Source organism: Rhinolophus sinicus, linkage group LG02 (assembly GCF_036562045.2).
Source record: "Rhinolophus sinicus isolate RSC01 linkage group LG02, ASM3656204v1, whole genome shotgun sequence".
Classification (NCBI taxonomy): Eukaryota; Metazoa; Chordata; class Mammalia; order Chiroptera; family Rhinolophidae; genus Rhinolophus; species Rhinolophus sinicus.
In genome coordinates this window covers 167,296,026-167,872,741 of record NC_133752.1, presented here as the reverse complement: position 1 = coordinate 167,872,741, position 576,716 = coordinate 167,296,026, and the positions used below count along the sequence as shown (strand labels likewise).

General features: G+C 34.6%; 3 protein-coding genes across 13 annotated transcripts; all 3 read left to right on the top strand.

Annotated features, from left to right (window-relative positions):
• The first annotated feature begins 156,689 nt into the window (after positions 1-156,689).
• Positions 156,690-436,639, top strand: PDE3A (phosphodiesterase 3A). Of its 2 annotated transcripts, none has more exons than XM_019738322.2 (16): positions 156,690-157,693; positions 325,165-325,215; positions 378,091-378,348; positions 380,352-380,506; positions 388,815-388,939; positions 399,223-399,388; positions 402,346-402,431; positions 404,979-405,133; positions 406,552-406,689; positions 410,562-410,673; positions 416,013-416,126; positions 416,278-416,477; positions 418,137-418,340; positions 419,031-419,186; positions 420,998-421,256; positions 428,674-436,639. In XM_019738322.2, the coding sequence occupies exons 1-16, from the start codon at positions 156,734-156,736 to the stop codon at positions 428,901-428,903; spliced, it is 3,369 nt and encodes a 1,122-aa protein (XP_019593881.2). In that variant the 5' UTR covers positions 156,690-156,733; the 3' UTR covers positions 428,904-436,639. The 2 variants fall into 2 exon arrangements, with proteins under 2 accessions (XP_019593881.2, XP_019593871.2); XM_019738312.2 differs by having other exon boundaries at positions 399,169-399,388.
• A 7,026-nt stretch (positions 436,640-443,665) lies between these two features.
• SLCO1C1 (solute carrier organic anion transporter family member 1C1) lies at positions 443,666-493,728 on the top strand. 5 transcript variants are annotated; one of them, XM_019738277.2, is made up of 15 exons: positions 443,666-444,011; positions 448,304-448,457; positions 449,600-449,741; positions 457,801-457,933; positions 462,856-462,980; positions 466,223-466,369; positions 467,274-467,372; positions 469,161-469,406; positions 470,503-470,667; positions 475,948-476,143; positions 480,956-481,121; positions 483,505-483,689; positions 486,029-486,093; positions 491,213-491,330; positions 492,866-493,728. In XM_019738277.2, exons 2-15 carry the CDS (start codon positions 448,329-448,331, stop codon positions 493,086-493,088), a joined length of 2,139 nt encoding a protein of 712 aa, XP_019593836.1. In that variant the 5' UTR covers positions 443,666-444,011; positions 448,304-448,328; the 3' UTR covers positions 493,089-493,728. The 5 variants fall into 5 exon arrangements, with proteins under 5 accessions (XP_019593836.1, XP_019593842.1, XP_019593858.1 ...); XM_019738283.2 differs by having other exon boundaries at positions 443,879-444,011; positions 491,216-491,330; XM_019738299.2 differs by lacking the exon at positions 457,801-457,933 and having other exon boundaries at positions 443,879-444,011; positions 449,600-449,688.
• Positions 493,729-511,650: 17,922 nt separating this feature from the next.
• Positions 511,651-566,449, top strand: LOC109450674 (solute carrier organic anion transporter family member 1B3). 6 transcript variants are annotated; one of them, XM_074325949.1, is made up of 15 exons: positions 511,651-511,747; positions 515,959-516,107; positions 521,143-521,284; positions 527,200-527,332; positions 530,352-530,473; positions 538,955-539,089; positions 539,285-539,383; positions 542,470-542,580; positions 545,628-545,792; positions 547,161-547,356; positions 550,384-550,549; positions 552,712-552,896; positions 559,493-559,557; positions 562,393-562,510; positions 565,137-566,449. In XM_074325949.1, the coding sequence occupies exons 2-15, from the start codon at positions 516,021-516,023 to the stop codon at positions 565,306-565,308; spliced, it is 1,896 nt and encodes a 631-aa protein (XP_074182050.1). In that variant the 5' UTR covers positions 511,651-511,747; positions 515,959-516,020; the 3' UTR covers positions 565,309-566,449. The 6 variants fall into 6 exon arrangements, 5 of the variants coding, with proteins under 5 accessions (XP_074182050.1, XP_019593816.2, XP_074182053.1 ...); XM_019738257.2 differs by having other exon boundaries at positions 542,338-542,580; XR_012494036.1 differs by lacking the exons at positions 562,393-562,510; positions 565,137-566,449 and adding an exon at positions 556,094-556,189 and having other exon boundaries at positions 542,338-542,580; positions 559,493-559,547.
• Positions 566,450-576,716: the final 10,267 nt, after the last annotated feature.

The window sequence follows — 576,716 nt, the reverse complement described above, 5'->3', positions numbered from 1 at the left end:
TATTTCATAATAAGTTTCTCATTAATTTTACAAAAAAATTGCCGTTTTTAAAAATTATAACTAAAACTAGCTTAAGCAAAAAGCTTAAGCTCTTGGAATCCAAGAAAGTTTTGGCAACTTTGCTTTGAAGAAAACATCAAGGCAGCTAGGTCTTAATAACAAGGGAAACTGGAGAGAAATGTTGGTAAGGCTTTCCTTCCAATTTATGGCTCTGCCTCCCTCGGCACATCCGCCTTCTTCTGTCATTATTCTTATTCTCATGGTGGGAAACATTGCTCTTAGCAGCTTCAGACTTTTATTTTAAGGCCTCTCAATTTTTATCTCTGGGTTATTGGAATTTTCTGACAAGGGACATATTAGCTTAGTTTTGTTAGGCATCCATTTTACATGGTCCATGCAGGAAAGTATCTGTGAATACCGTAATACTCTTGGCAGGAAATTTTGTAATGATTACTGGAATGCATTAGCAGGTTTGCAAATTATAAACAAATCGTTTGAAGATATGGTTAAATTGTGTTTGGTGAAATATTTTAACAAAGAAAATACGAAATGTTAATGGTTTGTTTTTTTCTTGTTTTAGTGGTGCAATGAACATTGATATTGGGTTTGCTGTTCGAAAAGTGGATCTGCATTAATGGTTTAAATGTCTGAAGTATATGCTTAGTATTCATTATAAGAGAATATTTTTGAATTGTGTGGGTTTGATTTGAAACCCATTGTCTTTTTATGACAATGGACAGCCATGACCTGGCCATATCAATTAGGCATTTGGATTCCAGTTGTAGTGGAGAAAAAACACCCTACATATAAAAGTGGAAGATGGAAGAAGGAAATAGGTGTTCCTTTTAATATTATTATTATTATTTAATGTAATAAGCAAAAAAAAATCAGATTTGTTTATATTAACCCAAACAGTGAGCTTTCATTATGACTCCCATTTTTACTACCTAGCTCATGATTCCTTTACCCTCAGCGAGTCCTTTCATGTAGCGGTCGTAGCATTTATTCACGATCTAGTTTATCTTTTTCTTTTTTCTTAATTTGTTGCTCTCACTTCCTAACCTGCAGTTTCTTTAGATCACAGACTTTCTTATTTACCTTTAAGTACTTAGAAGCAAAACACTGTTTAAACATGTGTTGGTACTCCATAAATATTTTTTATAAATAACTGAAAAAGCAAAGATAGCATAGAAATACTAGAATTTAGAGTGGAAGAGTAGTTTCCTCATTTTTAGATGGTCAAACATTTTACATATCTATATTTTATATTAATTTTCCTCAGACCTTTACCTCCTCCTTTACCTTAGTTCTACCAATTACTCAAATGCTAGACACCTTGTAGGTAGTAAAACTGATATCCTCTTTTTTTAATTGAACTGAGCCGTATTTTTTTCTCCCTGAGGTAGTTTTATTGCATATTAATGAGTAGATGTCATATACACTATATTATTTCATAGTGGAAGAAGAGTTCACAATGACACAATATGTAATATTACCAACTTGACTAAAAATCAAATGACTACATGAGTTTAGGCATCTAAGAGCTTTCGGAGGTCTTAAATGTTCTATGAAAACAACTGCCCTCAAGATTGTCTATGAATTTCGAATTTAGATCCAGCTCCTAGAGTGAAAATAGATAATAAAAGGTACTATTATTTATTCATTTTAACAGTTTTATTGAAGTACAATTGATATATAAACTGCATATTTGTACAATGTGGTGAGTTTTGCCATTGTGTGCACTCACCTGTGAAGCCATCTATCATCCTCAGTTTCCTTTTACCCTTTGTAATCCCTCCCTCTGCACTTCCTATGCCCTCTCCTCAGGCAACCACTTATTTACTTTTTGTCTGTTGATTAGTTTTCATTTCATATGGTGTTATATAAATAGAATCTTACAGTATATGACATCAGACAGTTAAGTTCGTGAACTCATCCTAGAAAGAGTGATACATACCTCATTGCTGAATATCACTATAGTCACCTTTGAAGTACTCCCTTTGGGAAGGTATGCACCCACTCCAGCATCTAGTCTACCCTTCAAAGCAATTTTGGAACTCATTTTCTGGAATGGCCATCAGAGCTGTCGTATTACCCTTGATGTCCTGAATGTCATCAAAATATCTTCCTTTCAATATTTCCTTTATCTTCGGGTAAAGACAGAAGTCATTGGGGGCCAGATCAAGTGAGTAGGGAGAGTGTTCCAATGCAGTCATTTGTTTATTGGCTAAAAACTTCCTCAGAGACAGTGCTGTGTGAGCTGGTGCATTGTCGTGATGAAAGAGCCATGAATTGTTGTCGAAAAGATCAGGTCGTCTAACTTTTTCATGCAGCCTTTTCAGCATTTGCAAATAGTAAACCTGGTTAACTTTGTTCAGTTGGTACAAATTCATAATGAACAATCCTTCTCATATCTAAAAACGTTACCAACATTGTTACAACAAGTTTGTGAACTTAATTGTCAGACTTCGTATAACCTTTTTATGGTCCGGCTTCTTTTACTCAGAATAATTATTTTGAGATTCACCTATGTTTCTCATGTATCTTTAGTTCATTTCTTTTTATTGCTGAGCTTTATTCCACTTTGTAGACATACCACCGTTCGTTGATCCATTCACCTCTCTATGGACATTTGGACCATTTCCAAGTTTTGGCTATTGCAAATAAAGTTTCTATGAACATTCACATGAAAGTCTTTGTATGGAAGATTGCCTTTTTTTCTCTTGAGTAAGTTCCTAGGATTGGGATGATTGGATCATGTGGTGTATGTTTATGAACTTTTAAAGAAACTGCTAAACTATTTTCCAAAGTGGATGTGCCATATTACATTCCCACCACCAGTATGCGAGCTCTGGTTCCTTCACATTCTCACCAACCCTTGGTATGGTTGATTTATTGATTATTTCCCTCATGACTAATGATGTTGAGAATCTTTTCATGTGCTTTTACAAAATCTGTATTAGTTTCTGATGGCTGCTATAATAACTTGTCACAAATTTGGTGGCCTGGAACAATAGAAAGTTATTCTCTCACAGTTCTGGAATATAGATGTCTCAAGTCAGTTTTACTGAGTCAAAATCAAGGGGTGAGCAGAAACCATAGGGGAGAGTCCCATTCCTTGCCTTTTCCAGCATCTAGAACTGCATTCCTTGAATTGCTTAGCTGATGGCTCCTTACGCCATCTTAGAGCCAGTGGCATAATATCTTCTCTTTCTGTGTCAGTTACATGGCTTTCTCTTCTCTGGATAAAGCTTCGTCTGCCTTCTTCTTATAAGGAATATGGAATTGCATTACCCAGATAACCCAGGATAATCTCCCCATCTCAAAACCCTTAATTTACTCACATCTACAGAGTCTTTCTTTCTTCCTTCCTTTCTTTCTGTCTCTCTCTCTGTCTCTTTTTATTGCTCTCTCTCTCTCTCTTCTTCTCTTTTTGTTTCATTTCGTTTCTTTCCAAATAATGTAACAGTCACATGTTCCAGAGATTAGGACATGGATGTATTTTGGAAAGCCATTATTCAACCCACCACTTCATTCATCATTTCTTCTTTGGTGAAATGTATGTTCAAACCTTTGGCCTATTTTTTTTTTTAATTGGATTGTTCTCTTTTAATTCAGTTTTGAGAGTACTTTGTATAAGTCCTTCTTGAGGTATATGCTTTGTAAATATTTTCTCTCAGTGTAGTTTTTCCTTTTACATCTTAAAATTGTCTTTCAAAAGAAGAAGTTACTAATTTTAAGTCTGATTTATAAATTTTTCTTATATGAACTAGGCTTTTGGTGTCCTAAGAAATCTTTGACAACCCAAGATCACAAATACTTTTCTCCTATGTGTTCTTCTAGAAGTTTTTATAAAAGTTTTAGGTTTCACATTTAAGTCTGTGATCCATTTTACATTAATTTTTATGTGGTACTACATATGGATCTAAGTTCATTTTCTAGCATACAGACTTCCAAATGTTTAACCATTTGTTTAAAAATCTGTCCTTTCTGCACTGAATTGCCTTTGCGATTTGTCAAAAACCATTTATTTATATAAGTGTAGGTGTATTTCTGGACAGTCTGTTCTAGTGATATATTTGTCTATCTTGATGCCAATGCTACACTTAGATTACCATAGCTTAGATTCCTATAGCTTTATGGCAATCAGATTATCACACAAAAAGCCTGTAAAAATTACCAGGTTATTTATCAAAGGGCAAAGCCCAAGATTATGGCCCTGTGGACTAGTAGGTGGTTTTTAAGAGATTGATGTAAATTGTGTAATTATCCTTTTAATTGTATTGCAATGTGGATTTCTTCCAAAGAAGCAGATATGGAAATGGACACTAGCTAGTGGTGCATTAGTTTAAACTAGATAAATACAACAAATTTCAACTGATTTCAACAAATATTTGTAAAAGTACAGTTTTAGCAATTAAACAGAGTTGAACATTATAAAATGCCTGAAGTTTCAAATATTACACCATTATGCATTTTAAAAGGATTAAATTATTCTCACCAGAAATGCTTTCTGTAGTATAAATTTTAAGGTAAATGCTATTTTAGGTTGCAGCATCTTCTGATGATTTTTAAGATAATATTGATTTCTTCTTTAATGCAGAAAATGACTGTTAATATGAGCTGACTAAGCTTTTTGTTGTCAAAGGTTATTACTATTTTTACACCACCCTGGTATGCCAGTAAATGTTTCTCACTTCATTATCAAGCCCAGGTCTCTATAATATCACTTAATACAAGATGAAAATATTTGTCCACTTTTGGTTTGGATGTTTGTGAGCATGAATGATTGTGGGGAATCAAATGTAGTTGTTAAAAAAGGTTTTCACTGATGAATAACAAAATCCCTCAGAGCTATGGGTACATGTATTTTTAATAGGTGCATTTATTTGATTACCATCAGCCATTTGTAGTATGTTCCAGTCGCTCCCCATTAACTTACTTAAAAAAATAGTTATTAAGCCAAGAATTCTCTGACTTTTGTAGCAAGACTGACTTCTATTTAAATACAAATTCAAATTTATAAATTATTTTAAAAATATAAAATTATGTTTTCAGCATTCAGCTTATTTTGGAATTAAGGATTGGCTAACTTGGATGGTTTGTTATATTACTTTTTACTAAGGTAGAAATAGTGTTTCAAACATATGGTGGAAAACCTACCCCTAAAGTACCTAAATTACCTATTATTAATGGAACTTATTTTTAATAATTAGACACTGCATTTATTTACGTGGATACTCCAGAGTCCCTCAAAAAACTAAATTCCCACATTTTTACTTTCCGAAAAACAGTGATGGGCTTGTTCTAAACAGCTTTACTTGAGTTTCTTTCTAAGTTGCTTTCAGGGCAAAGGACTTGAATCACTGTGTTGTTCAGGGTGATAGTATATGATGATTTAACCCTCAGAATTCCAGTGCTGTGTACTTTGGCTCCACTCCAACTCACCATGAGAGACACATAGGGCATGCTTTGTCTTTGCTGAAATCATGAAAACACTGCAATTTCAGATTATGTGCTACCTGCTCCAAAATAATAAACTGCCCTATCTATTGCCTTTACTCATGAGCCTATAAAGTGTTCCCCATGGTTCCTTTAAACTAAATTGGGAATGTGTCCTGTCAGTGGATATTGGTATTAATGTGTGGATTTGTGTGCTGTTGTTACATTCATTTTAGAAGTGGATTTTCACAGGAAACTAGCAATGGTTGAATGTGAAATTTAGCTCTAATTTCATGTTGATAATTCTTCCTGTCTCTACTTTTTCTTTGAGCACGTAAAATTAAACACACAATTACTTATTTGTACTCAAAGTTAATACATACAGTTTCAAACCAAGAGCTTCCAGTGTAAAGCAGTCTCTTTTGTTAGCATTTGAAGCCAAACTACAAGAAAAGTAAATTTTAAGATTAACTATGTTTGGAAGCACTTTTAAAAGAATCTTACAGCTACATTTACAACTATCAGGTTTAAACCAAAGGATTTGTTTTGCTGGAGGAGATCTGAGAGAGAACACATAAAGCCTCAGTGGTAAATCAGTTTAATATAAATAAGGTTTCAAACTGTTTAAATTCAGTTTAATTGAGTTTTTTAGTCTACAGAATACCAAATAGTCTAACGTTATTCCATATTTCACCACTGTTTCGGTAGTGAGAAAACCAGGGAATGAGAAATACTGCTTTTGAAATTTAGAAAATTGAATATGTATTAACAATTTGAACGAAAGAGATAAGTATTTTCTTTTTAAGTTTTAAGAGTTTATTTGAGCAAAAGTCAATTGAGTTTGGCAGCACCAAAGTGGAAGTGATTAGAAACATTTATCCTGAGATAAATGTTTCTAATTTTCTGTTTTGAATCATTTATGCATACTCAACAACATTTATATAGTTATAACACTCGATACATTTTAGTTGTTATTTTAAACAATGCTAAGATCATTTTGTCATACATAGATATTTGTGTGTGTGTGTGTGTGTATGTGTAGATGTACAGTATATAACATAGGTATCACATATTTTTTGATTGCTCATTTTGAAAATTAACTTCAGAAAATTAACTTGAGTTTTTAAATATGTGTTTTGATGAATACTATAAGTCCATAAATAATAATGTTTGCATTTATAAATGTTTAGACACATATAATCTATATGCTTTGTGTCAGAGGGTTTTCTTTTAAATATATATAGAAATATATAATATATAAAACTGACTTAAATTTGCTTCTAAGGTGCATCATATTTAAAAAGACTAATATAACGTAAACTATCATTTCAATATATTGAATGCATATTCAGTTCACTTTTCAAATGAGACAATGAGTTTATATGGTTTCCTCATGATCTCTCATCCAAAAAGAAAGAATGAGAGAGAGAGAGAGAGAGAGAGAGAGAGAGAACGAAAGAAAGGAAAAAAGACTGTAAGAGAGAATAATGCAGGATAAAAGAGTGAATAAAATTTTTGTTCAATAGTACTGTTCTCAGTACCCAAATATCTGGGTGACATTTTGAAATTCTAGGGTTCAGTATATGAGTAGGGGGCTCTACTTCCTTGTGAAACCATCCAAAGGAATTCAACTCATCCTTCATCTCTCCGGTCCTGGGGACTCTGAGCTTAGCATCAGTTGTAAAATTCTTCATGCTAGGAGGAATACAATCGGTACACACAATCATTCCCTTAACTAACATAGTTAGACAGTCTTTCATAACACCGGAAGGTGGCATCACAGATGCTAAAAGAGAAAAGATTTTCTAGAAAAAAAAAGAGAAGAATTCAGTAATGTCAAATACAATAAAGAGATTGAAAAAAGGAAGTAAAAAAGCCTCACAACCTGTTGACTTAAGGTCTAAGCAAGAATTTCATGAATCTTCCACAATAATGGTTTTTAAATAAGAACTATTAAAGTTTTTTTTTTTTTTTTAATTAGTTTGCTGTGGCAATTTGAGTAGACTAGAGTAACAAATGTTATACTGATAGCAAGGCATTACAAAAGTTACTTGGTGGGCAGAAACTGGAAGTATTTGTTAAAACTACTTGTTTAAGAAGTTTTGAAGAATAGAAAGGGAGGAAAATAGCTAAGAAAGACAGGAGGTTCATTTAATGAGCACCTACTAGATGCAGAAACAAAATAGAAATTGCAGACATAGAAAATATTAGGTTGGTGCAAAAATAATTGCTATTTTTGCAATTATTTTTAACCTTTTAAATCGCAATACTTTTGCACCAACCTAATAATTTGTATCTACTTTAAGACAAAAAACAAATTTTGATATGTTTATACTTGTTTTTCATTAAGAAGCAAGACAACTATTGGGGGAAGAAATATATATTTAATAAAAATAATTCATTTATTCAAATTTCTTTTTTGTTAATACACAAAATCAGAACTTAAACTTCTTAGATTTTATCCCCTGGCAATTATCTTTTTTTTTTTTTTTTTTAAGCCAGCTAAAGGAAAGACTATTCTTGGGAGAATTAAAATCTTGCAAGAGAAAACTGAAGACCAAATAATCCATGATTAATATACTTCAGTATATTACAACAAAGGGTATTGTTTGCAAAAGCAGTTTTGATATAGGCGAGAGTCTTTTCTTCATTCTTTCAGAGATTTTTCTCTCTAGGGATTTGTATCTCAGAGGCATGAAACAAAAGTGAAAATAGACTTAATTCTTTCTGTATTTTTGTCATTCCTTTTTTTCCTTCTTTTCAGCCCAACCACCAAATATTTATGTTCTGAGCACTGGGCCAGGTGCCAGGAAATAGGAGATGAATAAGACACAGTCCCTGCTATCAAGGGGTTTACCATCTAGTGGGCAGGATCCGATAAATAAATACAAGAGTTGTATCAAAGCATTGTAGGCTATTTAATAGAAGTATATACTTCCAGTGAAATGGAAAGAAGCAATTATTTATATGTAAGGGGATCTGACAGGTCTTTACAGACAAAATGATGGTTGTGATGATTATGAGCTTGTATTTACCAAGTGGACAAAGTGAGAGAGTATTCCAGATAAAGGCAGCGGGACAAGAAAAATGAGAAGACTTGAAATGATAGGTGCATGCAGGATGGTTTAAATAGTTTTGATACGGCTGGAATATAAGATGTGAATGTGGGGACACTAAAGAGAAAGTCACCAAAGAGGTTGATGAAGGCAGTTTTGAATAACGTTGTCATTTTAAAAGTCTGGAGTTTGTGGTCAAGAGAATAGAAACCTATCAAATAATTTCTTGTTTATTTTCGTAATATCATTCTTGTAGCCATGTGGAAGATGGTTTGCAGACAGGTCCATGTAGAAGGAAGGGGGAGGTGAGAGAGACTCTTTTAATAATCCAGACAATGGTGAGAACTATACTAAAGCAGTAACTACAGCAATATAGAGGAATGAGCACAAAATGAAGGTTATTTAAGGAATTTATATTAACATCAACTGGGGGAAGCAAAAGGAGCTATCAATAATTGTTTTTCCTGTGTCCCCAAGAGTAGAAGGCAAGTAGCCAAAACACTCTACTTTCTTATAATAATTGGTTATGGATCAATCATCATTTATTTGTATAAAAGATAAGAAAATACTTTTTCTGTAGTTCTTCTATATGGCAGGGTGTTGTTCCTCTTCTTTTTTTCTCTTTCTGTTACTTTTCCTTGTTGCTGTTTTTATCTAATAAAGTTTGTGCTGGGTAAGGGAGTTTGGGCCAATTTTGGAAAAAAATAATTCATTTCTTTGTATGTAAATTTATTCATTCCATAAAAAAAAATTTTATAACACCTGCATTGCGTCACCAGGGATATGAAAAGAAAATGATCTGATCCATGGCCCTGACTTGAAGATTTCCCAGCATAATGGGAGAACACATAGGAACCACTGTAATATAGTAAAATAATTTCTGTAATAGGGGTATGCATGAACTTCAGAGGAACACAGAAAAAATAAAATGCTTGAGGTCAGACTTGAAAAATAAATATTTTGCCATGGGGAGAGGGAACTAGACAGAAGTGAATATATTTTATACTCAAAATTTCAGACAAATAAGTGAATCTGGTATGTTGAAAAAAGAACAAATGGTTCGGAATGACCTAAGGAAAAATAGTAAGAGATGAAACCATTTAACGCAGGCAGAAGCCAGGTTATGGAGGGCGCTTCAAGACAAAATATTCAAGAGTTATAACGTGATCAAAACTGCATATGCAGAGAAAAGAAAAGATACTAATATTAGTTAAGCATGTGCTAGCTCTGTGATAAGTGCTGTTAGTATAGTATCTTAGCATGATGCAGTGGGAAGAGCACAATTTGAAACTAAGCAAATCTAAGTTCAGATGCTAGATCTTTCTTATTAGTTTTTAGAGTTGGGTCAATTACTTAAATTCTTCGAACATCAATCTTCATATTATTTAACACCTAACTTATATGGTTATAAAGATGTTAGCTGTAAAGTGTGTGACATAGTCAATGTAATTATATTATAACTAGTAGTAAACACTATTAGAACTGAAATTCAAAATCGTGTTTAATTCCAAAGGTAATGCATATGGCATGCGCAGAATGTTACAGCCCCTTTGACTGCTTGGTTTAGCAGTGGGTAATGTGATTCATTCTGAGTTCACCAAAGTTAAGCCTGAAAATTATATGGGAGATAAGGTCAAACAAACTTTCTTTTTCTGTTAGATTTAGAGCAGTGAGAGTGACTCTAGAAGTCCTTGTCACCTTTTGCCACCATAAAGCATAAAACAGGCCAAGAAGTAAAGCCAAAACAGAAGGAGACAGAGTCAGGAAAGTGACAGTAAACCCTGGTTCAGCTGCTCCTGAATTTAGTTCAATGCACTTTTTTAGGTAAATGAGCTAAATAATAATGATAATAACCACAATAATAAAAATAACTTTTGTTGTTGTTGTTTAAACCAGCTTGAACTGACTTTTCAGTCACTTGTATCCAAGAGTACTGACTAATAAAATTGGAATTAGCAACATAGAAGCTCACTTTGGAATAGCAATAATTGAGGGATAGAGGGATTGTGATTAATAAGAGAAAAATCTTAAATATTAGAAAGTAAAGATAGTTCATGTAGATTGCTTGTTCTAGGAGCTGAACTATTAAAAAAATTAAAAAGCAGAAGGTGCTAGAGTGGAGGCAGAGTTGAGGAAGTATTTATTCCTAAAATGGGAGAGACTTGAGCATGTTTAGAGTCTCAGGGAAAGATGCCAGTTGAAAGGAAAAGGCTGACACTACTGAGAAGAGAGGGGATAATTAATGGATAGAAGTTCAGGCAGAGGCAGGATGGGAACATTTCTGTTGCTGTGAAATCTCTAAGAAGGCCTAGTGCTCAGATGGTAAATTTGACTTCAAGTGTACAATTCTTTTTTATTTTAATTTTTTTACCTTTTCAGCATGTCTAATTATATTTTTTAATGTCTCCCCTAATCTCTCTTACCTTTCCAAGTCATATGAAGTCTTACAATCCCTCACTCTTCCACCAAAACGAACCCACCAATAAACAGAACTACACTAAAACTCTGTATACAAACTAGTAGAGATTTTCATGGCCGAAGAATACCCCACGATGACTGAGGACATCTATCTCAGCATTGTCTGTTTCCAGGTTTTTTAAGATTCTGCTCGACTTTTTGACTTCAGATTTGCACAATCTGATGCACAAAAACAATGGGGACGAGGATTACGTCAAATGTATGAAAGAAATGGCAGGAATCCAATGGGAAAGACGTGCCCTCCACATTTGGCCAGAGAAGTGCAGGGAGGCGGTAGCTTTGTGATGTGATGAGTCACACTTGAACAGAGGCTCTGGAAGGAATTAGTTCAAGAGAAGGCTGGAGAGAGCTCCCTGAAATGTATGAGTGCCTCAGGCCATTAGCAATATGTGAGTGATCACAGTGAGACAAAGGAAGCCCTGAGATCTTCAGCCTGTCTTTCTTTTCCAGCAGTGTAAAGTCTCCAGCTTCTAGGGCCTCTGTGCTGGGTAGAAAACTCACAGCTCTCCTTCTGTTCTAGTGAGAAAACATTTCTTGAGCACCACTTTTGAGAAAACTTTATCTTGTCCCAAAGTATATAATATAGATTTTAAATATGGTAATTGGATAAACAAAGCCATACTTTGAAGGAAAGATTCATCCGTTTAAAGGTCACTGGGCCACAGAATTAATGAGCTTGAGAAAGACAGGGCAAGAAATGGATGAGAGAAGAGAAACCTGTTTGTTTAACTCTGAATCAATCAACTAAAACAAGTAAGCATCTGACTGGCAGCAAATGACTAGCATATGGACAAATCCCTAAAATAACCAGGTAAAGAACAAAACCAAATTTAAATATCAAACTTACCCATTGAACAATATTGTCAAATGGCATGCATCAGGAATCAAAAGTTGCCAATTCTTGTGGTAGTAAACTGTTCAATATTTAATGCCTTGAGTGGGGAATGGGTTATCTTTTTGTAACAATATTAAAAATCTATATATATCTATTTATTATCTATCGATCGATCGATCGATCGATCGATCTATCTATCTATCACCTATCTGTCTAGCTATCTAGCTATGTGTCTATTTATCATCATTGATCAACAGCTCTGCTCCTGATCCTATCTGTGGTACTGTTTCATGGTAATCATATAACTCAGAAGAGTAGCAATAAAATTTTACTTTTAAAACAGTGAATTACATGTTGAGCTCATGATATACAATAATATGTCTCTTTGTTATACTCTTGAAGGTTCAGATATGACCAGAGAATAAAAGGAAATTCTGTGGGCTGAATTATCAAAATGTGACATAAATTCACAAATTGGTTTTTAAGTGAAGTGCCATGAAATTGATAAAATTCACAAGTAGGTAACACAACTAAGTTTGTCAATTGATTCATAAAGTATTGGTTCATAAAGTGGAGCACTTTTGTTGCTAAAGCATTGAATGATAGATTTAGGAACAGAGTATTGATTCTGGGCCTTCTAAAACATATAAAGAACCACTATTGTAGAGACAGTGTATAATAATGTCAGAACACAGCTTCAGAGTGTGCCAAAACATCAGCTAATTTCTAGCTGTTACAACATACAGCCGACTTTTTTCATTTCAAAAGACCAAAAGTACTTGCGATGAGAGGTGAGAGAGAACCCTTCTAGTTCTGGGAACTTAGAGTGAAGGCACAAAGCCTGTACAACACAACTGTGATAAAATGACTTGAAAATTGCATTATTCTACCTTCATTTGCTTAGCATAACCTTGACACTAGCTTAATGAATAAAATTGAAGTTTCCACAAACTATAAACCTCTCCACTGTGTGACTAGAGGATGTCAACAGAGCCAGTGATCTGAGGCCAACAGTGAAGTGTGAAGGGATGTCCTCTAAGGACAGTAGAAGTGAGGGGCCTTGTTTGTCTTTGGCTTTTCAAAATTGCAAGAGAAGACTGTTCTTTGTCTCCTGCCATTTGAAAGGCACTGGAAGCTGTAGGTACGGGAGAGATGATTGTCTCCAGTCTCCTTTTGCATGAATATTCTTGGCCCTTTGCCTGGTTTACTTTACAGTTTGTATTGCCTCATTATTCTTATTTTCCTCCGGTGTCCTGCTCTGAAGAGCTTTTCCTCAATGTGATTTCTCTCTCTCTCTCTCTTCAGAGTTGACCATGCAGAAATCTAATAAAGAACATCAAAACACTGCCTTCAACGATGTGATAATAGAGACTATTGTCTGGGAATCACAATGTATTAATGATGCAATACTTCTGAGGAAGCCTTTTGAAAGAGTCCAATACAATATGTTTTTCCCATTCTACAGATTTAAAATTTGAGGTATTAAAAAGAAAAAAGGAAGAAAGTAGCAATTCTAATTCTCTAGTGTCAAAATATTATAGTAAATAAAAAGAACTGACGGTGACATTTACTATGTTCCCCGATCCTTTGGTAGGTGTTAGGCTCTTTAAATATGTCAATTTTAATTCTCACATTAACTTTATAAATTAAATGACATTATTACCATTTGCTACTGAATCCCAGGCCTAAGATTTGACCCCAAACCCATGTCCTCCCAAAGCCTTCTTTTTGTCACGTCACACACTGTTTTCTCCCAATTGAGATAATAACTTTATTACATATTGAAATAGCACATTAAGTTTACAAAAGCATTTTATCAGCTATAACTTTACCTTCACAATAATTTTTGCATTGAATAGAGATTATTAACGTTTTCTTAGAGATGAAGAAACTGAGGCAATGGAGACCCTCTCACCTGCTACAAAGGTTAATCACGTTATAGGAAATAGAATTCAGAATCTTCTGTGTTGAAATGCTATGTCATTTACATTAGATCACATCATCAGCTTTTTAGTATTTATTTTGGGTTAGACCTGAAGCAGCTAAGATAAAGGATATATGTACCAGGATTCAACAAATTACCACATAATTTTACATGGCATTACTAAAGCTGTAGGTGATAGGTGCTGTTATACGCTGCAGAGACAAATGCAATTGTAAGTTCCTTGAGAGCAGGAACCTTATATCCCCAACAACTAGCACAGTGCTTGGCAAATAAATAGCTGCTGAATGAATGAAAAATAACTTAATAACATTTATAGATTAAGAGAGATCTTGGTAATGATGAGAAAAACATAAAAATTGAATAGACAGCATTGGTTTATAGTTAGAATTGTAAAGTTTCAACTTGTCAGCTTGTCTGTGAGGCCCACTGATGTAAAGAAGTGAGAGCATATCCATCTCAAAAGGTTTCACTAGGAAAAGATGGTCTGAGAATTATTTTTTAATTTGAATATGTACATCATACCAAATTCATCTGTTCACTGAAAATTCCACTAAGCTTACCAATGGTGTATCTCTCTTTCTCTGTCTTTTTTAATTAAAGTTTATTGGGGTGACAATTGTTAGTAAATTGACATAGATTTCAGGTGTACAATTCTGTATTATATCATCTATAAATCACATTGTGTGTTCACCACCCAGAGACAGTTCTCCTTCCATCACCATATATTTCATCCTTATCTACCACCCCCTCCCCCTTACCCTCTGGTAACCACTAAACTATTGTCTGTGTCTATGAGTTTTTGTTTCTCATTTGTTTGTCTTGTTCTTTTGTTGTTTTTGGTTTATATACCACATATCAGTGAAATCATATGGTTCTCTGCTTTTTCTGTCTGATTTATTTTACTTAGCATTATAATCTCAAGATCGATCCATGTTGTCACAAATGGTCCTATTTCATCTTTTCTTACCGCTGAATAGTATTCCATTGTGTATATATACCACAACTTCTTTATCCATTCATCTATTGAAGGACATTTTGGTTGTTTCCATGTCCTGGCCACTGTAAATAAAGCTGCAATGAACATTGGGGCACACTTGTCTTTATGGATAAATATTTTCAGATATTTTTGGTAGATACCCAGGAGAAGGATTGCAGGGTCATACGGCAATTCTATTCGTAATTATTTGAGGAATGTCCACACTGCCTTCCATAATGGCTGCATCAGTCTGCATTCCCACCAACAGTGTATGAGGGTTCCTTTTTCTCCACAGCCTCTCCAACACTTGTTACTATTTGTCTTGTTGATCATAGCCATTCTGACTGGAGTGAGGTGATATCTCATTGTGGTTTTGATTTGCATTTCTCTGATGATTAGTGATGTTGAGCATTTTTTCATATGTCTATTGACCATTTATATGTCCTCTTTGGAGAAATGTCTCTTCAGGTCCTCTGCCCATTATTAAATTTGGCTGTTTGTTTTTTGTTGTTGTTGTTGTTGAGTTCCATGAGTTCCTTGTGTATTTTGGATATTGGCCCCTTATTGGAGGCACTATTTGCAAAAATCTTCCCCCATTCAGTTGGTTGTCTCTCTATGTTGTCCATGGTTTCTTTTGCTGTGCAGAACCTTTTAAATTTGATATAGTCCCATTCGTTTATTTTAGCTTTTACTTCCCTTGCCTTTGGAGCCAATTTCATAAAATGCTCTTTGAACCCACGGTCCATAAGTTTAGTACCTATCTTTTCTTCTCTGCAGTTTATTGATTCATTTCTTATGCTTAATTCTTTGATCCATTTTGAATTAATTTTGGTACATGGTATCAGATAGCAGTCTAGTTTCATTCTTTTGCATGTGGCTTTCCAATTCTGCCAGTACCATTTATTGAAGAGGCTGTCTTTTCTCCATTCTGTGGTTTTTGCTTCTTTGTCAAAAATTATCCATCCAGCCGGCCCGGTGGCTCAGGCGGTTAGAGCTCCGTGCTCCTAACTCCTAAGGCTGCCCGGTTCAATTCCCATATGGGCCAGTGGGCTCTCAACCACAAGGTTGCCAGTTCAATTCCTCAACTCCCGCAAGGGATGGTGGGCAGCGCCCCCTGCCACTAAGATTGAACACGGCACCTTGAGCTGAGCTGCCGCTGAGCTCCCGGGTGGCTCAGTTGGTTGGAGCATGCCCTCTCAACCACAAGGTTGCCGGTTCGACTCCCAAGGGATGGTGGGCTGTGCCCCCTGCAACTAGCAACGGCAACTGGACCTGGAGCTGAGCTGCGCCCTCCACAACTAAGACTGAAAGGACAACTTGAAGCTGAACAGAGCCCTCCACAACTAAGATTGAAAGGATAACAACTTGACTTGAAAAAAAAAAAAAAAGTCTGAAGTACACACTGTTCCCCAATAAAGTCCTGTTCGCCTTCCCCAATAAAAAAATCTTAAAAAAAAAAAAATCCATCAATATTTATGTGGTTTTATTTCTGAGTTCTCAATTCTATTCCATTGATTTCTGTGTCTGTTTTTCTGCCAATACCATGCAGTTTTGATTATTGTTGCCCTGTAGTACAAGCTAAAGTCAGGGAGTGTGATACCTCTAGCATTGTTCTTTTTTCTTAAGATTGCTTTGGCTATTCAGGGTCGTTTGTGGTTCCAAACAAATCTGATGACTTTTTGTTCTATTTCTTTAACAAATGCCATTGAGATTTTGATGGGATTGCATTAAATCTGTATATTGCATTGGGTAATATGGCCATTTTAACTATGTTGATTCTTCCAATCTATGAGCACGGAATGTCTTTCCATTTCTTTGTGTCTTCTTCAATTTCTTTTTAAAAAGTCTTATAGTTTTCAGCATATAGGTCTTTCACATCCTTGGTTAAGTTTATTCCTAGGTATTTTATTCTTTTTGTTGCATGCAAAATAAATTGTGTTTTTTTTTTTCTTTTTCTGAGATTGTTAGTATATAGGAATGCAATGGACTTTTGTTGTTGATTTTGTAGCCAGCAACTTTACTGTATTCATTTATTGTTTCTAATAGCTTTTTGGTGGAGTCTTTAGGGTTTTCTATATATAGCATCATGTCATCTGCAAAGAATGACAATTTAACTTCTTAATTCCCAATTTGGATGCCTTTTATTTCTTTCTCTTGCCTGATTACTCTCACGAGGATTTCCAACACTATGTTGAAAAGCACAGGTGATACGGGACAGCTCTGTCGAGTTCCTGAATGTAGAGCAAAGGGCTTCAGTTTTTCACCGTTAATTATGATATTAGCTGAGGGTTTATCATATATGCCCTTTATTATGTTGAGGTATTTTCCTTCTATACCTATTTTATTAAGTGTTTTAATCATAAATGGGTGTTGTATCTTGTCAACTGCTTTTTCTGCATCAATTGATATAATCATATGGTTTTTTTGTCTTTCATTTTGTTTATGTGATGGATTTGCAAATGTTGAACAATTGTTGTACCCCTGGCATGAACCCCACTTGATCATGATGAATAATCTGTTTAATGCATTGTTGCATTTGATTTGCTAGAATTTTGTTTGGGATTTGTGCATCAGTATTCATCAGAGATATTGGTCTGTAGTTTTCTTTTTTTGTGTTATCCTTACCAGGTTTTGGTATCAGGGTAATGTTGGCCTTATAAAATGAGTTAGGGAGTATTGTCTCTTCTTCAATTTTTTGGAAGATTGGAGTAGGACAGGTATTAGATCCTCTTTGAAGATTTGGTAGAATTCACTACTGAAGCAATCTGGTCCCAGACTTTTGCTTTTGGGAAGGTTTTGGATGACTGATTCAATTTCCTTACTGGTGATTGGTCTATTTAGGTTTTCCAATTCTTCATGGTTCAGCCTAGGAAGGGTATATGTTTCTAAGAACTTATCCATTTATTCTAGGTTATTGTATTTGGTGGCATATAATATTCATGGATGATCCTTTGTATTTCTGTGGCATCCGAGATAACTTCCCCTCTTTCATTTCTGATTTTGTTTATTAGTGTCTTTTGTCTGTTTATCTTAGTCTAGCCAAGGGTTTGTCAATTTTATTGATCTTTTACAAAAACCATCTCTTTGGCACATTAATTTTTTCGATTGTCTGTTTGTTCTCTATTTCATTTAGTTCTGCTCGAATTTTCATTATTTCCTTTCTTCTGCTTACCTTAGGGTTCATTTGTTCTTCTTTGTCTAGTTCTTCAATGTGTAATGTGAGGTTATTTATCTGGGATTTTTCTTGTTTCTTGAGATAGGCCTCTAATGATATAAATTTCCCTCTTAAAACTGCTTTTGCTGCATCCCAAACATTTTGGTAAGATGTATTTTCATTCTCATTTGCTTCTATGTATCTTTTGAGCTCTCCTCATTTCTTCTTTGACCCAGTCGTTCTTTAAAAGTATGTTGTTTAATCTCCATGTATTCTTGTTTTTTCCTGCTTTCTTTTTGCAGTTGATATCCAATTTCAAAGCCTTGTGATCAGAGAATATGCTTGGTATGATTTCAATCTTCTTAAATTTGCTGAGGCTGATTTTATGTCCCTATATATAGTCTATCCTTGAGAATGTTCCATATACACTAGAAAAGAATGTATAGTCTGATGTTTTAGGATGAAATGCTCTATATATGTCAATTATGTCCATTTCATCTAATGTGTCATTTAGAGCTGCTATTTCGTTATTTATTTTCTGTTTGGATGATCTATCCATAGCTGTCAATGACGTATTTAAGTCCCCTAGTATAATTGTGTTTTGGTCAATTTCTCCCTTTAGTTCTGTTAGTAGTTGTTTGGTATATTTCGGTGCTCCCTGATTGGGGGCATAAATAGTGATGACTGTAATGTCTTGTTGTGAAATGGAAATCTTTGTCTCGTGTTACCTTTTTTATCCTGAAGTCTGTTTCATCTGTTATCAGTATGGCTACACCTGATTTTCTCTGGATACCATTTGCTTGGAGTGTCAATTTCCACCCTTTCACTTTGAGTCTATACTTGTCCTTGTAGCTGAGATGTGTCTCTTGGAGGTAGCATATGGTTGAGTTTAGTTTTTTGATGCAATCTGCTACTCTGTGCCTTTTTACTGGTGAATTCAGTCCATTTACATTTAGGGTAATTATTTATATGTGAGGATTTCCTTCCACTCTATCTGGGTAAGACTGTATCTCCATTGTTTCTTTGCCTTTATGTTGTTGTCTATTATTTCTTTTTTTATACATATATATAATTTTATTAGTTTCAGGTGCACAAGACAAAGCAAAACTTAGATGTTTATCATTTATATCTCTCACACTGTGTGAACCCTCCTCCCCCCATCCACTATCCTGTTGTCTATTATTTCTGTGTGGTGGTATTCTATTAATTTTCCCTCTGTTTATTCTTTATTACATTATATGTTTCAGTTCTGGATTCCGTTTTGAGTGTTTACCATTAAGTTTATGTAAAAGAAAGTTTGATATTTAGAATATTCCGTTTTCTTCAGCATGCTTACTTTCTCCATTTCCATATTTCAGTTCAGACCTTTACTCTCCCCCATTTTATGTTTTGGTTGCCACAAATTATCCCAACTAATGCTGGTCGAATAACCTCCTTTAGTATTTCTTGTAGTGCAGGTCATGTGTTAGAAAATTCCCTCAGCTCTGTACGTCTGGAAAAGTCTTTATTCCTCCTTCATATCAAAAGGATAGCTTTGCTGGATATATTGTTCTTGGCTCATAGTTTCTCTCTTTCAATAGTTTGAATATTTGTTTCCACTCCCTCCTCTCTTGTAGAGTTTCTGCTGAAAAATCTGATGATAATCTAATGGCCTTTCCTTTGTAGGTTACCGTCTTCGTTTCCCTGGCTGCCTTGAGGATTCTTCTTTTGTTGTAGATTATTGACAGCTTCAGTACAGTATGCCTTGGAGAAGGCCTGTTGGGGTTGAGGTAATCAGGGGTTCTATTTGCTTCTTGGATTCGAGGATCCAGTTCTTTCCACAAGTTTGGGAAGTTCTCATCAACTTTTTGTTTGAATATACTCTCTGTTCTCTTCTCTCTTTCTTCTCCTTCTGGTATGCGCATTATTCTTATATTGCTCTTTTTAATGGAGTCAGAAAATTCTTGAAGAGTTCTTTCATTTCTTTTAAGTCTCAAGTCTCTTTCTTCTTCCATGTGTGTCATTTCCAGATTTCTATCTTTGATGTCACTAATTCTTTCCTCCACCTGGTCAACTCAACTACCTAAGCTGGTTATTTCATTCTTCATTTATTTTATTGAGTTCTTCATCTCCACAAATTCTATTTGGGTCTTTTTTAAAATTTCAATCTCTTTGGTAAAATGTTCATTTTGTTCTTTGATTGTGTTTCTGAGTTCATTAAACTGCCTGTCTGTGTTTCCTTGCAGCTCGTTGAGGTTTTTAAGAACTGCAACCTTGAATTCTCTGTCACTTACGTCACATATTTCCATGTATTTAAGTTCATTTTCTCGAGCCTTTCATTTTCTTTCTGAGCTGTCTTGTGGCCTTGGTTATTCATGGCAATTAATGATTTATTATTTCTCTTCCTAGACATCTATAGGTGTGGGTTCTTCAACACATTGACAGAATGAGGTCTTTCTTTTGTTTTCCAGTAGGTGTTGGTAGAATGTTTTATTTTCTCTCTGACTGCAGCCTTTTATTCTCTCACACTATAGTGTTATGTTTTCCCTGAACTATTCCAGCTTCTCACATACTTGGGGGATTCCCTGGAAGGCGGCCTTCTCCTCTGTGAAGAGTTCACCCATAGGGTGCAACCTCCGTGTGTGTGGGGATGTGGAGAGCTTGTGAAGTTCCAAAGCTCTTCCTGCCCCAGATTCAGAGCCTGAGTGCTTCCTCAGCAGTGTTTACTCCTGCAGGGATCCACCCAGATAGGTGGGGACTGGGACAGCGTGGGTTGTGAGAGGGCACCAGAGCAATGATGGCGACCTCCACCACAGCCAGTTTTGCTTCTACATTCCCCTCCTTCCCCCTTTGCTGGAACTAGTTGGACTGTGAGTCTTTGTCTGTGGACTACAGTTCTCAGTACTGCAAATATTCTGTTCTTTTTAACTGACACTGCTACTGTTCTGCTTCTGCACTGGTCAAGTGGGGGCAGGGTGAGCTCTGGGAGGGTAGGGAGGTACCGGCTAGTCTCAGTGTCTAGGCAATGAGGGCTTAAACCTCTGTTTTCAGCCTTCTTCCCTCAATCTTTGTTCTGAGGTTTCTGCCGTGAGCGTTGGGTTCAGCCGTGTTATATGCTGTCCCCTCAGGCCTGTGGGCCATAAATGGAGCCCCAGCAGTCCGAGTTCTTCCCTCTCCCTCAGCTGCAGTAGTTCTGGGATGCAGGATGCTTGTAGCACTGAACTAGGTCTGCATCCTGCACGCGTGTGACCCCATCTCCGCACTTCTCCCTCCTCCCCCCCAGCACAATTTGCCCACCTTTAGGTGATTTCAGTAGTGTGTCTCTTAGTCTTGCCTGTCTGCTGTGCAGGGAGTCCTTGTGGAGTTGTAGTTGTTCAATTTGTTGCAAATTCGGGGGAAGATTTCAAGACGCTCACCTCACGCTGCCAATTTTATGATGTCACTCCCGATGCATCTCTCTTTGTATACACTCAAAATGGCTTTATGTCCCTAAAGATTTGTTAATTCTTTCGACCAATAATTAAACAAATTTTTTTGAGTGCCTACAATGTGTTAGTTATGGTTCTAAATACTGAAGATATAGCAGTAAACAAACTAGAAAAAGAAATATCTTCCCTCATACATGGTATTCTAGTGTAGGGAGAGAGAACAAACAAAAGTTTAAATAAATACTACATTAAATGGGAACAACAATGAATAAAGATAAAACAAGGTATGGAGTGCTAGTGTATGTGTGTGTCTATGCATGTGTGTGCATGTGCAATTTAAAACACAGTGATGGAGGAGGCTTCACACATAAGATGACATCTGATCAAAGGTATAAAGGAAGTGAGGTCAATGTGGATACTTTAGGAGGTGAGAAAGCATTTTTAAAAATGGGTTAATTAGTACAAAGTCCCAAGGCTGGAGTGTGCCTGTAGTGATGGAGTAGAGGAAGAAGGCCGGTGTCAGGACCTGTAGCCTAGTACACAATTAAGTCAGAAGGATGGATATAACATAGGGCCTTATATATGATTGTTAAGGCTCAGAATGTTCTCTGCATTGAAAATCATTAGTGGTCTTTGAGCAGAACAAGAACATGATTTAATTTATGCTTTATAAGGATTACTCTGACTACTTACTGTATTATGAATTGACCACAAGCAAGGATGGAAGCTATTACAATGATCCAGGTGAAAGATGATAATATGTTGCTAAAATATTAACAGTAAAATGGTAAGAAGTGGCTATGATATGGACATATATTTGAAAATAGGATTGTTAAGATTTGTTGAGGAACTGGATATGGGTAGAAGAAAAAGGCATTTGTCAAGAATAACAGAGATTTTTTGGCTTAAGTAACTGGAAGGATTGAGTTGTCATTTATTGAGATGGAAGGACTCTAGAATGAGGAGGTTCAGGAGATTAGGAATTCAGTATGGAGATGTAAAATAGGCAGTAGGATGTGAGGATAAAGCTTAGAGGAGACATCCAGTCTTGATATCTATATCAGCTCATGGATGGTACATCATACTCTATTAATTATCCAGTTCCCTGTGGGTCAAGCCTGCTTGGCTCCCCCTCAGCTAATCCTCTAACCTTTCTAGTCCTCATAGTAATTGTGTCCTCCTACCTTATTGTAGTTAAGCCCTGCCACCTGGTCTCTATCATTGGGATGAGGGAGCCCAAACATCATCCCTATGGATGAGGAGCCCAGCTCTGTGACCATTCCTAGCTTACAGAAGAGAAGAGAACTACTGAACTTAGTGATGTTTATGCCCCTCATGCCAGTGTATGGCTGATGGCCTTGGTGAATGTGTGGTCTTCTGAACCATTTCATGGAACATAATCCTGGGATGGGTTTTCAGTCTCACATAAGATATCCATTCCAGCAGGCCCATTTCTCTCAGCATCTCTTTTCCTTCCTATACTATCTGCTAGGACAATCAGGCATTTCTACTCTGCTAAGTTTGCCATCAGGTTTTCCTGACTTTTAAGAGTCTAGCATTGAGTTTTCCCCATCCTCAGGGATCCTAATTTGGGCATTAAGTCCCATGTCCCAAAAAAATTCACCTAAGTAAGAAATTCTTGCTTATCTAGTCTTATATTCTATCTCCCTTGATTAAGCACCATCACAATCCAATCCTGGGAGTATTATAGAGCTCATTGTTACATTTTGGCTACTTCCTGCATATATATATACACACACACACACACACACATATATGTATTATATAGAATATATTGTGTAATACATATATAATATATACATATATTATATATGCATATATATGTATTATATATACAATATATGTATGTATATATAATACATATATGTATTATATAATATATTTTATATATGTATATATGTATTATATAATATATATTATATATGTATTGCATTGTATGTAATATATATTATGTAACACATATATAGTATGTGTATGTGTATATATATATATATATATATATATATATATATATATATATAGTATAATATACCAGGGTGCCAAAATATATACACATTTTAAGAGATGTTATTTATGTATTACTTTTCGAGGTTGAATTGAATTACAGTAGCAATGTATAGTATGATGTTCACTCAAAAGATGGCATTAATCAAATGAATGCTGGTGTCACCATGTGACAGGCAGGACAGTCAGAAAATGGTGGAAGCATAGTTGTTGTTTGTGGAGCACAAGACCATTTTGAAGTGGTATTTGAAATTTGACAATGTTGTGGAGGTGCGAGTATGCAGCAGAACCTCCAACATGCCTAACAATTTCACTCACTCATGATAAGTTTGAGACGCACAGTACTATGTGTGATGTGCACAAGGGAAGATCCAGGAGGCTTCAGACCGCAACAAGTCCTGCTGCTTCTGCTACGGTGTTGGAATGGTTTACAAGCTTGCCACAGAAGTCTACCAAACAATGTTTGCTGTAATCAGAAGTGTGTGGATGCTGATGGTAACCACTTTGAGTACCTCTTGTAATTGTAGAAGTCAAACGTGACTTGTATTCATGTTTTGTTATTGGTATATATTGAGTATTACAATTTTAATACAGTTTTTTCCTTTCTTAAAATGCATATACTTTTTTTGGCATCCTCTGTATAACTAACATACATACATAATATAGATATATGCATTATATATAATATGTGTTATATATATGTATGTATATATGGTATATATATATATATATTAGTTTTCTTTTTTTTCTGAGGCTTAGAACGTTCCCTGGAGGGATATGCTAGAATTTAACCTTAGTTATCAGCCAAGCAGCCATGAGAAGAGGTGGGAGCAAATCTTGAGGGACACACTTGATGCTTCATAAAAGAGGAGCTTCTGTAGCATCTTATAGCGTAGCAGAAGTGCTAGCTAGCTCTTACAAAGGAAGGATGAGCTATTTCTGCAAGCCCAGAGTGTTCAGTTGCAGAGCCCATGTCTTCAGAGGAATACATCCGGATGTTTTCACCTCATGTTTCAAGATCTCAGGTTTTATGTATAAGGGCCATGACCTTCACAAAACAGGACTGCTTGACTGAGCTTTCAAACTTGTTTGGAATGCTGCAATAAGTAAATCTTTCGCCTGCCATTCAACTGTGGCTATCTTCCCTACACAGGTGATAAGTGGCTCAGTGTAAGCTACCACAGCCTGACAGAGCAGAGTATTTCTCTGGCTCTCACACTTAGTTACTTAGTAACCACTTGTTAACAGTCTTCAGTCTTTCGGCTGGATGTCTCCAAGTCACAGACACCACAAGGCAGGAATAAACATACACGGATTTTATCAGGGGGCATGCTTATGAGACAAAATGGGCAAAGGACCTGAGAAGGCTGAGAGCGGTCAGACCACAATATGAGACAGACCCCAAGCAAAGGAGAGGGAAGGAAAGTTGGGTAGAAGCATCCTAGAGTATCCCACAGACTGTTGGTGAGTATTTGAGCTAAGGTCAAGTACTCTGTGTCAGAGGAATCCCATATCTACCAGAAATAAGCCTGCCTCGGTATCCCTGCTGTGCTAGGTCATCGGCTGAGATGTGCGCAGAAAGTGTGGACATGGTACAGTACAGCAGCTGGGCTCATGGTCAGTGAAGCTCCTTGGTCACACACCTTGGTTTCAGTTGTTTTGACTCCCAATTTATTTCTGGTCTGATCTCTGCTCAGTGTTTTAGCCTCTTCCCAGTTGCTTTCTATTTGTTATCCTGCCCTTGGGACCAAAGTGCAGGGAGCTTAGAAATCTGTAAATAACCTTGAGGGAAAATTGCACTCAGAACATCTGGCTCATTGCTCTGTAACTCTCCTTCCTTCAAGACATTGGTCCCTGGTCCTAGCTGCTTTGGTAGTCGTAAGTACAGATTTTCACTTCCTCAGATCAGTGCGACTACTTTCAGCTCTACGTCACAATTTCTGTGACCTATCTTCCAGTGTTCATTTACTAGCAAATCCCCGAGGGAAGAAGGTAGTGGCAAATGCCTGACTCAGATTCATGCCTTTCCTGCTGTCTAGGAGCTGAGACCCTTAGGTTGTGGCTATCTCAGTTCTCTGATGTCATCATTTATTTTGTGTGTGCATTTCATCAAGCTTTTTGAGTAATTCTAGAAGGTAAAATTAGTCTGATGTCAGCAACTCAATAATAGGTGACTCATAGAATATTAAGTTTAAAAAATGTTAATTAATCCTCTTTGCCCCTTTAGAGACCCATTTCCCTCTTTAGCTCTTAACATTCAAATCTACCTATACAGAAGAAAATTAATATTTGCTTCCTAAAGGGAGAATGCATTTTCTACAATATTTTTCTCACCAATGTCTCATGTCCCTGCTATATTGTCCTTCTTTTATCTTAAAATATGATAAACTCTGGCAGTTTTGAAATATGGTCGTTCAAATTTTTGTATATGAGCAAGTCGTCAGGTGTGATACTTTAAAATACATTAATAAAATACATGTATATTTGTGTGTTGAGAAGGAAGCTAGGGAAAAGATTGTTGAGGCAGCTTGTTTTTTAGCTACTGTCTTCCTGGGAAAAACTGATAGTAAGCTGATATTTTAATTTAAACTATGATTATCATTACATTAAATATACTGTTTCTCTTATTTCTTTTTTGAGTGAAAAATGACATGTTTTATATTAGAAACAAATGTATTAGAAAAGAAAAGCATCAGCGAGACGTAGTTGAAGTGTTTTTAAATGTACGATTTATAAGGAGAAGTATAAGTATACAATTAACATTACATTGTATTTCTGAAAATCTGAACTCTAGTTTTCAGAGTTAAAAATAATTTGATGTGAATCTGTGTTTTATATACTTATTAAGCAGTCGCTCAATTTCTGTATTTTATAAATATCCTTTTTAAACCTTTTCTTTTTGGCAACTAATTTTTATTGCTATTTATTTGTTTTTTAATGCTAGATAATTGCTAAAATTTCCTATTTTTAATAGGAAAGAGTAAACACTAAACACTATATTTTTAGGATTAGCAATGAAAATTGAATTAGTTAACATGTCAAATTTCTTTGAAAAGAATGAATTAATAACAGTAATACTATCATTTGTAACAAGATGTTTAATATTCACAGCAGTTCTATAATACCGATCTTGTTCCCATTTCACAAGTGTAGAAATTGAAAGTCAGAGTTTTAATAACCAACTTAAGATTGTTACATGACCGTAAGTGGAAGGGTCAGGAGGAGTTAAAATCATTTTGTAGCAAACACACAAGCTACTCCCAGTTATTCAATCAAATGCTAATATAGGTTCTTCTGTAAAGAAATCTTGCAGAGATGATTAAAGCCTTTAATTCGTTAAATTAACCAAACAGGAAATTATGCTGTGTGAGCCTTAGTTAATCAGTTGAAAGGCCTTTAATGTATGCTGAGGTCTTCTCTGAGTGAGGACCCTCCCCGCAGTGGACAACAAGCTCCAGATCCTGACTCAAGGGTTTTAGCCAGCTCATGAGCTTCCCTTCCTGCCCACCCAACAGGCTTCCTACTTGTTTAGACAGCCTTCATAATTGCATAAACAAATAGACATATATTTGCTTATAGATATAATCATCTACTGCTTCTGCTTCTCAAGTTGAACCTTGACTAAGACTCTTTTGTTCCCTGCAAATCTAATACGTAAAAATTGAGTCTGAAGTTGGGTGAAATTCAGAATGGAAATATGGGGAAAGAACAGTGAATTTAAAAATAGGGTGGAGGAAGAGAAAACTAAGGGGTAGCTAGAGTCTTATTGTTGATGCCTAGATATTGAAACACATCTTTTAAAAGAATGCCTTTCCTGTTATTCAAATGACTCACATTCAACAACTTTTGATGTCTTTGCTAAACTTACATGATATTAAATAAATATAATTAGTAGATATCAGCATCGGGTAAAACTAGGAGGTATGACATCAACAGTTTTTTGGTGTGAACCCTTGTATTTTAGAGCACAGGGCAAAGTTTTGCTACTATTCGATTTGTACATGACAATTCTCTACAGATTAGTGGAAAGAGTACTTTTCTGCAGGGCATTCTCGTATAACCTGCTCAATAGTATCCAAGCGAAAAAGAGTTTCTCTTTTAGTTGTTAAATACTGGTATACAAAATATTTAATAAAAATACTTTTATGGACTGAATGTTTCACCCCAAATTCATATATTGAAATTCTAATCTCCAGTGTGACTGTATTTGGACCTGGGGCCTTTAAGAAAGTAATTAAGGTTAAACGCGGTCATAAGAGTGGAGCCCTCATCCAACAGGATTGGTGTTCTTATAAGAAGAGGTAGAGAGACCAGAGCGCTCACTCTCTGTCTCCATAAGGAAGAGGTCATGTGAGCACACAATCAGATGGTGGCCACCAACAGGTCAAGAGAAGAGGCCACAGAATAAAACGTATCTTGCTGGCACCTTGATCTTTGACTTTCTGGCCTCCAGAACTGTGAGAACTAAATTTATGTTGTTTAAGCCACCCAGTCTGTGGTATTTTGTTATAGCAACCCATGCAGATTAAGAAAAATACTACTAAACATAAAAGATGAGATTTTATTAAACATTAGTACGTTAATAAATACATTTTATTTACTTCATCGTCTCCAAAAACATATACTACAAAAAATCTTTTAAACTTTTAATTTTCCTAGGACATTAATTTTAAGCTACATTAAATGCACGCAGGAAATGTTAGCATTACTTGGAAGGAACAAAAAACTAGTAGGCTTTGCAATCTACAGCAATCAATATAGGACCTCTGCTTGTTGATCTCTGATCTGAATAATGAGGGAGATGGTAGATTCTTTTCTCTATTGCTGTGATTGCTAGATGTATTTTTGCTGTGTGTCTTTTAAAAGCAAGTATACATGATATGATCTGATATTCTCACTAACAAAATTTGCCAACAAAGGGAAAAAACCCAAATTATTCCTTTCTCTTTAGGGTCAATTGAAAGTTCTAATCAAATTCCAACAGGATGGAGAATCTCAAAACTTTAACTCACTTTTTTATATTCAAAGAGGAAAAACAAAATGACTCCTACATAGTAAAATTAAAGTTAATTACATCTGCACAAAATATTCTTCCTACTCCAACTTTTATCCTTTTTTATTTGAAACCTATATCTGTCTTGCCAAAGTGGTTAGGACAGGTTTCATGTCACACAGTTATTTAGAAATTGTTGTTAAGATTTAATGCATGAACATTTAGATTAGAGTAGAAATGGAAAAGCACAGTTGATTAAACAGAATAAACATGACAATGGTTTAAAACTCTATTTTTAAATGTCATGAAAGGTTATTTAAAAATGTATTTTCCTTTTAAACAAAATCGAGTAGGAAAAATTCTTCAAAATATTTACGATGAATTCACTTTTTGGCTCGTCAGCATTACTTTTAAAACACATACACACACACATTCAAGCTATTTCACTTTTTCCTTTCTTAGAAATAAAACTTTTGCCAAGAGCCAATGATTTTTTTGTTTCCCTTAAATTCTACATTTTCCCCTGTCAGAGACAGCCCTTTTCATAGGACAGCCCTCCTAAACTGAGAGGGAGATTTCTGTGCATCTTGCCAGGCTCCCCTGAGCCAATAAATCTTAATTCCTAAAGATTGGATTTAGATGTGAAATCTAAAATTCTTGATATTTGAATTGACTCTAAACTCCCATCCTCAGTTAAAATTATGTAATACTCTGGTTTCTTTAAGATGATTTGCTATCTCTATTGGTACTGTTTTCCAGATCACATAAATATAACTTCAAAACATAATTTTAAAATAGTTAAAAATTACTCGGATTGATTAACCACCATAACTATAAAGTTACAAAAATAAAATTCTTGCTAAGTTTAAGTATATGAAATTAGAGTGTAATGAAATAACAGACCAACCTTTTAAATGCTAGTTAAAAGTTTAAAAAATAACAATTTATAGTATCCAAGGTGATCTTTATAAATTATACTTTTATAAAATGAACAGTGGATTAATAACAGAGATCATAATGGTAATATCTAGATTTTATAGTCAATTAGTTGCATAAAATAGGATATTTTTAGGATAGATAATTATGTGAATGCTTTTTAGAGCACAAAAATACAGCAATCTTTGAAAGAGCTTGTGGGGAAATAGCTCACTTTTTTAGTGGCCTACATAAATAAAGGGAATTGTATATCTAGGGAATCCTTGAGTTTCAACATTGCAAAATACATCATGTTTACAGTTGTAAAATGTAAGACCTGTTGAATTACCAAACTAAAATTCTACAGACAAAATGAAAAAGTTTGCTTTATTTATAGTTTGTGACTAGGTTAAAAACCAGAATTCAGAAGAATTCACATAGACAGATTATTTATGTTTATTAAAGAACATATAGAAATATAAATCATTTATTTTATATAAAATATATGATTTATATTATATTTAAATTTAAACATTTATATTATATATCAGTATATAATATATGGATATATAATATATATGATATATAATATAAATATATATAATTTGCTTATTAAAAACCTATATATAAATCATACATGTAAAACATATGTTATATTTAAATTTAAATATATATTTGTATTATGTATATAAATATATATAATATAAAAATTCTACTTTTTTAAGGATCACAAAATCTGCTAAAGGGGCCTCTGAGGAATTAATTGATTCTTCCAGCAAACATAAAACTGTGGCAGGCTAACTTGTTAGCTAGTAAGTAGAGTAACGTCTCATACCTCAGACCTTGAAGGGTAACATCACAATTCCTGAAAATCATTAAACAACCAACAAAACACCTTCCATACCAATATTGAAGAAAGAGAACCTAAAATTTTGGGATTGTAATATTTTCTATAGACAGAAATGATGCTCCTTGACAGGAGAAATTAATTTTTATTGTTATTGGCCAAGAATAGTTTGCACTGATATCAGATTTCTATGAGTTAGTTTGCCATCTTTACAGAGTTTTAAAATAGGCTAATCAAGAGTAAATAGCAAAACAAAACAGGGTAGATACTCCTAGACAATTAGCTAAGCCTTTAATATAAAATTAATTTCATATTCAGTTCAATCCAAACTGTCCATGAAGAGAAAAAAAATGCCTAAAATAAAATAATTTCTTTTTTGTATTCAAGTTACACTATCGATGTACACTTTAAGTTGGGTATTTATGAAAGCTTCATGAGCCTGTTACTGTGCATCTCAGTAGTGCATGCCTTCTCTATGTGATAGCTTACGTTCTGAAAAATTTAGTATCTGCAAAGTGTACAATAAATTAACACTTTCCTCTGTCACCTGTGCTCAATTTCATACAGTACCAAAGGGTTATGTAACTTCAAATTTTACAAATAGCATTAATTTATGGAATTGTAAGATGTTCCCTATTTTTTATTTAAAAATTCAATATTTAAATCCACACCGAATAGTCTCCAGCTCAAATGAATAACACTGGTTATATTCCTAAAAGTTTAAATACATTTTTCGTTGTTAAACTCTTTTGGCCAAGGTATTAAGTTCCACCAAATCAGGAGTGGAGCACATTTAGTTTTACTTTTAAGTCAGTCTTTTAAAATGTAAAATTTTAGAAGAGTTTTCTCTCTCTGAAAATAACTGAGATTGGGATTTAGACAAATGAGTTTCTAAATATTGTAGCAAAAGGTTTTAAGTTTTAGGAAAAGCAACACAAGTAAATTTTTCCTCAGATTCTGAAAAGCAAACAAACTGTGTCTTCCTGATCATATGTGGAAAATACTTTGGTTGCAGTTACTTTTGAGTTTTTGACACCATTCAGTGGAATTCATTTCACCTGACATTCTGTAATCCTCCCTCCTCATCCCATTGGATTCATGTAGTTCAGAGATTCTCATTTTTGGCTGTGTGTAGAATCACCTAGAGAGCTTTTACAAAAATACTGATGCTTGGAACACACCACACAAGTCAGAATCTCAGCGGGTAGGGCCCAAGTGTCAGTATTTTTTCAAAACTTCTCCAGATGATTCAAATGTATAGCCAATGGTTAGGAATACTGTTACAGTGGGTTTTCCATCTGCTGTATCAGCTTGTTTGTTCTTGACATTTCGTCTCAAAGTGTATAAATACTTTAAATGTAAAAGAAACTGTTAGTACAAACTTTTTAAAAATAAGAAGCATGAAAATGTACTCATAAAATTGTTTTATTATTTTCTTAGAGATAGACATGTTCTGCTAGTATTTAAAAAATATAACTAAAATGTATCTTAATAGAATATAAGAGAACGCCCTACATAATCTGAAAGTACATCGTTGATCTAGGTGTACAATAAATTAGGCTCTCATATTTGCTCATATCAATAGCTTTAATATATGAGTGGGTATGAGTGTGTGTTGGTGGGGGTAGGATACACATCAATATTATTCGAAGCTGAAAGTAGTTTTTCTCACAGATGGATGATACACTCTTTACCAGAGGGTTGTTTTGTTGTTAATTGCCCTTTAGGTTATGCAAAGGTAAAGCCAATATCCTACTTTGGAATAGAAGGTTTAAGGCAATGAAATCCTATTCTTTCAAGAATAAAAATATAAAGGGCTATTTTTATTGTTCCCATAAATCTCCCACATACCTTTTTGGGAACATCTGAGAGTGGTTGTCTGGATTCTCTGGTGGGAAGATAGAGTGAGGGAGATGAACTGGTCCTTGTAATATAATAGTTGGGTGGAAGCTAGATGGCTTAGTTGAGAATTGTTTAAGAGTACCTGTGGGAAGCCTGGCCTAAGAACTCTGAGATATCTCATATGTTTAATTCAGTTTCAAGTGGTGTGTGTGTGTGTGTTACCACACTGTTAGTAAAATCTTGTTAAATCATGTTGGCTGGTCTTAGCTGTTCTGTGGGGAGCTGCGGACTATTCTGGGCTCATGCTTTGAATGAAATACCAAAGTAGAGAGCATCAACTGCCTGAGGGAAGAAGTTTATAGAATGAAAGAGAAGGTGCAGAGTAGAGAGGAGACAAAGTCTTTCACAAGAATCAAGACACTGGGTAGCAGTGATAACTAGAGTAATTCTGGAACCTGTAAACTTTCCTCGGTGATTCTAGAGGTACTTAGGGAGGAGAAAGTGTTCCAAGACCAGACTTCCAGTTATGGACGATAGTTGCTGTTTGTGGTAAAGTGAAGCCTGAAAAAGAAGAGACAATGGGGTTGTAAATAAAACTTTATAAAATAACTATTCATGCTATCAGTCTACAAGCATTCATTAATTGTATTAGTATAGTAACATATGTTTATACACACAGACACATATATATATATATTTCATGCTTATCAGTGATATATATATATATATATATATATATATATATATATATATATATATATATAAATAAACTGGGCCAGCTATTGGAAATTATTTTCCTTAATAAGGTGATATTAAAAATAATGACAATATAGCAAGGCGCTTGGCCAACTACACGTACATAGCTAGCACTCATTATCCACAATGATAAATTTTGCTGGGACAAACTTTACAAAAAAAAACAAAACACAACAGGTTGTCATATACAAAGTGTGCATTTTTTATATTTCTAGTTTATGAAATATTTTGCTTCTTTTCATATATAGTATTTCAATTTGGTTTCTGGCTGCAATCATTTAAAAGAGATTTATTTAGGGATTGATCCATGGAGAATGCCTTTCAGCAGGATGATAACATAATGAGAGAAGGTTAAATAGCAAAGCGGAAATGCAGCTGAGGATCATCAAAGATCAGCATAGGAAGGGAATGCAGGATCTAAAAGCCATGTGGCCAGAGGAATATAGCAAATCCTCATGAGGAAATCTAGTTTTTGTTAACTGTACTTACAAATAAGAACATAAATGTTTCTTAAAACTCTTAATAAAATGTTTGATTCAAAATTCCAGAGGAGGGTATCCTGCAATGAGGTCTTCAAATATGCTGGCATTTCCCCCTTTCTCAAAAAATTTTTAGCTAGAGCTAAAAATGAGCTATAGTGTACTCATAGTATAGTCAATCAGGATACACACGATGAGTGTGTTTTTGTCTAGAAGACAGCATTTAAAAAAATGAAATTCTAACCAAAGTACTTATTGCACAGTTAGCATTTTAGTTGTTGATGCTAGCCCTATAATGCTTCAGACATTCATTTATATTGCTTTGGTTGTTTATCTTTACCCTTGCTTTTCCTCCAATGCCCCTCTTTTCTTGTACTTCTCCCAGGCTGACCCAATTTTGGAACTGACTTTCTTAACGTTTTCTGTAAAAGTAGATAGCTATCAAAGAAATGATAAAATTCAAACCTTTCAAGTTATAGATTTTAGCTCAATCTTTTAATTATACCTGAAGATGTAACATGATTGGGTTTATAGTTTGACATCCTAAGGCTTCTTGGGTTCCACGAAAAATCATATTTTTTCACTCAACAAATATTTATTGAGTAAGTACTCCATGTACCAGACACTGTCCAGATACTTGGAAATAGAGCAGTGGACAAAAAAAATGACAAGGAAACAAAATATTCTACCCATATGAGGCTTCTATCTAGTAAATGTGTATATCTTTACAGGAAAATTTTGAGTCTGTTTTTAATACAACACACAAGAATGAAGATACACATATCTCTATATAAAATAAAAGGAAGATTGGTGGTCCTTGAATTGGGGATGAAAAAATATCGATTTTAAGTAGGATGAAAAGGGCATGTTTCCTTGAGAAACTGACATTTGAACCAAGTCCTGAGGGAGTTGCCCCATGTCACAGGATGCTATTTTATGACAGTGCTGAAAAAGATTGGAGCAGTCTGCTTTAATAGATGTAGAAACAAAAACCTGAAAGTGGCACATAGCTTGTTTATGTACTTGCATACAGTCCTTGAGAAAAGTGAAAGCTTAAGAAGGTAGTCCAGTTTCATTTTTGTTTTGTCTGTATCTGTCCAGTTTTCCCAGCAACATTTATTAAATACACTGTCTTTACCCCGATGTAAATTCTTGCTTCCATTGCATAGATTAAATGATCATATAGGCATGGATTTATTTCTGGGTTCTCTATTCTGTTCCATCAATCTATGTGTCTGTTTTTATGCCAATACCATGTTGTTGTTTTTTATTAGTTTCAGGTGTACAAAACAATGCAATAGTTAGACATTTCACCCCTCACAAAGTGATAACCCTCCTCCCCAAAGCTATTGCCCCTCTGACATTGTATATATCTATTACAATTCCATTGACTCTATTCCCTATGCTATACTCCATATCCTGTGACTATATATATTACATTATAGTTGACATACAATATTATTCAACTTCAGCTTCAGATGAATAGTACAGTACTCAAGCATCTACACTGTCCATGAACTGGTCTCCCTAATAAGACATGTTCCCATCTGACATCCTACAAAATCTTTACAACATTATTGATTATAATACCATGCTGTTTTGATTACTGTAGCTTTGTAGTACAATTTGATGTCAGGTAGAATTATATCTCCCACTCAGTTCTTATTTCTCAAGATTGTCGTGGCTATTTCAGGTCTTTTATGGTTCCATGTAAATTTTAGAATTATTTGTCCTCATTCTGTGAAAAATGTCATCGGTAATTTGATAGGGATTGCATTGAATATGTGTATATTTCCTTAGCTAGTATGGACATTTTAACTATGTTAATTCTTCATATTCATGAGCGTGGTATATGTTTCCATTTATTTGTGTCTTCTTTAATTTCTCTTTTCAATGTCTTATAATTTTCTGAGTACCGGTCTTTTGCTTCTTTGGTTAAATTTATTCCTAAGTACTTTATTGTTTTTGAGGCAATTATAAATGAAATTGTTTTCTTAATTTCTCCTTCTGATAGTTTGTTATTGTGTATACAAATGCACCTGATTTCTGAGTATTAATTTTGTATCCTGCTACTTTACTAAATTCATATCAGTTCTAATAGTTTTTGGGTGGATTATTTGGGGTTCTGTATATAAGTATTATGTCATCTGCAAATAATGACAATTTTACTTCCTCCTTTCCAGTTTGGATACCTTTATTTCCTTTTCTTGCCTGATTGTTGTGGCTGTGAATAAAAGTGGGGAAAGTGGGCATCCTTGTCTTCTTCCTGATCTTAAGGGGCATGCTTTTAGCTTTACCCCATTGAATATGATCTTAGCTGTGGGTTTATCATATATGGACTTTATTATGTTGAGATATGATGTCTTCATTCCCACTTTTCTAGGAGTTTTTATTGTAAATAGATATTGCATTTTGTCAAATGCTTTTTCTGCATCTATTGATATGACCATATGATTTTTATTTTTCATTTTGTTAATGTGGTGTATCATGTTAACTGATTTACAGATATTGAACCAACCTTGCATACCAGGAATGAAACCCACTTGATAGTGGCATATCATCTTTTTAATGTATTGTTTAATTTGGCTTGCTAACATTTAGTTGAGGATTTTTGCATCTATGTTCATTAAGGTTATTGGCTTACAGTATTTTATTGTTTTGTAATATCTTTGCCTGGTTTTGGGATCAGGGTAATAGTGGTCTTGTAAAATGAGCTTGGGAGACTTCCCTCCTTCTGAATTTTTTGGGAATAGTTTGAGGAGATAGATGTTAATTCTTTTTTGAATATTTAGTAAAATTCACGTGTAAGGTCAGATGATCTCACTTATATGTAGAAACTAAAGAATAGATTAAATGAGCAAAGAAAACAGAAATAGACTCAGAGATATAGAAAAAACAAAACAAAACAAAATTGGTTGCTAGATCAAAGTTCGGAGGGGATAGGAGAGAAGATGAAGGGATTAGAAAGTGCAAATTAGTAGACACAATATAGTCATGGGGATATGAAATACAGTATGGGGAGTATAGTCAACAATGTTGTAAAGACATGTAAGGTGCCAAATGAGCACTGGACTAATCAGGGGGATCACTTCATTGACTTTAGATGCCTGACCAATGCACTGTACACCTGAAGCTGAAGTAGAATAATATTGTATGTCAACTATAGTTAAATATGCAGAGGGTGTCCAAAAATGTATACACATTTTAATAAAGGGAAAAAACCTGTATTAATATATATTAATAACAAAAGATGAATACAAGTCACGTTTGACTTCTGCAATTACTAAAGGTGCTCAAAGTGGTTACCATCAGCATCCAGACACTTCTGATTATAGTGAACTACTGCTTGAGCAATGTTGACCAAAGTGTTAACATCTCTTAAAATATGTATACATTGTTTTGGCATACCTCCCTCCCCCCATATACCTCAAAAAAAAGAGTGGAAGCTTTACCAAAAGTGGAAGGGTTAAAAATCATTTATTTGATTTAAACCACCCATGCCCTTGCTTTAGAATAAATAGATTCAATTGTGGTTAGTCATTGAGAAGCCTGAATAAAATAAATTTTTAAAATAGATGTTTACACATTTAACTTTGATTCATAATTTAATATAATCAGAAATAAATGTTAGAAATATTATAAAAGAAATCAAGCTAAATCTCTCTTTGTATGTTAAGGGAAGATGTAGCTGTTTGGTAGCAAGAAAGAGAGGAAAGGAGATGGGCCAGAACATGAAGGTAGAGGAACAAGTAGAGATATAATTTGGGAACAAGGGAGATTTTTTTGGGCATAAAGAGGAAAATGGGGGATCCCAGTCAAAGCTCTTGTTTTAATTGTATGCAATATTTAAAGTAAATTGAAATGAGTCAACTTGTGGAAATATATTGTGAGGTAGATTATTTCACTGATGACAGAGAGTTCTATTAAAATATTCCTCGTAGACAAATAGTATTTTGGAATATGCTTCATCTAACATAGCAGCAAAAAAAAAAAAAAAAAAAAAAAAAAAAATCACTAAGAATGTCATGCAGAAAAGGAAATAAATTCTCAAATTTAAGAATGTGAAATATGGTAGTATACAATCAGCATAAAAATCTACCCCTTTGTTAGACATCAGCAACTGAATATCATACTGTAGTAATGGAATGACTATAATACAGTTGATTCCCCTAGTACAAAATCTGAGCAAATCCATTCAAACATACACAGACACATATGATTTTGACTGTGATAACATATTCACATAGTTCAAATGCATAAAAATAAAAGAAAATATACCTGGAATTAATTTTCTATCCTACTCTTGTAGCTCGTATTACATACTTTTTTGCACCTTAAGGTTCTTTCCATATTAATCCACTTGTAAAGTACTTCCTCATTCTTTTTTATTTTTTAGCAACTTAATAGTATGTCATTGTATGGATATAACATGATTTATGTAATCAGCCCTCTGTTAATGGAAATTTAGGTTGTTTTCTTTCATTATTATAGATAATGACTAATTATGTGCATATGTAATAAAATCCTAGGAGTAGAATTATGATGACAAATAGTATACACATTTTAATTTGGATAAATCCTGCTAAATAAGCTCATTAGAGATTGTATCAACTTACTTTTTCACTAAAAATTAATGAGAGTTACTATTTCCCTACAGCCTTGACAGCACAGTGCATTTTGGACTTAGCCTATCAAGTAGGTGCAAATTTTGTGTCACTGTTCTTTGAATTTGTTACTGTTAATACACACCCATTTGGATCTCTTTTCATATGTTTGAGAGATATTTGTATATTGTTTTAATAGAACCACCTACCTTTTCATATCCTTTGCCCATTTTTCCATAGGAAGAATAGCCCATTGTCTGTGATATGAGTTACATTTTTTTCCCATGTAATTTGAGTATTTTTACTTTGTTTTTAAATTATTTTTACCACTTGTAAGGATTTTCTTTTTAACTGAAATTTTTGGCTTCTGAATTTGTGTCATAGAGAGAAGTGTCCTCTCCACTCTGAGGGGAAGCATTCTCCATGTTTTCTTTTCTCCTATCACTTTTTTGGTTACACACGCACACACACAATCTGTATGTCCATCTCCTGTGTTGATTGGTTTGGAATTTACCTAGGAATGAACCCCATTTTATCTTATTCCTTATGTCTCCCCAGATATCTAAACAGAATTCTGTGAAAAATTAATCTTTTTCAGATAGATGCCCATATTCTTTTTATTAAAACTTAAAAAATTTTTTTTGGGGGGGATTATTGGGGAACAGTGTGTTTTTCCAGGGCCCATCAGCTCCAAGTCTTTGTCCTTCAATCTAGTTGTGAAGGGCGCAGCTCACCTCCAAGTCCTGTCACTGTTTTCAATCTTAGTTTCACGGGGTGCAGCCCACCATCCCATGAGGGAATTGAACTGGCAACCTTCTTGTTAAGAGCTCACACTCTAACCAACTAAGCCATCCAGGAACGTCATATTCTGATGCCCCCATATTCCTATGCTAAACTTTCAAATGTATTTGGGTCTATTTCTGTTCTTTGGATTCTGTACTGTTATTGTTATGTTGATCATATGCTAATACTACACTGTCTTAACTACTAAGACACTGTAGTGTATTTTACTACCTAATTGTCCTGTCTGATATTCTAAAGCCTCCTATCCATAAATTGCTTGAACCACTTTGGAAACAAATTTTTGACTATATAATAAATTAATGAAGTGCATACTCCATAAGCCAGTAACACAGCTCCTAAGTTTATATCTCAGAGCTGTGTTTCTTAAACTTCAGTGTGCAGCAGAATCTGGAGCAGGACTTTTTAAAACATTACTGAGATCCATCATGAGAACTTCTAATTCCATTATGGTACCATATTTCCCCAAAAATAAGACCTCGCCAGACCATGAGCTCTAATGCGTCTTTTGGAGCAAAAATTAACATAAGACCTGGTATAATATAATATAATATAACATAACATAACATAACATAACATAACATAACATAACATAACATAACATAACATAACATAATATAATACTGGGTCTTATATAAGACGGGGTTTTGTATTAATTTTTGCTCCAAAAGACACATTAGAACTGATGGTCCAGGTAGGTCTTATTTTTGGGGAAACATGATAGGTCCCAAAAAGCTACATTCCTAACAAATTCCCAGGTAAGGCCAATGCTGCTGATCTGGAAACACACTTTGAGTATCACTGCCCTAAAACACTTGCTACATATGCATAAAGAAGTGTGGAAAAGAATGTTTTAGGATTGTTTCCAGTTAAAAATGGGAAATAGCTTAAAGGTCCTTCACAGAAGAATGGCTGCATACATTGTTTTATTTCTACAATGGAATTCTCTATAGCTGTTAAATGAACGAGACATATGTGCAGCAAATGGATAAATATCACAAAACATAATATTGAGTAGCAAAAACAATATGGCCTGTCCTTTGGTCTCAGTGGGGATAGAAAATGAAGACATGGCACATACAACACAGACAGATGAGAAAAGACACAGGACCCTCAGAGAAAATAATAAGTTTCAGAAGAAATTTCATTGTATGACATATTAAATATTAAAACATGAATAAATAATACTATAGCATTTATGAATACATATCAAAAGTATAAAGGCATAATCTGGGAATTGTAAACACTAAGTTCAGGATAGTAATTTCTTACGGTGGAGGCAGTGCTTGGTGTAATTGAATATTATTGAGGAGAGGCACATAGTGAAATTATGGTAACAAAGAATAAAAATATTTTAATATTCATAAGTATGGCCAAGTGACCTCTATAGGGTTGTGGAAAGTTACTCATTTGTCAAGTTTTATGTCTTATACTGGGTGATGCATTCAATTATTCGTTATATTGTTTCCTCTAATTTTGTTGAATGTCTGAAATATTTCATGTATAGAAATTGATAAATAGGAAATATATGACTGCACCAACCTGCTGCTTTTTGATGTTTCACTGTCCTTAAAATATTCAAGACTGAAAGGAGATAAAGATGAAGGAAAGTCACATGTCCTGACCCATATATTTATACTGATTCCATTGTGAGTGAAACTGTTGCAAATTGAGAAATTATGAAACTATTTAGAAAATTATTCTTTTTTTCTGAATTTAGACCACAGATTACAGTTTATAACCCAAAGTATATAAATGGCTCCAATGTGGGTTGTATACTATGCCAGTATTATTTAAAAGATTAAGGAATGAAAAGTCACATAAAAATCTGGACTTCAAGTTTCTCTAAAAATATCAGCTCTGGCAACCCAGGTCCAACATTCTCACATGGTAACAATTGGCTGGAGCTGAACACCAGCTGCTCCTTTTCAATGCACTACAATTTACCATAGGTCTCACCTGGTCCACTTGACTCATTTAAGTTACCCATCTAACAGTCCCTGGTTTATAGGATATTGTCAGTGGAAAGTAGAATTTGTTTTTTGAAGCTGTACAAGTATGTGGTTATAATGTAGTACATATATACATATACATATACATATACATATACATATACATATACATATACATATACATATACATATACATATATATACATACACATATATTCTGTGATTGCACGGGTTAGGGATACCTATAACAGCATATAACAGCATTGATGAGACTTAGTGTCCATGCCTTTAACTTGACAGTGATATGCAGAAAAACTAACCTAGACCTTTTTCTGCTGGAATTGGAATGCCAAAGAGCACCACAAAGTGTCCTATTGAGGCTTCACTTTCTCCCCTTACAACTTTTCCCCAACCCCATCTCTCACAAAAGCCGCCTTCATTATTCAAGACCAGCAATGTCCAATAGAATATATATAGCATCACAGCGAGCCAAATATATATTTTACGAGGCACATTAAAATAAGTAAAAATAAACATGACAATAATTTTAATGATATAGTTTACTTAATTCAGTGTATCTAAAATACTTCAATATGCTATCAATGTATAAATTATCATTGTGAGTGTGTTTGAAACTCAGTAGATATTATATTTTTCACTTAAAGCACATCTCAATTCAGACTAGCCACTCTTGTTTTTATTTGAGTGCCATCTATTTTTATTTAGAAGAAAATTTTTGTTTAAACAACAGATAAAGCATATACAAAATAAAAATTTTATAATAAGTTATTTTGACTATAGACATGATTTTTTGTTTTTCAGTTTTTCCTTTGTCGTTTTTTTCTCTGATTAGTATAAAACATTAATTTGTTTTTATTATCAGTAGCCATTTTAGGGTTTTTTTATTGCTTTGCATTCTATTTTTTTAAACTTTTATTAAATTGTAGTTGGCATGCAATATTATGTTAGTTTCAGGTGAACAACATAGTGATTTGACATTTATATACCTTACAATGTAATCACAATAAGTCTACTGACCCTCTGTCGTCATGCAAGATTATTATGATATTATTGCCCAAATTCCCTGTGCTGTATACTCTATCCTGGTGGCTTATTTATTTTGTAACTGAAATTCTGTACCTCTTATTCCCCTTTATCTTTTTCACTATTTCCCCCACCCCTCTCCTCTGGCAGGCATCAGTTTGTTCTCTGTATCTATGCATCTGTTTCTGTTTTGTTGTTTATTCATTTGTTTTGTTTTCTGGATACCACACATAAGTATTTGTCTTTCTCTGTCTGACTTTTTTCACTTAGCACAATACTTGCTAGGTTCTCTATATAACAACATGTATAACGTATAGCAAATGGCAATTTTTTTTAATGCTGAGTAATATTCATATATATATATATATATATATATATATATATATATATATATATATATACACACACACACACCACACACACAGAAGATACCAAAAAAGTATACACATTTTATTATAAGAAAAGAAAAAACTGTATTAAAATTGTAATACTCAATATATACCAATAACAAAAGATGAATACAAGTCATGTTTGACTTCTGCACTTACAAGAGGTGCTCACAGTGGTTACCATCTGCATAATTCTAATACAGTTGTTTTTCCTTTATATATCTCACATCTTTATCCATTCATTCATCTATTGATGGACACCTAGATTGCTTCAACAGCTTACCTGTTGTAAGTAATGCTGCAGTGAACATAGGGATGTATATATCTTTTTGAATTAGTGTTTTTGTTTTCTTCAGATAAATACTCAGACGTAGAATTGCTGTTTTGTATGGTAATTCTATTTTTAATTTTTTGAGGAACCTCCATACTGTTCTCCACAGAGGCTGCACCAATTTATAATCCCACCAAGAGTGCACGAGGGTTCCCTTTCCTCCACCTCTTTGTCAACACTTTGTATTTCTTGAATTTTTGATACTACCCGTTCTGACAAGTATAAGGTGATATCTCATTGTTGTTTTTATTTGTATTTCCCTGATGATTGACGATATCGAGCATATTTTCATATGTCTGTTGGCTTTTTACTTTTTACTGTATGTCTTTTTACTTTTAAACAGCTCAATAACCACATATGGCTAGTGGCTATAGTATCAGATAGTGTTTTTTTACATGGAATTAATCAAATTTGATGAAATAATCTGTCAGGAGATATGAATCAAGAGGTAGTTTTACAAATAGGTAGATATGTAAGGAGAGGAAAGTAATGCCAGGAAGTAGGACATATTCACAAGGAAATTTCCTGTGAAGTGTTTGCTATCTTAGAATCTTTTACTAAGTATTCTTAAAGTATACATCTTTAGTTTTATTTTGTGCTTACCATAATTAAATTATCTCACACTTCTGAGAAGTATGATATACTTATATAGTTTTACGTTGTGGTGTTGCCAAGAGTAGAGAAGAACAGAACAGAGCAGGTAATTATGGCCAATCCCTTAGTCATACTTCTGCTGTAATTTGTGGCAAGGGAGCAGCATTCTCTTGAGAACATTGTACTGGAACATGGAGAATCTCTGAGAGGAGCCTGCACTCTAGGAGCAGATTCCAAATCAAGCCTAGGAAATCAAGAGAGAATATGCATAAACTTACTTTCTTTTTCAATATATACTAGAGAAAGCTGAACCTTAGAGTGGTAAAAGATATATAAGTAAAGGAAATCCTTCTAGAAGGCAAGATATACAATAGTCCCCACTTATCCACGGGGCCTACATTCCAAGACCCCCATGGATGCCTGAAAGCTCCAATAGTACCGAATTCTATGTAAATGTATGATGTTTTTCCCTATATATACATAACTTTTCACTTACAGGAAACACTTTTGGCTTCTCTTTGCCATATCCAAATTGCAAGTATCACTACTCTTGCACTTTTGATAATTATTAAGTAAAATTGGAGTTACTTGAACACAAGCACTGTGGTACCATGACAGTCGATCTGATTACTGAGATGGCTACTAAGTGACTAATAGGCAGGAAGCATATACAGTGTGGAGACTCTGGACAAAGGGATAATTCACATCCCAGGCAGGATGGAGGAGGATGCAGGAGATTTCAACACACTACTCAGAATGGTGAGCAAATTAAAACTTATGAATTGTTTATTTCTGGAATTTTCCATTAAATATTTTTGGACTGTGGTTGACCATGGATAACTGAAAACTCAGAAAGCAAAACCACAGATAAAGGGGCACTACTGTGCTACTAATTTGGAGAGGAAAAGAAAGAAATTGAGGAAGTTCTTAGAAAAGAGATGAACATCCCACTTTGATATTTTTAAGGTCTGGAAGAACAAATTTAATAACACCAAGTAAAATGACTAGGTAGCAAGATTTTTACTCTGAACCCTCTTTAATAGCCAAAAGGAGCACTTTTATGACTCAGAAGGGAACTTCCCTAATTTCTAGTAGGAGTTCAGGGAAGTTATTGGTTAAGGTTTAATAAAAATATGAGTTCAGTTGGATCATGAAAATGATCAGGACTTGAATAGACACAAGGAGGTGACAGAGCATTCCCAGAACAGAATGGTATAAAGAACACAATAGGCAGGTGGAAAAAATAAAATTATCCAAACTAAAGTATGCTATCGTGGTAAAGAAGGCAAGATAATAAATTTTTTTTTTTCAGGGAGATCAACATTACACAGAAGGAAGGCCTTTATCTGTCAATGGTCTGGCCCTTGGGATATTACAGAAGGTCTAGCTTAGGTGTAGGGACTCATTTAATAACGTAACTTGAGTTTTATTCTGAACAATCTAAATTTTGCCTTACTTCTGTCAGTTGTATTGATAACTTCCAAGACTTCTTCTGATGCTCATTCTTCCTCTGTCTTTGCTACCTTCAATTTTAACTCTTACCAAAATTTTTACAGTTAATCTTTTACTGTTTTGTTCTGTTTTTGCAGCTGGCTACTATGCCCATCAATTACTATTATATTTCCGGCACACTGTAATGTTCATACAGGCCAGTGCCAGTATTGTTCTCATTTCACCCTTGACCAGTTTTCAGATCCATGTCTTTGCTCTACCTAAAATGTCCTCCTTTCTCTTCTGACCCTATCCAAATTCTATTCAACTTTCAAGGCTTAATTCAAGTTTAAATCATTTACTTAGGATAGTTAACATACATTGACTATCAACACAGATATTACTACCTATTTATCCCATACTTACTAAACGTCATATTTAATTTAGTGGTTCAGATGCTTTCTCATCCTATAAACTATTTGCCTCCTCTAATTAGATAATAAATTTCTCATAATCAGTGACCATTTCTTATTTTTCCCTTCATGTTCAATACATGTTAGTTGGTCTATTGATTAATTGATTCTCCTAACCAGTACTTAACTAGTAGTTACTGAGCATATAATATGCTCATTATTTACGGGGTAAATACCTTAGCATAAAGAACAAGAGCTTTTACTTGATCAGGCCTCAGTCTACCTTTTAGCTGTCCTTATCTTCCACTTTGTATCTACCTCTAACTCTAGCCCTGCTGAACTTCTCATCCAGTATTGGATATATCACAGATTATTTGCATTTGCTATCCCCTGCTCCTATGCTATCCACCCCCCCACACACACACACACACATTTATTAAGCGAACATCAGTTCCCCCTTTAGTGCTTTGCTTATACCTCTTCTTAGAGTGGATTGGCCAGCTGGCCCTTCATTCCATTAGATTGTGAGGTCCCAGGACCCTGTCCTTTTCACACTTGAGTATTCACAGCATAGCAGTCTGAGAGGGGGGCGAAGAGGATGCATCAGTCCGGGAAGTATCACTAGAATACTCATAGTAGGATGAAAGGGGAGACGAATCCCATATGCTTGAAATCTGGGGAGAGAGGAGCTTTCAAGAAAAATGAGGTGATCAATAGGGGTAAAAGAGCTCTGAAAGTGTCCCCCAAAATAAGAATGGAGTGAAGACCTTTGAGTTTGATGTGGAGGAGACCATTTAAGTTTTTCTTGAGACTGAGTCTTAAGGAAGCAGAGGTGACTGGAAAACACTAAAGTGTTTATGCTGAAGAATTTAATATAGCTCACATTTTAGAAAATTTTGGCAGTAAGAGGAAAGAGAAAAATATAATGGTAAATGAAGATGTCAGCATTGGCAAAGGGAAAAATATTTCCAGGATGGGGGAGATTAGTTTATTTTAACACCTCCACAAACATTCATTAATAGTTCTAGCATGACTATTTTTTCCACACCTTTTAAAGAAGTAAGAAAAAAATATGATTACATTGGAATAAATTATGTAAGAAAAATAATGCTTAAAACATTGTCATTCCCTGCTATGCCGCTCTTTCCTGTCAATATAGCGCAATACAATGTGAATAACTCTTATTCAGCACAGAGTTCTGCTTATGAAATATTACCTAATAAAGTATTTCTTGTTTGCTTTCATTGTTCTCATTAAATTTAGCTCATGATTCCATACTTAAATCTCATTACCTATATGAAGTCTTCATAAACTTCTTTAGTTAGAATCCTGATGGAGTACTCCAACATTCTCAGACCCATTTATTTAATATTGCTTAGAACACAAATGATGTAGTCTTTTGTATCGTTGTTTTTAACAGACTTTATTTTTTAGAACAGTTTTAGGTTTACAGAAATATTGAACAGAAAGTTCAGAGGTTCCCCTATACCCTCATTTCCCCCTATTATGAACATTTTGTATTGGTGTGATACATTTACTGCAATTGATGATATTGATACATTATTATTAGCTAAAGTCCATAGTTTACATTAGGGCTCACTCTTTGTGTTGTACAGATCTATGAGTGTTGTCAAATGCAGAATGTCATGGATTCACCATTACAGTATCATACTGATAGTTTCACTGCCCGAAAAATTTCCTTTGCTCCACCTATTCATCATTCCCTCTCCCTGAATTCCTACCTTTTCCATAATGTCGTATAGTTGGAATCACATTGTACAAAGCCTTTTCAGATTGGTTTCTTTCACGTAGCAATATGCAGTTAACACTCCTTTTTGTGGTTTAATAGCTTTTTCTTTTTATCACTGAATAATACTCTATTGTGTGGCTGTACCACAGTTTGTTTATCCGTTCAGCTATTGAAGGTCATTTTGGTTGCTTCCAAGTTTAGGCAATGATGAATAAAGCTGTCATAAACACCTGTGTGTAGGTTTTTATGTGGACATAAGCTTTCAACTCAGTTGAGTAAATACCTAAGAGTGTGATTTCTGGATTTTATGGTAAGAGTATGTTTAGTTTTGCAAGGAACTGTCAAAGTGATTTCCAAAATGGCTCTATCATTTTGCATTCCCACCAGCAAAGAATCAGAGTTCCTGCTACTTCACATCCTCGCTAGCATTTGGTGCTGTCAATGTTTTCAATGTTAGCCATTTTAATACGTGTGTAGTGGTTTAGGTGTGTAGTGGTTTTCATTGTTTTAATTTGTAATTCCCTAATGATGTATGACATTGCACATCTTTTCATATGTTTATTGCCATCTGTTCAGATCTTTTGACATTTTTTAGTTGGTATATTTTCTCATTGTTGAGTTTTAACCATTCTATGTATATCTGGATACAAAAGAAAAAAAAATATATGTATGTATATATGTATTTTTCCAATCTGTGGCTTATCTTTTCATTCTCTTAAACTTATACTTAAATATTATGGTTAACTATAATGTTCTGTAGGGAGGGATTTTGTCTTAAGAATCTTTCTGGTTAAATTTAATTAACTTGGCAAACCCAGTAATATCCACATCAGCCTTCAGCTCCAGCTGCCATCACAATTTCCTTATGAACCATAGAACAGTTGAAAGTCTGGTTTTCAATGTTTGCCAATGGCTCAGGTATTCAAGAATGTATTTTAACATGTAAGAAAATTATTTTCCTAAGCGTGTATAAGCAATCAAATAAGAGCTTATCATTCTAACTTTGTAGGTGACCAATATTTAACCTGCATATAAAACTTTCTCACCATATATTTTACAAGATTAATATAATTCCTTCAGAGAAATGAAACGAATTCTTAACTTGCAGTTTATCTTTTTTTGTGGTTTCAATGGTTTTTGACAAAATAACTGAAAATATCTTAACACTAATGTAACCCTTTTAAACAACCAAACTACTGAGGAAGTTTTTATGGTACACATAGAGTAATAGTAGTTGGGATAAAATTCCATAGAGTAAAGGCAAAGAAAAACATGATAAAGGCTCAACAGAAAGGACTGGAAAATATTTGCAAAATGTCAGCCCCCTGATCTTTACTAATTGGGTGGTTGTCCAGTCCAGGAACTTGAAGTCACCATCCTAAACAACTTAGATCAATCTTCTGTGAAAAGATACAAACTTAGTCATCAGTTTATTAATCTCCTTTCCCATTTGTGAAACATAAACCAAATAAGCCAAATGGAAAATTGTATTTGATCTATCTTGACAGTATACAATAACAATTTTCATTGTAAAATATTTTTTCCTGTATGCAAGACTATATAACTTTTGTTTTACTTTTAAAACAAAAGTAAAAAATTTTTTATTCCACAACTAGTAGTGGAATAGATAAGGTATTAACAATTTCTAGTCACTTATCTCACCTGTTTGAAACCCCCACCCGAAGTTTCCATGAATCTCAAATCTAACATGATCATTTTTTAAACTGTCCCCCAAAATCTGTTATGTTTTTACAGTTCTTGCATCAATTAATGGCATTAGAACTTGTTTCCCAGGCTAGACTCCTCAAAGTTGTACTTCTAACCATCTTCTGGTCTATCTTTCCTACCCCCCAATCCATACTGTACATTACCTTCTAGATTGGTACATTACCAATCCCTAGCCTCAAAATTTTGGCTAATGCTTAATTATCTCCCTGATGAAATATCAACTCCTTTTAATACAATATAAAGCTTTTCATTTATCTGGCTTTGATCATTTTCTTGGTATTATTTTCCTCTATTTGACAAATACTCAACACTGATTACATTGAACTCTCACCATTCCCAAACATAACTTGTTTCTTTGATTTTATACCTGCTAATCTCCTACCCCCTTTTCCCCAACTCAAATGTTTCTATTTCTGTGAAGATTTTTAAGAAGTTTTGAGATAGAATTCATCTTTCCCTCCTCTGTGTTCCATCATCTTATTCCATTGTACAATAGTTACTTAGGTGTCTTCCCACATAAACTGTGAGTTCCTTGAGGATGAGAACCAAGCCATTTAATTTTGTGTCTCCATCACCTTGCACAGTATGAGTCACAGAGTTTTCAGTTGACAAATGAAAGTCTGAATGAACAAATAACTGATTAATTTGTCAGCATTTTGTTTCCAATGTCAAAAAAAACAAAAACATTTCTGCCTAAATAGAGAAGACCTAGGATGAGTTACTTTTCTCCTGAGTATTGAATATATTAGTTTATTAAAAAAAAAAAAAAAGAACAACTCATTTAGCGTAAGATACTTCATTGTGGTTTTTTTTTTTGTTTTTTTTTCAAGATACTTCATTGTTTTAACAGTAGGAAAGATGTTTAAGATCTAAATGTTGCTTATAGTGAGAAATAGAAGCTCTGGTAGACAGATCCAGAAATAACTGTAGCTCAGGTAGAAAGTAGTGGGTACTGTAGGAGAGGTTTATGGTTCTGGGTTAAAAAGAAGACAGACTTGTAGCGTCATAAAGATGCATGATACTTGTTTCAATTATTAAACTATTAGTACACTTTAGACAAGCAGTGATGCAAAGAGAAAACATTTTGGAAAGAAAACAGCAGAAGCAAAGGGCCAGAGAGGTTCGTTTTGGCTGGAGATAGGGATGGTAAGTTAGGTTAGACATGACCAAATTGTGAAGGACCTCAAATATCAGGCTCAGGATTTTGAAATTTGTTTCATAAATCACAGGGAGCTTTTGAGGTTTCTGGACAGAGGTGTGACATGAACAAGAGTGTCCTCTGGGATAATTAACCTGGGAGCAGTAAACAAAATAGATCAGAAAAGGAAAATGCTAGCAGTGAAGAGAACACAGTAATAAGGTGTGGAACACTTTTATTTGCAGCATTTTTTCTGCTTAGATGTGGTAGGTATTTTCTGCTTTCTCTAGTTAGGTTCCATTCTTGTAGCAACAGAACCCTGATTTTACATCTTCCCTTTTAGCTCCAGGGATGGAACATTCGGCCTAGGTTTAGCCTAGAAAATTAGGGCATTTGATCCCCTGCAGTGATTGGTTCTGGGAGGAACAATGACCTAAAGCCGGGTAACCAAACAATAAAACTCAATTCTGGACTGTGTTTTAAATTGACCATAAAGCACATTATCTTCTGATGGACTGGGTAGTGCAGTAATGTGAATGTGAAGCTGACCCTCTCATTGCAGCCTGAAAATAGCGGCAATCCAAAAGAGGTAAAGCCAAGGGATTGACCTTAGTGATGATATTGTATAAAGTCTGAATTAAACTTTATCCCATTGGAGTCTTGTTACTTGAAAGCAGTTTGGTCTAGCTTTTCTGCAATTGGAAGAACTTTTGTATGGCCATTTGTTTCAGTGGGCCTTCAGATCATTGCCTCATATAAGATATTACAGATGGTGCATTTCAGAGGTTTCTCTCCCTCTTTCCATTCCAAGAAAATAACTAAAAAAACCCATAGTTCAAGACTTATCCACAGGTGACAGTAGGATTAAGTTGAGCCTATTTCATGAACACTAGTGAACACTAGTGACTAATAGGTAATTAATGATTGATGCAAGTAAAGAGTTTTTTTGAGTTAAATAACTATGGTATATGAAAAACATTTGTAAATTGTGACACATACTACAAAAGTTAACTGTTAATACTCAATACCATTTTTGTATTGGCCTAATATTTATTGCCTCATTCATTGCCTCCTAGAATTCAAAAAGTCTTTCTATACTGCTACTGTGCACGTTCGGTTTTCTTTATAATCGCTACATGGACTTTCCTTGTTTGTCCATCTGTTGCTTAGAAAAAAAAATCAGGTGAGACCCATTGCTTTAGAAAATCAGAGTGAATTCATCTTTTCTTGGAACCCTTAAGAAAACATCAACTGAACAATGGAGGTCTTTGTTTTCAGGTGTTTTTCTGATGATTTATCCTCTTAGACCTTGGTTGTTTTATTTGATTGGCGGTTTTAACACAATCTCCACTTTTACCTAATAGTAACCTGTATTTCAAAAGTGATTTCACTAACAAATGAAACAACTTCTAAGCTGAGTAAAAAAACTAAAATTTTCATTTTAACGTACGCATCACAAAACCACAGTTGCTGAGTAATACCAATAGTGAAGGTAGAAGGCATATAACAGAAAGGGAATAGTCTCAAAACAAGGATACTGGCCATTTATAAAACCTTACATAAATATTCCTTTTGGATTAGTCAAAGCTCAGAGTTCTCATTCTTTGAAGTTTGAAATCAGCCAGATTTTTAAAATATATTTTTCAACTTGGGAAATGTATTTTTATTACACAGTTGAAATATTTTCTTTAAGCACAACTTGTCACATCTATTATTTAAAGCTCTTTAAAATTAGCACTTCCTTTCTCTGATGGAATATTCCATTTCCTCATTTCTTGTCATCTCATTTATTTAAATAAAAAAATTCCTTCCCCTGAGTCCCCTGAAGCCCTTTATAATGCTTTTTTTAAAACCATTTGGAATAGTCTGCCTTTTATAATATTTACTTACGTTCCTGTTGTATCTCATTCACTCAATTAAACAGTCTTTAAGAGCAACTCTTAGTTTCTTCATTGTATAATACTATACATTTTTATTCCCTTCACTGCTTAAACATACTTATTCTCAATGCATGTGAAATAACAAGGAAGTGAATTATCAATTTAGTTTGTAATGAAATCCTCTGGCAATTATTTATTTATTTTAAATATAGGCTATTTTTGTCTTCCTCCCTTTCTCATCAGAAACAATCTCTTTGAGGGCAGAGGCCTTCGTTTGATTCGCTGTTGTATTCTGAACATGTAGAATGGTCCCTGGAACATAGTTTACTCAATAAAGATTTATCAAAGAAATGCATGTATGACTGAATGAATAAACAATAGTAAGAACATTTAGCATTTTAAAAGCTAAAAGTCACTATCCTCTTTCAATTAAAAAAACAGCAACTATGATGCAATCTCTATTTCTTGCATTTATAACCACAAAGCTACTATCCAGAATAGAAGTTCCTTAGTAAAACTTGTAAGATGACATAGCAACAGGAAAGAAAAGAGAAAGCTTTAGTTTTAAGTAACTTTATACATATGAGTTTGTTCACAGCAGGCCTTCTTTGACATTTCCCATTTGACATTTCTTTTTTTTGTTTTTAATAATTTATTTTTTAAATGTATTGGGGTGACAATTGTTAGTAAAATTACACAGATTTCAGGTGTACAATTCTGTATTACATCATCTATAAATCCCATTGTGTGTTCACCACCCAGAGTCAGTTCTCCCATTTGACATTTCTTATCCCCTTCTTTCCTCTTTATCTTCATTATCACATCTCTCCTCCGTGATTCTCCTTAATATTTTTCTGGAGTCTTCACAAATCATAGAGTGCAAATATACCATTTTCTTCTTACAGGCTTTCCAACTCTTGGAGCAGTTGCCTAAAGAAAAGGTGCTGTCAACTGTTACAAGAGAAAGAGAATAAATAAAAGTAAAATCACATAAACAGTTTCAGTTTTAACTCTACCTGAATGAAAAAAATGCAGAGTTGACAAAAAGAAAACGCTCTTTCATTATAGCACTCTGGGGCCAGGTCTCAACAATGAAAATGGAACTTTCAATTCCTGAAGGAGCTTTCTAAACCATCGTGTTTATTTCTAGAAACCCTTTTCCTAAAACCAGCTGATTGGATTGACAAATCAAAATTAGTTCCCATAAATAAAGTAGTATGTTGGATAAGTATATTAGTATGTTGGAAATTTGAGAAAGAAATATGTACAAGCAAGAAAACTTATACTTGTTTTAACTATCTGGAAGATAGTCTAAATTCATTTCCTAAGCTATGTGATAGAAATCATTCATTGGAGGTATTACAGTTTCTATAGATTCTCAAAATTCATTGGGCATAAGAATTATTTATGGATCTTGTTAACATGTAAATTCTAATTCAGCAAGTTTTTGTGGGGGTCTGAGATGCCATATTTCTGATAAGCTTCCAAGCAATTCCAATGATGTTATTGTTTGCAGACCACACTTTGAGTTGAAAGGCTATATACAATTTGCTTTTTTTTTTCGACAGTGATTTAATTTACAATCCCTAATTATTATTATTATTTTGGTCTTTCTACTATATTTTAACATTTAGAAAAGAAATATTTTCATTTCTTTATTGTACTCTTTAACTAAAACACATTTTGTCTGATTAAATTTATATATTTATTCTTTGGAATTTTTTGTGGTTTTTTTTTTTTTTTGCCTGCTAAACTGAAATGAAAAAATAAATAAATGGCATAGTATTCTAGAATTATACGAAAAAAAGATAAGTATGTCTCACCTTCTTGTATTACAGTTGCCCCGGGCAAGGGAGTTTAAATGAAACAGTCAGTTAACTGGCTTAGCTGAGTAGACTTTTCCTCTTCCTCTCCTGTCTGCTAATTTAAGGCACTGTTAGCGACACGTGTTGCATATAACAGGCTCAGTCATATGTTTTCTTAAATGCATAGGGTTAAAACGTACCCCCTTTTTTCTCCAGTCAAATTTTCACCAACATACTCTTTCCCTAAAGTGAAAAAATTGGAACCAGGTTCAGTTTTTAGCTTCCTGTGACCAGCTAATGAAGTAAAAATGTCCATGCTCAGCAACGTTGATAAGAAATGTTTTTTTACTGGGCATTCAGTTTTCAGAAGCATTTTGAACTATAATCCTACTGTTAATGAATTTTTGGAAACACCATTGGGAAATTTGTTCTCTAAAGTACCACCTTCATTCTACTGAATATTTTTAGGTCAGTGGTGGGGGAAAAGATGGAATTTAGAGAGAGTAACTCAGTTTAACATTCTATTAGGTTGATGCAAAAGTAATTGCACTTTAAAAGGTTAAAAATAATTGCAAAAACCGCAGTTACTTTTGCACCAACCTATAAATTGCTTTAGTGTAATGATGCTAAAAGCATACAGCATTGAACATATATCTTTATGAGCTTTCCTTGCCCAAAAATTATAAAAATACTATTTAACAATGATTAGTAGTCCCAGTTTTGTGAAGTTATATCTTCTTCGGCTTCTTTCTTTTGCATAGCCGTTGATTTTTTTAAGGCATGAAATTTAAACCAGTTATATAACATATCAACTTATAGTTGTGAAAAATACAATTATATTTTACTGAAATATGCTTTGAAAACATAGGTAACTATTTTTTTTTTCATTAGATTTGTGCTGTTTCTTTTACACTGAGAAGAACACTTTGCAATTTGTTGGCATAATTGCCAAGAGTGGGCTTGGCGTTCATTAGCAAAACGGTGATTTATTTATTTATTTATTTATTTATTTGTTTGTTTGTTTATTTATTTATTTTAACCTACCTAAACTACATGAGCTTGGCTTTCCTGGAAACAGTCTTTTCTCTGCTGCCAAAAGGTACCTTTCACACTCTGATTATATGACCTCCCTGTAGAATTTTTCAATGGCTCCTCGTAGCTCAGTACATTATAGCCTTCATTATCCTAACTTCTGCCTCCTTCTGTAGTCTCACCTCCTATACTTGGCCATACATTTAAATGTAATCAGCTCATTGTTCAGTGTTTAGTGGGAGCATGGCCTGAACAAATTTTGCTTTCTCCAATCACCCTCCTCAATTATCTTATTTCAAACTTCCCCAATATACTGAATAGTATATTACAAAACACAAATACACTATCTTCTTTAATACTTTTGATTATTGTGAACATCTCCATTCTAGAAGTCAAAGCTCATGTATTTTACATCTCTTTTACTTCCTTCCTCCCGGACCCATGACTTTTGTGGTTTAAGGAAGGTTATATTCTCTTTCACTACCATTCCCACTTCCTCACCTTAGAGTGGAAAGTGGAAGCCATATGTCTACTCTGGGACACTTCCATTCCCTCCTGTTTCCTGGCTCTAGCTTCTCCTCTACTGTGCTGGGGTAGGTAAGGAGATAAAATTAATGCCTCTTATCATATACTATTGTACTTTGCCATTAGTTGTCACTGCTTCCACGGCTAACACTGACAGGCCATCAGGGCCTCTCTTTGGTTGAAATCCAAATGATTGAGCCCTTCAGCAGCCTCTCCTGGGCGCATTCTAATTTGGCAATTCCCAGCTGTGAGACAGCTAGCTCCAACACGGCCTCTTACACCCACTTCTGTTAAGACACAACCAGCCTCTTGCTACTTGGATCCCTCCCCAACATCTCATCATGTTGCTCGGTTGGTCTGGTGCTGGACGGATGACCTAAGCTATCTTCCACGCTGTTTCATTTGTCCTCAAGCAGCTTTCACATTCTTATTGTGCTAAATGGTTGGCTCAGAGGCTTTTCCGTGCTGCCAACCACTCTTCCCCAATATCCTGGCATATTCTTATGCTCTTGTTCTTGTTCAAGGAGGCACAGGTGGGAAAATCAACAAGTCCACAGCCTACACACATGTTCAAACAGGCAGGGAGACATCCATCTCTCTTGTCAGATAGCCCTACTCTCTACAAATGATGGTCTTGGATCTTCTTTTCAATGGACTTTTTTTCTGTTGGAGTTTGGGGACTGTCCTCCCTTCTTTCTCCAAAGGTAGAAGGGAAGAAAGACCTGTCCCTATGAACATTGCTTTCCCAGTTTCTCCTCTCTCACCTTTCTGTTTTGTTCTTATTTTTAACTCAGTACCTCACTGTCCTCATAGGCCCTATTGGCTGATTCCAGAGCCTAGGAAAATTACGACCCAGCAACAGGTCACATGGTTAAATGTACCTGTGTGTCCTGGAAAGACTCATCCTGTTTTAGACCACCTATCAATCATTCTGACTCCATCTTTTCTTCTCTCAACAAATGTCTCAATTCTAGTACAATTTATCATTTCTTTTCTACGCATCAGTGACACAGTGAATATCATCACTATGAGTGCTAATCTAAACATGATCATCTTTGATTTACTTGCCTTTCTTCCAGAAGACTATAAGCTCCTTGTCCAGCTTATATGAAGGGCCAATTTCTCAATGGACTTTATATCCGCAGCATTTAATACAGAAATTGCTGTACAGATTGTGAGAAATGCATGTATTAAATGAATAAATGTATAAAATATTATGTTTAATTGTCCTGTATTGCTACATATTTAATAGCTTGAACTGTAGTTAGATAATTAAATAGAAATTAAATAACTTTCATAATTTACAAAAATCATAGAAAAATGAATTAATGATGTCTCAACTGTATGTTGCTGAGCAATAAGGATACAAAAATTAACTACCAGGTACAAACTAAACTACCAGGTATAAATTATCACGTTTTTATCACTATCTTTTTAAAACTTTTTTTCATGTTTTTAAGCTATCTTTTTTATAGCTATCTTTTTGGTTGATGAGAAAGTGTGTTCGTAAAATTGGAAATCAGTGATAAATCAGAACTAGCGCAGTATTTGAAATCCAAAGTCCTAGAATCAAATAAGTTGTTAGTTATTATCTGGGTAAATAGTCCCAATACCTCTCTGAGCAGAGATTAATAATAGTTTTACCTGAAATATTTTATTTCAAGATGATAATGTATGTGAAGATGTAAAGCTTTTATAAGCTATAGAGGATTATAGAAATAAAATATTATTTACTATTTCTGATATTTAACACCTCTAAAAACCTGGGAGCATTTTACCTTTATTTTGTAATATTGGATATTTTTGTTGACATAATTCTGAATGTATATAATGGTAAATAATCTGCAGAAAAATTACTTACTATTCTTGATTAATGCCAATGAGGATATAGCCAATCCATCTTTCTGAAATTATGCTACCGGTTTTCTAATCAAAATGATTAATGTTTTTCGTGTTTTCATCAGTCATATTCACCAGGCCCCCTGAGTTTTGGCCTAACAAACAGCTTACTTACTTTGAAGATGAACTAATGGGTTATATTTTCCCACCTAGTGTTGGGAGTAATAGACAACATCTCATTGAAAACTCTCTCTGAATAATTTCTGAATACTCATTACTGATCATAGATAACCCCTCAAATTGTTTATTTTTTTTTATAAAATATACTAAATCAATCCTAAAAGAAACTTCTAATTCAATGAAAAATTGCAACTTCTGGTTTTCTACTTGAAAATTCAGTAAAGGTCTGTTTTGAAGATGTTCTCTATAAGTAAAATGCAAAATTGGGTTTGAAATAATTAAATCTTAGAAATATTTATGACTTTTCCTTCTTTCATATAGACTTCTCTGATGATACTCCTTTCATCAAAAGGATATAAGTCCTTTGATATATATTTTCCTATAATGCCGAACTTTAAATTTCTTTCTACTAGGTTAACAATCAAAGTTGCTTTAAGTGGCAATAAGATGAGTAGAATAAATAAGTTTTAAAAGTTTTCTTACCCTGGCTATCTGGCAGCACACTATACAACCCCACACTATATTCTAATTAGTTAAAAATGCCCCTTCAGAGATTTCTAAACTAGAAAAGAAGCATTTTCCTTTGGGTCAGTTTTATGAGCAACAAGGTCATATTCACATACATATATAAAAAAAAAATACATGGAGCAAAAACATGATTATTTTACATTTTCAGTGAGTGGTCTTCTTAAAAGATAACCTTGGTTCTAATAATTAAGATTACCTAACTAAATGTGAGAAACTGAGATGAAGGAATACAAAGGAGAGAATTAGAGAAAACGCTAGTAAATTTGTAATGGTAGAAGAAATATCTTAAATAAGGCAGGCCTTAAAGTGCAATGGAAGATTGGCAACAGAGCTAGAATAAGTCCATTTGTAATGCCAAGAATGATTCATATTTCTTTTAAGTATACCTAATGTTATTCTGGAAGGGAATCAGCTGTCTATTATCCAATCTATTAATTTACCTTTACATTTTTAAATTGAAATTACAGATTTAAGGATAGGCTGTGTGTGTGTGTGTGTGTGTGTGTGTGTGTGTGTGTGTGTGTAACATATATCTGGAATTTACTAAAACAATGTAAGCAAAGTAGGCTCTTTTGAAATGTTATTCATAGACTGAAATGTTATTCATTGATTACATGAAATACTAAGGTGAAACTAACTTTTTCTGGCCATTGGGAAGTGGTCAAATGGGGGAAAAGGCATATTTTAAGTGAGAGAATTAGATGTTTTTGACAAATTTGGAAGAAAAGAAAAGATTGCTATACTTACTCTTTCAGTCATTCAACTGGGAAACTTCTCTTTTAATAATGATGACCATGAACTCATGAGGCAGCAGAAGCTAGCAGAAGGACCGTGCTCAATCCCCTTGCCTATTTCTTAATAAGTGTGGGACAAAAGAATATAACAGATTACACTGTTCTTATAATTGGGAAATGACAATTGAATACAAACTTTTTAAAAACATCTAATCCTCTCCTTTTGATAATCTGCATATAGTATTATAGATTCTCCCATCTTCCTATTGTTTTCTTTTTGAAGTTGGAGAGAAAAAGAACCAAGATTTGTTTGAGCAATCCAAGCTCAAAATCCTCCTCTTCCCTTGATTAGCATACATCTTTTTATCACTTTGCCCTCTTCATTTCTAGCATTGCTTACGATCACTGTATTCCTACCACTGGCCTTAATTCACGCTTTTTTCCACAAACACTCACTTCGCCCTCTATGTCTTATTTTGCTCAGTGGCAGTCCTCCCGTATTAGAAATCTCACTGTCATCCATCACACCACCTTACTCATCTTCCATATTTAACTTAGTGGCTACTTGTCCTCCCAGGCATCTGCTGTTCTCCACTCACATCAGTCCTGGAATAGATCTTAGCACTCCCATTTGTTCTCTTAAAGAAGATCCTGGAACAAAACATCATAGAGAAATGCGACATAAAATTATCTTGAAAGGTGGGGAAAAAAGAAGGACTGGAGAGAGACATACCTTTTACTATTATAACAAAACTTACTTAAAACCCTTGTTATATACCTTCACCTTTCTCAAAATTAGGCTTTGTGTGTTTTCACTTGCCCCCTTCAATCCTCATGAGAAGAAAATGCCCATATAACTCTCACTACTTAGCCCAGACCCAACAACAAGTTAAATGTAGGGGAAACCTGACCCAGATGTATCCTGAAACAGCCAAGCTCAGGTAACCTGCAGAACTCTTAGCAAAAAATCACCCACAGACCCACAATCTAGAAATATATGTTTGTAGTAATACAACACTGAAATCCTGGTTTTTTTCTGGCAACATCTGACTAATACAAATACCCTACCGGCTGAAAATTAGTGTGAATATGAACAAGCATCAGATTGCTAAGTAAAGCAAACAAAATTAGAAAGAAGGAGAAGCAGAGAGAAAAAAGATAGACAAAGAAGACTTCTCAATGTTCTTCCCATATTTTGTCCTCTTTTATTCTCACAAACACTAGGACATATTTATTATTATCTCCAATCTACAAATGAGGAAATGAAATGATGTACTCAATCTTAGCAGTAGCTACCTTTTGGAAATGTGTTATGTAGATGTGTGTCTATGGATGCTGCTGGACTCTCATTTCTTATTTTATGTATTAATGTAATTTTTTTTTTTTTGCAGCTAGAATATATTAATTTTAAAATATTTATTTATAAATTTTAAAAATGGAAATGAGAAACCTCAGGCTGTATGGAGTTGAATGACTTTCCTAAGGTTACACAGCCAGTAAGTAGCAGAACAGAAGATATAATTCCACACAGTCAATCCACATTTACTTGTGCACATGAAGTTCAGTTTCCCCTTTAACTCATAGCTATGGAATGGAAAGAGAGATGGGTAAGCAACTGTTGATCACTTTCCTGTCCTTCACCTTGACTGACATATTGCTGCCTATACAATCTTCATCCCCTCTTCTTCTCATAGAAAATCTTATTTTGCAACCAAAGGTACACTACCTCCACCCTTCCATTTGCTGACGCAGGAAATAACAGTACTCATGCTTCACATAATATCAGAGTTTGTTAGACTCCCAGGCTGAGATGCTCTGAGATATTCACTGCTCTGGCATCTGGGCTGCAGATGACCCTGCAAGAAGGTGCTGTCTGTACACTGGAAGATTCCACAGTTGAATGAACATGGCTTAGGGAGCTTTGTTCCAGTCATTTGTTTGCTATTGAGGACCTTGACCCTGTTTCTGTTAGCAGTTCTGCCATGGCATTTATATTCCACATTTTGCTTGTTAACATCTAAGAATAGAATTAGGGTATTAGCAAAACCGAGAGTATTTTCAGATTCCATTTCCAAAGAATATATAGGGTGTGAAGAGGATAAACAGAATGTATTTTTTCCATAACGTCCTCCTCTGGTAAATAAACCTAGAGATTAAAACCATTCTTCCAGGCTTTCATCTCCCAACTTCAGAAAGAATTCCTGACATCCCCACCATTCGAACACCAAATATGAGATTATTCTAATACATGAATTAAATGAGAAGCATCTGCAGAAGGAAAAAGACAGCATATGTTAGACTATGTCACATCATCCAACATGAAATATTTAATCCTTCCTTCTAATGACAGTAAAACTAGGCCCTAAAACATCACACGTCTGGCAATAATCTCCCATAGGCTTTAAATGACCAAAGGGACAGTGAAACTGATGAAGGCACAATTTATTTGCTTCTGCTATAAGGCCACGTAGTGCATGAAAATTAACTTAATGAAGTATGTGATACTCAAATTAACATTGTAAGTGGAAACTGGGACTTTTGGAATTTAAACAAGAAATATGTCCCAGAGAAAGGCCTTTTGGCTATCCAAAAGGGTCGTAGTAGCCCTACAGGATTTGGTGATTAATTATTTTAATTTATTGTTGATTGCAATCTTGGCTTAAAAGTCACAATACAAGAAAATTTCCAAATATATACAGAGGGTGCCAAAATGTGTATATACATTTTAAGAAAGGAAATCTATGTTAAAATTGTAATACTTAATATATACCAATAACAAAAGATGAATGCAAGTCACGTTTGACTTCTGCAATTACAAGAGATGCTCAAAGTGGTTACCATCAGCATCCAGACACTTCTGGTTACAGCGAACTACTGCTTCCGCAACGTTGGCCAAAATGTCTACTTGTATACACTTTTTTGACACCCCTGAAAATGGCACCCCCGATATATATATTTCGAGCCAAAGTTTTAGTAAAAGAAAAATACATAACTTTCCACAACATAGATTTTATTTGCAACATCTTTTTGTGTATATAATCATTTAATAACAATCTTAACAAATGATACCAAATAACTAAATAATAGAATTCATGTTTTATTTTCTAATTCAGGACCAACATGTATTGCCTCCTTGCCTTCGCAACATGTAATGAGACTTTGTAATGAAAAGAAATGTTTTAAGAAATTAAATAGTATAATTGCATCTTCTCTTACAACACATTCCTCATTTTTCCAATAGAGCATGTGCAGAGGGTTTTTCTAAGTAGCGCTGAAGTGTTGCTAAGTTCTGCTAAGCTACAGAAAGAATGAGACTGAACAAGAATTGGTATAAATCCCATTTAGTGTGACTTGTGTTAATAACTGGTTATGATTATGTTGATAGTAAGGTCAAGTGACTTAAAGCACATTAATCTCATTACCAGCATGTTGTTTGCATAAGGTCCCAGTAATATTGATAAGGTATTGAATATGTTATACCAACAAAAGAAAAGTATGTAGTTTGATACAAATCATAAACACTGGTTTTAATGTAATTATTTTGAAATATAAATATATAATATAACATTTACATTATATATTTACATTATAAATATAAACATAATATTTACATATAATGTATGAATTTTGTTTATGCATATAAATTATGTTTATTTATATAATTGTTTACATTTGTTATTTATCATGTATAAAGTATATACGTATGTGTATATATATGTGTGTGTGTATATATATATATATATACAGAGGGTGCCAAAAAACTGTATGCGCATTTTAAGAAAGGAAAAAAACTGTATTAAAATTGTAATACCCAATATATACCGATAACAAAAGATGAATACAAGTCACATTTGACTTCTGCAATTACTAGAGATGCTCAAAGTGGTTACCATCAGCGTAATTTTTTAAACATTTTTTTTGTTTCTTAAAATTTTTTTAAATTAAAGTTTATTGGTATGACAGTTGTTAGTAAAGTTATAGGGATTTCAGTTGTACAATTCTGTAATGCATTATCTACATCTCACATTGTGTGTTCACCACCCAGCGTCAGTTCTCTTTCCATCACCATATATTAGACCCCGTTTATCCTCTTCCAGAGCCCCTCTCCCCACTTACATTCTGGGAACCCCTAAACTATTGTCTCTCTCTATGAGTTTTTGTTCTTCATTTGTTTTGTTCTTTTGTCGTTTTTAGTTTTATATACCACATATCAGTGAAATCATATGGTGCTCTAATTTTTCTGTCTGACTTATTTTGCTTAGCATTATAATCTCAAGATTCATCCATGTTGTCACAACCGGTACTATTTCATCTTTTCTTACCCCTGAATAGTATTCTATTATGTATATATACCACAAATTCTTTATCCATTCATCTATCAAATGACATTTTGGTTGTTTCCATGTCTTGGCCACCGTAAATAAAGCTGCAATGAATATTGGAGCACAAATGTCTTTATGGATAAATGGTTTCAGATTTTTTTGGATAGATGCCCAGGAGTGGGATTGCTGGATTATATGGTAATTCTATTCTTAATTTTTTGAGGAAACTCCACACTGCCTTCCGTAGCGTCTGCACCAGTCTGCATTCCCACCAATAGTGTATGAGGGTTCATTTTTCTCCACAGCCTCTCCAACATTTGTTACTATTTGTCTTGTTGATGATAGCCATTCTAACTGGGGTGAGGTGATATCTCATGAAGTTTTTATTTGCATTTCTCTGATGATTAGTGATGTTGAGCATTTTTTCATATGTATATTTGCCATTTGTATGTTCTCTTTGGAGAAATGTCTCTTCAGGTCCTCGTCCAATTTCAATTGGGTTGTTTGTTTTTTTCTTATTGAATGTATGGATTACTTGTATATTTTGGATGTTAGCCCCATATCAGAGGCACTGTTTGCCAAAGTCTTTTCCCATTCAGTAGGTTGCCTCTTTATTTTGTCAATGATTTATTTTGCTGTGCAGAAGCTTTTAAGTTTGATACAGTCCCATTCATTTATTTTAGCTTTTATTTCCTTGACTTTGAGGTCAAATTCATAAAATGCTCTTTGAACCCATGGTCCATAAGTTTAGTACCTATGTTTTCTTCTATACAGTTTGTTGTTTCAGGTCTTATGCTTAAATCTTTGATCCATTTTGAACTAATTTTGGCACATAGTGAGAGACAGCAGTCCAGTTTCATTCTTTTGCATGTGGCTTTCCAATTCTCCCAGCACCATTTATTGAAGAGGCTGTCTTTCCTCCACTGCATGTTTTTTGCTTCTTTGTTAAAACTTATCTGTCCATAGTTATGTGGTTTTCTTTCTGGGTTCTCAGTTCTATTCCATTGGTCTGTGTGTCTGTTCTTCTGCCAATACCATGCTGTTTTGATTATTGTTGCCCTGTAGTACAAGCTAAAGTCAGGGAGTGTGATACCTCCAGCATTGTTCTTTTTTCTTAGGATTGCGTTTGCTATTCGGGGTCTTTTGTGGTTCCATACAAAGCTGATGACTTTTTGTTCTATTTCTTTTAAAAAATGCCATTGGAATTTGGATGGGGACTGCATTAATTCTGTATATTGCTTTGGGTAATACGTCCATTTTAACTGTGTAGATTCCTCCAATCCATGAGCACGGAATGTCTTTCCATTTCTTTGTGTCTTCAACTTCTTTTAAAAATGTCTTATAGTTTTCAGCATATAGATCTTTCACATCCTTGGTTAAGTTTATTCCTAGGTATTTTAATTTTTGTTGCAATTGCAAAAGGAACTTTTTAATTTTTTTCTGAGATTTCATTGTTAGTATATAGGAATGCAATGGACTTTTGTACGTTGATTTTGTAGCCAGCAATTTACAGTATTCATTGATTGTTTATAATAGCTTTTTGGTGGAGTCTTTAGGGTTTTCTATATATAGCATCATGTCATCTGCAAAGAGTGACAATTTAATTTCTTCATTCCCAATTTGGATGCCTTTTATTTCTTTCTCTTGCCTGATTGCTCTGGCAAGGACTTCCAACACTATGTTGAAAAGCAGAGGTGATAGGGGACAGCCCTGTCATGTTCCTGAACGTAAAGCAAAGGGCTTCAGTTTTTACCGTTAATTGTGATGTTAGTTGAGGGTTTGTCATACACGGCCTTTATTATGTTATGGTATTTTTCTTCTATTCCTATTTTATTAAGTGTTTTAATCACAAATGGATGTTGTATCTTGTCAAACGCTTTTTCTTCATCAATTTATATAATCATATGATTTTTGTCCTTTATTTTGTTTCTCTGATGTATCACACTGATGGATTTGCATATGTTGAACCATCCTTGTGCCCCTGGGATGAACCCCACTTGGTCCTGATGAATAATCTTTTTAATGCATTGTTGCGTTCGATTTGCTAGAATTTAGTTTAGGATTTTTGCATCTGTGTTCATCAGAGATATTGGTCTGTAGTTTTCTTTTTTTGTGTTATGCTTACCAGGTCCTTACCATTTGGCATCAGGGTAATGGTGGCCTCATGAAATGAGTTAGGGAGTATTGTCTCTTCTTCAATTTTTTGGAATAGTTTGAGTAGGACAGGTATTAGATCCTCTTTGAAGGTATGGTAGAATTCACTAGTGAAGTCATCTGTTCCTGGAGTTTTGCTTTTGGGAAGGTTTTGGATGACTGATTCAGTTTCCTTACTGGTGATCGGTCTATTTAGATTTTCCAGTTCTTTGTGATTTAGCCTAGGAAGGCCATATGTTTCTAAGAACTTGTCCATTTCTTCTAGGTTATTGAATTTGGTGGCACATGGTCCTTCATAGTATTCTTGGATAATCCTTTATATTTCTGTGGCATCAGTGATAACTTCCCCTCTTTCATTTCTGATTTTGTTTGTTAGTGTCTTTTCTCTTTTTATCTTAGTGAGTCTAGCCAAGGGTTTGTCAATTTTGTTAATCTTTTCAAAGAACCAGTTCTTTGTCACATTAATTTTTTCTATTTTCTTTTTCTTCTCCATTTCATTTAGTTCTGCTCTGATTTTTATTATTTCCTTTCTTCTGCTAAACTTGGGTTTTATTTTTCTTCTTTTTCTAGTTCTTTAGGAGTAATTGAGGTTATTTATCTGGGACTTTTCTTGTTTCTTGAGAAAGGCCTGTAGTAATATAAATTTCCCTCTTAAAACTACTTTTGCTGCATCCCAAAAATTTTGGTAGGATGTATTTTCATCTCATTTATTTCTATGTGTCTTTTGATCTCTTATCTTAGTTTTTCTTTAACCCAGTCATTCTTTAAAAGTATGTTATCTAATCTCCACATATTTGTGGTTTTTCCCTCTTTATTTTTGCAGTTGATATTCAATTTCAAAGCCTTGTGATCAGAGAATATGCTTGGTGTGATTTCAATCTTCTTAAATTTGCTGAGGCTAGTTATATGTCCCAATATGTGGTCTATCCTTGAGAATATTCCATATACACTAAAAAAAATGTATACTCTGATGTTCTAGGACAAAGTGCTCTATAAATGTCAATTATGTTCATTCCATCTAATGTGTCATTAGGGCTGCTATTTCTTTCTTTATTTTCTGTTGGATGATCTATCCATAGCTGTCCATGATGCTTTTAGGTGCCCTACTGTAATTGTGTTTTGGTCAATCTCTCCCTTTAGTTCTGTTAGCAGTTGCTTGGTATATTTTGGTGCTCCCTGATTGGGAGCATAAATAGTGATGCCTGTTATGTCTTCTTGTTGAATAGTCCCCTTTATCATTATGAAATGTCCATCTTTGTCTCTTGTTACCTTTTATATCCTGAAGTCTGTTTCATCTGATATCAGTATGGCTACACCTGATTTTCTCTGGGTACCATTTGCTTGGATTGTCAATTTCCACCCTTTCACTTTGAGTCTATGCTTGTCCTTGTAGCTGAGATGTGTCTCTTGGAGACAGCATATGGTTGGGTTTAGTTTTTGATCCAATCTGCTACTCTGTGCCTTTTTACTGTGAGTTCAATCCACTTACATTTAGGGTGATTGTTGATATGTGAGGATTTCCTATCACTCTATCTTTAGTTTTTGGGTAAGACTGTGTCTCCATTGTTTCTTTGCCTTTTTGTTGTTGTCTATTATTTCTGTGTGGTGGTATTTTATGACTTTTCCCCTTGTTTCTTCTTTTATTACATTGTATATTTCAGTTCTGGATTTCTCTTTTTTTTTTTTTTTTTGAGTGTTGACCATTAAGTTTATGTAAAAGAAAGTTTGATATTTAGAGTATTCCGTTTTCTTCAACATGCTTACTTTCTCCATTCCCATATTCCAGTTCAGGCCTTACTCCCCCTACCTTTTATGTTTTGGTTGCCATAAATTGTCCCTATTTATGCTGGTTGAATAGCCTCCTTCATTATCACTTGTAGTGCAGGTCATGTGTTAGAAAATTCCCTCAGCTTCTGGATGTCTGGAAAAGTTTTTATTCCTCCTTCATATGTAAAGGATGTCTTTGCTGGATATATTATTCTTGGCTCATAATTTCTCTCTTTCAATAGTTTGAATATTTGATTCCACTCCTTCCTGGCTTGTAGAGTTTCTGCTAAAAAATCTGATGATAATCCAATGGGCTTTCCTTTGTAGGTTACCATCATTTTTCCCCTGGCTGCCTTGAGGATTCTTTCTTTGTCATTTTTGACAGTTTCAATACAATGTGCCTTGGAGAAGGCCTGTTGGGTTTGTGGTAATTAGGTGTTCTATTTGGTTCTTGGATTTGAGGATCCAGTTCTTTCCACAAGTTTGGGAAGTTCTCGTTGACTATTTGTTTGAATATACTCTCTGTTCCCTTCTCTCTTCTCCTTCTGGTATGCCTATTAGTCTTATATTGCTCTTTCTGATGGAGTCAGAAAGTTCTTGTATAGTTCTTTCATTTCTTTTAAGTCTTAAGTCTCTCTTCTTCTATCCGTGTCATTTCCAGATTTCTATCTTCAATGTCACTGATTCTTTCCTCCGTCTGGTCAAGTCTACTACCTAAGCTGGCTATTTCATCCTTAATTTCTTTTATTGAGTTCTTCATCTCCAGAAATTCTATTTACTTCTTTTTTAAAATTTCAATCTCTTTGGTAAAATGTTCATTTTGTTTTTTTATTGTGTTTCTGAGTTCATTAAACTGCCTTTCTGTGTTTTCTTTCATCTCGTCGAGTTTTTTAAAAACTGCAATCTTGAATTCTCTGTCATTTAAGTCACATATTTCCATGTCTTTAAGTTCATTTTCTGGAGTCTTTTCATTTTCTCTCTGAGCTGTCTTGTTGCCTTAGTTATTCATAGCAATTAATGATTTATTATTTCTCTTCCTAGACATCTATAGCAGCGGGTTCTGCAGCAGGTTGATAGAAAGTGGTCTTTCTTTTGTTTTCTAGTAGGTGTCTCTCTGACTGCAGCTTTTTATTCACTCTCACACTGTAGTGTTACATTTTCTCTGTACTGTTCCAGCTTATCACATAATGGAGGGATTCCCTGGAAGGCAGGCTTATCCTCTGTGATCAGTTCACCTGAGTCATAGGGTGCCACCTCTGTGGGGGGATTTGGAGAGCTTCTGAAGTTCCAAAGCTCTTCCTGTACCAGATTCAGAGCCCACGTGTTTCAGCAGCTCTGTTTACTTCTGCTGGGATCCACCCAGATAGGTGGGGACAGGGGCAGGGTGGATTGTGAGAGGTGGTCCAGAGAAATGGTGGCAACCACCACCACAGCCAGTCTTGCTTTCACAGCTCCCTCCCCTTTGCCAGTAGTTGGGCTGCAGGTCTGTGTCTGTGGACAACAGTTCTCAGAACTGCAAATACTCTGTTCTTTTGATCTGACACTGCTACTGTTCTGCTTCTACCACTGGGCAGGTAGGGGTGGGGCGAGCTCTGGGAGGGTAGGGAGGGGGCAGCTAACAGGCTTTCCTTTGTTCTCTGCAGCAGTGAGGGCTTAAACCACCGTTTTGAGCCTTCTCCCTCAGTCTTTTTCAGAGGTCTCTGCAGTGATCATTGGGTTCAGCCATGTTATATGCTGTCCCCTCAGCCCTGTGGGCCATAAACGGAGCCCTAGCAGTCCGAGTTCTTCCCTCTCCCTCAGGTGCAATAATTCCGGGATGCAGTGAGCTCGGAGCACTGAGTTAGGTCTGCGTCCTGCGCCCACGCTGCTCTGTCTCTGCACTTCCCCCTCCCCCCCCACTTGTGCAATTTGCCCACCTTTAGATGATTTCAGTAGTGCCCCTCTTAGTCTTGCCTGTCTGCTATGCAGGGAGTCCTTTGTGGAGTTATAGTTGTTCAATTTGTTGTAAAATCCAGGGGAGATTTCAAGACGCTCACCTCACGCCGCCATTTTTATGATATCACCATCAGCATAATTTTAATACAGTTTTATCCATTTTTTAAATGAGTACACATTTTTTGGCTATATATGTATTCAATTTGGGTCATATTTCTTTCAGCTATATCACAAGATGAGAAGCACAGATTTGAAAGTTTTTAATGATAAAATAAAATTTTTCAGTGGTGGAAATTGATAAAACTTCTTAGAGAGTGAAAAAAGGAACTTTTCTCTATGAGGGTGTATATTAATTGCTAATTCACAGAGAAGAGGTAAAGTTTCAAATAATACTCTTACTATTAACTGTCTGTCTAAGCCTTATCATTTATAGGCAATATAAGAATTTGTGTTATTTTTTTAGTCCTTTGTTTCTAGCGGCCAAATGAATAACACCAAAACACTATGTATGTATGTAGAGCTAAGGTACCTAATTGGTTTTATCATTTAAATTGTCACAATATGAATGCCTTAGACAAGGACATGTTGATTCTCTTTTTATAATTTTTATGCTAACAATTCAAATTATTGTAATGCCTAATCTTAAGGAAATAAGTTTATTTATTTCATAAAATTTAATGGAATCGTCTCCAAAGACAATATTTCTTAAATTACCAATTAATTTTATTATCTACTGAGAGAAAAGAAATTTGGAGGAAAGAATATGTGACAGAGTATATTAAAAATTTTCTGTACTTCACATTTCAAGTTGATTTGCAGTTACGCTTATCTTCCATGTGCTCCAGTAAATAGGCCCAGGACCAATATAGGTGGACACAATAAATAGATAGATAATGGCATATTTTAGTGGGAAAGAAGATCCTAAGAGAGCATTTAGAAGATGGAACAGTCTGCTCCTAAATGTGAAATTTTCTGTAAATAAAACTGTTACAGCAGATAGGCAATCAGTCAACAGAGATATTGAAGGAAGACCTACAATTTTCTCCTCGTGGGGCTTCTAGGGTGAGGATGATGATTTGTCAAGGCATAGGAAGCTAGTAGCCTCAAGTGGACTCCAAAATTTAGGGAAACTTCATCCTTCTGAAGCTGAATCTCACATTATCCTTCTGCCCTCTAAGAAGTGATCCAGGTATTAAATTATGTAGAAATGTCCTATTGATTATGACCTCTCCTAAATGGCTCAGTGAAGGGTATAAATTGTGTTGAAATGTCAGTGTAGAATGGGACTCGTATAAAACAAGTTGTCATCTATCTGCACCCTATTAAAATTAATGAGTTCATGGAATGATTGAAACTTTTGATATTTGATAAGGAGGATTGAATAAAAAGGAACTAAATTATTATAGAACAGATATATCAGAATTTATTCAACACTGAATAAATGAGAGAAAAGATATGTCAAATACTGCTACATTTCAAGCTCATTTAAGGGTAAGACCATATCTAAGCTCAGGCACAGTAAGGCAGTTTGCACAGACCTCTGAGAAGACAGATTTTTAAAAAGGCATCTCCTGTGAGCAGATGAATTAAGAACAGGTGCCTGGCACAGGGGTTGTAATTCTATGTATGGAGAGCAGCTTGGTGAGCAGAACACAGGTTGGATTCAGGCCCTAATTGTCTCTTGTCTCAGCACCTTTGGGCATTACAAAAATTGCACATGAATGCATGGTGGCCTATGTGGAGTAAATTTATGAGCAAATGAATAAATAAGTGAAAGAAAAAAATAGGGCATTCTAATTGTTTTATGGTTTCTAGAAAGAAGCAATACTAGGATAACTTTTAGTCTGGATAAATGAACCCAGAAGACTATGAAGATCATTTTTACCTCATCCAGTGAACATCAGGAAACTTTCTGATTGCTTGGTTTCCTGCTACTCTGGTCCTAGCCGTGTGAAGCAAGCGGCAGAGCTGTATTCCATAGGTATATAAATAAATGCCCTTTTCTCTGGATTCCAGAAAGGCATTACATTCTCCATGACTACACATTGTCTTATGAATTGCAGTATTCCATAAAATGTATTAAATACATGTAGGAAATAATTAAATCTTGTGTTTGAGAATTTGGTTAATGCCAATCAATCCCCCATAAACGAAATACTTGTAAGTTGCTGAAAACAGAATGTGTGAATCTAGACTCTAATCAGAGATGCCTCTGACAAGTGATTGCTACCTTGTGAGGCTCTACCTGAAACATCAGCTGATCAATCGCACATAGCTACGAGCAAAGTTCATTTTACCTGGAAGCCTACCCTATCAAAAATTGCAGGAGGAATTCTGGGGGAAAAAAGCAAAGGCACCTGAATGAACAACATAAATGACACAAAAACCTTGTACTAAATTTAAGGCCCATTATTCAAAATCATAAAATGTTAGGTTTCTAATCTCTCAATCCCCAACAGTGAAAGGACATAGTAAAAACAACAACAATAATAACAACAAAAGTATAAAAGCTGAAAGTGTAACAGTCTGAAAATAAGTAGGTTATTGAAAAATTGCCTTTTTGAAACCAGGCACAATAACTCGAAAGGTATCAGGGCCATTTAATATCTAAGCAAGAAGCCTAGAATATCTCAGTGGCCAGAGGCACCCCTCATTCTGATCATGATAATGCATGAAAGTATTACATTCTGTTCTCTTTGTTCAGAAAAAAAAAATTGTAATTTCTACAAAATCATTAAAACCTAAAATACCTAAATATTTCTCATTTCTTAGATATGGATGTATTTCAGTAGCCATTTGCAGGAATCCCTTCATTGTGACTTGGCACCCTTGCACTTCAGGGGGGGAACTAGTAAGTAATAAAACTCCCATACAATAAGTACTTGCCCAAAGGAGAATGCCCCTAGTAATAACCCTTACAGAGGTCAGAGCTCTAGATTTCACCAGTCTGGATATTTCATATGCATGGAATCATATAATATGTGGCCTTTTGTGACTAGCTTCTTTCACTTAGCATAATGATTTTAAGATCCATCCATGTTGTAGCATATGTCAGTACTTCATCCCTTTTTATGGCTGAATAATATTCCATTGTATGGATATACAACATTTGTTTACCCATTGATCCACTGATGGACATTTGGGTTATTTCCATTTTTTTGGTTTCAATGAATAATGCTGCTTTAAAAAAGTTTTTGTGTGAACATGTGTTTTTATTTTCTTGGGCATATACCTAAGAGTAGGATGGCTGGGTCATATGATAAATCTATGTTTACTCATTCAAGGAACTGCCAGGCTGTGTCCCAAAGTGGCTGTACCATTTTACATTCCCATGAGCAGTGTATAAGAGTTTTGATTTTTTCCACATCCTCACTAGTACTTGTTGTTATCTGATTTTTTAATTCCAGTCATTTTAGTAGGTATGAAATGGTATCTCTCATTTTGGTTTTGATTACATTTCCCTAACGACTAATGATGTTGAGCAGCTTTCATGTGTGCTTATTGGTCATTTGTGTATATCTATCTTGCAGAAGTGTCTGTTCAGATCATTAGCCTGTTTTTTAGTTGGCTTGCCTTTCTAATTGAGTTATAAAGGTTTTTTTTAATATATTCTGGATGCAAGTCCCTTATTGTAGATATTTTCTGCCACTCTATGGGTTGTCTTTTCACCTTCTTGGTAGTGTCCTTTGAAGCATAAAAGTTATAAATTTTTTTCACATTTAAAGTTAAAGTTTCTCAAAGTATCCATTTTTTCTTTAGTTGGTCATGCTTTTAATATCATATCTAATAATTCTTTGCCAAATCTTAACAATATTAAGCTTTCCAATCCATGGACATCAGATTTCTTTTCCATTTATTTAGATATTCTTTAAATTTTCAGCATTATTTTTTTTTATTTTCAAAGTATAAGATTTGCATTTCTTTTGTTTAATTTAGTTGAGTATTTTATTCCTTATGATATTACTATATATGGATTTGTTTTCTTAATTTCATTTTCAGATTTTTGCAAATGAAGAAAATTCCTTTGGGAAGGAATTAGGAACTATCTATTTTATGGCCTAGTTGTCTTCCAGACAAAATCTCTGAGCCAGGGCTCTGAATCTGGGGGTGGAGATAACAGCACAATACTCTCTGACACCCTCCATTTAGTAGCTGAGTGCTAGGTGGAGGAGGGGCAATATTTTGAGATCTTCTCACCTTGCCTCCTCTGGCATGCAACCACCACTTCAAGGGTCTAAACCAGGGGTGTCCAAACTGTGGCCCACGGGCCAACTGCGGCCCGCAATCCATTGTTAATTGGCCTGCAACAAATTCCAAAAATATATTTAGTTTACTTAAGTAAACCAGGTGAGGCAATACGTACTTCACCTCGAGGGAGTGGCCCGGCTGTTTGTGTATTTTATCGCATACGGCCCTTGGTAAAAAATTTGAAAAAAGTTTGGACACCCCTGGTCTAAACAAAGGATATACTTCCCCTCACCCCCCAGTATTCTTTTCTCATTGGCACTGAATCCAAAGTAGAGCCTTCATTCCATGAACTGGACAAAAGTGTTCATTTCATGAAAACACTCACCTGGAACTTAGCATCAGATAGGTAGCTGGGGGCAGGATAAGAACTGCTGACATTCTGTTCCTCACTGAAAGAAAAGGCCTCCAACTCTAGGCTGTAGGTAGGGGAGCCCTATGCACTTGGCTAGGGCCGTCTGGAGGGGGAGTCTGCCTTGCAGAGCTGGGAGGGAGGCGTGAGGGAGTAGTCTTGGTTCAAATACCACAGATTCTTGCTTTTTTTTACAGAATTTTCTAGCTTTTCTTGAATACATGTTTATTCATTTGCTGCATTCTTTTAGGACCATTTACAGATGCTTTAAAGGGTTGTATTTTTATATAATTTTTAATGGTGAGCAGTTCTGCAAAGCTCTTCACACTGTCATACCAGAATTTTCTCATTTTTAAAATGGAGATAATAATTCCTATGTCATGGGGTCATTATGAGAATTACATTAGTTAATACATGTAATGTGCTTGGAAAAGTGCCTGTTGCAGAGTAAGGTATCAAGTAGTATTACCTATTAATGATTGTTACTACCTTTGTTTAATTGATTCCATTCATGATTTCCATTGATAGTGTAGTGGTAGCTTAAAAACACAGGTCTTGAAGCCAGGATGCCAACAATTTCTTTTTAATTCAATGTATGAATTTTTTTAATGTAATAAGTGACCCATCCCATCTCCCACCCCCCTAAAAAGCTAGCACCCTGACATAAATGTATCTACATGATTCTTCTCACCAACCTTTTCTCCTTTGACTCAGGTAAATATTATCTTGATTTGTACTCATATTTGTTAACAAAACATTTTAAATTATATTTATACATTTTTAAAAGTTGTTTTTGAAGATGCTGTTCAGGGGTTGCAAACTTTTGACCCTTGGTTCCCATGTATCTATACATAATAGCATATATTGTAGCATTTGCCATGTTCCAGGCACAATTTTAGTTTATTAAATCATTTATTTCTTATAATACCATATGGATGGGTACTCCTAAAAGCCCATATTTTTAACCGCCTATGGTATATCCCAGTCATATAAGATTGCATACCTATTTCTGTATTTACAAATATGCAGATTTCCCCCCAGTGTGTGAATTGATGCTACCTCTAGGTGGTGGGATTTTCATGCTTTTTACTGTATCCTTTCCATTTTTGACATATATATATATATATATATATATATATATATATATATATATTTAACAATGAGCATCTATCATAATTAGAAAGAGCAAAATAAAAATCCTAGTGAAATTTTGCAGGCAAAAGCAAAGCTGAGTTAAACTCTTTATGGTAAGTGATACCTAGTGACAAGGATAATTAACTTGAACTATTTTGAATCTTGCTCTGACTTCACACAGTGTTTTGTTGTATAGGACTTAGAAATCAATCAAAATAGGTTCTATTAATGTAATTAATTATATTTTCCCCACAATATATTGTGCTATGCACTATTTCATTATGTTCAAGACTGACCAAAGCCTCAGCCCTGATTTATAAGCACCTACCACATTTCACCTTGTTATAGATACCTAAAATTCGAACTTAATTTCTAGAAGGAAGCATTCAGTCTCCTTAGGGATTTCCTTACTCTCAGTGATATCAAGCACCACATTCTTCCTAAATAGATGAAGAAAGCAAACTCTCTAGTACAGATGCTCCTTGACTTATGATGGGATTGATAGGCCCATCATAAGCTGAAAACACCCTTAAGTTGAAAATGCATTTAATACGAGGTCTGACAATTAAGTTCCCCAACTTGTTACAATGATGTTGGTAGCCTTTTTTTTTTATATCAAAGGGATTATTCATTATGAATTTGTACCAACTGAACAAACAGTTAATCAAGTGTAGTATTTAGAAGTGCTGAAAAGCCTGCGTGAGAAAGTTAAATGACGTGAACTTTTCACCAATAATTCATGGCTCTTGCATCACAACAATGTACCAGCTCACACGGCACTGTTTGTGAGGGAGTTTTTAGCCAGTTAACAAGTAACTATATTGGAACACACTCCCTACGCACCTGATCTGTCCCCAATGACTTCTTTCTTTACCCGAAGATAAAGGAAATATTGAAAGTAAGACATTTTGATGACATTCAGGACATCAAGTGTAATACAATGATATCTCTGATGGCCATTCCAGAAAAAGAGTTCCAAAATTGCTTTGAACAGTGGACTAAGCGCTGGCATCAGTACATAGCTTCCCAAAGGGAGTACTTCTAAGGTGAATGTAGTGATATTCAGCAATGAGGTATGTAGCACTTTTTCTAGGATAAGTTCATGAACTTAATTGTCCAATCTTGTATACCTAACTTACCAAATATCATAGCTTCCCCTAACTTACCTTAAATGTGCCCAGAACACAATACCCCAAAAAACTCTGGCAGCAAAGTATATTGCAGAGTATTGATTGTTTACCCTTGTGATTGGGTGGCTGACTGGGAGTTGCAGCTCACTGCCTCTGCCCAGCATCATGAGACAGTATCGCACTGCATATCACTAGCTCGAGAAATGACCAAAATTCAAAATTCGAAGTATAGTTTCTAGTGAGCGACTATTATTTTTGTATCATTATAAAGTTGAAAATCATAAATTGAACTATTGTAAGTTGGAGACCATCTGTCTTTGCTTTTTTATCCCTTTCAAGTAAAACCAAAAGGCTGTGTTTTATTGAACAAGAAAATATATAGAATACATTCCATTTATACAGAGGATACCAAAAAATGTATACACATTTTAATAAAGGAAATAACTGTATTAAAATTATAATACTCAATATATACTGATAATAAAAGATGAATACAAGTCATGTGTATGCACTTTTTTGGCGCCCTTGGTATTTGTCATTTCCAGTTTAATTCTTTAAATCATATACATACTTCCTAACTCTTCTCCTGTACGTAGAATAGTCCTGAAATAATAGCATTCACATCAATTTTGTTTGTACTGAATGAACTGCCTATGAACATTCAAGTTGTCTTGTTTTACAGTATTACAATTTAAATTTTGTTCTTATTTTAATTAAAAAAAACTTATGTTATCCTCAAACGTATGTAGAAATATGTTATTCATGTCTTTTGTTTAGACCATAAAATATACTGCTGAACTTTACCCCCCTTTTTCTAATTACTAAAATGGTAACCAAAGCATAATTTTGTTCTAGGAGAATGAGATAAAATGCCAACAAGTTTCAAATAATCTCCAAATGTGAATTAAGATAAAATGGAAAAAAAATTCATTTTATAGTAGCTGAGCTAAAGCTACTTAAGAATGTTATGACAATTTTTAATACAAGCACATCAATGGATATTTCCAATATTTCTAATTTTTCTTCATTTCTCATTCCCTCCTTTATTGGCCAATCTTCCTTTTGCTAATGTGAAAAAGAATTTGAACATATTTAATTTATATCAAAGTAGATGCCTGTGATCCCAGCCCAAATTTAAATGTTAAGTAGTATGCATGCTCATATATTATTAGAATGTGGGATCCAAGGAAAACATTTAGATGAAGGCTACACTGCAAAATGGAATTAATAATTTATCAACTGCCTGTTTTAAATTTTTGAGTGACGAGGACCCTGAAATACAAAGAAGGATATAAATCCTGAAATAATGTGCAAGCAATCAGGCTTTGGCAAAGAAAGTTATCAACATGACCCAGATTCATGATATGGTGCTGAAGATTTTAATCAGTTCAAAAAGAAAATATTTCTAAGAGAAAAATACTAAACTCAATTATGTAATTTTTGTTATGTGATTTTTGTCTGTATATTTCAGAACTGATAGTCCATAGTCTTTTTAATGAACTTGGTGTTTTTCCCCAAAAAAATTTATTTCCAATTAAGTGATCTAAATCCACACAGTCATAAAGTTGTGGAACTGGGCTTCCAACCAAAGACTATTTATATAAGAGTAAAAATGTTAAAAACAACCTAAATGTTCAATACCAAAGCCTTGGCTAAATAATGAAAGATAAAATTATATAATGAAATATTATCCAGCTATTACAGCATTCTGTAGACATAGAAATAGTGGCAAAGAAAGTTATAAATTATATCTAGTAAAATTACATTTTTGTTTTAAAGATAGCCATATATGCTCACCAGAAAATATGTAAAAGGTCATACTTCAATATTATAAACTTCAATATTGTAAATGCAGGTTGTTTTTTTTTAATTATGTGTATTCTTTATTGTCTTTGTCTATTTCTTTGTTAAAGTTTCAATTTTTTTTTTCACAATTGCATTAGTTTACTAAGGATACTATAACAAAATATTGTAAACTGGGTGGCTTAAACAACAGACATTTCTTTTCACGAGGTCAGAATTCCAAGACCAAGATGTCACCAGAGTTGGTTTCTTCTGAGACCTCTATCCTTGGTTTGTAGATGGCTGCCTTTTTCCTTTAGTCTTCACATGGCCTTCTCTCTGTATCCAAATTTCCTCTTCTTATAAGGACATACATCATTGCAATAGGGTCTCCCAGAATGACTTTATTTTTAAATTAACTACCTCTCAACCATCCTATCTCCAAATACAGTCACATTTTGAGGTACTGGGGTTGGGACTTTAGCATATGAACCAGGAAAAGGGACACAATTAAACCCGTAACAACAATGTTTATATATTAATTTTGTAAAGAGAAATACAGGAACATTATTTTGACAAGATAAAGAGGGGGTAAAATACCCGCTCTTCCAATATTCCTACTCCAAATTAATTGGATTTTTGTTTATACGTCAATGTCATTAGGATTCTGTTTGTATGAGTCTGTCCTTCCAAATCGTGATCAACTCTGTCTAACTATTACAGCTTCAGCCAAGATTTTCTGTAGTCATGACATCAGGTACTGCTCAATTGCAAGGCAACTGCTGAGGCAGCTGGCTAGTCCATTTTGGGTTAGTTTTTGAGCTGTGACAGCTTCCTTACCCTTTTGTTTCAACCTGTTGTTTCAATTTTCTTACTATATAAGAAGATTTTTAGTTTAATATGAGGGAAAGCAACAATTCAAATCTGAAACTTACCAGGAAACAATAGTCCTGTTTTCCAGACCGCAGTAAGTAAAAGGAAAAATGAATTCAAGGAAAATTTTTCTGAAGCTAGCCAAGAAATATTCTTTCTCGTCCCTGGTTTCACTTAATATTGTCCTGTGTGGATACCACTAATAGTGGAACCCTGAGAAAAAGACGGGAATATTCTTGTAATCATATAAATCTGGAAACTTACTGACCATAAATATCCTTCTGGAAGATACTGATATTGTCTACTTTTTATTTAGTGAAAGAAAGACAGGGAAAACAGAAGGATTTTCAAAGGAGGAGCCTAAAGGAGCAGCAGTGAATATAGAGAAAACTAATGATATTGGAACACTCAGGGAAGCAGTCAGATTTACTTACTGTAATCAAAGAAATGTGAACCACATTTATTTGCATGTTCTCTAAAATATGCTTGAAATAAAGGTCTCATGTAGATTGCCAAAGAGTATATGTTTAATAATGTCATAAAATTCATTTTTATTATACATCTTTCAAAAAGGTACAGTAGTTTGAGCAAAATAAATGGGAAATATTTTTATAACAATCCATCAAGATCTTTTGTTCTTCTCCTTTAATACCACATGCTGTCATATAATTGTTCCAGGTCAGTCTTCTCAGTGGAGTTAACTTGTCTAAATTGTAAGTAAAGAGATTTTAGGGGTTAGAAAAGGTAAATGTACCAAACTAGACCATGTTTCTCATTAACTTCATCTGTGCTAATAAAATAAAGTTTTCTTATTCTCAGGAACAAAACAGTCAGTTTATAAAAATATATATGCATTAGTAACTGGTTTTATATCCATCCAGATGTAAGTCTATAATTTATAATATCGACTGAATTCAAATGAACTTGAGATAACTAAAACATATTTAAAAACTGAAAAACATTATTAAAGTATAAATTCAATACTTCACATGAAGTCTTCAATATAGAAAGTATTTATGATTTAACTTATCTTGGATATAGATGTGCTGTAATGGGAATACCCACATATGGCAAAATCATTGAGTATAAACATGAAAAGAGAGCAGGTACATCTTAAAAATAATTCTAATATCAACTTCTCTTTTAATATTTCAAGTGTTACAGATTTTTTTATAAATTCACATTTAAAAGCAAATTTCATAATTTGTCTTCCACATATACACAATGTAAGCTTTTTGTTCATTGCTCTACAGTGAGCACAGTTCTCATTAAACCATTCCTTTATCCCTGTTAATACATTCAATTGTTTGAATTGGTGGGTAAAAAATTCAGCAGACTGTCTCCACTCTATCCAGTGTCTAAAGAAGCATTTGTCATCCAAAACAGGACATGATGTTTGGGAGATGTTATTTATAAAACTTGTAGCTTCATCATAGCCACACTTAGAAAGTAGTCTGTGGGTGACAAAAAAGATTCTTTTCTAATTTATAAAAGACCTGGGTAGATTTGGTACTTCTGATGTCCCAGAAATGTTATGTGGCATGGATTATGATCAGAAACATATCATTTAAGGGTGTTTGCATCCTCATGATACTCCCAGTTAACTGTATAGACTAGACCCTATAGGATTTAGTAATCACCTTTCACACCAAGAAGAAAAAAGAAAAAAAAAACTGGGAAATTTTGCAAGTGAATTAAAAAGTAAGCCCCTTGGCAGGATCAAAACACTTTTCCTCATCTGGTGTGAGATTCTTTCTATAGTTGCAGCTAATTATTAAACCACAATAGAATCCTAATTTATGACATATTTCTGGACTATTTATAATGAGATAATTCCAGAATGTGCTGTGGTGGTTGAAACTGAGAGCAGCTGAGTGAGGAAACAGGGATTCCTTAAGAATCAGTAAAATAAAAAAATAAAAAATCAAGGGAAGGGGGGGGGTGGCTGGGGGAACACATGAATTGTCCAGAAGCTAAGTACTGCAAATGAAAATAGTGTTGGGGGAAGTCAGGAAACCTGAGAAGGTGAGGCTGAATAGAAAAGTGGGCTCTGAATTCTTCTGGAAAGAAAATTATTACATTAAGCTCTATTCTTTATTCCATGTAAAGGCTGGGAATACAAGCATTCTAGCCAAGGATAAAAATCAGAACCCTTTCAATTTTCTTTTGGTATCTGTATATCGAAGCCCAGAACATTTTTGAACATTCAGTGGAGGCACAGAACATTAATGGGGGGAAATTTCATGATTTTCAATGTAAATACAGACAACAAAATTCTGTTCTGTTCTGATTTACTCTGGCAACCATATCTTTGGTGATTTATGTATGTATGGTTTCCTAGTGTTTAGATGTGCATTTAGGTAAGTGAATCTGAATACGTTTTTTGTATTTATTTATTACATGAGTAGAATATAAGCTCCATGAGAGCTAAGAGTTTTAGTCTAGTTTGTTCTCTGTTGTTTACCCAGCACTTAGAGCAGTGCCTGGCACAGAATAACCACTCAATACCTATTTGTTGAATGACTACTCACAGTGAGTGCATAATTCCAATGTCCAGTATAAATTGAATGCTTCTAAAGTTAGTCAACCAATTATTATCATGCACTCACTCTACCAGCAACACATATCATTTGAACTGATCTGTAGCTGTAAATGGCTAACAGGTGAAACAAATTGTGTACATACCATGATCTGATATCTGTGGAGGGAATTGTCTGATCTATAGTCATTATATTGTAGTGTTCTGAAAGCCAAGGGAAATGAAAATGCCAAGAAATTTTGAGTTGTGGACAGAAAACATACTGCAGTAAGGTAAAAGAAGATGAGATGGAGAAGAGGCCTTGGGTTTTGCTTTTAGGAGATTCAGGGCGAGGCCCTATCTTACACATTGTGCCTTTTCTCTGGAATCAAGCTCTATTAGTTCAAGTCCCATCTCTGCCACTCAGTAACTCTGTGCCCTCTCTGTGCATCAGTTTCTCAGATGAGTTAGGTATTTTTGAAGATTAAATAAGCTAAAATATTTGTAAGTTGTTTATAACAGTGTCTGACATGTTGTATATACTATTAAATGTTAGAAATATCAATTATTGTCATCAAAGTGGTAGGGAAAGGACCCAGACTTTTAAGAGTTTTAGAAGAGGATAATGAAGCTTCTCTATGCCAATCTTCTACCAATGGAAGGACCACTTCTATACAGCTTCCTAGGTTTAGTTATGCAAGTCTAAAGGAATCACTGTATGTAATACTTAATAACTAGAGCCTGCTTATGTTAGGCAGCTTCTGGCATGACTTCCAGTGATACCTACCCCCTGGAATTCATGCCTGTGTAGACTCCTCTCCCCTGAGTGTGGGCTAGACCGAGTAAATTGCTTCTAACAAATAGAATATGCAACAGTATTAGTATGTCACTTCTGTGATTAGGTTATGGAAGACTATGACTTCCCTCTCCTGTGCTGACACTCTGCCTTGCCCTCTTGCTTTCTCACTTGCTTTATGAAGCAAGATGCCATGTTGCGAGATGCTCTGTGGGGAGTCCCATATGGCAAGAGGCTGAAGGAGGCCTCCAGCCAACAATGTGTGAGGAAGTGAGACTTTGGTCCAACATCCTAGAAGAAACTAAATTCTGCCAACAACCAAGTGAGTGAGTTATGAAGTGAATACTTCCAGTTATGCCTTGAGATAGTGATAGCCTTGTCAGAGACCCAGAATCAGAAGACCAATGTAAGCCAGATTTCTGACTCACAGAAATTGTGAGATAATATATGTTACTATTTTAATCCACTAAGGCTTGGGGTCATTTGTTATGCAGCAGTAGACAAGTAATGCAGAACTGTAAGAAATGCTTTTTATACTGTGACCTAGCATATATGTGCACACAAACACCCATGTACAACTTATATAGCTAAAATAAGTTTTTCATGAGACGATGTTTATTCTTACTATGTGTAATGCACTCAGATATTTTCTACTTTATTAATTTTTTAAAATAAAGGTAGGGACACTAAATTAATTTCATGACTGACAAATTGCCTATAACAGTTTGGAGAACACTAGTTAAGAATATAATCTCTGGAATGAAGTTTCCTGAGTTATAACTCAGCTCTACCACTTGGTATTTGGGTAACCCTGAAAAAATCACATAGCCCTACTGTGTGTCAGTTTCCTAATCTGTAAAATGAGAAAAATAATAAAATATCAATGGTCTTTAAGATTAGACCAGATAATGTATGTGAAGTATTTAGCAAAGAACCTCACAGATAGTAAAGACTACCTATTCTTAGCTAATATTATTTATTGTCATGAAGCTTTCCTAGATATTCCCTTATTCTTGGGAGAGAACTGGTAATTTTATATACCTCTATGGATTGTTAAAAATAATTACTGTAGCATACTTTACATTCTGTTATAATTGCTTATTTTTCTATCTATCATCTTCTCTCCTACTTCCACCTCATTCCTACCAAATTATGAGCTCCTTGAAAGCAGGTATTATTTCTAATTATTCTTTGTCTTTTTAATAACACTGAATTCTTGACATAAAATAGGCATTTAATAGCTATTGAATGAGTAAATGAGTTAAACATAAATGAATAAATGTTCACCATCACAAGATAGTCCATTTAGTTTTTCAACATTTGTGATTAGTAAAAGTTGTACCTTGCAGCAAGTCAAAATATGCTTACTTCGTACTAATTTTCCTGTCAAAATTGTTTCAGTATAACTCTATTTTCTCCCTCATAACAGTTCTTCTAAATTTTCTCATCAATTTTTATGTAGAAGAACTGTCATATCAGAGACTAGAATATATAATTCCAAATTCTATATACCTCTGAGTAAAAACGTCCCAAATTTTTCAATGATTCCTGAATGCCATCACAGTCCTCATTCACTAGATGTATCACACTTTGCTAGCATTCTTATTAAAATATGATTTCCAACTTAGAATAGGCAAATATAACATAGAGCTCTCATGGTTGTGGTCTACACATCACAACTCTTCCAGTGTGTTCCAAATTACTTTGGCCTTTTCTGTATAAAAATGTAATACCCCTTCTTACAAAAATATCCATTTTATACAGACTCAGTTATTCTTTAAAATGTATGTTCACATTTTTATTTACATTTATCCTTATTAAAATACTTGGTCTTTAGAACACTTTTAGCATATTGATTTATTCAAACTGAATTAACTAGATTTCTCAGCTTTATATCATTGAAAAATGTAATAAGCGTGCCTTCTGAGCAGTGTTAAAGTAACTGATAAACTTGTTGAACAGGATAGAGCAAAATAGTGTCTGGATCCTACACTATAAGTTACAAGGTGTGATTCAAAAATACCATGAATGTTTAAGTAAAAAAAAAAATATTACAGTAAAAGACACATTGCCATTAATCTCCCTCAAAATACTGCCCCTCACTACAAAAACACTTATCTCATTGTTTGTGCCACTTTCTGAAGCAGTTCTGGGACTCCTCTTTCATGAGTGTCTTTAGTTGTGCTGTTGTGGCTGCCTTGATGTCCTGAATCGATTTAAAACATTTTCTTTTCTTGGTTGTTTTGACTTTGGGGAAGAGCCAGAAGTCACACAGTGCCAGATCTGGTGAATAAAGTGGATGAGGACACACCAGAATGTTTTCATTTGACAGAAATTGCCATACCAGAAGCGATGCATGACACAGAGCATAGTCCTGATGGAGGATAAAAACACTCAACAAAAGAGGACTTCCAGAACTGCTTCAGAAAGTGGCAAGAATGATGGGATAAGTGTGTTCAAAGGGAGGGGGAGTACATTGAGGGTGATTAATGGCAATGTGTCTTTTATTGTAATAATTTTTTTTTTTTAATTTAAACATTCACTGTATTTTTTTTATCACACCTTGTAATATCCAGCTCTGTTAATCAACATTCTGGCTAGAATTTAATCAGGATAAATTATTCTATACTTAATTTTATCATGGATGTCAAAAAAAAATCACTGTGAGAGTCTATTTTAATTGTTTTGATTTAATGTACATATTCTAAGGCTATAACATTACCATCAAACTTCTATTTTCTACCTATGTGGTCAGGTTATTAAAAAGCAAATGAGTTCTCTGTGCCATGTCCTGTTCTTAGCATTACCTTTTATAAGAACCTGGATTCTAAGCATTACCTTTTATAAGAACCAGAAAACAATTTATGATCCATACTTAAATTTTAATGCAGATCAGAATTAAAGATTAATGGTCTGTATTTTAAGGAATTATTTTTATGTTCTTCCTGATGATTAGGAGACTACTTCTTATATTCCAGTCGTTGCTACCTCTTTTTTTATAATTGTGCAGACAGTATTAAAAAGTAACATGTGTAAACTCTTTGTAATAATTTCTTGTAAGTATATCACTTTAGCTAAATTATTTTTGTTTGCTCACTTCATTTATTGATATTAAATATTATTCGGATAATGACTTCCACATTCAGCTATGGTGGAGTGATTTTTGTAGCAGACTAATGCTTCTGCCAAAAGCAACTCAGAAAATGATATATAATATGGTATTTATATGTACACCCCCAGAGAGAAGGAAACCACAAAATACAAAGAGACAAAGAGATAAGGCTGCAAAAGGCAAGTGTCTATTTTGGGGGGCATTTTCCAACTAGTGACATGGTTGAATGTCAGGGATTGTAACAGAGGGTCACTACTAAAATGGAGAGAAGCCATTAGAGTTTTTCCCAGGGATAAAGGAAAAAAAAAAAAAAAAGGAATTCTAGGATGCTGAGGAAGTCAGAAATTGAAAAGATCATAGTAAGAAAGAAGGTGCATAGACGTTAACTTGACAGTAGTTTTTTGCAAAACAGAAGAAAAATTTCAGCAATCTTTCAGTGATAAATAGGGAAACAAACTGTTTAGGACACACCAAGGTCAAAACTCACAATAGAGACCTGTGAGACACACAAAGCTTTGTTAAAAACTTCCACCTAACTTTGGGTCAGGTCAGTCCTGAATCATATGAAGTGCCCTGCTCCTATTCTGTTTACTAAATACAATAGCTTGAGCTCTGTCCCTCCAATTTTTATATATAATGTCCAGTTTTTATTTTTTTAAAAAAACCAAGCACATTTAGAAATAAGATGAACAGAAAAACAAACAACGGAAACAGCCCTATGGTTGACCCAGTTATTGGACTTATCAGAACTAGACTTTAAAATAATTATGAATAGCATATTCAAAAAAATAATTGAAAAGGTAGAGAAATTTGTTAAACCAGTTGGAGTTTATTTTTAGAAAGAATCAAATGAAGGTTCTAGATTTTAAAAATTATATTCAAACCTGAATGGATTAGTCTAATACAGGATTTAACACAACAGAATAGAGATCTAGTGAACTAAGACAAGTCAGTAAAATACATTTGGCTAAACATAGAGGACAAAAAGGGTGAAAAATAGAGCAAAGAACATGATATAAATATGGAATATGAGGAAAGCCTCTAATGTGAAATTGAAGACCAAGTATTGTCAAAGTGATCTTAAGGACGAAGAATGAAGTTGGAGTACTTATACAACCATATACTAAGATATTTAAAAACTGGTAATTAAGATAATGTGGTATTCATACAAGGAATACACATATACACAAATAGAACAGAAAAGAAAGTCATTAGATATAGCTCTATAATATACAAAACCTCTTGTTTTATGATAAAAATGACATTTAGTGCAAAAGGTAAAGGAAAAAAAATAATGAATGATGTTTAATCAAATATTAAAAGTGGGTAGTGATATAATAGCTTTTAGAATGAAAACAAAGAAAATTTTCATGAATTTGAGATAGTCAACTTTTCTTAAATAGGACAAAAAGCCATAAATATAAAACAAATCAATAACTTGGAGTGCTTCTGTGTCATCAGAAGACACCATTGGAGAGTAAAAAGGCAAGCCACAGAACAAGTGACAATATTTGTAATACAAATGACCAACAAATAATTTATATTAATAACATTCTGAATATGTAAAAAACACTTGCAAATCTATTAAAAAAAACAGACAATTTAATAGAAAAATGGTCAAGGAATATCATAAAATAGACCTATAAATATATGAGAAGTTTCTCAATTTATTTATATACCAGAGTAATAAGAATTAATACTACAATAATTTACTCTGTGTATCTACCAGATAGCTAATTTTTTAAAAAGTAAATACTAAATGTTGGTATGGATTACAGTAATTGGAAGTCTCATTCACCACTGTCGATGTTATACACTGGTACAATGTGTAATTTGGAATATTGGTAGTACAGTCATGCATCGCTTAACAATGAGGACATGGTCTGAGAAGTGCAATGTTAGGTGATTTCATCATAGTGCAAACATCATAGAGTGTGCGTATACAAACCTAGATGGCATAGCCTACTACACACCTAGGCTATATGGTACAGCGTATCGCTCCTAGTCTACAAACCTGTACAGCATATTGCTGTACTGAATTCTGTAGGCAACTATAACACAAAAGTAAGAATCTGTGTATTTAAACATATCTAAATATATCAAAGGTACAGGGAGACTATGGTATAAAAGATAAAAATGGTATACCTGCACAGGGCATCTACCATGAATGGAGCTTGCAGGACTCAAAATTTCTCCAGGTGAGTCAGTGAGTGAATGGTGAGTGAATGTGAAAGCCTAGGACATTACTGTACTGTGTTGCGTTGTAATGTTATGATGGCCACGGCATCGCTAAGCAATAGAAATTTTTTAGCTCCATTATAATCTTATGAAACCATGATTGTACATGTGGTCCATCATTGACCAAAGTGTCATTGTGCAGCACAAGATTGTATCCACAAAATTTGAACATAAGAACACCCCATGACAGCAGTTCTACTGTTGATATAGGACTATCAAAAATACATACATAAGATGACCAAAAACATGTAAAGTGTTCATTCTCAGTATGGGACACGACCCATATATGTCCCTTAAAAATATAATGGAAAAATAAATTGTAATACATTCATAAAACAGAATACTCTACAGCAATGAGAATGAATAAACTTCTACACACAATGCAAATGTGTGATATTGGGTCCAATAAGAAATATATGCTTGATTTCTGCCCTGGTTCTTGGCACAGGATTTTCTAAAACCCTTGAAATTTCCCAAGTGATAGGGAAGAGAGGAGTGTCTTTTGTTCTCAATAAGGCTCTTTCAACCAGCTTATGTTAATGAGGTGACCCTTGTAGGACTGGTAGATAGCTTCAGGATGGGGGCTGGTTACCAGAGGAACCAGCCATGATCAGAGGATTAGAACTTTCAGCCCCATCTTCTGACCTCTGGGGAGGAGAGAGTAGCTGGAGATTGAGTTAATCACCAATGGCCGATAAATTAATCAATCATGCCTACTGGTATGGACTGAATGTTTACGTCCCCTCAAAATTCATATGTTGAAATCCTAATTCCCCAATGTGGTGGTATTAGGTGGTGACGCCTTTGGGAGGTAATTAGGTCATGAGGGTAGAGCCCTCAAGAATGGCATTAGTGCCTTATAAAACGGACCTCAGATAGCTACATTGCCCTTCTGTCATATGAGGACATAGCAAGAGAGCCATCTATGAACCAGGAAGCTGACTCTCTCCAGACACCACATCTGCCAGCACCTTAATTTTAGATAGTCCAGCCTCCAAATGTGAGAAATAAATTTCTGTTGTTTATAAGCAACCCATCCAGTCTATGGTGTTTTGTTACAGCTGGCTGAACTAACATGCCTACATAATGAAAAGTTCATAAAAACTTCTAAACGGTGGGGTTAAGAGAGCTTTCAGGTTGATGAATATATTGAGGTGCTAGGAGAGTGGTGTGCCCAGAGAGGTCGTAGACGCTCTGCACCACTTCCTCATGCCTTGCCCTATGCATCTTTCCCATTTGGTTCCTGACTGTATCCTTTATAATAGACTGGTAATAGTAAGTGAACTGTTTTCCTGAGTTCTGTGAGCTGTTCTAGCAAATTAGAACACCTGAGGAGAGGTTGTGGGAACCCCCAATTTATAGTCAGTCTTTCAGAAGTACAGGAATTGGGAACTTGTGATTGATGTCTGAAATGAAACTGAGCTCTTAATCTGTGATGTCTGCACTAATTCAATGTAGTGTCATGATTTAATTGAATTGTAGGACACCCAATTGGTGTCCAGAATATTGGAAAATTGGTTTGTGTGTGAGGAAGAAAACGAAGCAAAACATGCACTTGGTGTCAGAAGTATGAGTAGAAATAGTTCAGAAAATAATGTGCAAATATTGTTAATTGAAATAAGCCAAACACAAAATAGTGCACACTATATATTTTTAGTTATATGCATTTGGAAAATATGCAAAATTAATCTGTGGTACTAGAGGTCCAGATTAATTATGTTTAGGGAACCAGTAATTGGATGGGAGCAAGAAATACTTTTCAGGATGATGATATTCTGTTTCTTGATCTGGAGAGTGGTTACATAAGTGTGTTCACCTTGTGCAAATTTATTAAGTTGCTCATTCAAGATATGTACACTTTTTTGTATGTATTTTATATTTCTTGAAAGGTTTGCTTAAGAATTTATTCAAATATTCAGTTACTTTTTTGTTCTTAAAATGCATTACGTTTCACATGGGAGACTTGTAAAACAACATTGAAAATGTTACCAGAACTATTTGGCAGACTTCAGAAAGATCCAATCTCCTGTTTTACAGGTGAAATATAATCTCCGAAAAGTGATTGAATTAATTATTTAATCACTTACTTAAATCTGAATATTTAGTATGTGTCTATTTTGTTCCTGGCATTTTGCTAGAAACTGTGGACCTAATAATTAATAAGACAACCACTGAAAAATAAAAGGCATATTGAAACCTGCGAGCTGGTATGTTTTAATTTTCTATTGCTGATGCAAGAAATTATAACAAATACAGTGGATTAAAACAACAAAATTTTATTATCATATAGTTTTGGAGATCAGAGTCAAAAATGAGCCTCGCTGAACTAAAAATCAAGTTTTTGGCAAGGCAGCATTCCTTTGGAGGTCTTGGGGGGGAGCCATTTTTCTTGATTTTTCCAGTTTCTAGAGACTGTCGACATTTCTTAGTTCATGGCCCCCTTCCATCTTTAAAGCTAGCAAATGCATCGCTCTGACCTCTGCTTCCATTGTCACATCTCCTTCTTTAACTCTGATTCTCCTGCCTCCTTCTTTCACTTAGAAGGACCATTATAATTACACTGGGCCTACCCAGGTAATCCAAGTTAATTTCCCCATTTTAAGATCTTTAATTTTATCATATCTTCAAAATCCCTTTTGCCATGTAATGTAACACATTGACAGGTTCTGGGGATTGCAACATAGACATCTTTGAAGGGCCATTAGTTTGCCTACCACATGACACTAAGAAATAATTCCGAAAACTAACAAATAAGTCTTTCCTAATTGAATTTATGTCTTTAACAAGAAAGCTCTAAGGAGAATGGAGGTTGAGGCTATGTAATTTCTTTCAAAATGTATCTTTATGGTGGCTCATCACAGTTTATGTCGTCACTGGAGGTGGGAGTAGAATTCTGGGGAAGCACCCTCTTTGAGTTCATCCGTTGCCTGATGCATCTGGATCTGAGGAGTTTAAGTCATTTGAAGTCGTAAATGTGCATGATCTCGGTCCCTGCTACCATACTTATTTTCAATTTTAAATCTTGATGATGACCAACGTGGCTTTGCTTTAAAAAAAAAGAAAAAGGAAAAAAAAAAGTCGTTAACTTTCATGGAGAACAGGGAAGGCAAATAAGAGTTGAATAATTCTATTTGACACTTTATTTATATACCATCTCCTCCAAGAAGTGCGTCAACCAACTCTCTGCCTGCCCATTCCTCATTCTCTATGCAGTTGCCATTCTAAAGTGCTTGCAGCTCCCTGGAAAGGCCATATCCTCTCACAATTCCATGGCTTTGTACATGCTTTCTTCATGTCTAAAAATGTCTTTCCCCCATTTATATATTGAGTAACTGCTACTTACCCTCTAAAATCCATTTTAGGATTAATCCCACACAAAAACGTTTCCAGGACCTTCTCCAGACCCATCTAATCTGAATATATATCCACAGATGTGTTTTGATATAATCCTAAACTTTTTCTATCAAAGTATGTATCAAACTGTATTTTATTATATGTTTATTTTTATTTTTTTATTTTTACTATTAGGTGAATCCCTTTAGGGTAAAATCCTGTTTTATTTGCCTTTGAAGCTATGGAATCCAGATAAAAATGAATGAATGAATGAATGAATGAATGAATGAATGAATGGTAGTAAATTAATTAGACTTACTGTCTCTTAAGATCTGGTTCTGGTTATACCTAAAATTGGACTAAATTTATTAACCACTCTGAGCCTTGGTTTTCTCTTCTCTTGAGGGTAGTAGCTGTTGTTTTTTTCTTATTTGTCGTTGTAAGGATCAAATAACATAGATAAACATGTCAATAGTGGGGTTTTACAGAACTTACTGACAACTCACTGAACTGCACATAGAGAATACAAAGAAGAATAAAATATATTCCTGCCATTGAGGAATTTAGATGTATCGTGAATGTTAAGGAAACAGGGAAAGGAATTGTTTCCTTCTGCTGTGAGAGGCAAGAATGTCAAAGAGATACAGGAAGTGGCATTTGTGTTGGGCCTTAAAGGCAGAGGAAGCATTTGCTTGGTTTGCAATTATGAAATGATGCGATTAGTACACATTAGAAGGAACAGAAAGCACTATGGGATTACAGAGAGAGAACTGCTTAATTTTACCCAGGGATTAAGATAAAGAAAGCTTCATAGAGAAGATGATATTTAGGGTAGATCTAGGAGGACAGATACTATCTTCCAATCCTTCAAAACCCTAGCAGGAGGAAGGAAATTCTAGGCAGCCACCAGACAAGATGACTAGGCTCATTGGCTACAGCATATGGTGCAGTGTAATGACTGGCTGCCAAGTCCCAGAGGAGGGTGTTTCCAACCCCCACCTGAAGGTCTGAGCCTGGATCAATAGCAGCTGAAGCCAAGAAGGGCGTAGAGGATGACTGAATGACAAATGGGGCAAAGTTGCATGAAGACTGATGTCAGGATCGGCCCAAGCTGGAGGAATACAATTGCCAAAAGGAAATCTGAGAGCAAAGACCAGTAGCCAGAAATGGATGGATGCCATGGTGTCAACACAGGGGCAGGGCAAGTTTCCAAAGGCAAAAGTCCAGTATCCCAGCTGGGTTTGAAAGCTCTGGTTGAGCACCATCAGGGAAAGGATTTAAAACAAGGACTGATGAGGTGGAAAAGAGAACCTCTGAGGGTCAAATTGTTTTGACAGTGTAAGGAAGGTGTTCTATTATTTCTAAGAGCCTAACCAGGCTTCATGGCATGAAAACCTTCAATTTTAGCTCCTGATAGATGGACTTGCTCTCTGCTCTGGGGCAGAAAACACCACCCACTCCACTTGCCTGCCTTTGTGGCAGTTATGAGCAGTTATGCTAGTAGCAATGAATAAAGCTGGATAAATTAGAGAAAGTCTCATAGGGAAGAGCCTGTAATGCCAGAGTAACAAGTTTGTCCATGATTTGGAAGGTAACAGATGCCATGGAAAGATTTTGAGTAGAGAGGCCACATGATTGAAGCTGAACTTTAAGAAAATCAGCAGAAAAGGTCACAGCAGGGTTGCTGATGCTTTCAACAAGTACAATTTAAGTTATAAGGAGTCGAAATTAGAGACTGCTTCATCTATTCATTTATGAGTAATAGGTAATCAATGTGGCAAGCATTCATTTATTAAACCTGCATTATCTAACTTGCATTAAGGCTAGATGATGCCATTGTATGGACCACCTTTCATCATCATCACGCTTACCATTTTGTTGCTGTATGTGTGGATGATGGTGGTGAGGATCTGTCTGAACAGGAATCAGAATTAGCATTTTTTATTAGATCCTACCAGTGTACTCTGAATATAATGTGCACAGGTTTATAGGCAAAATGTGGTCATCTGTGCTGCTTTATACCTGTTATAAATAAAATAAAACCTATCAAAATTAGAATAAAAAATAAACCTATCAAAATTTTTTTATATCTGGGTATGCTAGTTGCTGAAATCCCTCGAAGCTCCCAGGAGGTGAATATCCGTTGATTATGCCCAATTCTATTCCCAGAGAAGGCCCTCTCGTCATCACCAATTCTTTGGTGGCCGCTGTTTCCTATGTCTGTGTTTTTTTTTTTTTTTTTTCATTATCTTTCTTTGCCCCATCTGAAGTGAACATTGGAAAGTATTCCCTTCTTGGAAGCCAGAAGCATTCTCAGCCTACTGTCTGCCTATAGAAATATAGGTACTGAAGAATAATTTTCTTTTTGGGGGAAGACTTTCTTAACTTAGACCTATGGTATCTATAGCTATAAACTCTCTTAAAATGATTGACTTCTTATCTATTCAATTCCAGTTAGCTCCGTGTACTAATAGCCATAGTTCTTTGTTCTTTTCTATATATATTTCTTAGATTTATATATCTCCAAGAAGCATATATATGTGTGTGTGTATATATATATATATATATATATATATATATATATATATATATAGATGCATCTATATATGTATATATATACCTATAAATATATACATATAGAATTTTTGTTTGTTTGTTTGTTTGGGTTCTTTTTACTTATTTTTCCTCACACTTTTCTCTTGACTTATTGTGAGTACCTTGGAAATATCAGACTTTGCTGGAGAACTAAAACTTTAGTGTATATTCACTGAGTCCTTTTGTCCGATTTGAAGAATTTCTTGGGCACCACCTTAATCTATTCAGAAGTTTTAACAGTGGGTGAGGCAAGTATACCCTTGTTTTTATTTTTACCACAAAGCCAAAAGGTAAGTTTTTATCAACCTTTATCCTCATAGCATTTAATTTAATTTTATTTTTTTACTGTGTAGTCTTGGGAAGTGGTTGTTTCTCCTATTTAGTTAAGAAACTGTGGCCTCTCTCTATTTCCCTTCATTTCTATTTACTTGAATATTAGTTGGTCTGTTCTAAGGTCCTATCTTTCTTGCATCCTGTGGAGAGCAGACAACAGCAATCAACAATGGCACTGACACTCTGTCCTCCAGTTTCTCCTAGAGCTAAAAGCTCATCAGATACCTTGCCTACCTTCTAAGCTATTTCAGTTGTGCATAGCATGAAGTGCTGTCCTTCTACCCTGAAATGTCAGTTTCCTCACTAGCAGCCCCCACACCAGTGCCTCATATGGGAGCTTATTTGGTACATATCATCCCATTTCTGGGAATTAAATCCAGTATTAGTCAGAATAAACTCGGTTATGCTTCAGTAACTGATCTCACAATCTTAGTAAAGGTTTATTTCAAAAAAGGAGTCAGAGAACTCATTACTATTGAGTACCTAGTATGCCCTAGGAGCACTGCCGTGATCTTTATAAGTATTATTTTAATCTTCACAAGGTGCTCATGAGTTCCTCCATCTTCTACATAAGGAAAATGAGGTTTAGAGGGATTAAGTTATTCAAGAATATACAGTGACACTATGGTTCAAATCCAGGTCTGTCAGACTCCAAAACTTTTGCTTTTTATGACCACCTGAGAGAAACTAAAGTGAAAGTATCTTTTGCCAAAATAGGTTTTCACATTTTTTATTGGCCCCAGCTACTACATGTAAGAGATACTCTGTGAATCTGATATATGTTGATTAAATTTCTGCCTTCTCTATTTTTTACCTTTAGATAATTTAGGGCATAATTCAACGTCTACTTTTGAATATCATATTAAAATATTCTGTAAATTTTCTCTTTTGAAAAATTAAAGGGTTTGTGAAAACTATTTTATATTCTTTCTTTCTTATTTTTTTTCACCAGAAAAATATGCCTGTAAAATGGAAGGAAAAGTACAGACTTGCTTTTCATAACATGAAAAAAATCTGTATGAAAGTGGTAGTGGAATAATAAAATAGCATTACTATTGAGAAGGGATAGTGATTGCACAGAAAAAAAATTGCTTACAAGAAAATTAAAATATGTTAATGATAAATAAAAGTCTCAATGAGATTGGCAATGAATTGCAGGGAGAATGAAACGGGAAATCCTTTTTAGATCTGTCAGTTTAACCATTTCAGTTCTAATTTAGATGTTCCAGTCAAGAACTTCACAAAACACTCTGGATGGTGAACACACAATATGATATATAGATGATGTATTACAGAATTGTACACTTGAAACCTATGTAACTTTACTAACCGTTGTCACGCCAATAAATTTTAATTAAAAACAAAAAAGGATGAAAAAAAAAGAACTTTGTAAAACAGAAGAGAATGTAAATATAACTTTGCCTGTAAGAGAACTGAGCTGACTAGATGTCACAGGAAACTAAATGACCCATTCAGATGCACTCCATGCGCTAAAGATTGTGACTCAAAGTGGTTAATATCTGATGGCTGTTCTGGAGCTCAGATCCAATCAGTTGCTGGTTATACTCTCTCCATCTCCCTGCTGATCATGTGTCTGCACCACACTTCCTGATGAAATTAGCAAAGATATCTCTAGCTAGGAAAATAAAATTTAAATGATGCTAAATTTCAAACTACGTTTTCAAATCTAGACATGGTTTCAGTTAGCACAAATGTAGGGAAGGAAAAATAAACTATGCCATTAACGTGGTGAGAAAGGGACTTTGTTCATAAGCATAATAAAAGCAGTGCTTTTCCATAATATGTCTAACATAATTTCAAGTTTGAATGAACCTTAAATATACTTCATTGAAAACATGTCCTTCCAGTACAAGCTGTTTGCTTCTTCTTCTGGACTGCTGTATCATTTATTTTATAAACTGTGTCTGTGATACAAGCATATACTGTCTTTTAAAAAGCTTGCCATTTGTACAAGTCTGACAATTTAAAAAATACTGTCACATTCAAAAACACATTTTTGAGCCAAAAAATTTTGTGAATGTGTCAATAACCCCATTTTACAGTTGAGGAAATGAGATCAAGTGAGATGGAGCAATCTGACTAAGTTCTTAAAACCAGCAGAGATGGAACCCTTCTGATGCAAAGTCTGGTATTTTCACTGAAATTACTATCTCACTTATGTTGTTAGTTAACTTGAACCACATATGTACAGATTACCAACAAGCTTAGAGTTTTCTTGAGCAAATTTCGTCTTGAACAATTTTTTTTTATAAGCAACCCTTTATAGAATGATATATGCAGGGTAGCCATCCAAAAAAATTTCTTGTGGGTGATTATGGTGACCAGTTCCAAGACTTCTTCCAAAGTAGGTTTAGCAAATCTTAGTTTTGAGATGCATTTCAATTGTATTTAAAAAATATAGTGAGCTTAGTTTGCAGTTAACATTTCTTGATATTAAGATCTCAAAATGTTTGTTTGCTTAATCTTCAAGCTTTATACTACAGATTGAAATATTGAACTGAGCCAACAAAACAGCCAATTAAACAAAACTAATTTCTTTCTTTCTTGTTTTTTTTTTTTAGATATATCCCTTTATTTAACTTTCAGAGAAAAATAATTGCTTACTGCATAGAAACAAAGAGAAGCTATCAAAGTCAAACACTCCATTGGAAAGTTGAACCTAAAAAAGTGTTTTTTGTTTCCATATACCAAAAAACTATGATTAGCTCAGCAGTTAACATCATTGACAATGTATTTTTATCAGAAGTAATTGATTTATAATTGAAGGGGAAATATCTCTATAATAAAAGTAATATAATTTCAAATCTTTTACCATAATTTAAAAACTAATTTCTGTGCTCAAAAGGCCTCAAAACTACTCAGCTCCTGGGGGGAAAAAAAACAAAAACAAACAAACAAACAAACAAACAAACAAAAACAACAACATTCATGGCCCCTGTGAAAATAAGACAAAATATGTTTTCTCTGGGATGTTAATTTATGTTCAAAGAATTACTACAGAATGGAGCTCAAAGATTCAGTTACCCTCCATTATTGTCATCCACAAATTTAGCATCTCTAGAAATAAAATCCACTAAAAGGCAAGGAACCAATAATACATTATTGAAATTTCTTTTTGGAATCTCCTACAGGTAAACTATCTTATTCCTCAGAAACATCACATTAAAGGAATCTATTTGCTTTCTTTCTTAACACTTTATTTGCAATGGAGACTCAGGCAGGTGTTGCTACTACCATTGAAATGGCTTCTGATAGGACATTTCTGTGCATGGGATAAATATATACACAAAGATGGGATAGGAGCAGCTTTCCAGAGTGACTCCCATAATGGTGGTTGTGGCAGTGGGAGTGGTAAGCCTTTTGGCTAAGTAGCTGCATAACATTGTTTTATTTAATCCTCACCAGAAGCCTGAGAGGGAACTATGGCAAATATTATCCCCATTATATAGATGAGAAAATGAAGACCCAAAGAAGTTAATTACATCACCCAGTAGTCAGCAGAGTCTAGGCTTGCCTGCTAATCCAGTAAGAGTTCCATTGTATAAAATTATGTTTTATCCCAGGGCTAAACCTGAGTAAACAGATTTAGGAATTTAAGCTCATGGGAGTAAAAGAGAGCAGCAATAGCCTATACCTTATGCCTGTTACTACACAGGTCTCTTTGTTCATGCATTTAACATGATTTTAATGAGTAGCCATCATGCATGGGGCACTCTGCTTGCTTCTGGAGTTACATTAATAAATGAAACAAACATGGTCTCTATGCCCATGGAGCTTACAATCTACTAGCAAAGAGAAACAGCAAAGAAATACTTCCACACATATTTGATGATAGTTGTGTTATTTTTGTTGGTAAGATGGGAAAGGAACATGCCCAGTGTTTTCATCATAAAGTGACTCAATCGTTATCAAATATCAGCCACATGCACAGTATAATAGATTCAAAGCCAAAATTCATTTTTCTCATATCTGTGTGCCCATCTAGTCCCTAAAAATTGTTCATAATATCTCTAACCTTTGTTGATGCTATTCCACTAGACCAGGACTGCTGTCTTTTCTTTCCAAGACTGTTCTATTGGAAGCATAGGTGTAAAGAAAAAAAAAAAAAAATATATATATATATATATATATATATATATTTCCAAATTTTTTTCTGATGGAAACAGTTTTCTTGGAGAAATAAATACTTGGAGAAATAAATAACTATTGGGGGCCTAAAGGGCCCCCACTCTTATTGCCAATGCTCAGGGTGAGAGTACTCTCCTCCTGTGTGTTCAATAGTCCTGATGAAATCAGACCATGAGAAAGCTCATTGAACTGGGAAGCTGTGAACATGGGGTGAAGTTCCTGTTCTTGTTACCTCAGAAACTACCAAGGAACCAAGGATAAGTTACTGCCCTTCAGTAGACTCAGTTTTCCTCATCTGTGAAAGGTCGTTGGACTAGATCTTTAAACATTCTTGCATCACTTAATACTGTGTGAAACAAATTCACTAAGTGCTAATGAACTTCAGAATTTGTTTAGATCTGAATATCTGGACTGTGTATTTAATGAACAGATAATGGGTTTCTATTGTTATTTTGAATATGTAAACGTAATAGCCATTAGAAATATTTCTTTTAAATTTGAGTTACTCTGATATACAACAGAAAGCAGCTATGGATTTTTAAATCATTTACATATTTTAGTATCAAAACCACCTGTTACTTTTACCCCAATCACCAAATAGTGGGCAATTGGGTGTTCAGAAAAAACATAATGAGCTTTTTTTGGTATAGCTGAAGAGTTCTAAAAGTAATCTACTGTGTGAGCAAATAGGGAGAAACAATTTTCTGGTGGTGTTTCTCAAACTTTTCATGCAAATTCATAAAAATTAGCTTGCACAGACATTCCGTGACATTTCTGTGGAGTAATATGAGCAATTTGGGTTAAAGTATATGGGATAAACTGGAGGAAGCATATTAGCATGCAGTATTAATGTGAGCTCCCCTTTCCCTTTGGTGACATAAATGAATAATTTGCAAGCAGATTATTACCTAGCCAAGTTAAGAATTTTCTGTTCTTTGTTTTGCTTTTTTTAAAACTCTATTTTTTTAAAAAAATGATGTCTTGCTGGAGACAATTAAAAGAGATTAGCACATATGGCGTAGTGGCATAAGTCAAAAAGTTTTAACATTTTATTGAATTTAATAAGCATATTTAACACCTTGTAATTTTGAAAGTTTAGCCAGAGCTTAAATTCGGCCAGATTTTATTCTTTTGTATTTCCCTTCTCTCTTTCTGAGTGTGAGATAAAAAGAATGGAACATTTCTTTTATATAAAGCCTCCTATAAGGTTTCATGGAAACACTTCTCATTAAAAATAGCAAAAGCAGAATCCTGAAAAATAAACAAGTACCATCAAGTAAATTAAACGTGAGAGGCACTTAAGACTGAGAAACAGAAAGAAATTGATGGCAACTCTTGAATTCCTGTTCGATTCGTCCATGTCTTCTTAAATAGTGATTACAGTATTCACTCAAAGTTTCTGAATCAACTGAGACTTGGTAGTGACTTCACAAAGCAAACCAAATCCAAATTATGAGAAACTTCTCATAACCAAATAAAAACTATTTTATTCCAGCCATGGGTCAATATAGCACTTGCTGTCCAAATTAAGTTTTGAGTGTTTGGGAGATTGGATTTTTACAAAACTTTAAAGCAGCACATTAAGTAAGCTGGCTAAATTTAAGGAGGTTTGTTTGTTATAATGTTAACTGTGTTCTGATTAGAAAACTAGGCTTATTTCTTTTATGTGGCAAATTTTTCCATTATTTGTGTATGTATGTAGTTGCAATATTTTTAGAACCAAAAGGATATTTTTTACCCTGAATATTTTTTTTGCCCCTTTCACCCTAGAGTCCTCCTTCATATCCACCATATTTTCTTTCTGAAATACAATACGATCTTGTTTAATTCTTCAGTGGACCCCACCTGATATCCCACAGACACCTAGATCTCAGCCTGTCCAAACTGAACTCACTCTCTTTCCCATCAATTGACTTCAGGAACTCTTATCTGCTTTTAATTATTGGTGTAACCACATCAGAAGTCTCTACTTATCCTTGATCTAAATGATCCAATTATCGCAGATTCAAATGATTACTTACTTAACCCTGTCAATTGTACCAGAGAAATGACTTTGGAGTTTAAGCCTCTTGCTCCTCATTTCCACTGTCACAGCTGTAGTCCAGGTGAATCAGAGTAGCATTGTGGAGCAGTGCCACCGTTTATCAGCCATGTGACAAGTTAACCCTTCCAAGCTTTAGTTTCCCCAAATATTAAATGCAGGTGAACTTACGTCCGGGTGTTGCTGGGATACTCAAAGAAGTAATGTATATAAAGTATGTAGCAAATTTCTGACATGCAGTTAAGTTGAACTTAGCTAAGTGAAAGATGAAAAAGAAAAGGTTGTACTCCCAGTAGAAAGTAAAAAAAGGGTTGGAAACGAAGCAGCACGGCCCATTCAGGAGTAAGAATTGTGTGGAGTTAGGTATCAATAGCTTTCCATATCCATTGCTATTAGATAAAGAAACTAAGCTGAGGACTTAATAATATAATGTTCATAGCTAAATAAGATTTACTCATTTTTTAAAATGCAAAGTAGAACAAAAGAGCCAATTCAGCACAAAGGAAAATAACCACCCTCAGATGCACATAAAGACATTCCTCCACTAAGAGCACCTCACAGGAAAATATACCCAGAAAATGATCAACTGATCACTGATCAGGCATTTTCCGCTGTGAATAAAAAATGGTGGGAAATGATTCCAGCAGCTACTTTTGCAACACTTAATTTTTGAAGGTGTTCATTTGCAATATAAAAATGAAGGTTTCACAGTGGTCCTGTACTTTCAATCTAAAATTATAAACGCTGATAAGCTTCAGTCTGGGAATATTTTTACTTTTGTCCTTTAACGAGACTTTACTCATTTGCAGTGATTCTTTCTTTTTTGACCCATTTCAAAATGCTATTCCCCTTGTCCTCCATGGATTGTGCTGATTGTATCTGCTCCTGCCCGGAGGGAAGAAACAGCCCTTGGGTACCACTGCTGTAGGGTAGCGATCAGGAATTGTCTGAGAGGGACAGTGTTTGGGAGCTACCAGAAGACAGAGGATATTGGAATTAGAAAGATCCTTCTGATACGTCCTTCTACAGCTAAAGAGAGAGACAAAACGTGTTCGTGATTCTGTCTCCTCTCAGGTCAGTTTTCCTGTAATCAATATTAAGAAAGAAAAAAAAAAAGTTTTCATTCAGCTGTTAACTGAAGCTGTATCTGATTTCAAGTAACACTGAGATTTTCTGTTCTTTGTCCGACTTAAATGAATTATCTTTAGCCTTTCCTTTCACTCTTTAAAATAACAGTTTCTAGCCATTGTTGGATATGCCTGTTTTCAAAATATAACTGCAAGGAGACGTGGCTACTTTAGTGACTGTGGATTACATTCTAGTCAGGGTGTTCCAGCAAAGTCCATTAGGATAGAAATCTGTAGGGGCTATTAAATTTGTCAACTGTGTTTAATAATCTTTCACTTTGGCAGACGGTTCTTTACAGTTGTTTGTGATTTTGTAATTTCCCTGTTTCTACCAGGACCTATTTGAAGTCGATACCATTTATAATTTTGTGTGTGGGGGTGGGGGTGGGGGTAGGGGGGTTGCCTTTGGAAGATATTTCATGTACCATCTTTTCAAAATATGCAGTTATTTTCCTATGTTATCTTGTTACAGTTAACAAGCCAAGCATCAACATATTTAAGAAAGAAAAATTATATCAGGTTAAATTGAACCCTAAATGATATGGAAGTTGATATTTAAGAGTAGATTTCAAACAAAGTTTAAGGAAATGTGAGGAATTTGGATTGGTTAAATCTAAGATGGAGTGAAAGCCAGTGACAGTCCTATAAATGTTCTGGAACTTTAGCATGCTGTGGTGATAGACTAGTAAATTATTTCCAGTAAAATTACCTCAAAGCAAATGCCAACAGTGGAAAGACTGGAGAACACAGAAAGGCTACCACTTCTACATAGAGAGAAACTATTTAGGCTAAAGTAGTTTGTTTAGTGATTACCTCCAGGGGAGGGTGACTATTTTTGACAACATCATGTAAATAAAATCAAGCTCAAATTTTTATATTTCTTGACTCACAAAAAATATTTAAGTGAAGGTACTTAAATATGTTTTAATGTGAAATATACATTAAAAGGGACCATATGATATAAATGTACAATTTTTAAAAGAACAATAAAACAAATAGGGACATACTAACGACCTGCCTTAAAAATTAGAAAATTCGTTGCAGCTGCAGTACACTTCCATTCCTGCTCACTCTTTTTGGAAGTGAATATTCTAATACTTTCTTTAACCATTCCCCTGATATTCTTTATGGTTTTACCATATGTGTATGTCCTAAAAATACACTGTTTAGTTTTATCTGCTTTTTACTTTTATATGCTAATAAGTCATACTTTTATGTGAATTAAGGTGACTATTTTTACCCCAAAGATTATATTTTGAGTTTCATCCATGTTGATACTCTGGTTCATTCATTTTCAAAACTGTATGATATACAAATATATGAATTTATGGTGATTTACTTATCTAGTCTCCCATCGATATTCATTTGAATTATTTTAGTATTTGTCTATTTCAAACCATTCCTCTACTGATATTTTTGTATATACCTTCTGAGATGCATATAGAAATAATTCTCTATGGTATATTCCTTGAAATAAAATTGCTGAGTGTAGTGTAGGCATCACTTCAACTTTACTAAGTAACTCCAAAATGATTCCCACTGGTTGTACAAATTTACACCCTCACCACTACTTTATAACTTCCGATTCTACCATATGCTTTTCAATATTTGAAATTATCAATCTTTTAAGTTTTTATCAATATCATGGCCATGAAATTTTGTTTTTATTTTGCCTTAACTATTAATAAAGTTGGCTATTCATATTTCTTCTTTTGTCAAATGTCTCTTATATTTTCCCTTTGTACGCTAATGTAGTGTGTTTCCACATACTGCTGTGTAGGACTTCTTTCCATATTCTAGATATAAAGTTTTCTTGGTCCTATAATTTGAAGATGTCTTTTCCTTTCCTAGTTTGTTGTTTGTTTTTTCATGGTGTCTATGATGACAAGGTCATCATTTTAATGTATTTGAATATATTAATCCATTCCCCTCTGGCTTGGACTTTGTAACCCTTATTTAAGAATTCCTTCCATACTCTGATGTGTTCTTCTATGCTTTCATTAAAGATTATTTTTAAGTTCTATTTTCTACAAGTACATTTGAGTTGATGTAGAAATTATATATATATATATATAATATATATATATATATATATATATATATATATATATATTTTTTTTTTTTTTTATAAAAAGCAGAATTCACATTTTATTTATTTTATATGGATGAAGAATTTTCCTAGCACTATTTGTAGATAGTTCATTCTTACCAAACTGACTGAGAATTCTATTTCTGTCGAGTATCAGATAGCTAAATATAAATTTCTGGGCCTGCCCTCTACTTGGTTCCACTGGTCTGTTTTTCTATAGCAGCACTACATTGTCCTAATTAACTTTTCTTAATAATGAGTTTTATTTTTAGTGTGACATTTTATTCCTCCTCCTTTTCTTACTCCTCTGATTCCATACTATTCTTCATGAATATTTTTGCTGTCCTCAATCCTTTGTTCTTGCATGTAAATTTTAGAAACACCTTATCAAATTTCAAGCTTGTCCAATTCCAAATTCTTTTGGGATTTTGAGGGGAATTTTATTGAATCTATTAATCCTTTTAGGGACAATGACATATTATTTCAGTTTATCCATGAACATGGCATATATTTCCGTTTATATTGATCTTACTTAATTTTTTTCAATATAATATTTTTGTACTTTCTATTTATATTTATTTCTGGCTACCATATATTTTTGGTTTCTATTATAAATTGTATACTTGTTCAATTTAAATTTTCTACTTTTTACAGGTATACAGAAATTCTGTTGACTTTAGTATATTATCCTTATATCTGACAATCTTACTATTCTCTTATTCTAACGCTGTATCTCCAGAAAATTGAGGTTCTCTATAGCGATAATTATATAATCTTCCAATAATCAAAGTTTTCTTTCCTGTTTTCAATTTTTATACTTTACTTTTCTCATTATATTACATTAGCTAAGACCTTCTATGTAATAGGATAGAAATAATTGTAGAGTATATCAAAGACTTCTTCCTGATTTTAAGGGGAATTCTTACCAGTTGCTAGAGTTGGCTTGCTAATATTAATTTAATAGGTTTTGCAGCTATGTTTGGGAGTGAGATTGGTCTTTAATATTAACTGTTTTGAAAGTCCTTGTTTGATTTTTGTGCCAATATTATACTGTCCTCATCAATTGATTTGGTAAGTGTTCTCTTTTTTTCTTTTCTGTGAAGGACTTTTAAAATATTTATTTTCTGAAGTTTGACAGAATTCACCTGTAAAATCATCTAACCTGATATTTTATTCATGGAAAGAATTTTTATTATTAATGGAACATTAATGTTTTCTATTTCATCTTCAGTTAGTTTGGGTAAGTTATATTTTTCTAAGGTTATTTTATTTTAACCAAGTTTTCCATTTTTCTTGGCAAAAAAATGTCCATAATATTATTTCTAATCATTTTAATAATATTTTTCATATATAGTTAAATTCTCTTTTATTTCTAATAGTATTTTTTCATTAGTATATTAGTATTATTCATACCCTATCTTTTTTTTATTGATCAATCTTTCTAAACTTAGTATAGGAAATAATCTCTTCAAAGAACTAGCTTTTGATTTTGTTGAACTTCTCTGTTTCTTTTCTGTCTTCGTTTGCTCTTATCTTTATTATTATACTTATGATTTCTATGGAATTATGTTTTTTAGATCTTTAATTACATAATTAATAAATTATCAGATTTCTTCTCTTCTAATATAAATATTTAAGGATAACATTTCCCTGTAATACTACTTTAGTTCTATTCCTCAAGTTTGGTAAGTAGGATTATTTTTATAAGATTTTAATGTTTAGAGTAGTTGAATTTTCACAGTCAAATTAAGGAGAAGGTACAGAGTAGTATATTTTTTACAATTGATAAACCTACATTGACCCATCATAATCACCCAATGTCCATTGTTTACATTAGGGTTCACTCTTGGTGTTGTACATTCTATGTGGGTTTGGACAAATGTAAAATGATATGTGTCTATCATAATAGTAACATACAAAATATTTTCACTGCCCTAAAAATCCTCCATGCATCTATGTTTGCGAGGTATATTTGTCAGCAGTTTTCCTGTATGTCTGTCTGGTTTTGGTATTAGGGTAATGCTGGCCTCATAGAGTTAGGAAGTATTCTCTTAGCTTCTGTCATCTGGGAGAGATTGCAAAGAATTAGTATAAGTTTTTCCTTACGTATTTGGTAGAATTTACCAGTGAGCACGTCTGGTCCTGTCACTTTCTGTTTTGGAAGGTTCTTAACTATTGACTCAATTTCTTTGATATATATATAGGCCCATTCTGATGTTTATTTCTTCTTGTGTGAGTTTTGACAGATTGTATCTTTCAAGGTCTGTTTTATCTAGGTTACCAAATTTGTGGGCATAGAGTTTTTCATGTTACTTCTTTATTATACTTTTAATGTCAATGGGACTAATGATGGCCCTTCTTTTATTTCTGATATATGAGTAATTTGTGTTCTCTCTCTCTCTCTCTCTCTCTCTCTTAATTTAACCTGGCCAGAGGCCTATCAATTTTACTGATTTTTTTCAAGAACCAGAGTTGGTTTTGTTGCTTTCCTCTATTGATCTCCTATTTATAATTTAGTTGATTTCTGCTCTAATTTTTATTACTTCTTTTCTTAACCTTAATTTGGAATACATTTATTCTAGTGTCCTAAAGCAAAAATTTAGGTTAATGATTTTAGATTTTTCTTCTTATTGAATATATGCATTCAATACTATAAATTTCCTTCTATGTACTGCTTTCACCACATCCCACAAACTTAGATACATTATGTTTTCATTTTTATTTAATTTAAAACATTTTTAAAAATTTATATTTATTTCTTCTTTGACCCATGTATTATCTAGAAGTGTGTTACTTAATCTCCAGGTATTTGGGGATTTTCCATTTTTCTTTCTGTTATTGATTTCTAGTTTAATTCCACTGTGGCCTTAGAGCAGACAGCATGCTTTCTATTCCTTTAAATTTGTGCAGGTGTGTCTTATGTTTCAAAATGTGGTCTATCTTGGTGAATGCTCCATGTAAACATGAAAAGAATGTGTATTCTGCTATTGTTGGATGAAGTAGTTTATGGATGTCAGTTATATTTGGTTGATTTTATGGCATTGTTAAGTTCAACTATGCCCTTACTTATTTTCTTCCTGCTGTAACTGTCCATTTCTGAAAGAGGGATTTTGAAGTTTCCAACTATGATAGCAGATTCTTTTTTTTCTTTTTTTCAATTCTATTAGATTGTGTCTCACATAGTTTCATGCTCTGTTGTTAAGTGAATGAATGTTAATGCATGTTAATAATAAGTAAAATAATTATTATTCTTTGACACTCAATATTTTCTAGTTTGTATTTTGATTTTTTTGAATTAAGTTATGAAGTGATGTATTTTAAAATTTTATATGAATAACTTTTAAAATTATCTTTTTTGTTGTATTAAATATATTTTTTAAAAAACGGAATGCCTTCTAAAATATTAATTCTTTGAAATTTGTTGATGCTTGCTTTATTGTATGTCTCTTGGTCAATTTTTGCAGATGATCTAGTATATATTTTTCAAAGAACATATATTGTCCAATTTTGGGGAGCAATTAATTATATATCCATTTAGGCAAACTTTATAGTTGTATTTTTAATATTATCTCAATCCTTGTTGAATTCTCCTTGATCTATAAATTATTAAGATAGTTTTATTATTTTTTTAATATGATAGTAAATTCATCAATTTCTTCTTTGTGTATTTTGAAAACATTCGTTACATGCAAATTTAGAATTATATTGTATTGACACTTCAAATCTTTTATCAGTAGGAAACAACTTCAGAAAGATACTTGGAAGTAGATAAACCTGTTATATGTTTTTTCTTAGATACATGCAAGAACATTGTATATTACAAAAATAAATGCAGCTGAAGGTAGAAACAATCCCAAATGCCTCAGAATAAATAAAAAAGTATTTCAAAGCAAAGAGGCTGGTGTGGCTAATTAATTAAGAGAAATTTTGTCATACAGGATTAACATTAAAACATAGTGTCATAGTTTAATAGGTAGTGTTTCATTGTTCTTTCTTTGTAGGCTGTAAAATAATAGTACTTCCCTAATTCAATGGCATTTTTAGATTAAATGAAATAAAACTGCTGAACTTTTAAAGCGCCTTGCCCGTCTTTGCATTTTCCTGCAAATTTTATTCTATTGCCACTTCAAGATAGGTTTATTTGTGGTTGTTATTTGGCCCATTTGGCCCATGTTTTCACCCCTATTTTATGTCTATTTTATTTGTTCATTTAACCCACAAATTAGGTATTCTTGTTTTTCTCTATAGTCAGTGTTTTATAAAGTTTACCCACATATTTTTTTTTTCATTTTAAATCAGTCCTTGCATTGTATATCTTCCTTCATAAATCATTTTCCATAGTTCTAAGGTATGTTCTTTAGAAGTTCCCTTAGCAATATATGTTTGTGTTAAAATTCTTTAAATTCTCAGTTTTTGTTGGTATAAAATTGTCTCTATAACACTCTCAACATTGGAAAAGTATTTCACTGGGAATACAATTCTAAAGTGTTAGTTACTTTCTCTTAGTATTTGAAAACATTATTCTTTTATCTTCTAGCGTATTTGTTTCTGTGTAGAAGAAAGAAGTTAGTTCTAATTCTTATTATTTTATAGGTGATTGTAATTTCTTTCCGGATGCTTTCAAGATCTTGTTTGTTCTTGGAATTCTGCAGTTTTAGAATACAATAGAACATTTTTTTGTTTGTTTATCCTCCTTGAGATTCACTGGGTTTCTTAAGTTCTGTTGTCTTTCATCAATATTGGAAATTCTCCATCCTTATTTCTCTGAATATTGTCTCCCTACCATTCTCTCTATACTCTCATTCTGAAACTCCAATAATATACATACCAGACCAATTTACTACATCCCCATAAAAGTTAACCTCTATTTCACATTTTTGAACTCTGATTCTCTGCAGTACATTCTGTAATCTTTAGTTCTATCTTCCTGTTTATCAATGCCATTTTTACTTGTGTCTAATATGCTATTTAAGACACCCATTGAATTCTTCACAAATTCATTGAATTCAACACAATCAGAATTCCTAAGATGTGTTATAATATTTTGTTTCTAGAAATTTTATGCAGTGTTTTCAAATGTTCCTTGTCGTTTTTCAGTTTATTTATTTTTGTCAGTTTGATATGGTTTTTAAACAGTTATATATATATATATATATATATATATATATTATATAATATATAATATATATATATATATTATATAACATATATTCCATAAGTTTCTTACATGTTTGCTTCTAAAAATTTTCATTTCAGCTGACTTACTCTAGCTTGCTGCTTTGGTTATTTTGTCATTTTATTGTTGTGTGGTTTTTTTTTTTTTGTCATAAGCTTATGTTTCTTGGACTTTTATCTATTGGAATTCTTTGAGGCCTGAGGTTGAAGTTAATTAATGCACTTGGGTTTTTTTAGGCAGTTGAGGGCACTAGCAAGACAGCTTTAAATAATATCCAGTTTGAGATTTTCTGAATCCATCGGATATTCTGCCCTAAACTACATGAGGGCTGGCTTATGATTAGAAACCTCCACTCACCTCCCTACCTATCATCCAGAATGAAGGCTGAGACAGAAAAAATATATGTTTTTTCAGCAAGAATGTTTTTAGTTAACCTATTGAAAGGATTGTTTTTTGGTCCCTGGTTTATACAATGATGTCTTTGTTTTGACTTCAAACTGTGGCAGAGCTCCTGGTTTTGTCTCTTGATTGTCACATAGGACATTTAAAATTCAAGCTCTACCCCATCAAGAATTTTCAGATGCCCCAAAGTCAAACACCTGTGTATCTTGCAGCTAGGAATTCACCTTACTTTCTAACTAGTTTATGCATGTCTACAGAAAGGAGAGAGAGAGAGAGAGAGTGTGTGTGTGTGTGTGTGTGTGTGTGTGTGTGTGTGTGTAGTTGATCCAGACTTTTTTGTTGTTCTGTGCTGGGAGTGTTACTTCAAGACAATTAAATCACCACAGTGCCAGAAAGAGAAGACAGACTTTTAGGAGAACTTCTATCACATTGAAAGAATTTCTTACCTAAATTGCTTTAAAAGCTCAAAATCAAGTTCAGAGTTTACTTGGAGAGATTTTTTATGTAACAGAAAATCAGAAGGCTAAGTAGAGAACTCGGAAATTCACCACCTCCTGAGTCGTCCCTAAGAAAGGAGCAACTGCTTCCCTCTGCTATTGTCTCCCCTTTGCCTCACCAGCCTGTTCTTCTTCCATGATAATTCTATAAATTATTCAGGATACTGTCATTTCTTTACTTGAGATAATCACCTTCCAAAAGGAAACCAGTTCCTACCTCCCATTTGATCAAAATCTAATACATTTGTATTCCAATATGCCTTGAAAGTCAAATCCAAATATACACCCTGGAGGAGATACACCCACACAAAAGTATTACAGAACTCTTTTAATATGTATTAAAGCTCAGGAATATGTTGGAAATGAAATTTTAGAGTGCTCAACTAAGCATGAAAAACATAACTTTAGATCAGTTTGAATTATTTGCCAATAATGATGCACTTATAGAAAACTAAATTCCCATAGTTTGCTAGGTGGACTAACACAGATTTAATTTAATATTGATCAATAAATGAAAGTGAGATTCAAGAAATGAATAAAAAACATAAGATGGTAAAAATAATTGAAATATGCAAATATATGTAAATATATAAAATTGCCTTTTATAAGAAAGGAATTATTAGACTGGATTGTTAAAATTCCATCTATTCACTGTTTATAAGAGACATGCTTAAAACACAAGGACACAGAAAAACTGGAAAAACACCTCTCGGGGAGAACATTTAGAGTCTGAAGGCAGTTTCTACTGTATTTGGTGTCCTACTTTGATCTGTTTATCAGGTGGTTTGAGAAGCTGCCAGTTTTCAGTGGTGCTCAGATCAAGAGAAGACACTCCGTTAACCAACCTGAAATACAAATGGCTTCACAACTATGCCCTTATGACGCAGCAGGTACAACGACACTCAAAGTCTGCTAATCAGCGTACTGTATCGAATGTAGCAAGCTCCATAAGAGAATCTGTGTCTGCGTTTTCAACTGCCAACCTCTTTATGGCAAGTAACTGAATGTCTATTGAGAAAGAGTTTCTGTCTTGCTACTAGGTTCAGCTGTTAACTGATAAGTGAATCAGGGGAGTGTGGGGCTCTGACTATCATAAATTAGATACTACGTACCTCATCTTGTATTTATTTAGTCACTCAGATGTGCTCAATTTTATTTAATAATCAGGAAGAGTGTTTTTCAAACTATTTTGACTGGGACCCACAGTAAGAAATGCTGTCACCATTCCCCTACATAAACACTCGTATGCACATACTTGGGAAAAACACCACCTGTACTATGTGTAGTGCACTGTGATATTTTTTATTCTATTTTGTTTTATTTAATTTTCAAATCTGGTTTCAACCCACTAAATTGATTTCACAACCCACTAAAAGTGGTGGCATGCAGTTTGAAACGGTATTTTCAAGACCTGGTCTTGAAGGCACAAGCAAGTTGTAGGAACCTTAGTGGGCCTACTGGTTCCTCACTGACAGGGTCTCATTAAATCTGAACCTGAGGCTCCCAGGAGTCCTCTGTGACCAGCTGCTGAAGAAGAATAAAAACAGAGCTGGGAGCAATAATTCTGTATATTATGTTAATAATCAAGCATAGTGGGTAAAGATTTTGTAGATGTTTACCATGATTTCTGCCCCATTCACTGTTTTAAATAGTGTTTTTTTTAAAATATATAAAAACTATCATCATTTGCTGTCATTTTAAGGTAACTCTGTCCTTTTAAGTTAAAATTAAAAACAGGAATATTAACTTTTTTCCCCCAAGTAAATAACCTAATTTTAAGGATGTTGGCTATGTTCTTTTACAATCATCATTACATATGTGCAATGTGTTGAAAATAATGGATGAAATCTTGTTGAAGATAATTGATATACTCTTAGTATCAAAATTTAATTCCTGAAAGGGTCTTTAGAAATCACGTAAAGAAAAAAAAGCCCCATTTCATTGATGAGAAAACTAAGGTCTGTAGAGATAAACTCACTTCCTAACATCACACATCTTGAATATTAGAGCCAAAGCTACAGTTCAGGTCTTCTGATAACTCAACTAATATTCTTATCTGCTGTTTATTTGTTTCAGTGTGTCTGATAGGGAGCTTCTCATTTACAGTCCATGTTCAGAACTGAGTAAAAATAAGCACTTAGCTTCATCAAAATTTCCCTAAGGGTGAGTAAATTAGTCACAAAATGATTCTAGTGAACTTCACGGCCTGTTCAAGTGCTACTCAGATCCAGAAAGAGGAAACTATCTCCAGAATAATGCATTCTTTCATCATCCCGTGCAACCCAGATAATTATACTGCTAAAATGCTAAACATTAATATTTTGCTGAATAAACTTGAAATGTATCTTTTCTAAACACAATTGTGTGGGAAAATGAGCAAATACTAAGGTGACTTTTATTATTATTACTTTTGTTTTGCAAAATGTCATTTGACAGCCAAGTGTGATATCTCTATTCAATGGCTTACATGCATAATGAGATTTAATTTTAAAGGTCTTTAACAAGGATGCTGTAATAGTGGCACTATTTAGCATATTCCCTACATTTTATAAATTTGTAGTTTCAACAAAATTGAGGATACAGTAAAACTGAAATATGGTGCCCCCACCACATGTCAGAATGGAACTCATTTATGCATCATGGACTCAGATACTTCAGCTACATCTCCATTTTCTCTGTGTTCCTGCCTGCTTTCACTATTTTTTTAAAAAAATATTTTCACACAACATGTCTGTGTCCAGAAAGTAATTGAAGCATCTAGGTATTACTAATTCTTCTAATGTCTGTTATCATGTCATCGAAATATCCTTACCACTTACTGAACACCTGTGAGGCTTAGTGACAGGTTTGCTTTCTTCATCATCTCTATGGCAGAAATAGTAAAATGCAGAGAAATTTGGCTGTTCAGAAAGTTTAGTCTCGGTTATGCAAAATAGCAGCCACCAACTTTATTTTTATTGCTTTATGCTAACCTCTGTTTGCTATTTCTGCTATTTCCTTTTTTTTTCCTGATTCTTTACATATTTTTACTCTATTATGCAATTGTATGTGTAGTATTTGTATGCAATGGCGTTCCCCACTATTATTTAAATTATCCACTTAAGTGTGAAATCTGCTTCTGGCAAACCAAGAAACTAAGGAATTCTTTAATAGAAAACAAGTTTAATAACACTTGGCAATACTAGTATATAGTCATAAAAATGCACATTTGCTAACATGTCCAAGACAAAAAAATTGAGATTGGACAATATGACCTTTATCAGAATCATCAATTTCATGGTTACCATAATGGGTCCTAAGCACTCAGCTAAGCGTTCTGTGGGTATCGGCTCACTTCTTCCTCATCAACATCATGAGGAGAAAGGTTCCTTTAGTGTTCCATCCTCATTTTTGTGGGCAGGGGAGCCGAGGCATAGACAAATGTAATTTGTCACCCTAGACACAGTTGCTAGTACTGGGAGAAATCCGGGTGCATCTGCAACTCCAGCCTGTCACATACAGCTTTAAGTAAATAAAAATTAGCCAGGATATATAAAAGAAAATCAATAGAGCATTTTTATTTTAACTTTCTTCTGTTAATAAAAATGCTTCCAGAAAACAAAACTACTTTTATACCATATGCTCAAATAAAACTAGAGACTTGGTGGTTCTTACTTGTGAAAGATAGGATTTTTCAAAATGAGAAATACTGTGTGTTAATTGGAAAAATGATTGCAAGTAAAATTTAAAGCAGGAAACACACACTTAAATAGTGGCCAGCTAGGTAACCTTCAGAAAGGTTAAGGGTAGTGGTGATTGAAGAACAAAGCATAATCCAGTGGTTCTTAAAGTGTAGTGCCCTGACCTGCCACATTAACTTCACCTGGGAACTTGTTAGAAAAAGAAATTCTTGGCCTCAACTCCAGACATATTGAATCAGAATTTCTCAGGGTGGGACCCAGCAATCTACCTAAAACTAGCTCCCAAGAGATTCTGATGAATGCTTAAGTTAAATATTGTCACTCATCCCAAACCCATGTGTTTGGCTCTATGGATTCCAGTTACTTGTTTCAAGGAGGAGCCAGCAGACCACTTTGTAAAGCTTAAGGTATGCCAGTCATATGGAATTTTATGTAAATTTTTAAATGATAGTGGCATTTCAGTTAAAAACAGGTAGGCAAACAAAATCTCTGGTGGCTAAATAGAATATTTTTGCAGACCAACATACCATGGACTGCCAGGTATTTTTGTTTGTTTATTGTTTTGTTTTTTATTGAGAACATTTGTTAAAAGAGAAAATGGTCAGCATATGTAGCTTTTACCAACATTTCTTGTACTGGAATGTGCACAACAAGAATTTAATTCTGTAAGTTGATTTGAAATATTAAGTCAATAAATACCATTTGTGGTATCATTATACATATTCACAGCAGAATTTATTACTATCATTGGACTCAGAGAAAAATAAATAAAAACCCATATTTTAAAATCTGGGCCACTTGGGGAAAAAAAAGCCAGGAGATTTCCTTTTGCTTTTTTCTACCATCTTAAATTTTTCTGGGTATATTCACTTGTCAATCTTCTTGTAACCCACATCATTGTCTTTCTTAAGATCTGTTATTATTGTGCTTGACTAGATCTTCTCTTACTTTTTTCTTTTTATTTATAAATATAAGGCAATAAGTGAATAGTTTTTGTTTTTAGTCCTTGCATGTGAAGAAAAGCCTTTATTTTGCATTAATCAATAATTGTCATTTTGGTTGGGAAAGTAAAAATAAACTCAATAATTTTTTCATCATAATTTTGAACACATTTCATTATCTTCTAGCAGAAAGGATTGCTGATGAGAAGTCTGATGTTAATTTAATTCCCATTCCTTATTTTTTTTCTCTGAAATATGTTAGCATTTGTCCACCCCCTACCCTTGTCCATCCCTCAGTGTTATGTTTGGGACATTGAGTGAGAGCTTGGCGTAAATAGATCATGTATGTTAGAAATCAAGACACACTTAAGGATAGATGGGCAGGCAGGTTGGCTAATTATCTTTATGATATTCTATGTAAAGAGGACTTTATGCTGGCAGTGGAAAGTTTAAAGTATTTTATGCCTAGGTCTCTTGGTGGATTTTTCTTTTCCCCTCCCTTATATCTCTGTGGCAGCTCTGACAAGTTTTAAATTCCCCTTTGCATCTCTCTCAGATCCAGATTCTAGGAGTTGTAAACCCACTTTATTTGGACATAAGTTCTTAAAGTTTTAGCCTAAACCAAAAGCGTTAAGTACCACCAGCTACTCTGAATACACAGTCAGTTGAAGATGGTAAGGGACATAGTTTCTTCAAGTGACCTGAAAGTAGTTGTTAAATTAATTTCCAATTTCTATTTCTCTTTGGACTTGTTGATTCTGAGACGGGAGCTCTTTCAGCTCCCATGTGACTATTTGCTCTTGCTCCAAATGTTTGAATTGTTTTGTTTATTTTTTCTTTCCTGATATCTGTCCAGGTCTCATTTGCTTTGCTTTCAGATTTCTTTATCAATCAGTGGCCATTTGTTTTCTGCCTTCGGGAATCCCTCATCATTCTTGATCGGCTTATAGGATCCTTTCTTGTACATTATACTCGCCAACAAAATCTGAAGCTAGGTTAATCCAACTCCTTCTGCTATAGAACCAAAATGGATCATTCCCATTTAATAACAAACTCCTACGTTCTTACAGTGGTCTACAAGTCTCTCTCCAGCCTGGCTCCTGGATACCTACTGCCTCTCTTCACTCCACTGCTCTCTCACTCCCTTCAGCCATCCTGCCATTTCTCAAACTTTGAGAACTTGTTCTCATCTCCAATACATTCCATAAACTTTCCCCAGATATTCTTACAGATCAGTCCCTTAATCCATCCAACTCTCTGTTCTGTGTCACCTCTTCAAAGGGGCCTGCTCAGATTGCCCTACCCAGAGCAGTTTCTCTATCCTCTCAATGCTGTTTTATATTTCCTGATAGCATGCTATATATTTATTCATCTAACTTGTTCACCATTCTATGTCCAGCATATGGAACAGTATTTGGCATTAGCAGGAAGGTGATAAACACTTGTTGAGTGAACGAATAAAATAATAATGTCCATTATGAAATCTGATATTAAATCTGTTATTAAATATTTGTATTATGTCTACTTCTGTCATTTATGTCAAGCTAAACTACAAAAATGTAAAAAGTAAAATTACTATTGCAAGTAGAGTTTATTTCTTTATTCAAATAAATAGTATAGCAGTTGTTAATCCAATACATTCAATAATCTTAAAATCTGAAAACATATATATTGATACATGATGGTGAATTAGAGTCTGTCATTGTTTCTGAAAGGCCTCCATGAGGAGGCACAGCTTAATCATTAAACACAAGGAAGTGAAGAGACCATTGCCCTCCTCCTTTCTGTATGGTTTGTTTTGTTTCATTTGTTACTTACTAGTGCCTATCACCATAGAATCTATTCCTCATAGTAAAAGGCAAGCAGAAAAGGTGGGAGTTGAAAAATTGCGCCTTCTGAACTATTCATTGGAAAGCATTTTGCCCAAGAGAAAGAACCTCAAACTGGAATGATAACTATTGTTCTAAGTGACCACAGATTGTCACTTTACCTGCCTGTAGAATGACAATTGAAAATCAGTGACATTTGAAGTATCCCTTGCCTCTAACTATCTGCTATTCAATAACTCTAAATATGGCTAGTTTTAAACAAATTTCTGCAATATTTTTTTCTATATTTATTTTCTATTATAGCAGTCACTGATTATAACAAGATGTTTTTAATCAGTGATAAACATAAATACAGCATGAATATAAAACATGTATAAGGAAACCGTGCAGGTCCCATACAGTGTGCTCTGCCTTAGCTCTGTAACGTGTAAGATAAAAATGTAAAAACCTGTAATCACTACATTGTACACCTGAAACTAATATAATGTCATTGTATTGAAAGAAAAAATTTAAAAAGAAAATGTGAAGACCTGTAAGGTAATAGTTATCATCGTGGAAACTAGAGCTGCACTGGCGAGGTTAAAATCTGGGTTCAAACATTCTAGGTAAATGACTTGGGAATGTCATTTGACTTTTCTGTGCCTCCATTGTCTTACCTGTAAAAGGAGGATAATTTATAGGTTTTATGAGAATAAAAGTATGTATTTGATTGATGTCCTGAGAATATTGCATCTAGAATAATTTTCAGTATTGTCTACTATTATTATCTAATTCAAAGGATTGATATGATAAATAAATGAGAAAACACACATTAAAATAACATAATATCTGGCAGAAAGAAATTCATTAATCCAACAAATATTTATTGAGGGCTTCCACTGTGCCAGTCACTGGTCTAGATGCTGGGAACACAATAGTGAATGAATTCCCTGCTCTCCTGGGGTTTACACTCTACTAGAAAGAGACAGAAAATGTACAAATAAGCAATTAAATATAATGTTCAAGGTAGTGAAAACAGCTAAAAATGAAAATAATTTTGGAAGAGAGAATGTTGGGGATCCTATTCTATTTAAGATGGCCAAAGAAGTATTGTCTGAAAAGCTTTATTTTTTTTCCAAGTTAATGCATATGATAAATTTATAAATGTAGAGTGTCATTGCCATTATCATCATATTTCATTAAAATTTATTATGTTATGAAATAAGAGTTTACTTTTGATATGCCATGGCTATCATTCTGATAAAAATGAGTGACAAATGTCTTTTTGATAATTCACTGATGCATCTAGAAAATATGGTCTCATTTTAGTCATTTTCAGGAAAAAACATTAATGTAGAGTTCGTTCTATGAAGAGTAATTTTTAAACATGATATACATCATATTAACTTTCAGTGTCTATAGCAATAATGATAACTTTAAAATGCGTATTTAATGTGTGCAAAATGCATAAATGTTCTAGGCCATTGATTAGGAAATTGAGGATTATAGAGATGTCCAAAGTCCTAACAGGAAAAGAGCATCATTCAAAGGTAGGTTCTTGATTCTAAATTCAGAATTCTTTCCACTACTCTAAACTGCCCAAATAATATATTTAATTGGCTATACTCTGCAGTTTCTTAATTCTTAAATATATATTACTAGCCTTTTCTTCCATTTATCTTTATTCCTGAGGAGTCAATTGCACAAGGTAATTTCATTTGCCACATTAGTGGATTTTCATGGCCTTTCGCCTCAGGTGAGAAAAATGCAGAATTCATTATTTTTTATATTTATTATCTCATTTATAATTCAACAGTTTTTTCTACTGTAGAGCTCCTCATTCCATGGTAAACAGTTTACCCAGCATACCAGTTTTACTTCAGTGAGTAGTTTATCAGGATAACATGAAACGGAGCACTTCCAGAACAATACGTTCTACGGTAGCATTGAAATCTACTCATGCTACTTATGCTACAGACTGAAAAACATAAGGAAATGTAAATGTGAACCGGTGAAACGATGAATATTTATGCTATACAAAGACACTGATATTTAGAGTTGGGCAACATTTGGAATAGCTAATGGTGATCGGGCTTCTCTTAGTTTTCTGTGTATCTGTGGAAAGAGATTCATGCTTAGGACAACTGAGCAAAAGTAAGAGGTAGTAGTTTAAAATTCTTATTCAAATACTTTGCCTATGAATTAATGAAATATTTTTAAAGAACAGCATGTTTTCAATTCATGAGACTATATAAGAAAGTATTATTTTAGCATTTTAAAATACACTCATGAAATCTTTTTGACAAAGAGTAATACAGGACATATTGTTGATTTATTATCTTTCAACTTTTTTACAGTGTGTTTTTGTTGCTGTTGAGAAAAGAAAGAAAGAAAAAATCCTGGGGCCTTACTCTCCTAAATATGGTAAAAATAGAAAAAAGAACATAAATAACCACACAATAATCCACACAATAATGTTACACTTCACGTTTTTCCCAAAAGTGTTTATACACATCATCTCATTTGAAGTTCACGATTACATGTAAAATATTGAGAAGAGAACCTGGCACAAACCTAACAGTTAATAATGCTATCTGTTATGTATTTTCCAGTAGCTCCTCAAGCTCAATATATATGAACCACACCTCTTATTCACTCACCACATTTCCAATCTCTTTCTGATCTTTCTCACCTGATTTGGCAAATGGCATCACCTAGACAAATACCTAGTCTGAAACCTGAGAGACATCAGTTTTACCTCGTAACTTAACCAACATCCTTTCCTCTAAATTGTCTATGCAAATGTATGGGTATGGGTGCTCACAACTGTTTGCCAAACAATTGCAATTACCTTTCTCTTCATCTAAAAGAGCCCCCATCTCCAACCCTCTTACTATTCACTTGCTAGAAAGCTGGGGGAAGTGATCCAGTCATGTTGGCTGCTGAATTAACCTTAAATATCCCCCCAATGATTTTGGCATAAAACAAAATCTCTGAGCCTTAGGCTCTTCCTTGTCGTTTCTCACCAGCTCAACCACATTCTTCTACTAGTCACTCTCTCTGTGCCAAATTACGTGTAGTTCTTAGAATACCTTATGCTCTCCCAAGCCTTCCCTCCTTTGCATAGCCTACTTCAGCTGAGAAGAACACTCCTTTCTCTACCTTAGTCTGGGAAACCTCTCTTTATCTTTCAAGACTTGGGCCAGGTGTCTATTCTCTCTGATGACCTCAGCAAGGAAACTGCTGCTCTGAGGTTCTGTGCTCATATTGCCTGTCTTATTTCCACCATGGCTTTTATCCATTTTCACCAAGATTCAGTTGTTAAGTATTTATTAAATGCTGAATTTCAAAGATAAAAGACAAAATCCATGGTGTTAATTTGGCAAAATTCAATGCTAGAGAAAATTTAACAATTACCACAACTATTACATCAAAAGCAAGATTTTTAAAATGTTGATTCAATGCTGTTCTTTTGCCCTGCCCAACTTCCCCACAATGCTTTTTTTTTTTTTTTTAATCCCAAAATTCCATTTCAAAAATTTACTTTTCTCTCTTCCTTGGAGGCCAGCAAAATGCTTTGGAAAGTCACCCCCACTCTGAATAGAATGAGCCAGGCTCCAAATAAAGGGAGTTATATCAATGGGTGTTTGCCCTCTCAACCTTGCCTGCTGTTTAGCTGCCTTATGGCTGTAAACTCAGGAGGCATCCTGACTACTTCTGCTCATTTTCAGTTTTCATGTGTCCTACCTAGACTCACACTAATGATTTGCGCTTTCTTTTTATCTTCTTCTTTCTTCCCTCCCTCCTGTTTTTTTTTTTCTTCCATCTATCCATAAATATTGAGTACATACTATGTACCATGCACTCTATTAGTTGTTGTGCTAGAGTGGTGAATAAGACAGATGTGGTTCTGGTTTTCATGGAGCTTTAAGAATCTACGAAGGGACAAATAGGAAATTTAAAAATTATTTTTTTTTTACTTAAATTAATTACAATATTGGTAAAAGAAAAAAGGAAGAAACAATTTTTACTACTGAAATTCTTAGAAATTTAAAGCTTGTGGACAGTGGTTGGATGAGAGGTGGCTTATGGTCTATTCTGAGAGAGCTGCTGCCTTCCGGAGCAGCCTGGTGAGGGGAAATTTTCTGATCTTTACTTCTCCAAAAGCACTTTTCTTAATTTGCAGTGTTGGGAGAAAAGGGCAGTCTAATTAAAGGGATATTCAGATATTAAACTTCAATAACCCCAAAACACACATGCACGCACATGCACACACATGAGTAAATGCAAAATTGGCTTCAAGAATCTTTACTTTTCATATAGTAATGCTCTATTTAAACTGCAGAGTTGATTTAATAACATTAATTCTTGACCTCTAAGGAGGGGCATCACCTTAACTTCAGTGCCTATTTAAGTGTGGCCACATCTTAGTTGGTATAGTGCAACGTATTGTGAGCATACTTTTAATTTGCATATGTGAATCACGTGGACTGTTTGCTAAGTTTTTGAGAGGGAGGAAAATAAAAAGTTAGAAGGATAAGATCTGGAGTCATCCTGCCTTGGCTCTTGCTGTATTTAGAATCATGTTACAATCTCTCGATGTGTACAATGAGATAAAATTAATAGTATAAATTTGTTGAAAGGATTAAATATGTAGATACAGATAAAACACTTGGTTTAGCACCTGGTAGATAGAATATGTTCAATAAATGCTAGGCAAGCATTCTTATGATTTAATTTTAATGTCAAAGTGAGAATTAAATTATTTAGTTTGTGCATTGAGAAGGAGATACAGAGTAATGCATTTGATATTAATCTCCTAAAATAAGCTTTTAACACATTGTGGTAGACAGAATAATGTCCCCTCTCTTCCCCCCAAAATAAAGATGTCTACGTTCTAATTCCCAGAACTGTGAATATATTACCTTACATGGCAAAGGGAATTTAGCAGATGTAGTTAAGATTTTGAGATGGGAAGAGTATCTTGGATTACACAGGTGGGCCCGATGTAATCACAAGGGGCCTTAGAGAAACAGAAGAGTAAGAGTGAAGAGAAGGAGATATGATGCTGCTGGAAGCAGAGGTTGGAGAGAGGAGATTGCTGGAAGGAGGCCATGAACCAAGGAATGCAGGCAGCTTCTAGAAGTTGGAAAAGGCAGGTGAAGGGATTCTGTCCTAGAGACTCCAGAAGGAAGCAGTCCTGCTGATATCTTGACTTCAGCTCAGTGTGGATAATTTTGGACTTCTGACATCCAGAACTATAAGATAATATATTTTGTTTTGTTTTTCTTAATACATTTGTGTTGTTTCATGCCACTAAATTTTACCAGATTTTTGGTAATTTGTTATAGCAGCAATAGGTAACTAATATGCACAGATTGGCCTGATTTTTTTTTTCTTTTTGAGGCAAAGCAAATTTCCAAAATTAAAAATGGAAATATATAATTCAATATACAAATATGAGTTGCATACACTTAAAAAAAAAACATAGAGTTAATGTTGGGTTTCATCACATGAGCAATTTAGAACATTTTCTACTTTAACTCCCAGGTTGATCTAAATAGATATATTATACTCTTTTTCTTGCTTATCTTTCAACTCAGAATCATTAGAAATGAAAAGATTTGAATATTCTTGCTAAGGATCCCAAATTTTAAATTGGACAGTCTAGAATGGAAGGATTGGTCAGTGAAACACATACACACACACACACACACACACACACAAACACACACATTTATTTAAGGATAGATATCTATATCTAGATATCTATCCTTGAATAAACAGTAAAAATAATTACACAAGGTAAAAATGTGCTAATATTATTGAGTGCAATTTTTCCGAAACACCATTTTTTTAAAATAGCTAAGACTTCTTTCTGCTTTGAAAGTCCTGTTTCTTCGATTTGATTTTGCCTCTCTCTACTGATTTAGTAATTATTATAATATGCCTAACACATTAGTTTCAAAAAAGATAATTTCTGGGAATGATTGTATTATAAAATTAATCAATACAGGGTTTCTTGAAATAGAAACCTTCCCTAGTGTGTTTCTAAATATTTCGGTTTTATAAACTGGTTTATACACACAGCTTTTCTTGAACGTAGTTGTCGCATCGAGTAAGGGGCATCTGCATATATACAGTGCCTGTAAATGGGCATGTTTCCATTCATCAACCATAATGCATGCATTTAAAAACATGCCATTTAAAAAGTAGAGCAAGTCCTAGGGTTTATTTTGTTTCGGAAGGCTACTTTTAGCCTAGGTCGAGGTACCAAATTCTTACTCATAATTACTTCTATCTTATATACATTGCTTTATACTCATGGAAGAAATTAAGAGTGATGTTTCCAGACCTTAAAAAGAAAAAGAAAAAGAATGGAGAGAGAGAGAGAGAGAGAGAGAGAGAGAGAGAGAGGAGGTAGCTTTACTCAGTAAAATGAGTTTTACTTTTGGGTAATTCAGTTTATCTAAAAAAATAAAATAAACAGATAATCCTTTTTAAAAGATGCTTTGTAATACCCCCAACATATTACAATATACTAACAAACGCTTAAAGATATACTTAAATGTCCACCTGATTTTTAAAAACATGTCAGAGCTTCAGACATCAAATCAGAATGAGACTATCGATTTTTAAGAATGTGTATATGTATATTTGTAAATTTATCATCTTTGTTTCTAGTTCCTTAATATTCCCTATGCAGACAGTCCACTTGCTTGGCCTGTGGTAACACACACAGACAAACTGTACAACGGCTACAGGTTTCCAACAGCAGGGACTTGTCAGTGCTGGATAAAGATTGCATGACACATGCCAGCTCAAACATGGACATTTCCTCTTTCTGTTTTCCTGCTCCCAAAGGCCAGCCAATCCAGGGTGAAAACCCTCAAACCTGGCACATGTGATTCAGAATCTCAATACAAATGATTATGCTTTCATTTCAATGCCTCTGCAGGTGATAGAAAGTAAGCTGCCCTCTCTCCAGGCGGACTGCAGTCAATATGTTCACAAGTGCTTTTCTTTTAGAGAGAAAAGTATTTGTCAATGCAGGGCAGTGTTTAGAAAAACTGGTAGTCAGCTACTCTTAAAAGCAGTGCTTATTATGTTTTAAAACACAGTCAGAGAGTAAAGAGAAATGTGGACTCTGGGTATGGCTCCCGTTGTGGATTCCATATACAGCACATCTAATGAAGTTAGATTTTCTTCCACTTTCAACAAATCTCTTGAATATGACCTTGTGTTCCCAAATCTTTGAAGCTTTCTGATAGACAAACAATACCAACTTCAAGGGGAAAATCTCCAAGGCATGGATAATTGTTCTATTTTTATACATTTAACAGTACTTACTAATGTTGTGATAAGTATTTGTGAAATACACAAAGAGGATTCATGTGCATATTAGTTTTCTGTTGCTGCATAATAAATTACCCCAAACTTGGGAGCTTAATATAAAATTTATTCATTATCTCACAGTTTTGTAGATCTGAAGTCCAGCACAATGTGACAGGGTTCTCTGTTTAGGGTATCAGAAGGCTAAAATTAGTGTATCAGTTGGGCATTAATACTCATCTGCAAGCTCTGGGGAAAATTCTCTTCCAAGCTTATCTGGGTTATTGGCAAAATCTAGTTCCTTGTGGTTGCATGACTGAGGGTTCCATTTTCTTCCTGGCTATTCGCTGGAGATCACTTTCAGCAACTAGAGGACACACTCAGGTTCTTTTCACATGGCCACATTCATCTTTAAGTCAGCAATGACATGTCAAACTGTCCTTATACTTTAAATCTCTGAATTCCCCTTCTGCCATTAGCTGGAGAAAAACTTCTGCTTTTTAAGGGTTCATCTTATGTGATTGGGTTAGGACCATGTGGATAGTCTTCCTATTTTAAAGTCAACCTTAATTAGTGCAGTTAGTAACCTTAATCTCATCGGCAAAAACCCTGTTGCCAGGTAACCAACCCTGTTGCCATGTTCCACCATTGGGTGGAAATCATGAGGTCCATCTTAAAATTCTGGGTACCACAGTGGGTGTCCAATTTAGCTCATCCTTTCTGGTTATTGCTACCTTTTATTGTCTTTGAACTATTTTATAACTCTGTTCAATAAATTCTCGAACACTAATAATGTGATTCTTATCCATAGAAATACAAGTATAATGTGTCTGGTAGAATGCAATTGATTATTGTCCTGTGGATAGACTACTTTTGCATATATCTGTAAATTCATTACCTATATACATATGGTTCTTTAAATTCTCCTTTGAATTTATTGTAACATCTTATTGGTTTCTTCATTAACTCATAAATTAAATGAAATATTTGACTTGCGCTCATTTTACAGTTGTGTCAGTTATGATATTCCTTGTTAAAAAAAATGTTTCTTTTAAACAATATTTGTTATATGATAGTTACTCTAGTGGCTCATTACTATACAGACACAATCTTAGATAAGGTCATAAGAAGCTTGGTTTTTAGAAAATCGAAAAATCCCCTGGAAACAAAGGGTATAGTTGAGTAGAAAAGATATTACTGTTTCAAGTGAAGTTGTATGCTCAAACTTATGTAAGATATGAAAAAAATTGTCTCAGTTTCAACAAGTTCTTGTGTACTTTTTTTGTGGGGGAAAATATTGATTACATACATTTTGTAATTGTAACACAAGAATGACCTCCTTGAGAATTCCAGAATGAAGGAAAGCCATGTATATGTGGGCTTACTGACCAAGAATCAAGAGAGCTAGAAGCATTGATCTTGACCTAACAATGTTGTTGAGCACATGAATGGAACCCTTCATGAAACTGTCCCTTTGTTATACTCCATCTTATAATTGACAGTTATATAGATCAGTGGCCAATATTCCATCATTATAGTAAAATTTGTAACTGCATTTCATTTGGTAATTACTACATGAACACTGATGTTTGCCATCAACTTTATCATTATGTAGTATCTTTAGAGTACCTTGGTATAAATCAGGTAACTAGTATGCACTGACTATAAAGCAGATATAAGTACTCATTTTCAAAAGAAATTTTAAGCAAACTAAGTGCTCATTGATGGATGAATGGATAAATAAAATGTGATTTTTTTATATATATATATATATATATATATATATATATATATATATATATATATATATATATATATATATATATATATATATATATGCCAGAGGTACCGAAAAAAAAAAGGTATACACATTTTAAGGGATGTTATCTGTGCTCAAGCAGTAGTTCACCGTAATCAGAAATGTCTGGACACTGATGGTAACCACTTTGAGCACCTCTTGTAATTGCAGCAGTCCAATGTGACTTGTATTCATCTTTTGTTATCAGTATATATTGAGTATTACAGTTTTAATACAGTTTTCCTTTCCTAAAATATGTATACCTTTTTTTGGCACCCTCTGTGTATGCTGTGTAAGCGCATGTGGAAAGTTTGCGAACTTAATTGTCCAATGGAATATTAACAGTGGACTGTTATTCAGCCATAAAAAGAAGGAAATCTTGCCATTTGCAACAACATGGATAAACCTTGAGGGCATTATGTTAAGTGAAATAAGTCATAGAGAAAAAGATAAACACCATATGATCTTGCTTACATATGGGATCTCAAAAAAGAAAAAACTGAACTCGTAGATAAAGAGAACATATTGGTTGTTGACAGAGGTGGGCATGGGGGTAGGTGAAATGGGTGAAGGTGGTCAAAAGGTGCAAACTTCCAGTTATAAAGTAAATGAGTCATGTGTATGTAATTCATAGCATGGTGACTATAGTTAATACTATTGTATTGTACATTTAAAAGTTGCTAATAGAGTAAATCTTAAAAGTTCTCATCACAAGCAAAAAAGTTGTAACTATGTGTGGTAATGGATGTTAAGTAGGCTTATTGTGGTGATCATTTTGCAATATAATATTGTGATATAATGTTGTATGCCAATTAAAAAATATTTAAGAAGAATGGGTTCATCAATTAACTTGACTGGTATATTTGTATGCATCTCTAAAAGATGTTCATGTCTATTACACAATTAATTATACTTACCAATTTTGATAGGCCCAGCCTTCCGAACTTAGTTTTATACAAACATTTTGCTCTGTTTATTTCAGAATATCACAGATTATGATGAACTGCAATGAAAAACATAGAAAAGCTTTTGTGTTGGAGTGCTAATTAGGACCCAAAACTAGTATTTTAATTTGCTAAAAATAATCTCTAATTAGGTAGAAAATATTATTAGAAATTCTCTTTATACATAACAGCAATGTTATAACTATGGAAGGAAAAGATAGTTAAATTTGCCTTACCTTGTTTTTAACTTTATATTCTGTTATTAGATGTAGGCAGTGTAATATACCACATGTTTTCGGAAAAGTATGTTTTGAAAAAACAAATGTCTTAAATTAGAGTCAATGAAAAGTAACGTTATTCAGTAAGAGTATCTGAGTTAAAAGCTTTGTGAACTTTAGAAGGAAAGCATAAGGCTATACCTCACCTTTATTCTTACTGACAAAAAATAATTCTCATAGGAATCGTCCTACCATGACTCATTTACGGTTTTGTATCCATGAGAAAGGAGGAAGTGAGAGATGCTGAAATCGGTAACAAATGGATAAAAGAAACTTTTTAAAGTTTCTAAACTTGTGGAGATTTTCTTCAGCATGATGAATAGTCATTTCTAGATTCAGTGAGTAGTAAGTTCACCTTTAAGCCCTCTGACACTGCTGATTTTTGATAAAGACATTTGACCAAGTAATATCAGGCTGTTGTGTTTAAATCATGAAGTATAAAGTACTACTTCTAGGTTTTACAAGTAGACTACTTCTATGTAAGTAAATTGTATACATTGTATTTGTTTTATTTGTACTACTATAAAACAAACCCTTGAGACAACCTTACTTTTAAAAGTGACCTAGTATGATACAGAAAATATTTATAAATATGTTCAAAGAACAAATAAAATGAATGAGCACATTCCAAAATAATCAACGGCAACAGACTATAAATTTTTTTCAAATGTGATCTAAAGCTGCAGTAAGATAGACTTGACATAAATATTACACCTTTCCAGGATCATTTTTCCAATGACTTTGAACAGTGGAGCTCTCTCTCGGCCACATTGAGCTATACTTTGAATTTCTTGCTTTGATGCATTCCTGATTTTATTGGTGCTTAAAGGCAAAGTTTGGATTTTATTTATTTTAAAAGCATTAGAGAAATATTTGCAGAATGACTGGGTTTATAATAAAGGCTCCTAACAAACAGATCATTTAATAAACCAAGAAAACTGCACCCTATGGATTCATTTATAAAACTGATAAAATTGCTTAGTTGATGACTCTTAAGTATGAAATATTTTTTTGAAACTTTTGAAAAGCTTTAGTGGTTTTTCACACAAAGACAATTATATCTAAAATACATGATACTGTTCTGTTAGGTTTCAACACATGCAACCTTAGAAACTTGTTTAAATACACGTCACCAAATGAAAGGCAAAAAGATATAGGACGGAGCCTTACAAGGCCAAAATAAGCAGTTACAAGGGGAAAAATTCAGTATATACTCATGTGGCCTACATTATAAGAAGCAATTGTTGGATCAGGGTTTTTAACTAAATTGATATTAGTACTCAACTCAGAGAATCTTTCCTTTGGCCAGCTCAAGCTTTTTGAGGCACATAACTTTTCCAGTTCTCTCTGGCTCCCAAAGAATCATTCAAGTTCGGCTTTCTCCATGAAGTCTTTCTGGCTAATTAAAATCACCTTGATTTCTTTTCACCAATAAACAATAGGTTTCATAAACTTTTCACTTGTATAAATGCCGTGTTGTATTGATTTCAAGGTGTGTGCCTGTATGTTGTGCACACACATGCATGTGTGTTCCTGTGTACATACAAATCTTGTCCCCCATGTAGGAGTTTGCATTTCTCCATGTGGGAAGCATGGCCTCATGCCTTTGCATTTCCCATGGTATCTAGTGTAGAACATGTTATTAAGCATGAAATAATTCCACTGTAAAACTCCTGGTTGTTGTGGCCAAAGGGGATTTTAATGGGGTACACAGGAAGTATACGAGAGTCCACGTTTTTGCCTAGTGGGTGATTCGTTTTCGACTTGGACCTAAGCTGGAATTTATTCTCCCAGCCAAAAGCTGTAGAATATACAGCCGGTCCCTGCAACTGCTACAGCCCTGGCAGAACACAGAGGCAACAGACAAAGAGCACTCAGAGAAGACAGAACGTTGCCAGGCTGCTCACATAGAGACAGAAGCCAGTCCTCATATAATAAATACTAGCAGTAGCCAGTTAACTGACAGCAAGGTGTGAAACAGCCTTCACACTGAACTACATACACTGTATGAAGAATCTGTACTAAAATATGAAAAGTAATCAAAGATAGAAACTAAGAGTTTTCTACTATTAATAAGAAATTTGATACAAAGAAGTGATTATCCCAGGATAGTAGAGCTAGGGGTATAAATAAGAGGATATGGATGACTAATTGACAGCAGTTGAAGAAAATTCATCTGTGCTGTACCTGAATAGAGACACTTCACCAGTCTCGTGAAAGTAGTAACACATGAATGGAAAAGAATTCTCAAACGCTACTCAGTATTATTTCTATTTGTTACATATACTTATCCATAAATGTATGTAAACTGTAATTTTATTCTTGTTTAATACTTTTTTTTCAGGGAACCTTGAGATAAACCCTCTAGGTTTCAATAATAATAGAAATCTGAACCTAATAACTTGCAGGCATGATTCTGGCCCCTATGTTGAACATAGCAGGGCAGCACTTTTTATTTTTTTCTTTAATGGAGGATTACTATAAGAAAATGCAGTCTTACAGGATACAATGTACTAACACCTGCCTGAGTAAACATGGCTACCTGTTGCTTTAACCCCAAATAGCATGAATATAATATTTATTTTGAGTTTATCTCTAAAATAAAACAGGATAAAGCTATCCAATCATCGGCACACATTGAAAAGAAAAAGAAAAAACAGTAGGATGAGGTTGGATGCTTGATAACCTTGAAATTAAAAGAGAAAAACAGCTGGCTGTTATCAGCTTGAAAGGTGACATTTACCTTGTTTAGTTTACCTAGGCTCATAGCTTCACATCCCAGCCAAAATAATCTTGTCCATCACCCAGATTTTATGAATGTCAGGGAGATTTACTTGCATTTTTCTGAACTCATAAGAGCCTGAAAAAATGTCAACGTTGTTAATTTACTATGTTATAACTTAGAACTCTTGGGCTCAAGTGACAAAAACCCCTATGTCAAGCTGGCTTAAGCACAAAAGGAATTTATTAATTTAAATAACTAGAAAAGTTTTGAGGTTTGGTTGGCTTGCTGTTTAGGCTCAAGCAATACCACAATTACCTGGTTCTCCATCTTGGATTGATTTCCCTCCACATATTGGTTTCATTTGTAGACAATATTACTCTTCTTGTTTAAAAACTTACTATGCAGCCATAGACTTCATATCAAACGTGGAAGGGAGAGCCTCTCTTCCCCAAGTAACCTGAGTATTGTTGTCATGTTACACAGAGTCACATACCCACCCATGAATCAATCCCAAATCAGGGAGATGGGATATGCTGATTCATGTTGACCAGTCCTGAAGCTGAAGGTGAGGTCAACTCCATCTTGCTTACGTGGCCTGAGAGGAAGGATTAGTTATTCCTCAAAGGAAATGCTTTGTATTGTTATTAGTAAGAAAGATGCTGGACAAAATCAGCAATTCTATTATAAAATGAAAAAGACTAGATAGTCACCTCACCCTGACCAGCTTATTATTTTCCCCTAAGCAAGCTAAAAATGGTGATAAAAATATCAGAAATTTTTTTGGTGGACAAGGAATTAAGATTGAAAGAAGTTTGCTATATAATTCAAATATTTTGTGGCAGCAACCTGTTGTATTCATCTTCACATTGATTGTACATCTATTAAGTTATCTGGGTACTAGTTGCTGGGGCCTCATTACAGGTCTATGTATCATCTCCCACACCCACTGTATCAAGAAAATTCTAGCTGGTTAAGCGAACTCAGTTTTAAATTTGAGGCAACCCATTTCTAATAGAGATTAATTTTAGAACTCTAATATAGATTCTAAAGTCTGTGAGACTTCAGTGGACTCTAAAAGGCTAGCCATTTGCTAGAACAATTATTGTTATTTCTCTTCTTTTTTATTGAAAATGATAATAGTCTATTTACTAAGTGTATACACTTAGGGAAATTATTTAACCTCTCTGGGCCTCAGATTTATCAAGTGAAAATGAGACTATGTAAGTTCCATCCATCCTTCCCATATTCTCCATGACACTTTCTCAATAACGTGGGCCATTAAAGTGTCTCTCTTATTTTACATATTGTATATATTTGTGTTGTACTTTTGCTATGTCGCATGTTATATCAAATAAACTGAAACTCAGTGGCTTGGAAAAACAGGTTTATCTCTCACTTTATGTCAGCTGGGGCTTTGTTCCGTATTATCATTCAAGAACAAGGCTGGAGGACAGCCTTTACTCAGGAAATGTCAGTTTGATGGCAGAGGGAAGGATAGTGATGCAACCCATGTCCTCCTAACTGACTTCTGCTCAAATACCATTGGTCAAAGCAAGTTACACGGCCAAGGGAAGTATCAATCTGGTAGGAAGTGAGCTAGTCTCACTGAGAAGGGCAAGCAAATGGCAAAGGGCTGGAATACGTAGTCTCTCACAGCGAAGTGTAGGGAGGCCTTGGGGAAAACAATACGGTTTATCATAGTCCTCACTGCCCAAGCACATTAAAAATTTTAATTATATTGGCATATATTGCATTATATCTTTTGTGTAATATTACGGCATTTAAAAAATACGTTATAGTGTATCACAGTGCTCCATTTATAGTAAACCAAGTGGGACCACTCTGAGAAAAAAGAATGTGAATAAGAACCAAGTCTTTTCAATGTAAACTAATTATCAGTTATAATTCTTTGCAATTCAGTAGATTTGGGGGTGGTAATGAAATCTGTGGAGAGGAAAAAATAAGTATAAGTCCTGGGTTTGTGATTGGCTCTTTCCTCTGACTTCTCTCAATTACCTCTCAAATTCTGAACTTGAGTGGCACAAATGGTTAACGCTCAATGAACTGATTATCAAATATTCACCAAGTAAGTGACTGCCGCAAGATGTTAGTGGATTTGGCACAAGTAAACATTATACAAAATTGCAGTAGAGATGTGGCTTTAAGGTTCTCTTTCCTCTGACGGGTTACTGTGATGTCCAAGTCAGTCTAATGTAATAGTTCTCAAAGTGTGGTCCAAGAGTCCGCAGAATCAGCAATACTAGGGAATTTGTTAGAAATAAAAATTTGCTGTCTACCTTTTGACCTAGTGAATCAGAAACTCTGGGGCTGAGACCTAGCCAAGTCCTCCAATGATTCTGAAATTCACTGAAGTTTGGAAACCACTAGTCAGGGGGTATTCTTAAACCTCTGGAACTTCAAGCCTTGACTAGGTGTTAGCTTGTTTCTGAGTGGCTAATGGCACATCAGCACCTTTTCCTTTCATCTAACAGAATCTAGTGCTGTTTATAATCTCCACCTGAAACAACGTATCCTATATAGCCTAGTGTTCTAAAACTTCACCTAGATCGTTGACATGGATTAGTGTGAGAAATATTTCTATATCACCGCATATTTGCTTTAAAAATATGTTTTAGCTATTTGCCTCAGTATGCCACTGACCAATGTTATGTGATTTTGAAATAAAAAACCTTGTCTTATTTTAGGATCTGCTTTGCCAAAAATATTTATGGCTTTCCCAGCTTTGCCAGGATAGGAAAGCTGCAGGGGTTTGGTTTATAGCAAGCCAACTTGTGTAGGTCAAGAAGGCTTGTGGAAAAATCTGAACTGTGCCTCTTTCCTAAACCAAATTTAGGCCACGGTCCAAGAACAGAGAAATAAACACTGAGGTGAAGAATTGTTCATTTATTCTGGAATATTTCAAAGATCTGTCCTAAGAATGCTTGATTTGGGACCAGAGAAATATGATTAAAATGAAGTTTCAGTGAGAATTGGTGAGTTCAAAATTTGGGGCTGAAACATTAGATAATCCTTTATTTCCAGCCTATTTGAAATTTTCAGATCATTTTGGGGATAATTACTCTTTAGTATTCTGTAGTTCTTTATTTACGTTAGCACAGATGAATACTGACTGAACTTACTATTGTTATTTTGCTGAATGTAATATAATTTGGATATTTTTATAGATTTCTTTAGGAAAAAACATTTGTCTATTTTAAACCATGTTATTTTAAAAAAATAAAAAGCTGACATCTATAACTGATTATTTTATGCTAAGTTTTCTTATGCTTTCTCCTTTGAAGTGTTTACAATATATGCATTTCGGAATTTGTGTGAGGTTTTTTGTGTACTCATGGTAATATTTTGCACAATTTCTTCTTTTAGAAGGCACTTACTGGGGATAGGATGTAAAGATAGGGTAATATATTGATAGTTAACATGAAAGTGAGAAAAAAAGACAAAGGCTACCTTTAAAAGTTGATATTTATAATCTGATTTTTCCTAGAACACATCAATCTGGGCCCACAGATGGACAGGGTATTACAATCAAAGAATACAGGGAAAAATAATGATGATAAAAATGCGATTATTACCAAATATTATAGCTACTGTAGCATCTCATGGCATTTCTTTCTGTCTTCTTTAGGTATCCTCTGTGTCATCATGTGACACTCTGTCCACATCTCTAGTGTTGACATTCCCCTTGTGACATCACCCACATTATGGCACAGCCGTACCTTTATTTCAGTTTCAATGGTACATATGGTGAAATAAAGAAAAATACCTTCTCACAATTAGATTAAACTGTAAATACTAGTCCCATCTTTTCCCACAGTAGTACATTTTTTCTTTCTTTCTTTTTTTTTTTTTTTTTTGTATTCTCCTATTTGATTTACTGATTTAGTCTTACAGCTTCCTTTTCCAAAGACCAAAGAATCTGGCACAGGTTTCCTAGGGACTGTTCCAGAAGACAATTTGTGTGACATATTTTGCTTCTTTCTTCCCTTCTAATTCCCAATGTGTTCCAACCGATATTAGAAAACAATCCTGCCAGGTATGAGCCTCGTTTCAATCTTATATGGCAGCTGAGAGGTAAAGAAATCATCATATTTACCTAGATGCTTTTTTAAAAAAATTGGGAATCCAGTGCCTTCTGGCATCGACATTCTCATGCCTTTCAAAAATATAGTCCTAGCCAACCCTCCTAAATATAGCTAGAGATGACCAAATTGAAGTAAATTTAGGTCCTTTCACTGTGACTCCGAGAGCACATAGAAGTAAAGTTTTTGTTTAGAAAATATTACTTATATAATTACAATGGTCATTATCTAGCTCCTCCTATCTGGGACCCAAGGAAGGGCAATGCTGAGTCAGCTTTGGGAATAAAAGAGTCCTAAGGTTGTGCCCTGGTGATTTCTTGCTTGATTATCAGTATGTAATATGGACTGAATGTTTGTGTTCCCCCCAAATTCATATGTTGAAATGCTAACCCCAGAGTAACAATATTAGGTCAGGACCTTGGGACGTTAATTAGGTCCTGGAGATGGAGCCCTCATGAATGGAACCACAGAGAGACCTCAGAGAGCTCGCTCCACCCCTTTACTATGTGAGGACACAGAGAGAAGTCAGCCTTTTACAACCAGGAATTGGGCCTCCTCCAGATGCCAAGTCAGCTAGTGCCTTCATCTTGGACTTCCAGAGGCCAGGACTGTGAGAAATAAACATTTGTTATTTAAGCCACCCAGTCTATGGTATTTTTGTTATAGTAGCATGAGCTAAGACAGTAGCTAAAAATGCTGCACTATGGAAGAGCAAAGTGACCCAAGTGCAGAAACTTAAATAAGGAAGTCAAAATCCAACATAATACGAGGTAAAATATTCTATTGAATGGAGCACTGCAGTGGGGAAGGAGCCAAGATGCATTGGTTGGAGAATGAGATCAGTAGACATTAAAAAGACTGATGGGTCAAAGGGAGGACCACAAGTACACAGCCTGTCCGTGACAATGGTCTTCTTATGCACAAGATGAGGAGCATAGTCTTTAAAGTAAAAACTGTTCCAGACTTACATAAGCAGTGTTTTGCTTTCTTTTCAGTCTATTGAATTCAATTTTGATCAACACTGAATCAACCGTTCATTCCTTGACTTTAACCTCTTTGTTTCAGCTACTGGATGCTTTAATCTGCGTTGCATTTGACTGCAACCTTCACCCCACTTCCTTCCTTTCCTACACCTCATGGCTGACACTGCTAAATCTTACTAAATAATTGTCTATCCTCAGCTAAAACACTATTGGTGAAGGAACATCACTAACTACTGAAGTTGTTGTTTTCATTTTCAAATGGCTTTAATTGTTAGCAAGTTCTTTCTTCTCTAGCCAGATCACAAAAGTGTTTACTCTGTGATTTGGGTTTGCAAGCCAAATGTAGCTTCTCTACTGTGTCGGTGATGGTGCTGATGTCAGTCACACCTGTCTGTTCCACACACAGACATATCAGATAGTGTAGACATTGGAGAGTTACCAGTGGATACTATTTCCTCTTTCAATTCAAAGCAGAAGATTCATTCTTTCCACATTTCAACTCCCTTTGATGGCTGGTTTCAATACTAGATTTTGATGACTGCCTTTCCTTAGGTAATTGCTCAGTCTTTCAGATTGTACCCCTGTTGCTTGGTTCCCCTAAGATGGTGTCTACGTGTATGTATGAGACCAGCTTACTATGTTTTCTTGTCACTAGAGAAGAAGGTTCCTTAGATCCACATGGTATCTGCCAGAGCGTCTGGTCTCTGAGACCATTGGGAAGTGCCACTTTTGAACTTGAGACTTCTGAGGGGTGAGTGGCCCCATATAGCACTTTAGGCAAATATGAAAGCACTCAACACTACAGCTCATGAGCCTGGCAAATGTATCCCCAGCGTGGAAGAGCCCAAAGAATGAAAAGCCCATTCTTTGATTTAAAATCAGGTCTCTGTCCATATCCTGGTGCTCTCAACATATTTGCAGCCCCTGACTGGGACATTTGGGAGCTACTGTGGCTCTGAAATGCCAGACACAGGCCAAGGGAAACCAAGAACATGGCCTCCGCTTGACAGATATACTCACTATCTACAAGTGCCTCTGAGACATCTCTCCTTAGCAATGTTGGGTATGGTTCTCATCTGAAGCTTATCACTGTCTTTGGGGCCTGAAGCCTCTCGTTACTACATGAGGAGAAAGCTGTCCCTGTTGCTAACATTTACAGTCATTCTCAGTCACTCCACTTAAAGCTCAGCAACAAATTAAGAAGAGAAACAGAAGCCAGTGTCTGACATTTGCTCTATTTTGTTACCTTTCTTCCCATAATCCTTGAGAATGAGATTATTTTTTCTCTACCCAATATCTGTCCCCTATAACAGGTTAGCGAGCTTAAGGGCCAGTGGTGTGCTGATAAATATTTAACAATGGCACTTGGAGGGAAGAAAACTGATTTGTAGCGTTTGCAGATTTCCATGGGGTTAGTACTCCTACCACAGCTAATTTCAAGCTACTAGCATGATATCTCTGTGTGAGTTGAGGAGAGATGCATAAAACTGGTTCTTGGAAGACAGTACCAGCCCACGCCAGCATACGACAGCTTGTGGACTAGTGATCATATATAAAGCAGTAGATTTGCTATCATTTTGTCTGTGATCTGAACCTCCTAGGTTTCCTTAATTGATACTTTAAAGAGATATTAAAATTTCTTTTTCCTCTTTTTATTCTCTTTTAACTGCAACTACTGTGCATATTCAGCGAGGGCTATGTTTTGTGCAATTATGACATTTCAGGAATCCTTTTCATGGTATTTCAGCAGCCAATAAATCACACCTATGTCAGCCTGCATTTATCTTTCCTGATATTTATGCCAATTTATATTACATGTAAAATTTCATTGTGTTTTCTTAAGTACTAGTACTCGATAATTTACATATTGAAATGCATATTGATTTATGATAAATTTTTGTTTTTTATAGTTTTCACTTTGTTGAGGTATAATTGATGTATAAAATTATATTTAAAGTGTGCTACTTGATGATTTGATAAGCCTATATCTTGTGAAAGGATTCCTCCCATTGAGTTAATTAACACATTCATCACCTGACATATTTAATCCTACCCCATTGTATTTGGTGAGAATATTTAAGTTCTATTCTCTTAGCAAATTTCAACTATACAATACAGCGTTATCAAGTATAGTCACCATGTTATACATTAGATCCTCAGACCATATTCATCTTATAACTGAAAGTTTGTACCCTTTTTAAAATTTTTAAATTATAGTTGACATTCAATGTTATTTTATATTAGTTTCAGGAGTACAGTGTAGTGTTTAGATATTTATATAATTTATGAAGTGATCCCCCAATAAGTCTAGTATCCACCTGGCACTATACATAATTATTACAATATTATTGACTGTATTCCTTATACTGTTCTTTTCTATAACTATTTTGTAACTACTGTGACTATTTTGTAACTGCCAATTTGTATTTCTTAATTCCTTCACCCTTTCACTCAGCCCCCCCCCCCCAATCTGGTGACCATCATTTTGTTCTCTGTATCTATGAATCCATTTCTGTTTTTGTTTGTTCTGTTTTTCTGATTACACAAAATGGTGCAGCCAGTATGGAAAACAGTTTGGAGTTTCCTCAAAATTAAAAATGGAACTACCTCATTACTCAACAATTCCACATTGGGGTATTTATCCAAAGAAATCCAAAACAATGGTTGGAAAAGATATATGCACCCCTATGTTCACTGCAGTGCTATTTACAATAGCCAAGATATGGAAACAACCAAAATGCCCATCAATAGACGATTGGATAAAGAAGATGTGGTCCATATCTGGAATATTACTCAGCCATTAAAAAGAAAAAAACTTACCATTTACAACAATATGGATGAAGCTAGAGAGTATTATGCTAAGTGAAATAAGGCAGAGAGAGAAATTTCGTACCCTTTGACCAACCTCTTCCTATTTCCTCCATCCCCAGACCCTGGGAACTACTACGTGTATTCTACTCTCTGTTTCTATGAGTTTAACAAATCACATGTAAGTGATACCATGCAATATTTGTCATTCTCTGGTTTATTGCACTTAACATAATGGCCTCCAGGTTCATTTGTGTTGTTACCAATCACAGGAATAACTTCTTTTTAAAGTTGGAATAATATTCTATTGTATATAATACCACATTTTCTTTACTCTTCCATCAATAGACATTTAGGTTGTTTGTATACCTTGGTTATTGTGAATAATGTAGCAATGAACATGGCAGTACAGTAATCTCTTTGAGATAATAGTTTCATTTGCTTTAGATATATAACCAGAAGTGGGGTTTTGAAATCATATTGTAGTTGTATTTTTTATTTTCTTAAGGAAATTTCATACTGTTTTCCACAGTGGCTGTACCAATTCACATTTCAACCAACAGTGTAGAAAGGTTCCCTTGCTCTACATCCTCACCAGCATTTATTACCTCTTGTCTTCTTTTATCATGGCCATCATAAGAGGTGTGAGCTGTCTTCTCTACATTTAAACTGGGAGATTATATAGATTCTCAAAATTATCTAGGTAGGTAATTACATTATCTGTGAACTTTATTTTAGTAAAGCAAAGGTGATTGTTTTAGGTTAGGATCCCCAAGAAGCGGACTCTGAGACAAGGATTTGAAAGTGAGTAGTTTATTTGGAAAGTAATCCTCAGGGTGCGCTGATGAGGGAGTGGGAAGTGAGACAAGAGCAGAAAGGAAAGGAAGGCAGGGGCATTACTGCTCAGGTTCCCATCAATGGGCGGTGAAGCACTATCTCATCTGAGCTTCAGAGACAGAGTGTAGAGCACCAGCTCTCAGCCATCCCACCTGAGGTGTAAGGAAGATGGAATGTTCATTTATCAGTTCCCATTTGTCATTGTTTGAGGGCTACTCCCAGGGACATTAGTTCCCTGGCACTTCTGGCCTGTCTCAAGTGTCCTTCAAGCACAGACTCCTGACTAAAGAAAGACCCCATGCAGGTAGGCACAGGCATTTACAAAAAGAGGCTGTAGGCATTTTCAGGGAAAGAGAGTGCTGATGAATGGGACACTAACATTTGCTATAGGGCACCCCAGCACCACCCAGATCCACTCTAGCCCTACTTTAAGTTAATCTGTTATCTGTTACTGATACTACAAAGCGGTGGCAGTCAGTTTCAATCTCTCTCTCTCTCTCTCTCTCTCTCTCTCTCTCTCTCTCTCCCCCTCTCCCCCGCCACACACACTCACAAACTTTGTTAAACAAAGCTCCCTCTTCTAACCACCCATTCTAGAGTCTCCCCTGCAGCCAGCACTTCTGCTGGCCTAAGTTTCTTGCCTGGTTTGGATTACAGACCTAGATCCATGAGGGCTCTGAGCCCAAAGTTGCCTGATCTTATCAGGTTATCCCATGGGATGGAAAGCATCCAGAGGCTCCTCAGTGAATCTTTGTGTTCCAGTCATATTCCTCTCTGCTCCCATCTGCAGTAGCAACCCTATATCCTCATGATAATCAGTGTAGTAACCCTTTGCTTGCTGGTCTACCGGCATCAGATGCCCAATATGTCTAGGCAGCATGCCTAGTGTAGTGAAAACCTGGCTGTGTCCCCAGGTGCAGGCTCTGTCCCAGCCACCCTGCCCTCCTCAGTTATCTGCACCCTAATGAGGTCACTCTAATATTCTAACAGGTTAGCATCTTCTTGTCTGCCATAATGCATATGAGACTAACACTCTCTTCAGGCATAGATTAGCAATAAGAAGTTATTGGTGTGTACAACCAAGGGTTATTGGTGGGAACCAACATCATCATGTTACTTTGATACTACAAAGTATTTGTTATAAAGGGGGGGCTGTGACATTGCGATTCGTAGTAAGAAATACATATTTGGTATTTGTCCCCTTTCTGGCACAGAGCTCCTAAAACTCTTGGATTTCCTCGTTGAAAAGAGCAAGAAAGGTGTATTTTGTTATGTTGATAAGGTGACTTTTGGAAACACATAAGAGTGAGGACTGCTTGCCAGGAGAACCAACCTTGTGATTAGAGGAATGAAACTTTCAATCCCACCTCCCTGACCTCCAGGGATGGAAGAAGGCCTGGAAGTTGAGTCAGTAGCCAATGCCCAATGATTTAATCAACCATGGCTATGCAATGAAGCCTCCATAAAAAAAACAAAACAAAAAAAACAAAGGGTGGGGTTTGGAGAGCTTCCAGTTTGGTGAACACATGGAGATTTGGAGAGAATGGTGAGGTGGGAGATAGTATGGGAGCTTCAGCCCTTTACCTGTATCTTGCCCTGTGGACTTTTTCCATCTGACGGTTTCTGAGTTATATCCTTTTATAATAAACTGGTAATCTATACGTGAAATCTTTCTCTGAGCTTCTCTGTGAGCCTTTCTAACAAATTAATTGAATCTGAGGAGGAGATCATTTGAAACCTTCAACCCATAGCTGGTTGGTGAGAAGTAGAAGTGAAAACCTGGGCTTTTGACTGGTGCCTGAAGTAGAGGGTTAGGGACATCTTGTATGACCAAGCCCTTAACCTGCAGGATCTGGTGTTATCTCCAGTAGATAATATCAGAACTCAGTTGAATTGTGGGACACCCAGTTGCTGTCTGAGAATTGCTTACTTTGTAGTGTGGGAAAACACACACACACACACACACACACACACACACACACACACACACTGGAGGGTTATTATATATGAGGCAGAGAACTTCTGTGCTATACTATGAACTATATTTTAATGTCACGTAATTTTTATCTTGATATTTGAACCCTATTTTTTTATCATTCAAATGATTATTTTATTTTATCCTTTATTTTATGTTATCATTTGGACACCAATTTTTTTTACATAAGGAAGGCCTGAGGACAGAGAAGAGGAAATAAAGCAAAACAAATACAACCACGTCCTCCCTATTTTCAGGACCTCTTCAATGAGGACAGAAAAAGTCAGTAGTAAATGTGAGCAGGACTTGAAGTACTCAGTTACTGAGCACAACGTGTCAGTTTTCTGCAATCAAGTGGTAACAGAGAGTAGTCTGTTCAGATCCCACTTAGTTCTACTGCTTGGATGCAAGAGGGAACTTATTTTAGCCGACAGCCCAAATATATTGGTTAAATTATTACCATTTTAATTTAGAGGCAGCTGAGAAAATATATGCCAATTACTCTCAGTGACCACTGGGTTCAAGATGTCTTTTCATTCATTAATTATTAAGGATTGGGCTTTTGTAAGAGGAGGTAATGCTGATCTCTCTCTCTCTCTCTCTCTCTCTCTCTCTCTCTCTCACCTCCTTCATAGAGGTGCTGTGAGGATTTCTGCCTGTGTGGTAATGAAGTTCAGTAGCTCGCTTTGAATTTCTCATTGAAAAAGGTGTTACAAAATTTTAAAGTAAAAAATATACTTCTGCTAATAAGGATGTTGATCTTGAAATGCAATATGAAAACCAGAGACTGGAAATTTAAAATTTGTAATGAAATGCTCTAAAGCTGTGATCTCTTCAGACCTTGAGAGTTTAGCAGGGGTGGCCCCAGGGAAGACTTGGATGGAAGATGCTGCAGGATGTGGTGGCGGTGATTCAGTAGGTGGCCCTCTTCCATCCCAAGGTGGTCCGGAGCCAACTCCCAGCCCTGGGTTATGGAGCACTGTGCTGCAGGAGAACCACCTATTGGATGAGATGTAAGACTGAGGTTCTGACCACTTCTGCTCATTAAAAATTCCAGGGCATTTTTATAAGGTTAAGGATGTATCCTTGTGTTCTACAATCTGCTTCCATTTGTGTAGAAATATTGGCTTCTTCGTAATTTCTAGAGAAAAGAATACATGTAGAAATTTCAGAAAGATGATTAACACTTTTATGGGAGAAAATTCAGATAGATTGATTTAAAATTTTATCCTAAACTTTTATTTTATGGAGTAGTAAAACAAAACACCTGTTTGAGTAACTTTCTTATTGGGGCATACATGTATTTGTAGATAAGAGATAAATCCCCTTTCTCAATGAGCTTATATAATTAGGGTTAATTTAAGTAACTGCTCCAATATTTATATATGGTGATGAAATGACTTGTATTTTGAGGGCTTTATCTGGGATTTCTTCAGTATTTTGATAATTGACATTTAGGATACGAAATGGAATAAGATACATAGTGAATGACAATAATATAGGAATAATCTGAAAGCTCTTCCTGGCTCCGTTTAACTTTCAGAACACTTAATTATGTGTCACCCATAATTTTACATTTAATGCATTAATTATAATTACAAAAATCAAAGCAAGAATTTAAACTTTATTCTTAATAGTAAGTGAACTAAGATCCTTAGAAAAAAATGTAAGACAAAAAATAAAATCAATATAAAGATTGATTTTATATTTATATTGGGGAAGAGAATGATTGTCAGAGAAAAGTTGCACATTCCTGTATTTATTTAGAGTATTCCTTTTCTGGGATGGGAGAAGAACCACATTGCTTTCTTCCACGCATCACTTACTATTCTTACTGAGCTCAAAATGCCCTGTTTCTAGATTTTGGTTAAAGGAAATCATTGAGCCTAAGCTCTGTATGTAATTTGCCATTTCTGTGGAAAGTTACCATAGCTCTGTGGTTCCAGTAGAATGAAGAAAAAAAAAAAATGCCTCACAGTTTCAGGCAGAGAACAACTCAGATTAACTAATATGGCACTTCCTTTTTGGTACCTGATTGTGAGATATTGATTATATTGAGAAGCCCAGACTATGCCTTCTTTTCTAACTCCATATTAGCGGGGAAAATAATAGACTTCAGCTTTTTGTATTTGAGTTTAAGTCTTTAAGAGTAAATAATAATTATCTGTAGATACAGATTTCTTCTTTTTTTTACAGTTTCTACAGATAGTTATTTTTAATGCTATATTTTAAAACTTTCACTATACTCTTACAACATAGTTATTGTGTTCAAGCCAATCAGATATGCCATAGTCATAAATGAGATTGCCTTTTTGCATCTAATGCTTTGGAGGAGGCAAGAATTTAAGAGACAGATAGCCTTAGATTCTGTATAATACAACACAGCTAAAATATAAGAACATTGTAAGTGTAAGTAGTGTAGGATAACTAGTCAAGTATTCTTTAGCTACATTTACTTAAAAATGCAAAATACATAATTGCTGAATCATGGCATCAACAGACCTGGAATCCAGACTAAACTGTAGAGTATCTTAAGTGAGGCACCTGAAATATCTGTGCCTCTGATTCTATATTTACCCAATTAGGATGCTATTATCCGCTTCACCCATTTCATATATTTCATAGTGAACAATGTTAATAAATTGTCTTTGAAAGTAAACTGTAAAACTATACTTAAACACTTGTAAATATTTTTAGGACAAACTGATTTATAATAGCTAAAACACATTGTCTTTGAAAGTAAACTGTGGGGCTGATCAAAATGGCTGTGTGAGGTGAGCCTCTGTAAAGCTCCCCTAGAATTTACAACTAATCGAACAATAACTCCACAAAGGACTCCCTGCACAGCAGACAGGCAAGACGAAGAAGCCCACTACTAAATTCACCTAAAGGTGGGCAAATCGTGTGATCGGAGGAGGAGAGAAGGGCTGTGTGGGCACAGGACATAGACCTAGCTCAGTCTCTAAGCTCGCTGCATCCTGGAACTACCACAGCTGCAACAGAGGGAAGAACTTCGACTGCTAGGGCTCCACTTATGGCCCACAGGGCTGAGGGGGCAGCATATAACACGGCTGAACCCAATGCTCACGGCAGAAACCTCGGAGAAAAGACTGAGGGAAGAAGGCTGAAAACGGTGGTTTGAGCCCTCACTGCCCAGCAGAGAATGGAAGCCTTAGGCACTGAGACTAGCCACCCCCTCCCTACCCTCCCAGAGCTTGCACCGACCCCACCTTCCCCATGCTAGAAGCAGAACAGTAGTAGTGTCAGATCAAAAGAACAGAATATTTGCTGTTCTGAGAACTGTGGACCTCAGACACAGATTCACGGCCCAACTAGTTCTGGCGAAGGGGAGGGAGCTGTGGAAGCAGGACTGGTTGTGGTGGTGGTCCAAGCCATTGCTCTGGGCCACCTCTCACAATTCACCCCGCCCCTGGGCCCACCTATCTGGGTGGATCTCTGCAGGAATAAACAGAACTGCTGAAACATACGGGCTCTACATCTGGTGCAGGAAGAGCTTTGGAACTTCAAAAGCTCTCCTCATGCCCATGCGGACACTGCGCCCTGTAACCCAGGCGAACTATTAACAGAGGAGAAGTCCATCTCCCATGGAATGCCCCCATCGTGTGAGAAGCTGGAATAATGCAGAGAAAACATAGCACTACCATGTGAGAGAGCGAAAAAAAGGCTGCAGTCTGAGAGAAAATAAAACATTCTACCAACAAGTACTGGAAAACAAAAGAAAGACCTCTTCCTATCAACCTGTTGCAGAAGCCACTCCTGTAGATGTCTAGGAAGAGAAATTATAAATCAGTAATTGCCATGAATAACCAAGGCAACAAGACAGCTCAGAAAGAAAGTGAAAAGTCTCCAGAAAAGGAACTTAAAGATATGGAAATATGTGACTTAAATGACAGAGAATTCAAGATTGCAGTTCTGCAAAAACTCAACGAGATGCAAGAAAACACAGAAAGGCAGTTTAATGAACTCAGAAACACAATCAAAAATAACATGAGCATTTTATGAAAGAGATTGAAATTTTAAAAAAGAACAAAATAGAACTTCTAGAGATTAAGAAGTCAATAGAAGAAATTAAGAATGAAATAACCAGCTTAGGTAGTAGAGTTGACCAGCTGGAGAAAAGAATCAGTGACATCGAAGCTATAAACCTGGAAATTACACAGATGGAAGAAGAAAGAGACTTGAGACTTCAAAGAAATGAAAGAACTCTACAAGAACTTTCTGACTCCATCAGAAAGAGCAATATAAGAATAATGGGCATACCAGAAGGAGAAGAAAGAGAGAAGGGAACAGAGAATATATTCAAACAAATTCTTGATGAGAACTTCCCAAACTTGTGGACAGAACTGGATCCTCGAATCCAAGAAGCAAATAGAACACCTAACTACCTCAATTCCAACAGGCCTTCTCCAAGGCACATTGTATTGAAGCTGTCTAAAATCAACGACAAAAAAAGAATCCTCAAGGCAGGCAGGGAAAAGAAGACGGTAACCTACAAAGGAAAGCCCATTAGATTATCATCAGATTTTTCAGCAGAAACTCTACAAGCCAGGAGGAAGTGGAACCAAATATTCAAATTATTGAAAGAGAGAAATTATGATCCAAGAATAATATAACCAACAAAGATATCCTTTAAATATGAAGGAGGAATAAAGACCTTTCCAGACATACAGAAGCTGAGGGAATTTTCTACTACACGACCTGCACTACAAGAAATACTAAAGGAGGCTATTCGACCACCATCAACAGGGACAATTTGTGTCAACCGAAACATAAAAAGGGGGAGAGTAAAAGCCTGAACTGGAATATGGGAATGGAGAAAGTAAGCGTGCTGAAGAAAATGGAATACTCTAAATATCAAACTTTCTTTTACATAAACTTAAGGGTAACCACTCAAAAAAAAATTTCCAGAACTGAAATATATACTGTAATAAAAGAAAAAACAGAGGGAAACATCATAGAATACCACCACACAGAAATAATAGACAACAACAAAAAGATAAAGAAACAATGGAGACATAGCCTTACCAGAAAACTAGAGATAGAATGACAGGAAATACTCACATATCAATAATCACTCTACCCAATAAATTTAAAAAATAAATTAAAAAAAAATCACCCTAAATGTAAATGGACTGAACTCACCAATAAAAAGGCACAGAGTAGCAGATTGGATCAAAAAACTAAACCCAACCATATGTTGTCTTCAAGAGACACATCTCAGCTACAAGGACAAGCATAGACTCAAAGTGAAAGGGTGGAAATTGACACTCCAAGTAAATGGTACCCAGAGAAAATCAGGAGTAGCCATAATGATATCAGATGAAGCAGACTTCAGGGTGAAAAGATAACAAGAGACAAAGATGGACATTTCATAATGGTGAAGGGGACTGTACAACAAGAAGACATAACAGTCATCAATATTTATGCCTCCTATCAGGAAGCACCGAAATATACCAAGCAACTACTAATAGAACTAAAGGGAGAAATTGACCAAAACACAATTATACTAGGGGACTTAAATACGTCATTGACAGCTATGGATAGATCATCCAAACAGAAAATAAATAATGAAATAGCAGCCCTAAATGACACATTAGATGAAATGGATATAATTGACATATATAGAGCACTTCATCCTAAAACATCAGACTATACATTCTTTTCTAGTGTATATGGAACATTCTCAAGGATAGACAATATATTGGGACATATAATCAGCCTCAGCAAATTTAAGAAGATAGAAATCATACCAAGCATATTCTCTGATCACAAGGCTTTGAAATTGGGTATCAACTGCAAAAATGCATGAAAAAACACAAATACATGGAGATTAAACAACATACTTTTAAAGAACGACTGGGTCAAAAAAGAAATTAGAGGAGAGATCAAAAGATACATAGAAACAAATGACAATGAAAATACATCCTACCAAAATTTTTGGGATGCAGCGAAAGCAGTTTTAAGAGGGAAATTTATATCATTACAGGCCTATCTCAAGAAACAAGAAAACTCCCAAATAAATAACCTCATGTTACACCTTAAAGAACTAGAAAAAGAAGAACAAGTGAAACCCAAGGTCAGCAGAAGAAAGGAAATAACAAAAATCAGAGCAGAACTAAATGAAATAGAGAACAAAAAGACAATAGAAAAAATTAATGTGACAAAGAGCTGGTTCTTTGAAAAGATTAACAAAATTGACAAACCCTTGGCTAGACTCACTAAGATAAAAAGAGAAGACACTAATTAACAAAATCAGAAATGAAAAAGGGGAAGTTATCACGGACACCACAGAAATACAAAGGATCATCCAAGAATACTATGAAGGACTATATGCCACCAAATTCAATAACCTAGAAGAAATGGACAAGTTCTTAGAAACATATAGCCTTCCAAGGCTGAACCATGAAGAACTGGAAAATCTAAACAGACCGATCACCAGTAACAAAATTGAATCAGTCATCCAAAACCTTCCCAAAAGCAAAAGTCCGGGACCAGATGGCTTCACTAGTGAATTCTACCAAACCTTCAAAGAGGATCTAATACCAATCCTGCTCAAACTCTTCCAAAAAATTGAAGAAGAGACAGTACTCCCTAACTCATTTTATGAGGCCAACATTACCCTGATACCAAAACCTGGTAAGGACAACACAAAAAAAGAAAACTACAGACCAATATCTCTGATGAATACAGATGCAAAAATCCTAAACAAAATTCTAGCAAATCGAACACAACAATGCATTAAAAAGATTATTCATCACGACCAAGTGGGGTTCATCCCCGGGGCACAAGGATGGTTCAACATCTGCAAATCCATCAATGTGATACATCACATAAACAAAATAAAGGACAAAAATCATATGATTATATCAATTGATGCAGAAAAAGCATTTGACAAGATACAACATCCATTTATGATTAAAACACTTAATAAAATAGGTATAGAAGGAAAATACCTTAACATAATAAAGGCCATATATGACAAGCCCTCAGCTAATCTCATAATTAATGGTGAAAAACTGAATGAAGCCCTTTGCTCTACGTTGAGGAACATGACAGGGCTATCCCCTATCACCTCTGCTTTTCAACATAGTGTTGGAAGTTCTTGCCAGAGCAATCTGGCAAGAGAAAGAAATAAAAGGCATCCAAATTGGGAATGAAGAAGTTAAATTATCACTCTTTGCAGATGACACAATGCTATATATAGAAACAATCAACGAATACAGTAAAGTCGCTGGCCACAAAATCAACGTACAAAAGTCCATTGCATTCCTATATAATAACAATGAAATCTCAGAAAGAGAAATACAAAAAACAATTCCTTTTGCAATTGCAGCAAAAAGAATAAAATACCTAGGAATAAATTTAACAAAGGATATGAAGGACCTATATGCTGAAAACTATAAGACATTTTTGAAAGAAATTGAAGACACAAAGAAATGGAAAGACATTCCATGCCCATGGATTGGAAGAATCAACATAGTTAAAATGGCCATATTACCCAACGCAATATACAGATTGAATGCAATCCCCGTCAAAATCCCAATGGCATTTTTAAAAAGAAATAGAATAAAAAATCATCAGATTTATTTGGAACAACATAAGACCCCGAAAAGCCAAAGCAATCTTAAGAAAAAAGAACAATACTAGAAGTATCACACTTCCTGACTTTAGCTTGTACTACAGGGCAACAATAATCAAAACAGCATGGTATTGGCAGAAGAACAGACCATAGACCAATGGAATAGAATTGAGAACCCAGAAATAAAACCATATAAATATGGACAGATAATTTTTGACAAAGAAAAAAAACATGCAATGGAAAAAAGACAGCCTCTTCAATAAATGGTGCTGGGAGAATTGGATAGCCATGTGCAAAAGAATGAAACTGGACTGCTATCTGTCACCATGTACAAAAATTAATTCAAAATGGATCAAAGGCTTAAGCATAAGACCTGACACAATAAACTGCATAGAAGAAAACATAGGTACTAAACTTATGGACCTTGGGTTCAAAGAGCATTTTATGAATTTGACTCCAAAGGCAATGGAAGTAAAAGCTAAAATAAATGAATGGGACTATATGGAACTTAAAGCTCCTGCACAGCAAAAGAAACCGTCGACAAAATAAAGAGGCCACCAACTGAATGGGAGAAGATTTTTGCAAACAGTGCCTCTGATAAGGGGCTAATATCCAAAATATACAAGGAACTCATGAAACTCAACAAAAAAACAAACAACCCAATTGAAAAATGGGCAGAGGACCTGGAGAGATATTTCTCCAAGGAGGACATACAAATGGCAAATAGACATATGAAAAAATGCTCAACATCACTTGTCATCAGAGAAATGCAAATAAAAACCACAATGAGATATCACCTCACCCCAATCAGAATGGCTATTATCAACAAGACAAATAGTAACAAGTGTTGGAGAGGCTGTGGAGAAAAAGGAACCCTTAATTCACTGTTGGTGGGAATGCAGACTGGTGCAGCCATTATGGAAGGCAGTGTGGAGGTTCCTCAAAAAATTATGAATAGAATTACCATATGACCCAGCAATCCCTCTCCTGTGTATCTACCCAAAAATTCTGAAAACATTTATACATAAAGACACGTGTGCTCCAATGTTCCTTGCAGCTTTGTTTACGGTGGCCAAGACATGGAAACAACAAAAATGTCCTTCAATAGATGAATGGATTAAGAAGTTGTGGTATATATACACCATGGAATAATATTTGGTGGTAAGAAAAGATGATATAGGAACATTTGTGACAACATGGATGGATCTTGAGAGTATAATGCTGAGAGAAATAAGTCAGACAGTAAAAGCAGAGAACCATATGATTTCACTGATATGTGGTATATACACCAAAAACAACAAAAGAACAAGACAAACAAATGGGAAACAAAAACTCATAGACACAGACAATAGTTTAGTGGTTACCAGAGGGTAAAGGGGTGTGGGGGATGGGAGATGAGGGTAAGGGGGATCAAATATATGGTGATGGAAGGAGAACTGACTCTAGGTGGTGAACACACAATGGGATTTATAAATGATGTAATACAGAATTGTACACCTGAAATCTATGTAATTTTACTAACAATTGTCACCCCAATAAATTTTAAAAAAAAGTAAACTGTAAAACTATACTTAAACACTTGTAAATATTTTTAGGACAAACTGCTTTATAATAGCTGAAACACCAGAGTATTGCATTTTCCATATTTTTCAGTTGTACATATTTTTTATTTACATGATGTATAGCAATTATTTACAAAAATATTAACTTAACATCAAAAGAATTCCAACATGTGAATAGTACAGAGAAAATCATATTTTTAAAAATGATATAGCTAAGCGCAGAAAGAAATAATAGCAAGTCCCTATTTTACTAGTATCAGAGATAATGCAAAATAGACTTTCTTTTCTTTTTATTGTAGATTCATATACCATTGCAAGAAATAATTCAGAGAGATCTATGTACCTTTTACCCAGTTTCCCCCAATGGTAATGTCTTGAAAAATTATAGGATGATATCACATACAGGTTAATAGCTTTGATACATTCAAGATCCAGAACAAATTCAGCACCACAAGTATCCCTCCAGCTGTGCTTTTATAACCACACACACTTCCTTCCCACTCCACCCCCTCCCTGACCTCTGCCAACCACCAATCTGTTCTCCATTTCTATAATTTGTTTTTCATTAAATATATTATGTAAGTGGGATCATACAATATGTAACTTTTTGGGATTGGCTTTTTTCACTCAGCGTAATTCCCTGGAGATTGATCCAAGTTAGTGTGTATGTGTGTGTATCAATAATTTGTTCCTCTTAATTGCTGATTAGTATTCCATCAAATAGTATACATTTAAAACTCTAAACATACCCTACCAGGAAAGCTGCTTTACCTAGGGGACCCTTGTTTTTGACTAAAGTGTATAATGCAAGAATCATAACACATAATGAAAGGGCTATCTCTTGCTGCAATCTATGCTTCAGAATTCTGCTATTTTAAATGAATTACTGTTGGAAGGGTGAATTGAGAGGACCTCACCTCTGGTCCTGGGAGCTGGACGTGGCATTCAGAGTCTCCTCGCTCCTGTCCTTGGAATATATTTTCCTATTGCCTTCCCTACACTAGAAGCTGCCCCAAGGACATAGCCTTGAGAGAGTAATGTGTTGTTGAGACCATCTGGATGGTATATGTGACTGAACCCTGTTAAGGCTGCAATATAAACTTTTACGATTCTGGCAGACAAGTATGGAGATTTAATCATCTTGTAGCTTCCCAAGACAAGCCTTATATGTAAGTTCCCTTGCTTAGTAAACCTGCCACCTACCAATCTGGAGTGATCTTCCCCTTTCTTTGCTCTCTTTTTGCGCTATGTGTCATTAAAATTTAAAACTTTTATGCTTTAAAAGATCTCAGCAGGAAAGTGTCAAGACAATCCATAGAATGGGAGAAAATATTTGCAAATCATATCTGATAAAAGATTTGTGTCCAGCATGTTTAAGACTCTTATAATGGTATGTCCATTCAATGGAATATTATTCACCTACAAAAAGAAGTGAGTACCGATACTTGCTACAAAATCAATGAACCTTGAAAACATGTTAAGTGAAAGAAGTCAGACATCAAAGGCCATATATTATATGATTTCATTTATATGAAATGTTCAGAACAGGTAAATCCATAGAGATGGAAAGTAGATTAGTAGAAGGTAGATTCTCAGGGAAAGGAGAATGAGGAGTGACTACTAATGGGAAAAGAGTTTCCATAAAAGTGTTCTGGAATTAGATAGTAGTGATGGTTCCACAATTTTGTGAACACACTGAAAACCACTGAATTTTACACTTATTTTAAAGGGATAAATTTTATGGTATGTGACTTATACCCCAATGAAAAATTTAACAAGTGGTGGAATTTCCCATCTTTGGAAATTTTCAAGCTGTAAGAATTTTGAATAAGTAAGAGAAAGCTGGTGACCTCTAAATTCTCGTAGACTGAGATTATATTGGGGGGTATATTGTATATTAATAATAAGCCCTGGAATCAAGAATCAGGAGAGATGGGTTCTGTTGTCTTTTCTATTTTATTAGCTGGTGCAAATTTCATCCTTGTGAATCTTGGTTTCCTTTTGTGCAAAACAGTGATGATAATATAAGCTTCACTGACATCAATATACTTTGTGATGATTAATTGGAATAATAAATACAAAATTATTTTAAAAACTGCAAAGAATACTGCAGATGTTATATTAGGGTATTTCCAAAATTGTATAATTTATTCTTTTTATGAGTGAGTTTTGAATCCAGTTTATAATTTTATTCTGTTTTTAAATATGCTTTCTCTTTAGGTTAGTTATGAAGGAAAAGAGCAGTTTGTGCTAGATTATTCAGGCTAGATTTTCAATTTGAAAAATTACCTGCATTCATTATTTTTCCTCTCCTTCCATCAGTTGCCTAATTTGAGACATTTGGCTGATTATAATTTCCTCCAAAATAATAAGGAAACTCAAAACACTTAATTAACCTTTAGGAACACTGGTCTCATATCAAAGAGGATTAATTTTACAGATCAAAGATGTTTCTGGGTTACATATAAATTTTGTCCTGGCATCCTACTATTACATGCAGAAAAAGCAATAGACTTGGTGTTATTGTTACTTCTAAGGGTAAGATAAAAACAAAACAAAACAAACAAAAAAAAACCCCACTAACTTTAAAATTCAGTGGTGTTAGAATGTCAAAAGAAATACTTGCATTTTCCTTTCTGTCAAGTAACCCTCAAATGTTTCTCTATAAATATGCTCTATAAATATCCTTAAGTTCTAATATTTTAGAATGGGCTGCACATTCGTAGCAGCTGTAGAATTGAGGTATTTGCTCATGAAATCTGTAAGAGCTCAGTCTTAGACAATCTCTCAGTAATTTACCTGGCAGATACTGTTATTTTCTTTCTTCTACTTCTCCCCCCAACCCCAAGTAGATTTTTTTCATGCAATTCTTCTCATACTATTCCTTTCATACACATTCCTTTTACATTTTAGTAAAATTCATTCCTCTTCATAAAATATACTTGAGATGTTTTTTGTTTGTTGGTTGTTTGTTTTTTAATAGAGAGGCCCAATTTTGTAGACTATAGTAAAAGTGGGCTGTAATTCATTCATGAAGATAATGTTACCAAAAATCCCTGCCAGCTCTTCCCCTATTATATGCTCTCTGCCCATCCTTTGCTCCAACAGCAAAATATTTAATTTCTTTGGCTTTCTTAATGCTATTATTGAATAGCTCTATCCAGAGTCCAGTGGAAGGGAATTTTTTTAAGTAGATGGTGTTAAAAAATAGGACACAAGAGTAAATCTTTATTATTCTCAGGCTTTGATCAACATATTGTTTATATTTTAAAATTAGGATTATTTTAAAAGTAATTATTACTGAACAGAAATCAGTTCACTTTCAGTCCACCCCCCATCTTTCCACTATTATTTACTTCTATATAGTAGAAATTATTCATAATGATGGGTCTGACACACTACAAGACTGAATCACCAGAGATAGATTTAATTAAACTTGTCATGTTGATGATGCTAAAGAGACAAGTGGAATAATTTATTTTAATAAAACTCTTTTAAATAGTAATATAGGCAATTTTAAGGTTCTTATTACTTATACTATTTATAGTATTTTTCTATTTGTTAATAGCAGATACACAATAAATGTATAAATGTATATAAATGTAATAAACAGATATATAATAAATGCATTCATGCTCTTTTGTTTGACTTAGGTAATCTGTGCCCTAATCTCATGGCCTGTGATTTCTTTCCTCCTGAGTAAGTAGCCTTGTCCTCTGCAATTGAGATATGGAGGGTGCAAAAGATTCTAGAAAGGAAAGCGTAAGTCTTCACTTTTATATAGAACATGCCCTTTTGATATATATCTACATGAGACTATTGAATGAAAAGCATGCTGATTTCACACACACACACACACACACACACACAAACAGTTCATCGTTATTTGGGAGACTTTAACAGAATATATGTTTGTATTACTACATAAGAATTCACTTTTCAAAGATGTACAGTACCTGCAAGTCCAGACGAGATAGTTAGTGACTTATGGATGTTCCCAATGAGTTACTGATGTTATCAATGAGAGTAACTGATGTGATAGAGAACACGTCAATGTATGGTAGGAAAGATTTAGATTTTAGGCCTGACCATGATCACATCTATTTCATAAATCAAACTTAGTATGTCTCATTTCCAAATTCTAAAACGAGATAAAAATCATGCATTTGTGTTGCAGACCAACTGAGGGAATGTACGGGGAAGTGATTGGAAAGAAGTGTGAAGCACTGTGAATATAGTAGCCAACAAGCTACCAAGATCTTAGAATTAACCATATCTTTATTTGAAGAGCCTTTAGAAGCAGGCTATATATTTGATTAGTGAATCAAATACTAGGTGTCTCAGAAATTCCCAGCTACAGTGCCACAGAGCTGCTGTGCCTGAGATTATGATCTCAGGCACTATGACTGAAGCCTTTGTCTGCAAAAGCTTTGTCCCTTTAATCTGATGTGACAACAAAATATCATTTTCTACATGTGCCACAAAGTGAACAAAGTTGGGAAGCTCCGTAAGCTAAAGCACTCTGATTTTCTTCACACTTTAGAAAAGTTACATGCAGCTGTTATCACTCCAAATGTGATGCAGGAAATGCTAATGTCAGAAAATGTGGATGTAGAAGGCAGTCATGGAAGGTGAAGGCGATTGTCCTTGTGGTTTGTGCTGTAGACAATCTGAGTCTTTGTTATAACCGTTTGGTGAATAGTACCAGTTCTCACATCTTGCTTTTTCTCATTAGTGTTTTTATGCTAGTTCACAATTGTATAGTCAAAGCTGTTACTGAACTTCTTTGGCAATTAGAAAGAGGGGTGGCATTCCACAGAAGGGGGAGGGAGAGAATGCATCCAAAAATGTAAGTTTTCTAAATTTTTTCCCCCTGACTAGATGTGGAAATATAAATATTAATAAGACCTACCTTGGAAAAATGTTTAATGTTTTACATTTAAATTCAACCCCTAGAGTTGCTAATTGGAATAATTGAAGAATAGATCATAGATCATGACGTGAGTATGAGTCTTTGTCAGTAATTTACATTCAGTCATCTCCTAATTCTAGATTTTTCAGCTGACTTCCTACCCAAATACATATGTTTAAACTGCTTTTTCCCTGTTCCTACCAGAATACTGCTGTGGGTTATGGACATTTCATCTGAGAATCAATACAAAGTTTTGAAAACTTTGACTATTACTTATTTCTTATAAATGAGTAATTTACATAGCATTTTTTTTTTTTTTTAAGGCAACATTCTGTAAAATGTGCTGCTTGCAAAATTTTGCCTATTGGTACATTCTGGGCAACAGAATCTTCAATACAAGATTTTGAGGGAGCTGGTCACTTGAGTAATTATATGTAAAAATATGTGGAGATTGTCTTTAATTTAGGAATTTTTAAGATAATAGTTTTTTTTTTTAATGTATTCTTTCATTTTTTTGTTCATTGACTTCATCCATTAAATCATGAAGTATTGATTCAGCAAGTATGCTTTCAGATGCTACCATGTCCCAAGCACTATTCTAGTCATTGAAGATACACAGCAAATAAGACAAAGACATTCATGGTCCTTGTTCCTATGGCACGTATGAGCAAGATCAGTTAGAAAGTTACTGAAATTGTCCCGGCTAGGGATAGTGATGGATCTTTGGTTGGTTGTTATAATAGAGATTATAAAAAGTAGATGGATTCAGAATGCATTTTAGAGATAGAATCAAGTGGATTTGTTAATAGACTGGAAGTAAAGCCAGATGAACAGAGGAAAGAATTGAGGGCAATGCCCTCTTTTGGAGCCTGAACAACAAGGTACATTATCTTTTTTTCCTTGGGTAGAGGAGGGTTGAGGATAAATAATGTGGGTGTGAGGGGTTGGTGGTAGAAGGGCACAGGGGGAGTTGGAAGTTAAGAATTTTGTGTTAGATACATTATATTTCAGATACCCATTGGATATACATGCATAGAGGTCAGGTAGGTAGTGCAGAATGAGTGAATCCCTACCACAAAGTGTAAACTTTTTGAATTTAATAGAATTCTCTTAACCATAACGATATTTGACAAAGCACAAATGACATGCAGTGGGGTTAATTTCTAGATCCTCTTCACAAAGTACTAAGGAAAACACATTCCCTATATTTGGCTAAGTGGGGAACTTTAGCAAATCAAATTTGAATATTTCTTTCTATTTTCCATGTTCTATTTTTCTGTGTGTATTACATTTTTCTTATCCTTTGGCAGTGTTGTCATTTTCTTAAATGAGGACCCAACAGTATCTATTGAAAACAGGCAGCTATTAGTACTATATCATTGTTCAATGTCCACTTTATGTATTGGGTCTTATTTCATTCAATGTTAGTCACTTCTTTCAGTTAGCACAGTGCTGCAGCTTTCTGTGTCTCTCTAACAGGAGTATTTTGTTGTTTTTGTTCATCTGCTTCCAGGTTCTGGATGGTAATGGTGGGGAGGGGAGGTGGCATGTATTATAGAGTCTACCTTCTTTCCTGTTGGTAGGACATATCACTTTCTGGTCGTGATTTCTGTTGAGAATGGGGAGAAACCCAGATGCCAGGACATTGCCTCTGTAATACTACTGAACTCCTTGAGGATGTCATTTTTTAACATACAAACATAGTATTGTTGTTTTGCTGCCATTAACAAATGTTATTCTTATTTTTGTGTTATAATTTTTTAATGTCTACATTTTATCTCTTACAGGTTCAGTTTTTGTGGTGACTTATTATTCTTTTTTTTCTAAAGAATGGAGATAATTATGGAGGTAGAAGAGAGAGAAAATTGAAATATTTAAAAAAGAGAAATATTAAAATCCCCCTCACTATGCTTTTCTTTCTCCCCTTGATATAGGTCAAGATTTTTAGTTTTTCATTTGAATATGCTATATTTTATGTCAGTGGATATTAGCATGATTTTCCTACCAAGGTGTTTCACCCTGAAGTGTCCCAGGTAGGCACTGGCATATGAATCATGTGTCTAAAAAGGAAACTCAAAAAAGTATGTATGCATGCTAGGGGGCTCATTTGTCTTTGGCAAAGACATTGCTGCTCCTGTTTCCTTAATTATTAAACAGATGGTGCTCACTGCCATTGACCAGCTGCCCAACATGTTCTCCATGTGGTAGCACAGTTCTAGACATCTGATGGGAGAAACTGTATCATCATAGTTACTGATATCCATTTATGTCATAATATTAACATTAATACCTGCCTCTAACTAGAGCAGGCTGCTTCCCTTGAAGCTAAGTTTAAGATTAAGCCATCTTCTCTGCTACCCTCATGAATTACTTTTATCTCAAGTATCTCCTTTGGCTTTTCTTTATATTGCTTCATCTCTACATACAAAATACAGTGGCATATTGAACCAGTTATCCAAATACTCAATCCAGGCTACAAACACACTTTAACCTGGAAAGTCAAGATAATGAAGACAAAATTGGATTATTATTGATATTGTTATTACTGAGGGCAAATGACATCTAAGGTAGTCATATTAAAAATGAATAAGAATGGACTCTCATATTGTTCTAAGTGTAAAAAGAAACTAGCCCCTGAAATGGATGGATTTTTAGAAGTCCATTAAACAGATACTGAATAATTTTCCTAATCTGTCAAAAAAAAATTGGTTTAAATTTTCATTTAGTTTTCCAAGTACGATATTACTATAGTACATGAACAGTACACTCTGTAAACATTATTAACTAGGGTCCCACATTTTTTTTCTCATAAGCTTTCTTCATGATAGACAGAGTATTTCACAACCATGGACAGTCTTCTAAGATTTTCCTGGTCTTACCCTACCAGTCCTCACCTCCTCCTTGAGATTTCTTAATTTCTGATTGACTATTTGGGCTTCCTAACTTTGTAAACCTGGAGGCTAGGGTCACTTAATTCCGGTGTAATTTACCATCCACCATCAACAACTGTTGACTAATACTCTCATACACTGATTTTTTTTAAAGTATATATATTTTTAAATGGATGCCCTTGCCTCTTCTCTTTAATAATGCAAACGTGGTATAGGTAACTTGCTGAGATTTTCCATCGTTTGAACCAATAGGAAAGACTTCAGTTCTCTGTTGAAAAAAGATCTTCAAGCAGAAGCAGCCAAAACATTACATTGCCACCTGAAATTGGTTAGCTGTTGTAACTGACTTGAGAACCTATCAGCATCTTTGAATCAGACAGTAGATGTGGCTGTCATTTTTAATGACAGTAGGAAGTATGTTGGTTCCCATCACCTGTCAACTGGCCACCGCGATCCTTTTTTTCCAGGGCCCGCCGCAGACTCCGGTGCCCAACGGCTGCGGTGGGCTGAGCGCTGGACCCCCACCCTCCACCCACCAGCAGCCCTTTCTCCAGGGGGCTAGAAGCGTGGGCCTCGCTCCGGAGAGGAGCGGTGGAGCTCGGAGCAGCGCCTTCTCCGGGGAAGGAGGCGGGAGCTCGTCTCGGCAAGCTTTCCTAGGGAGTTGCCTTAAAGAAAGAAAGCGGAATTGCCGATCACTCCACTTGCTTGCGTTTTAAGTACAGTTGAAGCAGTAATCTCCACTCGCTTCCCTTCTGTAAAACTGCACGTTACTACAAACCTCACACCGAAAAGCGGGGTAGGGGGTGGGGGGTGGGGGAAAAGGACAGCAAATCTCATTCTCCTTTCTCACCCTCCCTTTCCTCTCACCCTCCCTTCCTCTCCAGCTCTCTCGCTCTACCTCCCTCCCTCCCTTCTCTGGCGGCAGCCGTTCGTCTCTCCGACTGTGTGTCTCTTCGACGGGACTTAGCAACTTCTTGGTTATTTCTCAGCCCCTTTGCCATTTTTTCCACCCTTTACCATGAACTGGACCGACAAACGCAGGGGAGGCTTTGCTTTCTGCCCCTGGGAATGGCGGTTCGCTTCCTGGGGCCGTGCGGGGGAGGATCGGCCGAGGAGAAAGAAAGAGTGATAGAGAAAGAGCTGCAGGAAAGAAGGGGGTACCTCCATCGGCCGCGGGCCGGGCGCGCAGCAGCCCCGCGCGGAGCTGCGCCGGAGATGGCCCGGAGCTCGCCCTGTGCCCCCGGCTCCTCCGGCGTCTGTGGCCCCCGTGCGCCCGACGCTTTGGGCAATTTTTAAAATTCTGAAGTAGGAAGAGACCCTGGAGGATATCAGTCGGGGTGGAGGTGGAGCAGAGCATTTTAAAAGCATTTCTGAGAGAAAAGGAGGAAGTCTATGTCTGCGTGTGCTAGCTTTTAACTTGAAGGCGTCTCTTCGGAGCATCTAGGCTTCTCCAGGAGTTATTCGAAAGCGGAAACTTTCAGTGGCTCGTGGGCCTAGGGAGAAGGAGGGATTGTGAGGGTGGCACCGCGACGAGAGAGGGAGTGTGTGTGTACCCCGGGGTGGGGGAGTCCCGGGGGGGGGGGCTTGGGAAGTCCGTGAAAAGTGCACACAATGGCAGTGCCCGACCAGGCCGCCCGAATCAATGACAAGCTCGGCCACGGTGGGCTGAGTCAAGCCCCCGAGGCGGGCCCGGACGACCCAAGTGGCGCGGGCCGCGCATCGCCGCGGGACTCCAGCTGCCGCGCCTGCTGGGGAGACGTGTTTCTGCGGCCGCTCCGGCGCTCCCGGAAACTTTCCTCAGCGCTGTGCGCGGGCTCCCTGTCTTTTCTGCTGGCGCTACTGGTGAGGCTGGTCCGCGGTGAGATCGGCTGTGACCTGAAGCAGAGTAAGGAGGCGGCGGCGGAGGAGGAGGAGGAAGCGGCCGCGGCAGCAGAAGGGGGCGTCTTCCCGGGGCCTCGGGGAGGTGCTCCCGGGGGCGGCGCGCAGCTCAGCCCCTGGCTGCAGCCCTCAGCGCTGCTCTTCAGTCTCCTGTGTGCCTTCTTCTGGATGGGCTTGTACCTCCTGCGCGCCGGGGTGCGCCTGCCTCTGGCGGTTGCGCTGCTGGCCGCCTGCTGCGTGGGGGAAGCGCTCGTCCAGATTGGGCTGGGCGTCGGGGACGATCATTTACTCTCGCTCCCAGCTGCGGGAGTGGTGCTCAGCTGCTTGGCGGCCGCGACATGGCTGGTGCTGAGGCTGAGGCTGGGCGTCCTCATGATCGCCTTGACTAGCGCGGTCAGGACCGTGTCCCTCATTTCCTTAGAGAGGTTCAAGGTCGCCTGGAGACCTTACCTGGCGTACTTGGCCGGCGTACTGGGGATCCTCCTGGCCAGGTACGTGGAGCAAATCTTGCCGCAGTCCGCGGGAGCGGCCACAAGGGAGCATTTTGGGTCCCAGCTGATTGCTGGGACCAAGGAAGATACCCCGGTGTTTAAAAAGAGGAGGCGGTCTAGCTCCGTGGTGTCCGCCGAGATGTCAGGGTGCGGCAGCAAGACCCATCGGAGGACCTCCCTGCCTTGCATACCGAGGGAACAGGTAAGCACTGGCGGCTCCTCTCTCTCGCCTTTCGGGAAAACTTGAAACACTGGGAACCCGCGCGAAGTGGAGGGAATCCGAGTGCTGGGGACTAAAGGAAAGATAGCCTAGAAGAGCGGTGTAACTTAAGACAGTAGAAAAGTAGCGAGTTTTACTCCCCCTCTCACACAGTATGAACAACAGGAACATGAATAAGTAATAAAACTATATGGAATTTGCAGGGTCTTCCACAGCTGGGCCAACTTTTTAGATCTGCTACACCTGGTGTATGGCTGCCCTACACTTTTAAGTACCCTCATACTTTCCTGGTTTAGCAGGAATTTTCTAATTAAGTTTAGTAAGCAGTGAGTGATTTTTTTAAATAAAAAAAAACACGTGTATTTTGCTAGATAGCTTACTATTTTTTTTCATTTTTAAATTCTAAAGTGACAGGTAAACGTTTATGGAAGTCAGTAAAAACGCTTCTAGAGTAAAGCAAGAAATGCCTGAAGGTGAGGTATTGATACACACTTTCTGGTTTTGCAGTAAGTTTTACTTGAAGAGCCTGCATCTGGGGGTGCCCAGTTTGTTTTTAAATGTAATTTGGGGACATATGTTATTACATGCTAATGAGCATTGTATTATAATTTGGAGAACAATATGTCTGGACTTCAGAATTTGTCAAAATTGTGAACTGTGCTGTTAGTGTCAACTAAAAAAAATAACATTTTTCTTGAGTATACATACGTAAGTGGATATTTAGAAATTCAAATAGATTTATACAGGTTATACAGGAGGTATTAATGCAGGAGAATATGTCTAAGATTGCTGGTGATATAAATCTTTCAGAAGGGAGGCTGAGTACTAGAATTATGAGTGAAGTTGTCCCAGATAATAAACTTTAGTGAATTTGGGGGGTGAATCTTGTCATTAAGCTTTTTAAGACCATGGAATATAGTTGCTATAATGGGCAAAAAAGAACAAATCCTAATTTTAAATACAAATTGTATCTGAAAAGGCATATTTAAGTGTTCACCTCTCTACTCCAAGCAGATTTGACGCTTCAGAGTGAGTGATGGAAGATTGTTATGTACAGCAAGTGGAAATTTACACTTTTCCCATTTAAATTTTTGCCTACTTATGGTACTATTAGGACTTCGGGGAGTGAGAGGCTATCCCAAGATATACTAATCCTTTTCTTTTTAGGTTATTCTGCAGATAGTCATTTAGATATTTCTAAGAAATTGCAGTCACCATGTGGTGTGGGTGGCTAGTTTGTTTCTGAAATGGAGTTGATTACACAGAATGTGATTGTTTGACAGTATTTAGCAGAATGGATGACAGCATCATAACCTCTGTTTATTTTAAAACAAATGTACTTATTTAGCTTTTCATTTAGATAAAGCAAATATTTTGTGCGTTTATACATGAAAGTGAAGTTTTAAAAGTGAAGCTTTAAGAGTGAAGTTAAAAACAGGGTACTCGCTGATACTTAGATTTGGTAGAAATTTTGAAATCACCAGAATAAAGTAAGCTATATTTATGATTAAATTTAAACCAATTAGGGGGAAAACATTTAATTTCTTTTCACCTTTGTAGGAGAGAATGTCTTTTAAATAAAAATGCTACTAGTTTAAATATGTTTAGAACACACTTTTGTTTAACTTATAGAGAAATACGATTGTTGCAAAATTGAACTGTAATTTCTAAGGCAAATCTGTGATTTAATGATAAATAACTCGACTCCAGATTAATATCATTTAACCTCTAAAATTGAATTTCTGAAAATCTACATTAACGTTAGAAGGAGTTAAGAGTGGATTTCAGATAAGACGGAATTTAGATGAATTAACCAGCAGTGTTAATTAACCCGTCGATTTTTATTGGTTTTTCTCTGGTTTGAATTGAAAGAAAATTTGAATAATCTTCAAACTAACAAGAAAATAACTGAACATTGTATTTTTAAATGTTTTGCTGATTAACGCTGTTGAAAATGCGTATTTATAATCTCTTTTGATCATTTTCTTTGGTTACTATGTTTTTAAAGGCTGTGTTTATAAAGACTATTCTAAAGTGAAAGACTTTATATCTTATGGTTGATGGAAAAACAAGGTTACATTTAACAGAAATTTAGATCCTTGATGTTTTAATGAGGCATGGGTGATTGTGTAGGTGTTACCTAAGACTAGTTTTTATATATGACACATTAAAGTTGTTGCTGAGCATAATTGTTGGGGGTGGGTGGGAACCAATATGGAACAGTATGTTATGAGATAGGGCAGTGTCTCATACTTTAGCCTAACTGTGAAAAGTTAAGGAGCTATATAGTAAATGGCTTATCTGTTTTATCATAAGGAAACATACTTCTGATTAAGGGTGCAAAGTGTACCACTGTCATCTGCATACTTTATCAGGAATCAAAATCATTATCAAACACGTGTATAATACTCCCCTGAATGCTACCTGATTAGGAATTCTTTTCTGAAAGATTGTCTACTCTCAGCTCAAGACAATACTCAGGCAACAAATGACTTTTAAGTAGAGGTGTAAAGACATAAAGCACAGAGTCTGGCAGAGGCCTCTTGAGAATTTATCTGGACTTTGCTCGTTGTGAGGTTTAAAGGTGACAGAATTTCAGCCTTTTCTTCTCCATATGAATGATAGCGGCCACTTGCTTATGAACTCTCTTCAGTGACTCAATTCTAAAAGGTCAAGGAGAATAGGTGATAAAATTCTCATAAAGACAAGCCAACGGACATACGAGTATATATTTCCCTCCCTCCCTTCCTTTATTCCTTCCTGAACCATAATTAAGTCTATAGATTGGACATTGTCCATGGAATTGAGTTTTGCAGCACTGATGATAAAGATGACTTCAAGCAAAGAAAGGAAAAATAGGTCTAATCTTCAGTCACGGGATTAATCCAACACTAGGTGTGTCTATAATTGCAAGTTGAAGGTATCATTATATCCCATAAACAAAGTTTGTAACATTTCTGTGCCTTTCAGTTTAGTTCTATCAGCTCAGTATCCTCAAGACTGATGATGACTTTGTGGATCAGTGTGTCCAACTCTACTTTTTTGTTTGTCAGTGTAAGAAAGCAATGTTTTCCTTAAGGTAAACATAAGGTATGTGTCTTTTCTAAGTATATGCTCACATCCAAGGGCAGGTACTGGTATGTCTCAAGTTACGACTGTACCCTCCAAACGCTGCAAAACACACAGGTACCTAGAATTTTTTTAATTACTATGTAGTATATGATTAATACATACAATATTTTTGAACATAAAATTTTAGCTATGCAATTTTTACCATTTGGACATTGTATTCGAAGGGGTGTCTCTCTATTCTCTTTATACAGCAAAGAACACAATTGGCTAGTCATTCCTGTCTAATTACATTGACCGCCTTACACATTCGTTTTTGAAAGATTCTAACCAATGCCATTTTCAGTTACATGTTAAGAAGAATTTAATATTTTTGCCTATGGTTTCACATAAAATAAACACAAGGCATATGACTCTTCATTAATGCATTTGTACCACTTAATTACAAATTTCTTTGTGATGGATACAATATCACTCAGAAATACGTAGCTAGATACTTTGTATTGTGTCACTAAAAAGCAAAATTTTTTTTCCTACAACTAGGAAAGTTCCTATGAGATTTTTTTCCTAAAGCTCTCCCGCATCTTTGGCAAAAGTAGGATTTTTGTAGGAATGTCATGGAGTCTGGTGTTTGGTTATCAAAGGTGGAATCAAGTTTTCCATCACTGATGTAAAAAAGATATTTTCAAACAAAAAAGCAAACAACAAAAGTAGTAAAAGAAAAATAGGAGAGATCGGTATGTTTTTTCATAGTAGGCATATGGTAGGCCTTGTTATGTCTTTGGTAAAAAGTATAATTTTCATTTATAGTGCACTTATGAAATACAGAACTATTTCTTCTGAACATGTGGAATATATTCTTTAAATTTTTGTGTAACATATTACTCAAATTGAATACATTTCAAAAACAATCATGGTTTTTAATTAAATTGTAGCTCTATCACATTTTCAGTGGTATAACTCAGCTTATGGTGATACAAAGAACAATATTGATTATTTATGACCTGCTGACAGAATTAAAATTAATTAATGTCAACTTCTGAAAATATTGAAAAGGAAAAGCAAGATTTTCTTATCCCTTGGGAAAGGTGAGGGAAAATAATTTTTTTGTGCGTGTAGGGACAAAATTGTGATTTTACTTTGTGAATACAGATATTTAAAGCATACTGAAAAACTGTTTTAACTGACAGAAATAGTTAGTGAATCTATATAAATTTACAGAGGTTGGAAAGAGTCAAACAGTAATTTTACTCTTTCTGTATTGAGTCTAAAGTGTAAAAAGTTAAAACTGTAGAACTGAAAGAAATGCTGTGTATGCTGGGCTGTCATGTTAATTAAATAAACAACTAGAACAGTGACTCTGTGTATGAAATACATTTTGAAAAGCCTGGGGGAGGGGGTGCAAGCAGGCAAGGGTGAGTGACACTGGCATGAAAAAACATTCATTATATCTGTAGTGACATTTGTGTGAATTTGTTTTATTATATTAGGAGTATAGCTCTGAGAATAATCTCTTCAGGACTCTAGTTGAATAAATGCTTTACCAAATTTAATTTTACTTCTGTGTTAAATAAGTTCTTATTTATTATGTTGAATGTTTATGAGCCTTAAAATTAGGATGTTTATGAGCCTCAAAATTAGAAATATGCCCATATATTATATTTTAAGATTTTCAGTTAATGTGGTTTGTGCCAGTAACAGCCCGGCAGAGTCTATGTAAACGTCATTGAAACTTGTGTTATTTAATCTATCAAAAAAGGAGTTTGTCTTGGGTTTATGGTGGGAGTTGTAGTTTTCAGAAAGCCTTATTGTTGAGAGATGTAATCTCATAGATGAAGGTAATCAATGCAACTATTTTATCATGTTGTTTCTGAAGAGATTTTGACATAGCTAAGCAATGCCTTTGCATAGGGCGAGTTTCTTTAGCTTTGTAAAAGTATGCGTAACCCTACACGTAAATGATGAGTTGTTTATTTAGTTGGCCATGTGTGTCCATTCCGTGAAGTCTTCCTCCTTCCTCTTCTCCTCTGTGTGTAATATTTATAATTGTATCTTCTGGAAAAACAAACAAACAAAAAACCAAAAGAACCCTAAGTATGAGATTGACTTAAATATTGAATTTTGATTGAAAACTCAATTTGTATTTTTTTCTACACTTATGTTTACGGTAAAGCTCTATCAAATAATTCAGAATGAACCTCAGAAGGTTCAGACATCTCCATTTTCTAAGGATATGCTCTGTTAATATTCAAGTGAACATTATTTCCTTTACATAGAAATGTAAATGCTTTTAGTAATTACCTATATATACTTTTACTATTGGTAGTATTTTTTAAAAGGAGCCACCCCACTCACCCCCCAAGGCTACCTTAGGGAATTGTCTTCACTTTGAAATGAGAATATATGTTTACACTGTTGTCAACATAAAATACACAGGTTTGATCTCTGGAGGAAAAAAAATCTTAAAGATGCGCATAAGTTGTAGTTCAGACAAAGATCTGTTGGATAACAATAGTCAAAAATATTAGTTGGCCATGTGTTCACCATACATGTATACTGCTGTTTTTCAAAAAAGATGCTACCTGATGTTATTTGAATAGCTGATGTTATTCATAGAGGTCTTTGGTCAGTGAACCTATCAAATGTCATATTAACACGTTTTATCTGTGTATTAGGCCTTGTGCTAAAAATCATACAAATTATACACAGACAGATACTATGTAGCACCTGTCTTTCCAGAGCTTAGAGCTTAGTTATAATAGCGAGATGTCACCATAAGAAAAGGGGAAACCACAGTAAAATATCTCAGTGACCTCTTTGCTAAATGTCTAAGGAATGCGTATAATAGCTTAGAGAAGATTTTAAATCTAGATCCAGAACCATTCATTTCTTCTTTGAAATTTTATTCAAAATTATCCTCTGTTCATTTTTCTGGGGAAAAGGTCTATGATTTTATAAACTTTTTAGAAGGTCTTAACACATAATAGTTAAACATAAATGTTTTAGATTTTGAAGACTGGGAGAATTTTATCTTGGAAATGGAAATCAACTTAGTATACATTTATACTTCTGAAATAAAGGTAAAATGCTATGGGATTTAGGACACGTTATACTTTAATTTAGTACAATGATTGTTTTCATATCTTGAGGTAGTTTATGGCTCTAAGTAACTTGTTGCAATGAAATCTGAAACTGCTTAATTCTGTGCAGACTGTAGTTAGGAGACTAGAATTAGTCTGATTTTATAGAGAAGGAAGCTGAGGGAGAGTCAGCTAAACGTATGTAGCCAGCCCGAGGCAAAATGTTGGCTTTTATCCAATTCTCTCTTGGAGTTGAATGTGCTGCTGGGAGAAAGGGGTAGGAAAGGAATCAGGCTGGTAATTTTAAGACTAGGTATCTTTGTGATTTTACACATGGAGCCAACTCTAAATTCCCATTCAGAGTTAGAAGATTGAGTAAAACCCATTGGATGTACAAATAACACAAAACTTTTGAGCCCTTACAATGAATTTTCTGGTCATCAAATAGTACCAGGCAGCCTCTGGGATGTATTATTCCGGACTTTGCCCTATGAATGAATATCTATTGCATTGCAAAGTCTAACTTTGTGAAGTCTTTATCTCATTAGAGTATGTGGTGGTGACTTAAATATTAAATTTTGTTTTTATTTTAATTTCTCCATAAATTGATTTGAAAGTGTTCAGGATTTCAAAATTTAAGGCAAAAATTAACCTACAAATCAGTAAAGCATTTCTTTGTTAGCAAAAACATTTGGTTATTTTTGTTTACCTGAATTATTTTGCATGGTTTCCTTAAGAATGCATTAAAATTTAAGTAAATAGGATGTAATATTAGAGGAGGTCATGAAGAACATTGCCATTTAGAAGGCGGAAAGCTATCTGGGAAAAGTCACAAACTAATGCCTGTTTGATTCGATTAGAGCTGTTATTTATTATTTAGGAATCTAAATTATTATGAAGATTTTAAGTATAGTCACTGCTGCTAAGATAGTAAAATTACTTGTGTATTTATGTTCTTTCATCCTAAAAATATGAATAATTATAAGGAGCACATTATGTCTGTTGGTGTTTGTGCATGCGCCCATGCGCTCGCACAATTGTGCCTGCCTGTGTATGTGTGAGATTTTTTTCCTCTGCCAGGAAATTGCTTTGGTTGTGTCCATTTAGTGGAGAAACAGTGTCACCCAGTGGCTTTGATGAAAACAGTCTTGTAAACATTATAGATAAGCGCTGTCCAATAGAAATATAACATGAGCCACATATTTAATTTTATATTTTCTAGTAACCACATAAAAACATAAAAAAATAAGTGAAATCCATAATAATAAAGTGTAATTTAATCCATCACATCATGTCAACATAAAATCAGTATAAAAAATGAAGATATTTTGCTTTGTGTGTTTGTACTATGTCTAAATATCAACATCGCGTGTACATTTTACACTTACAGAACATCTCAGTTTGGGGTAGCCCCATTTTAGGTACTCAATAGACACATAGCTAATGGCCACCTTACTAAACAGTGTAACTATACCTTTTTCAAGAGATGAAATACTTGACTACTAATGTCACCTCTTCAGTTATAATGGAAAATCTATGTAGATTTAATGATAGCACTTAATAGACAGTCATTCAAATTTATATGTAATCTTGGTAGCTTATTTTTGTACCGCTTACTACTCTACTAGGTGACAAGTCTGTTTTTCTCCTTTCATATTATTGCAAACATTTTAAAATATGATTATTTTAATTGGAGAGGGAGTTCAACAGAGTCCTTAATAAGGAACCTTTATGTTAACCTGTTTCATAACACAGTACCAAGTTTTCCAGTTGATTTTGCATTTGCCTTTCAGCGTTTGATTGGTAACAGGGATTGCTTATATATACAATGTGAACACATGATTGGTCATGTTCACGGTAATTAGTCTGTAATTGGGTTATCTAACATCTCTTTAGACATGAAAGTGCTTATGTTTATAGTGCAGGTCATTATCTGTAACTTAGGAAACTAAAGTGACAAACTTGCTAGCAGCTTTAATGGATACAAATTTTAACAGTATCTCTAAAGAGCTGATGAGTTTTCACTTTTGCTTATGTAAACACCAATCTCATGGATATGCAAACTGAAAATGGTTCTATTTGGTGTATAGAGAGGACTGGAGATTTTGATTGAGTCGAATTTCTAATGTAGGAAGTGAGATTAAGTGGCATTTGGTGCTCTATGTGATTTCAAACTGCAGGGTGAACTCAGAAAAATGTACAGATGGAAAAGACGGTGACTTTTCAAGGTCACCTTCCTTCCATTTCCTCTCCCCAAACTCTATGAATTCATTAAGTCTAGGCATAGTTCCAATGTTATATTGAGAATTAATGAGAAAATTACTTTTTTATATATGTCATTTTCCTTTATATAAATATATAGTATGATTATTTAAAAGTGTACATTTATTTTTTTAATAATGGTTTATATCTGTGTGTAATGCTTATAGTGACTTTTGATTTGTAAATTCCCCTTTTTGAAAGAAAGACATATTATTTATCTTTGCATTCCAGAATAAAAATACATAGATTTTTACATATCACTTAGGAACTAATCTGAAAAGAGCAACAGGCAATAGAATCATGGTATACAAAGAAGCACGTTTGGCTGAAATGAAATAATGTGGACTCAGTCTCACTCCTGGTAAAGTTGGCTTAATATAGACTTTTTGAAGTAGCCAGCTGAAGAATAGAACGCCATAGCAATCATGGCTGTTACTTGAAAGACTGTATTTGAATGTAACTAGTCATTTGCCCTGGCTAATTTTGAGATTGCTTTAAATTAATGTAGAGGTTGGTTTTGTAAAATTTCTTTGTTTTTGGTCTCCTTTCTGACAATGTGTGTGTGTGTGTGTGTGTGTGTGTGTGTGTGTGTCTGTGTGTGTGTGTGTGTACCTGCATGTGTGTGTATGTATAGATTTTTTTCAAAGAAATGCATTTTATTCATTTATTTTTAACCTAATAGATTCTTTTTGCTCAGAGTCTGTTTAAAAATGTAAGGATTGCCTTTCTAGCCCCTACAACCCATAACACCTTGTCAGAATAGTGAACTAATTTTATGCAAGAAGGTTGTGGTTTTGATTTAATAGAATTTTAATAACAATTTTCCATCTTCTGAAGTAAGTTTAAATAACTGAATATTTATGCTACATATGTGGCAAGTGTTTCTTCCTCTCCAGGTATAATCTACTTAAATAAACCTAATGGAAATTTGAAGTCATAGAAATATTATTTTGGGGGGAATGTTTTATTTTGTGGCAACCTATGTGGAGTCAGCGTCCTTAGGACATTTTTATAATAAACTAGTGTGAAGACAAAAGAAATAGTTCTTATTTTTAAACTAAGTATTTTACAGGATCAAACTAACAGGTCTACTTAGGACATGCTCCTCAGGAGGCAGCGTTTGTCCTTGTGATCTGAAATATCCCCTTGTTTTGGGAGTTAGTATTTAGAGGTCCTGTCTCAGCAACTGTCTCTTAGAAAGTTTGGAGAGAACCTGTTGAGTTGCCTAGGCTACCTTGAAAATTTTCTTTCTAGGCTCAGAAACTAAGGAAATCACAGTCAGATAAAAACAGTTTTCATTATAAAGGAATCAAACTTTTTAGTTTCCTTGTCTCAGCCATAAATATTTTCTTTAGAAAATTCTGGCCCAGTGCCTTGCTCATTGTAGGTGCTGGCTGACAGGATAAATGGATGGAAAAGAAATATATAACTTTTAATCTGAAATATTTATCTCCCCAATTTCCTGAGAATGAGCTAGTGCTTAAACCAATTTAAGTAAACTTTTATAGAGAAAATAGCTAGCCTTTTAACTAGTCTATGAGCTTACATTTTTAAATATATTTTTATTACTTTAACTCTTTTGCTGTGTTAATTACTTTCAAGCTTTTTTTTAAATGTGTCAGAAATCCACACAAAAACAAAAAATTGATATGTTGACTATTGTATGCATTTGATAATAACAATTTGAGCTGCTTTGTATATAAATGACATTATTTTTCTGTATAAAACTTTCAGATATATTCATCCGGATATATCTGACCATCGTGGCAAAAGGGTTAAAAAATATTCTCTTGCATGTGTCAGATAAGGGGCCGAATTTGCCTGTGTACTTACTGGTAGGAAATCCCATGGCCAGTATGAGTCCTAGATGTTTATTTTTAGCTCACTGCTAAATGAAAATAACCAACCCAAATGGCTGTAGTGTAAACTTTAGAAAGACATCTGAAATTAGTGTATATTTTTTAGAAAAATAAAAATTCAGCTTTTTTTTTGTTTCAACTAATAACTTAATTGAGAAAAGAAGGATAAACTTTGACTTTACTTGACCCATCACTTTCTACAAATTGTTGGCAGGTGTTCTTCAACTAGGGTTCTTACTGAATAGCTGTGTTTCCTGAAAAGTCTAATGTAAAGTAAATACTATCTCTATTTTATCTTATAATTGTGCTCAATTACAAAATACAGTTTGAGACAGTTGCTTCCAGAGATGACTTTGATAAATTAGCTTATTCGTAATGTCATCCAGCTGTAGTTGTAGTCCAATTGTGCTGAACAATCTAGTTTGGTAGGATAATTTCAGAGTCCAAATGAACTGAAAAATTAAAAAGAACAATTTACAAGGTTTTATTGAAATGACAAGTTTTAGTTTATCCTGTCAATTTTTTTGGTCCATCTAGTTTTTAATAGACCTTGACTTACTAAAATTGAAAGTTTTGAGTCAAATAAAAATGTTTTGTTGCTGTAGTTTTAATATGTAATAGATATTGTTGTATCCTGTCGCTGAAATCAGAGACATCTCTTTTGAGTATGTTAGGCAGATAATCATGCCTTTAGATTAACTAAGAGTAGTGTTTAGATAGAAAAGTTATTTCCAACTTACTTTTATAGAGATAAGTTTCTTTTTGTCTTTGAATGTCAGATGGTCTAATAGGTTGATATTTTAGAAAGGTTACCATTACTGAAAACTTTAAGAGTTTGAGATTTCTTTGAATATATTTTTTAAAAATATGAATTTTGTTTCAGATATTTGAAAAAAAAGTATTGCAAACTGAGGATTTAGTTATAAATTAATTTATATTTTGAAATAATCAAAATATGTTCTTGTAAATAAGCCATTTCTAAATTTATTTGACATTTTCGTAAAAAGGTATAAGCAAAACCTTTTTAACTCTATTTTCATTTTAGAGTGGGAAGCTAACTATGTGTCTGTACCATTTTTGAATAGTGTCTGTTTTTATTCTTAATTATTTGTTTTTGCTATAATTGGAATTGTTTTGGCTAGATAAACAGGGCCTAAATTATAGCACAGTTATTAAGTCAGTAGCCTCGTTTGTTTGCTTCTCTTCATTCCTTTTTGCTTGAATAATAATTGGATTGAATCTTCTTAACCCCTTCAGAGAATGACTAGAGCTTTTAAAGGTTTTCAGTGGAACTTCCGTACACAATCAACAAGTCCTAAATGAAAAGTATGAGAACTTGGTTGGAAATGTTGGATACAGATATAGCTGAACACTGAGTAAGTTATCTAAAAAAATAAAGTAGCATTCAGAAATGGATATTGTCCATCATAAATTTGTGAAAGAAATTGATATTAGTATTTTACTTGTTCAAAGAAAACTAGATCAAAATCAAACCAATAATTCCTCAGTCTTTTTTCCCCCCAAATTTATTGTATGGTTTTTGGGGGATATAATGTTGGTGCACTTAAAATCTAGAACTCCTTTTTGTTTAGAAGGAGAAGAGCCTAAGAGAGTCACTCCTGGATACTGAGCAGGAAGTGTAGCCATGCATTGGCTCGGGATCTGTTCTAAGACCAAAAACACTTAGATTATTTTTCGGAGGTCATAATGCTATTCATGAACTTTCCTGACATTCATTACTTTCCAAGACATTGATTTTTATTCTTTAGCACACTTACCATTTTGCCTTATAAATGTACCCTTATGGCATTCTTGTGTAAACTTTTATGTATTACATGACCAGATTGACTAAAAATGTCAGCAAGTAAATGTATCCTGTTTAAGATCCAGGACTCTATTTCACATTGACTATTGGTTACCTTCTAGGTATTTCAATTTGCCTAGATTCTTATCTTCTTTTCCCCTGTTGCTAATTAATCTTATATAATGTGATGTTCATCAAATCATTGTTGATGAATTCTAACAATCAATGCCTATAATTAATAAATTGATAGACTTCCTTCAAATGCTTTTAAAATTTGTGAGGAGATTGCCTGACCTCACGTATTTATAATTATACATCATCATCTGGCATTTTCTAAATCGGAGTGCATGCTATAGTTCTCAAATTTTAGTGTGAATAAAAATCATCTAGGAAGCCTATTAAAAAGCAAATTCCTAGGTCCTATGGTCAGATATTCTTATTTAGTTATGTGTAGAGTAGGGCCCAGAAGTCTAAAGTTTTAAGGAGCACTCTAGGTACTTTAGCAGAGAAACACGGGCTATAAACTTCTGTCTACTACAACTGGGCAGAAAATTTTGACTTTTACAATCTTATTAATCAAATAGTTAAAAAGTATTTGCCTTAGTATCGTGGAAAAAATATTTATTTATTTATACACATACATACATACATACAGACAGACAGACAGACAGACAGATTATATTTTATGAACCAGTGACATTCATAAAATTTTTACTTTGATTTCCCCATTGAGAATACCTAAGAGAAGTTCTTTGACCTCTCTGCATATCAATTCCCTTTTCTGTAAAATAAGAATAATAGTTTGTCTACCTATCTCATACAACTGTTATAAAGTTAAAAAAAATTGCTATATAAATGTTAAGTAGAAAGAGTATAGGGCACTGGACTGAGACAGGCCAAGGCTTTGTCATGTGTACAGGTTTCTTCAACTTTCTGAGCTGGAGTAATACAGCCTACTTCTAAGGTGTGAAGATTAAATTAATGGAAATAATGGATATCGGTTCTTGTCAAGATCAAGAATAGCATCTATTACTACCCATTAGTGCCATGTCATTGAAGGTTGTAGGCTAAATATCAGAAAGTACAATGTAAAACAATGTAAACAAAATTGCATTTGATAGAAAAAAAAGACTTGAAAAATCTTACAAAAGATGTGTATTTTCTGAAAGTTTATTACAATGATTAATTAGAGAGTTACTTAAATTGCAATCAGACAAATGAAGAGCCTGGAGAACCAGACAGGTTAACAGTGGAAAGAGAAAAATCTGACAAAGATGGGGAAAGGTGCCTCAGAAGAAGATGTTAGTGAAAAAGGATGAAGGGAGATATTAAGGAAAATTAATGGAGTCTTTCAACATTTTTTTAAAAATGGCTGACGACACTTTTCAGAGTCAGTTGTGCAATCGTGTATAGTATAACCCCACCAGGAACATGATTTGTGCTTTCTCTGCCATTATAACGGTATAACCTATATTTTGTTTTAAAAAACAAAGTTTTTTGTTTCTTTTTTTTCAGAATTTTTAGTTCCATTATTCATAGTATAATTCCAGCCATACCCTTCTTTTTCCTTATTATTTGCCATTGTGGAAAGCAGCTAGTATAGTGCTGGCTCGGCAATGGCCCTTCATTACAAAGTAGTGATTGTTTCATTACATAAGAATATTCCTCTAGAAGTCTAGATGCTCCTTTTTTTTTTTCCCAGCTTGCAGAGGGCCCTACTGAAGGGCTCAATACTCAGACTACCTGTCTTTCAGATTTTTCCATTTATTGAATGATCTTTCAGTCTAGTCTGAGGTGTTATCTTAGTTTGACCTCAGAAGGAGCAGGAATCCTATATTGCCCCACTCTATCCACATTGGGTCAACTTAGGAAATCTGCCTGGGGTAGTCATTGTTTCCCCCTACTTGGTCATAGAAAGATCTCTGGTTTTCACTCTGTGATATAGGAGGAGGTATCAGACAGGTGATGAGAGAAGGCCAGCAGATCAGTAGGCCAGGGGAGTCATTGTGACTCTGTTACTCCAAAGGAAATGGGAAGCCATTGAAGGGTTTTAAGTAGAGAAAGGATGTAATCAGACTTATGTTGAATAGAATCTCTCAGGCTCTTTGTGTGGAGTGAGAATAGATGTTAGGATGGAAAAAGAGAGACCAATTAGAAGATTGTTGCAATAATCCAGGAAAGATTGGGAATTAGACTGAGAGGTACTGTTAGTGGGAAGGTTGTAAATTGATATTGAATGGCTGAACTTCTATTTGAGGGTAGTGAGAGAGTTCCTCAAATTTTTTCTTTGTTTAGGGGCATAATATTAAGGATGTATATATCTGTCTATCGATATGTCTATCTGTATACATAGATATAGATATAGATATAGATATAGATATAGATATAGATATAGATATAGATATAGATACAGATATAGATATAGATATATAAATATATATTTCATTTCTTCCTTTAAAAAAATCTGATTGGGTTGATTTTTTTGTTTGTTTCCAATTTATTTTCTGCCTTTGCCTTGCAGAGTACGTACAGATCGTGCGCCTGACTTAGGAAAGCCATCTTACACTGAACAAATTCTAATCAAGTATCTTAAACTCTTCAAAACTTATTAGTTTGTTAGGGTATTGTAACATTTGGTTTGGAAATTGGTTTGGAAGTTTTATTTTTAAATAAGTGTCTTTTTACTTTAAAATAAATTTTAAAATAAATTTTAATAAAATAAATTTTTAATAAAGTTAAGTATTATTCTCATGTTCTCCCTCTTAAACAGATGTATTTTCTAATATCTTAAGCACTAATATAGCAATAACATTAGACTATTCAAAAAAAGAATCAAGCTTTTCTCTTTTTATTAGTCTTTGCATAGTCTGGCAAATCCCATTTTTATCTAAAGGCATGTTGCCAATACATCCCAGACCTTCCTATAGAGGGAATGCTTCTATTTTGTTTTCATATTAGCTCAGATCATTTGTCAACATACAAAGCACTTCAGTGATAGGTGCTATATAAATATTTAAATTATGATAGCTTGTTTGCACTGTAACTTTACAGAGTTTGCTAACTCTACACTGTGGTTAATGTCTGATTATGAAATATTTTATATACTGCCTGGGAGAAACAAAAGATAAGGAATTTTAAAGTGTATGAAATGAAGAGTTTTTAATAACATGAGAAAAATACTTTGATGAGTGGAGAGGAAAATCAGGAAACAAAATTGGGGATAAGACATGCACCCACCTACAACAATCAAATGCATAGCAGAGAGAAACAGTGTCAAAATGTTTGTTTTTGTCTGAGGGTATCATGGGTGATTTTTTATTTTTCTATTCTGTATTTTCTAAGTTTTCCACCCTGCACACATGTTTTATAGTTAGAAAAACAATTAAAACTTTATAAAGTAATATAGTCATTTGACATTGTTCCTCTGGATATGTCCACAGAGCAATTTTAGGGCCATCTGCTTCTAGTTGTTGAACTTGAAGACATGGAAATAGCAACTCCAGTTGCTTCTATGGATGGTAATGTGGCCTTCAGTACTGGGTAAAACATACTGGGAAATAAAATCCTCCTGCCTACTCAATTCTTCACTCAGATGGCTTAAGTTTCTTACAAGGTTGGAGATTTAACTGATACATGATCCTCTAAAATGGGTCCCGAAAACTAGAATCACATATACACAAATCTTGTAACTTTACTTGAAAGTATAGTTTTATGAACAAATATACATACATGTGTACCAAAATCTGTACATATTACAAATGCTTTTGGGACTGATTTTGGTTAAAAGTTGAACAGGCGTTTGAGATGAACATGAAACAAATCATATTCTACTAAGGAGAGAAAATCCTTTATAAAACATATATAAGGAAGGTATTGAGCCTACCTCACTGATTATTGGGCCAGGGGATTGTAAATCAAAATCAACTTTATAATGATTTTTTTTTTTCAAAGTAATGGACATTTAAAAAAAACATACTTTTTGCCTGAGAGAATTCTGTGTACCAAAGTACTTATTAAATACATAGTATAATTTTCTAATATTTTATGCTTAGTCTATAAGTAAAATAGAAGCATTTTAATTTTATAATATATAAAAATTTATCCATAACTCATATGCAGAAATATTGAGATATTTCTATATTTTATTTTTTCTGCATCTGAGTTTCACTGTATATAATATTAATTAATTTCAGTTTTGGTGGTCAGAATTTGTTGATTATTCTTTACATTTCCTGAATAAGACTAAGGAACTGCATTTTTCTGTTTGTTATTGCTTGTTTAAATAAATGAATAGGGAAATAAAGCAGTGTGTAATGTTTGAAAAATCACTTCCATATTTATTTTATATTATAAACATGCTTTCTCATTTGAATAACTAAACTTCTGTGGAAATATATTTGAAAATATTAAACCAGTTTCTAGATATAAAAAAATAAAGAGACTATGGTCTCAAATCTTTCCCCTCAAAAAATATCTTTCCAGAAATAAACATAATAGAATCAGAGATTGTAGTTAAACAAACAAAAAAAATGTAATCTTGACTCAAGTGTTCCATCCTCTTTTTACAATCCAAGGAGAGTTAGCAGATTAGCACTAGCTGATTATGTTTGAGATGATTGAGTTAAAGCGACAGAGATTGGTAGGCATTTTTCTGCCCAGTGGAGTGTCTGTCTGGATTGGTGGCGGCTGATGAGGGGAATGCAGGGAGTTGGCCCTGAAGTTTGCATTTGGCTGTAATCCAGATTTCAGTCTTTCAGGTGAGAGATGCACCTTTCCCATAGAACCTGAGGTTATCCATTGCTGAGGCACACTAATAATAAAACTATAGTTTATCAACCAGAATGTCAGATTATTAATTTATACTAGGGAATTTCACTGTGGGGAAGATCCAAATGCCAGTACTGACTGGTAAGTGCTTCTTGTTTTTAGTGGGAATGTCACCATTAACATGGTTAGCTTCTAGACTGTGACAGGAAATCTCTGGATTGTGGGAATTCTCCTTGGAAAACTTACACTGTTCATCATTTTTATTCCAGAATATTTGAAGAGTGCCCCAACATGCCAGAGAGGGTGGGATTGTTGGGGAAGGGTTTAAAATGGACTGCCCTTGCACCCCATCCCTGAGCTTGTAATAGATACTACATGAACAAATGATTACAATGCCAAGTGATAAATGCTTTGAAATACAGAGAAGTCATGAGAACTTTGCTCTCCAGAAAGGTCATAACCAAATTTAATGCTTGAATGCCATCATTCTCTTAACATGGATTTTTGGTAAAATTCTGTCTTTCCTTTCTGACTTCTCTTTTTGATTTATGTTTAATTTTTGTCATGTGTTTATGTTAATAACAAGCTGACTATAATCAACTTTGGTACAATACAAAGACTACATCTGAAAAAGGAAAACATAAGAATATATGTTTGAAAGAATGTTTTGCTGTATTTCTCCTGTGGACATGAGGTTCAGAGGGAAGGAAGGAGGGTAAGGGTGAAATGTATTGTGGAGCTGGAGGCCACGTGTGGGGTGATATTGTTCTGAAAAAAAAACAAAACATATGACGCAGATAACCTAGTGTTATGGTAGTGGGACAGGCGGGATGGTAGGAAATTTTTAAGAGATAAGACAGAGAAGGTTGGAGGTGGGGAAGGAAAAACAGAGAGTGTCTTATGATTAGGTTGAGGAATATGATCATTGTTCTGTCTGCACCAGAAGTTCCTGAAAATTTTAAGCATTGGGTGATGGAATGGATGCAGCATAATTTTGATAGCAGTGGATCAGATGAAAGGCAAATTGGAGACAGGAGACATTTAAGAAACTGCTGTAAAAGTCCTGGTGACAGATACAAGATTTGTTAGGACAGTGTGGGTGGAAAGGGAAAATGATTTAAGAAAAAAATGAAGAGCTGCAATCGACAGGATTAGACACGGATTGATGGTGGAAAATGTTAACAAAGTGCACGAACAGTCCTTAAAGTTGTGAATCTGGGCAACTAGAAAGATTTGGATGCTGTTCTTCGAGAGAGAAACCATCAGAAGACCAGCTTTTGTTTGTTTAAAGTTCTGAGGAAAGGAGGATGGTGTGTGTGTGTGTGTGTGTGTGTGTGTGTGTGTGTGTGTGTGTGTTTGATTTGGAAATATTCCATGTTTGTTACTTTTTCAACCTCATGTGGCCATGTTTGCCTGGAGGAGGCCAATTTCATCCATTCACAAAAAAATTTTAATATCAGAATTACATATGCTCACTATGTTTCCTTACTCAGTCAGTATGTACATGCTTTTTTGATCCAGAAGCTTCTTGTCGCTAGTCTATAACTGCAAACACAGAAAGGTTGTAGTCGTTGGCCTTTTAATTAGCACAAAGACTATCACCCTTTTTTGAGATTAGATTTTAAATAGGGTCCTGAATATTACAGGACAGACAACTTTGTACTCTTGGTGCTGCTCTTACCAATAAAATAGACCAACTAAAGTCAGTACAGACTGTAGCTTCTGTGTAACCCTTTGAAAATCCCTGGGTGATGCACTACCATAACCCTGACCACATTTTAAAAATTAAGGGCAAGATTCTTATCCTCAAACAAATGAATGCTGCATCATATGACTAGTTTAAAAAAATTGTTTTATTAGTTGGGACAATCTAGGCAGTCTAGAGCTGTTAACCTTGTAAAATTATCAAGTTGAATTCCACTTTGATATTTTTCTGGGGTTATTCTAGATGCTTACACTGGTGTGTGTGTGTGTGTGTGTGTGTGTGTGTGTGTGTGTGTGTGTGTGTATGTATCTATATCTATATACCTGTATATCTATATATCTATATCTATATCTTCCTTCTTTGCTCACTTGGTGAAGATTCCCACCAGGTAAAATCTTCATTGCTCTCAGTATTTTTCTAAACTTGTCTTTATATATCATAATGGATTTGTGGAGGACTTTTTTCTTATTTATGTATGTGTTCCTTTTCCTAGAAAGCTTCACTGCTGTATATCATAGGGTTGCTGGGAAATTAAAGGTAGAGCCTAATTTCTGATATCACAGACAAGTGGTCCTCAGTAAGCTTTTGCTTAAACTACTGTGTCAGGGAGCAAAGTTCCCTTCCATACCTTCCCCCTCTGTCTCTTCCTCTATCCCTCTACCTCTCCTCCTTTTTGTTATTTATTGATTTTTTTTCTAATCATGGTCTTTTGGAATTTAGAAGTCCAGAGCAGTTAGGGGACTTGTGATTCTGTCACATTACAAATCACTAATCTGGATAGTAAGACCCTTAACACATACATAGACTGTGTTATCTTTTTTTTTAATCAGCAAAATAATGTATAGATTGATATTTAATTTTTAATTTGTGGTCAGCTAAAACTTTGAAGACCTTCACATGAGTTAACACTAAGCTCTAACTGTGTGTGTCTTTGGTACTTACAAGGATCCTTTGCTCTTGTTTGATACAGTTGAAAATAGGAAGAAAGTCACGATTCCTACTCTCCTGAATATCTTCTTGTGAATTATGTGTGGCTAGAATAGTGAAAAAGTTGGAGGAAAGAAAACACTATCTAAAACTTGGTCAAGTTTTAGGGAATTAAAATAGTTCCACTTATCTACTTTATTCAAAGTAGACCTTTAACACAATGGAAATCCGCAGCAAGTTTAGTAATGCCTTAGGTTATCCTTGGTACAAAAACCATAGCTAGGAAAAGAACCAGTATGTCAATATGACATTTTGTCCATGATTTTGTACTGAATACAAATATTAAAACAACCGACACATTTATAACTATCACTTCATATAGGTCTAAAATGCAGCTGGAAAAGGAAGGTTTGAGGTTTGATGCACCAAATTATGGGAGCTTTTGGAAATATTCCCAACATCAGATGGCACTGTCAATGGTGAAATGAACTTTTCATCCTAGGGCAGCTCGTTGAGATGGCAGTAACAATAGTTCTTTGCCTTCTACAAAGGTGGTTATCACGTTATAGGCTTTTTCAAACTCTAAGCCACCCTTGATTCTGATATATTCCGTCTAGGGAGACCTCCCCACCTCCTGAATCAATGTTGTACTGAGCCACATTACTGATGTGTGTGTCACATCCATCAGATATGTTAACATGAGGGGAAAAAAAAGTTTTTTCAAATCATGGCCGTATAATCTTGATTCACGAAGGTCATGAACCTAATTTGTGGACCAAGTGAGCATTACTTTCCTGTTCAATGTTCCTGTTAGGAGAGATTTAAATAAATACAGCTCAGAGGAAGGGCCTTTTCAGAAGTTTCATTTAACATCAGTGAGATATTCTTGCAAGAGGCAGTAAGCGCCTCTATTTTTACAGCCATTTGGATTTTACTTTTGACTTTACTGGTTTGCTAACCTTGAACAGCATACTATCTCATAATTTTTTCCCATGAAGTTATGCTTCATTTTTATTTTCTATAGTTTATGAGTTCATGCTTGTAACTTATAGGGAAATCATAAAATAATAGGGCAGAGAGTAGCTAGAACACTAAACATTCTAAAAGGATATCGCTGCATTAAAGATGGTAGGAATTACTTTTTCATGAGTTCGGATAAAGAAAACTCTTTGTGGCACTTTGGGCAATAAATAAATGATTTACTTTATTAAACATTGAAATGAAATAGACTGCTAAACTAAAGAGTTGCATGTGGAATATTTTTTCTAATTTAGTTAAATATTGATGTGTATAATACATGAGCTATCAGAAAAGCATTGTAACTGTGTAGAACTCTACATAGTCTTCCAGAAGTGCCGAACTCTGTAATTGTATTCTCTGTAGAAGAAAATATGATTTTAAGATATCAATAAAATATACCAGAATTTAAGTTATTCTGCTTACTCTGTGTTTCCAGAGTTTTAAATAGTGCATTGCATTGTTACCACCTGGGGCTAATTTTGCCCTTAGGGACAAAGTCTAAACATATTTTTAGTTGGCAGGACTTAGAGGGTGCTATGAAGGTGCATGCAGTAGGTAGAAGTGAGGGATGATGTTAAACATCCTACAAGGCACAAGTTAGTCCCCCAAACAAAGAATTATCTGACATAAAATATCAGCCATGCCAAGATTGAGAAAAACTTTAGAGGATTGTGCGTTTATTTTTTTATTAATACTCCATACAGGAAGATGAAATGAGTGGAAATTGAAATTTTTCTTATTCTAAGTGTGAAAATAGTGATAGCAGTATCTATTGATGGAGGAAATCAAGTACTGTGCAGGGATTACAATGCAGGATTTAAAAAAAAAAATTTTTTTTTATCACATTTGGGTTTTAATCTTTACTCCAACCACTTATTAGCTGTCTTGCTTTGGGTGAAATGATTAATCCCTCTGAGATTGAATGTATTCATTTATAAAATGTGAATAATAAATTCTACCTAAGAGTCTTGCTGTGGTAAATATAATGGTGTTTGTAACCTGGAAGGTATGTGTTCAATAAGGATAGCCACTGTTATGTTTAGCATCTCATTTGGGATTAGTACTGTAGTATTTATATGGTCATATAGGGAATGAGATGGTAGAAATATCAATAGACATGAATTTCTTGAATGAATTTTAAGGATGTCTTTGCAATTTAAGGAAGCAGGGTAGTCTTTAACTATGTCTGTATGTCCATATTTGAAGAAACAGAAAAGATTATTTGACAATCTAGGAAGCTCTATAAGAATGTAGTCTTAAAGAAAGGAAACCAACATGAAAAAAATGCCAAATTATTAACAGAAATTACCGATGAGGTTCTAATTAACAACCCTTTTTGGCTTGTTTATCTCTGTTAGTTGGTTTCCCTTGCTAGTCACCTTTGTTAAAGTGGTTAAGCTGTGGAAACCATTAAAATTTTCCTGGCATGATAAAGCAGGTCATATTGATGTCTTTATCTTTTATGCTGGCATGTGGTGCTGTTACTGAAGCCAGTGTAATTTGGTCTGGGTGGTGACTAAAGAAGAGGACAGGAGAATTTATAACTTGAATCTTCAAAGCCAGGACTCTTTAAGGAAAGAGTTTTTACATTTTACTAAGAACTTCCATAAAAACATAAGAAGCATATTGATTAAATTTCTAGTTTCAAAAAATGGGAAGGCATAAATAATACTTTGGAGGATTGGTTATGAATTTCCAAATGTGTATAGATTTGAACTGTGGGAAAAGACTAAGAATATTAAATTTAATAGGAAAAAAATGTAATTTCCTATAAATTTAGTTTTAGAAATAATTGTATAATTTCATGATGATAGAGTCTGGACCGTTACTTAATTCCTACTTAAAGAAAGTACAAATACTTTCTTTAAGTATTCACATTAGATGGCTGCAAGTTTAATGAATTGACTACTCTGAGTTTTGGTTTTGGCAGTATAATTTCCGGAATTCCACTCCTGAATGTGTAGCATCGTGACCAGTTCTGCTTGCATATTTAAAGAAGAATATTGACCACTGTAAATTGGTCAGAAAGCCTAAAATTACTCAAATCCCTGCTGTGCCATGTATTAACTGTGGCTTTGGGTAAATTATAATGCTTAATCTCTAAAGTTTCAGTTTGTTATATTAAAAAAAAAAAGCTTTTTTTTTTTTTTTTAAACTATCCCATAGAGATGTTTTAGGAATTGACTGAGATAATGATGATGCTAATAATAGCAACTCCTGTTAAACTTTGTACATTGTTTACTCTAAGCCAGGCTAAATTCTAAAAACTTCACATTTATGAATGCATGTACTCCTTATCAGTACTCTTTGAGATTGGTACCATTGTTCCCATTTTACAGCTGAGGAAACTGAGGCACAGTGAGAGTAATGTCTCTATATATTCCACCTGTGTAAAACCATAGCCTAAAATTTTGCACATATTGAATTCTAGGCATTCTGATATGTGTATCATGACAGTGTCATATGTTTTACATATCTCTGTGCCTTTTAGCCAGGATTAGGAAATTGGGCTCATTTCATGACAGGTTTTGAGCCCCATTGGTACCTATGAAGACTTGAAGAATTATATTTACAATATATTTCAAGATAGTTTATTTCCCCTATAATACGACTTATCAAGTTTATATAGTAATATATAAAGATGTATATCTAATATATTATGGGTATAGTGAAATATGTATGATAATAAATTGTCAAGTTAATGTAGTTCATGTAGCATAATTAGCAAAGTCATAATTGGGCTCAAATATAATGGTATGATTGAACAATACTTTTAAATATTTCCCAAGCACTACTTATACTGTACCATTTACTTCGAACAAAATAAATATTTTCTTTAAAATTTAAACCGTAAATAATTGTATCCTGGGTATTTATTTAGAAGGTGGTCTATAAACTATATCCACTAATTTAAAATTATTAAAATAAACAATTCAGTCAAATGGAGAATTGGCCCATTTTCCTAAATGCAAACAAATCTACTTATAAAAATTCTGTAAAAAAGAGATTACAAATGAATGAAAGTAAAGGAAGGGTTGTTCATGACCATATTGACTAAATATGGGGAGGTTTAGACCAAGTAGAGGATTTGGTGACTATTTATTGATTTTAATCGATTCTGTAATTCATTTTATGGAAATTTACTGATATCCATCTGTCCATGAGAATGCCCATTTCTTCAGGAGTGCTGGCAGTTTCTATCCACTTCAGTCTAACATCTTTTCTTTTGACCAGAGCAGAAACTCTGACCTTTACTTCCAAATGGTTAATTACTAAGGCTAAATTAACTTAGGATAAAGTAGGAAAATGCCTGGTGGCCTGTTGATAGAGAAAGAGGGAAATGCCTGGGAGGAAGAATTTAGTGTTATCGTGGAAAAGAAGCAGCAGGGCCCACTTACTTACATAACTTTCACTATTACCTCATTTTAAAAAAAATTCTTAGCGATTATTTGATAATCCCAATACCTTATTTATTTTCTCAATTTAGACATCTCAGGTATCTTACTTCCTGTCATCAATTGATCCATTCATGTCCACCTCCAAAACTTTTGTACTGATAATCTGACCAATGCTGTTTTGAAAATCTGTAATGATTTTCTGAATTATAAAAAGCCCAGTGTTTTCATAAAAATGAAAAAAGGCTACCTAAATAACTACTTATTATTTGGCCTAGGTTTTTCTGCATCCCCTAAAGTGAAACAGCCTGTTAAAAGAGCTTTATTTTAGTGGTTTTCATTCTAGTTTATGTGAGAAAAATGAGTCTCAAATGCATAAATTGAATGAAAATAAACATGTGGTCAAGTTTGTTTAGAACCAATGATTGGGTATATTATTCTGGAACAAAAATTCTGTTTACTCATCATTCCTATAACTCTAATATATCTAAGAAGTTTTAATGCTAGAGGAATATTTTATTTTATTTTTTAAAATTGTTGTAACATATGTAACATAAAATCTACCATTGAAACATTTATAATTGTGCAGTTCAGTGGCATTAAATACCTTCACATTGTTTTGCAACCATCATCACCATGCATCTCCAGAAAATTTTCATCTTTTCAAACTGAAACTGTACCCATTAAATAATAACTCCTTCCCATTTTCACTTTCCTGGTAACCATCATTCTACGTGCTGCTTGTATGAATTTGACTTCTCTTATGAGTGGAATCATACAGTATTGTAATACTTTTCTTGACTGGCTTAGTTTACTTCACATATGGTCATCAGGGTCCATTCATGTTGTAACATGGGTCAAAATTTCCTTCTTTTTAAAGGCTGAATAATCTTCTGTTGTATATGTTTATCACATTTTGTTTATCCATTGATGAGTAGTTGTGTTACTTCTACTTGTTGGCTATTATGAATAATGCTCCTATGAACATGGTTGTACAAATAAGATTTTTCTTTTAGTTTTTCGGTTAGAGTTGATATATAATATTATGTTTGTTTCAGGTATACAACACAGTGATTAGACATTTATGTAACTTATGAAGATATCACCCCAATAAATGCAGTACCCATCTGACACCATGAATAGTTATTACAATACTGCTGACTATATTTCCGATGTTATACTTCACATCCCCATGACTATTTTGTAACTACCAATTTATACCTCTTAATCCTCTCCCCCCTTCACCCATCCTCCGCAAACTCCACTCATCTGGCAACCATCAAAATGCTCTCTGTATCTATGAGTTTGTTTGTTTGTTTATCCTGTACTTTAGATTCCAAATATAAGTGAAATCATATGACATTTGTCTTTCTCTGTCTTACTTACTTCACTCAGCACAGTACTGTCCAGGTCCATCCAGGTTATTGCTGATGCAAAGATTTCATCTTTTTTATGGTTAAGTAATATTCCATTGTATGTATGTACCACCTCTTTTTTATTTATTCACTCATTGATGGACACCCAGGTTGCTTCCATATCTTTGCTATATAAATAATGCTGCAATGAACATATGGATGCAAATGTCACTTTGACATAGTTTTTGAGTTTCTTTGTGTAAATACCCAGAAGTGGGATTACTGGTTACTTCTTTCCCTCTTTTTATAGCTTTTATTTTAAAGTCTATTTTGTCTGATATAAGTATTGCTACTCCAGATTTTTGTTTGACTGTTTCCATGAAATATCTTTTTCTATCCCTTTACTTTCAGTCTGTCCAACTGAATTGAGTCTCTTGTAGGCAGCATATGTAAGGGTTTTGTTTTCTTGTCCATTCAGCCAACTTATGTATTTTGATTGGAGCATTTAAGCCATTTACAAGTAAAGTAATTGTTGAAAGATATGTAGTTATTGCCATTTTAGTATTCCTATTTCTCCTTCCTCTTCTTCTCCTTCTTCCTCTTCTCCTCCTCTTCCTCCTCCTCCTTCTTCTTCTGTAATACTGGTTAGGTTGTAATGAACTCATTTAGCTTTTTATTGTCTGGGAATCTCTTTATCTATCCTTCAAGTCTAATGATAGCTTTATTCTGTAGAATAATCTTGGTTGAGGGTCCGTGCTTTTCATCACTTTGACTATCTCCTGCCAATCCCTTCTGGCCTGCAGAGTTTCTGTTGAGAAATCAGCTGACAGTCTTATGGGAGCTCCTTTGTACTTAACTAACTGCTTTTCTCTTGCTTTTAAGATTCTCTCTTTGTCTTTAACCTTTGCTGTTTTAATTATGATGTGTTTTGGTGTGGGCCTCTTTGGGTTCTTCTTGTTTGGGAGTCTCTGTGCTTCCCGGTCCTGTATATCTATTTCCTTGCCAGGTTAGGGAAGTTTTCTATCATTATTTTTTCAAATTAAGTTTTCAATTCCTTGTTGTCTCTCTTCTCTTTCTGGTACCCCTATCATGGGAATATTGGTACACTTGATGTTGTCCTAGAGGTCCCTTAAACTAGCCTCATTATTTTTGGTTTCTTTTTTCTTTTTGCTGTTCCAGTGGGTGTTTTCTGCAACTTTATCTTCCAAATTGCTGATTCGATTTTCTGCTTCATCTAATCTATGGTCGATTCCCTTTAATGTAGTTTTCATTTCAGTTATTTTTCATTTCAGACTTTTTTTTTAGGTTTTTTTGTCTCCACTTTTATGTTTCCTATCTTTTGAATTCTCACTGAGATTATTGAGCATCCTTTTAATCAGTGTTTTGAACTCTGCAGCTGGTACATTGTTTGTCTCCATTTTGTTTGGTTCTTTTTCTGGAATTTTGTTCTGTTCTTTTATTTGAGACATGTTTCTTTGTCTCCCCATTTTGGCTGCCTCCCTGTGTGTGTTTCTATCTATTAGGTAGGGCTGCTATATGTTTTCAGTCTTAATAGAGTGGCCTTATGTATTAGGTGTCCTGTGGGGCCCAGTCTCCCTGGTCACCTGAGTTGGGTGCTCCAGGTGTGTCCTTTGTGTGGGTTTGTGTGCCTTCCTGTTGTAGCTGAGCCTGGGTTGCTGTTTGTACATCAGTGTGAAGGAATGACCCTCTGGCTGATTGGTTGTGGGAACTGGCCGTGACTACAGTGGAGGAACTGTTGTGCAAGGCTAAGCCCACGAAGCATGATTTGCTTTGGCAGGGATATGGTGCCTGCTGAGTCTGCCCTTTGGGTGTAGACGTGGTTGGGTGGTGCTCGGTGTGGTCTGCAGTTGATCACCAGGTGTGTTGGTTTGGGGCATCTTGGGAGGGGCTCTGTTACAGGCCAAGGTCAGCCAGTGCCTGTGCCCTGCCCAGGGCCACTTGGTATGAGCTGCAAAGTTATCTGCAGATGGTTACCACTTGTGCTAGGCTTGAAGGTGCCTGGGAGAGGCTAAGCTGTGAACTGAGGTTAGCTGCTTCTAGTGCCAGAATTGGGGCTGCTTAGCAATAAGTGTGGGGCATGCCAAGGCCAGATGCTGATTGTCTGGGGTTTGTAAACCTTTGAGAGATTTTAGGAAAGTCCACAGCCTGACAGGCCGTTTGTATAGAAAAGTCACTGGAAGCATGTTGAGTGGGTCCACAAGTTGGATTGGGTGGGACAAAAGTTGTTAACTAGGTTGATGGAGACTCAGATATATAGCATCTGTCTGGGTTGGCAAAGGGCTCAACAAAGGAACAGTGGCCTCTACCAGCACTCCTGTCTGGGAGAAAGCTGCCTCTCCAGCCCTTGCACTGAAGCCAGACAATTCAGTTCCTCTCCGTATGTCCCGGTGCCTTTTGAACTGCTGCCCCAGCACTGGAGCTCAAATGAGTGAGTCCCTCAGTGAATAAGTCTATGTATATGGGCCCTTTACAAGGTACATCTTGGACTCCAGCAGCCCTCTGTGTCACTCAGACACAATTTTCACTGGTTTTTACAGTTAGAAGTTATGGGGACTCTTCTTCCTGGTTCTGGAACCCTGACCTGGGGAGCCTGGTTTGGGGCTGGAACCACTCACTCCTCATGGGGGACCTGCACAGCCAAGATATCCCTTCCAACTTTTAAGGGCCGCAGGGGGGTATGGGACCAATCCATTCTGTGTCTCCACCCCTACTAACAGTTTTGAAGTGGATTCTTCTGTATGTCCATAGCTGTAGAGCTTCGGTTCAGCTAGACTTCAGGCAAGTCTCAGTGATGGTTGTTCTGTAGTTTAGTTGTAATTTTGATGTGTTTATGAGAGGAGGCAAGCACAGTTTTCACCCACTCCACTATCTTGACTGTACTCCTCAGAAGATTTTTATATTACTTACAAAGTGTCAGTCGTGTAAACCTTTTATATACATAAAACCACCCAGTTGAAAAAGGAGCTGCAGCAAATGTTAGTGACTTAATTGCATTTTTTTAACAAGACACTTTTCCCAAACTAATAGTAATCAATCACCTTCTCATGAAAAGATGAAAAATTATAGGAAGATAATAAAGGCCATACATGAGAGTATTAGCATGTTAATTAGGACCTGCAAATTATGGGTTAAAATTAAAATTTTGTTGCTTAGCTTGTCATTATATATGGGATTCAGGCTATTAAATAATTTATTACAAAAGCTGAAAAATACTTTGATTTTAGTTGTTTTCTAGTAGAGAGGCAAAGAAACCTCTTGACAAACAGAAAAACTGTGGATAGAAATAACACATTTGTTTCAAGAGCATTCAAGGCTTTGCTTCTCACTATTTTTTTCAAGGAGGAGATAAATTATTTTTTTTTTAACCTATCAAACCAGTATTCTAACAGTCTATGTTCACAACTGTTGTAGGATGGTTCAGCCATATTTATCAAACCTTTTGCAAATTTTTGAACATTGCTGTATTCATATTAATCAATTGTGTATTCATATTAATTTTCAGTCTAGTCATTCCAAATGAAGTAAAATTTTGTTTAAGAATTATTGAATTGGACTAAAGGAAGAATACGTTAATTTTTTCTAGTTTAAAAGCTTTGTAGGAATCCTCTGTTTGCATTGTCTGCACAGTTTTCCCTCAGTTCTGTTAGGTTCACTTCTAGTTTGAGACATCCATTAGCAGATACTTTAGCACTGATACTTTATTTGTCCCAAACTATATGAGATCTGGAGCCAGGGCTCCAGGTGACATTTTATCTTCTGGAAGTCTATTTCTGTGTTCTGACACATGTGTGACTGAACTCTTTTTTTAAAATAAGGAATTACTACCTGAAGCCAGAGAGATACTGGAGAAGGAAAAGCCTCCAGATTCCTGCTGTCTGAAGGAGCAGCATAGCCAGACATTGATGAATGTGGAATATAATTGCTGAGTTTTGTTATAAAAGCTCATTTTAACCTTAACGTTGTTAATATTTTAATCCATATTTATGTTTCTCTTGCTAGTTTACTCTTTTCCCATTTGCTGATTTCCCCCCTATATGCTAAGCATTTTCCAGATATCACAACTAATTTTTCACAGCAACATTAGAGGTATGTATTATTATTCATGTCTGGTTAAGTAACCAACCTAAGAATTCATTGTTTATCAGATACAGAGCCTAGGTTTGAATGCAGGTCTGTCTGGCTCTGAGTCTTCCTTTTCCATTGCACTAGGCAGCAAAAGCATAACTGGTATTTACAGGATATAATTTTCCTCAGACTGATAATCATTATGTCAAGCCTTTCCTTTTCCACTTTTGCTGTCCTAGTTTATGGCTTGGACCACATCATGGTTGAAAGGACTACTGTGGGAGCTTCCCAATTGGTCTTCCTGCTCTCATGCTTTCTGAATATTATCTCATCCCTGGCTTAACCACACTTTTCCTTCCTGATCTACAACTCTAATCATGGCAGTTTTGTTGAATGCTAATATAAAATCATGTCAATCTTTTGATAAAAAGTAGTTTGTACTTCTCAGTTGCTTTTCCAATACAATGAACACCTCTTAATTTGGGATTCATGACCCCTTTTCATCTGTCCTTCTTACTCTCAGCCTTTTCAAACTGCTCCTTCCTTTGTCATATCAATTTTCTAGTTAATTTGAATTGATTATACTGTGCTCACACACTCACTTATGTGCTCTCCCTCTCTCTCTGTTCCCACAGGTATAGATAGATCTCTAGCCCTTGATTTCCTATTTCTGCTACCACACAGTTGCCTCTTGCCTTTAATGCTCATCTCTCTGTCTTTATCTCCAGCCAATGTAAATAAAAAATTTACCCATCTTCTGCCTGCTTAATGATGCATTTTCTGATTATCCCGTTTGGAAGTTCTTCCTCCTTCCTCTGAATGTCTATAGCATTCTATATATTACTCTCTTGTGACACTTATATTTTCCACCTTGGATTGTAAATATTTTTATAAGTGAGAGTGAAGTCTTTGAGGGGATGGTCTATGTGTAATCGGCCCACCTTTCCTTTGACTCACAATGTTTATCATAGTGCCATGTGGATGATCAACAAATGTTTTTGAGTAAAGGAGATATTATTGTAATTTACATGTATATGGTGCTTGAAAATTTAGAGGATGTCATCTTAAGTGTACATTTTTTTCATTCAATTTGACAACAAAGTGTGATTATCCCCATTTTATGGGTGACATTTGTTAGTTTATGGACATAAGGTCAGGAAATGTCTGTGGAGCTTCATAGGAAGTTCTGTTCCTAGGAAAGTGGTAATATGGGATTCCAAGTTAATCACCATAGAGCTAAAAGGACCCAGTACAACTAAATCCAAGGTTTCTGGTTGACCCCTAGTTGTGCTTTGGACTCATCTGCAGTAAATTAAAGATACAATCACTCCCCCCCACCACCACCACCACAGATTCTGATTTGATGATCTGAGGTGGGACCCAGACATTGGTATTTTTATTTTTAAGTGTAGTGATTTTGAAAAAAATATTGTATGGGAGAAATTTATGAATAGAGATTCGTGATTTCTGTTATAAACACATTAAAGATTTTGAGTCAATCATTCATAGACTAGTTGTTTTTGTTTTTTTTTAATAAAATGGAAATTCCATTTTTCCTCTAGTTCTACAGTATTGTCAAAAGTTAATTATTTTCTGATGCTGGTTTGAAAAATAGATCTATATCCTAGTTGTAAGAATAACTTTTCAGAAGCCCAGATTTATGCTGATCTAATCTTAACTCTGAGCTATCAGAGTTAAACAATTTATGATGTGGTATTCTATGTCAGCACATATTTCTGGAAAATGTAAGCTTGAGTACCAGTAAAGATTATATTTAATACTCACAAAAGAATAAAAAAGTCTTGTATATTAATGAGAACTATTTGTTGAAAGAAAGTCATATAGGAATAGAGAAATAATATGTAACTCCTACTAGTATGGTAATTTCTTATTTTTCTCTCTCCTTAAGGAATGCCATGACATGAATTTTTATTGTTGCTGTTAAATTAATAACCAAATTTATTTATTTTATTTTTTTAGTATGTGGGCATGTACATAATGCACACTGACTTTAATTAAATTTTTCTTGTAGCTCAAGGTATTCATTCAATTTGAATTATTTTAAAATGTAGGAGTGCGTATAATAACATCCTTAGAGACCATTAAGATGTTTTGAGATACTTTCCTGGTACTGTATGGCTCAGCCTTCCATACTTCTATATTATTATGTGTGACTCTTTAAATTTTTATTCCCTTCCTTACAGTTAGCTGTCCAGAGTGTTTTAGCATGTATCTTTGGTTCTGCTGCAAGGAAGAATTCTAAGTTTGCAGGGAGAGCACTTAACCACACTTGTTAAATTGATTATCTTACTTATTCACAGTTGTAGTCAGTGCGTTCTATCTAGGTGAAGGCGTGAGGGTGACAATATATTTTTTCCTATGTAGGACAGACTTTAGGATTTGTGACCACAATTGTATATACCTTTAGGGGCTTTTTCTCCATTACAATGAGGTTTACAACTGTGTTATGAATAGAAGAATTTGTTATAATTTCTTCCAAAAGAAAAGGAAGACACAACTTCAGAATGCTCAAAGTGATGATTCTATGGTAAAGAAGGAGATTTAGAAGTTTGACAACCTAAATTTTGTTTTTTCTATAAGACTATATATATATATATATATATATATATATGTGTGTGTATATATATATATATACATATGTATATATATACACATATATATATATATATATATATATATATATATATATATATATACTTATTTTTATTTCAGGGCTATTTCAATTCTGAACTTTAAATTTAAAAAAACAGTGAGGATTACCAATTGTACATTTTTATTTAGATTTTTTTGGGGACAATCAAATTTATTCTTAATTTATGTATAGATACAGATATAGCTGTTTCAAGACAGAGACTATACACATGATAGGCACTCTAATTTTTAATTTCGAACTCTGAAACTTAATAATTTAGTCAAAGTTCATTCCTTAGCTTTCTGTTTGAACTTCCTAATGAAGTATTTCCTTTCAAAGGCTTTTCTTGGAATTTTTCTTTGGCAGGTAAGTTTGCATATCTAAAGTGAAATCGTTTGGCCAGTTTTCTGAAAAAGAATAATTTAAAAGACAGAAAAATGTAGGATGGCTTTGAAGCATTCTAGTGTTAGAATTTTGGGAGAAACTGAAATAAAGAAATTATATGCTGTATTAATAGGAATATGTGTTATTTAAACCATTAATATTTTAATAAAGTATTTTTTCTTTTAATAAGTTCATTTGGTTTATAACTTTATTTCATAGGGGAAGTATTACTTCTCTCTCTCCCTATTTCACTGAGTTAAGTTTTGGCAAAAGTGACTTAATTATAATTTTGGAACTGCATCATGCTTAAAACTAATTGGATCCTGGACTTAATAAAATTGCACCTATATAGAAAGTCATGTAATTTAACTTTAGGTATGGAAAAGGAACGAGACAATTTTGGTAATTTCCAAGTTAAAAATATAATGCTGTAAGTTCCTTGAGGTAGGAACCACATGTCTTAATTTTTTCTTTGTCCTGAATTGAACCTAACATATATATATATGATACTCATTAAAACTTTTTATTGATTTATTGGCTACAAAATACATATATTGAATAGGACTAACAATTTTAACTCAATTTGACTTGATCTACTATGTCTCTTATTGAAATAGTCCTTAAAAAGCTTATCTAGTATTTCTTTAGTAATACGGTTTTATCTAATATTTCTCTTACAGAAATAACCATTCTTAAAGGTTTAATTTTTTGACCTGAAAGCCTCAGATTACCTTATTTATATATATCCAAATTATTTTCCTTATGAAGCATGATTCATATTCCATGAGCTATTGGCTACTTTGTCAAACACCATTGTTCATCCACATCTATGTAGCTTATAAATTAGGGTGGGGGTAAGAAGTAGTATAAATCCTTTTTTTTAAATACACATTTGTCTACTGGATAATGCCTGACAAAGTATAAATGGTTACCTATTGCTTGCTGATTCAAATACAAAGTTTTCTTCTGGCTGCCTTTATCTCTTTCCCAAATATTTATGTTGACAAACTATTATGCATATAAGATCAGCTTTTCTGAATAAAGCTTTGAGGTAGGTGTGAAGGAAAGAAAAGTGGAAGAGGAAATGGAAAAAGGGAAACAGCTACTTAAACTACTACTTCTTATTAATCCTTCCTGTTCCCTCAGCAATTTTCTCTCCATCTTCATTGTATGTATTTTGCCGATTCTATTATGTGAGGGTCTCCTTATAAGATTTCTCATGGTTTCTTTGTGTACCTCCCTCTTTACTCTGATGGGTATACCCATTTCCTGTGAGCCCACCAGGTTCCTTGTTACATTCATTCTCTTCTGGTCCTCAGGATAACCTAATTTTTCTTCTGCACTTACTAAAGTCTAATTCATCCTTTATGCACTATTTCCAGACCCTTTCAGCAAACCTCTGAGCCTGTACAGCTTTTCTCATTTACTTGAACGCCTCCTACAGAGCACCTCACCGTTTAGCACTTCCTTACTGTTGGGTGGGCTTATTTCCCTGACCACACCATGGACATCCAGTCTTAAGCTGCTGCTTTGCCTTACACAGTGGCATGACACACAGTTTGGGCTCAAGGAAGGTATTGATTACAGGCTTTGTGATTTTGGTGAAGTTATTTAGCATCTCTGAGCCTTGCCTTTTTTCTTCATCTGTTTAATGGGGATAACAATGCCTACCTCTTAAAGTTCTTAATTTAATTTCTTTACCCCATCCACCAAACTGCCAAGCACATAGCAGGCATTTAATATTATTTCCTTTTCCTCATACTTACATGGTTGGGCTTAGAATAGATATTAACTACTAACTTTTTATTTTTATTTTTTGCAATTAAGTAGTCATTGAATGGCTGAATTTTAGAAAGGCAATAGAGGCAGCAGATAGAATCAGTAGGACATGTCTTCGTGTAGGTATTTTTAGTCTAAAAAGGTGGTAGCTCTAAATCTAGCAAAATGAAGTGTTGTTACATAGTGTAGCTGGTCAGCAAGATTCCCAGGTAAGGAAAGTGCTTGGTGGTGTTACTGAGCCTAATTTGTTAGATTGGATAGATGAAGGAAGATCTAGCAGCATTCCCTAATTCCTTACAATTAAAAGATTCTGTAGCTTGGAATTAAATTTTTAATTGATTTTAGAATACTTAAGTTTGGAGTTGCAAGTTAGCTTTTGTAAATTTAGAATTGCTTAAAAATTACTTCCGGGTGACTTATATGTGTCTAGCAGTGTACCTACTTGTATACTTTCAGTAACTATATGAAGAAAAGCAACGAGTATGTATTAACATTTTCTTTTTTTTTTTTTTTTTGTGGAAATTCATTTTGTGTCAGGCTCCTCTTGTACTGAAGTGTAGTAAAATATATGTTCTTATAAGTAAAACTTTATTAGGAGTCACATTTGTAACAATATTTTAGACATTCATAAAAGAGTATGGATGAAGTTAAAAGAATTAAACATGTGTATCTGTCTCCCTTCCTAAAATATTGGTATAAGACCTATTTAAAATGAAAACTGATATTGTAGTTAAAAATTGACATTCTTGATGATGTTGTGTTACTCTGGTATTCGCACTGCTGTTTGGCTCTGTAGATGTGAGAAAACACTCGTTATTAAGGGCGTTTTTCTTTGTGGAAAATTGGCTCAAGCTGACTTTAATTTGCAGTTAGCTTTCATTAGAGTTTCTTTTCATAAGGGTCATTCTTCATTCTTCATTTTTATTTCAAAGATTAAATGGATTTATAAGTAATTATTTTAATGTAACATCTGTTCTTATGTTTTCCCTATTCAGAAGTTTCTTCTCAAGTATTCAATGTTTGTGTTCTGTAAGCTATGCAAATGAGTTTTAAAGGAAAATATGTAATCCTGAATGATATAATTTATTACAGTTCTTTCTCATCATAATTTTAATTTCATTTCTCATGAAATTAAACACATTTCTCATGTCTTTCAATAGACTTTCTAAATGTCATGAAAAATTTAAATCTATGACAGCATTAATTATGTGTACATTTATTGTTTCTGCTCCATAGTTTCTCAAAGTGGAATGATGAATCCATTGAGAATGAGGGCTCTGGAAAGCTCTAAAAGAGAGACATGTTTTCTTTCCTTCCACCTACCATCCTCCCTCCCTTTCTCCTTCTAGAAATGGAAGTTTTGTTTCCTGTGAAATGGATAGATTATAACAAACACACAAACGTGATACAAGCCATTGAAGGCTGTGGGGCAGGCCCAGACCTCCAGCCTTTCCCTCATCATCTCCACCTACCTAGGTTCTTGGGCTGAGGAATCAGAAATGTGGAGTTTGAAAGTAATATTTATTAGATCATTTGAGGCCTTAATGGTTGTTATGTTTGCAAGTCAATGACCCAACTTGAAGCCACAGCAACGTTTTACTTTGAATAGTTCCTACTTTTAAAAAAATTCTATTTTAGCTATTTCACTAACTGGTCACTTCTACACCTCTTAAAAAAATCATTGTTTCTCAGACTTGAATATATTTACTATTATTAGTTTATTTAAACATGAACTAGATTTCGTTTGCTGAACAAAAAGACTTTTACTAACAGTTTTAATGTAAAAATAGAGAACATTTTCTTTTTGGAAATTATCATGATTGCAAAACTTTTACTAGATGGGAAAAGTATCTTTGCTTATAATGAATGCTTTCAAAATAAAGTCACTGAATCCAAAATAGTAAAGTTATGAATTATTGTTGGAACTCCCTATAGAATTTATATGATATATGTTTATTTAGCCACTATTTGAATACCTCCAGTGGAAGTGAGCATACCACATTTAAATCACTGCAAAGCAATGGGTGTTTTTGAGAGAAGGGGAAAAAAGTGGTAACTAAGTGAGGTGATAAATATGTTAATTAGTTGATTATGGTAATCACTTCACAATGTATACATTCATATGTCAAAACATTTCACAACCTAAATATATGCAAATTTATTTGTCAGTCATACATCATAAATATGGGAAGAAGAAAAGAAAGAGAAGGGAACTGGATCCAAATGAATATTACTGCAACTTGTGGTTCTTCTCCCTATTAGCTGTTTGATATTGGGCAAGTGAGTGAATTTCTTAGCTTTGGTTTTCTGTTTAATGAAAATTTAAATCCCAGCTCTGTAGTTTTGTTGAGTGATAATATAAATAGATATCATATATAAAACATTTAATAAAACATTGCTATAGGATGATTGTTATGTTGAGTCAAAAACTGCTCTGTTATCCCTTTTTCTTAATACCTGTTTTTTATCCTATATAGTCAAATAGTGAAAGACTATTCTCATTTGCCTCTTAGGACTTTCAAGTTTTCTCCCCTAGTTAAAGACATCCACTTAATTCAGTCGTCCTTTGTCCTTTATCTTGGTTTTCATATCTGTTGACATCTTTCCTCTTCGGTGGGATGCAGTTGTAGTCTATTCCACTGAGGTGCTGGGCTATATTTTATTGTAGCCATCTCCTGGAAGCCACACTTGTTTGGTATGACTCCATTATCTTGACTGTACTGAATTGGACACAAGCTGAGCAGTAAAATTCTGATCCAGGAATTTGGTATTGGGACCAAGTGTGAGTTAAGTCAGCCTTTTCCAAAATACAAAAGCCCCTTCCCCAAACCCCTATAGATGTAATGAGCAGAAAAAGTTATTTTACAGAAAAGATGACGTAAATATGAGCAGTGGGGGAAAGGGAGAGGGATTTCAGTCACCTCAGGTCTCACATGATCCTGGTTCTGCTTCTTCCCTCAGGCCCATTGTGTTCCTGCCCTTCATTCTGTGAATAACTCTGCCCCCCTAAGCTATATAGAGTTAGTTTCTGTTATTGCAACTACTGCTTTCCATCCAAAGATGCTGTTCATTGTAAGACCAACGCAATTCAGAGATATCAAAATGTGAAAAAATATTTTAACATAACAATATATTTTAAAAACATCTCTGTTGAGATCTTGGGCACAGAATTGAACATGATGATTGACTCCTTCCCCCATTCCCCATATGGTGACACTAAAATAAAAAACAGCGTATTTCCTGTTTTATCCACAGAGCCCTATCTGTTGTCTCCAGCTGCCTATGAAACATTTCCAGTTAGATGGTCCTATCTAACATATTTGAGAATTGATACTCTTCTCCTTTGTCAGGCTGGATTCCCTTTATTTCAACTTTCCTCCTTGTAAACTAGTGATCTAAGAGTAACTTGGAATTATTTTCTTTCTTCCCTTAACTCCATTCTGACACAAAATTTTAGCTTTTTTTTTTTTTTTTTTTAAATCATTAGTTTAAGTTGTGGTATAACACACATAACAAATTCTACCATCTTAACCATTTTAAAATGTATAGTTTAGTGATAGTAAGAGTATTCACATTATTGGGCAACCATCACCACCATCCAAGCTCTAGAACACTTTTTATCTTGAAATACTGAAACTCTGTACCCATTAAACTATAACTCCCCATTCCCCACTCTCCCCAGCCCCTGGTAGTCTGTGAATTTGATGACTCACAGGTACCGCATATAAGTGGGTTCATGTAATAGTTGTCTTTTTGTGACTGGCTTATTTTATTTAGCACAAGGTCCTCAAGATTAATTTATGTTTTAGCATATGTCAAAAATTTGGCATTTCTTATGTTGACATTATTCTGTGGTTTACCCTTTTTCTTTCTTCTTTATCCCATCAATGACAACCAAGGGTCCAAGCCTTTATCGTTTTGTACCTCGGGCACTGAAATAATGTCTCCACAAGTGTCTGGAGATTCTCTCCCTGCTTATAGCCATAATCTACAATGCATGAGTAATCTTTATAACATGGCTTTCGTCTGGTTGTTGCCCACAGGACGACCACAAATAGAGCTCTATGTGTGGTTGCTGCAACAGAGTGGCCTGGTAGCCCCTTCTTGCTAAAACATTATACTTTCTCACCTGATATTCCCCATCTAGTATAGTCTCTTCTACTTAATTTTTGAGGCCTTCATAATTTAGTTAGATTCTTTTATCTCATTAACATGTACTTTAATTTATGCACCACCATTATTAGCCCAGGGCCTTTATTTCAATCAGATAAGCATTTAACTTTCTCTATAAAACCCAGTGTTTATACTTATCTCTACTGTTCTTTTGTTCGTTTTTTTTGTTTGTTTGTTTGTTTGTTTTTTTTTTTTGGCCTTTAATTCCTCTCAGATGAAAATTTCAACTTGCTTCTCTTGAGCTATCCCAGTGCCATGTATTCTGTGTAACTCACCTTCACGAAAACTTCATGACTGCAACAGCCCTGTGTATAATTCACTTAGTCACAGTCTTACTCTTGAACCCTATTCCTATCGATTGCGTTGTGCTGATGAGCAGTCTCCTTACTAGACTGCAGTTTCTTGGAAACTTATGCTTGTGTATTATAGCTCCACATTAACAAGCAGAGTGCAAATATGCATCAAGTGGGCAATAAATACGTGTTGTGTTAGTGGCACATTTATATTAATAGTACAATAATAAAATAAATTACAGACATGCCATAAAAGCTTTCATGGCATGACTATCATTTTCTAGTTCCCTGTTGTTTCTAAACCATCCACCCTTAATTTACTTGCAAATGCTTTTAAGTTTGAAAACACTTAAGAAAATTACTAGTGTTATTTTTTCCGCCTGAGAAGCACACTGTATGTAGTTAGCCAAGCATCATTCCCAAATGAGAAGTATTTGATATATCTATAGGTAATTAGATACATACACATGAAAGGGAAAAAAACAAACAAAAACAAACAAAAAACTCACCTGAGTCCATAATGTTGGCAGGAAGGCAGAGATACAGTTCAGTTCAGTAACAGTGCATTGAAATACCAATTGCATCTTGTGTTGGAATAAAAAGATGAAGAAAGCAACATCATCTTACCTTTGTGGTATATAGTCTAGTAGGAATATATTTATATTAAGTAATTAAAAGTAATGAATATGGTTAAAGGGATGTGAGACACTGATTGCTGAGGGAGAGAATGGCAAGGGAATTAATTATACCTTATCTATGAGATTAGTGAAAACCTTTGAGAAAGTTATTTCATTTACACACACACACACACACAGTGCCAAAAAAATGTATACACATTTTAAGAAGGAAAAACTGTATTAAAATTGTAATAATATATACCAATAACAAAAATGAATACAAGTCACATTTGACTGCTTCAATTACAAGAGGTGCTCAAAGTGGTTACCATCAGCGAGTGTCCAGACACTTCTGATTACGGCGAACTACTGCTTGAGCAACATTGACCAGTGTCCACTTGTATACATTTTTTTGGCAACCCCCGTATACATATATAATATGCTTATATATACATATATGTATTTATTTATGTATCTATGTAAATTTGTTATGTATATTACATTCCTATAAGACTGCCAAGTAAGTGCTCAAAAAATAACTAAGGTATAGGCTACAGATGAGACACGAATCCTGCCTGACCTGGAGTACAGATTTTGAAACTATCTTTATAGATTGCAGTAAGGTTATGGAAGTATAATAGATAAAATTTCTTGGGAGATTATAGAAAAGCAGAACTCCTGAGAACATGAATCTCTAGTTAAGAGAGTAGAGGTACATTTATGGCTGGCTATTGTACATTTAAAATCATATAACTGGAAATAATTTTGTGCACCATCCAAGCTGATATAGTTAAAATAAAGATGAGTCAAACGAGGTCCTGTTAAACTCAGTGATTTTCTATAAGTCATGTCTTAGAAAGTCTCACAGGTATCCCTTTCTAATGTAGGTTTTTAAATCAATTCAGCCTCTTTTGGTATTTTGTCTGCATTAAATTATAAACTGTGGTGGTATAAGTAATTTTTTCCTGTGTTTATACTTACCACTTTTTGGCAGTAGCAAAATTGAAGATACCTATCAAGTAATCAGATTGGTTTAATTGTATACATTATCTCTGCTTATAAGAAATTACCAAGTAAAATAATTTCCTGGCCTTTGCCTCTAGGTTGTTTTCCCTGGTTGCTCCACCTGCTCTTTCTGTGTGCTTAGACTATCACCGACTTCCTTTTCACAGTCCCTGTTGGTCGCTCTGAGTAGACTCTAGGTTTCCTGTGAACAGCTTCTCTTTTCCATCTGATCATTCACTGAATCCAGAGAAACACAGTGCTTGGCAAAGAAGAAAAAAAAGAAGATACCAGTTACTTAATGAACGAAAACTGCATATTTCTGAGACCATAAATTTTTTAAAGGTGGATACTCACTTATTCATACATTTTCTTTTGGGCCAAGTAAGATATCTGAACATGGTGGAAACACAGTTACCTTGAGTTATTGTTATTTCTTTTTAGTAGCTCTCTTTTGTCATGGTTTGAACTGAGGACAGTAATTATTTTTAGGAGCAAAACATTGATCTTTAAAGAATTTAGTCTCTTAAGCAAATATAAAACCATTATTAGACATACAAGTATATCAAATATAAAATTTTGATTATAAAATACTCATTACTGTTTGATCCTAAAGATCAAACTTTACAGGAATGCTGATAAAGTTAATAGCCTATTTTTTAGCCCTTGATTTGTCTTTTAGTTAAAGAGCGTTTTAAACCACAGAACGTAGAGATAGTTATGTTCTATTTATTGCTAATTTCTCTCTTGCTATTTTTTCCTTTCTTTTCGTATCATGCCCATAGCAGCTGTTTCCCTAACGCTTACCCCAACCCACAGACTTTCCCACGCTCCTTTTTTGGCTCTCATTTGGCATTGATCCTTAGTTTGACAGATAAAACGTGTGCCTGAATTGTAGTTATGGCTGAGCTACTAACCATTAGGTTTCCCGTAGGGGTGATTGTGCTTCTTTTTACCCCGAAACAGGGTGATCATTTTATGATAAAGTATTCAGTTCACTCTGAATAAACCTTCGGCCTCCATGTTTATATCCTCATTGCTTGGTAACATGCTGACAGATGACTCAGAGTGTCTGTAAATGCAGTGTGAGTGAAGCTCATGGGAGGATATCAGACTTGGGGACACAAAGAGGCAGCATGAGCTTCAGTGTTCGACAGAAATTGAGTTTGGTCCAAACCCAGACACACTAGCTTGTGACCCTGGATGAGTGATATTCATTTTCTATTTGTTTTAAGCGCCTCATGGGTAAAATGAAATAATAATGATCTGACTTTTGAAGCTCAGATTCAAATGGTGTCATTTTGGTAGATCTGAGACTACCACATTATGGCCTTATCACTGTTTCATTTAGGTACATAAAATCAAGGTTGCTAATTCTAAGGTATGTATCTATAGCTCAACAATTTCCATAGCACAGTATGAACTTTACTCGCAGGGACATTAGCCAAGTTGATGTGTGGATGTAGGTGAAATCATGTGTGGACATAGAAGGAATAGGGAATTAAAATAGGTAAATTCTCAGTTGTGAACATCAGCATCTTTGCATTTAAAGATCTGATAGTAAGTGGATTACATTAAACAAAACAAAATAAATTACCCTTAGGTTCATTTTCATATAGAGACTAATTGATAACTAAATTAACTTTCAGTCTAATGAGCTATCTTTATTATCTTTGTTCCCCAGAGCTATTTAATACATTTTAAGTGTTCAAGGAAGAATAAATAATAGTAATCAATAAATGAGAGAATAAATGAATTTAAGACATAAATTAAATTTATAAATTTAGGAGTAAGTGCATACAACCCACCTTTATGTGTAAGAGTGTGCATATGCATATGTGTGTGTATGACTAAACGGTCACAATTTAAAGTAAGGCCAAAATTAAACATTCAAAAAACATTAAGCAGCCACTACGTACCAGGAATAGTAGAATAAATAACATTTTCTAAAGTTACAGGTTTTCCTCCAAATTTAGGAGTACTCTTGCACACACTATGTAAAACAACTTAATTCTGTGTTGGTGTGTATTTCAGTTTCATCTTTTTTAGACTTTCTCTGAATGCCTTCATTACTTCTTAAATCCCTCAAGAAATTCTGAAAGAATCAGAAGACACTGTACCTGATTTCTAAATTTAAATTTTCTAGACAGTTTCTATAGATTATGTGAAAATTATTCTTAGCTCAGGTGTCTCATACATATATGAGTATGAACATGTATACAACTATGGACTATGCTTAGTTACTTTTAATTTAGAAAGAGCTCCCCTCCCCCCCCATAGGAATAGATACTTTGTAAAGCTGTAAAATAATTTAAATTCTCATGAATGCCTTAATTTTACATTCCAAGTACGTAAAGTGAGCTATTGTGATTTTACAAATGTGTGTTATTGTGGGAATAAATATGGTTATTTTTATTTAAAAAAATACACATTTTACAAATGATGGTGGAAACCTTAACCAAAGTATATATAATGTATATATAATATGAGAAACTGTTCCTGCAACTGTAATTCATGCTGCAATATGGACATCTATGAGTAAATACAATTATTTTAACCTCTCTTCTGTACTTAATATGTTATTGCCTAATGGAGTCATTTATGTGATATTTATGTGTCAGTCCTTAACTTTTAGAACCGGTTTACTTTTCAAAAGAATAAGTCGGCAGTACACAAAAGTATACTATTTTATAAAAAGGACATTGAAAGTCTGATATTAGAATGATATAATTTCCTTTTTGTTTTATATTGAATTTTAAAAATTGACTTATTTGGAAATCTTTGTAAACCATACATTTTATCTTAGGATACTGATATATTTAAGAATACTGCCAAATTACAGTATAATCCATAGACTTGAGAGAGAAAACTTGCCCTTATTTTTAATTTCCTATGGTAACAATTTATCAATGAAAGCTTTGTTATAAGTGCCAACCAGATGAACTTTTGTCTTATAAAGGTTGTTTGAACTTGAAGAGACATCAAGAAGTTTCCGAATCCATCTGTCCAATTCCAAGAACTGCTTCCAATTGGTCTTAGGGCTCATTTAGGCAATTTAAGCATTGTGATTGTTCTACTAAAGTTCTGCAATTATACATTTACTCCATAGGTATTATAAAGAGGAATAGTAGCTAAGATTTATAAACCAATTTAATATGAAAAATGTAGGATATAAAAGCTGATATTTGTAGAATGCTTATTACATGTTCTAGGCAATTTACCTATATTATCTTTCAGTTTTCTTATAAAGATAAATGAGTTAATATAAAAAAATGCCTTGAATGTGTTTTATCTATTTACAACAACATAATTATATCAAGTATTACTAATTTAATTATAAGTAATAGAAAACTTATAGGTGGACGAAACTTGATTTGAATACCTGGCTGCCTGATCTCTGAGTCCATTCTCTTTCTCATTGAGCTATTACAGTTTTCACATCTAGAAAATCTAGAATGGTCCAGAAAATTCCCCAGATCCTCCTTGTTAGGGCTCCTTCACAACAGACCTTTGGGATAGAAATTGGTTTATAACCACTTATCAGATTATCAGATTGCCTTTCATTGGTTGAGTTTACATCAAGCTACCTAAACTGTCTCAACTTCTCCTGTAAAATGGGGAAGATAATACCAACCTTAGGTGTGCTGGGAGGATAAAATGAGATAATGCATGTAAATTGCTGAGCACAAAGCTTGGCACATAATAGCCACTCAATAAAGGTTAACTGTTATTGTTGCTTTGAGGACATGCATCAGATGACTGATCACATTGGCTATTAGTGCTCAGCTGTAGTCTGAGTCCTGGACAAATGTGATAGGATGCTTTTGTGAACTAACCTCACCCCTGGCTGCACCCTGGCATTCCTCTTCTAACTTTCTGGTGATCTACTTTCCTCATCCATTTTGTTTAAAGGTCATTTACTGTAGTTACATTTTTAAATGATTCATTAACTTAAATTCTTTCTGAAAGACAACAAAAAATGGTCATCATTGATCTTTTATCAGTTTCTCCCTGTACTTTCTCAATACTTTTTTAGTTTATATAATTAGGATTATAGTGTATATATTGGTTGGTTTCCTATATTTTTAAATTAATATTTTGTAACCATTTTCTAAAACATTAAAAGTATTAAGACATCACTCATATGCTTTTATCACTTTGTGTCACTTTCATTAATTGTATACTTCTTAATATTCTTTGTATGAGTAAGTCATATTTAAGCATTTCTGTCTTGTTGGACTTGTTGATTACCTCCATGTTTTGTCAGTATAAATAACATTGAAGTAAACATTTTCATAAACCCTTATTGCATTTTTTATTATTTCTTCCAGATACTTTTCTGTACAAGGGGTTATGGATTACTAAGCATTCTGTACTTTAAAGTAATGGTTTATAACCTAATAATTAAAATTGGAAGAAAATTTCTTTTAAAAAATCTTAGAGCAGTGGTTTTTAAAGTGAGACATCTCCTTTGGGGTTGCTATGAGAGGAAGGGCTACTATAAACCAAAGGTAACTTTTTCCATATTCCTTTCTTACAAGTGAAATGTTCTTATTTAGTAACAAAGATGCATTTTAGAATGTCAGGTTTGACCCAAAAGTAAAGCCATATGTTTTTGTTTCATTTTATAATGATATAGAAATATTATATTTACCTATTTTGAACACTCAATATTACATACTAAATACTCTACTTAATGAATAATTTATTTAAAATTAAATTTCAACCTTCTGCTTAAGTTTGAAATTAATGAAGAAAGGTAGCATGAGGATAGTTTTAGAAACTTTTTTTTGTCAAGTGAAGAATATTTTACTGACTTTACAACTGTCACTAAAATTTCTCTTAGAAAAAAAGTATGGACAAATATTTAGATATTGTTACCAGTATGGAGAGCATACCATTCCCTTCTCATGCTACCCATTCCCAAAGGGCTTGTGTGTCAGATGGAGTCAGGGCTCCAGAGAAGAGAAATAAAAAATATCTGTGTGACAAAGAGAGAATGTTTTGTAATCTTTTTGGTAGCTTGCAAAAGAATATAGGAAAATAAAGTTGAGAGGACCAGGAGTGTAAACTGCAATGTGACTCTTGTAAATCCCCCCACCATATCTCCATCCTCCAAACTCAGTCAAGTCGCATAAATTCATGAATGCTTGCTTCCAAAGTTTGTATTATTTTTCATGTGTGAGAAGGGTCTGAGCTTCATACTAGCATCCAAGAAGAATGAAAACTCAGTTGATAATTGTAAGTAGCAGGAATCTTAGCCAAGAGTAAAAGTTTGGATTGGGAACTTTCACTGAACTTTCACTTAGGGGCATTCAAGGGAATTTCACTTGTATCCTGAAGGCCAGAGAGGCCCTAGGTGAAGGAGTTTTCAAAAGCCCTGCAGAGGTAGTAGCATAAGCCTTACTTTTCATTGTTATATGGAGCAGAATACCTGAAGGCTGGCTCCATGGTACTAAATGAAGTCTCCACACTGGATGCACATCAGATTTATCTCTACAAATATAAACTGGGTTAAGGGTAGGTTATTCCACTTTGCTATCAGATTCCAGATGTTATCAGGCAATAAAAGGATGAGTGTTTTACCCTTTATTCACGTGTCCTAAATCTGACAGGCTTTTGGAAGATACTTTGATAGGAATAGAGGAAGGCCAGTATTACAGAGTGATAGATTCGTTCCATATGGTCCCAAGTAGTAGAACTAGTTAGGGTCAAAAGATAAATACCGTGCTTCCCCAAAAATAAGACCTAACCGGAAAATGTGTCCTAGCATGATTTTTCGGGATGACATCCCCTGAACAAAAGCCCTAATGTGTCTTTTGGAGCAAACCTTAATATAAGACCCAGTCTTATTTTCGGGGAAACATGGTACTTTTTCTGATCGTGGGAGGTATATATGTATTGAGTGGAAGTACAGTGTGGTGGGGATAAGATAGAGGATGTCAAAATGGTAAAACCATAATAGTGATGATAGATGAAATAAAACAGTTATATTAGATAAACTTAAATGTTCCACTAGTCCAGAAATTGTCAAAGTGTCAAATTACCCACTTAAAAATATTATGGCATTGGTTTTTAGGCATATACCGGGAGTGCCAAAAAATGTATACACATCTTGTATTCATCTTTGCTATCAGTATATATTATTTCAATTATAATCCAGTTTTTTTCTTTCTTAAAATATGTATACATTTTTTTTGCACCCTCTGTATATTTGCATACTTTTCTAGTGCTTTTTTTTTTTTTATTTTCAAAAAAGAAAGTGATGGCATTGATTTAAGGCAGGCATATGTATTTGTATACTTTTCTAGTGTTTTTATTTTTTTTTCAAAAGTTGTTATTTATTTTGTCTTTGTATAAATATAAGTTAATATTCTGTTGTTTAGGAAACATTTTATACTAATAGTCGCCCTAACTTTGATGATCAATTAATGTTAAATGCATGTCTTTGTAAGACTTAAAGCTGTGCTTATACCAGATAACAACTGAAGGCTGTGAGAATATTCTATTGGCTCTGAGGTTTGTTGCTTTAATTGCAGCCAAGTTAATCTGTAGAATTTAACAATTATACTGCCTTGTGTGTTAAGGGTTTATAACTCTGGTATAGAATAAGCAAACAGCGTAAAACACTTGTACCTGTGTGTACTGCTCAGAGTTTTATTGGTAATAATAATAATAAAAAGACATGCTGACTTTTGTGCTTGGGAACAGAATCTGTTTCTAACCTTTGCTATTAACAGGAAGTGGGAGAGGTGAAATGAGGCCTGGTTTTGTGGCTGGGCCAGAGCACTCTGTGTTCCTAAGAGTGGCATTCAGATTTCATGTCCATCTAGCTTCTTGCTCCTTGGAATAGCTGTCTTTTGAAGTCCTAAAAACATAGATTGGTAATGAGCAACTTAAAGTCAAGGGTGGGCAAATATTTAGAAAATCCAACCTCTGTGAATAGCCAGTCTAGGATAATTTGGTTCAGATTGTGTTATAAGTGAAGTTTCTTTTTCCATCTAAATTATGAAGTTTGACTAATACAATAATATAAATTTTCTAAATAACAATAATTGGAAAGTCTTTTTTTTTAATATAGAGCTATTGCTGTGTTTATTTTGAAATTTTAGGATTGCATTAACTTGCTGTCTAGTGTATTAAAAGGACAGTACAGCTCTTGGAGAGCCTTTTTTGTAATTAGAAGTAGTATAAGAAAAAAGAATTCTAATATAACTTTTAGATTACATACTGAACTAATAATTTTGAATTAAAGTAAACCTTTTATTCTATTTCATGTTATCACTGAGGGCATCCATTATAACATATATAAAGTCCTGTATTAGAAGACATTATTCTGTGTCAGGAAAGAAAAACATATAACTTAATAAAGACTTATTTCTAACAAAGTCGTGTTCTAAAAATTATACGTATAGAAGGACCTGACAGTAGCTCCATCTAGACTTAAATGAATACTAGAGAATATCCCATTTACCAATGCTATATTGTCTCTTCCTCCCTCTAAGAAAATAAAGATAGGCAGATTTTGCTAAATAGTTCCAAAGGGAAGACATATGTGAATATTTTTTATATATTTTGGAATATATGACTTTTAAAAGGCAGTTGGAGTTACTAGCATATTTATCTCCTGCCTTGGGGACAGTTTTTAAAACTGTGAAGTTTATTTAGTTAGAATTGCTATAGACTTTTGAAATCTGATTTAATATTCTAGTGTTTACCTTTCAAAAATGTCCTGTATTTTATAGTTGTGACTGTCAGAATATAACATACATTTTATATTTTTTGCATAATGTAATTTTGCAACACTAACACCTTTGTCTAATTTCTTACAATAGTTGTTTAACTGAAATAGTGTAAAATTTAAGTTGCATGAGAATTAGGCTTGGAATACTACAAATCACTGGAATAGGTAGCCAATAAAAGCTGGGTTGATTTTAGTTATGTTTGGTTTTATGCAGTACCAAATTATAATGCCATTCTCTAAATTCAAGTTTCTAAAAACAATATGGGCTATCATTTATCAAAATATATTTTTTACACATTTATCACATTTTTACTACAGCATACATACTTATAAAATATACAGAGGAAATATACATATATTTAATATAGAGCCTTATAAGTCTTTGCATTGTCATAGATATGAATGTTACAAAAAATAATAGCAGTTAGATAATAGTACGTCTCTGTTAAAAACTCCAAAATATTCCTCCCTCCATAGACACAATGTACACACTCATACATATGCACTCATACATTCATATCTATCTTGGTTGACTTTTTTCTTGAGACTTTAATCCTGAAATATTTCATAGTACACATACAGCTGAGATTAAAGTGAACGTTTTAAGTGTACACTTTTCATAATGCCTTGAGCGTGTTTTTCTGTGGCCGAGGGAAATAGCCTTGTGCACCTGGACAAACAAAGGTGTTCCTTCAAAAACAGACTTTCAGAATCATTAATTCTGGCTTAGACATAATTATAAAGGTTAAGTGGACTCGCATGCATAAGGTCTTAGTGCTGGTGAGTGGCTGATATGTGTTTTGCTTCTTCCCTCTGCCACCTACGTTTTGTGTTTCCTCTTAGAAGTTTGATTTCCTTTGTAGCAAGGGTGGCAAAGACAAACCTCACTTTTTGCAGCCTCTTGGTGGTATGCGGGGCCCACTGGCTGAGATAATAAGCACTACTGCCCGAACACATCCCAAGGTAAGGCTAGTGATGGTAAAGTTGGGGGTAGAGGTGGGTTTTTCATTCTTTTGGGTGCTAAAGATGTTGAAAGAGTAGATAGTACATATGGCAATGATTGAGTGAGAAATCAGGGTGTGAGTGCAGTTATTGTGTTTAGTGTCAGAGTGAAGAAATCACTGTGCCTTTCAGTGAGGTGGATGTTGGTGAGAAATGATGCAAACTAGAAGGAGAAAGTATCGGATATTTGCATTTTTTTTAATTAAGTGAAAATAGATATTACTAAAGTAAAACTATTAAAGGACACATATTTTTTTTTTTGCTTGAAATTCTTAATAGTATTATAGTAATCATACTAGTTTGTCCTCTATTATAGAATAGCTATAAAATAAGGTAGTCAATTCTTAGTTGTTAGGAAGGGAAATGGTGGAGATGAAAAAGTAAAAGATAGTGATTGACGGAGACATGAGCTGTAGCAAAGCCTGTCATCCCTTTTGTGTTGGGGGATAATTGACATCAGTAGACCTCTCACTTTCTTTTGTGTTTTCTCCTTCCTTTTCCCTTTTAATTACTTATCTGGAATCACAAGTTTGAGTAGGAAAATAATTCAGCAAATACAAATAGATAAATGCAAATAGAGGAGCATATATGAATTGCTGACTTTCTAAGCTAAGAATTTGAACATATACTTCTGAATTTATTTTGTTAGAAAATCCTATGATTGCAAATCACTACGACAAATTCACAGGTAACTCAACAATGAAGTACTCCTATCCTTGCAAAACAAAAATTGTTTGAGAGGTGGCGTGGAATAATGTGTACAGCTGCGTTATGGATGATTTACACTGGAACTACTATGTGTCCCTGTCAGAGTATCTACTTATTGGAAAGCATAAAAATGTTAGCACGTTTCATCATTCATACTGTAGTGTAAAGCAAATAGCCAATGACAAACTTTGATAAATATTAACAGTGATTATAATTAAAACAAAACAAAACAAAACAAAAAACCAGAATGTCAACAATAGAACAGCCATCTCCAAACAGTGGGTCCCAATGTAATAACAATCAAATTCAGTCCTGAGTTCTGTCCACTGTGCCCTCACGTTCTTCTCTGTCTCCTTGCATAGCACAGGAACCACAGTACAGAGCGAAATGAGGACTTGATATACTCAGGACGTTCTAGTGATGAGATGCGTCTAGCTTTATTGGAATGTAGCCCTTAGTCTCAGGCAAAAACAATAGTTTGTGGAAATTTGTCTCAAATCATTTGCAAGAACTAACTAATGCCCATGTTTTAAATAACCTTGGGTTAGCTGGAACATACATGGGTTAGCCAAAAATATCAATTTAGAGTACTTAAAGAGGCAAGCTTCTGGATTGGTTCAGGTGACCAGTAGTCTGGTGGTAATGCGTGCATTTTAGAGTAGTTTTATCTTTAATCTCCAAACAAGTTGAAGATTGAAGCTAGTGGAGTTCTATTAGAAGATAGGTCCTAAAGAAGTGGAGTGATTTTTTTTTTCCCTTCATGCAACGTTTCTGATAGTCCTGCCTTCTTCAGTTCCGTGCTTCTCCTCTATAGTAAAAATAAAATTTCACTTTTTAATATAAAGGCTCATTATGATTTAATTAAAAGTTTATTCTGTCTTGCCCTAAGGCACTTTGTAAATATGAGGTTACATAGAAGCCTAAGCATATTTGTATGAATAAATACATTTACAAAATTGATATTTAAATAGAGGGAACACTCAGATTGGGCCAGACATCATTTTAAGCATGTTACAGGTATTAATTTTTGTAATCCTTTCAACAGCCCTAAAAGTGACCTTCATATTTTGGGTTCAATATAAAAGTTGTGCTCAGAATGTGTATAACATATTATGTATTGTTTACCATGGTTCTATTTATCTTTCTGTTATCTATTTAATGTAACTAAGACCTACAAATATGATGATGTTATATTGTTTGTTTCCCAAATATGTGAGACAGTACCTCTTTTTCTAGGTATTTATTGATGGTCAAGAGGCAGCATAATATAATGATTGAGCCCCAGTCTGGTTCTAGACCACCTGGTTTTGAATCCTGGCTCTGCTTCTTACTGGCTGTGTGATTTGGGGCAAGTCACTTAAATTGTCTGCACTTCAGTTTGTTTGTTTGTTAAATGTTTATAATAATAGTATCTACTTTATAGAGTTGTTATTCAGATAAAATGAGTTAATATTTTGAAAGCGTTCAGTAGAGTTACTAGCAATATTAAATATAACATAAGCAATAATATACATACATATGTATTTGAATAGCAAAGACTTTCACAAGGGAAATGATTTAATTCTCCTGGTGGATGAGAATGGCATCTAGAAAAGATTCTAAGCAATGAGAATGGCAACTAGAGATTTTGTTACAAAATATAGTGGATTATCCCAGATATTTATCCCTCTCTCAGTCAGCTACATATCTGAATTCTCTGCCTGTTACTGAAGAAGTGGTTGCTGGCTCCAAGTGAAAATTGAATATGAAAATATTCAGTGTTTGAAAAACATCTGGAGGTTTTACTTGACTACAAATTTAATATGAGCCAAATGTATGATGCAGCTGCTTAAAAGAAAAAAAAGAAAGAAAGAAAAAAGACCCTAAGATTTCCTTAGGCAGTATAAATAGAAATAGAGTGTCCACATCATGGGAAGGAATATCTTTGACGTACTTAACACTGGCTGGATCACAGTTGGAATACTGTGTTTTGTGCAAGACACCATAATTTTAGGAAAGACATTGACAAACTGGAGTGCCAGAAGTCTGGAAATCATGTAGAAAACAGAAGACCAAGGGGAACTAAAACACCTGTCTCCAATTATTTACAAGGTTGTCGTTTTTTTTTTTTTTTTTTAAAAAAAGACACTTGTATATTGCTCTAGAGAGCAAAAGTATAATCAGTATAATGAAAGTCACATGCATATTTTAACTCAGAATTAAGGGGGAGCCTTTATAACAATTAGAGTATCCAATAATGGGAGTAGTTCGTTGTTCTCCTTCGTAATGGTACTGATACTGGGTCTTGCTGTTAGACTTCCTGTATATGATTGAAAATTAAATTCAATTACATTCACTAAAATCAAATTTATGTATTTATATCCTCATTGGGTTTGGGCAGTGAAGATCCTTGGAAAATTCATTAAGGTCGTAAGGCTGTTATGTGATTGCATGGATAGTTAAGATTAGATTTGTTCTATCTAATCATAATGAAAGGAGTAAAAAGTCTGTATGATTGTTTCACTTTTTTTCAGGCTGATTTTGAAATATTATTTAAGGGTGGGATCAAGGAACACTGGCTGATATCATGTGTTCCCAAACTGCACAAATTCATTTAAGTTTGGCTCAGTTAATTATTAGGAATTCTCTATATGTATGTCAACAAATATAGTTTGATAAAGGACTAAGTGAGTATTGTATGGTGTTGGGATCTGATCAGAGAAAACCCATGGATCTCATCCCTGATCTCTATCTGGGTGAAAGTTTAAGAGGGGAAAATGTTGTGTACCTTTGAATTTTATATAGGAACAGTATTTGAGATTCATAATGACACTAAGCGTTCTCTTTAAGGATTGGTTAAAATGAAAGTGTATTACTGGATAATAATAATAGAAGATAGCCATAGTGTTGCCTTAGGAACTCACTTTATGTTTTATGATAGGCATGTTTCTATTTTGGTATTTCATTCTTGTGCTCTTCTTAGGGTTAGGTATGTGTTAGATCTTAGAATTCCTTTAAACTCATCTTGTCAAAACATTTGCCTTTATTGTGTTAATATTACCAAGTTTCAGACATTAGCTTATGTTCAGTATCAGTGATTTGTTATAATTTTTTTGAAAAATCAATAAAATGGACTTAGTAATTTTACATTTTTCTCATAGAAGATAGGTATTTTAAAATTTAATAAATTTAACCATATGATGTATGTATTTCCACATAGGATAGAATTAGTAAAAAGTAAAGAAAGATTAAATTAAAAGGCACATTTATATATTTTTTCTTTTGCAGTGTTAAATAAAATAAATTTGCTGTAATCTAGAATATACTGGAATTTCCCCCAAACTATTCAAATAAATAAATAATTTCTTGCTCTTCTTTGGAACAGAGATGGATACATCTGAGGGATTGTTTCCATATCCTTTAGGTGGTTCCAGTCTCATCTACTTTTATCCTCAAGTCTGAGTTACTAAAACTGGATGAGGCACTGTCTAGTCCACGTCTCCACGTAGAATTTTTCTTTCTGCTGTAATCTGTTAAGTTGTGAAGAAACATTACAAATCAAACTATCATGTTTGAATGTTTATTATTTTAATTTATGATATGTATTTTACTTGTGTAATATAGATTAGAAGGTGAAAGGTGAATATAATTCATGTGCATATTAATTACAATCCATACACTTTGGAGCACTTTTTTTTCTTCTTTTGATGTTCCAAAGCATGAGACTGAGTATGTGCAATAATAGTGAGATTGTTATGCATCCAGGGGTTCAGATTGCAAATTGTTTTCTGTTTCTCTACTTTAAAGGTAATCGAATGAACACCATGCAAAGGGATTTAATTACTGGAATATTTTCTTTAAAAATACTTGTGTTACTATAATATCATTTGTAAAATGAAAAGATGATTAGGGAAATATTATAACTGGGATTTGTGGAATATGTCGACTCTAAATCACATTGATGCTATGAACCTTTCCTTCCTATCCTCTTGTTATAAGTCTCCATTCTGAGGAAAACAACTTTAGTTGACAGTATAAATAAGCATTTCATTAAGAAATGCTTTTCAATATAATTAAGTTATATTGCTTAATGTCTTCGGTGAACACAGGTTGGAAAAATAGTATATATTGGTATGATTTCTTTCTTTTTTTTTCTTCAATTGGTTATTTTTTTGGTAGTTTTATCTTATTTTTAACCCTTGTCTCAAGTTGTTCCTTGGTAGAGTGATGCAAGTTACAGCACTTTTTTTAAATGGTTAAAAATTTGTGATAATAGAGCTATGAGCCTTCTGAGCTGAAGAGCATTTTGAATGCAAGACTGTTTAGTTGTAAATATTGTATTGGTCACACCTGAATTTGTGAAGTGCTCTCCTAAGCCAAGAATAATTTTCAGCCAACTAAAGCCTGTGGGGTGGGAAGACTATCCTAAGTAATGTAATGAGCTCACTTTAAATGAGAAGTTAGGTATTACTGAAGGAACACTTTACTGAGCACCTACTACATGCAAAACACTGGGAGAGAAGGATTATAAAAGAGAAAGTTAATGTATGTAGATTTGGCCATTAGAAAGAGTATATTTACTTTTTTGTAGTTTTTTTTTTTTTCTTAATCTGTATCATTTCAGTTTCTCATTTTGTTTCCAATATTGAAGCATCAATTTCATGTTCCATATATCCTGGACTCTGACTCTACGTTTTTCTGGCATCGACCCAATACCCAAATCCCAAGATCTACTGCATATCTTGCCTTACGGTTGCACGCTTGAATTGCAAAATGCCCCTAAATGTTTTGAAAATTTATTTGTGTACATTTTCAAAATAACCTTCCTTTTGGCTCTCGGTTTTATGTGAACTGTAGTTAAACTCTTTTTTTCCATGATTTGTAGCATATGTGATTTAACTATTTGCTAGTATCGCTTTCCCAAGTAAACATATTTGTACAAAAGCATTTCAAGAGCCATATACTTAAAAGAGAAACTCCTCTAAGATGACTCTATGCTTACACGTGGGTTTAAAAATTAATAAAATGTATAGCTTAGTGCACTTTTCTATTTTCTTTCAAAGTTCATTTTAATGTCTGACTTTTGAGGAAGTGTAAGCCTTTAAAATATTTAAAGCTAAAATAACTCTTGTAACATTTCATCCGAAAGTATTTGCCCCTAACAGAAGAGAATCAAATCAGTTGACATTACAGTCAACCTGTATTGACCCTGCACTTTAAAAAACCATCTATTGCAGGTGGTTTGAAAACATAATCAAACATAAATCTTGGATTGGAATGTTTTGACCTCAGAGATATGAAGTATTTTCCATAAATTGTGCCTTTGGTGTCATTTTTCATTTTTTAGAATAACCCCCTGGATTCTTACATTTTTTCACCCAGATTATCACTAAGAAAAAGGCCTCTAGCATTTTCAATTCTATTTGCCCTTCAACAAAATATCATAGTAATATTGGAATGTATATTTTCACTATTCTAATTGTGGCTTCTTGGAGGGCAGTTGTGTGAAGTGTTAGACATGCTATCTGAATCATAAATACAGCTGCAAACATCTAGAGGGTGATTGTAGATGCCATTTAGAAATGAGAAATGTTTGTCACAGAATAAGCTGGAGACTTGCTCCAAATCATACAGATGGCCAAGTTATGATCATGGTCCAACGTTTCTAGTACTGTGATCTAGTGCTTTTCCCAGAGTCAGGTGATCATACCCAGTGTGCAGTAATGAAACAAGCTGGCAAACTCGCTTCTTTTCAGCGATAAAAGTGTATAAAAGCAAAAATGTCAAAACTTGGAAAAGGCAGTGTTCTGAGTAGTATCTATGAATCCAGTTTTGTGACTGAAATGCTCAGGGATAATGTGTGTGCTTAGCAGTGTTAGTGTGACTAGAGTGTGGGTTTTCATTTGGGCTTTGGGTTGAGACAGAACTGGACTCAAATTTGGCCCTACCAGTTACTAGAATTGTGACCTTGGGCAAGTCATTTAAACTCCCAAAGCTCTGGTTTACTCATCTATAAAATGTAAAATGGTTGTAATGTCTTCATTGTAATGTTTTGGTGAGAATTAGAGAGACTGTATGTAAAGCACCTACCATAGTGCATGATGCAGGATGTATATATGAGTATATACCAATAACTTCTCCTGAAAGGGTAAAATAAATGACTATTTAAATCATCTCAATGTTTTAAGCCATTTGTTCTGCTAAAATTGTGAGGTAAGCTTAGCATATACATTTGTGTTCATCAGAAGTCCATAGACAATTTATTAGTCCTCTAGCTATTTGTTTTTGAGTGAAGCAACTTTCACCTTCAAGAAAATCAAAGAAGCAGAAAAGTAAGATTATTAAAATGTTTGGGGAAATGATAGAATGATGGTGTGATTCACTTTGAAATTTTTAATACTATTCCTTGACTATCACCAAGAAAATTTGTTTTCTAAATGGAAAAGTTTATATACTGTTTAGGAAGATAATCTTTTGCTTAAACACCAGTTAATGTCTTCAGTAAAAGGCAGATATTGATTTTTTGGAAGATGATGTGAGTGTTTAATCTTTAACACAAGGTCTGATTTCAAGTCTTGGAAAGCAGAACATGGTTAAATCATTTCCAATATGGAAACTTAAAAAAGCTACTAGTGTAAAAAAGTTGTTTTCAAAATGTTTAAACATTTCACACAGGATGAACTATTTACTAATATGGGAGAAAATTAGTAATAATTCCTGTATGTCAACATTTCAACTAATGTCACCCGATTCCTGGGTCGCTCTGGATTTCTTCTGTGCACGCTTATGTAAGTTATCTCATGCACTTGGTGGCATCATCCTGCATAGCTTAGAAAGCCTTGAAAGCTGCCAGGAAACTTTCAGTGAGCATCCAGGTGTTCTGAATCTTGCTAAGGAATTTACAGCCCTGCTTTCATAAGGACGGGTTCCCTATAGTCTCCCCATGTCTAAGCTCTAACAAAGAATAGTGGACACACATTACTCTTGGGCGTCCGGGGATATGATGATCTGTGGATACTTTGGAGTCAAGATCCTGGTGGCTTGAGGCCGTCCACACCCTACGTTAATATTCTTGGATCACTTGCATTTTCTGTCAGTGGCTCCTCTAAATACCATTTGTCAGGAAACTAATGTTCCCTGTAGCTCCCTCTAATGGGCCTGGCAGACATTACAGTCTTGGAAATTTCCAAGTCTGTCTCAGAGATAAACAGTAACAGGGTCTGTTAATTGAAAGTGTGGTTAACTGCCAAGCTACTCTTTATGCCTGCCTTTATTCCTTCTTCATGAAAAGAACAAATTATCTGAAAAGGAGCAGAAAACTCGCATGTGTTTTAGTTTAAGGGATTGTAAAAATACAGTGAGAGGATTTTTGGACTCTTCATTGTCCTGATGATGGGGAAAATGGGCTGAAGTAAACCCTACACTGATATAATTTGGTTAACCTATTATTAATTTGGACGAAAGTCCTGAAAAACTGCTTTAAAAGGTATACAGTAGAAAGGGCGATATTGTTGAAAATTTAGAAGGTGGCATTCATACCAATGATTAATGAATAAAGAGACTACGATTGCAAACTTTTATGACTAAAATTTAAATGTTATACTGAGTAGATTCTTTTATGGTTTATATTTTTTGCTGCCTCACCTAGTGCATCACAGTTTACACACACAAACACAGAGACCTCTGCAAAGATGCCTATATTCAATAAAACTTAGAATTATCAAATAAGTGCTTCACCTTGTTCTCTTCAGGGCCAAGTAGGTACCTACCTTTTCCAGGCAGGAAGGAAGCCCTCATGGTTCCTGGTATAGCAAATTCATAAACTATATCCTTTGTGAAGATTATTTTTTTTAATTAAGGAAGTTTTTAATAATATTAATAGCATGATATAATCTCTTAGGCCTTGATAAACACCAGGCCTTAAATGAGTTTCTGTATTTTTAACGTTTTTCTTTTGTCTGAAGGAAAATTTTGTTTTGTTTTGGAGAAAAATTACCCAATTTTTTTATTCTTTGTTTTGCGGTCAGAGTGCATTGTTTTACTATATGAGAGCAAAAGTAAAACACTTCACTGCAAGGAAGATATTCAAAACCACGGAAGTGAAGAAAGTTGACATGGACTACTACTTAGAAATTTAGCATTTTATTCTAAAACATGGTACTTTGACATAAATAGGTCCCTATTTTTATATCTGTGTATCTATACACATGCATTGGATGCTGCCTGAGTCCCCAGGTACCTCCTTTCTCTACTTTTAATGTACATACCGTGTTTCCCTGAAAATAAGACCTAGCCTGACAATCAGCTCAAATGTGTCTTTTGGAGCAAAAATTAATATAAGGCTCGGTCTTATTTTACTATAATATAATACCTGGTCTGATATGATATGATGTGATGTGATGTGATGTGATGTGATGTGATGTGATGTGATGTGATATGACATAATGTAATATAATATGAAGAATGAGTCTTGTATTATAGTAAAATAAGACCAGGTCTTACATTAATTTTTGCTCCAAAAGACACATTTGAGTTGATTGTCCGGCTAGGTCTTATTTTCGGGGAAACATGGTATACGTACATACACAGTATTTCACTGAACTTGAAAGAATTGTGTTGTCATAAAGATAATATGTATGGCCTGTTTCTATTTTGGCTCTGTGGAGAGAGGGATAAATTTCATGGGAAAACTATCTTAAATCTATTTTCTTGTCCTGAACTGCTGCTGACTTACTCCTTGGCTCCAGGCAAGTCACTCTTTCTCGATTCAATCACTACCATAATAATGAAATATCCTCCATTCGTTGGAGGATTTTTTTTTTTTAAGCATCTCTATTCTATCCTTTCATTTTCAGAGAGTAATAATATCTCTTTTAGATTATTTCATTTGGAAGGAAACATTATCTGTCCATCCTTATTACCACCCTAACATGACGTTGGCATGTTTGTTAAGCATTCTATAATTCTGTCTAAAACAGGTAGATTGATTTTATATTTTGAAAATAAAAGATACAGAATGCGATGAGACTACAGGGAGACTACCTGAATAACTAAGCCTGGCTCATCACATATAATGTAAGGTACCAGGCTCACAGAAGCAATAATGGATGAACCCCCTCAAAAGAAGTTTTTGTTTATTATAATTTCTGAAAACAGTTTCTCCATAAAGATGATTTATAGGATTATTTTGTTGTTGTTGTTCACTGAAATCTTGTTTTGCCATGTAAGTTCATGTGGGGGGAAAGTTACCATTTGAGAGGATGAGAATGCTGTTATATAATGGTGGAGATAAAAAATTTTATTAGCTCCATGATCCTAAAATAATTTATTTAGCCTTTCTGAGACTATTTTGTTGTTGTTGTTTAAGATGGGCCATTTGAGTTGCTATGAAGATTAATTTAAATCAGATGGGTTAAGTGTTAGGACACTGCATGTCAGATAGTGACTGGTCAAAGTAGAACAAAGCACCACTGCTATTTAGACAGATATATAGCTATAATATCCTTAAATTTTTCATGGTATTAGGTTATATTTCAAGTTTTTGCAATTCAGTGAAAGACCACAAAAGAAACTTAATAGAAATCATGAAATCAAAGATAATCTATGTGCTTTATCTTTCCAATTGTGTATCAGCCTTTTGAAAGGGAATGTGTTCATTTTATACTTTAGTGAAATAACACATCATGCAACTACTGTAAAGTTCCTAAGTTCCTGTTTGCTGAGAGGTAAAGGAAGGTTTTAAGATGAATGAGATTGAGTGGCCGAGTGGTCTGACTTCAATATTAATCTGTAAACACTTTAAAAATGCACAGTCATTCAGCGTATGGCTTTTTTCTTCATAAATCTTTTATGAAAAACAGTGATAATGTGCCAATGTTGATGAAACATTGCACTAGAATATATTTTTTTTATTTACAGATGAACAAGCTAAGACCTAAGGTAGTTAAATGATTTGCCCAAAGTCACACAGATGTGACTCTATCTAATTTCCCTGTTCACCAGATATTTAGATACTCTTTTCTAAGTCAAAAAGTGAAGAATTTACTCTTCTAACATTTATCAAATTCTTACTGTTTTCGAATTGTAGAAAAAAGCTGAGGAATTTTTTAAAGAAAAAAAGGAAGAATTTCAATTATTTTTCTTTTTTCCTTTTTCCATATCATTATAAAAATTTAGGGGGATAATTGATTAGTTTATTTAGCCTGCTTTCTGAACCATGTTTTTTTAAAAAACCTTGTTCAGTTTGGTACCATGCCATTTGCTGGTTAAATGTTCTTGAAATTTAGATGAATGGTTGTCAAATAATTAAAATGTATCTTTATGATTTTGTGTACAGGGAATAGAAAACTTAATTGAAAATTATATGTATATATATTAACATTAATATGTATATATATTAACAGAAGTATATTGTTCCACAAACGAAATTCTAGAAGGTCTCAGGATTGATTTCATCAAAGAGTTTTGGCTCCATATTTCCTTGGAATTCTCTTGGCTTTGCCCTCCTCCAGTGGGTGCTGGAGTGCTTCTTTGCTATCTATTCAAGCATAATAAATGAAATGAAGAATAGGACAGGCAGAACATTCCTAGCAGAAGTTCTTCTCCTATTAGCCTAAATGACCATTTCGGAACCATTCCCTGAAGAGATCAATGGGATCATCCCTTGACCAAACTGACCTTTGGTGGGACAGCAGACTTTTGACATTGGGTTACAGGAGAGAGGGGTTGAACCTCAATAAATTGGGATTCTATTAAGAAGGAGGAAGATGGAGGGAGGAGATGGTGGATGGACAAGAAACCTTGCCCCTTGGAAGAACTGGAGATTTTGTATTCCCAGTGTTAAAAGAGGCAAGTATGCAATTCTGAGGGTCAATTATTAAGTAGATAAAAGTGGAAGTATGTAGGATACATAAGTGCCATTTAGCCTTGGAAATTATATCGGTTGTGGTGATATATGTCACCTTTTGGTTCTGTGTGGGGTCTCCAATGCAGGATGACTTAAAAAAATAATATTGTGAAAATTGTAACAAATACTTAACAATACTTTTTCAAGATAGCTGTTTGTTTATTTCTAGTTTCACCTGCAGTTGGTTTTTAGTAAATCCAAAACCCAATTAAGTAAATTTTTTATAAATATTGTACAATGTTTCAGTGTCAGAATTGCAAGAACAGCATAATAAATAAAATAAATACTCAGAATATAATTTTAGTAAGGTTGAGAAAAGCATATGCTACTGGAAAGATATTTCTATGTCTAATAGAAAAAAATGTATGTCTCCTCTGTCACAATTTTGCCTTCAGATTCATTGCTTATAGACTCCTGTTTACTTCACAAATACTGAAATTTTTCATAGATGGGTTGGGAGGAAAGAACATGCGTAAATGAAATTCCTAGATGGTCAATGCTTTAAGTACAGTTGTCTTCCACCACTGACCAATACTGAATTAGAATTGGTTGTAGAAAAATTGATCAATTATTTTTCTCCCTCTGAGCTCAGTTCTCATTTAACTTAAATTTGCTTTGTTCTCCCTTAGACTCAGTGTTTCTGATGCTGGAGGTTTGAAGCTCCCACATTGTTAAGAAATAATGTGTAACATTGATATTCTTTTAAAAATATCATTAAAGTGCTTCATCTTAGATGATTTGTTAAATCAAGACTTGAATATTGAGGTGACCTTTTCTGCATTTCAGTTGAGTGCCTGAGTCTTCCCATAGACTTGACTGTCTGTAACCCGGTCTTGCTCATGACTATAGCATGTGCCCCCAAATCATCTATGGACCAGGAAGAGAACATGCATTTGTAATGTATATTTACAATTTGTTTCCATTAATATTCCTGGAGTCTTCAAATTTGTGTGGTTATTGTGCCTCCATAGAAACTACCAAAGTAACCTCTATTCTCCATGGGGAGCCAGAGCCAGAAAGACTATTTAGAATTTATTGTTTTAGAGACTCTTTGCTAGTTTTTAGTTAACTCCGTGACCTGGTAAGGATCATGACCAGACAGGAGCATTGAATACACTTGAGAGCAAAAGCAGACACAGCCTCTGTCCTCAGAGGGAGTGTAGTTTAGTGGCAGAGACGGGTAAAGCAAACACTTGTAGAAGTAATGGCATTTAAGAAAGGAGGTACATGGTGTTGTAAAGAACCTGTAATAGACCTTTTTGTGAAATGCTGATTGAGCCAAGATCTGAAAGATCAGAAATTAGACTCCCACAATATCATGAAAAATAGGATCAAAATAAATGTGATCCATTGGCTGTCTTGCTCTGTTTAATTCTATATAGTGTTTATCTAGTGTGGAGTTTATTGCATTGGGCTTATATCTTATATATACAGTAGTACCTTGGTTTTCGAACATCTCCGTTGACGAACATTGTGGTTTATGAACGCTGTACACCCAGAAGTAAATGCTTCAGTTTTCGAACATGACTCAGAAATCGAACATGTCACACAGCTTCCGCTGAGTGCAAGATCCTGAGATCTAGCTGATGGCTGTTTACAAACATTTCATAACTCTTGGATTATGTTCGAAAACCGAGGTACCACTGTATTGGGCTTAAATTACTAGAGGCGTTTTTAGTCAGTTGGTGAAGAACAGCCTCTCTAGTTTTCTCAAGGATTAAAGATTTTAAAACAACTTTTAATTCGTATTAATGTAAAAATTAATCCATTGAGAAAGAAATGAGAATATCAATTTTAGACAGATTTTAACATCTGTATAATAAAACTTCGATTCTTGATTTGATTGAAAAAATATTTAAGGAGCACCTTCTACATACCAGGCATTTTTCTGGGTGCTGGGGTACGAAGCAGAGACGGCCAGGGCTCTTGAACTCGCAGTCCAGAAAAAGCTTCTCTCTAAGAATAGCCTAGACAGGGTGGCTGTGCTTCTCTTTTTTCTCTCTGTCATAGGGAATCCCAGTGCTTTCCTTATTACAGTGGAGTCACCATGAGATTCTTGATTGTGGATCATTTTCACTCAATTCCTAACACTGATCATTTGTGACTAGCATTTGTATTCAGATTTATCAAAAATATCTTTCTGCTGTTCAGTCACATCTTGAGAAGCCTAAATCTTCTACTCAGCTGCGTGTCATCCAGAATTTAGGCTTTTCTTCCAGATTAAAAAAAACATCATTTGGATGCAGCATGTTCTAAAATAGTGAACCCCAAGAAACCCCATATGACAATGATACTCTCTTTTTTGTTGTTATACCACTAAGGGATAACAGTAAAATAAATATGAAAGAAACTTCTCTGTGCGGTCAGGAGGGTGGATGATGTGACAGGAGCCTTTATAGTGGACAGACTCTAGACTTGGTGGGTGGGTGTGAGATGGGTCAGTCACAAAATCTGAATATGATATCTGGATCTGACTCCTACCAGTTATGAGATGCTACGAGTAATTTGCTTAACTTGATCAATCTCTTTTCTCCTTTTCTGACAGAGTAATTATACCTGCTCTGCTTAGCTCACAGCTATCGTAAGGATCGTGTGAGAAATGAACAGATATTTTTATAGTGTAGTGTAGATACAAAGCTAGAAATGGTTAGATTTTAGTGTGGTGTAACCACTCTGGGTACAATACCATGTTGGATCTGGACAAAGATGTTAAATAAGGGAAACAGGAATTTTTCTCCCATTTGTGTGTGTGTGAGTGTGTGTGTGTGTGTGTGTGTGTGTGTGTGTGTGTGTGTGATTTCTGGTATTGGGCAAGATAGAGATTTTGGTTCATAGTAATTTTTGTGGTTACCCTAAAGTTAAATTGCATAGGTAAATGTGGAATAGATCTTTGCTCCTTAATGTAAGGTTCAATGGTCAGCCAAATCAGCATTACCTGGGAGCAGCTAGAAATGCAGACTCTCAGGACCCCCTGGGCTGACATTTAAAATCCATCCTGATCATTCAAAAGACTTGAGGACGTTGCAAAAACACTGACAACCAGCAGCTGCTGGATGTTTTAGCACCACCTGGTAGAATGGGGGATACAAGAGGGTTATAGTGAAAAAAAAATATGCTGTTTTCTGTTCCCAAGGAACCATTTTAGGGGTGAAAGGTTCATATTCCATTATCAGTCCCCTGAGCCCACCAGTGTTCAAAAATGTTTTTTCCCAAGACTTTTATGGTGCTAAACTCAGACTTTTCGTATTGGAATAACAGACCAAATATGAGTGACAGTTATAGTGTCTGGGATTGAGGGAAATATTTAGTCAGAGGAACTGGGGTTTTATCAGAAGATATGTATGATTTCATCTCTAGGATTCTGGTCTCTGGTCACCTTTGCTCTCTGAGGACAGTGAATAAGGGCTGCTTTACTCTGCTCGTTCTAAGTTCCATGAGGTACACATTCTCAGGGACTCAGCCTGTTTTGTCAAAAATATCTTATTCTGTTATAGAGGGGAAGAATGAAGTCAATTGAGACCAAGAGTGGCTTAAATTCTCAATAAGGATCACATGTGTATTTGAAAATAGGAAGTACTTCTTCAGATTCTGTGTCTAATACCCAAATCTTTTCTATATAATTGCAAATTAACCCTCTCTTCTAGCTTTAGCAAGGTTTAGGATTAAATAAAATTGAACTAGCTTTACCCTTAGAACAGCAGTTTTCTTTGCAGGATAGGTGAAATAATTTTTAATCTTTCCTCTGTAATTATAATAGTTGTGACCTTGCTCCTTTCTCCTACCCTCCGCCCCCACATTTTATTCCCTCCTTCCTGGGGATCTGGGTAAAACTGAAGATATTTTCTGAGTGAAATGCTATGTGATTCCTTTGAGTATTGACTCCACATCTGGACTCTGGAAACAAAAATTGAGAGTGTTGGGTGAGGTGAGGTAAATCAACTTTAATACGAGAGATTAGTGATGGCACATGACAAAATTCAAGGCTTTATTTTTCCAATTTTACTACAAAATCAGCGAAATCTTGTCATGGTCAGCATTTGGGAACCAATGTTGTACCCGACTCAGCTTTCATTTACTTATTCAATAAATACTGATTGTGTCCCTACTATGTGCTGATAATATTATACGTAGTAGGACTAGGTAGTGAGAAGACACTTGTACTCACACAGTGTACATTTTATCACGGTAAACATCCTTTTGAACCAATAGCTCCAAAGTTTGAAAATAAATAAATAGAAGATTAGCACTGTGTTTCTCATATTAAATACTATGTTTTCAGATTTAGCTAATGCCCTTTTTGTGTAAACAAACAAAAAGATGGTTTTACCCAATAAGACTGCCAATCAAAGCAGGTAATCATTTTATGATAATTGTCTTCTAAAGCAGACCCATGCAAGGGTATTGCTAACATTAAGACTTTTCTTGAGTTTTCCTATAGCTTATTCCATCTAGTAAAGAAGGCGTTCTAGTCTTGGGGTAGAAAATGTTGCTAGAAAGAAGTAGATCCATTTTTTCTAGAGTTGACCAAACTACTTTTATTTCTTTTTTAAAGAAGGTCCTAACTATCTACAGGTGTTCAGCCTCCTAAAATTTCAATTTATGTTCAGCACAACCAGCTTTTGAGTGTTTACTATAAGCCTTTAGCCACATAGTAATTTCTCCCTTAAAGAAATCTGCTGTATATAATGTTAAGGCAGAGTTGTCATGACTGTTATACTGTGTCTTAAGCCAAATACATTTCTCAGCATTCCAAGGTTATGTGAATACACAGAAATAATTATTTTCAGATGTTGACATTGCACTTAGCGCTTTAGTAATATAAGAAAATTTGGTTCAAAAGGCATTCATCTAAAAAGCAATGAAAAATACAGTGTGGATAAATATGATGTGCATTCAGACACTATAATGCAGAAGTGTTTGGAGTAATTTAGCTTTCTGTCATAATATCTTTATAACATAGGCTATGTTCTGAGATAGCATGTTTCCTATAACACAGCTACAGTCCAGAGATGTGTCTTGCTTCCAGTCGAGTAACTGCTTTTAAGCACTGAGCCAGACACCCAATTCTCAGATTCTCTTGTCACTTAATATGTTCTGTCTTTAAGTCAGTTTCAAAAGTTAAAGAATTGAAATCTTAGTTTTGAAACACAGTTTTTCTATAATGTCCATAAAACGACAATAGGACTTTAAAAGCCTGATCCATCTCAGGTAGTTTTGGCAGGAAGGGGTTGAGAGAAGTAAGATTTAACTAGTGGAGAGACAAAGACAAAGTTGGTTAAATACTCAAACTTATTTTTGTCTTAACGTTCATACATGACATCCGATATGAATTTCATCGATTTGTATCAACTTTTCTTCTAGTCAATAGACAAAGGAGAAATATGAATGAAGTTTTATTATACAGGCAGTATTGTTTCTGTACATTTACAAAAGAAAAAATATTTTTATCATCTGTTAATCATTCAATTTTTACAGTAACATTGAAAGAAAACATAAAAAAGTACTATTTGATGGATGATAATTATACTTGAAAATATTTGGATCAACTGAGTATTGTTGACTGCTTGTCTAGCAAAGCAGAATGTTTTGATTTTACAATATTGTAAATGCTGTGGGCCAAAGAGGGCATCTGCTAAGTTTTTACTTTTAGTTACATATTTCTGTTTTTGCCTTGTAGTCTTGCAATGCATAATTAAAAGTGTTTGCAAAGTATAAGAAGTATATAGTATGGTGAAGTATGACAATTAAGTTTGCGAACTCATCCTAGAAAAAGTGCTACATACCTCATTGCTGAATATAACTATGGTCACCTTCAAAGTACTCCCCTTGGGAAGCTATGCACCAACTCCAGTACTTAGTCCACCCTTCAAAGCAATTTTGGAACTCTTTTTCTAGAATGACCATCAGAGCTGGTGTCATATTATCCTTGATGTCCTGAATGTTATCAAAATGTCTTCCTTTCAATATTTACTTTATCTTTGGGTAAATAAAGAAGTCATTGGGGGCCAGATCAGGTGAGTAGGGAGGGTGTTCCAATATAGTTATTTGTTTACTGGCTAAAAACTCTCTCACAGATAGTGCCGTGTGAGCTGGTGCATTGTTGTGATGCAAGAGCCGTGAATTGTTGGCAAAAAGTTCAGGTCGTCTAACCTTTACACACAGTCTTTGTAGCACTTGCAAATAGTAAACTTGGTTAACTCTTTGTCCAGTTGGTACAAATTCATCATGAATAATCTCTCTGATATCAAAGAAGGTTAGCAACATCATTGCAACAAGTTCGCAAACTTAATTTTCAGAACTCGTATTAACTATCTGTTTTGAATTATAAATTTTAAAAAAAATGGGACTCCCTTCCTGCCCACCACCCTAGAGACAGACTTTCCATGACAGAATAGTTTTAAACACCAGGATGTTGCATAAGTCAATCTGGAAAAAATAGGGACAGACAGCTGGCAGTATCTAATAAAGCTTTGCTTTGTGACTTTTTTTTAATTGTTCAATGAACTATAGTTAGTCATATATGCGTAACTTATACAACATAAATTATAATGTCCCGACCTATGTGGATATACTTTCAAAATCAGTAATTTTTTTTGCTTATGTTGTTTCTAATTGTTTTTACTCAGGCACTCTTAAAAAAATATCGTAGTATAATGTAGATCCAAAGAAATCTAAACTTTGATGATAATGACTATGAGAGAAAATCTATGCAAGGGACTTTTGAGAGAATTAACATTTGCGATAGGGTATGAAAAGTTGATATATTCTGTCTATGATACTACCTGGTTTTTATGTTGTATAAGTAATAGTTAGGATTTAGTTTTAAGTTTTACTCTCCAAAGTCTTAAACTCCAAAGTAATTTACTGTGGCAAAGAAGTTGGTGGATGGCTCCATTATCCTACAGGTTACTCGGGGCTGGCTCTAAAACAGCTCATGGGGTGGAGATTAAACTTGTATGTATCAGAAGTTGAACTTGTAGCCAGAGACTGGCCCTGTGACCACTGACCTCTGTTTTCCAGTGTTGGAGGACCTTTGGTATCCCAGAGAATGATGTACATTTTATACTGTCAGCTATGGTCACTGATGGGATGTTTTTGAGCAGGATGAGGACTGTGTTCCTCCCAATTAATCTTTTTGCCTCAGCTCACTCTCCTATTCTCACACACTCCTCTTTTCAACCTTGCCCTCAAACTAGAGAGAAACCTTTCAGGATTACGGGTCTGATTGTATACTGCAGTTGCTTGCAAACTTACAGTGTTCCTGGGTGTACAGCATATTTTTCCTGCCCCTTCCCATGGTGTACAAGGCCTTGCCAAACTATGTATCTTCCTTTGGAACAATTTTCCATTCTCTCAAGTCTCTTTGACCTCTCATTCCTCTACTTTTCTTAGGTTAGTGCCTCTGTCTTGACGACCCTTCTCACCTCTGGATCCTCCATCCCCCTTCTACTGTTCTCATTTATGGTTAATCAGTGTACCACTTGTTAACCCTTTCGTTCTGTGAAGAACTAAAGAAATATATAAACCTGTAGGAAATTTTTGTAAGAGTGTATTTGAGCCAAAACTGATGACAGTTGCTGGGAAGCAAGATCTCAAATGACCCAGAGAATACAGTTTTTCAGTTTCTTTTATGCATTTGAAATTAAGGAGGGAAGGTAAAGGATGATTACATGAAGCGGGAGAAAGTAAGGTAGAGATTGGATTGCAGGATAGTTAAGATTATGTGCGCTCTTGAGGGTGGTTATGCTTTTAAAGGGGTTACTTTTGGCATTTCAAAGGTATGTTAACCTAGATACACAAGAACAATAGACAGGGCTGGTTTAAAACCTTTCACTAAAAACGTTAGGGGTGGCCTGTAAGCTCAATTGGTGAGAGCGCGAGCTCTTAACAAGGTTGCTGGCTTGATTCCCACATTGGCCAGGGAGCTGCGCCCTCCACACATAGACTGATGGACAATGACTTGTCTTGGAGCTGATGGGTCCTGGAAAAAACACACCATTACCCAATTAAAAAAATAAAAAGTTATAGGCCTGGGGTGTGACTACCCATTTAGGAATTTATGATATATTACAGCACCCCTTTTTCATCCACAATTAATATAAATTTTGAAAGTTTGTTTCCAGACAATTCTATATCAAAATGGAATTTAATTGTTGACACTACATATCCACGTTAAAAAGGCTTTTAAAATTATTTAATGTAAGTTGTTTTTGGTGTGTTTTTTTCATACTTTCAGTTTGTGCCATATAATCACAACCAGGTATACACAGTAGTCAGTCAGGATAGGCTAACTTAGGTTGCAATAACAACAACTACAAAATTATTAATGGCTTATGACAAAAGGATTTTATTTCCATGTGGTTTGGAAGGAAAACTGGGCTTATCAACAGTTACTTTGGAAAGCAGTTCCACTTGACACATGCTCCCCCAGTCACCTGAGCAGGGGAAGAGAACATGGTGAGCACACACTTCCGAGCACTTCTGCCAGGTGGTGATGCATCTGTGTGAATACACTTGTGTGAATACACTTCACTGACCTCATGTGGCCTCCCTAAATGTCAAGGAGGCGGGGAAGTATAATCCTACCATGGGGTGGAAAGTGGAGGACAAATGGAAATATTATGTCAACAGCACCGCTGGATGTAAAGCTTAGAAATTGTAGGCCAATTCTTTTGAAATTTATGTTCAGTAGCAGTTTGTAAAAATGTAGTCAAATCTAGCAGCTTGGAAATTAAAACTGAAAAAAAAACAAAAAACGTAAGATGTGATTATGTGTCTTTTGAAATCATTATCTCAGTGTAAAACAATGAATTTGCAGCATATGTAAGCACTTAGTATCTGAGGCACAAAAATCTGTTAAAATCAACTTGTCCACTGATAGTGTGGAAGGAAAAGACAGTGTCACAGCAAGTAGACTGAGTTATCCTTGGGTTATATATCATGCTTAAAGCATTCTTTTTTTGGGGGACAGGGTGGAGAGAACCATGATTATAATTCAGAATTCACCTGTCAAAGGCAACGAGCAGAGTTTGAATGAGTCAAAATTTCATGTTGAATTACTCCTCTATTGATGTGTTGAATTTTATATAAAAACATCGTTTTGTTAATATTTATTTTCCTTTGGTCTGTTTTCAGTTGTCAGCACTACTTGCCATTTTTAAAATTTCTTTTTGTAAGAAGAAGTTATATAGAAATGTGTTTGAGGGACATTTAATATAACTGTAGCATTGGAGAGAACTCTTACTCTGTCCTACTATGGATATCACTAAACTATATCACTGCAGTCCTCCCTGCTAACTTGGACTTAGGAGCTTGACTGCCTGCATAGGTATGTAAGAGGATGCGGGTGAGAGGAGAAATTAAGAATATAGTTGTATTAGAATTATTTGCTGATATAAGCTTCTTAGGAAATACCTTATTATTTTCTAGAATAAATAATGATTGTCAGTGTGACCAAGTGTGCAGACATAAAGTAAGGAAATCTAAAAGCAGTATGTGTGTGATCCAAAAACAAGTTCACTAGTAACTGCTTTTTCCTGTGTTTTGTTTCTATTGCACAACAAGAATACTCCCTTCCATTTCTTGTGCGTAAGTTAAATATGTATGAGTAAATGTCTTGGTTTCTTTTGCTTCACAGTAATTATGCTGAAAATTCTCAAGAGATGCATTAGCTTAAGTTAAATATTAAATGTAGAAATTGCAAAACAAACTGTTCAATGGAAATAAAATTTCTTTAAAAAAATAGGTATTAATTGTTGGTTTCATTTAGCAAATATGGAACTTCACTCTTCTGCCTCTCAGAAAATTTGCTGAATTGTTCATGACTCCCCCTGAATGTTTGTATTTCCATAGCCTAGTAAAAGAATAACTGATTTGTATGTGCCAGGTTTATGTCCTTTTAAACGCAGGGCCATTCTGTTAACTTCTTTGTCGCAATATGAGGGAAAGAAAAGGATGGAAAACCTCGCACTGTTGGCTTATGTAGCAGATAGTTAAAGGACAGGAGGATTTTAAAATTATGGAATACATGAAAACTAAGTTCTGTTTTCAGTAATGTGGCCCATGTATAGGAGATTTTAAGATGATAGATTCCTTAATTCCTTTCCTTTCTATTGTGTAATCAACCAGCAAGTATTTATCAAGTCTATTAGTTGAAGGTACCTGAAGCTGAGTTTTCATTTCTGTCTTGCTTTCGCTATCCCCTCGCTCCCAGGATGTCCCAATCTCTCCATTATGAATATCAGTTTTCTATGTGCATTAAATGTGTCTTTTCTCTAATAGGACTTCACACTGCTCACTTTTCTGACACTAAATACACATGAACACCAAGTAGCCATACCTCTTAAACTTATAAGCTTATGCAAAACCCAAAAACAAACAAAACCAGTTAGTGATACTAGTTTTTATCAGTCCATTTACATTCGGAGGTGTCTAGTCAATCAGAGAAGTTTATTCTATTGAAATTCATTGACTTTAGGTATCAGTCACTATGTATCCTACATGTAGCAGCAGGTTTAAGAATATCATTGAGCTGACAATAAATTATGGAAATACGTAAGCTCAAAAATTGCCCTGTGAGTTTTCAAAATTAAAGAAATAAAGCATTGATTATCTTTGATCCAAACAATTCACAACACAGCCTCAACCCCTTACTGGGTCAGGCTGTGGAAGAAGAGAATGTGATGAAATGACAGTGTGTGCTCTGTGAATTACAATCAAACGTGATTTCAGCAAATGTAGGGAAAATGTGAAGCATGCCTTAAATTTTCAGCCCCAGGAATGAAGAGACGACTTGGATAGGAATAGAAACAAGGACTGTTTCTATTATGAACCTTGGGTGTGTTCAAAGTAAATGAGTTTGGTTCTATGAAGGAATCCAGGACCAGGTTTGAGCCCCTGTGGATCAATAAATTTCACACTAAGAAACACCTCATACTCTTGCCAGTTGTCAGCAAACCCATCATCATGGCCAGTAAAATAACGCCAAAAGCCAATCTAGTTGGCAGAAATCACACAAACACATGAGTGACAGAAGAGCAAAATGGGTCAGTTTCACAACATCATTTTTATTGAGCCCCACACTACACTGCTTATAGTTGAAACAAGTAGAAGTCTAGAGGTAAAGACCTGCATTAAATTCTGCAGTGATGCAGGAATAAATGTTAACAGCTCTACCTGGCTGCTTTCTCCTGCTTTGTCCTGGAAATATTTCACCATTTAAGAGAAGCTGACTACACACCTTGGGGGAAAAAGAAAATGTTTTCTACCATATTGTGCAAATCCATGTAAATCTTCTCATTTTCCTCCTTTTTCTGAGTTAAGTCACACAAGCGTCTGTAAGGCTTCTCCAAATATTTTGTGAAGCCTTAAGAACTATAACCCCCCAAATTTATAGCATGCCCAAGTGGCTGCAGATTATAGCCAAATGTGAGTACGTATGCACATATGGAATGCAGCCAGTTTTAAAAATGTGGGTGGCGTTGTCTTTAACTAAGACTCAGAATGCTTTACACAGTAGTGGGAAACATTGGGGCTAACTTGAAATGTTTTAAAAGCAAACAGGATTTTGGGAAGACAAAGGAAAATGGAAATATGGCCTCACCTTTTATTTCTCACTAATGACAAAAATGGTTTCCTTGCTTTGTTGATTGTTTCTTCTAGATGAGCTTTGCATACCCCGTCCATGGAGTATAGAGTCATGGCCCTGCACTCATTTTTTCCTTCCTGGAGGTATAAATAGACGGATGACGCCCTATGCTCTCTGCAGTCCGTGCATCATTCATACCGTACATCTCCTTTCTAGGTCACAAAGCTTTAAAAAAATCAGCAGCAGTAGCAGCATGTGAGAAGATGAGCATGTGACCCCTTCTCTCACCTCAAAGCAGTGCCTTTGATAGCATCCAGACAGCAGTGCGTGGAAACATGACATTTGGGTGGTTCAAGAATATCAGAGGGAAAAATAGCCATTCTTACCAAATAGCTTAAAAATAGCATCATCTGAGCATTTTTCCCTCCACCCTTTCTCCCTCACATGCCTGAAATGAAGCCTTTCTCATCCAAAGCATAACAAAGAATTTATATTTTATGAGAACTTGAAGGAGGAATATGTATTTTGTGAGAATTTGAAGGATTTATTTTTATTCTGTGAGAATTTGAAGGAGGAACTTGCCTTATGTGAGAATTTGAAGAGCCTGCTGCTCCTTCTCCCTTTGTCCAATCGTATAAGTTCAAATCATGAGCAAATGTCATCTCCTTTTCCTCTTTCCTCTCCAGTAAAATAAACATGGTCATGCTTCCTGGCAGTCATTTATTATTCAGTGCCCACTGAGGAACAGTGTACCTACCGTGTTGAGTGTATTGAGATGGGGCGAGGGAGGAACATTATTCTCTGCTCTCCTCCAGCCTCTTCACTTTGCTTGTGATTTTCGGTTCAGCTCTTCCCAAGAGGGTTAATTGCCAGAGCTAATCACACATTTGAGTAAATCAGGGAACAAGGTTGGTCAGTCGCAGAGGCAGTGTCTTTGTAGTCTTTGAGTTTGTCCCCCGGCCTCCAACTTATTCATCGCTTTGTTTCCTTCTTGGTCTGTCAAAACTTTTCAGAGACCATCATTCCTCTCTGAGTGCCGACTATGTGCCAGACTAGTTTAAGCATTTGGAATACCAGTTAGCAGGTGGATAAATCCCCTGTTCATTTTAAGTTTCATTCTAATAGATACTATTTCAGGTGAAATAAATGCTGTGAAGAAAAACGAAGCAGGCTGAGTGTTATCAATAGGTGGGTATGGAACTTGTATACTATTAGATGTAGGTTGGCTAAGGATGTTCAAATTGATCAGGGGACGTCTGCTTTTTTCAGGAGAGCAAGCCATGTGCATGTCTTGGGACATACGTTTCAGGCAGAGAAAATGGCAAATGTAAATTTCACAGGTGAGGACACAGCAGGGGAGCAAAGGTGGAAGTGGTATGGCAAGAGGTCAGAGAGGAAGCAGTGAACATACCACGGAGGCCTGTGCAGGCCATGTTGAGGCCTTTGGACTTGATTCTGACCAAGATGTGACCTCTGAGAGGAGAGGTATGATCTTCAGAAGAGTGATGTGTAACAGACTGTAGATGGTTCACGGCAGTCATGTGCTCATATTTTGATGAATACATCAAATATACTTTTATTTCAAAGGAAGATGCATGTCAAAAGTTTGAGCTGATCAGATCTTGCCAGGGGGTAAGAAATGTAACATAACTACATGCTGGTGCTAAACAGAGAGTGTTTACTTGGGTGTGTGAGAACTGTGCCTTGTAACTTTGTATGAGAACATGTTCAAAGTGGTGAATAGTTTTTAACTCAAGCTGAGTCAGAGTATGAAGAATGAACAGGGGAAAAGCCCAGTTACCTGCAGAAAGGTATTTCAGTTTTACAAAGCTTGCGTTTAAATCAAGTATGTACTTTTAAATCTCTGCAAGTATGTCAGCAAAAGTTCTGGTATTTGAAAGTACACCTTGATCACTTGAAAAGGGTTGTAGATATTTAAGGTATTTAAGAACGTGGTTCAAACTTCCAGTCCAGGAAAGTTTCAGACCTCAGTGTAGTAACAGCTCTGCTAAACCCTCTTCAGAGGTGTATAATTACCTCTAGTTTTCTTTTTTTGTTTTTTCTTTTTTTTTTTGTTTTTTTCTGGATGAAAGGGCCAGTGACTTTTTTGAATGTCAACAGATCACAAAACCAAAAGGGAATTCATTTCCCTCTTTTAATTTCACCATATTACATGACTTCCTGGTGTTTAGAGGAATTTTCTTTTCTTTTGAGTTATTGACATAATTAAAGTTAATATGCTTGAATTCACTAGAAACCTGTTTGGTTATGATATCTTTTTATATTTTACATATTACTGTTGCCTGCAAACTATAATTCTTTCCCACTTTTGTATGTTTTGATATCCTAATGTTTAAAGCTTATCTTTAAAGTCTATATTTATCTATATCTATATAGATACATATATATTTAAGCTTTTGAGTCTCTACTGGTAACTAAGATTACCTCCTCAAGGCCTGGTTTGTACATGCATTCACTTAGGAAGATTTTGTTATTGCTATTTGTATTAGTTACCTATTTTTTTGTTAGTTTCAGGTGCACAAGACAAAGTAATATTTAGACGTTTATCATTTATATACCTCACACTGTGTGAACCCCCCATCCACTATCCCTCTGACATCACACAGAGCCATTACATTTTCACTGTCTCTATTCCTAATGCTGTACTCTGCTTCTTGTAAGTACATACATACACACACACACACACACACACACACACATAAACTTGTAGTTGACATTCATTATTGTTCAGCTTCAGCTTCAGGTGTACAATGCAGTGATCAGGCATCTACATCATCCCTGAGGTGGTCTCCCTAATGAGACAAGTGTCTGTCGGATACCCTACAAAATCTTTACAACATTATTGATTACATTCCTCAAATTAATTTTCAAAACCTCGTGGCCATCTGGTGGTTACTGACTGTTTTCTGATCCCTTCACCTTTCCCCTTATCCCCACACCCCCTCCCATCTAGCAATGCTCAGTTTTTCCTCTATGTCTCTGAGACTGTTTCTGATTAGTTCCCTCACTTATTCTTTTCTTTAGATTCCACATATAAGTGACATCATATGGTATTTGTCTTTCTCTGCCTGACTTATTTCACTTAACATAATGTTCTCTAGGTCCATCCATGTTGTTGCAAATGGTAAGATTTCATTCTTCTTTATGGCTGCGTAATACTCCATTGTATAAATGTACCACAGTTTCTTAATCCAGTTATCTACCGATGGGCATTTCGGTTGCTTCCATGTCTTGGCTATTGTGTATAGTGCTGCAATAAACATAGGAGTGCATAAAGTTTTTTGAATTAGAGTTATGGATTTCTCTGGCTAGATACCTAGGAGTGGAATTGCTGGATCATAAGGTAATTTCATTTTCATATTTTTGAGATAACTCCATACTGTTTTCCATAGTGGCTGTACCAGTCTGCAATCCCACCAACAGTGCACAAGTGTTCCCTTTTCTCCACATCCGCGCCAGCACTTGTTGTTTGTTTATTTATTGATGATAGCCATTTTCACTGGGGTGAGGTGGTATCTCACTGTGGTTTTTATTTGCATTTCTCTGATGGTTAGTGAGGTTGAGCATTTTTTCATATGTCTGTTTGCCATCTGTATGTCCTTTTTAGAAAAATGTCTCTTCATGTCCTCTGCCCATTTTTTAATTGGGTTGTTTGTTATTTTGGAGTTGAATTGAGTGAGTTTTTTATAAATTTGTGATATTAACCCCTTATCAGATATATCATTGGCAAATATCTTTTCCCATTCAGTAGGATCCCTTTTTGTTTTATTGATGGTTTCCTTTGCTGTGAAAAAACTTTTTAGTTTGATGTAATCACACATGCTTATATTTTCTCTTACTTCCCTTATGCGAGGAGATATATCAGTAAAAATCTTACTCCGGGTAATGTCTGTGAAGTTTCTTCCTATATTTTCTTCTAGGAATTTTATGGTTTCAGATCTTACATTTAAGTCTTTAAGCCATTTTGAATTTATTTTTGTATATGGTGTAAGGAGGTGGTCCAGCTTTATTTTTTTGCATGTGTTTGTCCAGGTTTCCCAGCACCATTTATTGAGCAGACTATCTTTACCCCACCGTACATTCTTTCTTCCATTGTCATAGATTAAATGGCCATATAGGCATGGATTTATTTCTGGACTCTCTATTCTGTTCCATTGATCTATGTGTCTGTTTTTATGCCAGTACCATGCTGTTTTGATTACTGTAGCCTTGTAGTATAATTTGATGTCAGGTATCGTTATACCTCCCACTTTGTTCTTATTTCTCAAGATTGCTGAGGCTATCTGGGGTCTTTTATGGTCCCATATAAATTTTAGGATTATATGTTCTATTTCTGTGAAAAACGTCATTGGTAGTTTGATAGGAATTGCATTGAATATGTATATTGCCTTAGGCAGTATGGACATTTTAACTATATTAATTCTTCCTATCCATGAACATGGTATGTGTTTCCATCTATTTGTATCTTCTTTCATTTCTTTCTTCAGTGTCTTATAATTTTCTGAGTACAGATCTTTTACTTCTTTGGTTAAATTTATTCCCAGGTATTTTATAGTCTTTGAAGCAATTGTAAATGGGACTGTTTTTTAAATTTCTCCTTCTGATGTTTTATTATTGGTATATACAAATGCAACTGATTTCTGAATATTAATTTTGTATCCTGCTACTTTACTAAATTCACCTATCAGCTCTAATAGTTTCTTGGTGGAGTCCTTAGGGTTCTTTCTATATAGTATCATGTCATCTGCATATAATGACAATTTTACTTCCTTCTTACCGATTTGGATGCCTTTTATTTCTTTTTCTTGTCTGATTGCTGTGGCTAGAACTTCCAGCACTATGTTGAATAAAAGTGGAGAAAGTGGGTAACCTTGCCTTGTTCCTGATCTTAAGGGGAATGGTTTTAACTTTTCCGCATTGAGTATGATGTTAGCTGTGGGTTTATCATATATGGCCTTTATTATGTTGAGCTATGATCCTAGAGGAATTTTCTTATGTATAAGACGAGAGTGCTGGACTTCTTTTGGAGATAGCCAAATTTTATATTCATTTAGGAATATTTGTGCCTATAACACATTAGCAGCTGCACATAACAGACAGTTGTTTAGTTAACTTTGTGTTTCATCATGTCTTCTTATATGCTACATTCACACATATTAAATTTCTTTTCGTTAAATTGCTCTGAGTCGACTCACTGGGCCATTCACCTGCAGAATTGGCCTTGTTCTTGTGTCTGAACAATCTTCTCTCTCTTATCACCTGATTAACATGCACTACTCCTTTAAGTCTCAGCTTAGATGTGACTTCCTCTTGGAATGCTTCCCACATTCCCAAACTCAAGTTGAGTATTAAGTGCTCCCGAATCATGACTCTCTTCTGTGCTTATCAGACTTGTTCTCATGCTGAGTTGTAATGGCTCACCGAGATGAAGTGATGCAAAGGCAAGTATGGTCTCTATCTCATTAATTAGTCTTGTTCTTGGTGCCTGTTTCAGTGTATGGAACCTAGGACTCAATCAATGCCTGTGAGTATAATTGAATGAAAATAAATTCTTAAACGTCAATTGTTTTAATATGTAAGTTCCTTCATTTCCTCATCATCAGTATTAGAATTGAAGTCGTCTTTAGTATCTACCTCTCTCTCATCCATTCATTAAATCATTCACCAAATTTGACAATTTTCTTTTGCAGTGTGTTTCTAAACATACATCCTCTTTTTTTGGTCCGAATTAAAGTTCTTGTTTTCTAGGCCTATGGGTAAAATAAGTTTGGAAATACTAGTTAAGCAAGTAATGGTTTGATTACCATATGACTTGGCAAAACCTTTAATGAAGGAGCATTATAAATATCTACAGGAAGACTATAAGAACATTTCTTACAGTTATTTCATGAGAGAATCTTTTTTAGTGTTAGAGCATCTGATGTGAGTAATGATCTGCAGAACTCACCTGGGAAAGTGCTGCCAGAGATTGTAGAAAAGCCACCCTCTGATCACGGGCCGAGGATTGCTTGGCTTTTATTTAATGACAGGCATCAGCTATAGACAGCAAACATGGGGAAGGGAAACATACCAGACCCCTGATACTGTATGACCTCTGACTCTTACACTCCCTGGGCAGCTTTCACCAGTTACCTTGATTATGTGATGGGACTTCTAAAAGAGTGAGGCACACCTTATTCGCCTGCCAAAGACACTGCTATTCCATCTCATAGTGTTGTGGACTGTCTGCTTTCCTTGATGCTATCTTGATAAGATTGTAAAGAGTTGACAGCCTTTGTCTTCAGACACTTTGCAAAAAATGCCGGAGTGCTATGTCATTTAATGCCTGTCCACTTCACTGGCTTGAATCAGTAGGTGCAAGGGATTTAAAAACTTGTTTCATGGAAGTTGGGTGGCAGGTTTATGGATTATTTTCCAGATTTGTGACACACAGATATAGATTATCTATTTCTATAGAGATTTTGTCTGTCTGTCTATCTATCATCTCTATTTCTTTGCTTATGTAAATAGGCAATAAAAACTATGGAAAGAGAATCATGATTTGTCAGAGTCTTTAAGAATTAAGGAAAATCAATTAGAAAGTTCAACTTTTGGGTTAAAGAGGCCAGAGAGAAAAGCATGTAAAATGTTAGATACTTTTTTGCCTTTGTTTTGAATATAAACAGAGATCATATTCTATTGCCACATTTATTATCCTATTATACTTCTTCAGTTACTAAAGGCATCTATTCTGGAGTCACCCTTCCCAGCTCTATTACTCTTACATCAACATTTGATCTAGCTGCAAATCTTATTCCACCCAACTTCAAAATATATCTAGTCTCACTACTTCTTGCCACCTACAGTTACCATCCTGGTCTCAGTCACCTTCATCTGTTGCTTATACTGCAGTAACCTTCTAAAATATTCCTGCCTCCACTCTTGCCTCCTTGCACTTTATTCATCACATAGCAACGGAACGAATCTTTTGAAAGGTGAGTTAGGTCGTGTCATTCCTCTGCAATCTTGTGATTGCTCTACTTCTCATTCAGAATAAAATCCAACATTCTTAACACAACCAGTGAGCTCAGCTATGACCTGTCTTCTGCTATATCTTTGACCTCATCTTCTCTAACACTTGCCCCATTTCTCCTCTAGTCACATTAGCTCATTGCTCTTTGTTTGAACCTGCTGAGTATGTCCTTGTCTCAAGGTTTTGCACTTTTTTTCCTCTGCCTAGAATGCACTTCTTTTCAATACCCTCATGGCTTATTCTCTTATTTCTTTGCAGTCTCTGCTCCTGCTTTCCTTATTAATGGGATCTGCCTCAGATTCCCTTATTTTAAGCAGTTTATACACACTAAACCTCATTACTCTATTTTTCTGCATTGTCTGTATTACCACATGACTTGTTAGGCACTTTTTTATTTTCTTTTGGCTCCAACTAGAATGCAAGTTCATTAAGAGGAGAACTTTGTTTGTGTTATGTACTGCTAAGAACAGTGCTTGCAACAGAATCCCTGGCATATAGTAGGCATGTAACAGATGCTTGCTAAATAAATGAAGATGAAAGAATGCCTGAGTAAGCCTTTTGTGTGTTATGGCACTCAACCTTTTCTAAGAAATTATAAGCTGCTTTTCAGTAAATTCCTGTCATTTTGTGAGTTTATGCTAAAATTGAAAGCCTGTCTAATTATAAACATATAGGTTAACATCTTATTGGTTGTTGCTCTCCTGTTTCTTTTGTGGCATAAAGGTCAGGAATTTAAAATGTTGAAAATGTTGGGGAAAGGTCAAAGAGAAAGTAGAATATGAAATCCATTCACATAATACCCCTCAAATCCACCTGAGCACACTTTAGGGACTCAATGATAAAGAACTTGGCACTTGACTACAAAAGATGATATTTTTTCTGTGATGAAAAATACATGAAGGAAAATACCAAAAATGATGGGTTATCTAAAAATTAACTGCCCATTTTAACAATGATGTCCAGGACATCTTGACAAACTAAGTTCCCATGGGAAGTGATTATGCCCATCACAGCACCTTCCACAGGCAGAGAGGGAGTCAAGATTCAGAACACAGAAAATTGGAGGCATTTACTCTGTTCTGCCCCTTAAAATTTTGCTTAGTGAGGGGAACGTCCTGTAACTTAAGTTTACTAACATACAGAGCAGGTAGAATTTTAAAATACTGAATTTGGTAATATGTTCTCTGGCAGTGTGTTTGCTCATGCAAATATATCACACCACCAAAGAAGAGAGTATACAAACAAATTTGAGGAGGAGTTAATAAGACAAATATGAATATCTCACCTTTGAACCATATTTCACCATATCTATACCTTAATATCTATACCTTGACTTCTTAGAAAATTATTATTTCCAAAAAGTTGATGAAAACATGCATCTCTCTGTGCTGTAGGGTGAATCAAACCCCACAAAATCGATAGCTATAAAGCTAAACTAATTTATAAATAAGAGGTTGCAGTTGGAACAATTAAAAACATGACAAACTCAGGACAATACTCTTGCTATATTGGTAATAAAGAGTTCTTACCAAAAATTTTTCTGGCAGTCCAATTAGACATATGTGTGTCCATGGGTCGAGTTGCCCAACATTGCATTGTAGTTGGAAAACCAGTGATTCAGTTATTTCTGTTTATTAATATGAAAATTTAATATTCCTTTTATTGTTTCCTTGCTTCTACGTGGAGTGATACTTAGTCTCAGGTAAAAATAATTAAGGCTGTAGCTTTGCCCACCAGAATTAAGCAAAGGGCTTAAGCTTTTGGATGAGTTTTCCAGCTGAGGACCAGTCTAAGTACCTGCTCTCTCTCTCTTTTCTTTCTCTCTCTCTCTCTCTCTCTCTCTCTCTCTCTCTCTCTCTCACTAAACATGGAGGTGCTTTTGTCAATTCAGCTTAATTTTTACCTTGCCCTCCCTTTGCCTGAGTTATGACAAAGCCTCCTTCCCAGGACACCCTTGTAATCCTCTTTTATACAAATCTAATCAGTCACTTCATTTCCAGGGATGCATCTATTTCCAACCTGGAAATTCACATAAAAATAAAATCTCAAGCACATTCTGGAAATGAACTTGGTGGAGAAGGAAATCCCCTCCTAATATGACAAAAAGATTCTATTTTTTCTGATGCTAAGCAGGGAACATTTTTATTTATTACTTTTGTTTTGTTTTTAATAATAACAGTTCTATGCTTAAACCTTAGATTTATATAAGTATCCTAGATTTACATGACTCCCAATAGTATTATATTTGGAGTATTTCACTTGGATAAAATTGGCATACATGAATTAAGGGTATGTATGTATTTGTGTATGTACATATGTGCATACATACAACACATATGTCAAGAATGTATACACACACCTTAATTCATGTATATTTTATTGTATACATATATTAAATATAAGCATAATTCTATATAAATATGTATATAAATTATTATATAATATTGTCCTCTATGATATCTACATGGAAGATCCAGAATGGAATACTGGTTTCATAAACTCTCAACTCAATTGGTAGAAAAGGGTATAATGTTTCTATTCAAAGGTATTATAAGGATTAATCGACTTTTAGCAGGTTAGAAGTTAGAACACTGTCTTATCTGAGTCATTACATCTGTTAAAAAATAACTTGCAGTATAATTAATTGTCATAGTTGTTTTATGGCAATGCTGTAAAATTGAAAAAAAAACAAAAACTTCTAAACTATGCCCTGATTAAACTAATAAACACGTAAGATAAATTGTCATTTAGAAAAGTTATTCATTTCCCTTAAGTTGCTGCATCTTGAGATTATTTTCTCTACAAGTTTTCTCAGTGTTCTTTATTTATGTAGTTATATTATGATTATTTTGGTGATTCCATTAGATATTGACTTTAGTAACCAGCAAGTATGATCCTTGACATCTTTTTCTTCACAAGTATTTCCAAATATTCTGTCATCTGCATTTCAGGAACTCGGATACTTTAGTCTACTAGCGAATTTTCATCTTTCTGTGTATCTCGTCTTCCCATAGCTAGATATATTATTTATAAACTAGTTAGCTGCGCTATCACAAAAGTGTGAAGGGCAGTGTCTGGTGACGCTGTAACTTTGTTTCATGGTTATTAATGTTTCCTAACAGCCCTTCTATTGGTTACCTCATATGTGGAGATTTCACCTGCCATCTCCATATTTGTTTGCTGTTGCACTGAATTTGTTTCCACTGCTTCCATTTTTTTGAGTGGTACTCTTTATACTGCATTTCATCTATTTGTATAAATATTAACTTCCAAACACCTCTTTTGGAATGAATGTATAATAATATTGGTAAAATCTTTTTGTATAGGTTTAAGAGTGAACTGGGTTATAGTTTACAATTGGCATCTGGATGGTATCTTTCTCCCCCATTTTCCTACTAATGTGCTGTTAGAAACACTGGAAATGATTTATGCGGGAAAACTGCTATTAACATTCTATCTATTGACTGAATCTTGGAGGAGTTTTCACTTACTGGAAGGAAGATAGAACTGGAATGAAACCCATAGTCAATCCTCCAGCTTTGCTATAATTGTCTGAAAGTAATTAGGAAGACAAGCTGTCTTTCCTAATATTTAGAAACATGAATAAAGCTCTTACAATAAAAAGCAAGGACAGAAGTTAGGATCCTGCCCATCTTTTGCATGAATGCAGCCTTTGAGGTCAGCAAAATGTATCCTACTATATATTATATGCCCAATTGCATGGTGTTTACAGTGTTTCACAGAGTGTTTGAAAAATGTTTATGTTAATAATTTAAGAAAGGTAAAAGGGTGGATTTTTAAAAATAATGAGTATGTAATAGAATAAAAATATGTAAATAAACGTGGATAGTTATAAGGGTGAAGAAAATATGTCAAATGTTAGCAGTGCTTTGTTGTCAGATGGAGGTTTTTTTCTACTTAATGTTTCTTTGTAATTCTCACAATTTTTACAACAAACACTTTTTTTTTAAATTTTATGTCTTGGACTATATACCAAGTTTCTATGTAAACAAAAGAAAAGAAATAGATGGGAAGTAAAATGGTACCCCATTTTTAGCATATGTACACTAATGCTGGGGAAAATAGAAGGGAGCAGGAAAAGAGGATGACCAAATATGAGATGGATTGGATTCGTGACAGAAGCCATAGACATGAGTGTACAGGGGCTGAGCAGGGCTGTTGAGGACAGGACATTGTAGATATTACTCAGTCATAGGGTTGCCAGGAGTCAGAGCTGACTCAGTGGCACATAACACACTTGATTTCATGTAAAATTCTCAGCAATCTTGTGAGTTAGATTTTTATCAACCTTATGTAATTAAGAAGTGTTTAAACTGAGACAGTGGTGCAATCTGTCTGACCCCAAACACCGTGTTCCTTCCGTTACACCTTGTTACAGACAAAATATCCTGTTAGGAAGTTTCAAAGGTAGAAATACACTAAAAGGTATTTATGAACAAAAATTTAAAGACATTTTTGAAGTTATTACTATAATTTCTATGTTTTAACATTTATGTACATTTTAATATGTTTTCTAATTAGGAAAGTAGTATGTTGTATAAAGAAAAAATCTTGTATAATTTGACCATCAAGAGCATCAAGAGATTAACATTTTAGAGTACCTTCTTCATATTTATGTTGAGTGTGTGTCTGTGTATATTCATATATACATGTGTGTATATATATTTTTCAAAGATTTTGAGGCAATAACCCCAAATACATATGTCAAAGCTTTCCAATTTAATGTCAGTAATGCAAGGAAGAGAAAATATTTTGGAGTTATATTGGCTTTATTGCGTAGGTGCCACAGTCACTTGCAGTGGTTCTCAGAAGCCCTCTGCTGCTGCTGTCTATGCTAGATAGAGGAAAAGATAACTTTTGCTTCCTTCCACCTTCAAATGTTTAACCAGTGTCTCTATTTGGCAGAGTAATTTATTAAAGCATGATATTGCTAGGAAGTGAATGGTTGAAAAAAATGGGATGCTAAAAAAGAAAGATATATCAACTTCTCTGAAGCACCTCATACATAGTTTATAAGAAGGATACTCATAGAGGGAAAAAAAATTAAATCCTCATAAATAAGAGAGATCTCTAAACTTTCAAAGTAACATGAAAAATGTTTATGTTATGTTAGAATTCACATAACTGATTTGTCAGAACAAAGATGATGCTATTTTATCAATATGGAAAATAATTTTTGAGGTCTTCTCAGGACTATGTGCTTAAAACATTTGCTACTTGAAAAGATGGCTTTGGTCCAATTATTTCAAAGACTGACTTGTTCATCAGTTTAAGTAGGGACATGGGAGTTGATGATATCAGAGGTGTTCCTCAGCCCCCTCCACCTTTTTTTTCTTTTTTTGCTCACTGCTCCCTGTCTCAGTCACTCAGATCATAGATGAATGTAATTCTGTTTTTAGAATTGCATTCTTTATAAAATATGACTTTAACTTTGTATTTAAGTAACGAATACCTAGTAGAATCTACTGCAGTAGTTCTGGAAAGGTAGTATCCATATCAGTGTTATTATAAAAGATTATTTTAGGTGAAACAAGAAATGCTCGTAGATAATATATATTTAATAAGTTATTCGGATTTCAATTCTGCTTTTAATCTTTTTGATTAAAGAAAGGGAACAGATCTCAGTTTGGTGCTAGTATGCCTTTAGCATCTCTCTAATACTTCCTTCCTCCTCTCCCTTTGTAACAGAGCTTGCAGGCCTTGGTGTCAGTTTGTCAGGAAATAGTATTTTGCTAGAATGTAATGGCAGGACATTTCATTGTTCCTCACTGAATTTAATTTTATGGCAACTTTCAACTTATATACGTATTACTAAGTTTCCATTTAAGTAGAGATATAAACTTTTTAAAAACAAATTCAATAAGAAAATTTCACCTTACGTGTGCTATATTGTGGTGGTTGCTCCTTAATATGGTAGAATCATGAAGGTGATTGCTATGTGAATAACTTAAATTTTGGAAACAGTGATGTATAATAATTTACTTCCGTCTTTTCCTTTTTTAAAATTTCTTTTACGTAAAGATACAAAACATGGAAGGATAGACTTATCTTGAAAAGTTAGATTGAAAAATAATTTTTATTTACTTTCTTCCCTAAGTAATCTATATTAAATTTGGAGCTTAACCCAGTAATGAAAGCGGATGATAATGATTATTGATTCTGATTTTTTAAAACCACAATTCCTGCTAAAATAACCTCATAGCAAATTTTAACGAATTTTGACCGGCTGGTTTACCAAAGGAACAAAAGTCAGATACATATCAAAATGCCACTTTACAAGTTTACAATGCCCTGTCTTCCAAAAATAATTTATTATTTATCTTTAGTATGATATGTCAAAATATACATAGAAGATTTTATAAATACCAATTAGAATAGGAATAAAAGGGATACTCAAGACAGAAAAAGAGATGAAGTACATTTTTTGCCACATCCCTGCTGCATTTCTCTACTTTCACTGCTACTTATAGTTTATATCAGTACAAACAAGGGTTCTCATCCATCCTGGATCTCAGCTATAACTTGTAATTTTTGGTAGAACTGTAGTAAAAATATTATTATCTTTGACAAGTACTTAAACCTAGAATTTCCAAATCAATTTTGAATATTGGTAAGATAAAAAATTAAACTATTTTGTTTTCTGTTAAGGTTGGGGTTAGGATTATGTCTTTTATCAGATTTGTATCCTTCCCCTCAGGGTTACCTTATACAACATTCTGATTTGTTTGGTTCATAACTAATTTCAGTTTGATTTGGTTATATTTTTAAAAATGTTATCTTCAATATACAAAGTTTCCTTTTATTTGCAATTTATATTAGTTCAATATTTACTTCAAGCTTTCTTACAATTCAGTATTCATTTAAAGAGCTCTCGTAAAATATCAACATACTTTAGGAGAGTAAAATCTGTACTCTGGTTATGCTCAAGATAAATTTTTTCAACTATAGTACGTTGTCGATGTCCATCTGAAAGTAAGAATAACAAGAGTTGCAATTACTTTCAATCAGAACTTTTAAGAATAAATATGAAAATACTTTATAGGTAATTTAAGTTTCAAGCATCAAAATTCTTGCTATAAAGAGCAACAAACTATGATTCGGAAGACTTTTAGCTTATCAGTATCAGAGCTGGAGATAGATATGTAATCTCTCTAAGTCTCCATTTCTTTGTTTGTAAAGCGCAAATAATTATCCTTTCTGTTTCTATCTCAGTGTGCTATTTGCAGCATTTAGTATGTCGGTAAGCAATTTATATGTATTTTGAAAACACATAAATGTTATATTTATCTGTTGTGTGATAAAATCTTATTTTAATGCTACATGCCTTATACCCAAGCATATTGTAATTTATCCCAAGATGAAGAATCAGCGAAGCCTATGATAAATATATCTAGAGGTAGTAGTGCATTTATATCACAGCACACAACTTCTAGTTCTACAAAGATGCAAAATTACAGAACGGGAAACATATTCTGAAAGATTACTTCCTTTACTCTTGTTTTTATGTTTTACATATGTTTCAGTAGTCACCCAGAGTGTTTTGTAATATTACGTTTTCTAATTATAAAAGTAACAATGTACCTACTGAGAAAAGCATCAGGAAGGGGACACAACGTCACACTTAATCCCACTACCCAGGACTGAACACTTAATAGTCTCGCATAATTCTTTCCGTCTTGTGTCTGTGTGTATTGTGTATGTGTGGGCGCGTCAGTGTAGTTCTTGTTTTAGTCTTTTTTGATTTTATAAAATGAAGACTGTAAGATATAAAGAATATACACATATTTTATAGATGGGTTTTTCACTTAATTGTTTTTCTTCTGTAGAATAGAACCATTCTAATTTTTTTTTGCCTAGTTTAGGTTGTTTACGATGATAGTTATTCATGCTTTTACGTTCACTGGTAATGTGATGTCATGATCGTCGTTCTCCACTTGCCACTAGATGGCTCTGTTCTTGGAGTAACTCTCCCAAAAGTGTGCCCTGTATTAATTATGGTGAAATGATGAGAATTGTTATTGGCCTTATCACCATTATATTAAACATACACAAATGTAATTGCATAATAATTCATGGAAGTGGGTCTGTGATATTTTAAATAGTATTTCAGTAAATTCACAAATATACCCCCTTCAGTAGAGATACAAATACTCAAAAGGCAATGTATTTCCCTAACAAGATCCAATGCCAAATGCTAAACCAAAACCTGAATATTTTTTCAGGTTTTGCTTTTTCAATCTCTAAGTATAATATTGAAAATGTCATCATTTGGTCTATTAATAAGCTAATTTTCATCATTTTTTTTTTCCTTCTGTACTTCATTATAGTGGCAATGTAATTCTGCAGGCCCAGGAGATACACTATGTATGTATGTATGTATGTATGTATGTATGTATGTATATATATGTAAGATTTTATTCTGAATGTTCATAATGGTAAGATGTTTTACCATGGGTGGAATCATAATTACTTTCAAAGGTTATTTGTTTTTTATAGATCCTAATTCTTAGCAGGAGAGTATGTGATGCAAATTTTCTTTCTTCTTGAAGACTGACTGCAGGATTATAAATGGCTGATCTAATGTAATGTTGAATGAAACGAGACATATGGTTACAGACATGAGTTTCTCATGTATTAATGAGTTCTGGTCTTTGAAATGGTTTATCCAAAGCTTTCCAGATATATCTGACTAACTACCATTAAAAATGATCTTACACAGAGAAAATCAAATAGTTTAGGGGAAACACTCTTATCATGTTATGAACCTATTGAACACCATACTCTATTGTTATCACTCAGCAAATATTAGTATTCCGAATTGAAAAGCTGTAAATAATATGAGAAAACTGAAAAATCCTAAAATGAAATTAGAAGCTTAGCCATAACATATAAGCTCTGTGTATATAACTTTTTCCTTCTGTTTTTTAGGTGCATTATACCTTTTTATTTTTATGTTTTTAGGAATGTAAAGTTACAAATAACATAAAAATTTTGGGTGTTTTTCTTAGCTCATCAAATCTTCCTTTCTGAAGAGAGAAGTAGTGAAATCAGAGGTTGTTCTACACAGTTTCTTCTCTTCATTAGTATGTCATTTTCCATTTCTACCATATATGTATTTCAAGAACAGAGTATCCTTTATGTTAGTTCATGTTAAGTTGTAGCACAACACATACCTACAAGTCAGATAGTATAAAGAGAATCTGATGTGATTCCCTTTATACTGACTCTCCAAGCACTTACATGTTCTTTTATTTATAATTTTTAAAATAGTACTAAGTTCTAAATAAAATAGAAAATATGAAAGTTGAAAGTCCTGGAGATGGATAAAATGGGGGAAGCAAACAGGACAAATGCTTCCTACTTCTTAGAACTTGAAAGACTATATCTAAAAGAATATTCCAGAGGAAGAAAGCATTATAAATAATATAAGTAGGTGCCAAAAATATTACTCATCTTAGATTTCCCTTGATCAATAAGAAACTTGTTTAAATGGAAGCTGTGTAAAGGGCATTGCTGAGTGTTAAAGGCAGTGAATTAAGTCAGCAGGTTAAAACCTGACCCTCTGGCCCATTTATTTTTCTCTCTTCTGTCTCTTGAAAAGCATGTTCCCTAGAGATCCATCCAAATAATCACGGGGAGTCCAGAGGCCCCACCCTTTGTCCAGTACACTGAACTGTGTTATGCAACATGAAAATCGTTCCCATTCCAATTCCTGACAGCCAAACTCTTGGAAATCAAGTGCAGAAACAGAATGCTTCTGTGAAGCACAAACACTTTGCCCTGACAGTTACGATATGTGAATGAAACTATTTTGGTTATACAAACAAATTAGGGTTTTTTAAAATTTAAGTTTCATAAAGCATATCAAGCAAACAATGCTCTAATAATTAAGAATTTTTGCTGAATGGGAAGCAATAGTTCTCATGTGTTTCAATAAGTTGAAAGGTGGTGGAAGAAATAAGAATGTGCCAGTTGGTGACTCATCCAACAAAGGTGCACTGAGTTGTATTTAGGTGACGATAATGAGATACTGTGAACTAGCTATGAACAGCCATGAGTAATACTCTGAATTTGAATGTTTTATTTTCATTTTTACTTTCAGTGTAGCTTTAAAAAAATTATTTTAAGGCTAAATTATGACTAGTACATTATTTTAAAGTGTCTTATAGTGAGTGGCCATTTTGTCTAATTTTGTGTTTCTAGCTCTGTTTTTGTGTAGTTGATGCTATAGACAAATCCAATCTAAATATAGAAATCACTTAATCTATTAACAATTACCTGATTGTGGCTCTGTGTGTGACAGATAAAATTTGAATTTGAGGATAAACTATTTCTTCCTCTTTCTTCTCCTTAACAGTCACCACCTACTCCAGTTACTAAAGGGACCTGCCTTTCTCCATCATTGATTTTTAATTTGAACGGTAGAATGAGATCTTAAGTGTGTATTTCCCATCCTGTGCTTATGAGGGCAAAAAATAAGTTGTCTTTTGAACTCCAAAGTTGAGTTCAAAATTTGCAGAAATAAGCACAAATTCCATTAGCTTTTTGGAGACCTCTTTGTTTTTCTCATTGTTGGGTGGGCAGCCTTTGTTAAATATGCCAAAGTTTTTGTTTTTTGTTTTTTTTTCCATTGTGAACTACTTGACCAATGTGTTATTTTAATAAGTGTACTCGATTTTTATCTAATTGGGACTAAAAGAAGACAGCTGTTAAACATAAATTCTAAGTTATTGCTTGTTTCATCCTTTAGTAAATTCTGATTTGAGAAATAGCAGTTAGATTTGATTAAAATGATAGATTATAAATACGTGAAATCCCTAGAAGAGATTCTTTAAGGAAGAAGTTAAAAGAAAGGAAATTTGTGATAATTCCACTCTTTTGTTTGTATATCTAGGAACCTTTAATTCTGAAATGAATTATAAAGATAATTTAGCCCAACTTTTTTTTTTTTTTTAAACTAGGGGCGAACACCCAAAGCTCCAAAGCTTTGTATAATGATTTCCTATGTTCCTGTTTGATACTCTTTCCATTACCCCATAGACCTAGATGTTTCAGCATTAAATGCTTTATAAAAATGAATTATTACTCTGTTTATATTAAAAGAGAATTTTTCAAAAGCTCTCTTTTTTATTTACTTTTTCTAAGTATGTGATACTTTCTTAAAAGCATTGAAAATGCATCTTCTGGCATCTTTTACTAGGGTTTGGAGTGTATTTCTAATGCATTGTTAGGATATCCACTGTAATCTGAATATTTGAGCTAATTAAACAGTGGAATGTTGTTCAACAGATAAGAACATTGCTTTAAACACGCATTTAAATTAGTAGCAAGTCTGCCTTTTGTAGCCAGCTTTGTGATTTTTGTCCCTTAAGCTCAAGTAAAGTAAATTATATTGTTTAAGTTTTAAAATAGCAACATTGTTCAACTATGATAGAACTCTGTTTATAAATCAATTTGTAGTATTTATTTTTTTATTTGTAATTAATTTCTGAGTATTCCCTTCTATACTCCGAGCTGTCTCAGAATCTTGCTTTCTTTCATTTTAATAAACATTTTGCATGGTATATATTTTGCATTTGTATCAGCTACTTATTATCATTAACCTTTTGTCTGAAAATTCAAAAGACAAATGACTGAGTTCTGTACTAGCCTGTGGTCTGGGGCTAGTTATTTCATTTCTCTGGATCTTATTTTGTTATCTGTAAAATTGTTCTGATAATATGGACCTGTAAGATTGATTGTCAAGATTAAATAAAAAAGACAAATTGCCTGGCATGGCATCAGAAACCTAGTAAGTTCATATTTACATATCTATGTAAAGGTGCAAGAGGCAACTCAAGTTACACTGACAGCAAAGTCTGCCTACTGTTTCAGGTCACACTGATAATCTCACCTTGTACTTCCACTTCCACCCGTTACGTAGCTTCCGACATGCCAGATTTAAGAGAATTGTTTCACTGTTGTTATTATTATGACTTTTACCCTAACTACTGTTGAGAGGAATTAGAAATGAGTACTTAAGCAGTGCTTGTTCACTGCATGTTAGTGGTGGATTGGCAAGCACTGTAACTGAATATTGTAGGACTTTTCTGTACAAAGGATGGAAGAACCACAGAATACCCTGTCAAAGTTTCAGACATCTTTACTGGCAATAATTATTTTGTTAAATGACCCTGGGGGAGAGGTAACATTAAATAGCTTATTTTAAACACTGTGAGGCTGCCACTTTGTCCGCAAGTACCTATATCACCAACATAGTCTAATTGTTTGAGACCTCACCATTCCACACTGAACTGGGAAGTGGAGTCCGAAGACTTGGAGCTCACAGGCACTTCTCTGCATTTGAAAACCCAGTGGTGGTAGGCTTGAAAATCATTAATCATAACGTGTCAGAAGGCAGATATCACTTCACACCGTTCCCTTTTTTTTTTTTTTTTTCTTTTTGCAAATTTTTGAGACATATGTTTGTATTTAACTGAGAAAGGCTTCCAAGATATTTTTTAAGCCTGGAATGACTGAAATTCTCAGATTTTTCTGGCTACTCCAACAGTCAGTATCCTTCTAGTTACCTGAGTGCAACATCCAAGATCCATTTTTGCCTGCCCTTTGGGCTTCATTACTCACTTTTACTGTGTTGTAACATCCTGTCAGTTTTATATCTATCAACTCTTCTCTGTTCCTGCATCCGTAGCCCATCTCATGCATTTCCCACCTAGCTGGTCTTGGTCTACTGTTTCTAGCCTCTCACCTACCCCCAATCAGTCTTTCATGTTGTCTTCACAGTCACTTTCCTAAGGGATACATCTGCAGGGTTGATTCATAATAGGAACTTATTGCCCCTTTCTGAGTTTGATAAATTAATTCAAATGCTATGTGGGTGACCCTAATTATTCAGGAAACTTTTCAGTTTAAAAACACCTAAAATTTCCTTTTAATAAACACAGGTGCTTATATATGTTTTAAGAAGATATTACATCCTGAATAAGGTCTAGAGAACTATAATAGTTTTAAGTGCAACAGATATTTTTGATAACATCTGAAATACTATGTGGGAGAGGTAGGGAAATTGTTATTTAGGAAATAAAAACAGAGTAAATGATTTAACACAGCTTAACAGTACTGTAATTGTAAATAATGCCTAAATTCTGAAGTTAAATGTCAGTGTGGAGAATGAAGGCAGACAAAATAGATATTCCCATAGGACAGCTGTTCTTTTTATGGGCTTTTAGGGAACTCTAAATGACATTCTCTGCCAAAAATGACTTTGGAAAATTGTGTCTTTTTTTCTAAATTTGATTCCATCCCTACTTCTTCTTGGAAATCGTATCTTAAATTTAATCTCTTTTTCTTGGCAAAAATTTTTTGGATATGACAATAAAAGCACAACAAACAAAAGCAAAACCAAAAAAAAAAAAAAATTAGGACTGCATCAAACTAAAAAGTTTCTGCACAGCTAAAGAAACTGTCAACAAAATGAAAAGTCAACCTACGGAATGGAAGAAAATACTTGGAAATCATATATCTGATAAGGGGATATATAAAAAATGTGTAAAGAACTCATACAACTCAATAGCAAAAAAAAAAAAAAAAAGAAACAATAAAATTAAAAAATAAGCAGAGGAACTGAGTAGACATTTTTCCAAAGAAGGCATCCAAATGGTGAATAGATATATGAAAATATGCTCAACATCACTAATCATGAGGGAAATGCAAATTAAAACCACAATGAAATACCAATTCATACTTGCTAGGATGGCTATCATCAAAAGGAAAAGAACTAACAAGTATTGGTGAGGATGTGTATAAAAGTGAACCCTTGTGCACTGTTGGTGGGAATGTAAACTGGTGCAGCCACTAAGGAAAGCAGTAAGGAGGTCCTCAAAAAATTAAAATAGAACTACTACATGATCGCGCAATTCTACTTCTGGGAATATATCTAAAGGAAATTAAATCAGGATCTGGAAATGATATATGCAGTCCTGTGTTCATTGCAGAATTGTTCATGAAATCCGAGATATATAAACAGCCTAAATGTTTATGCATGGATAAATGTATAAAGAAGATGTACATATATACAGTGGAATATTATTCAGCCATGAGAAAGAAGGAAATCCTGCCATTTGCAACAACTTGGATAGAATTTGAGGGCATTATGCCAAGGGAAATATAGATAAAGACAAAATTATATGATATCACTTATATGTGGTATCTATTATAAAAAAGGTCAAACTCATAGAAACAGAGAGTAGGATGGTGGTTGCTAGGGCCTGGGGAGTGGGGGAAATTGGGAGATGTTGACCAAAGGGTAAAATGTTCCAGTAATAAAATGAATAAGTTCTAGAGATGTAATGCACAGCATGGTGATTATAGTTAATAATACTGTATTGCATACTTGAAAGTTACATAGAGAGTAGATCTTAAAAATTCTCACTACAAAAAAGTGATAATTGTGTAAGGTACTGTCATCATTAATGAATGCTACTGTGGTAATCATTTCACAATATATACATATATCAAATCAACATGTTGTATACCTTGTACTTGCACAATGTTATGTGTCAATTATATCTCAGTAAAGCTGGAAAAAAATTAATATCTTTCCTGTTTTGCTCTATATCTGCTACATGTATGAACAAAACTCAGTTTTTTCTGACTTGTTTAGCAGCTATCATTCGGGTATCATCTACTATTTTTCTTAACTTTTAGAGTAGTGTTTAAAAAATATATGTGTATATATACATACATGTACACATATATGTATGTACATATACACTTTGTATATATACATATATTTATATGTACATATGTGTGTGCATATATATGTATATATGTACATATATATAGTTAAGCTTTGCATAATGAGATAAATAAATTTGTTGATACACTTCATGGCATAAAGTGGGAGTATTTAATTTAGTGATGGAAAATAGGTTTGATCTTCAGTGTTGTACTTGAGCTGGAATGCAGTGTGAAGAAGGTCTCTAAGGCTATATGTCAGTTCAGTGGGAAAGAGGGAAGTAAGAATTGATGATGTCTGAGCTGTCAGATATTTAGGAAGGGGTGGTGTCCCAGGAGCCTTTTCTGGTTTCAAGTATAACCACTGTTACTAGGGGATAAACCTAGAACCATTTGATTATGAAGCTCAAATTATTAAATAGCTAATAATTATTAGCTCAAATAATTCAAAACCTAAATTATTAATAGCTAAATAACTATATATATGTACATACGTATACATATATATGAAAGTATTTTATAATTTACAATGTTTTTTCACTTAAAGTATATTTTTTAAAGTTTATTGGGGTGACAATGGTGAGTAAAATTACATAGGTTTTAAGTGTACAATTCTGTAGTACATCATCTACATATCACATTGTGTGTTCACCACCCAGAGTTCTCCTTCCATCACCATATATTTGATCCCGTTTACCCTCATCTACCACCCCCCTCCCCCTTTACCCTCTGGTAACCACTAAACTATCGTCTGGAATCCCTCTCCTGGGTATTTACCAAAAAACAAAAACAAAAAAAAATAACCTGAAAATATTTTTCCATAAAGATATATGTGCTCCAATGTCCATTGTAGCTTTATTTACGGTGGCTAAGACATGGAAACAACCAAAGTGTCCTTCAATAGATGATTGGATAAAGAAGTTGTGGTATACATACACAATGGAATACTATTCTGCCATAAGAAAAAGTGAAATAGTGCCATTTGTCACTTAAAGTATTTGTAGCAGGAGTGGGGAACAGTTTAGGAATGTGAGTGTGGAAGTGGTAGAGAGATTCTCCTTTCTCCTTAAATTAAATAATGATCTCCGATTTTTGAATCTGCAAGTAGAGGCCAGGTTGAGTATCATGATAATTCTGAAAATTCTAAAATGAGTCCTATGGACCAAATTGTGTACCCCCCAAATTCCTATGTTTAAGCCCTAACCCAGTGTGATGGTATTTAGAGATGGGGCTTTGGGTGGTGATTAGGGTTAGATGGGGGTAGAGTCCTCATGATGGGATTTAGTGCCCTTGCTAGAGGAGACATCAGCGAGCTCTGCCCTTGCCCACCATGTGTGGACACAGCAATAAAGTGGCCCTATGCAACCCAAGGAAACAGTTCTCCCCAGAAACTGATCATGCTGGCACCTTGATCTTGGATTTTTAGTCTCCAGAACTGTGAGAAATGCATTTCTGTTGTTTAGGCCACCCAGTCTATAGTATTTTTCTGTGGCAGCCTGAGCTGACTAATACGTATAGATTACCAGGCCCTATCCTGGAAAATAAGTCAGCGGATCTAGAAAGCAATCGAACATTTGAACTCTTCAACGTCTCCATAGGATTTTGTAGTGTACATTTAGGGTGGAGAGCAATCTAATTTTTAATTTGCTTAAAAGTGGTTTTCAGCCCTGCCTGGACATTAAAATCTCATTTGGAGCTTTTAAATATGACTAACGCAAGGTCCCTCCGGCCCCCCCAGCAGGTAAATCGAGTGTAGGGTCAGGGGGTTGTGTTTGTTTATTTATTTATTTATTTATTTATTTATTTATTTATTTTTTTTTAATTTATTGGGGTGACAATTGTTAGTAAAATTGCATAGATTTCAGGAGTACAATTCTGTATTACATCATCTATAAATCCCATGGTGTGTTCACCACCCAGAGTCAGTTCTCCTTCCATCACCATGTATTTGATCCCCCTTACCCTCATCTCCCACCCCCCACCCCCCTTACCCTCTGGTAACCACTAAACTGTTGTTTGTGTCTATGAGTTTTTGTTTCTCATTTGTTTGTCTTGTTCTTTTGTTGTTTTTGGTGTATATACCACATATCAGTGAAATCATATGGTTCTCTGCTTTTTCTGTCTGACTTATTTCACTTAGCATTATACTCTCAAGATCCATCCATGTTGTCACAAATATCCTATACATCTTTCCTTGCCGCCGAATAGTATTCCATTGTGTATGTATACCACAACTTCTTTATCCAATCATCTATCGAAGGACATTTTGGTTGTTTCTATGTCTTGGCCACCGTAAACAAAGCTGCAATGAACATTGGAGCACACATGTCTTTATGTATAAATGTTTTCAGATTTTTTGGGTAGATACCCAGGAGAGGGACTGCTGGGTCATATGGTAATTCTATTCGTAATTTTTTGAGGAACCTCCACACTGCCTTGCATAACGGCTGCACCAGTCTGCATTCCCACCAACAGTGTATGAGGGTTCCTTTTTCTCCACAGCCTCTCCAACACTTGTTACTATTTGTCTTGTTGATGATGGCCATTCTGACTGGGGTGAGGTGATATCTCATTGTGGTTTTTATTTGCATTTCTCTGATGATTAGTGATGTTGAGCATTTTTTCATGTCTATTTGCCATTTGTATGTCCTCCTTGGAGAAATGTCTCTCCAGGTCCTCTGCCCATTTTTCAATTGGGTTGTTTGTTTTTTTGTTGTTGAGTTTCATGAGTTCCTTGTATATTTTGGATATTAGCCCCTTATCGGAGGCACTGTTTGCAAAAATCTTCTCCCATTCAGTTGGTTGCCTCTTTATTTTGTCGATGGTTTCTTTTGCTGTGGAGAAGCTTTTAAGTTTCATATAGTCCCAGTCGTTTATTTTAACTTTTACTTCCATTGCTTTTGGAGTCAAATTCATAAAATGCTCTTTGAACCCAAGGTCCATAAGTTTAGTACCTAAGTTTTCTTCTATGCAATTTATTGTGTCAGGTCTTATGCTTAAGTCTTTGATCCATTTTGAATTAATTTTGGTGCATGGTGACAAATAGCAGTCCAGTTTCATTCTTTTGCATGTGGTTATCCAATTCTCCCAGCACCATTTATTGAAGAGGCTGTCTTTCCTCCATTGTATGTTTTTAGTTTCTTTGTCAAAAATTATCTGTCCATATTTATGTGGTTTTATTTCTGGGTTCTCAATTCTATTCCATTGGTCTATGTGTCTGTTTTTCTGCCAATATCATGCTGTTTTGATTATTGTAGCCCTGTAGTACAAGCTAAAGTCAGGAGTGTGATACCTCCAGTATTGTTCTTTCTTCTTAAGATTGCTTTGGCTATTCGGGGTCTTTTGTGGTTTGAAACAAATCTGATGATTTTTTGTTCTATTTCTTTAAAAAATGCCATTGGGATTTTGTTGGGGATTGCATTAAATCTGTATATTGCTTTGGGTAATATGGCCATTTTAACTATGTTGATTCTTCCAATCCATGAGCATGGAATGTCTTTCCAGTTCTTTGTGTCTTCTTCAGTTTCTTTCAAAAATGTCTTATAGTTTTCAGCATATAGGTCTTTCACATCCTTGGTTAAGTTTATTCCTAGGTATTTTATTCTTTTTGCTGCAATTGCAAAAGGAATTGTTTTTTGTATTTCTTTTTCTGAGATTTCATTGTTAGTTATATAGGAATGCAATGGACTTTTGTACGTTGATTTTGTAGCCGGCAACTTTACTGTATTTGTCGATTGTTTCTAAGTTTTTTGGTGGAGTCTTTAGGGTTTTCTATATATAGCATCATGTCATCTGCAAAGAGTGACAAAAATCATACGATTATATCAATTGATGCAGAAAAAGCATTTGACAAGACAGGGCATCCATTTATGATGAAAATACTTAATAAAATAGGTATAGAAGGAAAATTCCTTAATATAATAAAGGCCATCCACATATGACAAACCCTTAGCTAATCTCATAATTAATGGTGAAAAACTCAAGCCCTTTGCTCTACGTTCAGGAACACTACAGGGCTGTCCCCTATCACCTCTGCTTTTCAACATAGTGTTGGAAGTCCTTGCCAGAGCAATCAGGCAAGAGAAAGAAATAAAAGGCATCCAAATTGGGAATGAAGGGGTTGTGTTTTTAAAGAGCTTCCCAGCTGAGTCTAACATACAGTCAAAGGAGAGAACCACTGGCCTAAATTAATCCTTTTTCGTCTGTGCTTTTGCTCCATAAATCCCAGTTTCTGGAGGTAGAATTGGATCATACTCTCTTCCCTCTGGGTTCCCTTTTCCACATCTGAAAGCAAAATTGATGTTTTATGAGCGGCAAATGCACCTTTTTTCTGTTGCCTCAAGTTCTTTAGTATTTAAAATCCTAGAATCAGAACTGAAAAGGTAATAAGCATGTGCATTTTGTAGGTTTTTGAATTCTAGATAATTGATATTATTTACATTTCAAAGAAGTAAAGAATCTTAGATTTTATAACAAAATATTTGACATGTGATACATGTTCCCTTTAAGAGTATTTTTCCAGTAGTCTCGTTCAAAAAATATCCATTGAATATCTTTTATGTGCCTGCCAGCTACTATATATTTGGCACTCAGGATGTAAGGAAGAAGGTAACATTTAGAATACTTTTTTACTGGTGTAGCAGTGACATGACTAGTCAGAAAAGGCATGGATTGTAAATAGCCCTTATGTTCATACTAGTGAATATTGGCCCCAAATTTAACACTGAAAGAGACAGATACATCTCTCTCCCCTTAAGGCCTATAGTCCCTTTTCGAATTTTACAATTCAATGTACGTCAGCATAACCTAGGCGATTCTTGGGTATGACCCCCCATCTCCCGTCCCCCACCCCCCAGAGATTATCACTTAGGAGATCAAAATTGTGGCTCAGGAATCTGAATTTTTAACATATGTCCTAGGAGAATGGATGAGAAAAGACAACCAGGAAGGGATTCCTCAGTAGTTGCATAAAGTAATTCAGAGTGCTTTAACAAACTCTAGGCAATGCCATATATTATTTCCTTCCTTCCTTCCTTCCTTCCTTCCTTCCTTCCTTCCTTCCTTCCTTCCTTCCTTCCCTCCCTCCCTCCCTCCCTCCCTCCCCCTTCCCTCCCCCCCCCCTCTGTTTCAAGGGTCTTTAGTGGAAAATCTCTGTTGCCTTATAGTTGGTATCTTTGAAGTCAATTTTATGGAAGGTTGACTTTTGTACATTCCAGCAACTTCAACTCTTCCCTTCACTCCCACTGCAAACCCCAATCAGTGGGAAATTCTGGAAACTTAAAGCAAGAGACCACTGTTTCTTTTTCCTTTTTACTAAAGGTACAACTATTCAGTTAGATATGAAATACTACGCTCTTCAGTTGTTAAATCTGTCTTTGAATCTAATCATTCCCTCAGGGGTTTTATTAATCAAAATGATCACATTATCACAGCTGCAACTCATCTTAAGAACTATGTCTCAGAAAAACAGTCAGTAGCTAGTGACTCTGTATCCTGAGAAAAAATAAAGAAGGGTTTAAAATCTACATCTTATCAGTGTTTTCTCTGAAACATTTTAGATGTTGGAATGTGTAACAATCTTATTTTGGGGAATTTTTAAATTTGGCTTAGATTAAAGGGCAAAATGTTTGTGAACAGAAGCAGCTGAATATCTAAAGATATTCAAAAGTGTATGTAGACTCTCTTTTTAATAAGTGAAAACGACTATTTACCAACATTGTAAATCTTTTAAATGTGTTATTGTTAGCATATTTTACACAAGTGACACTCAGTGCAAGCTTGTTGTGTGTGATCTTACATGTGGTTAAGTTGTAAGACCTATAGCCTTTTCAACAATCAGTAATGAATAATTCAAATAGGGAGGTAGAACGTAGAAATGATATCTAATTTGCTGTTTTACTAATTCTGAGTTGTATCATTGAATTTTTATAGATAAAAACTCTTAATTGTGAATTTTATGTACATCAAAATATGATATACATACCGCTTGAAGAATAGCAACGCCTCTGTTCAGCTTAAGAAATAGAACATTACCAGTGAGTTTGTAGCTCCCTGGGGTTCTACCCTCATCCAGTTCTCCTTTCCGCCTTACACAGTTAATCCATGTCTTGAGCTTTGTAAAAATAATTCTCTTGCTTTTCTTTATAGGATGAACCCTTTAAAAATATGTTCAGTTTTTTCTCTTTTTGAATATTATAATATTGGGATTAGACTGTGTTTATTTTTCAATGACTTGCTTTTTTCACCCAACTTTTTGAGATTCAACTTTGTTGATATCTACTACAATACAGCAGGTTCTGGAATAACATCTTTGTTGATCAATGTCATTTTGTTATAATGATGACAGGGGGAAAAAAAAAGAAAAGGATTCTCAGCCAGGTGCACGGTATGTGTGAAGTTTGCACTTTTTGCCCATGTCTGTGTGGGTTTTCTCCAATAGGTCTGTTTATTTCCACATCCCAAAGATGTGCACATTGGGTGAGTTGGAGTGTCTAAATTGCCCCAGTGTGAGTGAGTGTGGGCATGTGTGTGAGTATACCCTGTGATGGATGGGTGTCCTGTCCCGGGTGGGTTCCTGCCTGGCTCCCTGAATTGCTGGGAGAGGCTCTGGCCACTCACAACCCTGAACTGGAATGAGTGGGCTGGAAAATAATGATCTTACTTGTTTTTATTAATCTTCCTTAACTGTGTGTATAGCTCACTTGTATTTCAATGTTTAATATTAGAAATGTTATAGTTTGTTTTTTTTTTAAATAAAAGTTCAGTGTTTTGTGACCAGAAGGAGGTGTTAGGAATTTAACTCTCGTTTATATTAATTAGCCAGTGGTAAAATTGGTTTTATTACACATCATTTCGCTTAAAGATGCAGTTTCCAAGAACCTATCAACAATTAGTTGAGGACTTACTGTAGTTCATTTATTTTCCCACTATATAGTAATTCATTATAGGAAGATACTGTCCCACAACATATGTATTCATTGTAGTTTGATGGGCTTCACAACATTTCTTGAATATTCTTAACAATGTGAATACAATTGTATGTGGCCTCTGGTGCACACATACAAATATTTCTTTAAGGTGTACCCTGAGAGTGAATGGCTGGGTTATGTGGTATGCACTTGTTCAGCTTTCCAGGATAGAACCAAACCACACTCCAAATTGGGTGTAACTACACATTCTCCATAGCAGATTGTATGAATTCTAGTTGTTTCACATCCTAACAAACCTAATGGGTGTAAAATGGTATTTACTGTGGTTTTAGTTTTCAGGTTCATGACTGATAGTGAGGCTGACCCCCTTTTCATGTATTTAGTAGCTGTTCATGAAATGCCTCTTCATGTTTTTGCCTACTTTATTATTGGTGGTTTATCCTCTTATTATTTCATAAGAATTCTTTATGTATTCTGGATATGTGTCTTTTGTCAGTTATAGACATTACAAGTATTTTTTAGTATTTTCTTGCGTTTTTATTCTCGTTAAGGTGATTTTGATAACAAAAATTATTTTTACATTGTAATTATATTAGTTTCTTATGGCTTCTATAACAAATTGCCACAAACTCAGTGGCTTAAGACAGCACATATTTATAGTCTTACAGTTCTGGAGGTAGGAGTATGAAATCAATTTCACTAGTGCAAAATCACTCCAGAGAGTCTAAGAGAAAATTCTTTTCCTTTTCCTAGAAAATTCTTTTCCTTCTAGACTCGCATTCCTTGGCTCTTGGCCTCTTCCTCCATCTTCAAAGCCAGCAGCTTAGCATCTTCAGTCCTCGCATTGCCTTCTGCCTCCCTTTTATAAGGACCCTTGTGATGACATTTAGGACCACCCAGATAACCCAGGAAAACCTCACCACCTCAGTATCCTTAATTTAACAACATGTGCAAAGTCCCTTTTGCTATATAAGATAACATTCACAGGTTTCAGGGATTATTTGGGTATGGTTGGGGCCTATTACAGCAGATACATTTATGTGTTGCTTATTTATTTATTTATTTTTTGTGTGTAGATGGGGTGGTGATATAATTGGTGAATCTTCACAAGCCAGATGAGCCAACTGATTTGTTAAGACTCTCTTTATATCACTGTTGATGTCATTTAATGATGAGGCAAGGTTCCTCTTTCTTTATTATCTAGCTCTCATATTAAATGTAGGTGGAAAATGTAATATACATTTATATATATACTATATATCTTTTAAAATTCCTGGACTCCTCTCCTTTCTCCCACAATGAAATCAGTAAAATGTCCAAATTATTGGGCTCAGCGCCCTCAGTGAGCTTACACTTGCTTTTCCATGTGAGTTCTGTTATATGGCAAGATCTAAGTAGAGGGCGAGAAAAATGATGCAGAGATCTTTGACAACCTGTTTGCTAATTTGTTGATTTATTAACTTTAAGCGTCTTTGTATATAATGGGCAATGGAGATGCCTTTGGTTTGGTGTTTCTGGAAACAAGTTGGTATTTAAATGAGCTGAACACTCAGGCTCTACTAATAAAGAAAGAAACTGAAAAGCAGATGTTCTTGGAACCATTGGTAGGGAATGAAAGAGGCTGGTGCTAGATAAGCATGGAGGTAGAAACAGGAGTGGAATGATTCAGAGCCAAGAAACCATAAGCACAGAATTGTTTAAATGTGTCAGTTTGTATTTTACTTCATGCTAGAAGTTATGGAGTTTAAAATCAGGTGTTTTTCTTAAATGTCTTTGCTCTAATCATTTGCATTTTATATCATTTATTGTCTACTGTCCTTCTTTTGAAATATAAAAGAAAGAGTTTTGTTCTTTTGGCTTCTATTCTTATTTTGAGAACTGCAGCAATATTTAGAAAACTACTATTGCAGCATTGCTATTATTGACAAGCAAATACATACTAATATCACAAACTTATAATTGATTTGTAATGTCCTTAGACTGGGAAATAGCAATACCTTGGTAATATCTATGCCAGGTGGTAAAGGGGAGACAGATATATATATATATATATATATATATATATATATATGGCTATATAATAATTGATTTCATCATATTTGAGTTTTGTGGGATGGATTTCTGATGGGTGTTGTGATCCCAGTCAGTGCAGGTTGTCAACTCTTCTGCGATTGGCATATAAACATAATTAATATAAAAAGTTCAAGAAACATTCAAAGAAACTTGACTGAGTATGATGAGTAATTCAATGATACTTCTGTCCTACAGGTGGGAACTTAAAGGTGAGTTTCAAATCACTAGTCTGTCTTGATCATTGCCTCTTCTGTTCCATCTCGTTGGCATCATGTATCTTGTGAACCTAGTGCAGGAGAATACAGTTGGCACTGAAGAGGAATTCATTCCATGTGATTATCTTAATTTTCCAAGACAGATAGATTATGAATCTCTCGAACATATGCTTGGGTCCACGGGAATTCCCACCAATGCCTTGAGGTTTAGATGAAAAGTCCTTCCCCACAGAGCAAAAGGATATGTCAACAAAATTATAATCCTTGGCAAATTCTATCAGATTGTTTTGAATCTGTGGGATGAAAATGTCAGTACTTATTAAACTATACATTTAAAATTATTAAGAATATAATTGCTGAATGCCCTGTATTCTTTTCTACCATTAGCAATGAAATGGAAGCTAAGCATTTGTTTCTCTGGTTTTAACAGGGTCACTGTTGGTTATGAATACAAAAACAGAGCACAGAAGAGAAATTGCTTTTTCTCCTACTAATACTGTCCAGAATTTTTAGTGTGGGTGGACCAACCCCTCATTCCATCCATATAATCACTGCTGAGCCACATTTTGAGGATATTCCTCTCTTTAGTAAATACTTGGTGAGCACTTCCTTACCAGTGGTAGACAAAAAAAGGAAAGACATATTCCCGGCATTTTCAAGAATTTCACAGTCTATTGGGTAATCTTTTGGAGCAGAAACATACTGTGCATTTGACTAGGGATTGCCTGTGAAATCTGGAGGTGCTACAAGAAAAGTATGAGTTGTATGTTTCGCCATAAATACCTTTTTCCCCATTTTTAAAAATACCATAGCAAAAAAATAAATACTATATGACAGCAAATTTATACCCCTAATAATCATGGTAATTACATAGTTTGCAATTAAGAGGGATTCCAGCCTTACAATTTCAGGAGAAGTGCACCCATGTGCCATTGTTAAACAAATACTTAAGTAGAATTGAATATTTGTTTACAGCTAGTTATATTTTGAACTTAACTAGTCTAGAGTTGTTTGGCTGAATAAAGTAGTTGGTGGGTAGAAAAAGCTGCCAAAAACTAAGAGTGGTTGAAATTTGGCCAGAAAAGAGCAGTTTTTATGTTGGATTAATAACAGCTTTCAATTATTCTTTCCATGCTAACTACTTTAAGTATACTATTAGATTTGATCGTCGTAATAACCTTATAAATTTGTTTTGCTACCTTCACTTTTCTCTTAAGGAATTGGAGGTTTGTAGAAGTTAAATCACTTATCCAGAGTATACAGAAGGGCTAGAATTCATATCCACATGTGTTGGTCTTTGACTTTTTTTTTTTAACAAGCATCTTTAATGATGAAAATAAATTATTACTTCCATTTACTTAAAAATATATTTAAACTATATATTATGTTTTCAAAGTTACCCAGCGATAACCTGTATTTACTTCCAGTTGTGGACATGACACTTAGAAAAGTTTTTCTATGAGCTTCTCCTTTATTTTGCAGCACAGATAGAAACAATACCACTCTCAATTAATTTGTACATGCATTTTTTTTTGAGTTGTTTATAGATTGATACCAAAGTATTTGATATTAAATAAAGTTAGTTTCTACTATTAGTTAGTTTCTACTATTAATGTTGAAACTGACAATTATCTGTTAGAGGGATATTTTTTCTAGTATAAAGTTTATTTTTTTCCAAATTGTACTCGTGTAATATTTTAAATTTTTCTCGATTTGATATATATATATATATACATATATATGTATATATATATAATATGAGTGAATAAAGATATTAATTACATCTGTTTTTAAAAACTCATCAAAATTTGAAGTTAGGATTGATGACTTACATTATTAATATAAACAAGAAGTTAATATCCCTTTTTTAGCTATAAATATTCCTAAGGGAAACACTGCTTATATTAAACTGAAAAAAAAAAATGCTTTTTTAAAAAAAATCATTAAATTTTGTTACCAGCAGTTTCTTTACTTGACTGATGTTCAAGAGGAAGAGCAATATAATTTCCACAGAGGGAGTTCGTTTCATATCTGAGCTTTGTTTCATTGAGTTGTAGCAAAGAGGCTTCTAAAACAGCTTGAAGCCTTTTATTTATTTATTTTGGCTAGTTCTTAACACGTTATTATATAATTATGATTATTGAGTTAATGTTCCTTCAACATGTTATGAATTAAAATGCCAAATACAGTATTGTCAACTAAACCCTACCTGGAGATGCCATAAACTGTTGAGTAATAAAATAGACTATTTTGTTAATATTTTGCCAAGAATAGATTAATATATATTTTTGTTGCATATGTAGGGAATTCATATTCCTCCATTCTCAGGCCAGTCCTACCTCATAGCCTATGCACGTGATTTACAATCCCATGCAGAAATATGTATCTTTCCACATGTAACTCAATGCCCTATAGAGTTTTAAAGGGAGTGAAAGAGTTGCATATTTTAAAGTAATTAAAATATTCTTGATTTAAAGAAAGGCTGTTCTATGTAAGGGGAAGAAACCTAGAAAGATTTATTTTTCTCTGTCATTGAGTATATTAGCCTTGGGATTGACACCCTTAAGTAGCAACTGACTCTTTTTTGAAAAACCTCTTAGCACCCCCCCCTTTCTTTATAGCAACCATAAATGCAGCTTAAAAGTCTTTTTCATGATTCATCTGCTCCAACAGCTTGCCTTTCTTCTTTGTCACCAGCGTAAGCAGTTCAGATCTAATCTTCTGCCAGAAGCCACAAATTGGCTTCTTGAAATCTCAGAAGTACTCTTCTCTCAAATAATTAATTAAAAACAAATAAATAAAATGTGTAAGGTTTTAAGGTTCTACAGATGACTCATGTTCTTCCAAAATAGTCTGACATCAATTGCAATGTTCATAATTATGAACGTAAGAGAGGGATAATTAACTTTAGGAGTTGTTCTTCATGTAAATTTTTATTTTAAAGTGTTCTGAGGAATAAGGATGGTATATTCCTATTGACAGCTTGGTCCATGTGGAATAAACAGGGGAGCCATGTTTGGAGGCAGCCTGCTACATTGAAAGGAACAATGATTCCAAAGAGGATACTGAGAAAATAAATATAGTGATAGTTGTAATCAGACATAAAAAACCTAGGCAGCCATTTGTATTTTATATACTGTCATCAGATCGAGCTTCTGGAGACACTTAGGTTATGTTACATGATTAGTAAGTTCTGGACCCAGACTGCATAACTCTACCCACTACACTCCTGATGACTCTTATTCTTTGTGTGTGTGGTATTTTCAGTACCTAGCGCAGTGTTTGGCACACAATAAGAACTCAATAAATATTGGATGTAAACAACAAAATTAAAAACTGCCTGTAAATATAGTTATGTAGAAGTTTATTGTGACTAAAAATTTCCAGGAAATAATACTTTCATCCAAATATACTATGTATTTTGAAAGATAATGTGAATGTCATTTCTCCTGTGTAATCAGCACAAATTTTAATGGAATAATTACATATTGTAAAATTCTTAGAAACACGGGGAAAATGACCGTATTTTATGAGCTGTGTTTCAATATTATTAATAATAGTGCAAAAAGTTTCTCTTTTACTGTGAACTCCAGTCATTTGCAGGTCAAAAATTCAGCATATGCATTTTTACCTAGATTTTTGATTAGTTGAGAAGTCTTCCAGCCTTCTGGTATTTCTCATGTGTTTTTTCACCATCTTAATAAAAAAGCTGATAGTAATTACACTAATTTGAAAATGTGTACTAGTGACATTTTCAACATTTATTAAAACTCACAATCTCATGGATGGATTTCTTGTCTATACTTTTGCTTAAAAAACAGCAATTAGCTGTATTGATTGAGAATTTTTCAGGTAGTGCTGCAGTATTTCTCAGGAGTAACAGTTGAGCTATGGTATCTGTTACTTCTAAATATTCTTCCCTCTTAAAAAGTTTTAGACATTTTCTTAAAAGATAGATAGCCGACACAGTTCGTAGAATTTGTAAAACGTTGAATGAATCATTTTTGCTTTGCGTGAAGTGTACCAAATGTAGTATGCTCTGAAAGGTGCATTGCAATGCATACTGCTGCACTCCTCTTTTTATGGGTATAAGGTGATTGTACTATCTCTAGGAGCCCTTTTCACCACTCATCCTCCTTGATCAGTGCTAAAGTTTATATATGTTTCTACTTTAATTCCTTTTAGTTTATTCTCTGTGATATATCACACATCTCTTACCTGTGTTATTGAGGGCCAGAAATGAAAAGTTACCCCAGGCTGGGAGTTAAAAGAAAATTAAGGAAAGGGAGACTCACTGCAGGAAAATACTTTGGTTGCTCACCATGTTATCTAAATCTTGGTCCTTTGAGCTTATGATCAAACATGAGCACATTTATAAAATGTTTTCCTGGGGACAGCATGGCAAAAACTGTGGTTGGAAAATGATTAAAATTTCACCGAGGACACTTGGATCAGAGACTTCTGCAGCTGGACTTCCTTAGAAGAATCACACCATTACTTGAAATCTTTTTTGCATGTTAACAGTTCAACATTGTATAATAAAATCTTAAATTGTTTTTAAGTTGACTAGTGTTAGTGCACCAAAGAAGTTTGCGAGAGCAAAACCAAGAAGGTAGATAATCTAAACCTGAAGTCCCTGAATGATTAAAATTGCTTAGTTTGTCAAGATTTAAGCATCGTTTTCTGAGTCCTTTTCACCACAGTTGACAAAAAAGCAAGTATCTGAGGAAATTTTTTCTTTTGGCTATGGGAATGGCCATGAAGGTAAGTATATATGCTCATAAAGTTCTTGCTCCTAGGTTCTAGCCTCATTTAATATCTATGAGGACAAATTCTGTGCTATCTTTGAAGAGAATATGTGAAGTTTGGCTCTTCTTGGAGATGCCAAGCAATAAATTTGGCAATTAGTGTCACTGCTATAAATGACACAGTTAATTTTAGAAAATCACAGGATAAAATTCCAAGTCAAAGCAATAAAACACCTTCTACTTATATAATATTTTTCACCGTACCATGTTTCCCTGAAAATGAGACCTAGCTAGACAATCAGCTCTAATGCATCTTTTGGAGCAAAAATTAATATAAGACCCAGTCTTATTTTGCTATAATATAAGACCGAGTCTAATATAATATAATTATAATATAATAATAATATAATATAATATAATACCAGGTCTAAAATAATATAATGTAATATGATATAATATAATATATAAGACTGTTTTTTATGTTAATTTTTGCTCCAAAAGACACATTAGAGTTGATTGTCCAGCTAGGTCTTATTTTGGGGGAAACACAATATAACAGAGCCCCTCTGCTTCTAGGCTTTTACAGTTATTTCCTTAACTGCCTTCTCAGACACATGGTTTAGCATTCATGATTTTAAAATTATCCTGATTATTCATGAGCTGTGTATGTACTAGGTATGGTAAAATTGAACATAACCAATTATATCTTCTAAAAGTTTCATTTCTCAAAGAAATAAGAGCATTTGCAAAAGTAACATAGAATCTTATTATTAAAGAAATGCCTACATTAATTGTAAGTCTATTAGAAATAAATTTTCTTGACTTGGTCTGTTGACCATTTTCACCTCTTTGAAAGAAGTTTCCCTCCTCTGATGTTTGCTTTGGATTATATGCCTCCTTTTTTTCTTTTTTTAAAGCAATGATTTGCCCAGCACCTATTCCGCTCTGCTTCAAAACCATGGGAGGGCAGTAAAGAGAGGAATATTTTTAAATTATGTTTTCCACATCTTAGTAAAGACAAGAATTTAAAGATTAGTTTCAGGGGGAGAAGCTAACCAAACAAAATTAACCAAACAAAACTAGCACTGAGAGTGAAGATAGAATACCATTCAAATTATTAAATGAAGCAATAGGACAAATTCTCTTCAGTGACCTCCGCTACCTGATTTCCTAACTAACCAGTGTTCTCCAGTCTCTCGGTTAAAAATACCAACTGATGTCCACAAGTTGTGTTTGGATGACTTGATGAAAGCACAGAGGATATGACATATATGTTAAATTAAGTGCAGGTAATGTGATTGTGAAATATTTGGAGAACTGCAAAGATCAAATAACCTTGTTGCATTAGAGATGTTTGAATTATCTTCCTTTCAAAAGTGGCGTGGAAAACCTAGAAGGTCACCTGTACCTTGTAGGACCTTTGTAGAAAGGTTGGGGAATGAATGTATGAATAATGAGTATTTCAAGTTAAAATCAAATATTTATTATGTGGACGTTTATAATTTGTTTAAATGATCCTCTACATTACATGACTCTACTGCATTGACTGACTTTTTGGTAACTAACTACCAGTCCTTGTCACTTGGATAATAAGACTTTTGCCATGTTAAATCTAAGCCTAACGAAACCTAGGACATCCGGGGACCTAGCCTGTGTGAGTTGCACATAAAGTAACATAATAAAGCAACCTAAATACATACACACATACATACATGTATACATTCATACATTCATACATATGTACATACATACATACAAGAAGCATTTTAATCTTTATTTGTATCTTTTAAAAACATTAAAATAAAATAAATCCCATTTATTGCTCACAGCATCTCTTAAATCTCCAAAACTCTACCCAGATTCTTGGCTTAAACAATTGATTCAGGGTCCCTAGGGAAGTGACCTGGTAAATATATATTTTTAACAAGCTCCCAAAATGACTTTTCTCTGGCAAGCATGGAAAGCACTACATTATTATTTCTCCTTGTTATTTTGACTCTCGTGACTGTATAATTGATCATTTACCTGGAAAATATAAATAAAAAACATTTTATTTTAGTGACTAAAATTATGAATTACACATGTGTTCTTTTTTCTGCCCTCAAAAAAAGAACAAAGAAGCAAACAAAAACACCAAAAAACCTGATATAGAGGAATGTTTCTAATCCATACAGCAACACAAATATTTTTGTTCCAAAATAACTGACCAGAAAGCTATGGCATAGAGAAATTGTCTCTATTCCTATAGGTGTGTACTTTCTTAAATGAGCAGATCATGCTTTACTCAGGAGCACATGGGAAAGGAAAAATCAAGTACGAGTTGAGGGTGAGTACAAACTGAGTTTTAGATGAAGAGAGCCGATTCTGGCATCCCAAGTTGAAAAATGCAAAACATGAGAGCCCAGTTCTACATACTCAAGCTGGCCTGGATATACTGCACATTAAAGTAAAATAAAAATTGTTTCTCAGAGTACAAAATTGGAGCTAAGTATGTCTGTTTCAGTGATAAGCACTTCTCAAATTCTAGTGTAAAAGGAGAAGCTGGTGTTTATGTAAAAGAATCTGTGTAAAAGCCATATGGAGCTGTCTCTAATAAATACCCATTTAATCAAATGTCACTATGTTTTTTAATGTTTTGTAGTTTGATGCAGAGAATGTACTTTTATTTCTTCAACAGCTGCTCTTTTTAAATGGGTGCAGCTGTACTACAGATTTAATTGGCAACAATTGCTTAATTTTTAGTCAGTTGCTTCCAGTCTCTTAAAAGCAATGTTTCAAGTTTCTATGGAAGGGAAAGCCTTGCTTGATTTCTTTTTCCTAGAAAGTGCAAAGTACGATATGAAGTAGGAATTAGGCAAATAAAAGTTTCCGCTTGATTTTTTTTTTAAAACATGAAAGCAATATTTCCTATCTTAATAGCACTACTTTCCCTAGACATATTTTTCACATCACATTAACAAAGAGATTTGATGCTCAGATATCAGTCTTCATCTCAAAATTCCTAAGACACTGTAAACTAGAGCAAATTCTGGCAAATGACCTGAAAATGAGAAAAAAAAAATAACATTAATTTTAAATGCTACCTGTTTTGAGAATAACCCAGTACTATGTATTTGTTACTTGAATTGGAACTTTGACTTTCAATACATAGAGATATTTGTATCTTGATGTATTTTATTAAATAATTATAAAACACATGTCATCATCTCCAATCTCCTTATATTACTCTGTTTTTTGTTTTTTTTTACGATAATATTTAAACAGTTTTCTGGCTTAGTTGCTATGGAGAGTTCATTCTTTTGCATGCCTTAAAATCCAGTCTCTTTTATTTCATTTTTTCAATTACAGTTGATATGCAATAGAGAATATAGTCAGTAGTATTGTAAATTCTATTATATTTTAACCCCAGAAAACCTTTGGAGGTAAACGTAAGCATTAATATCATAGTATCTAATATTTACCCGTTTCAACATCTTTTACTTCTCATAGCCTTTCATCCTTCAAATAAAAGTGTGAGTACAGGTGTAGAAAAATTAAAAACTTGATTTAAAATGTAACACTCAATCTTTCATGCAAGTTTTGTCTAGAGAGCTCTGAATGTATGGGTCTGCTGAAATAAACTTTCTAGGGTATCTGTTTCTTCACTCTTCACATACCCACTTGATTCATTGTTTAGCTATGTAATTTTTTTTTTGTTATGCCTTTTTTGGGGTGTATTTTCAATATCTCCTGTATGTATTAGAGTTTTGTTAAATGTTACCTAGGTACTTCTTAATTTCTGTGTGTAGTAGATAATACAAAATTCTGTAATAAATGTGAGTTTATCCCCCACCCCAAACCCTAGCTATTCTTAGTTATCTAGCTCTTCCCAGACCTAAAATTAATAATGAACTAGTTACTGCCATTACCTTGAAGCTTTTTATCTCTCAAAAGTGTTTTGTTCTTAATGGTAGTGGCATAGTATATTATATAATTTAGTTGCAAAGTCTGTTTTAATTTTTATATCATATTTTCTTTTAACATTTTAAGTTTTGCTTATTAAACAATAACCCAGTCATAATAAACTGAGATATATATAGCTCTGTATATTCCCCTAAATTGATGAAACTTTTATTTATATTTTCCAGTCTTTCGGGTAAGAGAAAATATGATTTTTAGCTTACCTCTGATATCTGCAAAAAGGAATTTCTCTGTGTCACTCAGTGTACTTGTTCTTTCTCACTTTAATATTGGTATCTGTTAGTGTTAAAGATTTTTCTTTATTTTTGCTCTTTTTCTGTGTGTGTGTGTGTGCGTGTGTGTGTGTGTTTGTGTCTGTGTGTGTGTGTTGCAGAGAAATAATCAGTCTTGAGAAAATATCTTGTTCAGTCATTACTAATGTGCTTAAGGAATAGCAAAGATTCAGCATATTGAGATCATAAATAGCAAGTGAAATTAGACAATTAAAATATTTCAATTCTTGTATTAGTTTCCTGGGGCTACTGCAACCAAGTACCATCGACTGAATGATTTCAACAACAGAAATGTATCGTCTCACATTCTAGAGGCTAGAAGTCCAAGATCAAGGTGTCGGCAAAGTTGGTCCCTTCTGTTAAGTCTTGAGGGAAGGATATGTTCTTTGTCTTTCTTCCAGCATCTAGTCATCTCAGGCATTGCTGAGTTTGTAGATGGTATTATCCCTTTGTCTTCACATCATCTTTACTCTGTATGTGCTCCTATCTCTGCCTCTGAGATAAGATATCTTTTTTTTATAAGAACACAGTTGTAATTGGATTAGGGACCACCTAATGATCTCATCTAAACTTGGTCATCTGCAAAAACCCTGTTCCCCAATAAGGTGACGTTCACAGGCACCAGGGTTAGGACTTTAATATTGTTTATTTGTTTGTTTGTTTGGTGGGTGGGGGAGGTACACAATTTAACCCACAACGATTCTTGAAGCATTAGTTTATTCCTTTGTGATTTACTTTTAATAAGTTTTCAGAGAATAATTTATTTTTATTCTGCGTCCTGAATAAGAAGAAAAGTCTGTTCAAATTGAGAGGTTCAGGGCAGGATTCCCTACGACATGCCACTTTGGCATGTGAATTTTTTTGAGCTGAAGGCAATCAAGACACTGAGAGCTCACGAGAAACTTTTATCTCTCCCTTAGAGAATTTAAATTTGGGGCCTTGCCCATAGAAAGAGTTATTACCAGAGATAACTTTTTATGACCTGTCTATAGAGCAGGACAAACATCTAATCACTGAACATCTGCTTTTATTGTCCTGCAAATGACCTTCCTTTCCTCTGAAGCCCCAAGGAACCTTACCTCATCCTTAGCTCAGAATGCCATATCTACCTCATTTCCCCCTTCTGTCTCTGAACGGCTCATGTATGTGGGGTTCCAATACTTATGTATGTAATTAAAGTTGGTCATTTTCTTTACTTAGTGTGTCTCATGTCTCGATTTGATTATTAGACCAGCTAGAAGAACCTAGAATGGTAGAGGAAAGATTTTCTTCCCCCACAAAGTATATTGATTTATTTAGTAGGAAAATGGGCTCACATTTCATAATGATGCATAATAAAGTTGCTTATTTTCCACGCTGATATTGGTATTTTATGAAAACTAGTAAATTATAAGGATTCACACATCTACGTTTGCTGTGGATTCAGGATCTTTATAACCTGTGATATTTATTTCCCTTTCCCTTTGTGCACTTATTTGTTTACTTTTAAGTATTATTACTATACTAACTTCAGTACATCCATGTTCTTTTATGATGTGACAGGCTATGAAGTGCAGAGATTTATTTTTTTTCTAGGTTAGCCAAAAAAAAAAAAAGAAAAAAGCAAACAAAAAAAAAAGAAATTTAGATGAGCTCTTTGGAACAACTGAGGAGATCGTGCCTGAACAACAAGATTAAGGACTTTATTTCACTAATACTTGGATACCACTGCTTGTGGTTTTATTGGTATTTCAGTGTTCCTCCAAATAAAATCCAAGGTATATAGTCATTCTTTTTTTTAAAATATTACAAGTCTAAATTCTTGTTTTAGCCCATTTCTGACAGGCCTTTAAATTACATTTCCCTGACATTTATATTGATAGAGTGAAACATTCATTGGGATTAGCGATTCTTAGATCTTAGTCTATATGTTCCTCATGATCTTAAAAATGAAAATATGTTTGGCATGGTGTTTTAGAAACTGGCTCTTTTTGAGTGGGTCACCTAATCACAGATATTAAAAACATATGTTTGTTTGAGAGCTAGATGTACCGTGTTTCTCCAAAAATAAGACCGGTTTTATACCATATTTCCCCAAAAATAAGACCGGGTCTTATATTAATTTTTGCTCCAAAAGAAATATTGGGACATATTTTCCGGCGATGTCTTAGTTTTTCATGTACAACAGTCTACATTTATTCAAATACAGTCATGTCATCTTCTTCTGGAACATCGTCATAATGTACTAAATGTATCTGTCTGGCTGACGATCTTAACTGGGGCTTAACTGGGGTAGGTCTTATTTTGGGGGAAACATGGTAACTGTAGAAACTCTCAGAGGATTACTTCAGTATAGCTTTTGAACAATAAGTTTTCTAATTATTGGAGTAATCCATGCTTATTAAATTTTGGAAAATACAGAAGAGTATATGGGAAAAAGCACTTGCAATCCAACTACAATATAAATCATCTTAAATTTTATTGGTATATGTCTGTGAGTGTGTGAACACATGCCTATGTATACAGAAAAAAAGATATATAAATTTTAAAAGTAAATCAAGATAAATATAAAGTGAATATAGGCCAAATATTTTATTGAGCTGATTAATGAGGGAACCAATAAGATGTGACTACTGATTCAAAGGCGAAGTCAAAGTATCACACATTTATAGTAGTTAGATAAGGAATGATGAAATGAATTTTTAAAAGATGCAAAACTGATCAGTATCCATAGGGCAAGAATCAATTATATTCTAGTGGATATAGCATTTTTTGCCTCACTACCAGTTTTCTATTACTCATGGAGTTGTAAAATGGTTTGAAGACAATGAAAGCCAGGATATGTGAGTAGGTCAGCTCTAATTTGTTTTGTCTTGTTTTTGCCTATTTTAAAGTCTTTCACGATTTTCCATGCAGCTTCTGTGAATATTCATTTTATTTTCACCAATTAGAATTCAGTTTTTATATTTTTCCACGTACAACTAATACAACTGAATATAAAACGTGTGTTCCTTCCCATTGACATCGCTGTTATTTACATAGTTACCTGCGAGCATTATGAAATGCATAAATAAACACTTAAAAGCAAGAAAGCAAATTTAAAACAAAAACATTCCTACCTTTCACTCTCTGTCCTTTACTCTGGGAAGGGGGCCAATATATCACTCCTTCACTTTCCTCTCTCCCAATCACCCTTCTCCTCTTCCTAGGACTCTGCTCCCCCACCCCCCACCCCCTGATTGGACCTGCTCTGTCCAATCCTGATTCTGGAGTGTGCAGTTTTTCTTGCTTCTGTTGATACTAGTCACCCCATCTGAGACATGCATGCAGGAATGTTGCTCAGTGTTGGTGAACAATACTTCTTAACATTTACCTCTAACGCTTCTATTTAACTGCTAATTACAAAGTTTTACCAAATTAATCTGATCTTCACCCACCTTTTTAAAAATTCTTCTTTGTTGTTATTCCCATTAAACAAATGGGAAGGAGCAGACTTTTAAGAGAATTAGCATCTTTAGCACTGAATACAACATGTCATTCCTTGCGCTTAATCACATTACTTTGTCTAAAGTATCCAAAGTCAAGGTGACATTTTAGTAAAAATATTTTTAATTAAAAAATGCTTCAGGAATAAACTAGTAATTCTTTGGGAATCATCAACAAGATTGTCTTCCAAATACAGTATTACAACTGCAGTTACACACTCTGAATCTGAATATAGCTATTTAAAAATGAACTCATTTTCTGTTTGCTTTTAAGTATAGACTTTTTCCTCAGTTATTTTCTTTTGGTCCTTTCTTTCCTTCATTAAGGATTTTTATATTTCCTTTTCATTTGTGTGCATGAGCAAGAGGAGGGATGCATTCATTTTTGTCTTTTCTAGCAATTGATACAGAATTCTTACTGAAGATTACATCTGCCTGCAATCTATGGAATCAGAGTAAATGGCTAGCGAACTTGGCAGTCAGCCTTTAACATTTTGAGCAAGGCTTGAGGTGGGCTCAAGAAATGATAGCCATTCTTGTGCCAGAGCCTTATTACCATGTTAATTCAAAAAATGCTGTTTTGGGTATAAGTAAACTATTGTAGTCATGAAAATAAGACAAACTAACCATTTGTTTTGTCCTGAATATTCTGTTAGAAGAATGCAAAGTCAATGTGTACCTCTCTACCAGTTTATATAGGAAGGGAAATAATTTGTGCCTAAATATTTTAATGTTTAGCTGAAATTTTATATGCAGTCATATGTGATCATAAGATATAGCATTTACTTAAAATTTATAGTTAATTTTTGCCTCACCTATAGACTGTATAGCTTTATTCTAGTAAAGAAAGGTCTAAAAATAATGTTTACTGATTTAGATGTTAATGACAAATGGGTCTTAGGCCAGAATGACATCTATGGCTTGGAGACATTGATAACATTTACGCTCCAGTAATGAATGACCTGGATTTTTCCCACACGTTTGAGGTCTTGACATCACTGAGGCTGAAGGATTTGGGGCCCCAGTATATTCACTGCTGGCAGTCACTCTTTAGTAAATCCTTGGTAGGAGAATTGGATTTGATTGACATCTGGAGGCTCTGTGTACCTAGAGGTGGGGGAATTCTGGGTTTGTGTTATTTTCTGGTGAGTTAGATTTGGCTTTTAGGAAATACCACATGTACAACTGATGGATTTAACATTTCACATTGAGAGGAACTGAAAGATTGAAGGAACTGAAGGAGAAAGATTGGTGTCTTATGATTTCTTCCATTGAATGAAATTGGTTAACTTGATGTTAGGTGCTAATATAAAACATGGCTTGAGCTATGTAGATATCAAGGATACCTATCTGTTATCAATTACCATTTAAAAGTGAAGATTGAAATTTGTTTTACCTATCATAAAAATGACAGCAATCATTCTTGAATATTTGGAAAGGATGCATTCCAAAGTATCTAGCTATGAGACAGAATTGTTAAAATTGAATTCCATTTCCTTCCAAGAGGCCATTATACGTGGGAAACTTGCTGTAAGCACTGGAGAGGTACTGTGTGAATGTTGTGTTTGCAATGGAAAAGGGAAATACAAGTCTAGTCTGTGTTGTAACTAAGCAGAGAAGTGCATGCATAATGAAGTTGTGTTGTGACTTAGATTCCAGTTCCCTATCAAATATTGCTTACATAGTTTGATCATGCAGATTTGATGAAATTGGAAGTATGCTTACTCTACTGTGCATCTATAATGTCCCAAAGAAAATGATAAAATTCCATCATTATTAAACTCTGGAGAATGTTGTTAAAAGTATAGTATTAAATGTTTCTTTCTTTTGGTTCTTATTCCATCTGAAGAGCTAGTACCCACTATGTCTTTGGCACATTATCAATAATAAGAGGAATAATAATTTAATAATTTACTAGTTTTCAATTTAAGGATATTTTTTTTTTTTTTTGCAATCCGAGAGTAATAATACATACCACATTGTCTAGACCTCGTTGTTAGAAAATGATTACCCATACTTTACAAGAAAACCTTAGTCAAAACTATAAAATAAAAATTTAACTACAAAGTAGGTTATATGTCCTAAGAGGGTTATTCTGTAGGTATAGCAAATTTCTTTCAAGGAGTAATCCATATTAATAAGTGGTATCAAATCTCATTGCTGTCTTCTCCCTAATATTTAATATACAATATTTTATTGCATTTTAACTAAATATATAAAACAAAATTTAAATGTTGTAAAACTATAAAATGTGGAAGTTTTTAATTCCCTCCTATAATCCTACTTGCCAAATAGAATTTCTAACAATAATTTAGTACATAGTCTTTCAATACTACAAAAGACATGTACAAGCACAGGGAGGAAGCATTATTACCTGGTGGGTAGAGAGAGCATAGACTAGAACAGGGTTGCCAGGATTTGAATCCTGCCTTTGTTTCTATATGAGCCAGGGTCCTGGCAGGAAATAGATGACCAATCAAAAGGGTCACTGAAGACTTTGTGGAAGGGACTCATTATGGAGTATTAAGGAAATAACAAGGAATGGCGAAGCAACCTGGGCAAGCACGAGGAGAAAGCTATCATCACCCCAGGCCCAACGGTGGTGGAGAAACTGACCTTAAAATGGATCCCTGCCAGGTGGAACTGAGCTAAAATGGTGGCCCAAGTGGAGAGAGAAGTCCCCAGCCTAAGCCCCAGCCCACTTCCGCACAACCCTCTCCAAGCTACACCTTGAGCCAATCACCAGACAACACCTACCCCTTCCCCAACTCAAGGAAGTCCCCAACCCATAAAAACCTGCTCAAAACCTTGCTAGGGGCTCAGTCTTTTGGGAAGGATCCCGCTGAGCCCGCCAGCGTAATAAAGCTGACTCTCCTAACTCTCTGAGTGCCGCGTGGGTTCTTTCTCATCCTAGTGTCCGTAACAAAGGCACAAGAACAGGGAGCTGTTACTGAAACCCAGAGAGAAGAATAGCTGTACAAAAGGGGTTACTGAACAGGAGCTGTGGTCATGGGTGGGGAAATGCAACCACTGTTGGTTCCCTTCATGGCTGTGAGTGGGTGAGGGAAGGCAGTCAGCTGTGACTATAAATACCCCACTTCAACCACCTTTCTCTACCACCCATCCTTTAAGGGTCACTCCCATCAGCTGAATCCAAACCTAATCCATGGACTCAGGAATCCGGGTGTTGTATATTGAAGAAATCGGCCTTTTGGGGGCAGAGGAGAATTACAAACAAACATACTTCCTAGCTGTATTACCTAAAGAACAGTAATTACAACTTTCTGTACTTTAGTTTCCTCATCAGTTTAAATAATAGAACTAATAATGTAGGGTTATTGTGAAGGTTAAATGAGTTACTATGTACAGTATGAGTACCACCTATATAGAAATTGGTCAGCAAATATTTTTAGTAGTGCCATTATTACTTGATGAATTTATTTTACATGTACCATTCAGAAATTTGTGATTTTTACTTTAACTTATATTCATATCTTGATCATCTTCTCTCTCTGTCTTTCTCTCTAGATGTGTTTGTGTGTGTATACATACATGCATATACATGTATACATGCACATACATAAACAAATGCACATCCACTTCTCTCTCTCTCTCTCTCCACACACACACACACAAACACACACACACACACACACTCTCTCTCTCTCTCTCTCTCTCTCTCTCTCTCTCTCTCATTCTCACATACTCATGAACTCTATATTGGCTTCAGAGTATTCTATTGTATGGCTATATCTTGGTATATTTAAACTTTTCTGTTTAGATGGAGATTTGGACTATTTCAATATTTCACTACAATCCACAATGCTATTAGTAGTATTTTACCTTTTAACCTTTAATTTGGATTAGAGAGAAGCAAGTGAGTTTTGTGTACTTTGAGTCAGTCATCTAGATTAAATCACCTTCTGGCAATTCTCTGATGAGAAGGAATGTAAATGAGTGACATGAGTATAGCTGTTCAGAAAGCGGCTGAATCCTTTTATTTTTCTACTTCTACCCCTATTCAATTTTTTAAAGAAAGAAAAGATTTACAGATTTTTTTTTTCCCATTACCTTTAACTTTTTTTCAGGACAACTTTTTAAATATTACTTTCTTGATACTACAATGATCCATGCACTTAGGTTTCTTATATTTTATCAAAATCATTATTATATAAACAAATTCAAGGGCAAGTTTTTAAAATAGTTGATTTCATTGAAATGAGCTCAAGAAGCACATTATGGGTGATTGACTAGAATCTCATGCTGTATATGTACATTTTTAAATGAAATAATATACCTTGTGACTATTTTTGATTTATATATATTGTTTTGGCCTAGAACTTTTTTCCCCTTACATGACAAATGATGAAGTGAATTTTCTCTTTACTGTGGAGTAAATTTTATAAAATTCATCTGCCCAAGTAGGGACATTTGTTTACTTCTCTTCTTGGTAGAATTATAGTGAATAGAAATACATGCCATTTTGCACTGAAATAGTTAAGAATATTTTGCACTGTAGTGGAGAATTTACACTGAGAAAATAATGTTTCCATCTAGTGATTATTAAAGATAAACTGAAGAGAATTGGAACAAATAACATTTTAAGCAATACTGCAAAAACAACTATGTTTTGGTGGCATTGGTGGCAATCTGTCCTAACTATGATACCAGTTGTGAGTTAGCACAAATGAGATTGCTGTAAAGAAATAAACTCTACAACATAATGTTTTTTTATTTAAACTTACCTTCTGTCTAAAAATCATTCAATTTGAGAATTCTTCCATATGGATAATAGAAAAGAGCGCATTTCACCAATTTCTGCATGATGTCTTTTTCCATAACTGTACCTGTCTGAAACGTATTCACTCAGTGCCTACTGAGAGTTCTGCTCCCCTCTTCCTGCCTCTCCTGCCCATTTACCGCTCTTGTAGTCTTTAACACATACTCTGATAATATATGTCTCTGAATTCAGGCTTAAACATTTATCCTTGACATCCTTGCTTTCAGAATATCATAGTTTGGATTTCTTTAATTGTAACCACAAGCTCAGTATTTAGAAAGTAAGGATAGTACAAAGGCGAGACGAAAAAAACAATTGGAATCTTATGTCTCTAAGATATACAGTTAATATTTTTTATGTATCTTCATCATTGATGCATTTTACATAGATGGAACAATACAGTATATTTAATTTTGAATATTCCTTTTAAACGTAAGTCTATTTCACAAGCATTTGTTCTGGTATTAAGTTCTCAAAAACATTTTTAATGGTCATTGGCCAGTTTACTCTGACAATGACATAACTTACTCTCTTGTTAGATATTTGTACTGTTTCCTAATATCCTGTTACAATTATAAGATAAAAAAAATTTTATAAAAAATCTCAGGTTACAGATCTCTTTACAAAATATTCCTAGAAGTAGAATTACTAGGCCAAATGGTATGAATACTTTAAAACTGCCTGTACATATTGCCAAATTGCGTTCCAAGAGGATTGTACCAATTTACACTCCCACCAGCAATGTAGGAGAGTGCCTGGTAAGTTTTTAATTGGATTTCTTTGATAAGAAGCCAAATGGACAACATTTAACTGGTCATTAAAACAAAGACGAGAGCATAACTTTACAGACATTTTGCTGTCAAGATGAAAATTTTGGACTGTTGGATTTCTGTTATGTGCTGAAGGAATTCTTGTTAATATAAATTATGTCATTGTTATCCTCATTAGGTCATCAGACTATAATACCTTGAATTTGCTTCATATTCTCCTGTCTTTGGCACTCTTAATGTCAGTAAACATAAGCAGAAGTTAAAGAAAACCGTGCCAGGGTTCTGACGCCTTTCCTTTGGACTGGAGTCAGTGATGAGAAGTGGGGACTGATTCTGAGTTAGTTACAGAAGAGAACATGTGCTGGACTGGCCCATAGTGACTGTTTTCCAGTTGGGAGGGAAGCTATAGCTCAATGCCTGAATCTAAGTACTGGATATATTTAACGGTACATAGATAAATGCATAAATGGATGAATAAATGAAGTGATAAACTCACAAGACTGCTGACATTCAAAGCCCAAAACTGTCTTTGTCATTTATGGTATAGATGAGCAACCCTCTTCACCACAGATGAAAGCATGTTTGCCAGTTAGAAATATGCTTGTTAGAATCTGTTGGCCTTCCAGGTCACTAAAATGGAACCACTCTCCCCTACCCAAATAAACAAACAAACAAATCTAATCCTCAGAGATCTTACAAGATGGCTCTGATTCTCATTGTACTTTTGTACTTTGGTGCCCCCCAAATTATCTCTACCACCTCATGGGCCAAAGTCCATTTAGAGCCATACAAAGAATTTATTTATTTTTCTCTATCATGTGTCTACATTTAGTCATTGGAATGCATCCAAAATTAAGGGCCTGATTTTAGTATTTAGAAGGAAGTGTACTTTATACAATTTTAATTTGCTTTGCTATATTGGGCAAAAGAAGTATTTGTTCTGGACTTTATCTTCTGTTTTTCACTGAGTTGGGCTTTATATTTAAGGAGAAAAGTCTTCAACCATAGCTGATAAGAGTTTTTTAATGTAGGACACACACATAGATATGAAAGTGACAGAGGAGGCTGGAAGGATTCCAGAAGAAAATCATTCATGTTATTAGCTATGTCATCAGTACTACCCTTGCCATATGCAAAAGGATGGGTCCAGGAAATGTAAGAGAAGTTCTATGAAGAAGCACTGTGCTTGAAATCTGCTGGGCATAGCATCTGAAAGTTTTGGCGTTATTCTGGTTCTTTATGTTATGTGTTGAAATGGGCACTAATTCTGTAATGGAAAGTATATTTTTAGATCCTTCTTCTCAAGAAGCTTTATCAGGTTGTTATAATAGAAACTGCCAATGGTAGTTTCCTAAAGAAGATGTACTTTAGGAAACATCCTTATAAGATTTAAAAAAATATTAATGTGATTCTGAGTGAGACAATTGACAAAGTATTTCATAACTGTGAATCTCAAAGCATAACTTGTCTAGATTGAAAAAAAGATTTTACATATATATACATATATGTATATATACATACATGCATGCATAATTATATGTCAAGATTTTACATATATACATATAATACATATCTATCTGTTAAATATAAATTTACCCTGACTTTAATAATATAAAATCCCAAGTCTTCTAGATGGAGGGGATAATGTGAGCATATTTAAGTCAAAATGAGATCCAATATGTAGAGAAACATTAAAGAGTTTTCCTGTAAATGAAGGGACCCCTTGAAAACAGAACTATATATGGAATACAACATGAATAAAATATTCTAATTTGAATTGAATGCATTTTACTTTATTATTTGGAATTTGTATTGTCTGTTATTTTTGACTGATGGCAAATTGCCATTGACCGATGGCAGTATATTTTGATATTCAAGTAACAGGAAACAACTTGTTATATATTGTTTAAAAGAAGAAAATAATTAATCGATACTTTCAATAGAGGGCTGCCTATATTACTGGAAAACTGTTCATATTCTAAACATGGTCCCCTGAACAATTTTTATTTAGATTCTAATTTCCTTTTTCCTCTTTCAGGATTTTTTTCCCTAATGTTTGTTATTTAGACTGTTCTTCAGCCAGTCTGCCAAGCAGAAAAGCATAATGAAGTTATTTTTTCAAATGGGTTTCCTCATAGTTTTTAAAAAGTATGTATATTGTATCTTACTTAGAGGGCTTTATTTCTCTATTTTTTAAATGTCTGATTAAAGTGAAAAAGGCTCTATCTAATTCCTTCACTGTAGAGGATTTACAAGTGTTACAGGTGAAAAATCAAAATAAAATATTAGCATGAAATTATGGTTCAAGAATAGAAATTTCCTCCCTAATACTACGTTCTGACAATTCTGAGTAAGGAGTTGTACTACTTTTTTATACCTTTGGGTTTATGAACATTCTGAAACAATAAGCTAGCGTAATTAAATTAGAAAAGAGAAAATATTCATTGAGTCAAAGGAAGTATTTTTTAAATCTATTTAAAGAAGTGTCTACAGTAATATAATCTATGTAGCTCAACACCAAATCAGGATTTATTTATTGCCTGGAAAGTGCTGAGAAAATAGCTGTAAAATTAAATTAATGAAGGAATAAATGATTTAGCCTTCTAACCAGACATGAGTAATATTACTACTCTAAATAGATATTAAATTATTCCTATAAGCTGTTTACATGAACTCTTTGGTTATTTAAGTGGAGTAAAAAATTCTGTTTAGTTCAATAGAAGTGACTTGAAATTATTCATAGAATGAAGTAGTTAAATTTTATTATTACTGTCTTAGAAAATTATACTAAAATAATTGCTTTCTATTCGTCTAATGTACTTATAAAAATGAAGCTATTTTGTAGTGATCTTATATTTACGTGATTACTCCAGACTATTTTACAAAATCCAAGTTATTTTGATGCCATGGTAATAAAATTGAAAAAGGATGCTAGATTTTGAGAACATAATGGTAATAGAAATGACTGCATATCACTTTTGATGCATCAAATTTAGGGCATTAGGAGGTCATTATTCCAGTCTTATGCTAAATAATTCACCTAATTTTATACAATTTATCCTCTTAGAATACTAAGCTTCTATTCTGACTTCAATAAACTCTGCATTTGTTAAACTTCCCAGTTTATATGGAATGAACTTTTAAAAAACTGGAGAATACAAATACTCACCTATTTGTAAATGATATTTTACAGTACAATATTAATCTAAATTATTATCCTCACCTATATCTTGTGAAGCTCTATGAGATAAATACTTCATATATTTTTTGTACGAATTATTGTTACCAGTAATGAATCACATGACTTGTTCCATTCTCTAATGGTAGATTTTCACTTTATAGATGAAAGGGTCTAGGAAACAATAAGGAAAAGCTGAATGCTTCTAATCACTTCCAACTTTTTAAAAGTCTAACAATCATATAGAAAAAAAAAATTAGTCAAAGGGATGCCCAACACAGTTAGATTTTGAAATAGTTATTGAAATGTTATGGCTATGGCTCAATTTCTTATTTTGTTCAGGTCACAATTCAAGTATCCGTTACCAGAAATACCTTCCCTGAGGTGGCACACCCAAAAAGTGTTCGTCCGCTGTCTATGTTCCTCTTGAGAGTGAGATCAGTCAGGACTTTTTTTGTGTGTTCACTGTGGTATGCTTAGTACCTCAGATCTGGCAAATGGAAGGCATTTAATATGTATCTATGGAATAAATAAATGAAGAATGAATGAGTATAAAAAATTTTGATATCATCTAATCTGATCTGTCTGATTTGTAAAGGAAACTAAGCCTAAGATTGGTTAATTGACTTCCTCAATATTTTATATCTCGGGATTCAGGAAATACCAGAATCCTAATTCAACATTTCATCTGTGACATTCACATCTGCCTATAAGAGGCAGTATAATAGAGGTTTAAGAACTATTGTTTGGGAGCCAGAGAGTCCTGGCTTTGGTCAGAGTTTGAATCCTAACTCTGCCACTTACCAACTATGTGACTTGGTGAAAGATAACTTAATCCTGCTAAGAAGTCATTTTCCTTTACTCTAAGTGGAAATGATGTATATCTCTTTGGATTATTGTAAATAGTGAATGAGATAATATGCCATAGAACCTGTCATGAAGCAAAGTGCTATCGCTGTCGTTGTCATCATCATCATCATCATCATCATCAGCAGCAGCAGCAGCAGCAGCAGCAGCATTTAGTCGTTGTTATATAAATCATATAGGTATTTAGTCTGTTACTTCCTCCAATATTTATTCCTGAACTTAATATACGAGTGTTTAGAGTTCCTTAGTTCACCAGAAATGATATGTGAAGTTCAGTGGGTTGATATACTGGTTTAGAATACTAAGTGATGTTAATATGAAGTTTAATTGCTATACTGGTTTACAATGCTGATTAATATTAAACATTCATCAATCTAGTGTTTCTGACTCTTGGGGTTTAACACATATTTCATAGAAAGACTATTTTCTTATAGCCAATAGAAAAATAAGCAGGATGTAAGTTCAGCTTCAGAGGTTGAAACTTTGTGAAATCAAAATTCAAGATAAAATGCTTTTATCTTCTTATCGGTTTTCTATCTGAAATAGAAAAAAAAAAATCAGTCAGGAAGCAATCAAGAGAAGGCCTGGATCATGTTCCAGACAGAGATAAATTACATAGAAACAGTATTCATCATTCTTTATCTTAATGTATCATCAAATTTGGATTTCTACTTTTTGATTCCTGTGGAATAATTTATGTTATTAAGAAACTAAGTTTTTATCAGATGAGTATTTTTAAGTGTGTCATAATTATTTTTAATGTGTCATAATTATTATATCAATAAATTCCCATGTGTGGTAGCTTTGCTTTTTTTTTTGCTTCTAATTGTAAATAAATGTTATTTTTGATATTCATTAGAATTTGTAAACCATTCTGAGGTCTGTTGTCTTTAAATTGCAGTTTTCAAATGTAATGGAATCTGTAATAATTTACTATTACTATTAAAAATATGAAAACAGTTCTTTGCTTCAAAATTTTTGTTCAAGAGAAAAATTCCATAATAGCTGATAATCTTCAGAATGGTTGGGGATGATTGATTAATAATTGAAACTTAAGGACTGCTCATATCAGATTCTTAGGAGAAAGTCTTCAAGTTGTTTCCCCTTTATTAAGCAAAAGAATGGCTACTTGGATCTGAGAAAGTGGTTACTAAACTTTATGAGGCCAACATGGAATGGCCTCATTTGTACAACTGGCTTAAGATGAGTTCTAAAAATCTCTCTTCTTTTTCTCAGATTCTCTTTTGACATTCTGCATGCAGATAGAATTTCTGTACCTTCAGTAACATGTACATGCAAGGCAAGTCATATATGTGGAAAAACTATTCACTCCTGACCACAAAGAGTACATCTTTTAATCCCAGGTCCTTTAGTCTGGCACATCCTAGACTTTCAGTAAATATTTCTTGAATGAATTTTAAGATATCTCTTCATTTATAAAGAAAACATGCTCTTATAAGCTGAGTGTATAAATTTTCTATTCCTGCTGTAACAAATTATCACAAACAAATTAACACAAGTAGGGCATCAACACACACTTATTATTTTACAGTTCTGTAGGTTAAAGATCTGACACGGATCCCACTGGGCTAAAATCAAGGTGTGGCAAAGCTTTCTTTTCTCTAGTTCATTCCTTTCTCGAAGTTCCTGGTCGGATCCAGTTCCTTTTCTTGTTGTTGTTGTTGTTGTTGTTTCTGTTTGTTTGTTTGTTTTCCAGCTTCCAGAAGCTGCCTGGTTTCCTTGGCTTGTGGCTCTCTTCTTCACTTTCAAAGCTAGCAAAGATAGAGTTGAGTCCTTACATCAGATTGCTCTGAACTCTTCCATATTCATACCTCCTAACCTTCTGCCTCCTTATAATAAAACCTTTGTGATTACATTGGGTCTGACCGATAATCCAGAATGATCTCTCTATCTCAAGCGAGATTAATCACATCTGCAGATTTGCTTTAGCCGTATCAAAGGTAACATCTTCACAGCTTCTGGAGATTAGGATGTGAACATTTTTGGGGGCCTTATTCTGCCTAGGACACTGAGTGTATTCAGAGGCTGAAGCACCAGAGGTCTTTTCCTTATAACTATGCAGGGAAATTGCTTCTTGGTTAACAAATACAAGTGCTTTGGCCAAGCCTGTCTGAGATTTTTAGCTCAAAGGAAGAGCTCCTTTCTTTAGGTTTAGATTTCATTTCAAATGTGTAATCAGGAATAATTTTCTATAGCCCCTTAATTGTGGACTATCACTTGAGCTCCAAATACAGTAAATTTATAATGCATTAGTTCATTACACAATGACACAATTTCTTATGTGGTACGTGGCCGATTTCATGGAACTGGAACTAAAGGACTCCTTCTCTCCTGCTGCTAAGTTTTCAACCCTTTGTGAATCACTTTTTTGTCACTGCACTTCATTTTCTCATGTATGAATTGCATATGGTAATTAAATCTCTCTTAACTTCCAGAACCAGTAAGCTCTCAATGAAAAGTGTTCTATAAAGTTCACTTTCGATATGTAGTATTTCTCCAGGTGTTATTAAAGGGCCCTTTTGTACTGTAGTATTTTATTTACTTTGATGTAAACATACACCATGGTAAATCTCAGCACATTACTGAAAATAACTCGGCATTTTTGTAAAAACCAATACTTGTACTGCTTCAAATGTTAAACTTTTTGGTAAATTATACAAAGCAGATTTATTTTGCCTTGTTTCTTTTGGAAAAGTAATGTTAATCCAAGTGTCTGTTGATAGTCCCACTTTTTTCCCCCCTGTAGTTCTGTTACATAAATGTGAAATTTCAATGCCTCAATAATTCTAAATATATTTTTAATTAAGAAATCACTTGGATAGTGGTTTCTTGTAAGCAAGAGAGAAGCCTTTTACTGCAAGGAAATATTACATGGAACTGTCACATACAAAACAAATACACGTAGAGCTGCTCTACAGATGAGAGGCATCAAGGTTATTGGTTAGCACCCCCCACAAAACCCGTTCCAGTGTCTGTTAAGTCACCCCAAAGGGTTTCAGTGAACACGGGTCATATATAAAATATTTAGTAAGTTCTAAAGTGTACAAGATAATATATAGCATGTACAGGTCAAGAAGCTGTGGGGACTATAAATGTATATGTGTGTGTAGAGCAGGTTAAATAAATATGAGCTCTCCACAAGTTTATTTTGTAAATGCTAATGCTAAGGCAATGTTAACCTCTGAGTTAACCTCTCCTATAAAACCATAACCCATGTGAATATTTACATTTAAAATTATTTTCTTGAAAGTTATAAATTCATAAACTAGGTATTTATATGTATCATATTATATGCATAGTGCATATAGTATGTACACAGAGTTGAAAAAATATATAACCCTGCATAATTTTGAAAATTTTATTTCTGTATCTGATTACTGTGAATAGAGAGAATAGTGGTTATACTGTTACAACCCTAGGTCTTGTATATTTAATGTATACAAGGGTACATGAAATGTTTTTATTAATCATCTTAGAGGAAAATTTGGAAACAGTTTCTGTCAGAGTAACATATTTAGTTCATAACATGAAATCTTATAGTTCAATTTTTTTCTTCTCAGACTTTTGTGTTTTTACAGTCACATTCATGATTTTGTAGTAGACTTTATAATTTGGCTTATAAACATCTTCAGAAATGGTATTTGATGTTCTTACCTAGTTAACTGATAAGATTTGTATCTTTGGGTAATTGAATATTCATAAAAAGTACAAGAGAAGTAACATATACAAAACGTTTAAAGCCAAGTAATTGAGAAGAGAGAGAATTTTACTATTTTTATTTGAACACTTTGTTGTCAAACGAATAAGCCATGATTTGTATGTCTGTTTTGAAGAAGTAGGTTACTTAATGTTCCACATATGTGTACACAATTTGGCTCATGTTGGCACATCAAAATAAGTGACTTGTGAGAAACAGGTGTTTTTTTTCAAGATAACTGACTCATTTAAAAAACAAAATGTTTTAAACATTTTAATTCAAATTCTACAAGACTTTGCATATTTTCATTCTTTTTTATAAAGGATTATTTTTAAATTAAATTTTAAACTTCATGGACATCGTTAAAGACCTTTATTATGATACTGAAGGGTATTTGTGCACAGTTCTGCATCCGCTTTTTAGATTCCTTTTTTCCTTGATCACAGCCAGAAGGTAAGCCACAATTCTATTTGTATTGGGCCTTTGAGAGGTTGTATAGCTAATGGAAAAGCCTACATATGAGTCCAAGGTTTGCCTCTTCCAAAATTCATTGCCATAAGGAAAGTTGGATAGTCTCAGGGAGTTACTTAGACATTCTCAATTTAATTTATTAGCCTGTAAAAGGGTCTAGTCTGAAAAACAGAGTAGTTACAAGAATTAAATGACATAAGGAATGAGAAAGTGTATGATGTAGTACACGGCATATGTTAAGCGACCAATAAGTGCTGTGCTTCCCCTGTTCTGTAAACTACAAATCAAGTTTCAGACTGACAGCTTCTAAATTTATATCTCCAGCTTGGACCCCTCTGTCGAATTCCAGACTCATATCCAGCTGCAGTCAATGACCTCTTGACTTAGATATCTAACACACATCTCTAGCTCCATGGCCCCAAATGGAACTCCCAGTCGTTGCCTCCAAACCTGCTCCCTCTTAATTGCAGCTGAGGCAACTCCAGCCTTCTGGGTGCTCTGTCAAAGATCCTGGCAGCATTCTTGACTCCACTCATTTTCTTATACATCAGGCCCAATCTACCAACAAGTCCAGTTAGTTCTACTTGCCAAATAATCCAGAATCTGACTACTTTTTACTACCTCTGCTGCTACAGCTGTAGTCAAGCTAAATCATGCCTAGCGCTAATTACTACAGAGACCTCTTAGCAGTTCTACCTGCTTTCTTACTTATTGTCTGTTCATAGTAGAGTAGCTTGTGTGATTTAAGATGATGTCAGTTAATGTTATTCCTCTGCTTAAAACCCCTTCCAAAGGATGTGGGCTGGTGGGACGATTATTATTATTATTATTTTATTTTATTTTTTAGTAGCATAGAACTAGCATAATATTCCTGTTAATATTATACTGTAGTATAATATATATGACCCTTGGGTAGTATACTGTATTGGAAACTCAGGAAAATGAAGGAATCTGGCACTGGACAAACAGGGGAGTGAAAAACACAACTGGCCCTCTATTTCCGGAACCTAGTATCAAAGTAAAAGTCAAAGACCTTATAACAACCTACAGAACTCCTTTATCGTTGTCATTACCGCATCCCTCACTACATTTCTCCTCACTTTGTTGCAGGTATACTTACCCTTACTATATTCTTTTTGCATGCCAAGCACACTCATTGAGGGCATTTACACTAGCTCTTCTCTCAGCCTGGAACATTCTCCTTTGGTATCCTCATAGCTCACTGCCTCCATGCCTGTGTGTTCAAGTCTTTAATCAAATGTTGCCTTTCCAACGTGGTTTTGCCTGACCATCTCGCACCCCTGCCATTTCAAATTGAAGCCCTTCCCCCTCGACTACCAATCTGTTTTATCTTACTGTCTCTATCTCAAAGAACACTTATCACCTTCTAATACACGGTGACATTTATTTATTTACATTCATTATTTACTATCTGTCTCTTCCACTAGAATTTGAGCTCCGTAATGGTGGAGCTACTTTTTTTGGTTTTGTTCACCAGTGTTTCCCTAGCTTCTAGAAGTGTATGACACATAATAGATACTCAATAGATACTGGCAGAATGAACTGGATAAACAACAATTAGATCAGAAAAATGCATTCCTAGGGTTCTTTATGTTTCATTCCACACTATTTATTTAAAAGGAAACCATTTAGACAGAATAGCAATTAAGGTAGCCAATTTGCAATTTGGAGAACAACTGGGAAGCAACATAGATTAAGCAGTTAAGATAGAGTGATGCTTTGGAATAGGAGGTTGATTCCTGTTTCTGCCACATAAAAAGCTCATTGGAATCATCAACTTTTTGATTCTTTTATCAACCTGAATGCTTTAAAATAGTCATGTAGTCAATACCGTCTCCCCCAAAAAAATCTTGATTTTTTTTTAATATTTGTTTTTCTTAAGCATCCAAAATGCATAAATATGGACATTCTTTTTATTCTTGAATTTCGAGAGGCCATCCTTTCAAGATAATGAATTATAGCTCCAAATAAAAATATAAAATTTCATCATAATTTATCTACATATGTTTTCTCCTATATACCCAGCATCTTTCATTCAGTTTATGTTAGCACACATGCATCCTGTCACCAGATCTTAAACTGCCCTTCTTATGTTGGATTTGTGACATTGTGCGTCATCAAGAGCTGTTCTCAAAAACTCAGATTCAATTACATCTAACAAACAGGCCAAATATCTAATCTGCCACCATTAAAGCTGTATTAACCTGCTTCTATCCAATAGGGGCTTGAATAATAGAGCAGGACCACATCTGTGTTTACAGCTGCTTCCTTTTAGGCAAAGAACCGTATCATAATATTCTGGACAAGTGCCTTTTGAAGAGTGTACATAAAACATACTTTTAGGCATCAGGCAAAGCCTGTCTTTAGTGTTCGGGGCCTCTAGTTTACCATCCGTTTTCCCCCTTACAGAGTGTCCACTTTGTTTGTCTTTGCAGGTACCTACTGCGTTACCTTCCGTTTCTCTCATTAAAACCTCTTTTCCAGAAACAATCTATCATTTATGTCTTAGTGTGGACTATTTATCCTGGAACTATTTCCTTTTTGTAGTTTAATTTTCAACTAAACAGATAGTCTTTTTTCCATTAAAAATTGGTTATGAATAAGTTGGTAGGAAAACTATTTTGAGAGGCATTTTTCGACTCTATGACAATCCCAACAGGTATTTCAGCCCACTCCATTGTTTTCTAATGTCTGATCATGAAGCGATGATTTTATATCTCCTGATTATTTTGTTACTAGATGGCAGTTAATTTTTTCCTTCTGGTTATTAAATGTATGTTTTCCTTTTTAGTGCAGCTTCAAAAATCCTGAAATGAATAGAATGGAAAATAAAAATCACATGTTTCTGCCCCTTTCGAGACATCATTACTATAATGCTTGTTTTAATTCACATTTACTAGAATTAGATATATTTGAATTACTCACAAATTTGATAGGTGAAAAAGGAACAGTTAATTTATTGAATTCATCGTTATTTTATTATGAAGCTGAACATTTTAGGTTTATCAGCAATTTGTATTTTCTTTCTTGTGAATTATCTTCTGATTAACTGTTTAAATATTAATATTTATTCGACGTGGTGATAAAGTATTTTAAATGTGTTGTTTGCCTTATATATTTATTTGATATAGTTTTGGAATGCAAATTAGCAGTAAATTATGTTAACATTGTATGTTGGAAATGTTTGAGGGAGGTAAGACTGGAAAAAATGAGGGATTTGGTGAAATATTTCATGTCTACCAACCAACATGAATAAAAATGACAGGTTGATATGTGATGGAAAGGACTGACAAAAGAAAATGAGGATTGAGAGAAAAAGAAATCTGAATAATATTTATGAAAATCCTTTGTATCTCACTTACATTACCTATGTGTCCTTCTGATGGTGTGGATGTGATTGGGACAGATTCTAGGACACCATTTCTTGCTCCATATCTCAATGTTGTCCTTGTTTGTGGGAGTTACATGATAATGACAACAGAACAGTCTTTGTACTAAGAAGGTTTGGCTTGTTAAGTGATAAATACATATATATTTTTTCTTTCTGATGTTTGATGAGAAATTTCTAAAAGAGATGCAACCTTATAGTCTTTGTGTTGTTTAAATGTATTTTTTGTGCTTAAATATTTACTTGAACTGAACTCAATCATATGTAACAGACTTTGAAAGTTTGTAATAGTGTCTTTTCTTTTTTAATAAGGTTTGCATCCCACCCTCTGAAGTCCGTATATGTAAACAAGGCCTCCAACATGCTGTCCATTTCTAGCACAAAGGGGAAATGCAAAAGTAAACAATGATTTACCTGATTTGTGTCTTTCAAAGTGTAAGTGAAATACAGTTGGCCTTGAACATGTAGGGGTTAGGGGAACCAACTTCTGTGCAGTTGAAAATGCACATATGTGCAATTTTGACTTCCTAAAAAGTTAACTACTTATAGCTTACTGTTGACCAGAAGCCTTACCAATAACATAAACAGTGGATTAACACATATTTTGTAGTATATGTGTATATAGGGGGTATGTATTATATTCTTACAATAAAGTAAACTAGAGAAAACAAAAAGTTATTAATAAGAAAGAAAATACGTTCACAGTACTGTATGTATTTACATAAGTGGACCCTCACAGTTCAAATCCTTGTTGTTCAGGGTTCAACTGTAGTGATGTAATGTACATGGCTGGTTCTCCTTCCAGTATATTTCAAATGTGCTACAATCAACATAGTTATTACCGGCATATAGAATACTTATATATTTACATGTGTGAAAAATTAAACCTTACATGTCTTGGTTTCTACTGAATCAGGTATTTCAACATATGGAAGTCTAACCTTCATTGTGATTGATACTGTAAATATTTACAAAATCAAGTGTTGTTATTTTCTAAGTTGTTGAGTTATATATTTTTTTATGTAGTTAAGCTTAACCAGTTAAAAACCTTGTAGTCATTTTAATAAATCGCAAACACAAATTACATCAAGATAAATTTTATTCAAAAGAATTTAGCTAAACGGAGAACTTTATTGTGCAAAGCTGAAAACTGTAGCTAGGATGAGCAACTCTTTTCTCCCAATGCAAATGATAGAATTGCAAAGCAGGAAGATCATCTTGTCCTTACAGGTGAGAAACAGAGCCCCGAAGAGACCACATGATTGGCTCCGTGTCTCAGAGGCATTCAGTAAATGGCAAAGTTGTGAGTGTGACTAAATCAATGACAGGAGTTCTTTCTCCTATTTCTTACTTTCTAATGCAGTACTAGGAAATGACAGGCAATTTTGGAAGTTGTTTGATTTCCTTCAGAGGATCAGTTGCCATTTATTGTTCCTGTTATCATTTATGCATCCATCCATCCATTTGACAGGTTTAATTTAATAGTTAAAGTGATCCAGCAATAAAAGAGGCCTAACAAAACAAGACTTGGCCCCAGTACCTGGCCAACTGATGCTATGAAGATGGGGTTGAAGGCTGGAGGTTACAGTGACTCTTTGAAGAGTGAGGAGAGGAGGCTAAGCTTTCACTTGGAGTATATTTTAGGTTGCTTGGTTTTACAAATGTTGTGTGACTACAACAGCTCATGTTCGGAATGGTTTTCTCAATTGTATAATAGGCACCACAATGACATAAATATGCTTCTTTACCGATTTTCTGTTGTGATCCTTACAGCTCTTTCATGCAACAAACTGCATATTCCTTATACCTTAATTCTACTGCATATCCTTGAAAAAATATGCATACATATAGTAGACATTGGAATGTGATCTGTGGGTCTGGTGCTATAAAACTCTGCAATTATCTGAAATAATAGGTTCTTCGCTCCTCAAACTCAGTGAGCCAAGGGTATAGAATCAGGGTCCGTTTTACTTGTCCCTGCCATTGTGACAATGGTTGTGACACTAGAACACATATACCAATCTCTTGCTAACTTGTCAAATACACAGTCCCAGGCCCCAACCTGAGGATGACTTGGTAAACCTGGGATCGTAGACTGTGGCTAGCAGGTAGCTATATTTAGTAACACCCTCCTGATAAAAGGACTCCTAACATGGGTGGTCCAAGACCACATTTTGAGAAACACTGACTCTGCCATGTTCTTTTTTGAAGACAGACAGGAACTCATCTCTCCCCTTTGGTATGGGCCATTCCTATACACTATTTGAGCATCTAAATATTTATGTTTCCCTAAGAATAGGGAGACACAGTAAAGTTGACCTACAAGGGGAAAATTGCAGGCAAAATTCTCAAAGCGTTTCAACTCTCAGAAACTTGTTGTTCATTCATCAAAGACTGCTTATAAAGAGAGAGCTTCTTAATATTCAAATGTATTACAGGCACAGAAATTTTCATGAATAAAGAATAAGAATTCAATTTACAGGGCAGTTGTTGAAAGTATCCTTGAAGCTACGACAATGACTGAACTTTCATAGTTCAGACTTAAAGCTTCCAAGTTTGATTAATACTGAAAAAAGGGGACGCTTTTGGGAGATCTCGAAGTATAACCACACTTAGCCCTTTGCTTACTCCTAAGAAAATAACTAACTGAAAAAAAGCAATAGAGATCATGAATGGCAGACTGCTTTTTAAAATTTAATCAAAATGCTTTATCATCAAGAATTTTTTTTCTAATATTGGATTGGAGTATTTCCATATTTGTAAAGCCAATTAACAGATGTTTCAAAACTGAAGGGTTCCTCTCCCCGCCCCGGACCCTCACCTCCACCCTCAATATTTTATTTTTTCCTTTCCCATGTAAAGGATAATGGTGACCAATTGTTTCTTGGTAACAGTAAGTCACCCAATTAATGAATTAACTGAACAGAGATGCATATTCAGTTTTTTAAAAAAAGATTTTTATTTTAATTCTACATGTAACACAGTTCAATAAACCTTTCTGTGGATGATTCAAAAATTTTGTCTCTGTTGTGCAGTCTAGAAACTACCAGTTACATGTGGCTACTGAACACATGAAATGTAAGTAGTACAGCTGAGCAGGAATTGATTATTTAATTTTATTTAATTTCAATTACTTTAATGTAAATTGCCACATTACAGTGACAAGTAGATATGGTATTGGACTGTGTCGCTCTGGAAAAAATTGTAATATGCACTTTTTCATAACTCTAGGAGTAGTAACTGACTTACAAAAATAGAAAGCTATATTTATGTTCAGCATTATGGTTTATAAAGGCGGCTTCTAATGGAACAGTCCTTTGACTTTTCATAATTATAGAGATGGTTACTATTTCCCTGCCTGCTTTTATTTTGAAAGGGCCTCTCTTAAGCAAATAGATGTTATAGAATGAGTCAGGAGATTCCTGTTATACAACACCTGGAGTGACCAAATTATGATTGGTGTCACCTGAAATTGTGCACACAGCATCTCTGGCCACCCTCTAAGCTGTGTTACTGCTCAAAGGGAATGTTTTATTCGGTTTTATACAAAGCTGGGCATATGGTCAGTTCAAAGTAAATCTTTGTTCAGGTAAAACAGGAATGTATTTCTTAATTTTAAATATCTACGCTAATGAAGATGAGTGAATTTTCTATGTAACAATCATCTTTTACTGTGTGCTAATAGAATTCATTATATGAATTTTCCCTTTGATCTCTATATTCATCAATTTGTTCTACATTTATAGAGTACTTATTTTGTAGCAAATATTAATTTAAGTATTTGGAATAGAAAGATAATTTAGACACTGTACATGCCTTTTATGAATATATTGCTAATTAATAAATATGGGAATGAAATAAATGTGCTGCATCATAAAAAAGAGGCAGTGAAACAGTTGATGTACATGCACAGAATAGTTTTGAATAGCAAAGGAAGAAGAAGCAATTTTTGTCTGGCTATGGGCAAAGTGGAGTGGACAAAAGCAGAGAAGGCTGCACCCAGGAAATGACTTTGGAGACAGGTTTTGAAAGACAAGCAGAAGTAGGCATAGGGATGAATAAAGAAGATAAGGGATGTGGCTAAGAACTTAGGAGACGTGATCTCACTTCAGTTCTCCTAGTGCACCTCTTCTTCATTTTCGTGACTATAAAACTAAGACTCAGAGTTTAAGACACTTTCCCAAGATATCATTATTCAGTAAGGGTACCAAGCTCTGAACCAAACTCTGTTCAGTGCCAAAACCCACGCCTTGCACCGTAAGTCACTGGTATCAGTAATGACCCCCACAGCGAGTTTGGAGAAATCAGGTGGTGCACTTCCACCGAAGCACAGGATACAAAGAGAAGTGACTGAAGAAGTAGAGACATGAGATCATGAACAGCCGTTGGTGCCATGGTATCGATTTTTTTTTTCCCCCTGTAAGTAATGTGGAGCCTTGTATGGGTTACTTTTAGACAAGGCAATGACATCATGCTTCCTAAAGAAATTTAAGAGCTAAAATCAACAGCAGATTTGGCTAATTGTTTGTCTTGAATTTGTATTCAAATTGCTTTATTATTTCCTGAATGCACAGTTGCTAGAAAGTGGCAGAGTTCTACGCTGGTGTGTGCGGGCTATCAGCCAACATAGGAGGAAAAAGTCACAGTGAATAGTCAGCCAAGAGACACATGTGGATACTTAAGAAATAATTCTAATTGCTTTTTACATGCCTGCCAATGGACTGGAAAGCTTTTGCTGTGTTGTGTTTTTTAATTGTTGGTTTGTTTTAATGTATGTTTATGAAAACCTAAAGTAACACCATGACAGATACGTGATTAAGTTGCCAAATCATTTCTAGGATTTGGCCCAAGGTTTGGTGATTCCTCTGCTGCTTCCTGGCTTCATGTGCTCAAAAACTTCCACCATCATCTCTCTGCTGTGTGGCAAAATGAGGAATGGGGTCAGAGTCAGGCAAGCAGAAACCAGAGCCCAGTGTTGTTCTGAGTAGTTCTAGCATGTGTTTTGTGCAGTGACGAGTTCTCTGCTTCATACTTGGCAACCCACGTGAAACTCATGCTACAGGAGGGGCTGATGATCTGAGATTGAGGAAGATGAACCAGACAGGAGACCTTGACTCATGGTGCATCTTCTCCCCTGTCCTCCTGATGGAGCATTTTTCATGTCCACCCACAGCTTGGACTATAACTTGGCCCCTGCTCCTCATGCAGATGAAAACATACTTTGTTCCAAGTGTAGCGGCATGTTTTTCCTTTCCTTTTTGTTTGGTCTATTTTTTTTTTTTCTTCTCCTGCTTCAAGCACATTCCTTGCCCAGCTCCTGGCTGTCACTCTAGGACTGTTCTCTCTCTTTTGGGCTCCTAAGCTTCAGATTAACCTGCAGCTGTCTAGGAACAGGCAGGCTGGATAGAAAGAAGAAAGGTTTTACATTTTACACATCTTTGGAGCCAAGAACTTCTGCACAATCTAGCTGCTAAGGGATATGGATTTATGTTAGGAAAGAGGAGTGATAGGCAAATTAAAAAAAAAAAAATGTCTGGAAAGCCATAGACGTTAGGAATGCAATCAGGCATTTCAGCTAATCATTTTGAGAAGTGAATTTAAATTGAATACTCAGTTGTGAATTTGTGATTATTGAACATGTATCACTGTCTTGATGATCAATGCATTTAATAATGATTGGCAATATCCATGATGAAAAGCCCATTTTAAAAAGTTGTACATGTATATTTACACTGCACTTTGTTTTGGGAATGTTTTGGTATAAATTATTTAGAATCTGATGCCTATGGAAATGTCTATCACATTAAAACAGATTTATATTAAAATTATTTATTCATTCATTCAACCAATGTTATTGAGTATCACCCATGTGTACTTCTCCAGGTGGGGGCTCTCTCATCATACAGGGGTGATCTCTTTTATGAAATATCCTGGCTCCATTCCTAATTTTGTCTTTTTCATCCAATTGGTATGTTCAACATTCAGAGCTCTTATATTTGGAAGGTTGGAAGTATCTTGTTTTCACTGTTTTGTTGTTAATAAACTATATAAAGCTTCTGAATTATATATGTTTATATATATATGTAAGTAAATATATATGTATATGTAAATATACATATATAACAAATGAGGAGGCCCACCAGGAAATGCTGAGTTCTATGAAGAAATAAAGTATGAAAAGAAGAGAGTATAAAAGGGTGCAGTTTTACATGGTGTGTTCAGGAGAGGTCTCTTTGAGGTGCTTGTTTGAGTGCTTACTTGAATGATGTAGCTGTGAGCATGTCTAGTGGTCAGGTTTTGCAGTAATCTAGGTTAGAGATTTTAATGAATAAAGGTGTGGTTGGAATTGTGATGTATTTTGAAGGCAGAGCCTCTAGAATTGGTGTTGAATTAAGTGGAAATGTGGTGTGCACATGCAGGATGACACGAAGCTCATTGGCCTAAGCGATTGATGGTTGGCTTGCAGTACCTTATAGTAAGATGGGGAACAATGAAATGGGGAGTGGCAGGGGGAAAAATGGTTGGGGGGCAGAATAACATGTTTGATTTTGGAAATGTTAGATTTCAAAATTCCATTGGCCATCTATGAAGCTATATATGAGCCTACCATTCAGGGAGTAGGTTGGGGCTGAAAATATTAACTGGGGAACCATCATCATATAAATGGTATTTAAAGAAATGAGCTAGAATGAGATTATCAGGGAATGAATGTACATAGAGGACGAAAGTGGTCTGAATACCAAGACCTTGGGGGGGGGGCTACCTGAATACCAACACTGGCGGGGGTTAGGCAAAATTTTAATGAATGCAAAATAATGTTTTGGTGTATTTACTTTGAGATTGATACGTTAAGGTGGCACCTTCTTTCCCCATTACCAAGTTTAACACCTCTCTGGATTTTACCACTTTTCTGTTTAGGAGTCCTTGGTGCCACAGGATCCCTCTTGACTTTTACAGGTGAGGGCTTTTGCCTTGCAGGCAGATCATCTGCCTTCCCAGCTTCTGGGATCAGACTCAGGGCTTCCTCAGCTGTCTGCTGCAGGTTCTCCTTGAAACTTGGCAATGATTCATACAACATAGAAAAGCATGCTTAGGGGAGCAGAGTGCTCCTTTTTTCAATCTTCTTTGTTTCTTTTCTTCCTTTTGTAAATGTTCAATAGGAAAATTATATGGTCCACAGAGCTAAAAGGAAAAATTAAGTTTTATTTTGCTTTGTTTTATTTTTAAGTTAATAGTACTTAGATCATTTTGACAATTTACTTGTTTAGTACCACCCTGACAGTGGTCTTAATGCCGAATTAAAATGTTGATTGTTGGTGTCCTAGAATTTGATGTTTTCTGATTTGAATGCCATAAGCTAGTGACCAAAGAAAGCAACAATGAAATTGATAATTCTCAACGGGGTGTATGATTCTTGGGATTTCCTTAAGAGAACAATACCTCTATAATGTAGGAGTATATCACTTAAAGTGAAAAATCCCTTTAAAATCTGAATTATAAAAGAAAATAATCACATGATTCACAGTATAGAAACACTTTTTGCTCTAAAATGATTCACCAAATTCTGGGTACATTTACAATGTTATTTGAATTACATATACCTCTTTAGGAAAACACATGATGTATATTATATAATAACAAGGTTATTTTAGAGGTATGTATCATTGATACAAGGTGCTTTCATATATGTAATAAAACAAATTAGTACAGGAGAGAGATTAAATTACTTACCAAAGTTCTCATGCCTATTTAGCTGGGAACCACGTCTTGAACCCAGGTCTCCTAGTGGCATGTTCACTTGTGGAGCTGCCCATCACCGCCCCAGGGAAGTATCTTAGAAAGGGTGTTGGGAGGAACCAATAGGAAACATACCGTGTTTCCCCAAAATAAGACCTAACCAGAAAATAAGCCCTAGCATGATTTTTAGGATGACAGTCTCTGAACATAAGCCCTAATGTATCTTTTGGAGCAAAAATTAATATAAGACCCGGTCTTATTTTCTGAGAAACACAGTAGTACAATCAGCCTTCACCAGTAATCTTGATTTAACAAATTGTGGCACTACTCACGTGTTTAGATTTGAGTGACAGGTTTTCTTAGCAGTGGGGACTTTACTTAGATCTTCATGGCCCTAGAATTCTGAAGCTGTAAGGTATTTTAATGATTATCTGTCCAATTCCTTGTTTTTGAATGAGGAAACCACAGCCTAGAATGGTCATTACTTGCCAAAGTTTCTTTCTTAAAAGAGCAGGAGATCTTCAGGTATCTTTTGGAATGTGACAAAAAATTGCTACCGAGGATCATGCTGTGTGTTCACTAAAAGATGATGAAGTTCATTACCAAAATCTCAAATTCAGTCAAGATGCTACTTATGCCAAACTTTCAAATTTGTGAAATGGCTGTTTTCTTACTTTAAAGTTTTAATTGTGATATATATTATAAAACATTTAAAAGAATATACATAGTATTTTATTTATATATTATTTTAACTAAATACAGCTATATGTATGTGTGTATGTATATATGTGTATTTGTGTGTGTGTGTGTATAGTGCCAAAAAAATGTATACACATTTTAAGAAAGGAAAAAACTATTTGTAATTTTCAATATATATCGATAATAAAAGATAAATAAAAGTCACGTTTGACTTCAACAATTACAAGAGGTGCTCAAAGTCGTTACCATCAGTGTCCAGACACTTTTGATTATGGCAAATTACTGCTTGAGCATAGATAACATCTCTTAAAATGTGTATACATTTTTTATGGCACTCCCGGTGTGTGTGTGTATGTGTGCATTCGTATAAATATAAGAAGAAGAAGAACAATAATAAAATATAAAAGAAGTGTACCTATACCAACCACTGAGCATAACAAGTGAATATTCCAGAAGCTTGAAGAGGCCCATGTGATCTATCTCACAGAGATAACCTCTGTGCAATTCAGTCTCGTGGTTGGGAGAATGGAGCTACAGAGCTGCCCTGGACCATTGGGCAAGTTATTGGCCTCTCTATGCCTCAGTTTTCTCATCTGTATAAAGAAAATAATAATACCAACCTCACAGGATAATTGTGAGGCTAAATTAATTCAGTGTGTTTAGAAAAGTATGTTATATAGGTACCATTATTTAAGTGTTTACTATTTTATTATCACATTGCATTTTATTTTTGAGAGACTTTAATGTTGCTAACTAGATGGAATTTGAAGGACTAAAAGTTGATTTTAATTATAATAATTTTATTACTTTTTCAAATATTTCAGAGTGGAACATCCTGATTTTTCTTGAACCTTTTTGATATTATCTGTTTCACTATCACTGTGTACTTTCGAAATACTGTTCTAAGGTGCTTGAAACAACACAATTTTTTTTTTAAGCAAAGACTCTTTAATATCCAAGTCACTATTTCAAAATATAACAGTATCACTGTCCATGTAAGATTTAGTCTTAACAGGATTTTCTATTCTGTTATGTGATATTAGTACTGATTGATTACATTTTAATTGAAGGGTGATATTAAAATTCGACAGACTTTAAAAATATTACTTTGTTTTTTTGGGGGGGTTCACTAAAGAGTACTTTTAATAGTATGAGAGAATAAATAATTGAAAGACAGATAAGGGGAGAGTTGGCAAAATAAAAAGATTGTGAAACAAGAAAATGAGTTACTAAAAATTGCTGTTTTATCAGTATTGAGAACCAAAGAAAAATTTCCCACTTGGAGATTTTTGCTTTTTCTCTGAGATTTATAAATAAGGATAAAAACAATAAGTTTTCAGTTTTATTTTATTTTATTATTTTTATTAATGTATCGGGGTGACAAAAATTACATGGATTTCAAGTGTATATTTCTGTAATACACTATCTATATATCATATTGTGTGCTCACAACCCAGAGTCAGTTCTCCATCATCATATACTTGACCCCCTTTCCCCTCTTCTTCCCTCCCTCTCTCCTTACTTCTGGTAACCTATTGTCTGTGTCTTTAGGTTTTTGTTTCTTTGTCTTGTTCCTTTGTTGCTTTCAGTTTTATATCCCACATATGAGTAAAGTCATATGGTTCTCGACTTTCTCTGTGTGACTTATTTTGCTTAGCCTGATAATCTCAAGATTCATCCTTGTTGTCGCAAGTGGCACTATTTCATTTTATGGCAGAGTTTTCCAAGTAAAAGAAAATACCCTCCTACTCTAGGACTTTATTTTGAAATTGGTAAGGCTTTGAATGCTAATATAAAATTCACCTAAAAGATATTTGGAAACTCTTGATGCCAATTTTCTTCCCCTCTCAATTCATACAAAGATTACTGGCTATCTACTGTGACAAGAATATTGATAATGGATATGTACCTTCACTGTCTTTATACATTGGTTAGGGCATCCCATAGAAATGTTTTATCTTCTCTTTAGTTGAAGCTATTTTTCCACAACAAAATTATTTTTCTCCCAAATGATATTTATCATTCTGGAATTAACTTCTAGTTCACAACTCTGTAGGCATCTGTCTATTGGCTTTTAGATTCTGTATTTTAACGAGCCAGCAATACTTCCTTTTTATTGAGATTGCATTGTATCCTTTTTAAAAAATGCATAACATGTAATTAAGTTTTTACACTGTATCCAGGATCTAAAAATTCACTTGAAAATTTGCTTTCCGATCAAATTTGCTAAAGACAAAAGTGCTGCAATTAAAACAAGTCAGCATAGGAAAAGAAAGTAATACAAGCATGTGTAATGTGCCTTCTAAACCTCTAAGCATCTAGCAACAGAGATCTATGATTCATGAATAATCTACAAATCTACTTAATGAGTTCATAAAAAGGCATATGGTACTTAGGGTAGTGAAGACTCGGTAAAAGCTATTATACACTTATTTTTTAAAAATATTTAGTGCCAGTCTTACACTGATTTTATTTTATTTTTTCACTTGCTGAATCTCATTTCATACTAATACGAATTTATATTAATAATACGGTGTTTGTCATTGATGATATATCCAAGTTCCCCAGTGAAATAAATTATGATTCTGATAAGATTTTTATGTTTTAGGACCATCAGGAAACATTTTTTTCTGCGTATTTTTTAGCATGATGAAAACAATAGTAGAGGCATAATTAAACAGCTACTGAACATCTGAAAAGGTTAATACATGTCCCTTTCCAAATTAGTCAAGAGAGAGTTAGTTAAACGTTTCTAGTCTTATATTTGATGATAGTGTTTATACAACCTAATAGTTGCGCCCTTTCCTCTCTATTTCTTCCCTAATAATAAGATATCATTTCTAGCATTAAATCAGTGCAAGATAAATAGAAAGGCTGTGAGCTTGATGCTCTGTTTCCTTTCTTTTTCCTTCCTCTTCCCCCTCCCAACCTACATTTCTTGGCATCTTTCCGCTCTCTGTTTGTTAGAGCTCTGACTCTGACGTAAAGAACTCACAGCAAGTGACCCCCGTGGCAAACCTGTAAAACATTATACAACATGAATAAGAACTTTCTTATTAGATCTGCAGCTGGCTGAGTGCAGACATATGGCAGCAAGGATGTTTTGGAAGAAAGGCATTGCTTGACAAAGAACCCAGTCTCTTGAATAAAGGTTTACACTGGCACTCCTTGATGTTTATAATACCTGATGCCAGGGGCAAGACTCTTTTCCCCCCATTATATTGTTATTTTACTGTTTAAACCCCATCGTTTCATATGTTGAGGTGGCTAAAATGTAAAAGCAGACATTTTATGTGTGTCTGTCTAACTGTAAAGAAAAAGAAAAAAAAAAAAAGCAAAACCCACAGAACTTGCTCAGGCTCTGACTGCCCAGCTGGAAGTGCTGGATTCTCTGAGGCCTGGGCTCTGATGCAAAGTGAGGGAATTAGGGAGAATAGACCAGGTCCTTCTGAGAAGGATTAAAAATGACAATCATAGGGTACATAGGCTTTAGAATGCCCTGACAACTTTAATAGTTTTTCTTGTTGTTGTTGATGTTACTACTGTTACTCTCTTTATCAAGAGTAGTAACTATCAATTGCTAAAAATGTAGGTTGGGAATAATTTGCAACAGAGGAAGATGTTGCGTTGATTTACATCTGATTTGCTATTTCTCGGGCTTTTTATTACAGCCATGCTGTCATTTCATGCCCTTCTCAAACCCCAGCTACTAGCATTATGAAGAACATGGTCATGTTTTGGGATCTGCACTAGGACACTGATGTTGAATAATATATTTTGAAATTTTCTGATGGTGGCATTTATGCAGTTGTCCCAGAAGGAATATGACACTTTGAGTTATAGGCACAGGAATGACAGACCAGTTACATCTAGTGGCTAGCCAAGGTAAATGAATAAAAGCTTTTGCTTGTACTGGGATTATTTATCTCCTTTTATTATAAATTATTTGTATACTTGATGATAGCCATTATTTCCCTAGTACTTATTGCATCTACAATAATTTAGTAATAATTTATTGCCAAGTGAGGTATGCTCACTATACATACCTGATAGTATTTTTATTAATATCCCCACTTGGCAGCTGAGAAAACTGAGACAGGGAGAGGTCCATGACCTTCCCAGAGCACATAGCACAATAGAGGCAGGCTGAGCTGGGATTCCAACACCTAGCGAATAGATGCTCACTGACACTTCTGATTTATCAAAGTGAAAATATCCCGAGAAGTGTCTATTTATAGAAGAAATACAGTGTATGCTGAGAATAGATTAGTCTTGAAAGATGGAAGAACATTAGAACAGGTGCTAACACGAATAATATTGGAAGTGCTCTGAGTTATAAGAATGACTTTTCCCCCCCGATTTTTAGGTTTTCATGTTAAAAATTCTTGGTCATGACAAATATATTTGTCTTATTTTGTTGATTCTATCTATATAATAAGAATGCAAGTTTAAAAACTGTTCTATAATCATAGAAGTCATGGCTGGAAAATCTTGGAGATTGTCTAACCCAGGTGTCCTAAATCTTTGTTTCAAATCTACCAGAGGAAGCATATGCTCAATCACTAAACACAACTGATTCTCCTCAGGTTTTTCTAGAAAGTAAGGAAGGCAGCACAGCTCTTATCAGGATCTGTCATTCAGTAGCTGCTGTCAATACGACTATCAAGTATATTTTTTATTTTGAGAAAGTGAAAATTGCTTCATCCATAAATGGTTGAGAGCCCCATTAGGTAGTCTATCTTCCCAATTTTATATCTGAGAACACTAAGACCCATATGTTATGGGTTGAATTATGCCCCCCCCAAAAAAAAAAACACACAAAAAGATTTATTGACATCCTAACCCCCAGTACCTCAAAATGTGGCTTCATTTAGAAATAGGGTCTTTACAGGGGAAACTCAAACTTACCACATCTCATGGGTGCATCCTTCTCCAGAAAGTAGAAATAAGACTCAAAGAGTATATATTTCATGAGCTACATCTAATGTGAATACCAAATAATAGATTCAGATATAATTTTTAAGTTATGAATATGAGTCTACAAATTAATATTAATGACATAAAAGTACATTTTATTAAGAATTGACATTGTGGAAAAAATCCCATTTAAAAACCCTCCTTTTCAAGTTAATATTAATTAGTAAATTAAAAAGAGAAATGGGCATGCCTCACTAAGCTCAACAAATTGAAAAATGGAACATGGATCAATCAAGTCCTCCCCCAGGCCTTCTTGTCTGTGTACATTAATTGCAATCATGCTTTCTTCATTTTATAAAAAGTGACGATGTTTTTAAACACTTCCATTGAATGTAAGTTCTGACTGGGTTTAATTAAAACCTTATAGCAAATCAGAATTGGGATCCTGAGAATGAAAAGAGATTTATTGTTGTCTGATTCAGATTTCAGCCAAGAAAAACACTTTTCCTTGTGATAATCCAGAGGTCTGATCCTTCTAAATGTCATCCCAAACTAGGCCGCTTGAAGTTTCCAGAGACCAACAGGGTTTTCCTTATCAGGACATATTTTTGATATCCACACAACTCTCTTCTTAGCTTCATCCTATTAGACGAGTTTCTATTTATGTTGACATTTCAAAACAAAATCGTTCCATTATTTGTTCTACTAACCTCAGCAAAACAGGGTCCCTTGTGTTCAAAAATTGAATCTTTTTTTAACACGTTTCCCATACTTATTCTCACAGGACAGTTTGTAACACATTACAAACTGTTATCTTTTTTTACTCCATCATTATAGGGCACAATAATGTTTATTTAATATGAAGAGGAGTAATCTTAAACTTAAAGAAAATTCTGTATTTTTGATGCTGGACCTCATAAATTTACAAAATGCATAGTCAATAGTTTTCAGAATTGCTTCACAATTTAAGTAGATTTCTTCTACTCACATCATTACATAACATAAGAAAGCACTTTTACGTTTGTTCTCTCATTTGTTCCATCATAAAATTCCTATGAGATGTGTAAGATAAATAATTACCTGTTTTAGCCTGCCATATCAGGCCCTTTAAAATTTACTTAGAAGCTGAAGATCAGAGAAGAGAAATTAATTTCTGAAGTCGCTTACATGATACAGTCTAGATATAAACCTTAGTGTGAAATTTGTTCTATTGGAAAAAAAAAATGCACGATAGCAATTTGTTTGAATTTTATGAAGTATAGCTTCATTAGGAAATTAATGTCAATTAAGACATTGGAAATTTATTAACATTTGGACGAGAGTAGTGTTTTCTAAAATACCTAAGAAGTTAGTTGAACACTAAGAGTGACTAGTATCAGATTCATTTTACATGGACTATTCTGAATAATCTTTAAATTGTTTATGCTATGTCTTAGGCTTCTATGTTTTTAATTCAATTTTAGAAACTATGAAATAAAAGATTTTTTAAAAATATTTTATGTCCCATGCCCAAATCTGATAGATCTATATCCTGAGGTTGCTAAATGGGTTGATTTATACCTTTAAGTGCCAACATCTGCCCTCAGAAATACAAATAGCCAACAACGAAATCGGAAGCAAACATATTGGAAACTTTAAGGAATTTTATTTTAAATTAATTTATATTTGTTTACTAATATATTCTCCAAAGACAATATAATTGCACATGAAGAGTCATCTTTATATGTAAAAAGAGAGAAATAAAATAAGGGTAGATTCATAGGGTAAAAAGGGCAAACTTTGGCAAAATGTGTGATAAGGAATATGAAAATAGGGTACTAGGCAATTGTCACTTTGTAATTTAGCACAGAGTAGTTAATGTGTATGCTATATAGATATTTGAATGTTTTGAATTTTATTTTAGAAATTGTATTAAATCACCACAATCAGCAGCATTTATTAAAAGCCTAACAGGGCTGTTTTGTGTATGAAATGAGTTAGACAAAGTCTCTGATCCCTTGAGTTTACAAATGAAGATTGACAACACTAATGTGGTTAGATACAACCAGTATGCAGTGTGAACATTAGTAATACTGACATGAGACAAACATTTGGGTTGAACAGGCACATTGATGTCAAGTTTCTGTGTATTAATTTGTACTTTATGGAAGCTCACTCAAAATTAGTCTCTGAGAATATCTATAGGGTCCCATCCTGTATTGAGGAAACTTCCAAACATACCACAATTCTGATATTAAATAAATATTAGAACTCAAACCATACTACTGTTTTCATCGGATCAGTACCTTTTGTCCATGTTCTCTCATTGCCTTGATATATCAACATTTAAGTAAGTAATTAATTAAACCGTTACTTCTGGAGTATCTACTAGGTGCTAGGCACGGTGCTAGGCAAGATGGATGGCAAATAGACCTACCTTCAAGGAGTTTGCATTTTTTAAGATAGGTATTTATAAGATAATATGAAAAGTGCACAAATTGTGAGTAATATTTTCCTTTTTCTGAAGCTACCCTCATTTGTCTTCTTTAAGGAAAGAAAATTCCACCTCAGGTGTGCTTCTCCCGTTCCTCCATCTCCTTTATTCCTGTTGTCTCTGCCTTGGCTCCTCCTCCTCATCCCTCGCCCAGATTACAGAATTGTTTCTTAACTGGGCTTTCTAAATGCCGGCTCCCATCTTCACTTGACCCCGATCTATGATACACTGTCTTAGTTGGTATCTTTTTTAAGAACAAATCTGAACAAAACAATGACTATCTCAAACCCATGGTGTAAGTTTTTCAAGTTTTTAGCCTGCCATATCAGGCCCTTTAAAATTTGTCACCCCGTTTTTAGTGTGTCCTCAGTACAGGCCAAAAGGGAACCAGTTGTCTTTTCCTGAACAAATAAATAATCCATGTACTTTCACATGCTGAGTATTTGCTGGTGGTGTTAAATCCACCTGAGAGAAACCTCTGGACCCTTGACTCCCTCCTTTTCTTTCTGATAAAACCCTCTTCAACCTTCAAACCACATGTGAAACCGTTTATGCAGCCTTTCTTGTCTTTGAGGAACAGATATTTTAAGGATTATAATATTATATTTTAATTCTTCATTTACATGTTTTCTTTCCCTCTAGTGAATGAGAGTTTCTTCAAAGTGGACACTCATTCAGTTTTTTATCTGTCTTACATAATCCATCATCTGGATGTTAGTAAGTTCTCCATAATTGTTGAATTGGCAAATGAAAAATGTGTAACATGGGTCTCCTCATCAAAGCAAGTGTCTCATTGCCTTTCTGAAGCCCTCCATCCTTTGCTCCTCCCAGAGCTACCCTTCTGGTTCTGTCCAATCGATGAGGTGGGCATGTTCTGCCTCTAATGAGTAATTCATGTCATTCGATTATTTTTTTAATCTTCTCATTCATGTTATACTCTAAATGCGATTTTCTGAGTGGCACGAGCTCTTACACTAGTATGAATAACTAAAGAAATGGATATCTCAGTACTTGTTTACTACTCTAGACCTTTGGACACATTTTCTGACTCAAGGGTCCTTTAAAGGAGCTCAGGAAGCACTTAATATTTAGATTACTTATTTGAAGGAAGAAAAGAGATTGTACTTCCCCCTCCCCCACCCCACCAGCCCTTTTAGTTGTCAATTCTCTATCTCCTTTTGTTGGGTTTCTAATATTAGGCTTTGATTTTCTTTGAATAATTTTATCTGTCAATACAGTCGCAACCTCATGTAAAAACATAGATGCAATCGTAAACATCTTATGGTCTTAATCTTTACATGTAAAAGGGTGAGATGCTTGTATAACAATTCAAATACACTTGAATTGATTAGACATTTCCTTGTGGGAAAAATAAGGGCATGAGTATGAACTTTAATTTTAAAATGTTATTTTAACTCCACATCTAGCATGGTTCTTGTAACTGATCTTGCCATCAGTCTCCTTCCTGCAAATCATCCTATCACACAATCTGTAACTATGTTTATAGACTTGTCTTTCTAAAACACAAGTATGTTCATATAATTCTTACTTTAAAGTGCCTGATGATTCTTTTTGTCTTTAAAATATACTGAACCCTTTAACTTCATGTACACTGTTCTATATATGTTAACCCCAACTTACCTACAATTTCCCCCCACCCCAGTCTCCTATACACACCTTAAAACCCAGGTCAAATGTACCATCCTATTTTCAGTTCAGCTCTCACTATTGCCTCCTGCCTCTGGGAAGAACTTACTGTTTCCATATTTGTGATTCACTAGCACCATACTCATTCTTGGTATGTGGGGGAGTAAAACATAGAGGTTAATAGCTAGTATTTCAAAAGCAGACCTTTGGCAGATTCCACATAGTAAAGAGCTCTCTGTATGTCATGGTTCCATCATTTATAAATGAGGGGAAATAATATCACTCCAGAGGGATTATTTTCAGGATTTTTGAAATAACGAATAGAAAGTACTTAATGCATGCCTGGCACACAGTAAGGACTCAAGAATTAGTAGGAAAAACAAGTGTGTGCTTACATTTTATTTTAATTTGCTTATATATCTTCCTCCTCTATTAAAATGAGAATGCCAGAATTCCATTTCTGTATTCATTGTACACAAAGCATCCAACATCTCTTGGCATATAATATAGGCTTATGTGATTATTGATGCTAATATATATGGAAGGTCACATATTGGTCAAAATGACTATTTGAAGAATTATTACAAGAAGATTATTAAATAAGTTGTAAATACCAATATGAGTGCTGTAATAGACTCTCAAATATTTTGAGAGGGGTCTTGCTCACAGAGAAAAGGAAAATGAAAACTACCGTGTGAACCACAGTTTAGAGTAACCCATCTAAAAATGTCAGATATCACATCTCTTCAGTGGAGAATTACTCCTGAAGCCAATTTGGAAATTTAAAAAATATGAGCCCTTAAGAAATCTCCTTTGGTTCAAACCCTGCAGGTGGAGCTAGTATATGTAGAAAATTCCCTACATAACTCCAGAGTAGCTAGTAATCAGACTAGTTATCACCATACACATACTTATCACTTTCTATTAGAAATAACCCATGCTTGTATTCACTGTTTAATACAGCTAACATATCTCACACAAAAGAAGTTAATTATAATGTTCTAATATATTACACAGTATTTCCAGCAGCACAAGTCAAATTTAAATAGAGGTAAATCAAATGCTTATCAGTTTATTTGTTTGTTTGTTTCCTTAAGGATCTCCTTTAGTATGGGATGTGTGTATGCAGAGAGGTATGTGTGTGCTTATTCTTCAAAAGCAGCTTTATTGCAATATAATTTACATACTATAAAATTTACTCATTTAAGGTATACAGTTCATTGTTTTTTTTGTGTGTGTTTTTTGTTTTTTGTTTTTGTATATTCACAGTGTTGTGCAACTGTCACCCAATCTAATTCCAGAACATTTTCATCAACCTAAAAAGAAACTTTATATCCATCAGCAGTCACGTCTCATTCCCGCCTCCCTCCTTACCACCTCCAATCCCAGACAGCCACTAATTTATTTTCTGTCTCTATAGATTTGCTTATTATGGACTTCTCTTATAAAAGGAATTAAACTATCCGTGGCCTTTCGTGATTGATCTTTTTCATTTAGAATATTTTGAAGGTTCATCTATTTTGTACCATGTGTCGCTATTTCATTCCTTTTTATTGCCAAATAAATGATGTAGATATACCACATTTTGTTCGTTCATTGATTAGTTGGACATTTGAGTTGTTTCAACTTTTTGGTTGTTATGAATAATGTGTTTGTAGACTTTCATTTTCAAATTTTTGTATGAACATAAGTTTTCATTTCTCTTGGGTATATACCCAGTAGTGAAATTGATGGATCTATGGTAACTCCATGTTTAATATTTTGAGAAACTGCCAAATGATTTTTCAAAGTGGCTGTGCCACCTCACATTTCCATTAGTAAAGTATGAATGTGCCCATTTCTTCACATTGTCACCAATGTTATTTTGTTATTGTGTGTGTGTGTGTGTGTGTGTGTGTGTGTGTGCTTTAAATATTATAGGCATCCCAGTGGGTATGAAGTGACATCTCATTGTAGTTTTGATATGCATTTCCCTGATAGCTAATCATGTTGATAGTATTTCCATGTGCTTGTTGGACATTGTATATCTTTTTTGGAGAAATGTCTATTCTATCTTTTGCTCCTATTTAATCAGGTTATTTTCTTTTTATTTAGATGTAAGGGTTCTGTATTCTGTATACAGGTATTCTAGATGTAAGTCTCCTATCAGATTTATGATTTGCAGACATTTTTTCACATTCTTTGGATTGTCTTTTTACTTTTGGTGGTATTTTGGTGCAAGTTTATTTTTAAAACAAAAATCAGACAAATTATTCTGAAAACTAGATTTTAAGATTAATGTTCATTTTTATGACTCATCCAGAAGTACTTATTTTTGTATTATTCTCTGCAATTCTTAGTTTTTGGAATAAAAATTATGAAATCTTAAAGAACAAAGTTTTTCATTTGTTTCCCAAACTAGGCTCTATGATAAACAAGATGCTCCATGACAAATGAGTTCAGTTTCTGAGGTAAAATATATTGGAAAAATGTAATTTGCTTTATTTCTTAAGATGAGGTCACCATATTAAAGGCCACGTGAAGTTCTGTATTAAAAATAACATGTGTCTAGCCCAGCTTTTCCAAAATATGTTTTATTTTTTTCCCCCTAAACCAATTCTTAAGACCAGGTTCTGCAATGTATGCTTTAGAAACATTGTTTTAATTGATTCTCCAAACTGGTTTTACCTGGTTCTCAGCATTCTGGGCATTTGTCCTTTTTTTTTTTTTTCCCCAAAGTAATGATCATCATTTTTTTTCAATGTTTTGTTCAAGATCCATATACATGGCAACAAAGCGACCTGAGATGTCCAAAATTTACTTCTACTGTGTTTGTTTAATTCATAAGGTTGAATTTGACATATGTATCCTATACATAACAGGGATCAAACTAATGACATAAATTAGTACATAAATGACATAACTGTACTAATAATACAGTTAGAATGTTATGATTTTGTTTTGCAGGAAATCAAAAGTCAGTTAATGTGTTTTTCTTCCACTTCCATGGCCTTTTCTGGTATATATTTGTTGCCTGTCTTTATTGCTACTCTGAGAGAGAGAGAGGTGGGGGGAAATAAATGTTTGTATTTATTTATGCATGTCTGCTCAAATAGAACTCTATGATGACATTTTCATGGCTTCAGGATGTTGGAGCGGAGGTAATTATAGTTCCCTCATGGTCACTTTGTGTCAGATGACTATTGCTTCATCTCAGAATCCTATACCCCTTCCAGGCAGGAAGAATGGGAAAGCAGAAGGGCAAAAGAGACAAGCTAGCCAAGTCTTTTCCCTTTCAAAGAGTTTTATTGGAAGCTTCACACAGTGACTTCTGCTTTCATCTTATTAGTCAAGACTATTTCCCATGGCTTCCTATTCTATAAGGGAGGAGGGGTCAGGAAATGTAGTTTTAGGCTGGGCACATTGTCATCTCTATGAAAATTGGGGTTCTATGAAGAAGGGAGAAGAGTAAGATTTGTATGGTATGGGCAGCTAGCAGTCTTTCACCACATGAGGCAAGGAATGACAGGTAGAAAATTCTGAGTTTAAGCGAAGGGGCAAAGCATCTTGACTACCTGTGTACTCTTGGTTTTACCCCTGAGTTTACAGCACCTTAGGGTTTCTACATTTCCATCAAGAGATACCACAGAATTTAAAAACTAAAATAATAGCCATTTTATTCATTATAATTTGACCAAAATATATTTCACAAGATGCTTTTTTTATAGCAAGAGAATTCTAGACAGAATGAAATTGAGAACAGGGAGTATTTTCACAGCTATCAAAATTTGAATCAACTCATTATTTAAAGTCCTAAGTAGTTGACTTCCCTTATTTAATTTTCTTCTGAGCAAATCCATCAGCCATTCATTAAACAAATGGTTATTGAGTCCCTTAACTGGTTCCAGGGACAGTGCACATTGCAAATAAGACCAACAAGGGTTCTGCTGTCCTGAAACTTACTTTCTAGAATGGGAAATAGATAATAAGCAGGTAATGAAATAAATAAACAAGATCCATTCAGATTACAATGAGTGCAGGAAACATGATCATGTTGAAGAGCAATGGAAGAAGATGAAGGTAAGCCTGTCCTTTTATTTACTCCCTAATGCCAGTACTTAGTACCTACTACTAAGCTTGGCTCAGGGTAGGTGCTTAGTATATATTAGTTGATGTTGGATGGATAGTTGGTTGGATGGATAGATGGAATGTTGATGGATGGATGGATGGATGGATGGATGGATGGATGGATGGATAGATGATTTTTCAGTCATGGAAAGTGTCTCTGAGAAGGTGTTATTTGAAATGAAACCTGAAGGATGAAGATGAGCTAACAGTTCTAGTAAATGGGAAAATTCATTCCAGGAAGGATAAACAGTATCCAAGCCTTGTAGGTTATAGCAGAGAGTTCAAATTTAATTCTGAAACAAATAAGAAGCCATTGAATGGCCGTGCATTGATTATCTCATCTTCTTAAAAATTATGTGAACTTGATAATATTATCTCCATTTTACAAATGAGAACGCTGTACCTAGGAATGATAAAGTAACTAAACCAGATTCATGGATTTCATAAGAGTGAAACTGGAATTTGATTTCAAGAAATTTCACTCTGGAGTCTACTCTTTACTATAATACAATGTTACAATAAGGCTCAATAGATATCATATGTACAGTAATTTGAGTAACAAGACCTGGATTGTTACATCAGAGAGGAACAGAATGGCTGAAAATCAGTTCTCTGCCAACTTAATGGATTCAAATTTTAAACAATTTTTAAAACATCTCTTACATTGACTTTTGAATTGAATATATAGCATAGTCTCTCGGAACCACCTCTGAATGACTTTGTCTTTTGGAGTTAAAATTGTCTTTGAGTAATGCAGTATAAACTGCATTATTCTTAGGGGTCTGGTTTTATTGAACTCTATGAATATATGGAACTTGCAAAACATAAAGTTTCTTTAAGTTTAGAATAATAATAGATTGAAAGAGGAAAAACATTGCAAACTCAAGCTGAACAGTCCAGTTTGGCTATGCTTTTAATGTTATGACTAGACATTGTGTAATTTATTGAATCTGAAGAATGGAATTGGCTGTCTTCTAAGGATATTATCTTGGGAATTTTGTACACACCTTGCAGCCAGAAACAGTATAAGAACACTCATGCCCCCATAACGCCTTTCAAAAAAGAAGAAATGAAGGATAACAGGAAAATCACCCTAATGCTCTTAGAGAAACATTTAATATCCTAAGTCACAGTTGGAAGCAAGGAAAATGAGTTTAATAGAAAAAAAAATTGATTATATACTTCCTCTAAAATGCCCCTCCTCCACTGAAAGAAAAAAATCCAGGGAGTTTTCAATTCAGATACATAATCACATAAGCAAGAATCCCACCGACTGTATATTATTGATTAAAATTAACAAGGTCAGTGGTAAATTGACTAATCAAGCAAACTTTCTTCCACAACCCAGAATGATATTTTAATAGCCGTAAAGTAGATATTTGTCTATTTCTTTGTGTTTCTTTTCTCCAGATTCACTTTTTAAGTTCTTCCTTTTTATGTTTTGCCTTTAACAGAGGTGATGGTACATAGTAGTTGCTTTGAAAAAAAAGAAAAGAAAAAAGTAAGTCCATTAGCTCTAGTACTTGAGGTAAGAACAGAGACAGAGAAGAGCATGGTAAACCTTTTTTGCACCTGCAATTCTACCTACCTCAGTTAATAAAGTACAAACAATTTTAGATCCTACTTTACTCTTCCTTTTTTCTCCCACTTCCCTTTTCTTTGCCACATCATTTTATATTCCAGTTTCTTTTCCTTCATCCCTAGAGACCCACATAATATGTCCCAAAAGGGAATAAATTTCCAAGAAACTTTTTTTTTCCTGCGAAATAACACTAATTGTAGTATAAACAAACCCATGAAATTCCTTTCAATATATCAGATTGGTATTGGAGCCATGAAGGAGAATTGAGGGACAAGTTCAAATTTGGGGGCATGGATATATTTTACCTTAAACTTGGGCTAGGAAAATATCTACAGGCCTTAAATTATTTCCAGAAACATTTAAGAAACTAAGGGCAAAATGCACATGTTTTGTTAAAACTTATTAATTGTAGAAAGTGGAACCAAAGTAATTTTGGCAATACCAAGTTCAGAGGAAAGGCAAAACGCAAGGGACATGTAATGGGGCTGGCACATATTGTTCTCTGCCACTTAGTCAGCCTGTCCTTTTCTCAACAATCCCCCTAAAGTGAAGCTGTTTGGGGAGGAGGAAGTAGCATGGAAAATGTTTGGAAATTTGTCATTTTGCTGGTTTCCTTGGCATTGGTGAAAAACGTGGCTAGGCATTGAAAACAAGACTAAAAATTTTGCAAAAAACAGTTTTAGAAAAATGTAACTTTCACATTGAAAGGTAATTGTACACAAATGAAATCAATATTTTATGTCATAAAACTTAAGATGAGTTCAATTTATCATGTGAATTACTGATATATTTAAAAAAGTCACAGTATTGATTTTTAAGTCCATTTCTAAAAAAGATGATTTTAAGTAGAGAATTTCCCTCCGATTTAGTTTTGTTACTACATGTAACAGCTTAAAAACTATGTAGTGATATATCTATATTTGTATAGGTCCACAAATGTATTAATACGCTATTTGGGGATCAAGGTAATTTTCTCATTTTTAACATACATTATTAAATTTAATGCTGCAGTTTAAGAAATTATATATTGTTTACACTACATGCAATATATGAGAATGTTTGATTAATAAAAAGAAAAAGAAAACTTAGAGCTATCCAAATTCAAGACCTCATGAATATTTTTGAGTTAAAGCTTTTGCCACAACTGAGGCTATGTCTAGATTTCATTATTATCCCTGGAATTTCCAAATTTTTCTTCTCAGGAAAGATCAATTTTATAGATGAGTCTCATGAAGCCTCATGAGTTTTACTGAGTTTTAATAATTTTCTGGGGAAAACAGCCTTAAATGAGTTTTTTCATGAGGCATTATATAAAAGGAACCTGAATATATAGGTAAACAAAAATATTAGCATGATCCAGTCTAAAAACAAGTGAAAAGCTAGAAATAATAAATGATGCCCCCTTTTTATATGATTTCTACTCAATTACCCAAATTGGCAGAAATGATATGAGGTGAACAAACTGTAAAATACAGATTTATACTTACATTCAGTGGTGCTCAGAGATTTGAGTTTCACCTAAAGTTGATAAAGTTAATAAATTAAAGGTACAATAATACCTTGTTTAGTTTTTTACAAGAAAACTGCATTTTGTTTTGCTGCTCAAAACTTAACTTTTTTTACTGAGGTAACATTGGTTAATAACATTATATAAATTTTCAGTGTATGTTATAATTTGATACCTATATTCTCTATTTTAAGCTCATCACCAATAGTCTAGTTTCCTTCTGTTTCCAAATAAATGATCCCCTTTGTCCAATTTGTCCTCCCCTACCCCTCTTCCCCTCTGGTAACTACCATTCTATTGTCTTTATCTATGAGTTTGTTTTTATTTTGTTTTGTTAGTTTGTTACTTTTTTGTTTTATATTCCACATATGAGTGAAATCATATGGTTTTTGTCTCTTTCCATCTGACTTATTTCACTGAGCATAATAATGCCCTCAAGATCCATCCATGTTGTCACAAATGGAAATATTTCATCTTTTTTTAAGGTTGAGTAAGTAGTTCATATATATATATATATATATATATATATATATTCAAAATATCATATCTTTATCCATTTTTTTTCTGTTATTTTAGAAACATTTGTATGGATTTGGGTTTTGGTTTTCGTTTTTTGGTGTGTTTTTTTGCTTGTTTCTTCAGACCTAACTATCACTTGCATTGGAATTGGAAATTTGGTTGTGTTTCCGATAAATGATACATTTGATTGTACAAGCTTTTCTATTAGGTTGGTGCAAAAGTAATTGTGGTTTGAAAGGTAAAAACAATTGCAAAAACCGCAATTACTTTTGCACCAAGCTAATATATTGTACAGAGTCTCACAAAGCTTTTTCCCCAGCTGATTTTTTCAAACATTTGTCATTTGTGACTCTCAGTCTTTTGCTATTCTGTATGCCTCAGGAAGATTAAGCCATCCCAGTTCTCATTTCTTCATGCCTTTCTTCACCAAGGGGACCTAGTAATGTTAAAATTGGGATTTTTCCAGTTGTTATGCAGAAAACAAACCTGAATCTGATTCAGTAGACTTATTGTGTTTCCCCGAAAATAAAACCGGGTCTTATATTAATTTTTGCTCCATTAGGGCTTATTTTCAGGGAAACATGGTAGTAGACTTCATGATCATATGCATGTGTTACATCTTACTCTAAATAGTGATGCATGAAGTTTTGTTTTACTTATAAATTTGATGATATTTGTAAATTGTATATTGGCATGGTCAAAGAATGGGATTCTTCCATTTTAGTTTAATAGAAAGTAACCATATATATCATCTGAATTATACTTCTCTTAAATAATTAGAATTCAATAATACCTAAATTAATATTATGTAATATTAATAGTGGTAAAAATAATAGCAAACAGTTAATAATCCCTTACTATGTACTAGGTAGAATGCTAAGTCATCTATACATAATGACTCATTTAACACTCCCAAATCCCACATGAGTTAGATACTATTATTCTCTAAATCCTAGAGATATGTAAACTGAAGCAGAGCGATATTAAGTAAATTATCCAAGATCACATATCTAATAAGACTGAGTATCATGTCAGAGATAGGATTTAAACCAGTTAGTCTGGCCTCTAGAACCCATATGCTTAACCACTATGCTACATTTTAGTAATGGTTCAGAAGGTTCTTCAAAATCCTGTGGTGACTCTGGGTTGGCAGTACCAACATTTGTTCTGTTTACATAAAGCACAGAGGTAGATGTATAGTGGATACCCAGTAAATAGTTGTTGAAAGAATATTTGAATGAATAGTGAGTGCGTGAATGAGGAATGAATAATGTATACTAATGAGATGTGCTAATAGAGAATATAGTCTAACTAAACATCAAACATACAATATTCTATACGTTTGAGGTAATTTCATAGTCAAAATTTCAAAATATTATATTTACATAATATTTTCAGAAAAATTAATTTTTCTCCTTCAAAGTTTTTGTTTGTTTGTTTGTTTTAAGGAGGTGGAGACTAGACAGTGGAAAACGAATTTTTAAGAAATAAATCTATCACGTTAACTACCATGAGTACCATGAAGACAAATCAAATCTCACGTCTTTTTCTTTTTTCTTACAAATGTACTTCAGTGCCCAGGACCTGCTACTTGGATTGGACTCAATAATTATTTATTTTTAAAAGTAGTCAGTATTAAAAGTATATGATTTGTAGCTAGCAGACCTAAATTTTAATCGATGTTTAACAGCTGATTAGTTATGTTACAATTTCACCTCTTTTAATTCATTTCCATCTCCATAATATAGGGACCATATGCCTTTATTTTTCTGATATTGATGAAAGAAAATAATGTATAACTAAAGCATTTAGAAAACTGTCAAACAATGTTTCTCAAAATGTGTTCCATGGAAACTATTAATTTCTTTTTAAACAAAAGCATTTTCTGATCAAATACTTTGGGAAATATTTAGTTGAATTGAGCTCCTTTGCTTTATGACTTCCCCAAACTTTAACAATGGGACTATCTAAAGCGTAATTATATTCAGAATTTTACAAGGTTATTTTACTTTATTGCCATTTATTTGTAAAGTATCTCACAGCATGTTTAAGCACAAGACTAATGAGATTGCATTATTATTACTAATACCAAAATTGGAAATTAGCAATAAAAGTACAAAAATTCTATGTAATCAAGATAGTCAAGATATATTAAGTAAAAATCATGGAAGCTTTGTAGCGTCAGTGGCCACATATAGGTTTAGGGTGATGATTGTCATTCTGATAACAGGGACAGAAATAGAACTATGGAAACATTCTAAACTAGAATGTGGGAACATCATTATCATCATTATCAGAAATAGATACAGAACTTGCAATAGAGAGGCTGGGATTTTCATCTCCAGAGTATTTGGATTTTTCTCTATTTGAAGTCTTCTCATTCCCCAGTATTTATGAAATTTATACTGGCTGCTGGGTTGGAACTCTAAGAGTCGGGATCAGAGATTTATTCTCTGCCAAGTGGGATGGAATTCAGGTAGTTATCACCGACTGTGAAAGGAAAGAGTGTCCTTTAATTTCAGTCTTTCAGTGATTTACTATTTCCAGGCTCTCAGTGCTTTCTAAGGAGGGGGAGGGTCAATTTTAAAGAATCTTCTTTTTTTTCTTTTTTCTTTTCTCTGCTTATTTGTCTGAAGGTTCAAGATGGGGAGAATGGGAGACAGCTAAATTTTTCTGGGAATGATAAAAAGATATTTACGAGTAGATCCCGGGAAAGATCCTTAAGGCAGGAAAGGGTGGGACCAGTAAACTGAAAAGGACTCCTTCCCTTCCCCACCCCAAAAATAAAGGGCAAGAGGTGGTGATGGCTGCCAAAGGCAAACAAACAAACAAACAAATGAAAACCTTTGTAACACCCTCTGAGATCTCTGATGGATGTTTTTGTGGCTTTCTGCAGTATTGTGTGTAATGTCACCATGTCCTATTTCCCAGTGAAATTTTCAATCATATCACTTGATAATGCCTTGTAAAGTAGGTTGATTTGGGCTGTGAGGTGATGTGATAAAGTGGTTGTGGTGAAGGTAGGCTGCGGGTAAGAACCGAGGCTGCTGACCATATCTGGGTTCCCCAAAGGAAGCTGATATAGTCTCCCTGTTTGTACGCTTAATTATTCAAGTCAGTCTTTTTCAGAACCATTTGTACTAGGCCTTTCTAGTCCCCAATCACCAGTGTGGAACCCTGGAGGGTTGGGTGACAATGTGTGGGAGCCTTAGGGATTTCTTAACACCTTTGGCCTAAGGCCCAGGCCAAATGCAGACTTCCAATGTCTCTCTTCTGCAGAGAGCAATATAGTCTTTACCTTGCTCCATGGATAATAAGAGGTAAAAAACCACCCAGGATTAAAAGCAGTTCCCCTAAAAGTACTGGACAGGAGCTGAGCTGGCCTAAACTTTCTGTCACAAATCTTCCCAGGCCAGGGCCTGCCATCAGTAGTCTCTGTGGTCAGGGAAGCGAGCAGTCCAGGCCCATCTTCCCACCTGGAATTCCAGAGAGAGAAAACATAGGTAGTAAAGACATTAAAAAACAAAAAATATGTCAATGGAAGAATCCAAAGGGAACATTCCAAAAGCAAAAAAGAGCTTTAATTTGCTTATTAATTTGAAAGTTGCATGCCTAGCATACTAAGTGTATTTAAGAGGCAGTCCCTGCTCTTATACATTTTATGACTCTTGAAAAACAAAACATGGGTACAGGGAAATTATGTACCATGATTAATATAAAGGTCCCTTTGTGGAGGTGGTACATGGCTCCACACATTCTTGTTGTATTGAATGAAGTTGCGGAAGACTGAGGAAGGGAGAATCCCTGGTCCATTAATATTTCTCTAGAGAATGTACTTTGTAATTTCTCATTAATGAAAGTAATGATTAACTTTTGGATAATTTCATATCAGTGGAAGGGAATAAATACAAAGAATATACCTATGATTGAAAAGACTCAACTGTTGTAAAAATTTTAGCTTAAGGTAACTCAAATGTACCATTCCTGCTCCCACCTCAGGGTCTTTTGCATCTTCTGTTTCCTCAGCCTGGCATGCCCATTCTCCCTGGTACCTGTGTGCCTGGTGCTCTCACTTTATACAGTTCTCTGATAAAATGTCACTTTTTCAGAAAGATCTTCTGTGGCATACTTATATAAATTAGTTCTGTTCCCCGCCCTTTCTCGCCATTATTCACTGATTCGCCATCCTTTTCCCTACTCCAAGCTTCCTTGTAGCCTTATCATCACCTGGCACATTGTAGGTTTGTTTGCTTATGTTTAGTCTCCTTTCACTAGAAATGTAAGAGCCAGAATAGAGATGAATCTTGGTTTCTTCCTTGAACATAGTAGGCATACAGTAAATGTTTATTCGATGAATATGGATTGAAATAAAAAGAGAGGATTGTGTGGTAACTTTTACATGCTTATATGCATATTTGTACATTTTCAAAATATGTTTCAGTAATTTTCAACGAGTGAAATAGGTGAATGGTTTTGTTGAGAGTCACATGAGGACAATAGTGGTGACAGTTACTCTCTGTCACTACCTTTATTCATTATCTAAAACTTCTTCTTTAAGTACATTCAAAGAATTGATTTTTTTTCAATCTTATGTCTAGTCATGGTTCCCCTGCAGATTTCATTCCTTCCATAATAACTATGGCAAATTTTTTCTCCCTAGACATCCCTAAAAAAGGCATTCATTTTTATATAAACAAACAAAAACAATAGGAGAAAATAGCACAAGGAAAAATATATAAACAAGGAAGGAAAATATTTCACCTACAGAAATATACTTTCAACTATCTTCATTTCTCAGGCTATTATTAAAAATATCTCTGCTTGGACAGAACCGTTTTATTTCCATGCTGACTTCTCCTTTGCTTCTCCTGTGAACTTTTTAAATTTTGTGTTTGGCAGCAGTTTTGTTTTCCTTGGAACTCAGTGCTGTGTAAGATACTGTTAGCTGAAGGCTGTGATGTAGAAATTTATTATTAAAAATAAAAGTGAGAGAGAGGAGAATTTATTCCATAAGGATAAAAATCTTAGTGTCAAGGAAGTTAAGATTTTCAAAATGCTTTGTATAACAGATTGTGTTTCTTTCAAGGAAGTATACTTTGTTTCCTAGGAATAAATTTAAGGGTCTTCATTTTGCCTATCCTGATTACTGGAAGCTGAAAAAGGAGGAAGGATACTGTTTTGTTTGTTTGTTTGTTTGTTTGTTTTTCCCCGAATTCCTTCATCAGCTGGAAAGATTTTGTTTGCCATCTGTAGGGATAACCTTGGTGACCTGTATATTCCCAAACCTTCTGGTAAGATGCTTATAAAATGTCCTTGCTAGGTGGAATCCTCATAGTTAAATAGCCAAGAGAGTATCTTTTATAGATGGTGAGAGACACTTTTTTCTTCCTGAATTAAGCAGCCATGGACCTTTTATCAACCAGAATATATTTCAATTTCCTATTCTTATTTTTTTTCTAGTGTCAGTCTCAATCCTCCCTCTGCGTTTTACGTTTCAAGCACCTTTATATAACTAATCTTAAAATCATAAGCGTTTCTCCTCCAAAAACAGTATGGTATCATGTTAATAAACTTTGTCTCTTTGCCCAGCGTTGCCTAGATATCACGCTGCTATTCATTTATCCTGAAAGCTTGGTCCAGATGAATTCAATTGCAAAAAGAAAAAAAAAATAATTCCACAATTTCAACTTCTGTTGCTCATTGTCCATGACCCATTTCTGTCTTTTATCTAATCCCATGATAATGTCAAATGACTGCTTTGGTCATCTGCAATTTAATACTAATCCTAACCGGTTTGATTCAAATGATGTTTTGCCTCTCTCATTAATATAATATCAACATCAGTTTGCACTCCATTCTGAAATTCATTGTGAAAGCGCTCCTCTTTACTATTTATTATAACTAAGCAACTATTTTAATTTGTCTCAATCATTAGTCAAAAGAGTAGGATAGGGACGTGTCTATGTACTTCCTAAAACATTTAGCCCTATAGTTCTGCTTTAATGGGAATATGTACCAGTGACCAAATGCTTCATTTTAATTTAAATAATGATGTAATATTAAACAAGCCAGACAGTTTGTCACCCTATGGATTTTTAAAAAAGGAATACTGAAAACATCCTACTTATTTTACTCTTTGGTCCATTATCTGAGGGCAGTGATCTTATGATAGCAAAATAAATGTGGTATGCAAATAGGATAAAAATTCATATGCTATCATGCTCTAATATGATGTTTGTTCTCACTCCCCCACTCTCCACCCAGAGCCCCATATGTGCCTGGTATGCTGTCATCATGAGAGATATAGAGACCTGATACCCTATCCAGTCTTCACCACCACCTCTTTCTCTGCATTTAAAAACAAATTACATAAAATACTATTAAAAAACCACATACATTAACACTGAAATAATTAATGCTGATTTGGGACTCAGATTATTTTAATTCAAGATAGATTTTTAATGTTAAAGCCCTTGTATGATTTTTCTCAAGTGCAAAGGGAAACATATCTTGATTTCCATTGAATAGAGAACATTCCAGTATCTCATTTATCATTTCAGAATTCATTTCTTTTTCGATTTCTATAATTAGCATGCAGATTTCTATAATTTTTCATTACTTTGAAAAACTAGTTGTAGTATACATTTTAAATATTACCACATACTTGGTCAACTCAGACCATTATAATATAATATTGATATGAATATATAATACTATAATAGAATATAATTCCTTTACCCTAAATCTCTCTCATACATCTATTGAATAATTCTGGGAAATAACTGTCTCCAATTCATAAAGTTTGCCAGTTTTGCTGTTTTATGCTTCAAAAGAAAATGTCCGATTTAGAGAGTGAATTCTTAGATGTTTACTTTGTAAGTTTTGGTTTGTAAATTAACAAATTTATCTTCTGTAGTAAGTGATGACCCAAACGAATCTACATTTTGAATGTTTTTGTTCTTGGACTAAAACCATCATCTTTAAGATAGTTAAGAGCAGACTGCAGTGAATTCCATGCTTTTCTTATATTAGTTCTGATCCTGGCTAAATGCTACCTTCTTGGTTTACTGCATATCTTCATCACATATTCTGTCTTAAAACAGTATATTGTGGATTGCAATTCATGTTTGTGAGATTTATTTACCTCTTTTTATTGTGATACGCATACATAGTAGAATTTACCAAGCTATCCTATTCATTTAATCTCACTCTCAGAGAGAATGATAGTCATAACAGACTTTCAGAAAGTATTCTCTTCGGAAGATTTAGATAAAACAGTGAGGGAGAAGAAATGGTAAGCCTTCCTCTTAAAAATATTTTTTTCTCTAACAGCCTAGTACTCAAGTTTATCATATCTTTAAAGTTGCCAAGACAAGCATCTTACCTTCTTATTATTGATGAAAGGTATTCCCAAGGCCTCAATAAGGCAGATGATTGAAATGCGTCAAAAATTATTTTTGATAGTCTTAGTGAACAACTAATTAAATGTTCTTAATGTATATTTTTCCAAATCAGACTATTTCATTAGTTGACTAGTGTCTGTTAACCTTATCTTAATCAACTTCAAATTAGTATTAATGAATATTTGCTATCAGATGTAATGCCAATAAATCCAGAAATTAATATAAATTAAAGTGTGAAAGAAGTATCAACTATATAAGCATTCAATTTTGAATGATGATTATCTGGGCTAATTTACCTCAAATTGTATGCTAGCCAAACTATAATTAAATTATTGCTTTAATTTCCAAAGCTTACAACTGACTATGTCTTATTAAAAATGAGTAATTTAAAATTACTTTGTTGTATTTTCTATTTGTTATACCATGAGTGTTTCTCATGTCATTTTAAAAAATGCTCTGAAAGCCAATTTTTAATTGCTATATACTATATTCTTTTCTATACTGTAATTTATTGGATAGTTACCCTTTTGTTGGATAGTACAGTGATAACATATTGTAATTACTGGAGTTTTACATTTTTACTTATTGGTACAAAGGGTATGTATGAATTTTAAAATGTAGGTATTAAAATCACTATTTCATTTGTATATGTGAAATATATATGTAGTGTGTGTTTATAAGTGTGTGTATATAAATATTTGCTATATGCTAACAATATATATGCTCACTTATGAAACTCTCACCAATATTCAACATTAATTTGCTGATTTATTAGGAAACAATAATTTCTTATTATTTATACTGATTTTTTTTCACTTTCAGTAAAAGTAATTTTTGCCCATAAATCTACTAACTATTGATATTTATTCTTTAAATTGTCTTTATCCTTCCCCTAGTTATTTACTAGAATTGTGTTTCTTTCAAATTGGTAGAGATCTTAATATGCTGAAGATATTATCCATTTACTGAAGATATTTTGCCAATGTGACATTTGTGTTGACATTTGAAGATTTTATGTTGAGACAATGATTGCTATTTTTTTTTAAGGTGTATAGTCTGTCTTGTTAGTGTGCCAGATTAGTGGTAGGAGTTCTTCAAGGTGGTAGGAGTTGGTATTCATGAGTAGTGAGTGTACTAGACAGCTGAATAAAGTTTTATTCCTCTCACTCAATACCTTGTATTTCCTTAATATTCTTCTAGTTAAATGTTAATTTCTATAAATAAGTATCATGCTTTGTAAGCAAAGTAGCTCAGGGCTCTTACAACAATGAGAATAACTTAGTGTTTTGTAGTCTCTGTTTTATGAAAATCTACATTATGACTTTGGGGCTTATTTCACATTAAATAATTTTATTCCTTAGAACACTTTGTTTTTGATATTATCAAAACAGAATTAAAAATTACTGAAATATTTTGGCCTTCTGGTTTTTATCATTCATAACAGTAGATTAAGCTACACGAGTGGATTTCTTCGGCATATTTTCCTAATAAACTAGAAGTTCAGTAATATGCAAATAAAGCTTAACATGGTTTAATATCTGTCTACTGTGTTTCCCCGAAAATAAGAGCTACCTAGACAGTCAGCTCTAATGTGTCTTTTGGAGCAAAAAGTAATATAAGACCCGGTCTTATTTTACTTATTTTACTATAAGACCAGGTCTTATACAATATAATATAATATAATGTAACATAATATAATACAATACTTATATTAATTTTTGCTCCAAAAGATGTATTAGAGCTGATTGTCCAGCTAGGTCTTATTTTCGGGGAAACAGGGTAGGTTGTTCTTGACAAAGAACTGTAAAGCTGTATATTAGCAGACTTTTTTTGTCACACAGTGATATTAAAATATCTTAAAAACTACTAACAGTTGAAATACTAGCTATTAATTTAGAAGTTTATTACATCATATATATTCATTTATTCATGATGGATTAATGCATTACTATTAAAACGTACATTTCAAAGTCCTAATTATTCTTTAAAAGAAAGTGTAAAAATATTTACCATGTAAAATAAGTATCATTTAACTTACTGTAATTATTGTATTGTCTTACAGCTCATGGGGCATTCAGAATGGGATCACAAACGAGGGCCCAGAGGATCACAGGTAAGTTTCTTGCCCTTTCCATTTTTTCATTTTGTTTCTAAACACTTTGAGCCACGAGATTTCTAAAACTTAAGAAATAATAAGTAGAGAGACGAAGAGGCAAAATAATCATGCCATTTGTTTTTACTTAAGTTAGCTATAATTAAAGTCTGGTTTCAAATCCCAAAGGCTGAGGCCAATGTATTCCTTCTAAGAGATTTCTGGTATCCCAGATTGGCTGTGTTTATATGAATGTAGATTTTATATTCATCTTGTCTCTTCAGAATACATTTTGATCAGCAACTCTCTTGATTTTACTCATTTCCTTTGATAATTTTTCTATGTATTTTCTTCTTTTCTCTATCTTCCTGTTTTTGGTTAAATATTTTGAAATATAATCAGAGTAAACCCTGAACTAATTACAGATTTTGTCTCTAAATTAACTGTCTTCGTCTTAGGGAAATAGAAAGATGAAAGGATCTATTATTTTGAAAAGAAACAAATTCTAAACCTTTCTATATTACCAGACTGTTTTCATTGTCTTACTTTATGTCTTAGGCAAGGAGAAAAGCTTCCATGACGCATTTATGCTTTTTAATGACCTAATTAGACAATGTGGATTTGTTTTGCTTCCATAATTACTTTGCCTAACACAATAAAGGCTGAGTTCTACCCTAAGAAAATGATCTCTCGTCCTAGGATATTTTGTGAATAAATATAAAAATTATTTATCTCATAACAATCTGTTTACCTGATTAAAAACATGCCAAATTAAAATTAAGTAGGCGGAACATTTTTACGTCTGCTGCTCACATTTTGTATTTGCACTAAAAAATATGGTTAGAAGAGAGTTAAAAATACAGTATTGTATATGAAACTTCATTGTGAAATGTGAGATTCTCCCAAGTGTTTTTTACAAAATTGATGTGGGCCTGTGCTGTCATTAAGTTTGCATGGATAACTATTTAATTTAGGTCCCTGGGTAAAACGAAAAACAAAAAAAACTAAGTCTGTTAATTATTTTTACTTTATATTTTAATAGCTATGCTTTTATTTTTGCCCATTATCAATTTGATTACTAAATAATATAAACCAGTCCAATTAAATTAAAATTATCCAAAATAATTTATGCCTTGTTTTCCCTCTCACTTCCCCTTCTCCGTTTTCTCTGACAGTATTCCCTCTGTACACATCTATAGTATTTTAAACCAGAATTTGCTGAACGATCAATAATGAAATGATGAAATTAATATATGGTAAATACTTTGTGATTCTAAACCAATTAAAAGTAAAGATGAGCACAGGTAAGAAATTCCATGGTTTCTGATTATTGTCACCAAATGCATTTTGATATTCAAAACATGCCAAGTAACTTTCTGAGGACATATCCCTTCAAGTAATGTAGTTATATATTAAAAAAATTATTGTTTCAAATATGTAATATTTACTCCACATATGACCTATTTGAGTATAATTTATCATCAGGTTTGGATTGGTCACTCTATCAATATAAATTGAAAAAATTTGTTATAAATAAGTACATAGTTTATATTAACTTTAAACATAAAAATCCCAGAATGAAAATTTTAAAAATTCAACATATTGCACATACCTAGAAAACTTCAGAATTCTACACACACACACACACACACACACACACACACACACACAAATATGTTCATAAATAACATTTGAATATATTTGAAAGGTTAAGGTGGTTCTGAAAAGCAGAAACATTAGAACATTCTTGCATGAAATACTATTATCAGCATTGAGGTCTATCATAGACCTCTCAACTAGCTAAATAAGTGTTCCAAATGTAATATACCTTTATCTCACTTTGATTCAAGTCATATAAAAATTATCAAGGGAAAAAAGCAAAATACACACCAAAAAATAAAAATGACAACTACAACAAAAAAGGTTTTTGGGGAAATTTCAGATAAAGAAATTAAACATTAAGTAATAACCTCGTATCTAATTCTAATCCCTATTAGAAAAAAAAAAAAGACACTCTATGTATGTTTTAGATCATTAATTTATCCCTTCTTATCTTACTGTTATTTCCTTGGACAATATGTCTAAAACCTTTCAACCACTCAAAAGGAATTTCAGACAGACTGCATTTGAACACAGATCTCTTAATATTTTACCAATACTCCAAAGCCTTCCTCAAATTCCATCTCAGTTGAGTTTCACTGAAGAGAGGTTTCAAGTGCTTACTATGTGACAGCACTGCGGTTGGTCTAACTTTAAAGGAAACGTGAATGACAAGATTACTGCTTTCCAAGAGCTCACATGTTTTAGTTGGAGATAGAGCAATTCTTGACTATATAATTGGCATATAAGGCAGACTGTTCGGTATAATGTTAAATATACAAACAAACTGTGATAGGTGGGACAGGGTATTTATTTATCCCTAGAAGAACTGGGAAGTACTTAGATTTGATGGTATCTGAGGTGAGCTATCAAGGATGGGTACAGTTTCAGAAGTGCAAAAAGGGAAAGGTGGATGAAAAAGCTTGAGTAAAACGTCTAAACTGGCAGTAGTGGGACACACTTGGATGTATGTAAATTTTCTTTATAACTGCTTTATAAACACTTACTAGCTAGGGACTGTTGCAGGAACTTCTGTGAAGGAATAATTCAAAGAATGTTGATTTGATATGAAGAGGAAGAAAGGGGTATCAAGAGTTTGAAACAGTACTTGAAGGATTAGTGCTGTGAACACAGACCAGTTTACAGAAAAGATGATGTGTTTAGTGTAGCAGTATTAAGTGAGAAGTGAAGATGACAATGCCAGAAGGGAATTTCAGAGAAATACTTGATGTCCTGTTCTTATGCTCTGCAGCCACATTAGAGCAGAAGATGCCAATTCAGGAATACTAATCATACACATATGTTAATTGAACTACATCAGTAGATAGATCCTGGAATAATAACATTAAAAGAGGAAAACAGCAGAAAGGCTGTTTCTTGGAGAAGACTTAGTGTGAGAGCTGGGAGGAGCCTGGGGAGAGAGTTAAAGCATGAACATCGTCTCACTAGACACCAGTTGAAGGAGAAATGAGGCAGAATCAAAACTAGTGTACCATCAAGTTACACCGAGAAGAGGGCAGAGACCACACACAAAGGTTCAAGAAAAGAAAACAAACATGGGAAATGCCTTTGGATTTAGTGATTAGCAGGACATTAGTGAACTATGAGAATGCAGTTTTGATCAAGAAGTGGTGGGAAGCAGAATATAAAAATTAAGTGAATAGTGTAAGATAGTAGAAAGGTTTCTTGGGGGAGTTTTGTTTTAAAAGAAAGGTAGGATTAAGAAATAGGTGGCAGCAGAAGTGAGCGTAATTTATTTTTATGCTAAGGTGAGATGCATGTCTTCATAATTATTAATGGCAGAGAAAAAGTATCAGTGTAGAGAAGAAAACCCTGAAAATTCTCAGTAGTGACCTGTTTAGGGACTGGGAAAATAGTGTGGTTTGGGGAAGGGAATGCACTTTCTTCCAAAGTGGCACCTATTCATGTGTCTTTCTCATAATCTACCAGCCCCCACCCCAAAGCCCACCACTCACTCTAGTTCAGAAAAACTGACCATGTTCTCAAATGAACTGCTGATAGATCCACCAAAAAGCACAAACGAAGCAGCTTTGGAAAGAAAGTGGAGATATCAGTACAAGACAGAAGAAATAGGCACGGATATTACAAAGTGAAAGGAATACTGTGAGCCTAATGACTTCAATTTTCTTGGCAGATTGCTGATGTGAGGGGGTGGACTGCAAGTCAAATTTTAACCTATTTTACTTTGATTTAAAAAACACCAGTGTATCTCAGGCAGTTTTTGAGCCTTTGAGGAGTCAAAAAATGAACCAAACAGCTTTGGCCTTCAAGAAGCATATAATTTTATTTAAAGTCAGCCTTAGTTCAGAGGATAAAGAAAAACAATTAGCTAGTATTGAGGGCATTAATCACTATCAGGATGGAACAAGCTTCTCCTCGCTTCCCCCGTACATGCTTACTAAATAAGAGATTTTTCTCAAATTTGACTTAGTCTTTCAAAATTGCATCATACGTGCATTATCACAGAAGATAAGAAGGTGTACCTATCATATCAAATGTTTATCATTTAGAAAAATGTACATCTTGCTTCACTTAATTCCAACATTTAATTGAATATGCCTCTTTGGACTCAGCAAGATTTTAATGTAAGTTGATTTATTTACTTTATTCTTGATACTTTTATGACATAATTTGTCAGTTCACTCACAGCTTTCTGGCTGATTTTTCTTTCTCCTTTTTTTATTTTTTTTTTAAGTATGTTCTCTGAAATAATAGATCATCCAAATTAGGGAAGATGCTAAAAGATAAATAAACTTCCAACAGCATGCAGAACTCCTTTATCTGGCAGCATTCCCTATAATACCAAATGAAGTCAGGGGATGAAATTCTCAGAAGGCAATTGTGTGTATGTGTGTCTGTGTGTGTTGTTTTTTCTTTTAAATTCTTGAAGAAAAGTTTTCCAATGGGAAGTTGAGGAAGGCAATAGAAAATTGCTCTCCTATGAAAAGCTTCAAAGTGGTTGTGGCGGTGGTGGTGGTGGGATTCCAAGAAGTCAATAATTTACTTATCTCTTTGTTGAGGTACTTTGTGGGAAAAGATTATTTCAATTTTGTGACTTTGTAAACTTCCTAACATTTCAATATACTAGGAACCAGAGGACCTTATTTATCAACTAGCAGGTTCTTTAGTCATTTAGTGTATGTATGTGTATATATAAATATATATGTATATATTTTTAGTTTCAAGTGTACAAAACAATGTAATAGACACTTAACCCCTCACAAAATGATAACCTCCCTCCCCATATCTATTGCCCCTCTGGCATCGTATATATCTATTACAATTCCAATGACTTTATTCCCTATGCTGCACTCCATATCCCATGACTATATATATATATATACATATATATAAAATTATAGTTGCCATACAGTATTATTCAGCTTCAGCTTCAGGTGTACAGTGCAGTGGTCAAGCATCTACACCGTCCATGAAGTGGTCTCCCTAACAAGACATGTGCCCGTCTGACCCCCTACCTCACTAATCATTAGAGAAATGCGAATAGAAACCACAATGAGATACCACTTCACTCCAGTCAGAATGGCTATCATCAATAAATCATTTAGTATATTTTAGATAATTTACTGACTACTATACTAGCCAGGCCTTACCAGCTAAAACTAAAACTTCTTATTGAAGAAACAGTTGTTTTTGTGTAATCTCTCTAGTCTTCACATGATTGAAGTATTCCTTTAGACAATGAAATTCTAGTTTGTATGTTTCTAAATAATTGAAGTATTTTATGTACAATACCGGAAGATAGTCCAGTATTCTGATGGGAAAAAAGCTGTAGGTGCGCTAGGCTGTCGGTATGCTTAAAAACGATCTGTTTCTGATTTAGTAGCATGGCTTTAATTGTCTGCCACATACTGGAGTCTTCAAATTATAAAACTTCTAGAATAAGAAGCATCAACCTAGGTTAGCTTTTGCAGCACTGTTTCAAATCTCAAGGATGAATTTCAATGGGAAGTTGTTATACTTCAGTATCTTGTCTACCTGGGTATTCAAGAGAATGGGTCTGTTGATAATAGCTTCTGAAGTTGATGAATTTAAGGATTTGCCTTCTAGTAGTCTAATTTGGTGACAAATCAATTCTTTCTGGGTTAAATAATTTGTTTCTAATAAGAGGATGTGAAGAGTAATTTAAATGGCTTCCAGACTTACCTGGAATAATGCCACATAAATTTATTAAAATTAACTCCATTTAATACATTTTAGAAAAACAACCATCCAGATTCTCAAGAATTTATTCCAAGGGATTAATGTGAGCAAATTGGGAGTCCATTATCACATGTCCCAAATGCCCAGTGTGTTAACAAAGGATAAGTCATGCCCTAGATGAAGCTGGCTGCTGGTGCTACTTTTTCAGAAAACAGTGCTTTTACTTGCAGTTTCTTCTCCTACTTCATACTCCTTTTTCATACTCATATGTTAACCTAACATCTGTTACCACTGACTTAGAAATTATTAAAATAATAATTTCATTTTTTGGCAACTCTCCAAGGAAAGTTTTTTTGTGTGTATTTTTGTTGTTGTTGTGTTATGAGATTTGTTTGAATTTTGTTTATATGGACAGAGACCACACACCAAATATTTGTCTGGGCTCTACACATCTTAGCAGTGGCCTTGTCATTTCATACAACAGTGGCATGAAAGGACGTGCTTGTTTAAAACTTATTGAATGACCCTTTTATCTTGGGGACTGTGGACACCATTCACATGACACTTGCACTGCCTTATGTTTGTTTGTTTTTTAAATCAGAAATTTCTGGTATGTTGCAAGAAACAAAACAAAGATGGGTATACTCATCTTGTCCATTAAATCCTCCTCTAGGTGTTTTAAATTTTACCAGTTAGGCAGATCTACCGTATTTGACAATTGGTTTTACCCTACACCTCTCATTCTGTGAAATTGCATTTATCAAGTTACATTTTAGTGTTATGTCTTTAATTTGCATTGACAAAAGTTATATGACACAGTCTTTGAAAATTTGTCCTAGTAGGGGTATTTTTAAAAATGTCCACAGCCTCCACTGTGTTAAAAAGATGCAGAGACGTTTGTCTTTGTTCTCTGAGAGGGGAAAATGGTGTTTCTCTTTAACAACTGAACCCAGTGGTTTATTACTCCTGGAGCATCTCTGGTCTCTCCCCAGTAGATGCCAGTAGCAAACTCCCCATTCTCCAGTTGTGATAGAATAATGTCTCCAGACATTGCCAAGTGTCCCCTTGGAGGCAAAATTGCTTCTGGTTGAGAACCACTGAGATTACAGCATGATCTCTTTGCCATTCACATGGAAGATAATACATAAATATTTACTGATTAATTTTGACAGTTTTGCAGGAAAATAGGAAAATGCTTCTTCAAGCAGTTATGCTTTTAAGCTTTCGGGTTCCACTTTACGTCTACCAAACAGTACTTTTAAAGAGCATATTCATTTTTTTGTGAGGTAGTTTACTCACAGTAGAATCATGTCCTAGAAAACTAGGAGGAAAATAATGTCCTCTTTCCACACTTTAAGCATTCAAGTGATTCAGAAGAGCAGCCTGAGAGAGAATGTGGCTCTACCCAGGCAGTTGTTTCACAGAACGTGTGTTTCTGGTGAACTGATGGATGACCTCGAATAAGTCACTCTTTATGAAAGACACTGGTCTCTCTAAAAGGGCATCAATGTGTAGGAGTCAAACAAATCCACAGAAATAAAAGGGAAAGTTGCCGTTGGCATTTATGCTCACCCTGCCCTCTGTTTATAGATTAGGAAGCATGTTGTTTAGTATTCACTGAAGGACCCTCTTATCTTGGGGTTTGTGGGCATCATTCACATGTCACATGCACAGCCTTATGCTTGCATTTGACAAATCAGAAGCTTCTAGTGAGTTATATGAAGCAAAACAAAGTAATGAAATAAGCAGCTATAGATGACAGGTGTTTGTATGCAGGAGCTATAAATAGATTAAGCAACAGTCAAATTTCCTAAATGCAAAGAAATATACATTGAAAGAAATAAAAACAGTAATAATACCTAACACTTTAGCCACAGATTGTTTCTGCCCACTTTTGCATTTTCAGCTTTTGTTATATATATGTAATTTTGTTTTATATATATATATATATATATATATATATATATATATATATATGTATATATATGTGTGTGTATATATATACATATATATATATTTGATAGTTTGGTGTAAACATTAAGCACAATAATTAATTAATGCAAGTATTTTGCATTTAAATTGTTTTTCATTTAAGTTCTTATAAACTAAATATAGACATTCTGGAAACTAATCTTGCAGCTCTAAAGTTTTGCCTTCCTCTTGCTAGAATAACAGAAGAAAGATATGCCAACTTGAGAGCTGTTAATTTTATCTTTGAATTTTAATATCTGACAAAAGGATATAATTTTTATTGCATGCTGGGTGATTTTATGCTATCTGTGACATAGAGTAAGATCTTATTCTTTATTAATTATAAAAACATACTCTAAAAGGAAAGTTTAGGGGGTGGATTTTAAAATTTTTATTCTACTTAGAGATAAAACTGATGAAAAATGATTGTGCTGAATATCATTGGATTTTCATAGGAGACAAAAATTTAAGGCTAGGATATATTTAGCAGAACAAACCATCAAATAGAGTGGTAGATGAAGGTGCAATGAGGTGAAGAGGGTCCTAGGGCAGTTAGGAGGCCAGTTAGCTACAAGGGGTGAATTAAGGCAATGGAAATAGGAAATGGTTGTTCTTTTAAGGTGAGTGTGGACATCTGCTTTGGTGTACTAAAATACAGGTATTTGGTATCTTCTTTGTACAATTCATAGAAATTTGAAGATAGTGAATGTTTTTATTTAACTTCTTAGTAATACATAACCAGGTTATATGTAAAAATGTGCATTTTTAACATGTAACAATTTTTTTTAATTTAAAGTTTATTGGTGTGACAATTGTTAGTAAAATTACATAGATTTCAGGTATACAATTCTTAATTCATCATCTATATATAACATTGTGTGTTCACCATCCATAGTCGGTTCTCTTTCACCATATATTTGACCCCCTTTATCCTCATCTACCACCCCCTTCCCCTCTTACCCTCTGGTAACCACTAAAGTATTGTCTGTATCTGTGAGGTTTTTTCTTCATTTGTTTGTCTTGTTCTTTTGTTGTTTTCAGTTTTATATAGCACATATTAGTAAAATCATTTGGTTCTTGACTTTTACTGTCTGGCTTATTTTGCTTAGCATAATAATTTCAAGATCCATCCATGTTGTTGCAAATGGTACTATTTCATCTTTTCTTATGGCAGAATGGTGTTCTATTGTGTGTACATATACCATATCTTCTTTATCCAATCATCTATCGAAGGAGACTTTGGTTGTTTCCATGTCTTGGCCACCATACATGTAACAATCTTATTTATGGTATAGGAAGTTTTCTTTACTTGCTTTCTAGGGGCACACTAAGAGGTTACTTAATAGCATTCCCCACATGGTTTTATATTGTCATTAAAGCTGCTGATTTTTTACAAACTTTTACATTAAAGAATGAAGATTGCTTGACAGTTCCATTCTCAGCATTAAGTGATTGTCCCATTTTTGTATAGAATGTCGCCATTGTGTAAAAATTAGTAAATCTAAGGAATGGTGCTAATAATTATAAAGCAAAATTCTGGAACAACGTTAGAGATATTGGTGAACTGAAATTATCTCAAAAGTCACAAAGATGAAGCTTCTTCTCAGGTTGGAATTTCCAGATCATAGAGGCTTTTTCTGTTTCTGTTTTGTTTTTGTTTTTGTGGTGAAGCCTTTATGCAATGACCAATTCCTGGAAAATTCTTTGTTACAAGTTAGAGTCTTCTCATTGGAAATCTGCAGGTTATCAAACTTGAATCAAAATACATCACTTGCTGAATTGAGTCCCTATGGTTAAGTACTTCTGGGAGATGGTTTACACTTGGATCTCTACTACTATTTCCATTTTAGAATTGTGTAACTATGTTCTTTTCAAATCATTTTAACCCCAAGTCTACAGAATGTTGTTTGCACATCAGTGATACACATGTAAAAATCAGTTAAAGAAAAAAGATTTGGGAGAAAAAGAAAAATCTCAGAAGGATATTGTGGGGGAGACAAACAGATGGCGTAGACATTTCAAAAGTAAACCAATTTGATCAGTCAGGAAGATGAAGAAATGCAAACAGATGTAAAAGCTCTAGTTTTCAAAGGATTATCAGTAGAGGAGTGAAAAAAGAAGAGACCCAAGGGAAAAAAGATTAATAAATAGAGAAAGATCATTTTATGAGGCAAGATAAAGACATGGCCATTGCAGTCATGTTGAGAAGGTTAGAAACATACGTAAAAAGCCCTTTGATTTTTGGGCATCATGATTTGGGGGTTTCCTATGTCGTAAACCCAGTTTTACTGGTCAGTATCCCTAGTCAGCATTATGGACTCGCTGCCCTACATTGTTGACAATTCTCCTCTGGTACTTCAAAAATGTGGCAGAATATGATGCGTGTTTATTATATTTTTTGGCCTTTGTATGATTTTTGAAAAGCATTTCAATTCACCAAGTAAGTTTGTGAAATCTAATCCTAGGTAAGTTTTCGATGTAGAAATATGGCGTGACTTTAAATAAGTTTTGCTAAATAGTATGATTCCAGCAGTCAGTACAATTTTATGTTGATGGTGGCAATCCAACACAGTAGTTTTTTTTAATATATATTTCTAAAATAAATGAAAACATGTTAGAATTTATAAATTTAGAGTTTAGTTTATTCACGTGAGTTTTGTTGAACCAGTGTATCTTGAGGAAATTTCTATTAATTCCTAATACAATATAGCAACCCTCTAGGATTTAGTGAAATTATTTCTAAAGCATAAATAAGAAGGTCAAAAGTCTTTTGTTTTATTTATGTTATTCCTCTGCCTGTGAGCGTCTTTATTTCAAAGCATACAGGTAAGTCGAGATCCCCTCATTTTAATGTCTATGAGGCCATATTGTAGGGTGGTATTTTATTACTTGAATTGTATGCTGACATTAGGGTACAAGGAAAACTTATGTTGATATGAATTAAAGAGAAGATAGAATTTAAATATATACCTTTCAGTTTAGGAACAAGGCCAATGTGGCTCCTCTGTCCCTTCTTCGTTTTCCTTTTGCTCTTATGACGTGGACTTTTCAAGTGCAAGAGTGACGGTGTCTCACTCAGCACAAAGATCTGAAATTTACATAAGAACATTAATAGAAACTTATGACACATGATGGGACCAGGCTTTTCACTATTTTTGCCGTTTATTTGGCTTACAACCAATGGAACAAACTGAACTTGGCATTGCTATTTCTGTTCAAAATGAAGAAAAATATATAATTTTACCATTTTTTTATGTTTTGATCTTGGCACGGTGGCTTTTGTTTATGGAAAAAGACAGGAGAGGAAAATGCATTATTTTAACTTCACATGATAATTGCCTTTAAAAACATTATTTTTAATTTTTTATTCTTATGGTACAGATTGCTACTAAATTCAGTGCAATCTTGAAATAAGTAATGTTAATCTCTGCTTTAAATAGCAATATAGGTTTAAATGTATCACTAAGATTATATTATATATACTACGTTAGAATTCAGCTGGTTTCTGTGCCTATGAATGAATAAGGGAAACCTTTCATTTTATTAAGAATGTTATTTCCTTTTTATAAATTCTTATATTAATAGCAAAAAAGAAAAAAGCACTTAGAATTACTTTCAATAAAAACGATAGCACTTATTGTTACGTTCTCTTACAAAGGCTTTATGGACATTATTAGCTACTTTAAAATATTAACTATTCTTATATGGAGTGAATTTTTATCATATACTAATAAGGAATAATAGGAATATAACTAATGTCTCTGAATTCCAAATATTTAAAGGAAATTCGATTTTCATCATTGTATGTATTGGTGGTCACTGACGATTTTAATTGCTAGATATAGTATAGAAATTTATTTTCTCAGAATGAACAGTGTATTATACATATGTGCATGGTTAGAACATTAGAGATGTTATGTTACCTTAAATATTAGATAGTTGAAGACTTTCTCCCTTTTTTATATTATAAAATATTTCAGACAGGCAGCAAAGTACAGTGAACAGTGTACAAAAACCATGTACACACACTTAGATTTAACAAATATTAACATCATGTTATATTTGATCCAGATTTTTTGTTAGTTGATGATGATTCCTTAGATGTGTTCTTATTCTTATTCTTTTTACTAATATTTTTACTTTTTACTAATACTTCATAATGTATACTTTTTACTCATTAGTCAATATGTGTTTAATTAAATTTATTTCATGATGTTTGACCATGTGGAAATATACAGAATATGGAAACATTAGTTTAGAGAGTATGGAAAAGAATTAGAGAATATGGAAAGAAATATGGAAAAGATTTGGTATTCATGGAGACAGCCAAGATATAATTTTTGTTTGTTTTTTTGTTTGTATTTTTAAGCAGAGAATATTGATAGATATGTATTCGAATAATATCTTCTGTAATACCGTTTCAAATGTATTACGGTGTATGGCTCCTTTATTAACAATTATGTATCTAGATATGGGCTAACACAAACACATGAGGGTAGTCATAAGCATGCCCCATATTAAAAATAGAAAATCTTAATATCTCTTTGAAGATATTAAGAAAAGAATTGTGAGAAATTTTATTAACATTATATATTTTATTCCAAATAGATTAGCTTTGTTAACCAGACAAAATTTTTTGAAATCATATTTTAGGGAATCATCTTTGTAATGGTTACCAGACCGACTTCTTAATATCAACTTCATGTAAAGAAACTGGAAAATTGGAAACTGACATTATTATATTATTTATTGTTACAATATCTTCTAAAAGTGTTTCTTTCCATACATTACATATAAATATATAATGGCTATTTTAGTAGCTTAAAAGACAAAGGTGTTCTATATATTTTTCTTTTTAAAGTTAATTTAATCATTTTTGTGGAAGTTAGGGTTACAGATAGTATATTCATCTCTCTTTCATAACCTTATAAGGGTTGTCATATTTGCATAAACAGAATAGGTTTCTCAGAGTAGAATCAAAGAATAAAACAAGAAGTATAGAACCCATTATGTCACCACGCTATTTAACATTTTTGTCAATGACTAATATAGACAAAAGAATGTACACTTACATTTTAGCGTTAAAATGGGATATGTAACTAATATGCAAATGACAGAATAAGGATATAGAATGTATTCTCATTTAACTCCAGTTAAAATACTAAACTGACAAGACTAAACTGAAAAGAAGGAAATAAAATTTTGCACCAAAATTTTAATAAAATTCCAGTATGGAAAAGGCCTGCATACTTGTTTATAAGCAAATGAAGAAACAAAAAGTAAGGTTTAAAGATTTGGGTTGATTCAAACCCAATATTATGTGGCTTTTCTAACAACCAGTTCAACCTTGGGCTTCACTAGCAGGAGTAGTTATGGCATACAGAGCAGAAGGATTAATTCAATACAACCGGCACTGGCCCGATGACACCTGCATTGTTTCATTCATTTCTGAATGTCAGATTTCAAGAAAGGTTTTTAAAAGTTGATGCACTCACACAGAAGAGCAGCATGGTTAGAAACAGTGTGAGAAAAAGATGTACTTTCTTGAGCTTGAGTCATCAAAATTTTTAGGATATAGAAGGGGTATGAGGTTTCTTTCTTCTTTCCTTTCCTTTCCTTTCCTTTCCTTTCCTTTCCTTTCCTTTCCTTTCCTTTCCTTTCCTTTCCTTTCCTTTCCTTTCCTTTCCTTTCCTTTCCTTTCCTTTCCTTTCCTTTCCTTCCTTCCTTCCTTCCTTCCTTCCTTCCTTCCTTCCTTCCTCCCTCCCTTCCTTCCTTCCTTCCTTCTTTCCTCCCTTCCCTTTCCTTCCTTCCTTCCTTCCTTCCTTCCTTCCTTCCTTCCTTCCTTCCTTCCTTCCTTCCTTCCTTCCTTCCTTCCTTCCTTCCTTCCCTTTCCTTCCTTCCTTCCTTTCCTTTCCTTTCCTTCCCTTTCCTTTCCTTTCCTTTCCTTCCCTTCCCTTTCCTTTCCTTCTGTTCTTTCTGTTCTTTCTTTTCTTTCTTTTTCTATAGTCCATAAGATACTATTTGGACAAATGTATAGAACACAAGTGGAGTCAGATTCAGATTTTGACTGAATATGAGGAGGACATTGCTGACAATTCAAATTAATTTGGAAATAAAAAATAATGGTGTTCCTGAATATGAGGTTGTTTAAATTATGGTTCTGTAGTAAAATTTCTATTAGAGTAGAGGAGCTGCCTTCATAATGTGTTTCCTGATTGTTTCTGCACAATGATGAGAATATTCCAAGATGCTAAAATCTCAGTCTCCTAAATGAGTGTGCCTCAGAGAAGAGTCCTGTAATTGTTCTCTTCATTTTAAAATATAGACATACCCTAAGTTTCAAGCTCAGATCTAGCCTGTATTCTGTACAGAGTAGAATGATCACTTCCCCATGGGGATCAATTTTGAAGCAGTCATTACCATGGATTAACAATATTCATTCTGCATCATCTAAGTAGCTTATCAGAGATTCTCTTTGACAATGTTTAAGATGGAGATAGGAATCTTGTTTTTAAAACAATTTCCAGGTGATGTGACGAATGTCCATGTTATTATATCATTGACTTAAAGAAAATTCAGTCGATGGTAAATGGATTTCAGTGCCTAAAATAATCTCTTTAGTCTCACTTTTGCCTGAAATTCTAGAGTTAGAGCTGAAAATTTTATGTTACTATGCCTTGCTCGTTCATTTTTAAATTGTGGAAGCTTACATTTTTATTGATATCAATCACTTATTAATTAGTACAAATGAAGCACAATGAGAATAATGCTTCATGAAGATTTAAGGGCAAAACTATAAAGGTACTGAATACTGGAATTGAAAGACAGGGAAAGAGCATTGAGGATTGATATTGGATTATCTTCTGCCAACTTCTGACACCAGGACAATATCTTGTACAACTCCAAGGAGAGCCATTCACAAGGTAACTTGCATGAGGGATGCCCCCTGGAGTTGTGCAGTGGATAACATACACACGTGGCCCTAATTATCCCTTTAAATCTAGGTCTACACTCATAACAGAATGATTAGACTACAACCTAAACTTGATTGTGTCACTGTTTAACTCTCAAGAAAAGGATACAAGGCCTGTTATTTTCTGACTCTTAGTTTTCTACTAACACCATCCCATCCCCCTCTCTCTAAAAGAGAGTAAAATTCTTGGACATCATCATGTTATTTCCCTGTTCTGTGCTTTACAAGTGTGTTTTCTCTACCTGTAAGAAGTACGTCTTTCCTTTATCTTCTTAATTCCTTCTTCTATACAGTTGGAACATTGAGTACCAACTTTGATTTAAGCATTAGCCATGGTCCCATAACACATTTTCATCCATCATGCATTTATCATAGAACATAAAATAGTATGCAAAATTCCCCAGTCGTCTAAAGCTTCCTATATTCAGGAACTATGTCTTGTTTGAGTCTCCCATAGTAACTGTCACTCAGAAGTTGCTCACAAAATGTTGAAATGAATGTGCAAATGTGGATGAACAGTGTTAAGTCTGAGCACACAGAACTTTCATTTAGCCTGCTTCACAATTTGGCTATGGTGTGGCTTTGCTTTAATTTGAGAATAACTGGAGTTCCAATCAGTATTCGGGAAAGCACACTTTGAAAAAATGAAAATTGTTGTTAACAGAGTCTGAACTTTAAAAAATACCTTATTACTGATTATACACGGTGACAATATCAGCCAAATTGTGAAGCTACTGGTAAAAGGCCTGAATAACATTTTTGTTCTACGAGGATTTTCAACAGAAGTGATATTAGAGAAGAATTGAAAACCTTTTAAAAACAAGAAATCCAGAAAGCAATGGAAATCTAGTTTATGATAAACTTGTTCAAGTTATTTCTTAAATGTTTTTTAGGTAAATTTTAAAGTTAATTTTTAACAAATATATTAACTGGGACAAAAACACAAAAAACTTCATAGCCAAAGTTCTGGAGTAATTTTTAAGGTGTTACAAAATATCTTAAAATGTTAAGCAATATATTTTATTAGCATAAAACTCTTCACTAAACTCTCAAATTAAAACCCAGTCTTTCCACCCAAAAGTGAAAGATTTAAGTGTCATAAACCTTTATAATCTTTGCTAGTACCAAATCTGCATTTATCTAAAAACTAACAGTATCTTTCCTTCTGCATTTTCTTCCTATTTTTCTTCTGCATTGATTGCACAGAGTGTTTAAGGTTTTATATTAAAATTTATGGAAGAACACAAAAATATACAATATCCTGACACCATAGCAGGGAATAATAAATATCTGTTGAAAGAATAGCAATTTCATCAGACAAGTTATTTATTTATAAATTATGCATGTGTTTCGGAAAAGACTTTTCACCACCGTGGCCACTAAACTCCAATTCTGTAATTGAAGCATGTGTCTCATGCTTTAGTTGGAAGTTATCTTTGTAAAATATATGAAATCAAATCAGAAATATCAATATGTAATACTCGTATCTCCCGATCATGTTGTATTGGTTGGTACTAATCAGTCCCTACCAGTCAAAATGGTGATCCTACATCTTTAGCCTCATTGAACTCTCCAAACTTACATTTGGGTTCATCTTGGACCAGCATGCTTAACTGAAGATTCCTTGTGCCCTTTTTGTGGTTGTTGTTGACTTTAATGGTGATTTTTCCCTATTTGATAAGTAATTTTTCATTGCTTTCTGTAGTAAAAGTTAAAATATTTGAAACAAAATATTTAAAAAATGTATCTTTAGTTAACCACAGGAAACAGAAACTAACATTCATTGAATATGTATTTTTTTGCCAGATGTTGTGCTAGGTACTTTATTCACATAACTTATTCTAATCGACACAATAATTCTGAAAGGTCAATAATAATTTATTCAGCTAAGGTTTTTGAGTACGTCCTACATGTGGGTACAGTATTAGTGGTGAGGAAGTTACATGGTAAACAGGACAGATGAATTTTGCACCTCAGAAAGCTTATATTCTAAAGTTCTAGATAACATTACGCGTTTACAAAGGAAGAAACAGACTTAAACAGTTTATATGACTTGCCAAAGGTCGTGGAGCTAGAAAGAGATAAGATTGTGTTCACACCCACATCTGTCTGACTCTAAAGTCCTGTCCTTGACACTACTATGCTATGTTACCTCTCACCAAATATAGTTAATATCTGATTTATCAAGAGGCAAACAAAATACTTTACCAGATAAGATAAAAATTAAGTTTTTATGCCAATTACCATTATTTAGAATAAACTCATGTTTATTTAATGAATTGTGCAGACTAAATTTTAATTAGTAACATAAGGCCTATAATGTAATAGAGGTTATAAATTTAAAGTCTCAGAAGTTTAAATAACTGCAAGGTCAATTTTTGAGTAGTGGACTTTTCAGTCTTGTAAACATGCAGGAAATAAACATTTCAGAATTGCTTTTCTGACAAAAAAATGGTGTTTTCAGCCAACAGAAATATACCACTGCTTTTTCTGCTGCCAAGCCTGCTTTACATAAATTACATTTATTATGTACAGTGCATGAAGACGTTCTATTTCAAACCTGTGCAGCTCTCTAACCTTTCCACTTTACCATGTATGCAACAGGACTGTTAAGGAGGTTAGTTTATTTACGATGAAGTAGAAATTACCTCTGAATATGAACTTTGGAAGACCTCTACAAGTGCTACAGCCTCTAATTTAACCAGGAGCAACACACTGAGATAAAATTTACTACTACTCCTCTTCTTAAATCTGCACATCTGTCAATGCAAAGGTTATAATTAAGTTTCCTTGGAATTTCATGGAACTACAAATTTTAGAGTATAGTCCTGCAGAATCCCACACTAACTGGTTGGTCTGGTGGTTAAGAGAAGGATCTTTGAAGTAATAAAGATCCCAACTCCATTAAACATGTATGTCACTTTAATGAGGTATTTAACCTTTGGAAGTCATAGTTTTCTCATCTGGAAAATGAGACAGTATTTACTTTGTAGGAATGTTCTGTGAATACAATACATTGTAAAGCATTAAATCAAAAAGAGTATCTGGAGTAAATACACTCATTTAATAGATATCTTGAAACCATCATCATCATCATCGTCATCGTCATCGTCATCATCATCATCATCATCTGCTACAACGACCACCACTACCATCACTGCCTCTATCTGCTGCTGTTCAAGCATTTGCACGGTGTGGAGGACCCAGCCCCTTTCTCCCATCTGATCCTGTAGAGCACTTACTATTCATCTTCCCTTGGGCCACAGAGAACCAATTTATAAGGTCACTTTTGTCAGAATGCCCCTAATCTATCAACGTGTAGCATCTTCTTATCTTGTCTTTCTTTTCCAAAGGAAACATGAAATCTCACAGTCATCTTTGGGCAAAGAAACATTATGCTTATCATTACACAGAATTCTTTGATATATGAGAAATGGAAATATCTTCCTTCCAAGTTTCTATATTAACATATTATTTATTGAGTGAACTTCTGATTACATAGGTAAGATAAATTGTCAGATTTGCAATGTGTGTTTCTCGAGTAATTTATGAAGATGAATATTATATCATCCACAAAGTATTTCTCAGGTATTTTCCTATTTCCCAGGGAATACTAATTTTATGCCCTATATTTTGCAAAACAAATTAAGATTAAGATGTTCCCACTAAAATCAGATTTTAACTTTTTAAATTGACATTCCATTTATTTGGTATCACGCAAAATGTGAACTTACATTAAGTAAATTTCAGCTTCCTTAATAATTATCTAACTATTTCATTAGGGCTAATGTATTATTTAAGATTAAGTTATAAAATTAATTAAGATTAAGGTGTAAAAATAACTCTGGTAAAAAGCAGGAGAAAATAAAGTTCTGATTAAATAAACAATTACAGAAAATTAATTTTAACCTAAGTGTAGAAAGAATTTGTGACAGCCTCACAAGTTGGTTTTGATATACACTTTGAGTAGTTGCTGATTAACCAGGCAATTTCAAAAATCACCTTATGATATCTACTGGAAACAACATGGCTTCATAAATGGGGAATATTAACATATATTATATATAAATAAATATATAGCACATTAATCTCTCAGATTGTGTAGGGTGATCTACAGATTTCCATCCATGCAAAACGAGTTCTTTTTCTACTTCATTCTGAATAATTGCATTTTGCCATGTATAATGTGCACTTTTTTACCCAAATTTGTGAGGGAAAAATAAGGATGAATATTATACATGGGTAATACTAATTCCATATCTATATAAATGAATTAAATTATTTATGTTTATGATTTAAAGTGTAACTCTAGAAATCAATAACAATATCCATATGCAAAATAATACCCTGGGAATATGATAATTGGTTTGGAATTTACGATGAACTTGCAACGACAGAGTTCTTGGCCTTCTATGATGCGTAAATACCATAAATTTGTTACCAGTACATAAAATTTCTTGTACCAAAATATGTTAAAAAATAAATGGTAAAATTCCTTTATAATCCAAAAAAAACTTACCTAAATGTAAAGAAATACTAATTTGAATTAAAGATTTAAAACAAAAGATTTTTTTTCCCTGAAAGTTTGGGCCAAAATCATGGGTGCATATTATATATGGGAGCGCATTATACACGGCAAAATACAGTACATATCATGTCACAAGATCCCATTAAATTTAGTTGTTTATATAATTCTTACTGAGAGGCTGTTCCTTTCTTTCACCCTCCTATCTTCTTTTTTAAGCCCAAAGTACTTGATTTGACCTGACAAATGAACTCTTAATTACAAACTATAATCTGAAAATTTTATTTAGTTATTTTATACAGATGATGACTGAAGAGGTTTTTTTTAATAAACAACTAAACTCAAATGCATAAAACTAATAGAAATTAGCTAAAATTTGCATATATTTACAAATCAAAGAATTTACATCTAAAAACTATTGCTACTTATTAATTTGAATTTTTATTTTACTAAACTAATCTATAAAATGAATGTTATTGAGAGAATTGCTTAAATTTCAGTCTTTAAAAGTTTTCTAAGTGCAGTTTTGGAAATACTATCTAACCATTCTGAGTAAGGAATTTGAGAACAAAATTTGTTTCAGGTATTAGTTGAATTGTGAGTACTATTTCATGTTATAATTTGTACATTGTCTACTGAATGTTAGATTAACAAGAAATAGAAAAATTGACTAAAATAAAGATATGAACATCCTGTTATAAACACAGCACTGTATACATATAAACTAATTAAAAACAGAGATGGGTAGTTTGGCAGAAACAATAAGGTATTTGGAAAACAGGAAATAAGGATTGCTTTAGTCTTACATAATGTGAAAGGACTAAACCCTCTACTAGCAATAAATAGAAAAGAGGAACTGACTCAGTATTACGCATTCATTTAGCAGTGGGAATGAGATTAGACAAACAGTCTTCATTTTAAGTATGCTCAATTGATGAAAATTCACAAAAATATAATTTGTTAAGCAGAAAACAATTTTCTTGTACTAAAGACATTGATAATGAAAATATCATATATCCTTCCTTAGTCGTGTGCTGTTATAGGACAGATGGGCTTTCTCATTTTCCAAATGGGGCATGTCTCATTGTTAGAATACAAGATTCGGCAACCCAGAAAGAGTAACATGGAGTTATACAAAGGAGTAAAAGAAAAGGATAAGTTGATAAAAATCGAATGACTGTATGTTTTTCAATTTCTAGTTTTAGAAGCAACTTGGTATATGATGTAACCAGTCATTGAGGTAGGAAATATAGGAAGCAGAACAAATTTGGGGTGGGATATGGATTCACTTAGAATTCAGCACCATCTAAGAGGCATTTGCACATGTGATTGTGAAATTCATGAGAAAGAGCCAGACCACAGATACAGATTTAGAAATTTATTACCTAAATCAGATGAGCTTGCCCAAATAGAGTGAGAAGATTGAGGAGATGGCACCCTACAATACCACACAGCTGCAGTAAGTACAATAGCAGTCTATCAAAAGTACTTTAGAGGAGAAAAGTATTAAATCATCCGAGGATTTCAGGTAGAAACTGGTACCCAACTACCCAAGAAATAACCAAACAAAGAATCATAGAAAAGTTTACTTTTTAAGAGAGAACTAGAGCAAAGCTATGTGAGTAAGCACAAAACCGCAGTGCTTTGGGAGCCTACTGAATAGGTCAGCCTGGCTAGAGCAGCACTTAGAGCATGTAATCCCTGCGGGGCAAGAGTGTTAGAAAAGACAAAATGGTGGGTTAGGGAGGCACCACTGTGACACACCTTGTTTGCCCTGCTAAGGAGTTTGGAATTCGATCAGTAGAAAGAATCATTGAAGGCTTTTAAGAAAGGAAGGTTTGCTGCATTAAGTCCCTCCTTCCATAATAACATTGAACTCAGTATTTTGGGGGGTCAGTGCATGTTCAGGTTCCAGTGTGTTTTTGCATAACTTCCACAAGACTAGGAATCCAGAGACCTGAACTCAGCTCCTAACTGGATTAGCCTCTAACTAGCTACATGATTTTGAACCCGTCAAATAATACTTTTTTATGTTCTAATTTTGTTGATTAAAAAAAAAAAATTATGAGTTCAGCTGAATTGTCTTTACTGTCCCTTCTTGCTTTAAAATTCTGTGGTTGTGGTTGTGTTATTTGACATATACTAAAAATGTAGTGTTGTTGTTTTGTGTTTTTTTGTTGTTGTTGTTGTTCTGTTTTTTGTTTTTTTGTTTTTACCAAAAACAGGCCAAGAAAAGTATTTGGTTCCTATTATAATTAATAGAAGGCTAGTGAAAAATATAAAGGCACCTGAAGCAGTAAATTTTAAAAGATGGACAAAAGTAGAGATGTGAAGTTAGAAACAAATTAGTAACAAATGTATGTTTGAAAAATTTATCAGAATGGAAAAGTAGCTATTCTATGAGAATTCCACCCATCTCATTACTTGTGCCAGGGAGAAACTGGATTCCCAAGAATTAAGAGTCAGAAGAAATCCTCAAAGATGACTTGTGCATTAGGTTTCACTTCATCTCTGGGAGTTTCACACTTATTCCAAAGGAATACAAGGCAGGAATTACCCTAAATATACTCCCCCAGGAAGGCTTCATAAATAAGCTGTATTTCTTAAGACTTTTATTTTTAGTTCAAGGGTGGTATCAGTCAGAATAGACAAGCTGGTCCTGCAGTGTTAAACAGACCTTGACTCTCACAACCAATGTTTATTTCTCGCTCCACCATATGTTGTCCATCATGTTTTGGCTTGGGCCTCTGCTCTGTAATGTCCTCACTTTAAGACAGATAGTGTAGAAACGACCATCTCAGGCCTTGCCAATCATGGTGGCAGAGGGCAGCAGAACTCTAGAGTCTCACTTTGGCAATTAAGTGCCACACCCTGAAAGTAGCCCACATCACTTCTCCTCATAACTCATTGGCTATAACTAGTGTCACAGTCCCACCTAACCACAGAGGAATCAGGCAGCTGTAATCCCTTCATGTGCCCAGAAGGGAGGGGAGTTAGAAATATTTTGCAAACAGCACTAATGACCACCTCAGTCGGCCTTTCTAGTCATTACTGGGTAAGAAAAATTACTCTCCTCAAAGTAAGAAAAATACACTCATGCGCTCCTCAAGGGAGACAGCCAAAAAGTTCCATCCAGTCAATGTCTAAATGATGCATCGGAGTTTCCTCATTAGGGTGTGTATTAGTTTGCTAGGGCTGCCATAACAAAGTAGCACAAACTGGGAACTTAAACGAAAGAAATGTATTGTCTCAGTTCTGGAAGCTAGAAGTCCAAGATCAAGTTGTCCACAGGGATGGTTCCTTCTGAGACTGAAAGAGAATTTGTTGCATGCTTCTTACCCAGCTTCTGGTGGTTTCCTGGCAATTGTTGGTGCTCTGTGACTTGTAGAAGTAGCACCCCATCTCTGGCTTCATCCTTGCTTGCCATTGTCCCTGTGTGAATGCTGTCTCCACATTTCCTCTTTCATAAGGACACCAGTTATATTGTATTGGGGCAACCCTAAAAACCTCATCTCTAAATAATGCCACATTCTGAGGTATTTTAACATGAATTTGGGGGGAACACAGTTTAACCCATAACAGAGAGTGATGTGCAGTGATTTCTTTATCAAATTTGGATGTGGCTCCTATTGATGCAGTGACCTCTAAATGTAAAAGACAGGTTTTCAACCCTCCTGTCCTCCCACAACTAATACACACATGTGTACACACACACACACACACACACACACACACACGGAAATGAACATGCGCAGCACAATAAACACTATCATTTGGAAACGAAAGAAAGGAAGTCATGCAGCATGACTAATCTGAAGCAATTCCAAAATCTTACTGGGAAGCAATTTTGAGCTCCCTTATCCTGGGATGGGAAACATGATTATTAGACCCCAGTTCTGTTTCCTGGGATAAAATCCCAGTCCATTGTTCTCTGGGTCCCTGGCTCCAATTTCAGAGGTTCCCCCTGGTCTGAATATTCTCTGAAACTACCTGTAAAGATGGTATGAGAAGCATGCCCTCCTTTGGGGCTGAGTGCCTTTATTTGATCACTTCCTACACAGAGAGCTTTAGGAGTTGAAGGATTGTGTCAAGTGTTGAAAAATGGTTCTTTTGGTAGTATAACCCAATCAAGAAACATAGGTCCTTTTTAAAAATCCATCCAATTCAGTTTATATGCTAATAACCACATCTAGGTGTTTTTCGTTGTTGTTGTTGTTTTGTGTTGTGTGTGTGTGTGTGTGTGTGTTTCTGGATAATAATACACCTTAGATTTGCTCTATCTCTTCTTTAAGCCTATGCTTCTTACTCCCAATGTAGATGCTGATAATATGAGATTATCAGGCTTTGTTGGGAGAACCTAGCAGATGTTTCATTAGAAAAGCATCTTTATTTTATCCTACTGAAAGGATACATTGAGTACTGCAACCTTAATTTGATTTTGCTCTAAGACATCTTAACTCATTCAGGGGGTTTAACAATGGGTGTGATAACAATATTCTTGATTAATCCTTATGAAGACTAAGTTGTAATAGGCATTTTGAGTTTAGTATCTTTCTCAGTCTGTTCTTGTGCCATTTGAGAATGGGAAACAGTTGCTTCTTTCCTGTTCTTGACCCTTTCTATTCCCTTTTCTTCTTTCTTGTACATGATACCAGTCTTTCCTGAGCTCATCAGTTTCTTGTTCTAGCTTGCCAAATACTACAGCTCATAGTAACCAACACACGCTACTCACATGATGCTTTCCAAGCTCTCTGTTAGAGCTACAAATTCATTAAGCCCATCATCTTCCTTCCCAGGTACTGGAGGCAATAGTGTTCCCAGATGTTCATTCTCTGCATCACGCAGACCCCTTTCTCCAGCTTCCAAGGGCAGGTTCCTCACCATCTGCCACCAAGTTGCTAACCCATTGCCTCGTGTATTAGGGGATTTTTATAGCAACATCCCATTTTTATGTGCCAGTTTCTGAATAGCTTTTTATTATGCAGTCAGTAGTGCATACAATTATTCAGAGTTGCACCTTAGGTGCTTTGTTAAAAATAAAAATACGGATCTTAGACTCAATCTATAGTGCAGAGAAAGTAACTGAAGAGCCAAGTAGAAATGGAGAGTGTGTGGTCCTCTTTGACAGGAAGAAAAGCACCTACTGAAAAGTTTGGCTTAGAGTTTATTCGTTCATACAGGAAAATGCAAAAGCTTGAAGAAACACTTTACTATTTGAGATGGAGAAATGAAACCATGCATATTAGATTAGATAATATAAAATAAAATAAAAACAAAATGTAATCAATTAAAATTGCATAGTTAGCAATCAAGAAGTACCTGTTCAATCAAATTAAATTCACTGCACCCATGTTATATTTATCATGTAATAAGCCACCTCTTGGGGACTTCTGTGCCAGTTTTAATGAGTTCATGATTTGGAGATGAGGGATTGTGGAAAGGGAGCAAAGAGTTGCTGAGTAATTCCTGGGTTTCAAAGATATGACTCCTTTGCTCAAAACTTAAAATTCGAGTTTGAAAGAACATGAGGCACACATAAAGTTAAGAAAACAGAATATAGCATTTTAATGGTCTAATATTGACTACAGTGAGTGGAAGTTGGAGAAGAGAAAAAACCCAGTATAGGCTCAAGTCTTTAGGGATAATTTCATAGCAGCTGGTGGCTTTGAAGGATTACTAAAGATGAATCGGGTGGGAGAGAAGAAAGGATCATTTCAAAATTCAACTCTGTAACCACACTGGTAATATTAAAAATATTCTAAGGTCCAAAACTTAGTGCCATGATCATTGCAATCAATGAACTAGTGTGCATTTTGACAGGCAAGGGCTTTTCTGATTTTTTTTTTTCCTGTTTCTATTTCTATTGATCATGGAGCTAGGCAAATTACTGCAAATTATATTTTGCTATTTATTTTTTGTGACACCAAGAGCACTAGTGTGCTAAATTAGAGGAATAATTTACAGCCTAGTATTAAAGTTATGCTCCCCCACCCCCTCTCCACACACTATACTTTGCTTTCCTGACAAATATGCAAGTATGCAAGCATTGCTTAAAACTGACAGCTAATGGTATAAATTAACCTCCTGAATCTGGTTCTGGCATTTTCAAAATTACTGTAGTACATAAAAGATAGTGGTGAAATATGAATAATAAATGGAAAGAAGAATGACATGCCCTCCTACTGCTTTCAGAAGTAAATGGAGGGTTCCACTATCAAGAAAATTATAGCCTCTAGGGTTGTTTATTCCTGAGATTTTCAAACAACCTTCCTTACAATGAACTAATTTGGGCTTGGGAAAAAATAGCAAAGACAGTGCTTTCTAAATTTCCTCTCTAAATTATGAAAGGTGCTATTAATATTGGATTTCATTGCCAGCAGATAAAGGTAAATTAGAAATAGTTTATCACCATAACAAACATTAAGTTTAATCAGAATAACAGGTAAAAATCTAATACAAATAAAGTGTTTGTTGCTCAGTATGTTCAGACTCTTATGACTTTGAGGTAAAGTTCTAGTTTTTTGTGACTTTATTTGTTTGGGCTTTGGTTTTATTTTTCTAAAGGATCATCAAGCAACAAGTGACCATTTAATATTCATACAGGTCATTGTATGAGAATGTTCTGGGGAACCAAAGAGAACATGTTTCATAACTTACAGCCACACCATATGTCTATTGCCACCTCACCGATTGCCTGTTTTCCTCCTGTTAGAATGTATTGCTTAACCAGTGAAATATACACATCCATGGACATTGCAAACAGAGCAACATAATAGGGCTTGCATTTTTTTTTCTCCCTTTGGAATTGAGCCTGCAGTATAGAGATACACATGTTTCTGAATGTAAAATATATAAATTGTGAAATACCAGAATTTTAAAATTGGGCACAGATTCATTGACTAATAGGATAAAGAAGAAAAGCCCCTTTCAAAGATGTAATTCTATGTTCTAAAAATGTGTATTTGGATTATTTAGTTTGGGAAATTTTAAAATTTTTCATGCTCTTAGCAAGTCTCTGTTCTCTAGTTCCAACACTCACTGTCTTTACAGAAGACGTTGCCCCACAAACTAACACCTAATGGAAATATATTTCTGCTGTGACCTGTTGCTTTGAAAATGGATATAAAAGAAAATTATTTTGCTAGATATAGAGTTATTTTGTAAATAACACATTTTGTATTATTAATTATCAAATTATATTTTAAAATATTGCAGAATACTGAAATAATAAAATTATAGTGATAAATATGTTTTTATAGTAAATTATGAAACTTCCAGTGGTTTGTCACCATTGACACATGGTACAAGCTGGAATCTAAAACAATATTTATTGCAAATGTACATGTTGACATTTATAGCGATATGTTTAGGACTATAGATTTTTCATTTTTATGTTTGCTCTTGTCTGTTTGTAAGTGGAAATATTTATTCTGATATAAATTTTTTATTGCACTTGAAAACAAATGTACTGTTGTAGAGTGAAATTAATGGCAGAATATAGAGGAAGTAACTTGATAAATAATATTCTCCCAAATTTTAATATGTGGGGGGAGAAAAAGATAATTTTAGTAATCATTAAAACCATTCTTGAGAAACTACCACCTAAGGAACTCTTGAATTCTACAGAACAGTTTGAAAATTGCAAACTTATTTCCTGGTCCTTCCTTTTCCCTCCCTCCTAACTGTCTGAAAAGTGTTTTTTGCTGATAACATCAAATTCTACAAAGCTTGGTCCCTGCCAGAATTCTGACCCTGCCCTATTCCTTCAAAAATTCAGATTCTGATATACTCCCATCACCCTTACCTTGCCACATTCATAGTATAAATTCTTGAATATAGAAACCATATATATATATACACACACACACACACACACACACACACACACACACACACATATATACACATATATATTTAAATCTTCCACATTTTCTGTAGTTTTGATAAATAGTTGTAAATTACTAGGAGGTCATAAAGTATAGGTATATAATTGTTCCAGGGATTTGAAGGCTGTCCTTAAGGAATTGTTTTATTTACCCTCCCATCATTCCTATGGGTGCTTTCATTAAAAATGAGAGGATTGGTAAGAATCTCTTTAAATTGGGTTTCAATAAAGAGACAGTATAGTGATTAACGTTTAAGAGAGCACAAGACTGTGGAGTCAGAGACTGCCTGGGATCACATCCTGGCCCCATCAGCAACATGTATGACCTTGGGCAAATAGTTAAACTCTATTAACTCATCTGTAAAATATGTATGATGTTAGGACTGAATGGCATATTCTACATAAAGTGCTTAGACTAGTCCCTGACATAAGATAAGCCCTGAATAAGGGCTAATTTTTATTTAATTTCCTATTATTGTATTTGTTTGCTTTATTTTCATTAATCAATGAAAATTATTTTAAGATGTTAGTGTCCCAAAAAAAGAAAAAACATGTTTCATTTTGGTAGCCTACAAATAGTAGGAGAAAACAAAAATGATGTGAGATATGTATTAATTCTAGTATAACAGAACTGGAGAGCTGCTTAATTTCTGTGAAGAACTGGGAAGTACAAAAGAGATTTGACCAATGAGGACAGAAGTAGAACTGCTTGGTGAAGGCCGGTCTCAGCTGAGTCTTCTAATAATAACCCCAGTCTTCCAGTACAAAAAGGAACTACTTTGTGATGTAGTAAAAGCCTTGTTGCTTTCAACAAAAGAGCATCCAAAGAAAGATTGGTTGTTCCTGTTTAGCAAGGTCACACCGATGGACAGTGTCCCTTGTCAAAAGTATGACCCCTGATTTAGCAGGTCAGAAACTCACTTTGGAGAGATTACCTAGAAAAGCAAACTCTCAAATAATTACTCATTAGAGGCTTACCTATGAGTAGGATAAACCATTATCAAGTCAAAATTGAATGATAGTTTTGTTAGGAAGTTATATATTTTGGTCAGTTTCCAGGAAATTCCACCAAGTAATGCATAACAGCATACAGAATCCCGAATTGTTGATCAGAGGGAGTAAAACATAAAATTATTACAATGTGATCGTGATACTCTTAGGTTTCTTATACCTCTAGAATATTTCCATGTACATAAGGTTTAGCAGCATCATTCCTCAATATCAGAACTTCACATTTCACCTTGACAGGCTTTACCCATATTGATTGTTCCTTGTTAGCAACCGATATTCCTAACTTGATGCAGAATGCCAGACTCCTGATTAAAATATTCCTTTTTTCAGACTGACTATAAGACCGTTGTATAAGTCCTATTGTTTTGTTCATTTGTTTTTTACATTACAATTCTAGGAATAACTCCAAAAAGTATTACTATGAATATGAGATGTGTTATGTTGATTTAAATTCAGGCTAGTTCTTAGACAAGCTAAGGTCTGTTCTGTCGAATGGGTTCCTCTGAAGTGGGCCATTCAAATTCTAAATGTCTTCTTTTTCTGGCAGTTTTCATCTTTTGTGTCCTTGCTTTCCTTCTTCTTAAAGATGTTCACAGTTTTCCTGGACACTTTTAGTCGGTTCTTTTGATTTCTCTGTTATAAGAAAGATCATTTTCCCTTAAAAGCATTAGGTAAGGCAGCACTCAGAACACTCTGCTTCTGCGTTGCATTTAATACTTTCTAGAATGCATATTAGACTTTTTCTCATTATTAAAAGCTTAAAAGTACAAATCTAATAGTTCCTTGATCTCATTCTTTCTCCTGTTGCTAAATTGACACTTTCCTTTGCCTGATTCTGCCAGGGCCTCCTGGATTTCTTATTTTTTATCCTTAAACCAATATACATAGCTCATAAAAAACAGTAGTTACAAAGTGACAGGTGTTTTGAAAAACTTGCTTAGTTTATATGTTCAGTGAAGATGTTGCCTCTAAATCAGCAGCTACTAATGACCTTTTGTTCCAGGGAACTGTTAGAAATCCAGATGAAGTTCTGGAACTGAAGTATAGTTTAGGCTTAGCCTCAAGTTGGTATTTTCCAAATGTACTTTGTTGAGTTTTTATCTTATGCCATAATAGATTTATTATTAGAATTTTGAAGATTCACTTCAATTTCAAAAACAGGTCATTTATTTTCTTGCCATTCCCCTCCTGCCTTAAGCAAAACAACACCGGGTATTAAATATGTGGTAAAACTACGGGTCTGTATAACTGTACTTCATTTTGCCACCATCATTTGCCAGCTGACAGGCAATTAGTAATTCTCAAAATCTCTTGAATCTCATTTTTCATATATAGGTGGTCAAAATTATCACTTAGTTTTGTTGACTATTACATGGGATAATGTGTGAAAATACCTTCCATGCTGCTAGGTACATAGTAACTGTTCAATAAATCCTAGCTGTTTTCCTTCAGCCATCATAAATTTTCTTTTGATTCTTTTGTTTGTTTGTTTCTTTAGTAATGACATTTCAGTTTTGACTTTGGTTGATGTCTTTTGCTTTCTATTTGTTTGCTGTGCTTGTCTTGCTTTTTCTTCTTTCTTTCATTCCTTTCACAGCCATCTATTGAATGCTTAATCCCATGCAAGGCACTGAGGATATAGAGGTTAATAATACCATCCCCACCTTAATGGAGTTCACAGTTTTGTGGGAAAATGGAATGTAGAAATGAAATACACCATCGAATGTAGAAATAAAAATTATGAGGCTGTCTGCACAGGGAATTTACAAAGCAGAGCAGAGATGGATCAACAAAGGCCATCTGGAGGAGAGGAATTGCTGAGCTAAACCTTACAGGATAAGGGGATATGGATTGACAAGGAGATGCATCTTCTGTGTAAAGGATCCATGATGACTCAGAGGCACAGAAGCAAACAACAGCCTGTTGAGAAGAAGAAACCACAAGTAATTCATAAAATGAAAAAGAATGGCAAGAGCTGAGGTAAAAATTAAGGGGAGAGGAGAGCTCAGTCATACCGGCCTCAGTTTGGATATGCCACTCTCCTTTTTAGAGTGGGAGCAAATTTTCAAATTATGTAGCCATCCCGTTATTTCTTGTCACCTAACCCTAACCACCCTTGTGTCCCTTACTGACTTTACTATTTCTACAAAAGGGACACTGTCATGTCCCTCAAATGAGTTGGAGCAGGATGAAAAGTTTAATAGATAAGAGGGAACTATTGAAAAACATGTAGCCTAGAAGCGACATGGTTATATCTGTACTTTAAATTCACTCATCTCATACATATGTTGAATGGATTTTCATGAGATATTATATTGGAAAATAATGATGTTAAAGGTTCCTTTTAACATTAGAATATTTAAGATTTTTTTAAGATGTGAAAAAGCAAAACTTTTAGGAAAGGTGAAGAATTAGGTCTGCAGCAATGTATCTAAGCTATACCAAGACTGGTTAATATTTACCTAATAGACTTTTCCTTAATGTCTAAAATTGTTTTTCAAAAAATCTTGTTCATCTGATAATGGTCTGACTAGATAAGTAGCAAGTACCAGTGATAAGGACAATTATAAAGTCTCATTCAAATGTGTATTATTTTACCTTGAGAAGGAGTCCTTTCAGAGCCTGAAAAGGAGCTGATTAATCAGCTTTTAATGAGGTCACTTTACTATTAGTAGAGCTTGCTCAGTTCCACGAACAGACTAGGGATTTTCAATGTTCAACTCCTGTCTTACAAATACAAAAAGCCATAGTAGGTATAATAACTTAAAATTTCCATGGACTTCTACTCTATGTATAAATATTAGGGTGGGATCTTTATTTTAATTAGGACTTCTAGAAAGGATTTGTGTTAGATGGTGTTTTTTCTATGATTCTACTATTTCCTTGATGGAAGATACAAACATTCAATTGACCTATTTGCTTTTTGTTCAATCATTTAGAAAAATATGTTTTTTGGGGAATGTATCGAAGGCAAAATAGCTTGATATCTATATCACATGATTTCAACACTGGAAAAAATAATATCCATCTGAGCTTCTACTGAACTGCTGAATGACATGACGTATGTATGATGTGTGAGTTCTCAAGCCAATGTATTCAGCCTAGGGCTGCAGACTTGTTCTCAGTCTAACACTGGTTGTTTATTTGCAATGATCAAAGAGACCGTGTGTTGAATCGTGAAGTCTGATTAATAGTTTTCCTTAACACCTCTAGTCTCAGAATAAATGTACATCAAGTCCTAAAACACACATAGAAAAGGCTTTAAAATTTCTTTTTAATGTAATGATCTATACAACCTCTCACTGGAATTTGGAGAGCTGGGGCCAAATACCACTGCTGCTCTGATGCCGAAACTGTTTTGGAGCAGGCAAGAAATAGAGAGTATCTTTTCAAAAGACTACTTTGCTCCCGTCCTTCTCCATAACTAAAAGTCAGAGCTTTTTGCCAGGGAGGAGGAGAGAGCAAAGTTGGGGGTGGAAGGGAATGATGAAGAAGGCAGTGGGGGCAGTTGTTTTTCTGTGCCTGCTGACGTCAACGAAATTGCCAGATGGCATTTGAATGCTTTGCAAAAAGACAGGAGCCTTTTATTACAGCTGTCACATGGGGTTTCATTCATTTGCATTCCCAGAAGTGGTCTAAAGCTTTCCCTAACTGTAGGAGTAATGAGGGCTCTGTACCTCTAGAGACCCAGAGGGCCTTTTGTAGGATGTTGTTACCTTAAGTGGCTCTGATAAGGGACACATGCTCAGAGAATGGCATGTTTCACTGTCAGCTTCAGAGGGCTGTGAACTATTCAGCTTCATTTAGGACTATAATGTGATCATTCAAAATGTCTTCTCTACAGAAGGTCTTTTGTGGGTTCTTATAGCCTTGGGAACACACTCGGTAGCACCTGAAAGATCTAAATGGCAATTCTGGGCTATAGAACAAAAACATGGGTTCTGTGAATTGACCCCAGGACTGAAAAATACCTAAAGTACAAAAGATGTGTGCATACCTCCAAATGGCTTCACCCTCACCATCTTGCCCTTGGCCTCACCGGGCTGCCTTGTCATCCTCATGCGATTTGGAGGGACCAAAATAAAAAAATTTAAAAAAAAGTTTAGAAAAGCTGTGGATCTCTTTGTAGAAGAAAGAAAGGAGCTTTGAAATTCCCAGAGCTGCTCTCAGAAACTGACCCCAGGGCTGTACTCTTGAGCTAGGCTGACCTGTCCTCTTCATACCTCAACCCTTCCCACTGCCAGGCATTTTCATGTTTTACTTGAATGCTTTAAAAATTCTCAAACTTTCAATTCAATGGGTTATCGAGTGCATTCTTTTTTATAATACACTCATTTTGGGGACAGTTAATTGGACACATTGATTTCTACAACCAATTTGAGAATGAACAAAAAGTATAAAGTACTTTTACCAGAGAATGTTTTTGTCCTTGTTACTATAACTCATATTACTCTTGGTAAATGATGTAGCATGTTAAGACTGAGCTGAATTGTGTTACCCAGGTCTCTTCTTCCTCTTACCTGAAGTCAATGAGATGATTCACTTAAGAGGTATAAGTTTTGATGGCAGTAGATCTATGTGTTATGCTGAAGTGAGAAGCATCTAATATACCAAGGGAATTGGAGGCTGGAGAATGTAAATGCTTAAAAGTTAGCTTCTGTGTATTACTTAGTTTCAGTATTATGGGACAGATTATCTCGGTTTAGTGAAAAATCTTTTGCCATCTTATCAGTGGCAACATATCACACGGATGTTAAGACTACTGTCTCAAATAAGGAGCAAACCTAGAGCAGTTTTCCATGTGCCCTATTATGCTGCAAATAAAACAAACAAATGCAATCACTCTTACCATTCCATGCCCCAAATACATATATAGGCTCAGCCATGGAATAGTTTCCAAATATAAATAGTAAGAATGGACTTGCTGGAGAGTGTGCTCATCTCAATTTAATTTCCCTTTCTGCTTCTGCTTCCGGATTTAGGGAGATTTAGGCAGTGATGGTGAAGATTATGAAAATTTCCAGTATCACCTTTCAGTTTCCTGTGATCCCTTTGCCCCCTTCTCAACCGCAGGGAATAGGGGCACAGGTAGGGGTGTGAACAGTATTATGTATTCACGAGCAAATCCAGATCTGAGAGATGGCAGGTCAGGAACAAGGAACATAAAACCAACATTAAAGAATAACTCTTAGGAGAAAGGAAGTATCAAGAAACATAATCCAACTGGGTGGGGTGATGGTAATTAAAAAGGGAGGGCTATAAATCACCAACTCCCACCCCAGGGAGTACCAAGGTGTTATACAGACAGAATCAAGATTACAAATGCATTTATAAATACCTATTTCACACAAGGTTATACTTGGGCTAACTTTCAAGAGTATTCAGGTCATGGTAGGTCTGTTACACATTGTGTTCGTGTTTCTCCAAGAATGCTTCTTAGGGAAGCTGTAGTGTTGGTAGCAGTGTCCTACTTTGCGTATCCCAGCTCCCAGTCCCCTTTGAAAGTACAGAGCACTTGTCCCAGGCATAAGTAGTGTCATTGTTGATATTACAATGGTCATCATTTATTGTCACTATTCTAACATGTTAAGGTTTGCCTGAACATTGCGAGAATCAGAACAATATGTTCCTAAATGTAACTCCAGGTGATAGTCATTTTTGCCGTATTACACTTGTCCGCTCCCAAAGTCCAGAAACAGAAAGCTCATGATTCATTTATTTCTCAGCTACAACAGATAATGCTCTGTTAATTTATCTCCCTTAATTATGAAATAAGTTCTAGACTGTTCAGTAATATATCGCATACATTGGGTAGTGCTGTAATTCAAAGACAGTATAAAACCACACATATAGATTTTACTTTGTTTTGAATGTATTATCTTGACAAAGAATTGAATAGTCAATTGTCAAGCTATCTTAGAGTCAAACCATCATCCAGCCTTACTTTAATGTCATCATTTTCAATTAGAAGCAGTTAATATACAGTTTTTTTAGGGCCAGGTATCTCAGTGCTCAAGCCATCATCCGAAACACAATTACATTTTACAAGGGAGATACCACAGGGGCACCTTCATCCTGACCCACAGATAATCTTTCCATGCCTAAGGCAAATGGCTAAAATATGTGCCTTGTTAGAGATCAGAAAGCCGTAGTGCCTGCAGGATGTTCTGGGCTGAGTCGCAGGAGACCTGCTGAAGGGCTGGTAGACATGTTGTTTCCTCAAACTCAAAACCTCTGTACTAACCTCACCCAGAGAATTCAGATTTCAAAGAACATGCATTTTTAACTTATCTCATGAGAGGCTAATGGATAAACCAGAATGGCCATGTACTTGGTTTTCCTGAGAAATATCATTGTTAAACAGATTATAACATTCATATTGGCTGTTCAGTACTTAGTTTTCGTAGTAGGACCATCTACCCAGGCAAATAAATCAGTGAATAAATGAACACATTTATTGATTTGGTAAATGTTTTTATGTACCTAATGGGTACAAACAAATAAATCATTTCAATTTAAATAATGACTGACATATAATTAGGGTGTTATAGGAGGACAGATGATGGGTAGCAAACCCAGTTGGGGCAGGAGGGTTCAGAAAAAAAGTTTCTGGAAGAATTAAATGGTAATGGAGTTGTAGGAATAAACCCAATGAAGGTGGTGGTGAGCTATTTCCCTGGAAGACAGGGAAATTAGGAGAAATAAGTATATTTGCCAAGATACACATGACTTACAAAGAAAAATAGCATGTGGAAAACATCAGTAATTGTCTTGGGAGCAGTACTTGTGAAAAAAGAGTGGTCAGTTTTATAGGTGGTGAAAATGGCAAGACTCAGTGATTAATGAAATGAAGGACATGAGGAAGGGGAGATAAGTGTTTCTAGAGTGGATGATTTGGTGGATGTTGGAGGCACTGACTGAGATTCCGCATCAGAGAAGCAGTTTGGGAGAGTCAGGTCAAGTGAGTTTTGGATGCTCGCCTTTGAGAATCTATGTTGTATGTCTCCAAGGAATCTTACAATAGTGCAAGGCTCTGGGCAGAGCTTTGGGGTGGAACATGGTTTAGGAGTTGTTATCTAGAAGAGGTGGTATGGCTTTCATGAAAGTGTGTGAACAAGTACAGAGAGAGTCTACAGAAAGAAGAAAGCGTGGGCTAAGAGGTGAAACCTGGGGAAATGGTTTGAGAGCAATGGGAAGTGAGGGGAAAATTTCTGAAGCTACAGAAGCAAAATGTTCAAAGAGATAGGCAAAGAGCTAGAAGGGCTTGATTTCTTGGGCGCTCAAGGAAGAGCGGTTTTCAAAAATGAGTCACCAATGCTATAAACTTCTATGAAGAAATCCCTTAATGCAGGGACTGAAAAGTAGCCTTTGAATTTGGCAGTTAAAATCCACTGTAATATAACAGCAAGAGTGATTACAGGCTTCGTTCTAGAAAACCAGCTCAGTGGATTGGGATATGAATGGAAAGTGAGAAAATGAATATGCTGATTACTAACTGTTCTTTTAAAATTTGAGGTAGAGAAATTGGACTATAGTTGATAGGGGTGCAGAAATTGTGGAAAGAACATGGCATTAAAGCATATCCCAGAAAAGGAAGGGATGGAGTGTGTCTAAAAATGTGGAACCTGGGTAGATTTATAGGCAGAGAAGAAGATGCTAGTATCAGAAGTTTGCTTGGGGAGTGTACTTTCAGAGTAAAGAGACTCAAATGATCTTAACGGTTACTGTCATCTAGCCCTTAGCTTATTGTGTCCTTTATAAATGTCAGGACTACTCGGCCAGCTTCTTTTGAAAACTCAAGTTGGCCAGTTAGGAGTGATTGAGTTGCATTGAAATGAGCTCTTCCTTTCCAGCTGTTTATTTGTAATATTCCTTATCATTACTATTTACAAAAGTATTTGCCACAATCAATGCTTCATGACAAACATAATGTTCATTATAGCATTTTCAGTTTATGCCTAACCTTACAGTACAGATATCAATATGTCTCTCAAGCAGAAAGGCAATCATTTACAATCTGAGGTGGATTATATTTGTGGAAAAGTGGTGAATCTTATCTATTTAAATATTTGATTTAAGAAGATTTTTGTTTATTAGCTGAAGGAAGAAAGAATATTGTCTTCTAAGACCATACAGGATACTTACATGGTGTCAGTTTGGGATTGAAGCTTAGTATTTTTATACTTTAAAGTTGGATCTTGATCATTTATACCAATATATCAGGGAAATGAAGTCCTAGACAGAAGAGCACCGTAAGAAAAGGTATGGGGTTGTGGTAGCATATTTGGGGAGACAATCCAGGATAGCTGGGGATGAGAGACATTAGCAGGCTGTATGGAAATGTATCTGGGGCAAGGGGGTTAAAAGTTAAACGCTAAGACACTTACAGTCATGCTAAGAAGTTGAATCTTGCTCTATAACTTTGGGAAATCATCAAAGAAAATAATATAGCAGCATATTAATAAATCTGTATTATGAAAAACTGAGTTTGTGGTAAGAAAAAAATTGGAAGAAAAAACTGCAGCCATCGTCATATGAAATAACGAGAGATGGATTAAGGCAAGGATACAGGGCTTTTAAAGAAAGAAGTAGTTGATAGAGACTCTTCAGTGGAAATTTCCTGATGCAGTGACCAATTTGATGTTGAAGGTTAGAAAGTAAAAAAAAAAAAAAAGTTAAAAAACGTCAAGGTATCCATCCAGGTTTTTTGAATGATTTTATTGTTGGTCAAGATAGGAAATAAAGGAGGAAAATAAGAGTTTAAAAGATAGAGATGAAGTATTCTGTTTGGAAAAGATGAGTTTGAAATAACCAGGCGATGTCTTGGGTGGAGCTGTCCAGACACCAGATAAGAACACAGGCCAGAAATGTCAGTGTTGCAGCTCCGGTTAGTGGGTATTCATTATAACACAGGGTGAGAGCTGGGAGAGAAGGGCATAGTTTAGGATGGAAAAAAAAAAGGACAGAAAGAAAACAATAACTAGGGGCAGCAATTAAAGAGAGAAGAGCCAGTAAAGCAGAGTTACTTCTCAAAGGGACTAGAGAAGCCAGACCAGGGCAGAGCCAAGACAAGAGAAAGAAGCTGTGGTGCTGGGCAACGGGAGACACAGTCAGGATTATCATTAGATATTTTCATTAAGACATTGATTGTATTTGATAGGGAATTTATTTTATCAGGAGAAAATATAAATCAGATTGCCATGAATGGAAGATTAATTACCTTTAAAAAGGCTAGGAGACAGGAGAGCTCTCTTTCCAGGGGTTTAATAGATTAGAATTTAAAAGGAATGGATAACACCTTAGATGGGGCCAAAGAACAATTTTGTTCGCAGGGCAAATGCTAACGATATTCTTAGGTTGAGAGGAGGGAGAAGTGGGAAAAAAAAGAGAAGAACTAAGAAGAACTCGAGTCAAAAGAAGAAATGTGCTGTCCATGTTAAACGGATGAGATTAAAAGTACAGAGGTAGGAGACAGGTATTAATAAGAAAGAACGTTTGGTACATTAAAACAGTAAGAAGGGAATCAAGATTTATGAAACCCTACTTTTATTTATAAGTGTATATAACGCTAAATTAAAGTTTCCAATAAAGGATTCAATAATTTTGTATAGTTTCCACCAAGAAGAACTGGAGAAAGACATTTCACTTAAACTAATTAGGCACCTTTTTGCTGAGCATGCTGAAAGTTGCTATGCGAGTAGAAAATAAATATAAAATGATTCTTCTAAAAGCTCACAAAATTCACACGTGTAATAGAGTGTGTTTACAAGGAAAGATTTGACGAGTGGCATTTTGATTATTACAAATCATTCTGAAGGTCCATAGCATGCGAACATTTGCAGTGGAGGCACAAATACGGATAGTGTCCTGGGTGCTGGTGTTAGAAGTGAGTCACTTGGCTAGAGTGAAACTAGCCATTGCTCCACCAGAGTCTGCTGAACCGAGGATAATCATATTTTTCTATTGTCTCATAACATTCTGAATATAGGATTAGAACTGAGACGAGTTTCTTAAATTTAAAGTGATTAACCCAGACCTGTAGACAGACACATTATAAAATTTTATCTTCATTGCCACCAACTTATCTACTAATTACATATACATTTGGCAAAATTTTATGTTGTATTTGTTATTTTCAACCATGAATAAAAGAAAACTTTACTCAAACCAGCTGTAGCACTAAAGAAATACCATTTTCTCTCGTAATAAGAAGGCCGGGAAGTGAAGGTTTCAGTGTTAGTGAATTCATGGCTCAATCATGTAGTTGACATAGGGTTTTTAACTCTCTCTCTCCTTTTGATACTGTTACACTGTAGGCTTCATCCTAAAGCTGATTCCAGTTGTGATCCAAAGATGGCTGCTGGCAGCAATAATGCTTCCTTCTGGTAGGAGGGGATTTCCTTTCCTAGAAGAATTAAGCAAAGTTCTTTTCATGTGTCATTGATTCACACTGACTAAGGCCTACCCACCCTTAGCCAAATTCCGTGATTAGTATAGAAAGTCTATCACAACATCCACGATGTATGGATTGAAGATAGTTCAGGATTGGGGCATTTCTCAGTATCTCTGGACATATTCACATTGATGTCAAAATGCCACAGTAGTACCTAGGGCAACTATCACATCTGTTGTTTGATCCATCAGCTGTGAGACCTGCCTAATGGACATCTGAGAAGCCGTTATCCTCTTTTGGACCAGCATAGTGTGTGGCTCATGATAGAGACACTATAGTAAGTTAAAATTATTTGTTAGAAATATTGACAACAGCAGGAAATTAGTTTCAGGCTATTTTTAGTTAGACCTTATATTAATTTTAGTTGTTAGTCCACCATCACAATCATTATGTGAAAGGATTCATTGCTTACTGTTCTGTTTGTTTTAATAACGCTTTGCTTATTTGTTTCTATGGGATGTTTTAATTAACATTCTTGTACCATACTTCCATTCTCACTTCCTTACTTTAAGATGAAATAAAACTAAAATGGATGGAAACAATAGCTAAAGAGGAATTTACTACCACTTTATCCCTAGATCTTCCTCTTTATCCCTCAGGGAATGGGGAAGGTAGCCCACAGTTTTATCAGCAGTTTTATAAATTTTAAGATTATAATCTTAAAAGATCATTCCTGAAGTTAATTTGTGTTCTTTGCAGAGATCTTTGTGTTAAAAACAATCTGTGCTGAATCGCAACAAATTGTTGGCCATTTGTATTTCTTAAATATGCTGGCATTGCTATACTAACAACATATGGAAGCACTGACTGAGCTAACAGTTATGTCTACAAGGAAGAAAACAAATTTATGACATAAATGTTGAGTGACTCTTTATTATGACCAAATGACTTATTTTCTTAACTGATTCCTCCTTTACTCAGCAACAAACACAGTGTTGCTAAATGTGAGGAGTATTATAACAGTTTGAGGTGCTTCTCATGCAAATCTTTTATGATCCTGCCCAACATCTGCCTATTAAATGTCTTGGTGAGCTACGGGGGTCTGCTGACCCAAGATAACCATATTTATTATCTGAATGTCTCATAACATTATGAATATAAGATTATAACTGAAACTAGTTTCTTAAACTGAAGTAATTAACCCAGACTTGTAGACAGATACATTATAAAATTTAATTTTCATTACCACCTAAAAGGAAAATGAAGACAGATGTTTTCCTATTAGCAACAAAAGTCTCCACAAGAGCCTGATACTTTTTCCTTCCAGGAGCAAATATTCTAAGAGATTTGGCTTAAGCACAGGAAATAGGGAGAAAGAATAAATAGCACTTTTCTTGATGCAAAAAGTTAGCAATCTTCCCCGAGACTTAGTTCTGGGAAAACTCTAATATTTGATTTACAAAAAAGATGTGAAGGAAGGGAGTACATGATGTATTCTCAGTTTACTTATGACATTAATAAGTTCCCCCTTGATAACGAGAGCTTAAGTTGGTAAAGATTAATTGAAGGAAGCGTTTCCAAAACTAACAGTGTGTAGCAAATGGGCAAAGCTATTTTCATATCATCAAAGGTAAGTGATGATACATAGGAACAGTTACCCAAAATACTGTTGGCATTTTAGCATTGTAATTAATAGTGTAGGTCCAGACTACTGGGTTTGGAATTCCACCTCTGTCACTTACTATCTGTGTAACTTTGGGCAAATTACTTAACCTTTTGTGCAGTGGTTTGAAATTTTGAAAGTAATTAACTTTACATGTAATTTGTAGAGCTGTGAGTGGCCTTAGAAAATCAAGAAATGATATTACAAACTTTTAATATTTTACACAAATCTTCTTTGTGTGCAAAATTGTTCACAAATAAGCTCACCTTATCCTGTAAACCAGATAGAAAGAGGCAGATAGTCAAGTTCTCTGAGAGGCAAGTTTCCTACTGTTCCTCAAGTTTCCTACTGTTTTGGGGGGAAACGGGAGGATGGGGAGCTCTAAAATCCATGTTTCATAGTAGAGACTTCGTTTTGGAGCTATGAGAGTTCTAAAGACTGAAGATTTTGAGGGAAACACCAAGAAACTTGAGGTTTCTATATTTGAGTGATGGGTTTCTGCGACCCGTCCTTCTCCCTTCCCATGCTTCTCTTCTCTGGAGAATTGGTCCTTTTTTTCTTTAGTCCTACTTTGAGGAGAGATATGGATGATAATAGTGACTTTGTTCAGGCCAGCTATTTTCAAAGTGTGTGTGGAAAAGAACTACATGGCCGGATGTAGTTCTCTTAACCAGAGGCAGTGGTGATACATCCACAGGGTTCCCTCAGTTTCCTCTTTTATCCTCTGATCCCTTCCAGTGCCTTGAACATCTTCCACTAGACTGCAAGCTACTTGAAGTCAGCAACCGAGATTCATTCATCTCCACAGCCCTAGGGTATAGATAATACCAGCTACCCAGTAGATGTTCAGTTAATATTTGTTGAACAAATGAGGCAAAAATGGATGTTTCCCAGTGCCTTTATATTCCCTTTTTCAATCACACCATTGATAAACTATATTTTATCCTTAAAAATATTGCCATGTAATTGACTAAGGGTGCACTTGCAATGGAAAAATATGCTATGGTACCTATTATTAAATGGTTGTATAAGTTTTTGTGAAGTAGCCTAGAAATTTCATCACTGTTTATAGTATTATTTCTCTGGAAAAAAATGCATTTGTAAGTTCCAAAAACAATGATTTACAAGTGTTTTAAAATGTGGTCTATTTATAAGTTTGGAAACCTTGTTACTTAGTTTATGGTATCTTTGATTAGTTGTAGAAACTAGAATTTATTGAGCTTTTGAAATACATTTATGAAGTGTTTAATGTTATATTAAAATAATTTGGAGCTATTAAGATCATCCACTCACCATTTCTGCTGTTTATATTCTGGAGGGCTGCGATCACGTATATCAAAAAGAGAACATTTTCATAGACCGTTGGTCTGACCCAATATGGAATTATACACTAACAAGTGAACTATCCAAATTTTCTTTTGCGAGGCAGGAGCACTCGAAGAGATTTCTGAGAGATGGAACTGAGACAATATTGTAGACAAAGTGAAGAAGATTATTACAAGAATACATTTTTTTCATGTCCCAGTATCAAATCAGTTGACATGTACAATGGATTCTCCTTAATTTTGCTCTCACTGTTCCCTTCCTTGTCATTCATGCTGCAAGTATCCTAGTTTTTCATATTTATTGCTGTGGCAGCCTTGGTCAAATCTGTCTTTTTCTATGCCTGACCTTAATCTTCCTCAAGCACTGTGCACAGTTTGATTACATCATTTTCCTCCTCAGACATCTTTCATCAATCAATTACCAAATGATAGAATTAGAAAACTTTGTCTTTTATTCCTGGGCAGCTGAAATCTGGCTTCATATTTCCTTTTCAACCTTATTTTCTCCTAATGAAAAGCAGAAAGCTTCTATGCCTGAGAGGCTAGTCTACTAAAGGAATCCTACATCTGCCTTTCTCATGCAAACTCTGACGTCGTGCTTCTTCAAGCTCACCTACTCTGCACCTGCTCTTCCACCTCACCAGGGTCTCCAGTCCAGTTGTCCAGTTCTCTTTCTTTCCTATCTGGCAGGCCCCTTCTATTTTCATGTTCTTGCCTTTTTTTATATATAAAATTTCATGTGCAGTCATTCTCCTTTATATCTCTAACCTCAACATCATCTGCATCACTACTTAACAAGGGACTCATGACTAATTTACAGAATAAATAAAAGCCAAAGCATAAGAACTCCAACTTCTCACCTGTAAATCTACAAACATTCTTCTTTTTTCTCTGTTATCATGAGAAAGGTATCGCCCACTGTGAAAGGTTAGTCCCCCACCCTCTACTTTCTTCTCTTGGACTTGATCTTCATCATCCGGTTGTCTTTACTGAGTTTTAACCCCTTTAATGTTTATGCTTGCTCACTTGCTCACCAATTCTTTAGAGTCTGGTATCCCTCTAGATACTGACGTATCTCTATCTTCTTCCATTTTACAGCTAGTTTTCACCAAATAGTTGCTATACTGTCTTCATTTTCATATCTTCCTTTCATTGTTCAAATTATTGCAATGTGACTTGTCGTCTCGGTGCTTCACTGAAAGAGTTCTCTCCAATGTTACCAGTAACCTTCCAGATGCTAAACTAGTGGATATTTTTCATAATATATTAATCTTTCAAATTCATTGGTCCCTGCTGACCACTATTCCCATGTTGACAAAAGCATTTCCTTGGTCCGTTTGACCCTATACTCAGAGTTTTCAGTTGTCCCTTCTCATTTTCCTTCATGAGTTTCTCTTTTCCCTGACCCTTAAACGTTGGTATTGATTCTGGCTCTGCCCTCTGTCCAGTTATCTTTTCTCTTTATACACTTCCCTGTTAGGGTGTTATTGAAATGGCCATATCTATGCCATTAATGCCCAAATGTGTATTTCCATTCCAGATATCTCTTCTGATATGCATCTTGAATCATCCCATGAATATCACATATTTGCTGAAAGATGAATATCTCAGCATCCACACCAAAACATATTCTTACTCCTGTGACCCCCAACTTAGGGAAAGAGTCTTAGCTACCCATCTGCCAAGCCAAAAGCTTGGAAGTCAGCCTGATTCCTTCCTCCACACATAATGGATAATTCCACTCCCCTGCAGAGGTTTCTCATTGCCCTTAGCAGTTCATCAAAGCTCTTGAATTTGTCTCATGTTTCTCACATGATCTGTTCCCTCAGACCTCTCAAGACATCCTTTTCTTCTTCTTTTTTTTTTCTTTTGTTACTCAGACATAATTGACATATAGCATTATATTAGTTTTGGTTGTACAACATTCAATATTTTTGTGTATATTGTGAAATGGTCACCACAGTAAATCTAGTTACTATCCATCATCATACACAGTTACACATTGTTTTCTTTCGATAAAAACTTTTAAGATCTATTCTCCTTCCAACTTTCAAATACACAGCACAGTATTACTAACTGAAGTCACCATGCTGTACACAGACACATCCTTTTCAACCAGAAGCACTCTGTACTTCACCTGGACGTTGTCCTCAGAAGGCCATTCATTCTCTACCTCCAGTCCCTTCATGATTTCCTCTTTTCCCAGAAAATACTCATCCATATATACTAATCCTGTTTACTCTTTCCACATATGTACCAAATTATAGAAAAATACGTAGAATTGCTTTCTTTTATCAGTATTATTACTTCAGTTTCACTATTTTCCGGATAGTAGTTATTCCACAATCAGTTTGTTAAAATATAATTTTTATTCGTGACCCCAGTACTCCAAGAACAATTCTTAATATTTTTATTTAATTTTAAGCTTAAGATTAGAAAATAAAATTGTGCTAGAAGGTTAAATATTTGAAGGTGGCTTCCAAAAAATTATTTATTTTAATGGACTATCTTGGACACTGTAACTTGTTTATCATTTTACATTTCTTTAAGGCATAGGACTGGGGAGAGGGAATTTATGTCGTTTTGGAGGCTTGGAGTATGCTACTTCTGACTTCCCTCATTTCCAGTATCACTGGGTGCCTAAAGAGTACCAGATACTAACCTAGGCTCTGGGGTTAAACTGGTAAATGAAAATTAGCATTGCCTTTGTCTTCTTAGCACTTTCAGCCTAAGAGAGGAAGACAAACTCATTGAATGATTACACGCCAAAAGTTGAATTGAAAGCTGTCAAAAGTGCTATAACAGAGAGGTTCTATGAATACATCTGCAAACTGGTCAGAGATGCACACTTTCTCTGAAATTACAGCTCCAAGGGTTTTTCATTTGGTTGTTGCTGTTATTGTTTTAATCTATAATGTTTTTATTGGTTACATGCTGAAATTATAATATTTTGAATGTTTGGAGTTACATAAAATATTAAAATTATTTTCACCCATTACTTTTTACTTTTTTTTAAGGTGGCTATTAAGATAATTAAAAGTACATCTGTAGCTCAGATTTGTGGTTCTGCTTATGCTTCTACGGGATAACAATATTTTAAAAGCTTTAATTTTAGCTCTCATGTTTAGGTCTATGCTTCATTTCAAGTTTTTGTTTATAGTGTTCATTCTTTTCTTTGTGTCTGTTTGTTCTAACATCATTTGTGGAAATAACCGTTCTTTCCACATTGAATTATCTTGACTCCTTTTTCATGAGTATATATTTGTAGTACTATTCACACACTCTATTCTATTCCAATTATCTAGAGTATCTTTATGCCAACATCACTTTGTTTTGTTTGCTGGAGCTTTATAGTTTGTTTTGAAATCAGGTAGTGTGCATTTTCTAAGTTTCTTACTTTCAAGCAATTATTTTGACTATTCAGAGTCTTTTGTATTCCCATATAAATTGTAGCATAACCTTGACAATTTCTTTTTTAAAAACCTGTTAAAATTTTGATTGTCATTTACGATTTAGGATTTAAATGCATCTGACATGATTGTGTCCATAGAAATTTCTAAGGCAAAAAAAGCTTCTAGAACTAATAGGTGAATTTACCAAGACTGCAGAGTAGGAGGTCAATTGTCTTTGTTTGTACCAATAATGTAAAATTAGGAAAATGAAAAAAAAATCCCATTCATAATAGCATCAAAATAAAATATTTAGGTATCAATTTAAGGAAAGTGTGCAAGCTTAGTAAACTGCAATCTACATAGCACCACTGAGAGAAAATTTTAAAAAAACAAGTAAATAAATAGAAATACCAAATTCAAGGATTGGAAGAATACTCCATATTGTGAAGGCATCGATTCTTCCCAAATTGATATATAGGTAAAATGCAATTCAATCCTAAAACCTAAATGACAATCAAATTATGAGTAGGCTTCTGTCTGTTTTTATTTGGGTGCTTCTAGTGTAGGAAGTATAGGAATGCCCCCAACTGGAATTCACATGGGGACCACTTTGGATGCTACTCTCACAGTGCAGAGCAGATCTCCCCCAGCAGCAGCAGAAGCAGATCAGCAGCATAGATAAGTGCCCATTGCACATGAGGTAGGAAAGACTTTAGGGCTAAATGAAAATGCAGATGAAACAAATGCTGATGAAGGCTCAAAAGAACCATTGTGTTAGAATGCATATTTTGACGGTTTCTGTTTTACGAATATTTTAATCACAATAGAAAATTACATAGAGAAAATAATTTAAATCAAATTGGGTATGAAAATAGGTCATGTTTATAATGTGTATCCTTTAAAAATCGAGAAAGGTGACAGAAATGAAATATTTGTAACTGAGACGAAATCTTACTGATGTAATTATGGTTTGACTTTAACAATGATCCTCAGAGATATAACACAATTTAAAATATTTTATTACTTTCTACCAATCATCTTAGGTAAATTATTCTTTTTTTCAGTTTATTTTCTTTTTCTGTGCAAAAAAAAAACTAAACTCTGCCTGCTAATGAAGGAGCAGCACTCATTCAAAAAGAAGTTCAGACAATTAGAGTTCTTTAAAAAGGCAGAATACTGCCATCTGTTGTTCACTGAAATTGTTTTTAGGCTAAGCAAGTAGAAACCTCCAGTTCAAGTTTAATAGCAATTCTTAAAATATAACAAACAAAAGACGATCAGAATGCATCAACTTACGTGTTCATAGTTCTTTCAGATAGTCCTAATTTTTCCTATAATATTTGCAAACTGTGCTCAGAGAATCGAGTTTCTTCCAATAGCAGAAATAATAATGCTTTTTATTTACATAGCAATTTATACGTAACCAAGCCTCCCCACCTTCATTTGCATGAGCAGTCAGATGAACAGTTCATTACCTGAATTCCTCATAGGTTTGCCAGCCACTTCAGCTGTCTAATTAGAAGAAACAAAGAACCAACCCAGAAATCAAAGGACAGCTGTTATCTTCTCAGAGATATAGGTTTACTAAAGTATCCAATTTACTAAGTATGTTTTATTTCTTAAATAATAAAACAATATTCTGTGGTAATTATTATTTTTGCGGATGTGCGGTAAATTTGCTAGTGTCTAGAAGGTACTTAGAAAACATAAACAGAGGGACTGGTTTAACAATTTTTGGCTTATTGGCAGATAGATTGTAGGGAAATATATAAGAACACAGGCCGTGTACTACATCCCATTTGGTGACATGGAATGTTCTTAGAACGTCAAAAGAGAAGGAAGTAAAGAATTCTGGTAACTGCTGGAGTTTGTTGTGTCTCACATCTCAAATGGGGCTGTGCAACAGAAACGTTGTTGGAAAGCGATTTGATGAAGGGTCCTATATGTTTTTCTCCTACTGTACATACATATTATCTTAAGGAGAAAATCCAAATGTAAACTCGTATTCCCTGCCAGAAAATTAAAATAAGCAAACATCTGCTTCCTTAGGATGGCATTACGCCAAGGTTCAGCCTACAATGAGTTACTGCAAAATTTTCACATGATTTCATTTTTTAAAAATTTCCCAACCAACTTCAAGTCTAAAATTATAAATGGGTCCTATGAAAACATAAACACATATGTAATTTTACTGGCCTGGGGGTCAGAATCAGTAATATACCAAAGATCCTTTATCGAATCCAGCTCATCTTCAAAATGAATTTAGGACATTAAAAACCAAGATACTATTCTCCCTAATGTCACAGAAGGACAGCCTCCCAGAGAACTATTTGGAGGGTGTGGGGTAGAAAACTACGTTAGAGATGTAGGAGGCGACAGCTTCCAAAAATTCATCAGGCATCTTTTCCCAGCATTGAAGACCCAAATTGAGTAAGAAAAGTCCCAGTGACTCTTTCCTTTATGTGTCATCCCTTACATTGTTTATCCCTCTCTTATCCCAACTCCCTTTTCACCCTGAGAATGTTCTTCTCATGCTGTTTGCCTCCCAGGGTGCCTCCCAGGATGACTAAATACAAAGAAAAAAAACAAAAAACAAAAAAACTTCCAACAATGGAGCTAAGATGCCTGCTTTTAGAATTGCTTTCACATACTGTATTATAAATCATTCTAGTGCAATCAACTGTATTAACTGAAACCATGACTTTAGTATAATTACTTTCTAAAAGCCTAAATTTAATCTTAGAACTCTTGTGAATATATGGGAATAAGGAATACGATCTTTATAGTTTTATTTACCTCGAATAAGAAGTGAAAATATTTGTTTTCTTGTTTTTTGTTGTTGTTGTTACTGTTGGTAGAGAAATCATATCTTTATGTTGCCTTCATTTATAAAGTACTGATCCAGTGTAAGTAGAAGACAAACATACATACACAATATGCATCCCTTTGTACACACAATTTTTTTCAGTGTAGTAATAATAATAATAATAATAATAATAATAATAATGATGTGGTTATATGTAATTATCGAACATGTGCTGTGAGCCAAGCACTCTCCTGGGGTCTTTCTGTGCCTATCTCATTTAATCTTCAACAGTACTACACAGTAGCTATTACCCCTTTTGAGAGATGAAAACAAGAGCTAAGAAGACAGGTGAAGTCCCAAATTTCATATCTGAAATAATGAGCACAGACAGTCTGACGCTAGATCCTGTGTTCTTAAAGGCCATGTGTACTACCTCATAAAACAAAACTTTGATATTGTTGAATAAATAAAACTTTCTCTCTTGTATCCCAGTTCTTTATAACTTTGTTTTCCAACTTCTCATATACACAACCTTCCAAATTATGCACATGATGAAAATATGGACTTGTACCTTTTGCACTCCATGTGCTAATTCATATACCAGTCAGGACCAGTAGTTGGTGTGTGAATGTAAGAAATTTTTAAAACAGATAATCATAAAAAGACAACATATATTTTCCATACCTCTAGAAATATATTTTAGCTTAATACATAAAAATATTTAGACTTTCACACATTTTTTGATGAAGAGCCAAGACTGTTTCTCTTTGACTGTATGTCCCCTATATTGCTTGGAATTCCAAGTTGTCTTTCTTACATGCACCATATCCATACTTCATTGTATACTACTGCCAGTGTCAGGTGTCTTTTTTTTTTTTTTTACAGTGGAAATGACTTAGACACTTGGAAACATTCTCAGTTGAGAATCTTTCAGATACATTATCATTTTCTTTTTTAATCATTACTGTTGAATCCCCCCTACTTAATTTAACAGAAATCAATGTTAGAGCCAAGAAAATCAGTTATTTTTGGTTTGATATATAAAACTGCACTTTCCTCCACTGTTTATCAGACTTAAATTCCAGATTTTCTATTTAAAGGTGGCAATCCAAATTTGGTTGTCATTTAAACAGTGTCTGGGGAATTATACTTGCATTTTCTTAAATGTTAAATATTTCTATTATAAGAGCCTGCAACGTAGAATGTTTTATATTGCTTGGTTACTTTTTTTTTTTTAAGGAAAAGATTTATTTGATCATTTGCACCATAAAAAGACTCAACTGTGGTTTTATGCTTAGTGTGGTTCATTACTGCACTCAAAGATGATTTCAGGCTGTTAGCTTAAGACTTTTAAAGTAACTTTCATGTAAACTTTACCTTGAGTATTTATTATCACTATCTCAGATTTCACAAGTTAAACAAAATATTTCTGAGTATTATTTGGTATACTTAGAAATTTAGTTATATTATTTTTAAAGTTGAATAGGTGTGGAACTAGCCTCTGTGTGAGTCACTCCCTTGTTTCACATTTTGTATCGTGTGAAAAAACTCTACCATCAACCAAAGTTCCTTTCCTCTAAAATTCCTTAATAGTTACTCCCTAGACAAGTCGGCATCTTTGTAATTTGCCTGCTGTTTATTGAAATAGCAGCCAGTCTGTCTTTTAGTCTTTCAGAATTTGATGTGTGGTTAGTCTTGGCGATTCTGTGGCAAATGAATCTGATTGTTGGTTTTAGATTTCATGCCTCATTGAAGCCTTTAGTTATTTGAGCCAAAAAGTGGTGATAACTTCTTATGTGTGAAACAACTTTTGACTGTTACACAATTCTATTCTTGAATCAGAAAACCAATAAAGCAAAGACCTGACTGAATTATAGTAGGGAAAGTTTTTCAACAGTAAAAGTGTTCACTTTGATTTCTTAGCCAATTCCAATATGTATAATATGCTTCTTATTGATTTGAATATTGCTTTTGCTTTCACTTGAAAACCTTTGCTTTCACAAAAGGTACAGCATAAATATCATTGAAATCCATAACGTGCTTATTTTCTAAATTCTTATGTTAACACTAATGTTGACTGATGAGTTTTCAATTCTGTTTCTATTTTAAAGTTATTTTAAATTTTTTTAATATTTATTTTTTCTGAAAATATAAGAAATACATCTATTACTTTTAAAAATGTACTATAAAAAGACTTAAAATTAGACAATTATAAAAAGACTTGTTCTCATACCAATAATTCATTAAAAATTAAAACCCTAATTGTCAGTGAGCATGCTCTACTTTCTTCCAGATTTATAGATTTTATATACTGAGAACATTTTGAGAAAACTTCTTTAATTGTTAATTATCAGAGTATAAAGTGTTGATCTGCTTGTCAGAAAGTCTAAAAATATATGCCCAGAAAACAAAGTTCAACTTAAATTTTTAACTTTTTAAGTAAACAGTGTGGTGACTTGTCAAGTTTAACTTTATTAGAATAATATGGGTAGGAATTAATATTACGCTTTTCAGAAGATCATACTGAGTTTTTCAGAAGCATAATAATTAGAGATGCACTTGAAAATACATGTTTCTACAAGGGGATGTTAACCTAGCTCAGTGGCATCTCATGGCCATTTTTGCTGTTAACAGTGTAGGTGCATAAGTGGCATATGCATAATGACATATCTAAAACTATTAGTATTACACTTAAATTTTTATATTGGTTTATAATATATATTTAGGCCTTCAAACAGCAAAAAAACATGGGCCAGTGATTAAATAGAGCATTAAGTACAGATACATTTAAGAACACAACACGAAAAAGTTCAGTAATTTTTTTGGTGTACTGGTTTAGTGCTTGAGCTGTAGAATCAGAGTACTTGTGTTTGCAGCCTGACATTTCCGTGTTCCAGCTATCTGATTCTAATTTTGGCAAGTTATTTTTACTAATAAAAATGAAGTTTAGAAAAGTGTCTACTTTGTAGACTTGTGCTGCCACCATTATTATTATGGTTACTGTGATTATTCTAATGGTATAAGACCTAACTTTTCTATACAATACCTTTACAAAAAAATGTATCCATTACATATAGCTATTACAAGATTAGATCACTTCATGGATGTTGGTGTTTTTATAACATATTTTCTGATTAAAAAATAATACGTATTAACTTTTTTATGGCATATTCCCCCCTCACTAAACAATATTTTATGAGTAATTGAACAAGTAATCATTTATAGATCTATCCAAATCTTTTAAATAAGTACATACCCCTTTATAATATAGTTAGAACACAACTGTCTTTTTAACATTTTTCTCTACTGATACGCATTTTTATCTACATTCTTTGGTTATTATTATCAGAGCACTGTTGTACCCTTTCTGACTTTGTCCTTATATTTTTACATATCTGTAGATTTTCTTTAGATGTCTGCATTGTTTTGCTGGATCACAGCGTATATACATTGAAACAACAAGTTGATAGACTCAGCAAAATTTCCTTCCAAAAATATTCAATTGTGTTTTATTTCCCCAAACCATTACAACTAATACTTCGTGCTATCAGTCTTTTATTATCATTCCATTTTGATAACTTGATAAAAACAACTTTTGCTTAATTCACATTTTAATGTTAGGGAAGCAAGTACCTTCTTTATGTTTTTTGATTATTTTCATTTTATATGAATTGTCCGTCCAATCCCTTTATCAAAGTTTGTCTTTCATTGATTTTTTTAGAAGCTCTTCGTTTAGATATGTTTTTGTCTTCTCTGTGTGGCAAACATTTTCTCACAGACTGGCTTTTACCTTTGCTTTATGGTATATTTTCTTATTAGGAAGTTTATATCTTTATTTAGTCAGATCTCTCAGCTGTTTCCTTCACAGTTTATGAATTCATATTATTTTTTAACATTCCAAGATTACAAATTAGTCCCTTATATTTTCTTGTAATAATCTTAAACTTTTCTGTGTTTAAATCTTTTCATCTTTTGAGTTTATTTTTAAGTCCGTTGTGGGAGAACGACTAGACTTTTTTTTTTCCAACGGCATAGCCAAACTCATCTTAGCCTCTTATTGAAAAACTCCAGAATTCCTGCAATAATTGTTATATATACAATTACCATTATTGAGCACTTACAATTTCCAGCACAAGATTAAGTGCTTTACATGTATTATCCTGTTTATTCTTATAATTATTTTCTGAGGTTGGTACTATTACTATATTCATTATACAGATGGAGAAATCACAGCACAGAGAACTTAATACTTTGCCAAAGATCATGCAGCTAGAAAGTGGTAGGGTAAGGAGTCAGGATTTGGATGTCAATAGCCTAATTCCAGACCTGCACCCCATTACTGTGTTATGCAATTTAAGATTATATAGATCCCTTGGGCCTCATACTATGGCAACATTCCAATAGTAGCAGTTTTCTGCAGCTGCCTTTATCTACTTTCTTGGCCTTGAGTCTGTCCATGTTCTCCCGTGCTCTCACACCTTCCTGCCTGGACTCTGGCATGACCAGCAGGGTGGGGAACATTCCTGTCCTCATTTTTTTTTGTGCTCCCGATTTCTTCAGCAAATACAGTGATGACTTTTAGTCGTATAGACAGTTTGGAGGACTATGATGGATGTATTGCAAAATTCCGGAACTAGAATTTCTATTCTTACCAACCACAATCAGAGGAACAGTTTGTGAATTTGAACACAAATAGAGTTGCTTTTTGTTCTTATCTCTAATGTTGGTTGAACAATTACCATATACTAGGCTAAAATATCACATGGAAATATCACTAACATTAACATTTTAGAGTAGATTAATAATGTTATTTTGAAAATGAAATTTATAAATAATATACATTAAAATCTTGAGCTCTTCATAGGAGTAATTGATATGACTTTTTTTTCCTGTTCTCTGAAAATTCTTGCGTTTTAAAAACTAACGTTTATCTTTTTAATCTCTTCAAATATAGCCTAACCCTCCCCAAGTTCTAACATTAAAAGATGTGCCATGAACCCAAAAATGGTGAAAGCCATGGCAAATTTTGGCAAAATATGAAACAGAAATGTGATTTGCATGTTACTTGAGTGCAACCCTGAAGAATCAACTCAGTCCATTTTGCAAAAAAACCCATTCTCTGTGCCTTCAGTTCAGGCCTTTTCTGACCATTCCTCTGTTTGGTGTCTCAGTCTTCAGGAACCAGTATTACTGTGGATATTGCTGTGATGGGCGAGGCTCACGGCCTCATTACCGACCTCCTGGCAGACCCTTCTCTGCCCCCCAATGTGTGCACGTCCTTGAGGGCAGTAAGCAACCTGCTCAGCACTCAGCTCACCTTCCAGGCTATTCACAAGCCCAGAGTGAATCCTGCTGTTTCCTTCAGTGAAAATTACACCTGTTCTGACTCTGAAGAAAGCTCTGAAAAAGACAAGCTGGCTATTCCCAAGGTAGGTATGAATGACATACTCCTGGAAAAGTTCAACTTTTTTTTTTCTTTTAGGTCTCTTGTCACCCCAAAACCATATGCAGATTCACGTCAGTGACTCAGTGAAGAGGTTTGATAATGGTGACCAAAGTACTAAAAAATATGTAATCATAAAGACTTCTGTCTTTACACATGATATTCTGGAAATTAAATGTTTATCTTTTTACATTACATTTTTTTATTCAGACTTTCAAGTTTTTATTTCTATATGCCAGGACTTGTTCTATAGGATAAGGTTATAGCAGCAAAAGAAAGGGAGGGAGGGAGTGAGGGAGAGAGGAAGGAAGGAAGGAAGGAAGGAAGGAAGGAAGGAAGGAAGGAAGGAAGGAAGGAAGGAAGGAAGGAAACAACAACAAAAAAACAGACAAAAATCCCTGTTCTTATTCTAATGCAGATTCTGTTTAAAATCCATCGCCTTCTGAAACAGAAGTTTCCTTCATTCTTTGTGTTCTTAGTATGGTATCTTTCATAGCCCCCTCATGGCTGTCCTAAACCCAACAGGTTTTGAACTTAGAAGAGTTTTATTTGCATCTGGATTATTTAAAGTAAAAGATGAGCTTAGTGTTTTCTATCATTTTTTCTTGTCACGTTTTAGATATAAGAATTTCACAGAAGGAAGCTGTAAGGGATAGACCCTGCACCGTGTTTAGACCCCACATTAGTTGAAAACAAGTCATATTAAAAACTGAAAGAAAAAAGTTAGAATTTAAGTGGTCTCTGATACGTCATGCACAGCTGTCTGTTTGGTACACAGACAGCCATCCCCTTGAGAAGGTCAATTGGGAAGTCCTGTGCTCCTGCTTTTGTGTCTCTTGACTCAGGAGTGTGTCCTTCATACAACTTTGTCAATTAGATGTTACATAGTTTCCTTTCAACATCTCCTTTTCTGAAAAAGGTATGGCTTAGCATATGGCCATAAAGGAACAAAGAGAGAGGAACTGATTCCTTTGGGTCTCAAAATAGACATGAAGTGAGTGACTGATATAGAGGCAATTATCCTGGTATTTACAGTGTTTGACCTTTTTTTCCCCTGTTGAATTACCTTCGAAGATGTGTGTTCAGATCTTTAAGAGATACTGGAAACTATTTAGTATCAGAGCTATTCTTGAATTGCAAGGTGCCATACACTTCACTTCTTCCACTTTCAGAAGAGCAGACTGCATCTTTGTGAACTGTGTCTGTGGGGTTGGTCTACTAGGAGTAGCTAGCCATAAATAAAAATGGGTTCAGCGTCTACCTATTGTAATTATCGCTGCAGGTGTCTCAGAATACCTTCGCTTTAATTTTGAATGTGAGGACCCTCTTTAGCATGCTTGGTGCTCATCCCGCTGATCCCAGAATCTTGCCTCAGTGCTGCTGATGTCACATATCTCACTTTAGATATGGAAAGAGAAGAAATAAAAAGTCGCAGGTCAACCAGCAAAGTCCTCTATTAGGAGGAATTGGTACTGATGACATTACCCATATGCCTGATGTCTAAGTCACGTTAACCAAAAGAGAGGTGGTACATTTTGCATCACACTCTTGCACTTACCTCCTGTCATTTATAAATTAAGGGATTAAAAGTAAATCAGTAAACACTTTGGTGTAGAGACTATTGTGCAAGACGATATAAATTAATCCATGTTCCAAACAAATGACTTTTGAGGAAAAACTTCTGCTCTAAATAACTAATATAATATGTGCGTATAGGTACATAAATTCTATGAAACTAATATAACTATAAAATTATTCCAAAGGTAATTGACTATCATTCCCATAGTCCCATATTTGTGTAATCATTGAAATGAAGATCTCAAAATGTTATTTTATATCTGAGTACCACATTTGAGATAGGTGATATTCAATCAATATAGTTTAATAACTTCCAATGAAACCCTCCCCCCTTTTATTTTCCATTGTATTACATAGAAGTTAGTGATAGAAAATATGTTTGGTAGTAAAATCAACACTCCTTCTTCTTAGCGCCTGAGAAGAAGTTTGCCCCCGGGTTTGTTGAGACGGGTTTCCTCGACTTGGACCACCACCACCTCAGCCACAGGCCTCCCCACTTTGGAGCCGGCCCCAGTACGGAGGGATCGCAGTGCCAGCATCAAGCTGCATGAAGCACCTTCATCCAGGTTAGGCAATGCTCCTGTTGGTTTCACATCTCTTAGAGAAGTTACTTACCCCAAAGCAATTCTAAATCACACAGGCAGGGAGGCCCAACCAATAATAATTGGAGGCCAGCTTTGAAAATGAAAAAGGTGTATTTTTAAATGCACAGCAGTATAGGGATGCACATTACATAATTAGGCTTCAATTGTGTTGTGCAGCCTTAAATGTAAATGGGAACGGTGACTTGAGGTGATGCTTGCCTGTGTGACTTTGGATGGGAAGGTTTGAGCTCAGAATAAAGGTAGCTAGATTTTACCTAGACTGAGATCCATATTGAGAACCTTAAATCAAAGGTATCCCACGTGACATTGGCAAACGATTGGTAGATTGTCCCCAGCCCAGCTATCCTAGCATTATATGAAAGACAGAAGATCAGACCAAGAAGTAGATCATCATCCTCAGAGCACCTAGGTATGTTCAAACACTTGGTAATTTAAATTTTATTTAGACAGAGAATAGATTGGTAATACCCAGGGGCCGGGGGTAGTTCATGGGCAAAATTGGTGAAAGGGGTTAAAAGGTACAAATCTACAGTTTTAAAATAAAAAGTCATTGGGATGTAATGTACTGCATGGTGACTAGTTAATAATACTGCATTGCATATTCAAAAGTTGCGAAGGGTAAATCTTAAAAGTCCTCATCACAAGAAAAAAAAATTGTAACTATGTATAGTGGTAGATATCAACTAGACTTACTGTGGTGATTATTTCACAATATATATTTCACAATAATACAAATATCAAATCATCCTCTTGTACATTAAAAAAATAATAATATTATATGTCAATTATACATCAATAAAAATAAATAGAATATGCTTTATTAAGTATAGCAATTCCAATTTTATAAAGTAACTTAAAGCCAGAATTACCAAAGCTAAAGTAAAGTTAATGTTAAGATCTAAAGAGAATTTTGAAGAAAATATCATTGTGAAAGAGATGCTTTTAGAGGGAGCTATTGTATGTTATTTTCTATTAAGAATAAAAACAGCATATTTTATATGAATCCAATAATTATGAGAACATTTACTATATGATTTCAGGTTTCTGAAACATTTGCATCAGTTTTATTAATGAGCTAATGACTAAAAAATAGCATCTTTGTTGAACTACAGGATGGTAATAGTATAAGTAATTTTCTCCTGATCTTGGCCTTAAATATTAATAAAGCACCATTCTGAGATTGGCAGAGAAATGGAAGCCTTTCAAACCATAAGAATTTAATGACTGCTGACTTTTCTTGCTTTCATGATTAAAAATAAGATTAATTGGTTTCTTCTACATTCATACTGGTAGCCTAATAAACCTTTAGAATCAAAAGTGAATTCAAATAATTATTTCCTTCACATATTAGGGTAATTCCACTCCATCATATTCCTGGACTTTTGTACTACTTATTACTTATTTTACTTATTGCTTATTTTATATTACTTATTATTGGACTTTTGTAAGACTTCTAACCACCACCACAGGAGTATGTTACCAAATGTGTTTCGTGAACATTTTCTAAAGTTTGAAATATGAGTTATTGGTGATATTCTCCTCTGAAAATATTGACCATTGTTGATTTGTACAGCAGCAAATACTGATAAGTGGTAGTGAACTGTAGTTAAATATTTGTTGCGTAAGAAAATGAATTATGTTCTCAATGTATGTCTTTCGTGAGGCTGTCTATTTCACCAATACACCTTGCCAAGACTCCTGTCATACTATAGTTAATGCTTCATGGTTTGCTTTCATAGAATGACTACGAAAAATCCTTTCAGTCATTCTTAATGTCTTCTATCTTTCTTTTATTTTCTGTAACTTCTGGTCAAATTTCATTTCTCCTACTCTCATCCCTTAGTTAAATGAGATGGGGAACAGACATTGAAATCCTCATGAGGAAGAGGGTTTCAAGAACTTTTATGAGCTTAACTCACAAGGATCCTGTTATTCTGCTTTATGAAATAAATAAATAAATATTTTCAAAATAGATAAGGAATAGCATAGGATCCCACTCTTTCACTTTGTTCTAAAAATACTCATAGATGTCTTACTTGGGTATACTTTTCTCCACTGTCTAATGTACTTTTCCTTAATTTCAATGTCCTATTAAAAGTCCTGATATAAAGTCTAAGTGATAAAAACTTTTTCATCATTATGAAGAAATGAAATTCATTTTGAAGATAATAGGAAATGTATTTTAGGAAGATAATTTCCTTTATAGGAAAGCCACATATACGTAAGTGGCAATAGTATCACCATTAAACTCAATGAGTTTGGGTTGACTCATTCTTCGTTCTGGGTGAAATGGTGAAAAGACAGTCATAGATAATCTCTAGCCCCAATTATAAACCAAAGTTAAAACCTTTACTTATGAGGCCTATTGCCTATACTTCTAATTGATTTCAAAATTGATTTTCATTTAGGCCCTTTGGTTTGTTTGTTTTTTTCCACCATCACTGTCCTTTTATTGAGCCTCTTTAAGGACTGCAGTGATCAAAAGAAGAACCAGAGTGGGAAATGAATATTACAAACAGTCCTCAGATATTTCCCTTTGGGTAAACAGCTGGATGATTTACTCCTGACTAGTTTTTTTTCTTTAAAGTTTATTGGGGTGACAATTGTTAGTAAAGTTACATAGATTTCAGGTGTACAATTCTATAATACATTATATCTAACATTGTGTGTTCACCACCCAGAGTTAGTTCTCTTTCCATCACCATATATTAGACCCCATTTACCCTCTTCTAGAACCGCGCTCTCCTCTCCCCCCTTACCCTCTGGTAACCACTAAACTATTGTCTATGTATGAGTTTTTATACTTTCAGTTGTTTGTCTTGTTCTTTTGTTGTTTTTGGTTTATATACCACATATCAGTGAAATCATATGGTTCTCTACTTTTTCTGTCTGACTTATTTCACTTAGCATTATAATCTCAAGAGCCATCCATGTTGTCACAAATGGTCCTATTTCATCTTTTCTTACTGCCAAATAGTATTCCATTGTGCATGTATACCACAACTTCTTTATCTATTCATCTATTGAAGGACATTTTGGTGGTTTCCATGTCTTGGCCACCGTAAACAAAGCTGCAGTGAACATCATAGCATGCTTGTCTTTGTAGATGTTTTCAGATTTTTTGGGTGGATACCCAGGAGAGGGATTGCTGTGTCATATGGTAATTTTGTTCGTAGTTTTTTGAGGAACCTCCACACTGCCTGCCATAGCGGCTGTACCAGTCTGCATTCCCACCAACAGTGTATGAGGGTTCCTTTTTCTCCACAGCCTCTCCAACACTTGTTACTATTTGTCTTGTTGATGATAGCCATTCTAACTTGAGTGAGGTGATATCTCATTCGATTTTATTTGCATTTCTCTGATGATTAGTGATGTTGAGCATTTTTTCATATGTCTATTTGCCATTTGTATGTTCTCTTTGGAGAAATGTCTCTTCAGATCCTCCGCCCATTTTTCAATTGGGTTGTTTGTTTTTTTGTTGTTGAGTTGTATGAGCTCCTTGTATATTTTGGATATTAAACCCTTATTAGAGGCATTGTTTGCAAAAATCTTCTCTCGTTCAGTTGGTTGTCTCTTTATTTTGTCGATGGTTTCTTTTGCTGTGCAGAAGCTTTTAAGTTTCATATAGTCCCATTCATTTATTTTAGCTTTTACTTCCCTTGCCTTTGGAGTCAAATTCATAAAATTCTCTTTGAACCCAAGATCCATAAGTTTAGTACCTATGTTTTCTACTATGCAGTTTGTTGTTTCAGGTCTTATGCTTAAGTCTTTTATCTGTTTTGAATTAATTTGGATACATGATGACAGATAGCAGTCCAGTTTCATTCTTTTGCATATGGCTCTCCAATTCTCCCAGCACCATTTATTGAAGAGGCTGTCTTTTCTCCATTGTATGTTTTTTGCTTCTTTGTCAAAAATTATCTGTCCATATTTATATGGTTTTATTTCTGAGTTTTCAATTCTATTCCATTGGTCTGTTTGTCTGTTTTTTTCTGCCAATACCATGCTGTTTTGATTATTGTTGCCCTGTAGTGCAAGCTGAAGTCAGGGAGTGTGATACCTCCAGCATTGTTCTTTTTTCTTAAGATTGCTTTGGCTATTCGGGGTCTTTTGTGGTTCCAAACAAATCTGATGACTTTTTGTTATATTTCTTTTAAAAATGCCATTGGGATTTTGTTGGGGATTGCATTAAATCTGTATATTGCTTTGAGTAATACGGCCAGTTTAACTATGTTGATTCTTCCAATCCATGAGCACAGAATGTCTTTCCATTTCTTTGTGTCTTCTTCAATTTTCTTTAAAAATGTCTTATAGCTTTCAGCATATAAGTCTTTCACATCCTTGGTTAAGTTTATTCCTAGGTACTTTATTATTTTTGTTGCAATTGAAAAATGATTTTTTTTTCTTTTTCTGAGATTTCATTGTTAGTATATAGGAATGCAATGGACTTTTGTACGTTGATTTTGTAGCCAGCAACTTTACTGTATTCGTTGATTGTTTCTAATAGCCTTTTGGTGGAGTCTTTAGGGTTTTCTATGTGTAGCATCATGTCATCTGCAAAGAGTGACAATTTAACTTCTTCATTCCCAATTTGGACGCCTTTTATTGCTTCCTCTTGCCTGATTTACTCCCGGATAGTTTTAAATACAGCCAAGTAGAAAGGACACTGGGCTGAGAATCAGAAGGATCCTGGCCCTACACCCAGAGATGTGTGTCTTGAGTCTCAGGTCCTTAGTCTGAGCCTCAGTACACACTACAAGGAATCCTTAGGAGAAAAGGGGAACTATGGCACAATTGGGAGGTAAATTAGATGGAAGAATAACAGTAGGTACTTAAAAAGTAGGCCTGAGAGAAATAAAAAGCTCAAATAAATCATACCTTAATCATTCCAAGTCAGCCTTGGAACCTACCCCTGCCTGTCTATATTAGGTAGAATGGAGGCTGTAAACGTGAATAAAGAAACTGCCAGGACCTGGTATGACTTTTAAGATCTAGGATGAAGTTGTTATGGGTAGAACTAAGGTTATAAAATTCACTTTTGTGGTAGAGACTAGAGATCTCCCACAGCAAACACACAGACAATTAACCCCTGCCGTGTCAGCATGAGAAGGTCAAGTAAAGGTTGTCTCAAGCTGTTTTCCTCTCCATAATCCAAATTGTTACATATTCATGAAATCTGAATGGGAATCAAGAAGGTGAGGGTCAATGCAAAGCTAAAAACTATTGCGAGGATCACACATAACAATATATTTGAAAGTGCCAGTAAAGTATAATGCAGGTATATACATACATATACATATATATGTATACGTAAATATATTGCTTTATTATTTTATCAATATATGTTTTAATAAATCAATATTATTAAGAATGGGACATATGGCTAGAATTTTAACTTGAAGCTCATTAATTCCCCATAATTAAAGGTACTCAATTATAAAACTTCTCAAAATAAGTGTGTTTTAAATGTTTTTATTTTAAAAAGTCAAAGAGTAGTAAGCAATTTTTAGCAACCCTTCATAATATAACTTTTTAAGACAGTAAAAAGAAAATATACAGGGGCTGGCCCGGTGGCTCAGGTTGTTACAGCTCCATGCTCCTAACTCCGAAGGCTACCGGTTCGATTCCCACATGGGCCAGTGGGCTCTCAACCACAAGGTTGCTAGTTCGATTCCTCGAGTCCCACAAGGGATGGTGGGCTCCGCCCCCTGCAACTAAGATTGAACACAGCACCTTGAGCTGAGCTGTCGCCGAGCTCCCAGATGGCTCAGTTGGTTGGAGCATGTCCTCTCAACCACAAGGTTGCAGGTTCAACTCCCACAAGGGATGGTGGGCTGTGCCTCCTGCAACTAGAAACAGCAACTGGACCTGGAGCTGAGCTGCACCCTCCACAACTAAGACTGAAAGGACAACAACTTGAAGCTGAACGGCACCCTCCACAACTAAGATTGAAGGGGCAACAACTTGACTTGGAAAAAAGGCCTGGAAGTACACACTGTTCCCCAATAAAGTCCTGTTCCTCTTCCCCAATAAAATCTTTAAAAATAAATAAATAAATGAATAAACAAACAAACAAAAAATAATAAAATAAACCTAGTTAATGTTAAGGTCTTATATTTTAAAAGGTCTTATATTTTAAAAGTCTACATATTTGTATGATGTACTAAGAAATTAAAACTTCTAAGTCACATATACAGTACATAAAATTTGTTCATAGTAAATATTATAAGTTAATCAATTCAGCAAAAGAAGTTGAAAGGGAATAGCAGTATAATGAAATAGTGTAATTATTTATTTCAGATTCAAATTTTCAGTTGGTTTCATTGTTTCTAAGAAGGATATGAAACAGATACTCTTTTGTATGCTTTCCTTAATTGTATTTGATAATTGCTGGAGTTCATTCTATATTTTAAATGTCTCTTTTATGATATATTTTGTAAACTGCTATTAGAAGTAAGGAGAAAAGATAAAGTTTTAAAATACCTACATCAATAGTTGAAGAAAAATCTGAAAATGAAAAAAAGAAGAAATGAGGTAGCATAAGTGTCTGAATAGTAAATCAGACTCAGCACAAATCACAGATCTTACTCATTGCTAAATTTACCAATAAGGATATAGGCAGCAACAAAGTATATACTCTGTAACAAAGTATAAACTTAGCATTCTTCCCTTTGAGAGGTCTGTAACTGTTAATGCAGCACCCTAAAAGTTCTTTTTATTTTATATTAGCACATGTTCTGGTTTGGATTTAACATGAAGGATTCTAAGCAACGCATGCATAATGTTGCTTACATAGAGGAAGCTATTTTGGTTATGGAACACCTCCAAATTATACCTCATTAATTAAATAGCTTACATGACAATTTCCACCCATTTATGATCCCATAATTCCATCAGTTTCAGGTTTATTTACAATAAGCTACCCACACAGACCAGGTACGTCCTGCTTGCAGTGCCAATCTATGAGATTGGCAGTGGGTCAAATTATATTCATGCAAATTATAGATTTTTACCCATCACCAAATTTACTAATGCTTGAGAGCACACAGGTGTTAGCAAAACATAGAACAAGGACTTTTCCCTTGGAGTCATCCAAAACTGTCAAAATAGCTTCCTAAATTCTTTTCTCTCTCAAATTACAATGGATTCTGTTTCAGATTTGAGATATAAGGTTTTAAGGAATGAATGCAGATACATTTTGGGTTGAAACACTTCCAAAATTTATATTCCACTAATTACATTTCTATGTAGCATTCTCTATCCCAACCAGCCATAGATCTATAAATTCCAGATTTATTTACAATAATGACCTAGAGAGACCAGGGGTATCCTGCTGAAAGCAGTCCCTAGGTGAAGACTCACTGTCCATTACCTTTCTCCTGGTAAATAGCATCAGTGTGTTTTGTAACAGTTCTATCATTAGCATGTTTACAAGGGGATTTGTCTCATCACCTCTTTCTTTCCAGGGTATCACTAGTAAAAAAAATTGTAGGTGAAAGTCCTGTTATTTACCTTTTCCTTCACATGAAAATATTGCAAAGAGTATTATCATTGAATGATTTTATAAGCATTAATTTTTTTTAATTTAGGCACACCAAGAGTAATATAATATACCGTGTTTCCACTAAAATAAGACCTAGCCGGACAATCAGCAATAATGCATCTTTTGGAGCAAAAATTAATATAAAACCCGGTTATTATATTATATTATATTATACCCAGTTATATTTTATATTATATTATATTATATTATATTATATTATATTATATTATACCCAGTCTTGTAGTAAAATAAGACTGGGTCTTATATTAATTTTTGCTCCAAAAGACGCATTAGAGCTGATTGTCCGGCTAGGTCTTATTTTCGGGGAAACAGGGTATAAGGCAGCATCATGACAGTCATAATCAATGTAAGTTCACCTGCATCTTAACTAGTTAATTTTCCAAGTTTTTCGAAAATCTGAGAGGAACATGATTATAAAAGTAGGGTGAGAAGATGTTTGTTTCCTAGTAATTGGATAAATAGGAAAGTTATTGTTGTCCTTTTATTAACCCAGTATGTTTGATGAGTGACTGCTGTATCCCTGCAGCAGTCATGGAGCTTAGCTAGCTTATTTTGTCATTTGGAAGTAAAGTGGTTCTGTCACTGAACCTGGACCATGATTCGGATTGGCAAGTCTATTATGGAAATGATGGTTGGGTTCTGGCAAGATCTGCCTCAGTCTCAATGAATGATTTCTTCATTATCCTTTGCTCTCTGTCTTTATAGTGCTGTTAGTACTGATTCATGGAATAACCCAGTGATGATGACCCTCACCAAAAGCAGATCCTTCACTTCGTCCTATGCTGTTTCTGCAGCTAACTATGTAAAGGCTAAAAAGCCAAATCGACCAGGTAAGCAATTTACGGGGAGAAGAGTTCATGTTCACTGAGTGTGCAGTCACTAAGTGACTAAGCCTTAGATGTTGAAATAAGATTCAGAGGATGCCCTACATTCGGATGTGTTTGGTTTGACTGTCCTAAAAAAGAAGCCTCGATAACCAATTAATTACTTACCTTTCCACTTTACGTGATGAAACAGATTCTTTCTTATCTTGAGCTTATTGGATGAATAGGAAATCACTGTCACCATTGAGCATAATCTCTGGAAGCATCGGCTTATAATATAAAACCAAATCATGTATTTGTCAAATTTCAATTTTATTTTTAGTGGCTGTTAAAAGAAAATTAATTTTCAGGAGTATGGTATTTATATGAGTTCAAACAAATGCTTTATTTACTATGCATACTATCATTTTTTTCAAAGAAATTCTTACTTTATATCACTCTCCAACCCCCCCCCAAACATAAATACTGAAAAGAAGAGATATTTAAATTTGGAGAAAATATAATTCAGAACCTTTGAGAGCCCTTTGAAAAATCCCCATGAGTTAATAACCAAAAGACCCAACAGCACTGTGGGCAGGAAGTTTTTCTTCCCTTTCAGACAGGTGCAAAATGAAATTTGATGTGACTTATCCCATTTAGGATCTGGCATCTAACTACTACATGAAGTTTTGCAGGTTGGTGTCAGTGTACCCCAGATGTTTCTAAGCACCAGCTTCTCCCTTCCCTCAAGATTCATTTACTTAACAAATATTTGTGCTGTGTTTACTATTTCAGACAGTAAACTAGTTTCAAGAATATGGCAGTAATTAAGCCAGGCCCAGTTCCTCCTGTCACAGAATTGTCACTTACGTTGTACCAGGGACTCTAAACAGACTGTCAGCTATTACTATAAAGTGTGTGTGTAAGGAAATGGGGTAAGACTTTCAAATGATGAAAGAGAAGAAAAGAGATTCATGGCCCTACACTTGGAGCTTGAGGAACTTAATATTTGTAAATGACTGGCAAAGCTAGCAAGCAGAAAGGGAAAGCATTGAGAAAGGGAGATGAAAACAGATAATGTGACAGAAGCCAGATGGTACAGGACCTGGAGAGCTATGGTAAGGTGTTTAGGTACCAAAATGACGAACAATGAAGTTTCAGGCTGGGAAGGGAAATAATTTGGGGAATATCTCAATCAGAATCTGTGCTAACTAAAAGCTAGAATACAGTTTTCGTCCAATTCTGTCTCCTGATTGCCCCCCTCCTGGAATCCCATCTGAGAGTGAAGGTATTTACTATGGCTGCTCCTACTTGGAATGTTTAAATTCCAAGTTTTCATCTGTCCCAGCACTGCAGAAAACTATGATGAGATTCTCAGTACCTTTCTGTTTAGCTTCATAATCTTCTGTCTTTATAGCAGCTTAAGAAGTTACTAAAAGGCTCAAGGGGAAAATTGCCCCCTTCTCACTGGGCTGTTAGACATTCAAATTCTGGCTGCCATGGTAGCCCCAAACTCCAATTTTTGTCTCATGAGCCTCATGACATTGCTAAAAGCTCTGCTGGCTTGACTTCCTAATTGCTGCATCCTTCTGCCTGGATTCTTAGCCTTTTGCCCCATGCCAATGGTTAGTAAATAATGCTTTGAAAGGAAGAACAGTTCACAGGATTTGGCTCACCCTTCTGAGAATCTCTTCTCTCTGGGAACTTAGTCCCCTGAATGAGTTGCTTTGCCTTGATAGCTACTTTTTTTTTTTTCTCTCAAACTCAGCTTTTCTATTTTGTTCTCAAAATTGTATGGATTTACTACAAACTACAGAATCACACCCAGAAATACAAGTCCTCAAAAATGGCCATGTTTCAATGAGGGTTAGAGAAAGAGTACTCACATTCCACTAATATTTCAAGCAGCACAACTTAAGGGAGCATTTCTGTTTTCTTTTGTTTTTTGTATCTAGAAAAAAAAATTTAGTGATTTCCTTCTCCTTTGATGACCCACTTTATGCTAATGACTATTTCTTAAAACTATTTATGCACCAGCTTTGCTTAAATCTCTGCTGTTTAGTGTAGAAAGACTCTTTCTCCAGCAAGTACACTTTTATTGGCATTGCATCACTGAAAGAAACCATTATAGGTAATCTGGTTTTCCAAAAACTAATCTGGTCTTCTCTGTTCTTTGGAAATGTTCATTAATTTTATAACTTAGAAGTCATTAATGACCTAAGAAATAGAATTGAGCTTTCACCAGGGTCAGGAACAGGACAATGTGGGCAAATACTTACATTGAATTACTGAGCAAATGCAGATTAGCTCAGCAATGTGGAGACTCGGATGGGACTCCCGCAAGGTGGAGGGACTGAAATTGAGCATTCCACATTAAACTTGAGACTTTTAAAAGGGCATTGAAGTGATCATAGGTCGGGAGAACCCCTTGGCTCCCTACACAAATACATTCAAATTATTTTTGAAGGAAAGCTTCACCAGTTGAGGGCCATGTGACATCAATATACCAAGTTCAAACAACTCGTAACTTAACCAAGATCACTGAACACCCAAAAATACCATGAGTTAGAAAAAATGGGGGAAAAACTAACTTTATAGAGCTCTGAAAGGGTTGAGTTATTTACATGCTAAAATATTTCATTTAATTTTAAAATATTTAAAGAACAATATGAGATCATAAAAAATAATAGCAATGAAAGAGACATAGGACCGGCTGGATGGCTTGGTTGGTTAGAGCATGAGCTCTTAACAACAGGGTTGCCAGTTCGATTCCCACATGGGCCAGTGAGCTGTGCCCTCCGTAACTGGATTGAAGACAACGAGCTGATATGAGCTTCTGGAGGGGCAACCAAATGGCTCAGATGGTTAGAGCGCGTGCTTTTAACAACAAAGGTTGCCAGTTCAATTCCCACATGGGATGGTGGGCTGCGCCCCCTGCAACTAAGATTGAAAATGGCGACTGGACTTAGAGCTGAGCTGCACCCTCCACAACTAGATTGAAGGACAATGACTTGGAGCTGATGGGCCCTGGAGAAACACACTGTTCCCCAATATTCCCCAATAAAAAGAAAAGAAAAGGAAAGGATATAATTACAGAGCAGCTAAATATAACTTTTGGAGATATAATCAAGAAAACATGATAGGTTAAGTGATGTAATAAGTTACTGAAGGGAAAAGTAGTAAACTAGGAAGCAGACAATGTAAAGGTATTACCCAGAATGCAACGTAGATGAGACACTGGAAAATGTACAAGATTTTAAGAAATATAAACAAGGATTTAGAAAATCTTATATAATCATCATAGTTATAGTAGAATATACACTCTTTCACGAAAAGTGGAGTAAAGGGGAAAAAATTCACACATAAACACAAAATAGTAAAACGACACACCAAAGACCAAAAAAAAAAAAAAAAAAAAAAATCTCAAGTCAGCCTGAGAAAAGACAGATTAGCTTTGCAGGAAAAACAGTCAGTCTAAGAGCAGACTATCTGAAATAAAGGACATCGGAACACAGTAGAATTATTTTATTCAAATTTCTGAGAGAATATAAGAGTCAACCTAAAATTGTGTGTCTGGCAAATCTATCTCACAAGAATAGGAGTGAACTAAAGACATGTTAAGATAAGTGAAAACTTTACTAACTGCCAAATCTTAACTAAAGGAATTTATAGAAAGAAAATTAATGGAGAAATTAGAGTATAATAAAAATGATGAATAAATAAATTTGAAAACCTTGAGTCCATCAAACAAACATTATATGCATAAATAATATTTCCAGATTTGTGGATATTTTTTAAAGATTTTTTAAGGACAGAATTAAAATGTCAGACAATAATAATATGTAACTCAAGGACTGAAATATGAATTTAAGTGTTCTACATCTTTTGTAGCTCAGGAAACAATTCAGATGAGGAAACTGAGGCACAGAAATGTTAAGTAACTTGCCCAAGCTTATATAATTAGTCCTAAATCCTTTCTTTTGTCCTAATGACTTTATATTAGAAAAAAATTGAGGACAATAAACTGAGTTAATTTAAAATTAGAATTTTTGGTGTTGTTCTTGGCCTAGTACAAGATAATGGAAGGATTTGGTTTTCTGTCTCTGTTTCTTCATTTAGGTAATAAAATTAAAATTATTAATATAACTCTCAGGGTAAAATCAAGAAGCTGAAAATTGTGTTCACTTAGCAGCACACATACTAAAATTGACCTGCAAATATGGAATCATTATGCTCTACAAGTGAAACATGTCAGTTATACCTCAATATAAAGAAAGAAAATGAGCTGAAAATTATGGTTAGTGAATTCACTGGAAATACAGAACAAATGATGGAAAAACGTGATGGATGAGCAGCCTCATATTCCTGTGTCGTACTCCCCAATTCATAGGACTGCACTCAAAAAGAAAGGGAAAGTTTGAAAGGAAAAGAATGTCCATGTATGATGCCACAAAGGCAGACGGTAGAAATTAGAGCCATAGGCACGGCAAGAGCCTCTCTCATTCCTGACATAAGTACATGAGGTATCTCCATCATGGTAACTTTGGAGGCGATTTTGCATTGTGTCATCTCTAGATTGCTGTCACGGCAGAGATAAACATTTATAAAACAACCTATTTCCTATGCATGCTGAATTCAACTAAACAAATCCCTGAACCTCTGCCAAAAGGCAAAAAAAATCCATCAAGAATCAGAGAGCTGAAATTCAATTACAGTTCTCCCTGATCAGATGGGCCTTTCTGTTTTGAAACACTTGTTTCCCTTCATTGATGGCATTTTGTGCTGATTGAGCTAACTAGGTGTGCTCTGTTTGATGTAATTGACTGTGATGCCAGCTGGTTTTCAATAAACGACATGGAAAGGGACTGGGTAAAACCCCTTTATGTGGCAAACAGCATAAGGAAATGGAATCAAAGTGTGAATAGAGCCTGAGGAGGAAAGTAAGAAGCAGTAGGCAAAAGAGGTAGGGGGTGCACACATAAAGCAGAGAGTAGAAACAATGAAAAATAAATGACCTGTTTTCAGAGAGGACTAATGAAATCTGTTCTTTGCACAAAGCAAGTCAAGAATGGGTCCTCTAGCTCGATCAATCAGCATTAATTTAAATGATTGAAACACAATCAATTATTATGCAGGTACTAATATAAAATAAATGGATGAAATCACATAGTAGTCCTTTGATTAGAGTATAAAATAGGAGATTTAAATATAATTTGCATTTTCAATCTTGCTTTTCTATTATGAGTCACTGATAATGTAGAATTGTCATTATGTCATTCTGCTTTTAAAATTCCTCTAATTCATGCTTACCGCATTTGCAGTAGTCCCTTCCCAGATTCTAATAATTCTTACAAGAATCTTATAATCCTATTATAATGATTACAGGTCTCTCTGCACCTAAAAGTAGATTTTTTTTTTCCTATAGAAAATTTGAAATGAGAGAGAACTTTAATTATGACGTGATTTTTTCTTTTTTCTTTTTGCATTCTCTATACTTTAGATAAGGTTTCTGTTTTGGAAAAATATTAGGGTTGCCTATTTGCCTGTGGGCATAGAAAAGAGGCATGCATTTATCGGAAATGCTGGTTCCTTCCTTGTTCAATTAAAATTAAACTGAGAGTTTTACATCACAAAACAGATGGATTCACTTAAATAATTTCCCTCCAGTATTGTTTATCATCTCCCTTTGATTGCCCAAAGTTCCTAGTGTCTTGACACACATTTTTTTATGCTCTCAGGAGCAAGATATTAGAGACTGAATTACTCAAAAGGACTTGGCATTTAAAAAATTTACAGTTATATTTTTAGTTTTTAAATTTTTAAATGTTTTAATTTTAAGTATTTTATATTAGGGCAATTTCAATTATTCAAAGATATGTATTTCATAAGCTGTCTTTTTCCTGGAGTCTCTTAAAATTACTCAAATATAAAATGAAGAAAACTATATTTGAGAAAATACATGTTTACCTGAATCCCTTCACCCGTGTGTGTGTATGTTTTTTTTGTGTGTGTGTGTGTCTGTATGTTTAAATGTGTGAGTGTGCAACATAAAGTTAGATGAAACTTCAAAGGTCATAAAGTTCTCTAACTATAGACATGATTATACTTAAAATATCTTAGAAAATAGTCTGTTTTTGAAGACTTACAAAAAGGGCATTTCTCCCATTTCCTTGGAGGATCCTGTTGCTGTATCTGAAATAATTTTTTTTGTAGTCTATCCTTTCTAGAAGAGGAGTATTTAGTTATTGTCTACACTTACAGAGGGTGCCAAAAAAAGGTATACACATTTTAAGAAAGGAAAAAACTGTATTAAAATTGTAATAATATATACCAATAACAAAAGATGAATACAAGTCACATTTGACTTCTGCAATTACAAGAGGTGCTCAAAGTGGTTACCATCAGCGTAATTTTAATAGTTTTTTTTTCCTTTCTTAAAATGTGTATACATTTTTTGGGGCACCCTCTGTATATCTCTCCATTTATTTGAAGGCTAATATATGTAAACATGTGCCCATTTCCTATGGTATTCATAATCCTTTCTATTTTTAAAACTTTAAGTAAACTATTATAATGCACACCATAAGAAATAATAGTTTGGTTTGGGGAAAAAAAGGAGCTTATATGTTTATCCCTTTATCTTCTCACCTGCAGAATAAAAATATCCCTGCTTTTCATGGTTGTTGCCAAGACTCATGCTTGTTAAAAGTGTTCAAAATATGTAGACTAACGGTACTGCAGAAGCAAAGTGCTTTTCCTCTGTTTCAAAGTTTATTTTAAATTTCATCCCAGGCAGTAAATTTGGAGTCTTAAGGTCTGCTTATTTATTTAAGTTTTGTTAATCCCCGAGTTCTAAGAACTCTAATCGTTGAGTGGATTTTTAAATTTAAGAGAGAACTGCATTTCTCTGAGAACATCAGCTGGCAGCTACTAAAAATTAGCAATGAAAAAAAATCACTCTTCTCTTACATTGCCTTCAGAAAATATGTTGTGTCGAAACAGAAGTGGGCAATGTTGGCACAGGCCTTGTAAAAAAAGTAGTAGAAATTTGTCATAAAACTTGCAATTAACTATCAAAATAATTAAAGAATTGCCTAAAGAAATGCCTATCAGGAGTCTCTGGTTTTAGATACGGCTAAAACCTTGCCTTGACCTACTGGCCCTATCCAGTCTTGCCCAGAACATTCCTTGCCCCGCTTCTTCCTCTTGCTAAACTGAAGTCTTACTGACCTGACTGAACCTCTGATACTCCCCAGGTAGATCCCTCTTTCTGGAACATGCTGTCCCCGTGCTTGTCTAAATGTCTCCCTTATTTCAACAGTCCTCTGTTCAGATTTTACCCCTAGAGCATTTCTGTCCTTTTGTGTTCTCTACCCTCTGCATTACTTTTCCTCCTATCACTTAACATTACCTGACTCTCTTTTCTCCCTTCTCCTCCTACACCTCCTTCTCCTTCTTCCTTCTTTTTCTTCCTTCTCCTCTTCCTTCACTTCCTCCACTTCCTCCTCCTTTACCTCTCCCTCTCCTTCTCTTTCTCCTGCTTCTTCTTTCTGTCTTCCCCGCAAAGAATGGAAGCTCCATGAAAACAGAGACTTCTGTTGTTGTTCGCCACTGCCTCCTTATTCCTTAGAACAAGGCACACAATGAACATTTGTTGAGTGAACAAAAATCATTGAGACACTTACTCTGTGCAAATACCTTGGTAATCTTTATACCCTGTTATACCCCTATCGAGCTCCTTAATGACGACACTGTTTTTTCTAAGCTATCTAGAGACTCAGTGAGCCATAATCTAACAAATAAATTAAACTAGTCCTTTTCAACCTTTTTTTACATCACAGCACACATTTAGGTGCAATAATATGTGCAAATATGATAATGTTATATAGCATTGGAGAAATGGGAAGGGATTTAGAGCTTGTTGGATATTGTATTTCCTGTATGGTATAAAATTATAAAATCTAATTAGGTTTTAATGTAATTTCTTTTTTGTTTTTAGTCCCTCGTAACCTCTAATCTGCTTTCTGTCTCCATGGATTTACCTATTCTGGATCTCAGTCTCTCACTTTATTTTTTTTAAATTTATTTATTGTTGTGCTGTAGTTTCTTTTTTTTTTTTTCAATTACTATTGCCATACAATATTATATTAGTTTCAGGTGTACAACACAGGAATTGCAAAACAGTAAATAAATTTTAAATATAAAGTGAGAGACTGAGATCCAGAATAGGTAAATCCATGGAGACAGAAAGCAGATTAGAGGTTACGAGGGACTGGAGGGCGGCGAGATGAGGAGTGCTTCGTGGTGGGGATGCCTGCTTAATGGTGCAGGGTTTCCTTTTTGGGAGATAGAAATGTTTTGGAACTAGACATAGGGGATTGATGCACAGCACTGTTGAGGAACGAAATGCTACTGAATTATACACTGTAAAAGGTTAATTTTACATTATGTGAATTCTCTCTCAATAAAACATAACAAAAAAGTCTACGGCCATACCACCCTGAATGCGCCCGATCTCGTCTAATGTAATTTCAAATACTATAAATCTAATATTAGAAATTTATTCAGGAGCTTCCAAATAAAATACTTTTTTTAAAAAAAATGTATAACTGTTAGTACTTCATAGGGTCCCTATAACCCCTGGCTACACCCAATGATATGTTGGTTGGGAAACTCGGAGTCAAAAATGTCATGAATTTAATTTTCTTTTGGCTTAAGAGATTGTGTAATGTGAAGGCTTGACAGAATTTTTCGTAAGATAGCTAAATCTTTTCAATAGAAACCAAAATTAAAACCATAAGTTGTGTCATTGTAAAGAGCAATACAGATGCTGCCTAATAAATAATGGATTTTTCTTCTTCGTTGGGTAGTTTCCGCTAGAAGTATGGGCTAATAAACCACATTTTACTAAGAGTGCTGGGCTCACTGCATATTGTCCTGCTTACAAGCACTGTGAGCCTGGGAAGCTTTTTTAAATTCTCGAGGTCTAAGTGCTTTCAGTTAAGTATAAAGGTGGGGGATTGATCTGTTGATGAGGCATCAACAATAAAAATACTGAGAAAAGGGTTAGGAGGGGTTGCTGGCCTCCACATGGAATCAAAGGAAGAGTACAATATCTCATCTTTTAAAACAAAACAAAAGAAACAATGGTGCCAACCAGAACTTTAACAATTACAAAACCTCTTCAGCAAGCTTAACATTCCTTTCAGTGGACCAGGAAAATTTTGGGTGTTACAAATAAAACTTTTGGGAGAACTGGACATTAGCAGCAGACTAAGCCACCTGCCAGTATACCACACGTATTATTCAATGATGTGAGAACTGCTGGCTGTGCAGTGGTGAGAAATAGAAAACAACCTTTAAGAATTTTATTTCATCTACTTTACAGTAGGTTGTTCAGCCTTAAAATCATGAAAAACAGTAAGGTGTTTTTTTTCAGAAGTCATTTCTCTCTTTTCTTTAATTTTCACGGTAGGCTGCCTTCTGAATGTTTGGGAGAAAGTGACATCAAAAGACATCATCCCAGTGCTCAAACATGAGCACTTTGAAATCTAATCTAGTGTTCTGTAAAATTTTCACAATAGAGAGTAAACAGAGTTTGGCACCAATATCCACACTTAAAATTTAAGCTTGAAGCCTATTTTTGATCTGAATAGGATCATATTACATTTGTAAATGTTTTCTTCACAAATTACTCTGATCAAAGTATGGTTTCATACACACAGAAAAAGTAGTCTCACTGAAAATATGGATAGTCAATTAAAGTTAACTGCTCTCAAAAATGTATCATTTTTATTTATATATTTTAAGGGTTCGATGCCTGCCAAACTCTGCTCTAGATACATTAATGTTGAAAACAATAGCTGATCCTGTTGTTATTAAAATCTTTACAACCTAAGAGAAGGCAAATACATGAGAAAATTTGAACCGATGTCATCATGTTAGAATGACAAGAAGAAGAAAAAATAATATCCTGATGTCCTGAAGTTACTCCAGGACACCAAGGCTTTAACTGGGTTTGCCAAAATTGCCACCGATTTTTTTTCATGATGATTCATTCTTCACATTTTATGCTGTGGAGACACCCTCACTGTACACCATGTCCAGATGGTGGCATGCAGAGGAGGCCAGCCTGGTGGCCTGAGTACTCGTGTGGTCCTTATTGAGTTAAAAGGAGCCCACGGTGAAGTTTAAGAGTTGCAATATTGCATTCCAAAGACATTTGTTTTGACTTAAAAACTCTCTTTCTTTCTCAGGTGCCCTTGCTAAAATTTCACCTCTTTCATCCCCCTGTTCCTCACCTCTCCAAGGGACTCCGGCCAGCAGTCCAGTCAGCAAAATTTCTGCAGTGCAGTTTCCAGAATCAGCCGACACAACGACTAAACAAGGCCTAAGTTCTCACCGGGCACTAAGTTATACTCAGAGTGCCCCTGATCTCTCGCCTCAGATACTGACTCCACCTGTTATATGCAGCAGGTAAAGATTTTATGTTGTTAACTGGAGTTTAACAATAAAACTGATACTGTTTTTCTTCTTAGGAGCCCCCACCAGCAGTCCACACAGATGTGTATATGTTTGCCAAAGTAGTTGACAAGGAAGTATAGGATAATGTGATTTGTGTTGGATAGGCTATATTTTCAGTGGTTTTCTACTCATAGAAAGTAGAGTCCATATGGGCCATACAGCTCATCTTTGGAGGTGATATAATTTGTTGTGTATTTTGTCTGCTTACCAATAGAACATACACAAAACATGTATTTGAAAAATCATATGAAGTAATTCATAATTTGCTATTTTGTTGGAATAGTGTTTATTTGTTTTCCACAGAGAATTTTATATTGATTTTAAAGGCATTTCATCTTAAGTTTGTAATTCACATTTTACCACTTTAAAAATGTGCGAATAACACATGGCACATTATGGCTAGACTCAAATGGGTCCCAGAATGCAGTTAAACAGTTGCTTATACTGCTCTGTTATGTCGAAATACAATTAGAAAGTGTTGTCTTTTCACAGAGGATTAGAAAAAAGGGCCTAGCATGGCAAGACTAATTATTTTGCCAACATTGTCACTAAGGCAGAAGTACCTCCTCTTAATGATTAACGTAGTTCATCTCCACTAATAGCTTCATCTCGAATTGATCTTAAAGCTTTTCAGTATCTCTTTAGGTAGAAAAGAGTTGTGTGTTTTTAAACTAAGTATAATCATGAGAGTGCCTTGAATAAAATGTTTCTTTTCTGAGATTAATGAGGATAACCATTGGAATCAATTAGTTACGCAGTGGTCTTCCAATATCACATGTTGTTTCACAGACCCAAATGTGATCAATATATTCAGTTTTAAACTTCACAGATTTCATTTTCAGATCCTTTGTTCATAAACTCTATAAGCTAAATGAATGCTTTTTCATTTTATAATTTCATTTTACTTCCTTTCTCATTATAAATATTTTTAAAGGGAAAATCATTTTGGTTGGTTTGGTTGTTTGCCCATGGCTAGAGTAAAACGTTATTCTACCATCCAAAAGTTATTCTGCTGCCCTCTCTGTGACAGCTTTTTTAATAAAATAATTTTTGTAGGATATTAATTCCATCCCCCCCCAAAAAAAAACATGATAAAACAGACATATTTCCCTTTTAGTGATTCACAACACACATCACTTTATTAAAAGCTCTGAGAAGTCCTGCAAAAAGAAAACCTCTTATTTTTCTTCCATCTAGTGTTTTCTGAATTTATTTGACCACAGACCCAATTTCTTTAGGTTAACTCCCAATAATTGCCCATGAAGCTGGCATTTGGTGGAACACCCTTAAGAAACATTTTTTTGGGTTTGCATCCTGAGCCAAGATGGAGCCCAGTGGAGTAACCAGAATCGAGGATATCTGCTTCAGGTGTTTCTAGGGAGACTGCCACTGTGGGCTTCAGACTTGTGTGAAATAAGTCACCTAAAAAGAGGAGAGAGATGTTCAGAAAAATACTACCACTCCTATAGCTTTCCTCATTACAGTCTACTTTTTGTATTCTTAGCGGGAAAAATGTAATGGGATTTTTATTAAAAAGATTTTAGAGAAAAACAAGGCAATTTCACTGCCTGCTTGCTCAGTAATGTTTATAAAGCCAGTAGTGTGTGTTTTATTTGTTTGGGCTTTATAAATCTATAATTCAAACCATGTTTTATTATTGCCTTGAAGGCAGCCACCCATGTAGGCACAAAGAACTCCAGAAACACACGACTAATTATTGTGGTTTCCCCTGCTGAACTCTAAGGGTTTGGCGTTGAATCCCAGTCTCTTGGCTGCTGGAATGTCTATGCAACAAGCTGTTTTATTGGCATAAGTGGTAGTATATTTGAGCTACTAACATAAATGTTCCTTTTAAGTATTCTCTTGCAATGAAAAATCTTAAAACTAATAAATTCTACTTCTACCGAGTTTCATGCGAGAATGTAAGCACATCATTTGCATCTACTTTCTTTTTCCTTTTGTTTGGTCATTTTCTTTTGATTTCCTAAATCAAACTGATGGGATTTCATAATCAGAAATATTTTGCATGTCAGATGCTTTTCCACTTACCTACAAGACTTGAAAAATAATTAGGATGAGAATACTCTCTAACTAGAAAGTGCTTATCTCTACTACACATATAAACACAGTTCAAGGGAAAAAGTGATGTGACGTTTGGTATATTAAATTACAGACTCTCACTCACTTCTCTTCCTTTTAGAGTGAGTAATCTGTGGTTAAATAAATAAACAGAAACCCTCTGAGACCCATTGTGATATTAGGCAGAAGGAAGGAACCCAGAAGCAAAATGTAGAATGAAATCTAACCATGAAGTCTCTAAACAAGATAAATGAAAGGGGAACTTGCCAGGCCATTGTGGAGTTACTTTTTAGTTTACAATGCAGTCCAAACTGTTGAGAAAGCAAAAGGATCCTATGTCCTCCATCCTCCTCTGTTGAAGAGCCCTGTCCACTTCTCAGGTACCTTCATTTTTCTCAGGTACGATGTACCCCTTTTGCCTGTTTTCCTCAGCTCACGTCCTATGTGGTAATTTTAAATTCACCCATCATTGAAATGTACTACTTTGTTTACCTCCTTAGGGCCTTAACAGGTAACTGATCGATCTCAAAAAAAAATAATAATAATAATAATGATAGTAATTTTTGAGGCAAACAATACAATTAACATCCTATTTTATTTTCTCACATGCAATCTTTTCTTAAAGGGCTCTTTGGACATAAAGTGTCTTAAGCTATAGAAATATTAGGTTGGTGCAAAAGTAATTGCAGTTTAAAAGGTTAAAAATAATTGTAAAAACCACAATTACTTTTGCACCGACCTACTGTCTGAATGTACTTATAGATGGTGTGTGCCTATGATTTTTTTTTAAAAGAGAGGATATACTTAAAAGTTGTTCCAATATTTCTCAGCTGTGGCAGGCCATATTCCCAGGGGAATCCTGCTGATGGGCCCTTGGAGAGAAGTGGTACAGCCCTTCGGACACCGAGCAGAGCAGGTAACTCTGTTAGAATTCTGTTCTTCAAAATGGAAATTGCTTTATTTTTCCTCTGATCAAAAACACAATATGTTACTGATTTTTTTTTTTTTAGATTAGAAATTTAAACAATGAAAGAAATCAAAATCATCCATAATCCTACTACCTAGAGTTAATTATGGGTAAAATTTTGGTGCAGAGCTTCCCAGAATGTTCCCATATATCTATACACAAACATGCATATTTTTAAAAATAATGTATAGAACTACACATTTTGTGTATAGGACTATATAGAAATGTTATTTTATCTTGGATATTGGAAGGTCATCCATGTTAGGGTACTCTCTGGAGATTTCCATGGCAGATCCTAACAAACGACCCTGCTTAGATCACAGTACTTTTTCCTTGACATAGTATGATGAAGAGGTTAAGAACACAGGCATTGGAGCCAGATTTATATCATGATTCAGCCACCTACAAATTTGTAATCTCTGTGCCTCAGTTCCTTCATCTGTAGAATGGGGATGATAATAAAAACTACCAAACAGGATTGTTGTAAGAATTAAATTACTTGCATCATGTAAAGCATTTATTATAGTATCTGGGTCACTTAAATAGTTGGTGTTTGCTGCCATGACTATAATATTTTTTATTTTTACTGATGCAATCCTAGGGACTTGTTTTGTTAGTGCTAAAAGTTCAGAAGGTAGAAAAAATGGCTTCTATGAACTATAGACTTTAGGGTGATGGAGTCACTACTTAAGAATAATTCTTAATCATTGTTCTGAGCATTTCTTAATATACAATAAATATCGATTGCCTATGACAATGGTGTACTATGGCAATGTACAAGGTCAGGCAACATAGGCAAGGAAAAATTGAAAGGAAAATTCTCTGTGTGGCCATTACTGATATTGATACAGAATATTGCCTTTTCTATGTCCCTTATCTTCTCTGACTATTGAAGCTGATAGAATAAGGGGAGTATTTCCTTATCACCTTTGTTGTCTCATATAGAGCTGTGGCCTTTTAATGTGCTTCTTCATTTTTTTCTACAAATTCTAGGATTGAAACTTGTCAGTTATATTTTCATACTGTGTCTGATTCAAAGATAGAAGCAGTTGCATGAGAAAGATAGAAGAAAGATGGCTCCTTGGTAAAGTCCTACAGGACACTTCTGATTGGGATAGGCTATATAACAAATGCTATTATTCATTAGCAACTTAAGGAAAATCAGGTCTTATAGTAAATGGTTGAGGACAGAACAAACCTGGAATATCCAGAGCTATCTTGAAAAAGGAGAACAAAGTCTGAAGGAACACATCCCCTGATTTGAAAACGTAAACTACAGTAATCAAGATAGTGCGTTGCTAGCATAACAGTCAGCAAATAGGTCCAGTAGAATAGAACAGAAAGCCCCAAATTAGACCCCTAGCTGAATCTTCATTGAATGTTTGATAAAGATAGCAGAGCAATCCAGGGGGGTTGGAAAAAAAATGAATTTCACTCCCTACTTCACATCATATGAAACTTTACTCTGAGATGGACCATAGATAGACCTAAATTGAAAAGTTAAAATAATAAAGCCTCTGAAGGAAAACACAGGAAGCTACCTTTGTGACTTTAGGGAAGGCAGTGATTCCATAGGCCGTGGAAGGTGATTAACCATAAAAGAAAAAAAGAAGCTAGATTTCATCAAAAGTAAACAATATAAAAACTAGAGTCAGACTTCAGGAGCTCCAATTTAGGGGACAGAATTTACCAGCTGTGTGCCTTGGGCAATTTACTTATCTAGCCTTTCTGTGCCTCAGTTTCCTATCTACAAAGCGAGGATAATAGTAATGCAGTAATAATACCTGCCTCATAGGATTGTTGAGAGGTTTAAATGTGTTAACACAAATGAAGTGCTTGTGATGGTATCTGCACATAGGGAACACTGAATAAACTTCATTCAGGCACATTATTCAGCTGTGAGAAGATTTTTGAGGTTTTTGCCCCAAGGGTAGATTCTTCAGACATGTGATATTACCTGATTGGTCCTCTAGTTAGTGCATAGTTTAGTGCTGACTGAAATGGGAGACAGTGGAGAGAGGCAATAAGGAAGGAAGCCACAGATTCCTGGGAATCGAGATTGGCTACATAGACTCTTTCATGCTCTTGAGCACGTATTATTGTTCCATATTCTACAAACTACTTTGTTCTTGGGTGTCAACTCAATTTCTCCCATCCATGTGCCCATTCTAGAGTTAGTGTTTTAGTCAGCTACTAGGTAGTTTAGTGTGTTGGGGGATGAATCAGGGAAAAAGAACTATAAAGTCATAGGGTTTATAAAGGTCTGAACTACTGATCTAAGTATTATTATTGAGGGCTTATTGAATGCCATACAAATCAAGTCGTAATTCTATCCATTCTATTGGATTATAAAAAGTGTGATTTCTCCCCCCTGTAATCCTATATTCTTGGTGTGTAAGCTCATATATTTACCACATGTATTTTAGGAATATTCATTTAACTGGACCCCTTTGTTTGTTACAAGTTTCTTAATAAGCTTTTCTCTTTCAACTTCAGAGGACACTGCTCAAGTTACCTCTGATTATGAAACCAATAACAACAGTGACAGCAGTGATATTGTACAGAATGAAGATGAGACCGAGTGCCCAAGAGAGCCTCTGAGGAAAGCGTCGGCTTGTAGCACCTACGCACCTGAGACCATGCTATTCCTGGTAGCCCCACATCGCTTAATGCATTCGTTTATTTGAGAAATTGGCTTTTGTTACAGAGATTGGCTTAGAAATAGGTCCCTGAATCATTAGATTTACAAATATACCTCATTTGGATTACGCATGTATTATAGCCCTACCCATATGCATCCATATAATTTTCCCTATCCCAGTTTTATTGATCTCTTAATGATTCTGTTATTCAGGGATTAAAAACATGAGTATTTGTCTCCACAAATGATTGCAGATGTTTCTTAACCAAATCTAAAAGTGTAAATATGCATAGGAAAACTGAATTATTTCATTCAGCAAAGTAATATTTTATAAATATCAATCAATCAATAAACTGAAGTGTGTAGTTGTCTTAGGGCTTCAGCTGCTTTTTTTTTTTTTCTTTCTAGAACCTCCTTGATTTAGAACGTGAGCCAATATTTATTTTCTTTGTTATATTAAATCAGTTTTACATCGACACTTGCTACCCAATAAATATCTTTTAAGGAATTATTTTGTGTGTTTAAAGAGATCCATTTAAAGAGGGTAAAATAATGTTTGAGTCTGGTTAATTTTGGGTAGGCAGCAAGTGGTAGAAAATAGTTGATCGTCAGGTGATTATCAACTAATTGCTATTACCATTTTTCTTTTACCTGATTTACCATGTATACTTTTAAATCAAAGATATTTTCAGATAAAATAATTCAGTGTTTTATTATCCTTATTATCTTTCTTTTTTCTTTTTTTCTTTTTTTTTGTAAATGTACTCTTAAGAATGTCCTCATTCGACACCAGTTATAAAATATCTATGCATTTACATGTTGCGTGTTTATTTGGAAACTGTACATCACATATGTTAAATTAAAATCCCTAAAAAATATGGCTGTTGTCATTCCACAGGATTAATGCTGATTTTGAAGCAGTAATACAAATTTGACCAATAAGACTATGTTGATTAACTCCCCTTCCCCACTCATGAGTTTCTTTTGAGAGTTAAGTATAAGCCAGGAACCCTCATCCCACAAAAACTTATATAAACATATAAAAAGATAAATTTACATACTATTTTAAAGTGTTCTGAAGCCCTTGAATCTTTATTTAGGAACCCCACAGTAGATTTAAAAAACAGTTATGTCAACTTACGGAAGAAACATACATTTTTTTGTTGTAACATTTATGTACGAGCAATAAGCAGGCACCTAATATTGCAAAATTCATGGTCTGAAACAACATCAGGACTTTTTCTCCTTACTTTGAGGTCAATGTCTTGTTTATCTTGATTTATTTTAAAGATCACCCAGTTACCCATTCACCCTGAAGTTTTAAGTCATTTATTTCAGATAAACTCAATTGTTGAATTGAACTTACCAAAGCATAAATTGCTTTGTAGAAAAACTGCAGGTTGTTAAAATGTTTTATCTTTATTACAGGACAAACCAATTCTTGCTCCTGAACCTCTTGTCATGGATAACTTGGACTCAATTATGGAGAAGCTAAATACTTGGAATTTTCCAATTTTTGATTTGGTGGAAAAAATAGGAAGAAAATGTGGCCGTATTCTTAGTCAAGTAAGAAATGCATTCATACACATGACTTTAAATGTAGACAAAAATATTCTTGGTTGGTTACAGCTCTGTACATGCTTGACACCATAGTGGTATTGGGCAGAGAAAGGAAATTTTATTACCCAACATTATGTAGATTCCTTGGTGGTGGGTTAACAAAAGTAATTGGACCTTCACATGAATAAAATACCATATCCTGCAATTAAAATATGTATTTGGGGCGGGGAGCAAGCAGGGACACACAAGCAAGATGGGGAAATGATCTGAAATTCATAGAATTCAGCAAAAGAAAAAAGCTGACACAAGCACTCAAAAGAAGAAAGCTGACTATTAATAAACAAGCACTAATTTATTGTAATGATTTCCATTGACTATTTTTTCTAAACTTTTAATATTACAGTGCTTAGGCCTTATCAAAACTAATATATTATGCAGAAATATATTTCCCCTGTACAATAGGAAACATAACAAATAGAGTTATGGGAAACATATCAAACAGAGTTCTCTGCATTTTAGTATGGAACACACCTTTATGTATCATAAATATAGAATGCAAACTATTGCTGCATAACAAAACTTCTAGTATCTTTTCCTTAAGCTAGACTATTTTCAGGACTTCCCAGATAAAGAAACATCTGTTTCCCTGAGGGAGAAAAAAATACAGAAATTAAGAATCTGAACATGCTTGCTCTAAACAAGCAAAACAAAACAGTGGATTCACTCTATTATCAAACACATATCAAAATAACACTCTTAACTAAAGGGGAGGATGCAATAATATGTATCAGCTTATTTAAAAATGTTTTAGGTGAGTTCTTATATATTGAATAAATACCAAACTTGATAATATAAAACTTAGGTGAGAATTCAGGACCCAGATTCATTGGGGCCACGAACACATTGGTGCAATACACTCGGAGAGAAATCACTTATTATACTGATGTCTATTCTGAGCATCAGAGAAATGCTTTGTTTGGACCTCTCAGCAAGTATGTGAGCTGGGAATTTCGGGGTGAAGATCCCTGATCCATTGAAGTTTGAAGGAAGACAGTAGAGGGACCTTTTTCTCTATCGCTCAGTTGCACAAACCCGAAGTATTAGTCTAGTCTTCAAGAAGAAAAATATGGCCCTGCTTTAAAGGAACTTCCATTCTAGTTGGGAAATGAGATGTATGTCAGTTCAACGTACTGCTCACAAAAGAATTATGCTAAAATGATTGATGAAACGCAGAATAGACATCAGTATGAAACTCAGAATAATTACAATGTTTATATAATATGCAGTCATTATTGAATAGCCTCTGCCAGATGCTATTCTGACCAAGGACTGAAATTAAGGACTAAAATAATAGCCTTTGGTCTTTCATTAGGAATTAATAGTCCCATTCCTCTCTTCCTTTCTCCTCAGTGCTAAACAAGATTTTGTTTTGTTTTGTTTTGTTTTAATGCCACCTGATCTTGAGAACAGCTTTAAGGGCAGCCATTTGTTTCCAATCCCCTTAGCCTCACACCTCAGGGCTCCCTCTGGGAGGTTTTATATCCCACTTTCTAAAACCCTTTGTAGATTGTGACTCTGAGGGAGAGATTTTTCCCTGAAATATGCCTGTAATGGTGCCACAGGAAGACATGGCGGTGGGCCTTGAGTTCTTTCTCTTTTACTGGAGGGAGTGTTTGCTGGTATGGAGAGAAAAATCTCACATTTTTTTGTATTCGATATATATACCATAGATTCCCCAAATTCTGCAATTTAATCTTCTCAGTAACTTTGATGCAGATGTATACATTATATATATATATATATATATATATATATATATATATATATATATATATATATATAAATCTCTATTGTATAGAAGAGGAGACTGAGGCTTACAAGAGGATATACTATTCATCTAAAAACCATATAGTAAATATTGGATTCGTGATTTGAATGTAGATCGATCCATAGCAGAAGTCCAGCTCTTTATCTTCATTTAAACTGCTTTTCAGTGCCCCCTAAAATATGTCTGCTTATTATAGCTTTAAACTCTCCAAATGGAGAGTGAGCTAGTAGAAGAGTGGTTATCGCAGTTGGTTTTACAGCACAAGTGACAGGGTACCAAATACCATTGCAGATACCTGGCTCCCCTTGAAGTTCTGTGAGCTGGGGAATTAGAGGTTGGAACTTGACTAGCTTTGCAACAAAATGTTTTCTGAGAGTCATGGATGTGGGTAGACATTAGAAAGATTAGAGACAATTAACGATTAGATTTTGACAAAATTCATTAATGTATTTTTTCCAGTCATCTTTCAAAACTAAAATAAATATATAACTACATGATCCTTACTATATCACTGTTTATTTTTCCAATTTACAGAACATTAAACTTTTTTAAAATGCAGCTTTATTTGCCTTGCTAAGTAGAAATTTATGGATTTCTTTCCCTTTGACTTGAGTTTATAAGGATAAAAATCATGAAATTTTTACTATGTGAAAGGCTTTTATTTTTTTCTTTGCTTTTTTTTTTTTTTTTTTTTTTTTTACCTTAGTAAGACCTTAGGACAGCTGAAATAAATTAACTTGAACATTCCAAGAAATCACCTTTTGGCTGGAATTACACAGAAAAAATCTCACTTCAAAAGACTTTCAAAGACACATATATGCAGTAGAAATGACTTCTCAGTCTCAAGATACTGCTTGCCTTCTTGATGATTTTCATGTTTAACAAATTTAAAAGGACATCATTCAGATTTTGGAATAATGCTTACTTTTTTCAGTTATGAATATTTACCTGGTTAAAGGTGGCGTTTATCTATGAGTTGGATTATTGGTGGTTGATTTTTAACAGCTTATTGGTGAAAATTCTCCTACTTTAAAATCATACTGTAAAATATCCTGTTGTTTTAATTTTTCAATTCCTCTTTCAAATGTTTTAAGAGAATAATAGGAAATTATAATTATTTGAAATTCTAACAACATTGCTTTTCAAATACTGGTGATAAGATGTGAAGCAATTAAGAGTACAAAATCTGAACCCAAAATGCTTAGTTTGAATTCTGGTTCTGATAATGTGTCAGCTGTGTGGTCTTTAAAAAGTCACATGACCTCTCTGTGTTGCAGTTGCCTCTGCTTTCAAATGCTAATAATTAACAGTAGCTATCTCAGATGGTAATGTTAGGATTAATTATATGTAAATGATTAATATATATATAAACTGCTCAGAGCAGGCATCTTACTTATTAAATGCTATATATATGCATATTTATATATGCATATATATGTGATTAGTCCATATTTAAGCTTTCTGTCATTCTTTTATTAGTGCTTATAGTATGCACTATACAATTAATAATTTACTAAGTTTTAGTCTCTAGTTATTCGTATCACACAAAATTAGGTGCTTTGATATCTTTCTGTAGTGTATATTGTTTTTTGGTTGTGTTTTTCTTCGTTTGTGTCTCTATCTTTAAAAATAGATTATATACCCCTTGTAGTCAGGGACTACAAAGGTTAGGCACATAGCGGTCTTCAGTATATATTTATTGTCCTCAATAAGTGTCTCTACCAGCTGTAAATTAATATGTTCCTTTTCATTTGTTTATGTCTAATACACACCCACAGATGCCTGCTTTTTATTAATTTATCCTTTTTATTTGTTCAGTTTCTAATTTCCTATCTCAAATACACTTAACAGTACTTACCCTAAGGGGGTAAAATACAAATAAATGAAATTCAAATTTCTTTATAAATGAATCATTGTTAAATTTATTTGTATATTGAAAAATTGAAAAAAAAATCTTAATAAGGCCTATCCAGGAATAAAGTAAATCAAGTGGAACAGGATTAACCTTTCCTCCTTGCATGTTTTTAAGGCTTTGTCTTTTTTTTTACAGGTATCATTCAGACTTTTTGAAGACATGGGCCTCTTTGAAGCTTTTAAAATTCCAGTTAAGGAATTTATGAATTACTTTCATGCTTTGGAGATCGGATACAGGGAAATTCCTTGTAAGTATAATTTTTTGTGTGAAATAATACTTTAAATATCCATTGAATTTGCCATGGGTAATGGGATATTGAATCATTAGCAGCTAGCACAGAATTACACCTTGTAAACATGACGTAGCCACATGGTATAGCAATCAGAATAGCCTATGTTAGAATCCTGGCCCCTTCACTTATCAACTGTAGGAGAGCCTGGGTCTCACTTAACCTTTGCATGCCTCATTTCTTAATATGTAAAATGGGGGTCTTAATACGTAATAGAATTAGTATGAGGATAAAAAGTGATAACAATTCTAAGTGGATTATAATAGTGCTTTTCATATACTAACTGTAATTTAAGTGTGTGCTAAATAAATCATTAAATTGTTAAATTTATTGCTCATTTTATAATGTACTCCTTTTATTGAGTGAATTCAACTTTTGTTCTGGCATCTGACAAGTTAAATCACCAACTATTGAAGTTTCAATATAAGATAAACCTGGCTGGGGGTAGAGAGACAGAAGGATGATGGTCTGAGGAATAAACATAAAAGAGGAGACATATGGAAGTAATTGTGGAGAAATTATTAGAAACAATTTAAAAATCAGATAAAAATGAAGTCCAAAGGAAAAGACACAACCAATATTCGAGCATATGAACTTTGAATATTGTGAGAATAAGTTTGTAATTTATAATCATGAGAAATTGGAAGAGGAGATGTTACATTATATTTTTGATATGTAGCATTTCAGGTAGCATCAGCACACATAAGTAGAATTGTCCTACATGCTGCACAATATATGGAACTGGGAAAAATGTCCATAAATCCAGTCAGTAAAATTGTGGAAATGTATAGAATGATGTGGTACTTTAGAAAATAAATGCATAGAAAGAAAAATAATACTCAAAAATAATATATTAGCTGGAACATGTCTTAGAAACATGCTGTTTAAAACATGTTTTAAATTTTAAATTTGTTTTTATGTACCTTAAACTTTAGAATCCCATGTCTTTTTGTAGTTGAAAAGAGCCTAAGTTAAATAAAACTATATGGAGACAAATAAAGCACAGGTATTTCCCGAAAGGGGTAGTACTTTAACCTAATGATTGATTATTAACATATTTGTTTTTCAAAATGCCTTACACATGCTACATTGGAATGAAAATATGCAGCTGATGGTATATGATAGGAAAAGAGAATGAAGAACAGAATCTACAAATTAGATTTGTTAGAGACTATAGGACCAAAATGGGGCAAAATAGGAAAGTGGGAGTAGAAGAGAGAGGACCTTAAGAACACAGGGCCCCTTGGGAAAGTCTGGCCAATGGGTTCATAGAAGTTGGAAGAGAGATATGAAAAAGGGGTAGCTTGAAAAGATTTCAAGATAAACCTTGCTTTCTTAATAACATTTTTCCAAGACCCACCCTGGTTGGACGTCAGTGATTAACATGTGTTAGACATTTCTGAAAGGTTGAGAAGTTACATAAACTTTTATAGAAAGGAAGCCACTTAAACACTAAAAGACAGCTAGTTACCAGATGATATTTACAAATTAATGTTATATTTCTAAATATAATCAACTGTAGACAAGTTCCATTGAGTAATTGATATAACAATTACTAAATTTTCTCTAGTATATCATTAAATCATAGGGGAAATTGATCAGTATTTAAATGTAAAAAGAAGTTTCCAGATTCTATATTTTATTATTAATTTTTACATTTTCTTATTACATTTTTATATGTTACAAGTGAATAGACGCTTTTCCTGAAATAGTGGTTTCTTCACTCCATGTGAAAATAATTTGTTATAATAAACCTGCTTGTAATTTATTAGAAATCCCAGACACTTTCCATAAAGGGAATTTATTTATGTTTTCTCACAAGCTTGTTAAGCTTCATTGGTCATTATTTTAAATAATATTACCTTGCCTATGGTAGGGCTGTAAATTGATACTAATGTGGATAATTATTAAAAGATTTGTTCATTATTAATTAAAATTAGCACACATAAAAATGTGTTGTATGTTTACTTATTTTAATATTCACTCCTAGAGAGCTATATTTGATATGTCTCTAGCTAAGTAAACCTGTAACTAAATGAAGAAAAGCCTAAGAGTAACCAAAATAGGGTTAGATTAACTTTAATAGGACAATAACCTAAAGTTTTAGAAATTAAATTTTATTGAACTTCTAAGTACACTCTTAAAAGTTTCCAAGAGAAGAGGGAGAATATGAAAGCTTTTAAATTTAGACCCAGAACTCATACTAAAATTTGAAGAATCTAGATTTTAAAATAGACATAGACAGGTAGATAGATACTAGATAGATAGATAGATAGATAGATAGATAGATAGATAGATAGATAGATAGATAGATACTAGATAGATAGATAGATAGATAGATAGATAGATAGATGATAGATAGATAGATAGATAGATAGATAGATAGATAGATAGATAGAAAGATGTGAGAGAGAGAAAGAAAGGGAAAGGAGGAAAAGGGGAGGGTGGGAGGAAGGGATGGAGGAAAGGAAGGAAGGAAGAAAACATGCTTGTGTATCCTACAGAAACCTGTCAATCCCCTACACTGATCTAGCTAGCTTCTTTCCTGAGTACCTTTGCCCATGAATTGGTCACCAAGAGTTAATGGTGACAGCAACAGCAATACCAGCACTTGGCACAATACTTGCATATGTGCATGCAAGTAAATATTTGTTTAATAAACATGTTATTGACTACTTACAAGGCAGATGATTTTATATCCTGCTTAAGTGATAGTGACAGTGTAATTCTCCTAGATCGACACATATACTAGACTTCTATATTTTTTAAGGAGTTAGGATTGATTAATTATTGTTATATATGGTACATTTGAACAAATACACAAAAGCAAAAGGAATATTTTTTCCATATACTTTCTTTCCAGGTTTTTTAATCAAGATTATACTAGCCTCATGAGTTTGGTAGCTTCCCTTCATTTTATGTTTTCACCACTACATTATTTAGATAGGATTGTTGGTTCATTGAAAGTTTGAAAACTTACCTTCTGGACCTGGACCGTTAGGTGGGGAACATGGCAGGAAGCAACACAGCTCAAGAGCTGCAAGTTTGCCCGTACTTGGTATTGTCTGTTTCTCACCCCCAAACAAGATCTACCAACACTCTGATACTGCCCACATCCACCCTGCGATGCTGGGTGCATACACAGGTTTCTTTGACTTGCAATAGCAATGATAATTACTTGTACACAGTAATCTTCCCAGATTGCGACAGGGAAAAGCACTCTCAGAAACTCTCTTCCAACATATCCCCTAACAGGAACACCCTCTGCCCAGGCTGCCATTTTCTTCCTTTATTGGGTCATCACTGTCTTTTCCCTCCCCAAGAACTTAGCATGGCTTTTATTTTAGCATTTCAATTCTATTCTTACAAATCATTAAGTGAAAGTTGGTGATCTGTGCTAATTCCCCATCTTGTTCTAATAGCAGTAGTATATGTGAATGATATTTACATTAATTGTAAGCTTACTATATATCAGGTACTCTAAAATATGTTCCTTTCTATAATTCTCACAACTGTGCTATGGAATAGGCGTTATTTTTAAGATAAGGAAATTAAACTTAAGAGTTTTAAGTAACTCACTCCAGATAACACAGCTAGTGAACATCAGAGCAGATACAAAATCAAATCTGTCCTAAATCCAGAAACCACCAGCATGAGCAACTGTATGACACAGGTAGACATAAAATATAGTTGTCTTGAATTACTTGAGATTGTCTATACACAGAGATACAGACTCCATTTTTAATAAAATTATTCTTTGAAATAATAGATAATATCTATTATTTCTAGTATTCACCTCTAGCAATGACACAAGGCACAGGTGTTGTTATTTCCTCCTTGGGAGCCTAACGAGATCTGTTTCTCAAAACTTTTCTGAAGATGTCCTCGCATGCCCTCACCTAGCCCCTCAACTACATTTCTGGATTGTTTACCTAAGATTTAGCTACATGTGGTCACCTAAAGATTGACTTCTAACAGTTGCCAGAATTGGAGGAAACAGGCACCATCTACCTACATCCCCTGTGTGCCACCAACACCACCGATATAGTTTCTTCTTTCTTCCCTGACCAGGGAACAGGTGTTTCTTTCAAATTCCCATTAACATTCTTGTTCTCTTCTATTTTCTCTTCTCCTCATCTGTTCACTATTATTCAGAGATGTAATCTGGTATACAGTCATGAGCCACATAACAGTCTTTCAGTCGATGACAGGCTGCGTATAGGTCTGATGGTGGTATACTGTAGAGCCTAGGTGTATATCTAGGTGTGTTTAACTGCACACTATTATATTGGCACAATGACAAACTTGCCTAACAATGTATTTCTCATAAAGTATCCCCGTCGTTAAGCAGCCCATGACTGTATTTGAGAAGGAAAGTGTATCATGGTTGTTCAGTAGAAATAAAATGCATAAAGTAATTACATTTAGAATAAAGCCTGTCAATCAATAAAGTATTTGGAAGGGCCAGATGGACAGGAGAAAACTTAGAAGAATTGCACCAGATGAAGGAGAGCCAAGGGCACATTGGGCCTTTGGTCACAGTTCAGTAGAAGCTGAACTGCACGTATAGACTACACCCCCTTTCATGACAATGACATTGTAACGAGGGGATTTGGTTTTCCCATCGTTTTCACTCTTCTAAATGGCCCAGCTCCCCACATTATTGTCTAAATAGGTATTTATTTTTCCTTTTAGATATTTTCTTTAACTTTATTCCCAAATCAAAATTTCTAGATCAGAGAACATTATTGATTTTGGTTTTGAATTTGCTGTATGGATTCAATCTGCATATAAAATGTATTATTTATTTTTATTATAGTGTTTTAAGTTTGATATACGAGACTACTACTGTGTTCTATTCACAGATTGTATTTGATGAAATATTGAGTGACATAGACCATTCCTCTGACCTAGTTGAAATGTCATGTGTCTTTCTTTTATTCTGGTACTCTGCATAGTCTTATACAGGAGCATGGAAATAGTACAAGAGAAAGTATTACAATTGTTGCACATAGTGAGTTTCCTATATATGTTAGATTTCTGAAAGACCCTGGATACAGAGTTTTCCACTTCAGACATCTGTATGCATAAAGAACATTGTGGGTTTTTTCTTTGTTATTCTGGATATTATGGAGTAATGAAAGAGTAAGCCAAGACTATTTGTCCTATAATGTTTGGCTGGCTTTCACTGGGGTATTAAAATGTTAGGACCAAACTGTTTATCCAGCAGATGGCACTCTTAGTCCTTGGACCCCAAAGCTCACAAATTAATGACTGTTCCTTTGTGTTGGTTACAGACCATAACAGAATCCATGCCACCGACGTCTTACATGCTGTTTGGTATCTTACTACGCAACCTATCCCAGGCCTCTCAACTGTGATTAATGATCACGGATCAGCAAGTGATTCAGGTACATGCTGAGTACATCTGTGCCTCCTTGGAAACTATGGGAACAAGAGCTTTTTTGTTTTGTTTTTTGTTTTTTTCAAAGGAGGTCAAGACAAATGATATCAATTTCATACTTTTTTAAAACTTCTGTTACTTTTATCTTCCCTTTACAGATTCTGACAGTGGATTTACACATGGACATATGGGATATGTATTTTCAAAAATGTACAATGTGCCAGATGATAAATATGGATGTCTGTCTGGAAATATCCCTGCCTTAGAGTTGATGGCACTGTATGTGGCTGCAGCCATGCATGACTATGATCACCCAGGAAGGACTAATGCATTCCTGGTTGCAACTAGTGCTCCACAGGTAAATCTTTTGATTTTGATTAGGAGAAATAATTCAATTGAGAGATTTTCCTGAAGAAAATTAATTTTATAAATTTTACTTCTAATAGACACCAAGTGAATATGAGCCAAACTATATATTAACCCTGAGATAAAATGCTTAGAGATCACACTAACTTTGAAAAGATAGTATGGTTTGTTCCAAGTTATCAATTGTAGGTATGCCACTTCATTCCCCCTGGGGATCACTTTTTAATGTTCTTCTGAGGAAGTAAAAGGACTTGGATTCATGTTGATGAATTTCCTCAACAAAGAAAATCCAACCTATACAAAAGTCCCTTTCTGAAAACATTAGAGAATCAAATCCTTCTTGGACTTTTAAGAATGTAAGGCTTCTTAGTATATAAATCTCATTCCTTTGAAGTATATTTATTATAACAATTATGATTCTTATGGCATTTATTTTGGTTAGTAGGAATTAAAAATCAATTTACTTTATCTGAGGGAAATTTCTTTCTTGAACATAATATTCCAAAAACAATAACTTTAAAACAATTGATCTCAGCATCTGTTTAAATTTAGTCAAAAATTAATCACTAAATATGTAAATATCTTCATCTATACAGTTAAACTTAGTAAGATTTTCTTTTATTTAATCAGCTGGCCCATGATATTAAAGATCCAAGGTCCTATTTTTCTTTCTAGAGGATCTAGAGGCCAATCTGGTCCTCTACTCTTTTTTTTTTTTTTTTTTCTTGTTTGCTATTTGTCCTTGCACCCCATTCCCATCCATTTCCACATCCTCTCTTATATTCTAGTCTAGAATTTTCCTCTCTGTACAATAAAAAAGTATCCTGATTTTTTTCCCTGAATCCCTACTTTAACTTCTTTCATTGTGTCCTTCATACACTAGTATTATTATTTTTCTAAAGATAGTCATGCAAATCCTCTTGCCAGCAGCGTATACCATTCAAATTTTCCTATACGTTTATGCATTTTTACTTACCTCAATATTAAGTTTCATTAATAATAGCCTTTCCTTTTTGTCCTTAGGCCTTTTTTCCTCTCTCCTCTACCTACCTCACTAATCTTCAAGCATTGTTTAGGCAGCATCCTCTTCTTCTGCATCTTCCCTCAGCGTTATTAGAAAATTTCAAGCAAGTAGATAATGACTGTATACCTTAGTTACTAGGTAGAGGTGATATTTCCTATGGCTGATTGTGGGGTGTGAATGTTTTAAATTATGGGCTTCTCATGGATTCCGATCCTCTTTATTAGTTAAATGTGTTTACCTAAGGAGAGGTCATTCTTATTCTAGATGCAAGAAGTAGTTGAGTTACCTCTTAGGAATATTAATACATATGCATGTTTTTATGGTTAAATTCCTGTGCCCTGCAAAGAACTCTAATAAAATCTAACTCTAAACCTCTCACTTGCATGTGTTTGGAATAAAGTTTCAAGGATATGAAGTGTATTTTACAAAAGAAGGAAATTTAACCAAGAAAAGTAATCAACAGTCACTGTGCAGCAATAAGTGATTTTTAATAACCAGCAGTCACAAAATTACATTTCTGCGTTCCATGAAAAATGAGAATTCAAAAAGCATTACATATTTTCATTTGTTTTTGTGATTTTTTTTTTAACTTAAAAAATTGAACTCTTTACTCTCTTATTTGCCTAGGCGGTGCTCTATAATGATCGCTCAGTTTTGGAGAATCATCACGCAGCTGCTGCATGGAGTCTTTTCATGTCCCGGCCAGAGTATAACTTCTTAGTTAACCTTGACCATGTGGAATTTAAGCATTTCCGTTTCCTTGTCATTGAAGCAATTTTGGCCACTGACTTGAAGAAACACTTTGACTTTGTGGCCAAATTTAATGCCAAGGTAACTATATTTGTACCATTCTTCAATTTATGGCCACATTGAAAGATGTCATGAAACTAAAATGTTGAACAAAACTCATTGCTGTCACCTCTTATATGTCAAAAGAGAAAATGAAATGCAATGTTTAACCAGAAGCAGGTAAATAGGCATTGGTCCCAATTTAGGAATCTGAGAAATTGAAGTGCTAGCTATATATGGTATACTTAGTGCTGCAGATGAATAATAAAGTTCTACAGACAAATAATTAAAACCACTGTGTTTTTGTTTAATTTTATTTGCTCTTATCTCTGTGGTTCACTAACGTAAATTATCTGGCAGTAGAAAAGTCAAAACGCTGAAGCAAAATTTCATAAATCAAAATAAATGCTTAAATGTTAACTCAAGAAAATTTCTTATTTGTTAGCTACATTTTTAATACTAATTGATAACATTTGCTAATTTTAAATAATATTTATTTATTTTCAATTCCATAATTAAAAATTGTCCATCATTTATTATTTACTTTTTTGATGAACTATTTTACTGTTTATGCGAGCCAGTAACATTATTTTAAATAGCTGAAAAATTCCCTTTACTTGGTATTCTGATCTCCACATGGTAGGAAGACAATAAATATTGTATTGTTTGTTCTCCTGTTCAGCTTTAGCTTTCAATGAGGCAAAACACATTTTAACTTTTTCCCTCAAACAGGTGAACGATGATGTTGGAATAGATTGGACCAATGAAAATGATCGTCTACTGGTTTGTCAAATGTGTATAAAGTTGGCTGATATCAATGGGCCAGCTAAATGTAAAGAGCTCCATCTTCAGTGGACAGAGGGTATTGTCAATGAATTTTATGAACAGGTAATTGATTTAACTGTTAATCCATACCTAAGGTGCTCAAAACTTCACCAAAGCTTCCAAAAGCTGTGAAAGGGTGATCAGTCTCTTTCATATTCACCCTAACATCAAAAATGTGTTGGCCAATTTTAATCAGAGGATAAAAAAAAATGACTTAAAAAATTGGACTAAATTGTAACCATAAAAACTCTAAGGTAAAGTTATTTGCAAGTATTTTGAGAGAAGATGTTGAAGTAAAAAGACCCAGAAGAAGTAATAGAGACCTTAGGAAAACCACTGAAATATTGTTCTTTTACAAATTTTATAATAGAAGCCACTTTAAATGTATATATATGAATATATACTAGATTAATTTTGTTAACTTTACTAACAGAGTTAATAACAGCAGTGTATGAAAAAGTTTTAAAAAGGAGCCATTTTATTTGACATGAGACTGTGAGAGTTAGCACACTACCAAAAAGCTACACTTGAGAAGATCTCCCCCACATTACCCTACATGACCAGATTACACTTGAAACTTTGTGTTTAGTGCTGTGAATCACTCTCTTAAGAGGAATCTGGAGGTAGTGGAGCATGTGTAAAGGACAGAGATCAGTGACATAAAAGCACATGAAAGAAGTGAAGATATTTACTCCAGGGGGAAATAAAGGTGATATAATAACTATCTTCAGAGACTTAAAAGATTGACACACAAATTTAGGATTAGGTTTATCATGAAGTTGTTGTGGAGATTAAAGAGGGTAAATTATGTAAAGTACTTGACTCAGGATCTGATTTATAAGAAACATTAGATTCATCTTCGTTTCCCTAACAATGGTATGAATCTAACCAGTTTATAGAAGTTATGGGGAGATGGATATCAGGTCAATGTCAGAAAGAAATTTATATTGCTAAAGGCATCCAGAAATAGGATGAGGCACCTTAAGAAATAATAAATTGTCTGTCAATGGATATATTTAAAGTGAGATTAGAAAGAACTTTTATGGGTATTATACACAAGATTCATATATAAAATAAAAAGTTTGTGCTAGAAAATAGTGTATTTCCTTTTCTAGGGAGGAGATTAATTCACAATCCTGTCACATTGAAACACAGGAAAAACATAAATAAAAAGGAAAATCAACTTATAATAATTTCCAGTACCTTGACATAACAGTTGTTGACATATGGTATACTTTTTTATTAATTTTGGTAGATAACTTCAGGTTAACAATCTGATTTTTTTTTTCCCAGAAAGGTTTGAAATAGTTCAAAATAAAAACGCTTATAGAGTGATCATATTAAACATATAGAAAAATATGAAGTAGAAACCATATAATCACAGAAGATACAATTCAACCAAAAGCTGGAATAAGGTAGCAACTTTAATTGAACAGTACAGTATTTGAAGATTTCTGGTAGCCATGGCAGAAAAAAGAAAACATGGTAGATTATGTATTTGCTTGATAATTATTCCCAGCATTTATTTTATGATGCATTTATACTCTAATATAAGGTACACTGACTGAGATAAGAAATATCATCTACTGCGACATTAAACCATTTCATGAATTTCCCCTTGATCAAGTACTAAAACCTCAAGGTCACAGAAATGGTAAATTAAAACAAAGCATTTCTGTAGGAATCTTCGTAATTTGGGTAGAATCTCTCAGCAGTTAAGAGTGATCATATTGGTAGATAACTTCAGGTTAACAATCTGATTTTTAATATGATCACTAAAAAATATTTGCAAATTTGAGCCACCAAGTGAATGTTGACTTTACTTGTATTTTAAACTTTCTGTGTCATTTACCTTTCTGCATTCCTATTTCTAGGGTGATGAAGAGGCCAGCCTTGGATTACCAATAAGCCCCTTCATGGACCGTTCTGCTCCCCAGTTGGCCAACCTTCAGGAATCCTTTATCTCTCACATTGTGGGTCCTCTGTGCAACTCCTATGATTCGGCAGGATTAATGCCAGGGAAATGGGTGGAAGACAGTGATGAGTCAGGAGATACCGATGACCCAGAAGAAGAAGAGGAGGAAGAAGATGCACCAAATGAAGAGGAAACCTGTGAAAATAATGAATCTCCAGGTAAGTTGTCAAATCTATGTCTAGGTTCAGATGAGTCTTATGTTTCTCATGAATCACAAGCTTTGAGTCCAAATATCATCGGCTGCATTTGATTATGGTTAGTGCCCTTCCCCAATATCAAAATAAGAGAAATTACAGTCTTGGGATCTGTAATAATACCATTTTCATCCAAATATATGTTCTCTGTCATGAAGTGAAAAAAAGAACAAAATTGTTGAAGCCTATTCTTCAGAGTATCTTAATGGTTTAGAGATGAAAGGAATTTCAGGTACTATGTAGACCAACTATAGGCTTTGTCAGCTTGTTTAGAGGAAGACTCTATAACGCAGTATGAAGTAGTAATCACTCGTTTATTCAGCAAATATTTATTGAGCACCCACTCTGTGCCAGGCATTCTTCCAGGTACTGAAGACAGAGCTGTGAACAAATCAGACAAGAGAGTAAATAAATCCTTGCCCTTTTAGACTTATATTCCAGTGGAGTCACCAGGCACTAAGTAAGATAAATCAGTAAATCTTTAGTTTGTTAGGTACTGATAAATGCTAGAATAAATTTTTAAAAAGGTGAGGGGATAAGAACTTAAAATTAAAAGGATAAAATTTTAGATAAGGTAGCCAAATAAGAGAGATTTTTACAAAGTTTTAAAGAGACCTGAAAGAAGTGAAGGAGTGACCCATAAAGATAGATATGGAAAGACTATTCCAAGGAGATGGGAAAGCAAGCCATGGAAAGGTTGTGAGGTGGACTGGCTAGGTGTTCAAGGAGGATTAGGAGAGTTGGGGTTGCTGGAGCAGAGGAAAGAGGGTGGGGAGCAGTGGGGGGGGCAGATGATACATTGTTTAAAGGTAGGGTTCTGTATGTCACAATATGGAGTCTGGCTTTTACTCTGAGTGATATGGGAAGCCATCAGTGTTTTTAAATAGAAGAGTTCATTGATTCAACCTACATTTTAACTGGATTGTTTCAGCTGCTGTATTGACAATATTCTTGAGTTTAAGGTAGGAGAAATGGTGTAAGTTGGAGAATGAGTTAAGAGGCTCTTGTAATTATCCAAGTAAGACATGGCTGTGGCTTTGGACATAGTGACAATAGTGACAGTGAAAAGTGGTCACATCTGGTCGTTGACTTGGAGTGCATAATGTAGCTAATCTAATCCATTTAATTTGACTATAAAAACAGACTTTTTTTCTTCACATCTCAAAATATTCTCTGCTATTTCACCTACTAATAGCATAATTATGAAAACTCATAACCCTTACAGTGACATTGCATAAATACTGTTTCGGTGTTCATGAGAACATAATATATGGCTTCTATCTACCTTCATAGATAAATATCGTACAACCGTAATATTAATATTTTTGAAATCCCTTACAAATTATTACCAAGGAAAGACGTTCTGATCATTTGTTCCTATTTTTTAGCAGTCATGAAAATGCATGACTTGGTTCATTTTGATTGTCTAGTTGAACATGGGCTTTGAACCATTTTCCCTCATATGAAGTACCTGGTTATAAGCTCACATAAGCCAAGATAAGAGTTCATTATTAATTATAGACTGATGAAACAGGCATTTGCAAATTTGGCTTAAGGTCAGGTTTTTGCTTAAGTTCTATCCTATAAACTTTGTACAGAATGGGAGGGGGAAATCAAAAGTTGTTTTCTTCAATGTTCTCTTATTAAGGTAATTATAGTTTATTTCTCTGATGCTTATAAAAAGATTTCTTTGGAAATTTTGTGCTGATTTTGGGAGTCAGAGGTTGGTACCAAGATTTGGGATCCATGGGTTATTTTCTCATTCGTTCATTTAATAAACATGCGTTAGTTTTATTTTTTTCACTTTGTTTTCATCAAGGGAGCCAGGTAATTTGCTTTATAAGGACAGGACAAATTTTCCACTGATTGATATTGGAAAGTCTTGTCGGCTTAGCCTCTGGTAAAGCTTTGTTTCCATGGGCCCTAACTGATTGCTATTTGAACTCAAACACATTGCAAACCACACACATAATCTAGGCATCAGGAACTGAAGAACCCAGGCCAGGAGATTTAGCAGGCTCAACTGGTGAGGGTTGGCTTTAGCCCTAAATGCGACAACCAAATATTTGATTCCTCCCTGTTCTGTAAGGTTGGGTTTCCATTCTGACTTCCAGATTCTAATGTGTTACTCTCTTGACCTTCCCCTTTTTATCAAGCTCACTAAAGCAGCAATGAGAATTCTGTGGATTCTGTTTACTAATGACTTCTAAAAGTCAACTGGCCACCTTATATTAAAATTTAACATATCAACAATAATTTGATACGATAGCTTTTGAAAAATGATCATCTTTGAAGTATTCCTTTACAGCCAAGAAAATGATAAGTGTTGGACAGTGTTAATTTTTAGTAAAAATGGGCCCCATGGATTAATGGAATTTTAGGAATGGAAGGGGAAACAATGATCATGCAGTTCAACTGCCTCCTTTTACAAAAGACTAAACTAAGGCTCAGAAGTTTAAGTAACATCCCAAGGTGTAGATGGTTTCTGCAGAACCAGAAAGGAAGCCTTGATCTCCTCATTGTTAACTCCATTGCTATTTACTCTTATAATTTTAATTTCAGAATTCATATTGACTGTGATGGTTAACTTGATTGAGCCTGAAACTTAAGATTTCATAAAAAATTGTATTAAATATGCACTGATAATTTCAGCAATTTGCAAAACTTGGAGATCTCCCAGGAAACATAGAATAAAATGTTTCAATATGGTATCCTAGGAAAAGAAGGCTTTTCCCTACCTCGTAATTAAATCTGAAAGATTCCTACAGCGAACTAAGAGGTTTATAATGAAGTACTAAGCTGCATGTAGAATTTGAGCAATGAAAGGCTCTTTGTTCTCATTTCAAAAGGTTCCAGTGCTGAACAATTTGGCTCCCGATACAGGCATGTTTTAGACCACCTGCAGACTCTAATCTACGCAAATTTATTTGGTACAAACTTTCTTCTACGTCACCTCATTCGGTTTAATTCCAGAGAGGTTTATTGCTAGTGTTAAACAACATTAATAAGAAAACAGCTGTTCTCATGGGGGCTGCCCTGAAAAGAAAAGGAGAAAAAATGAGCCTTTGTTAACTTCTTCCCGATGAATACACCGCCATGAAAGTGAAATAATTACCTTCAGCAGTAGAGTGTTTCCTATAACCATGATTCAAGTCTGTCCTTCAGCCTATGGTCATCTGCATGTAACTCTCAAGTCAAAAGATTAGGTTAAAAAGTATATTAACCTTTTAATATGTCTTAACAGAAACTGATTTGTACTTCACTACAACAAAAACAAAGTAGAAATAGACAAGTGAATAGCTTTGGCAGAAGATTGTTTTAGAGATTTGCTTTTAAAAATCTAATGCATTACTATATTTTATTAACTTGGATAAAAAAATTGAAATTTCTTTAAATTTAAATATATATATATATACATATATATATATATGTTTGTGTGTATGTATATCTATCATCTATCTATCTATCTATCTATCTATCTATCTATCTATCTATCTATCTATCTATCTATCTATCTTGTTAAGAAGCTTTCAAATGGAGAAACTGATGTCATGCTCCAGGGCCCATGCCCTTGTGCCTGTAGGAACGCCGCTCACTCTGCCTGGAATGCTACCAACCCCTTCTTCACCCAGTGTGTTTAATTCTCATGATGTACAGCTCAGCTCAGGTGTCCTGTCAGTTGAAAAAAATCTTACCTATTCCCCCACAGGTTTAGTCTTTTGTGTTGCCGTGGTTTGATTTGTCAGAAAGAAATTGCACCACACACTTGTTATAAATGGTAAGATGTTATTCAAGACTATTGAAATAGGGAAGAAAAAATGAACTCACCTCTATCTAAACAAAAGCAGGAAAGTTTTTAAGTGCTGGGACAAACTAGTGCGAAAAGTACTGGAGGACCTCAGAGGGCATTGGTCAATGTGATTAGGCCATTTGTGCTTGCTAATTGGTGCTTGTTGAAGTTAGGTTTCCAGGTCCTTGAGAAAGATGTTCCTGTGTTATAAAACTGGGTAGGTGCTGGGAGATTTATATATTCTACAAAGGGGCAGAGAAAGAATTTGGAGTTTCAAGTTTAATCAAGTAAATGCTCTAACAAAAGAGATGTCAGAGACCTACAGACCAAAAGAAACCTAAAGTTTAGTCAAGCTGAGGGCAACATTAAGACCATCTTGGTCACATGCATATGTCTGTCATAGAAAACAACATATGTATTTCATTTCTTTGTCTTCTTTGCTCTCTTTGTTATAGACTATAAGCTCCATTCAGGCAAGATGTGAGACAAATTGGTCTCTGTTTCCATAGCATCCCAAAACCTGCCTGTCAGTTTGTGGGTGATCAATATATGTTTGATTGATAGATTCATTTCATGAAAAAATAATGGATACAATATATTTTTTAATTTTTTTCTTATGACTATCCATTCCCTCTGGAATTTAATCAATTTAATAATTTTGTTACATGATTTAAAAGTAATTCATGATAATTCAATTGCATGTCCTTTTTCTGAACTGTGTTTTAAAAATTGATCTTGTTTTATAAAGTGCAAGAAATTTCTCTGTCATATTTAATAAAACCATTGAAGCAATCATTAGCATGTCCACAAAAATTTTGGTGTATGACCTCCAAGAGATCTAGTTTCATTGGCCATCTCATCGCAATTGGAGACTTTTTTTTTTTTTTTTTTTTTTGGCTATTGTTACTTTCTCCTACTCCTTCTCCTCTTTCTTCTTCTTCCTCTTCTTTTCCGCCTCCTCCTCCTTTTCCTTTTTTATTTTTCCAGATTATACATTGTAAATCAGTACTACTTCAGTAAGTAATCCCAAATATCCCAGCTGACTCTCTGATAACTTGTACTGTTAACCCTTTAATGAAATCTCAATTAGAGCAGAATTTCCCATGAACCACTTTTTCATATCATTATCATTTTTATCACTTATGAACATGTCACCATTTACCTGGGATTGTAGAAGTATAGTAAAATAAATTTCAGGCACTAGGCATGTGGCACAGGCACTAGGAAGAACACAATTCATTTAGTAAACTCTTACTGGATACCTACTAAAGTCTGGGACTCTGTGGAGATAGACACAAAAGGGAAAAAAGCTTCTGTCCATAGGGACGTTTGCAGTCTAAAGGGAGGATCTTAGCCTAATTTCTAAATTATCTCCCTAAGTCTAAAATGGTCACTCAGATGAAGGTACTGAGAGTTACATTATATTCTGGTTGGTTAGAAAAGAACAGACTTCTCTTCTAAGCTCAAAACCAGCTGCCTACTTTACCTTTCCACTTGAAGTCCTCCTAGATACTTCATGTTCAACATACCCCAAAACTCGGCTCCTCGTCTAAGGTTCCCTTTCTCAGTACATTGTACCACCATCTCCTCAGCTCTCGGTCCAGGTAGTGCAAGGTTGTCTTTGATTCCTCTGTGTATCTTCATTTTAGTCCAAACCACCATCATCATGCAGTATCCTTCCACATGAGTCACTTCCTCTCTGTCTGCTACCTTTCAAAGACTTTGTAAGATTCAACATAATGGTAGCCACTTGTTCATTCTCTGTCTTCACACTATAGGAAAAGCTCTGTGATGGAACCATTGTATCCATCTTGTCTATCAGTGGATCACCAGATGCTCGCACACTTGGTACATATTAGATACTTAATAAACAGATAAGGAAATGGAAGCCTAAATAGTGAGTTATGATATCAATGCAAATTTTTTAAAACATCTTATGTTTCTTCTGTTGAAATTTATTTTACTACACTTCTTCAGTCAGGAGATGCTATGCTGTGAAAACTCTCTTTAGTACTTCCAAATTGAAAACATTAAATTTTATGGTCATTCGAAAATGTAATCTAATTATTAAGTGCATATTTGCTAAGCCTTGTCATGTATAAGATCTGTATAGGTCTGTACAAGGCTCCCTCAAAGAGGTTATACTCTAATAAAGGAGCTGGAATACATGAGAATTAAGATAAGTGCCTTGAAGGATGTACATTTTGGGGGACATTGGTTTTGTTATAAGTGACAAAACTCCAATTGAATGAATATATAGGAAAGGGAAAATTATTAGTTCATGTAAACATGATGTTGCTAGTATCAGAGCCTACTTGTTCTGTTCTTGTCTCTGACTCATGTGCCTGACAGCTTGTTCTTTCATCCTTGCTTTCTTCATGAAGCTGGAACTGTAACCAGCTCTATGTTCACTTCACTGCCGATACACAAGCAGAGAATAAAAGATATTCAGTCCCCATTCCCCAACCTCATACTCATTCTCATTGCCATCAGCAAAGGTACCAGGGAAGGGCTCTAATTAGCTGGAGTTAGGTTACATATCTACTCACCAGACCGTCACTGTGACACAGCTATGTTATCAGGAGGTGGGTGGGCAAGTAGAGTTTGACAGCCTTTTTCAGAACTACATAACTAAAAGGAAGGATGAGAGTCCCCCCTAAATGTTCTGGGATGTGCAATTACCAGAAAAAGGAGAATAAGAATGCGAAAGGAAAAAAACAAAAAAACAGGAAACAGAATCTACTCTGAGAAGCATATATGGACACAAGAGAGTTTAGGCGAGAGAGAGAGAGAGAGAGAGAGAGAGAGAGAGAGAGAGAGAGAGAGAGAGAGATTATTTCTTCAAAGAGGAATTCAGTGAAATCTGAGTGTATCTCAAAATAATAAATAGACATGAACTTTCAGTGACTGAGAAGAGCATTTCAGAAGGGGCATGAAAGTACCAACTTGAAAATTGGAGAGTTTAATGTATATACAGAAAAGGGAGCAGTTGAGTATAGATAGATACCAGACTACAAATTGAGAAAGACTGGAAAAGTGTGCCTGTGCCAGCTTGTGGGAAACCTTTGAGAGGAGTGTGATATTAATTTTTTAGTCCACATAACTAAACATCACAGTAAGTTTAAAACCATCTTTAATGAAACCAGTCATGTAGACTCTTATGAGTTGAAATGGTTAACAAAGTAAAGGAAGACGTAACAAAGTTATTCCAATAATCCAGGTCAAAAGTTGAAGGAATAGGAGTAATACCAAGATACAAACAGAACATTGTATTGGACATTACCAAATATTAAATATGGTTCACAGTTATATTAATATTAAATATGGTTCACAATGATATATTAAGTGTTACTGCCATCTTCCTCTTACTTCCCCACTCTCAAAAACAACATCATTACAACATACAAATCAAATATATGTATGTATGTATGTGTATATATATATATGTTATATATGTGTGTGTGTATATATATATATAAACATCTATATATCTCCATTTGGATACATGTTAACTCCTGTTAATAATGTGAAAAGAAATAACTGTCATGTATGTAGCACACAAATAAGTAGTCTAATTTGATGTTTTCTCAGGAAAGAAAACTTTCAAAAGGAGGAAAGTCTACTGCCAAATAACTCAGCACCTCCTACAGAACCACAAGATGTGGAAGGAAGTCATGGAGGAGGAGCAGCGGGTGGCAGGCATCGATAATCAGTCCCTGGACCAGTCTCCCCAGCAGCATTGCTCAGAACAGATCCAGGCCATCAGGGAAGAAGAAGAAGAAAAAGGGAAGCCGAGAGGAGAGGAGAGCCCAACCCCATAGCCAAGCCAGTGACAATGGACAGAATGAGCTGTGTTTCCAAACCAAGTGACTTGTCACAGACTCTTCAAGCCAGCACAACACTTAGACACAACACTGTAGAAATACAAGAAGATGGGCAAATGGCTATTGCATTTTGAGATTCTTCGCATTTTATGTGTTTATTTTTACAGTGAGGTACATGGTTAAAAACTCTTGCTCAGAGAAGCTTTCACATTGCAACACCAGCTTGTAAGGATTTTTTTTTTTTAAGGAAATATATTTGTGTGTGTGTGTATATAAGCTCTCACATAGATACATGTAAAACATTTTCACACACACACATACACACTGAAAGCCAGGATTACTGGCTCCACAATTTAGTAGCATTGATATTAAGATATATAGTGGTCACTGTGATATAATAAATCATAAAGGAAAAATAAAGGAAAACAAAGTAAATGGTGCGGCTTAGCAGGGGAACAGTGCAGCAAATGTAGGCTACAACTAAGAAGCTTTTGCTGTTAGTACTGAGGGATAAAATTCCAGAGAATTATTTGAATTCTTATACATCCTGCCAACATTGTGTGTGTGTGTGTGTGTGTGTGTGTGTGTGTGTGTGTGAGAGAGAGAGAGAGAGAGAGAGAGAGAGAGAGAGAGAGAGGAAGAGGATTGAAAGGGTGCTTGTGTGTATGTATATTTGCGTGTATGTAAAGAGAGATTTTTGTGGTTAGTAGTTCGTAGAATTCCAGCAGCAGATGACTCAGCACATGTGAACAAACAGAAGGAAGTTTGCTCTGGAGTGTCTTAGGCAGCCATTCCAAAAGCCTTCCTCCATTTAGTTTCAATAAAGGTCTCTGCAGAGGGAGGGTATTCACAGGCTTGGTGAGAGGGCCACGTGATTGGTACTACTGCTACACACCACTTGGAGGCTCTCTATCACCAGCCTTCAACCTTCCAATCTACTCGCCTCATGAATGTATAGGAGCTGTTTTTCTCTGAGTATGTCTGTCACTCAACCTGAGATCAAATCACCATTTAAGGGGATGGCATTCTTTGTTCATAAACACCTAAGAAGGAGCTGGAGTCGGGTCTTTTAATCAGGTTAGAACTCTAAAAGCTTTTCAGAAAAACATGGGAAATTGCTCTTAAGAGTGATCTCCCATGGCTTAACTTGCTACAAAATGTGTATGGTAGTAAAAGAAAAAAAAGAACAGCAAACAGAAACCCACCACAGGATACGTAGCGAGAGATGAAGGGGAAATTTTCAACCTAGGGTTTGATGTTTGTTGATGTAGTGAAAGTCCAATTTTTGGCAACTGTTGAAGATTGGCTTTTTTAGGTGGCAAAGGTCCCACTGACCAACCCTGTTGTGGTATTCCACATGCTGTGTAAGGGGTAGCTTCTATCTGCAATCTGGCCCATTGTCATGATTCTTTTGGCAGGGAAGATTACAGAAGGATTTGGGGGGACTGGGCCGATTATTGAAAGTTTTATTTTTATTTTTATTTTTTTGGTTTGTTTATCTACACTTGTTTATGCTGTGAGCCAAACCTCTATTTAAAAAGTTGATATTCACTTTCAATATTTTATTTCATATTATTATATTTGTCATGAATAGTTATCTTGATGTAAATATAAAGATTTTTTGTTTGTTTCTGTAGATAGTAAGCTTTTTTTAAAAAAGGGAAAATGAAACATTTTTATAAAGTTCTATTTTAATCACCATTTTTATACATTGAAGCTATCTCCAAGCCCAGTAAGACAGTGATGATTCATTTGCATGGAGGTCTATGGACAGCCACTTATCTACCTATTCTAATGTCTATGATAATCTGATACAGTTCTTTTGTGCCAATTAAATGAGGATGCTGCAATGAATGTTTATTCACTAGTAACTTTTCCTAACTTTTGGGTAACTTTTGGGTCCATGCCTCCCAAGTGAAAGACTTTTTTAATCAACACCGAATGCCTATCATTGGTGTCTATTTCTTCCCAATACTTTTTGGTTATAACTCTTCGTTCACTACCCTATACTCTATGCTCATCATCTAAACAATCTTAGCTTCTAAGTAACCCTTAATTGTGATTTCTACTTTTTATTTCCTCCGAAGTCATAGAAGAGTGTTTACATTAAAAATGCCTTTGTTTCTCATAAATGGTTATTTTTCCCTTCTGAAGCAATGAATTTACAATAATCTATGGCATTTTCAAACTAGGCAAAGATAATACAATCAGAAGTAAACATAGTTTCAAGGCAAATTTCCCAATAAGTAGGAAAATGTGGACAGGATCAAATTGATGCAGACTCTACCTAAATAATGAGAATAATTATTTTTTGCTAATTTTTTGTGTTAACACCAGGTCTTCATTATCTAGGACTTACTGTGTTGTTTTCCATTTTCTTTGTATTACCTGTGTGCCTCTATGTTTGCAAAAGTTACTGTGAGTCAAATACATTTCCCCAGTGAACTTAATTCTTCTCCTTCCTTTGCAAATAAGAGAAGAAACACACACACACACACACACACACACACACACACACACACACACACAAGTTATACTCACATACCCTTTGTATCTAATTCCTTAACAAAACTAATTTTTTTCCCTTTCTCCAAATGCCATTCATCTCTAAAATAAATATAAGTTGAGGAAAAAATCTAGGAGTGGAGTAAGCAGAATGTCAGGAAAACAGTTCAGTCTGTAACTGTTTTGGCAGTTTCATCTAAGTTGCATGGCCCCAAGTAGGGCCAGTCTGGCTGCCAAATCAGAGGTCTTAGCAAATTGCCTGGTTTTGTTTGTTTTGTTTTGTTTTGAAGTACATGAAATAGTGATGACCAAAGCAGTTAGAACCTCTTCATTCCATAATTGTTCATCAGTGTAGGAAAATTGATCATTTTTTCTTCAAAAATAAATTTCCAGTATATTGAAGATAGAAGTCATTTGAAATAAAGGAATGGAGGTTCATCAAGTATGTAACTTTCATACACACCCAGTACATCTCAAAGGATACTTAGGGACATAACAATAATAATTTTTGCTAGTGAAGTTCTCTCCCTCCTTGGCGACAGCAATATTACTGTGTTCACTTCCAACTCCAGAACTTAATTCCTTAAAAGTGAATTTGTTGCAATTTCCTACATTTTTATCTGAGTCTATTTATAGGTGCCATTAGATAAACTCAGGTCTTTCAAATGAAGCAATTTCTAGCCCAGTTAGGGAAAAAGGATAATTGTATAGACAGCCATAAAACCAATGGTAGGAACAGCTGAAAATGATGACCTTGATACTCTGTTAAAGAAAAGACCAGGTATACCATGAGTGTTACCCATGTTTTTTCCAGCATGCCCATAGAGTGTCTTTCCAGTTATCTAAGCCAACCTTGATATTTGTTTCCCTTGGTGAAAACACCACTTGAATTTTTTTCTTTTTGTTTTATCCTAAGTATAAAAATTTGCTTTTGTCATTTATATAACACCTGGTTTTGTTCTTATTAGAAGATGAATACAGTTGCTCTGTAAAGGGATATATCTATTAATATATTGGTCTTCATCTGATAAGGAATTTCCTCATATCATGTTTTAAAAATATATACTTTCTAAATGCAGAATTCCCACTTCTGTCTGTTCCATTTTGATGGGATTCCAGAACAAATCCTAATCATTGCAATCCCCCTAAAACTAAAGAAAGGGGATTGAGTCTCATGTAGACTGTTCATATTACACATATATATTGCGATTAGCTCATACCTCCTGCCTCTCTTGATTTGCAGTTTCCAGATGTCCCTGTCACTTTCCCAGAGAACTTTTTTGGAAGGTAAAAGCTGTGCAAAAGGCATGAGACTCAGGCCTATACTTTGTTTAAATGATGGAAAAAATATAAATTATTTTCTAAGTAATAAAGATATGAAAATTATAATTGTAAATAAAGTCTAAAGTTTGAAATGACTGCTTTCCAAAAGTGAACTATTTGTGTGACGAACAACTCCTGACTGAGAAGAGAATCATCAAATATCATTTCTGTTCTACTTTGGGAGGTCTTTTTGGTGCTTCCATGTCAGTATGTGGATCTCCACTGTCCTTGTCATTTTCAATATTTCTAAAATAATAATGAAAACCACAATGAGGGTCTTATTGTCCTCTTCTTCTATCCTAATCCTAATTCCCACTTAATTCCTTTTCTTGTTTACGTGCCATTTTGGAAATAAACTGCCTTTTAAACTGACGAGCCTCCAGCAAAACAGTTCTGTAAACTTTCATAGTCTAGAGTAAATCAAGATTATCCTGTTCTAGAGATTATCACTAATGTGTGTGTGGGGAAAAAAATCAATAAAATTTCAAATGCTAATAGATCAATGCCAGATAACTGAGAGCTAAAATATCTATATACTTTGAAGCCAAAACTGAGTTTCTTTAATTCACCTTCTTTCCCAATAGGCAGGAAGATACTTTATGGCCATGTTCTAAGGCATTCATTTTTCTCATGATTTCTCCATGAAGAAAAATTATGAACTTCTTGATACTGTCAGTCCATTTTTCTAAGCTAGTCAATAATGTGCAGCTTTAAATTAGTACACAGATTAGCCATTTTAGGTGAACAGCATTCCAAAATATAATTATTCTTAGAATTTCTAATTGGAGGGAAATATACCAGTTTTAAGGCCTGTATTCGTATCTGTTTGTTCCTCTAGAAAATATTCAAATTGTTATTGGGGTGAATTAATTAAACTATAAGTACTGAGTACATTGAACTATAAACCATGCATTCAAGATCTTAAATTGAGGTTTCCATAAGCATTTGTATATTTCACACTAATGAACTGTGTCAGAGAAGAACCTAAACCTTCTTCAGTCTATATTATGTACCATGGATGTTAGGCAATTTGTGCTATTGTCTAACACATTTCACTTGTTAAAATGATACAGCTTTTATCTTACAGGTGCTTTTACATTACCTGAACTAATCTTTATGTTCAGACTATCAAGTCATTCTAATAGCAGGTTAACAGTGGTGACAAAAAATAATAGGGTTTTTTGTTGTTAAAAATGTTTGAAGGTACAAAACTAAAGATTAAGGTTTTGTTTCATTGTTGGGACTCACTATTAATCTGCTGACTTAAAAATACTGTTACAGTATATATTACTTTAGTGCAGGTAAGACTAAAAACTATATGAAATGACTGCTTTCCAAAAGTGAACTATTTGTATGACGAACAACAATGTACAGATGGAAAAGAAAATTGGCTTTCAACATATGCTTAAGGCTCTAAAAAGGATCCAAATTATCCTCCATATTGTACTGATAAATTTGATTACCTTGACAGATGTTGGTATCCGTGGATTTCTGCTTCTCTGAGGAGTTGCGGAATACAGAAGAAAAGACAAGTCTTCTCCTATTGATAAGTAATGAATATCTCTACATTCAGAGAGATTTCCTCATTGCTTCGTATCAAGAAGGTGTGTTTTAATCATGCAAATAACTCAATCAAAAATTCTTCAAAGATAGTAATATTTATCATCATATGTAAGTACTATTAAGAATATTTAAATTGGATTTATTTTTCGAACCAAGCTGTTAAATTTTTTATTTAATTAAAATGAAATCCACAAAATGGCATTCCATGGTATAGAGATGCTAAATATATTGATATAATCAGAACTAATATTATGTAACAAAACTGAAAGGAAGAATATTTGCTTCTTTTTCTAATGTCCTTCATGCCTCAGGGATGAAAATGTTTTATGAAGGGTTCAATAAATATATGAGATAGATAAAAAATAAACTTAGTCCCAATAATTTAATTAGATTAAGTGTATAAATTATAGTCCGAGTTCTTCTGAGCTACCCCAAGAAAAAGGAATGTACTATCCACCAATATATCATGTTTTAGGTTTTAAAATAGATGGTCTAGTAATGTAAATTATGTTTTACTAAATTCTAATGGAGTTAAAAACCTAAATACTTACCTCTATTACTAAGAAATATTAATTCTTATTAAGCTTGACTTTCACAAATGAAGCACTGACCAGTCAATAAACCACACCCACTAAGTTCATCTGCCAAGAGTGATCAAGTGGTAGGTTGGAATTTGAAATTTATAAATAGAAATTCACACAAAAAAAATTTTTAAAGCTTTATGCTTTAACTAAATTTTGTGTCGGTAGAAATACCTAATATTTCAAATGATACTAAATCCTTAAAAAAAAAAAAAAGTATGGCTTCTCCTCAATTTCACTTCTCTGACTCAAAGTTATCAAAGGAAAAATAATCAGATATTCTCTTCTACTGTAATAAAGAGATTGCCGTTCACCTTAAATTCTAATTGGTCACACCTAGTTTCATTGTGTAGCTCATGGTACTAAAAAGCCAAAAAATAAAAAATAAATAAATAAAAACGAATAAACAAAAAAGCAAATGAGAGCTGTGGATTGGGAGTGAACACTACATAAAAGTTCAAGGCTCATCCCAGGACACCACTACATTTTAAGACAAAACAATTTAGTTATCAGTTACACTGAAGTAAAGAGACATAATAAATCGTAATTCAACCCTGACTTTGTTTATTACAATCAGCACTTGAACATGATTCAGAATTTGAATTAGCTTTTGGAGCTTGGAAACTGCTGCTTGAATACATATCTTTGCAAAGGAAGGTTTCATTTTGTTGTTAATTCTAGTAATTTTACTCTCTATATAGCAAACTATATGTGAAATTAAAAGTAAGTGTTTAAAGATGTTTTCTTTCTGTATATAATTTGTTTGCTAATAGAATTTTCCATTACCTTTCTCTTAAAAATTAACTGATTATTTTTATGACTCAGAAAACATATAACAGATACTTTGTTTTATTTATAGGCATAATCCAGTACTATAGTGTTGCTATCTTTAAATAATGACCCTAACATATCTATATATTACTTGTTAGTGGGATATAAATGGCTTAAACTTTAGCATATGTTTGTTCGTTAGTTTAAAAATCACTATTTTTAATACTCTGTAAAATATTTGCATGGGATTTTTGCTGTGTTATGTTTGCTTAACTGTGTGTTTTTCATCTGTGTGTGTAATTCATTTCTTAGTATATTCTCACAGAAGAACTCATACCATTTTCATTCCAACAAGGCCAATTTGTTAGTTGACAGCACTGGAAATAATATCACTGAAACCACCCATACCCTGATATTTCTTCCTTTAGATTTTTATCATGCAAGTTACAAAATAAAAATTGGTGCTTTTATGAAATTCTGAAACTCACTGCAAAATAATGAAAATGAAATTCTCCCTGGGTTTCTACAATGATATAGGATGTGCAACTAAAAAAACTTTATTTGGAATTCAGACTGTTTTTTGTTTTGGTTGGTTTGGTTTATTCAGTTTTTGGTGTTAAAATGTGTTGATTCCTGATGGGACAATTGTCCTGATCAGTTGTTATCTCTTCCTGACATAAAACTGTCTTTGGAAAGTTAAAGTTAACATGTCTCAAATATTTGACTTTGTAGGATATTTGTAAACCAGAGTGTATTGCATTAACTTAATTTAGTATTCCTAAAAAGCAATATTTTCAAATAACTGCCAACCAAAGTAACAGTGTAGGAGGGATGTCTTTTGTACATAACAATATAGTTCTCACCACTCTCAACAATTGAATATGTTTATTAATTAATAACTTTCCAAATTTATCAATTTTTAAAATTCCAAGAGTGAGGCATTGGACTTAAGTCATCATTTTGCAATTGAAAAATAAATCTCTCCTCTCACTTGTGTCTTGCACTTAATATATGTAGCGATACTTTGTATCATCCTATCACAGGTATTTGTTAAGTGACGTAGTTAATGGCTGATAAATGTTTTGTAAAAAGTAGAATCTGTACAGAAAAAAATATTAGATAAATTGCATTTATTTTTATTATTTTTTATCTTAGACACTATAATGATGTTCCTTTTTTGCCAGATTTACTGGAAGTGCCTCTTGGTTATATATATATATATATATATATATATATATATATATATATATATATATATATTAATATTACATAATACATACTCAAAGATTATTAGATTTGTGTCACAGATGATGGATGTTGATATTACAATGTGAAGATAATGTATAATATAAATATAATTCTGTGGTATCATGTTTGATGTAGTTATTTGTTCAACCCAAGTCCTCCATCCAGCCTTTTGAAGGCATTCTTTCCTGTTATATTCAAATACAGTGGTTGTACCTAGCCTCTACTGTAGCATGACAAACATTGGCCTTCCTACAATTTCCAAGGCCTCCTGAGAGCTTCTATGCCCATAGTCATATCTCCCTCCCTATCGCTGATGAATTCTTAGCCATGTTAACCTTCATCTAACTTACTGCAGCTAAGCTGTGTCCTTTTTCTAATCAAATAGCACCAAAACCAATATACTCAAATTTCTGGCATTAAGTTTCAGAGTCCTATAAAATACACAGTGCTATTTATCCTATAAATGCTACAGTTTATCCTATAAAGATTGTCTATGGATTCCTAATACATGGGCTATTTGGTTGTACAGACTCAGAATTATTTTTGTTCTGTGTGTTTGAACAGGTTTAGAAAACTTCGAATAATTCAAAACACTCAGAGTGTTTTAATTAACTCAAATATAGTCCTAAGAAACAAAAGTAAAATGTGATTTCTACCCAAAGTTCCCAAGGAATTAATTCTTGAAATATATTGATTTCCCCACTACCTAAGACAAAATCCCAACTCCTAAGCCTGGGATATTCAAAGCGGTCTCCACTCTGGCCTCAAACTATCCTTCCACCAAAGGAACTAGCCACTTATCACTTACATTTCTATGTGTTAGGCATATCAGTGGAGTATTTACGCACTCTGCCTACATACATTTTATTTCTCCCTTTGCACACATGTACATATACACACACATTCTTCCAGCTATACACAGCACAATAGGGCAAGAATGACTGTGTCTTCTTTAGTTGTTAATTTTATCCCTCTCCCAGAACTTTCTTCTTATGATGATGCTCTGGTCCTCAATGGAAGGGAGGCAATAGATGGGTAGTCAAGTCTGAACCTCCATCTCTTTTGTGCAGTTAGGTGCTGTCAAAACTGGTCTTGCATAAGACCACATTAACCTTCATCTAACTTTCTGCCCCTAAGCTGTGTCCTTTCTCTAATCAAATAGTTAGCACCAAAACATTTACATGGTAGGGTAAGAGAGGTGACAATGGGTAGGATCTAAGGGAGCCTGGGATCCAGGCCAGAGGAAAGGGATGGCCACAGCCACTGCCTGAAACAGAAAACCTCGGAGATCAGATGACTGTGTCTAGCTCTACAGATCACCACTACGCCTGCTGAACACATGAGGTAGAGCTTGAGATATGGGTAACACACCCTGACTGATGAAAAGAAAAAACAAATGAAATTACTTCTTAAATGATGAGAAAACCTTCTGCTTACTAGGATAGATTTAAGCAATAGTCTTGCTTATTTTAATTCTGGAGCTATGTACTTTGTATGCTGATCATTCTTTCTGACAACCTTACTGGCTTAAGAAAGGAACCCCAGGTCCACCTCTGCTGAAATCCGTAAGATTGGAAGTATTGCTGAGTGGCCCATGCTGTCTGTATCCTCTGGACTACTGGGACCAGACAGAACTGGATGGGGGGAGGATATTGCTTCACACTCTGTGGTTAGTATTTGTGAGGTGGGGGTGCGATACAGCTCTTTGCTTTGTTGTCAATTTGACTGGCTTTTCGTGGCTAGATGCCAAAGGAGAATTCATTGAAAAGCTGGAGGTAGCGAACAATGATGTATTACTTTTCTGTTTCTGCCATCATAAGTTCCCACAAACTTGGTGACTTAAAACAATGCAAATCTATTAGCTTACAGCTCTGTTGGTCAGAAGTCCAGATGGGCTTGGCTGAACTCTCTGCTTCGGGTCTCTCACAAGGCTAAAGTCAAATGTTTGCCAGCCTGGGCTCTTCTCTGACATCTGAAGAATCTGCTTCCAAGCTCACTCAGGTTGGCAGAACACAGTTCCTTGTGTCTGCAGGGTTGAGGTCCCCATTTCTTTGTTGGCTGTCTTTTGGGATTTTTTTCTCTGCTTCTTAAGGTCACCTGCCTGCCTCCTGGTCTTTCTCCTTTCACCCATTTCCATCTTCAAGACAACAATGGCACAGGATTCCTTCTTACACTTTGAGACTTTCTGACTTCCTCTGGGGACACATCCTCTGTGTCTCCCACTGGAGAAAGTCCTCTGGTTTTAAGGGACCATGTGATTTTATTGGGCCCAAGTATTACAAGATGATCTCCTTATTTTAAAGTCTTTAATTATAGCTGAAAGGTCACATTTGCCATGTAACTTAACATATTTATGGTTTCCCAGGAACTGTGGGGTAAACATCTTTGGGGACTATAATCCTGTCTTCCACAAATCAAGAAAAAGATGAGAAGCATAGTGAAGATAATGAAGACATGAGGGCCACACAGTTGTTCCACATAATGGAAACTCATATACATAATGGAATTTGATGTTCAATTGTAAAGCCAGCAATGGGAATGGGGAAAACAAGAAAAACCCTGGTTTTGAGAATGTTAGAACAGCCTATCGAAAATTGAGATAGAGTCCTAGTTGTAACCCCAGTATAGTTGTGATGTGGTCTGATACAAGACAACGCATTGTCTTCACCATCTACCTACCATTCATTATATCTTGCTGTTTGTCCTATAGAGAGAATACTTAAGGATTGGAATTAAGGGGTTGAAGTAGAAATTACTCCCCTCACTATTACACCTAATAACCAATTATTTTGCTTATTATCTCTTAAACTTCTGGTTTTGCTTGTTTAGAGTTAGTAGTTTCCAAGTGATAGATATTTTCACCAGAGGACATGATGTTTCCATAACGCTGGGATGGAGGCTACCACCTGGTCACTTTTTTCTCTTAGGTCACAGAGCCATCAAAAGAGGAAGTAATCAATATCAATTTATCAAGCTGAAAATGGATTCTGTGACAACATAGTGGCAAGAAAGATTGTATTTGGAAACCAAAGGATTCTCTATGGAGCCTTTACTACTATGTCAAATAGTAACTAAATTGAGAAACTAGAGCAACCCCATAAAGGCAGAACCACTGTGGAACTTCTCTCTTCTGTAATGAAGGGGGTATTTTAAGTTTCGAACTTCCATCAAGGTGGCTGTTTCTTTTTGTGATATTATTGGCCATTGATGATCATCACCTTCTATTATATAATTCATTAGTGAATTAATTAAATAAGAGTTTAAAATTATAATATTCTAGTTCCCCTTTTCTATTTATTAGCTTGAATACTTCTATAGAAAGAAATTTGCCTTCATGCTTTAATAATTCTAATGAACAAAACAAGTAGGAAAGGCAGGATTAATGCACCATTTCCCCCTAAGTGTCAGTTTTAAATGTATTGAAGTGGCACCTTGGAAACATCCAAAGTTGAACATGGGATTTTCTTTGTACTGTTATTACATAAATTCATGAATTTAAACATTCTATATATTTCAATCATTCCAGTTATTCTTATTGAGACTTCAAATTTCCTGTATTTAACCAGCAGGAGCTTAATTCAAGTTGCCTCCCAAGACTTTGTGGCACAATCTAATCTTCAAGGCTGTCTTGCTTCTAGGTCTGACAAGACATTCCAACCCATCTTATATCCCCAGACCTGGTAACAGTCCCATATGAAGAAGCTATGGTTTCTTTTTTTACAGTATTGCAGTGTTGGTTGCACTTATTGGTACTTAGCTGGTCATTGTTGCTGAATCTTTTCCGTGCTGCAGAGAGCTAGGATATGTATAATTCCGACAAACTCCTAATTCAAGTCACAGACTACAAAGTTTTTCTTAACTTCATATTATAGATATTTGAGCCATAAGACTGGATAAGGTGGGCAAGAGAGTAAGTGTAGATAGAGCAAAGAAGATATGCCAAGGACTGAACTGTGGGGTACTCCATCAACAAAAGCTAAGAGCAAATGACCACTGAGACAGGAGGAAAACTAAGGGAGTGTGGTGTTCTGATACCAGTGAAGAAAATAGATCAAAGAAAAGGGCACAATCCGTGGTAGACAATTCTGTTAATAGAACAATTAAAACGAGGTCTGGAAATTGATCACTGTATTTAATAATGTGAAAGTCTTTAATGTTATTAATGAAAATAGTTTTGGTGGAGTGGTGAAGGCAAAAAAACTACTTATAGTTGGCAGGGCAAGAATTGGAGAAGAGGAATTTTAAACAGTGAGCACAGACGAAAACTTGGGCTTAAAAACATGGATCATGCATCCACAGAAACAGGAGGAAACACACAATATGAATATACACGTAAGTGGATAGTAAATGTGGTGATGGCAGACAGTGATATTTCTCTCCTGATTTTTTCTGTATCATCAGTGAATTCCCTAAGCAAAGTCATTAGCTGATAACGATAGTTGGGAAAGAAATGTCGAAGATTTGAGGAAGAAGTCATTCAGGAGAGAGGAAAAGTGATTGGGTTGTTAAAAGTTATTATGTTTAACAATGCCTGTAAGGCCCAGTGAGGTTAGTGGTCCTCAATTTAAAATAAACTCTAAGAGCATGTTAGTAAATTGGTCCTGAACTATTTAAAACAGTGTAGGTGCAAATACAGAGTAGACATAAAGTAGATTTAACCCAGGGTGGTTTGCCAAGGGAAAACAACAAATTAATAGATGAACAAGAGAATTGTAAGTGTATGGATGTGAGTGATTAAAATGATTGCATGAAGTTCAACGCAGGTAAGGAGTAAAATGAGAATATGAGTGTTATGGGTTGACTTGTGTCCCCAAAAAAACATATGTTAAATTTCTAATCCCCTGTATCAGTGAATGTGGCCTTATTTGGAAATAGGGCCTTTGCAGATGCCATCTACTTAAGATGAGATCATTAAAGTGGGCCCTAATTCAAAACGATTAATGTCTTTTAAGAACAGGAGAAGACACACAGGGAGAAGAGGCCATGTGATGATGGAGGCAGAGACTGAAGGAATGATTCTACAAGCCAAGGAATGCCAGCAATTGTCAGCAAACACCAGAAAGTAGAAGAGGCAAGGAAGGATTCTCGCCTACAGATTTCAGACAGATCATTTGTCTACCAACACCTTGATTGTGGACTTCTAGCCTCCGGAGCTGTGAGATAATAAAATGTTGTTGTCTTAAGCCACCCACCATGGTACTTTGTTACAGCAGCCCTAGGGAACTCGTTCATTTGTGATTAATTCTTGTATGGTTAATTTTACACCACAATGGCAGAGTTGAGTGGTTGTGATAGATATTATATGGCCTGCCAAACCTAAAGTGTTTACTACTTGACCCTTTACAGAGAAAGTTTGCTGATCCCTTACCTAGCGTATGACAGTAGGATACATCCAATTCAAGGCTGTACATGAGAGGCTCTGAATATCATGTAAAATGAGTATCATGTTACTCAAAATAGTAATATTAACAGTAGACAGTAGAGGTCAGAAAGGCATCATGTTAGAGAGTGAAGGTGAGCAAGTTGGGAAAAATCCAAATTACACTCTCAGGGGAGAACAAAATTTTTGGTGAGAAAAAGTAGGTCCTTTGCACTTTTGATTGGTAAACTCTGTCTCCCCTTTTATGCATCAATGGCCATCTGTTGTATACACTGAAAATGTAAGAGTTATGAAGATATTTGCTCACTGTTCATGATGGCAAAAGCTGGGTTGATTGCTAAAATAAAATATTTGGTCTTTCAGAGTCTGGATACACACCATTGCTTCATTGTAAGGCTTACCATTTTCTTTCTTTTCCTTGCATTCTTTTTTTTTTTTTCTTTCATAGTAACATATACTTACATAATATTTAATTATTGATTAACAATCCTGACCATTATGTGAACTGAAATTGTATATGTAATGATGATACCTTCTAGTCATTTAGTGCTTTGTTATTTGGAATGTACATTTGAATACATTATATAATTTAATCCTTAAAACAATCCTGTAAATCTCTCTCTCTCTCTCTCTCTCTCTCTCTCTCTCTCTCTCTCTCTCTCTCTAATAAAAATTCTACTTTACAAAGGAGGAAGTCGAGATTCCAAAATGTTAAGTGACCAGGCCAGAGTTCCAGCCCCTTAAGACTATGATGGATCTTGGATAATTCCAGTAGCAAATTCATTTATTAGTATAAACGAAATGAAAGCTAATACTGCTCAAAATCCTCTAAAATAGTATTCTTGGAAAAATAATCTATTAGAATTGTAGAATTTCTCAGTGCAAGGAATTATCTTTTCTTGGAATTTAGATAGAATAAACAAATGCCAAAAATTCAGTGTTTTTCTTTTTTTTTCCTATTATTAAGACTCAGAAATTGTTGATGTGAACAACTGATCATGTCTTTTTGAGAATTAACTCTTTCTGGAGAGAACTCTGCAGAGTCTTGATCCTGGCCTGATATGTAGTCCCTATAGATTCTAGAATCCCAAAGGGAAAAGAAACCATGCAGAGATTTAGCCCAGGAGCTTTTTTTTTTTTTTTTTTTTTTTTAACAGAAGGATCCTAGTGATGTCCTCAAGGAGCGGCTGGCTTAAAAACTTCTTGGAAGGAGAAGGAGGGATCTTTGTTACAAACTTCCGTCCCTCCTCCAGTTTCTGTTCCCTTACCCTCTGCCCCCTGCAGAGCTGTGTTTTCTGGGAATCAGCAAGTAAGATCACAAGTGGTCTTTTCTTTTTTTCACTCTCTCCCATAAAGAAAGCTTTATCACGTGTGGCCTTAAACTTGCAGCAAATTGCAAAGAAATGGCTCAAAGGCTTCAGCCCTTTCTGTGTCCTGGGAGCTGAGATGCACGTCAGTGGCTTTGCCAGCGTGGCCTGTTCTCTGCCGACTGCCAGAGAAAAGAGGCCAGGAGGAAGGAGGAAAGAAAAGAGATTGCCCAGGGGTGAGACCATGCCCTTCATCATTTCTTTCCACTAATCTGCTCTGTCTGTGTCCATCCAGGCTCTCCCCACCTGGCAAAACTGCTCAGAGCTGCTGTAGCACTCACCAGTTTCCTTTCAGTCTGTGGAAGGTGGTCCAGCCTTTTGCTGAGCACATTGAGAGGAATTGGCTGTCTTTGATTTTCACCTCCAGGTAAGATTTGGTTCTCTGTTTTCCTAATAGAATATCATGTGAAATTCTCACAGAAAGGAGGTTAATAAACCCTTGAGTTCTGCACTACTTGTATCTTATCCATAACACTTCTCCATAAAAGTTGGGCCCCTTGTTAGGTTGGTGGAAATAGGAGAAGAGACTTGTTAAAGAAGTCAGATACACTCAGATCTAGGTTCAAATTTTGACTCTGATGCTTATTAGTTGGGTAGTTTTTCACAACTTGCTTCACTGCTATGAGCCACATCATTTTCTCTAAAATGGGAATTATAATGCTAACCTTGTTCAGTTGTTTTAAAGATTAGCCAAAAGTATATAAATCACCTGGCAGATAAATAGTACCTATTAAATCTGAATCTGACACAAACAATTATTTGTATTGGGGGGATCAGCTTTCTAAAGGAAACACTTTCCTCCTTAGCAAGTTCCATGAGTTTACTCCCTTCAGGAGGGATTCTGGTATCCAGAAGACAAGCTAAGAGACGTTTTCCTCATGTGAGATGACTAAGAGAAGAGAGTGATGGAAGTGACTGCCTTTCTCCCTTTGTGGCAGTCTTTGGAGGCTGATTGCTGGACATTCTGTCAGAGGATGAGGACACAGAGGATCAGTGCATTTATGTACTCCAGCGACAGCCTGCTTAGGCCATCTGAGCTCTTTAAAGACCAGAGGATTCATTTTCAAATCCATGTGAACAGAGCATTCCATTTTTATTTTTATTTTTATTTTTTCGAACTAAAATGAAGGAAACCTGCTTGGCTTATTTTTCTTTGGCCTCCAAAATGTTGTACTCCAACCCAGGGTGTTGGATGAAACTTTGCTATGACTTTTTTCCTGAAGTAATATGTTCAAGGGGGAGAAAAATTAAGGATCTGCCAAATGCAAGCTTTCTAAATAACGGTGCACTCTTGCTCTACTTCTGCAACTGCAAATAAAGAAAGAGAAAGAGCATCTGCAGTCCCCGAGAATCTTTCCATTCATGTCATTGAACTTCTGCTTCCTCTTTTCACAGAGGGATGAAAAGTCCAATGTTCATGATCTGCAGCTTCCTTGAAAAATGCTATACCTGAGATGATATGCAAATTAGTCATCAAGATGAAATTGTATTTTCAGGCAAACTATAGTGTCAATATTTTAAGCTGGATGGCATTTTGCCCTAACACAACATCAACTAGGAGGATATAGTTCTCTTGTATTTGTTATCACTCCTGAATTCTAGTTAGAGTGATTTTTGTGTCAACATCTCGAAATATAAGAAATTAATGTGTCTTGTTATCTCAAGTTTTTAATACTGATTTCAACATGACTTTTTTTTTTTATCTTTAGCATCAGCATTCATTCTAAATGTAACCCTTTTAATCTTTTAAAGAGATACAATTAGTGTAAGAGATAGTAATTTTATTATTAAACAAGTTATTTGTATTTTCTGGTCACTGGCTGTAATATTATGTCTAATGGGAAATAATATATCTGAACTCTTAAAACACTAGGTCAATTTGAATTACATAATTTAGTTCATGGAAGAGGACTGCACTTTAAATTATAATATTAGTAAACATAATATTCATTTTATATTTTAAAATATTTCAGGTTTATGCATTTCTCATTTGGTGATATTTTTATATATTTTAAGATATTTTTTCATATAATAAATTGGTGCTTGTTTTAGAAAATAAGTTTTAAAACATTTTTGAAGAATCACCTGCAATGTCAAATGAGTGTTAACCTTTTCTTAATAAGTTTCTTAAGCTTTGTTTCTGTGCATATGCATATGTGACTATATGTGTGTTTCTTTTATAAATAGAATGTTATTTATACTGTTTAGTAAAATATATTTTTAAAACCAACTCTGTGATTAAAACATAGCTCTATATAATTATATAGCTCTATCTAAATATATTTTCTTATTTATACTAATTTCTAAGAGCTTCAAAAGATTTCACTGCATGAATATACCATAATTTGTTGGACATTTAGTTATTTTGATTTTTATCTTTATAAGCAAAGGGTTTCTGCAGGAGTTCAATTAAAGGTACTCAGTAGTTTTGTACTAAAGAAATCTATTTAACATTGTATAACCCAATGTTTCCCAAAACCCGTTTTCATTGTTCTGGAAAAGTAGTTTTAGTGACTCAATGGATATATGAAATTGGCTGTTGGTATTAGACAGGTAAAGAAGAATCTCAGTGTTCTTAGTTTCTTAAAATTTGTCTTTTTAAAATCAGGAATGGATGTTGAATTTTATTACCTGCTATTTTACATCTACTGGGATTTTATTTTTCATGTTGAATTCTAGTTTTTCTGCACTTATTGAGGTATGATTGACAAATAAAAAAAAAATATATATATATATTTAAGGTGTACAATATGATGTTTGATATACATATACAGTATTTTGAATTCTTAATATGGTGATTTAAATAAATATAGTTCCTAATATTGTTACATTTTAAATTTAAGTCTTAATCATAAAATATTAATTAATTTGATTTACTAGTATTTTATTTAGGATTTTAACATGTTTCGAAGTGGTCTGGTTTAGATTTAGCATGTTTAGATTTCTTTTTTGTGCTATCTTAATGAAATTTTGTTATCAAGGTAATTCTAGCGTTGTTAGATGAATAAAGACTATTGTCATCTGTTTCCATTATCTGCTATCTTTCCTCAAAGTATATCCCTTGATAAACACTCCTGTTACATCACCTATTATTATTTTTGTTTAAGAGCTACAGTAGTTTTAGAGTATTTTTGTGAATGTCTTCCTTGACTATATTTCTCTTCTTGTTTGTGTCAATACAGGTAATTAATATTTGTTAGAAAGTTATTAATTTTGTTAAAATTTTAAAGTTATTCTCTATATTGTATATTATTTTTGTTTTAAACTTCTAAACATCTATATTATATCTCTATAATACTGTATTCTTGTGTTTTGGTTTTTTATCTTGTTTAGATCATCAGCTCTTTGTTTACTTAATTTTGGGGTTTTTAAGTTTTTGCTGTTTCACTCACTTTCCTTTGTCCCTATTTTAAAAGTTAAAGTTTGCATGTTTATGAAATCAAATAATCTAAAAGTTTAATAATGATTCTTTTTTTTTTCTAACCAGGCCCTTGCCACACCCTTCTTGACATATTTCCCACTCCCTGGAGGAATCTCTTCCACTTTTGAGTTGTATAGGTTTTTCTTCTGATATTCAATTCAGTAATATACACATATGTAGAAAACACCTATGTTTCTACCAAACTACTTGAAATTTTACTCCTAACATTATTCCTTTAGTTAGTATGATGAGAATATGAAAGATCAAGATCTCTATGAACATAGAAATGAATTATCTGGTGAACATTAGCGTGATTCAGAAGTTATTTAATTTTGAATTATTTCACTTAGATGATTTTTTCAGGCAGACACCGAGCCACGTAGAATTCTAAAGAAATGGGGCATAAGACATGTAAATATTGATATCAACAGGGATAAAATAGGTTCAGGGTATATGAACCATCACAGGGCTTGGTAAGGACAGGGAGGGTGAAAAATTAAACATCGGAAGGGAGACCATCTTTCTTACTTTAAGGCAAGCCAAAAACAAATTTTGCCTGAATTAAATCTAAGTCTGTGGCACAAATTTTACCACATGTTTGTGGCATCTATGTTTGTGGCACAAACATATGTATATTCTGCCTATTTCTTCAAACTAAAATGATACAGAAATTGGTCTTTTTTTTTTTTTTTTTTTGGCCATATTTTAAGCCTTTGGATGTTGCAGACATATAGAAATCACAGTGTGCTATAGGTAGCTGCAATGGGCATCAATCTTTTCTAGACAGTCTGCTAAGAAAATAGATTTACAGACTTTAAAGACTTAATTCCAATGAAGCAATATTCAAATGGTTGAATTCCTCTTCTTCCTTTCCTGCTTGCTTCTAGTTTAAGCTGGCAAGACCACAAAGTTAACAAAATTCTACCTCATTATTTATTCCAAAGGCAACATTTAAATTTATTCTTTGCCGTAATGAGGCTTAAACTGGAGGGACTCAGAAAGAATGCTGGCAACGGAGTCATGATAGCAGGATTAGTTAGTCAAACATCCTGGTCAATTTTAATTGAAAAACTTTGCCAACTTACTGTGGTACAATAAGGTATCTTCACATCAAATTATGTCTACTATGTTGTGATTTACTGTGAAATAAAAAATATTATTTAATAAACTGTGAAGTTGAATGAAATGTTGTTTTTTGTTTGTTTTCTGCTTTTTACTTTTTAAATCAACGTTGACAGATCAGAGTTAAGAAACATTTTCAGAATGGACACTTCATCCAAAGAAAATATCCAGTTATTCTGCAAAAACTCCATGCAACCTATTGGGGGCACTTCCTTTAAAACAGAATATTCCTCCTCAAAGAAGAAGCAGCCATGTTGTGGTGAACTAAAGGTAACAAACAATGAAATGGTAAAAAAGCTATAAATGGTGAGCAAAACAATAATGAAGAATTAATTATCATCAATGCTCTTGGCTTTCTATCCAGATATTTTCTATACAATACAGCTAGGAGCAAGAATTTCTTTTTCCTTCTTAAAAAAGTGATCTCAGATCAATTTATTAAAACCATATTTTGCCAGGCAGTGAAAGCAATCTCTGTCTGAATATGTAGGTTAAATTGCTAAATAATATTCTCCTGGCTTATTTGAGTGTCCCTTCTAAACGGAAAGAAGAGAGAAAGAAAAACCTAATATTTATTAAATATCTACCATGTACCAGATATTATTCTAAGTACAGTTATAATGTTTAATCCATGAAACATCCACATTATTCCCATTTTATAAATGAGAAATTTGGCTTTCCTTGCCACACAGTAAGGGACAGAGGAGTGGCTTTTTAAATGGTGCTCCTTGAGACTGCAAGTTCCTGCTCATTCTTTGTACCAATCATTCACTCAACAAATGTATATGTCTTTTTCACATACATGCTAACCTACCCTATGGATATACTAACAAAGACCCAAGTCTAACCGAGTACATAAGTCAGGTACAAAAAAAAAAAAGTGTATTTCATCGAATAAGAATTTGAGTATAAATTTAACTAGAATATGAACTTAAACACAAGGACTAGTAGTTCTACTTTTTCCATCTGTTAAGTTTCCTGCAGGTGCTTGCACCATCACTGTGAAACACACAATCATGAGGGATAGACTTATGATAAGATGTTAAGTGTTTGGTTTATGGTTTTTGTTTGTTTGTTTGTTTTTTCTTACCTATGAATGGTTCCTTCCTTTCATCGCTTTACCATATAATGAAACTTCTGTTCAAATACTCCTTTGAATGTCCTTTGGGGAAAGGAGGAAAAAAGAATTTCAACATACATTCTGAATGAAAATCTGTTGTTTCCAAGAGAAACTGAATTTTTAGAAACCTACATGAGCTTAAGGTTACAGTGTTTGAATGAAATCTTCAATGATAATAAGCTTGTTACATTGTTCTTCGTTTGGGTTTTTTGTTTGTTTGTTTGTTTGTTTATTAAGTTTCCAGTTGTGTCAAGCAGAAGTCAGACTAAGTGTGACCTGTCATATTTTCCAGGTGTTCTTGAGTGCCTTATCTTTCGTTTACTTTGCCAAAGCACTGGCAGGAGGCTATCTGAAGAGCACCATCACTCAAATAGAGAGAAGGTTTGAAATCCCTTCTTCACTGGTGGGAATTATTGATGGTAGTTTTGAAATTGGTAGGTATTACAGATGCCCGATTTCACTTTTAAACACAACATCTTCTAAGTATTACTGAAGAACCTCCTTACTGCAATTTGTTCTCTCTGAACAACCAACAGTATCTTTCCAGATATTCACTACTATATGAATCACACATTTCAGAGTTTCCAATCAGAATGAGAGACTTTCCTGGAGAGGGTGAGAAACTATCAGTGTTTCAAGTTTAAAAATATGTAGGAAGTGTCTTTACAGAACAGTCATATATCCTGAAAGCCCTGTAATTCAATAGTTGGAAGAATCTAAATGGGCTGTACAAAACAAATGATTGTAATGATTTCAGAAAGAGTTAAACCATAAAGTGGGGGTGTAGTGCCCTACAAAGAAGAGAAAGGAATTCTTTTAAAAGAACAGTAGAGCAAAGCAGATAATACAAATTCTACTCTCAGGTATCTGGTTAGCAACTGACTGTAGACTCCCTCTTAAAATTTGAAAATACCAAGTGAGTTTAGTGACTGTTTTAAGTACTTTAAAGAGTATAATCCGAGTTAGCCAGCTTCCTAAATTGATAAACTAAGAGACTTTAATTTTTTGTTAATGTAAAATAGTCTTTATGACTATAGAAACTCAAATATATGCTGTAGTAAAATCTCTAAGTGTTCTAGTTTCAGCTTCATGTGCTTTCTTGTAAAGGAATATTTATCAACTCTTCAACAATGAGTTTTTTTAGTTCTTATTTCAGTTCTTACTCTGAATATCACAGAAGGAATTAAATGAGTGAATAGTTAACTATTTGCCTTCAGGAGTTTGCTTCCTAAATATATCTTTCATCATTCTACCAGAATGAGACATCCAAATACAGTGCTAATCAAACATTAAAGTTCATGCAAATGACCAGGCATCTTATTAAAATGCAGATACTGATTCTGTGGGAAGGGAAATAAGATTCTACATTTCTAAGAAGCTTGCAGATGGTTCTGATGCTTTTAGTCAATGGACCATTTTTTGTGAAGCAAAGTTTGTATAGAAAAGATGGTCAGAGCCATCTGATCATATCACTGTCTTGTGTGAACTCCTTGGACAGGCCTGGATAGTCAACTTATCCCTGATGCCTTCCCTACCTACGATCTTAAAATGAATGAACAGCCTTGGAGAGTCAGAGTAAAGGTGACACACTGCATCGCAAAAAGAAACATGTATGAAGAGGCAGCTTGTACCACTCAAAAGAACAATCAGACTCAGAAATAACTGAACAGATAGAAAATGAAATATCAAGTAATACTTTATTGCTCACCCTAGATTTTAATATAAAAACATTTTAGAGTTGAAGAAACTTAGAAAGAATCTGGTCCAATTTTTTATTGGATTCCTAGGTCCCAATGCACCTTGAGAGTCTATTTGCTAGTAAGAACTAATGTATGACAGGAAGTAACAAAGGACCCTGAGTCCAAATTCATATTAATTCTTTCAGTCTATTTTAAGGATAGAAATTATTTATTGAATTAGGTGCATTAAAATGGTTTAAAGTTTCCTTACTTTGACTGCAAATCTTTACCCCAAACATTACAAGTTTGCTCTAGTTCTTTGCAATTCACAGTTTTTCAGAAATGTGAGTTTTCTGTCCACAACCTTAATTTCCACATTTCTTCCTTTGAGGATTCTGGACCCATTCCTGCCCTTCGTTTCTAGCTGTCTCTTCTTTTTTGCAGAATTTCTTTTATCCTTTTGTATCAATTGGCATTACCATCTAATATATGGTAGACACTCAATTTTGTCCTAAGTATTTTTTCATAATAAAGATTTTTTTCTTCAATAACCACAGAGAGTTGCCAAGAAAATAAAAGGTTTTCTATGAGGTATGATCAAAACACACGGTGAATCTTTGAATAAAAAAATTATTACAGTAAAAGACACATTACCATTAACCCCCACCAAAATACTCTTCCTTGCTTCGAACACACTTATCACATTGTTCTTGCCACTTTCGGAAGCAGTTCTGGAAGTCCTCTTTCATGTCTTTAGTTGCACTGTTGTGGCTGCCTAGATGTACTGACTCGGTTCAAAATGTTTACCTTTCATGGTCATTTTGACTTTGGGGAAGAGCCAGAAGTTCACAGTGCCTGATCCGGTGAATAAGGTAGATGAGGATCTACCATAATGATTTTATTTGATGGAAATTGCCGTACGAGAAGCGATGTGTGACACGGAGTTGTCATGATGGAGAATGAAGTAAAGACACTCACGAAAGAGAACTTCCAGAACTACTTCAGAAAGTGGCAAGAACAATGAGATAAATGTGTTTGGAACAACGAGGAATATTTTGAGGGGGATTTTACCATAATATATATATTTTTAAATTTAAACGTTCACCGTATTTTGTGATCCCACCTCGTATATCATGATCTCCTAATATTTCCAGATATCAATTCTTTGTTTCAAATATTTTTCCATGTATTTTCTTGTACATATTTAAAAGTTTTGTTTTTTACATTTTAGTATGTAATTAACTTGACGTGATATTTTTGTAATTAGTTTGTTTTAGATCAGTTTTAAGTTCACAGAAAAATTGAACAAAGATACAGAGATTTTTTCATGTATATTCTGCCCCCACACATGCATATCCTCTCTCATTATCAACATCTCCTATTGGAGTGCACATTTGTTACAATTGATAAACCTACAATGATTCATCATTACCATCCAGGGTGCACAGTTTACACTAGATTCACTCTTGGTGTTGTACATTCTATGGATTGAACAAATGTGTAATGATATGTTTCCACTATTACAGTATCACACAGAATACCACTGCCCTAAAAATCCCTGTGCTCTGCCTGTTCATCTATCTGTCCCCCCTCACCCTTGACAATTTTTTACTGATATTTTTATTGTCTCCAGGGTTTTGCTTTTTCCAGAATGTCATATAGTTGGAATCATACAAGATGTAGCCTTTTCAGATTGGCTTCTTTTCTCAGTAATATGCATTTAGCATTCCTCCATGTCTTTTCATGGCTAGATCGTTCATCTCTTTTTAGCACTAAATAAGCCCATTTTCTGGATGGACCATAGTTTATCCATTCATCTATTGAAGGACATTCTGATTACTCCCAAGTTTGGTCAATTATGAATAAAGCTGCTATAAACATCCCTATGTAGGTGTCTGTGCAGACATACGTTTTCAGCTTCTTTGGGTAAATACTGAGGAGCATGATTGCTAGATCAAATGGGAAAAAATATGTTTAGTTTTATAATAAACTACCAAACTGTCTTTCAAAGTAGCTGTACCATTTTGCATTCTTAGTCTTCTGAATTTTGGCCATTCTAATAGGTCTGTAGTGATATCTCACTGTCATTTTAATTTGTAATTCCCTGCTGACATATGATGGTGCACATCTTTTCACATGCTGTTTATCATCTGTATCTTCTTTGACAACATGTTTTTAAGGTATTTGGCTCATTGTTAAAATCAGGTTATTTGTGTTCTTATTGAGTTTTAAAGGTTCTTTACATTCTATGGATAACAGTCCTTTATTTGACATAACTTTTGCAAATATATTCTCTAAGTCTGTGACTTCTCTTTTTGATCTCTTGACATTGTCTTTCATAGAGCGGAAAATTTTAATGAAGTCTAGCTTATCAATTATTTCTTTCATGGATTGTGCTTTTGATAGTGCATCTAAAAATTCACCAAACCCAAGATCATCTAGATTTTCTCCTGCTATCTTCTAGTAATTTTATAGTTGTGTGTTTTACATTGAGGTCTCTGAACCATTTTGAGTTTACTTTTGTGAAGAGTGTGAGATCTGTGTCTAGATTCATTTTTGTGCTTATAGATGTCTAGTTGTTTCAGCACGGTTTGTTGAAAAGACTGTCTTTACTCCATTGTATTGACTTTGCTGTTTTGTCAAAGATTGGTTGGCTATCTTTATGTAGATCTGTTTCTGGGTCTCTATTCTGTTCGATTGATGTATTTGTCAATTTTTTAATCAATATTACAGTCTTGATTACTGTGGCTTTATATACTGTGGCTTTATAGTATGGGTCCCGCAACTTTGTCCTTCAATATTATATTGGCTATTCTGGGTCTTTTGCTGCTCTATATTAACTTTAGAATCAGTTTGTCAGTATCTCCAAAATAACTTGCTTGGATTTTCATTGCATTGAAAGTAGAGATCAAGTTGGGAAGAACTGACTTCTTGACAACATTGAGTCTTCCTATGCATAAAGATGGGATAGCTTTCCATTTATGTACAGACATGCACTGCATAGTGCTGATTCTGTCTTGAGGACCACATATACAACAATGGTCCCATAAGATTTTAATGGAGTTGAATTTCCTGTAAAAAAAAATAAAATAATGGAAGGACATGTGGTTCATGTAGAATTTTTTTTTTCTGTAGCAATATATGTGGGGCTTGGCAATAGATTCCTTCTTACTCTCAACACCTCAATTTTGAATGCACAGACTGCATCTCAGTCAGTCAGCCACTGACCTGTTTCAGCACAGAGGAGCCTATCCCCCCAGCACTACATATTCAGCCCTCCCAGATTGAGCTTCATGGTCTTCTGAGTACATCGCTGTAAATTCACGTTGAGGACCTAAATCCTTTACAAGGACACAGATCCACACAAGCTACCTTAACAACTATAAGGTCACTTCCACTTTAATAAAACCTTCCTGTGGTAATGTGGAGCCAGCTTGTCCCTCTACTTTGAAAATATTTTCAGGTTGTAATGGTATAAAGCATATATGAGTTTAATTTTTTTCCATTAATTGAATGCCAGAGTGAGCCCATTGTGCTGAAGAGAGTCAATGGAACCAAAAACAGATTTTCAAAGTCAAAATATTGAGTCCTCATTTCCACACCTCTCCATGTTAAATGTATTTTTCATGAATACCATGAAGTTCCTTAACTGAACACTGCTCCAACATGCAATAGCCAAAACCACATTACCATGGCAATCCCGTGTTCCTTTATCTCTCCATCTTGATTTCTAAGTCCGACTGATCCTCGGGCCACCTTTTACTCCCACCTGACAGTCACTATTATGGGATCTACACCTTACCCAGCCAGTTTCTCCTCAATATGTCCAATGAATCCAATCCACATCCCTGCTCGTGAAGCAGCATTGACAGCTTTCACGTTCTATTTCTGATCCTTTTGGGAGGAAGCAGGGGGAAGGCTTAGGGGACACAGTTTATAAAGCCTACAGGAGTGTACAGTAATGTCCTGGGCCTTCACGTTCACTCAGTAACTTCCAATCTTGCAAGCTCCATTCATGGTAAGTGCCTTATACCTTTATTTTATCTTTTATACTATATTTTTACTGTAACTTTTCTATGTTTAGATATACAAGTACTTACAATTGTGTTACAGTTGCCTACCATATTCAGTGCAGTAACATGCAATATAGGTTTGTAACCTAAAAGAAATAGGCTATACTACATACCTAGATGTGTAATAGGCTGTACCATCCAGGTACAATATTGATTTCTAAATGTTATCTGTATGCAAGTTCAACCTTGTTGAACTTCTGTTAATTTTAATTGTTTGTCTATAGATGCCATAGAATTTCCTGACTAGGCAATTATATTGTCTGAAACATAAGACAATTTTATATCATTCTTTCAAATTCTTAGATCTATTGCTTCTTGTTTTTGCCTTATTATGTTGGCTTCAGTATTATGGTGAATAGAAGCAATGACAATGGGCATTCTTTTCTCATATCCGACCTTAATAAAAATGCTTTTAAAATATTATCATTAAGAAATATGTTTGCTGTATGGTTTTGGTAGATACACCTTAAAAGTTAATTTTCTCAGAGTTTTTTTCTTAACATAAATGAGTGGTTAATTATATTGAATGCTCTTCTACGTGTATTAAGACAACCATGGCAATTTTCCCTTCGTCATTTAATATAGTGATTTAATTACTAGGTTTTTTTGGTGGTAACTTTGTACTCCTAGGATAAACTGTATTTGGTCTTCTCTTGATCTTTGTCCTTGTTTGGTTTTGGTTTCAAAGGCATATTAGTCTTATGAGATGAGTTGGATAGTTTTCAGTTATTTAAAATATTATGTGTGTGTGTGTGTGTGTGTGTGTGTGTGTGTGTGTGTGGAGAGAGAGAGAGAGAGAGAGAGAGAGAGAGAGAGAGAGAGAGAGAGAGAGGAAATCTATTACTTGAAGGTTTGGTAAAACATATTTTTAAAACTCTCTAGACCTGTTGGTTTTTGTAAGGCTAGTTGATGGTAGATGTGAGAGAATTTTGATATCCAGTTCAGTTTTTTAAGGATCATTTATCACCATTTATTTTCCAAATGTTTCTTCTGAGAATTCAGAAAGGATACTAAGTAAAGGAAGAGGACACTCCTATAAATATCACAGATGCTGAAATGTTATCATGTGGTATTTGACATATCCACTAATGTAACACAGAAAGAGCCTGTAAACACTGAGTCCTTTATTGTGAGGTGTTGGTTGTGTGGGACGTGGGGATGGTAAGGGGGGACATATTATTTATAAATTGAAAGTCAACTTTCACTTTAATTTTGTTTATTTACTGTGACATATTAACAAAAGTAAAGACATAATTATCAATATAATGTGATACAAAATTTCTTCTACTAAATACTTAAATGTCAAATGAGAAATCTCACACTAAATTTTTATTTTTTTTAAATATTAAAATTAAAAGGAGGTTAATTCTCCCTGGAGCCATATAGGCTACAGCCGCTATGCAGTCTTCTTTTCTCACTATCATTATTATCCTCAAGGCTATGCAAATTGCTGCTCTTTTTGCACTTGACTAAAGCTGGCAATGGGTATAAACAGTAGTAAATTAGATGATTGCTTACAGATGGAAGGAAACACACTCGTGCTAGAAAATTAGAAACATGGAGAAGAACATTCATGTAAGGCCACCCATCAGCTATCACAATCGATTGCTGCCAAATGACAGGTCTTGCTCTATCAGCCCTGCAGTTCTTAAAAACTATCTATTCCTAATGAAACCAGCTAACACTTTGAAGCCCTTTGAAATCTAATACCCTAAGCAATGTTTATCAAAGTAGGTTCCAGGTGACACCTCATTTAACACATTTGAGCTGGTGTTAAAAATACAGCTTCATTGGCCTGCCCCCAGATCCATGGAGTCAAAAACTGTTGGGAGCTGCCAAGATTCTGGATTTTTAATGTTTCTATTTCCCTCATTATCCTGTTCCAGTAATTTTGTGTACAGGAAAGCATGAAGACAGTTTAGTCAGTTATCACCATCATCAACTAAAAGTAATTTATCACATGCTTCTTTAGAGACATTTCAGACAGGCATAATTCCCACCTTCAAGACTATCCCTCAATTATTTTTTTATATAGATCAATGCCTATATTTTAAAAGAGATAGATGAACTCTATTCATAGTTCATAAAATTTGTATTATGAGTAGACAATGAGGTTATATAAGTGATGTGTTCCTGAAGTTCTCTGGAATATTTTTTTATTTCTATTTTGAAGCTTATATTTTTTGTAAAAAGTATATAAACAAATTGTATGGTATTATTTGTGTAAATATGAGTTTCAGAATTTGATTTCATTTAAAGTGAGGTACAGTTGTATTTTTACTTTTTCTATAGGAAATATCAGCTAAAGCAAAAATATGTGATGTATGTTCACTAGAAGACTTTAATAAATGAAGAAGCAATAATAGTTTACTTCAAAATCAGCAAAGAAGATTTAAGAGAGCAACTAAAGGAAACTTTCTACAATTTGATTTACAGATAAAACACTTTAAAAGGACAAGTAATTAGAGTAGGTGAAAACAAGATAGAAGGGTTGGTAATTAAAACATTTTGACAAAGGGATGAGATGATCGAAGTAATGAGTATGAAAACAATTTCAGCGGTCATCTCAGATTCAAGGAAAGAAAGTTAAATGATGGGAAGGATGGTGGGGAGACAATTTAGTCAAACAAAATATTACCAGACTTATTGTACTTTCATTCCTTTAGGTATAATCAGTTAATTATGCTGATGACTTTTTCCAAGTTCTCTAACTTATGAACATTTTATTTTTTTCCCCAAAGGGAATCTCTTAGTTATAACACTTGTTAGCTACTTTGGAGCCAGACTTCACAGGCCAAAAATAATTGGAGCAGGGTGCCTAATCATGGGAATAGGAACATTGCTCATTGCAATGCCTCAGTTCTTCATGGAACAGTAAGTCTAAAGCAATCATCTTTTTCTCACTTTAACCAACTGCATGTCTCCCTTTTTATGTTTATAATTAATTATTTAAATTTAAGAAAATAGCCCATGATTTAAACCATGATAATTTATCCCTTTTTTGCTTCAGCCTCTTTGGGCAAAATTCCAGAACACTTATAATTTTACTTGTGATTAAATAATCTGCAAAAATGTATCTTATATATTACTATGTATTATTGTGAACAAAATTAAAGGAAAATTTTCACTAATATGTTTTCATTCAAATGCTTTAATTTAGCTGAAGACAGACAATATATAAGCAAAAATAAATTAATATATCATGTGTTAAATGTCAAATGGGTGTCAAATGGGTAATAAATTAATACTGCTAACAATATGCTGGATCTTGATACACTTGACTGGCAGATCATTGACTTAGGGACATATTATCCACTCAAATAAGTATTCAATGTCCAAAAACTATCTCCTAGGACTTTCCTGTAGAAATGGGCTGCCTGTGTCCTGTAACTCTGAAGTCTACTTTTGCTACTTTGGTTAATATTTGCATACAACTTCAGTAGTTTCAAAAGTTTTCACCTTTATTATATCATTTATTTTATTTATTCTATCATTTATTATATTGTTTATTTCTTATATCATTTATTTCAACTTTATTACATCATATCCTTACAATAACCTGTGAAGTAAGAGAACATCATTTATCTTTTTTTTATTTTATAGCTAAGGTCCATGACTCAGAGAGTCTGGTGACTTTCTCAAGGTTGGATCTCTTGTAATTATAGAACTGGAATCCTAAGACAGGTATTCTGACTTCATGCATATCCATGTTGCTTCCCTTCTCTGTGATTGCCTATTGCCATTTCAGAGAAGTGACTATCAAAAGGTTTCAATACAAGAGAATATATTTTTTTAATGATCTATCAAGAAATACTTTATTGCCCACTGTAGATCATTGTATTGTGACATTTTGGAGCTGGAAATGGAGAGAATTTGAAGTGATTTGTTCCAAACTTTTTCTCGGATTCTCAGATCACTTATATAAATATAGTCATATTTTGACCTCTGTGGCCCATCTTTGAAGGTAGTGCACAGAGTCCTCTGTGTGGATCTTACCTACCTATTTAGATGGTTTCCCTGGCCCCTTCATTTTTACTTGGAGAAGGATTTGTGGATTCAGGACCACTGCCTACTCTTTGTACACTTATCTGGCCTCCTTTCCACAGGGCAGAAGTTTGCTTGGATCACTGAGATTCTACCAAGGTGTTATATGGGACCTTTGCCAAAGGGAGGACGCAAAGGGGAACACTGAGGAAATGAGCCTCCAATTCACCTAACTCCTGCCTGACCCACAGTTGTGGCACTAATATCTGTTCTAGTCATTGAGCCTCCGTACAAGTTTTCTGAGGTGGAAAAGAGAGTTTCACTACTTAAAAAGCCAAAAATTTTCAAGTAGTTGCAGAGGATAGATAAGTCCTTGGTCCTTGTCTTAACTTATTCTGAAGTGGATCAGTAGCTTTCCTGTGTGACCCTGGGCATGTTACTTAATCTTTCTAGGCCTCAGTTTATACATCTTAAAACGGGTATTATAGTTGTTAAAAGTAATACCTAACTTATAATGTTGCAAATATTAAATGAGATGACACAAGTAAAATGCTTACCAAGTTTCCAGACATAACTAGTGGTAGCTGTGTCACTACTGTGTATATTGTTATTGATCCTCCTTAGATAATTAAGCCCCATGGTTCTAACCAGAGAGCATGAATGGTTTGTCTTAAAGGTGTTTCATTCAGATTAATAATTTTGTTACTTCAAGTTAATGATAAACATAAAATACCAGTACAAGAAAATCAGAAAGAGAAGTGTATTTAAGAGAAGGCCAGTTAGGCAGCCAGGCTAGTGCTGACAAAGGATGACAAAGGGACAAAAATAGATTCTTAACTACCACTTTGTACATGTTGAAAGATATATTTGTTCATTCATTATATAGTATCTGCCATTTGCCTGGTACTGTGCCAGGAAATGGGGCTACTTCAATGATAAAAAAGAGATGAAATAAAACAAAAATACACACACATGGTTCTTTCCCTCATGAAATTTGTTATATACTAAGGGTTATTACAATAACTTATTTTTAACCTTTCACAGGATTAATCACTAATTGGGTATTTGTCCAAAATGTAATTTTTGTTATCTACAAGACTACTTACTATATTCTGTCCACCTAGCAGAAATGCCCTTGAAGTCCAACAAATAATATTAATCAATAATGGATAACAATTATTGAGGACCTGCCCCCATCAGGTTGTGTTTAGCTTTATGTGTGTTAATTCATCTGACTCTTGAATTTAACAAATTGATTAATGTATTGATTATTTTTCCAAATAATGGGGATAGAGTAGTGACAAAAATCTCTGCTCTCATGGATCTTATGAGGAGGAGACAGGCAGTTAACAAACAAATAAATAATGATATAGCATACCAGATAATGTTAATTGCTATAGAGAAAAACCATTCAAAACATATAAGGAATATGTGTAAGGTGGAGGGCTGCAATTTAAAGAAGGGTTGTCCGGGGATGGCTCACTGATATGGTAACAATTGGGAATGACCAAAAGAGATGAAGGGGAGAGCCATGCAGACATCTGTGGGAGAAGATTCTAGGCTAAATGAACAGTGAATACAAATTTCCTGCAGCAGGAGGGAGTCTGGTGTGTCAATGAACTGCATGGAGGCCTGTGTGACTGAAGTGGGATGAGAACGAGGAAGGTGTAAAAGGAAATGGGGACAGGAACAAAGAAAAGCAAAATCAGCCTTATAATAGGTTATAAAAGGAGTAAAGGAATGATCGTTACTTCATCTCTTCCCTTTAAAAGTGATGCGATGTGTTGAAGACTCATCACCAAAATCTTTCCGAAATATGATATTATCTTTATGAAATAAAATATTTTCCAAAGAGAAAAAAAAGAAAAGGAAAAAAAAAAGGAAATGGGAGAAGATGAGAAGGTTGTATCTCAAACTGTAAGGGGCATTTGAATCACCTGAGGCTCTTGGTAAAATATAGATTCTGATTTAGTAGCTCTGGGGTGGGGTTCCAGATTCAACTCCCCTGATGCTACCAGTCTGCACACCACACCTTGAGTAGTAAAGTTGCAAACAATTACAAGGACTTTAGCTTCTCCTCAGAAGCAGATGTGAAGCCAGTAGACAGTTTTGAGCAGAGTGGCATGATCTGACTAATATTTTTGATCTGACTAATACTTTGAAGGGTCATGCTGATTACTGCTTGGAAAAAATAACTCTGATGGGGCAAACTTGAAAGCAGGGAGACTATTTAAAGTAGTGTCTGTAGTGATAGAGCTCTCTGTGGCTACTGCAGAATTTCTTGCATCAGAATCAAGATTAAGTCAGGCAGGATGTGAATCAGGTTAGAATTGAAAAACTTGATTTAAAAGCATTTATACCACTGGCCCTTGTTCAATCACTTCTTTGTCTCCTATCTAACAAAGCCTAAATAGGCACAAATCACATCTAAAGCCGATGTTTTACAAGAAAATTGAAGAGGTTAATTGATATTTCTAGAATGTCACATATAGTAATTAGTGACAAAGGTGGAACTTGCATAAAATTCCATTTATTCAAAACCTAAACAATTATGGTTCCAATAGTTGCCTTTTGATAGATTGACTTGAGAAAGCTCAAATAATTAACAATTTTTAAAATGCTGCATAATCACTATTGACACTCATTTTAAGAGCCTGGAGGCTTTGTCCTTGGTATCTCTGGAATTATTAAAGAAAGAAAACTATATTTACCATGATTTCCATGCTAAATGTTCTTCTGTGTAGCTAAGAATTAAAACACTGTTATCCTCATTAAATGGTTCTTAACCTCTTTTGGTCAGGGAACCATTGATAAAAGTGATAAAAACTATGAACTTCTTCCCTCGAATACTCCCATACATACAATAATGTCATTACTTTTCTAATGGGGTTCATGGACCCACTAAAGTGTAGGTTGTGCAAAACTGATATAAAGTAACCCATTTATTAACCTAAATATTTTCATAACTCAGTACATCTTTTCCTTACCATGCTGAATAGGCTTTTACTATTAGCATTTCAAAAACATTACTATGATTACTATCGTCTGGTCATATAGTACCTGAATGAAATGAGAATCAAGATGATGTTGTGATGTCCTTTTATCAGGTACCTCTTTTTTGACAGGTGCAAAAGGAGCAGAGAAATTGTCTCATGAAGGGTAATTTGAGAGGGAGTGTGGTGCTACGGAACTGTAGATAAAATTATCACAGTCCTACCTTTCAACATTGGCTTTTCAATCCAGCTGCCACTGTAAACTTATAAAGAGAGGAAAGGGTGGAATTAGTGGTAATTTAGAGCCGGATTAATATACTGTAAAGAAGAAAGATACCATCTGGATAAATGGTTCAAAAAGCCCATGTATCATTATTGTTTCTCTGGAATCAGCATTGCAATTGTTCTACAAAATTTACAACTAACTACAGTGTGCCAGTGGCCATGGTTGTTAAATTATTGGTTTTTCTCTGACTCAGACATAATCATGATTTTGTCAAGTGTTGGATATTTTCTCAGCAAGGGAGTATGTGACTTATAGTCATTATTTTATATTAAAATGAACCTCTATGAATAAGTATTGTATTTTCTTTTACTACATTGGGTAATTTGTTCAGATATGTATAATACCTATGAACCAGATCTTCTGGCTATCTGTTCAGAAAACTTTGTTGTTAAATGATGGTTTTGTTTTGTGATTCAGATTTAGGGATAGCTGTGAACTCAGATAAGTACCCGAATGAGTCATGTTATATATGTATAAAAATTTTAGCATGATATTGAATCTATAGTAGTGAAGAAAATGTTCTTTTTATACAGGTACAAATATGAAAGGTATTCTTCTTTCTCCAATTCGACTCTTACCATCTCTCCTTGTCTCCTGGAGTCAAACAGTCAATTACCAATCTCAGTTATGGAAAACTCACATACCAAAATAAATAATGGTAAATGATTTTGTTTTCATTTTATTGACTAGGCAAGCTTTCTTTTTAATGACTTTCTATGTGCTTTAGTATGGATAAAGTAGCTATATGATTTTTGCTGTCAAAATCTTTACTACTTAAATTGAGATATTATAGTGCCATAGAAATTCCTAGAATATAAAACAGTATATGATGAGATCCTAAGAAAATACATAGACAATCAGATCTTATGGGATAAAGAGCATTAACCAGCAGGTAACTAAGGAAAGCTTCTAATGATTCCAAATAAAGTAAGCTGTGAACTTAGGGTAAAACTTGTTTAACTTGTATAAATCTCAGTCCATTGCTCAGATATGAAAGAAACATGTTTTCCATCAGAACTCAATTTAATTTCTGTATTCAACCCCTTTTCATCAGAATGGCAAAAACTTAATCTGTCAATTTGTCCCTAATTTTCACCCTTTTCCCAGGGGCTACATACATTCTATGGAGCTTACAGAATAGTAGAAGAGGGAGTTATGAGTGGGGGTGCTTGTTGGTGTTATTCATGCCCTGTCACTTTAGCTATCTAATTCTTCTGGCCACAGTGTTTGGTCATACATGTCTCCTTCGGGTCATCTTATGTCCATGTCCATGACTTTTTTCGCACAACAGCTCTCTCTGATGCAGAAGTGACAATCTTGGAAACATGGAAATAATTCTACTTTCCACAAAAGATTGGAGTAGGGGAATTTTGTTAGAATGATAAGAGTTCTATGTGGCAAATTGCACAGCAAGGCTATGCATGATCCACCCTTGGGGTCATGGGAACCATGTCTTCTATGTTACTCTAGACATTGGAAACCCTATAAGTAGCTGAAGGCAGGAATGCTTAGCTATACTGTGCAGCAGTCTCATGTTTGAGGGTCTTGCTACCTCCCTGGGCTCTACCTGGCTAGTGTGGCACAGGTTCTTCTCATTCATGGAGTCCACAGATCTACCCACAGATGTTTGCCACGTCTCTGAGATGCTGCACAGGCAGCATCTCAAATCCCCTCTCTCCACAGCCCTTCAGCATCAATATGCTCAACATTTCCTCCCCACCACACCCATCTCACTCCCTACCCCTATCCTGGGAACGAATTTCCATAAAGACAATGTGGAAGCCTTTCTTTTATAGACCTGCTATCCACTCATATCTTTTATCTATACCACAAAACATTTTCACTTCTCTACTATGCTTATTAATGCTTTCTTTTGAGATGTCCTTTTCCTGGGCAATGAACACCAGAGGTCTGGCTATTTGAATGAAAAGATGTGCCAAAGGATTAAAAGAACTATAGAAATATGAGCGGGAGAAAGTGGGGTGGACATAATAAACATAAAAAATAGGGTAATGAATGTAATTAATATCCACATAAAGAGTCAAGGAACTGAGCCAAGGAGTTTGGACTTTCATCTGTACACAAGATACAGTCATTGAAGATCTTTTATTTTTGTTTTTGACAGTCAGAGAAGACGCATAATATAAATGAAGATACAACTAATTAGGAAATATTTAAACCTTTAATGTTAAAAATAGAAACATGGGGTTTAGAGGCACGGAACAAAAATGTTTTTAATGCAAATAGACAGGTTAATAGGTAGGAACAGAGTGTAAGACTCACAGCTCAATCCTTTTCTTTCCTTTAAAGTCACAGACATATGTGAACATTAGACATAGGGAACACAAGGCTCATCCTAAAGACAATAGAGGGATACATATGGGACCTTTCTTAAAAATGCTTCACAGACACCCCCTCATTTCCCCCACGATACCCTAGAGCAGAGCTGTCCAACAGAACTCTCTGTGGATGGAAATGCTCTATATCTATGCTGTCCAATACAATAGTCATTAGCTGCATGTGACTGTCAAGTATTGGAAATATAACTAGTGTGAGGGAGGAACTGAATTTTGGGAGGAAATTCTTATGTAATTTTAATTAATTTAAATTTAAATAGCCACATGTGACTTGTGGCTACTATATTGGAAAGCACAGATCTAAGGTGTCTCTACTTATCTGCAAGGCTTCCCTACCAATAAGCTTCTTAGAAGCGTACAAATGTTGGGGTTAGAATTGACATTAGGATCAATTTTTGGAAAAGGAATTCACAGTATATTTTGGAGAGTGGAATAGAAAGAAATCCAGGGAAGATAAGTGAAAAACCCATCGTCACTTGGCTACATTTCTAGAAACGAAAGAATCAAAACAAGAAGTAATATGACTGCACAGTGTTTTGTTTTGTTTTTCTGTTACATGGTCTGATTCATCCACAAGAAAGCAGTCACCCCAGTTCTTCATAACCCACACTTCACATTGAAAAATTACTTTAAGAGTTACTAATAGGTGAAAAAACACACCAAACTTCTACCTTATAGGGTTATTAGAATTCAATTTAAAAATGCCTACAAACCTCTTAGCTCCATGTCTGGCAGAGAGGGAGCATTCAGAAGTGGTGATTGTTGGGGGTTGTTAATAGTAACCCTTTTATTAACGTGAATAAAGTTTTCAAAGTATATTTCATTTATGCTATGGGAGTAATTATCTAACTTCCAATGATCATATTAAAACATGGGCTTTATGAAAGCATTTAAAAATTGTTAGTTTTCAATTTCACTCTAAAAATACTGTCAGAGGTTCTTTTTGTTGGAATAATTATACTTCTGAAGCATATAGGGTTTTTAATTTTTATATGAATTTGTCTTCTAAACATTAGTCCTAAATATGGTTATTCACTATCAAACAATTGTAATTATAGGCAGTGCTACCTGAAGTTAAAATATCACCCGTATAAAATTTTGAATTCCATGTAAAACTTGGTCAGCAATAAAATTACAAGTGACTTCTGCTGAAAAATAGAAGAGTTTAAAGATAATGGCAAGGAAAGCCATTGTTCAAAAGTTTGTGTTTTGTCCCAGACAGGATATTGACTGTTATTGGAGTGTAGGAATTCCAAGAACTTAGTGTAAGTATTAAATAAAAAGAAGAGAGCAAATAAGAAATAAGGGAACAGGAACACGAAGCAGTAGAGTTCCTTGGTCAAAGTCTCTGGAGGATTTACACTACCTAAAATATTGAAGTTACAAAACATTCCCCAATCTTGCTCAAAGTCCTTTCAAATTATAGCTATTGCATATTTCACTTCTGCATTCTAACCCAATTTTAGGACAATTTGTAGAAATGCAGAATAAATATTTAACTTTGATAGTGATCTCATGTCAATCCTCTCGTTTTTCTTTCAAGAATGTGAAATTGATGCCAGCTCCTCCATGTGGGTTTATGTTTTCCTGGGGAACCTTCTTCGTGGAATTGGAGAAACTCCCATTCAGCCTCTAGGCATTGCTTACCTTGATGATTTTGCCAGTGAAGACAATGCAGCTTTCTATATTGGTAATGCCCATCTTATTTATCTTCTTGGGAATCAGGATATCTGGTTTTTTCAACTCCATTCTAAATTACATAGAGTGTAGAAGGTTTTTTACTTCATATCCATTTCCTTTATTCTGTTCACACATTTCTGAGGTCCATATTGAGAACTTGAATTATATAAAAAGCTTCAATTAGAAGGACCTATTGCATTATGGAAAGAAAACAAGATTAAAAGGAAATAACTGTGAGCTCAACTGCAATGATGTGTGACATAGTGTAAGCATCTTCATGGACTTCAGATTTCATCGGTTCTTTTTATTGGGCTAACTGTGCTGCATTTAGGTGATATGTATATATATACACGCACACACACACACACACACACACACACACACACACGTATGTATATATATCCAGGGATCTACATAGTTACTGTTCTCACAAATGGTCCCACTGAAGTTCTGAACACATATATTTTTTCACTAAGGTGGAAGAAATCAATTTTAATATCAAAACAAGCTTTATGCTTAACCAACCATAAAAAAGTTTTTGAAACACTGTCAAATAGTATAATTATGATTTTTATCAGTGGGTGAATCTAATCCTAGGGAGTAAAGTTTGCTCCATTTGGGGAAATGAACTTCTTCAGAGTCCTGGTATTATTTTCTTATTAAGAGGTAACTAATGCCTTAAAAGTGTTCATTCTTATTCCATAGGTGAGAAGAACTTATTTCCTAATTCAATGAGGTTGAAAAATTGACAAATTATGTACACTTAAGGAAAGAGTTGATGAAATACGTTCAGCTACTAATTGGATCTCATTCACATTTCTTGTTTAATTTTTTTTTAATTTACAAAAGCAAAGAAATGGTACCTTATTTTTTATTTTTATTTTTTTATTTTTAATTTTTTTATATGTGTGCAGGGTGTGTGCAGACGGTTGCAATTATAGGACCAATCTTTGGCTTCCTGTTAGGCTCATTATGTGCCAAACTGTATGTTGACATTGGCTTTGTAAATCTAGGTAAGGGAACTTATTTTTGTTTATTTATTTATTTTAGTTACTGTAATTTTCTAATGGAATGGTATAGAAAATATCAAATTGCCTTTTTATAAAATTACAGGATGGTAATCATTTATAAAACAAAAATAATTTGTGAAAAACATTGATATAATCATCATGCACATTAATAAATGGAATATGAAAAATAGGTGATGATTAGAACTGGATGACCCATGGTTTGTTATTCAAATGTATCATTTTTCACTTCTGGTTTGCCAGTTCAAAGGCATTCCAGCATATTTAAGACTAAAAACTGTGACTACTTGTTGGCTCTTGTTGGTTTCAGGTGTATCAACATTTCTTACAGTCACATCAATTGATAATGTATTTGTAGACTTGCCAGAAAGACCAAGGATTGAAAGTCTTCTGGCAACCAAAACGTCCTTCTTTACTGTACAAATCTTTTTTAGGTGGAGGCATATTATAATGAGACTAGCTTTCCTTCTGGGAGAGTACTTGTGTAGAGAATAAATGGGAGACAGAATCTTTCCATAGCTAGTAATCTGTTTCTTTCCTTGTGAAATGTAGCCCCTAGAAATAGATAGTATTTTTCTGTTTTTCGTTTTGTTTTTTTTTAAGCAGTCTAAGAAAGCAGTTAGAAACAAGAAAATGTTTCATTTTTTTTAAATTCTGGAATTGCATTTACAAATCGTTATATTAAAATAGACTGCAAAACTCTTGCACTAGTTGTTCTTCAATCAAACTGCAAGATATATATATTCCAAAAAATATTTATTTATTCATTTATTAATTCATTAACATCCAAATTTTATTTTATATCTGCTCTATCCCAGGTTCTGTTTTACCACAGTGGACAAAATATTTAAGTTCCGATACTTGTTGAATTGTAAAATCCAGTCATAAAGACTGATGTAGATAAGAAAGCATAGGTGTGATGAGTGGTACAGAGAGAAATGATTAAATGGAAACAATGAAGATGCAGTGATGAACTGGTATAAACATTTTACCAAGTATAATGCAGTAACAATTGAGCCTAATTGTCAAAAACATGTGCTACTCTTGTTGCTCTCATAGAGTGTGGAGGAGGTGGAATATAGTAACATCTTTCACAGGCTCATATACATATATATGACCCCACTTGGCTTGGTTCAAAAAACTCTGTCAATGCTTACCTTTTACTCAAATGAGAAATAGTGTCAAAAAACAACAACACGTTTTTTGATGAATAAGATAGTGACATTTTATTCACACATACAATCTTGCTTCAGACCTAGAATAGCTCTAAGGTATTATTAAACATCATTTAATAAGTAGGATTTGGAGTGGTTCAGACTGTATTTGGGCCACAGGGTATAGGACATAACTCTTTCTTTGAGTAAAATCTTAGACAAGCATTCAATATGTAAATCGGATGTAAGTGGCATTGAGGTGCTGTAGTTCTCAGGAGGTTTTGAACCCTCAAAACTTCCATCACATGTTGCTTTCCTACTGCCATGGGTCCCAGGCCCCTCTGCAGAACCCTAGAGCAGAGTTTTAAAACTGTGGGTCCCCTTTTACATGCTATACTTCTAACCTAAGGGACAAGAAAATAAAGTGTCATGCTCCAGAAACACCATCTTTCCTTCAATTAGCAAGATAGTAACATTCAGAGTAGAAAAATTTATATATGAATTATTAGATATTTTTATAATGTGATAGAGTTAATGCTAGGATCTTTTTTTAAAGAGGCTTATTTTAACACAGTAGCTTTGCTGTATATGCTATTTAGCCATCCTCTCTCTCTTTCAGATCACATAACCATTACCCCAAAAGATCCCCAGTGGGTAGGTGCCTGGTGGCTTGGTTATCTAATAGCGGGAATCCTAAGTCTCCTTGCAGCTGTACCTTTCTGGTGTTTACCAAAGAGTATTCCGAGACCCCGAAGTAGAGAGGATTCCAATTCCTCCTCTGAGAAATCCAAGTTTATTGTGGATGATCACACAGATTACCAAACACCCCTTGGAGAAAAAGCAAAAATCATGGAAATGGCAAGAGGTAAGCCAGACTCTCTTCGATTTTGAAATACTTTCAGTTTTCCTGTTTGGACTTTATAGGGATCTTTAAATAATATCTATCTTCCCTTCATGTGTTCAGAAAAATTTGAGACACTCTGCAGAGAGCAAAAATGAAGATTTAAAAAAATCAGTTTTATTACTGGAAAACAATTGAAGAACATGACCCAAAGTCTTGGTAACCTTCCTTGCTGATTGGTATTCCACCCTCACACCTCCTCAGTTTAGACCTTGCAGCTACCCTGACCCAAGAATGCTGCTTCACATCAGCCTGGGTGGACAGAAAAGACAAGAGTTAATCTTCAGCGCATGTGGCCTTTTCAGAAGAGATCCGCCCATTTGTGAAATGTGTACCAGTGTATGACTCCCACCAATGATGACGGGAGTGAATGTGGTGTGAGGCAAAAGGCCAAATGTGTTCTAATGCATACCCTCCACATGGAAACGTGTGGCCATGAGGAAGATTGGTCCCCTTCAGTTGGTCCAGCAATATTCCTTCATGGATGGCCCCAGCAAGCAATATTTATATTTATAGAAAATCTTCATGTTTCTAACTGGCTGCATACCAGGAAGAAGGAAGAAAGCCAAAGCTCATCTCTTACATTGATGTGTATACATTAAATGGAGATAATGTTCATATTCCTTTTCTTGTGACCATGAGCCAATTTTAAAAAATAGAGATCAGAAAACTGAAGTTCTTAATGTCCTGCCTATAGCTACCAGCTCTGTAGTAAGGCAATAGTCTCATTTGTCTTGCCTTTTACTTATATCAATTAGAGCAATCTGTTTCTGTTTGGTTTATACCTCTAACTATAATCTCAATTGTATGCCTATAAAAGCAAGTGCCTATGTTTACATCTGACCCTGGCCAGATCTCAGCCTTGACTTGTGCCAATGGCTTAATATTCATAGTGTGTGTGTGTGTGTGTGTGTGTGTGTGTGTGTGTGTGTCCCACACTATAAATGTTCTCGTTAACTATGACAATGGGACTCAGCCATCTAAGCCATGCCGCCAAGGCTGTATCTTCTGCCAAGGGTGACACTGTCTTTAATTACTCCATGTGATTTTTGTCTTACAGATTTTCTTCCATCACTGAAGAATCTTTTTGGAAATCCAGTATACTTCTTATATTTGTGTGCAAGTACTGTTCAGTTCAATTCGTTATTTGGCCTGGTGACGTATAAACCAAAGTACATTGAACAACAGTATGGGCAGTCTACGTCTAAGGCCAACTTTGTTATTGGTATGCTCATGCTTTCCAATAGGTACTATCAGCTGCATCTTGTTAACCCTTAGTATAGTTAGGGGAATTTATGCCAGTATTTAGACTAAAAGTGTGGCATCTTAGATATGAAGTCAAAAAGTGAGTGAAAATAATCTAGCAGAGTAAAATATTTACATAGTCTGTGGTACAACTTTCTAGCAAGAATTATTCACAACTATTGTTGAGTGACCATGAGAATATCATATAGGCCAAGCATACATTTTATTAGGAGGTTGTTAATACTGGATATTATGTTTCAAGTGTAGCCAATATCTCATAACAGTGGACATTTTACCTGAACAGTTTCTAGGATCATAAAAAAGGGAGTATTTGGACAGGTTAAAGGTGTTCATTTACAAAGCAAAGTTTCTATTTGCTCAGTCAAAAGACTTTTCTGATTGGGTTACTTAAAGGGGCCGTGTTTCTAGCAGAGCAATACAAACAATAATGAGAAAGATATTAAAGAACAAAGACAAACATTAAGAAATGAAGAAAACCAGAATCTACAAATATATAAACACTACCCTGCAACTAATTGGATACTTTTAGAACCTGGATTAGTTACTTTAGTCCATGAGTGTAATTTAATGCTACTCTTTCAATGCATAAAATATATTCAATTTTTTTAACATAACCTTTTATGAGAGGAGAGTCCAATGGTCTTTTCATTTTGATAAATGAACCTTGACCTTTTCCTTTACATTACGCCAAAAAAAAATTGAAATTGATTATAATCTAAATGTAAAAGTTAAAACAAGTTACTAGTAAAAGCATAAGGAAAACATTTTCATGGGCTTGGGGTTTGGAAAAGAGTTCTTAAAAGAGGCTTAAAATAGCATTAATGAAAAAAGAAAAGATAGAAAGTTGGACTTAAAATTAAAAAGCTCATCATTAGAAGAGTAGAAAGGCAAATTGAAGTCTGTGAGAAAATAATTATAATATATATTCAATAAAGAACTTATATCTAGAGAAAAGTATAGTACTGTTACAAGTCAGTAAGAAAAAGATTGACAATTCAGTAAAAATGTGAGATGATGAAAAATAATTTTAATTTGTGAGGAAAAATATACTTTTATTATGTCCAAGAAGGATGGCTAATTTTACTTCTTTACACACAATTAGCTATATGAGTATGAAAATTCCCATAAATTTTTCCTTGCATTTTTCTCTCTGTAAAATTCAGATTTTAATACTTATTTCTTCCAACATTAGAGTAATATTGTGAGGTCCATTATATCATATGGAATTTTACTTCACTGGGAAAGAAGCTCTAAAAACATCCCAAAGGGCTATATTATAACTCATTACTATATCATCTCAATGGCTAAGGCTATAATACATCTGTGTGGAATTCAAAGTTTCCCATTTATATTCTAATTCTAATTGTGCTGACCATCTCAAAACAGTTAACACAGTTGTCATGACTCTAATTTAGGATAATAACAAAGAACAGGGTCTTGAACCTGAATGGGTATGATGAAATAATAATTGTAAGTTAGCTAACATTTCTCTTCGCTTACTTGATGTTTGGGTAAATATATAAATTTCAAAAGAAAATCCATAAAATAAATTGAAATCAATTGCAGATGTTACTATAAATTACAACTAATATTCCCATTGGGAATATTTAGATGGTAAACATTTTAAGATCAGTACATTTTATGGTGTGAGTGGAAAACGTTTGTAATGAAGACATCAGAAAGAAATTTCTATCCCATTAAATGTCTTGAAAATACCTAAGATGAAAGAATTCTAAGAAACTTTGGGAGGCAAGAAGCACATCTCATCTGATATTCAGGAAATTTGCCTTCAGCTTGACCCAGCATGGACAGCTTATAGACCCTAAGGAATTTGAAAGGGAGAATCAAGCTAACAGTATATTTGAAATGTCCTACTAAACTTTTTTTTTGTAATCTGTTATAATTTATTACCTTGAAATAAGACAATAATATATCCAGGAGAAATGTTATAAGTGAATAAACTGTAGTTGAACCAACTAAAGTTTATTCTTTAATACTTTTTTTATGGAAAACTGTGCGAGGAACACAGGATTCTACAATGAGTACAGTTCTTGCCTTGAAGGTTAGATTGAAGGGTGAGAGATGCAAACCAGACAACAGGTAATTGTGATAAGTACCAAGGCTGCTGCCTATGGGACTGTGTAAAGGGCCTCAAGTTGCAGGAAGAAAATGGATTTTGATGACTGACTTGTCTAATTATTCCAGATGTATCTCCTGGAGGCATCACATGGCTGGTGGAGGCAGTTTTAAGTATTCTAATTAGGAGAATCCCAGAGTACTCTGGGAGAATAAACCTGAGTCAGAAAAAGTTCTCTAAGAGAAGGTATTGATAGTACATAAATCAAGAACAAAAGGATAGGAGGTGATAAAAGATGGGAAGTAGGCTACAGGTTTGGAAGGACATTGTATCAGACAAAGCAAATATTTTGTGCAGAAGGGCCTGGAGGCAAGAGAACTCATGAAATTTCCTGGAAGTTTCAAGAGAACATGGGCTTCTAAAAGGCTGTCAATGAGGAGAGGACGTTGCAGGTTTTTAACAACCATACCAGAGGAGCAATGCCCCTAGAATAATCTCATTTTGATGCTCAGGCTCTTCTAGGCCATAGGAGAAGGTTAGTGGAATCTAGCACAGCATGGAGTTTACAAAACAGAGGGTATTCTTTGTGCTCTGACTGCCTAAGCCCCAAGTTTGCTTACCAGGTTTGCTTGGTACTTTGCAAAATAAAATGAAATTCTCAGCACCTTCTCTGCAGGTTTTAGTTCAGAGCCTGGTTTTTAGAAGATATTTTTTCCATGAACCCCTGTTGGCGGATAAACTGACAGAGAGAAAAGGACTCTGTGCTCTTCTTTGTCAGGTTTGGATTCATGACAAGGGATTCATATGTTTGTAAAAACGGGGCTTTAAATGATACACATCAAATCCAAGCAGAGCACAGTTCTTGGAAAGAAAGACGGGACCTGAAACAGAGGGAGAACCAGTTTTATATATCGCCCTAGTTAAACAATCAGAAAAATTAGGAGAAAATATTAGCATTTATTAACTTGGCTCATGAATAACCAGGTTTGTTATATTATTTTCTCTTTTTTAAAAAAGTAACAATCCGGTGACTCTCAGCTCAGGTTTGGCTCTTCAGGGGCCCCGTATACGCTCATCTCTGCCACTTGCCATAGCCACAAACCTCAGTTCCGCTAGGTGAGCAAAAATTAGCACCTCTTCTTTTTTCAGTTTCACTAATTTCATGATCATACTCCTTCAAGGTGGCTTGTGATCATTTTATTTTATTTTATTTTATTTTATTTTATTTTTTATTTATTTATTTATTTTTGCTTGTGATCATTTTAACGTTAATGTATAGTCAAATAAAAAAATGAAAAAAAGGCCTTACCATCTATCAGTTCATGATGAAAGCATTTTAAAAATAAAATAATGCAATAGCTAACCAAAGATATTTGATATCTCAGGTTCTAGGAAGTTTAGTTAGGAGACGGAACATATAAATCTAAAAAGAAAGAAAACAAAGAAATAAAGGGAAAAAAAGAAAGTTAGTTTGCATCTCACTATCCCTAGATGTTAGTTTTTAATTTTTCTTTAATGATGTCACATTGGGGTGTGAGTCAGAGATGGGGAGACTTGTGATTATTGTTCACCGCAGCAGATGCTCAGCTCATGTTTGAACCTTATCTGTTGGCCAGAATGTCTACAAGCTTCAGCCCTTTTATTTGGAAAAAAAATGTGTTATTTCACAATTTCTAGATAATATGGACATCAGTGATTGATGAGTAGACATTATAAAAATAAATTCTAATTAGCAGAGAAATTGTTTATTGTTTAGTTTAATGCCGGATTGCTCTTCTCTAGAATTATTTACCGATTTAAATTCCAACCAGCACAGGACCGAAGTGCCCCTTTCTGTGTCTTTTCTTTGTTGTTATTGTCAAAAGGTATTTTTTTTTTATTAAAATTTATTGGGGTGACAATGGATAGTAAAATTACATAAGTTTCAAGTGTACAATTCTGTAATATATCATCTGTAAATCACATTGTGTGTTCACCACCCAGAGTCAGTTCTCCTTCCATCTTTTCTAGCATAGAGATCTTCCACACCACCACCGCCACTCCCCCTCCACAATATTTTCATCTTTGTGAAGCTGATAGATCAAAATATTAATAACTTAATTGAACGATATTTTTGTGCCAGACACTGTGCTAAGAATTTTTCATGTCATTTAATCACCTCAACAACACTATTATTAGCTCTATAATACAGGTGAAGAGACAGATTTAGGGAAGTTCAGAGAATCACCTGCAGTTACACAGCTATTAGATTGTAAACTGAGGTCCAAACTCAGGCAGTTAGATCTCTAGAGTCCAAACTCAACCACTTTCCTAGTGTTGTTTTTAAGTCACATTTATTTGATTACTAATGAGGTTGCACCTTTCTTTATCAAGAATGCTGTCCTTAGGCCCCTTGAAAGAGAGGTAGTGTAACAGTGATTGAAAGCATGAGATTTGACATTGGATTCCCTGTATTCCAACCTGATTTTACCACTTACTAACCATGACCATGAACAAATGTCTCTCTGAAGTGAGAAAAATAATATGCCCATTGCATAAGGCTGTGGTGAAAAGTAAATTTGATATTATATCAAACACTTAGCTGAGTGGTTGGTAAATCATAAGCAAATAACAAATATAGAAGTAGTCAAATAATGCATTGTTTTGTTGTTGTTAGAAAGGATACCAACTAAGAGGCTAAGAGTTGAGTCAATAAAAATAAATTTTGTTTGGGTCAGAAAATAGAACCAAGATTTTGTTTAATTCCCTTACATTCCATGTGCCTATTATGTTGTTATGCACAACCTTAAAGAACATTAGCAAGTCCCCTAATTGCCACTTGATTATACCTGCTAGTCTGAGATTGGACCAGAAAGACATTGATTCAGTGGTACATTCAGTGCTTATTGATTTCAAGCCCTGTGCTAGACATTGTGTAGGCAGAACTCTGAGACTGTCAGTTGTGTTATCATTAAACCATAGCCTAGACATTCATCAAAATCTCTTGATATGTGTCAGTAGATGATAGTGAATTAACACTTCTATAACTTAAAATGACCAAGTAGTCTAATAATGTGTCAGAAACTAGCACATAGTTTTGTATAATCCCTTAGAAAGTTTGTGTGAGTGCAGTCAAATTTCCTTCAGAGATTTGCAAAATGATCTATTTTTCTTGTTCCTCAGGTCTCATCAACATACCTGCAGTGGCCCTTGGAATATTCTCTGGGGGGATAGTGATGAAAAAGTTCAGAATCAGTGTATGTGGAGCTGCAAAAATATACTTGGGATCATCTGTCCTTGGGTACCTCCTATTCCTTTCCTTGTTTGCATTGGGCTGTGAAAATTCTGATGTGGCAGGACTAACAGTCTCCTACCAAGGGTATGTTCTCTCATTAAATAATCTGAATAGATTAGCTCCCTTAATCAAATTAATTTCTGATAGAGTGTCAAAATAAAATATTTTTAATTTATAAGCATCATAACTATGGGGAGGGACTTATTCTACTGTGGAATAGCTGACAGTACTTATGAGATGGAAGCTATTATGTCACCAAAATCGGTCATCTCCTTTGGATTTGAATATCTTACAGAAATATAAGAAATGCTAAACTTACATTTTACTTTAGGGAAGCAACCTGGTAGTGGAAAATACAGAACTTGAATCTTCCCTCTGCTTATTCTTAGTGAAGAGACATTGTATGAGTTATTTAATCTAATCCAGGCTCAATTTTTCCATTTAAAAATATTAACTTCTTTTAAGGTTTTGTAATACTTAAGCAAGATAGTATACATGAAAGTGATTAGTACTTAACTGGCACAAAATAAATGTCCCATTCATAGAAACATTTGTTTTTTTTTTTTTTTAACACCTCAATAACCAGAATGTTCTCTATTTCACCCTTCATAGTCTCTGTTGTACTCAAGTCATACGAAGTTTCAGGAAAGAATGCTATTCCTTCACCCAATGACCCATGTGACAGCTCTCTTTACCTTTTTGCAGTTGGTCAAAATAATATTTATTGATGTTCTCCAACCAATGCTGTCTCGTAAGGGGTGGGTGATTAGGTTTCTTAGTTTCCAAAATCTATCACTCTGTTATTTTAAAATTGAAGAGTAGTTAACATACAACATTATATAAGTTTCAAGTGTACAATATAGCAATTTGACATTGATCTATACCTTACGATGTGATCACCACAATAAGTCTAGTAACCAACTTTCACCCTATAAAGTTATTACAATGTTATTGACTATGCACATATACCCTATACCCTGTGCTGTACATTTATATACCCGTGATTTACTTATTTTATAACTGGAAGTTTGTACCTTTTACCCCCCTTCCCCCATCTTTTTCCCTTTAGCAGACCATCAGTTCTCTGTATCTATGAGTTTACTTCTGTTTTGTTTGTTCATTTGTTTTGTTTTTTCAGATGCCACATGTAAGTGAAAACATACAGTATTTGTCTTTCTCTGACTTATTTCACTTAACACAATACCTTCTAGATCCATCCATATTGTCACAAATGGCAAGATTTCATTCTTTTTTACTGCTGAGTAATATTCCACTGTGTACACATATACCACCTCTTCTTTATCCATTCATCTATTGATGGACACTTAGGTTGCTTCCATATCTTGGTTATTGTAAATAGTGCTGCCATACCCATCCAAGAGCCTATATCTTTTCAAATTAGTGTTTTCATTTTCATCAGATAAATACCCAGAAGTGGAATCTCTCTTAATACAAGACTGGATCTTGAAGAAACTATTAGATTGATGCAAAAGTAATTGCAGTTTTTGCAATTTTATGTTTTAACCTTTAAACCACAATTACTTTTACACCAACCTAATACTTTGCCCGTTCCCTTCAAGAGGTCTTGCCATCACTCTGTCTCTGAACATGAGTTTCCAGGGTATGTCTCTTTATATGTCCACCTAACTCTACATTACTGGTTTTAAAAAAGAAAAAAATAGTTGCTGCTATAGAGCAGGCTGACCTCCCTGATTGCATCTGCCTAACTTACTGAAACTGCCTGTGGCTCGAAGTCCAATGCTCCTGACATTACACTCTGTGCCCTGCGGTTTCAGTTGCTTCTTGCTTACTGCTTGCTCTCCAGCTCCCTTGTTATCCTTCCATCTAAGCTTATCTTTCTTTCTTGTCTCCATATTCCAATTTCCGTTACCTTCATTAACTTGATTTCTCCTGCTGTTAAGTGAACAATGGTTGTACATCTGTTACCTAAAATGTCCAGGAAAATTAATGAAAACACAGTTTATATACCATTGCTTCTACAAGTTATCACAGTACTGTTATGCTTAATTAAGTGTAGCATTGCCTTAGTAACAGCAATGTGTGTTAAGAATGTTAGTTGTAAACAGGAATAGAAAGAAGTTTCTGAAGAGGGTAGAAACCTTGTGCTATCTGTAACTGTCCCTGTGATTTTCATGATAGATGGACAGTGGTCAAGTATTTTGTATTTTGCAATTTATAAAACACTATAACTTTTATTATCTCACTTGGATCCTCAGAGCACCTTTATGAAATAAATCTTGTTATCCCCATTTAATGGAAACTGAATTTAGAAAAGTCAGTTAGCATCCTCAGAGTATAAAATTATTTCTACATCCTGCTGTCTCAACGCCAAAAGCAAGCACATAAATAGGCAACAACAGCGAAATTTTGAGATTCACATTGAAAGAATACTCATATAATAAAAGATTAAATCTTTTTAAACCAATGAAAGATAATATATTCATTGAGTGAGTACTAACCCTTGAAAGCATTCACCTTGAAATACTATGACTGCATTGCAATAATGCTACCATTGTTTAAAACATTCTAAAATCCCTCTTGAAATTACATTCTATGTTTTTTTGGAATATTCTTAACAATGGCAAAGAGTGAATTAGCCTTTAAGAGCAGCTTTGCTATTGAAAGCAGCCAAAAGAAATGGCAACATCCCTGAAAAAAATCTCTCCCCTCCCAGTTTGACTGTTTTGAAGGAAAAAATTCATTTGTGTATAAACATTCTGGCATGTTTGATAAAACTCATAATTAAAATTTTAAATAACTACTCCACTATCAATACATCCTTCATGAAATGTGTATAGTTAATTACTGCTTCAAGAGTGCCATAGGTGATAAATTGAACTTACCTTCAGTAACATAAAATGATTGGCTTTATAAAATACAACATGCTCCCCAGGGATTATCCTGAATCACTTTGTTCCACAAGACTTCTGGGCATTCTGGACATTCAGCAGGAACACTGTGGAGAAGCTTTCAGTATGGTGGTAGAAGAAACCTTTCTTCTGCAATAATGAGAATAAGTCTGATGTGAGACACAAATTCAGAATCCAGAGACCTGGAAGGGATATAACTTGTCACTAATAAATACTGTGAATTTGAGAAAATTGCCCACTTTTGGACCTTACTTTCCTGATCTGACAAATGAGAAATTGTCCAGGATCACCCCCCAAATTCTTTTCAGCTCTAACCGTCTATGATCTTAGCCTACAGTATCCATAGTGCCCTGATTCTAGGCTTTCAAAGTCACATATTTACACTTTCAGATACTACCAAACAGCCTCAGTTAACAATTAATGCCTTATGGAAGTGAATAGGATGAAATATTCCTATGTGACTTCTCAGGAGACCTAGTTAAATACCCTTTTACTCCACTGGAAGACTCTCGGAGGTCTTTTGTTTTGACTTTTGAGGTAACCAAATCCACAGCAGTTCTACTAGGTGGAATATTACAGCAATTAAGAAATTATGATTGTAATTATTATAGGAAATGCCTATCAGAGGGAGGGGCCAAAATGAGTGATTCTTTCTCCAAATTAGAATACTATGTTTTTTGTTGGTTTTGATTGACTTACCAGAAATCTTGTTTCTTAACCTAGTAGATACCAGGAATTGTTCTTGGTGCCAGAGATATGAAAGTAAATAAAACAAATAGTTTCAGCCCTCACTGAGTATACATAACAGTGTATATTTTCTTGTTGTTATTGTAAGTCCCTCAACTACCTTTGTAAAAAAAAAAATGGGCGTTGGAAAATAAGAATATAAATAAGTTCAAAATGGAAGAGGAAAAAATGAATTATGAAGGGCCTATGGATAGCAAATAAGGAGCAGATAGAAAAGACATATCACTGTATACAAGTATCCTTTAGAAGAATAAAGAGACATGAATAGTGCACGGAGAATAAGAGTAGAAGAATTAGGCAATTCAGGTGACAGGAAGAAATAGAAGTGAGAGAAAAGGAATTCTGGGAGAGATGAAGGGGGAAGATAAGAGAAAATGAGAGAGAATAAAAAAGAAGGAGAGAAAAAACAATCAAATCTAGGTAAAATTAACTGTTAAAAAACAAAACAAACCACCAAAAATACCGTTTCTCGAGGGCAAATATTAGCTAGTTCGTATTTGTAACCATTTTTCCTCCTCCCAAAGTAAGCACTTAGAAGGCTTCCAATACATTTTTTATGAATAAGTAAATAAATGGGTAAATCATTGAAAAACCACATGCAATAGAGTTAGAAAGGATGATATAAGATAGGGAAGAGCTCCATACAGTGGGAGAATGTGTGGGAGAGAGAAAAGCGGGATGAGTTGGCAAGGCATCGGTATATATGGTTCCTAAAAGCACTGAAAGTCTGTTGAAATAATGTTCACTGCTTGGCTATGTTTTTCTTTCACCACACCATTAGCAATGTTCGTTCTGCTGATGCTCACACAACAATTCTGAAGGAAATTTAAACACACACACACACACACACACACTCTCACACACACACACACACACTGCAATGCATTTAAGGTAATGGCATAAATTGCTCTAAGAGATTATTTTTCTGCCTTGTTATCTGTCTTCATACATCTTTGCACTGAAATATATTTGAAGATTCTAGAAGCAATAGATATTAATACAAGCCAAAAGCCAAGAATAGGATATTACGTGAAGTTGTACACCTCTAAAGATAACTTTAAAAGAAAGCTATTTAATAGCAGACTCACATTTAACAATCAGACGCTGGCATTTCTGGTGACAATTGTATTTCCAAAAGGCAAAACTTTATTGGCAGTGCCATTTATATCACTCAAGAACATTGTTTTTTTGTATTTTAAAAATAATAGGGTGCTGCCTGCTAAGAGGTAATATTTTATACTGTTACATTTCTTTTCAGAACCAAACCTGTCTCTTATCATGAACGAGCTCTCTTTTCAGATTGCAACTCAAGATGCAAATGTTCAGAGACAAAATGGGAACCCATGTGTGGTGAAAATGGAATCACATATGCATCGGCTTGTCTTGCTGGTTGTCAAAACTCCACCAGGAGTGGAAAAACTATTGTAAGAAATGTTTTCTAAAGTATGTGCCCATGTGCCTGCTACAATCCGTAACTCTACAATTCTGTGGGAGCTCAGGGACCAACCCAGAAGCAGGCCACACTGGTAGGAAGCCTGGCTCTTACTCTGCCCTTGTCCATTTGTGCAGAGACAGGAAATATAACCATCACTAGTGGAACTAAAGTTTGTGAAAGAATTAGGTTAAGAATTAGAATCATGGAACAGGTCTGAGGAGCTTTGTAGTTATGTAGTCTAGTTCTCTTATTTTTGCTTTTAAGGACTGTTAGCCTTGAATGAAAGAGTCTTAGTCATAAAATCATATAAGATCTGCATTGGCATCCATGTCTCCTGACCCAAAGACCAGTGGTCCTTGAAAGTATTAGGGACAGGACGAGTAAAGGCCAGTGTTAGAAAGTCTAGCCCAAGAGGTCTAGACCCAGGTATCAGGAATCCAATTGTGAGGAGGTTGGTGGTTCTAGGACAGCTCTGCCTGAGAAATCAAGCCACTTTGTGTGATTAAAGAGTAGGTGGCTGGAATAAGGGTTTTTGTAGAGTGGGAGAGATGAAGTTGGAAATATAAGTAGAACACCAATTGTAAAGGATATTCTGTGCATCGATTATTAACATACTCATCCCTCTAATCACACATTTACATTCGTATCCCAAACACATACTCTTTCTCTTATTTACTGTATACATAACAGTGGTCAGAAGGCTTTGTACTGGTGGCTGATGAGATCTGCCTGTATTTGACAGTCCTAGAGAGGTGAAAATTAAACCACACGTATATTTACACGTGTTTATCAACACTATAAGAATTCTTAGGCAAACACTTCTGCAGACACAGGGTAACACTTGTTGATTTACTCTCTGTTTATTGTTGTCTTGATATTTTATTAGAATAGAAAGGATTGGTCCCTAGCAACAGTGAATAAGACTACCCACTCCTCTGAAATTTGAGTTTTCACTCTCGATCCCTTTCCATCCTCCTTTTCTTTCTTTCTCCCTCCGTCCCTCCCTCCCTCCCTCCCTCCCTCCCTCCCTCCCTCCCTCCCTCCCTTCCTTTCTTTTTGTTTTTTCAGCCACTGCCCTTTTCCCCAAACTGCCTGAAGGTTTTTCTCAATTAGGGCTTCATTTATTGAAGACATTGAACGCCAGGGACTAAGAAAAGTGCTTAAAAAAAAAAAAAAAAGTTGCATTTAAACATTATGGTCCTCAAGTCAATTGGTACTAATTTATTTATTTTTCTCAAGTGAGCTCTGAAGCACTGAAATACAAGGTACTTGCCTAAACTTACATATCAAGTGAGAGACAGAGTCAAGATTCAAAAGCTCTTTACCTGGCATTAAAAACAAAAACAAAAACAAAAAACCTATATTGCTACTCTTCCTTGAAAAAGAAATGCCAGCTTTATTCCATTGTTATCTAAAAAATCACAACTCTTCTCTGATGAAAATGACAGCTCATTATATATAAACATTCATACATGAAATTCACAGAAATAAATTGATGAAGGATTATGAAAGTTGTCTCTCCATCCAAAATTTAGTTAAGTTTCATTTATTAGGATTTTTTTTTCTAATGACCATTATAAATTCTGTCACATCCTCAAATTGTGCCCATTATTTGACAAATGTTTATTGAGTGTCTAAAATGAGAGTCTATTTTAGGCCTTTGATAGACAATGATGACAAAGTAGACAGTTTATGCCAGAGATTACATTCTAGTGGTGATACATAGTTTAAAAATAAATGACTGTATAATATTCAAATAGGTAGTAATAAGCACTATAGGGAGTGAAGATGAAAGGGTGGAGAGATGGAGGGTATTGTCTTGAATGGGTGGCCATGGAAGCTCTCTTTAATGAAATATCTGAGCAGAGATCTGAAGTATGTGTGCCATGTAGCTGTCTAGAAGAGCTGCCCAGCAGAGAAAACAGCAAGCGCACAGTGGGAACCCATGTGATCTGACTGCCATTTTTCAAGGCTCACTTTGGTTACTGGGTGGAAAACATGATAGTTGGATAAGAGTGGAAATAAGTTGAGCATGAAGAGATCATTGCAATAATCAGGCAAGAAATAATGGTGGTTTAGACTTGGAAGTGGCAGAGGAGATAAAGTACAATCGGATTTGGTAGGATTTGCTGAGAGATTGCTGTGTAGGATCTGCAGTTTGTAGACCAACCATCTGCTGTTTAGATAATGAAATGTCACCTCTCTATTTTACTTTGTTTGATAATATATCCTAACAGAAAAATAAAAGAATGTTTTCCCTATTATTTATATAAAACATGTATACCATACTGCAGTCTTTTAAAATAAACATTTATCTTTCTTTGCATTTAAATTTTACCTCAGTAATTGGACTTTCCCCTATTTTGTTACAGATGTTTTATAACTGCACCTGTGTAGGAATCACAGCTTCGATATCAGGAAACTCCTCAGGCATGGTGGGCAGATGTCAAAAAGATAATGGATGTCCCAAAATGTTTCTGTATTTCCTTGTAATATCAGTCATCACGTCCTATACTTTATCCGTAGGCGGCATACCTGGATACATATTGCTTCTGAGGTGAACACTGATACTCCCGCCCCAATTTTAGCATAAGATATACTTTAATCATCTCCATCAGTGATTTCAAATTCTGTTCTACAGAATCATCCTGCTTCCTTATAGCTCTCTCAGGAAACTTGTCCTACATCCTTGTTCCACTTATACTTTGCCCACTTCAGGTTTTTATACAAAAATGTGGTTGAATAGAAATTTTTCTAGTTAAAAATATTTACAAACCACTGGACTAGAAAGAAATGTTAGTGCCCGCATCACTATATCCACTCAATAAGTACAGTATGCTATTTCTAGTGCTGGTGATAATATTAATCAGTACAGACTAAATGTGTTTTAGATTAAATGTGATTTCACTGAATTATAGATGGTACAATTTATAAGAATTATGGATTATACAATTGATAAGACCTTTTAAAGGCCCATATGATGCCACAGTATTTTTCATTTATTACTACTTTGTAATGTAGATTATTACTTTTTCTACATATTCTTGCTCTGACTGGAATTATCTGTGTACATGTGTATGGGGGGGGGTGTTAATGGCTTTTGGATCAATTCAAGATCCTAATCCATGAATATGGTGTTAATGACAGGAAACATTTTTGCTTATAAACCCCTCAAAGAATTTTTAATACTGTGCACTCCACTCCTTTGCATATATTTAAGTGGATATCTAAAAATCTGTTATCTTAAATTTAAATAATAAGTATTGAATCTAGTATACTGTAAATATTTTCATTTAAAAATATAATTATTTTATGTGTAGGTTTACTCTTTTAAATGTAATCAAGTGGATCTAACGAACAGTGAATAAATGACCAATATTACCTAATTTAAAATTACATGAAAAGATCTTTAATAGTCAAAGTGTTACATATTTCTCCCTTCCCCTTGAATTTATATTTTCATCCAAATTCCCTATAGGTTTTTTTTTCTATTGTAATATAACTTGTGATTGACCATTTTTTTATTAACTCACCTGGCATAAATCTCCATAAAAAATGTATATAAATCCAAATTTTAAAATATTAGTTTTGTAACAAGTATTCTCAATGATAAAATGTTCCTAATTGAATTAGCCTTGCAAATGTTACTATTACACAATTAACAAAAATAACTTAAAGTATTACTAATTCTGATAAAATTATTAAACATAAAATCAAATTTTATTAAAAACTAATCTTCTGTGAGATGAAGTAGGTGACTTTTAAATTAATATATCAAGAATGAGTATTAAGTATTTCTAAAATTAATCAAAAGTATCGTATACATCTTTAATTTCCTGCAGTTTATATTATGGAAATTGATTAGGAAGGGTAAACAGAAAATAAGACATAACATCCAAAATATCAGTTTTTCTGGAAAAGGGAACATGAAATATTTGTATTTTCAAATGGGAGCATAGGTTTGAAAAGATGGGAAAGCGTTGCCCCAGAGTTCTTAGACTAGGATAGTTCTTCATGGATGGCTATTTCTTCAACATCTTTTTATATTGTGCCAAGTAGTTACCGAGGCCAAATGAAAATCAGGCTACTAGAGGAAGAAATTTCCTCACCACCAACCCCTCAAATGAACCATGCTGCATTTTGATGTCATAAGGAGGTGTCCTTTGATTGAAAGAGAAAAGTAGTGATGTTTGCCTCTTTTAAAGCAAAGATTAAATGATATTATACCTATGAAGAATTTAGTGCCATGGTTAATACTCAATACTTCTTCTAATATGTCATCATTACTATTACTATGAAAATCCGCAGTCCAATCAGTTAAAGCTATACAGTCATACATGTTTTAGGGATGCTCTTGTTATTTTATGTATTCTTCTACTTTGCTGGAAATTCAGATATCCCCTAATTAGCAAAAACACTTAGCATGCCACAGTGATGATGAGCATATTAACTCAGATGGATACGGGCCTGTGCTTTCAGACCAAAACCACAAGAACTAGTTATAGGTTAGCAACCCTTTCTTGCTGCCACAAATTCTTGCAATTCCTTAGAAATTTGGAGATTCTTTGTTTTGTTTTTTCGTGAGTCTGTTATTTTTCTGGTAAAACTTGTGAATTTACTTTACCCAACAGTATTTGAATATGTTCTGTAGAGGTGATTTACCTTTGAGGAATGTTAAGTGTAAACTCCTTGCATTTAATTTAACATTGCATTTAATTTAACACAATTTTGCTTTCCCCATGCTTGGACATTAGTGGGATCTCCATAAATGCTACTTGAATTCTTACATCATTTCATGTGTAATGTTTATTAAGTGGATTATCATTAATATTACTCTTTGCTTTAATGGACCATGTGTTTATATATATATATGGGTTTTTTTTTTGTTGTTTTTAGGTGCATAAAGCCACAACTTAAGTCTTTTGCCCTGGGTATCTACACCTTAGCAATAAGAGTGCTTGGTAAGTATAATCCATGTTTTAATTATGGTAGCCATTACAAGTATATTTTGAATGCTTTCCTAAACATTTTTACAGAATTATTACATATAACTAAATGATGTAGGTGGTTAAGTTCTATTATTTTCATTTTCTTCCTTCATTTCTTTCTTCCCTCCCTCCTTTCCTTGACTTCTCCAGAAATATTTACTGAGAGCCAATGCTGTACCAATGTTATATAAAGTGATTTTGTGAAAGTAATGATAGTTTTTTGTTTAACAATCTTGCAATTTCCAGCATTGGTCTATTGTCAAAAAATCCATTGCTGTTATGAGAAAGACCTCTGAGAGAAAGAAAAGAAAAAAAATTTGAATCAGTAAGAAAGGCTGAAGCCTAAAAAAATGGAAGGAATTATTTTGAACTATCAGTGCTAGGATATATTACTTTGGTAGAAAGTTCAGATCACTCAAAGAATCAAAGCAGCATGGATTTGAGTTGATGATTTTTTAATATAATTGGAATGTTTTTTCTGACTACCAGATTTTTCAATATGCAGTTATCAAAACCATAGGAAATAGAGTGAATGAGTCAGATAAGGTTTCTATCCTTAAAAAGCTTATATTCTAAAGAAGAAAGTGAAACAATCATAAATGTTCCGCTGCAATTTAACAGAAAAGAACTACCAGGAAGAAAAACAAACTTAGAGCTTTAAAAAAAATCTGAAAATAAATTTGGTTTGCATAAATCTTGATATAAACAGGTGTTATATGAAAATACAACATAATCCTGATAAAACTGAGGAAACAACAAAAGTGGAGGTGTATGCCATCATGGCTGGCTCTAATTCTATACTATAAAAACAGGTTATCTAGAAAAAATATCAGATTACTGACCTGAAGTATGTCCCTGGCTGGAATTGATCTCTATATCCACCTCCCTTTGAGAATATAGATTTGACCTACAGTGTGAGAAAGACTTCAAGTAAAAGAAATGATTCGTAAAACTGATTCCATAAAAATAAAAATCTACTTGAAATGGCAATAACATTGTCAGGCAAATGATAATTATCATAAGGCCAATATTTAAACAGGCAAATACAAACTGGGAACTTTTTTTTGCAATTTTTATAACAGACAAGTGGCAAATATCCTTATTCTAAAGAACGATCCTAAGTGTTGAAGATGAAGAAACCAACAACCAAATAGAAAAATGGGTAAAAGATATGAACAACCATTTCACGGAAAAATAAATGTAAATGCCTCTTCTTGTATAAAAGAATGGTCAACCTCTCTCATAATAAGAATAATACAAACTAAAACTACTCTGAGATACCAATTCTTACTTCTCACATGGGCAAATTACCAAATGTTTGCAGTATGTGGGAAACTAGATACATTTATATTATACATTACTCTTGAGGAAATAATACTATTTCTGGGGAAAGTTAGTTAGCAAAAACTAACAAAATCACATGTAGATGTATCTTCTTACCTAGCACTCCTACTTCTAGAAATTGTTGTCAAAAATTTGCTAGCAAAAGTATGAAATAAGTCTAATCTTATGGATATCAAATCATTGTGGCATTATTTATGATAGTGAAAGGCTGCAAGCAGTTTAAATGTCCATCAGTGTGAGTCTGGTTGAATAAACTATAGTAAACTCACAGAATGAAATACTAAGCAGCTGTAAGGATGAGTGGGGAAAAATCTCTCTCTAATGTTACCAAGTGTATTAGTCAGCTCTGTCTGTCATAACAGAACACCATGCTCTGAGAGGTTTATACAAGTTATTTTTTCATAGTTCTCAAGGCTGGGAAGACCAAGATCAAGGTACGAACAGGGTTGGAGTCTGGTGAGACCTCCCTTCCTGGCTTGTAGAAGGCCACCTTCTCCCTGTGTCCCAAATGGCCTTTCCTCTGTAAACACGGGGAGAGTGTGAGCTAGAGAGGTCTCTGCTGTTTCTTCCTCTTCTTATAAGGACACCAGTACTGTCAGATTAAGGCCTCACCCTTAGGACCTCATTTAACCTTAATTGTCTTCTTAACTACTCTGTCTCTACATGCAGCCACATTGGGAGTTAGGACTTCAACAGGTAAATTTTGGAGAGACACAATTTGGTCTATAATACTAAATGCTATGCCATTAAGTGAAAGGAAGCAAAATGTAGCCCAATGTTTATAGTACGATGCATTTGGTGTAAGTATGGAAAGGTAGACATATTATACACACATACAAAGATATTTTCTCTTATTTAAAAATAGCAACAATGGAAGCATAAACTAAAAACTAATTTTTTAGAAAAGTTTACTCTTAGGGAAGAAAGAAAAGAGGGGATAGAGGACAGGATAGAAATGAGTCTTTGTAAATATAACTATTATGTAATTTTTAATTTCAAATCATGTGTTTTTACATAATTAAACAATTAAGAGAACCAAAGAAATGTTTTAAACAAACTGAAATTAGCTGTATATCACATAAGTGACATAACCATACAGAAAAAAAATAAACAAAAAAGTTTAAACAACTTAAAAAGACAAAATTATTACCAAATCTCTACAGCTTCACTACAATTTATAGTCTTATAATTAATATTAACTTTGGCATCGTTACATTGAAACTATTATATATTTTAAGATAAAGCAAATGAGATATTATGTATATCATTAGGAATCAATATTTTTAGCATAATAGAAAAGTGATAAAAGCGTAAAAGAAATAAAATGTCAATATGAACTCATAGTTTTATTTTTAAATAATGTATATTTTATAGCTCTGTCTCCTGAAAAATCCAGAATATATGTAATCTTGAAGAAATGAATACCCATAGCACTCAGTCTGTGATTTCTAATTATCATTTCTCAGTAAAGGAACCATAGTACCTTGGAGAAATGACCAATTCAAGGTCTAGAGTAGAAAATGCATAAGATTCTTATGGGACTTTTTGTGCTGGAAAGTGAGAAAGCTGTCAGAGGCTAAAAGGGATATGTCAAAAGGACATAGAACCAATTTGAGGAATTTGGCCTAAGGTTGAGGAAAATTGAAAATTTAATAATAATAATAATAATAATTAGTAGCTGCACTATATTAAAATATATTGATTATATATAAATACATGAATTCATAATGATACTTAAATAATTTGGGACAGCAGTAGCACACCAGCTCATTATTTTTAAAATTGGTGAAGGGAAAGAATTGACCATCTATCCCACCTTTCTTCCATTAACTATATTTTAAAGTAACTAAATGGTCATGAAGGAAATTCTCTTTTACAGAAAAATCCTAAATAATTTGTACACAAGGACTAATACAACTTTTAAAAATCCCTATTTGCAACTTCATCAACATTTGCTAAAAGCTGTAGGTGAAAGTTGATGAAGACTTCATTAATTGGGGGCATAGCCTGAGTCTCAGATCCATTTTAACATTACTAAGAGTGGCAAGCAGACAGCATGTGGCTCCTGCGAGGACATACAGAACCACCTAACTTCTTCCTGCCTAAGTAAGATAAACTGAACCTGAGTGCATCCAAGAGCTAACTACCAGGTTATTGCAAAAATAGAAAATAGGACAAGAAATTAAACAATGTTGTGAAGAAGCAATCAGTCAAATCCAGACTGTGGCAGTTTCTACAGGACAAATATCTTTCTTCAAAAATCATAAGATGAAAAAAATGCGGGGGAGGGAGCTGATATAAACAGCCATTAGCTAAATGTAATGTTTTTACCTGGTATGAATCCTGAGGAGAATAAACCAATGGCTAAAACAGTGACTTGAAGTTATTCAGAAAAATTTGAGTATGGATTTTGTTTTCAGTATCATTAAGACATAATTGACACGCATCACTGTATAAGTTTAAAGTGTACATCATGATGATTTAATATACATACATTGTGAAATGATTACCACGATAGGTTCAGCTAACATCCATCCATAGCTACAATGAAAAGAAACAAGAAAAAAAGTAAAAAATATTTTCTCCTAGTTACAAGAACGCTTAGGATTTACTCTTTTAACAATTTTCCTACATATGTATCAGTGTTAGCTATAGTCATCATGTTGTATGTTGCATACCTAGTAATTATTTATCTTACAACTGGAATTTTGTGCCATTGGCCACATTCCTCCAATTCCCCATGTGCCCACCCCAGCCTTCTCCTCTGGTAATCATAACTCTAATCTCTTTTACTATGAGTTTGGGGCGTGTTTTATGGAGATTCCACAGATAAATAAGATCATATAGTATTTGTCTTTGTCTGATCTTTTAACATAAATATGGATTTTTATTAGATTAAAGAGTTATAAAATGTGTTGAATGGCATAGTGGTATGCTTAAAAATACCATCAGACATGCATACTTAAATACATATTAAAGTAAATAACATGATAGCTGAGGTTTTTCTTAAAATATCCCCCCCCAAAATTTCAGAGGATGGGAGAGGTGAGGGTCTGGAGATAGATGACACGAGAATGACAAAATATTAATAATGGTTGGAGTTAGTGATGGCACTTACGGGTTCATTTTAAGTTTGTGAATATTTGAACATTTGTCATTATGAAAATTTTAAAACATACCCAGAAAATGGCAAGCATTTTGAATCTTTTTGCTTTTCTTCACATTATTATTAAAAGCAATGTAAAGATAGTTATCTAAATATTTTAGGAGGTAAATAACCTATTAAATTGGACCATATAGAAAGAGAAATTTTATTTGACACCAAATAATCCAAATTGACATTAGGTATATTTATCTAATTGCTCTTCTTGCTCATGGGATTTTATGTAAAATAGAATTAGTTAGGTCTTTCCTGAATCTAGAACCCTTCTCTTCCTGGTATGGAGAGAGGGAGACACCCCTACAAATGGAGATTTCCTTATAAATATAAATTTCCCTTACAAAAATGAAATGTATGCCATGTCTTCAGAGCTTCTCCTGTGTCTTCTGTTTCTTAAAATAACCTTTTCATTAGAAACATATTTTGGGGTGGCATATTCTTGTCTCCTACGATGCCCTGTTATCTCCAAAGCAGTAATTTTTGGACTGAAAATAATTTCAGTCCAAAAATTCCAGATAATCACTCATTATAGGATAACCAAAAAGTTGTACATCTATGTTTAGTAAAAATTATCTGTTTTTCTCACAGCAGGTATCCCAGCTCCTGTGTATTTTGGAGTTTTGATTGACACTTCATGCCTCAAATGGGGATTTAAAAGATGTGGAAATAGAGGATCCTGCAGATTATATGATTCAAATGCATTTAGGTACCGTATCAAACCTGTTCCCACATTTCACTCCTACCGCATTCCAGGTTTGCACAACGTAATTGGCACTAATAATTCCTCATGCAGTTTTACTGCTTGTAAGGAAAAGGACAGTGTAATCAAGAAGTGTGTTGTCTTAGAGAATAATTCTATTATCATTTGATGATTTTGCTATATCTTTCATTTCCCGCCCCCCATTCCTAATCTTGACTTGTATTTTAGATAATCTTTTTTTTTCAATATGACCTAAGATTCCAGAATAGAGTATTTTGAAAGTTTATGCATACAAATGAGTACTTCCCTGAAACTCAGAAGCATTTAAATTTAGGTCACATTTTGGGTTTATTTCTATTCTTTTTCAAACTGAGCCAAACTGTCCCATTTACGTCAGAAATAATCCCCTTGGGCAAGAGTTGGATTTGGCTCTAAATTTATCCGGCTTTTATTGCCAAACTGATGTTCAATTATTCCAGTACTTGAAATGCATAAAAGTAAAATGTTTTCTCTGTGAGTGGGAGTATGTATGGGGCTGAGGGACATGGCCTTTTCACTATGGTATCATTCAGTTCAATTCATCAAACATTTAGTTCCCTTATTGCTTAAAGCAACGCTTCAATGGCTTAAAAGCAAGAAGGATTTCTTTCGATTTACAGTCTGAGCATTTTCTAGAGAAAAGCACTTGGTGCTGAGCCATGTAAGTTGGAAGTTGGGTGTGAATTGAGCCAATCATGTTAAAGAAGTTTGTTCAATTTAATAGGCTTTGATGTTATGTGAGAAATTTATTTTGGTCTTTGAAAGTAAAGTTCACACTTTTACTCACACTTATTAAGGCTGTATTCTCTGTAATGTAAAGACAATGTAACTCAATCAGAGACTGTAAGTGCATGTACAAAGTGACTGGAATGCATCATTCAACCTTTCCTTCCATATCTTTGTGTCTTATAATAGAATGTAGAACTAAAGTCTTCTCATACAAAAAAACTGACTTAAACCTCTGGTTTATTCTTAAGTCATTCTACTCTACCAAGAGCTCTGATTCCCCTGCAACATTGCTTCTTGCAGTTTTTCTGTAGAAGTGAATTTGTGCAAGATTCGGGGTAGCCACATGATTTATCTTTCTAACCTGGATACGTTTGAGAGTTGAAGGGAACATTATTAAAAATTACACTGGGACAACACTAGATAAGCTGGGGCTTTTCTGGGCAAACAGGGATATGGTCACCTGGTCTAAGGGACAAATTTACAGAGAGGATAGAACTGATTATGCAATTCGTAGTAACTGAACATGATGGTACTATAAAAAATGACTCTATGTAAGCATACTACCTTCAGTAGTCTGTCAAATGTTCATAGAAAGCCCTTTGAGAACCACTGAATCTGCAGTCTTAAAGAAAACCATACTCATGATGGTTTTATTGCTATCAATGGATTTCATTGATACTGATATTTATTGAATGATATGATGAGCTTCCTTTCACATTTTATTTAAATTGGATGATTATAATAATTAAGACTGATGTTCTCTCTTTCTCTAGACACATATATCTGGGACTAACTATGATGCTGGGCATAATGTCCATTTTCCTAAGTGTTGCATTACTTTTCACTTTAAAGAAAAATTATGTTTCAAAACATAGAAGCTTCAGAACCAAGAGAGAAAGGACAATGGTGTCTACAAGAATCAGAAAGGAAAACTGTACTACAAGTGATCATTTGCTACAACCCAACTGCTGGCCAGGCAAGGAAACACAGCTTTAGAACAATGAGGACTTGAAGCCATCTTTTCTAATTTCTGGAAATTCCGCAAACAGATTTTAATCAAAAAGGGTTTTAAATGTGTAAATTCTTTACCCTTTCAAAAAATGTCTACTTTGTTTTTGATCCTTTGTATGAGATAACGCACATGATAAATATAACCAATTATCGTATAGAAAATATAGATGATAACGTTAATCTTAAACTTTTAAATTTATATACAAATCCCTTATCTGATTTACTCATTCTGCTTAATTTTGCCTTGTGCCCATTGATGCATTAGCTGTATTTCTAGTAGAAAAATTGTCCCCATAGTCTAATGGCTATGTGACAAGTAATTTTTAAACTGAGAAACTTGTCTAGGATAAGAGAATACTATTAAAAATATTAAACCACCTCTTGAACTTCTTCAAATATTACCTTGATGACATTAGGATAGACTCAGATCATGTAGAGGAAAATGTCATTTTAAGCTCCTCCTTTCTTTGAAATACAATAATTGATATAGAAATGTATAGTGGCAAATGCTCTTGGAGGAGTTGAAGTTTGGATTATTAGGTCTTATGCCATTCGTCACATGAGCTTTATGTGTGACATTTTTAAGTGATCATAGTTGTAAAGTAATAAAATTAATATTAACATACTTTATTGTCCTTCTATGAATTCAATTGATTAAAAAATAATGTTAAATATAATACTGCCCATATTTTAATGTATGTAAGCAGCTCCAGACTTATGCACATGATGTCATACTAACACATAGTTGAATTTCTGAAAGTTCACAATAAACCTAGGTGTTATAATAGGAATGCAGAGTGATGGGTTAAATGATGGTGTGGCTCCTTTTGGGGCTCTCCTTGGCACCCAAAGGGCTTCTGGGCAGAGGGCTGCCATGGGTACAGCTTGCCAGATACATCTATGTTTCTCTGCAACTGAAAAAGTTAAAAGTCAAGCCAGGCGTTTTCTCTGTGCTGGCTTCCTGGTGCTCCTATGACTAGATGCAGTAGGTTCAGCAGTTCACCATCTTTTTTTTGACTCTAATCTTCTTTATTGAAAAGAAAAGTTAATTTTATCAAAAGTGCCTGCTGCCAATATTGTATCTCTGGGTTTGCTTTATTTGTGTTTTTTTTTTAATGGATTAGGGTAACATCGGTTAGTAAAATTATATAGATTCCAAGTGCACAATTCTATAATACATCATCTATATATCACATTGTGTGTTCACCACCAAGAGGCAGTTCTCCTTCCATCACCATATATTTGACCCTCTTTACCCTCTTCTACCACCCCGCCCCCTTACCCTCTGGTAACTGCTACACTGTTGTTTGTGTCTATGAGTTTTTGTGTGTTTCTTTGTTTGTCTTGTTTGTTGCTTTCAGTTTTATAACCACATATGAGTGAAGTCATATGGGTCTCGACTTTCTCTGACTATTTCACTTAGCATGATAATCTCAAGCTGTTCACCATCTTTAATCTTCAGTTCTCCCATGTGCTATATGTTTCTTTCTCCACCACAACTGCACAAGAGGGGCCTGACCCTCCCAAGAAGAGCAAATCTAAGATGGAGTTCATCCCAGTGGAGTCCCAGAATTGTACTACAATTCTAAGCAGATTTTAGAACAAACAGAACAATACACAGGGTACTTCAAACAAGGACTATTTTTAAGGTGTGTCTTGGAGCCTAAGTCTAACAAAAACGTCCAGCTCAAAAACACAGTAGCCTTACTCACACAGTGGAAGAATAAAATAGTGCAAACAAAATGATTCGCAATCTTTTAATTTTTCCTTTATGTGAATGTGAATGGAAAAAACTGGAGATGGAAAGTTTGGGGGTAGAAAGCAGAGAAACTGTCCTTTAAATATATGTTAATGTTGTTATTTTAATTAGTGATGAAAGGTTATTTTGTATTTTACTAAGTTTTAAAATGAAAATAGCCTTATGTTTTCCTCCCAGCAGGCCTATTTCAGACCTGTTGCTGCCATACTAACTTGTGAGCAGGAATGCTTTTTGTCATCTCAATATCAATCTTACCCATAACAAATATTTACTGAATGAGTGAGTGAGTACACTTATCAAGAGTTTTCTTTGTAGAAGTGTAATTAAAATTCAAGTTCCTTGTCCTGTCTCCCACATCCTTTTTATTTTTCAAAGCTTTTTGTAGCAATATCCTGAAAAATAACTACTTTGCAAGTAAATTTCTAAACAAAATCCTACCCAACGTACTCCTGAATAACTTGAAAAATAAAAATTGGCATAAAGGATGATGAAATGCTTTTTTTTTTCATGAAGGCACTGAATGTCAACGAAAAGAAAGTATATTTTTATGCATAACCACTAATTTGACAGTGGCATTATATATGCTAAACTCAGTTGTGTGGCATAAGAGGGTATTAATTAGTGGGGAATTGAATTTACGAAAAGGAACCTTGATATTTTAGATGAGTAAATTCATCTGACAGAAGCAAGCAGGTTTTTTTGCCTCAGAAAGGACACGATTATTTTTTTTTTAACAAACCAAACCTCATTTCAGTGGTCAAAAAAATTCCCTCAGCCCCAGGGCCAAACATTAGAGGTTATGCCTTGACTGACATGTGGGATCCCACAATGGCTCCACGGTCAATGGGCCACTTTATGTTCTTACTGTACAGCTGTAGCCCCTAGAGTTGACTAACACCTCAAATGAACATCTGATTCACTATAACCTTCAGACAGGTAATGCTCCAGCAATATCATTATATAAATGGAGTGACTTAAATTGGGTAGAATGATTTGCCCAAGGTGGAGGCAGTCAAACTAATGCTGGGTTCTTCCATTACATCATGAAGCCTCTAAAGCAGGTAATAAAAATAAACAATCAGAAACCTCTAAAAACAGTTGGTAGAACTTTTGTGACCATTAGCATTTAAGAAATCGCTACTTAAATATTACACATTTATACACTTACACATAAAGGGAGATTGAAAGAATAAGTTGACTGTAACATATACTTGGGAATAATAAATTGTTTAATTTTTATAACAACTATGACATATAGCAATTAATATTAAGCACTCTCCTTATGTGTGCTGAATATTTTAGACACAGTATCTCAGGTTTTTAAAGATCAAAATAACCTCATGTGTTAGGTATAATTATTGATATTTTCAGAAAGAAACTAAGGCTTAGAGAGTTTTAGTGACTTGTCCAAAGTCAACAATTTCTAGAAGTTGGTAGATCCAAGATTCAAACTGTGGTTTATCAGATTCAGACAGCCACTTTATTCCTGTATTAATCATATCAAAAATTGCTGTCTTCCACTAACTTTGCTAAAAGTCAGTTTTGTACATCTACATAAGAAAGTTGTAGCATGCTGCAACTTGCCCATGGTTTTGAAAAAATCAAATGGTACAAAATGATTTAAAATGAGAAGTGACAATCCTCTAACCCACCTTCACTGCTATTCCTCAAAGGAATTACTTCTAAACAGTTTGGTTTGTTGGTTTTTCCGAGGGTGACTTCCATATCTTTAAATAATATGCACCTATTTTTTTGATGAGTTCACTTTTGGGACTGTCTGTTGGCTCTCTCCTCTGGTAGATCAGGACAAATGTCACTTACTCACCCCCTGTTCTTCTTCCCCTGTAATCTGTACATAGTAAGGTCACAATTCTGAATTTCCTCAACTGTCACATCGATACCTCCATTTCGTTTTCAATAAACATGAACAGTATCATATATTCCCAACTTCGTAAATAAAGGTCTTAGAGCTCCCTTCCTTTCCTCCATGTGTCCAAACACTCCTTCATTGCCCCCTTTCTGCTAGCTCTACCTTTACTTTTACATTGTCAAAATGATCACATTTTTAGTCAGCTCTGTAATCAGTAGGTTTCGGAAAGGCCTGAATGGTTGTGCTTAAGATGGACACCATCTACTCTCGAAGCCATGATATCTCACCGTTAGAAAAACCAATGAAAAATAGGGGGGAAAACATATTAAAGAGGATTTATTATGAATCAGATATTAGATGTGCATTAACATATTTAAATATTAATAAGTGTGATGTAAAAAGTGTTTTACGTTTGAATAATTTTGGAATATACTGAGTTAATGATAACTCTTATATGACTGCAGAATCTCTCAGATTCTTTAATATGATGATGTATATTGCCTTTCTCCTACAGGAGATGTGCATCTCAAAGTTATTTGGTGTTAAATCTAATTTTTTATTAACAAATCTTGGATCTAACTAATTTCCAATACACTATATTTGGAAAACACAATTTTATCCTTTTTAATTTTCTTGCTATCGTTGTCAGCTTCTGGTATCAGGATTATGCAGTTTTATAAAATTCAGGAGAAAACAGTTTAGTTTTTAATGTTTTGAAAAGATTTTATACTGTAGGAATTATCTGTTCCTTTTCTTTTTTTTTATTAGTTTCAGGTGCACAAGACAAAGAAAAACTTAGACGTTTATCATTTATATCCCTCACACTGTGTGAACCTTTTGTATTTGAAAGAATGTCTTTAGACTTTTTAAGAATACCCTGAAAAGTTTTTAATTACTTTTTGTAGCTTTTTTAAAAACATCTGCTTACTGATTCAATTTTCAAAAATTTGTATTTTTTTCTAGAAAAATCATCCAGATTTTCAAAAGATATTTCTAATTTTATAAACTTAGAGCAATTAAGCTTAGGTTTATATTGTACTCTTTTCCCAGTCCTAATATTGTATACTTGGATTTATCTTTTTTTGTGTATTATGCTTGTCAGGGACTTATTTGATTGGAATTTTCAAAGAAATGGCTTTTGGATTCTGTTGCTCTGCTACCTGATTGATTAATTTTGTGTTTTACTTTAATTACTTTTTTCCTTCTGCTTCCTTTAGGAATGCTTTAAAAAAATCTTTAGCTAAATTCTTGATTTGTAGACTTATGATTGTATGCTGTAGCTTTATAATGAAAACATTAATATGCCTTATGTACAGCTCTATGTATAATTCAACAGGTTTGCCATGCTACAGTACCAATGATATTTTCCTAATTGTTTGCAATTCATTCTTAATTTTCTATTTGATGCAAAATTCCTACTTTTTGAATTTTTGAATTTGAGGAGCACAAACCATGTTCCTGATGGGAAGACTCGATATTACAGAAATACCAGTTTTGCAAGTTGATACTTATGCCATTTTTCCTGTCTGTTATAAAACCCAGTGATATATATATATGTCAATTATACATGTCAATATTTATATCTATGATTAAAATCTGCTTATGACGTTCTGCTTATTCAAAATCATGCAGCACCACCCAACATTTTCAGGAAACCTTAGAATTCCTTGGTAAAGTGTGTCCTTTCAGGTTTTGGTACCTGACAACCTCTTCAGCTCCATCCTCCACAACACCCCGAACTCAAATTCTTCAACTGGATCCCCTGTCTGTGTTGTAGTATGTGCAGTTTCCTAACTGCATCTCTGCCTAGAAAACACTTTCTCCTTTTTTCTTCTTTCATCATTTCACCCAACTCAGGGCTTCTTAATCTTCGCTGTGTCTATGAGTCACCTGGGGATCTAGTTTAAAATGCAGATGTGATTCAATAGTTCTGAGGTGAGGCCTAACACTCTGCATTTCTAACTAGCTCCATAGAGCATCATATCCTTAGCAAGAACCTGACTACCTTCTACTCCTTTTGACAGTTTAGTTCAGCCACCTGTAGTCAGTGTTTCCTGGACCTCACCCTCGCAACACCCACTAGTACTAGGTGAGGCACTAGCAGAGACTTGGATGGTAGAGACTGTCTTTTATCAGTCTACACTATCTTGTACATTACCTGACACATACAACAAACTCAGTATTGAATAAATGAATGAACTAATGATACGGGAAACAAAAACTTAGGAATTGAGAATGGGATTAATAAAATCACACCTTACATAACTCTTCCTGAAACTTCTATATTCTTTACTGAATTCACTTCAGAAAGAATTAGGCAAGAATAGAATAGAATAGAATAGAATAGAATAGAATAGAATAGAATAGAATAGAATAGAATAGAATAGAATAGAATAGAATAGAATAGAATAGAATAGAATAGAATAGAATAGAATAGAATAGAATAGAATAGGACTCGACTCGACTCGACTCGACTCGACTCGACTCGACTCGACTCGAACAGAACAGAACAGAACAGAACAGAACAGAACAGAAATAGAAATAGAAATAGGTATAAAAATAGGTTAAGTGCTCTGAAAATTTCTCAATCTTCACAAATTGCAAACATACTAAAAAATAAAAACATAACCAATAATGAAGAACAGTGTTCTATTACCTAAGTAGCTAAGATATATTTGGTGTACTGTACAAATCACTTTTTTTCAAGAAAGGCTCAATTTCAATTTATACTTTATCTTGCAGCAGATCTATATGATCCTTTACTTTTGCATATTATTTTAGAATCTATAAAGCATTTTAGCATATTAATTTTACCTCTTAATTCTACTTCACCTAAAAGATCAATAATATTTTTTCTGATTATAAATGAAAAACTGAGACCCTAAGAAGATAATATGAGTTTACCTTGCTTGCTAAAGTCATAGAGTCAGGTACAGGCAGAGCAGGAGTTTAAAGCCGTATCTTCTGATGCCTAGTCCATTGCTCATTTACTTTATCTGGCTGAAACTTTTTCAAAGTCCCAACTAAGCACAGATGGTGATATGATACAGGATACCATATCCTAGATATTTAGCTTTGATTTTGATAAATTTTCGCCTCTGTTCTACAATGTTTGCCTCTATTTAAACATCAAAATTAGTTTGCCTATGTTATTGTTGTCTTTTGTTGTTGTTGTTCTTTCTGGAATAAATATGAAAACTGGCTAAAATGATAGACTTGTGAAAAAAAAAAAAGTTTGGTTGCTCACACTCTCAAAGAGCCCCATGATGACAGGGACTAACTCATGAACACAGAGCACCTACTACCATAATACCAAGTATCAGCACTGGAGGGAATCTCAGAAGGCGTTAGTTAACAGTAGGATCAGGGCCAAAGAAGTGAAAGGTCTCCTAGTCCACAAAATCAAGTTACCTAATAGCTGTGCTGGGGTTGCTACCTGGGTGCCCTGACTTCTTGTCCAACAAAACCTGTCATTGATCAAACTGAGTTGAAAATCAAGGCCTTTGAAGTTCAAGGTGGACTAACCTGGGATAAAAACTCGTCTGAGAAAAGAAAACGTGATAACTTGGTAAATAAAGCACTCTCCTGCTATAATATGTACATTTTGGCATTATTTATTATTATGTATTATTCCAGACCTTGCATAATCTAAGCGCAGCTGCCTCTCAGACTCATTTCTTCCCACTCTTCCCCTACTCACTCTGCTGGACTCAACCTCCCTTCTGTTCCTCCAACACTTCAATCAGCCCCTATAGGAGTCTAAGATCTTTGTACTTCCTGAGTCCTCTGCTTGCAACATTTTGTCCCCTAGGACGTAATCCCTCACTCCCTCTTTGTTCAAGCATTAGATTTTGGAGGCCTTCCCTGACAACCCAAATAGCACGTGCTGTCCCTCTCTATCCCATTAACTTTACTTATTTTTCTCAACAACAGTTATCATGTCCTTAATATATATCTCCTTGCTAATTTAGTTATTGTCTGCAAGTTTGACAATCTATCAAGGAATGGTTGTTATTCCCTATTGCAATGAACCTGGAGCGCAGTAGGCACCCAATGACAATGAAATATCCCAGATTTGAGAGAAGCAGGAGAACTCAGTAGAAATCTGGAGATAGAGAAGGTTTCTTAACTCTTAAAAAAGAATCAGTTTGCCCCTAAAAAGTGTTTAAATAGATGTCACATACTAGAAGCTCACAAACTTACCCAAAGTTTTACGTGAGTGACTCTTTACAGAAAGGTATTATTAAGGTATTATTTACAATTAATTGGAATTCACTACTGAGGTTACTCAGGTGCATCTACACATAAGACCCTTTAATAGACTGAATTTTCTAACATTCAGCCTCCAACATTAGTAGAACTCAATTTTAGGTTATACAGTGCTTTAGGCCAGGTCTGGCCTGGATTAAATCCATATTTTGAAAATCCAAGCACTGATTTATTTCATGCCTAAGGCCAATATAATTGGAACATACTCCATGCTTCATAAACAAAATACTTTGGTAGTGAAAGATTCCAATTCCAAGACAGAAAAGTATTCAGGAGGCTAACAAGTGCATCTGTTTTGCCTTATTCAGAAACACAAATTAAAAAACAACACCACCAATAATCATAACAACACCCTGCCAGAACCCTGCCCATTTGAATGCATATGGTTTACTGCAATTTTGCTTGTGATGAGTATTTATTATTGTGCACTTTTAAATGGAGTCTTTGCTATTCGAAATCTGGATCTGAATTGCCTGGGAGTTCGCAAAGTACCATATCTGTACTTGGACATCACCTACCCTCAAGCCCACTTCACCGAATGTCATGGACTCCAGTCACTCTCACTATGGGCCTCCCTGATTCTTTGCCTTTTCAAAACATTCTATAGTCTCCAGGAATTTCCCAGGTCACCTGGGGCATCAGTTGCTGTAATGTACCCCTGAAGCCTGCATTCTTCCATTTACCTTCTGTTTCCATACTTCCCATTCCTCTGACTTCTAGGCTCATGAAGAGAGATGAGGTATGAAGAAGGCAATTATCACCTCTATTGCTTTCCTGCTGCTGCTATACACAGTATGGCAAACTTGGTGGCTTAACACAACACATATATTATCTTACAGCTTGGGAAGTCAGAAGTTTCTCTAGGCTAATGTCAAGGTGTCAGCAGGGCTCGTTCCTCCTGAAAGTTCTGAGGGGAGAATCTGTTTCCTGGCTTTTGTCAGCTTCTGGTGACCTCTTATGTTCCTTGGTGTGTGACCTCTTCCTCCTTGTTCAAAGGGTGTAGCTCCAATCTCTGCTTCTATCATCACACCACCTTCTCTTCTGACTGTAGTCAAATCTTCTTCTACGTCCCTCTCAAAGGATGCTTATGATTATATTTAGGGCCCATCCAGATTATCCAGGATACTCTCCCCATTTTAAGATTCTTCATCACATCTGCTAAGTCCCTTTTGGCCTTTGAACAAAACATCGCATATATGTCCCTGCCCTCATGGAGCTCAGAGGTCACATTGTCCCATTACTAAATCCTGTGTGACCTCCCCCTACTCCCTCCCCTGCTGTTTTGAATTTACCCTTCCAAGTCTAGTCCTGCCTTCCTGACCCTCGATCCACATAGCACTTCTTTCTGGGAGGATGGGACAACAACAGAATTCATTTTACCATGTAACATGATTAATTTATTAGCATTAAAAATATACTCAGATGATGTTTTATTCTTTAGTTATTATGTTTACTTCACCTAACCTGAATTTGCATGGAAAAACATTGTAATGTCCTAGGCATGGGTTAAATGTGTGAAGGTTCCTAATCTCTTTTGAATAGGGATTAGTAACTGCGTAAGTATTGCCCAAGAAATAGCTGATTCCTAGAGAATGAAAGCTGCTTTTACTGCAAAGTGCTAAATGACTACTTGGACATGTGAACTGTTTATAGTATCCATCTTTACAGATAGGATGCTTCCACCTACTGGCTGGAGAATTTCACAATCATCAGTATTACACAGGTAATTTCTACTGGGATCTTTCTATTTGTTTCTGATTTGTAGGCATGATGTCAGCTCCTGTCCACCTAGGCCTTTTTTCCTCCAAAACTTACTAGCTCTCTCTGGTCCCAGCTTCTGGAGTGATTGAATAAACTAGCCAGGGTGTTGTGTTATAAAAATTTTTAGGCAGCTACATCTACCCAAGAGGACTTCTAAGGCCATAAAGGAGTCTTGAGACACAGAACACACTTAGAGAAGCCTGAAGAAATAAGCAAGATGATTCAAAGAGGTAAGAAGAATTTCAGGAGACACTTAATTAGCAGTACTTCAGGACAGCAGAATTCCGTTGCTCCAAAGACAATTTTGGGGATAGTGACTAGTCTTTGTTATGTCATGTGAGAGCAATAACTTGAGGATTCTCTAAGAAAGTTACAATTTCCAGATATTCCAATATTTATTTTTGTGGTCTGTAGTATCAAGAACATATCAGAAAATAGGGCTAATTAGGATTTCTATTATAGAAAACCAAATGTTATACTGGAGCCATTGAAAAGGACACACATTTTTGTCCTTTGAGTATGAACAAATATTCTGAGTTTGAGACAAAGAAAACTAGAAAGAGTTGAGGGAAGGAATATCTATATCATATAAAATATATTAGACAACTTTGTCATAAGTTCCTATGGAATTAGCATGAATGTGGTCTATAATCAAATAACTGTAAAGTGAAACAATAGTGAGTTTCCATTTTGCAATGAATTATCCAAATTGAAAAAAATATATGACTGATGGATATGAATTGAGAGATGCAATATATATATGCAGGGACTATTATTGATAGAATATTTCTGGAAAGGAATTCAAAAATTGAGTTTTGAAAAAGCTTACACTCTTTGAATCAGTAATTTTTGTTCTAGGATAGTATATTATAGAAATAATAATAGATGTATTCAAATGTGTATAAAAAGATGTTCATTATAGTATTGTTTATAATTAGAAAAAGCCTGTTATAATAGCTACTATGTATTGAGTGATTATAATGTTTCTGACATTGTGCTTGATCCTTGATCCTAAGAGACAGCAGGCAATGAAGGAAAGAGGAAAGAGAAGAGAGGGAAAAAGAAATATAAGAAAATAGAAGTATGGAGTATTGCCTAACCCCTCTGTTTCTGAACAGCCTCATGAGTTGGTATTTCAGGCTTTAGAACGAGATAGATTAGAGGTAAAAGCCTTAGCAGTGGTTTAATTGGTGGCTCTCTTAGAAAAAGGCCAATCTTGGCTCCACCGCACCACAGTACATATTGATACTCTGAAGTTATGCTACCCAATAAGGCAGACCTAGCTACACGTAGCCTCTTTAAATTAAATAAAATTTTAAAATTCAGTTCTTTGGTCATACTAGCCACATTTGAAGTGCTCAATAGCCACATGTATCTAGTCGCTACTACATTTGAAAGTACACTAGTAGAACATTTTCATCGTCACAGAAAATGCTTTTGCATAGCATTGTCCTGAAGACTTAACAAAGACATCCTTGAGTAGACTTTCAATGCCTTGTTGGGCAGCAGGAAAATTGTAATCCTCTGTTCTACTTCAGACCCCCCATCCTGTAGTCATTCTTTTTAGTATTTGTCATCACCTAGAACTGCTCCAAAATGATAAATGTAGTTTTCCATTTTTTTCCTTCATCTCATTTCCTCGATTACTTCCAGTATACTCTTCCTACTAACTCATTGAATCTTCAATTTATTGTTTCCTTTATTTTCTCCTTATCCATTAGTACACTGATGTCCAATAAAAATATAATACCAAATATAGTATGATCATTATACTATTGATCATACTATATTCTCTTTATTACCTTAAGGAAGTTCTAGTTATAGTTTGCCAAGTATTTTAATCATGAGTAAATGAAGTTTATCAAGTGCCTTTTCTACATCTTTTGAGATGATTATGTGAATATGAGTTTAAGATTTTTTTATCTTTATTCTGCTGATGGAGTGAGTTATCTTAATTGTCATTTGAACCTTAAGTCATTCGTTGATGACAATAAACACTCTCAGAAAATTGGAAATGGAAAGGAACTTCCTTAACCTACATCTATAAAAACATACAGCTTAGCCTCTTAATTGTAAAAGACGGGAAAATGTTCTCCTCTAATATTGGGAACAAGGCAAGGACGCCTGCTCTCACCACTTCTATTTTGGGATATGATAGTCCAGAGAGGACATTAGATAGTACAATAGGGCAAGGGGTAAAAAAGGCATCCAAATTGGAAAGGAAGGAGTGCAACTCTATTTGCATGCAACATGGTAATCTACATTAAAATCCTAAGAAATATATTTTTAAAAAAATACTAGAACTACTCAGTGAAATTAGTAAGGTTGCAGGATACAAGTTCAATATACAAAACTCAGTTTTATTTCTATATACTAGCCTTAAACATTCAGAAATTAAAATTAAAGGAATATGATTTTTAATTAAAAAAACATGAAATGTTTAACAAATTTGACAAAACGTGAAAGACATGTACACTGAAAACTACAAAACTGTGCTGACAGAAATTAAAGAAGACTTAAAAGAGTTGTTTATGGATTGTATGACTCAGTATTGCTAAGATGCCAATTATACCAACTTGGTTGTATTGTTGTAAGAAACAGTGGTGGAAAGTAGGGCAAAGGGATAGAGAATTACAAATGTTACATTGCTTAAATAGGTCAGAGCAAGCATCTGTGAGGCAGCAGCAATTGAGTAGAAAGATGATGACAGTAATAAAACAGACATCTGGAGGAAAAGTATTCCAGGTAGAGGGAAGAATAAGTGCAAAACCGTTATGACAGAAACATGAATGGATGTTTCTGTAACATCAACTACGCTTATGTTTCTGGGAAGTGATAACTAAGTAGGAAACTTTTAGGAATAATACTAGAGGGAGAACCAGGGAAGAAATTCTGTAGGTTATGGTGAAATATAGAAAGGACTTGACTATTTCTTCAAATTGAGCTGAGAAGCCAATGGAAGATTCTGAGCACAATTTTCACAGAGAATTTCATCATGTGCATCAGTGTTGTTTGACCCTTTAAACAAAATGAAATGGTGACTGTTTTCAACATTTTTATTACATCCATTGATAATGGGGTAACTGCTTCCTATAAAATTACAGACAGCTTCCTTACCATCTTTTACTGTTTTTCTAGCTTAAGTGTTTGCTTTTAACATCACTTCATTGCTGTAATTTTTCTTTAAATGAAAAATTCATTTATTAATTCAAAAATATTTATTATTTACTAGGTACCAGGCACTAGCACTAGGGATATAGCAGTGAACAAAATAGATTAAAACCTCTCCTTGCTTTTCTGGACCTTACACTGTAGTCTAAATTTATGGTTGCCAAGTCAGGGGAAGACAGATGGTAAACAAAATAAGTGGCTAAAATTTATAGTATGATGGAAAATGAGAATAAAGTAAAGTAGTAAGAAACTATATTGAGGTCAAATTGGGGTAATATTTAAAAGGATGGTCAGAAAAGACCTCACTGAAAAAGAATCATTTCTGTGGGTACTAAAAGATGGCCATGGAGTGAGCTATGTAGATATCTGAAGAAGAACCTTCTAGGTTAAAAAAAACAGCAAATACAAAGATCCTGAGTATAGGCCTATATCTTATAGGACCTTGGGTTCATTCTTTGGACATAATTTATACTGTGATGTAGGAAGCCATTGGAGGATTTGAGCAGAGCAGTGTCATGATATGACCTGTTTTGACATAAGGATTTTGGCTGCTGCATTTAATTTTACATGGGGAGTAGGGTTGGGGAAGAGGGGTAGGGAGTGCAAGAAGATAAAGTAAAATAAAAGCTGAAGGATGTTGCAATAATTCAGGACCAGAGTGATAGCCATGGAGGTGGTAAGAAGCAGTCGGATTCTGGATATATTTTGAAATTAGAGCCTGATGTGGTGTGAGTAAGAGAGCAGTCAAGAATGATTACAATATTGTGTGTGTGTGCGTGTGTGTGTGTGTGTGTGTGCGTGCACACATGTGCATGTGCAACTAAAAGTATAGCATTACAATGTACTGAGACAGGGAATATTACAGGAGAAAGATGAGCACAGCTTGGGAAATGTTATCTATGAGATACCTATTACATATCTAAACAGAGATGGTGATCAGGCAATGGGGAAAAAATTAGAGTTTAGGTGTAAAGACCCAGCCAGATATTAAAAATCTGGAATTATCAACATATAGATAGAATGAAATACAGGAAAAAAGATGAGATTACCAAAATACAATGTTTGCATCCTGAGATTTTTATAGAATACATGGGAGTTGAAGACTGAGATGCTCCAACTCAGAGGCCAAAGATACAAAAAGGATTTAGTAGATGAGGTGGAAATAGAAAAGCCAGTCAATTGAGAGGAAAACCCACAAAAATGGTGTCCTGGAAAGTATTTCCAGGAGGAAATACTCAGCTGTGAAAAATGCTGCTAGTAGTTCAAGTCAGATGAGACTCTTACATGTAGCATTTAGGTAATTTATAACTTAGGTAAGAGTAGTTAGAGTGGAGAGTTGGGGGCAAAAACTTGATTGAAGTGTACTCAAGAGAGGACGTGACGAAACTAATGGAAAACAATAATCATAGAAAGCCTTTTGAGAAGTTTTCTTTTTCTTTTTTTTTTTTTCTTCTGTAAAAATAGCAGAGAAATACAGCAATACCTAGAAAGGGAATGAGATCAAAAGAGATAATTTTTTTTAAAATGGGAAAGTGACAGCATGTTTATATGCTGATGGGAACATTTCTTTAGAAAGGGAAAATTCATCTCCTTGGGAACAGAAGGAGAGGAAGCAATCTGGTGCACAAGTGGATGTTGGCCTTGGCTGGAGAATGGACAATTCATCAAAGCAGAATATGTGGTACTGATGCAATAGGTAGATAGATGTGGTGGAAGGAGATTTGGGAAGTTTTTGTTTCTTTGTTGTTGTTTTTTTATTTATTTGGGGTGACACTGGTTAATAAAAATATATAGGTTTTAATTGTATAATTCTATAATGCATCATCTTTATATATTGCATTGTGTGTTCGCCACCCAGAGTCAGTTCTCCTTCCATCACCATATATTTGACCCCCTTTACCCTCTTCTACCACCCACTCCCCACTTGTCCTCAGGGAACCACTAAACTGTTGTCTGTGTCTATGAGTTTTTGTTTCTTTGTTTTTCTTGTTCATTTGTTGCTTTCAGTTTTATATCCCACATATGAGTAAAATTATATGGTTCTCAACTTTTTCTGTCCAACTTATTTTGCTCAGCATGATAATCTCAAGATCCATCATGTTGTTGCAAATGACAGTACTTTATCTTTTTCTTATGGCTGAGTAATAGTCCATTGAATTTTTGTTCTTTATTTTTGTCAGTGAAATCGTTATTAGCCAAAGGTGGGGACAGGAGAAGATGTGTTCAAGTTTTGAGGAGAGAGAGGAAGGCAAAAAAAAAGTTACTCAGAAAGCAAGATGACATCGATTAGGAAAATGCAACATCATACCTAGGCAAAATAAAAGACCCATTTGAGCTTTATTACCACAAATTTAAAGTCAACATGATTAAGGTTGTTTTCTTCAACCACATTCATCAGCACAGATGAATGGACAGAACAGTCTGACAGTTAGATTTAATCAAGATTGTAGTTTTGTCAAGCAATTATAAGAATCACAAATAACTTGACAATATGTGGAAGAAAATGATTCCCATGACAATTAAATTTAACCCAGATGTGGAGGACACTGATGACCTGAAATAAGGAACAGTGAAATCTCTGGTAGAATTAATCAATGGACTATAGATCCTGGTCAGTGGAAGCAATGTTGCATCGAGGTACTACAGAGTGTGAGCTGGAAAAGAGACAGTGGCAATCCAATCCACAAAACTGATGTTACAGAGAAGTTGTAGTTTTGGGTGTGACAAGGTCTAAGATATGTCCATTGGAGCGAGCAAAAGTAAGATCATTGGAGAAATGAAGGTTAAAAAAACTAAGAAGCCACAGAATTATAAGGATTCTCTTCATGGTCATTGAAATCACCAATAATTATCATAAGTACTATTTTGAGAGATTGGCTTTGAATCAAAAACTAAAATTTTCATGGAATAAGTGACTCAAGGATTGGTACTTGATGCCAACAGAAGGGTAAATAATAGCATCTTTTGAAATGAAATTCAAAACTATGGATTCTGAGGAAAGAGGCTGTGAAAATGGAAAGGCAAATTGGAAACCGGTCCATCTGGTACAGAGCAATGATGCAATATGGAGAATGAGGCAGTCCCTATGGATCATGGCAGCAGGAGAGGCAGTGTCTTCAGGGAAGGACCAGGTTTAAGTTAGAGCAACAAGGTAAAGCAAAAGAAATTCAGAGAAGAGCCTGAAGGTAAAGATAATTCTACTTGTGGTTAGCAATCAGTTTCAAAAAGCTCAAGAGAAGGCTCTCAGTTCAAGACTGAGAGAGGAATAGAAGTTGAAGGGCAAAAACAGAGACATGCAGAGCCATGGGGATTAGACAGGAAATGTTGGGAGTGATCAAACAATCCCTATCTTCTTATGGTGGTGACTAACATAGGAGAGAAGATGGCCATAATAAGATTAATCATGATGATGCCAGGGCTTAGTGTCAGTGGGCAGAGATATGTGGGGTTCCTTCCAGCCTCCTGGAGCTGCCTCTTGACCACTGCCAAGAGCAGTATGGTGGGCAGACAATGACGGGTTTGCTTTGAGCTTGAAGGCTCCCTCTCAAAGTATGTTTGTGGCACCCACCTGAGAACCCTGGAATAAAGACTGTTGGAAAAACTGCTGAGCACATTTCTTAGATATTTTATTTTTGTTAATTTGATATGAATTCATTGTTTTATATATTTATAATACATAAATAACATACAATGACTCTTTTTAGGTACTAGGAATTGAATCTATAATGTATCAGGTAATGTGTAAAGCTCTTTACATACATTATTTAATCTTCACCCCAAATATTGTCTTCCTATTTTCTAGATGAGGATAATGATGTTCAGAAAGTTTAAATAACCTATTTAAGTTGATACTGTTAACAGGTATTAGAGACAACTTGGTATCAAATTTTATCAGACTTCAAAGACCACGATATGTCATCAGAACTATGATGATTATCTCTGATGTAAATACTACTATATTTTTTAAGCAAATTTTGCAATTCTATTGACCCATGGATGTTAGCATAATATTGATCTTGAAAGAACTGTTGCAAACTCCTTTCCTCTGACTACTTTTATTCTTTCACAAGTCACATAACAACAAATTACTTAAACAGTCATGGCAGAAAAAAGGTCACTTAAAACGCTCTTTGATCTATGGCAACACTCCAGAATTTCACCAGATAGGTTTAGTCTAGGAACTAGAAATGTTCTCAGTTAATTTGTACTCTTTTACCTTCATTCTTCCTATACAGTTTTCTCAAACAATGTGATGTGTCTTGGTGGATTGGAAATTTGAAGAGAAAATCATTAGCATGGGAACACCAGATATGTAGTCCCAGTCTGAATGAAAAGAGAGTCAATAAACAAACAAACAAAACAAAAAAAGCAAAACAAAACAAAACAAAAACTGAAAATGTTCTTTTCTATAGTGGTTCTCAAAATTTGGTATTACATAAAAATTAACTGAGCTGCTTATTAAAAAAAAAAAAGCATAATCTGTTCTCAATTGAATAAGAATCTCCTGGGTATGGGCCTGGATGGCCATAGATTCTGATTCAACAGAGAACTATTTGAGAGCCAGGGTCCTAATCTTCATAACCTCAGGTCTATGTTTCTCTTTATAGTTCCCTTTAATAAGGAAATTAGAATTTCCCAACCCTTCTCCTCTCCATACTCTCTGGTTCCCCCATGATTGCAATAATTTCATGAATAAACCAAGATAGAACTAATTTATCAAATGACTGAGATATAGAACTTAAATACATATTACTGCAGTTGTATCAAAAAATGTACTTCAGAAGTGATAAGGGGTAACAAAGTTGTCATATATGCATCCTCACATTGCTACATATATATTCACATTGTCTCTCTACTTAATACTCACATATAATAGTTATTATGTATCTCTTCTCTATATAATAGTTATATAAAATAACTGTTAAATATATGTTCTCTACATAATAGCTACATATAAAATATAACAAATATACATATTTGTTTATGTGAGAGAAAAGGGATTTGAATCTAATTTACATTAGTATACCTCCAGAATAGAGTCCAATGTCTGAGGTATAGAGGTATAGTAGCCACTCAAAAATGTTTGACTTAATGAATGAGTAAACGAAAATTAACCCCTCCTCAAGAAAAGATCCAAATGGTTCAAACTCCCCCCTTCTCTAAAAACCAAGTCAACAGAAAGAAACTATGTGACCTTTCTTTCTTCAAGATTCCATGTAAAGAATATATCATGCAAAGTAGTTGTGACTTTGTCATTTTTTTTAAATTCTGTCACTTGGAAGACCTATCTTGTAATGAATTGGTGCTTCACTATTCCATATGGAACATATTATATCCATCCACATTATATTAGAACTGCCCCTAAGTATCAAGCAAAAAGAGGGTAATTTATGTTTTGAAGTAAAAGTAAAGTAAACTGCAGGCACATTTTAAAAATCACCTTAAATTATTCTCTATTTGGAAACATTTTAAGTACCTTGGATAATCTGTTGTATTTGTATATTTAAAGAAAAATTTCATATGAGACCAAGTTAATTAAGTAAACAAATGTAAGTTATGCTCAGAAGTAAAGCTCAATAACTCAACTTTCATAGAAAAAATATTTTATAGATTCTGACAAAAATAACCTTTAAAATACAGGAGTCTGGAACAGACTCTTAGAATAGCTAGTTAATTTTCTTCTGGTTACCTAGGACAATGACCTGATGGTTAATCATTATTGGACTGGTTTAAAAACACCTAACAAACTATTTAAAGGGAGACTTCAACAAAAGTTAAAGGGATGGAATTGTTGCTGTAGAACTCTCATTCCAGGTAAGAACCTTTGAGATTTTCTAATTTTAACTTTCTTTTATGTGGGAAAATTATACAAATTTCAAGGACAAAATATTTTGATGGACATGATAAATATTACACATTTTATGCCTGTGTCTTCTACACACTTACGTTCTAAGCCATTAAAACCTATTAAATATCCCTTTTGGGAATGGATGAGCCACAGGTTTATATATACTTTTAAAAATAAAATACAGAAAATCAGACATTCATAATCTGAAAATAAAGTTTGAAATCCTGTTCCCAGAGCTTGAAGTCTGAAAAAATGGACCTCTCGTTACCTTCTCAAAATATGCTACAAGGCAATTATTTTCACTAACTACCTAGAATTATGAAATGCATCCCCTATTTCTTTGATTCTATCTTAACTGGGTAATTTGGGGTGGAGAGTTAGTTGGCCAACATGAAGAAATGGGATGTGTCTCAAGTCACTTACCGACCTCTAGTTTCCTTTATTCAAGGTGAGGAAAAAGAAAGACGTTTTCCCGGATAATTTTATCTCTGATTAAATGAAAACCTATATATATGCTCAGCACAGTTCCTGATACAAATTAAGGACTCAATAAATGTTATTTCAATTCTCCCATTCAGAAAGGTGGTTACCCTTAAAAGACAAATGTTATTGTCAAAGTAAGCGGAGGATGGGGGGGGGGGAGTTTTTCCACAAGAGGGGTAAGAAGTTAATAAATGCTATTTTCCCATATTCCCTCCTTAGTTCCAGAGGTATATGGTAAAAACTGGGTCACTTGATTGCACTGCTTCTATAATCCCTCAAATAGTAAAAGCTTTACACAGATGAGCAGAGGCTGGTGAGATTCTTTCCTCCATTCCACCTCAATCAAACTAAGCAGAACTGGGCTATTCTGTTCAAGGAAGAGTTGCAATGCTACATCTAAATGCCTGTGGTCCTGTCTTATAAATATATTGTATCCCCAAAATTCATTTATATGTCATGTATTTGGAATTCTGAGGAAAAAAGTATGTCCTGAGGAAACCACATTAAATGTCTCCAAGTCAGGCTTAAAGTGCCATGTTGAAGTGGAAAGTTTGATGTTTAGAGTCAAGCCTACATTGATAGTCCAACTTTCTAATTACTTTGTAGTAACTTTCCAATTTAGTCTTTCTCAGAAATGAGGGGGAAAACACCTGCGTTTCCTTTTTTATTTTTTTCTGGATATTTTCCCCATCATCTAGGAGAAAGTTGTGGAATAGTAGTCTGTCTGGGAAAGTTGTGGAAGTATAGGGAGAGTAATAACGATATTACAAGCTATATTTTCCAGTGGAGTAGCAGTGTGGGAGAAGATTTTTTAATTGGGAGTAACTGGGAAAATATCTAAGAGGGGTGACTTCTGGCAGAACTACAACCAAGAGATGAGGAAGAATATTATAGGTTCTAAGAGGAAACAGAAGGTTGTTTTTTTTTCCCTCCCTTGGGACGTTGGTCCCACATGGCTGAAGGTGCTTATGGGTGTATTGGGAAATGAGACTGAAAACAAGAGCTGGATTGAATTTGTGAAGAATCTCAAATAGGAAGTGTGAATTTTATTTTGTGTGGAACAGGGGACCTCTGAAAGATTCTGAGGATACATATGATATGTATAGGATGGAGAGTGGGCTGAGAGACAGGATAATCATACAAGCAATTTAATCAATTGCAGTAAACATGGTTAAGAGTGGTGAGATAATAGCCTTCAAGAATATTTGTTCAGTAGCCAAAAAACAAACAAACAAACAAAAACCTAAAGTTAAAAGGTGACTATCAACTTTGCAAATCATTCATAGAAATTTGCAATTGTGAGATTCACAATTAAAAAATGATTTTTCTAACATTTAAATTCTGAAGGAAGAAACAGAGAGAGGTATTCATGAAACAAACAACATGAAATTTATCAAAAGGCTGCTTATAATTTTGGGACCAACAAACTACCTGTTTTCTCCTCACTCCACTACATTTAGTAACTGTACAGGTACAGGCATGTATGGAGGACAGTCAAAATTATAATAATAACTGAGATTCACTTAGGTGTACACAGGTGTGGATTTCTGAATTCATGCCTCTGTTTACATACACTTATATATACAATAGTGATAATATCTTCAGATATTTATTATTTCCATATTTACACATTCATTAAACATACATAATATGTATTTATGGTCTTTATTTATAATGTAGGGAATCAATAAACCCTTGTTGAATAGATTAATGAATAAAATACACAGTCGATCCTCATTATTTGTGGATTGTATGTTTATGAAATTGTCCACTCACTAAAACTTATTTGTAACCCCCAAATCAATACTGCAACTCTTTCATGGTCATTCACATACCTGCAGAGTGTGGCAAAAATTGTGAGTTGTCCTACATAGGTATTTCCAGCTGAGGTCAAACAACGTGTGGCTCTGCCTTCTTGTTTCAGCTCTCATAAACAAGTGACTTTTTCGTAGCCTACTTAGCGCTCTATTTTTTTTTTTGTCCTTTTTGTTGGTGGTTTTGCTGTTAAAACAACTCTCAAGCATACTGCTGAAGTACTGTCTAGTGTTCCAAGTGCAAGAAGGCTGTGATGTGCCTGATGAAAAAAATGTATACGTTACATAAGCTTTCCTTAGGCATGAGTATAGTGTTGCTGGCCACAGATTCAACACTAATAGATCAACAATATAAATTAAATAAGGTGTCTTTAAACAGCAACATACAGGAAATAAGGTTATATATCAATCCATTGATGAGAATGTTGTGACCAGAGGTACACAGGCACCTAACCCTGTCTTTCCCCTAGGAGCAGTGCTCACTGTTTGGTATTTTAGTTTTTACAGCAACTTTTTAGAACATTGCTACTGCAAATAAAGAGAAACAACTGTACTTAGAATATATATCAAATATATTGTATCATTAATGCTTTATTGATAATCATATCTATGCTTACATGTGTTTCTATACAGAGATATTTTAGATACATAAATGTATATTATGCACATACATATAAAGAAGAATACATTTTCTAAACCTCAATGAAGAACCTACTAATCTATATAAAAAAGCAAATCAAAGGAGCAAATTGACTGATTTTACTAGTCTTTAAAATAGGGGATTAATAACTCTCAAAATTATAATTCCTCTTGTACTTTGAACTCAAAACTCCAGTGGGAATGTATCCTACAGCTATGATCACACATAAGTGAAATGACATATTAAAATTTTCTAATGTGAAATAATTAGATACAACCTAAATATTTATCAACATGAAACTAGCTAGACATATCATGGACAATTTAATACCCTACATCATATGAAAACTGAGGAAGTTATTTATTAATATAAAGTTAAGTGTATAAAGCAGAGTAAAAAGGTAGAGAACAGTGTTAATAGTATGCTGTCATTTGTGTTAAAAGAGGAAAGTATTATGCATGTAATTTAAAAATGCATATTATATTTCTGGGTAAGTTTCACTAAAAGCTGATAATATTAGTCCTCTTTAAAATATGTCTTCTTGTTCTTTTGCACTTTCAACTACATGCATATATTTTCTCTTCAAAAATAGATGAACAAAATTAAAATAAAGTAGTATCCTTATGATGGTTATCTCAACCATGGCAAAGTCTGTTTAAGAGGTGGTTAGAGTACAAATTCTTCTTTTGAACAAGTTCAAAGTCTTCCTGCATTTCATGCCTGGTTCCAGAGGTATCTCCTCTATGAAACCTTCTTAGGCCACTCTAATTACAATTGATGACATCATTTTTCTACCCATTTTGACTATCTGGTGTGGGCAAGACACTGTTTGGCACTTTGAAAAGCTATAAATAGGTAAATTCAACATATATTTGCCTTCTTAAATCTTATAATGTAGCTATGTACAAAATAAAAACAAATTTCATTTCTGTAATTTAACAGTTTTGTTCATCTAATCTAGTGTATGATTCTGTATTATCTTATTTATTTCTTGTTTCAATTTTCTCTCCATCAATGTATCTTTCCTACTGAATTATAATCTCCCTAAAGCTAGGACTCTGTGTGTGTGTGTATTTGTGTGTGTGTCCAGCATTTACCTAGCCCAGTGCTCAGGACATAGTAGGCCCTGAATGAATATTAGTGGTTTTCTGGATTGATTGATGTTGCCCTTGTGGCTTTTCTTGTTTCTGAGATGTATATTGTTGACGTGAAATCAACTATACTTTTTCTCCCTGAATAGGTCATCACTTTGAACAAAACATCGGTGACAATTGAAAACATTCACATAATATCTTCAGTTCAATGATGGACCAAAATCAACATTTGAATAAGACAGCAGAGGCACAATCACCAAGGAAAAGCAAAAGTAGATGCTGCAATGGATTCAAGGTGGAACGAGTTTCATGTTTCCAAACTAAAATAAGGGAAGGGGAAATTTTTCTTTAAAGAAACATGCCTAGCAGGCAGTTTTTAAAAAGAACATTGTATTTCAAATTAGAGTTTTCAAGTGAAGTATACATTGAAATATTATAAGAGTGATCCATATGTTGATTTAAATCAGTTTTTAATGTGAAAAAAAAAGAAAGACTTTTTGGTGATATTTCTGATGGCGTTTAGTTTATTAATGATGAAATCCCTTGGTATCTTCTCTTTGGTTCTTGATTGACCAAAAGACGTTTATAAATATAATTAAAATAAGTTGTTGTAAAATGGATAACACGGAAAAATAGTCTTAGAAATGACCTATAAATAGAAATTAATCAATCTTATGAATCACTTTGTAGTCCAAACCTATTTAAATAATTTTTAGAAAACAGCATTTTTATTTTAATAACTTAAATTGTCTGATTGCTCTCTTCTAAACGGGCACCATACATGGGGTAGGGGGGTCTAACCTAATGATTTAATAACCTCCCGAAGCTTCCTTCCCCCCATCTTAATACCATCACATTGGGGTTTGCATTTCAACATATAAATTTTGAGGGGATACAGACATTCAGCCCATAACATACCCTTTCATTTTTAGCCTTTGTGTGTCCTTAGATCTAAAATGAATATCTTATAGACAGCATGTAGTTGGATCTTCTTATTTTATCCATTCAGCCAATCTATGTCTCTTAATTGGTGTGTTTAATCAATTTACATTTAGTATAATTACAGATAGGGGAGGAATTACTATTGCCATTTGTTGGTTTCTTTCTCTTTTATCATTGCTTGCCCCTCATTTCCTCTCTTGCTGTATTCCTTTGTGTTTTATTGTTTTTGCATAGTGATATAATTTGATTCTTTTCTTATTTACCTTTATGCATTTTCTATAGATATGTCCTTTATGGGTACTATTGCCATTACCAAAAGCATCTTAGTCATAACAATCTATTTTAAACTGATAATGACTCTACTCTTTTACATACCTGACTCCCTCTCACTTTACATTATTGATGATACGAATTATCCTTTTTTTATATATCATAGCCATTAACATAGATTTACAATTACTTCTTATGCTTTTTAAAATCTCTAAATCAGATTTATAAATAATTTACTCACCTATATTACAGTAATACAAGATTCTATGTTTCTTTACTAGGGAATTTTATATTTTATTATAGTTTTGTGTTGCTGTTTATCATCCATTCACTTTCACTTGTAGGCCTCCCTTCAGTATTTTTGTAGAGACTGACTGGTGATGAATTCCCTCAGGTTTCTTATCTAGGAAAGTCTTGATTTCTCTGTTCCTGAATTTTACTGGATATAATATTGTTAGTTAGCTGTCTTTCTTTCAGTACTTTGAATATTTCATCCCACTCCCTTCTAGCTGGCAAAGTTTTTGCTGAGGAATCTGATGCTGATCTAAGACGAGTTCCCTTGTGATGAGTCACTTTTCTCTCACTGCTTTCAAGATTTTCTCTTTATGACTTTGGACCGTTTTATTGTGATGTGTCTTGGTGTAAGTCTAATTACATTTATCCAAGATGAATTTGTTTGAATGTATTGAATTTGTATGTATATTTCTCCTCAGATTTGGGGAAGTTTGGCCGTTATTTTTTCAAGTAATTTCTCTGCCCCTTTCTATCTTGTACTCCCATAACGCATAAGTTGTTCTGCTCAATGGTATAATATAAGTCCTTTAGACTCTCTTCAGTTTCCATTCCTTTTCTTTCTTTCTTTCTTCCTTCTTTTTTTTCTTTCTTTCTTTAATTTTTTTAATTTTGTATTTTGCTCCTTTGACTCAGTCTCTAAGTTCATTGATTCTTTTTTCTGTCTGGTCAAGTTTAATGTTGAGTTCCTTTAGTGAAGTTTGAAATTAGATAATGCATTTTTCAGTTCCAGAATTTCCCTTTGGTTCTTTATAGTTTCTATTTCTTTGTTAATATTCTAATTTTGTTTTTGCATCATTTTTAAAATTTTGTTTAGGTGTCTATCTGTGCTGTGTTTTAATCCCTTGAGCATTCTTGTGATGGCAATTTTGAAATATGTTTTTGGCAATTCATATATCTTTGTTTCTTTAGGGGAAATTTATGGAGATTTAATTTGTTCCTTTAAATGTGTTATGACATCCTTTTTCTTTTTTTTTTGTTTTGGCATTTGAAGAACCAGCCAATTCTCTCAGACTTTGTGGTCTGGTTTTGTACAGGGAAGACTTTCACTACTCAGCCAAACTAGAGATTCTGGAGATTTCTCAAACTTTCACTAGGTGCATGTCCTCTCTAGGCTATTTGAACAGATTCACTGGTTTCCACCTAGGAGCTTCCCCTGGTGTCTGTCTGAGATACTGTAGCCTCTCTTGTTTTGTAGTAAATCATAATGCTGGCTCTCCATCTAGTGTATATCTGTGGTACTGCAGATTCTGGTACATGTTTTATCATCTTTGTTCTGAGATCCTCAACCTGGCTGGCCACTCATTTTTGTCAGTACTTGGATACAGACTAGTTTCTCAATCAGTCCTCGTAAAAGTCAGTACATTGGACATAAATTCTATTTTTATCTCTTTCCAAAGAAAATATGGGATTTTGGGGTTTTGTCCCAATTGTACCAACCATGCTTGGAGGGGAAAAGGCTCTGGTAAGAGAATGGAAGGTGTCACAAATTTTCCTACTGTGATTCCATATGGTTGGTTGGCTTCTCACTGCCTGGCATGCAGGAATATTTTACCTGATTTCGGGTTTTTTCACAGAGGCATTTTTCAATTTATTGTTGTTAAATGCATGTGTCTCTGGGGAGAGGAGGGTAGAGGCTTCCAATTCTGCATTTTGCTGACATCACTCCCACACACATTTTTCTTTTTAATTTCTGATACCAATAACATGATTTTTGAAATGATTGGAACCTGAAAATTTTGCATTTCTGTTTTATGATGTAAGACTGCATATGATTCTGCAATTTTCAGAATTGACTCCCCTTAAAGTCATAATTTTCGTCTCACTCCATTGGGCAAATTTAGTATTTTTCTCCTATGCTCTTCCTTTTACCAGCTTAGTGAAACAGGTTTGGATACGCTTTTACCTTTTGTGTTTCATTCTTAGATGACTTTCTACATCTTATGTAAGAATTATTAATTTTTCTAATACGTTGTACCATTTTATAGCTTTTCTCAAGTTGTTTCAACTTCACTGAAATTTCCCTATATATGAAGGAAAGTACATATATGTCGCCAACATGGAAGAGCTGTAGTGGACCTTTTATCTCTTTTCTTTAGCATAGCCTCATGTAAGGCACATAGGAGGTTCTGGCTAGACAAAAGTTCAACAAATATTTTTTGAACATCTCTGTGGCAGGCACTATTCTAAGCACTGGAGATATAACAGTGAACAAAAGAAACCTCTGCTCTGAAAAAGGTTATATTCAAGTAAAGGCAATGTACATTAAACAAATAAAGAAATGAAATAGAATATGAGGGGAAAGTGGTATAATTTTTAATAGGTTGGTTGAGGAAAGCCTCACTGTGAAGTTATGTTGAGCAAGAACCTCAAAGAGGTGAAGGAGTGAGTGATAGGAATATGACTATGGGGAAGAACTTTCTGTGCAGGAAGAAAAGCAAGAACAAGGAACCTGAGGCCATATAATCAATGGTATGGAATGCTCAAGGGACAGCAAGAAGGCTAGTGTAGCTAGACAGGAATGAGCAAGAACTAGAGCAACAGAAGATGGGATGAGAAAGGTAAAAAAGGAGTATTTGTGAGGAAGGGACATTCAGTAGGGGAGGCCAGAACATTTAGGGTCTTGCAGGCCATTGGAAAGACTACATATAACTGACTGAGAGGAGAGGAAAGGGTATGGTAGCAAGATCTAACTTTAATTTTGAAAGAATTTTTCTAGCGACTGTGTTGAGAAGAGACTGTAGGGGGAGAAAAACAGAAGATCTAATAAGAGGCTAATGCAATAATCCAGACTAGACATGATGGTGGCTACCCCTGCTAGTATAAGAGGTAATGAGAAGGGCTTGTCTAAATTAGCATCGCCAGCTTTATCCGAACACCATAGACTCAGTGGCTTAAACAGAAGAAATGTATTTCTCACAATTCTGAAGATTGCAAGTCTGAGATCAGGGTACCAGCAGGGTTGGATTCTAGTAAGAACTCTCTTCCTGGTTTTCAGATGGTTATCTTTTTGCTGGGTCCTCACATGGCAGAGGGAGAGAAAGAAGTAAACTTTTATAAGGACACTGATCCTGTCGTGTGGGTTCCACCCTCTTGACCTAATTAACTCCCAATTACTCCATCCCCAAATATCATCTCTTGAGGATTAGGGTTTCAATGTATGAATTGGATGGAGGGGCACAAACATGCAGTACTAGAGGCAAAAAGAATTTACTTCTGGGTATTTACTTTATGGGTGTGGGCTGTAAGAAGGATGAATCAATACATTTTGTTAAAACGAAATTGAAGATATAATTTATAACCACTGAAGTTAAAAATCACTTTTTTAGAACATCAAAAATACTGCTTTGTTTTCTTCATTTTAATTTGGATTTCTCCAACAGTGGTGTTTAATAAATTAAAATAAGTTCCACTTTTCAGCTGGCTTCCTGGAAATGCTATGTTTCAGAATGTCTGGCCTTTCCCTTCACAGTTAGCCTATGTTATTCAATTGGAAATAAATAATAGCTTATCATCATGACCATCTCAGCCCATTACCTATCTACTTATAAATCAGTCAATGACATTAACTTAAAAAAAATATTGTCTGTACTGCTCTAATAATCTGATGTGATAACCAAGTTAGAAAATGATGCTTTATCAGTATAATGATGCTAACGTTAAAAGGATTAAGAAGTACCAATTGGTATAGAGAAAAGATAGGTACTTTTTTATGATAACGATATTGTTTTAAGTAAAGAAAAAAAGCTATTTTAATTCTGTGTACATATACACATTATGTAGTTCTGTGAGTAAGCATTTTTCCTTTAACTTCTGCTTTTTCTTAGATGTTCTTGGCAGCCCTGTCATTCAGCTTTATTTGTAAGTCATTTGCTGCAGCCATTATGAAAAGCAACATCACTCAAATAGAAAGGAGATTTGAAATACCGTCCTCTATTGCTGGCCTCATAGATGGAAGCTTTGAAATTGGTAATTTTTATTTCTATTTTGATTAGTAGTTAGTAACCAGATTTTCAGAGGTGAAAGCTGTTCAGACGTGCTCTACTCCGGTGGTTCTCACCAAGGGGTAAATTTGCCCCTGGAGGCAATTTGACAATATCTGGAGACATTTTTGATTGTCATAACTGAGGGGAGAAGAGATGCTAATAGCACCTACAAGCAGTCAAGGTCAGGGATGCTGCTAAACATCTTACAATGTACAGTCAGGCCCACAACAAAGAATTATCCATTCCAGAATGTCAATAGTACAGAGGTTGAAAAACCCAGATTGACACAATCTCTTTATTTGTGAACAGATACTTTGCAGGACTTGACCTTCCCTGTCTCAAGATTCCCTAGTGTAAAAAGGGTTGGGGAGAGGATTATGATTCTTATGATTTGAGGAGCAAGGAACAGCTTTGGAGAAAATGATGTTACATTTCTACTGTTTACATGGGTATAAAATTTGGGGTTAAAAGTCTCTTTTTTTAGATTGAATATGTTGCTTTGTTGTTTTCATTTTAATTTAGATTTCTCCAATAATAGTGAGGTTTTCTATAATTATTGAACATTGTTTTATTTTATGAATTGGCAGCTCATTACTTCTGCCCACTTTTCTTTTTAAAAAGATTTTTATTAAAATATAGCTAACATAAAATATGACATTAGTTTCAGGTATACATCATAGTTATTCAACAGTATCCACTTGGCACTATACTGAGTTATTATCACATTGTTGATTATGTTCCCTATTCTAAAGAAATGATCATCGTGATAAGTCCAGCAACCATCTGACACTACCACGCTATCACAATATTATTAACTGTATTTCCTACGCTGTATATTGCAATCCCCAAGACTTGTTTGTTTTATTTCTGGAAATTTTGACCTCTTATTCTTTATCTTTCCAATCCTTTTAAAATTTTTCAATTAGAGTTGACATTCAATATTATTTTGTATTAGTTTCAGGTATACAGCATAGTGGTTAGACATTTTTATAATTTAGGAACTGATCGCCCTGACTAGTACCCACCTGGCACTATCCATAATTACCATATTATTGATTGTATATGCTCTACTTTACATCCCCATGACCATTTTGTAACCATCAATTTGTATTTCTTAATCCCTTCATCTTTTTCACCCTGCCCCCAAACTCCCTCCCATCTATCACCCCAATAGATTTATTACCCATCTGACACCATACATAGTTATTACAATATTATTGACTATATTCCTTATGCTATACCTACATCCCCATAACTACTGTGTAACAATCAAAATGTACTTCTTAATCCCTCCTCCTTTTAACTTACTCCCAACCCCCTTCCCATCTGGCAACCATCAAAATTTTCTCTGTATCTGAGTTTGTTTCTGTTTCGTTTGCTTGTTTTATTCTTTAGATTCTACTTATAAGTGACATCATATGACACTTGTCTTTCATTGTCTGACTTACTACTCTCAGCACAATACCCTCTATGTCCATCCATGTCGTCGCAGATGGCAAGATTTTGTTCTTTTTTACCTCTGAGTAATATTCCATTATATGTACGTACCACCTCTTCTTTATCCAGTCATCCATTCAGGACACACAGGTTGTCTTCATATCTTGGTTATTGTAAAAATAATGCTTCAATGAACATATGGATGAGCATGTCCCCTCGAATTAGCATTTTGGGTTTCTTCAGATAATTACCCAGAAGTGGGATTGCTAGGTACTTTTTTGTCTCTTGTTATAGTCTGTTTTAAAGTCTATTTTGTCTGGTATAAGTATTGCTACGCCAGATTTCTTGCTTCTTTCCATTTTCATGAAATATCTTCTTACATCCCTTTGCTTTCAGTCTATGTGTATCTCTCAATCTGAAGTGAATATCTTGTAAGCAGCATATGTAAGGGTCTTGTTTTCTAATCCATTCAGCCACCCTATCTTTTGATTGGAGCATTTACATTGAAAGTAATTGTTGATAGGTATGTATTTATTGCCATTTTGTTATTCATGTTTTTTTTGTTTTTTATTTTTTTCATTTTAAAGAAGTCCCTCTAAGATTCCTTGTAATACTGGTTTGGTGGTAATGAACTCCTTTAGTTTTTTCTTGTCTGGGACTTTCTCTATCTCTCCGTCGATTCTAAATGACAGCTTTTCTGGGTAGTTGTAAGTCCTTTCTTTTCATCACTTTGAATATTTCCTGCTAGTCCCTTCTGGCCTGCAAAGTTTCTGTTGAGAAATCAGAGTTGGTGGCCTTATGGAAGCTCCCTTGTAGGTCACTAACTGTTTTACTCTTGCTGTTTTTAAGATTTTGTCTTTAACCGTTGGCATTTTAATTATGATGTGTCTTGTTGTGATCCTCCTTGGGTTCATCTTGTTTGGAACTCTCTTGGCTCATACGTCCATTTCCTTCACTGGGTTAGGGAAGTTTCCATCATTATTTCTTCAAATAGGCTTTCAATTCCTTGTTCTCTCTCTTCTTCTTCTGGTACCCCTATAATGCGAATATTAGTATGCTTGAGATTGTCCCAGAGGCCCCTAAACTATCCTCATTTTTCTGGATTCTTCTTTCTTTTTGCTATTCTGATTGGGTGTTTTCTGCTATCTTATCTTCTAAATCACTGATTTGACGCTCTTCTTCATGTAATCTGTTAATTCCCTGTGATGTGTTTTTTATTTCTGTTATTGTAGTCTTTATTTCTGACTGATTCTATTTTATGTTTTCTGTCTCCTTTTTTACATGTCCTATCTCTTTGTTGGAGTTCTCCTTGAGATCACTGAGCATCCTTATAACCAATGTTTGGAAATCTGCATCTGATAGATTACTTTTCTACATATTGTTTAGTTCTTTTTTTGGGAGCTTTGTTCTGTTCTTTTATTTGGAACATGTATTTGTCTCCCCATTTTGGCTGCCTCCTTGTGTTTGTTTCTGTGTATTAGGTAGGGCTGCTATGTCTCCCGGTCTCAGTAGAGTGGCCTTATGTAGTATGTGTGCTGTGGGGCTCAGTGGTGCAGTCTTCCTGGTTCCTGAGCCATGCACTCCAGGTATGCCTGTTGTGTGTGTTGTGTTTGCCCACCTTTGTTGTTGAGCCTTGGTTACTATCTGCATATCAGTGGGAGGAACTGACCCTCGGGCTCCTTAGTCGTGAGGACTGGCCTTTACTACAGTGGAGGAGTTGTGGTGCAGGGGCTGACCCTATAGAGCAAGATCTGCCTCAGCACAGCTCTGGTGCCTGCCCAATCTGCCCCTTGGGTGTGTCATCTTTGGAGGTGGCTGTGTTACTCTCCAGCTGGTTTTGAAGATGGCTGCTAGGGGCACAAGCCCCTGAACCACTTCAGAGGTGACACGCTGCAGGTCAAGTTTAGCCACAGCCCATGCCCCACCTGGGGGGCCATCTGGTAGGAGGCACAAAGAAATACACAGATGGCCACCACCCATGCTGTGCTTGGATGTGTTTGGAGAGGATAAGCCATGAACCAAGGCTGGCTGCCTCTATTGCTGGGGTTCTGGCTGCTCAGCCAGAGGTACAGGACATGCTGAAGCCAGATGTTGCTTGTCTGGGTTCTGTGAACCTTTGAGAGACCCTAGGAAAGTCTGCAGCATGAGCCAAGGCAGGCAGTTTGTACAAAAAAGCCACTGAAAGCAGCTTGGGTGTGCCTGACTGTTGGATGTGGCAGGGTCTTAAATCACCAGGATGTGGTGAACGAACTGCATTAGCTAGCTTCAGGGAGACTCAGATATAGCAGCCACCTATGCCTGCATGCTGGGAAGGGAGAGGGCTCAACAAAGAAACAATGGTCTCCACCAGCTCTTCCATCCAGGAGAAAGCTGCCCCTCTAGCCCCTGTCTTTAAGCCAGACAACTCAGTTTTCCACCGTATGTCCCTGCCGCCTTTCCAGCTGCTGCCTCAGGCTGGGGCTCAGAGCCAGTGATTCCATCAGTGGGTAAGTCTTTGTGCCATCCCTTTAAGAAGAGTAGTTAGGAGTGAAGCCACCTGCTGTCTCAGTCACAATCTCCACTATTTTTCACAGCCAAAAATTATGGGGACTTCTCTCCCTGGCACTGGAATCCTGGGCTGGAAAGAGCCTGGGACCCCTCATTCCTCCAGGGGGCACCTCTGCAGTCAAGATATCCCTCCCAATTTTTAATGGTCATATGTGGATGTGGTCAGCCTGTTCAGTGTCTGCCCCTCCTACCAGTCTCAAGGTGGCTTCGTCTGCATGCCTTTAGTTGTAGGGCTTCAGTTTAGCAAGATTTTAGCCGATTCTCAGTGATGGTTGTTTTGTAATTTAGTTGCAATTTTGATGTGTTCATGAGAGCAGGTAAGCACAGTACTTACCTACTGTGTCATCTTGACCAAAACCCATTATTTTTTGTTACTATGTAATAACTTAAAAGGACTCAAAATTAAGTCTGCTGTCTTCTAACTTTATTTAAAATATATTTAGATATTAAGTATTTTTTTAAAAATTGTATAAAAGAAGACCCATCTATTTGTTATTAATTTTGTCTTTTCATGATTCAGAAAATATTACACCCTAAATGTCCTTCACTTTTTCCTCTCCCTGGTTTAATGAAATCATTTATGCTTTAGTATTAGACTGTTATTAGCTTTAAATTGTAATTTCCTGTATGTCTTTTTTATTAGAAATTGATTATTAATATTTTTGTTAAGCCTTATAGCTATTTAACAGTAAGTATTTGGATGTGGTTATAAGTTTTATAAGTTTCTTTTATTACCACTCTTTCTTGAATCTTCTGACTTCAAGTCTCATATTTAGTTTATCTGAAGTATATCTGCCATTAGTTATTTTTTTCCAGAAATAATTGAAAGCATGACATAGTATCTGAACCCTTGCTTGCTGGAAAATATATTTATTTGGTGATTTTCTTCCTATGAGTTTTTCTTCCTAAAATGTTACCTTTTTTCCTTATGTTCCATCAATGTTCTCTGATGCCATCTTCCATCTTAACATTTCAAGCCCCAATATGTACATTTTTTCTATGATATTTTTAATTTACAATAATACTTTATTGTTGTCTTATTATTTTTAGTCTGCTTGTTCTTATTTTATGGATTCCCTTGTACCTGTAGAGATACTAACTAGATTTTTTCCGAAGTTTCTTCTCTTTTTAGTTTCCTTATTTAACTGTTTCTTTATCGGTTGCTTTATATGCCAGTTCACTTTGGTGCTTTTATTTCATGCTATTTTTTTTCCACATCAAATGTTCAGTAATTTTTGGTTGTTGTCTGTTTGTTATTATATATATTGCTCTGGGTGGACCAGAATTGACTGTCACTCCTGCATTTGGAATGTTCTTCTTTCCCTTTTAATCTAAATAATTTGTCCTCAACATTAAATCTCAAGTGTCCCCTCCTCCAGAAAATTTTTCTGAAACCCTTAATTAATTTAAGCTCTCCCTTTCTGTGGTCTATCTTATTACTGGCATGTACATTTCTTGAGGATAGATACCATGGTTCATTCTTTTTTTATATTCCTGGCAAATAACACCGTGGCCGGTACTTAACTGAATTTGAAGAATGCTAGAAGTGAATGAATAAATGTATGAATGAATGCCTTTCCCTCAGGTCAGGAATATTCCCTCCATTTTTTTCTTCATTCCAATATAAACCAGTTAACTCCAAATTCTTCAATAAAATTTTGCTTCACTAATATTGCCAAGTAATTCAGGTGTTTTCTTTTGTGTATCTGAAACCTATTCTGTGTATTATTAATACCATAAACCTTTATAGTGAATAGTTTAATGTAAGTGAGTTTCATCTTCTTAATTAAATTATATGGTCTTATGTTCTATTTTCATTCATTCTGGGGCCTTCCATTCTACTGGACATAAAACTGGACTCAGTCAACATTTGCTATAATAAATCATATAAAAATGATTTTGTTCTTTTTCTAGGAAATTTGCTTGTGATTGTATTTGTGAGTTACTTTGGATCCAAACTACACAGACCAAAGATAATTGGAATTGGTTGTTTCATTATGGGAACTGGAAGTATTTTGACTGCTTTGCCACATTTCTTCATGAAATCGTAAGTGTTAAACAATTCAGTGCAATTAATTGCCATCTACTTGTAAATTAGTAGTACAATTTTATTTTCTGCTTTTAAATAGTAGTCACCTTTTGAGAAGACTATCCACTAAGTATATGTAGAAATGAAATTGATTTTTTGGTGTGATAATTAGTTTATTGATTTATTCACTCTGGCTTTCACTGAATTTGAAATACAAATAGTACTAAAGAAGGTCTACAATTGCATAGGAAATAAGTAAGATCTTTTTGACTTTTTAATACAATATATATATTTCATATCTTTGCCTACAAGATTTTATTACATTCAATAAACTTTGCCACTCAATATACTGCAGTATGGGTTTTCTCACTACCATATCCATTGAGATTGTTCTTCTTAAGGTCACCATGAAGTTATGATTAGAGTCAGACACTAATGACAGAAAAACCTGAAATAGTGGTAGTTTAAATAAGATAGAAGCAAGTTTATTTTTCACATAAAAGTTAAAGTAGCCATCCCAGGAATGGTAAGTTCCTGCTTATTTTTATCATATTGCTCTGCCTTGCATGGCCTCGACTTTATGGTCCAAATTGTAACAATGCTGTTCTAAGCAAAAGGATGGAAGAAGGTAAAAGAAAGAAGAAGAAATAGAGTGTACAGAGGCTGGGGCTTCAGAAATAATTTCAGAAGCATAACACTTCTATTGATTTGACATTGGCCAGACTTTATTACATTTTATATCCAGATATAGACATTGGAAAAAATAGGCTTTATTTCAGGCTGCCATGCTACCAGCTACTAGCTAAATCCCACCTTCTATTGCAATGGAAAAAGGGAAGAATGGATATTGAGAGACAATGAGCACGTACTGCTACAGACGTTAGTTATGTACTTGTCGCAAAAGCCGATAGTCATGCCTTTAGCTACCATATTAATTCCTTTTTTTTCTTCTCTATATTTGACCCTCATAAGTACATTTTTCTTCCTGGTACTGCTCCTTCTTACTTTCATTGTATTAGTCTCTCAATTTATTTCCTATCTTTGTGGCTTCTTCCTCATGCCCATCTTTTTGTTCTGCTGCTGACACCATAATGTCAGTCCCCCTCAGGTCCCTCTTCAACCTGCTTCACTTTTCATTCTAGATGATTTGTATGGAGTAAATGCAACTATCAGCTATACATGATATTACACTCAAGATCTATATATAATCAACCACCTCATAGGTGTCTCAAAACTAACATTCTACAAACATTTCCCATCCATATATTCAAAACTGAATTCATCCCTGTGCCAAAATCAGCTCAGGTTTTTCTGTTACTCTTTCAGCAATGATTCATTTAACCACAGAGAAACTCAAACCAAAGTCCAGGGCATCATCCTAGACTCCTTCTTTATTTCAACACAGATGACAGGTGGTCACCAAATCTTGCTTATTCTATCTCCTATCTGTCAAAGTTGTACCCTCCTTTCAACCACTGTCCCTAACCTAGTTGAGGCTGCCCTCATCTCTGACCTGGACTTCTTGTCTCCTTTCTCAACTCCAATCTAACTTATATAGTATACTAGAATATTCACTTTAAAATACAAATCTAATTATTTTAGTCCTGCTTAAAAGTCCCAGTTTTCTAGAGCAGTGTTTTTTCAAACTTCAGATTCTGAACCACTATTGGACCAAAAAAACTGATTCAGATTATTGAGACCAATAATTTTTTAATAGAGTATGATAGAACAGAATAAGATAAAATAGAAGAATATACAATGTAAGTGGGAACAAATATAGTTCTGTAAAACGTTTGGTTGTATATTTGTGAGCATGTCTGTGTGTGTGTGTGTGTGTGTGTGCACCCATATATGTATGTATTGTGATTGTGGTGCAAAATGCATTTCTTACTGTTGGTCACAGTCAAAAATATTAAATGCCTCTTGCTGATAGATGAATATCTAAACTCATTTACATATACAGGTTGATCATTGGTTTGGTCCTTGACTATCTTTCTAACTTCATCTCATATGACTCTGCACCATTGAGGACCACACTCCATACCTGCAGTTTTCTAAATGTGCCCTAATACGTCACACGTTTGCACATGGTGTTTTTGACAACCTTGAATACTTTTTCTGCTTTCTCTACCTATTACACTCCTATCTATCTTCAAGATTCATCTCACATGTCATCTTCACTGGGAAATCTTCTCTAATCCACCCCTTCCCCAACTTCAAGTAAAGCTGATCATTGTTTTTTTCTTTGTAACAACTCAGGACCTGCTCTACTAAATTTATATCTTCTATCTTAGAGAGTATAAAATTCCGTAAGTACAAAAACTGTGTGTTTTATTTCTTGTTCTTTGGAGTTTAATATAATGCCTGGCATGCAATAGGCTGCCCTTGGAACTCACGCGTTACCTCAGTTTGTTAGATATCAGCATTAGTCCCTATTCTAGCTCCATCTCTGTTTTTCATATTAAGTTCCTCCTCATCAAATTGAAATGGAGTAAAACTTTTTAAACTAACTTTTGAAGAGTCAGGCTTCGGACTCTGTGTGTGTGTGTGTGTGTGTATGAAAGATAATCAGACAGATTATTGACAGAAAATGTAGATTAATCAGCATGTATTACACATTGATTTGGAAAACAATGCTCTAAATTTTATTAAATGTTATCATAAAGTTTATCAGACAGTTCAGATTGTGACCATCTTTGCAGTTAATTCAAAGGGATGGATAGATACAGTTAGAAGTTTAAAAAACATAAAACCAGGATATTTCAATCTTGACCAGAATATAAGCACTCCTAGAATGATAGTAACATGATAATCTACCTTGCCTGGACAGTACTAATGATATTTCTTAGTGAACACTCTCATTTCACTTTTATTCATTACCTCTCCTAAAATACAGGCTGGGAAATTCACAGAGAGGATTCTAATAATTTGGAGGAGAGAATGGTGCAAATAAAGGGGAAAAGTCCTCTGTGTTTTTGGGAAAAGTAAAAATATTCAATAGATAAGCAACATTTTAAATCTAGTGATGTCCTTACAGTTACAAGTTTTCTGAAGAAACCAATATGAATCTATCAAGTAATTCAACATCAAGCTTATCCACCTGTCAAATTAATCAACATTTGTTACTCAATAACACATCATCTGAGATACTGGGCAAAGGTAAGAATTGAAATGACATTAGTGAATATTAGTATGACTAATAAAGATTCTAAAATTAATCATTGTAATTACATCTGTAAAATTGCAATAATCATCAGCAAAATTGATTTAAAACAAATAGGAAAAAATTCAGCTTACAATAGTGTATAGAACTAATAAAGCTTTTAGAAGTAATAAAAAGGGGAACATATTGATAGGAAATTGGCAAAGAATATATGCATTTAAGATAAAGAAGAGGGTGGACATCAGAAACATGGTGGCTTGAGGAGACCTCCCCTAGCAGTTACAACAAGTTGGACAGCTATAACGCAACAAAGAATTCCCTGTGCAACAAACAAACATGTCTGAGAGATACATATATTGAAATATCTGAAGGTAGGCAAATTGGGCAAACCAGAGCAAAGCAAAAGGAGAAGAGCAGAGATGGGTTAGAAGACACAACCTGTAGCTCACTGCCATGGATATAGTTCAGAGTTCACTGTGGGTCCCAGGAAAGGGGAGAATTCAGGGTGCAGTTGCACTCTCTGTGGCCCCAAACATACAAGCCTGAGTGACCAGCATATAATATGGCTGAATCCAGCAATCAGGGCAGAAAACTCCAGGAAAAGACCAAAAACAGAAGTGTGGTAGCTATGGGCTAGCAGTCCTCACTGCCAGGCAAAAACAAAGCCACAGAGCCTGGCCACCAAACCCCACCAGAAGAAACTGTAGTGGTGAGTGTCAGGTTAAAGAGCAGAATATCTACAGCCCTGAGAAGTAGAGAGACTGTTTCTGAGAGGAAGACACACACTGAGGCTAATCCCAGTGACAAAAGTGAAGATATAGAGGTGAGGCAGCTGTGGTCTGGCAGTTGCCATTATGCAGAAGAGAAAAAAGCCAAAAACACTAGCAGCCTTTCCCAGTCCACCCTGCCCCCCACCCTTCATGGCTGATCACAGTAGGGGCACCCAGAGCTCCTCAGGCAGCACAGCTCTACATTTGGTTGCAGGGACAGCACTGGGATCAGGGACTCAGAACCCCATTGCCCTCTACATTTTCCCATGAGGGTGGTGTCCTGAGACCAAGGTGACCTGGTCACAGAGGAGTAACCCACCTCCCCAGGGGTTACATGGGATCTCCCACCACCCAGCAGAGATCCAAAAGCAAAAAATAAAACTCTCCAATATTACCTACTGGAAAACAAAAAAGACCTCTTCTTATCAACCTGCTACAGAATTCTTTCCCATAGACATGTAGGAAAAGAAATAATCCATCAATTACCATGAACCACCAAAGTAACAAGGCAGCTCAGAAAGAATTTTTTTTAAAAATCAAGAAAATAAACTTAAAGACATGGAAATATGTGACTTAAATGACAGAGAATTCAAGATTGCTGTTCTGAAAAAAACTCAACAAGATGAAAGAAAACTCAGATAAACAATTTAATGAACTCAGAAATAATAGCAATGAACAAAATGAATACTTTACCAGAGATTGAGTTTTAAAAAATAAAAAAAATAAAATAAAAATTCTGGAGCTGAAAAATTCAATAAAAGAGATGAAAAATGAAATAGTGAGCTTAGGAAATAGAGCCGACCAGATGGATGAAAGAATGATATTGAAGATAGAAATCTGAAAATGACACAGATGGATGAAGAGAGAGACTTGAGAGTTATAAGAAATGAAAGAACTGTACAAGAATTATCTGACTCAATCAGAAAGAGCAATACAGGAATAATGGGTATACCAGAAGGAGAAGGAGGGAACAGAGAGCATATTCACACAATTAATGAGAACTTCCCAAACCTATGGAAAGAACTAGATCCTTGGATCCAAGAAGAAAACAGAACACCTAGTTATCTCAATCCTAAAAGGCCTTCTCCAAGGCACATTATATTGCAACTGTCAAAAATTAATGGCCAAGAAAGAATTCTCAAGGCAGCTAGGGAAAAGAAGACTGTAACTTATAAAGGAAAGCCCATTAGATTGTCATCATATTTTTCAGCAGAAACTCTACAAGGTAGGAGGAAGTGGAATCAAGTATTCAAACTATTGAAAGAGAGAAATTACCAGGCAAGAATAATACATCCAGGATATACATAATATATCCTTTAGGTATGGAAGAGTAATAAAGACATTTGCAGGTACAAATAATCTGAGGGAGTTTTCCACAACAAGGCCTGAATTACAGGAAATATTAAAGGAAGTTATTCTAACTAAAACAAAAAAACCAAAAGGATACAGAACTATGAGTAAGATGACTAACAGACAGAAGCAGGAAATGGTAACCCCTACACAGAATAGGGCATGATACACTTAAATATAACATAAAGATTAAAGGAGATAAAAACATTTAAAAAAGGAAAAGAGGAGAAGACAATTTGCTTCTGCAACTTGGAAATGAACTTAGGGCATAAATAGGGATAATTTGTGACAACAAAAACATAAAAGAGGAGTAGTAAAGGTCTGAATTTGCAAAGGGGAATGAAGCTAAGATGCATGCTGAAGGAAAAATAGCTACTGTAAATGTGAAATTTTCTTTTACCTAAACACAATGGTAACCACTCAAAAAAAAAAAAAAGAATTTCAGAACTAAGATACATAATATAAAACAGAGGAAACGGAGGAATAAATCATAGAAGTCCACCAAACTAAAATAACAGAGAGAAACACAAAGGCAAAGAAACAATGGCGACACCAAACTATAGGAAAACAAAAGATAAAATGGCTATAGGAAATCCTCATATATATTAATAATCACCCTAAATGTAGATGGATTGAACTTATCAGAAAAAAAAGTCACTAAATAGTAGATTGGATCAAAAAACAAAACCCAACCATATGCTGCCTTTAAGAGACACATCTGACCCACAAGGACAAATATAGACTCAAAGTGAAAGTGTGGAATAAAGTACTCCAAATAAATGGCATTCAGAGAAAAGTAGGTGTAACCATACTTATGTCTGATGAAATAGACTTCAAGATAAAAAAGGTAACAAGAGACAAAGATGGACATTTCATAATGATAACAGGGACAATTCATCAAGAAGACATAACACCAATATATATGCTCCCAATTAGAACCCACCAAAATATATAAAGTAGCCACTAAAAAAACTAAAGGAGAAAACTGACAAAAACACAATTATTGTAGGGGACCTAAATACCTCATTGACAGTTATAGATAAATCATCCAAACAGAAAGTCAGTAAGGAACTATCAGCCTTAAATGACACATTAGACCAAATGGACACAATCAACATTTACAGTACCTTTCATCCCAGGACACCAGACTATATTCTTTTCTAGTGCACATGGAACATTCTCAAGAATAGACCATATATTGGGACACAAAACTAGCTTCAAAAATATTAAGAAGATTGGAATGATAGCAAGCATATTCTCTGACCACAATACTTTGAAATTGGAGAGCAACTGCAAAAACAAAGCAGGAAGAACTACAAATATGTGGAGATTAAAGAACATCCTACTAAAGAAAAACTGGATCAAAGAAGAAATAAAAGGAGACATCAAAAGATACATAGAAACACATTATTGGGATACAAAAGTGGTAATAAGAGAGAAATTTATATCATTACAAACCTATCTCAAGAAACTAGTACAATCTCAAATAAACAACCCAGCATTATATCTTATAGAACTAGAAAAAGAAGAACAAATGAAAACCAGTCAGCAGAAGAAAGGGAATAAGAAAAAATTAGAGCAGAATTAATTGAAAAAGAGGACAAAAAGATAATAGAAAAAATGTGACAAAGAGCTGGTTCTTTGAAATGATTAATAAAATTAACAAACTCCTGGCTACACTCACTAAGGAAAAAAAGAGAAAAGACACAAATAAAATAAGAAATGAAAGAGAAGTTACAATGGATACCACAGAAATAAAAAGGATTGTGCAAGAATACTATGGAAGATTCTATGCCACAAAAATTCAATAACCTAGACAAAATGGACAAGTTCTTAAAAATGTATAAATTTCCTACACTGAATCACAAAGAACATCTAATTAGACCAATCAACAAAAAGAAAATTGAAGCAATCATCCCAAACCTTCCCAAAAGCAGAAGTCCAGGACCAGATGGCTTCACTAGTGAATTCTACCAAACATTGAAAGATGATTTATTACCTGTCCTTCTCAAACTCTTCCAAAAAAATTGAAGGAGAAGCAATACTTCCTACCATGTTTCCCCAAAATAAGACTTAGCCGAAAGCCTAGTGTCTTCTGGATGCATTAGAGCTGATTGTCCGGCTAGGTGTTATTTTCGGGAAACACAATAACTCATTTTATGAGGCGAACATTACCCTGATACCAAAACCTGGTAAGAATAACATAAAAACGAAAACTACAGACCAATATTTGTGATGAATACAGATGCAAAAATCCTAAACAAAATACTAGCAAATCAAATACAACAATACATTAAAAAGATTATACATCACAATCAAGTGGGATTCATTCCAGGGGCACAAGGATGGTTCAACATACACAAATCTACTAATGTGATACACCACACAAACAAAATAAGTGATAAAAATCATATGTTCATATCAATAGATACAGAAAAAGCATTTGACAAAATACATCATTTATGACTAAAACATTTAATGAAATGAGTATAGAAGGAAGGTACCTTAACATAATAAGGCTATATATGACAACCCCCCAGCTAATATCATATTTATTGGGGAAAACCTGAAGGCTTTCCTTCTAAGATCAGGAACAAAACAAGGATGTCCCCTCTCACCACTGTTATTCAACATAGTGTTGGAAGTCCTAGGCATAGCAATCAGGCAAGAGAAAGAAATAAAAGCCATCAAAATTGGGAACGCAAAAGTCAAATTGTCACTTTTGGTAGATGACATTATTCTTTGTAGAGAAAACCCTAAAGACTCCAGCAAAAGACAATTAGAAACTATAAATAAATATAGTAAACTTGCAGGATACAAAAACCCATTGCATTCCTATATATTAACAATGAAATTTCAGAAAAAAAAGAAATGAAAAAAATCCCTTTGCTATTGTAACAAAAAGAATAAAATGCCTAGGAATAAACTTAATAAATGATGGGAAGGACCTATACACTGAAAACTATAAGACATCATTAAAAGAAATTGAAGACACAAAGAAATGGAAAGATATTCCATGTTCATGGATTAGAAGAATCAACATAGTTAAAATGGCCATATTACACAAAGCAATATACAAATTTAATGCAATGCCCATCAAAATTCTAATGGTATTTTTTAAAGAAATAGAACAAAAAATCATTAATTTGTATGCAATCACAAAATACCCCGAATAGCCAAAGCAATCCTGAGAAAAAAGAACAAAGCCAGATGTTTCACACTCCCTGATTTCAGTTTATACTACAAAGTGACAATAATGAAAACATCGTGGTGTTGGCAGAAAAACAGACACACAGACCAATGGACTAGAACTGAGGACCAAGAAATAAACCCACATATACTGGGGGTGCCAAAAAAATGTATATACATGATTTGTATTCATCTTTTTTTATCAGTAGACAAGGTTGGACAATTAAGTTAGTGAACTCATCCTAGAAAAAGTGCTACATACCTCATTGCTGAATATCACTACAGTCACCTTTGAAGTACTCCCCTTGGGAAGTTATGCACTGATGCCCGCACCTAGTTCACCCTTCAAAGCAATTTTGGAACTCTTTTTCTGGAATGGCCATCACAGCTGTCATCATATTATCCTCAATGTCCTGAATGCCATCCAAATGTCTTCCTTTCAATATTTCCTTTATCTTTGGGTAAAGAAAGATTCATTGGGGGCTATATCAGGTGAGTAGAGAGGGTGTTCCAATAGTTATTTGTTTACTAGCTAAAACCTCCTTCACAGACAGTGCTATGTGAGCTGGTGCATTGTTGTGATGCAAGAGGAATGAATTGTTGACAAAAAGTTCAGGTTGTCTAACTTCTTCATGCAGCCTTTTCAGCTTCCAAATCGTAAACTTGGTTAACTGTTTGTCCAGCTGGTACATATTCATAATATGTCCCTCTGATATAAAAAAAGGTTAGTAACATTGTTGCAACAAGTTTCTGAACTTAATTGTCAGAATTCATATTAAATTTTAATACAGTTTCTTCCCTACTTAAAATGTGTATACATTTTTTTGGCACCCTCTGTATATATGGACAAATAATTTTCAACAATGGAGCCAAGAACATACCATGGAGAAAGGAAAGCCTCTTCAATAAACGGTGCTGGGAAAATTTGAAAGCCACATGCAAAAGAATGAAACTAGACTGCGATCTGTCACCATATACGAAAATTAACTCAAAATTGATCAAAGACCTAAATATAAGACCTGAAACAATAAACTGTATAGAAGAAAACATAGTGACTAAACTTATGGACCTTGGGTTTAGAGAAGATTTGATGAATTTGACCTTAAAGGCAAGGGAAGTAAAAGCAAAAATAAATGAATGGGACTATATCAAACTAAAAATCTTCTGCACAGCAAAAGAAAGCATCAATAAAACAAAGAGGCAACCAACCAAATGGGAGGTTTTTGCAAACACCTCCAATGAGGGTCTACTATTCAAAATAGATAAATACTCATACAATTCAACAACAAAAAATACCAAACAATCTAATTTAAAAATGGACAGAGAAGCTGAACAGACACTTTTCCCAAGAAGACATATAAATGACCAACTGCTTTATGAAAAATGCTCAAATTCACTAGCTATTAGGTAAATGCAAATTGAAACCACAATGAGATACCACCTGTTAGAATGGCTATGATCAACAAGACAAGTAATAATAAGTGTCGGAGAAGTTGTGGAATAAAAAGAACACTCATACACTGCTGCTGGGAATGTAAATTGGTACAACCACAATGGAAAATAGTATGAAGGTTCCTCAAAAAATTAAGAATAGAATTACCACACAATCCAGAAATCCCTCTTCTGGGTATTTACAAAAAAAGTCTGAAAACACTTATCCATAAAAATATAGGTACTCCTATGTTCATTTCAGCATTATTCATGGTGACCAAGACATGGAAACAACCAAAGTGTCCTTTGATTGATGATTGGATAAAAAAAGGTGTGGTACATATATACAATGGAATGTTATTACTTGGCCATAAGAAAAGATGAGACACTATCATTTGGGACAACATGGGTGGATCTTGAGATAATCATGCTAAGAGAAATGTCAGACAGAAAAAAATCGAGAACCATATGATTATATACCACATATGATTTCATTCATATGTGGTATCATTCATATGTGGTATATAAAACTGAAAGCAACAAATGAACAAGACAAACAAACAAGCAAAAACTCATAGACACAAATAACAGTGTAGTGTTTCCCAGCGGGTAAGGGTGGGGGTTGTAGAAGAGGGCAAAAGGGGTCAAATATATGGTAATGAAAGGAGAATTGACTTTGGGTGGTGAACACAAAATGCAATATATAGATGATGTATTATAGAATTGTATAGTTGAAACCTATATAATTTTAATAACCAGTGTCACCCCAGTAAAGTTAATAAAAATTAAAAACTAATATAAAGAAGAGGGAAGTGACATAAATATGCAGAAATGTATGTAACTTTATGAAAAATGCAAATTTTACACCAATTAAAGATTTTTTGCCTATTATAACACAAATCATAATGTATAATTACCAATTATCACATTAAAGTTTTTCTGCCTACTAGATAGGAAAAGATTAAAAATAAAAATAAATGAGGTATAGGAAAAGACAGATTTTATTAATATGTATTACTGGGAGTGTATAAATTACTAACTTTTTGGAAGTTAATTTTCTATATAGTAAGGAATAAAAATATGCATATCTGCTTAAATCAGTAACTTTACTAACCATTGTCAACCCAATAAACTCTAATTAAAAAATGAAGAACTTCTACTTTTGCTGATTTATACTAAGAAAATAATCAGGATGCACAAGGATTTATTTACAATCATAGTCATGGCATCCCTGTTTAACAGAGTGAAAAATTAGAAATATTTTATGAATAAAAAATAAAAGATTGATTAAGTAAACTATGAAAATTTATTCAGCATATGACTATGGTGTCATTAAAATCCTGATATTAAAAAATCTTAATAGCATTGTGAAATTATCATAATATGGTGTTAAGTACTAAAAAAGTAGATTACAGTAAGAACTGGACATTTAAGTATATAATGAACATAAGGAATATTATGCATATTTTTATGTGCACTAAAAATGTGGAAGATATATACACATACTACAAGTGGCTCTCTGTGTGTGGTTGGATTCAGATACTTTTTGCTTGTTTTCTTTGTGCTTCTCTGTATTTTCCAGTTTTGTAAGATGAATATGAGTCACTCATAATTATAAAAAAGAAAAAAATATTAAATGGAGTAATTAAGGGGTTAATGTAGTTGAATTTCTAATAGGAATGTTAAAATTAATGTTTAAAATAAAACATTCTCTTGTCTACATTGGTTGGCAAACAGAATCTGAGTCATATACATGGGTATATGTCCTAATGGGTAATATGCTTCGTGGAATTGGAGAAACTCCCATACAACCCTTGGGGATTTCTTACCTTGATGATTTTGCTGAAGAAGGAGATTCTTCTCTTTATTTAGGTAATGTACAGAAAATATTAGATTTTATGATTACTTTTCCTGGGTTTACTTTTCCTAAATTTATCTTAAATTTATTCTTATATTTATTTTTTAAATATTGGGAAAAACATATTGTGTAATGTTACTTTAAAAAACATATTGAATAAGAACCACATATTATTGGCTTCTGATAATATTATTTTTTAAATTTTTCAGGTAGTTTGTATGCAATAGCAATGCTTGGTCCAATCCTTGGCTTTATGCTGAGCTCTGTGTCTGCTAAAATGTACGTGGATGTTGGATATGTAGATCCAAGTAAGTACAATCAGAACAAGGTAACATGATAATGCTTTTCAAGTACAGGACATCTTCTTTCAAATAATTGAATTTACTCTTTCAATAGTTCTTTTTGTCAAAAGTTACAAATAGAAAATAAATGTGTTACTAACCAGAATAAAAATAAAATTCAGCTCCTATCTACACCAGGGTTTTACAACTAAGTCTAAAATAATAATAATAATAATAATAAAAATAATAACAAACTTGCTTAAGATCACGTCATCCAAAATAATTGCAAACTAATTGCTGTTTTCTCAGTGTGCTCTGTAATGTCACTTCCCTGCATTTACCTTTAGAAAACTTTCTCTCCATTTTTTCTTTGCATAGTTCTTAAAGTCTTTTCCAAAATGTGGCTCCTCTTCAGAGGAACCTTACTGTATCACCTCCCCCTGGCTCAAAGTTGTGTCCCTGCTAATCACCAAGAGCATGCCTTATACAGTGCACATAAGCATTTGTGCCATCTCTTACCTGCCATCACTTTAAAGCATAATAGTATGGTATCTGATTTAACATATAATAAGTAATTAGTGTTTATGAATAAACAAATCTGATTTTCTATCTTACCAAGACTTGAATTGATCTCCAAGGAGATCAAAGGATTAATTTCCAAAATGGAACAGACATCACAGTAGGCAAACAATAACCGCAAACCAGAAAGTGCTTTATAATATAAGGCTAAAGCAAGTACCTGTTGAAATGTTTTATATCCTCTAGTTTGGATGTGTAAATAAGATTTTAAGTTCTCATTCTGTAATTTCTACTCATCAACCTCCAGGTTCATCATTGTTTTTATCACTAAGAGTACAGAAATAAATGGTTCAACTCTTTAGGATGATAGTTTTGTAACTTCTTTTCTATAGTCAGAAATCACTACTCACAATATTTTAGAAATCCTGGTGATTCCATTTCTGTCACTGAATGTTCAGACCTTATTACGTCTTCTCTTATTCAGTCATGAATATGATGAAAATATACTGTGAAGGAGCCAAAGAGATAACATAAGTGAGTAAAGAGTGTCAGGTGTGGCGATTAAACTCGGGAGAACTGGTGGTGGTGAACTGCCCTCCCCACACACCTGAAAGCACATATACTACTCAGCTTCAACCCATACTTTTCATGCAAAAATTTGGATCCACCATTGACAAGATCTTCTGATTGATTTTCAAAAAATCTAGAAATTTAGCTTTTGATGTAGAATTTTTCAATTTTTAAGACAGTGTGTGAGCCAAGAAAAACACTTTGGCAGGCCATGTTTAGTTAGATTACGACTTCTAGTTCCTATATGTAGACCAGTCATAGAAAAGGAAACATGTTACCAAAATGACATTTGTGACAGATAATGAATAAATATTTAGCATGAAGATGGAGTCACTGCTTTCACCAATCAATCATCTCCTGAAATCTGTCTGAGTCGCTGATTATGGAACAATATGATTACATAAATCAATTTTAAACCCAGATCTGTGCATATTGAAAACCACTTTGATAAATAGAATGGGTAATTTATTTCTTTGTAGTTTTAAATCAGGTCAATATTTTCTCATATGTCTGAGTTTTCTAATAGACCAGAGTTGTGGCGCCATTATTGTGCTCCAAACTTCTATGGTGTGCGTGTGTGTGTGTGTGTGCGTGTGTGTGTGTGTGTGTAAGGTCTGACAATTAAGCTCTCAACCTCATCCTAGAAAAAGTGCTGCATACCTCATTGCTGAATATCACTATGGTCGAAGTACTCCCCTTGGGAGGTTATGAACCGATACTAGAGCCTACTCCACCCTTCAAAACAATTTTGGAACTCTTTTTGTGGAATGGCCGTCAGAGCTGTCATCGTATTACCCTTGATATTCTGAATGTCATCAAAATCTCTTCAATATTTCCTTTATCTTTGGGTAAAGAAAGAGGTCATTGGGGGCCAGATCAGATGAGCGGGGCAGGTGTCCCAATACAGTTATTTGTTTACTGGCTAAAAACTCCCTCACAGAGAGTGCCGTGTGAGCTGGTGCACTGTTGTGATGCAAGAGCCATGAATTGTTGGCGAACTTTTTCAGGTCATCTAACTTTTTCACACAGCCTTTTCAGCACTTCCAAATAGTAAACTTGGTTCACTGATTGTCCAGTTGGTACAAATTCATAATGAATAATCCCTCTGATATCAAAAACGTTTAGCAACATCATTGCAACAAAGTTCACAAACTTAGTTGTCAAACCTCGTATGCATCATACTTTCTTATTGCCTAGAATGTTTGCTTTATACTTACTGAAATAGCTCATTTATATTGATTATATGTAGTATTTACATATTACTCATGCAAGCTTTCAGGAAAAATATAATTGATACAAACATAAATTATCCCTAAAATTTAGAGTTCAACTCTTGTGATCAATATTAAACTCATATTTTCATTGTGTGTATATCTTCAGTTTTATCCTCTGTTCTTTCAAATAGTTGGAAATGCAGGTTTCTGGGGAAAGTAAAAAAAAAAGCTCCGTGATTGGCGCTAAGAATTTATTGCAAACTACTGTAAACCTCAGTGCTTGTGCTTTCTTGACCCAGCAGATGGTGCCAATAGTTTTCAAACAATAACAAGGATGTATATGGCTTCCATAATTGGTCCTTATATGGCTTTTAGGCTTTAATGTTCAGTAATGGCAATTGTCCAGTCATGTCATCAGAAAAGCCACCAAGTTCACATATGTTCAGGCAATAACAGTATCATGACTGGTTCCTGGACAGTAGCAACTGCATGATGTTATTACATTTTAGGCTTATCCTGACTTCAGAGATGACAGTATGAAAAAAAGAAAATAGTGTCTCAGAATTGATGAAATATAGTTTACTCGCTTTATCTATGAAAGAGAACAAACATTACCATTCTTACCCAGAATTTATTGCATTTCAGAATTTTTTACTTGCTTCTAATTCTTTATTCCAGACACTATCAGAATAAGTCCTAAGGACTCTCGTTGGGTTGGTGCTTGGTGGCTTGGTTTCCTTTTGGCTGGACTATTATCCATTATTTCTTCCATACCGTTTTTTTTCCTGCCCAAAAATCTGGATAAACCAGAGAAAGAAAGGAAAGTTTCAGCATCTTTGCATGTGCTCAAAACAAAGGAAGAAAGGATTCAAATGGCTAGTTCGACCAACCATGGGCAAAATGTTACTGAAAATACAACTGGTAAGTGTTTCATATTTATAGTCAATTTGGAATTCTTAATCCCAGTGAAAGGGAAGAGTGAGTATTTCCAAATAATAAGTTATACTCAAATAATCTAGAGTTAGCTTTCTTCTGCACTAAATTTAGCTGAATTATTATTCTAAGATTCCTACAAAAATTAATAAATTTTTACTGAAAACATATCAACTTTGAAGAGAATAGGATTAAGTTTGTGGTCTTTAGCAGGGACAAACTAACCTAAGGAAAAAATATATGTTACTTATAGACCAAAGAATCTGTATTCATTTCAAAATGTTATACTGTAAACTATGAGGGTTAAAAGGACTATAATATTTCATTCATTTATTCATTCATTCACAAATAATACCAAGCACCACACTATGCCCTGGTGATATGCCTCTGTTTTCCAAGAATTTGCAATCTAGTGGGTTATACCAAGAAGTAAATAGTCAATTGCAATACATTGTTTAAGCACTATGGCAAAATTAAATATAAGAAATAATGAGTGCCTATAAATTGGGCAACTTACCTATTCTTAGGTGGAGAGATGGAGTAAGAAGAAACTCAGAGAAGGTTTCTCTCTAGATAATTAAAACAAGATTTATTTTCCCTTGGTAATCATACAGAAAAACAATTTGCTTGCTTAAATATTAAAAAACGAAGTAGAAGCAACAATAGTAGTTAAGATTATCGAAGACACTCATGTAAATAATGATCCTCTACCATTTGATAGTGCCTTCCCTTTCAAACATAAGCCCTGAGGGCTAATGGAGAACAATTTAGGAGCAATAATCTGGAGAATGATCCAGCAGCAATCAGAGCAAGACAGCTGAAATAATGAGGTGTTAGCGCAGTTTTCACATTACACAGAAATAGTGAAATTGTAAAAGTCAAAGCAGAGTGATGCCTTGACAACCTTTGCACATGGAAGTTGAAGTGAATTGAAGATTCTCAGTTGGAGCCCCAGTTCACCTTCTCAGCAGTTCTTTCACTCACTCATTTTATTGTTACATTCTCTGCTCCATCACTCGAATCCCAAGGCAATGGTGTGCTAGAGTCAGGTTAGTGGCTCATGAGACAGGACTGTTAAATGTTCAGCTACACTGGTAGCTTGAAATTGGCCATTGTGGGTGATTTATTTTACCACCATTTGTTACTGTGGAAATTGGGAAATACTACAAATCAGGCCTTGTTTCTCCATGAGTCAGTTGTTAAACATTTATCAACACACCACTGAGTTAGAAGTGTCTGAAATGTAACATGCACACTAAAAATAGCCTACCAATACGTTTTCATTTGGTTGGTGCTGCTTCCACTGTACCAAATCAAATCCATAAAAAGTAGTGGATGATTGTCTAAACCCATAAGGAACATGGTTGAGCCCAAAAAGAATGGAGAAGATAATGAATATGCAAAAATAGGACAACTGTAAACATTATCTGTATTATCAACTGTGTTTGTAGGATAGTAACCAAAATAGTGAAGAAGTCCTTGATTATGTGATATTAGGAATAGGTGAAATAGCTAAGAACATTTAATCAGAAAAAACAATGTTGGATTTGTTCTATATGTTTTTGAGTAGATATAAGACTAATCGGTTAGAAGAAATAAAGAAATATTTCAGTGCATTACAAAAACAATTTGTAAACAATGAGAATTATCCAAAAGTGGAACAAATTTCTTTCTGATGCAGTCAGCTTAATGTCACTTGACTTGTTTATTGATCCAATTATTGAGGATATATAGTGGATCATGATTGTGTGGAAGTTCAGACCAGACAGCATCCAAGTTCCCACCCACCACAAAAATTCAATGATTTGGTGAAACCATCTGCTCCTTTGCTTTTGATTAAATGTCACAACTCACTTAGAATACCTACCAAGTCCGTGGTCCTTTCTGATGTGAAGCCATGAAGAAAAGCGTAGCATTTTGGCCTAACAATTTTAAATGTTATTTATTCGGGCTATAAATTACCTTATCTGTTCTTTATGCCTCTTCTTCACCATTTTCTCTCTCTTTTCTTCTTACTATAAGCAGATGAAACTATTTCTTAATTACCATTAGATAGAAGGCTTAATTCTGACCACATCTAATGAAATCCTTTAGAGATCTACAGAACAAGCTATTTCAAAGTATGTGTCATTCATCTCTCAATAACCTTATCTGGTTCTGTCTTTCTAGTGTCTGATACGTCCTCCTGTTTTTCTGAGTAGCTTCTTTCACTTTTAATTTGCATTACAGCTGGTTAACCTGTTGATCACAGACCCAGATCATGTAATTCTTTCCATGAACATATGTTATGAATTTGTTACACATCTATTTGTAGGCATAGGTTGTTGTAATATTATTGTCATAATGTCCCATGAGACACAACATCATTGTTCTCTGCCTCTCCTTAAACTTTAAGAAAGGTAATTTATAATACTTTCAGCTTTACTGAGACAGTATTTTATGGCAGAAAAGCTGTATACCAAGAAACAACAGGTCTGTATCCTGGTACTAAATTGATCTTTATGATTTTTGAACCTCGGTCTTCTTATTTTTGTGAGCTTTGGATTATACTATTATTAAGGTAATTTCTACTTAATAATTATATTATTAATATAATAATTATATTATTAAATGCTAGTAAGTAAGAGATAATGCATGTCTTATTCACTTTTGTTTCTTATGCACCTAGCACATTGCCTGGTACCCAAATGAAAACCAAATATTTGTTAAATGAATGGATAAATAAATTAATGGTGTATGTAGTTGTATGGTAGAGTGGTAAAAATAACTAAACACGAAGTGAACAAAGCAAGTTGAAAAACAGCATGTATGTACGATCCCAATTTGTGGTAAAATGAACTAAATAAATGTTAATGTATATATGGAAAATATTGAAAGAATATTTAAAAACTGTTGATAGGACTGCAGGAATTCTGAGTTTCTTTGTTATGTGTTTATGTAATTTTAAATTGTATATAACTTACAGTTACGAGATTAGGATATTACTGTATATTTAAACTACATTATTATATGTTCTTTAATTTGTGTTTTTATAGATTTTTTCCAATCCTTGAAAAGTATCCTTACCAATCCCCTATACGTTATATTTTTGGTTTTGACATTGCTAAAATCCAGTGCCTTTATTGGTGCTCTTACTTACATCTTTAAATACGTAGAACAACAATATGATCAACCAGCATCTACGGCTAACATGGTTCTTGGTAAGACACATTGTTACATTTGTTTGATGAGCAATATACTACCAAATAGTTGAGTTCCAAGTGACATTTTGTTGTGAAGGCAATTTTATGTTTTAGTAAATATAATTTCAATTTATTCTTTTGTAAATCTTATCAAATTTGTGAATTTTGTCATATCACCATTGTTCTGTACTTGAAGTTACATCTCACATTTTTGAGGAGATGAATTCCTGAAGAAAAAGGTGCATGTGAATGGAATATTTAGACATGGTATCTGCCTGATTGGATTTTATAATTTAGTACTGAGATCCAGAGATAAATCTTTTTGTAATGTAATCATTATATTTCCATAATTCATGGACTTAGATTTAGAACCCAAAATAGAACATTGATGTTTCCCAAAGAAAAATCAATTTAAACACATCATTGATGTCTGCATAATTCAAAACAAAAATCATATTGTAATAGGTTTTTTTGGCTACAATATCTGTTTCCAATGACATAGTGAGAATTGTTTATGAAAGAAATGTTTTCTTACATCCTTTTCCCCCTATACCCAGTATAATATAAAATTCTTAGGAGCAGTACATTAGCAAGTACAGTTCCCAGCACATTGTAGATAATTAATAAATATTTGATGAATTAAATTAAATTTATCAAGTGGTATGTGAGTAGTGGTATTTGATTTCTTATAATCAAATAAGAAAATAATTTTGTATAATGCTCTTATTGAACTTAAGATAAAAGGTTAAACTGTAATAGTTAAACTTGACTCCTAATGAGGGTCCCAGCATTAATTATTTTATTAGAGGGGTCTTCATCTTTAAAGAGTCTTGCAGGACAATGAGATGAAAAAGATATAAGAGGGATTGATCATTTTTAACTACATAGACCCTTTTATCATCTCAGGTATATGTGTGTTGGGATGAGTGAAGGAGAGATATTAATTCAAGTATTCAATTCTAATGTGCTGGGAGAAATTAGAGTGAGGTTTTAGGAACTGAAGCTCTTTGTTTTGAGGAGATGTAAAGGATTTTAGATGGTAGGATAAAAGTCTCATAAGCAGGAAGATGATGCTTTGTTTTTGGTTTCCAGGAAAAAAAAAAAAAAAGCCCCATAGAAACCATTTATTCAGAAACGCAAATATTTTCAGTCACTGACTTTTGCTATTGAAGAAATCAAACCCTGAGCATTGGCAGGAAGAAAACATTTTTATCTTTCCCATATGGTATACTGGTCCCCTACCATCTCTCCTGGCCTGCCAGACTTCTGCGTAAGAAGTAATAAGATTAGATGAACTTGGTTGATATACATTGTGTTTTGTATTGAAAGACATTTCAGAATAGCCGTATGTATATAATTGCAATTTTTCTTTTCTTTTATTTCTAGGAAGCATAACCATACCGACTGTTGCAACTGGGATGTTTATTGGAGGATATACCATTAAAAAATTCAAACTTACTTTACTTGGAAATGCCAAATATTTACTTGTTATCAATATATTGTCCTTCATACTCTACCTGTTAAATTTTGCACTAATCTGTGAAAACAGATTGGTTGCTGGCCTAACCGTGACCTATGATGGGTTTGTATATATAACTATATCAGTTGTACAATGTATAAGCTATCTAATGTAAATGATTATAAGGAAAACAGGGCAGATGGCAATTTTAACTAAACTTAATAGAGAAAAATTTTAACTTACAAATTCTTAAAACATTCATTTCTTAAGATTTCAAGAAAGTTTCCCTTTATTCCTTCCTTGAAAAAAAAACTTTATAGGTAATAACAATAGTTACCATTTATGGGGTGCTTACAAAGAGTGATCGGTAACTTAACCCCTATTTTATAGGTATGGAAAGCAAGGCTTAGCTTTCATGACTAGCAATGTTAAGATTCTGACTCAAATTTGGGACTTTTGACACCAAAACTCTTAGTTTTAACCATTACTATCTTGGATGGATCATGAGATCAATACAAATGACATTTTTCCAACAGTGACTGAATGATCGTTGTCTACAGTTAATTTTAATAATTAACAACTATCTTTGTAACAAAACCTTTTCTTACATTGTACCACTGAGTTGTCCTTTTCTGACAACTATACTGTTTCTTCCGGCATTGTCTTCATTAACAGTAGAATTGATAAATATCCTATATATAACTGTATAGCAGACCCTAGAAAACCTTTAATTTTTATTATTATCAAGTATTGTGAAGTATTCCAAGTACTACAGTCTTTACCCCAAATCAAGGGCAAGATTCCTGTGCAGCGAGCGTTCTTATCACGTCTGAATACAGCCAACAACGTGAGCTTAGGAAGCTTCCCATTCAAGAAACAAGCAAAGATCCTTGAATCACAGTTCAATAACCAGGCTCCTTCATGATGCTTGTTGTTGGCTCTGAGCTTTGAAACTAGATCCTGCGAGGTGTCAATTTTAACTTGTCGAATCTTCCCACATTTCTTTACCTAAGCATCGTCCTATTCTTGGAGGCTTGCCAATTTAATCTTGAATTATCTCCTAGGTTCCTCCTAATCCTGACTATTGTTATTTCTATCCAGCATCGCTCACTCTGGTAAATCAAAATACAGAGTACCTAGGACATTGAACTTTAGAGTTAAAAGAACCTTCGAGATCATGCAGCCCAACCCTCTTATCTTTATTAGTTGAGACACAGAGAAACCATGACTTGTTTGAAGTCATAGAACGCCTCCAGACTGATGCTGTATTCTATCATTGGTTCAAGGGCTCCCTGGCTATCAGGACAGGCTTTAGACTTTACTCAGTTCCCTGAGAACAGGTATAGTGACTGTGCCATCTATTACCATCTATTCAAAAGGAGGCAGCTAGTGTTCTATGGGATTTCTTTCAATCAGTAAAAGTTTACTGAGTGCCTTCTTAAAGGTCAAGGAGCTGTATAGAGGACATCAATGTCCTCATGGAATTCATAGTCTAATAATAGCAAACAACAGAGTCAATGTATTCAGCGGTTATGAAATGCTAGTCAGTGGGGTAAGTTTTTTAAGTATAAATTAGTGTATAGGTTCTCAGAATGTGGTCTGCGGGTCTAAAGGGGTCCATGAGAGCTTATCAGAGTGTCAACAAATTGTAAACTATTTTTACAATAATATCAAGATAGCATTTGCCTTTTTCATTCTCATTTTCTTATGAGTGCATAGTGATATTTTCTAAGGATACAAGATACTTGATAATAACATCAGTCTGATGGCTAGTGTGATGCGTGCTTGTGTATTCTCTCATATTAGAATTTTCTTAGTATCAATTTCTAATACAGTACATATCAACAGATATAACCCACTGTACAAAAAACCTTTGGAACTCTCAATACTTTTGAGTGTGAAGGACTACTGAGAACAAAAAATTTAAGAACTGCCAAATTATTCTTTTTCCAAAAAAAATTCCTATGAGGTTGGTGTTGTTTTCTATGACTCACAAATGGAAAAACTAATTTTAGAAAGAGTAATCACATTGCTATGACATGGCAGAACTAATGTGAACACAGGAGTTTCTGATTGAGATGTCTGGACACTAATCATTAAGCTTAACCACTCCTGGTCATGTGTCCCCAAGCAAAATTAGGTATTAGATGATTTTAGTAAAATTATTGCTAATAGAATTTCTCAATCTACTTTTTTCTTTCTTTATATAAATTACTTTCTTATTTAAAGATAATATCTCAATCCTCAATTATCAAGACTTTTACCAATAATAAAAGAATGATTTAAAAAATCTATAAGCATAATATTAATTACACATATGATCTATTTTATAATTTTAGCTGTGTTTTAAGATTATATTTTATAAATATAATCATGTTTTACAGGAAGTCATTCTAAAGTATGTTGTGGTTTCATTTAAAAAATTATATGGAGTTTTTCTGCTCTTTCTCAACTGATTTCTATTTTTCTTGATTTTTAAAATTGATTCTTAGAGATTCTACTTTAACCATGTTGAATTATTTTCTTATGTAGTGAAAATATAGATTTTAAAATTCAAATTAGTTAAATAACATTTACAAATTTACAGGAGTTTGCAGTGAGCTAAAAGGGAACCTTAGTCGAATGTCATTTCCTTGCTGAAGAGAAACTGAGTCACAGAAAAATGAAGTGACTTATTTAATGAGTAATTTCTTGATGGAATCTCAAAAACTCTTCTCCAAATCTTACCTATCTTCTGTGGTTTCTTTTTATTGTTTTACTTTATCTAGATCATAAATAATGTCTGGGTAAAGATGCAATGTAAAAAAGTGAATAAGCCCTAAATTGTTTTGCCATTTTGGCTTCATCACTCATCAACTTTTTCTAATTAAAGGACAACGCTTTCCCTTATTTCTCCTTTCCTCACCTCACCTCTCATTTTCCCTTCCCTCTTCTTTCCTTCGCTTCCTTCCCCTCCCCCCTTTTCTCACTTTCTCTCCTCCTCCTTCATTTTCTTCTTCTTCTTCTTCCTCTTCTTCTTCTTCTTCTTCTTCTTCTTCTTCTTCTTCTTCTTCTTCTTCTTCTTCTTCTTCTTCTTCTTCTCCTTCTTCTTCTTCTTCTTCTTTGCCCCCATCTCTCTCTTTTTGATATATGTCTATCATATATTTCCAGAAATAATCCAGTGACATCTCATACAAATGTACCACTTTCTTATTGCAACTCACATTGCAATTGTGATGAAAGTCAATGGGAACCTGTCTGTGGAAACAATGGAATAACTTACATGTCACCTTGTCTAGCAGGATGTAAATCTTCAAGTGGCAATAAAAAGCCTCTAGTGAGTATTAATTTTTTTCTCTCTCTTTTCTCCTTAATCAAAATCACAGATTTTATTTAACAATTACTTATCAAATTTTCTATGACTAAGGTCTTCAGTAAAAAATATAAAAGAAAAAGACTTCTAATATTGGCTATTATTGTGGCGTTGTGAAAACAAAGCTTCATATAAAATTCTACTTGCATTTTATAAAATGTATACAACAAATAAAATGAATAAAATGAAATCTGACTTGGGACACAAACAGCTTTTTCCCCTTGAGTTTATAAGAATATGACCTTTCAGATTTTGAATGCATTTAGTATCTCTAAAAAGCACCCCATTTGACTGAAAGCTATGATTTCCATTAAGGTGGAGGTATTTCACCCTTCAGAAGTTAAGAGAAAGTCCTGACCAACTCCTTGTCAACAATACCTACCTTTCTATGACAACTATGTATATGCAATTTGGCATAGATTCTGACAAGTTTATTTCTAGCCTCACTACCCTTTTAACTTTCCAAGAAATTAATCAAGGCCTCATGCTCACTTGACTGTTCAATTCTTGCCTTCCAATTTTGCTTTCCCCAAATCTGGCACTATTCTTATCCAATACAACTTAGTATTCTGCTTATCTATTGCTAACATCTCCCATAGAAATGCCATTTTCTTCTTTACTCAAAATATTCCCTTTCACGCAAACTATGGGTTCTCCTCAATCCCGTGGGTAACTACCAAGAGTAGAGGATCAGGTATTGTGTTCTTTATTTCAGCTCCAATCCCCTGAATATCTCACAAAGTTCGCAAGCCATTTCCTAGATCCTTTTCCCATCACAGCATTAGGAATATAATCAGCTATGATTATTGCTCTCTACCTCACCCTTCTGTCTTTGATTTTCAAACTTTTTTCATCTTTTTCTTGCCCATAGTTCTATTAATTTTATTTCTAAAGGCAATTGAAAGCTTTGAAGAATACAATACCTCGATTTCTTGAAACTAGGCCACAAATTTGCAAAAATATGGCCCTAGGACTGTACTTAAAACCCACATCTCACTGAGAGTGCCCCGTTTGATCCCATCATTGGCAGTGCTCCCATTTACTCCACTTTGCCTATTAGTGAAGGCCTGAGAGAGACATAATGTTAGAATCCTAAGGAGAGCTCTGGTTAATATGACAATATTACCTTCTTAATACCGGCAATGGTAGTACCATTTGGGGGCTACTGGGTAATTATTTTACCAAATCTTTAATAATTAATTATTCAAAATAATATTTTCTACCTAAGATTGGTTTTATTGGCCAATAGACTTGCTACATAAACGATTACTCCAAATTATTGTGAAAAAATAAAGTTTGGTTATCAAATAAGTGTGGATTCAAATTATTCCTCAATTCCTCCTTCAGTAATCAGTCTTTCACACTAATAGATTTAAACTTCCCTTAAATCTTAGTTTAGCCTAGACTCATAACAGAATTTATTAAGGATGTCTATGTACATAAAGGACTCTCCAAATTAAATTTATAAAATAATTTGTTCCTAAGTTTTTCCCTTCTGTGCTATGTTAAGGTATTCTATTGGGTTGAACCTCTCTAGTAACAACATCATCTAGTCCATAGTCCGTCATGCTTTTGAATGTTGTGTTTGCTTGTCAAAGTAGAATTCTAGCACCCTTGCCTCGCCGCTCTCTCTTACACTCAGCTCCATTCCAATGGTTACTCCAGCCACAGGTTTTGGCCCCTCCTAAACTATTGTATTTTCTGGATTCCTTGGGTAATTCATCCACAAGGAATGTCCTTGACACTTAGTAGAGATTGCTAAAGAGAGTAAGTAACTGTGTTATAGAAAGTAAAAGTAAGTGGGAGAGAAATATTAAAAGAATTTATATTAATGATAAATTTACATGCAGAGTTTCAGACATTAATTTCTTTTATTCTTTCCTAATTTTTAAATCAGGGATAAATTAAATACTAATGATGAATTATATTTTCTTGTCTAGAAAGGAATCCAGGAAACTGTTTTGCCTTTGAACTATTAAGCAACTGTATTTTTAGAACGTTTTCTTTAAGAATTATAAATATTTTAGATCAAATGAATGAGACTTATTTAAATATAATGAACTGTATTTATAGATGAGTCTTAGTTTGCAAATATATTCTGTAATAATTCAAAAACTATTTTTCAGGTGTTTTATAACTGTAGTTGTGTGGAAGAACCTGGTTTCCAGAACATAAACAACTCAGTGAATTTGGGTACATGTCCAAGAGATGATCAGTGTACAAAAAAATTTTATATTTATATACTAGTGCAAATTCTGAATTCTTTTATTAGTTCATTGGGAACTACCTCAACTGTCATGTTTGTTTTTAAGTGAGTATTATTTTTAAAGCATTTTTATGTATATCAGACTACAAACACATCTAAAAATGTACATATTTTCTCATAATATATTTGGAATCCAAATTCATACTTTGTTACATTTTAATGTTCTAAGAATGCGTTTCCTGGGATTATTGTGATACTTCTATGATATAATTAATAATAATTTTGCCTCTAATTCTTACATTACGAAATTTAGATTCCATACTTTCTCCTCTTACTAGGTATATTAAAACACAGGCTGATTGGCAGTTACCTCAATTCTGAAAGAATCCCTGTTGTGATTCTAAAAGAACTTCTAATTTTGTGATGCCTTATATGATGAGCCTGTCAGAGTGAATCACCTATTAATTTTATTGAAAGAAAATATTTTGGAGCCAGACTATACAGTGTAAAGTCTATGATATTCCAAAGCTTTTAATCCACCCTCAGAATGGCTTTTGATCTAGTCTCTTTGATACTTTCATAGACAAAAGAAAAATATGTGAGCCGAATTCATTCTTTAATTCACTCATTAAGCAAATATTTAGACTGTGCTGGATGAAGAATATTACATGGTGAATAAAACAGATAAAGTTCCTATTCCCATACAGTTTACAGTATGACAGGAAAGGCTGACATAAGACAAATAAGCTTAAAAATAAACACATAATTACAAATTGTCATTAGTACTCATGAGGAAAATGAGATCTATTGAAGGGAATAAAAAGGGAAACCTAATTCAGGATTGAGGTGAGGAGCTGTGAAGAAGAGGACTCAGAGAGTACTTCTCAAAAGAAAAAAGTGACATTTAATCAAAAGGTCTACAGAACAAGTTAAAGTTAACCAAACGAAGAACTTTACAGGTCTAGGTGCCAATGCCTTGAGGCAGGAAAGAGCTGGCATGTTTGAGGAATGAAAAGAAGCTGGTGAGTTGAAACATACTAAGTGAGACAGAAATGATACAAGATAAAATTGGAGCGTTAGGAAGGGATCAGATAATGCAAGACCTATTGGTGAAATTCATTATTTAGTCACCTAAAATTGAAAACAAACACTTGAATGTAGGTCTTAAAAATATAAATGTACACAAGACAAACAAGTGAGGGGGAAAACTCATAGACATAGACAATAGTTTAGGGGTTACCAGAGGGTAAGGGGGGGCTCTAGAAGAGGGTAAATAGAGTCTAATATATGCTGATGGAAAGAGAACTGACTCTGGGAGATGAACACACAATGTGAGATATAGAAAATGTATTACAGAATTGTACACCTGAAATCTATATAACTTTACTAACAATTGTCACCCCAATAAACTTTAATTAAAATATATATATAGATAGATGTACAAGTATAGTGACCTAGATTAACATCTAATTATACTTGTAAGACAGACCTCGGTAGTTGACCACAAGTAACTTTCAGTCAATAGCATGACATGGAAGGGAAAAAAAACAAATGTATTAACTTCAGTTAAAATAAATATATATCTATAAACTGAGTCTACAGTTGTTTAAATTCCACTCTGACCCTGAATCTTGTAAAAGTTTGTATACTAATTTATTCCACAGATATAGCTCCACTTTAATGTAAAATGTTGTCTACTCAAAAGGAAAAATCTTCAGTATGTACCAAATTATAGATATTAACTTATAGGAAATCATATCAAAACTCCATGTAATCTTGCATCTCAACAAGTCTTAGCTTTTTTATTCAAAATCCTTCATAAAGAAAGAGGGTTATAGAGATCATTGTTCCAATATTGATGACATCTATATTTTATTTTATTGAGAAAGTGGTTAAGATTATTATTACCATTTGTCAAAAACATTTCTTGATCTCTCACCAGCCTTTGATTTTATCAAAGGAAAACTTTTGTGAAGCAGGTTGTAAAATAAAACTATAAACTTCAGTTTATTGATGATTTTCCAACACTTATGTCATAAGACTATTGTTAAAACTAAACTAAACAGTAGTGATGCTATTCAGTCATTCAACATACATTCATTATGTGCCAGGCACAGTTCTAGATGCTGAGGATGGAACTATGAACAAAGTGATAAAGGCCCTACTTTTATTAGCACCCCGTGGGAGTGAGGGATGGGGAACTGGATGGGTGTAGGAAAAAGAACAATAAATAAGTAAGTAAGTAAAGATATAAAGTAGAAAAGGTGTTAAGCATTAGAAAGAAAAACAAATCAGAGTAAGAATACAGATGGTGAAGGGGGGAGGTAGGGGTAAGTAAACATACTCATTCAAATATTGTGCATTGGAAGTCATTTCATAAAAGACCTGAATAAAAAATGAAGGTACAGGTTATACAGATATGGGGACAGGTGCAGAGCAATCCAGCAAAGATACCAGCAAAGGTAAAAGCCCTAAAGTGGAGTATACTTGCCATGTACAAGGTCAGGAGGAGTGTGTGAGGAAGAGAGAGGGAAGAAGTGCAATGAGAAAGCTAACATTGTACAGATAATAGAACCTTTGTGTCACAGGAAAGACTTTAGAGTTTATTTTAATTGTATTAAGAAACCAGCAGAGATATTTGAGTATTGGATTTATACAACTGATTTATCCAATTGGAAGATCTCTCTGGTTGTTGTATAAAGAACATGTTTTCGGGAGGCAAGAATGAAATTAGGAAAAAACAGAAGGCTATGATAGTTTTTTTGTGTTTTTTCTTAATTAAAATTTATTGGGGTGACAATGGTTAGTAAAGTTACATAGGTTTCAGGTGTACAACTCTGTAATACATCATCTATATATCACATTGTGTGTTCACCACCCAGACTCAGTTCTCTTTCCATCATCATATATTTGATCCCATTTACCCTCATCTAACACACCCCTCCCCCCTTACCCTCTGGTAACCACTAAACTATTGTTCATGTCTATGAGTTTTTGTTTCTTTACTTGTTTGTCTTGTTCCTTTGTTGCTTTCAGTTTTATATCCCACATATCAGTGAAATCATGTGGTTCTCGACTTTTTCTGTCTGACTTATTTTGCTTAGCATAATAATCTCAAGATCTATCCATGTTGTCACAAATGGCACTATTTCATCTTTTCTTATGGCAGAATAGTGTTACACTGTGTATATATACCACATCTTCTTTATCCAATAGTTCTTCACAGGAGACAAGCTTGATTCAGGATGGTGATTGTAAAGCATAGGAAGTTATTGAGTCTCAGTCTTTGTTTTGTTTTTAAGGCAAAATCAATAGGATTTGCTGATGGATTGAATGTGGCATGTAAAAATGAAAATTTAAGAATGATCCCAAGATTATGGCCTACCTCTGGGAAGATGGTGGGTATTACTGAACAAATTGGGGAAGGTTAGGGATGAGAAGATTTGGAGGAAGTGGAGAAGTAAGAAATTGATCTCTGATAATTCTGAGATATCCAGTAACAATGTCATCTTTACAGTCTGACATTCTGGAGAAATATTGGAGTAAGAGACATAAATTTTGTAATCAGCACCATACAGATGGTATTAAATTCATGGCACTTTTGAGACCTTCAAGGGACTGAGGACAGATGAATACAAGATCCTAGGACCAAGACCTGGACACTCTAACTTCACAGACCAATAACAGAAGGAGAATCTAGTAAAGAAAACTGAGAAGGAGGTCCTATGAGACTGGAGAAAAACCAAGAGAGAGTAGTGTCCCAAAACCCAAATTAAGAATGTATGAAGAAGGAATGAAGGTCATGGAAGTTAAGGGCTAGGAAGTAACTATTGGATATGATATGTGCTGGCCATTGTTAGCCTTGACAAAAGCAGTGTATGAAGATGAGAGGGGGAAGTCTGCTTTGACATGAAAGGATCGAGAGGAAGTACAAAAAAGCGAAGTGCAGATAACCAGTAGGAATTTTTTTTTTTTTTTTTTTTTTTTTTTTTTAGGAGTAGTATTCTAAAAAGAAGCAGACAAAAGGTGTGGTTAGTCAGCAAGTGTGGAATCAAGAGTTCTGTTTACGGATAATGCTATAATATTATGACATGGTTTCATTCTGATTAGAATTAAACAATAGAGATGAAGGAAGTTGATAGTAATAATGAAGGAGTAAGATAAAAAGGGATGTGAAAGAGTGCACAGAGTTGACTCTGTAATAGAAGGGAAGGTCGTCTGTGTGGGTAAAATCAGGTAAATGTGTAGCTTTAGTGATGTGAGGGTATTGAGATTCTCTCCTGATTACTTCTACTTCCTCTGTTTAGCAAGGTAATTAGCTAAAAGTGGGAAGGAAAAAGGAAGAGGTTAGAGATAACATCAGAAAATGGGAGCTACTAATCTTGAAGACTAGGGGAATAAATTGGGAAAATAGACTAGTAAAATAAAGTAAGATTACACTGGAAAACCCCAGGGATTTGTACTTACAAATTTGAAATGAGCCCAGTCAGCATGTTCAAATAATTTCCTCCAGCCAATGTATCATTGTGGATATAGATGCAGAAAAAGCTAATGTTAAATGAAAGCATGTTTACTTGTCTAGGACAATAAAGGATGAGAGGGACAAAAAAGTCCAGGGTATAAGAAAAGAGTGATTATAATAAGAGATGATGGCGAGAAAGGAAGTGAGTACATGGAAATGGAGATGACCTATGAAAAGGCAGGGAGAGTCAATGTTCTGAAGAGCCTTGTGGAGCTAAGGTTTTTTAGAGATGGTTTATTAGAGGGAGTGAAATTAAAAATGAGAGGTTGTTATAAAGAAAGGGATGCTCAAAACTGAGAAACAGAGAAGTGTGTACTGATTGGCGTGACCATGGGGTGGGGGAAGTAAGACCCATGGAGTAAAGAGATCAAGAAACCAAGAGGCCAGATCATTTGAAAGATGGTCTACACAGATATTGAAATAAGTAGGAAAAGTGACAGAAATAGGTTTGGGAAAAAATGACGGAAAGCCTGGTACTAAAATTACCAAGGAATGATGGGAGTGGTAGATCAACTCCGTAGCTACTGATAGAAGTGAACTGGCATCTTAACATGCTTAACCATAGAGCTGGGAGGACTATGGGTGGAGCTGGGCCCCTTGTTAACTCTAGTCTTGACTTTCTGTTGAACTCTGTGGTAGCTTCCAGGGAAGGGATGCGAATAAAGGGGGAAGCCATGTTGGGCTCTGGACCTTTTTTCCACATGGGCGGCCAGACAGAAGACCAGCCTGTGAGTGTGCTCACACTCCTTGGTGGTTTTATTTCTTTTTTTCTTTTCCCAAATAAACTGTTTTCTTTTGGTAGATTACCTGGAGAATTCTTTGGCCAGTAGACACTACTACAACAAGGAGGTTAGGAAATGGTACATTAGGGTGGTGCACCCCATGGGGGGAGTTAGAGGTCTTTCAGAGGAGGCACTCAGGTCTAGAAGTGGTTAACTAAAAAAAAAAAAAAAAAAGACAAGAAGGACACCTATACTTCAGGCCCAGTGATAGGTAGGATACTGGAGAAAGTTGAGAGTTGCATGGAAAGAGCTATCAGGGGGCAGCCAGGCTTTGTTTAGAACAAGGAAGTAAAGGAGTTGCTCAAATTGTAGGCTATAAGGATTTTGCTGCTAACAGGCTGAGTTTCAGGGGATCAAATGGAAGAGTTTCAGTGATAGAAAAGGAATAGGAGACTGGATGTGATTAAAGTATGAACTAAACCATGTTGGAGTTAGTCCAGGGACCCAGAGATAAGGAAACTGAGGCTAAGAAAGGTTAAATAACTTATCTAAGTCACTTAGTTGATATGAAACATGATTTATCTCTTTATTCTCAAGAACAAGAACTAATGTGGAATCGTCTAGGAGGCACTTAGCAAATGTTTGTTGAATAACTAAGTCTAATTATCTCTATGAACAAATACAGTCATCCAAACAGTTCAAGGAAAATAATGAACCTTTGTTAATTCAATATTTCAGTAAAAACGGGATTTTTGAGCCTTAGTCACCTTTTCCCCGTTGCTGATGGATAATTCATGTATTAGCTTATCATAGGAATGGTAGTGTCACCTGCTCATTGAACAAAGAAAAATGGAATTATAGAAATAACTTTCTAAATGCAAAAGTGAGTTAATTTCTAAGAGAGGATACAAATGTACTTGCTACCTTTAAGATGACATTAAAATACATTAGACACTAAAATACAGATACATTTTTGACACCCCCCCAGTAGTATTATGTACTTCATGAATCATAGTGTTTACCTTTTCTGTTAAAAACAATGACAGAAATAAGATGGTAAAAAGAGCTCTGATAAAATCGAGACTTAGATTAAAGTATCTACTCATGTCCTGTGTCAATTAAAGAGATGACACAAAATCAGTTTCTTTATGGGCATTATAAAGTCTGTTCCAACCACTGTCTCATAGGATTTCATAAGTATCCAATGTGAAAATGTTTGTTAAATTGTACTGAAATCGTAATGTATTAAGTAAATAAGGAAATAATAACAATAATAATAATTATTATTCAGATGTTTTCCTTTTAGAACAACTGAAAATATAACTTTAATGTCAGCTATTCACTTGAGAGTTTTCATTTGACCATGAAAAACAATGATACTGAGAAATGTTTTACTATTGAACTCAGTTTGGTATTTTAGAAATACTTAATGATTTTTTGCCTTTATTTTATTTCAGAAATGTTCAACCTGAACTGAAATCACTTGCGTTGGGTTTTCAGTCACTCACTGTACGAGCACTAGGTATGATAAGTATACAGATTATAGCATCAAGATATGAATTTTCATGTCTCAATGGAATTAACTTCAAATTTTAAGAAAGTGAAAAAAAGTATAAGTAAAAGTCATTTCTATTTTTGTGGTAAATGATAAATAATAAGAGACAGAGGAAAACTATGTGACCTAAAAGAATCCAATTGCTAATTCTAGTTTAACCATCTTTAACTAGAACAAGAAATTATCATACTTTTCTTTACACTCTTTCTGACACAAAGATAAGTGGTCTGCAAAGTTTTTTTACTTAGGAATATTTCTTCTCCTAGGCAGTGTGGAGAGTCTTTCTTTTACACTGAGGAGGGTAATGCCCAAACAGCTTGGGAGGCCTGGGAATCTGGTCAGGCTGAGACTGTGAAACAACAGAAGTGGGCTTTTGCTGCCTCACTGTCTAGTTCTCTAAGACTGAGGCAGCTAACTTTTATCAGAAGTTAAAAATGCAAGAGGAAATGAGGACTAAAAGAATTGAGCGTCTTGGAGTAAGGAGTGATATGAATGAAAAAAAGCTCAGGAAATTATGAGTTTTGCTGTTAAAGAGTAGGGCTGTAGATTCTAGAGGTTAAAGGCCTATTTCTAAATATTCAAATGAGGTGACTAGTATAAAATTTAAGAAATTATCCTTTCTCTCTTGTTGCCATTTAGACCACACAGACTCCTGTTAGCGTAACAATTTCTAACCTAACTCCTATGTATCCCCCCTTTATAAGACCTATTAACATAATATGCTTATTCCTGGGAAGTAGGTAAAGGGCAGCATTCATCCAGGGATTGGGGTAGAAGACTAATCATGGCCTGGAGGCAACTGCTTATGGCAGAAGGCAAAGGAAGTGGGAGGGCTCATTCCCTGGGACTCTTGCAAGCAAAAGATAGAATCATAACTCTATGACCAAATTACAATGGAGAAGTTGTCCAAGAAGTATATTTTAAAAAAAGGCCACAGATCCTCAAAAGAGGAAATAGAATGAACATGAGAGAGAAGAAGAAGATGGAGATGCTACAAGATTCCATTATAGTTCTCATCCCATATTTCTCTTCTGTGCTTCTCGAATCTCACAGCCTCTGCTCATCCTGGCAGTTTCTCATCTCCAGATCTAATGGGGATGTCTTAGTCCTAGAATCCATTCCACAGAAGATTGCAGGTGAACATAGAATCTGGAGAGCCAGTTCTCCTTCTGGTATGCTGAAATGAGATTGAGAAAAAAGAAAGTTCTTCTTCTAGAGACATAAAATAGAAAAAAGGAATTTTGTCATCCTAGTTGTGAGCAATCCATTTTGATATGTCTAATATATGACACCTATATTATGGAACCTAACTGCTGCTATGGGAAAAATACATACTGAGTACCAAACCACCAATTCAGGAACAATTGTCTTTAATACAATATATGTGTAAATTGTGGAAGGTCTATAGTTTATATTAAACTGTAAAAAGGTATTTGGAAAATAGGTCATTTGAAAATTTTGAATTCCAGTAGTGATTTAAGACCAAATTTGTTACCTAAAACATTCATTCAATAAGTTTGGTCAAACAAGTGGTATTATATGGGGGAAATACATTATTGGGACGTATTTTTCAAAGGGTGGATGTGATTTTTTGAAACCTGTGAATTTCTCACCCATTTTCTCAGTAACAGTTTTCCTCAGATATATTGGCCTCAGACACCAGACCTTTGTCCTTTAAGATTTCTCACTCTCAGAAAATTGAGACTCATTAAAAGTAAATGAAATCACTAAAGTTGTAAAATACGAATCATTACCATTTTTATATAAAAAAATAAAAGTTGAAAATTGCTTATCAAAATACAAAAAAGAACAAAGTAAAATTATGATTACTTCAGTGTTCCACCATCTGAGATATAGATCTCTACTGGCATGTCCCTAAAATTTTGGCCAAATTACCAATGCTTAGAACTAGGAGTCAATCTCAGAGTTTATTAAAATAGCAGTAAAAGCAGATGGGCACGTCAGCTATACAGCAATGCACGTGTTCCTGAATGATCTCACATTCTGCAAAATCATACACCACAAATAAAAACTGGGTTAGGCACAGATGACTGGAGACCTAGGCATCATTGTAATCAAACATTAATAGAAACAAAATTCAGAACCAGGGGCCCTAATTTGACAGCACAGGCAGCGTCAGAGGGGTAGTAAAAATGCACACAATCCTTGGAGAGAAAATGACTGTGGGCTCTAGTACATCAAGAAGGTAGAAGTGGAGTGATGAGCTGAGAAAGGACAACCTGGTAGGACCCGAGCATTCTGTGAAGTCGGGCCTGGGTTTTTTTAGGGAGGACGTCCTAGTGTGGACACTCACCTTTTAATTTTCTTAAAAATAGTGCTGAAAAATCTCTTGCCTTTGCAGCAGTTGAGCTGAAAGCTTTTTCCTTGCCCTGTGAAGTTATGTCTACCCCCAATCCTCCAGCTCTGATTGCCTAAAAATCATTGCATATGAACCAATATAACGTTCATGTTTTATTAACAACAGTCTCCTTTTTACCAATCAGGCTGAAGTTAATTAGCATTATAAGAAGAGCAGAGTGTAGCGGCATATGATGTTCTTTCTTCCCTATGTGTGGTGGCAGGTGAAAATAGATAAAAGATGTCTATGCTATTATTATATGTGGTTTGAGCTTCTGAGATTCCTAATAATCTCCATTCTTGAGTAGACTTAGGCCAAAAAAATAAAAGAGTCCTCCAAAATGTTTAACTTTTACTTAATCCAAGATGTATCAATGTAGAATATCCTCCCATTACGTGTGAAACGTGTTCCTTAGATTGACATCTTCTCATCTCATGCTGCAGGGGGAATTCTAGCTCCCATATATTTTGGGGCTCTGATTGATAAAGCATGTATGAAGTGGTCCATCAACAACTCTGGGAAGCAAGGGTCTTGTAGGATATATAATTCAAAATTATATGGGTAAGTAGTCATTAATATATTTCATTAATTTATTTTTTCCTTTGACTCTAATCTTAAAGGATGAGATATCATTGTCATATCTTTAATAATAATATTAATAATTATAGCCATCATGTAATGAACTGTATTTAACGTTGTATCAGGCATCGGGTATCTCATTTTTAATACCTATAGAAACAATAGAGAATAAATATTTTTTCTCCTTTTTCCTTAAATATGAAGAAACTAAGATTTAAAGCAAATGAGTAACTTGTTCAAAACCACACTGCTAATAACAAAAAGATGTGTGATTTATACTAAAATCTTTTTTGTTTCCCAAAACTCTCCTAATACTAAACAACAACAAAACATATTCGATGTTCTCTGGCATCTCTTGGAAGATACAAAATGGCCAACTGGGGCTCTAGTCATAGGTCAATGGGGCACAAAGCAGAAAAATGGTTTCTATCCTCCTCTATTCATAAAGAAAAACCTGATAGCTATCTAGAAAAAAATATTGGCAACACCTTAATTGTAAATAAAAATTAATTGTAGATTAATCAAATATACAAATATGAAACTACAAGTATTAGAAGAAATTGTGATAGAGATTCTTTTAATTATCCAGGAAGCAGGAATGTGTTTCTAAGTGTGACCCAAAACCATAGTAGAAAAAATTGATAAAATATTTTTAAAACTCTGTATCCTAAACCTTATATTAAGCAAAGTTCAAAGACAAGATAAACTGGAAAAAGAAGTTTTAACTTATAGCATAGACTCAAGGCAAATGTCCTAAATATATAAAGAGCTCTTAAAACCTGAAAATAAACAACACCAAATGCTGACAAGGATGTGGATCATCAGGAACCCTCTTTCATTGCTGGTGGGAATGCAAGATGTTATAGCCAGCTTAGAAAACAATCTGACAGTTTCTTACACAGCTAAACATAGGCTTACTGTGTAGTCAAACAATTGTGCTCCTAGATATTTACCCAAATGAGCTGGAAACAAATCTGCACATGAATGTTTATAGCAACTTTATTCATAATTCCAAAAAAAAATGGGAGCTACCAAAATATACTTCAGTAGGTAAATTGATAAGCAAACTGCAGTACATTCATACAACAAAATATTATTCAGCAATATAAAGAAAATGAGCTATCAAGCTACAAAAACACAAGGCACAAACTTAAGTGCACGTTGCTAAGTGAAAGAAAGCAGTCTGAAAAAGCTACATACTTTATGATTCCAACTATATGATCTTTCATAAAGTTTGTACCATTCCATTCCAGCCAGCTGGAAATAGCTATTCCTCTTTAAAACTTTTAGCACTTTGTAGATCACTCATGGCCCTTATAATTGTTCCCTTTGGTCAGCCATGTTCATTGCCTAAAGTACTTTGCAAAGTAATTGTGAAGATTGTCTAAAGTGGAATTTTTTTAAAAAAGAGCAGTGCATTAACCAATGAATACCCAACAAAAAGTTAAATTGCTACTTTTTTATTTTTTTTGGATTTATTATTTTGAGGTAACCAGATAATCACTCATCAGTTTTATATAGCAAGACAAATAATATCAACAATTCCCAATCCAAAGAATAGAAATCTATATTATGCTACCAGTCTAAGTCTAAACCCAACTTATTCAAGTTGTCACAATAATGGTCACATAACCAGAAGCCTATATTAATTTTTCTTGATAGCAACGGAATTTTTGAAAAGTTTAACACTAGCATATTACTAGTTGACATAACCCAAACATGAGGCAAATATTTTTGAAGACTTTTAAAATATTTCTTTCATCATATTTGGTACACCACAGATCCCACTGAAATGCTAATAAACTTAAGTTTAAACAGGTCAAAATTGTATAATCAATTCCATTCACCTTCAGTTAAACCTAATGATTATTCAAAATAGGTTTTGCATAAAGCTTGTCAACATTTAGTTAACAATATCATGATGCCAGTGAGTGCTTCCTAACCTACTAGGTTAGTGGTCATCAATCTTTCCTGCTCATTATAGTCACCTGAGGAGCTTTAAAAAAATATTAATTTCTGTGTCACACCTTCAGAGATTTTGACTTAATTGGTCAAGGGGTGTGGCCTGGGCATGGGAGTTTTTAAATCTCCTCAGGTGATTTTAATGTGCAACTAAAATTGAGAATCACAGGACTAGACCATGTGTGCTAGGTTACTTGGTGTGGTTTTGTTAAATACTTCTAGTAGGCCACACTACTGGGGCTTTTGGGCTGCATTTAGCCTATAAGTTAAATATTAGCTTCTGGTTCAATCTAAATAGATTCAATTTGATTATCTGACTCAATTCATTCCCTTCATACTTTGTTATACTACACATGAATTAATCGGTCTTTGAGAAAGTTAAGCATTCCAAATATACCTTACTATATGGAAAGCACTGGCATAGATCATTAACCACCCTTAGTTTCTGTGGCTTAATATTCCTTTTAAAATAATCAAAAACTCCTTATGCTTCAATAAAAAGAATCACTAGAATTGTTGCCTTAGTATTTTTACGTATAATTTCAAACATCGTTTTTATTTTCCTTTTAAGCTCTCTACATATTGGAGAGCACTGTAAATTATTTCACACAATTTAAAAATGAAAATTGACTTTTTCTTTTCACAGAAATACCTACTTGGGCTTGATTGAGAGCTTCAAATTCTTAACACTTATTTTGTATATTGTATTTATTTATGCTATGAAGAAAAAATATCAAGAAAAAGATACCAAGGCATCAGAAAATGAAAGGAAAGCTGCGAATGAAGCAAAGTTAGAATTCTTAAATAATGATGGATAGTTTGTACCTTCTGCCAGAGCAGCCAGTGAAACACATATGTAAGGAGAGAAAAATCATCTTTATTTCTGTGTTCGCAACAAACAATTGTGTATATTCAGTAGGATGTTATTTTTGAGCATTTTATGGTCCTTTTGTTGACAAGTCCCACACTCTTTACATATGATGGAACATTGAATTACCTATAAATTTCTAACAGTGAAACAAACTATAAATTATAAGTAATGGGAGTACTCATTGTTAGCATGAGACTATGCATTTGTGGTAAAGGTTAGAATATATGAACCACACATATTTAAAGTAAGAAGTATGATTAATGTGTAATAAAAGAAAAAGTATCTGCTTGGGTAATGTAACTCAATAAAACCAGTCATTAAAATGTCAACTACAATTTATATATATATATATATATATATATATATATATATATATATACAGTTACAAGAAGTGGAGTATAGCATTAGGAATAGGCACCGTGGAAATATAATGGCTATGTGCGATGTCAGAGGGATAGTTGATGGGGGGAGGCGAGTTGTCACTGTGTGAGGGATATAAATGATAAATGTCTATCTATTACATTGTTTTGTGCATCTGAAACTAATAAAAAATGTTGAAAAAGAAAAAGAAATTTGTACATTCAAAAATTAAAAATTTTTGAAAACTTTACACTGAAAAGCTACTTCTAACTCAAAACAAGAGAGCATAAAACAGTCATAGAAAATAAGCAGAAGTGAAAAAAGAGAGAAATTAGTAGCCCACATAAAGAGAAAAGCCTAATACCTTTTTAAAAAATAAATAAATAAACAAACAAGCAAACAAACTGGTTTGGACTATGTCATTCAAACCTGAAGTCTAGTATTGTGGAGGATTTATGCTATCATGACATTCTGTCATTCATATATTAAGTCATATTTTTCACAGATCTTATTCATGTATAGTTCAAAATTGAATTTATCTGGCAACCCCTGATGCATCTTCTTCTAACTTCCCATTAAAATACTGCAGAAGAAATAGAAATAATAAAAAATGTGCAAGCTGTGTTTGTCAGAAAGCATATTACAGAATGCATTAAGTTTCTTTTGGGCCCATGGAAATGCATTAAGAAAAACTGACATAAACTTGAGACAGCAAAGCCCATTTAAAAGATGTGTCTTCATTTTGTCTGTCTGCTCTCTGGAAGAAGTGTAGTCCACACCAGATAACTTATGAACTGTCTCTCAGTTGTGTGGTTTTATGTGTGTGTTGATTTGTTTGTTTTTGGTGCAAAAAGAGAGGTCTTTCACATCCCCAAGAGCAGGACAAGAGAAGTCAAGTGATAGAGAACAAATATTTGAACGTTGCATTTGCTAGTGAAAGCAGCATTATTATATTGAACACTAGAAATTATAGTGTTTATTCTCTATAGGTTAAAATAACTTTTTTTTTTGGCAGCAGAGTTACCTAAGAAACTTTTTTTTTTTTTTTTAAGAATCTAATCTTACATCCACCCTAGAGATTCTGATTCAAAGCATTTGTGATACAGCCTGCATAGCCCCATTAAAACAAAACAAAACAAAACAAAACAAAACAAAAAACTATATAGAGTGCTTGATAAAGAGATACAGAAAACAAACTGCAGAATAGGAGAAAATATTCTTGAGTATAGCAAAGTCACACAATATGAAAGCTTGCTAGAATATGAGAATTAATCTGGAAGTAATATAGTATATCAACCAACTCTCAAGTTGTAGACCTGAGAAAAGATTCATTAATCAACCAGGCAGAAATTTCAAAAATCCACCCCCTTGCTAGATTACTAAGTAAAAAGTCTGTTGGGATTTGGTCTCTGTAAAAATAAAAAGAAAATTATGAAGACTTTTTTTAAATATTGCAAAGAAAATAAATGCAACATCTTGAATATTTAGTTATTCAACAATTATTGAGTGTAAAATGTCTGTCAGGGAAAATAAAATATAATAGCAAACAAAAACAAAGAAGGGCAGTACTTCATGAAGCTTACACTTTAAGGGGAAGAAGAACATTAACAAAATTAAATTATACAATGTTATAAAATGAATAATTAAAAGGATAAATTTATTATTTATAAATGTGATATATACAGTAAGGGAAAGAACATTAAAACATATGCCTCAGATTATTTGATCTATATCAGAATCAAAGAATCCAGAATAAATATTAATGTTTAATTCAATGGCATTTATTAAACAGGAATACAAATCTTAGGGGAAAAAATGAGGAATAATTCAACATAAGAATAAGGTAAAGAAAAACTGACTAAGGTAAAGAAAGCTTGCAAGGATTGAAAATAATGCAAGAATGTAATCAAAATATATATTGGATAAGGTTAAAAGAAGACAATTGTCAAAAATCACATCAATGATGAAGTTACATTTGAAAATCTGTGCAAATATGAAGAAAAAGGAGCAAATTGTGAAAGAAAGTAGATGATTAAGAGGACAAACAAAAGCACCAACCTGAGAAATCTGATATTTTTGAGGAAGAAATCAGATCTGGAAGGGAGACATTAATCAAAGATTTTGTGGAAGAATGCCTTCCTGCTATGAAGAAAGACTTGCGTGTACAGACTGAAGATTTTTCACACTCCAATCCATTTCCATGCAATGGGGCCTTTGGCCAGGATGTTTCTTGCTCCCGAAATGCTCTTTTTCCACTTAATTAACTGCTTCTCAGTATTGAGATCTAAGCTCTATCACACTTTTCAATGTGTCTGACTTCTGCACTGCTTAAAAACCTTCCGATTATATTTGTAGCAACTTAGCACTAACCAAAATAGTAATTTTTACATTTATGTATGATTAGTGGATAACTGTCTCCTCTACTAGTCATAAACTCTAGGAAGATAGGAATTGAATTCATTTTACCTATCTAATTTATTCCCAGCATCTAGCTTGGAATCTGACACACAGTAAGTGCTTTATCAGTTATTTTTGAATGAATGAATGAATGAATGAATTGATGGAGTTTAAAAATTCCAGTCATATTTAATATGAATGTTATAAATAGAATTGAAAACAACATGCAAAAATAAAAATAGCTGCATTAAGGTCATTAGATAGTGATGGTTTCAAATTTTTGAAGATTTTCTTTAATATTTTAAAACAAAAAATAAATAAATTTTAAAATGTCAAAAAAAAGTGTCTTTTGACTACCATCTACAGGTTAAGCAAGGAATATAAAAACATGTATGAAATAGAATCTTTGCCCTTTGGGAGCCGACAAATGACGTAGAGAAATAGGTATGTAAACATATGATAACATACATTGTAATAAAGACCATAATGGAATAAAAAGTGTTCATGTCTCTCCTTCACAGGGACTATGGTAATCTCTTTGTTTCAATTTCAACATACATATTTCATACGTATCAAAACAAAATGATAAGAATTGTAACAAGTTTGGCACTAGCTATTGTCACTTTCCTCTTCCGTGCCTTCTACCCTTCCTAAACAGACTGTGCTAACCAACTGGAACCCAAGAACCAAGCTGATGAGAAGATTACAACATAAGTGGTATAATTTTAACACCACTGTAGAGCATTCCTGACCAATAACCCATAGGCTCATTTCTCACTCCCTACCAACCTCCATTGTTAAACTTGATGTTGCCCCAAGTTCCATCATTAGAAGTTTATTCCTTTGAACTGAGACGTTATCTTTATTTAAATTGGCAGAGATCACATATGACCAGGCCCTTCACAGTGTGAGTGAGATTCCAATCATTTTTTAAGAAGTAGATTTTTGATAGGAGTAAAAATGGAGAACATGAGACTACGCCGAGAGAACGAGAAAATGTCACAGAAAAGTGAGATTATAAACATCAAAAAAATCAGAAAGATTTTTGTCCTCTGCTCACCATTTTATTTAGGACTCATTTTACAATAATGATTCTATATATTTAAACCTTCTGCAAAAATAGTCCTTTAAACCACATTTATTAGAAAGTCTTCATTTGTTTAATAATTTGTTGAATAATCTGTTTCATAGCTATGTGTAGATTTTGAGCCTGATGATTGCTTTGTCCATTCAGACTGTGTTCTCTATTGCCTTTTCATGTCTTATAATTTTTTGTTGAAGATCATAAATGGACTATAGGACAGTCCATACTGAGGTAAATATGTTTTATGCTTGGAGATGAACGCCTCTTCTCCTAGGTCTGTAGGGTGAGGTTTGTAAGGCTGGGTTTGAAGTTTGTTGTTGCTATGGTTACGCTCTGTGCACCAAGGGCTTCAAATTCCTCTGGGGAAACCTTATATTTAGGCTTCGCTCTCTACTTGGATTTAGTTCTTCCTTTTGTCCTGTTACCCGGAAACAATCTCCCTTGCAGCTCTCCCAACTACATTTCATCCTTGTATTTACTAGATGCTTGTTACCGTGGCTGGGAGACGGATGGAGCAGGGGAACTTAGGTCGGCTCTATGAATCTGGGTCTTGGTGGTGGTGACCTGCCCCTCCCCCAGAAGAGGAACTTTTCTTTCTTGCTTCCCTTGCCGGTGGCAGGAGTTTTCACCAGCACCCTACAGTTTGGGTTGCCCTTACTCACTGGATAGAAAGGCTTTTGTTCCTTAGGGGAGAAACGGGAGACTAGTCTGAGGAGAATTTTAGTAGTAGCGGCTCTTCTCCGCCCCGAGCCAGCCCCAATGGTACTCTCCAAATTCTCTCTAATCTTTCCCAGAGGTGCCTGATGGGGCTCCTGGGGGAATCACCTGCAAAAGGTGTAAGCCCATTTCTGTCTGTGGCCTTCAGGGGCTTCACTTTCTCATGCCTAAAAACCACACCTGGTTTTTAGCAACTCGTTAAAGATTTCTAGCTGAATGGTTTTTACTGACGTAAATGGCATTGAGTAGATTCTGCCCCAAGTAAGTAAATGTTCAAATCTTGTTTCTCCCTGCAGGAGCCTGTCTCTCCAGATTTCTAGTTAGCTGTTTCCCTGATAACCTTGGTTCACTGATGGGTTCAAGAAAAGTTGAAATTTTTATTTTACCAGCGGTTTTTCTTATTTTAAGGGTCTGGGTGCAACACTGTTTCTTGCTCTCTGCATGTCTAAGCTGAAACCAGAAGTATCACTTTTATTCTTTGATGTCAGTTAACTTTATGACTTTTTAAGACCTATTTGAATTATTTGACAGTAACTCTCTTCCTTTCCTCACCTGATTCTAGTCAATAGATTCTCCAATAACTAGTAAAGTATCTATTTGGTAAACGATTGTGTGGGAACAGAGTCCCAGAGAGCAGTTTTTAGGCTCTCGGCCTCACGTGGAAAGGTGCTGGCTGGGATAGTAGATGCCCGTCGGCTGTGATTAGTTGGCCATCAGCTGTTACCGGTCAGCCATTAGCCACTGATATAACTGCCGTGGCTACGCTGGGTTGATGGGTTGGTCGGCAGAGAAGCAGACGGCGGATTGCGCATCATGTGGCTCCTGCTCCCTGTGTCTCCAACCAGCCGCCAGCAAGAATATAGTGGTATGACTCCCCTATTCATGGCTCCGTGGGTGTTCCTTTTTGGCCTCACCATGTCCTGCGTTCTTGTGAGGGGAACGGGACCAGAGACCCTGCATGACACATGGCACAGCGAGCAGGATATGGTGCTGGTGAGTCCTTGCATGACACTAACACAGAATATTATATTAGTTTCAGGTGTACAACATAGTTATTCAACGTTTATGTACCGAAAGAAGTGATCACTGTAAGTCCTGCAACCATCTGACATGGTACCACGCTATCACAATATTATTGATCATATCCCCCATGCTGTAAATTGCATCCCTATCACTTACATTGGTTTCATACCTGGAAATTTCAACCTCTTATTCCCTATCACTTTTCCCCCCTTTTTTATTTTTTCATTTATAGTTGACATTCAATGTTATTTTATATTAAATTCAGATGTACAGCATAGTGGTTAAACATTTGTATAATTTAAGAAGTGATCCCCTTGACAAGTCTGGTACCCACTTGGCACTATACATAGTTATTATCCTGTTATTGACTATATTCCTATGCTCTACCCTGACTACCCATGACTACTGTGCAACAACCTATTTGTACTTTTAATTCTTTCCCGTTTTTCATGAACCCTTGCAACCCTCCTCCCACCTGGCAACTATCAAAATGTTCTCTGTATCTATGAGTTTATTTTATTCTTTAGAGTCCACATATAAGCAAAATCACATTGCATCTGTCTTTCTCTGTCTGATATACTCCACTCAGCTCAATACCTCCCAGGTCCATCTATACCACCACAAATGGAAAGAACCAGTTCCTTTCTATGGCTGATAAATATTCCATTGTATATATATACACCACCTTTTCTTTACCCATTCATCCACTGATGGAGATCCAGGTTGTCTCCATGTTTTGGCTATTGTAAATAATGCTGCAACGGACATATAGGTGCACATGTCCCTTTGAAGTAGCATTTTGGGTTTCTTCAGATAAATACCCAGAAGTGGGATTACTAGGTCCTTCTTTCTCTTGTTATAGCCTTTGTTTTAAAGTCTATTTTGTCTGTTATAAGTATTGCTACCCCAGATTTTTGTTTGTTTGTTTCCATTTTCATGAAATATCTTTTTCCATCCCTTTACATTCAATCTGTGTGTGTCTCTCGATCTGAAGTGAGTGTCTTGTAGGCAGCGTATGTAAGGGTCTTGTTTTCTTAAACATTCAGCCACCTTATGTTTTAAAGGGATCATTTAATCCATTTACATTTAAAGTAATTGTTGATAGATATGTAGTTATTGCCATTTTGTTACTTTTTTTTTCATCTTAAAAAAGTCCCTCTAACATTCTTTGTAATATTAGTTTGGTGGTGATGAAATCCTTTACCTTTTTCTGGTCTGGGAAGCTCTTTATCTGTCCTTCAATTCTATATGATAGCTTTGCTGGGTAGAGTAATCTTAGTTGTAGGTCCTTGCTTTTTGTCACTTTGAGTATTTCCTATGGGTCACTTCTGGCCTGCAAAGTTTCTACTGAGAAATCAAAGCTGCTGGTCTTCTGGGACCTCCCTTGTAGGTCACTAACTGCTTTTCTCTTGTTGTTATTAAGATTTTTGTCTTTAACCTTTAGCATTTGAATTATGATATGCCTTGGTGTAACCCTCTTTGGGCTCATCTTGTTTGGAACTCTCTGTGCTTCTATGTCCATTTCTTTCACCACGTTAGGGAAATTTTTTGTCATTATTTCTTCAAATAGGTTTTCAATTCCTTGCCCTCTCTCTTCTCCTTCTGGTATCCCTATGATATTCGTGTTGGGACTCTTGATGTTGTCCCAGAGCCCCCTTAAACTCTCCTTAGTTTTTTGGATTCTTTTTTCTTTTTGCTGTTCTGATTGGCTGTTTTCTGCTACCTTATCTTTTAAATTGCTGATTCAAACGTGTGCTTCATCTACAGTTGATTCCCTCTAATGCATTCTTATGCTTTTTTTTAATTAAAGTTTATTGGGGTGACAATTGTTAGTAAAGTTACATAGATTTCAGGTGTATAATTCTATAATAGATTCTCTATATCTCACATTGTATGTTCACCACCCAGAGTCAGTTCTCTTTCCATCACCATATATTAGACCCCGTTTACTCTCTTCTAGAGTCCCCCTCCTCCCTTATCCTATGGGAACCCCTAAACTATTGTCTATGTCTAAGAGTTTTTGTTCCTTCATTTTTTTGTCTTCTTCTTTTGTTGTTTTCGGTTTATATACCACGTATCAGTGAAATCATATGGCTCTCTACTTTTTCTCTTTGACTTATTTCGCTTAGCATTATAATCTCAAGATCCATCCATGTTGTCACAAATGGTACTATTTCATCTTTTCTTACCTCTGAATAGTATTCTATTGTGCATATACACCACAACTGCTTTATCCATTCATCTATTGAAGGACATTTTGGTTGTTTCCATGTCTTGGCCACTGTAAATAAAGTTGCAATGAACATTGGAGCACACGTCTTTTTTTTTCTTTTTTTTAATTTAAATTAAAGTTTATTGGGGTGACAATTATAAGTAAAGTTACATAGGTTTCAGGTGTACAATTCTGTATTACATCATCTATAAATCCCATTGTGTGTTCACCACCCAGAGTCAGTTCTCCTTCCATCACCATATATTTGATCCCCTTTACCCCCATCTACCATCCCCCTCCCCCCTTACCTTCTGGTAACAACTGTGTCTGTGTCTATGAGTTTTTGTTTCTTATCTATTTGTCTTGTTCTTTTGTTATTTTTGGTTTATATACCACATACCAGTAAAATCATATGGTTCTCTGCTTTTTCTATCTGACTTATTTCACTTGGCATTAATATCTCAAGATCCATCCATGTTGTCACAAAATGTCCTATTTCATCTTTTCTTATCGCCAAATAGTATTCCATTCTGTATATATACCACAACTTCTTTATCCATTCATCTATCGAAGGACATTTCGGTTGTTTCTATGTCTTGGCCACCGTAAATAAAGCTGCAATGAACATTGGAGGATACTTGTCTTTATGGATAAATGTTTTCAGATTTTTTGGGTAGATACCCAGGAGAGGGATTGCTGGGTCATATGGTAATTCTATTCGTAATTTTTTGAGGAACCTCCACACTGCCTTCCATAGAGGCTGCACCAGTCTGCATTCCCTCCAACAGTGTATGAGGGTTCCTTTTTCTCCACAGCCTCTCCAACCCTTGTTATTATTTCTCTTGTTGATGGTAGCCATTCTGACTGGGGTGAGGTGATATCTCATTGTGGTTTTTATTTGCATTTCTCTGATGATTAGTGATGTTGAACATTTTTTCATTACGTCTATTTGCCATTTGTATGTCCTCTTTGGAGAAATGTCTCTCCAGGTTCTCCGCCCATTTTTAAACTGGGTTGTTTATTTTTTTGTTGTTGAGTTGCATGAGTTCCTTGTATGTTTTGGATATTAGCCCCTTATCAGAGGCACTGTTTGCAAAAATCTTCTCCCATTCAATTGCTTGCCTCTTCATTTTGTCGATGGTTTCTTTTGCTGTGCAGAAGCTTTTAAGTTTGATATAGTCTCATTCATTTAGTTTAGCTTTTACTTCCTAGCTTTGGAGTCAAATTCATAAAATGCTCTTTGAACACAAGGTCCATAAGTTTAGTACCTACGCTTTCTTCTCTGCAGTTTATTGTTTCAGGTCTTATGCTTAAGTCTTTGATCCATTTTGAATTAATCTTGGTACATGGTTACAGATAGTAGTCCAGTTTCATTCTTTTGCACATGGCTTTCCAATTCTGCCGGCACCATTTATTAAAGAGGCTGTCTTTTCTCCATTGTATGGTTTTTGCTTCTTTGTCAAAAATTAAGTGTCCATATTCATGTGGTTTTATTCCTGGGTTCTCAATTCTATTCCATTGGCCTATGTGTCTGTTTTTCTGCCAATACCATGCTGTTTTGATTATTGTTGCCCTGTAGTACAAGCTAAAGTCATGGAGTGTGATACCTCCTGCATTGTTCTTTTTCCTTAAGATTGCTTTGGCTATTCAGGGTCTTTTGTGGTTCCAAACAAATTTGATGATTTTTTTGTTCTATTTCTTTTAAAAATGCCATTGGGATTTTGATGGGGATTGCATTAAATCTGTATATTGCTTTGGATAATATGGCCATTTTAACTATGTTGATTCTTCCAATCCATGAGCACGGAATGTCTTTCCATTTCTTTGTGTCTTCTTCAATTTCTTTCAAAAATGTCTTATAGTTTTCAGCATATAGGTATTTCACATCCTTGGTTAAGTTTATTCCTAGGTATTTTATTCTTTTTGCTGCAATTACAAAAGGAATTGTTTTATTTCTTTTTCTGAAATTTCACTGTTAGTATATAGGAACGCAATGGATTTCTGTATGTTGATTTTGTACCCGGCAACTTTACTGTATTCGTTGATTGTTTCTAATAGCTTTTTGGTGGAGTCTTTAGGGTTTTCTATATATAGCATCATGTCATCTGCAAAGAGTTACAATTTAACTTCTTCATTCCCAATTTGGATGCCTTTTATTTCTTTCTCTTGCCTGATTGCTCTGGCAAGGACTTCCAACACTATGTTGAAAAGCAGAGGTGATAGGGGACAGCCCTGTCGTGTTCCTGAACATAGACCAAAGGGCTTCAGTTTTTCACCATTAATTATGAGATTAACTGAGGTTTTGTCATATATGGCCTTTATTATGTTAAGGTATTTTCCTTCTATACCTATTTTATTAAGTGTTTTAATCATAAATGGATGTTGTATCTTGTCAATGCTTTTTCTGCATCAATTGATATAATCATATGATTTTTGTCCTTTATTTTGTTTATGTGATGTATCACATTGATGGATTTGTATATGTTGAACCATCCTTTTGCCCCTTGGGATGAACCCCACTTGGTCATGATGAATAATCTTTTTTGTGCATTGTTGCATTCGATTTGCTAGAATTTTGTTTAGGATTTCTGCACCTGTATTCATCAGCGATATTGGTCCGTAGTTTTCTTGTTTTGTGTTGTCCTTACCATGTTTTGGTAGCAGGGTAATGTTCGCCTCTTAAAATGAGTTAGGGAGTGCTGTCTCTTCTTCAATTTTGGAAGAGTTTGAGCAGGATTGGTATTAGATCCTCTTTGAAGGTTTGGTAGAATTCACTAGTGAAGCCATCTGGTCCAGGACTTTTGCTTTTGGGAAGGTTTTGGATGACTGATTCAATTTCATTACTGGTGATCAGTCTGTTTAGATTTTCCAATTCTTCATGGTCCAGCCTAGGACCATGTGTCTAAGAATGTGTCCATTTCTTCTAGGTTATTGAATTTGGTGACATATAGTCCTTTATAGTATTCTTGGATGATCCTTTATATTTCTGTGGCATCTGTGATAACTTCGCCTTTTTCATTTCTGATTTTGTTTATTAGTGTCTTCTCTCTTTTTATCTTAGTCTAGCCAAAGGTTTGTCAATTTTGTTAATCTTTTCAAAGAACCAGCTTTGTCACATTAATTTTTTCTATTGTCTTTTTGTTCTCTATTTCATTTAGTTCTGCTCTGATTTTTATTATTTCCTTTCTTCTGCTGACTTTGGGTTTCATTTGTTCTTCTTTTTCTAGTTCTTTAAGGTGTAACGTGAAGTGATTTATTTGGGATTTTTCTTGTTTTTGAGATAGGCCTGTAGTGATATAGATTTCCCTCTTAAAACTGCTTTTGCTGCATTCCAAAAATTTTGGTAGGTTGCATATTCATACTCATTTGTTTCTATGTATCTTTTGATCTCTCCTCTAATTTCTTCTTTGACCTATTCATTCTTTAAAAGTATGCTGTTTAATTCCCTGTATTTGTGGTTGTTCCTGCTTTCTTTTGCAGTTGATACCCAATTTCAAAGCCTTGTGATCAGAGAATATGCTTGGTATGATTTCTATCCTTTAAATTTGCTGAGACTAGTTTT

What these genes read in the sequence shown, in the direction of transcription:
- PDE3A (XM_019738312.2), top strand. Translation starts at nt 156,734, where the DNA reads ATGGCAGTGCCCGACCAGGCCGCCCGAATCAATGACAAGCTCGGCCAC. An exon ending in GAGGGCCCAGAGGATCACAG is followed by an intron (nt 325,216 to 378,090) that starts GTAAGTTTCTTG and finishes TTGGTGTCTCAG; the next exon opens with TCTTCAGGAACCAGTATTAC. An exon ending in TAAAAAGCCAAATCGACCAG is followed by an intron (nt 388,940 to 399,168) that starts GTAAGCAATTTA and finishes TTTCTTTCTCAG; the next exon opens with GTGCCCTTGCTAAAATTTCA.
- SLCO1C1 (XM_019738277.2), top strand. Translation starts at nt 448,329, where the DNA reads ATGGACACTTCATCCAAAGAAAATATCCAGTTATTCTGCAAAAACTCC. An exon ending in CAATGCAGCTTTCTATATTG is followed by an intron (nt 466,370 to 467,273) that starts GTAATGCCCATC and finishes ATATGTGTGCAG; the next exon opens with GGTGTGTGCAGACGGTTGCA. An exon ending in TAAGGCCAACTTTGTTATTG is followed by an intron (nt 470,668 to 475,947) that starts GTATGCTCATGC and finishes CTTGTTCCTCAG; the next exon opens with GTCTCATCAACATACCTGCA.
- LOC109450674 (XM_019738257.2), top strand. Translation starts at nt 516,021, where the DNA reads ATGATGGACCAAAATCAACATTTGAATAAGACAGCAGAGGCACAATCA. An exon ending in AGATTCTTCTCTTTATTTAG is followed by an intron (nt 539,090 to 539,284) that starts GTAATGTACAGA and finishes TAAATTTTTCAG; the next exon opens with GTAGTTTGTATGCAATAGCA. An exon ending in ACTCACTGTACGAGCACTAG is followed by an intron (nt 559,558 to 562,392) that starts GTATGATAAGTA and finishes CTCATGCTGCAG; the next exon opens with GGGGAATTCTAGCTCCCATA.